At 44.3% G+C, this 576716-nt stretch overlaps 1 protein-coding gene across 1 annotated transcript; it reads left to right on the plus strand.

Moving 5' to 3' along the window:
- The first annotated feature begins 144843 nt into the window (after window positions 1-144843).
- LOC139317666 (histone deacetylase 5-like) lies at window positions 144844-437542 on the plus strand. Its single transcript, XM_070944746.1, has 17 exons — window positions 144844-145065; window positions 153089-153311; window positions 168993-169204; window positions 169580-169833; window positions 201812-201825; window positions 211147-211154; window positions 281540-281705; window positions 286914-287047; window positions 303597-303611; window positions 311496-311515; window positions 331795-331807; window positions 357611-357638; window positions 371229-371253; window positions 415113-415132; window positions 424436-424485; window positions 437268-437375; window positions 437483-437542. Exons 1-17 carry the CDS (start codon window positions 144844-144846, stop codon window positions 437540-437542), a joined length of 1572 nt encoding a protein of 523 aa, XP_070800847.1.
- The last annotated feature ends 139174 nt before the right edge of the window (window positions 437543-576716 follow it).

Raw genomic sequence — 576716 nt, forward strand, 5'->3', positions numbered from 1 at the left:
ATCCAGTCTTGTTCTGAAAAAATGAACTAACAGCCGCTCCAACAAAGGGGATAGCTTCCCCATGACTCTCTTGAACTCATGGATGTGTTCCTTGATGGGTCGCCCTCTCTCCTTTAGGTTCCAGAGCACCTCCTCCACTTACAGGGAGTTGGGGGGCTCTCCTCTTGTGGAGGGCTGCTAGCCATTCCCTTTCTTCTCCCTCTAGCCCCTCGGCAATGGTATTCACCATGGCTCTGTGGGATGGGTAGAGGTGTCCGTAGTGCTCTAGGTGGATCTCATCCGAGTCAAGGAATAGAGCCAGCTGATCTGAGTCCCCATTGAATTTCCCCCTGAATCGGGGCAGCTCATTCAGCGCTGCTCCTCCTTCCTCATGTTGGCCCCTGTATGCTTGCGCTTGATGTGGCTGGCAGTGTTCCTCGGCTCTAGTTCGTAGAGAGGGAAGGAGCCGTCTGCTCTGGGTGGCTTGCCTGTTACGTGGGGGAGGCACTGACTGCAGCCTCAGGCTCCTTCTCTTTCTGGTGGGTGAAGAAGGGGGGCTGTGTTCCCATCTGCATCTCCTCACTTCAAAGGGCTCAGCTGCAACCCCCCTCTCTTTTGGGCGGCATGACGGCCCCTCATCATGAAGGGTGGCTCGGTCAAATTCCTCCCTCAGCTGCTGTATGGATCTCCCCAAGGGTTCTGTCAGGGGCTTTGGGAGCCTGGCCTGTGCCCAGTCCCACATCCACTCCACTCTTCCTAGCTTGCTCAGGGGCCTTCCCCAGCCTTGGCTGCTAGTGTGGGTGAACTCGACCTCAGCTGCTTTAGGGATTTTTTTCCACCAATACTCATCCCTTTTTGCTTCAGTTGCTGGGGCGGGCATCTTGGCTTTGATGGTCAGGGAGGGCTGCACTCCGGTTTTGATTGAGCTGCTGTGTCCTGGAAGTCCCTGGGTGGAGGCAAGTTCTGCCTCTTTCTTGGTCGCCTGGAGCAGGGTCTCTTCAGATAGTCTGCCCTCTGCCATGGTAGAGGGGTTGGGGAGCGACTGGAGAGCCCGGGGCTCAGGAGTCCCAGTTATTTTGATTAGTTTTGAGACAGTTGTCTAGCTGTCAGGGTTCCGACGGATGCCCTAATTAAATCACGAGCCTTGAGCCAAGCTTCAAAAGAAATCCAGTTATTTATTAGGAGCTTCATGTCGGCACGTTCCAAGTGAAGCCAACTCTGACCCCACATAATTTATGTTCCAACTCTGACCCTGTTTCCCCCCTCCCCCAAGGTGTGTCATCAGTCACATTCTCCAACAAAGCAATTTTGTGGGTTGTAGAGATCACTCCCCTCCAGCCACTGTGGGTAACCATGGAGATGGCCTTGACAGAGATATGGCTGGAATGTGCCTTTGTTTTGACTGATGTGCTGCCTCGCCACAGCTGCAGTTTGTTTTCCCATCCCCCTTGCCTATGGCAAATCAAGAGCAGGCAAGGAAGTTTTACGAGTTGACACTACCTCTCAGGGCATGGGAGGCACTGAATGAAAGAGGGACTGGACAATATAACCCGCTCAATAAAAACAGCTTTACTCATCAACCCGTGGTTCCAAGCAAACCAGCAGCTACTAACGCAAAGAGACAGCCTGGCTTGGAAAGGTAACAAAATATATGTTTGCCACACTCAACGCATAGCTGTGCTGCGGTGGTGCCATGATGCCTGCTCTGCTGGACATTTTGGGTTCCTTGAAAACCTTTCATTTAGCGAACTGACAGTTTTGGTGGCCCAGGATGAAAAAGGACTTGGAGGACTATGTCCAGAGCTGTACAATCTGTGCAACAATGAAGAAGAGGCCAGGAAACCCCCCCGGCCTGTTGCAACCTGTGACAAACCCCACTTGACCATGGGAAGAAATTGCCATGGACTTCATTGTCAAGCTCCCAGACAATCAAAGCAACACTGTCATCTGGACAGTTATCAACTTCTTCTCTAAGCAAACACATTTCGTGGCCTGCCCGAGCCTGCCGTCAGCACACAAACTGGCAAAGATGTTCATTATTCATATTTACCGCCTCCACGGAGTGCCCTGAAGGATTATCTTGGATTGGGGGTACAGTTCACAGCCAGATTTTGGCGGGAGTTTCTGAAAATGATCAGGTCCTCCCAAGGATTGAATTTGGCCTTCCACCCAGCTACCAACGGAGCGGCCGAAAAAGCCAACACTATGGTGGAGTATTACATCCGCTGCTATGTCAGTTACCAACAGACTGACTGGGCTAGTCTCTTACCATTTGCAGAGGTGGCATATAATAACACAGTGCATAGTCGCACAGGGTTTACCCCCTTTAGGGTAGCAAATGGGACTTCGTCCCCATAGCGGAATGCCCTCAGAAAACCCCTGCAACCGTTAGCCTGGTCGAGTGGCTGAACGACATGCAACGGGTGTGGGGAAACATGAGAGGGGCATTACAAAAAGCAGCAGAGGCCCATAAGGCTCAAGACAACAAGAAGTGCAGTCCCCAAGCCCCATTCCAAATTGGTGAACAGCTCTCTCCACCAAATACTTACAGCTCAAGGTACCCTGCCGTAAGTTAGCCCCACAATTCCTGGGCCCATTTCCCATCATGCATATCATCAACCCAGTCACAGTGGAGCTGAAGCTCCCTCGGTTATTGGGTAAGATACACCCAATGTTCGTTATAGCTTGCTACGGCCTGTGAAGACCTCCAGTATACAGGGGGCCCTGGGGCAGGCGCCTCGCCCCATTCAGGTAGGCTGGGAGCTTCACTACAAAGTTGAACTCCTGAATACACAGGGGGGCACTACAGTATCTGGTATTATGGAAAGGCTATCCCCTGTCGGAGGTCTTGTGGGTAAGGAGCAGGGATGCAAGGGTTCCTCAACTAATGAAAAGGTTCCACCGTAAGAATCCACGCAAACTGGGTGGAGAGAGCACCATGAGCCTGATAACCAACTAACGGTGTCTTTTGCCTTTCAGATGTCATCTCCATGGTAGGAGGGGGCCTCATGTCAGCCCCGAAACGGCCAGCCGCGAGCGAGCTGTCCCAGGGCTGCCATTCGGGGAAGGGAGGATCCACCATCGCCTCATGAGCGTTCTGCTGAGAGGCAGAATGGCTGAGCACTGGGTGAACGCCCAGCTGAGGAGCGAAACGGCTGAGCACCGGGTGAACGCCAGGCCACAGCTCCGTTGGGGTATGTGCTGCCAGGAATGCCTCTGGACCTGCAGTCAGCTGGGTGTCAACTCGGAAAGCATCCCTGGCCTGCTCTTGAGTTGCCATAAGCAAGGGGGGATGGGAAACCGATGAAACGGCATGGCAGCCAAAGACAGATGCACATTCCAAACTTATCTCTCTCAATGCTGTATTCCAGGGTTACCCACAGCGGCTGGAAGGGAGTGGTCTCTACAACCCGCGAAATTGCTCCATTGGCAAATGTGATTGATGACACACCCTGGGGGGAAGGGGGGAAACAGGGTCATGATTGGGGCATAAATTATGTAGGGTCAGATCTAGCTTCACTTGGGAAGGTGCTGACATGAAGCTCCTAATAAATAACTGGATTTGAAGCTTGGCTCAAGGCTCATGATTTAATTAGGGCATCCGTCGGAACCCTGACAGCTAGACAACTGTCTCAAAACTAATCAAAATAACTGGGACTCCTGAGCCCCGGGCTCTCCAGTCGCTCCCCAACCCCTCTACCATGGCAGAGGGCAGACTATCTGAAGAGACCCTGCTCCAGGCGACCAAGAAAGAGGCAGAACTTGCCTCCACCCAGGGACTTCCAGGACACAGCAGCTCAATCAAAACCGGAGTGCAGCCCTCCCTGACCATCAAAGCCAAGATGCCCGCCCCAGCAACTGAAGCAAAAAGGGATGAGTATTGGTGGAAAAAAATCCCTAAAGCAGCTGAGGTCGAGTTCACCCACACTAGCAGCCAAGGCTGGGGAAGGCCCCTGAGCAAGCTAGGAAGAGTGGAATGGATGTGGGACTGGGCACAGGCCAGGCTCCCAAAGCCCCTGACAGAACCCTTGGGGAGATCCATACAGCAGCTGAGGAAGGAATTTGACCGAGCCACCCTTCGTGATGAGGGGCCGTCGTGCCGCCCAAAAGAGAGGGGGGTTGCAGCTGAGCCCTTTGAAGTGAGGAGACACAGATGGGAACACAGCCCCCCTTCTTCACCCACCAGAAGGAGAAGGAGCCTGAGGCTGCAGTCAGTGCCTCCCCCAGTCAGTGCCTCCCCCAGTGTCTCCCTAGACACTGGGAAGTGGCTAGCCTGCAATCAGCTGGGAAGCAGAGACCGGCCAAAACAGCTGAGCATCGGCAACCGGAAGCCGGGGGTGGGGCTGTTGCGCACGCAAAGCTTCTGCTGGACTAAATGTGGATGGACACCAAGGGGTGGGGACGCCAGGGGCTGGGATAAGCACACATACTTAAGGGTGAAGGGATAAACTGCAGTTAGTGCTGACTTTGTTTTGCTTCTTTGCTTGTTGATCACTTTGTGCCGGGTTTCACGCTTTCAAGGATAAACGCTTCAAACTGAACTGTGTTGTCTGAGGTTTCTTGATGCTGAATTATGGAACGTGACAGAAGGATTCATTTAGCATCTCTCCTGAACAGGAGCTATTCAATCTTCCACAAGTCAACCAACTGCTTTTCACAATGTAGAAGCTGGCTGAGGGAGAAAATGGCTGCACTTCTGGATCCCCATTTCCCTCTATGTACTCTATTATTTTGAATTTGTAGAGTGAAGTCTGCTACAGGTGAGGTTATCCAGGACCGAGCACAGCAGATGGCACACTGGGTGCAGCACTACTCTGAGTTATATTCCAGAGAAAATGTGGTAACTGAAGAAGCATTAAATAACATTGAGTGCCTGCCTGTCTTGGAGGAGCTTGACAGTGAACCAACTTTAGAAGAACTAAATGCGGCCCTGGACTCACTTGTCTCTGGCAAGGCACCCAGGAAAGATAACATTCCTGCCGAAGTTCTGAAGTGCTGCAAAGAGAACATCTGTTGTGGCCCGCCAGTGGCCTGCGCGGATTGTTGCTGATCCCGACGACAAGGAGGCTGGAGTGGTGTCGCGCCAGCAGCCTGTGCAGCCGGCACTCGAGTTGGACAGCGAGGAGGCTTAAGAAGATGTGGTGCCAGAGGCAGAGATTCAGCCAGGGCCTTCAGAACCTCCAGAGGCTCCTTCAAGTGAAGAGGATGAAGTGGAGGAGCCTCTTCTCAATGCACGAGCACGCAGAGCTGCCAAAAGGCAGGAGTGATTACGCAGGAGGAGGTCTCCTCGAAAGTAAGGCTTGGGGCTAATTGGCCACTCCCTTAGCCTATTTAAGTTTGCACACAGCTTATAAACGTTGCAGGAAACAATGCATGTTCGCTCGCTGGTCATTGAATATGGATTTTCTTTGCAAACCTTGCTTCTGGGCTAATTGCCAACTCTTGTAAGACTTTATCTAATCTGTGGAATTTCTGGCAGGTTATTAAGGATGTTTTATTAACAGCCTGCATTTGCAAAAGACTGTGTTTGTAGTAAACCGAGTTGTTCGGAGTTTTTTGTGTGCTACATTCCTTGGGATCCGTAGCTGGGGCAGAACAACATCTCCACTGAACTGCATGAAATCTTCTGTCTTTGTTGGAGGGAAGGTGGAGTACCACAGGACATGAAGGATGCAAATATCATCACACTGTACAAGAACAAAGGTGACAGGGGTGACTGTAACAACTACCGTGGCATCTCTCTTCTTAGTGTTGTAGGGAAGCTGCTTGCCTGTGTCGTACCGAAGAGGCTCCAGGTGCTTGCAGTGAGAGTCTATCCAGAATCACAGTGTGGATTTCGAGCCAACAGGTCCACTACTGACATGGTATTTTCCCTTAGACAGTTGCAGGAGAAATGCAGGGAACAAAGACAGCCACTTTTCGTAGCCTTCATAGATCTTACGAAGGCTTTTGACTTGGTTAGCAGGCACGGCCTTTATAAAATTCTCCCCAAGATTGGATGTCCACCTCAGCTCCTCAACATCATCAGGTCCTTTCATGAGGAAATGAAGGGCACTGTAGTTTTTGATGGCTTAACTTCAGATTCCTTTGATATTCAAAGTGGAGTGAAGCAGGGCTGTGTCCTCGTGCCAACTTTATTCGGGATCTTTTTTGCTGTCATGCTGAAACATGCTTTTGTAACTGCAACAGAGGGTATTTACCTCAGGACCAGATCAGACAGAAAACTCTTTAATCTCTCTAGAATGAGAGCAAAGTCTAAAGTCCAGCTGAAATGCTTACGGGATTTCCTCTTCGTTGATGCTGCTGCCGTCACTGCTCACTCTGCTGAAGACCTTCAACAACTTATGGACAGTTTTAGCAAGGCCTGCCAAGACTTTGGACTAACAATCAGCCTGAAAAAAACACAAGTCATGGGTCAGGATGTGGATTCACCTCCCTGTATTACAATCTCTGCACAAGAACTGGAGGTCGTCCATGACTTTGTGTACCTCAGCTCAACTATTTCTGACACTCTCTCTTTAGATACTGAGCTGAATAAACATATTGGTAAAGCGGCCACCACATTTTCCACACTTACAAAGAGAGTATGGCTTAATAAGAAGCTGATGGAACATACAAAGATCCAGGTCTATAGAGCCTGCATCCTGAGCACACTCTTGTACTGCAGTGAGTCTTGGACCCTTTACGCACGGCAGGAGAGAAAGTTGAACACCTTTCATATGCACTGTCTCCGACGAATTCTTGGCATCACCTGTCAGGACAAAGTTCCAAATAGCGCAGTCTTGGAACGTACCGGAATTTCTAGCATGTATACACTATTGAAACAGCGACATCTATGCTGGCTGGTGCATGTTGTGAGAATGGCTGATGGTCAGATTCCGAAAGATTTCCTGTATGGAGAATTAGTGCAGGGAAAGCGCCTCAAAGGGAGACCACAGCTGTGATATAAGGATATCTGAAAGAGGGACCTAAAGGCATTAACAGCTGGGAAACCTTGACCTCTGATCATTCAGCTCGGAGGCTAAAGACGCAGCATGGCCTTCTCCAATTCGAAGAGACACTTGTTCGGCAGGCTGAGGCAAAGAGGCAGTCCTGGAACCAGTGAAATCTGGGGGCTGGACAGGGGACAGAATGTATCTGCCCTCAGTGTGGAAGGGATTGCCACTCTCGAATTGGCCTTTTTAGTCACACTAGATGCTGTTTTAGGACCTCTTTCCAGAGCATGATACCATAGTCTCTTGAGACTGAAGGATGCCAATGACAATGAGAGTGATCTGGTTTGGTTGTGAGTAACAGTTATGATTTACTTGTCTTTCATCCAATGCTTCCTGGGAGGGTGGAACTTGCTTTGCACACTCCTCTGGATATACAGTGGATATAAAAAGTCTACATACCACTGTTGAAATGCCAGGTTTTGGGGATATAAAAAAATCAGACCAAGAGAAATCAACTTCAGTTTTTTTTCCTGCCTTTAATATAACATATAACCTGTACAATTCAATTGAAAAATAAATTGTAATATTTTAGGGGGGAAATGGTCTAGGGTTTCTTGCTTGAGCAGGGGGTTGGACTAGAAGACTTCTGAGGTCCCTTCCAACTCTGTTGTTTTGTACAATTCAATTAAAAAACAAATCTTATAGGGAGGGAAAATAACAAAAATGCACAATAATGTGTTTTTATAAGTGTTGACACCAGTGGAGGGTTCCTCCCAGTTCCTCCCGGTTCCGCCGAGCCAGTAGCGGTGATGATATGATGTCACCGAACCGGTTCTACCTCCATGCCCCCCACGCTCCCCCCACCCCCACCCCCCCACATTATTCTTACCTTTTATTTGGCCCCACCCCCAATCTATTGCTGCGTCCTGAGTCCCAGCTGATCGGCTAGAGGGGAAAAAACTGTTTAAACTCTTGCCGCAGGGCTTCAAAGGGCCGCCCTACAGCTGATCAGTGTTAAAAGAAAACAAATGAGTAGATCGGTGCCTGAAAAAATAAATGGGTAGACCAGTGCCTGCAAAAATACATGAGTAGACCAGTGCCTGCAAAAATACATGAGTAGACCAATGCCTGCAAAAATAAATGGGTAGACCAGTGCCTGCAAAAATAAATGAGTAGACTGGTACAGCTCTGCAAGCAGTTAAAAGCCTGGTAGACCAGTACCTCTGCTAAATCCTAAAGAATTGTCACATGACCATCAAGCCACGCCCACAAAATAAACCACACCGCAGAACCGGTAGTAAAAAAAATTAGAACCCACCCCTGGTTGACACCCTTAATCTAATACCTTTGTTGAAGCACCTTTGGATTTTATGACAGCATTTAGTCTTTTTGAGTAGGAGCATACCAGTATGGCACATCTTGCCTTGTTAATCTTTGCCCATTCTTCCTTGCAAAAGCACTCCACATCTGTCAGATTGCAAGGGCATCTCCTGTGCACAGCCCTCTTCAGCTCTCCCCACAGATTTTCAATTGGATTCAGGTCCAGGCTAAAGGTGGTAACCAACACCTTGAAGCGCACCCGGAAGACCACCAGGAGCCAGTGAAGCTCGCGCAGGAGAGGTGTCACATGGGAACGCCACGTCGCTCCCATAACCACCCGTGCGGCCGCACTCTGAACCAGCTGGAGCCTCCGGGTGCTCCTCAAGGGGAGCCCCATGTTCAGAGCATTACAGTAGTCCAGGCAGGAAGTGACGAGGGCATAAGTGACCGTGCGTAAGGACTCCCGATCCAGAAAGGGACGCAACTGGCGTTTGTAGTTTGTGTGTTTTATCTTTCTGGCTGTTCACCGCCCTGAGTCCTTCGGGAGTAGGGTGGTATATAAATCTAATAAATGAAAATGAAAAATGAAATTCGTGGTTTTGGGGTGAGGTATCATCAGTACGCCGATGATACTCAAGTTATACATCTCCACCCCAGGCCACCCCGGGGATGCCCTTTCTGTGATGTCCCGATGCCTGGAGGCGGTGCGGGCCTGGATGGGTCCTGCAGATACCCTGGACCTAAGCCATGGAGGGCTTTATAGGTAAGTACCAGCACCTTGAAGCAGATACGGAGGACCACCGGTAACCAGTGCAGCTCGCGCAGGAGAGGTGTTACACGGGAGTAATGAGGAGCTCCCGTAACAACCCGTGCGGCCGCATTCTGGACCAGCTGGAGCCTCCGGGTGCACCTCAAGGGCAGCCCCATGTAGAGGGAATTGCAGTAATCCAAGCGGGAAGTAACCAGGGCATGAGTGACCATGCGAAGGGCATCTCGGTCCAGGAAAGGGTGCAACTGGCGCACCAGGCGAACCTGTGCGAAAGCCCCCCTGGTCATGGCCGTCAAATGGTCTTCTAAAGACAGCCGGGAATCCAGGAGGACACCCAAGTTGCGAGCCCTTTCAACGGGGGCAAGTACCTCCCCCCCTCATCAAAAGTGATAGGACCTCTAGAACAGGAGGTGCTGGCATCCACAGCCACTCAGTCTTGGAGGGGTTGAGTCTGAGTCTGTTCCTACCCATCCAGGCCCGCACCGCACTTGACGGCTGTGGCCAGGAGGACTTTCTATCAGGTCCGCCTGATACGCCGTCAAGTGCTCTTCTAAAGACAGCCGTGAATCCAGGAGGACGCCAAGTTGCAAGCCCTCTCCGTGGGGGCCAATGACTCGCCCCCAATAGTCAGTGATGGCACCAACTGACTATATCGGTCTCGGCCTCCCCTGGACCAGAACACCAAGACACAAGAAGCACACGAGTCCAGGAATCGGAGTCTCTTGGTTTATTCAGTGACAACAGCTCTCGGTGGAGACCGGATTGTAATACAAGCAAAGACGCGGCTGCTGGGAGCCGGCGTCTGAGTCCTTTATAGGAGGGGTGCTGAACGCTATCAGCTGGGTTAATTCAAACCTCCCGCAGCTGTCATCCCGGACGCGCAGCGATGATGTCATCCGCCCTGGCCTCCGGCGAAGGCTGCGTTGCTTGTAGGATCTCTACTCACCCACGCGGCCCCGGTAAGCACCCGTGAAAAGAGACTCCTATCGCCACACCTAGCCCCTTCACCTAGCACCCAGTGCCTCACCTCCACCCCCCCCTCGGGTACGCTGTCCATAACGCAGCGGCTGGGATCATGGTGTCGAGTGCGTCATGCTGCTCGACAGGCGGCCCCCCTTACCAGGTATCTGCCTGTAAGGGAAAGAGATAAATAGTCGTTAGTGACCTCCCTTTAGGCGCACCCTATGGGGGTTGTTCTTGTGGAAACGTTTCAGGAGACGTGGGGCGTTTATATCAGCCACTGGAACCCACGAGGAGTCCGTGTCTGGGTATCCTGTCCACCTCACTAGGTATTGCAGCTGGCCCCTATGATATCTAGAGTCGATAATGTCCCTAATCTCATAGTAGGACCCGGACACTGGGCCAGGGGCTTTGTGTGCGGAATCGGCCGTTGCGGCAGCTGGTTTCAATAAACTGGAATGGAATACCGGATGGACTTTCCCCAGTAAAGGGGGTAATTTCAACTGAAAGGTGACTGGGTTTATCACTTTTATGATAGGAAAGGGACCTATATATTTGGGGCCTAGTTTTTTGCTCGGTAACCGTAACCTCAGGTACTTAGTGGAAAGGTACACTCGGTCTCCAATCTGGAAAGGGGGACAGGTGGTTCGTTTCCTGTCCGTATGCATTTTATATTCATCGGACGCCTTCCGTAAAGCTTCCTTTACTAGAGGCCAGATCTTCTGGATATTGCATGACCAGTCATTTGGAGTGGTGGGTTTCGAAGGGTGGAGGTCCAGTTCGGGGATAGCCGGGAAGTCTCGTCCCATGACAACTCGGAAAGGAGCATATCCGGTGCTGCGGTGTACCGAGTTATTGTATGCTGTTTCAGCGAATGGTAAGTAGTCCACACAGTCGTTTTGTAGGTATGAAATATAGGACCGCAGATAACGTTCCACCATGGCATTGGCTCGTTCCGCTGCCCCGTTCGTACTCGGGTGGTAAGCAGAACTCAAGCCCTGTGTTGCTCCTATGTCATGGAGGAAACTGCGCCAGAACTTGGCTGTAAATTGTACTCCCCTATCCGATATGATTCGTTTGGGTACCCCGTGTAAGCGATAGATATGTTGAATGAATAAGCGGACTAACCGCTGTGCCGAGGGTAGCCCTTTACAAGGAATAAAGTGAGCCTGCTTTGAGAATAGATCGAGCACTGTCCATATCACAGTATATCCCTTGCTACTGGGTAGGTCCACAATGAAGTCCATGGAGATCTCCTCCCATGGTCTGTTCGGTTCGGCTACCATTTGTAGCAGTCCTAGGGGCTTCCCGGGTCTTGGTTTGGAGACTGCACAAATGTGACAGGTTCCGACATATCGGTCAATATCCTTCCGCATCTTTGGCCACCAAAACTGTCTCCTAGCTAAGTGCAGAGTTTTCAAGAAGCCAAAGTGTCCTGCGGTTTTTTGGTCATGACAATGGTTTAGGACGTGTTGTCTTAACGTCCTGGGTATGTATAGTTTATCCCCCCACCAGACTAGTCCATCACGGTGGGTTACGAGCGACTGATTATCATGCAACCACTCATCAGTGGATAGGGCCTGTTTCAGTGCCGACATCCAACTATAAGTCTGTCATGTTCCCATAACACAGGCTCCGACAGACATGGGAGGGAATAGAGATTGTAATCCCTCTGCTCTTTTGCTGTGATATTGCGGCATGCGGGATAAAGCATCGGCCAGAAACAGCTTCCCCGCGGGCTTGTACTTCAGGATGAATCGAAACCGTTGGAAGTATTGCGCCCATCTGACCTGTTTTGGAGACAACCTGCGAGGTGTCTGAAGCGCCTCCAGATTTTTGTGGTCCGTCCAGACCTCAAACAGCTGTGGGCTGCCCTCCAAAAGGTGTCTCCAGGTTTGTAAGGCCCACTTAACTGCAAAGGCCTCTTTTTCCCATATAGCCCAATTCCTTTCTGTTGTTGTAAATTTACGTGAGGTATAGGCACAGGGTTTTAGGACGTCGGTCGTGTCGTTCTGCAGAAGGACAGCTCCCACAGCCACGTCACTGGCATCCGCTTGTACCACGAATGTCTGTGATGTATCCGGATGTTTTAGGACAGGCTCTTTGGCGAACAGGCATTTGAGCTCCTCAAACGCCTTTTGGCAGATGGAGGTCCACGGTAACTTGTATCCTGGTCTGGGTCTTGTGCCAGGCTTCACAACCCCTTTCGTTCGTAGTAGGTCCGTGAGGGGTAATACTGTCTTAGCGAAAGACGGGATAAATCGACGATAAAAATTCGCGAAACCGAGGAAGCTTTGCAGCTGCTTTCGTGTTTGTGGGGCCTGCCACTCTAGTACTGCTTCTACTTTTTTCGGGTCCATCTGTATGCCAGTTTCATTGATGCGAAACCCAAGATAGTCTATCTCTTTACGATGGAACTCGCACTTTGAGAGTTTAACGAATAACTGGGCTTCCAATAATCGGGTTAGTACCACTCTGACTAGATGAACCTGTTCTTCCATTGTCTTTGAATAAATAAGGATGTCATCCAGATATACCAAGACCCCCCGGTACAGGTAGTCATGAAACACCCCGTTAATAAGCTGCATAAAGACAGCGGGGGCACCCTGCACACCAAAAGGCATCACGAGAAAGTGGTAACTACCCAGGGGACTGTTGAACGTGGTTTTCCATTCGTCCCCCGGGCATATCCGCACCCGGTAGTAAGCTTCACGGAGGTCTAACTTCGTGAAGATCTTCCCTGTGGCTAGGGTTGTGAGTAAATCAGACATCAATGGTAATGGATACAATGGTTCGACGCAAACAGCGTTTAAGTCCCGGTAGTCTACGCATAAGCGTAAACCCCCGTCTTTTTTCTCACGGAAAAGGATCGGGGCGGCTAGGTGTGACCGGCTAGGGCGGATAAACCCCCTCGCTAGGTTTTTATCAATGTAGGCGCGTAATTCTTTTATCTCCATCGGGGTCATTGAATACATCCGGGGTTTAGGTAAGCGAGCCCCGGGCTTCAGTTCTATTCCACAATCCGTGTCCCGATGCGGCAGTAACGCGTCACACTCTTCCTCACTAAAGACTCGAGCAAGGTCGTTGTAGACCTGGATGTACCGGTGATCCGGTAATACGTCATCATTTAACCCAACACAAGAATCTGCTGTAAGCGGAATCCTCACTTTGCGGTACCCTCCCTCCCACCAGATATGGGGTTTCCATTTGTCCAACCATGCAAGACCAAGGATGATCGGCTCAATCATTTGGGTTATCACTATGAACCGAATCTGTTCCTGATGGTCTCCTATACGTAGGGTAACCAGTTCAGTTATGTTAGCGGTTGGCTTGCCCCCGAGCAATGTTCCGTCTACCTGCTCAAATCTGATGGGGGTCCGCAGGGCTATTATCCAAAGTCCTAGTGCCTCTGCAATAGATTGACGTATGAGACATCGAGTGCACCCGGTGTCTAGCAATGCCTCCAGGGTGCATTCCTTAGCGGCTGTAGGATGCTGTAGGGTTACAGGGATCAGGAAGGGATGGATGGGATCACTTACCATTGGATCCTGTGCTTCGTCATCATCACCACTGTGGTCCGAGGGTTCAGGAACACGAGCCGTCCCCGGCGTACCGCCCACCAGGGCATGCGCTGTTGTCTCCAACAAGGAGGTGTGGGCTGCTGCCCTGGACCGTTCCGGTGTTCGTACGGAGCGGTCGCGCGGCGTCGTGGTCGGCCCTGACGGTCGCGGGGTGGACACCTGTGGCGGTGGTAAGGGACACTCGGCTGCCCGATGCCCCTCCTGGTTACACCGGAAGCATCGAAATGGCCTTCTGCCCGGATCATTGGGGTTAGTTTCCAACACTGGGGTTGGCTTGGCAAAACCCCGGTCGCCCGGTCGTCCACCCAGACCACGTCTGGGTTGGTTCTGGATTGTGGTCCAGGGTCTGAATTCTCGCAGTCCCACGTCTAGACTGACAGCCGCTTTGTACCACTCCGAAAGGCGAGACCCCAATCCTCGATACACACAGGCCTGACGTATTTCTCTATCCAACCCTGATTGAAACTGATGTATAAGGAGGCGTTCTGGCCAGGATCGTAACTTTCTGGCCAGGTTGCGGAACTCCTTAACATAGTCTTTGGCCGGGCGGCCCCGCTGTCAGAGGTTCACCAACGCCCCCTCTATAACCTGCGTTCAGGTCTCGTCCTCAAAGCGACCTCTTAACGTGTCCAGGAACAGCCCTAAATCGGTTAATTCACGGGCATGTTCGCTATGCAGGTTGGCCACCCAGTCAGCTGCTTCCCCCGTAAGGACAGCTGTCACCGCAACCACCATTGACCATTGCGAGGGGTACAGCCTCCCATATAAATCCATGTGGCTGATTATCTGGCTGAGAAATAATGCTACCTTTTCCGATGACCCGTCGAACGTGGCTTGTACGGGTGGTAACCCCCAGGGGGTCTGAGGTGTCCACACCCCGGGTCCCCACATCGGCAACGGATCCGGCTGACGTGGTTGGGCTGGTCCTTGCCCTGCATCACTCCGCTCACGTTGATTATCCACTGCGCTGATCACTGTTCTGTCCCTGCTGGGCCGGGGAGGGGCTCTAGTGGGTGCACGAAGGCCCTCCCCCCCATCGGGTGGAATGGTACTGCTTCGTCCCGGGGGTTGGTGCTCCCCGCTCGCCTGTCCCATACAGTATTCGAGCTTGAATTTCGGACTGGCGAGGCGGGGTCTGCTGGCCCCAGGTCCACCGCTTATGGCCCCGCCCCCCTGCCACAGCTCAGAGGGCTTTCCGCTGGGGGCCCATGGCTACCAGGAGGGCGCATCCCGGAAGCTTGCCTCCCCGAATCTGTCCCGTAAAACATCCATGGTAGTTGCCCCTGGGCCAGTGGAGTAGCTCCATTCCCCTTCCTCATCTTCAATCCACTGCCTCTCCCTCCAGCCCTGGAACTGGGCGCCTGTGTGGGGCGGCGTTTGCACGCGCGTCCCAGTCAAAGCGGAACTATGCCACCAATGCCCCGCACTAGCCTGGGTGGTCATTTCGAAGCCGTGCGACTCTTGTTTCTCCTTCCTTGGGCCCGCGTCGGCACCTTCCTTCCGCGGTTCCCGTTGTTTTGGCCGCACCACCGTCTGCTCGCTGGCCTCTGACGTATCGGCGGCAACAGCCCCTTCCACCTCTTCCTCTTTCTCCTCGGTCAGCGTTTCGTCGGGCAGCGCCTCTGCACCCTCCACCATGGCGCTCCGCTATAGAAAGCCCGGTGAAGGGGAGCCGCATCTTCCTCTTGGCCTCCCCTGGACTGGAACACCGAGACACAAGAAGCACACGAGTCCAGGAATCGGAGTCTCTTGGTTTATTCAGTGACAACAGCTCTCGGTGGAGACCGGATTGTAATACAAGCAAAGACGCGGCTGCTGGGAGCCGGCGTCTGAGTCCTTTATAGGAGGGGCGCTGAGCACTATCAGCTGGGTTAATTCAAACCTCCCGCAGCTGTCATCCCGGACGCGCAGCAATGATGTCATCCACCCTGGCCTCCGGCGAAGGCTGCGTTGCTTGTAGGATCTCTACTCACCCACGCGGCCCCGGTAAGCACCCGTGAAAAGAGACGCCTATCGCCACACCTAGCACCCAGTGCCTCACCTCCACCACCCCCTTGGGTACGCCGTCCATAACGCAGCGGCTGGGATCATGGTGTCGAGTGCGTCATGCCGCTCGACAATCGGGACACCGGAAACCACAGCCACTCAGTCTTGGATGGGTTGAGCCTGAGTCTGTTTCTCCCCATCCAGATCCGCACGGCCTCCAGGCACCGGGACATCACTTCAAGGGCATCATTGGGGTGGTCCGGGGTGGAGATGTACAGCTGAGTATCATCAGTGTACTGATGGTACTTCACCCCGAAACCACGGATGATCTTGCCCAGTGGCTTCACATAAATGTTGAACAGAAGGGGCGAGAGGACTGACCCCTGTGGCACCCCACATATAAGGCACCTCGGGGTCGACCTCTGCCCCCCTGCCAACACAGACTGTGACCGGTCAGAGAGAAAGGAGGAGAACCACCGCAGTACGGTACCCCCCACCCCCAACTCTTCCAACCGGTGCAGCATGATACCATGGTCGATGGTATCAAAAGCTGCTGAGAGATCTAATAGGACCAGGACAGAGGAACAACCCCTGTCCCGAGCCCTCCAGAGATCATCAACCAACACGACCAATGCCATTTCCGTGCTGTACCCAGGCCTGAAGCCCAACTGGAACGGATCCAGATAAACCATTTCATCCAGGTACTGGGGAAGCTGTCGCGCAACCACACTCAACAACCTTCACCACAAAGCGAAGGTTGGAGACTGGACGATAGTTAGCTAACACTGCCAGGTCCAGGGAAGGCTTCTTGAGGAGAGGCCTCACCACCGCCTCTTTCAAGGCGGTGGAAAAGTCACCCTCACTCAATGAAGCATTTATAATCCCCTGGAGCCAGCCTCATGTCACCTCCCGAGAAGCCAGCACCAACCAGGAGGGACACGGGTCCAATAAACATGTGGCTGCACTCAGTCTACCCAGAATCCTGCCCACGTCTTCGGGAGTCACAGGGTCAAACTCTTCCCAGATAACATTCTCAAGACCTGCCCCCATCATCCCTCCTGAGTCTACCCAGTCAGAGTCCAAGTCTTCCCGAATCTGAGCAATTTTGTCATACAGATACTGCACAAAGTCCTCAGCTCTACCCTCCAAGGGGTCCTCCCGTGCTCCCTGGTGGAGCAGGGAGCGGGTCAGCCTAAACAGGGCGGCCGGGCGATTATCTGATGACGCAATAAGAGCGACAAAATAGTTACATTTTGCCGCTTTTATCGCCACTAGGTAAGTCTTAATATGAGACCTTACCAGTGTTCGGTCAGATTCAGAAAGGCTGGCCATCCAACTGCTCTCCAGGCATCTTTTCTGGCACTTCATCTCCCTCAGCTCCTCGGTAAACCAAGCAGCCAGGTGAGACCGGCGCTGGGTCAGAGGCCGCAAAAGCATGACCCGATCCAAAGCTCCAGTGGACGCCCTATCCCAGGCGGCCACTAGGTCTTCAGTCGAGGCATGAGCCAGAGCCTCAGGGAATGGCCCAAGCTCAGTCTGGAACCTATCAGGTTCCATCAGGCACCTGGGGTGGAACCATCTCATCGGTTCCACCTCCCTGCGGCGGGTATAGCAGTTCGAAGGTCAAAGCAAAGGAGGGAGTGATCCGACCATGACAAGGGCTCAATCGTTATATCCCCTATCTCAAGATCACTCATCCACTGACCAGAGACAAAAACCAGGTCCAGCGTGTTTCCCCCCGTGTTAGTAGGGCCATGAACTAACTGGGTCAGGTCCATAGCCGTCATGGAAGCCATGAACTCCTGAGCCACCTCAGACGTCTCACCGACGGATGGCAGGTTAAAATCCCCCATGACCAAGAGCCTGGGGGTATCAACCGCCACCGTGGCTATAACGTTGAGCAGCTCGGGCAGGGCTGCTGCCACATGGCAGGGAGCCAGGTACGTGTTCAGCAAGCCCATCTGTACCCCATGACCCCACTTCACAAGGAGGGACTCACATCCGGCAGTCTGAGGAACAGTGGCCTCCCTTGGCCTAAGACCTTCTTTGATAACAACCGCCACCCCCTCACCCCTCCCGTGTGACCTCGGCTGATAAAATGCGCGAAAACCGGGTGGGCACATTTCTACGGGGGGCCCCCCCTCCTGGCCCAACCAGGTCTCCATAATACCCACCAGGTCCACTCCCCCCTCCTGAAAAAGATCACAAATGAGGGGGGCTTTATTTACCATGGACCTGGCATTGCATAACATCAGCCGAAGGCCTGGGCCCTGAGGATCTGTGCAACCCGGGGAACCCGGGAAACTGCTCGAAGACAGCGAGCGCGCGCTCCCACAACACGATATGGCCCCCTGCTCCCGCCATATCTGCCCCTCCCACCCACAGTACTGGTGGAAAATCGATCATCGGAACAAGCTCTAACCCCCTTCTTGACCCCGAGTCCCACACCCCCCATGCCGTGCTCCTCAGCCGGACCAGGCCCCCTCCTCAATGGGTTATCCCCCACACCCACAGCCCTAGTTCTAATCCAACCCTCCCCCCCCTGAACCCCTTAAAAATTTCGCTAACAGTTTACATAAAAATACTCTCAACCCCCTCTTCACCACATGCCACCTCTCGGGGTTCCAAAACCCGTCATCAAGGTAGGCCCTCGATAACGTGGAGGGCCAGGCCTGCGAGAGGGGGGAGTCTCACAGTGCAAACAGCTCCGCCGCTGAATACATCCAGTGAAACCAGGATGGGGAAAGCAGCTTGGTAGGGTCCAAAATGTCCTGGGACAGAAAGAGTCTCCATGTAGGTAGGTAGCACCCCGGGCTCCACTGCTCTCTCACAGTAGTGGGAGGAGTTAGTTCATTCACTCAGAGGGAAAATTTCCGGGCCACCCTCTCACAGTGGCCGGCCAAATGTCCACAGGCAAGAAATTTGACGATTTAATCTCCTCTGGTGATAGGTGGTTCATAACAGCCAACTCCCTCAGGGTCCACACAATGCTGTCCAAGTCCCCATCTGCCAGGGAGCTCCGATGGAATAAGTTCAATAGAGATATAATACAGATGGAAATAGTAACACAGTCCCACAGGAGGATAAATGCACATAAAGAGGGGAGGAGGGGGAGGGGGGAAGGAGATTCCAGCCAGGTATCGATCGAGAGGGGAGGTGGAGGCTAACCCCCAAGCCGGTAATGGGGGGGAGGGGGAGGAGAGGCCACCCATGGCAACCCAATACCTGAGCCATCCACCGGCCACTCCAACCCCAGGTCTTTCCACACATCCCCCATCGTCATGTCAGCCATGCATCCTTCAACCCCTGAGCACCATGGGGTTTTCAAGGGAGAAGCCGGCATAGCTGCAGGCCGGCATTCACAATCCACCTCCCATAGTGTCTCGAAGCGTCCCGCGGCGTCCCGCGACCTTCCGCGGCCTCCCGCGGCATTTCTCTTCACTTCTCCCCAACTCCGATGTTCCGGAGGGAGAGAAAGCCCTCATCGAGTTGGGAAGGGACTCCCACAGCCTTCCACGGTCTTCCGTGGCGTTTCTCCTCCCACGGCGTTTCTCCTCACTTCTCCCCAACTCCAATGTTCTGGAGGGCGAAAAAGCCCTCATCGAGTTGGGAAGGGACTCTCCCAAGTGGGGGTGGGGCTGCCGATCGTCATGGCAGCCCCAGAAGACCCCTAATCACCAAAAGCGCTGCCCATCCTGGAAGCGGGTCAGGCAGGCGTCGCCATTTTGGAGCATGCGCAAAGATCCTTGCAGGCTTGTTTGGGTTTGCAGGCTCTGGTGATCTCACCCAGCGGCTTCATGTAGATGTTAAAGAGTAGAGGGGGGAGAACCGACCCCTGAGGTACCCCACAAGTCAGGGGCCTCGGGGTGGACCTTTGCCCCCCCGCCCATACAAATTGCGAGTGACCTGAGAGGTAGGAGGAGAACCACTGTAAAACAGTGCCTCCCACCCCAACCCCCCAAGTCGCTGCAGTAAGATACCATGGTCGATGGTATCAAAAGCCACTGAGAGGTCAAGTAGGACCAGGATGGAGGAACAACCCTCATCCCGGGCCCACCAGAGATCATTCACCAGAGCGACCAATGCCGTTTCCGTGTTGTGCCCGCGCCGGAAACCCAATTGGTATGGGTCTAGGTACTCCATTTCCTCCAGGAACTGTGGGAGCTGCTGCGCCACCATGGTCTCAACAACCTTCACTATAAGGTGAAGGTTGGAGATGGGCCGATAGTTATTAAGTGAGTCTGGATCCAGGGCAGGCTTCTTGAGGAGGGGTCGAACCACCGCCTCCTTAAGAGAGGTGGGGAAGATCCCCTCCCTCAAAGTAGCATTGACAATTGCCTGGATCCAGTCTCCGGTCACCTCCCGGGCAGCTGAGACAAGCCAGGAGGGACACGGATCCAACAAACTCATGGAGGCACCCAGTCTACCCACAATCCTGTCCACTTCATCGATGGAAACAGGGTCAAACTCAACCCAGATGCTGCTCCCAAGACTTACCCCAGTCTCCCAAGTGGATTCCGCCCAGTCAGAGTCCAATCCAATCCGGATCTGAGCGATTTTATCATGCAGATACTGTACAAAATCCTCAGCTCTGCCCTGTAAGGGGTCTTCCCTCGCTCCCTGATTGAGGAGGGAGTGGGTCACTCTAAACAGGGCCGCTGGGCGGTTTTCTGCAGATGCAATGAGAGTGGCAAAGTAATCCCACTTCGCCACTTCCATCGCCACAAGATAAGACCTAATATGGGTTCTTAACTGTGTTTGATCAGATTCAGACCGGGAGGACCTCCAACACTCCTCTAGGCATCTTTTCTGACGCTATCAAAATACAAATTAACAACCTTAACTGAAAGATGGGGAGTGAGTGAGTAGGATGAGCAGTGGGGGAGGTGGGACCTGTTATTAATCTATCAAACCACCTCCAATGTGAAAGCTCCCCCATTGGAGCCCCAAAATAACTGGCAGAGCCAGGTCTTTAAGCTCTTGAAAAAGGACTGGAGGGTTGGAGCTGACCTCACTCCACTCACATTTTAGCAGAGGCCTGAAGGTTGTGTGCCAAAATTGACTGATATTTGGAACTGTTCTCTTTTTTTTAGTAATTTTTTTTTTGTTTTTTAAGACAAACAAACATTTAATACATCAATCCTCCCTTCCCTGTGACGTCTCGGTGTTATCTTCTAGGCTTCTTCTCCATCTTCTATAAATTTCTTCTATCTTCATATTCATCGAAACCATTCTAACATTTCATTTCTAAATCAATATTATAATCATCATTTGTACATAATTATAGTATCAGTCATTTATATCTCTTTTCCAACCAACTATAAAAATAATTCCATGTTTTAAAATATTCTGATTCCTTCTTATCTTTAATCATCAAAGTTAATCTATTCATTTCTGCACAGTCTAAAAATTTTTTTTATTACTTCTTCTTCCAAAGGTATTTTCTCTGATTTCCAATTTTGAGCATACACAATTCTTGCAGCTGTTATTACATGTATAATCAAATACATTATACACAAAGACTGATAGCATTGTGATTAACACCAGCTGTCTGCAATTACTGTAAGTTCAAATCTCACCAGGCTCAAGGTTGACTCAGCCTTCCATCCTTTCTAAGGTAGGTAAATTGAGGACCCAGTTTGTGGGGGCAATAAGCCGACTTTGTATAAATATACAAAAGTATAAAGGCTATTGCTTAACGCATTGTAAGCCGCTCTGAGTCTCCGGAGAAGGGCGGCATATAAATCAAATTAATAAAAAAAAATATACATTTTCCTTACTAATTTTTTCTGGAAATATACCCAGTAGGAACAACTCTGGTTTAAATTCAATACATTGCTGCATCATTTCTTCCAGCCAGATTTTAAACTTATACCAATACTTTTTTGCTTCGGGACAAGTCCACCACATATGGTAATAAGATCCTGGTGTTTGATGACATTTCCAGCAGTTAGCTGATTTATCTTTAAACATTTTTGCTAACTTCTCCAGTGGCATATGCCATCTATAAAATATTTTATATTGATTTTCCTTATATGCTGTGGACATTGTTAATTTATAGTTCCTTTCCCATAGTTGTTGCCATTTTTCAAACTCAATTGGATAACCAAAATTTCTACCCCAGGCTATCATCATTTCTTTTACTTGCTCCTCCTCCAATTCAATATACAACAAAAAGTTATAAAAATTTTTTATTAAGTTTTCCTCTGTTCCCATGAGTATCTTATCCAGTTCAGTCTTTTCCCTATAAAAACCATGTAATTTAACATCTTTTTCATATCTTGATCTTATCTGCATATACATGTACCAATCTATCTCAATTCCCTGTTGTTCCAATTCTCGTTTCTCTTTCAGTTTTTTTTTTTTTTTGCTTTTTTTTTTTTTTTTTGGCTTTAATTTATATGCTGCCCTTCTCCGGAGACTCAGGGTGGCTTACAATGCATTAAGCAATAGCCTTCATACTTTTGTATACTTATACAAAGTCAGCTTTTTGCCCCCACAATCTGGGTCCTCATTTTACCTACCTTTGAAAGGATGGAAGGCTGAGTCAACCTTGAGCCTGGTGAGATTTGAACTTGCAGTAATTGCAAGCAGCAGATGTTAATTACAGTGCTTTAGTCCACTGTACTACAGGTTCCCCTTTATCTGTTAATAACTCATTATATCTGACAATATTTCCAGAATTAAAGACATTTGGGTGTATTAAGGCTTCCGTTATTGATAACCATGTTGGTATTTTCACATAAAAATTATCTCTAACCTTCTCCCATACCAATAACAATGCATTTCTTATATAATGTCTATGAAAGTATGTGTGTATCTTACTTCTACCATGTCATAAAAAGGCATGCCATCCCAGTTGTAAATCATGCCCTTCCAGTGTTAACAACCTTGCATTTCTTAATTCAATCCATTCTTTCAACCATGTCAATGCTGCTGCTTGATAATATAATTCCCAATTTGGTAAACCAAATCCCCCTCGTAATCTCATGTCTTGCAACATTCTTAAACTTATTCTTACTTTTTTCCTTTGCCATATAAATTTCCTCATGATCTTATTAAGATATTGAAAGTAAGTCTTTTCAATTTTTATTGGCACAGTTTGGAATAAAAATAATAGTCTTGGTAATATATTCAACTTTATCAATGCAATCCGACCCATAAGTGATAGTTGAAGATTCTTCCATTTTTCCAAGTCTTTTTCAATTTGTTGCTTTAACTTGTAGTAGTTTTCTTCTTGTATTGTTGCACATTTTGAAGTTAAGTATACTCCCAAGTATTTCACTTTTTTCACCATTTGTATGTCTAAATTTTCTTTTATCTCTCTATTTTGTTTTTCTGTTGTATTCTTCACCAAAATTTTTGTTTTGTCTTTGTTTATTTTCAAACCAGATACTTTTCCATAACCTTCTATCTGTTCTAGTAATTTAGGGCCTGTTATTTGTGGTTCCTCTATAATAAAAACCAAGTCATCGGCAAACGCTTGTAGTTTATATTCCTCTTTTTTGACTTTCATTCCTTTTATCTCATCACTCCATCTAACGTTCCTGTTTAAAACTTCTAGAGTCAAAATAAACAATAATGGTGATAAAGGGCATCCTTGCCTGGTGCCCTTCATTATATTAATCTTTCCTGTCATTTCTCCATTCATCATTATCTTGGCAAATTGTCTGTCATATATTGTTTTTATAGTATTTATGAATCTCTCCCCAAAATCCATTCTCTGTAATTGCTTTATCATAAACTGCCAGTTCATGTTATCAAAAGTTTTTTTTTTTTTTGGAAATTTTTTTCATTTTTAAACAAAACTTAAAACATAAAACAATTATCATCCATTACAATTACAGAAAGTGTATTGATCGGTTACAAATCTTTTGTGCTTAATCCTCTATCCAACATTTTCTTATTTAACAGTTTATTACATTATTATTCTCATTTACCAATTATTTAACAGTAAATTGTCCTCTATAAGGGGAAACCCCCCTTTATATGTTTTATTATCTTATCCATTTCATATTTCATATTTCATTTCCATTCTTTCTTGTCTAACCATTGATAAAATAGATCCCATATCAAATAATATTGTTTATCTTCTTGCTCCCTAATTTCAAATGTCAATTTACTCATTTCAGCACACTCCAAAATTTTCTTGATAACGTCGTCATCCGTGGGTATCTTCTCACCTTTCCAATTTCTAGCAAATACAATTCTAGCCACCATTAAAACATTCACAATTAAATATCTGATTTCTCTATTGTATATTTCTGGTAAAATCCCCAATAAAAATGTCTCTGGTTTAAAGTCAATATGTTTCTTTGTCATTTTTTCCAGCCATTTGTGGATTTTAGTCCAATATCTTTTAGCTTCTGCACATGTCCACCACATATGGTAATATGAGCCCGGAGTCTGATGACACTTCCAACATTTCTCTGATTTATTCTTGTACATTCTGGCTATTCTCACCGGGGGTAAATGCCACCTGTAAAACATCTTATACAAATTTTCCTTATATGCTGTTGACATTGTCATTTTATAATTCTGCAACCATAATTTTTCCCATTTCTCTAAGTCAATCCTATGACCCACATTTTCTCCCCATGCAATCATTGTTTCTTTAACTTGTTCTTCTGCCAATTTTACTTCTAATAAATGACTGTACAGTTTTTTAATTACATGGTCATCAGAACCTGTTAAGATTTTATCTAAATTTGTCAAGTTACTATAAAAACCCTCCTTTTTAAAATCTTCATCATATCTAGACTGTATTTACATATATGAAAACCAATCCATTTCAAGCTCTTGTTCTTCTAGTTCTTGTTTTGACTTAAGTTCACCCCTTTCATTTAATAATTCACCATATCTAACAATTTGTTCCTTCTTGAATGTTATTGCGTGTGAGACTGCTTCAATAGGTGATAACCAGACTGGAATTTTTAAATAGTAACATTGTTTGATCTTCTCCCAGTTTAATAACAAAGACTCTCGTATCATATGTCTTCTGAAATAACCCTGTACTTTGGTACTTTTATACCACATAAAAGCGTGCCAACCCAACAATAAATCATGTCCTTCTAAAGTCAACAATCTAATATTCCTTAGCGTTATCCATTCTTTAATCCACATCAAGTTACAAGCTTGATAATACAATTCCCAATCCGGCAAACCAAAACCTCCTCTTGATCTGACATCTTGCATCAATTTTAGTTTTATCCTTGCCTTTTTGCCCTGCCATATATATTTTAACATCATTTTATTTAAATCTTCAAAATATTTTTTCCCCAACTTAATTGGAATTGTCTGAAATAAGTATAAAAGTCTGGGCAGTATATTCATTTTAATAGTTGATATTCTCCCTATCAATGATAGCTGCAAATTCTCCATTATCAAAAGTTTTTTGTGCATCTAGAAACATCAACACCATTTGTTTTTCTGGGTGAGTCTCATAATATTCCAAGGTATTCAAAATCATCCTCATGTTATCTCTAATTTGCCTTTTTGGTAAGAATCCATTTTGATCACTGTGGATATATTCATTTAATGGTTTTTTCAACCTGTTTGCCATTATTGAAGCAAAAATCTTATAATCTACATTTAATAGTGAGATTGGTCTATAATTTTTAATCAATTGTAAATCTGTATCTTCTTTAGGTATGAGTGTCACATATGCCTCTTTCCATGAATCTGGCATTTTAGCCTCTAATAATAATTCATTAAATAAGTCCAACATTACATTACTAATCACTTCTTCCAATGTTTTATATAACTCGGCTGGTAAACCATCTGGTCCAGGCGCTTTTCCATTCTTTTGTCTTTTTATTGCTTCTGTTAATTCCGTCATTGTTATTCTTTCATCTAACATTCCTTTAAATTGTTCTGATATTTTAATTAAATCTGATTTTTCCAGATAGTTTTGTATCTCCTCCTCAGGGATCTTCTCTTGTGAATAGAGTTTTTCATAATATTCTTGGATTACTTTCTTTTTTTCTTCAGTTCTATATTGTAATTTCCCTTCTTCATCTAGTAGATATTTTATAACTTTTTTCTCTTTCTCTTTTCTTAGTTTATACGCTAGCCATCTTCCTGGTTTGTTTGCGTTTTCAAAAAAATTCTGTTTCGATGCTCTCAATCGGTTTGCTAATGATTCTTGTTCATTTAAGATTATTTCATGCTTCTTCAGTTCCATCAATTTCTTAATTTTTTTATTTTGAACATCTTTCCAGAACTTTTTTTCCAGGCTTTTATATTCTTCTTCCACTCATACTTGTTTCTGCCATTTCTTTTTGTTCTTTTTCCCCAAATATGTTGTTGCCAGTCCTCTAATATATGCTTTCATTGTGTCCCATACATTTTGGAGTGATGTATCTTCCTTTTTATTTAATTTTTAAAAAATGTCCAATTCCTTTCCCACAAATTCCTGGAATCTTTTTTCATTTAATATTGTTGTATTCAAAGTCCATCTTGTCTTTTTCTTTTTCCCTTTCCATACTATTGTTATCGGACTATGGTCAGCCCAAATATTTGAAGCAATATTCACTTCTTGCACCTCTTCTATAAGTCCAGTTGACATCCATACCATATCTATCCTTGACCATGTTAGATGTCTATTTGAATAAAAAGTATATTGACTCTCCTTCAAATGTTTTTGTCTCCAAATATCTTGGATACTTAATTCTTCTACCAATGTAAAAAAGGATTTTGGTAATGTTCTTCTAGTTTTTTTATTTGTCTTCAGAATTTTATAGTCCAAATCTGGGTCTGTAATGGCATTAAAATCACCCATTATACATACATTTTCATAGTTCAATGCTATAATTTTTCTGTGCAATTGACGAAAAAATTCTTCCTGCTTTTCATTTGGTGCATACAATGCTATCAAAAGTAGTTGTTTAAAGTTCATTTTTATTTCCACCATCAAAATCCTGCCTTCCTCATCTTCAAAAATTAATTTAGGTTCTAATTTTTCTTTTATATATAATGCCACACCTCCTTTACTTTGTTGTATCAGTGATGTAAATAAAACTCCTAGTTTGGGATATTGTAATAGTTTTATGTGTTGTTTTCTAATATGAACTTCTTGTAAACATAATGTCCATCTTCAGAGTATTTAGTTTAGTCAATAATCTGTTTCTTTTTATCGCTGCATTTAATCCATTTACATTTAAGGATATTGCTTTTATTTCTTCTTCCATGTTTACTTATTACTAGGTTTTAATGTCATTGCCCTCATCTCTCTTTGTTCGATTGGGTCTTTGGCTCTTGCACCTTCTCTCTGAGCCCTCTCTTCTTTCGCTTTTTCTTCTTTATCCTTTTCATCTTTCTCTTTTGCAATGCCTACAGCTCCCAAATCTTCTTCCATTGATCCACAAAGTTGTTGATAAAATAACTTAGCTTTCTCAATTGAATCAAGTCTGTGTCTTTGTTCTCTCCATGTCACCATAATCCCTTCAGGTATTAACCATCTAAAACTCACTCCTTTGGATATTAAAAATCTTGTTAAGAATTGGTATTCTCTCCTCAAATCTCTAACTCTTCTAGGTATTTGTCATAGAACCACAAGTTCTTTATCCTTGTGTTTCAATGCTGTGGTCCTTACTGCTTGAAGTATCTCTGATTTCATCGCTCTCTTTGTAAATCTTACATGTACTTCCCTTGGTAGTTTATTCCTTACTGCATACCTAGTATAGATTCTAAAGGCTTCATCAATCTCATTTAAAATCTTTTCTTTGGGTCGTTCCAAGGCTTCAGCCAAAATCTCTGCAATTATTTCTGGTAAATTTTCTCCTTTTTCTTCTTCTATATATTGGTATCTTAAGTAAAATTCAGAGTGTTCCATTTCCAGCAAAATAATTGTCCTTTCATGAATTTTGTCTACGGAAACCAAATTTTCAACTTTTTTCTCTGTCATTTCCACTTTTTCTTCTACTTTCTTAATTCTCTCCTCGTTCTTCCCCATTATTTCTTTCATTTCTTGCAGTTCCTGTTTAATATCATCGTGGAGTGATTGCATAAATTTGTGCAACTCCATCTCAGAAGTTTTCTGCATTTCTGCCGCTGAGGGACTTGGTGCTGGCTGTGTATATTTCTTCATTTCTTCATTTCCACTTCTCCAAAAGCGTAATGTAAATAATTGATAATCCACTTATGGTTTAATTATAATCCAAATGTCTAATTCAATAATTGAATTGGTAGGCAGAAAATTAAAAAAGAGAGAGAGAAAAAAGAAAAAAGTAAAAATCCTCAAATCGTCCCTTCTCTTCAAAAATGTAAGGAAAAAAAGAAAAAAAGGAAAAAAAAGAAAAAAGCTGGAAGAGAGGGAGGAAGAAAAAAAAGATTGTAATCCAACTGTTTTAAAAAAAAAAGAAAAAATAAAATTTTAAAATCAAAATCAAAAACAAGTGTCCATAAGGAAAAAAAAGGTGAAAATTAAAAAAAAGCAAAAGTTTCTTCTAACTCTTCATTTCTCAATCCACAAAAAGGTAATACTTAAAAAGAGGAAACCAATTCTATTGAATTCCATAAAAAAATCTCCAACCAAAAAAGAGACAAAAGTGAAAGGTAAAAAGACAAACTTAAAGACTTTTTTTTAGTTCTTGAAGCAAAACTAAACAACCCAGAAAGAAAAAAATAAATTAATATAAAATAAAAAGTTACATTCCACAAGGCCAATATGAAAAAAGAAGTTCCAAAACACGTTTAAAGTCTAATCTCTCAACTTTCCACAGCTGTTCTATTATCTTCTTAGTTAAAATGTCAAGGTCAGGTATCTGTTAGGCTTTCTTTAAAATATATATCTTTTTTATTATTTTCTTCTGCCACTAGATGGCACTGCAGGTTAACTTTCCGCCTTAAACAACACTTCCAATACTTTCGCTTCTTTAAACAAAGTATCTTTTAAGCAATCAACATTGTAACAGTCCATTAAAAAAAAAAGAAAAAATAATAAGTAATCCATTCAGTCATTCAAAGCTTTAATGTCCAAATATCCAATTGTTTTTAAAGTCTCCAAATCTTCTTTCTTTTCTTTTTTTTCAGTAAAAGTTTAATAAAAAATAAATAAATTAATGGGCTCTCAGTCACATGTTCCTTGCCGCCCCAGTTTTCCAGATGTGGTTGCAAGCACCCACCCGCACCCACTCCTCACTCTCAGCCTCTCTTCTCCACCCTTTTGATCATCCAGTTAGTTTAAGAGAAACTTTCATGTGATAAAATCAAGTCAGTCTCACCTCGATATCACAGGCTGATTCTTTACTTTCTCTTCTGATATGGCCACCACAGCTTTTTAGCGACTTCCTGGTCACTTTCCCACCGTGTCCAATTTGAGAAGCTTCTTTTAGTCTTCCTAGGGGGTTTGCAGCCCCCCTGGATCAACCAGTACATGTGTCAGACTTTGATGCTATCTCAAAATAAATGAATTTCCAAACTGCTCCTCTTGTTGGTTGTCCCTACAGGACAACTTAGATCACAAAGGACCCTTGGACATCGGGGATATCGACTACTCTTTAGGAGCCCCTAAACAGTCTGTCGTGCTGCTGCGACATTGGCCACGCCCCCCGGAACTGTTCATAATTCCCTCCCACCTTGACTAAAGCTCAAGTTCCTCCTGAAGAAAAGCAGCCCCAAATTTGATTGACAGTTGTGTGGGCATGAGCTTGTTTTAACTGACTCAGCAGCAGTACTTGGGTGACTGTGTGTAAGTTTAATAAAAGTCTCCTTTAAAATGTCTACTTTGCTGTTAACTGTGGTCAGAAGCTCAAAAATTAACAATACTGTTTGTGTCATCAGTAGGCATTGTCTGGTTATCAAGTTAGTAACATTTTAAAGTCCTCATCCCCTTGTTGGATAAGCCTTGCAGCAGCTGGACAAATGTCTGCAATCTGAAAAAGGGAAGCTTCCTAAGGGATAGAGACAGAAAGATCTACATGTTGGGAGCACTCTGTCTCCACTTATAGATGCCATTCGAGGGGGTCTGCTTGAGAGGCACTCAGGAAAAGTAAGAGAGGTTTGGTTACTTACACCAAGAGGGTGTTTACTTTTTTAGGCAGCTATCGACTTAAAACTGTTTAGTAGGCTTGAGTGAACCCTGAGAAGCAGAATGTGAGCACTGCCTCTTCTGTCAGCTTTGGAAGCCATATTAGGCTGGAAGCTTCAATGCTGCCACCTTCTCATGTGTGGGAAAGTAGGAGGGGGGGATTAAGGAGAGGGGTTGTTAGTAGACATAATAGCATTCTTCCTGTCGGTCAAGGTCAGCGCGATCCAGCATCTGGAGAAGGAGTGGTCAGGGGGCTGGATCGAGATGGAATGGACGTTGATTGGAGCATGTGATTGGCTGGGGGAACAGGGGATGGTTTTGGGAGCTTTGACTTACTGAAGGAAAACCTGGGCTTTTCAGATTCGGGTTTTCACAGATGTGCCAGTTTGCCTATTCTAGTAAAGAGAACTTTGGAAAAATGTTTGCTTCTGCGTCTTTACCTGGAGTTGGGTTTTTTCTGGAACGCTGACATCTTCTTCCTTTTCCCCATGGCAAAAATAATAAAAATGCCAGTCTCGACTTCTGGTAGCGATGTCACAGCGAAGCGGACTGGGGAAATGGGGCTCTGTTATTCCCACCTGATTTCGCCTGTTGGGAGACCTTTAATGGTCAAAGTTAACCCCAGAGGGGTGGACAAAGATAGAGGGGAAGACCCTATGACTGTGTGGAGAAATGCAATCTACCATTAGAACTAGGGGAAACCCCTTGGAGCTGACAGGAGAGAAGACAGTCAACATGGCTGAACTGAAGCTGTGACAGCTTGGTGAGAGACAGGAAGGGAAAAATCAATGAGCAATGTGGCTGTGCTGGGTGAGAACGTTCTAACTTTCTGCAAATGAATTTATCCTGATTTAAATATTAAAAAGTTTTGAAAAGTGGGACTCAAAAAAAAAGGTGGAGCAGGATTAACTGCTCCCCGAAAATAGCAGTGACTACGTTTTTAGAGCTATTGATAGATCCGGAAAAGAATGGAAGAAATAACCATAAAGGAATTAAGTTTGATTTAAAGGAAAGTCCGGACCAACTATCTTCAAAGAACTTTAAATATCTGAAGATTATTAGAAATACATTTATTGGTACTTTTTGGGATTGACGTTTGATTTGGAACTCTTAAGGGGGAATTTTTTTAGCATTTAAAGGAGAGTAAGGGCGCCATCTCCTGACCAGAAGAGAGTGTAAGAAGAGGAAGTGACTGTTGTTATATCCGTTGTTATATCTATAAAGACCCACAAAGACTCCATAAAGACCCTTGGGGCTTGTCAGATACAAAATATATCTCACAGCTGGCTACGGTTACTGGTGAGATATCTAGAGACAATCTGTGAGGACATTGAGCAGTTTGAGCTGTGGAAAATTGAAAAAAGAAGGGGAAGTATCCATTGCAAATTTGGAAATAGTGTTTTCATCTAGGTACTGTTTTGAAATAAAAGCTTAGTGATCTGGTGGGATCTGGTGGGATCTGGTGGGATCTGGGGCCCTGGTGGATTATAAATTCTAATTCTTGAAAGGAAAAGAAAATATTGGTGGTTGCTGAGATGTAAAGTATACAGTATAAAGAAGAAGAAAAGAAGAGATACAGTGATAATTGTGGTTACTGGACATATAGGCATGGATGGTGAAAATATAAACTCTTGACTGATGAGAGATATACATATAAATAAATCCAGTAAGGTGAGACTTAAGAACCAGATTAGATTGACATTGGACATAAATGAAATTGCTTCATTTTTGGCTAGCACAAAGAAGTAGGCATATCAGATCCCTGCCAGAGACTGAGGAGTATAACAACAGGAGAGTGGACAGAACTATGTGGATTATAAATTTAAACTGTCAGAGGAAGAAGGATAGAGGAAGCATCTAACCTTAAGGGAATTACGAGTATTCAACGGACTGGATAGGACTATTAATGGGATGTCATCTCCATGGTAGGAGGGGCCCTCATGTCAGTCCCGAAATGGCCAGCCGCGAGTGAGCCATCCCGGGGCTGCCATTCAGGGAAGGGAGGATCCACCATTGCCACATGCCTGAGAGGCAGAACGGCTGAGCACTGGGTGAACACCCAGCTGAGGAGCGAAACGGCTGAGCACTGGGTGAACGCCAGGCCACAGCTCCGTTGGGCTATGTGCTGCCAGGAATGCCTCTGGACCTGCAGTCAGCTGGGTGTCAACTCGCAAAGCATCCCTGGCCTGCTCTCGAGTTGCCATAAGCAAGGGGGGGATGGGAAACTGACAAAACGGCACGGCAGCCAAAGACAGATGCACATTCCAGACTTATCTTTCTCAACGCTGTATCCCAGGCTTACCCACAGCGGCCAGAGGGGAGTGGTCTCTACAACCCATGAAATTGCTTCATTGGCAAATGTGATTGATGACACATATGAAGGGGGGATACGGAAGATGGATGAAAAGATAGGGAATTTCCAGCAAATGATAGTGAAGAATGAACAGAGGATACAGAAAATAGAAATAAAGGCTGTGTTGTGGTCCACCGGCGGTCTGCGGAACTGGCAGCAGAGTCAGACAATGAGGAGGTTGGGGAGGAACATGGGCCAGTCCTGGAGTCTGGGGAAGGCTTGGACAAGGGCTTTGAATTGGAGGCAGAGAAAGGGCCATCTGGGAGGTACGTGCTGCCTCCGGAGCCTCCAGAGTCAGACCTCAGTGAGGCAGAGTGTCAGCATTCTGATGCTGCCATAAAAAGGAGGAGACAAGGCTTGACTTTTCACCTACTTATTTTCTCTGTAGATAATATCCCCTAGGAGATGGGATGGGAGGGGGGAACATTCCTGTGGGGTGAGGTCAGAAGCTGGGGAGACTGACTTGGAAGATGGCCAATGAGAAGATGAGAATTGGGGAACGGAAAGGGAAGGGTTTGGGGGGTCAGAGGGTTAGTATCGGCTACGACAAAGTCGGGGCCAGATCTGTCGTACTCAATAAATGGAATATTTCAGCAAAGATTAATTGTTTGGGAGTGCAATTTATTTGAGATGACATTGAAACCTGACAGATAGCCGATACTCCTTTCCAAGCCAAGCTGGCTGACCTCCAATCCTCCAGTTCCCTCCCAGACGTATGGAGTGAATGGAGATATTCAACTGATGCCATGGCTGAAGAAAGTTTAATTCAGGCAACTGGAAAAGAGCCAGCCTTGATTCCAGACAGCTTGGAAGCCATGAAATCTCAACCCTGCCCGTCTCCCCTGGCAAAGTTGCAAGATAGCCAAGGTCAGACGATTGTGCTGCAAGCCAAGAAGAAGGCAGATAAGTACTCGGGGGGTTTGCCAAAAGCCGCAGAGGTTGAGTTTCCCTTCTCGAACGTGCAGGAGAAGGGGAAACCCCTAAGTGATTTGGGGAGGGCAGACTGGCTATGGGACTGGCAGCAGGCCAGGCACCAAGAAATTTCAAGGAAGCCACTCGATAGCCCCATAGATGAATTGAAGGAGAAATTTGACCATGCCATCCTTCGGGAGGAGGGGCCATCATGCAGACCAAAGGAAAAGAGAGAACCAGTTTGGACTGCTGAACCGAGACGCCATAGGCTGAAGCGCAGCCCTTCCCCCCTCCCTAGCAGAAGGAGAAGGAGCCCAAAAATGCATCCATGGGTTCCCCCCTGGCCCAACAAGCAGAGCAGCCTAGATGGGACAGCACCTCCCTACCCTAGAATGAGAGATGAGGAAGAGGACCATCAGCACCGAGGCCAGACTTACAGAGCCCTGCACTGGGAGGAGAGGGCAGCGAGGGAGGAGCCACCCCGGTTCAGAGGGAAGTTCGATGGTGACCCAGACCACCTAGCCCAATTCCTCGATACCGCTGAGATCTACATAGAGCGTTATGGACACCTCTACCCATTCCCCAGAGCCCTAGTGAGTGCCATTTCAGAAGGGTTGGAGGGAGAAGCAAGGAGGTGGTCAGCAGCCCTCTACAAGAACAGGGCCCCCCAACTGCAAGACGCAGACGGGTTCTTACAACTACTACGAGCCCAGTTCGAGGAGGCAGAGGAGGACCCCTATGTGGAGGACGAGCTCAGAAACCTAATGCAGAAGGGGAAGCCCATCAGAGAGCATATCTGTGAATTCAGGAGAGTCATTGGGACCCTGCCTCCCCTACCAGAGCGACTGCTGGTGTACTTCTTTAGGACAAGCCTAGATAAGAGAATTGCCCAAGTGACCGCTTATCGAGACATCCCGAACCGACTCTCCGAATGGTTCCAGGTAGCGATAAAAGTCGACAGAGGGCTACGGGCCAACGACATGTCGAAGCAACCAGATAGCAAGGAGAGAGGCCAACCAGACCAGGGGCCACCCAGTAGACGAGGAACTGCAGCACCACAGCCCACCCATTGGCCAGTAGTCCCACGGAGCCCGCTGAGGTGCTACAGATGCGGGGGGATTGGTCACCTGGCAGCAATGTGTGGAACCCCTAGACCGAGACCAGATCCACTGCCCAAGGCACGACTGGAACAAGGGCCCAAACGCGCCACCCACATGCCACAGAAAGCTCCCCAGGGCCTGGAGGTCTTCGCTCACCTGACCGAAACAAGAGGTATCCCAGATGAGGGAGATCAATCCCCCGAATCTTATGACAGCGAGGACGAGGGTGAAGAGGACCCGATGGTGAGTGGACCCGTCCATCCTTTTCTTTTCCCCATACGCCTAACAGCCCCGAAAACAGGGACCCAAGGGACTTTCCAAGCCCTAATAGACTCTGGCAGCACGAGTTGCCTGATCAACCTACCCACAGTCCTAAAATTGGGGATCCGAGCTAAAAAGCTCAAACACCCAATTCGATTTGAGCAAGTTGATGGATCCTTAGTGGGGGGAACTTACGCCACACACTTGACGAAGCCAGTGAGGCTGGAGCTAGCAGATCACTGGGAAATGATTTGGTTCATAATAGCCCCCAAGATGACAGACCCAGTCATACTGGGACTCTCGTGGCTGGACAAATGGGGTCCAATCATCTGGTGGCAAGAGGAGACCCGCAGGTTGAGGATAGCAAAGGGCCCCCAAACCCTGCCGCCCCAACCAGGGGAGATGCCCCCCACGCAGGGACCCCAATCCCTCCCACCTCAGCAAAAGAAGACACTGCCAACACAAGGGCCCCTCCCTGAGGGTACAGCGGAGCAACTGTCGGCCGCATCCGACAGCTCTTATGACACAGATCAGATCCCAGGGGAGTACCAAGACCTTGCAGAGGTATTCAGTGAGGCCGAGTGTGACGTTCTACCCCCCCCCCCCACCGCAAGGCCAATTGTGCTATCGAGATCATCCCTGGAGCGAAACTGCCTAAACCTAAACTGTATGCCATGACGCCCCGTGAAATGCAGGAAATGCGGAACTACATAGACAAGAACTTACAAAGGGGTTTCATTGAGCCAGCTAAACCACGGGTCGCGGCACCGGTCCTTTACAAAGAGAAGAAAGATGGCTCTATGCGCCTGGTGGTTGATTTTAGATGTTTCAATGCTGTTTGCGTACACAATTTATACCCCCTTCCCCTCATGAAGTACATGCTAGCCCACCTGGCCAAAGGAAAAGTTTTCACCAAACTAGACCTTCGGGAAGCTTACTACCGAATACGCATCAGAGAAGGAGATGAGTGGAAAAGGGCATTCAACTGCCTCCTGGGGAGTTTCCAGTTCAAGGTAATGCCCTTTGGACTGCAAGGAGCCCCAGCGGTGTTTATGCAGCTGATAAATGAAGTCCTACATGAGCACCTTTACAAAGGGGTCCTCGTCTACCTGGACGATATTCTCATTTACACGGAGACCATAGACGAACACATACGCCTCGTCCGCCAAGTGCTGGAAAAACTGCTGAGGGCGAACCTGTATGTCAAACTGTCAAAATGCGAGTTCCACCAATCACGACTAGACTACCTAGGCTACCGAGTATCAAATGAAGGAATAGAGATGGACCCAGCCAAAGTCCAATCAGTTCTACAGTGGCAGCCCCCTCGCACCTGCAGACAACTGCAAAGCTTCCTAGGGTTCGCAAACTTCTACAGACAATTCATCCCCTCGTTCGCAAGAATTGCCAAACCTCTGATGGACCTCCTCAAGACAGGGAGTCCGGCGACGAAACCCCGCCCGGGACAACCCCTACAGTGGGGCCTGACCTGCCAACAGGCATTCGAGACACTAAAAGAGATGTTTGCAAAAGAACCTGTCTTAAAGCATCCTGACCCTGAACAGCCCTTCGTCATCCAAGCAGATGCAAGCGATGTGGCAGTGGGGGCTGTGCTGCTCCAAAAGAACAGCCAAGGTAATCTACAACCTTGTGCCTACACCTCCCGCAAGCTCACCAACACGGAGAGGCGATGGGCGGCATGGGAGAAGGAAGCGTTTGCAGTGAGATGGGTGTGAGAGATATAAGAATTATTCCTGTAAAAGCATAACCTGAGTTACGCCATTTTAAGTGCCTTATTTTACCTTGTATAACCTGATTATATAACTAGACAAAAAGAACATAGTAAGGCTTTTCTGAAATGATTACCTTGTTTTGAGGTTTGTCTGTTCTAGGAAAAGGGAAGTACGCAATTGATGTTTTTGAGGGGTATTTCTGTTGGGAAATTGGGGAATTTCCAGGGTGGATCATGTACTACATATGTTATATAAGATCTGAAACTGATTCCCAAGGGACCTTATTGACGTGTATTCTGATGTATCCTGAAGACTATATAAAACCCGTGTAATTTGTTTTATTTTCGCCTTTTCTCTCCTCCAGAGAGAAAGGCCCTTTGCAAAGTGAATAAAAAACTCTGTCCTATGATTATTTTAGTCTCTGTATCCTCCTTAAAACGGTAATGGGGTTTTCCTGTTTTTCACAATTGGCGCCCAAACAGGGACCTGAAAACTTTCTGTCTGGAAAGGTGTTCCCTGATAAGTGCGCACTCACTGATTTCAGTGGAGTGGGGTTATTTCCTTTCCAGCCGGAATTGCTTTTCTATGTACCCTGAGGCAGAGACGTGAATGCCTGGACAGAGAGGAACGTTCCTGAAGACTACGGTGCACTAGGAGTGAGTATATGTTTTCTTTTTGGTGGTTTGGATTTGTGCATGTTTGTGTGTGTATGGACTGTATGATTTGTGTGTATAATTAGTATAATACAGGCTAGGGAAAGTATGGGGCCTTTACTAGGGAAAAATTCTGCTGAGACTGAAATACCCTGCATCCCCCATATCTCCATTAGGGAAATTGTTAACACAGTGGTCAGAGGATTGGTTGAAAGCTTATACAAAGATATTAGATAAGGTGACTATGATTAATTATTGTAAAAAGGTTTGGCTGACGTTTGTGTTGATACAGCCTAATTATAGGTGGAGTAAGTTTGGGGAATCAGACCCATATTGGATCAATGCTTTGAAGAAAGTTTTGGTGAAAAAAGAAGTTGAAAGCTCAATTGTTATATGTTGAACCTCGGTTCCATGTTCAGTAGTTTGACCCTTCTCCCCCAAGAAGTTCTAGAGTTTTGTATGGGAAGGAAGAAGAAGAGAAAGGCTGGGATCCTTTAGCTTATGCTACATGCCCACCTCCCCCTCCTTTGTATAATCCAAGTGGAGCTGAAGCTGTGGGTGGAATTGATGTTGCTGCTGGGAGCGGAAAGGAAGAGACTTCGGCAGGGCAGTAATATAGGCAGCTGGAGAAGGAGTTGGATGAATTGTCAGTAACTGTGAAGCAGAATCCATCCACTTCTCCTCGTGTTACATGTTCATAAACTAAAGGAATGTTTCCTTTAAGAGGAATGCCGAAGGTATTGCAACTTTTGTGAATGTGTCTTTGACATCTTCTGATCTGGGAGATTATAAAAGCAACATGCCGTCTTTACAGGCGGATCCGATCAAGTTGTCTGAGTCATTGGATTTGTTCCTGGGACCCAATCTGTATACTTTTGCAGAGTTGCAGCATATATTGGGTTATTTGTTCTCCCCTGAGGAGAGGTCACAAATTCGAAAGGCAGCTATGGCTTTTTGGGATAAAACCCAAGTGGGGGCTGCTCAGCCCGTTGCTGCCGATGTTAAGTCTCCATTAGTTGATCCTGGTTGGAATAATAATAATTTAGCCGATCGGGAGCAAATGGAGGGAGTTAAGGCAGCTGTACCTCAAGGAGGAAACTCTAACAAAAGTCTTTGAGGTGGAACAGTTGTGGGAAGAAACACCATCTGTGTTTCTGGAACGTATTAAGGACAATTTGAATAAGCACTCTGGTCTTTCTCCTGAAATGCCGGCTTATGAGTCCTTAATGAAAATGAAATTTGTGACGAAATCATGGCCAGACATACAGAAGCTTGAAGATTGGGCTACTACTGATATTGCTGCTCTGTTGAAAGAAGCTCAAAAGGTCTATGTGAATAGGGATGAGGCCAAGACTAGAAGAGAGAAAAAAAAAAAGTCAAATGATGGTGTCTGTGTTGAAACAGACAGGAGAGGGAAAGGAGTTAGGTGGATGAGAAAAAGGCTTTGTGAAACTTCTGTTGCAATGCGGCGACAGTGTCCTGGAATTGGGAGAGGATTACTCCAGTGGAAAAAAGCCTAGTGTTGGTGGATTGGAAAGCAAAAAGTGCTTTGTGTGTGTAAAGGAGGGGCATTTTGCTAGAACTTGTCCTGAGAAGAGGATGATTAGTGGGTCCAGAAGAGGAAGATCATGTGTTTCTAATAGATACGGGTGTGACTAGAACCTCTATTTGTAAATTGCCTAGAGGAGTGCATCCCACAAGTGTAACTATTAAGATAAGGGGTGTCAAGGGTATACCTTTTGATGTGCCATTGTTGAAGAATATGAAATTGAGTTGTGGAAAGTGTATTATACATTTGGATGTGATATTTGTTCCAGAAGCAGGTATTAATCTGCTTGGGAGGGATGCATTGTCTCTTCTGGGATGTGAGCTTGGTATATAGATCTTTCTCATTCTTGGATGGGGCAGAAAACTCTGTAGGAATGAAAACTCTGTAGGAATGTAGTAAGGAAGGTTTATTGTTCTTCCTACCTGAGGTTGAATGCGAATATTTTGTCTTTGATTAATATGATGTGATAGTGATATGTGTGTGCCGGCGAATTAAGTGACCTTCTTGGCCTGAGCTTGGAGCTGTGGAAAATGGGTGATGGTTAGGGCCTGAAATCAAGTTTTTGATTAAAAACCACATCCTGAAGTTTTCCACTGCTTGAGGAATAGGCTACAAGATGTCAAGGATGAAATTGAAATGGGTATCTGAAGGGATGGAACCTTCCCAGGTTTTATTCCAGGTTTGCAAATGTTGTTAAATGGTATGTATATGTGAAGGCGTCTGTGTGTGTAATGAGAGTTGTTTAGGCAATAGAGCTCATTGTCTTGTAAAAAAAAATAATACTGAGAATAATAATAAAGCTCCCTGAAGTATTTATGCTGACTAATTGGCAGGGAGAAAGCATGTGTGTGTTGGAGTACACTAAAAGGTCTGATTGCAGAATAAATATGAGTGTGTGTGGCAAGCCCTTAAACGGGGGTGGTAAGGTGATCCCCCGAGAGATCTTCCTGTGTATAATGAAAAAGTGAGTGGCAAGAGTTTGTTGTTGTAGTTGTTGTTATGTTGTAATAGCAAGTGTTTGAATGAGCAAGTGAGAGATGAGAGAGATCCTATGGAGAAGTAGGATTAGGAAGAGATATTTACGATGTTAAATGGAGACAGGAGTAGTATTTTTCCTCCCTATATTTCCCCTTTCTTTTTGTTCTGAACAAGAGAAGTAGGAAAGGGGGGGAAGGTGCAGTTTGTTTTCCCTTTTACACATTTTTTTTTCCTTTGCTGAGTTTGTCTGAGAGAAAGGAGGGGCGAATGGGTGACTTGATCCTGCATTGTTTCTGACTGCATTGGCAGCTATGCAGATATATTTCCTGTCCTGCTCTGAGTTTTGATTTTATTTTTGTTTGTGAAATGTTTGCGGTGTTTAAATAAATCTATATAATAGAGAAGTGACATTGAAAGTTTAAAACAATTATTTTTGGGAGTAGAGACCCGGAATACCTCTATTAGGTGATTTTCTTTTGCTTTTTGAAGTTTTTTTATTACCCTCTTTTATGTCTTTATATCTGTGCATTTTGAATTATTTTGAATGCTGAGAAGGAGATTTCTAGGATAGCCTGGATACTGGATAGCCTGGGGAATAGTTGACTATGTTATTTTAGCTTAGTGTTGCCCAGATGAGGGATGTTCCCTTGAGGGAAGAATTACTTACTGGTAGAAGGTAAAGATGGACTTTTGGTCTGGTTAGCTAGGAAGTTACCTGTAAGTTAGTCTGTATAGACTTGTGTTTTAGACTTGTGAATTTAGATCAAGCTTTGCATTTCTTTGAAGCTTGTGGAAATAGTTTAGCTAACTTGTGATAGAGGTGTGGTGTGATTCCTCCGAAGTGGGGAGAGTTGAGTATTTATTGATACTTTATTGATTTATTGATAGTTTATTCCAAACTAAGTTGTTTGGAAGAAAGGTTTGAAGAGTTGAAGAAAGTAATAATATAGTGATGCTCCAGTGTTATGTTTGCCTGGTTTAAGGAAAAAATTTCCACTTGTCTGTAGCAGTGGAAGACAGTATAGCCAAAGGAGTGTTGGTTCGCATGTGGGCTGAGAAGATGAGAAACTAAAAGGTGGTGCACAAATGCTAGGTTTTTAAAATTGTCTCAAGAGAGTTTGGTTCTCTTGACCAATAGGAATTTAAATTTAGTTGAATTCCTGTCAGGAGAGAGAGATGGGACAATGTGGAACGAAATTGTGTGATTATGAATTAGTGGGTTGAGAATGGGATGAGACTGAATGGTTATGCAGTTGTGAATAGAGACACTACTGGGATATTGGAAGCTGGAAAGTTACTGTCTGAATGGTCAGCGCAGACATGTGAGGTTTTTGCTTTATTGTAAGCATTGCACATATTAACTAATGAGGTAGGGAACATTCATGCTGATTTAAAAAATGCTTATGGTATCTTACATACTTTTGGGATAATCTGGATTGAAAGGGGGTTGATATTTAGTAAAAGGAAGGAATTGCAACAGGTGGATCTTATCACAGCTGTTTTAAAGGCAGATGAAGGTCCTTCTAAACTTGCTATTATACAAATAATGGATGAAGGGGTGTGTAAGTGAATGGGAAATGGATGACTAAAGATGGGGTGCAAATTTTTACTAAAGCTGTGATGTGGAATGTGATTGAACGAGTGCATGAGGGAACCCATTGGGGAAAGCAAGCACTCATTGATTTTATTAAATGTATATATGCATATATGTGTGTAGGGATATGTATACAATAGCTATACAAATGGTACGGAAATGAATACATTGTGTATGTGCATAACATGTAGAGATTTGACCATTTGGCCTTTTCAATGAATCCAAGTAGATTACATTGAAATGCCGGTGGTGTGACCATTGACATATGTAATAATAATAGTGGATTATTTTACTGGATGGTTTGAAGCCTTTCTTTGTGTAAGGTCAGGTGCTCAGCTGATTGTTAAATCATATTGGAGCGAATAATACCCAAATATGCATTGGTTGATCTTATTGATAGTGATAGGGGTACACATTTCATTGTCCAGGTGATAGAGGTTATGGAACAATTAGGAATAATTAGGAATTGATTGGCAACTACATTTATTGTTCACGCCAAGTTCTACAGGGTGTTGTGAATGTGCTAATCGGACAAGTAAATCTATGTTACAAAAATTAATGTTAGAGCTTCAACTACCTTGGACGAAGTGTTTGCCTTTAGCTCTATTAAGAATAAGAACTAGTCCTAGGAAAGATCTGGGGATATCTACGTATGAAATGATGTTTGGATTGCCATATACGGGGAAAGTTGAGATGCCTAGGATAGAATTGAAAGATGTTTTTTCTGAGAAAATATATACAGGGACTGTCCCAATGTTTTTCTCATTTAAGGTCAAAAGGACAGAATTCACCTCTTGATTTCCAAGCACATGAATACAAAAGCGGAGACTGGGTCCTGATAAAAGCCATTACTGAAAAGAAGTTGCAGCCAGTGTGGGAAGGACCGTTCCAAGTTCTGCTAACTACAGAGTCGGCTGTAAGGACTAAGGAACAAGGCTGGGTATGCTATTCCAGAGTCAAGGGACTGGTGGCTTCGCCTTATGGATGGACAGTTGCTACGAAACCTGCAAACCCTCTTAAATTGACTTTTCAATGACAAACCTTAGACGATTGAGGACTAACGGATGGAAGAAGAGATTTGTATTTGCCTAGGAGTGATAATAATTTTTTGTTGTGTTTCTGATTGTATTGAAGAAAGATATTAGTGATTGGTGTAAATCTATGCTTTGGTATCCAGTGGATGTAAGTTCCCCTCGATTGATTGACGAATTGGAGGTAAGATAATAATCTTTTATCTCTTTGGACAATACGTTGGGGGGGCTAGTTCACTAGGAATAATGGGGTTTCTTGTGGTAGCGTTTGTTTTCCTACAGGTGCAGATAGGAATGGGGATTTTGGCTGTGTTGCCTAGTTACCCTATAACATGGTAGCAGCTATGTTTCCATACTGAACTCGAGCACCGTTATTCTCTTATAGAAACACCACTAACCCTAATAGACACCACTGAGGAAGCTGAGATATGTATTAAGTCATCTTTTGGAGATGGTGTGTGCCAAGTGCAACCATACATATGAAATAGTTCCTCAATACATTGATCTTTCAAATAGAATGGAATTTTTATATAAGCAATGCACTGAGCTATATGGTAATTATACACCTTCATACAAGAAGTTTCGGATTTTAGAGGAAGGGTTACATTTTCCATATCTGGGGATACAAGCTCCCTCCAAGTTAATGTTTTTATGTGGTAACATGGCATTACCTAAATTACCTATTGTATGGAGAGGAGTTTCTATACTGTTACAGGATATTCATAATTTACAGGAATAAACTGGTAAAGAGGAGAATTGGGGATTGTGAGAGATATAAGAATTATTCCTGTAAAAGCATAACCTGAGTTACGCCATTTTAAGTGCCTTATTTTACCTTGTATAACCTGATTATATAACTAGACAAAAAGAACATAGTAAGGATTTTCTGAAATGATTACCTTGAAGGAAATAGGTATCATGCAGTTGTTTTGACGGAATCTGATGTTCTGGGAAAAGTACTGAAATGAGATTGTTTTGAGGTTTGTCTGTTCTAGGAAAAGGGAAGTACGCAATTGATGTTTTTGAGGGGTATTTCTGTTGGGAATTGGGGAATTTCCAGGGTGGATCATGTACTACATATGTTATATAAGATCTGAAACTGATTCCCAAGGGACTTTATTGACGTGTATTCTGATGTATCTTGAAGACTATATAAAACCCGTGTAATTTGTTTTATTTTCGTCTTTTCTCTCCTCCAGAGAGAAAGGCCCTTTGCAAAGTGAATAAAAAAACTCTGTCCTATGATTATTTTAGTCTCTGTATCCTCCTTAAAACGGTAATGGGGTTTTCCTGTTTTTCACAATGGGCGTTGTTGACCTGGCGGCACCTACTAGAGGGAGGCCAGAAACCGTTCGAAGTTTGGACTGATCATAAGAATCTGGAGGCCCTCAGAACCCCACGGAAATTGTCACCCAGGCAGGTCTGGTGGGCTCAATACTTCAATCACTTCAACTTCGAGCTCAAGCACATCCCAGGGGGGAAGAACTTTCTGGCTGATGCCCTCTCCCGGATGCCCCAATACAACAGTGAGAGGGAGCAGGTAGTGAATGCCATCATCCCCTCCACCCAAGCCGTGGGTCAGGTGGTCACCAGACGGCAACGACGCGACCAGCAGGGCCAACCTGCAAGTGACTTAACTACAAGACTCAAAACCAAAACAGCAGCGGACCCCTGGTTTCGAGACAATTTATTTATTTATTTATTAATTTAATTTGTATACCGCCCTTCTCCCGGAAGGGACTCAGGGCGGTGAACAGCCAAAATTAAAAAACATACAAATCAACAATCAACACCTCTTGACAAAAACGGATGACCTAGCATGGAAGGAGAGAAAACTCTATGTCCCACAGACTCTACGCACCCTGATCCTCAAGAGGAGCCATGATGTTAAACCAGCGGGACATTTTGGCTTCCTAAAGACTCTGCACTTAGCACGGAGACAGTTCTGGTGGCCCCACATGAGAAAGGACGTAGACAGTTACGTAAAAAGTTGTACCGTCTGCGCCACGATGAAGAGACGACCAGGATGCCCTCCCGGGCTGCTGCAACCAGTAGCTGAACCAACGAGACCATGGGAGGAGATTGCGATGGATTTCATAGTAGAACTGCTGAGAAGTGGTGGCAACACAGTGATCTGGACGGTAATAGACTTATTCTCCAAACAGGCACACTTTATACCCTGCAGCAGGCTACCCTCAGCCCGCCAATTATCCAAACTGTTCCTGAAACACATCTACCGCCTGCATGGAGTACCCAGAAGAATCATCTCCGATCGAGGTGTCCAGTTCACAGCAAAATTTTGGAAGGAGTTCCTACGATCCATAGGTTCATCCCAAGGCCTCAGCTCAGCGTTTCACCCGAGCACCAATGGGGGGGCGGAGAGACTGAATGCCATGATAGAGCAGTATTTAAGATGCTACGTCAACTACCAACAGTCCAATTGGGCAGACCTCCTATCGTTTGGGGAGGTCGCGTATAATAACGCTGTCCACAGTAGCATGGGATTAACCCTGTTTAAAATAGTGAGTGGTATGGATTTCGTCCCCATGCCAGAGTACCCAAGGGAGCCCCCTTCCTCAGTCAGCTTGACCGATTGGATGGATATGTTGAGGGAAACCTGGGAGAACGTTAAGAGGGCGTTGGCCAAGGCGGCACAATCCTATAAGAACAAGCAGACAAGCACCAAACTCCCCAAAGACCATTTCGAGTGGGGGAGAAGGTTTATCTCTCCACCAAGTATTTGAGACTTAGACTCCTGAGCAAGAAATTGGGCCCGAAATTTATAGGACCTTTCCCTATAGAAAAAATAATCAACCCGGTTACAGTACAACTGCGGTTGCCCCGGCTACTAGGGAAGATACACCCCGTTTTCCACAGCAGCCTCCTGAAGCCTGTGGTGGGGTCAACTTTAAGGCCAGTGCCACGTGACCCCCCCCGAGCCCCTGGTTGTTGGGGGCCATACTCACTATGAGGTACAGTGAATTCTCAATTCGAGGTGGCATGGGGGCACCTCCAATACTTAATTAAGTGGAAGGGTTACCCCTTGTCAGAGGCTTCCTGGGTGAAGAGCACAAATATCCAAGCTGATCGCCTTATAGCCAAATTCCATGCAGATCACCCGGGCAAGGTGGGAGGGGGTGGGACACACCCTCGGACGGGGTAACGGTACTTAATTTGTTTTTTTTCTTGAAACAGGCCTCCCTGGAAAAATGAAGGGAGAGGGGCTGGATGTCAGCATTCTGATGCTGCCATAAAAAGGAGGAGACGAGGCTTGACTTTTCACCTACTTATTTTCTCTGTAGATAATATCCCCTAGGAGATGGGATGGGAGGGGGGAACATTCCTGTGTGGTGAGGTCAGAAGCTGGGGAGACTGACTTGGAAGATGGCCAATGAGAAGATGAGAATTGGGGAACGGAAAGGGAAGGGTTTGGGGGGTCAGAGGGTTAGTATTGGCTACGACAAAGTCGGGGCCAGATCTGTCGTACTCAATAAATGGAATATTTCAGCAAAGATTAATTGTTTGGGAGTGCAATTTATTTGAGATGACATCGAAACCTGACACAGAGGAACAGGGGGAGCCTGTTCCCAGTGCGTGCATGCGCAGAGCTGCCAGAAGGCAAGAACAGTTAAAACAAAAAGGACGACTCGGGAGTAGGGCTTGGAGATGATTGGCCCCTCCCATAAGACTTAAAAGAGAAGCGAAGGCAAATGGGTGTTTGCAGGAAGCAACATTGTTAATTCTGTTCATTTTAAAGTCTGAAGCTCTGTTTGATTCTGGACTCCATGTGGCTTTGTCAATTAGGTCTTTGGCAGTGTGTCAAGGGAGATAAAGGTGGATGATTATTAGCCTTATCCTGAAGGACTCTTTACAACTATTTGGGACTCATCTGTGAATGAACAGAATTCAAGAATTTCAAAGAGAAAATTGACCTAATAAAAGATAAACTAAACCTAATAGTACAAGATGAAATGGCACAAAAAATTAAAATGGCGAAACAAAACTTTTTTGAAAATGCAAATAAGCCAGGTAGATGGCTAGCATACAAGTTGAAAAAAAGAGAAAGAGAAGAAAGTGATATACAAACTGATAGATGAGAAGGGGACTCTTCATCACCAGAATGAAGATAAAAAGAAAATAATCCAGGAATTTTTTAGGAAACTTTACAGTCAAGAAAAAATGTCAGAAGATACAATAGAACAATATTTGGAAAAAGCAGGTCTACCTAAAATACCGGTGAGAGTAATACTAAACGAAAGAATAATGACAATGGAACTAACAGAAGCAATTAAAAGGCAAAAAAACCCAACAACAATAAAACACCTGGACCAGACGGGCTTCCGGCAGAACTCTATAAAAATGTACAAGAGACACTAGGGTTGTCAATGCTGGAGGTCTATAATGAAGTGCTATTAAACGCCAAGCTCCCCAAAACGTGGACAGAAGCATACATTACCTTAATACCAAAGGAAGATTCAGATCCTCAACAAATAAAAAACTACAGACCAATATCCTTATTAAATGTAGACTATAAAATATATGCATCTATAATTTCAGAGAGATTAAAAAGATTTCTAAACAAATTTATACACCCTGATCAGAATGGTTTCCTACCTAAAAGACAACTGAAAAATAATATGAGGATTATTGGGGTTTTTTTTTGTTTTTTTCTCCTCAAGCATGTATTTTTTTAAAAAAATATTATTGAAATTTATTATAATACAATACAATACAATCAGTCAGACAGTGTTATTTTTCTACACAAGTTAGATTGATTCTTCTTTTACATTTCATCATTCCAAATTCCTATATACATCTTAAAATTTGTATTAACTTTTATCTATTCCTTATTCGGTTGTCAATCCACCAGTACCAATCATCCCACACCGTATAATATTCTGAGTCTTCTTTCTCATTTAATTCTAATGTTAATTTGTTCATTTTGGCACATTCTAGAACTTTCTGAATAATATGTTCCTCTGGTGGTATATCCTTTCCTTTCCAATATTGGGCGTAGGCTATTCTTGCTGCAGTAAGTATATGTATGATTAAATATCTTTCCCCCCCTGGTATTTCATCTTTAGTATTCCCAGGAGAAATGTTTCAGGTATCAATTCAATTTTTTCATTGGTTGATTCTTAGCCAATTTTGAATTTTTCTCCAATACCTCTTCGCTTCGGGACAGGACCACCACATATGAAAGAAGGTACCTTGGTGACATCCACACTTCCAACATTTGGGGCTTACATTTGGATAGATTTTTGCTAATCTCGTGGGCGCTTGGTGCCATCTGTATAACATTTTATATTGGTTTTCTTTGTATGTTGCCGCTTTTGTTAATTTATAGTTTCTATTCCAAATCGTCTCCCATTCATCCAAATTTATATTATGTCCAATATTTTTGGCCCATGCTATCATTGGCTCTTTTACTACCTCTTCCACCCTATCAAATTCTAATAAATAGTTATATAATCTGGATAGTACTTTTTTTTCTGGGCCTATCAGTAATTTGTCTAATCTATTTGTTTCCACCTCAATGCCAAATTCATCCTTATCTTTTTTGTACCTAGATTGAATCTGCAAGTATGGCCACCAGTCAATAAGTATTCCCTGCTTGCCTAGGGATTGATTACTTATGAGGTTTCCTTGGTTATCTAGAAGCTCTTTATAGCTCATCATTTTATTGATCTCTAATGTATTTGGGTATATCATGGCTTCCATCGTCGATAGCCAGTTTGGGATTTTCATGTATTGTTTTCTTCTGATTTCCTCCCATACTTGTATTAATACTTCTCTTATCCTGTGTCTATGGAAATACATTTTGGTCTTTTTCTTTTTGTCCCACAAGAATGTGTGCCACCCTTTTTGTAGGTCGTGTCCTTCCAAAATTAGGATTCTTTTGTTTCTTAAATTAACCCATTCCCTTATCCATACTAGTGTTGCAGGAAAAGAAACGGAACCAGGCCAAGCTCTTTGATGCAGGAAAAAGTTTATTGTGCACGGTTCAAACAGTCCAAAGACGAGCAAAAAGTCTGAACATTGATGGCTTCTTTTGGCCATGCATTTATACAGTTTAAAGGCAGAGTTATTACAGAGAGTGAGACATTTCACACGTAAAAGCTGCCCTTTCATCTATCTCTAGGAAAGGAATAACAATCCGGTTCTCACAGGCTCAGGTTCTCAGCTCCGGAGCTCAAGACATAATAAAAAGGAGATAAGAGGCTTGAAGACGCCTCAAGGGCAGTAAAGGAAGCAGTATTTCTCATCTTAGGATATACATGACATTTGGGATGCAATAAACAGTAAACAACAGGATGTATCTGTTTAGGGTCAGTTTGCCCTTTTACAATTCTGTGCCTACGTCAAATACCTTTTGCCATCTTAACACCTTGGCACGGAAGAGGCACTTCTGTCTTGACCAAAAATTTGGAATTATAATATTTGAGTTTTATCCCAATATCGGATCTTAGCCTAGCTCATACCCCCCTTTGTGACTCATCTGTCTTATCCAGACAAGTCACACCTCCCGGTCCTCTTCCTGCTGGAGCCGTTTGTAATCCCACATAGCCATCACCTGAGCAGTTGTCTTACGTTCCACCAGCAAGGATAGACTTTTAGAAATAGTTTTAACAAACAGGGGTAGAATACATGGGAGAAAAATGCACCCAGCCGCTATTAATCCTACCAGGCCAAAAATGGCCTGCAGGCCGGGTATCTTTGGCCACCATCCTGAAAACATATCCTGCAAATTAAGGCCTTTCCAAGTCTGGACTGGCACATGAGCTATTTTAATCATTTTATCTGTTATTTCTTTAATAACTTTCCCACTTTCATCAATTTCTATGCAACAATTAGTTAAATTAAACTTTCCACATACCCCTCCTTCTTTGGCTAATAGGTAGTCCAAGGCTAATCTATTCTGCATAATATATGTCCTTGATTTAACACTTTCCCTGGCCAATTGAGTAAGACCTTTCATGGTTTCATTAGTGATTATTTCGACCACTGCTTGCAGACGAATTAAACGGTTCAGAATATACACGGGGGTCCGATAGCCATAAATGCCATCTTCCGCCCATGTAGCTGGTCCATAAACCTCAATAATTCGCTCTGCAGGCCACTCCTCACTTCCCCAACTACGTTGGTTACCTCCGACCTTAACTTTTCCTATTGCAGATGTATCTACATGTCTCCTCTGTCTTAAGTTCCCCACCTCATCATATACCGGGACACCTAAAACCTGTCGAGTTTTAAGGGGAAGCAAAAAGAATCTGGGCCTAATTAGTCCCAGGATGCAGGCCCCACACCAAGTCTTTGGTAGAAACCCATATGCCATTTTACCACATATCCAGTATAGTCCATCAGGAGCCAGCCATTCGAGGGTCTGATTATCCGGATCCTTTAAAAAGGCTAACTTGTTTACCTTAAACAGAGCCATTTCATCAGTTCCCTCTGTGGCATTACTTCCTGACCACCATACCTTACTTTCCCATTTGCCTGTGCATATGAGGTTGTCACTGCGTTTTTTTATTTCCCAGCTGAGCTTCATTATTTTTGGACTAATAGACTTACTGTAGTTTGCCAAGTTCCTTATCAGTATTCTACTACGCATGTCCGCATTCTTTCACATTCCTTCACACTCTTTCCTTTGTTCTCTTGCCACGGTGCCGGTTGCCGGAAAGCAACTGGCCCGAATTATTTTCAAAATGTAACCATTATCTTTCTTAGTTAGTGAGGTGTTTTATTTTCTTTATAACAAATAAATGAGTTTTATTAGAGAACTTTTCTTCGCGTTTCTTTTTCAGAATATTGCAAACAAGGAGGAGCCACGATCCATCTCCTCTAATTAAACCAGGGTGATTTGTCCCAGAGCCAAACATGGGATTAATAAATGCCCTGACATCTGGTAGCTCGGACGGTTTGATTTATGGCTTTTTTCCTTGTTTTGTTATTTCTGATAAGAGCGCATAGGCAATTAGTTTTTAGCTACTGAGGTAAGCTAATTATCTTTGCTAAGATGCTGAAACAGAAGAAAAACAAATACAAGATGTTCCATCTTCGCAAGCCGCAGATGCTGACGCTAGCAACGAAAGTGAGGACGAGGACGAAGCAGAAGAAGACTGGACAGTTGTTCCGAGACGTTCCAAGAGGGCCACAAAAGGAATCCCTCCACAACGATATTCTTGGCAACTGACAAAAGCACCCTTACCTTTGATTTGCAATGTTACACTTCCACCTGATAATTTCACACAAATCAAGCAGCTCCCTGATTCAGAGCAAGACAAATGGTATGAAGCAATGCAGGTTGAAATGGACAGTCTAAAGAAACTTAAAGTATTTACACCTGCAAAACCTCCAGCAAACAAAAAGGTCATTGGCACTCGATGGGTCTACAGAATCAAAAAGAAACCAAATGGTGAGTCACTGTACAAGGCCAGACTTGTAGCTCAGGGTTTCGCTCAACGTTATCCTGAGGACTACACAAATACTTACTCACCGACAGTTCGAACTGAGAGTGTAAAAATTGCTTTAGCAACTGCAACTATCCTTGGTTTAGAAGTTTTCCAGTTTGATGTTGACACGGCTTATCTACATGCAGACCTAGACGAAGAGATCTACGTGAAAAGTCCTCCAGGATTCCGACAGCAAGAAGGGGATACCTGGTTCCTAAACAAAAGTCTTTATGGTCTGAAACAATCCGGTTTAATGTGGTACTTATGTCTTACTGACAAACTAAATTCAATGGGCTTTATTAAGTCCGAAACTGATGAGTGCGTGTTCACAAAAAGATCTAACAATGCATATGAGATAGTTCTTGTTTATGTTGATGATATTGTTTATACAGTCAGGTCCAGAAATATTGGGACATCGACACAATTCTAACATCTTTGGCTCTATACACCACCACAATGGAGTTGGATTGAAACAAACACAATGTGCGTTAACTGCAGACTGTCAGCTTTAATTTGAGGGTATGTACATCCAACTCAGGTGAACGGTGTAGGGCTTACAGCAGTTTGTATATGTGCCTCCCACTTGTTAAGGGACCAAAAGTAATGGGACAATTGGCTTCTCAGCTGTTCCATGGCCAGGTGTGTGATATTCCCTCATTACCCCAATTACAATGTGCAGATAAAAGGCCCAGAGTTCATTTCAAGTGTGCTATTTGCATTTGGAATCTGTTGCTGTCAACTCTCAAGATGAGATCCAAAGAGCTGTCACTATCAGTGAAGCAAGCCATCATTAGGCTGAAGAAACAAAACAAACCCATCAGAGAGATAGCAAGAACATTAGGCGTGGCCAAAACAACTGTTTGAAACATTCTCAAAAAGAAGGAATGCACCGGTGAGCTCAGCAACACCAAAAGACCTGGGAGACCATGGAAAACAAGTGTGGTGGATGACCGAAGAATTCTTTCCCTGGTGAAGAAAACACCCTTCACAACAGTTGGCCAGATCAAGAACGCTCTCCAGGAGGTAGGTGTATGTGTGTCAAAGTCAACAATCAAAAGAAGACTTCACCAGAATGAATACAGAGGGTTCACCACAAGATGTAAACCATTGGTGAGCTTCAAAAACAGGAAGGCCAGATTAGAGTTTGCCAAACAACATCTAACAAAGCCTTCACAGTTCTGGAACAAGATCCTATGGACAGATGAGACCAAGATCAACTTGTACCAGAGTGATGGGAAGAGAAGAATATGGAGAAGGAAAGGAATTGCTCATGATCCTAAGCATACCACCTCATCAGTGAAGCATGGTGGTGGTAGTGTCATGGCGTGGGCATGTATGGCTGCCAATGGAACTAGTTCTCTTGTATTTATTGATGATGTGACTGCTGACAAAAGCAGCAGGATGAATTCTGAAGTGTTTTGGGCAATATTATCTGCTCACATTCAGCCAAATGCTGCAGAACTCATTGGATGGCGCTTCACAGTGCAGATGGACAATGACCCAAAGCATACTGAATAGCAACCAAAGAGTTTTTGAAGGGACAGAAGTGGAATGTTATGCAATGGCCAGGTCAATCATCTGACCTGAATCCCATTGAGCATGCATTTCACTTGCTGAAGACAAAACTGAAGGGAAAATGCCCCAAGAACAAGCAGGAACTGAAGACAGTTGCAGTAGAGGCCTGGCAGAGCATCACCAGGGATGAAACCCAGCGTCTGGTGATGTCTAAGCGTTCCAGACTTCAGGCTGTGATTGACTGCAAAGGATTTGCAACCAAGTATTAAGAAGGGAAAGTTTGATTTATGATTATTATTCTGTCCCATTACTTTTGGTCCCTTAACAAGTGGGAGGCACATATGCAAACTGCTGTAAATCCTACACCGTTCACCTGAGTTGGATGTACATACCCTCAAATTAAAGCTGACAGTCTGCAGTTAATGCACATTGTGTTTGTTTCATTCCAACTCCATTGTGGTGGTGTATAGAGCCAAAGATGTTAGAATTGTGTCGATGTCCCAATATTTCTGGACCTGACTGTATTGGTCCAAATAAGCAAATGAGTGAAATTTTTGCCAAAGCTTTGCAGAGATACTTCACATTGAAATCATTGGGTCACATTAGCACTTATTTATTTATTTATTTATTTATTTATTTATTTATTTATTAATCAAATTTCTATACCGCCCTACTCCCGAAGGACTCAGGGCGGTGAACAGCCAAGATAAAATACAGACAATACAAATATTAAAAATCCCTTAAAATTATTAAATATTTCGGCCGAAACACAGATTAAAACACCCAATTTATAAAATCACGAATTCAAAAATTTAAAATTTAAGAATTTAAAAGAGGGGAGTTAGGCCAGGCCAGCTTGCTGAAATAGAAAAGTTTTGAGAGCACGGCGAAACGTGCGCAGGTCCGGGATCTTCCGTATCTCTGGGGGGAGCTCGTTCCAGATGGTAGGTGCCCCCACAGAGAAGGCTCTCCCCCTGGGGGCCGCCAGTCGACACTGTTTGGCCGACGGCACCCTGAGGAGCCCCTCTCTATGGGAGCGTACTGGTCGGTGAGAGGCTATTGGTAGCAGAAGGCGGTCTCGTAGATACCCCGGTCCGATGCCATGGAGCGCTCTAAAGGTGGTAACCAAAACCTTGAAGCGCACCCGGAAGACCACCGGGAGCCAGTGCAGCTCGCGCAGGAGGGGGGTCACATGGGAGCGCCACGTCGCTCCCATAACCACCCGCGCGGCCGCATTCTGGACCAGCTGGAGCCTCCGGGTGCTCCTCAAGGGGAGCCCCATGTAGAGAGCATTGCAGTAGTCCAAGCGGGAAGTAACAAGAGCATGAGTGACCGTATTTAACGAGTCCCGATCCAGAAAGGGACGCAACTGGCGAATCAGGCAGACCTGATAAAAAGTCCCCCTGGCCACGGCCGTCATATGCTCTTCTAAAGACAGCCGTGAGTCCAGGAGGACACCCAAGTTGCGAGCCCTCTCCGTGGGGGGCAATGACTCGCCCCCAATAGTCAGTGATGGCGCCAACTGACTATATCGGGATGTCGGAAACCACAGCTACTCGGTCTTGGATGGGTTGAGCCTGAGCCTGTTCCTCCCCATCCAGATCCGCACGGCCTCCAGGCACCGGGACATCACTTCAAGGGCATCATTGGGGTGGTCCGGGGTGGAGATGTACAGCTGAGTATCGTCAGCGTACTGGTGGTACTTCACCCCGAAACCACGGATGATCTCACCCAGCGGCTTCACATAAATGTTGAACAGAAGGGGCGAGAGGACCGACCCTTGTGGCACCCCACATACAAGGGGCCTCGGGGTCGACCTCTGCCCCCCTGTCAACACAGACTGCGACCGGTCAGAGAGAAAGGAGGAGAACCACCGTAGGACGGTGCCCCCCACCCCTAACTCCTCTAGCCGGTGCAGCATGATACCATGGTCGATGGTATCAAAAGCCGCTGAGAGGTCTAATAGGACCAGGACAGAGGAACAACCCCTGTCCCGAGCCCTCCAGAGATCATCAACCAACGCGACCAATGCCGTTTCCGTGCTGTACCCAGGCCTGAAGCCCGACTGGAACGGATCCAGATACGACGATTCATTAGGTGTTCAGATTGAAAAAACACAGAAGGGTTTTAGTCTTTCACAAGAAGATAAAATTGAACAAATTTTGCATCATTGCAACATGAAAGATGCTAACACAACAAAGACACCCATGCAAACAGATTTTCACAACTTGACACAAGAAGCAAGTCCTGAGTTCGAGGATCAAACACTTTATCGTTCAGTCATTGGGTCACTATTGTACATTAGTCGTTGGACCAGACCTGACATTGCACTTAGTGTTAATCTCTTATCTCGACACGTAGGTAAGGCAAAACAGTTTCATTGGACATGTATTAAGAAATTATTGAGATACCTAAAATACACTAAACACATGAAATTATTGTTAGAACCAACACATACTGATTATGCAGAATTAAGTTGTTATGCAGATTCTGATTGGGCAAGTGATAAGAAATCACGTAAAAGTACTTCAGGTTATATGATGTTCTTAAATGGATGTCCTGTTTATTGGCAAGTACGTAAACAGAATTTTGTTTCTTGTTCATCTACTGAAGCTGAATATGCTTGTGTTTCAGATGCATGTAATTCTCTAACTTGGTTTGATGCTTTAGTCACAGATATCTGGACACACCCGATCTGACCGATCACCGTGATGGAAGACAATGAATCGGTGGTTTATATTTCTGAATCACATTTCACAGGTTCTAGGTCCAGACACATTGACATCCGTTACCAAAACATAAAACATTTAGTGAAAAAAGGTTTTGTCAAAATGCAATATGTATCTACACATGATCAAATTGCTGATATGCTCAACAAACCACTTCCAGCAGCTCAACACGAGTATCTGCGTGAGAAGATGTGCCTTATTTGATGATGTACCTGATGTTTCGCTCAACTGGCAAAGAAGGGGAATGTCACTGCGTTTTTTTATTTCCCAGCTGAGCTTCATTATTTTTGGACTAATAGACTTACTGTAGTTTGCCAAGTTCCTTATCAGTATTCTACTACGCATGTCCCCATTCTTTCACATTCCTTCACACTCTTTCCTTTGTTCTCTTGCCACGGTGCCGGTCGCTGGAAAGCAACTGGCCCGAATTATTTTCAAAATGTAACCATTATCTTTCTTAGTTAGTGAGGTGTTTTATTTTCTTTATAACAAATAAATGAGTTTTATTAGAGAACTTTTCTTCGCGTTTCTTTTTCAGAATATTGCAAACAAGGAGGAGCCATGATCCATCTCCTCTAATTAAACCAGGGTGATTTGTCCCAGAGCCAAACATGGGATTAATAAATGCCCTGACAGAGGTTTCCTACTTGATGACAGCCTGCTACAATTTTTCTCTGAAAACATACATTCCCTACCAGACTAGTAGTCAGAGTCCAGTCTCTATCTTTACCCTTATTATATGACAGGTTACCTTTTTGATCCATTTCTAATACCTTGGAGTAATTTAATTCCTGGGCTTCCCATGGCCATTTTTCTCCCATGTTAGTCCCTCCACAAACAAAACAATTTGATACATTCAGGGTATGGGCTATGTCTTCTGCCAATTTGACAAAGGTATTTGTTACATGAGTAGGAATTTCGGGTAGATTCAACTTCTCCATTTCCAAATAATATGACCAGAACAATCCTTTCGTGTCATGTGTTGCTCTGGTAACTTTAGTGACATACCATCGAAGGGTTACAAGGGGATCTTTTCCCTTGGCATAAATTCCTAATCCATAGTCCTCCTTCCATAATTTTGTCGGGGTACAGGTAATCTTTATAGGGTTACATTCATTCTGTCGGCAGTTACTACTAGCTACCCCCATTTTCCAGCTTGCATTTTTGGGTACCCCCTGGCTGATCTCCTGTCCACATAACTGCACAAGACCAATATGGACAATAACTATACGTGTCCCGATCACTGCATTCTCCCTGCTTTCAGCACATATACTTTTTGTCCAACATATAACTTCTTTCCCACTCCAATGTCCCACATGTTGACTTCCATACATCACAGTTACGATTGATAGCTAAACAGGCATCAAATGTTATCTCTACTGGATTCCCTAACTTTCTAAATTCTGTCTTATTCAAAAGTTCTTCTCTCCCACATTCCGTTGTATATATTGACATTTCATAAGTAGTTATCTGTTTGGCTTCTGCGGGGTTATAGCACTGCACCTTATCCTTCAGTATACACATGTGATATATAGTATTATTTACCTGACAGGTTCGGGGTGTGTTTTCCCTACACCCGTCGGGTTTTTGAGTGTGATAAATCAAAGTATTAGAAACCTGTGTTCCCTGCAGTGTTGTGCGTATGCATGGGTCACAGTTCTCTTTACTTATTGCTCCTGTTATGGGAATGTTTGGCTCACTTCGTAGTCTCATTACCCATCCACTCATCCATAATCCCAGTCCAACAATCACCATGTTCTGCATCCTCCCAGTCCTTTTCATTCCGATCTCTCAATGCTGTCTCAATGGTGGGGCTAGTCTTAAGCGTATAATAAGATTTCTCCAAACCTATCACCAAATAGTGCTCTAGCACGTATTCTATGATTTTTATGTCACACTCAATCACACACCCTGTACACAAAACACAATCTATACAATGAGCGCAGCAACAACACTCACATCCACAATTACAGAACCAACACATTTGAAAGAAAAAAAAATCTTTGTACATTAAAGAATCGCCTTTCACTTATTACAACAAGTATTTCTTTGGTCAGCAGACGGTTTATACCATGTGGGTGTTCAGGAGGAGATCTGGACAGTTAGGGATTGGAGTAGCTGGTGCCTCAATGCTCTTCGGTTGTCCGCAAAACCACTGTTTATACCTGTAAAACACAATAATCGCCAGGACCAATACCCCCAATCCCCAACATGCCCACAGCCAATTCTCCTCCCACATGGATCCTTGTTCTTCAGCCGCTTGTCCTTAATCAGCCTCCAATCACAATGCGCCAACCCAGGTCTCCAGTCCACTCTTTGATCTGTTGTGGGTCCCCACAATCGATTACACCTCCAAGTATCCTATATATAAAATATAAAAAGCTTTCTTTAAACACGCTTGAATGTTAGCTTAGTTGGATTTTGTTTATCCATGGTCACTTTCCAGCCGGATTCCGCCGCCGCCTTGACTCGGGTCCAGTGAATCCACGACTTTGATTCTGCAATCTTAATGGCAAGGGAAGAAGTCATAATAACAGTAAAAGGTCCCTTCCATCTTCCTTCTAGTGGCTCCTTCTTCCAATGTTTAACCCATACTTGATCCCCTGGTTTAAATGGGTGACAATGGGTTATTAATCAGGGGGGGGGTACTTGTTCCATCACATATCGCTGGAGCCTCTCAACTTGCTTATTAAGTTCTTGTACCATCTCCATATTCCAGACCCCCCCTTTATGCCCCAAGTCCGGCCACCCTGCCAAGTTCCTTCTTAGCAACCCTGGCGGTCGTCCATACATTAACTCATATGGCGATAGCTTATGTTGGCCCCTTGGCGAGCTTCTGATTGCATATAAAGCTAGTGGTAAAGCATCAGGCCACTTTAAATGACTATCTGTACAGATCTTAGTTATTCTTTCTTTGAGTGTCCTGTTCATTCTTTCTACACATGTACCTGATTCCGGCCGAAATGCACTGTGAAACCGCCACTTTATCCCTACCGCCGCTGCAACTGCCTGATTAATATGGTGAACAAACTCAGGACCATTGTCCGACGAGATATAACTGGGAATTCCAAATCTGGGAATTATCTCTTTTAGTAATAGTCTGGCCACCTCCCGCGCCTGCTTGGTCTTTGTAGGAAAAGCCTCAGGCCACCCCGTATACATATCCACCATAACTAACAGGGCTTTAAACAATCCACATCTAGGCATATCAGTAAAGTCTATCATAATGTAATCCATGGGGATGTATGACCGGGGTATGGCACCAGGGGGCAGTAAGGTCCCTTGCCTTGGATTAACCTTTGTACACGTAACACACTTCGCAACCGTCCCAGCAGTGACTCCGGCCAACCCATTAATATAGTAATCCCTTCCTAATGTTAGTTCTAAAGCTGTTTTACCCATATGTGTTGTTTCATGGGCTAGGCGAGCTAGTGTCCAAGCTATCGAGGCTGGTATAAAAACCCTCCTGTCTGGTAGTACGCACCACCCATCTTCAACCTGAGCTTTCAAATCTGTCACTGCTTTCACACTTTCCTGCTGCGTGTATGTTGGTTTGATTTCCGGGGGTAAGACCCCTAAATCCATAGCTACACAAGTCGGGCAGCGGTCCATCTTGTTTCGCCGCTTCCCTAGCTTCTACATCAGCTGCTCTATTTCCCATAGCTACCTTATCATCTCCCCTTTGATGTCCTTTACAATGCATCACTGCCACTTTCTTTGGTTTGTTTACAGCTTCAATCAAGTGACTAATAAGATGTCCATGCAAAATACCTTTCCCTGCTGAATGTCAGGTTTCGGTGCTATCTTAAATAAGTTTCATTTTCAAGCGCAGAGTCTCTAATGAATCATTTTTATTTAAGAACATAAAAAGCCGACATTCCTGATTCTAATTGCAGCCAAACTGGCCCCTCCTTCCAACCCCCTCCTCTTCCGCTCTCCAACCCCAATGTCCCATTGGCCATCATGCAGATCCATCTCTACCTCCCGGCACGTTCTTTTCACAGGAATGTAGCCCCCACCCTCGTCTCCCAGGAAACACTATCTGTACATACAAAACTAGGTAAAAGTTCATCTTGTTATGTCAGCGCTGGAAGAGAGCCTAATTTGGAACACTGACACTGAATCTCTAAACCCCCGTTCCTTGTAAACAGCCCCGTGTGCATGTAAAGTAAGGAATGCATATTTACTGTCTGTCCACATGTTCAATGTTTCTTCCTCAGCCCTTTCTAAGGCACGTATCAATGCCCACAATTCAGCCACCTGTGCACTATGTCCACTTCCTAGGGGTCCGCTTTCCACCACTCCTTCATCATCTACAACAGCATATCCAGACACCCAACACCCATCTATAATATAGCTGGATCCATCCGTATACCAATTAAGCTGTGCATTGGGCAACGGAATATTCGTTAAATTGGGTCGGGTGGAATAAACTTTCTCTAATACTTGCAAACAGTCATGTTGTGCATCAACCTCCGTTGGCAGCAACGTAGCAGGATTCAGCCTATTGGACATTACCAAGCGTACCTGGGGATTCTCAATCATGATTGCCTGGTATTTTGCCAATCTTTGTCCACTAATCCACAAGTGTCCTTTAGCGTCAAAAACGGACTGCACCGCATGGGGGGAGTGCACGATTATAGGACAAGAAAAAGTAAGTTTGTTGCAATCTTGAATTAATTCTGCGATCGCAGCCAACACTTTTAAACAATGTGGCCAGCCTCTTGCTACTCCATCCAATTGTGGTTTACAGGCCTCAGATCTTGTGCTGGGCGGTAAGACCCATCTGCCTTCTTAATTGGGATAATTGGGGTATTCCATGGGGACTGAGTAGGCACCAAAACACCGCTTCCAAATATCTCTGTATACTATCATAGATGGCGTATATCGCTTCCCATGAAACAGGACGTTGCCTTATTCTTACTGGCATCGCTCCCGACTTTAGCTCAACCACCACTGGAGGGTGGTGTGCTGCAAAACCTGGCGGATTATCCTCTGCCCACAAACCTGGCACATCAAACAACCTCCACTTCTCCTCCTCTTCTCTCTCTTCAACCTGTCTCCCTATCATCAACCTCCAAATCTCCTCCGGGGAATGCCTTATAGTCATTTTCTGACTATCTTCATCAAAAGAAATTGTTGCCCCTAATTTGCTCAGCAGATCCCTGCCTAGCAACGGAATAGGGCATTCAGGGATATACAAGAATTCATGCTGGATTTCAGCTCCCTTAAAGTCACACATCACGGGCTTTAGGACCTGCCGTCCCATGACCTGTCCTGATACCCCCTGAACCTGGATTTTAAGTGGTCCAGGGGCTGCAAATTGCTTATTTACAACTGATCTACCCGCTCCTGTATCCACTAAAAATGTTGTCTGCTGGCCCCCTAATCTCATTGTAACCAACGGCTCAGGCGGGGGTTCTTCCAAGCCTGGTCCCCATCAATCTGACCACATCATATCTGCCAGTCCGATACTTTCTGTTTCCCTTTGTCTGGCACCCCCTCTTGCTCCTCTACCAAAACCTCATCCCAAGCCTCTTTGTCCAAATCCTCTATTCAAACCTCTCCTTAATCCTTGTTCTCCCCTTCTCCCCGCAAACTGCCCACGCATCCCTGATCCCAACTCCGGTCTTCTCATCATCCCTCTACCTCTCATCACCCGTCTGGGGCATTCTCTTTGCCAATGCCCTTCTCCTTTACAATAGGTGCATTGGTTAGGGCCCAAGGGAGCCCCTGGGTTGGGGTCCAAATTTATTCCTCCCTGTAATGCTACTGCCAATAATTCAGCCTTCTTTTGCATTCTAGCATCTCTCTCCTTCTTTTCTACCTTATCCCTATTCACATACACCTTCCGTGCCAATTCCAACAATTCAGTAGTATTTTTCCCAAGGGCTCCTTCTACTCTCTGCAGCTTTCGCCTTATATCTTCATAGCTTTGAGCTATGAATCTCCCATTTAACATCCGCACATTATCCCCCTGCTGTGGGTCCAACTGTGTGTATAACTCATATGCTTCAATCAATCTTTGAAGGAAACTTTCCAGACTTTCATCCGCTCCCTGCATCACTAAAGATGGCTTAGACATGTTCACTGGGGGCTTCCCTGCTTTTCTGAGGCCTCGCACCACCAAATTCTGATATTCCCTCAAACGTGTCAAGTCCTCTTCCTCCTTAGGGTCCCAGCCCGGATCTATTTCGGGCGCCCGGATCAACACCTCCGGCTGAACGTCCGCATCATTTGGCAACATCTCTCTCACATACTGCCTAACTGCGGCTTTCCACTTTTCTCGTTCTTCTGGAGTCAACAGAGTGCGTAACAACTGTTGTACATCCTGCCATGTTGGATTATGTGTCAGCATGATAGTTTGAAACAGGTCCGCCATCTCAGTGGGCTTAGTGGTCAGTGGCCCATAATGTTGTTTCCAGTTTAAAAGATCAGTAGTAGTAAATGGCACATATTGAAAAAGGGGTTGGCGTTGCACCTCCCCCTGCTGGTTCACTATTATCTGATCCACCTGTCGTAAAGGCGCTGTGACTTCTTGCTTACTGGCCTTCAACTTAGCTGTAACCGCGCGAGTTTGCATCCCCGCCTGCTCTTTTCCTGTTGCTTCCTTTAACCCCTTATCATCCTGATCTTCTTCTTCACTCCGACAACCTTCTTCCGGCGGGGGACTTTTCTTAACTTTTGGTCTAGCCCCAGGATCGCTCATGCGTCTTTGATTTCCACTTCCCTCTCCTCCTATGGCCCCCTGCGGCTGCTGCTGCTGCGCTGGGGGCTGCTGCTGCGCTGGGGGCTGCTGCTGCGCTGGGGGCAGTTGCTGCGCTGGGGGCGGCTGCTGTGCTGGGGGCTGCCACAATGGAGCATACGGGGGTGGTCTAACTACCTCCTCCACATCCTCTGTCAATACTTTTCTCCTTCTTGGACATTCCTCTGTTTTTTCTGCCTGCATTTTTCCTTGCTCACTTCTCTTCCCTTTAGTCTTCCCACCTGATCTGGATACACATAACCTGACCATCTCAGCCTGACACTGCAGTAAATCCTCAGCTTTTTCTGTTAGGGCTCTCGCCCATTGATCAATGTATTGAAATTGATCAAGATATTTATCCTGATTCACTACAATCACTCCCCACAACTTATCCACCGTTTCTTCCCTTAGTGATCCCTGAGGGAGCCAACCCGTCCCCATTAGTGGCCACACATGTTTACATAAGAATTTTAACTGATCCTTTGATCCTTTCGGATAGAAAGGGTTGCTAAAATATTTGTCAAAACCTTTTAACATGCATGCCAATGGAGTATTTGGCACGCTCTGAGCTCCTCCCATTCTATCACACTGCCGCCGACTCGTAGCCCCAGAACTCACGGTCACTAGCGAGAAATGCGACGGCTTAACCACCCCACACAACCTGACACGGACTTCATTAGGGTAGCCACCCCGAGTCCAAGGGAGTGATCAAATCCCTTCTTCTGCCTTCAAATGAGGCAGGTACAATTCCTTTACAATATACTCACTTAAAACGCTCCCACTCCGTAGATTCCTGGCCAGGAATTTGTTCAAACCACCTTTCCTGCACCGCAGGGTTCTTGGACTCAATCAGAGCATCGTCGGTCCCACAGGGCTGCCGCTGCCGTCTCCCGGAGATATACCCCTGTGGTGCCTGGAGAATGTTCAGGAGCGACTTCCCGATGGTCCCGAGGGGTCAAACGGCCCTCAGCGAAATATCGCCTCGTACCTGGTCCCGGCGGAGTCGCCAGCTGTTGCAGGAAAAGAAACGGAACCAGGCCAAGCTCTTTGATGCAGGAAAAAGTTTATTGTGCACGGTTCAAACAGTCCAAAGACGAGCAAAAAGTCTGAACATTGATGGCTTCTTTTGGCCATGCATTTATACAGTTTAAAGGCAGAGTTATTACAGAGAGTGAGACATTTCACACGTAAAAGCTGCCCTTTCATCTATCTCTAGGAAAGGAATAACAATCCGGTTCTCACAGGCTCAGGTTCTCAGCTCCGGAGCTCAAGACATAATAAAAAGGAGATAAGAGGCTTGAAGACGCCTCAAGGGCAGTAAAGGAAGCAGTATTTCTCATCTTAGGATATACATGACATTTGGGATGCAATAAACAGTAAACAACAGGATGTATCTGTTTAGGGTCAGTTTGCCCTTTTACAATTCTGTGCCTACGACAAATACCTTTTGCCATCTTAACACCTTGGCACGGAAGAGGCACTTCTGTCTTGACCAAAAATTTGGAATTATAATATTTGAGTTTTATCCCAATATCGGATCTTAGCCTAGCTCACTAGGGTGGCCACTTTATAGTATACTTCCCACGCTGGGAGTCTGAAACCTCCCCTACTTCTGTTGTCTTGTAGCGATCGCAAATTAATTCTTGGTTTTTTCCCAGCCCAAATGAATTTCCTAATAATTTTGTTAATTTCTGTGAAAATTTTTTTGTCTAAGATGATGGGTATCGTTTGGAATAGATATAATAATTTGGGCAGGATATTCATCTTTATCGATGCTATCCTGCCCAAAAGTGATAGTTGCAATTTCCCCCATTTTTCCAAATCCTGTTTTATTCTTTTAACCAGAGGTGTATAATTATCTTCTTTCAGAGCTGAGCATCTAGCTGATATCCATATCCCTAAATATTTAATTTTTTTACTATTTGTAGGTCTAATTCCTTTTCTAATTCTTTCTTTTGCATTTCTGTTAAATTTTTGACCAACAATTTATTTATTTATTTATTTATTTTATTATTTCAATTTGTATACCGCCCTACTCCTGAAGGACTCAGGGCGGTGAACAGCCATGGAATAAAACATATGAATACAAAATTTAAAATAAAGTAAAACGAATTAAATAATTTGGCTGAAAATTTAAAACCCCAATAATTTAAAACCAAATTTAAAATTTCCATTTAAAAAGGGGAAAAACTTAGGTCAGGCCAGCTTGATGAAATAAGAACGTTTTGAGCGCGCGACGGAAGGTACGCAGATCCGGGATCCTCCGTATCTCCGGGGGGACCTCGTTCCAGACAGTTGGTGCCCCCACAGAGAAGGCTCTCCCCCTGGGGGCCGCCAGTCGACATTGTTTGGCCGACGGCACCCGGAGGAGCCCCTCTCTATGGGAGCGTACTGGTCGGTGGGAGGCTATTGGTGGTAGCAGGCGGTCCCGCAAATAACCAGGTCCTAAGCCATGGAGCGCTCTAAAGGTGATAACCAAGACCTTGAAGCGCACTCGGAAGACCACCGGGAGCCAGTGCAGCTCGCGCAGGAGAGGTGTTACATGGGAGCGCCACGTCGCTCCCATTACCACCCGCACGGCCGCACTCTGCGCCAGTTGGAGCCTCCGAGTGCTCCTCAAGGGGAGCCCCATGTAGAGAGCGTTACAATAGTCCAGACGGGAGGTGACGAGGGCATGAGTGACCGTGCGTAGGGAGTCCCGATCTAGAAAGGGACGCAACCGGCGGATCAGGCAAACCTGATGAAAAATCCTCCCAGTCACAGCCATCAAATGCTCTTCTAAAGACAGCCGTGAATCCAGGAGGACACCCAAGTTGCGAGCCCTTTCCGTGGGGGCCAATGATTCACCCCCAATAGTCAGCGATGGCACCAGCTGACTATATCGGGACGTCGGAAACCACAGCCACTCGGTCTTGGATGGGTTGAGTCTGAGCCTGTTTCTCCCCATCCAGATCCGTACGGCCTCCAGGCACCGGGACATCACTTCAAGGGCATCGTTGGGGTGGTCTGGGGTGGAGATGTACAGCTGGGTGTCATCAGCGTACTGGTGGTACTCCACCCCGAAACCACGAATGATCTCGCCCAGCAGCTTTACATAAATGTTGAACAAAAGGGGCGAGAGGACCGATCCTTGTGGCACCCCACATATAAGGGGCCTCGGGGTCGACCTCTGCCCCCCTGTCAACACAGACTGCGACCGGTCGGAGAGAAAGGAGGAGAACCACCGTAGTACGGTGCCTCCCTCCCCCAACTCTTCCACACGGTGCAGCATGATACCATGGTCGATGGTATCAAAAGCCGCTGAGAGATCTAACAGGACCAGGACAGAGGAGCACCCCCTGTCCCGAGCCCTCCAGAGATCATCCACCAATGCGACCAATGCCGTTTCCATGCTGTACCCAGGCCTGAAGCCCGACTGGAATGGATCTAGATACGTCGTTTCATCCAGGTACTGGGGAAGCTGTCGCGCAACCACGCTCTCAACAACCTTCGCCACAAAGCGAAGGTTGGAGACTGGACGATAATTAGCCAATACTGCCGGGTCCAGGGAAGGCTTCTTGAGGAGAGGTCTCACCACCGCCTCTTTCAAGGTGGCGGGAAAGACACCCTCACCCAATGAAGCATTTATAATCCCCTGGAGCCAGCCTCGCATCACCTCCCGGGAAGCCAGCACTAACCAGGAGGGGCACGGGTCCAACAAACATGTGGTTGCATTCAGTCTACCCAGAGTCCTGTCCACGTCCTCAGGGGTCACAGGATCAAACTCATCCCAGATAACATTCACAGGACCTGCCTCCGTCATCCCCGCTGGATCTACCCAGTCGGAGTCCAGATCTTCCCGAATCTGAGTGATTTTGTCATACAGATACTGAACAAAATCCTCAGCTCTTCCCTCCAAGGGGTCCTCCTTCGCTTCCTGGTGGAGCAGGGAGCGGGTCACCCTAAACAGGGTGGCCGGGCGATTATCTGATGACGCAATAAGAGCAGCGAAATGAGTACATTTTGCTGCTTTTATCGCCACTAGGTAATTCTTAATATGAGATCTTACCAGTGTCCGGTCAGATTCAGCACGACTGGCCCTCCAACTACTCTCTAGGCGTCTTTTCCGGTGCTTCATCTCCCTCAGCTCCTCGGTGAACCAAGGAGCCAGGTGAGATCGGCGCCGGGTCAGAGGCCGCAAAGGCACAACTCGATCCAGAGCTCCAGCAGCCGCCCTATCCCAGGCGGCCACTAGGTCTCCATTTGAGGCGTGAGCCAGAACCTCAGGGATTGGCCCAAGCTCCACCTGGAACCTATCAGGTTCCATCAGGCGCCTGGGGCGGTACCATCTTATCGGTTCTGCCTCCCTGCGGTGGGGTGCAGCGGTTCGAAGGTCAAGGCGAAGGAGAGAGTGATCTGACCATGACAAGGGCTCGATGAATATATCCCCTATCTCAAGATTACTCAGCCACTGTCCAGAGACAAAAACCAAGTCCAGTGTGTTTCCCCCCATGTGCGTAGGGCCATGAATTAGCTGGGTCAGGTCCATAGCCGTCATGGAAGCCATGAACTCCCGAGCCACCTCAGACGCCTCACCCATGGACGGCAGATTAAAATCCCCCATGACCATAAATCTGGGGGTATCAACCGCCACCTCGGCGATAACGTTGAGTAGCTCGGGCAGGGCTGCTGCCACGTGGCAGGGAGCCAGGTACGTGATCAGCAAACCCATCTGAAACCCATGACCCCACTTCACAAGGAGGGTCTCACAACCGGCCGTCTGAGGAACAGTGGCCTCCCTCGGCCTAAGGCCTTCTCTAATAATTTAGTTTTCCCTTTATTCAATTTAAGTCCAGCTACCTCCCCATACCTTCCTATTTCCTCCAAAATTCTTGGGCCCGTTTCTAAAGGTTCCTTTATGATGAGTACTACATCATCCGCAAAAGCCTGAGTCTTATACTCCTCTCCTCTAATCTTTAATCCTTTTATTTCACTGTTTTTCCTAATTCTATTTAATAAGGTTTCTAGTGTCAAGATGAATAGCAATGGTGATAACGGGCACCCTTGTCTTACACCTTTCTTAATTTGAAATGTATTTGTCATATCCCCATTTATTATTATTCTTGCCCTTTGTAATTTATAAATTGTTTCTATCATTTTCTCAAAATAGGTTCCGAATTTCATTATTTTAATTTGTTCAATCAAAAATTTCCAATTAAGATTATCAAAAGCTTTTTGGGCATCTAAAAATACAAGAGCCATTTGCTTCTCCAGGTGGGCTTCATAATATTAGAGAGCATCCACAACTATTCCTATGTTATTCCTTATTTGTCTATCTGGTAAGAAGCCATTCTGATCCGGGTGTATAATGGAATTTAATATTCTTTTCAGTCTTTCCGCAATTATGTTCATGAAAATTTTATAGTCTCTGTTTAAAAGGGAGATCGGTCTGTAATTTTTAATTTGTTTTTGGTCTGTACCTTCTTTCAGAAGTAGTGTGATATATGCTTCCCTCCACGATTCTGTTATTTTTGCTTCCAATAGGGCCTCATTGCATATCTCCAATAGTTTTGGTGTTATTATTTCGTCAAATTTTTTGTAGATTTCTCCTGGGAGACCATCCAGGCCTGGTGTTTTGTTATTTTTAAATTTTGAAATTGCCACTCTTAGTTCTTCAATTGTAATTTCTTTGTTTAGCCTTTCTCTCTCCTCCTCTCCTACTAGTGGGGACTCTTCCTCCTGTAAATATTCTTCAATCTTTTCTATTAATACATCCTCATTATTATAAAGCTCTGTGTAGTATTCTTGGGCAATTTCGATTTTGTCCTCTTCTTTATTCTGTAAGTTTCTCTTCTTGTCTTCTAGTTGTTGGATGATCCCCCTTTCATATTCTTTCTTTAATTTATAGGCCAACCATCTGCCCGTCTTGTTTGCATTCTCAAAATAATATTGTTTGGATTGTCTAAGTTTATTTGCCATTTCCTCCTGGTCTAATATATTCATATCAGTACTGTCAATTTCTCTTTGACCATTTTGTCTCGTGGGCTTAGTTGGACTTTCTTTTCCATGTTTCCAATTTCTTCTTGGAGAGTGTTATGTACCTTCCGTTTTTCTTTGTTTTTATGTGTGTTATATGTTATTGTTACCCCCCCCCCCCTTAGGTAAGCTTTTATCGTATCCCATAGATTAGTTAGGGAAGTATGTTGCTTTTTATTTTCTTTGAAAAATAATCTCAGTTCTCCCGTTATCTTTTCTATATATTCCTTCTCTCTTAAAACTTGTAAATTTAGTCTCCATCTCCTAATCTTCTTTCTTTTTGGGGCCCTCCATTTTGCTTCCAGGGGATTATGACCTGCCCATGTATTGGGATTAATTTCTACTGTTTCCATTTCCAATCCTAATTCTTTATTTGCCCATAACATGTCTATTCTGGACCATGATGTTTGGGGGTTGGAGTAAAAAGTGTACTTTCTCTCATTTGGGTGTAGGGTCCTCCAAATATCTATTAAATTTAATTCTTCTATCATGTTGAAGAAGGTTTTAGGTAATTTGTCCCTTTTTTTTTTTTTTTAATAAAAAAGTTTTATTTTCTGATCAAACAAGTATACAATATAAACAATCATTCATACTATCATCAGAAAAAAAGAAAAAAAATCAATTTGATAAACTCAATCTTCAACCCCTCCTCACCACCCCCCACCCCCGACTTCCCAGAACAAAAACAGGGCATAGATTTCACCAAACATTCGCTAAAATAAACTAGCTAACTGCAAGATTTAATAACTCCCAAGACCCCTTAACTCCCCTTTTACAATTTCATCAACCTCCCTTTATATAAACACAAAGTAACATGTAATCCAATAACTCTAAGAATTTTAAAACCATTAACAAATCTTAAACATTCAAACCTAAAAACATTTTTCCCCCTCCTACTTTTCTCAAAGTTCAGATTTTTTGAAATCTCATAACAAAAAATAAACCTTAGATATTCACTAATTAAATTTCTACATTTTTATAATTAACCATTAGTACATTAACTAGAAAACCAAAAAAGATTAATCAACCATTAATACATCATATTTAAAAATCAATATTCAACTTTATACTTTTTCCCCCTCAGTAGTTATAACACCTAAAACATAATCAATTTAAACCATGAATAGAACAACTGCAAAGCCAAAAAAAAAAAAAAAAAAATAATCTTCCATTCTTGGTTTCTTATTTTAAAATCTCATAACAAAAAATAAACCTTAGATATTCACTAATTAAATTTCTACATTTTTTAAGTTTCTAAATTTCCCCCCTTCATTATTCCTCCCTCCAATTTTTAAAATTTAAAAGATAATCAACAACATAATTAACCATTAATACATAAACTAAAAAACCAAAAAGGATTAATCAACCATTAGTACATCATATTTAAAAATCAATATTTAACTTTATACTTTTTCCCCCCTCAGTAGTTATAATACCTACAACATAATCATTTTTAACCATGAGTAGAACAACTACAAAGCCAAAAGAAAAGATTAATCTTCCATTCTTGCTTTCTTTTTATATTTTTTCCAATCTTTCTGCATCCCTCCTACTTCTATTTTGAGGAGGTTTTTCATTTTAATTTGAGGTTGATATAACTGCAAAAATTGTCCCCTTTTTAAAAAAGTTTCCTCTGATTTAGAGCCCCCAAATCGCCTCTTCATGCTTATATAAATCAGTTCATTCCTTCGTCTGTAAAACCAAAGTTTGTCAAGAGTTTGTGAAGAAAAGTTCAATTGTTTCTTTTCTATTAAATGTATAGATGCCACTGACAAGTCTCCTTCATCTTCTGAAACTTCGAAAGTCTGGTCATTTACTACTTTTTTCCAAACCAAGTCATAATTTTGAAGGATTCTATCAATTTTTCCGAAAAGAGCAGAGAGTAAGCTCGAAAATTCTTGAGAAAATTCTTCCACCCTCTCTGCTGCAATATCTCCTGAGTTGTCATCATGCTCCGTAGTTGTTTTGATTTCCTCAGTCATTTCTGTTGTTATCCCTTTAAGAATTGCTATTTGGTTACTTATAGCTGCAGTATGATTATTCATGGCTTCTTTTATAAATTCTGTAAGTTCTGCATCAAAATCCTTACAACTCTGTAAATCAGACAACTGTTTCGTTTCTGACACCTCCAAATAGCATCCAGCACTTTCAAGATCTCCTTTCTTAGAAGCCATTTTATTTTAAAGAAATTTTCTTTCTTCCCACAACCATAAAATCATAAAGTCAGAGCCATCCTTTTGAGCAGCATTCAGCAATTTCTTTATAAACAATCTTTTCCCAAACAGCTCTTCAAAATCTATTCCAGCAACTTAAAGCCAGTCTCTGAGCACGAGTCTATTAGCAAAAACTTTTTCTAACTTTCCCTTTTAAAATCGCAACAAAGAAACGCCATCTTAACTTCCAGCTCAGAAAATCCAATTAGAAACATTGTATCCCCGGAGTTAAGTGTTATACTTGCAAAAAGCTTGTCCTCCTGCTTCTGTTCCGCCTGCTTTTTTGAAATCATTTAATCTTCTGTTTGACAGCAGAAATTGGACGCAACACCTAGCTCTGTAAAAAAAAACAGAGTCCCCCCGGATCCGGAGCTTCAGTGGGCTGAACGGGGAGCTCTCACCCTCCTAACCCCTGGAATTAATCCAGGGGTTTTCAGGGAGCTCTACCCTCACCCACCTGCTCTCCTCCCCTTCTTTTCCCGAAGGGGAGATTTTCAAGCCGTTTGACAGCTGATTAACGCTGTCAGAACGGCTCAACGGAATCACGGGGGCGGCGGTCTAAAAAGACCGTCAATGGTGCTGCGGAGCCAACCCGGAAGTCCCATTTGTCCCTTTTTTTTATTGTCTTTGCCACACTTATAATCTTTTTCTGTGTCTATTATCCCATTAAAGTCCTCCACTATACAAATATTCCTGTATTCCATTTTAATTATCCGTTCGTGTAATTTTTTGTAATATTCTCCCTGATTTTTATTGGGGGCATAAATGGCTACTAGTAATATTGGTAAATTTCCTCTCTTTATTGCTATCATTAATACTCTTCCTTTGGGATCTGCATATTTTTGTTCGGCGACAATCCCTCCCTTAATATATATTGCTACCCCCCTTTTCCCCCCACTAGTGCTGTGTATACTTTCCCTAATTTGCTATATTCTAAGTATCTTTCATCTTGTTTCCGTATGTGAACTTCCTGAAGGCATATTATGTCAGTGTTTTGTTTGGCTAATTTTGTGAATATCTGTCTCCTTTTTTAGTCTCATTCTATCCATTTACATTAATCGATAATAGTTTCCAATCATCCATTTTTTGGGCTTCCTAACAGGAGTTAGTATTTATTTGCCCTTGTGACCCTTTGTGTTCTTAGTTTCTTTCCTTTTGTGTCTCTGTTCTCTTTTTCTTCTGTGTCTTTCTTCTCCAAAGGTCCTTCTTTAGGGTCTCGTTGGTCGGGATTTTCTTCTTCCTGGGTTATCATCTCTACTTCTTCCTTGCTACTCTGTTCTTCTTCCATTCCTATCAGTTGGTCTAGGAAGTCTTGTGCTGTCACTAGACTACTGCATCTATCTTTATTTTTTTCCCTTGCCACATGATTAACATTCCTTCTGGCAGAGTCCATCTAAATAGTATATTTCTTTTATTTAATTGCATAGCAAGGAATCGATAGTCTCTTCGTAGCTCCCTTACTGTCCTGGGGACTTGTTTTAACGTTATGACCTCCTTCCCCTTATACATCATCGGTTCTTCTCTGGTTATATTATACAGGATGTCACGGACTTTTTTCCTTGAAAATCTAATGTGGACCTCTCTTGGGAGCTTATGTCTTCTGGCATAATTTGTCTGAACCTGGTATACCTCGTCCAATTCCGTAATTATTTCTTGCTTGTCCCTCTGTAGGGCCTCTGCAATCATTTCCACCATTACCTGTCCCAAATCTTCCTCTTTTCCTTCAGTTATGTTCTGAAATCTCAGGTAGAATGCTGTCTGGTCCATTTCCAGTTGTATAATAGAGTCCTCAAGTTCTCTGTTCTGAGCCATCAGTTTTTGGTCTACCAGTTCCAATTTCCTTTCATTTTGTTCCACTTTGATTTCTACATTCTTTATTTTTTGTTCGTTTTTATGGATTGAATCTTGAATGTCATTCACTTTGCCGTCCAAGGACTGGATATCTGTTTTCAATTCATTATGGTTACTGGTCATTTTCTCCTGCATCTTCATCATCGTCTCCTGTATTAGGATTAAAGTGGATTACATGGCCTGCATCATTGGGATTACAATGGATTTTTCCATCTTCGTCAGTCCTTCCGTTGACCGTTGAGTTGAGGGGTATGCCATGGTGATTGTTGGGTTTGATGTAGTTTTCTTTCCAGTTTTTAATGCTGTTGTAGAAAGGCTTGTCATTTCTTTCAATATCCTTCTCTGATCTCTCACAATCCTGTCTATATTTTTCCAAACTATCATCCACTATTGTTATCTGTTTGTCTTATTCTTGTTTTTCTTATCTTTGCTTATGTTGGTCTATACTATCCCACTAAAAATCTTCCAGTATTTTAATCAATAAAGACTTATATCTATTAACTTATGCCTTGTATTTTCTTTATCTCTTCTATTCTTATATTTTATATATTCAAAAAAGACGTGTATTCACAAAATAAATTAATCCAAGTGATCTTAAAGGTAATTTTAAATTTCTATGCAATAAAGTATAAGTCTAAACATATAAAAAGTAAATTAAATCAATAGCAGAACCTATGTTTACGCCAGTTGCGCCCCTTTCTGGATCGGGACTCCTTGTGCACAGTCACTCATGCCTTGGTTACGTCACGCCTGGACTACTGTAACGCTCTCTACATGGGGCTCACCCTGAGGAGCACCCGGAGGCTCCAGCTGGTGCAGAATGCGGCCGCGCGGGTGATTATGGGAGCGACGTGGCGCTCCCACGTAACACCTCTCCTGCGCGAGCTGCATTGGCTCCCGGTGGTCTTCCGGGTGCGCTTTAAGGTGTTGGTTCTCATCTTTAAAGCGCTCCATGGCTTAGGGCCAGGGTATTTGCGAGACCGCCTGCTGCTACCGATAACCTCCCACCGGCCAATACGCTCTCACAGAGAGGGCCTCCTCGGGGTGCCGTCGGTCAGGCAATGTCAGCTGGCGGCCCCCAGGGGGCGAGCCTTCTCTGTGGGGGCACCCGCCCTGTGGAATGAGCTGCCTCCTGGAATACGATTGATCCCGGACCTCCGGACCTTCCGTAAAGCCCTGAAGACGTTTTTATTTCATCAAGCCGGCCTAGCCTAAATGGTTTTTTAATTGGGATTTTAAATTTTATGGATTTGGGGTTTTAAATTTGGGTAGCCAATGATTTAATTCTTTTAATTATCTTAACTTTTGCATTTGTATGTTTTTTAATTTTGGCTGTTCACCGCCCTGAGTCCCTTCTGGGAGAAGGGCGGTATACAAATTAAATAAATAAATAAATAAATAAATAAATAAATAAATAAATAAATGTTTCAATTAATATTCAGTTAATATTCTAATAAATTATAACGTTATTTAATAAGTTATACTTAGTTGATAATTAACAGTTATTTTACTTCTCAAGTATATACAACTTAATTTAATTAATCATTCAACAAATAGTGTAAAAAAGAAGGAAGGGGGTTAGAAGAATAGCAAAAGAGACAATAGTTTATCTTAATAGGTATATTACAAGACACTATTCAGAGGTTATTTCATGCAGTTATATTAAAGTTTTTTTTTATTGAAAAAGTTTTTCAAATACAAATTTTTCCCCCTTTTTTCCCCCCTCCTCCCTAACCCCCCCCTCCCCCTCCCCTCCCCCTGTGGCTTCTTCATAATAAAACCCAAATTCATAACAGATTATATAATACTTTACCATCCCCTTACTCCATCCCCATATGCTGACCCTTTCTTTCTAATAATATTATCATATCTCCCAGTTTAGTGATTTCTGCTCATAATCTACCCTTTTTCTACCCCCCCATACATATATCTCTTAAATCAAATCTTTTATGTATATTAATATAACATTTCAAAGCAACCGTCCGCTATAAAACTATATAATAAATCCTAATTTAACATTTATTCAATTCATAGTCTACCCATTTCCTTCACCCCCATTGTTATATCTCTTAACTCAAATCTTTTACATATATTCATATCTAAACATATCCCTTTTCTTAAACTAAACAATCAATAAACTAACCTGTCTCCACCCACTTTCCTACAAGACTACCATACTTAATAATTTGTAATATCTTTATTCTTCTGCCCACACCACTAAAAAATATTCCCTTATGTAAATAAAATCCTCTTAAAAAAGACTTTAAGCTTGTAATCCATATAATATCTTCTGTAATGTCTTTCAGCTGGATTGTAAACTCCATCACCCATGTTAGGGTAACATCACATCCTAATTCCAACAGTATGTTCGGTATCTTCAATTACCATCTGCCCCCATCAATAGCAAATATCTTCATAAAAAAAAAAAAAAACCACCCGAGTGACTTTATATTTGTATTCCATATAGTGTCTATAGAGGTGTCTTTTATCCAAATTATTAATTCCAACCACCGTAATAGGGTAACAGCCAGATCATCTGCGTGCCCCAATTCCATAACTCTCTCGCCTTGTAGCTCAGCATAAACGTAGTATATTTATCAAAGAGTCCAAAAAAAAAAAAAGATAGTTCCAATCATTTCAGTTTAAGGCCCTTTTCACATCCCAAAAGTACAGCACTGCAGAAGTCTGTCACTCTCCTCAGGATAATATAAACCAATACTTCGCCTCAACTATCTTTTCATATATTCAATCATCTCTTAAATAACTGGCATTACACTGTTGTTTGGTTTAAAAGTTTTTGTTTTTGTGTGACCTGCTTCTTCTTTTCTTAACTTTTTGTGGGTTAGATCTCCATCCTGATTTCCTTTCTATAAATTGTATATCAACTGTTTGGTTTTCATGCTGATCTATAACTTGATCTTGTTGGTTTTGCTTTTGTGGCTTAAATCTCCATTCTGGTTCTATGAGTTTTATATCAACTGATTGATTTCCATGCTGGTCTGTAACTTGATAAGTCATCACTTTAGAATCCAGAGCCGCCTCTCTTGTATTTATAAATAGTCCAGCTGAGACCTCTGAAGGAGAATCCAGAAGCGGCTCATCTACGGGGACCTCTGTAACTTGTTGTTTTTCCATTACTTCCACCTCCTTTTGCTTATCTTGAATTTCTATCTCTTGTTGATTTTGCTTTTGGAGAACCTTGTAGTAAAATTCTTCCGCTTTTTCAACAGTATTTAGCTGATATCTTTCTCCTTGATATCTCAATATTATACCAACTGGAACGTCCCACCTGAATGAGATATTTTGTTTCTTTAGCTCAGTCACCAAAAATCCAAATTTCTTTCTATCTTTTAAAATCTTACGCGGCAACTCTTTATATATCCAGATCTTTCTTCCATACAATTGTAGAGTAGAATTAAAAGATTTTTGCACAATATCATTTCTTATTTCTTTGTCTGTGAAGTAAATCACCACATCTCTAGGCAATTGCCTTTGCTTTGCAATCCAAGAATTTACTCTATAAGCCTTGTCAATCTTACAAGATACCTCCTCAGGATGAACCTTTAAAATCCCGGCCAGAACTTGAGCAGATATTTTTCTTAAATCATCTCTATTATTTTCCTGTAACCCTCTCATTCTAACCGCAAATTCCGTGAGCCTGTATTTCATCATTGTAATTTCTTTTTCAATCCCTTGCTTTATATCTTCTGCATTGTAAGTCTCGTGAGCAGCTTCCTTTTTAGACTTTACTTCTAAACTATTGTCTTGAATATTTGTCAAATCATTTTCAATTATTTGTATTTTATTATCCAAATTATTAATCTTATCATCAACTTCCTCCATTTTAGACTCTAATAACTTGATATTTGTATCCATCTTTATAACAATTTCTGAAAAAGCATTAGTCACTGTTACAATCTTTGCATATTATCATACTTTAGTTGTATCATTTCTTTAATTTCTTGCCTAAATTTTTCAAGTTTCTGGTTCACAGTCTCGTGATACCTTGCCATTTCCTCCTGGACAAATTCTTTTAAATTAAAGCCATTCTGCTGAGTCTGTAAGCTCAGAACTTGTTCACATAATTGTAAATGGGGGAACACCCCCCCCCCCACTGCTTGTTTGTCAGGCTTTATTAGTTTTAACACCATCCTGCCACACAAACTCTTTTTAAAGAAAGAAAACTTTTCCCCAAGCAAGATCAAGTACAAATCTCCAAGAAAAAAGAAACTTAAAATAGATATTTTTCTTCCAGATTCTAGCCAGCACTGTTTATTCCGCTACTTTGTAGCTTGTTACGGAAGGACTTTCACTTTCGGCTTTCTTCTTCTTCTCAAGCCTCAGCAGTCGCCATTTTAAACTTTTTTTTTCCCCTTCACTCTGAAACGCTTGTAAAATCATTAAAAATACTTGCGATTTAGGGTCCCAAGTCCAAATCTCGTCCTTTTTAATTAGTCCATCTGTTAATTTCGTTGATTGGTCCGGTTCCAGCGCCTAGCTCTGCAAAAAGGCAGAGTTCTCTCGAAGCTCGGAGCAGCGGCGAGCGGAAATAGGGAGCCACAACCTGCTCGTCCCCAAGAGTAAAAAAAGAACTCTGGGGACTTCGCAGAGGGCTCTACCTGCCCTCGCCTGCTCTGTCTCACATTTCCTTCAGGAAATGGAGTTTATCGAGCCGCCTTTCAGATGTAAAGGCAGCTCTTTACAGGCAATGGGGCTGGTGGTCTCAGAGGACCATCTGGTGGCGATGGAAGCCAGACCAGAAGCCTTTAAAGTTTTTTTTTTGTTCCAATATTCATACATCAACCTTTTTACACATCTTCCATTCCTTATGTTGTTCCAGCTACAGTTCTTAAATTTCTAATGTCTCTTTAAATTATTTTCAATGTCCTTCTGTCACCTCTTTATCCTCTTGGTTTCCATTCAAAAAATAATCCAAGTATGAGTCCAGCTATCTCCTAATAATTCTTTCTTTTTTTTTTCACAGTTCATTCATGCTGAGTTAACAGAGGCGTCCGTTTGAGCGGCAGGCACTCGCCCCATGCTTTGCCGCTCTCTGGACTCCCTCTCTAGTTCGCAATGCCCTCCAGGCTCTTGTGCCCCTAAGGGTCCCCAAAACACAAAAAAATCCAGGGTTGAAGAGCAGGAGTCACTCTCCTTCCACCGTCTCGCCACGAATCGCCAACCGGAAGTCCTCAAGCATGTATTTTATGTCCGATACAAGTATAAACATAATTATAAATACATGAAAAGGATACAAATAAAATAAAACATTAGGACAGGGATGGTAGGCACGCTGGTGTGCTTATGCACGCCCCTTGTGAACGCATTGGAATATTATGAAGCTCATTCTGAAAAACAGCGTTGATCATCTTGGATGCGCAAAAAGCCTTTGATAATATGAACTGGCAATTCATGACACTACAACTAAAATATATGGACTTTGGCAAAAACTTCACAAATATGATCCAAGCAATATATTCCAATCAAATGACAAAAGTGATAGTAAATGGGGAAATAACAGAAAATTTTAACATAAGCAAGGGCACAAGACAAGGATGTCCACTGTCTCCTTTATTATTCATACTAACTTTGGAAGTCTTGCTTAGAAAGATCAGACAAGAACCAGAAATAAAAGGCTTGGAAATAAAAAAAGAAAAGTACAAAGTACAAGCATTTGCAGACAATTTAGTATTTATTCTGGAGGAACTCCTAGAAATGGGACCCAAACTAATAAAAAGAATAGAAGAGTTTGGTGAGGTGGCAGGACTAAAAATAAACAAGGAAAAGACTAAGGTGTTGACAAAGAATCTCACAAATAAACAGAAAAATGAACTGATAGAAAAGATGGAAATGCAGATAACTAAAAAAGTTAAATATTTGGGAATCTGGTTAACAGCAAGATGTATAACCATTAAAGAAGACAATTACATTAAATTAATACAACAAATAAAAACAGACTTGGAAAAATGGAGAAATCTACAGTTGTCATTGGTCGGAATGATAGCCACAACAAAAATGAATATTCTACCAAAATTGCTATTTTTATTTCAAGCAATTCCGATAAAACTAGGAAAAAAGTTATTTGAGGACCTAAACAAATTGATTTTAAAGTTTGTCTGGCAAGGCAAAAAAACAAGAAAACCAGGCTTCAGCGCTCACATGGGTGAAAGAGTGGATAAACTTGAAGAACAAAAGAATATTGACTTACAATTGGGGTGACATGCATTTATGTGGTATGGGAAAAGTAAAATATATAGATACTTCCAAAGGCACTATATCAGGAATGCTCTGCTTTCAGTATGGGAAAAAAATCAAACAGAAACATTACATGAAAATACTGGTCTGGCTATCTGTGATGGAAGTGCTAATACAGCCAAATACTCTTGAACTGGAAAAAAATTGTAAGGTATAAAGATATCCTAAACGAACAAGGGGACTTAAAATCAAAACAGGAACTAAAAAAATCAAGGAATCGATTTGGACCGGTGGCCATATATCCAAATACAAACGAGATACAAGAAAGATGCAGAAATATATGGTTTCTATAAAGAACCCCTAGAACTAGATCAGATATTTCTAGGGACAGATGATAAATTAATAAAGAAAATATATAGCTACTTATTGCATTTTAAAATGGAAGAAGAACATGTAAAAGAAATTATGATAGTATGGGCCAAAAATTTTGGATATACTATAGAATTAGACAATTGGCAAAAACTTTGGGAAAGAAACTACAAACTAACGATGTCAACACCATATAAAGAAAACCTTTACAAAATGGCATTTGCCACCAGCAAGAATGGCAAAGATGTTCCAAAACATATCGCCAGAGTGCTGGAAATGTAAACAGATACCGGTTTCCTTCTAGCATATGTGGTGGACCTGTCCAATGGCAAAAAAATATTGGTTAAAGATAAAAAGGTGGTTAGAAGAAATGACAACAAATAGATTTAAAACCAGAATTGTTCTTGCTAGGTATATTACTGGGAAAATCTAATAAAAGAATTACATATTTAATATTACATGTGATAATGGCAGCGAGAATTGGTAGCACCGTTTTTAGTGCCATGGACAGTTTGTCTCCTAGATTGGCCTCTGGTTGTGACTTGTGTGGCTGATTGCGAGGGGGGAATGATGGCGTGGACGACTTCCTCCCTGCAGCTATCGGATTGGGGTTTCCTCGATAGGGCATCAGCTAGCAGATTTTTTCCTGCAGGGATGTACTTCAGTTCGAATTTAAAACACCTGAAGTATTGGGCCCAGTGGATTTGTTTGGGTGATAGCTTCCTGGGTTTTTTTAGAGCTTCAAGGTTTTTGTGATCAGTCCAGACCTCGAAGGGCACTTTCCCGCCTTCCAGGAAGTGTCTCCAGGAAAGGAGGGCCCAGTGGACGGCATAGGCTTCTTTCTCCCAAATGGCCCACCTCCTTTCGGTGTCGGTGAGTTTCTTGGACACATAGGCACAGGGTAGGAGCTGTCCCTGTGGGTCCTTTTGTAGGAGCCACATCGCTGGCATCCACTTGGATGATGAATTGCCGTTCTGGATCAGGGTGCTGGAGGATTGGCTCCTCGGCAAAGAGCCGTTTTAATTTTTCAAAGGCTTTTTGACAGTCCATTGACCAGGCGAGCAGTTGTCGTGGTGTCGTTGGGGGGGGGGGGCATTTTCAGCAGTTCTGCAGGGCGACTTCTGCAAACGCTGGTATAAACTGTCTGTAAAAATTTGCAAATCCCAGGAAGCTTTGAAGTTGTTTGCAGGTGCGTGGGGGTTGCCATTCTAGCACCGCTTTCACTTTTCCTGGGTCCATTTCCACCCCTCCGCTGGATATTCGGTAGCCTAAGTAGTCAAGGGAGGTTTGGTGGAATTCACATTTTGACAGCTTTGCGTAAATTTTAGCAACGAGGAGTTTTTTCAGCACTTGCCACACTAGCTTTTCATGCTCCTTGAGGGTCTCGCTGAATATGAGTATGTCATGCACATAGAGAGTTTCACTGAATAAGAAAATGTTATTGAGGTAAACTAGGCCCCCTTTGTATAAGTGCTCATGCAACGCTTCATTGATTAATTGCATGAAGACTGCTGGGGCTCCTTGCAGGCCAAACGGCATGACTTTGAATTGGAAGCTGCCAAACGGACAGTTAAAGGCTGTTTTCCATTCATCTCCTTCTTTGATTCTGATGCGGTAGTAGCAGGGGTGAAATCTAAAATTTTTCCCTACCGGTTCTGTGGGTGTGGCTTGGTGGGGGGTGTGTGTCCTGTGAATAAGTGGGCATGGCCAACTCGATGTCACTCACAGCCATGCCCACTCAGTCACAAGACCCCCTCCCACCAAGCCACGCCCACAGAACCCGGTAGGAAAACTTTTTAAATTTCTATTCTGCCACCCACTCGCCATCTGCTCTCTCTTCACTTTGGGTCGGGGCCCAGGGCCCAGGAATGCGCCATTCCCTGGGGCCCTGGAGCCGCTGCCTGCTCACCGCCTGCCTCAACCAGGTCGGGGAATGCACCATTCCCTGATATCAGCTTTGCCCCAGAGCCGCTGCCCTCTCTCTCATTGCCAAGCGGCATGTCCTTACCTTTCTCCCGTGGCTGGCTGTCAGGGAAGGCAAGCACCCGAAAGTTACTGGAGTCGCTCACTCTCCTTCTTGAATGAGCCGCCACCATTGCCACTCTGGTCCACGCGCCGGCTGCGCAAGCGCACACTCAATCTGCCGCTGATGAGTGAATTAAATAAACGGTGTGCGCTTGCGCAGCCGGCGCATGGACCAGAGCAGCGATGGTGGCGGCTCATTCAAGAAGGAGAGTGAGTGACTCTGGTAACTTTTGGGCGCTTGCCTTCCCTGACAGCCAGCCGCGGGAGAAAGGTGAGCATTAGGATACACCGCGTGGCGAAGGGCGAGCAGACAGCAGCTCTGCGGCAGGGCTGGAGTCAGGGAATGGTGCATTCCCTAACTCCACGGAATGGGGCGAGTGGACGGGTGGGCAGAGCCTCCAGCTGCCATTGCTACCGGTTCTCCGAACTACCGGCCATCATAGCTACCGGATCAGCCGATCTGGTCCGATCCAGTAGCGTTTCACCCCTGGGTAGTAGGCTTCCCTCAAGTCTAGTTTGGTGAACACCTTGCCCTTGGCTAAATGACTTAGCATGTCCTTCATAAGGGGGAGAGGGTAGGTCCGTGATGGCGAACCTATGGCACGCGTGCCGGAAGTGGCACACAGAGCCATCTTTCTGGGCATGTGGAGCCATCGCCTGTTGCTCTTCTGGGTTCCGGCATGCCAGCCAGCTGGTATTCATGTGCACCTGAGCGCCCGAAACCAGAAGAGCAGCCACTCATTGCGCATGCGCGGTCCAGGAAGATGATCTTCCTGTTTCAGGAATGTGCATGTGCATTGGCCACTTAGTCTCCTGGTTTCTGGTGTGCATGAGTGTGAAAAATCGGCAATGGCCGGAGTGCTGTCTCCGGTGTTCCTCCTGTGCAGCTCTGCTGCCTCAGAAGAGCAGAAGCAGCAGCAACTGCAGGGGGAAAGGCAAGAGCGACTGGCCAGCTTGGGCGCTCAGGGGAGTAGGACTGCACTTTTGGTCTGCAAGGCATGGCCAGGAGGAGGAGGAGGAGGCACCGCCACCGTGTAATGTGAGAGTGGTTGGCAGGGTTGGGAGCCAGGCCGACCGAGGTAAGCCAGCTTGTAATCCCTGAGAGGGACAGGCTGCACGGGCTGGGTGGCAAGCCCACACATTGGCGCTCGCATGGCGGGCAGCAGATTGTGGCTCCACTGGTGTTGCCAGGGCAAATGTGTGCAACCCCCACTTGGGTGTTGCTGGGCTGCACTTCTGGCTTCCAAGGTGCGGCCAGGAAGAGGCACCACCACTGCCATGTAAGGTAAAAGCACCAAGGCTGAGAGGACAAAGTTGGGAGCAGTAGTCCTGGGGGGTCTTTACCACCACCACTGCTGCCGCGAAACATATGGGCGTCTCCCCAGTTGCCTCTCTGTGGGTGCCAGACGAGAGGTGGGCAGCAGCCAAAGCCGCGTGTGTGAGCGATTAGGGAGCTCCTCTCCTCTCACAAGGATGCTGGGAGGGTTGGGAGTACGTACTTCCCCACTCCTGGAATCGATGAGCCAAACATTTTTCCAAGGGAAAAGACGGGAGGGCTGGAAGGGGGGCAGGAAACCGATCCAAACTCTCTTCCTTCCCCCTTCTTTCTCCCAATCCCGCCAGCCACTCTTAGTTTACCCCTAGTGAGGCAGGATAAACACTCAGAGCTGGATCGGTTCACACAACCCAGTTTCAGCCAATGGCTCAGAGCAGCAGCTTCACTTGAGGAGGAGGGGAAAGGATCGAGGGAAGAAAGCTGGAGCTCTGGCAGTCTGTTACTCTGTTAAACGTTTTTCCAGAGGCTGCTGGAGCTCCAGTTTTCTTCCCTCGATCCTTTCCCCTCCTCCTCAAGCGAAGAGTATGGAGGGGGGGTCTGGAAGAAGGGATAAAGTTTGCTTATTTAAGGAGGACACGCTTCTGGTGCGAACGTCACACCCCCTGGAAGGCTTGGTCGCTCTCTTAGAGTGGGCTGCCTGCGAACAGTTGAGATAATTTTGAAAATATTTTCGAAGTCTGCCCTTCAGTTGCTTTCAAGTTTGGAAAAACACTTTTGGCACACAACAAGAAAAAGGTTCGCCTTCACTGGGGTAGGTGCTCTCCACGCACGCGGCATTAATTTTACGAAAATCCTTGCAAAGCCTCATTCCCCCATCTTTTTTCTTTAAACAGTGCTGGGGCAGCCACCCTGGATTTCGCGGGTTGGATGAAGCCCCGCACTAAGTTGGCATTGATGTACTTTCTCAGCTCCTCCATTTCCTTGGGGCGCATGGAGTACATCTTTGGCTTGGGCAGCTTGGCTCCCGGCACAAATTCAATAGCGCAATCTGTCACGTGGTGAGGGGGGAGGAAGTTACAATCTTCTTTGCTAAAGACTCCTGATAGGTCCCGGTATTCCCTTGGCACTTGTGGGCTGCCAGGCAGCCCACCCGCCGCAGGGGCTGTGGCCTGTGGCTCGCTGGTGCTGTTGTGGTTTATAGCATCTTGGCATCGGTCTGGCTTTACGGGTGGTAGTGGTCCGATGCCTATATTTAGTTTTCTACAGCCATCCTCCCACGTGATGGTTGGTCCCCATTTGTCTAGCCATGCGAGCCCCAGTATGATTGATTCAGTCATTTTTGGAGCTACGACGAATCAAAGGGGTTCTTGGTGATGGCGCAATTCTAGTCTGACCAGTTCTGTGACTCGTGTGGCAGGGGTTCTGCCAATTAGTGTCCCATCGACTTGCTCAAAGTAGATGAGGCATGCTAGGGGTCTCGTACGTATTCCTAGCTGCTCGACTATGGGGAGACTGATTAGGCATCTGGTGCAGCCAGTGTCTATGACGGCCTCTACTTCCCCTTGGGGCCCTGTTTCTGGCACTACTATCTGGGTTTTGATAGTAAAGGGGTGGATGGCTTCACTTACCATCGGGTCATTGCCGCCGCTTCCCTTGGCGAGGGTTGGAAGGGTTTCCTCAGCTGGAGTTCCCTCGCCTTCAGTGGGAAGGAGTGGAACCTCCGCAGCCTGCTTGGCAATTCTTCCTTTATCGGGTGGTCTCCACAGGGTCTTCCTTGCCCGGGGTGTGGTTGGAGCCCGGGCTTGGGGAACCAGAGCCGGAGCCAAGCATTTGGAAGCCCGGTGCCCATGCTGGCCACACCGGTAGCAGTTGACAGTCCCGGACAGTGTGGGAGGTGGTGCTGCTGGCGGCTTCATTGGGGTTCAGTGATCTAGAGGCCTTCTTATGGGTTTCTCCATTGTGGGCTTTCTATGGGGGTGAATTTCCAGATCCATGGCCACCACAGTATTGTACCATGCTTGTATGTGCTCCGGTACTCCCCTGATGCCCCAAGTTTGCCTGAGGTCCGGATCGAGGGCTTTCTTGAAGTGGTGGACCAGTAGGCATTCCAGCCAGTCTCTCAGCTTCCCAGCCAGTCTCCGAAATTCCCAAATTAGTTCCTTGAATGAAAGGAGGCAGATGCCCCGCTTAGTGGTGTTGCAGCTTCCTGGCTTGGGAAGGTGAACGTAGGTTGAGCCAGGGCCCATTTGGGCTGCTCAATCCCCATGGATTGAGCAGGGCTGGTCACACTGAGCTGGCCAAACTGCTCCGGGAGACCAGCCAGCGACTAGCTGCGTGACAGCAGTGGGAATCCTTATTCTCTGGAGTGTTTGCGGGACAACTGGCCCGGTGTCCTCCATTCGAAAGTTGAGATCTGTAGCTTCCGGTTGCAACTGCGGCAAGAGCATCTGGAAAATAGTAGGCTCTACTGAGTCCCACGAAAATCCAGCTGGTAACCACTGCCAGGAGACCCTTCGGGGTCACAGCTGCCTTGTAGGGGTGGTGAAGGAAGGAGAGGCGCTTTGCTGACCACGAGGAATCTGCAAATTCCTCGTTAGGTCCAAAGCAAGCTCTCCCCGAATGGCAGCAGGCATGGCCGCCATTGCTGGCAGCCACAAAGCCGGGACAATCAGGAACCAAGATTGTGCAGGAGCGGTGTATGGACAGAACATTGAAATTGGGTGAGATATTTACCAACTTTTACTTTAATGACTTGCAATAACAAAAAGAATATGAAAAGAAAACTTCTAAGCTTAAAATAGCGGCGAATTGACACACGGAGAAAAAAAACAAAACCCGGAAACAAAAAGGTGAAAAAAAGCCCAAGAGAAGCTATAAAAATACAGATAGCATGGAAAAAAGCTCAAATAATTTGAAAGCGACTTTAGGGAGAAATTATTTGTTTATTTGAATTTCTTTTTTTAAAATTGTTTTTATTCAACGTTTACATCTTTTAAATCTTAGTTACACTTTTACAGCTTTCCAATACCGGCATTTTTAGTAATATCCAATTTATCTTTCAGCCAACTATATGCATACACTTTTTGTTTGTTACATACTTATTCATATAATCAATACATTTTATATACATACCTACTACACATTAAATATAACATTTCATTATAATATCTTCTCTTTTGCTATGCACTATCCATTAATTTTAGATTCCTTTTCCAGCCAATCATACCATCTGTTCCATGTTTCATAATAAATCATTTCCTCTCTGTCCTTAAATTTCATCGTTAACTTGTCTGCTTCTGCACACTCCAGCACCTTTTTAATAATCATCGTGTTTGTTGGAGCATGTTGTTGTTTCCAGTTTTGGGCAAATGAGATTCTAGCGGCCGTAATTATGTGGAGTATGAGGTATTGAATTTCTTTAGTCATTTTTTGTTTTATAATCTCTAACAAAAATAATTCAGGATTCATATCAATTTTTTTTCCAGTCATTTCCTCCAACCATTTTTTAAATTTTAAGCCAATATTCTCTTGCTTTGGGACATGTCCACCACATGTGGTAGTATGTCCCTTGTGAATAATTACTTTTCCAACAGTACGGTGGATTGTTTGGAGACATCTTGGCCAATCTCACCAGAGGTAAATGCCACCTATAAAACATTTTATAAATATTTTCTTTGTAGGCAGCCGACAACGTCATTTTATAATTTGTTCCCCATATTTTTTCCCAGTACTCCAATTCTATGTTGTATCCAAAATTTTTCATCCAAATTATCATTGTTTCCTTCACCGTTTCCTCTTCCATTTTAAATTTGAGGAGACAGTTATACGTTTTGGTAATTATCTTTTCATCTGTCCCTGTTAATATTTTATCTATTTCATAGTCCATTTTGAAAACCATATAATTCTAAGTCTTTTTTGTATTTTGTTTGGATCTGTAAATAAGGCCACCAATCAATTTTAATTCCTTCTTCTAATAGTTCTTGTTTGGATTTCAAATTTCCTTGTCCATCTAGCAATTCTTTATAGGTTACTGTTTTGTTTAAGTCAATTAAATTGGGGTAGACCAAGGCTTCCATCGTCAATATCCATCTTGGTACTTTTGTGTAAAAATTTCTTTTAATCTTCATCCAAATTTCTAGCAATACTTCTCTCACCTGATGTCTTTGGAAATATGTGTGGGCTTTATTCTTTCCCTACCAAATAAAGGCATGCCAACCCCTCTGTAAATCGTTAGAATTCTTCCATTTTTTAAATTTATCCATTTTTTGAGCCATGATATTACTGCAGCTTAATGTTAAAGTTCCCAGTCTGGGAGGCCAAAGCCACCCTTATTTCTAGAGTCTTGTAAGAGTTTTAATTTAATTCTGGGCTTTTTCCCCAACCATATAAACTTACTAATAATTTTATTCAATTTTTCAAAAAAGCTTTCCCCCAATTTTATAGGTACCATTTGAAATAAATATAAAATTTTTGGTAGGATATTCATCTTTATAGTAGCAATTCTTCCAATCAATGATATTTGTAATTTTGCCCAACTCTCTAAATCTTTTTGAATTTGCTGCAGTAGTTTCAAATAATTATCTTCCTTTATTGAAGATATTCTCGCCGTTATCCAAATACCCAGATACTTTACTTTTTTTACAATTTGAATTCCTAATTTCTCCTCTAATTTCTTATTTTGGCCTTTTGTAAGATTTTTGGTGAGTATCTTTGTTTTATCTTTGTTTATTTTTAAGCCTGCGACTATGCCAAATTTTTCTATTTCCTGTAGTAGGGCTTCTCCTGTCTCCAAGGGGTCTTCTATTATAAACACCATATCATCCGCAAAGGCCTGTGTTTTATATTCCTCTTTTTTACTTTTTAACCCTTTTATTTCCTTGTTTCCCCTTATCTGAGCCAATAGAACTTCTAATGAAAGAATGAATAAAAGCGGAGATAATGGACATCCTTGCCTAACCCCTTTATTTATATTGACTTTTTCTGTTAGGTCTCCATTTATCATAATTCTTGTGGTTTGATTCATTTCTATAAATTTTTCACCAAATTTCATCCCAATTAATTGAATAGTTAGAAATTGCCAATTCAAGTTGTCGAACACCTTCTGTGCATCCACCAATATTAATGCTAATTGTCTTTCAGGGTGGGCCTCATAATATATTCATTATAATTCTTGTATTGTTTTTAATTAGTCGTTTGGGTAAAAACCCATTTTGATCCGAATGAATAATTTTGTTTAATATTTTTTTAGTCTTTCTGCCATTATTGTCGCCAGAATTTTATAGTCAGCATTTAACAGCGAGATTGGCCTATAATTTTGGATGTGTTGACTGTCTGTATTTTCTTTTGGGATTAAAGTTATATATGCCTCCGTCCACAAGTTTGGCATTTTAGCTCTCTCCAATACCTCATTATTTTATTTTTTATTTTTATTTTATTTTGAATTTGTATACCGCCCTTCTCCCTGAGGACTCAGGGCGGTGAACAGCCAAATAAAAACATCAAATACAAATATTAAAATACAGTTAAAAAATATATATAGATTTGGCCCCATTAATTAAAACAATAAACAAAACAAAACAATTAAAAACCCTTAAAAAGAATTAGGCCAGCCTAATTGGAAAAAGCCTTGTTGGAAAAAGAAAGTTTTAAGGGCACGGCGGAAGGCACTGAGGTCATGGATTCTCCTTATCTCTGGAGGCAACTGATTCCAGAGGGAGGGTGCCCCCACAGAGAAGGCCCTCCCCCTGGGGGTCACCAGCCTGCATTGTTTGGCTGATGGCACCCCGAGGAGGCCCTCTCTGTGGGAGCGCATGGGTCGATGGGAGGTCGTCGGTGGCAGTAGGCGGTCTCGAAGATAGCTAGGCCCTATGCCATGGAGCGCTTTAAAGGTGATAACCAACACCTTGAAGCGCACCCGGAAGACCACCGGGAGCCAGTGCAGTTCACGCAGGAGCGGTGTTACATGGGAGCGCCACGCTGCTCCCGTCACTACCTGCGCTGCTGCGTTCTGGACCAGTTGGAGCCTCCGGGTGCTCTTCAAGGGGAGCCCCATGTAGAGAGCGTTGCAGTAATCAAGGTGAGAGGTTACGAGGGCATGAGTGACTGTGCACAGGGAATCCCGATCAAGAAAGGGCCGCAACTGGCGGATCAGGCGAACCTGATAAAAGGTCCCCCTGGTTACAGCCGTCAGATGTTCCTCCAAGGACAGCTGCGTATCCAGGAGGACTCCCAGATTGCGAGCCCTCTCTGTGGGGGCCAAAGACTCGCCCCCAATAGTCAGTGATGGAGTCAACTGACCATATCAGGATGCCGGGAACCACAGCCACTCAGTCTTGGAAGGGTTGAGCTTGAGCCTGTTCCTCCCTATCCAGATCCGTACAGCCTCCAGGCACTGGGACATCACTTCAAGGGCATCGTTGGGGTGGCCTGGGGTGGAGATGTACAGCTGAGTGTCATCAGCGTACTGATGGTATCTCACCCCAAAGCCACGGATGATCTCGCCCAGCGGCTTCACATAAATGTTGAACAGGAGGGGCGAGAGGACCGACCCCTGAGGCACTCCACATATAAGAGGCCTCGAGGTCGACCTCTTCCCCCCTGCCAACACGAACTGCGACCGGTCGGAGAGAAAGGAGGAGAACCACCGTAACACGGTGCCCCCCATCCCCAACTCTTCCAACCGGTGCAGCATGATACCATGGTCGATGGTATCAAAAGCCGCTGAGAGGTCTAACAGGACCAGAACAGAGGAGCAACCCCTGTCCCGAGCCCTCCAGAGATCATCAACCAACGCGACCAATGCCGTTTCCGTGCTGTACCCAGGCCTGAAACCAGACTGGAACGGATCCAGATAGGATGTTTCCTCCAGGAATTGCGGAAACTGTCGCGCGACCACACTCTCAACAACCTTCGCCAGAAAGCGAAGGTTGGAGACAGGACGGTAGTTGGCCAATATTGCCGGATCCAGGGACGGCTTCTTGAGGAGAGGCCTCACCACCGCCTCTTTCAAGGCCGCGGGGAAGTGACCCTCACTCAACGAAGCGTTGATAACACCCTGGAGCCAGCCTTTTTTTTTTTTTATTGCAAAAGTTTTACAATTACATTTTCACCCCTTTTTTCCCCCCCCACCCCCCCCCCCAAACTTCCCAACCTCCCTAACCCTCCCTAACCCTCCCCTCCCCCCAGACTTCCCTATACTCATAACTGGTAAAGAAAGATAAAAAAAAACACACAAAAAAAACCCTTAATATAACACTTATGTAAAAACTTGAACCCCTCCCTCCCCTGTATAGTTTTTCTTTTTACCCTCATTACCTTAAAATATTTCTAATACATTATTTTCAAATAAAAGCTATTTGATACTTTCTAGTTTGATATTTGTTCTGAACATATTCTATCCACCTTTTCCATTCCCATTCATAAGTCTCTTGTGAACAATCTTTTAAGTATGCTGAAATCTTCGCCATCTCTGCAAAACTGGCCATCTTCAAAGTCCATTCCTCAATAGTGGGCAAAGCTTCATTTTTCCAATATTTACCTATCAACAATCTTGCTGCTGTTATCATATACAATATCAGTTTTGTTTCACCCGATGTAAAACCCTTAACTATACCCAATAAAAACAGTTGTGGAGAGAACTGAATTTTTTTCTTCAAAACATTCTGCATGACCCACCAAATTTTTATCCAAAAGGCCTTAACTTTCCTACAGGTCCACCAAACATGATAATACGTAGCATCCAAACATTCACATCTCCAACATTTTGGCTGAACATTAGGGTACATACATGACAACTTTTTGGGATCTAAATGCCATCTATAAAACATTTTATAGAAATTTTCCCTCAGGTTCTGCGACTGTGTAAATTTAACATTCTGAACCCAAATTTTTTCCCATGTTTCCAACATCACTGGTTCTTCAAAATTTTGTGCCCACTTAATCATACAATCTTTAACTAATTCAGTTTCTGAGTCCCTTGTGTAACCTCCCGGGAGGCCAGTACCAACCAGGAGGGACACGGGTCCAGTAAACATGTGGCCGCACTAAGTCTCCCCAAAATCCTGTCCACATCATCGGGAGTCACAGCATCAAACTCCTCCCAGATAACATTCTCAAGACTATTCCTCGTCACCCTGCCCTGATCTACCCAGTCAGAGTCCAAGTCCCCCCGGATCTGAGCGATTTTGTCATGCAGGTATTGTCCGAAATCCTCCGCCCTGCCTTCCAAGGGATCCTCCCGCGCTCCCAGATGGAGCAGGGAGCAGGTTACCCTGAACAGGGTAGCCGGACGATTCCCTGATGACGCAATAGAGGCGGAAAAGTAATTAAACTTTGCCGTCTTTATCGCCACTAGGTAGGTCTTAATATGTGACCTTACCAGTGTTCAGTCAGATTCAGCGCGACTGGCCCTCCAACCGCTTTCTAGGCGTCTTTTCCGGCGTTTCATCTCCCTCAGCTCCTTGGTGAACCAAGGAGCCACGAGGGATCGACACCGGGTCAGAGGCCGCAAAGGCACGACTCGATCCAAGGCCCCACCAGCCTCCCGATCCCAGGCAGCTACCAGGTCCTCGACCGAGTCGTGTGCCAGATCATCAGGAATTGGCCCAAGCTCTGTCTGGAACCTATCAGGATCCATCAGGCGCCTGGGGCAGAGCCATCTAATTGGGTCCGCCTCCCTGCGGCGGGGTGTAGCGGTACGAAAGTCCAGACGAAGGAGTGAGTGATCTGACCATGACAAGGGTTCCATGTCTATATCCCCTATAACAAGATCACTCAACCACTGGCCAGAGACAAAAATCAAGTCTAGAGTGTGTCCCCCCCGTGAGTGGGGCCATGAACTAACTGGGTCAGGTCCATGGCCGTCATGGAAGCCATGAACTCCCGAGCCATCCCAGACGTTTCACCAACGGATGGCAAGTTGAAATCACCCATGACCATAAGCCTGGGTGTATCAACTGCCACCGTGGCTATCACGTCGAGTAGCTCAGGTAGGGCTGCTGCCATGCGGCAGGGAGCCAGGTACGCAAGCAGCAAGCCCATCTGAACCCCATGACCCCATCTCACGAAGAGGGACTCACATCCGGCAATCTGAGGCACAGTGGTCTCCCTCGAACCAAGACCTTCTTTAATAATAACCGCCACCCCTCCGCCCCTCCCCTGGGCTCTCGGTTGATGGTATGCTCTGAAACCTAGTGGGCACATCTCGACCAGAGGGACTCCTCCCTCCGGTCCCAACCAGGTCTCCGTAATACCTGCCAGGTCCGCTCCCCCCTCCTGGATAAGATCGTGAATGAGGGGGGCCTTATTTACCACAGACCTAGCGTTGCACAGCATCAGCCGCAGGCCCAGGTCCTGAGTATCTAAGCCACCTAGTATCCGAGGGGAGCCTTGGGGGCCGGGGTGCGCAATTGCTCTCAGACAGCGAGTGCGCGTCCCCAACACATGATGTGGCCCCCTGCTCCCGCCATATCTGCCCCTCCCAACCACCGTGCTGATGGTATTTCCCTCATTGGGATAGCCCTCTGCCCCCTCCCCATTCCCTCGTCCAATGTCCTCCAAACCATTACCCCGTGCCGGGCTCGGCTCTGACCTTGGTGGATTACCCCCCCCCATCCCCTTTGGTCGTCCTCCCGGTTCCCCTTAAAAAATTATTAAAAACCCTAATTAAAAAACCCCTTAATCCCCGCTTTGAAACATGCCACCTCTCAGGGCTCCAAAGCCCGTCCTTAAGGTAGGCCTTTGATAACGTGAAAGGCCATCGCCGCGAGAGGGGGGCATCTCGCAGCGCAAGCAGGTCTGCCGAGGTATAAGCCATACATAGATGAGAGGTAAAAAGTCTGGTCAGGAGTTTGATAAATAATCTAAGGTATTGGAGCAAGATGGATCTCAAAGCCGGTGGCTGGACTCCACTGCCCTCTCACTGCAGTGGGAGGAGTCCCATGTCATTTCATCAAGATTGGAGGTAAGAATCCAAGCCACCCTCTCACGGTGGCTAGCCCAGATGGAAAGGGCTTAGGAAAGTTAGATGGTCTATTCCTCCATTGGTGAAAGGCAGCAACTCCCTCAGCTCCCGCATGACAATTGCCCAGACACCCTCCAGCTTGGGGCTCAAGATGAAAAAGGAGCCAGACCATAGAGGCATGATGATATTAAACCCGAGGGAGATAAGATGTTCAAAAGGGAGGGATAACATACAGCTGGATACAATCTGGAGGCGGGGAGCCGAAGACCAAGTCAAAGGCATGGGGGGGGGGGAGAGATCAATCGAGGCGACCAGATGACCAGATTTTTGGCCACACTCCAGCCTCTCCAACCCCCAGAACTTCATAAATCCCCCTGATTGTATCTCCCGCCTCCCGCCTCCAGCCCCCAGGTCAGATGGTCTATTCCAGGTATTGATGGTAAGGCCAGAAACAAAGCGGCCATATCTCCCCCCCTTCTTTGCTGCTAAGCACCAGGCCGCCGCCGCCATCGTCTCACCATCGAGCCACAGCCGCCATTGCCGCCTCAGCTGCCATCGTCGACGCCGTCCGGAACCCAGCCCCTCAGCACATCCCAGGACCACCGGGACAGCATCCAGGGCCTGGGAGGGGAGGGCCCGCTCCATGCCGCCGCCGCCGCGCCCACAGCTGCCGCCGCTTCGGCCTCCGCAGCCTCCGGTGCAGAAGAAGGCTGCCATCCTCCCGCAGCGCCTCCCGCGTCGGCTCCGCCCAGCCGCAATATTCCGGAGGGCGAAAAAAGCTTAGTTAAAAAAGAATAGTTAGAAATTGCCAATTCAAGTTGTCGAACACCTTCTGTGCATCCACCAATATTAATGCTAATTGTCTTTCAGGGTGGGCCTCATAATATATTCATTATAATTCTTGTATTGTTTTTAATTTGTCGTTTGGGTAAAAACCCATTTTGATCCGAATGAATAATTTTGTTTAATATTTTTTTTTAGTCTTTCTGCCATTATTGTCGCCAGAATTTTATAGTCAGCATTTAACAGCGAGATTGGCCTATAATTTTGGATGTGTTGACTGTCTGTATTTTCTTTTGGGATTAAAGTTATATATGCCTCCGTCCACAAGTTTGGCATTTTATATTTGCAACATAATTCCTTCTAAAGATTCTTGAAATAGAATAGAATAGAATAGAATAGAATAGAATAGAATAGAATAGAATAGAATAGAATAGAATAGAATAGAATAGAATAGAATAGAATAGAATAGAATAGAATAGAATAGAATAGAACAGAATAGAATAGAATAACAGAGTTGGAAGGGACCTTGGAGGTCTTCTAGTCCAACCCCCTGCCCAGGCAGGAAACCCTACACCTCTTCAGACAAATGGTTATCCAACATCTTCTTAAAAATTTCCAGTGTTGGGGACTTCCGGTTTGCTGTTCGTCGCTGCCAGACGTTCCTTTGGGATCGTCAGCTTCCACTGCCTGTCAGAGCCGCCTTCACAACGGAATGGCGGCTCGAAAAAACTCCGTTTCCATGAGGAAACGGAGATAGAGCCGGCAGGGGTGGGTAGAACTCTCTGCGGAGTCCCAAAAGTTTTTCTTTTACTTTTGGGACGGAGCGGATGAGATGCCCCATATCCCCAGCCGCTGCTCCGGGCTTTGGGAGACCTCTGCTAATGCAGAGCCAGGCGTCAAAAGCAAGCCTGCAAATTTAACAGATTACTCAAAGAAAATGTGAGCTGGACCTGTAATACTGAACTGCAAGTATTTTACTTATCTTTTAAAAATTACTTAAGAGAAGGGAGGAAAAGAAAGAGGAAAAAAAGCCTTTTAAAATGGCGTCTGCCACGGCTGGAGGAGAGACTGAAAGGGAAAGTCCTTCCGTTTTTTATTATTACAATGTAGCGGAATAAATACCACTGGCTACATTTGTAGACAAAACTTCGCTCCTGTGTCTTTTTCTCTCTTTTTCCCCTGGAGACTTGATATTGTTGTTGATTGGAAAGAAGTCTTTTTTCTTGTTTTTTTTTTTTTTTTTTAACAAAGCCTGCCTGGGTGGAAACATGGCACTGAGACTTACAAAGTCAGATAAACAAGTGGGGGGGGGATTCCCCCACCAACAATTTAAAGGAACAAGTTTTAACTCTTCAGTCTCAGAAACCTGATTTTAATATAATAGAATTTCTCTTAGAGGAGATTGAAAGAAGGGAGGAGATTGTGAATCAGCAACTTGAAAAATTTAAGCAGGAAATTAAAGAATTGGTGAAATCTAAGTTTGATTTTTTGGAGAAAAAATTCTCAAAAGTGGCTAATGGTTTTTCAGAATTTATGATACAGTTGGACACAAATACTAATTTACTAGAGTCTAAAATGGAAGAAATTCAAGATAAATTGGACAATAGAACTCAAAAAATTGAAAATGATCTGATAAACACTCAGGATAATAGCTCAGAAGAAAAACCTAAAATGGATGCTGATCAAAAGTCTGGTAATGTAGAAAATTTGCAACAGAGGATTGAAAAAGTGATTCTAATGGTACAATATAATTTCACAGAATATGCGATAAGATTGAGGGGTTTGCAGGAAAATAACAGAGATGATTTAAGGAAAATATCTTCTGAAATTCTAGCTGGGATTCTAAAGGTTCAACCTGAGGAAGTGTTTTGTAGGATTGACAGAGTTTATCGAATAAACTCCTGGATTGCCAAGCAAAGGCAATTGCCTAGAGATGTGGTGATTTATTTTACAGATAAAGAAATTAGGAATAATATCGTGCAAAATTCCTTCAATTCTAATTTGCAATTGTATGGAAGAAAGATTTGGATTTACAAGGAACTCCCACCTAAGATATTAATGGAAAGGAAGAAATTTGGTTTTCTGGTGAATGAGTTAAAAAAGAGAAATATCCCATTTAGGTGGGACGCCCCAGTTGGTATTATATTCAGACATCAAGGAGAAAGGTACTAGCTAAATACTGTTGAAAGAGCGGAAGAATTTTATCAAAATAGGTTGAAAATGAACTTAACATCTTTAGGTATAATACAGGATAAGCAGAAGGAGCTGGAAATAAAGGTAAAATATCGAATTATAGAGACTGTACCAGATAAATTGCCTTTGGATTTAGCGGACACCCCAGCTGGACTATCTACAAATTTGAGAGAAGTGGCATCTAACCTTAATGTGATGACTTATCAAGGCAAGGACAAGCATGGAAACCAATCAGGGGATATACAAGGGATAAAAAAGAAACATGAGACACCAAAACAAAACCAACAAGACCAATCTACAAAGCAGAATGAAAACTGACCAGATGATACACAATTTGTAGAAAGGAAACCAGGATGGAAACCAAACCCACAAAAAGAAAAGGAAAAAAAGAAATAGGTTGCATAAAAATAGAAATTTCTAAATCAAGCAACAGTGAAGCCAGTGACTTTAAAATATGAATGATTATGTGTAAATATAGAAGAGGCGACGTATTGGTTAATATCATCCTGAGGATTGTGGCAGATCTCTGCATGGCCGTAATCTGGGGACGTGAAAAGAGCCTTAAACTGATGGATTTGAATTATCCACTTTGGAATTTCTTTTTGTGTTGATAAACATATTATAATTATCTTGAATCACAAGGCAAGAGAATTATGCTGGGGCATGCAGAAGATCGGGTTGTTACCCACTACGATGATGGGAATCAATAATCCTGATGAAACCCACAATTATTACTACAGGTGAAACTCGAAAAATTAGAATATCGTGCAAAAGTTCATTTATTTCAGTAATGCAACTTAAAAGGTGAAACTAATATATGAGATAGACTCATTACATGCAAAGCGAGATAGTTCAAGCCTTGATTTGTCATACTTTTGATGATTATGGCTTACAGCTCATGAAAACCCCAAATTCACAATCTCAGAAAATTAGAATATTGTGAAAAGGTTCAATATTCTAGGCTCAAAGTGTCCCACTCTAATCAGCTAATTAAGCCATAACACCTGCAAAGGGTTCCTGAGCCTTTAAATGGTCTCTCAGTCTGGTTCAGTAGGAATCACAATCATGGGAAAGAATGCTGACCTGACAGTTGTGCAGAAAACCATCATTGACATCCTCCATAAGGAGGGAAAGCCTCAAAAGGTAATTGCAAAAGAAGTTGGATGTTCCCAAAGTGCTGTATCAAAGTACATTAATAGAAAGTTATGTGGAAGGGAAAAGTGTGGAAGAAAAAGGTTCACAAGCAGGAGGGATGACCGCAGCCTGGAGAGGATTGTCAGGAAAAGGCCATTCAAAAGTGTTGGGGACTTTCACAAGGAGTGGACTGAGGCTGGAGTCAGTGCATCAAGAGCCACCACACACAGACGGATCCTGGACATGGGCCTCAAATGTCGTATTCTTCGTCAAGCTGCTCCTGAACAACAAACAACGTCAGAAGCGTCTTACCTGGGCTAAAGACAAAAAGAACTGGTCTGTTGCTCAGTGGTCCAAAGTCCTCTTTTCTGATGAGAGCAACTTTTGCATCTCATTTGGAAACCAAGGACCCAGAGTCTGGAGGAAGAATGGAGAGGCACACACTGCAAGTTGCTTGAAGTCCAGTGTGAAGTTTCCACAGTCTGTGTTGATTTGGGGAGCCATGTCATCTGCTGGTGTTGGTCCACTGTGCTTCATTAAGTCCAGGGTCAACGCAACCGTCTACCAGGAGATTTTGGAGCACTTCATGCTTCCTTCCACAGACGAGCTTTATGGGGATGCTGACTTCATTTTCCAGCAGGACTTGGCACCTGCCCACACTGCCAAAAGTACTAAAACCTGGTTCAATGACCATGGGATTACTGTGCTTGATTGGCCAGCAAACTCACCTGACCTGAACCCCATAGAGAATCTATGGGGCATTGCCAAGAGAAAGATGAGAGACATGAGACCGAACAATGCAGAAGAGCTGAAGGCCGCTATTGAAGCATCCTGGTCTTCCATAACACCTCAGCAGTTCCACAAGCTGATAGCATCCATGCAATGCCGCATTGAGGCAGTAATTGATGCAAAAGGGGCCCAAACCAAGTACTGAGTACATATGCATGCTTATACTTTTCAGAGGTCTGATATTGTTCTATGTACAATCCTTGTTTTATTGATTTCATGTAATATTCTAATTTTCTGAGATTGTGAATTTGGGGTTTTCATGAGCTGTAAGCCATAATCATCAAAATTATGACAAATCAAGGCTTGAACTATCTCGCTTTGCATGTAATGAGTCTATCTCATATATTAGTTTCACCTTTTAAGTTGCATTACTGAAATAAATGAACTTTTGCATGATATTCTAATTTTTCAAGTTTCACCTGTATATGGAATATAATTATAATGTCACTCGGGTGGTTGTTTTCACTTTTATACATATAAGAAGATATTTACTACTGATGGGGGCAGATATGATTGAAGATCCTGAATAAACTGTTGCACCAGCAAGCTATGTTACCCTATTATGGATGTTGGTTCTACCAATCTAGTGGAAAGACCTCAAAGAAGATATTATATGGACTATAAATTTAAAGTCATTGTCTTTTCTTTTTTTTATTTAGATATAATGGAATATATAGACATATATTTTTAAGTAGTGTGGGCAGTGAATCAAAGATATTAAGAATTGTTGTGTATGATAATTTTGCATGATAGTGGGTGAATAAGCTAGTTAATAGATTGATTAGTCTAAGAAAAGGGATTTTTAAGTGATATATTTAGGGGAGTGGTGGAAATGGATAGAGTGGAATAAATGTTAAACTAGATTTTATGGGGAAGGCCACTTTGAAATGTTATAGTAATATATATAGAAGATTAAATGTTGAAGTAGGACTTATCGTATAGTTTTAAAGTGGAAGGTGGTCTTGAATTGTTGTAATAATATATAGATACAAGCTTGGGAGAGGAGAAAAAGGGCAGATTATTGGGAGTTATAATACTATTATGCTAAATTAGAAGTTATTCTATAATGTTATAGTATAATGTCTTTTTTTTCTTTCTTTTCTCTTTTCTGAAATGTATGGATAAAGGGGGATGTCATAATATTAATAATATTTTTAGCAAGTAAAGGTCAATATTTAGAGGAGGGAGTAAGTAATCTGTTATGAATTAGGTTTTTTTTTTTGTTACGAAGAAGTCACAGGGGGGGATGGGTGGGGAGGGGGGGTTAGGGAGGGGGAGGGAGAGGGAAAAAAAAAGGGGGGAAAATTTGTATTTGAAAACTTTTCCAATAAAAAAAAAAAAATTCCAGTGTTGGAGCATTCACAACTTCTGCAGGCAAGTTGTTCCACTTATTAATTGTTCTAACTGTCAGGAAATTTCTCCTTAGTTCTAAATTGCTTCTCTCCTTGATTAGTTTCCACCCATTGCTTCTTGTTCTACCCTCAGGTGCTTTGAAGAATAGTTTGACTCCCTCTTCTTTGTGGCAACCCCTGAGATATTGGAACACTGCTATCATGTCTCCCCTAGTCCTTCTCTTCATTAAACTAGACATACCCAGTTCCTGCAATCGTTCTTCATATGTTTTAGCTTCCAGTCCCCTAATCATCTTTGTTGCTCTTCTCTGCACTCTTTCTAGAGTCTCAACATCTTTTTGTTTTATATAGTTCCGCTGAAATTCCATCTGGCCCTGGGGTTTTATTATTTTTTTGATTGCCTCTTTCAACTCTATTATAGTAATTTTATTTTTTTTTTAATTGAAAAAGTTTTTCAAATACAAATTTTTCCCCCTTTTTTCCCCCTCCTCCCTAACCCCCCTCACCCCCCTTCCCCTTTGACTTCTTCAAAATAAAACCCAAATTCATAACAGATAATATCATGCTTTACTATCCACTTACTACATCTCCATATACTGACCCTTTCTTTCTAATAAAATTATCATACCCCCCTTATACTATACTATAATATGCATTTCAAAGTGAGATTCTATTATAACAATGTCTAATAACTCCTGATTTAACATAATAATATTATTATATCTCCCAATTTAACAATTTCTGCTCGTGATCTGCCCTTTTACTACCCCCCATACGATATAACATTTCAAAGCATACTTCCACTCTAAGGCTATTCAATAAATCCTAATTTAACACTTGTTCAGTTCAACTACCCATTTCCTTCCCCCCCTTCATTACATATATTCACATCTAAACATAATATCCCTTTTCTTTAAACTAAACAATCCATAACCTAACCTATCTCCACCCACTTTCCTACAAAATTACCATAATTATTCTTAATATCTTTATTCTTCTGCCCACTCCCCTAGAAAAATATTCCCTTATGTAAATAAAATCCTAAAAGAAAAAAACTTTAAGCTTGTAATCCATATAGCATCTTCTGTAATATCTTTCAACTGGATGATAAACTCCATCGCCCATGTTAGGGTAACATCGCATCCTTATTCCAGCAGTATTTTCAGTATCTTCAATTACCATCTGCCCCCATCAGTAACAAGTATCTTCATATTGGAAGAAAGAAAGAAAAAAAAAACCTCGACAACCACCCGAGTGACTTTATAATTATATTCCATATAATGTTTATGGAGGTGTCTTTTATCCAGATTATTAGTTCCAACCATCATAATAGGGTAACAACCAGATCTTCTGCGTGCCCCAATCCAGTAGATCTCTTGCCATATAACTCAGCATACACGTAATATATTTATCTGGAAATCCAAAAAAAACAAACAAGATATTTCCAACCATTCGATTTAAGGCCTTTTTCACATCCCAAAATAATTCAGCACTGCAGAGATCTGCCCTATCCTCAGGATAAAATAAACCAATACTTTGCCAATTATCTTTTCATATGTTCAGTCCTCTCATAAGTAACTGGCATTGCACTGTTGTTTAGTTTAAAAGTTTTTATATTTGTGAGACCTACTTCTTCTTTTCTTGACTTTTTGTGGGTTGGATCTCCATCCTAAATTCCTTTCTGTAGGTTGTGTATCAACTATTTGGTTTTGCTGATGTATAACTTGATCCTGTTGGGTTTGCTTTTGTGGCTGAGATCTTTCTGGTTCTGTAAATTGTATATCAACTGAATGGCTTCCATGCTGGTTTGTGGCTTGACAAATCATTGCATTAAGGTCCGGAACCGCCTCTCTTATATTAAATAATCCAGCTGAGACCTCTGAAAGAGAATCCAAGAGCGGCTCATCTATGGAGACCTCTTTAACTTGTTGTTTCTTCATTGTCTCCATCTCCTTCTGCTTTTCTTGAATTTCTGTCTCTTGTTGATTTTGCTTTTTAAGTACCTTATGATAAAATTCTTCCGCTTTTTCAACAGTATTTAACTGATATCTTACTCCTTGATATCTCAGTATTATACCCACTGGGACATCCCACCTGAATAAAATATTTTGTCTTCTTAACTCAGACACCAAGAGTCCAAATTTCTTTCTATCTCTTACCATTTTAGGCGGCAATTCCTTATATATCCAAATTTTTCTCCCATTCAGTTGTAAAGTAGAATTAAAGGATTTTTGCACAATATCATTTCTTATCTCTTTATCTGTAAAATAAATCACCACATCTCTAGGCAGTTGCCTTTGCTTTGCAATCCAGGAATTCACTCTATAAGCCTTATTAATTTTACTAAATACCTCCTCAGGATGAACCTTTAAGATCCCAGCCAAAACTTGAGCAGATGTTTTTCTTAAATCATCACTGTTATTTTCCTGTAAGCCTCTGATTCTGATCGCAAATTCTGTAATCCTGTATTGCAGCATTACAACCTCTCTTTCAATTCCTTGCTTTATATCTTCTGCATTATAAGTCTCGTGACCAGCTTCCTCTTTAGACTTTAGTTCTGAGCTATTATCTCGAATATTTATTAAGTCCTTTTCAATTCTTAATATTTTATTGTCCAAATTATCAATTTTCTCCATTTTAGACTCTAGCAATTTAATATTTGTATCCAACTTTATAACAATTTCTGAAAAACCATTAGTCACTGTTACAATCTTTTGTTGCAAATTGTCATACTTTTGTTGTATCATTTCTTTAATTTCCTGCATTAAATTTTCAAATTTCTGGTTCACAGTCTCATAATATTTTGCCATTTCCTCCTGAATAAATTCTTTTAAATTAGAACCATTCTGCAGAGTCTGTAGGCTCAGAGCTTGTTCAAACAGTTGTAAGTGGGGGAGCACCCCCCCTTCTTGTCTATCAGATTTAATTAGTAACGCCATCCTTCCAACAAACTCTTCTTTTTTACCCCCCAAACAAGATCAAGTACAAATCTCCAAGAAGAGAGGAACTTAAAATAACTATTTTTCTTTCAAATTGTAGCCAGCACTATATATTCCGCTACTTTGTATCTGTTATGGAAGGACTCTTACTTTCAGCTTTCTTACTTCCCAAGCCTCAGCGGCCATTTTAAAGCTTTTTTTTTTTTCTCTTTCACTTTAAAATGCTTGTAAGTTCATTAGGGATACTTGCGATTTAGGGTCCCAAGTCCAAGTCTCATCTTTTTTAATAAGTCCATCTGTTAGATTCGTTAGTTAATCCAGTTCCAGCACCTAGCTCTGCAAAAAAAAAAGCAGAGTGCACCCGATGCCCGGAGCAGCGGCGAGGGACAATAGGGAGCTCAAACCTGCTCGTCCCCAAGAGTTAAAAAAAGACTCTGGGGACTTCGCAGATGGCTCTACCCACCTCCGCCCGCTCAGACTCACATTTCCATCAGGAAATGGAGTTTTTCGAGCCGCCTTTCATTTTGAATAATGTTTTTTTTCTCATCAATCTTATAATGCAAATTTCCTTGTTCATCTTGTAAATGTTGTGTCAATTTTATTTGAATTTCTAAACCCCTTGGATTTATCCGACAATCAGCTGTTTTTGACAGATTGCTTGGGTTGGATTGGGACATAAGAGAGCCATCTACTGGAGAAAGAGAAGTACTACAACACTATAGCCGCAGTATATTTAATGAAAGCTAATCTAATACACGCAAAGTCTAATACACAGAACAGAAGTAACAACATTTGGTGAATGGCCTGACCTTGACTCTGTTGTTAGAAGACGACTGGGAAAATTCGAGAACATTCAATAGTGGGTTTTTTTTCTTTTCCTTTTGAAGAGTTACAAAAGGAACTAATTTTCAAATAACTAAATCTTACTAAATGTGACTATTGGATTATGGATTGGAAAGACTGGAAGAATTTAGTGGAGTAACCTGGACAAATTTGGACTTGGACTATTAATGTTACTTAATAAAATATTCTAAGAGGCAAAAGAAGAAAAGGTCAGAAGAGAGAAGAAGGAAATAAGATTTTAAAATTTGGACAATTGGGGAACTATAAGGCTGTAAATTATTATGAAATAAAATGTGGGGTTTTGGAGGTATAACTATGGGATTGATGTAACTTGATTAAAAAGAAGCTTCTTAAATATTGAGATTTTGGAATAATAGAAATATGCTTTTTATAAACTGTATCAAAACACTATAAAATGGATCTAGAGATGTATGAAGAAATATTGTGCATATTAAAAAGTCTGTGTGAATCCTTAAGAAATGACAAAGAGACAAAGGAATTGTTTAAAGATACAGAAATGAATGTAGAAGCTATTCAACAATTGGGAAAAGAAGAACACGATATTCAAGAAGTAGATGAGAAACTAGAAAAAGCAGGGGAAGGGGAGAATAAAAATGAGAAGCAAGAAGTTAGGAACAAAGAGGAGAAGAGACTAATAAGTAGAAGACAAATACATAACATCACAATTTATAAGGGTACAGAGAGAAGAGAGAAAAACCCCTTTAAAAAACAAAAACAAAAGGGTGTTCAAAAAAAGCAGCAGAAAGAGGCAAAAAGGCACCCAGAAGGGAAAGTTTAGTAGACACAAAAAATTAAAAAGAGATACAAGATTCCAAGAGAGAGAGATAAAAGACTGACCAAAAAATCAATAAACGATGGAATTTTAGAAAGACTAAGAGATGATGGATAATGAGAAAATATATTAATAAAATGGGAAAACACCACAACCCCAATAAGTTTAGGTTAGTAGATGGTAATTTAAGACTAGACAATTTAACTGAAGTACTAATATTAACTGTGTTAAAAGATATTGTTCTGTCCCCGTCTCACACACGCACACCAGCAATCGACCAAGAGTTAAAATAAACCAGCAGACAAGAATTTCCTTTGATAACAGAATTGGCAGCAACCTAGTGGCTGCTTGCCAAAAGTTTTTACTTACAAAGGGAGGTTTATCTCCTCCGACCGAAACATCAAAGTCCACAAAAGCCAAAGAATAGTCAAGTCCAGTCCAAAAATCAATCCAAGCAGAGCATATAACAAAGTTCCAGAAATGCAGAATGACTTGCTAGCTTTCGGTTTTGTCCGTCACAAAGCCTGAATGGCCACCAAACCCCCTTTTATCCCCTGTGGGGTGTGGTCCAGTGACTCAGCTTAATCTCTGGCACGTCTCCTTCTCTGCTGCACGCGCTTGTCTTTCCGACGCTGTCGGGGATCCAGCCAAGACTTATCTCCATCGCTGTCTAACTGCGGCTGCTCGGAAGTGCCTGGCTCCTGACCTATCTCTTCTCCTTTGGAAGACACCTGAGGCATTGCCAGAGAGGAGGGTCCTGGAGAGGGAGGCCTTGCCAACTCCTCTCCTTAACTTTTGGAGTCTTCTCCCTCCGATAAGACGGGCTTGGGGGTCGGAGTCACAACAGATATTGTGAATTTAAAATATTAAGGATTAGAAATGGTGGGGACTTTGAGATATACTCCTGTGATGGATTGAATATTGTTAATAATTGGTGTTATTAGCAATCCTATACATTTGGAAAATAGATGTTATGGTGGAATAATGAGTGATTTTTAAAATATTGAATGATAACATTTACTAAGGGATAACAAACACAGAGTGCAAAGAAATGTTTTTTATGCTTAAATGAAGTAAAGGGAAAATGTAAAAGGAATATGAAATGAGACTAGTATTGTTTAAAGTTGGAAGATTAGAATTCTACATACTATTTGTATTATTATTGTTAACGTTGTATTAAAAAAGACCTGACCCAATCAATGCACTGTCCACAAAACATGTATGTTTAAAATGGGAAAAATACAAAACTTTTTTTTAAAAAAAGAAACTTGAGATCTGCTCCACTCGGCTTCCACCCACTTGTGGTTCTGACAGCGCTGCTCTGGCAACCACTTCTTGGAGTGGCACGGCTCCCGCAGCTTCACCCCACAGGCTTAGATCTGGTTGCGCAGCTTGCTCAGGCACCAGCTCTTTGGGCCGGGCACCCAGCTGGTGTTCTCTTTCTGTGGCTTCTTCCACTTCCACCATGGCTTAAGAAGGGGAGTAGATGGTCTTGACAGGAGTCTCCAAGCCAGTCCCCATAGTTCCCTCCATGGCTTTCTTGTCTTCCTCCATCTTTCCTGAGTCTTTATGCCGCCTGGGTTTGGGTCAATGTTCGGGGCTCAGGACCCCGGACAGCACCCCGGTATCCGGGGAGCTGGTTGAACTTTAGAGTAGATTCGGGTTACTGTCAGGGTTCCAAGTAACACCCCCAATGAAATAAGACTCCGAGGCTTAAAGTTCCTCAAAGTTCCATTTTATTAGAGATGTCATATTGGCACATCTGGGAAGACCTGAATCTGAAAGTTTCCAGTTTTTCCCTATCCAAAGGAAAGTTCAAGTCCCTGCCCAACACCTACATGTCCCATCACATGGTCCAATCAAAGCAGCGTCCCAACTGGAGATGCCTCCCAGTTCCAGCCTTCCAGGTGCAGGGCAAGATGTCCTTGACTCTCTGAGAAAGGAATGTTGTTATGACTATATATCACCCTGGCTCCATCCAATCCCCACTCCCAATTTCCTACAGTAGTAAATGTGGCAGGCCTGAAGATCCAACAAAAAAGATGGCTTCCAAGCCTGACACAGAGCTTGAAGTAGAGGGCTTTAATCCATGGTCCAAGAAACTCTGAAACAAGTGTCCCAAAAACCCTCCCACTCTTCTACGGACACCCCAAAATACACAAGCCTGACATACCTTTTCATCCAATCATATCATTACTGGGGACCCCTATCTACAACATCGCAAAAGAATTAACAAAAAAGCTTGAGCACCTCACAAGGGGAAGCAAACACTCCATCAACTCTCTGCTACAGTGCCTTCAAACATTGAGAGTCATGACTACAGATGAGGATGAAATCATGGTCTCATTTGATGTTACAGCCCTGTTCACTTCCATAGATCTGGAATTAGCCAAAGAATCTATGACCACAATGCTCCACAGCATACATGAAGAAACCGGAAGTGTTGCGGCGATACTGGTTGGGAAATAGCGAAGCTCAGTCGAGCTTCGCGAAAACCCAAACTGACAAACTGCTGTCGGGGGGGTCTTCAGACCGGATCCGTCTTGTAGGGACGCGGGAGAGAGAGAGGCGCCTCGGAAGACGAAGAGGAACAGGCAAGTTCCTCGAAAGGTCGGAGGCAGCTCTTTGACCCGGCAGCGGTCGCGGTGGCCATTGAAACGGCCACTACAAGATGGGGCAAACAGACTAAGAATTGAGCAGGAGCGGTGATGAAACAGAGTATTTGTCAGCCTTGGAAGCCATATTAGGCCGGAAGCGTCAATGCTGCCATCTCCTCGTGTGTGGGAAAGTAGGAGGGGGGATTTAGGAGAGGAGAATTAGTAGACATAATAGCATTCTTCCTATCGGTCAAGGTCAGGGGCTGAGTCGAGGTGGAACGGACGTTGATTGGAGCATGTGACTGACTGGGGAGAAATGGGATGGTTTTGGGAGCTTTGAATTACTGAAGGAAAGCTCAGGCTTTTCAGATTCGGGATTTCCCAGATGTGCCAGTTTGCCTATTCTAGTAAAGAGGACTTTGGAAAATGCTTGCTTCTGTGTCTTTACTTGGAGAGGGTTTTTTTTCTGGAATGCTGACATTATCCCGAATCTCTCCCTAAACCTAACAGCACCCCGTAAGGGGGCTGTCAGGGGTACTGAGCCCCAGCATCTACCTAAACCCTGGGTAATGCAAAGACTCAGTGAAGATGGAGGAGAAAGGAGAAATCAGAGGGAGGCTCGCCAGGGGCCCGAATGCTCAAGAATTTGCTGATCCCTTGCTTTCTGTTGTGTATGTATCTATTTTGTGCGGGAAATTCAAATGCATAGTGAATCCTGATTGGTTCTTGGTTACCTCTGGAAAGTATATAAAGAGGGCTGTTGCCTGTGAGTTTTTGCTGAAGTCTCACCCTGAATTAAAGAGCTGTTGTTACTAGCCTGCTTGTGCCTCTCGTTATTCCCGCGTTACAACATTGGCGACGAAGGTGGGATAGAGGCCACAAGAGGTAAATCGAAAAGAGCTTGGAGTTTCAGCCAGGGTGACTGGCGAACACAGAGATGCGGCATGTCTGCCTACGTTCCGCTAAAACCCTTCGACCCGACCCAAGAGAAGTGGGGATCGTATCTGACAAGGTTCGAGTGCTCCTTGGAAGCGAGCGAAATGCAACGGCTCTCCGCAAACAGAAAACGGGCTCTGTTCTTAAGCCACTGTGGGCCAGACGTATTTGAGATGGCAGAATCCCTCTGCGAGCCAACCCCAGTCCAGATGGTCCCCTGGGACGTCCTTCAAGCCAACCTGAAGGCTCACTACGCTCCAGTTCTGTCCAAATTTGTTCAGCGCTACGAACTCCGGCAAAGAGTTCAAAAAGAAGGGGAGCCGGTCAGTGCTTATGTGGCCGCGCTTCGAAAAGCCGCTACGCATTGTGACTACAGAGACTTAGGCGATGCATTGCTTGAACAATTGATTTGCGGGGTTTGTGATACCCAGTTACAAAGGTGTCTTCTAGCCAAGCCAGACCTAACGCTAGCCGGCACGCTAGACGAAGCCCGAGCACACGAGGCATCAACGAAGGCGTCGGAAGCGCTGCAGCGTCCCAATTCAAGCAAGGACAGGCTGAAAACAGCCCCCGTCCACAGAGAAGAGGTGCGAACCAGCACAGAGGAAGAGTCGGACGAGGACGTCTTCCATACAGAAAAGAGATCGAGTGAACAAAGCCGCCGCCACGAGAACTGCCCCAGCTGTGGCGGGGATCACGAGAGACAGTCGTGTAAATACAGAGAAGCCATCTGCAGGCGTTGCGATAGAAAAGGCCATCTAGCACGAATTTGCAGAGCTCAACTTCCGCGTAGTCGAAAACCACGTGACTACCGCGACCAACCAGAATCGGCTCGTTCAAAACAGCCAATCAAAGATGACGGCGCGAGAAAACGGCGCGAACCTCAAAAGCGGGAAACCTACAGCACGACAATAGGCCAAGCCAGCACACCCGGCGACGAGAAAGTCTACACGAAAGTAGAAATCGATGGCAAATCGTGCAAAATGGAGATCGACACCGGATCTACGTTATCGATCATGTCCTGGTCAACACTCAAGGCACTCCTGCCCAAGCTTCAGAAAAGCCAGCTATCCCGACAGAAAATCCGCCTACTCGACTACCAGGGAAACCGAGTTCCCGTTGAAGGAGTGGGCACGTTCCGGGTCACCTACGGCGAGTTTCAGAAAGAGCTGCCTCTGACCATCGTCAGCAAGCCCCTTCCGAGTCTACTGGGCATGAAATGGTTCCGAGCCCTTGGCATGGGCTTCACGGGTGTCCACAACATCAACGGATCATCACTGAAAAAAACACTGCTTCACAAGTTTCGGGACGTTTTCAAAGAGACTCTAGGCAAGTACGTGGGGACCCCCATTTCTTTCAATTTAGACCCCAACGTAGCGCCAATTAGACTGAAGGCGAAGCGAGTTCCCTTTGCTTTAAAACCCAAAATTGATGCGGAGCTCGACAAGCTCATTAAACAAGGGGTGCTAGTTCCTGTAGATCACGCTAAGTGGGAAACCCCAATAGTTACTCCAGTTAAAGCAGATGGCTCAATTAGAATTTGCGCCGACTATAAGTGTTCGATTAACAAGGCGTTGCAGCAGAGCGCCTATCCAGTTCCTATAGTCCACCATCTACTACACTCCCTGGGCCCTGGCAAGCTATTCACGAAGCTAGACCTTGTGCAGGCGTACCAGCAACTGCCAGTAGATGACGCTACGGCAGAATCACAGACTATAGTAACCCACAGAGGTGCCTTCAAATGCACCAGGCTTCAGTTTGGGGTCAGCATCGCCCCAGGACTTTTTCAAAGTACCATGGAGCGCCTTCTACAAGGCCTCCCAGGCGTCGTTCCATATTTTGACAACGTTTTGATTAGTGGCCAGGACGAAGTGCAGTTGGGCCAAAGGGTTAGACAAGTCCTAACCAGATTCAGAGAAGTGGGACTTAAACTCAAACGGAATAAATGCAGGATAGCAGTGCCATCAGTGGAATTCTTAGGCTACAGAATCGATGGCTCAGGCATTCACCCCACAGAGAGCAAAGTGAGGGCCATCCAAGGCGCGCCCACCCCCAAGTCGAAAGCTGAGCTGCAGGCCTTCTTGGGCCTACTCAATTTCTATACGATGTTTTTGAAACAAAAAGCCACCGTTGCGGAGCTTCTGCACAGGCTCCTTGGGAAAAACGTTCCGTGGGTTTGGGGCAAGCAAGAAGCGACCGCTTTCAACGCAGTAAAGAGACTTTTATCCGAGGACAGTTTCCTCATTCAGTACAATGCTGAACTACCTCTGGTGTTAGTTTGTGATGCTTCCCCCTTTGGCGTTGGTGCAGTTTTAGGCCATAGACTGCCGAATGGGTTAGAGGCGCCCATCACCTATTACTCTCGCACTCTGTCTAGTGCTGAACGGAACTATAGCCAGCTAGATAGGGAGGCACTAGCGGCTGTAGCGGGGGTCAAAAAATTTCACGAGTACTTGTTTGGCCGCACTTTTGAGCTCATTACAGACCACCAGCCTCTTTTGGGACTTTTGGCTGGAGATAAACCGACCCCGGCGGCCCTCTCCCCCCGGATGACCAGATGGTCCATATTTTTAGCCGCATACTCGTACAAACTGCTCCACCGACCAGGCAAAACCTTAGGACATGCTGACGCCCTCAGCCGATGTCCTCTACCGGAACTATTGGACAACCCGACCCCGGAAGCCCCGGTTTTACTGCTAGACATTGTTTCCCCGGGCTCCATTTCTTCAAGCGAGGTGGCAAGGGCTTCTGCCAGAGACTCTGTTTTGTGCACAGTCATGGGCTGGGTAACGAGGGGTTGGCCTACCAAGGTGGACGGTAGTGACTTCCAATTGTATTTCAACAAGAAAAATGAACTGTCAATGTTGGGGGGTTGCTTGTTGTGGGGTGACAGGGTGGTCATTCCTTCGCGATTAAGGCACAGGGTCCTAGAAATGTTGCACGAGGGTCACCCTGGGGTTGTTCGCATGAAAGGCCTGGCTCGTAGCTATGTTTGGTGGCCGCATCTCGACCAAGATGTCACTGAGTGGGTAGGGAAGTGTAGGCCCTGCCAGGAGTCCCGCCCAGATCCCCCCATTGTGCCCGTGCGGGAGTGGGAGAAACCAAAAGGACCACGGGGGAGGATTCACATAGATTTCGCTGGCCCGTTCCATGGCTAAAACTTTCTAATAATCGTTGATGCATATTCTAAGTGGCTTGAAATTGCCCTAATGCCATCGACCATTTCTGAGGCCGTAATCAAAGTACTCAAAAAACTTTTCGCAACACACGGGTTGCCGGACACACTGGTGTCTGACAATGGGCCCCAATTCACGGCAACTCAATTCGAAGGCTACCTAGCCGAACTAGGCATTAGACATGCACTATCTGTTCCTTTTCATCCGGCTTCTAATGGCCTTGTTGAACGTTTTGTAAGAACGGCCAAAGAAGCCCTCTCCCGACTCGATGCTGGGGACTGGCAGGCCAGAATAGACGAGTTCCTAGCAGTACAGCATGCCACCCCGTGCCCCACTTTGGGCCGCAGCCCGGCTGAACTTTTAATGGGCCATAAGCTTCGATGCGTTCTAGACAGACTGCATCCTAACTACTCCTCTGATAGTTTCACCGGGGAAGGGGGAGGACTAAGACACTTCGAAGTAGGTTCACTAGTCTTTGCTAGAAGCTACACTAATGGACCACTATGGGTAGAAGGAACCATCGTAGGAATTACTGGTCCAAAGTCATACACAGTAGATATTGGGCATGGTAAAATCTGGAGGAGACATATAGATCAATTACGAAAACGTTTACCTAACGAAACACCATGTCCTAACTACCCAAGTCTCTCCGACACAGCTACCTCAAGCCTGAGTAAGCCGGAATACTTATCTGGCAACCCTGAGTTCCAGCACCGCACCAGCGAGCCGACACTCCCAGCCGGAGATCGCCACACCTACGGAGAAATCCAGGAGGTTCCATTGGCGGAGCCGGGAGAGACGGGAGGTCCCTCCGACCGGCTCGACGCCTTGCCTACAACTGAACTGCGCAGGTCAACCAGGATTAAGACACGCCCTGGTCACCTGCGTGATTTTGTATGTAAATATGTAAATAGATAGAATAAGTGCTTTCTGGGAAGGGAGGGGTGTTGTGTATGTATCTATTTTGTGCGGGAAATTCAAATGCATAGTGAATCCTGATTGGTTCTTGGTTACCTCTGGAAAGTATATAAAGAGGGCTGTTGCCTGTGAGTTTTTGCTGAAGTCTCACCCTGAATTAAAGAGCTGTTGTTACTAGCCTGCTTGTGCCTCTCGTTATTCCCGCGCTACAACACTTTCTCTTGCTGAAGAAATGGGATGAGCCATGGAGGCTGCTGAGGCGTCAGATTCCTGGAAGAGTTGTCACTCCGACCCAGCTCCAGGAGGGGAAAAGAAGTCGCCCCATGAGCCAGACTGGAAGATGGAAGTGGGGACTTTCACCCCTCCTTCCCCACCCCTGGAGGTGAGTTGGAGGCTAGGGAAACCAATGTTCACCCTCCCTGATCCAGGACATGGAGGGGGGATTAGTAGGACGCAGACCCCCCCTTACCCATCCAGAGGCCAAACAAGAGGATTAGTGCAGCATTCCAATCCTGCAGCAGTGGGGCATCAGGCTCTGCTGGCATACAAAATGCAAAACCCCCCTTTCGGGGCCCCTTGCCAGCCTGCCTTCTCGTTGCCTCCTGCTGAGAACATAAAGCCCGGATGGGGTTTCTGTCCCAGCCAGGGATGGATCCAGGGCCAGTGGTATCCCGCACCATCTATTTCAAACTTCCAGGGATCCCCCTGGGCCCCCTCCTATGGCTCAACGATCCTGGCACCACAGGGAGGGCTAATCCAGCAGCCGGCTGGAATGCCCTTCCCTCCAGCGCAGCAAGCAGCTCAGCAGCCAGGCCCCCTCCCCCAACAGCCGACGCCGTTGCCCGCCCCCCCCTCCATCCCATCTACCTTCACACCAACCTGTTGGAATGCAACAACCAGGGGCACCACGGGGGGACTAATCCAACAACTGGCTGGAATACCCCTTCCTCCAGCGCAGCAAGCAGATCGGCAACCAGCCCCCCTCCCCCAACCACCCCACTTCAGAGCAACTTTTGATGGGATGCCAGCCAAGCTAGCTTATTTCCTCAGCAGGGTCTGGGCTCACGTTGATCAGTATGGTGACCAATACGAATCAGAACGGGACTTGGTGTCGGCAATCTCAGATGGGATGAATGAGGGGGAGGCCTCTGAATGGATAGCCCAGCTGCACGATGAGGGCGCTGTTGAAATGTATGATATCGATGGCTTTATCACACTGCTACGGTCCCACTTTGACGACCCAGACTGCATAAATGAAAATGAAGCCACGCTAAAAGTCATGAAGCAAGGTAATTGACTGATGAAAGACTTTGTATGGGACTTTAGGCAAGTCTCAGGGAATCTGGGCCATTGGCCTGACTGCATACTCCTGCACTACTTCAAGGAAGCCATCGACCCAGAAGTCAGAAAAGCCTGTGGGATCCGGGGAGTGCCTGAGTGTCTCCACGAGTGGTATACCATGTCCATTGCTCTAGACAGAGAAGTCCAACCCCCCAGCCAAACCCCAGCACAGCAGCCACCTTGTATGGCATTAGCTAAAAAGCCCATTTCAAAACCTGCAAATCTCACCCCCCCTCCACCGGGGGGGGGTGATTAAATGCTATCACTATGGACAAATAGGGCATCGAGCTTCTGAGTGCCTGGCCCCTGCCCCAGTTCCACAACAACGACCCGCCACAGCTGCACGAGGGAGGAGGGCTCCAAAGAAAGCCCCAGAACCCGGCTGATTTGCCAAACAAGCTGTGGAGATTCCCCTCCCCACTGAAGAGAGGGGGGACCCTCCGGCTACAGGAGCACCTCCTGACAAGCCCAGCGGGGATGAAGACCCGATGGTGAGTGCACCCATCACCCCTTTCTCAATTAAAGTAAAACTAGTCCTGCCAGAAACAGGAAAAAAACCAGAACTCCCAGCAGTAATAGATACTGGCTGTACCAGATGTCTAATCGGTCTTAAGATTGTAGAACAACTGGGCATCAAAACAACACCCTTAAAACAACCGATTAAATTTTACCAGGTGGATGGCACGCTAATTGAGGGAGTCCCTTCCACTCATATTACTGAACTGATTAGATTGGAGATGGGGAAACATCATGAACTTATATGATTTATAGTAACCCCAAAGATGTCAGAATCTATCATACTAGGCCTGGCTTGGCTAGACAAATGGGGCCCCACCATCACATGGGAAGATGGATACCAAAAAATCAGGATAGGGGTTGGCCCAACACCCCCTGCCCCTCCCCCCAAACACCAACCTACCCAAAATGACCAGCAGCCAGAAACAGCAGCGGCTTGTTCAGGCGTGCCTCCAGGCGAACACCAAATCCCTAAGGTGTATGCAGACTTAGCCGAAGTTTTCAGCGAGGAGGAATGTAACCTCCTCCCCCCACCGTCCCACAGACTGCGCCACTGAATTACAACCGGGGGCTAAATTGCCAAAGCCTAGAATGTACTCCATGACACCTGCTGAGATGACTGAATTGAGGAAGTACATTGACACCAACCTAGCCAGAGGGTTCATCGAGCCTGCGAAATCCACCATGGCCGCCCCAATATTATTTAAAGAAAAGAAAGATGGCACCTTAAGATTGTGTATCGATTTTCAATCCGTGAATGCTATTTGCATACAAAATACCTACCCCCTCCCACTGATGAAAGACTTACTGACCCACCTATCGAAAGGGAAAATTTTCACCAAGCTAGATCTAAGAGAAGCCTACTACCGAGTTCGCATAAAGGAGGGAGACGAACGGAAGACCGCTTTTAACTGCCCCTTGGGCAGCTTCCAATTCCAGGTCATGCCTTTCGGACTCCAGGGGGCCCCAGGGGTCTTCATGCAACTGATCAACGAAATTTTGCATGAGCATTTATATCAGGGGGTTCTTGTTTATCTCGATGACATTCTTATATTCAGCGAAAATATGGAAGACCACATCAAATTGGTCAGACAAGTGCTGAAAAAACTCCTAGCAGCCAAACTTTATGCAAAATTGTCCAAATGTGAGTTGCACAAGGAAGCCCTGGACTATCTGGGATACAGGGTGTCCAATAAGGGCATCGAAATGGACCCGGGTAAGGTGAGGGCAGTACTGGACTGGCAGCCCCCACGCACCCGTAAGCAGCTCCAGAGCTTCCTGGGGTTTGCAAACTTTTACAGACAATTCATCCCTTCCGTCGCTGAGGTCGCACTCCCTTTGACAGAATTGCTAAAGACCGGCCCATCTCCCACCAAGCCAAAACCTAGCCAGCCCTTAGCTTGGACAATGGACTGCCAAAAATCTTTTGAACGATTAGAACGCCTATTTGCAGTGGAGCCAATCCTACAGCATCCTGACCCAACTAAGCCCTTCGTGGTTCAGGCAGACGCAAGTGATGTGGTGGTGGCAGCTGTTCTACTACAAAGGGACCCCCAGAACAATCTAATGCTGTTTGCTTATGTATCCAGGAAGTTAACGGACACTGAGCGCAGATGGGCGGTATGGGAAAAAGAAGCGTTTGTGGTGCGATGGGCTCTCCTGTCCTGGAGGCACTTCCTGGAGGGGGTGGATGAGCCTTTTGAGGTTTGGACTGACCACAAAAATCTCGAGGCTCTGAAGACCCCGAGGAAGCTCTCTCCAAAGCAGGTCTGTTGGGCTCAATATTTCAAACGCTTTAACTTTAACCTGAAATAGATCACAGGGGGTAAGAACCTTCTGGCTGACGCTCTCTCCCACAAACCACAATTTGACAGCTGACAGGAAGAGGTAGTTCACGCCATGATCTCAGAGACTCAGCCAGCCGCTCAAGCCCGCACCAGAGCACAAACGCGCCAGGGTTCAAATCTCCCCGAAGACAAGTTGACAGCAGAGCTAAAAGCGGCGCTCTCTAATGATTCCTGGTTCAAAGAAAACCAGGCGGACCTAACCCTAAGGGACGGGTTGGCCTGGAAGGGGACTTAACTTTACGTGCCCCACAGCCTGTGGCTCCTGGTACTAAAGAGAAGTCATGATTCTCGCCTAGGGGGTCACTTTGGGTTTTTAAAAACCCTCCATTTGACTAGGAGGCAATTCTGGTGGCCAAAGATGAAAGCTGATGTGGAAGACTACGTGAGGAGCTGTGCCACCTGCGCCATCATGAAATACTGACCAGGAAAGCCCCCTGGACTTCTCCAGGCTGTAGCCGAACCCACAAAGCCCTGGGAGGAGATTGCGATGGACTTCATAGTTGAGCTCCCAGACAGTGGGGGCAACCCGGTCATTTGGACTGTCATTGATTTATTCTCCAAGCAAGCCCACTTCACTGCCTGCAGCGGACTACCCTCGGCCAAAAAACTGGCAAAGCTGTTTGTGAAACACATCTACAGTCTACATGGAGTCCCAAAAAGAATAATATCGGACCGCGGGGTCCAGTTTACCACTAAGTTCTGGAGAGAGTTCCTACGATCCATTGGGTTGTCCCAGGGACTTAGCTCGGCTTTTCACCCATCGACTAACGGATCGGCTGAAAAATTGAACTTAATGGTGGAGCAGTACATTAGGTGTTATGTGAATTATCAACAAGAGAACTGGGCGGACTTGCTACTGTTCGCAGAAGTTGCTTATAATAATCCTTTTCAGATAACTACGGGCATGGATTTTGTGCCGATGCCTGAGTTGCCTAGAGAGCCGCCTACTTCGGCCGACAAACACCGGGGTCTCCAACCACCTTTCAGAATAGGTGATAAGGTGTATTTGTCAACCAAGTACCTAAGATTGAGGTTGCCTAGCAAGAAGTTTGGACCCAAATTCATTGGTCCCTTTCCTATAGTGAAAGTGATTAATCCAGTGACTGTCCAACTTAGACTCCCTCGCATATTAGGGAAAATACACCCCGTTTTCCACAGTAGCTTATTGAAACCGGTCAGAGAATCTACCCTCAGACCTTTGCCAGCTGCTCCGCCCCCTCCTTTAGTAGTACAAGGGGAGACTCATTATGAGGTGAAGAAAATCCTAGACTCTAGACTCTACAGGGGGCGATTACAATATTTGGTGCACTGGAAAGGCTACCCTTTGGCTGAAGCTACTTGGGTTAAAAGTTGGGATGTGAAGGCTGATGCGCTCGTGAAACAGTTTCATGACAAATTTCCTGACAAACCGAAAGGTCCTCTGGGGGGAGGGGGGGTTGAAGGGATTGGTGCTAGCGTTAACCCCTTCTTTTGTGTTTTGTCTGTTTTATTTTTAGGATGTGGTTTTTCTGCAGGGGGGATGCCTGTCAGCCTTGGAAGCCATCTTAGGCCGGAAGCTTCAATGCTGCCATCTCCTCGTGTGTGGGAAAGTAGGAGGGGGGATTTAGGAGAGGAGAATTAGTAGACATAATAGCATTCTTCCTATCAGTCAAGGTCAGGGGCTGAGTCAAGGTGGAACAGACGTTGATTGGAGCATGTGACTGACTGGGGAGAAATGGGATGGTTTTGGGAGCTTTGAATTACTGAAGGAAAGCCCAGGCTTTTCAGATTCGGGATTTCCCAGATGTGCCAGTTTGCCTATTCTAGTAAAGAGGACTTTGGAAAATGCTTGCTTCCATGTCTTTACTTGGAGAGGGTTTTTTTTCTGGAACGCTGACAGTATTGTTACCAAGTGAGTGATTGGCCAAATCATAGGTAAGAAGAATTTTTTTTTAAAACTTTAAAAGAGATCCCAACCTGAAATAAGCAGCTAATTGGCATTTGGGAATTCAAAGTGAAGGGGGAAAAAAAATAAAAAGGAACTTTAAAAACGAAAGCCCTAAAAGGAGAACTAACCACCTGGATTTAGAATTGGACTTGGAAGAAATTAAGAATAATATAAGGAAAAGGAAATTAAGAGAAAGCATTTTTTTAACAACAAAAGGAATTAATCGAAGAACAGGAAGTACTACTTTTGTGGATTTACAATTGATACTTTTGCCTGGGGATTTGTGGATTGGAGAGAGACATCTGCTGGTGGAAAAGAAATATTGCACTCAAATCAGCATGAGAAGTCTTTTAAGGAGTATTTGTTTAAACAGCTGGAGTAAGATTATAAAAAGAAGTTGAAAGAATACAATCTCAAACTGGAAAGGCTCAAATGACTATCTGAATTGGACACTACTTGGAAAGAAAAAAGAAGAAAAGAAAAAGACATCAAATGGACTTGAATTGGAAATACATATAAGCCAAAATAATAATAAATTTAAAAATTATTTCTCCTTAAATTGAAAATATGGAGAATTGGGAGCATGAGTATGAGGAGTTGAGGGAGATGTTGCAAAAGGTGCAAGAAGCGTTTAAGGGAAACAAAGAAGCGGAAGATTGGATAGAATACAAAAAAAAAAAAAGAAAGAGAGAAGATAAGTGAGACGCAAGAATATCATGTTGGAAAGAAAATAATTGAAGGAAAAAATATAGATGATTACACTGAGATTAACAGTGATAAAATAAAAATAGAAAGGGGGGAATATCTCTCAAAAAAGAAGAAAAGAGAAGGAAATGGGAAAAGAGTGAGGGGGAGAATTAAAAGGGTAATAAAGTTTAAAATTAGAGAAAAGATGCTGGAAGGAAGATACAATAAATACAAAAAGAAAAAGAAGAAGAAAGAAATAAGAGAAAGGGAGAAAGGGAGGAAAATATTAAGAAGTGGAATTCTGGAGAGTTTAAAAGAAAATGTTTAAAAGAGGAAGGAAAAATATGTAGTAGAAAGGGAATTAAAGCATTAATATGTTGATTTAAGGGAATGGTATTAGTAGTAGAAATTGTATGTAAGAAACAAATTGGAATAAATATATAGATTATTGTAAAAGGGAATACTTAATTGAAATTAAGACATAAAATTGAAATGTTAGTAAATGATGAAAGGAAAGATGAAAGGAAAGGTATGTAAGGAATATATATATATATATATATATATATATATATATATATATATATGTAGGTCTTTGGTTATTCGGGTCTTCTCCCACGTAAAATTGGAAGTGTCTTGGCGACGTTTCGACGAAGTCTCATTCGTCATCTTCAGGCTGGTGTTCTCGGCTTCGTGCTTCCAGGAGCACGAAGCCGAGAACACCAGCCTGAAGATGACGAATGAGACTTCGTCGAAACGTCGCCAAGACACTTCCAATTTTACGTGGGAGAAGACCCGAATAACCAAAGACCTACATACAAACACCCGCGAAAACCTGAGAAAACATATATATATATATATATATGTGTGTGTGTGTGTGTGTGTGTGTGTGTGTGTATGTTTTCTGAGGTTTTCGCAGGTGTTTGTATGTAGGTCTTTGGTTATTCGGGTTTACCGAATAACCAAAGACATATATATATATATATATATATATATATATATATATATATATATATATATATATATATATATAGTGTGTGTGTGTGTGTGTGTGTGTGTGTGTGTGTGTGTGTGTGTGTGTGTGTATTATAATGTAAAACAGGGTAAAGAAATGTGTGCCAAAGATTGAAAAAACAAAGGAAATTGAAGATACAAGCTCAAGGTGGAGCCACGAGTATGCAAGATGAGTTACTGCAACTTTCAAGTGCAATCCAAGCATGGGATATAATTGAAAAAGCAGAAGATGGCAAAGAACAAAGACAAACTAGAGCAGTAACCAAACGTAAGGAGCAAGAATTGAAGATGCAGCAAGCTCAGGCACTAATACAAGAAAGTACAAATACAAGGAGCAAAGCTGTGGGAGGAGTGAGGCCGAAGAAGAAATTCCAAGAGGATTTCCAATCGGTTCTTGCTAAGCTTCGGGAGTCTGAAAATGGCGTCTAGGTTTTTAACCTGGAATGTTAATGGCCTAAACTCACCGCAGAAAAGGAAGAAAATATTTCATTATTTGAAACAATTTAAAAATGATATAATTTGCTTACAAGAAACACATATTAGGACAAATGATCAGAAATATTTGATAAATGCAAAATTGGGAATACATTTTGTGGCGTCTGCCCCTGAGAAGAAGAATGGGATAGTGATATATTTGAGAAAAGACTTATCGGCTAAATTAATTGAGGCAGATCAACAAGGAAGATACTTGGCAATTGAGTTGTTAATAGAAGGAAAGAAAACACTTTTAATGTTTTAATCAACAACAAGAAAAGTTTTACAAGTTGATACATACAAAATTACTACAATGGGATTATAATTCATGCATTTTGTTGGGTGATTGGAATGGAGTAATGGATCCCAAATTGGATAAGAAGAAACTTTTGCAAACTTCTAAAATGAGAGCGAGATTGCCCAAATCTTTTTTTGATATGATGGAGGATATGGAGTTGAGAGATATCTGGCATGAATGGAATCATAAAGAACAAGATTTTACATTCTTTTCAGATAGACATCAATCTTTTTCAAGAATTGATTTCATACTAATTACAAATGATTTCTTTACCAGGGTGAAGAAGACAAAGATTTGTTCTAGAACATTAACGGATCATAGTCCGGTTTGGATGGAATTGGAATATGGAGAAAAGTCTAGGAGATCTTGGCGTTTAAATGAAAATCTGTTTAGATATGAGAAAAATGTAATAGAGTGCAAAAAATTAATGAAGGAATTTTTTGTTTTAAATATGCATAAAGGAACATCTATGGATATGGTATGGGATGCTAGCAAAGCATATATGAGAGGGGTTTTGATAAATATGAATAATGCATATAGATGCAGACAGAGGGAAAAGAGGTTGGAATTAGAAGAAGAGATAAAGAAAAAAGAGCAGGTGCTAATATATAATCCAGAGGATAAGAAAATGAAAGAAGCTATTACATTATTGCGAGGGCAGTTTAATATGTTGATGTCAGACCAGGTGGCAACTAATTTACAATATGCTAAACATAATACATTTTGTAATGCAAATAAACCAGGTAGATGGTTGGCATATATGTTGAGGAAAAAACAGAAATCTCGTACCATAGAGAAAATAAATTATAAAGGTAAAGAGGTTTATCAACAGAATATGATTAAAAAGGCTTTTTTAGAATTTTATACAGGATTGTATACTGAAGATAAGATACAAGGTGTAGATATAGATAGATATTTGGACAAGCAGAATATTCCTAAAGTCACAGAAGAACAAAGAGAAAGGTTGAATCAACCAATAATTGAGGAGGAGATTCTCCTGGCAATTAAACAGTTAAAAGTTGGTAAAGCTCCTGGTACAGATGGATTAATGGCTGTGTATTATAAGCATCTACAATTGGAAATGATTACACCTCTTAGGGAATTATTTAATAGAATACAATTGGGAGGAGGGGTACCACAGTCATGGAGAACAGCCTTTATTTCTTTAATTCCAAAAGAAGATCAAGATTTGACACATCCAAAGAATTATAGACCTATATCATTATTAAACACAGATTATAAGATTTTTGCCAAGATAGTGGCAAACAGGTTAATGTCAGTAATGCAGCAAATGATCCATAGTGATCAATCTGGATTCATACAAGGTAGACAAATGAAAAATAATGTAAGACAAATTGTTAATATATTGGAATATTTGGAAAGGAACAACCAAATCCCTGCGGTGCTTATATTTTTGGATGCAGAAAAAGTTTTTGATCGAGTGAATTGGCAGTTTTTATTAAAGGTAGTGCAAAGGATGCAATTTGGAAATTATTTTATACAATCTATAAAGGCAATATATCAGCAACAGACAGCTCAAATAATAGTTAATGGTAGCTTAACAGAAACTTTTAAAATTGAAAAAGGTACAAGACAGGGTTGTCCCCTATCACCATTACTATTTATATTAACTTTGGAGTTGCTGTTGAATAAAATACGTAATTCAGATGAGATGGAGGGAATTAAGATTAGAAATTATGAATATAGAGCACGTGCATTCACAGATGATTTGGTTGTAACTTTAACTCAGCCAATGAAATCAACTAGGGGTTTGATGGAGATAATTGCACAATATGGTCAAGTATCTGGGTTTAAAATAAATTTTGGAAAAACAAAGATGATAATATGACAATAAAGCGAAAAGAAGAATTGCAAAGAGTAATGGGATGTGAAATAGTTAAGAAGGTTAAGTATCTAGGTGTTTATATTTCAACTTCTAATGGGAAATTATATAAGTATAATTATGAGTTGCTATGGCACAAAATACAAGCAGAATTGAATAACTGGAAAAAAACTACAACTATCTTTGCTAGGTAGAATAGCAGTAGTAAAAATGAATGTTTTACCTAAGTTTTTATTTCTATTCCAAATGATACCAATACTTAAAAAGGATGCCAATTTGGAAGAATGGCAGAAAGGTATTAACAAGTTTGTATGGGCAGCAAAGAAACCAAGGGTAAAATTAAAAATACTGCAGGACACACGAGAAAGAGGGGGTCTGAAAATGCCTAATTTAAAATTATATTATGAAGCAGTTGTTTTATCAGCAATTAGTGACTGGATTAATTTAACAAATGGAAGAATTTTGAATATTGAAGGATATGATTTGGTATATGGATGGCATGCCTACTTACTGTATGATAAAAAGGTGGATAGATCATTTAAGAGTCATATGTTGAGGAATGCCTTATTGCGTGTCTGGAAGAAATATCAATATAAGCTAAATATAAGATACCTATCTGGACAGCACCCAGGCACGCGATAGAGAATATAAGTATAGAAAGTAGGCAAGATGTAACTACATATAGAGAAATTCTCAATATAGAGGAAGGTGTACTAAAATTAAAGCCTCTGAATGTGTTGAAAGAGGAAAAGATAATTCAAACTTGGTTTCAGTATGTGCAACTACAAGCCAGATGGAGAAAAGATCAGAAAATTGGTATCATACAAGGTGATCAAAATCTGACAAAACAAATTAGGGACCAAAGTCAAATGCATGTAAAAAGGTTGTATAACATATTGATAGAAATAGACTCGGAAACAGAATTAGTTAAAGACTGTATGATAAAATGGGCACAAAATTTTGAACAACCAATAATGATGGAAATGTGGGAGAATATATGGGTAAGAAATGTGAAATTTACACAAGCGCAAAATTTAAGAGAAAATTTTTACAAAATGTTTTACAGATGGCATTTAGACCCTAAAAAATTATCTTGTATGTACCCGAATGTACAACCTAAATGTTGGAGATGTGATTGTGAGGATGCTACTTATTTTCATATATGGTGGACATGTAAAAAGGTTAAAGCATTTTGGATAAAAATTTGGTGGATTTTACAAAATATTTTTAAAAAGAGGATAAAATTTACACCACAGTTGTTCTTGTTGGGTATAGTTGCGGACTGTACGGTTATAGAGACTAATTTGATTTTGAACTTAATAACCGCAGCAAGACTACTGGTGGCGCAATATTGGAAGAAACAAGACATACCTACTATTCAAGAATGGACATTAAAAGTAACAAATTTAGAAGTGGTTTGTTCTATAAGATGTTACATACTAAAATACTGCAATGGGACTACAGATCTATTTTAATTATGGGAGACTGGAATGGAGTAATTGACTCTAAATTAGATAAAAAGAGTTTGGCGAAGTCCAGGATTAGATTACCACAGACCTTTTTTGATATGAAAGAAGACCTGGAATTAAAAGATATTTGGAGAATACATAATCCAAATGAATTGGACTACACTTTTTTTTCTGACAGACACAGATCCTTCTCTAGGATTGACTTCATTTTGTTGTCAGATGATCTACTTATCAAGACAAAAAGAACAAAGATTTTTCCAAGAACTTTGACTGACCATAGCCCAGTATGGATAGAAATTGAGATAGGCAAGACTGAAAGACGTTCTTGGAGATTAAATGAGAACTTGTTCAGATATGAAAAAAATATAATAGAACTTAAAAAGCATTTGAAAGAATTTTTTGAAATAAATCTGAATAAAGGTACCCCAATTGAAATTGTGTGGGATGCTAGCAAAGCTTATATGAGAGGGGTGCTTATTTATATGAATTCTAAACATAGATTGATTCGACAAAAGAAAAGATTTGAATTGGAAGCAGAAATAAAGAATAAAGAACAGTTACTTATTAAAAACCCAACAGATGAAAGAATACGTGGTGCTATAAAACTCTTGAAAGACCAATTTCAAATGCTTATGGCGGAACAAGTTGCAACAAATTTACAATATGCGAAGCATAATACATTTTGTAATGCCAACAAACCGGGCAGATGGTTGGCCTATACATTGAGGAAAAAACAGAGTATACGGACTATTGATAGTATTGATATTGGAGGGAAAGAAATTTTTCAACAAAAATTAATTAAAGAAGCTTTTGTGGACTATTACACTAAACTATATGCTAAAGAGGATGTGCAGAATGGACTTATAGAAAAATACTTAGATAATAAAAGAGTTACAAAAATCACTGACCAACAAAAGGAAAGAATGAATCATCCTATAACAGAGGAGGAGATAACAGTAGCAATTAAACAATTAAAAACAGCTAAAGCTCCTGGAACGGACGGTTTGACTGAAGTGTATTATAAAACTTTGCATGTAGAAATGGTGGAACAACTTAGAGATCTATTTTGTAATATACAACAAGGGGGTAAAATACCCCCATCATGGACAACAGCTTATACATCTTTAATACCAAAAGAGCAAGCAGGTTCTAAAAAACCGGAGAATTATAGACCAATATCTCTTCTGAATATTGATTATAAAATTTACGCAAAAGTGTTAGCCAACAGGTTGATGCCAGTAATCCAAAAGGTGATTCATGATGATCAAGCGGGATTTATTGAGGGTAGATACATGAAGGACAATGTAAGGCAAGTAATAGATTTATTGGAATATCTTGAGAAAAATAAACAGATCCCTGCAGTGCTGTTTTTTTTGGATGCAGAGAAGGCCTTTGATAGAGTGGATTGGAATTTTCTACTAAAGACTTTAAAAAAGATGGACTTTGGGGATCAATTTATACAGGCGATTTCAGCAATTTATCAAGAGCAAAAGGCACAGATTATTATTAATGGAAGTTTGACAACAGAGTTTAAAATTGAAAAAGGAACAAGACAGGGATGTCCGCTGTCCCCACTTTTATTTATTTTAACACTAGAAGTCTTGTTAAATACAATACGGGACTCTAATATCTTGAAAGGTATAATGATAAGGCAAGAGGATTACAGAATAAAGGCATTTGCAGATGATCTGGTTGTTACCCTAACACAGCCAATGGAATCAATAATCCTGATGAAGGACATTATACAAGACTATGGTAAAGTGTCAGGCTTCAGACTGAATAAAAAAAAAACTAAGATGTTAGTTAAAAATATGACACAAGATCGTAAACACGAGCTTGAAAGGAGGGCAGGTTTTGAGATTGTACCAAAGGTAAAATATCTAGGAGTTCAGGTTGCAGAATCAAACACGAAATTGTTTCAAAATAATTACGAGGCGTTGTGGCGAGAGTTGCAAAAAGATATGGAGACTTGGAAAAAACTGCAGCTATCTCTACTTGGAAGAATAGCAGCAGTTAAGATGAACATTTTGCCGAGATTTCTTTTTTTGTTTCAAATGATCCCGGTGCTTAAAAGTGATAAACAACTGAAAGTGTGGCAAACTGGAGTGAATAAGTTTGTCTGGAACGAGAAAAAACCGAGAGTGAAATTGAAAATTATGCAAGATGTTCCAGAAAGGGGAGGTCTTAAACTTCCAAACCTACAGTTATATTATGATGCAGCAGCTTTGACTTTAACAAGTGATTGGTTTGGAAGGAAAAAGACTGGAATATTGAACATAGAAAGTTTTGATTTGGAATTTGGATGGCATGCTTACTTATTTTATGATAACAAAGTGGATAAAGTATTTAAAAGCCATATACTAAGAGATTCTTTGATGAGAGTTTGGAAGAAGCACCGACTCAAATGGGATTATAAATTACCGCTATGGCTGGATCTTGGTCATACTTTGTGGAATACAAATATAATGTCACTCGGGGGGTTTTTATACAAAGAGGTTCTTTTTACAGATGCAGGCAGATGGCAGCTGAAAACATTACAGACACTGTTGGATGAAGGGATTAATTTAACTTGGTTACAATATAATCAATTGCAATTGAGATGGAAAGAGGATCAAAAAACTGGTATTATGTTGCATGAGGAAGAATTGGTTAGACATATAAAAGAGAAAGGTCCAATGCATATTAAAAGGCTTTATAATGTTTTGCTAGAAAGGGATTCAGAAACTGAATTAGTCAAAGATTGTATGATTAAGTGGGCACAAAATTTTGAAGAGCCAGTGATGTTGGAAACATGGGAAAAAATTTGGGTTCAGAATGTTAAATTTACACAGTCGCAAAATTTGAGGGAAAATTTTTATAAAATGTTTTATAGATGGCATTTAGACCCCAAAAAATTGTCGTGTATGTACCCTAATGTTCAGCCAAAATGTTGGAGATGTGACTGTTTAGATGCTACATATTATCATGTTTGGTGGACTTGTAGGAAAGTTAAGGCTTTCTGGATAAAAATTTGGTGGGTTATGCAGAATGTGTTTAAGAAAAAAATTCATTTTTCTCCACAACTGTTTTTACTGGGTATAGTTAAGGGTTTTACATTGGGTGAAACAAAGTTGATATTGTATATGATAACAGCAGCAAGATTATTAATAGGTAAATACTGGAAAAATGAAGTTTTGCCCACTATCGAGGAATGGACTATGAAGATGGCCAGTTTTGCAGAGATGGCGAAGATTTCAGCATATCTAAAAGACTGTTCACAAGAGACTTATGAATGGGAATGGAGAAAGTGGATAGATTATGTTCAGAACAAATACCAAACTAGGAAGTATCAAATAGCTTTTATTTGAAAATGATATATTAAGATAGAAATATGTTAATGTAATGAAGATAAAAAAGAAAATTAAGGGGGAGGGAGGGGTTCAAGTTTTATATAAGTTTTATATAAAGGGGGGGGGGGTTATTTGATATGAGTATACTGTGTGGAAGTCCGGGGGGAGGGGAGGGTTAGGGAGGGTTAGGGAGGTTGGGGTGGGTTGAGGGGGGGGGAAAGGGGTGAAAATGTAATTGTAAAACTTTTGCAATAAAAAAAAAAAAGTAACAAACTTAGCAGAGATGGCAAAAATTTCAGCGTATTTGAAGGACCATTCAAATGAAAAATATGTGAGGGAGTGGAGAAGATGGATAGATTATATTCAAAGCAAATATCGGATTAAAAAATTGCAGATAGGTTATGAATAAATATAAAAATGTTATTATGTAATTAAATTTAGTACGATGAATGGGGAATTAAAGTACTAGAGAGTGGTAAAATGCTATAGTTAATTAGATTATGTTGGATTATGATTGTTGAATAATATACCCTGTATTTTGTTCTGGGAAGTAGGGTGGGGGCAGGGGGGAGGGAAAGGGTAAGGGAGGGGGGAGGGGGGAGGGGTGGTGGGGAAGGGTTGAGGAGGGAGGAGGGAGGGGGGATATGTATGTAAAAAAATTTTAAAACTTTTCAATAAAAAAAAGAAATTAAGACATAAAATTGAAATGTTAGTAAATGATGTAAGGAAAGATGAAAGGAAAGGTATGTAAGGAGTTTTTATATATATATAAAAAGGAAAAAAGGAAAAAAGGAAAAAAGACATATATATATATATACATATATACATATATACATATATACATATATACATATATACATATATACATATACATATACATATACATACACACACACACACACATATATATATATATAATATATAAAATAATAATAATAATAATAATAATAATAATAATAATAATAATAATAATAATAATAATAATGTAAAACAGGTCAGCAGAAGCAATGTGAAAGATAGAAAGGTTTATATTTTGTTGTCTGGGGATTTAAGGATTGGAGAGAAACACCTGCTGAGGGTAAAGAAATGTGTGCCAAAGATTGAAAAAACAAAGGAAATTGAAATTAAGAAATAAAATTGAAATGTAAGTAAATGATGTAAGTAAATGATGTAAGTAAAGATGAAATGTAAGAATTAAAAAAAAAAGGAGTATATTGTTCAATGTAAAATAGACCAGCAGATACAAAATGGTTTATATGTAAAAATAATTGAAAGTAATTGAAATATTAGGAAAAGAGAAAAATAATTATTGAAGTGGGAATAAGAAATTAGGAACTAAAGAAAATAAGAGGTGGAAGGTTAATTAAGTTGAAAGATTTTAAGATTTTAAGGTAAAAATGGAATAAGTTGAAATACACTGTTAAGAATTAAAAAATCATAATGGGAATCTTGAGGAATATATGCAATAAATGGAGAGAATTGGGGATGCCTGGACACCATAGAAAAAAAAACACTGAATTGAAAATGAATACAGCAATAGAGAGAGATGGAAGAAGGAGTAGGGAGATTGAAGGAAGGGAGAAGGAGAGAGAGGAATAGAAGAAAGGGAAGAGGAGACGAAGAAAGGAAAGGGAAATAAGAGTAGGAGAGAAGGTTAGACAGAGGGGAAGAAAGGAGGAGGGGGAGAAAGGAAGGGGAAGTAGAGAAGGAGTAGGAAAGGAGGGAAGAAGAAGGTAGGAAGGATAAAAGAAGGGAGGGAGAGGAAGAGAAAGAGAAGAAAGATTGCTGTAAAACAAAAAAGATGAAATGGAAGAAAGGCATCCCCGAACGTGTTTAAATATATTAGGATAAAGAATGAATTATTAAATATTAAAAGAGAATATATATGATTTAAAATGGAGAAAATAGAATTTGAGGGCGAAAGAAGATACTGTTTATAGAAATAAGAATAGAAATATTAAGATTTGATTAAAAAGTATGGAAAAAGAACACTTTGGCAGAAATTGTAACTAAGTAAAATATATTTGGATATGATAAGTTGTATATGATATGATATGATATGATATGATATGATATGATATGATATGATATGGTCAATACTCTGTTTCATAAAATATGTGGGTGTGTATTAGGGGGAAAAACCCAATAAAACTTCATTCAAAAAAAAAAAAGGTTCCACAGCACACATGACTTAACCAAATACACGAAGATTGAAACACCCAGGATTATGGATGTCATAAACTAACCCCATACTTCCAATTTGATGGACAAACTTACCAACAAATAAAAGGTATATCTATGGGCAGAGGTGGGATTCTGCCGGTTCGCACCTATTCGCTAGAACCTGTTGTTAACTTTCTAAGCAGTTCGGAGAACCGGTTGTTGGAAGAAATCTTTTGGTTTCTTCCACATTACAAGGCTATACTATGAAGCAGCAGCGTTGACACAAGCAAGTGATTGGTTTGGAAGGACAAAGACTGGAATATTGAATATAGAGAGTTATGATCTTGAACTTGGTTGGCATGCATATTTATTCTATGAAAATAAAGTGGATAAAGTATTCAACAGCCATATGCTTAGAAACTCCTTGATGAGAGTATGGAAGAAGCACCAGCTCAAATGGGATTATAAAATACCGTTGTGGTTGGATCTTGGTCATATCATACGGAATATAAATATAAAGTCACTCGGGGGGGTTTTATACAAAGAAGTACTTTTTAATGATGGGGCAGATGGCAATTAAAGACATTAAACACACTGTTGGAAGAAGGGATTAATCTAACTTGGTTACAGTATAATCAACTTCAACTGAGATGGAGAGAAGATCAAAAAACTGGTTTAATGTTGCATGAAGAAGAATTGGTTAGACAGATAAAAGATAGAGGCCCAATGCATATCAAGAGGGTTTATAATGTTTTGTTAGAAAGAGACTCAGAAAACGAATTGGTTAAAGATTGTATGATAAAATGGGCACAAAATTTTGCAGAACCAGTTATGATGGAAACGTGGGAAAAAATATGGGTTCAGAATGTTAAATTTACGCAGTCACAGAATTTGAGGGAAAATTTTTATAAAATGTTTTATAGGTGGCATTTAGATCCTAAGAAATTCTCATGCATGTATCCTAATGTTCAACCAAAATGTTGGAGATGTGATTGTTTGGATGCTACATATTATCATATATGGTGGACTTACAAGAAAGTGAAGGCTTTCTGGATAAAAATTTGGTGGGTTATGCAAAATGTTCTGAAGAAAAAACTCCAATTTTCTCCTCAATTGTTTTTATTGGGCATAGTTAAGGGTTTTTCAATGGGTGAAACAAAATTGATATTGTATATGGTGACAGCAGCTAGGTTACTGATTGGTCAATATTGGAAAAGGGATGTTTTGCCTACTATTAAAGAATGGACTTTGAAGGTGGTCAGTTTTGCAGAAATGGCGAAGATATCAGCATACTTAAAAGACCGGACTCAAGAGACTTATGCATGGGAGTGGAAGAAATGGATAGATTATGTGCAGAATAAATATCAAACTAGGAAGTACCAGATAGCTTTTAGTTGAATGTTGTGTAGAAATGTATAGTATATAGGGGGTAGAATAGTTTAATGTCATGTAGAAATGTATAGTACACAGGGGAGGGGGGAATAGAAGGGCGGTAAATTATGATATAATATGATTTGGATTTGGATTTCACCTTGGGGAAGTCATGGGAGGAGGGGAGGGTTAGGGAGGGTAAGGGGGGGAAATGGGGGGAAATGGGGAAATTTGTATTTGTAAAACTTTTTCAATAAAAAAAAAATAAAACAAGGATTGTACATAGAACAATATCGGACCTCTGAAAAGTATAAGCATGCATATGTACTCAGTAGTTGGTTTGGGCCCCTTTTGCATCAATTACTGTCTCAATGCGGCGTGGCATGGATGCTATCAGCCTGTGGCACTGCTGAGGTGTTATGGAAGACCAGGATGCTTCAATAGCGGCCTTCAGCTCTTCTGCATTGTTCGGTCTCATGTCTCTCATCTTTCTCTTGGCAATGCCCCACAGCTTCTCTATAGGGTTCAGGTCAGGCAAGTTTGCTGGCCAATCAAGCACAGTAATCCCATGGTCATTGAACCAGGTTTTGGTACTTTTGGCAGTGTGGGCAGGTGCCAAGTCCTGCTGGAAAATGAAGTCAGCATCCCCATAAAGCTCGTCTGTGGAAGGAAGCATGAAGTGCTCCAAAATCTCCTGGTAGACGGCTGCATTGACCCTGGACTTAATGAAGCACAGTGGACCAACACCAGCAGATGACATGGCTCCCCAAATCAACACAGACTATGGAAACTTCACACTGGACTTCAAGCATCTTGCAGTGTGTGCCTCTCCATTCTTCCTCCAGACTCTGGGTCCTTGGATTCCAAATGAGATGCAAAAGTTGCTCTCATCAGAAAAGAGGACTTTGGACAACTGAGCAACAGACCGGTTCTTTTTTTCTTTAGCCCAGGTAAGACGCTTCTGACGTTGTTTGTTGTTTAGGAGCAGCTTGACGAAGAATACGACATTTTTTTTTTATAATTTTTATTAATATATTCTATACACCAATACACTAATGAAATATACAATCCTGCCACCATGGTATAATGTGATTACATTGTCCATAAATATAAAGTCATTCCTTTATACATACATATTTGCCATCATATATATACATCATCATATATCTATTCTATCCCACCTTTTCTGGACCCAATCGTACCATAATTTCCAACTGTTATAAAATTCTGAATCTTTTTTACCATTGATCAATCTAGTTAATCTATCTGATTCCGCACACTCATTAATTTTATATATTATTTTCAAATCCATCGGTAAGTATTGATTTTTCCACTCCTGCGCATACGCTAATCTTGCTGCAGTAATAATGTGAATCAACAAGAACCATATATCTGATTTAACATTCAAAGGTTTTGCCCCCAATAGGAAAATCTCGGGCCTTAATTCCAAATTAATCTGTGTAATTTCCAAAATCCATTGCTGTATTTTTTTCCAATATTTAACCGCCTGCGGGCAGGTCCACCATTGGTGAAAATAAGTTCCATTACTGTAACCGCACTTCCAACAGCAGGCAGATGTCCCAGGAAACATTTTAGCTAGTCTCGCAGGGGGGAGATGCCACCGGTAGACCATTTTATATATGTTTTCTTTGTATGAAGAAGCCATGGTTAATTTCATATTTTTCAACCAAATCTGTTCCCATTGCTGGAAGTCAAGGGGATATCCAAAATTTCGCCCCCACGCTATCATACAATCCTTCGCTACATCCTGTCCTATCTGCAGAGACAGTAAATATGCGTAACATTTAGATAGTATCCCTTTCCCTCCTTCTAATAAGATCTTATCCAATTCTTGTCTTTTATGGTAGATTCCTTCACTATATAAATCTTTTTTATACCTGGAGTGCACTTGAGAATAAGACCACCAGTCTATCTTATATCCTTGAAGAGTTAATAATTCTCGTGACTTCGGATTACCCTGAACATCCAAAAAAGCTTCATACGTCAAGGTTTTCTCCCCTTTATACAATGTCGGGTAAATCTGAGCTTCCTGCGCCGAAATCCAACATGGAACTTTTGAATATAATCTTCTTCTAACCTTTTCCCAAGTGTACCCAAGTGTTCTACGTAAATAGTGATCATCAAAGTGTCTAGGGCGGCCGGATGCTCCCGGCCATAGAAAATAGTGCCAGCCATGTTGAAGACCAGCTCCTTCAAATGTCAAAAGTCGTCTCTTTTGTAGGATCATCCATTCTTTCACCCAAATCAAGTTCACTGCTTGGTGATAGAGCTCCCAATTTGGGAGTCCAAATCCTCCTCTATTTTTGGGTTCTTGTAACATTTTAAGTCTAATCCGCGGCCTCTTTCCCTGCCAGATAAATTTAGATATACTCCTATCCAAATTTGTAAAAATCTCTTTATTCAACCTTACCGGGGCTGTTTGGAATAGAAATAACCATTTGGGTAACACACACATCTTAATGGTTGCCACCCTTCCCAAAATTGATAGCTGGAGATTTTTCCATCTTTCTAGATCTCTGAGCATCTGGTTGTAAAGAGGAAGATAGTTATCCTCCTTTATGGAGGAGCATCTGGCAGTCAACCATATACCCAGATACTTAATTTTATTTGTTATTCTTAAACCCATTAACTGCTCCAGCTGTTGCCTTTGCATCTGAGTCATATTTTTCGCTAGGATTTTAGTTTTTTCTTCATTCATCAGTAATCCCGCTACCTTCCCATACTCTCTAATCAAGTGTAATAATTTCAGGCCCGAGTCCAGTGGTTGATCCAAGATAAATACAAGATCGTCTGCATAAGCCTGGACTTTAACTTCCTCCTGCCTAATCTTCATTCCTCCTATTTCCGTGTTTCCTCTCACTTCTCTAAGCAGGGGCTCTAAAGTTAATACAAATAGCAATGGGGAAAGGGGACATCCCTGTCTTGTACCTCTACGAATTTGAATTCTCTCCGTCTCCTCTCCATCTATGAGAACTCTTGCAGTCTGCTCCCGGTAGATAGCTCGAATTGCCCGAATAAAATTCCCACCAAACTCCATATATTCCAATTGAGAAATCATAAATTCCCAACTGATTCTGTCAAACGCCTTTTGGACGTCAACAAAAATTAAAGCTAATTGTTTATCCGGGCGATTTTTGAAAAATTCTAGTGTATTCATGATAATTCTAAGATTATTTCGTAGATATCTATTAGGAAGGAAGCCGTTTTGGTCTGAATGAATGAATTGGTTAAGGAAGCAGCTAAGCCTGGCTGCAAGAATCCCCGCAAATATCTTATAATTGGAATTTAGTAACGATATAGGTCTATAATTCTTAATAAGAGATAGATCAGTTCCTTCTTTTGGGATAATAGAAATATAAGCCTCAGTCCAAGATACTGGAACCTGAGCCTCTTTCAGAACCGCATTGAATAAATCCGTCATGTGTCTTCCTACCACATCAAACACTATTTTGTATAATTCAACTGGACGGCCATCTCTACCCGGGGTTTTGCCATTTGCCTGTGCTTTCATAACTGTTTCTACTTCCTCCATCGTAAATTCCGCATTAAGAATTTCCTTCATTGTTTCCGAGACTTTAGGCAAGTCTGTCTTTTCCAAATATTTCTGAATTTCACAAATATTTTCCTCCCCTTTCTTATAAAGCTGTGTGAAAAAATCCTGGGCTACCGTTCTCTTGCCTTCCTTAGTACAATGAAGATTCCCAATTACATCTTTCAGCCCTTCTATTCTCTGTTGTTCCTGCTCCTTCCTAAACCGGTAAGCCAACCATCTTCCTGTTTTGTTCGCCCTTTCAAAAAAAATTTGTTTACTCCACTTTATTTTATTTGCTAATTCCTCTTGATCTAATAATTTAATCTGGTGTTGCCAGTAATCCCTTTCCTCTATCAATGTTGTCTGGGTTAATCCATTTTGCAACCTTTCTTCCACCCATTGTAATTTATTCAAGAGGTTGTCTCGGTGTCTCTTACCCGCCCTACGTTTATCAATCATATATTTGATTAACCATCCCCTCATCACTGCCTTAACCATATCCCATGTATTGTATATTGAAGTATCCTCTTTCTTATTTTCCTGGAAAAAAAGATATAACTCCTTCTTAAATTTACTCATAAATTCTTCATCTTTCAGAATACCTATATTCATTCTCCATCTACCCTTCCTACAATGTGGGATCTTCCAAGTTACCATTAGCGGGTTATAGTCTGCCCACTGGTTGGGCCCTATTTCCACTTCCGAGACCAACCCCCTCAACTCAAGAGACATCCATATCATATCTATTCGGGTCCATGAGTGGTGTCTGGGAGAGAAATAAGTATATTGATTTTTATTGGGATTTCTCAACCTCCATATATCCTGTAATCCAAATTCCTCCCTTAAATCATTACATATTTTTGGTAATGTTCTCTTAATATCCTTCAACCTTCCTTGTATGTTTCCCGGGACATAATCCTGCATTCTATCCATTACAGCATTGAAATCCCCCACTAAACAGACATGTTCATATTCCAGTTCCCCCAGTTTAACATATAAGTTTTGATAAAAAGTCCTCCGATTGTCATTAGGGGCATAAATACAAACCAATAAAGACTTCCACTGGGCAATTTCTATTTCGAGCATGAGAACTCGGCCTTCCTGGTCAGCAAAAACCTGTTGGGATTTCAAATGATGTCGTACATATACCACTATCCCTCTTTTTTTCTGACCTGCTAATGAGGTATAAGTTTTACCCAACGCCCGGCATTCTAACAAATGGTTTTGATCTTTTTTTATATGGGTCTCCTGTATGCAGACAATATCATACTTAGCCTTTCTTAATTTATTCAAAATCCTACTACGCTTATTAGGAGCATTTAAACCATTAATATTTACAGATATCAAATGCACTAATTCCCCCATTTCCTTTTCTCACCTAAGTTTTTACTTTCCCGCTGTTATAGCCTTCTTAGCTGTTTGTCTTGTCTCCCTCTGAGGCGCTGTTAGTTCCTCAACTTTTCGTGTTTCCCCACCCTTCTTTCCTGCCTTTCCTTCTCTCCTCTCCTCTACCTCTTCTTCCTCTTGCGATTCCTCCAGACTTCTACTTTCCCCTTCTCCTTCAACATCTAATTCTGACAAATTAAATTGTTGTTCCATGAGTTCTCTTGCTTCTTGAAGACTCCGAATCCTCACTTTCTTATCCCTCCATGTCATCAATAAGCCTTCAGGTAATAACCAACGATACGAAATTGCATTTTTCCTCAGGAAAGTCGTCAAAAATTGATATCTGCGTCTCTGTTCTCTTACCCGACGTGGGATTTGTTTCAAAACTATTATCGGTTGGCCTTTATATGTAATAGTTTGATCCCTTGTTCGTTTATAAAATTCTTCACACAAAGCTTTCTTGTTAAAACGAACGTGAATTTCCCGAGGGAGATTGTTCCTTTTTGCGTAGCTAGTGAATACTCTAAAGGCCTCATCAATATCCCGTTGGATCATGAATCTATCTGCCTCCAAAGTTTCTGCAACTATTTCTCCTACAATGTCATCCAGTTTTTCCCCTTTCTCTTCTGCCACATTCTGTATTCTAAGAAAAAAAGAAGATCTCTCCATTTCCAGAAAAATTATTTCTTCCTCTAAGTCCCTATTTATCATTATTTGTCTCTTCTCCCAACTGTCCATCCGTCCTTCGCATTTCTCCGTCTTCTTCTCTATCTCCTTCATTTTTTCCTCTTGTTGTATTAATGTCTGTCATATATCTCCCAGTTCGCTTCGCATCTGTTTAATTTCTTCCTTAACCCCTCTCATTTCCGCTTTCACATCTGCTCCCAAGTCCTCAAAATTCTTAGATGTCAACTCCTGGTTTTTAGCCATCGATTCCTGGATGGTTTGTAACATATTTTGAAGAGCCTGCATAGAGGGCGTCTTCCCCGTCGCCGACATATCTTCCGATGTTCTTCTAGAAACTAAATACGTCAAACTTGGGGTTACAGAGGTAGGCAAAGAGATAACTTTCTTATTTGTTGTGGTAATAGTTGAAGATGTAGACATAACTGAAAACAACCACTGTTCCTCTACTCTTTATTGAATAAATATGTCAATCAAGTCTTTTAAATCAAATAAGTTAATCCATCAGCTCTTGATATATCCAAATTAGTCAATTTTCAATGTTTACTATGAGGCAGTGTATATATATCTTCCCCCCCCCTTTCCTTTCTTTTCCTTCCCTTTTAGTTGTAATATCCAAATCCACCACTAGGTGGCAGTGCAAGACCAACCAAGGGCAGTCTCTGTCTTCAGCAATGGGAAAAAAGAAAAAAGTGTCAAGTCACGATGTAGCAAAAAGCTCACCTCTTCTGATAATGTGACAAAGAGAGAAGTAAAAGAGAAAATCTCACTATGTCTTCAACAAGGTTGAAGATCAATCCATTATTCCTCATCCAACAGACAATATATTCAAATAAAAAAAGGGGAGAAGATGAAGTTTCGATAATATCAGAGTTCAAAGGGAGATCAATAACTGCTTCTGAGGGGGGAATAACAGCTAGCAGCAAGAAGTTTACAAGACAGCCGTTTCTCCATTTCAGCCGCTCCCCCAGTAAATGGCAAATCTTATATGTTTCTTAGGCAGGAGGTTCAGTCAGCTCGGAGCTAACTTAATAAAGTAGAATTCTTACACCATGCTGGCGGGCTTCCCTCTCCAATTAGTATAGCCGCCCTCTTTCTGCGCTGGTACCCTGAGAAGAAATCTGCTGGCGTGCGGGAGAGCCACCTCCTCGCATGCCCCGATGCCTCCCCTTCTTTGCGAGCCTCTCCACGGCTCACGATGGCGCAGGAACAACCACCAGACACAGAAAAGGGAGAACTAGGATAAGCAGCTATACAATTCCTAGTCCTCCATTTCAGCGTGACGCAACCGGAAGCCACGAAGAATATGACATTTGAAGCCCATGTCCAGGATCCGTCTGTGTGTGGTGGCTCTTGATGCACTGACTCCAGCCTCTGTCCACTCCTTGTGAAAGTCCCCAACACTTTTGAATGGCCTTTTCCTGACAATCCTCTCCAGGCTGCGCTCATCCCTGCTGCTTGTGCACCTTTTTCTTCCACACTTTTCCCTTCCACATAACTGTCTATTAATGTGCTTTGATACAGCACTTTGGGAAAATCCAACTTCTTTTGCAATTACCTTTTGAGACTTTCCCTCCTTATGGAGGGTGTCAATGATGGTTTTCTGCACAACTGTCAGGTCAGCAGTCTTTCCCATGATTGTGATTCCTACTGAACCAGACTGAGAGACCATTTAAAGGCTCAGGAACCCTTTGCAGGTGTTATGGCTTAATTAGCTGATTAGAGTGGGACACTTTGAGCCTAGAATATGGAACCTTTTCACAATATTCTAATTTTCTGAGATTGTGAATTTGGGGTTTTCCTGAGCTGTAAGCCATAATCATCAAAAGTATGACAAATCAAGGCTTGAACTATCTCGCTTTGCATGTAATGAGTCTATCTCATATATTAGTTTCACCTTTTAAGTTGCATTACTGAAATAAATGAACTTTTGCACGATATTCTAATTTTTCGAGTTTCACCTGTACACACGGAAATGTAGAATATGTGCTACAACAAAACCATGTCCCGGAAGACCTCTCGGCCTATTACAGTCAGTGGCCAATCCTGGCAGGCCGTGGGATGAAATCGCAATGGATTTCATCGTAGACCTCCCAGAAAGCAACGGCAATACAGTGGTATGGACTGTATTGAACCTTTTCTCAAAACAGGCGCATTTCATACCATGCAAAGGTCTTCCGTCAGCAAGACGGTTAGCAAAGATGTTCATACAACATATTTACCGTTTACATGGTCTACCCCATAGAATCATATCAGATAGAGGGGTGCAGTTCACCGCCCGAGTTTGGAGGGATTTTGTCCGGTTGATAGGATCGTCTCAAGGATTAAGCTCAGCGTTCCACGCTAGCACTAACGCTGCAGCAGAATGCGCCAACGCTATGGTGGAACGTTACTTGAGAAGCTACGTGTCATATCAGCAAACGGACTGGGCTAGCCTTTTAACGTTTGCTGAGGTGGCATACAACAATGCCGTCCACAGGAGTACCGGCTTTACCCCATTTCACGTTGTAACAGGAAAGGACTTTCCTGCAATCCCCGAGTTAGATACCCCAGACCAATTGTCCCCTGCTGACTGGGCTGATAAGATCCGGAGAGTGTGTCCAAACATAAAACAAGCCCTAATGAAGGCTGCAGAGGAATACAAAGTGCAGGCTGACAAATGAAGAACCGAAAACAAACCTTTTCACGTAGGTGATCGAGTGTTCATATCTACCAAATATATCAAACTCAGGATCCCTTGTAAGAAATTAGGGCCTAAATATCTAGGACCATTTATGATTACTAAAGTTATTAATCCGGTTACTGTCAGGCTAAAACTCTCTCTATTACTGCGATGGATACATCCAGTTTTTCATAGCAGTTTATTAAAACCAGTAGGGCAAGTAGCATCAACCAGTCCACCTGGGAGATGAATATGAACTGGAAGAAATACTAGACTCTAAGGTGACGAGAGGGCGGTTGAAATACCTGGTGAAATGGAAAGGGTACCCATGCGAGGAAGCGTCCTGGGTTGACAGAGACAATATTCAAGCTCCACGATTGATTCGACATTTTCATAGGACATACCCACATAAGCCGAGAAGACCCGTGATGGTAGCATGGGTCTCAGGTGAAGAGACGCAGAGCAGAAGACTTCGCGGGCATCGTGGCTTCAGAGACGTCATGATCCCGTATCCTGGCTAGAGCGAGCAAAAAGCAGCCGCCGAGAACGCTGAACAACTGAGACGCGTTAAGGGGTTGGGGTGCAGATGGGCGGCTTGTTTAAATTACGTTGAAGCGGCAGTTGCTTTCAGCGCTGACTTCGTATGGAGCAGACTTGTCCTTTCCTGTTCCCCGCGTAAAGCACATTAAACCCAAGCACTGAGCATCGAAATGTGGTGACCTGGCTGTGTTTGGTTCAGCATCTGCCTACGACGTGGGTAGGAAAGCCGAGATTCACTTTATGAGCAAGTGTTGGCTGTTGATAGTTATCATTGTATTTTAACTATTTTAATTCCTCAAGGTGCTTTGGCACCCTGCCTGATTTGTAATTCCAGCTTGCAGGTATTTCTAATCTAATGATTGGTATTTAGGGCAGCTTTTTGCAAGCAAAGAAGCTTTTTGTATTTTTGTACAGGTAATCCTTGATTTATAACAGTTCATTTAGTGACCATTCAAAGTTACAATGGCACTGAAAAAAGTGACATGACTGTTTTTCACACTAACGACCATTGTAGCATCCCCATGGTCACAAGAGGCCAGGTGAGGTGAAGCGCCCCTCGATGTGAGTGACATCGAGTTGGCCATGCCCACCCAGTCACATGACCACCCAGCCACACCTACCTAATTGGTCATTAGGGCAGAGAACCGGTTGTTAAATTATTTGAATCTCACCACTGCCTATGGGATCACCACTTTCAGGACTTATAACGGAGGTCAGTATGCAATGTCTAGAAGCCATAGTACTTCCACAAATACAACCCAAAATATGTATCTGTTAGGTGTTTTGTGCCAGCCATGGCAGTCTCTTCAAAGGCCACCAGATGGGGGCAAAGAGGCACCTTTGATCCCACTGGTGGGTCAAGGGGCTCCAGCCCCTGCAGCCTCATTGGGGAGAGTTAATGGCCCTCCAGCCCCCTCACACACATGGGTAAGGGAGGGGCCAGGGGCCCCTATAAGAACCGCTGCACAGGGGCTGCTCCCTGCTTTTTACCCTTTTCCCTTTTTCCCTGCTCTTGTCCTAGTTTCCTATGGGACTGACCCATGGGCTCAATCCAGGCATGGATGCCTCCATGCCTGGGAACTTATTTTACTCTACTTTTACTTCTAAATAAAGACTTAATTTGATTGCATCCTTGCGTGCTGACCTTTTCTTGGAAGCGCCCTCAACGAACCATCGTTCTTTGTGAGATCCCTCACAAAGTAGTAGCCGAGGATGGTTTGAGGCAATGCTTCCAAGCCAGCAGAAGCAAGATGCCAGGAGGTTCCAGCAAGAACCCCCAAGAGATGGATGGCAGGACTTCCCCGGTCATGACCAGGAGTCTCCAAGCAAGTTTGGCAGCCCTGCATCCAGTCCCTGATGCGAGTTTCGATCCAGAGGAGGGTACAGATGATCTCTATGCCCCCAGAGGACCCAGCGGAATGCAAGGGACCCCTTCGCATGCTTCCTTGCAGCTGCAAGCCACAGAGAAAGGCATGGAAGACCAGCAGTTCACCCAGGACTTCCAGGACACCGGGGAGGAGGCCAGGGACCAGGCCAACCCCAGCGTAGACCAGCTCACTGGCAAGGAATGCAGAGAGCTGCTACGAACGCTCCTAGCAACCTGAGGGACGCCAGGAGCCCAGCCACGTGGGACACCAGTGCAGGGGGGCTCTGGACACCGGGTAAGTCCTTCCCCAGTGCCCAGGAGGCTCCCCAACATGGCACCGGCCACCCTGGGGGACCCCGGGGACCCGGAGCTTTTGGTGGGAAAGTCCCCGCCAAATCGCGACCTGCAGCTTCCGGGGCCAACCGGAAGCAACATGGCAGTCCCTAGACCACCTACTCCAGCGAGGCTTGGTAGGCCTCAACTAGGCCATGAGGCCCAGAAAGCGATGGCAGCCAGCCAAAGCAGCATGCAAACTGCTCACCCACCCCCCACCAGCAAGCCTCGAAGTCTGTCCAGCAGCTCCTGCTGCAGCAGGCATCAGGGCTGCAATCCAAGTCCTGGTCGCAGCCCTGGAGGCCACGATGACCGTGGCCTCAACCTCGGGGGCAGCCAGCCTCCCTCAACACCCCCAGGGGACCAGCAAGGGGGGGGGGGCGTCCAGTCCGGAGCCCCCCAGCCAGGACCCAGGCCTCCAGAGAGCCTCAGAAGAACCCCTGGCGGCTCCAGCCTTCCCAACACCCCCACCGAGGCAACGGAGGACTCACCTGGATGGCTTCGGGGGCCTCCAGCCGAGCCTCCCACCTCCCAAGATGGCTGCCTCCTCCGGAGTCTTCAGGACCAGCGGTGGGCCCCTCCAGGCGATCCTCAGCATTTTCGGGCTTTTCCAGCCCCATCCTGCAGCCTTCGCCCCCTGGTAAGTGTTCCAGTACCAGGGGGGCTTCCAGAAGACTCTTCAGAGCTCCACAGGCCTGGGCCCAGGCCTGGCCCTGAAGCACAGAGGGAGAGGTCCGCTCCCGTCGGCTCCTGGGCTGGAATGAGTTCTGAGCATGCTCAGTTGGCCCCATCTGAAAAGGAGAAAAATAATCAGAGAAAAATACCTACACCGGCCAGCAGAGGGATCCCTCTCCCATTTACTTCAATGGAACCTAAGAAGAGATACCAAGGACAGCAAAATACATCAGCATTTTCTGCCCCAGCTGTGTCTGTTCTCCCAAATAACTTTCAGAAATTACATCTGGGAGGGGAAAATTTTAATATATGGAATAAAGAGATACAGGTATGTCTCTTAAAAGAGGGGACCCTAGAAATGGTTCTAGACCCCCCACCTTTCCCTTGGGGACCTCAAGAAGAGTGGTACCACAGGAGAGCCTATACCACTCTACTGAGCTCACTGGATGCTAAATTGTACCCTAGCATTCCAGATGGTCTCACAGCTGGTGAAATTTGGGGGTTGTTATATAGCTTATTTATATCGGAGTTCTATAACACCAAGCTAAAATTTGGGGCTACCATGGCTGAGCACCTGGGAAAGTTGAAGGCACTCAGGGCAGAGCTGGTGCTCAGGGACTACCCCGTGACTGAGGCCAACATGATCGCTGTCATTCTGGCATCCCTGGACAAAATTTGGGGCAATTTTATTGTCTCACTAGAGGGAACCAGAAAGGAAGCCATGACTCTGTCCTACCTCACAGGGAGGCTCAATGAGGAAGACAGGAGGCGTAGAGATGCGGGAGAGTACACCAGGGCCACAACTCATTGCATCAACAGAAGGCACCAGAGTTCAGAGCAGGTTAATGCTCTACCCAAGTGTTTCATCTGTGGCTCTGAGGAGCATCTGAAGGACTGCCCCCATTACCAGCAAGGACCTAAGCGTGGTTCCAATCAAGGAAGGGGCAGGGGCCAGAGAAGGGGGCCTGGTGGGGGCAAAGCTGGTGCTAAGGGCAATTTTGTGTATACTAGTTACCTCACCCCTGCCACAAAGGCTGATGGCCCTACTGGCCTCTGGTTACTGGACTCTGGGGCTTCATCTCACATTGCTAACTTGAGGCAAGGCTTTAAGAGGTTAAGGAGAATTAACTCCTCCGTTAAGGTTGCAAATGGTAACAATGCTTTGGTCGTTGGGGAGGGCACTGTCTCTGTACCAGGGCTGGGCAATGTCGAAGGTGTATTACATGCTCCCTCTATAGCCAATAACCTGTTAAGCATAACCAAGCTATGTGATGATGGCAGGGTGGAGGTATTGTTTCGCAAAGGGGGAGGTCATGTCACTCGAGACAAAAGGGTCATTGGGAATGTTACCATTATAAATGGTTTGCCATATTTCTCCCCCGAGTACCCAGCCACAGGAGACAGCTCACAGGGTGCCACCCCAGAAGGGGCCTGCGCGCAGAGAGAGAGAAAGGCTCCACAGCCAGCTCCCAGGCTGTCAAAGATGCACAAGACTGAGGCAGTTGCGCCCACACCGCTTCAACCAGCACCACGGCCTTCCAAGGCCAATGTGGGCAAGAAACCCGAGCCTCAGCAGGCACCTAAGGCAGGTAAGCCCAAAGAAGGGCCTAAGGTGCCAGCACCGCCCAAGGCAACCAGAGCCAAGGGGGTGTCAGTGGGAAAGCCGCTCCATACTAAATGTGCCCACCTCTTACATCGGAGGTTAGGCCATGCAAGCTTCCCAGTGGTTAAAAAGATGGGGGAATTTGCTGAGGGGATTCATCTCCAGGATTGTGAGGTGTTTCTGGACTGTGCCATCTGTAAGAGGGCAAAGAGTAAGGCCACCCCAATACCTAAGGTGTCACTGCGTAAAACTCAATACCCATATCAATTAATACATGTTGATTTGGTTGGGCCATTTACACCGTCCCTAGGAAAGAGGCAGTATTTCCTTACTGCAGTTGATGATTTCTCGAGGTATGGCCATGTTTATACCCTCACAGAAAAGTCTGAAGCCTTTGATGCCATAAAATCATTGTACAACTACGTGGAAACTTAGTACAAGACAAGATCTCACACGGGACTTCCGGTTTGCTTCTTGCCGCTGCTAGACGATCCCTTGGGATCGCCGCCCCATTGCCTGTAAAGAGCCACCTTTACATCTGAAAGGCGGCTCGAAAAAACTCCATTTCCATGTGGAAATGGAGATAGAGCCGGCGGGGGCAGGTAGAGCTCTCTGCATAGCCCCAAAAGTTGTTTTTTTTTTACTTTTGGGGACGAAGCAGATGACGCTCCCTATTTCCCTTGCCGCTGCTCCGGGCGTTGGGAGACCTCTGCTTATGCAGAGCTAGGCGACAAGATCAAGCCTACAAAAATTAACAGAACAATCAAAAAGGATATGAGCTGGACCTGTGACCCTGAATTGCAAGTATTTTACTTATTTTACAATAGTTATTGAAGAAGGAAAAGGAAAAGGAAAAAAAAAAGAATCTTTAAAAATGGCGACTGCCGAGGCTTGAGAAGGGGCTGAAAGGGAGAGTCCTTCCGTTTCCTATTGAGATACAAAGTAGCGGAATAAATACTTTTGGCTACACTTGAAAATAAAGTTTTACTTTTGTGTTTTTCTCTTCCTGGAGATCTGATATTGATCTTGGTTGGAAAGAAGTTTTTTTTTCTCTTTTGCCTCTCTTTTCTTCTTTTTAAAATAGCTTGTTTTTGTGGAAATATGGCATTAAAGCTTGCAAAGCCGGACAAACAAGCAGTGGGGGGGGATTCCCCCATTAATAAATTACGTGAACAAGTTTTAAAGCTCCAGTCTCAGAAAACTGATTTTAATATAATTGAATTTCTTTTGGAGGAGATTGTAAGAAGGGATGAGATTGTGAATCAGAACTTTGAAAAATTTAAGCAGGAAATTAAAGAATTAGTGCAATTAAAGTTTGATATTCTGGATCGAAAGATTATAAAAATGGCTGATGGCTTTGCAGAATTTATGATCAAGTTGCATGAAAATACTAACTTATTAGAGTCTAAAGTGGAAGAAATTGACGACAATTTGGACAATAGAATACAAAAAATTGAAAATGATTTGACAAACATTCAAGACAATAGCTCAGAAGAAAAACCTAAAATGGAGGCTGAACAAAAGACTTGTAATGCAGAAAATATACAACAACGGATTGAAAGAGAAGTTTTAAAGATGCAATATAATTTTACTGAATATGCAATTAGACTGAGAGGTTTGCAGGAAAATAACAGAGATGATTTAAGGAAAATATCTTCTGAATTTCTGGCTGGGATTTTAAAGGTTCAACCTGAGGAGGTGTTTTGTAGGATTGACAGAGTTTACAGAATAAACTCCTGGATTGCAAAGCAAAGGCAATTGCCTAGAGATGTGGTGATTTATTTTACAAATAAAGAAATTAGGAATAATATTGTGCAAAATTCCTTCAATTCTACTTTGCAATTGTATGGAAGAAAGATTTGGATCTACAAAGAGCTCCCGCCCAAGATGTTAACGGAAAGGAAGAAATTTGGTTTTCTGGTGTCTGAGTTAAAAAAAAGAAATATTCCATTTAGGTGGGATGCCCCAGTTGGTATAATATTGAGATATCAAGGAGAAAGATACCAACTAAATACTGTTGAAAAAGTGGAAGAATTTTATCAAAAAATTTTGAAAATTAACTTAACATCTTTAGGCACAACACAGGATAAGCAGAAGGAGTTGGAAATAAAGGGAAAACATCGAATTACAGAGGTTGCGGTAGACAAATTGCCTTTGGATTCTTTAGATACCCCAGCTGGATTATCTAAAAACATGAGAGAAGTGGCATCTGATTCTAACGTGATGATTCATCAAGTCAAAGACAAGTATGGAAACCAATTAGCTGATATACAATTGGCAAAAAAGAAATATGAGATACAAAAACAAAACCAACAAGATCAAGTTATAAAGCAGAATGAAAACCGATCAGCTGATATACAACTTGTAGAAAGAAAACCAGGATGGAAATTAAACCCACAAAAAGAAAAGAAAAAAAGAAACAGGTCTCATAAAAATAGAAATTTCTAAATCAAGCAACAGTGAAGCCAGTGATTTTAAAAAAATATGAATGAATATGTGAAAAGATAGTGGAGGCGAAGTATTGGTTAATATTATCCTGAGGACAGTGACAGACCTCTGCAATGCCGTAATTTTGGGGTGTGAAAAGAGCCTTAAATTGTTGGATTTGAATTATCTACTTTGGATTTCTTTCTTTTATCGATAAATATATTATAACTATCCTGAGTTACAAGGCAAGAGAGCTACGCTGGGGCATGCAGAAGATCTGGTTGTTACCCACTAGGATGATGGGAATTAATAATCCTGATGAAAGGCACAATTACAACTATATGGAATATAATCATAATGTCACTCGGGTGGTTGTTTTTACTTTTATATATATATGAGGATATTCATTACTGATGGGGGCAGATGATGATTGAAGATTTTGAACAAACTGTTGCACCAGGATGCTATGTTACCCTGTTATGGATGATGGACTTAACAATCCAGTGGAAAGACATCAAAGAAGATATTATATGGATTATAAATTTAAAGTCATTGTCTTTTTTTTTTTAATATAACGAAATATATATATATATATATATATATATATATATATATATATATATATATATATATATATTAGCAGAGTGGGCAGTGGATTAAAGATATTAAGAATTGTTGTGCATGGCAATTTTGTAGGAAAGTGGGTGGAAATAGGTTAGTTTACTGATTGATTAGTTTAAGAAAAGGGATGTTTAAGTGATATATTTAGGGGAGTGGAGGAAATGGATAGATTGAATAAATGTTAAATTAGGATTTATGGGAAAGGCTGCTTTGAAATGTTATATTAATATACACAAAAAGATTAAATGTTAAAGTAGGATTTATTATATAGTCTTAAAGTGGAAGGTTGTTTTGAAATGTTGTAATAATATACAGATATAAGTTTGGGGGAGGAGAAAAAGGGCAGATTATTGCTAAATTGGGAGTTATAATATTATTATGCTAAATTAGAAGTTATCATACAATGTTATAGTAGAATGCTTTTTTTGAAAAGGGGGAAGTAACAATATTAATAATATTTTTAATAAGTAAGGGTCAGTATTTAGAGGAGGGAGTAAGGGGATGGTAAAATATTATGTAATCTGTTATGAATTAGGTTTTTGTTGTGAAGAAGTCACGGGGGGAAGGGTGGTGAGGGGGGGTTAGGGAGGAGGGGGGGAGAAAAAAAAAGGGGGTAAAATTTGTATTTGAAAACTTTTTCAATTAAAAAAAAAAAAAAAAGATCTCACAGCTGCAGAGCGACCGTGGGGCCGAGTTCATGTCCCGAAAATTCCAGGACTGGATGAGGCACAAGGGCATACACCATTTTCGTACAGCACCTTTTTCTCCTGCGCAGAATGGTGTGTCAGAAAAACGTAATGGCATTCTGCAGACCATGGTGCGCAGCCTGATTGCGGATGCTGGGGTTGTGGAATCGTACTGGGCGGAGGCGGTACACTACGCCAACTACACCCTGAACCGCACCTGGAGCAGCGTTGTGAACCAGACCCCATATTTTCTGGTCCACGGTAGGAAGCCAAGTTTGGGACACTTGTGTGTGTTTGGCTCCTACGCTTGGGTGCACATCCCCAAGCAGCTGCAGAAGAAGAGGAGATCCGTCTCCCAGAGACTGAGGTTCTTGGGCTATGCCCCTGGCTCCAAGGCCTACCGATTCCTGGGAGAAGGGGGTAGGACTGTGATCTCCCAATCTGCGTCCTTCGAAGAGGACTCCAATTGGACCCAGATCCACTCAACTGGCCCAGCAAAGCTGCACCAACCATGACACTGCCTGAGACAACCACAGACCCTGCCACCAACGAGAGCAAGGAACAGGACAAAGAGGTCAGCCTACCTGGTCCAGATGAGGAGGATGAGCCATCCAGTCCTGAGGGGGAAGACACGCCATCTTCACCTGACTCTTCGCCTCCAGTGACGCTTCAGAGTCCCATGATGCCCAACGCCTGGGACCGAGGGCCTCCACATCCCGGTCGTGAACAGCCAGTCGGCGAGGAACCCGCAGAGGAAAAGGGTGGTGAGTGGCAGGAGGTCAGAAGGTCAAAGCGGTCCAACAAGGGGGTCCCACCAAAGAGAATCAACATTGGACATGTCGCATCTGTCAACAGCGTCGTGGTCACCCCAAAGACTTTCTCAGACATATTCACCGTCACCTGTCATTGGCTGGCAAGAAGGGGAATTGTTAGGTGTTTTGTGCCAGCCATGGCAGTCTCTTCAAAAGCCACCAGATGGGGGCAAAGAGGCACCTTTGATCCCACTGGTGGGTCACGGGGCTCCAGCCCCTGCAGCCCCATTGGGGAGAGTTAATGGCCCTCCAGCCCCCTCACACACATGGGTAAGGGAGGGTCCAGGGGCCCCTATAAGAACCGCTGCACAGGGGCTGCTCCCTGCTTTTTACCCTTTTCCCTTTTTCCCTGCTCTTGTTCTAGTCTCCTATGGGACTGACCCATGGGCTCAATCCAGGCATGGATGCCTCCATGCCTGGGAACTTATTTTACTCTACTTTTACTTCTAAATAAAGACTTAATTTGATTGCATCCTTGCGTGCTGACCTTTTCTTGGAAGTGCCCTCAACGAACCATCGTTCTTCGTGAGATCCCTCACAGTATCAGATATGTAAACAACACCTTCACTATAATAAAAAAGGACCAATTAGAGAACACACACAGAAACATCAACATTTTCAAAGGAATCCAGTTTACCAGAGAATAAGAAAACAACTTACTATCCTTCCTGGACATCCTTATCAGCAGAGACCACAATGGCAAACTAGAAACACAAGTGTACAGAAGAACCACCCACACCAACCAAGTGCTGCACCCAACCAACCAAAGCACAACCCAACCTCCCAGAAGAGAAGCTGTGCAAGAACTTTATTTAGACGAACACAAACTCACTGCAGCAGCCCTGAACAGCAGAAAAAGGAAACAGAGCATTTATACAACATATTCCAACAAAATGGATAACCACACAACTTCATCAAAAAGTACCTGACCACTCAACCCAATACAGCACAACCAACACAAGCCCTAAAAAGAATAACACTGCCATACATCAAAAACATCTCAGAAACCACCAACAGACTATTACAACCACATGGAATCAGTGTAGCATACAAACCAACTAAAGCCCTTCAAAACATCCAAAGTGAACCAAAAGACCCAACAGCCCCAGAAGAAAAAAACAGGAGTCATCTACAACATACAATGTAAAGATTGTAACAGCCACTACATAGGACTAACAGGCAGAAGACTAGCAGAATATATCCATGAACACCAGCATGATGAAAATTCTTTAATTTCACAACATATGGACATAATCATAGTTTTAATTGGAAAACTGACCATCCTAGACCAAGCCAAGTCCAAAAATGCTAGAGAATTCCTGGAAGCCTGGCATTCTGACAAACTGGCCATCAATAGACACATAGACATAAATAATATCTACATATTTTGCAAAAGAGACAATCAACATGCCAAAAGGGAACAAAAAGACCAAAACACCTCGCCACCAGCAATCAACACCCAGATAAGCATAGATTAACTCCAAGATTAACATCAGTCTAACAATCAAGTAAACAATACCCCACTCAAGGAACTGCCAAACAAGCCAACAGTAAACAGCCCAATCAAAGAACCTCCAAGACCACTCCCACCAACACTGACAGGGCAAGCCACTAGAATATAAAATGAGAACAAACCCCACTCCTTAGTAACACTAATGATGTTAGCTGCAAGAAAACAAACAAGCTCAGAGAGCACCAAGGACTCCTTGTGTCCAAAAAAAGACATTGTTTACATTCTGGGCAACCTCAGTGCAAAAGTTGGCAAACAAGCAGAGACAGACATCACTGGTCATTTTGGACTAGGTGAGGGTAATGATGCAGCTCATCGTTTGGTAGAATTTTCCCATGAAAATAGATTTAGGTTCATGAATGCATGGTTCAAACAGCACAATTGCCGCTTATACACTTGGACCTCACCAAATGGACTTCACCATAATCGGATTGACTGTCCTATGAAGTCATCGATGGACCAGAGTTTGGTCCTTGCTGTTAAGTTATATCCTAGTGCTGATTGCGGTTCAGATCATGAATTGTTGGTGGCAAAGATTAAAGTCAAACTACGCACTATCAAAAAGGCAATGCCGCCAAAGAAGCTTGATGTCACCAAAATCCCTACTACATATACAATTTAGATAAAAATATATTTGAACAACTGGACACTGGTGAGAAGACGTCTGATGAACTGTGGCAGGAAATTCAATCAACCATTATTGGAATTGCAGAAGAACACATACCATACAAGAAGCCAGAGAAAAGTTAAAGTGGCTCTCAGATGAAGCCATCAAAATAGCTGAGCAAAGAAAAGCTGGCAAGGCAGCAGGAAAACGGGCAGAAGTAAGAAGACTGAATGCTGCTTTCCAGAGGGCAGCAAGGAAGGATAATGTAGTTTACTAGGACAAGTGATGTAAACAGCTTGAAGTGGACTACATGAAGGGTCACACCAGGAATGCATTTATGCAAGTCAAAAAGATCCGAGCACCATTTATTGCTCATAAAGGCATCATTAAAGACAAGCAAGGGAAAGAACTGTCTGACCAGCAAGCCACCAAGAACAGATGGCGAGAATATACAGAAGAGATGTATGCAGATAGCAAAGGGACCCAGTTCCAGCCCTGGAGGCCATCTTTTTCTTTGGATCTTCAGGGCTGCCACATTCAGTCCATAGGCCTGCTGTGGGAAACTGGGAGGGGGGTTTCATGGAGTGGGTAGAGATAGCCATAACAACATTCTTTTCTCTGGGAGTCAAGGACGTTCAGCCTGCACCTGGAGAGGCATGACTGGGAAACATCTCCAGTTGGGATGGTGGATTGATTGGACCATGTGATGGACATGTCAGTGCAGGGGAAGGGACTTTGACTTTCCTTTGGGTGGGGAAAACCCAGGGGCTTTCAGATTCAGGTTTTCCTAGATGTGCCAATATGACATCTCTAATAAAATGGAACTTTGAGGAACTGCTAGCCTCAGAGTCTTATTTGGTTGGGGGTGTTACTTGGAACCCTGACACCCAGCCTCAGGATGATGAGGAAAGAGAAGTAGAAATAGATCTGGCCATCCTCGAGAAAGGGATCATATGGGCGATGAGCTAGCTGCCAAACAACAAGACTCGAGCTGTTGACACTATCCCTGCAGAATTACCGAGACCTGTACCACACAGAGTCATTATAGACCTGTGCCAGAAAATCTGGGAAACCAACACGTGACCACAAGATTGGAAAGGCTCAATGTCCATTCCACTGCCAAAATAGCTCCAGTTATCATACAATTGCTCTCATCTCTCACATGAGCAAGATTCTGCTTAAAATTATATAACAACATTTAGCACCAACCATTGAAAGGGAATTACCAGATGTCCAAGCCGGCTTCTGAAGGGGTTGTGGCACCTGCAGCCGTATTGCAAATCTGTACTGGATCACAGAAAAATCTCGTGAATATCAAAAGATCATTTACATGTGCTTCATCGACTACAAGGAAGCCTTTGATTGTTGTGATCATGAGAAGCTCTGGAGAGCCCTTCAAGACCTGGGAGTACCAGCACATCTGTGCAAATTGGTGCAATCACTGTACACATTCAGGAAGCCCCCGTGCGAACACCATATGAAGACACTGATTGGTTTAAGATAGAGAAAGGTGTGTGACAAGGTTGCATCCTCTCTCCTTTCTTATTCAACCTGTATGCCAAAATGGTCATGAGGAAGCTAGAGCTTGAAGAATCAAAAATTGGGGTAAAGATTGGTGGAAGAAACATCAACAATGTTCGATATGCTGATGATACAACTCTCCTCTCAGAAACCAAAGAAGGCCTGGAACATCTGATCAAGAAGATCAAAGAAGAAAGTGAGAATTTCGGTCTCTTTCTGAACATCATAAAGACCCCGCTCATAACCACTGCAAGGAATGGAAACATCAAAATAGAAATTGATGGTGAAGAGATAGAATATGTGGAAAAATTCACTTTCCTAGGATTGCAGATCGCTCAAAGTGGTGAATGCAGCACAGAAATAAAATGTCAGATTGCACTAGATCGCACAGCAATGATGAACATGAGCTGAATATGGAAAAGCAAGGACATCAGCCTGGCAACCAAATGTAGGTTAGTCCGCTGTATCGTGTTCCCCATAACTACCTATGGTTATGAAAGTTGGACTTTAAAAAAGCAAGACAGGAAAAAATTTGACTCTTTTGAGCTGTGGTGTTGGAGAAGGCTCCTGTGTATTCATTGGACAGCAAAGGTGACTAACAAGCAAGCACTGGAGTGCATATAACTCCAGATATGTCAGTAGTAGGCAAAATCATGAAACTGTGTCTCACTTACTTTGGCCATGTCATGGGGGGAAATTCACTGGAGAAAGCAATTATGTTTGGAAGAGTTAGCAGTAAAAGGAAAGCAGGCCATCAAAGAACACGGTGGTTGGACACCATGAAAGCTGACACCAGCCAGAGCATAGAAAAACTCAAAGAAGTAGTGCAAGATTGGAAGATGTGGAGAGACCTGGCCCATAGAATCACCAAGAGTCAGACACGACTGAATGGATAACATCATCATTATCATTATCATCATCATCATTGTCTGTGCTAGATCACTGTGCCCAAAAATACAGTATGTCCAGTGGATACTTCTGTTCTACCACTGTATTTCTGGACTACTCTCATTTGAATCAAATCAGTTTGGAAGACTTTGGGGAGCCTAAATTAACAATCAACCAGGGAAAAATGCTGTTTCAAATCAGCAAGGCTTCTGGAGCTTAAGTATTGCTGCTACTGTTCTTATTCATGAAATAACTATAATTACAATTGGTGCATATGGAGCAGTGGTGGGTTTCAAAATTTTTTACTACGGTTCTGTGGGTGTGGCTTGGTGGGTGTGGCTTGGTGGGCGTGGCAGGGGAAGGATACTGTAAAATCTCCATTCCCACCCCACTCCAGGGGAAGGATACTGTAAAATCTCCTTTCCCACCCCACTCCAGGGGAAGGTTACTGCAAAATCCCCATTTCCTCCCGATCAGCTGGGACTCGGGAGGCAGAGAATAGATGGGGCAGGGCCAGTCAGAATTTTTACTACCGGTTCTCCAAACTACTCAAAATTTCTGCTACCGGTTCTGCAGAACTGGTCAGAACCTGCTGAAACCCACCTCTGATATGGAGCTTTACAAAAAGTAGATAGAATGAATCTCTGCCACAGTGAGCTTTCAGTATGAAGTAGGCACAAGGGAAATGACAGAAGCAGAAAGGTTAATTAAGGAGATAATTGGTTTGATTGAGATAGATATGGTTGGGATTTAATATACTTAAGGCTATCCATTGATATCTTAATGAGGCTGGGAATACCCAAAGACATTCTTTCCATACTTGGAGCTTCTTTAACATCATGTTTTCCTAAACCTGCTACAGAACCTGGTTAATGTTTTTTGATGAATTTGTGGGATGTAGGGGGAAGGACACAGAGTTTTCTAGGTATTTCTTCACTCAGCTCTTATCTCTTCCTTCCATTTATTGAACACCTAGCATGATTATGGGAATACACAATAAAAGATGAAACAACCATAAATAGTCACAGCATTAATCAGATTAAGGCAGGAGTGGAGAATGTGTAGCCCCCAGAAATTCCTGGACTTCAACAACTCTTCTCTGCCCCAACCAGAATCAGGCAGTGGTGAGAGATGCTGGAAATTGTAATTCAACAACACCATTTCAAAAATACTTAACTGTGGGGATATTGTTATGATGGCATACCAAAGTTGCTTTTTCCAAAAGGCAACTGTACTTCATTGGGTTTTTTTTTCTTTGAAAATGTTTTGCTTCTCATCCAAGAAGCTTCTTCAGTTCTGACTGTCAGTTAGCAAAAAAGCACCTTTGAAACAACCATGACCTGGATGATTGAGAATCTCCATAGACCATTATGATGGAACATCTAGAAGGCCCTTGGAATATAGGGGAAGAAATAGAACCATTACCAAAGAGACACCTCAGCCCAGAGGAGGACGGAAGTGTGAGAAAGTGACTTGGAATAACACCACTTAATTATGCTAGGTGTAAGTTGAACTGAAGAATTGCTTTAGCAGGCTTTTGAAATTTTGTATTTAATTAATTTAATTTAATTTAATTTAATTTAATTTAATTTAATTTAATTTAATTTAATTTAATTTAATTTAATTTAATTTAATTTAATTTAATTTAATTTAATTTAATTTAATTTAATTTAATTTAATTAATTTAATTTAATTTAATTTAATTTAATTTAATTTAATTTAATTTAATTTAATTTAATTTTTTAATTTAATTTATTATTCAATTTATATGCCGCCCCTCTCCGAAGACTCTTATTAGCAATAAAGATTCAAATGGTTCTTCTTTTTTAAGTATGCCTGCCTTGCAGGGTTTGACAATTGTTTGGAAAATTTGGTTCCCCAGTGATAAGGAAGTGCGGGGGGGGGGGATGGGAATGAGGAGGCTTCCAGTGAGGATCATGGCAAACTAGACATCTCTGAAAGAGTGGAGATGACATTGAGAGTGGAGATGGCGGCCAGAGAGTCAATGCTGGCTGGCAAAAACTCTCTGGACAAAGGAGAGATCACGAGATTACCCACTTGCACTCTGGACAGCTACTCCTTGTGAGTAACTGCAGAAATAGAAGTTTGTACAGTTGATTTGTGAGTTGGGGTGTTGGGAGACAAAGGAATCCATTTAAGATCACAGCTGTAAAGTAGCCTATATGGACATAAAGTTCAGCCAAACATTTCTTAATCACTCTTGGAACTAATTAATTTATAGCTAAAGACAGAGGTGGGCTGCACTTACGTTCACAACGGGTTCGCTGGTTGTGAGAGTGCGCATGTGTGCGCGTGCACTCGCTTCGCTCACATGTGCTCCTTTGGGACTGAAACAGAGCTTCAAACATGCTGCTAATCAACTCAGGCAGCTCCAGTGAGTACAGCAGGGGCAGCGCAGAACTCAGCTGGGCAGCATGGGCAGGGGAAACGAGCCAGAAAGTTAGTTATACTGTATATGGAAAGCATAGCACAAGGGCGGGTGGGCGGGCCCAGCCTGCGATGACAGCTAAGGGTTCGCCCGAACCCGCGCAACCATGCAGCAGCCCACCACTTGCTAAAGAGATTTTTTTCTTTTCAGCAGGATAAAATTCCACTTGGTAGGTTATCATTTTTTTCTGGATTATAAAATAATGAAGAGAAAGGGGGTGTGAAGACTTAAGAACTTCTGACAAAAAGATTAGCAAGATGTTTTAAGAGTTTAAAATGGATAAAGGGGACAATTATTGTGTAAGATTGTTTTTTAGTGAAAATGCTTTTGAATGCTATCGAATGCCATTTGAGAGTAAATTATTAAAGGCACAGAAAGACAAAAAGGAGGAGGGGAAGGCTTGCCTTTTCCTTTTCCCTTAAACTGGAAAGATTCGGAATTACCCACAATGGAGGAATGGTTGGTGATGGAATTTGTTGAGATGGCTAAATTGACTTCTTTGTTCAAAGAAAAGACAATATTTATGTTTACTGTTAACTGGAAATCCTTTATACATTTTTTTTCTATTTTGTGTGAAGCAGGGAAAAAATGAACTTATAATTTATGGTTTTAATGATTAGAAAGAATAGATTATAGAAAAAAGTTATTTTGTAACAATAGAGCAAGAGGTAAATTTATAATTGTACTCATAACTGCTATAAAGAAAATTGGAAGTTACTTCTTTGTCCCTCTCTCTCTCTCTCTCTCTCTCTTTTTTTTTTTTTTTTTGCTTTCACACTTTTAGCTCTTTCTTTGGTACCTGCATTCCTTTTTTTTCTTTTTCCTACTTTATATTAGTTTCTGTTTTTATCTCTCTCTCTATGAATAGAGAAGTGCAGGAAGTGGATAGTGGATTAAAACAGCTTGGATGATGGCACTCTGTGGGCTCCTGTAGCAATTGCGAGTCCTTTTTGTCTCTCTTTCCTTTAGGCTTCCCCAAACCTAACCACACAGCAAGAAGCAGAGCACCAGACCATCCAGTCATTGCACCAGGGCAGTGCCTTGACAAGCAAGTTCCTCAGCATGTTGTCTATTCCCAGTTGCCTTCTGGGGGTGGCCCTTGAGGGAGAGACCAACAATCAAGGGCATGCTTCCTTGCTTCAACATGTCTTGCTTCTGGAGCAGGCTCGACAACAGAATACACTGATTGCTGGTGAGCAAGTCAAGATGTGAATTAGCATAGTGAGTGTGTCAACAAGGGTTGGGCATGAGACAGAAAATGTAGTACTCAGCCACCATTGCTGGAAGCAGCTGAGAAATAAGGGGAGATGGAGTAGCTGGCACACCACTGTGTAGCATTCAATGAAAGTTAATGACATTTAAGGCGGTGAACATACCTAATATTCCTTCCCCCTCCTATTTTCCTCACAACAACAGCCCTGTGAGGTGAGTTGGGCTGAGAGAGAGTGACTGGCCCAAAGTCACCCAGCTGGTTTTCATGCCTAAGGCAGGACTAGAACTTAGGTTGTCCTGGTTTTTAGCCTGGTGCCTTAACCACTAGATCAAACTGGCTCTCGTTATCCAGTATCTATCTTGGGCAGTGCTAATAATTGACCAAACATGTACCCATGGCAGCTCTTCCTACCTGCCTGAGGCAGTTCACTTGTGAGACTAGACGACAGAGAACTGGAAACCTGTGTCTACCGCAAACACAAACACACACAGACCAGATCCTCAGCTTCTCAAGCAACCACCCCACTGCACACAAAAGAAGCTGTGTCCAGACCCTGTTCAGAAGGGCCAGGACACACTGCAGCACCACAACACTAAGAAAAGCGGAAGAGAAACGGCTGCTTGACGTCTTTCTCCATAACGGCTAGCCAAAAAACTTCATATTCTGACACACAGCACCCAAACCACAACACACCACACAGCCAACCATCACACAAAAACTAACCCTACCATACTCAAAAGGGGTGTCAGAAATGACAGCCAGAATTCTCCAACCCCTAGGAATAGCAATAGCTCACAAACACAAAGCCACACTCCGCCAGGAACTACCCAGAACCAAAGACAAGATACAGAAGGATGAAGGAAAGAATGTATGTCAGGGCATCTATTAATCCCATGTTTGGCTCTGGGACTAATTACCCTGGTTTAATTAGAGGAGATGAATCGAGGCTTATTCCAAGTTGCAATATTCTGAAAAGAAACGCGAGAAAGGTTTCTAATAAAACTCATTTATTTGTTATAAAGAAAATAAAACACCTCACTAACTAAGAAAAGTTAATTGTTACATTTTGGCAAGCGAGGTCTCCTGCCGGTCCAAGCCAGACCTTGCTGGCAGGAGAACAAAGGAAAAAGAGTGTGAGAAGCAAGTGAAGGAATGTGGGTGGATGGACATGCGTAGTAGCTTCTGATAACAATTCTTGGCAAGCTACGGAAAGTCTGATAGTCCAGAAATGAGAAGCTCAGCTGGTAAATAAAATAACGCAGTGACATTCCCCTTCTTTGCCAGTTGAGCGAATATCAGTACATCATCAAACAAGGCACATCTTCTCGCGCAGATACTCGTGTTGAACTGCTGGAAGTGGTTTGTTGAGCATATCAGCAATTTGATCATGTGTAGATACATATTGCATTTTGACAAAACCTTTTTTCACTAAATGTTTTATGTTTTGATAATGAATGTCAATGTGTCTGGACCTAGAACCTGTAAAATGAGATTCAGAAATATAAACCACCGATTCATTGTCTTCCATCACGGTGATCGGTCGGATCGGGTGTGTCCAGATATCTGTGACTAAAGCATCAAACCAAGTTAGAGAATTACATGCATCTGAAACACAAGCATATTGAGCTTCAGTAGATGAACAAGAAACAAAATTCTGTTTACGTACTTGCCAATAAACAGGACATCCATTTAAGAACATCATATAACCTGAAGTACTTTTGCGTGATTTCTTATCACTTGCCCAATCAGAATCTGCATAACAACATAATTCTGCATAATCAGTATGTGTTGGTTCTAACAATAACTTCAAATGTTTGGTGTATTTTAGGTATCTCAATAATTTCTTAATGCATGTCCAATGAAACTGTTTTGCCTTACCTACATGTCGTGATAAGAGATTAACACTAAGCGCAATGTCGGGTCTGGTCCAACTACTAATGTATAATAGTGACCCAATGACTGAACGATAAAGTGTTTGATCCTCGAACTCAGGACTTGCTTCTTGTGTCAAATTGTGAAAATCTGTTTGCATGGGTGTCTTTGTTGTGTTAGCATCTTTCATGTTGCAATGATGCAAAACTTGTTCAATTTTATCTTCTTGTGAAAGACTAAACCCCTTCTGTGTCTTTTCAATCTGAACACCTAAATAAGTGCTAATACAGGTGAAACTCGAAAAATTAGAATATCGTGCAAAAGTTCATTTATTTCAGTAATGCAACTTAAAAGGTGAAACTAATATATGAGATAGACTCATTACATGCAAAGCGAGATAGTTCAAGCCTTGATTTGTCATACTTTTGATGATTATGGCTTACAGCTCATGAAAACCCCAAATTCACAATCTCAGAAAATTAGAATATTGTGAAAAGGTTCCATATTCTAGGCTCAAAGTGTCCCACTGTAATCAGCTAATTAAGCCATAACACCTGCAAAGGGTTCCTGAGCCTTTAAATGGTCTCTCAGTCTGGTTCAGTAGGAATCACAATCATGGGAAAGACTGCTGACCTGACAGTTGTGCAGAAAACCATCATTGACACCCTCCATAAGGAGGGAAAGCCTCAAAAGGTCATTGCAAAAGAAGTTGGATGTTCTCAAAGTGCTGTATCAAAGCACATTAATAGAAAGTTATGTGGAAGGGAAAAGCGTGGAAGAAAAAGGTGCACAAGCAGCAGGGATGACCGCAGCCTGGAGAGGATTGTCAGGAAAAGGCCATTCAAAAGTGTTTGGGACTTTCACAAGGAGTGGACTAAGGCTGGAGTCAGTGCATCAAGAGCCACCATGCACAGACGGATCCTGGAAATGGGCTTCAAATGTCGTATTCCTCTTGTCAAGCTGCTCCTGAACAACAAACGTCAGAAGCGTCTTACCTGGGCTAAAGAAAAAAAAACTGGTCTGTTGCTCAGTGGTCCAAAGCCCTCTTTTCTGATGAGAGCAACTTTTGCATCTCATTTGGAAACCAAGGACCCAGAGTCTGGAGGAAGAATGGAGAGGCACACACTGCAAGATGCTTGAAGTCCAGTGTGAAGTTTCCACAGTCTGTGTTGATTTGGGGAGCCATGTCACCTGCTGGTGTTGGTCCACAGTGCTTCATTAAGTCCAGGGTCAACGCAGCCGTCTACCAGGAGATTTTGGAGAACTTCATGCTTCCTTCCGCAGTCGGGCTTTATGGGGATGCTGACTTCATTTTCCAGCAGGACTTGGCACCTGCCCACACTGCCAAAAGTACCAAAACCTGGTTCAATGACCATGGGATTACTGTGCTTGATTGGCCAGCAAACTCGCCTAACCTGAACCCCATAGAGAATCTATGGGGCATTGCCAAGAGAAAGATGAGAGACATGAGACCGAACAACGCAGAAGAGCTGAAGGCCGCTATTGAAGCATCCTGGTCTTCCATAACACCTCAGCAGTGCCACAGGCTGATAGCATCCATGCCACGCCGCATTGAGGCAGTAATTGATGCAAAAGGGCCCAAACCAAGTACTGAGTACATATGCATGCTTATACTTTTCAGAGGTCCGATATTGTTCTATGTACAATCCTTGTTTTATTGATTTCATGTAATATTCTAATTTTCTGAGATTGTGAATTTGGGGTTTTCATGAGCTGTAAGCCATAATCATCAAAATTATGACAAATCAAGGCTTGAACTATCTCGCTTTGCATGTAATGAGTCTATCTCATATATTAGTTTCACCTTTTAAGTTGCATTACTGAAATAAATGAACTTTTGCACAATATTCTAATTTTTCGAGTTTCACCTGTATGACCTAATGATTTCAGTGTGAAGTATCTCTGCAAAGCTTTGGCAAAAATCTCACTCATTTGCTTATTTGGACCAATATAAACAATATCATCAACATAAACAAGAACTATCTCATATGCATTGTTAGATCTTTTTGTGAACACGCACTCATCAGTTTCGGACTTAATAAAGCCCATTGAATTTAGTTTGTCAGTAAGACATAAATACCACATTAAACCAGATTGTTTCAGACCATAAAGACTTTTGTTTAGGAACCAGGTATCCCCTTCTTGCTGTCGGAATCCCGGAGGACTTCTCACGTAGATCTCTTCGTCTAGGTCTGCATGTAGATAAGCCGTGTCAACATCAAACTGGAAAACTTCTAAACCAAGGATAGTTGCAGTTGCTAAAGCAATTTTTACACTCTCAGTTCTGACTGTCGGTGAGTAAGTATTTGTGTAGTCCTCAGGATAGCGTTGAGCGAAACCCTGAGCTACAAGTCTGGCCTTGTACAATGACTCACCATTTGGTTTCTTTTTGATTCTGTAGACCCATCGAGTGCCAATGACCTTTTTGTTTGCTGGAGGTTTTGCAGGTGTAAATACTTTAAGTTTCTTTAGACTGTCCATTTCAACCTGCATTGCTTCATACCATTTGTCTTGCTCTGAATCAGGGAGCTGCTTGATTTGTGTGAAATTATCAGGTGGAAGTGTAACATTGCAAATCAAAGGCATGGGTGCTTTTGTCAGTTGCCAAGAATATCGTTGTGGAGGGATCCCTTTTGTGGCCCTCTTGGAACGTCTCGGAACAACTGTCCAGTCTTCTTCTGCTTCGTCCTCGTCCTCACTTTCGTCGCTAGCGTCAGCATCCGCAGCTTGCGAAGACGGAACATCGGGTTGAGAAGAATCAGTGGAATCTTGGTCATCAATCTGCGTAGCATCAGCAGTATCATCTCTGGGAAAATAAACTCCAGGATCATTGGAATGAATCCTGGACCAGTCAATATCTTCCTCAAAATTAGCAGATTGGGAAATCACAATTGCATGTTTAGAGTCAATAAATTTGCTCCATTTTGAATTATCATCAATACCCATAAATCTCAGTCTCTTTGCTGCTGGACCTCCTTTTCTTCTTTGAGCTAAGGGAATGTTCACCATAGCGTATGAACCAAAAATATGAATGTTTTTAAGATCGGGCTTGTAGCCATACAACATGAAGAAAGGAGTCTGATTTGTTACACTGCTCCAAGTACGGTTGACAATGTAATTTGCATACTTGATAGCTTCACCCCAGTATATCTTACCAAGGTTGGCGTCTTCTAGGAGACAACGCATCATGGTTTGCAGTACCCCTTGTCTTCGTTCTACGACTCCATTATGAGCCGGTGTGTAAGGAGCCGAAGTCTGATGAATAATTCCATTCTTACGCATCCAGTCCTGGAAACGCTGAGACATGAACTCGGCACCACGATCACTCTGGATTCTGGCGATGCGAACTTGGTGTTGGGTAGAAACAAGGGTTGCAAAGTCTTTAAAGATCTGAAAAGTCTCTGATTTTTCTTTCATAGGATATACATATCCATATCTAGAGTAATTATCAACAATTGTTAGAAAATATTTTCTACCACTAAATGATGGCGGGAAAGGACCAACTATGTCAATGTGAACCAAATCAAAAATGCGTGTTGACAGGCGTGTAGCGCGTTTGGGAATGGCTGCTGCTTTGGATTTGGCCTTCTTGCATACAGCACAATCCAAAAACACCTTACACCCCTTTAGATCCAAACCTTTTGCGAACTCCGGCATCTTCCTAAGAACACGGAAACTGGCATGCCCCAATCTTCTATGCCATTTATGGATACACCTGGAATGCAAAGGTTTACCAGTTAGTGAATTCTCAACATTAACATTTTTATGCGGAACCTCAGGCTTGCTCTGAGCAACCTGTTTACCAACTCTATTTTTGTTGGCTTTAGGAGCCTTAGGGGTAGCAACAGGATCTCTCCCTGGAGCATCTCTCTCTGGGCCTGTGCTCTCCCTTTTTGGAGTTTGCATACTTGCCTGTGTTTGTGTTTTAGGCTTTGGCTTTAAGTAATAAACACCACCAATTAATATGGTTTCAGCAACAATATCTCCATCTTTAACTATGTAACTTGCTTTTTCAAGGTGGTGAACTTGGAATTTTAACATTCTAGACAAGTGACACTGACTAAGCAAATTACAGGTTGCTGTTGGTATGTAATAAACATCAGGAATGAATGCATCGAGCTCTTCAACATAAACAGTTCCTTTTCCTTTGACCTGACAAGGATGATTTGAAAATGAATAAAGTTCACGTAGTTCTGGTTCAGGCTCGTGCATCTCTGTAAAAAGTTCCTTTCTGTAGGTAACATGCAATGCTGCACCACTGTCCAAAGTCCACAGGAGTCGTCTGTCGTACTCTGGTTGAGGTTGTGGATCATTGGTTAAAGCCAATGTGGCGAGTGGAGTTTGTGGATCACGCCGGGGACCACAATGACCTTGTCTTCCGCCCCTGCCTCTGGAATCTGTTCCTCTGGGCTGGTACGTGACGGGAGCTGGAACTCGTTGGGGACAATCCCGGGTGGCATGTCCCACACGATTGCAGGTGTTGCATCTTGGCGTCCTTGGAGCGTAGGTCCTTCCTCGGAAGGGGCGCCTAGCTGGAGCTTTTGATGTGGGTGGTCCTCTCAGGTGTGGCGTGGCCAACATGAATGCCTCTTCTTCAATTAAAAGTCTACAGACATTGTCCACTGTGCGTTGAGCAATAGGGACTTGGTTAATTTTTGTAACAGCATCTTTCCATTCATAATTCAAAGAGTTAATAATGATGCTGATCATTTGAATATCTTCAATGTTATGGCCTCTTTCTCTCAATTCTGTTCTCAGACCTTTCAGTTTGGTCAAATGTCCTCCAATTTGTTCACCAGGTTTCAATCTCGAACCGTGGAGTTCAGACATTTTTAGTTTTGACTCACCAGTTAGTGGAGAGACAGAAAATGCCTGGTAAGGAGCCTGCACTTGATATGCTGGCTGTGCTGGCAGAAATGCCTGTGGTATTTGCTGTGCCTGTTGTGGACCTAAAAATGGTCTTGGTTGTGCCATTGGAGGTGGGCCAGGAGGTGGCCCTCTTTGCACTTGTGGCTGGGGCACATACGCAGGCATTTGTAGCTGCTGTGGCTGATGCACTGGAATCTGCTGTATTCCAGTTGCCATTTGTGCTTGACCTGCAATATTGGCATGACCTGCTGGAGATGCAATCATTTGCCTTTGTTGCATAAAGCGTGCCTGTGTTCCATCTAAAAAGACACCAACACCACCAGGGGGTGTTGGAGTTTGAGCCCGTGGAGACACTTGTGGCGTTTCAGCTTGAATCTCTGAGTGAGTTAGAGACAGGTTTGCCAGGGTCTGCTGTAGTAATTTAAAATGTTCATCTAAGCTCCTTTCTCTTTCAGCTTCCTGTAGTAAATTACTTTTGCCAGAAGATGGTGCTGCACCTTTAGCTTCGGGCAGCTTTGCATACGTGGCATTGTATGCTTTAGAGTAGGAGTGGTTATGTAAGACATGTGTAACTTGATCAGGGAGACTTTCATGTGATGTATGCAGTGCTCTTTGCCTTAATTGGCCTGACACAGGATCCACCAGGGGGAGTGTCTTTGGCTCTGAGCAAGAAGACAATATGGCGCTTTTTGAAAAATTTAAGTTATCTCCCTTATCTTGCTCAGGCATAGATATAGCCATTTTTGCCTGGGATAGCTGCTGTTCATAGAATTTTATACGGTCACGAAAGGCTTTCATAGCCAGCTCATCCAGGGTGAGCTTAGAGCTTCGAGGAGAATAATGAATTGTTTCTCTCTCTGCGTGGGAGGAATTTTGCTCGGCAGTGTGCTTTAGCCTTGCATCGAGCATTACAAATTCAGAAGGTTCTGGGAAGACTTTTTCAGAGCTTGGAAGATCAGAAGAAAATGTTACTGACCTCAGTCGTAAATCATCATCTTCAAAAACAGCTTCTGTCTTATCTCCCTCCATTTCTGTTCCCACGGCTTCTTCTCGTTCCAGGCGTGTGGCTGTAGTAAGGGGCTGGAAATCTGGAAACCTCCTTTCTGCCACCTTCTCAGCAAAATACATTTTGTATTTGTTTTACTTCTGTTTCGGCATCTCAGCAATATAATTAGCGTACCTCAGTAGCTAAAAACTAATTGCCTATGCGCTCTTATCAGAAATAACAAAACAAGGAAAAAGCCATAAATCCAACCACCCTCGTGCTATCAGATGTCAGGGCATTTATTAATCCCATGTTTGGCTCTGGGACTAATTACCCTGGTTTAATTAGAGGAGATGAATCGAGGCTTATTCCAAGTTGCAATATTCTGAAAAGAAACGCGAGAAAGGTTTCTAATAAAACTCATTTATTTGTTATAAAGAAAATAAAACACCTCACTAACTAAGAAAAGTTAATTGTTACATTTTGGCAAGCGAGGTCTCCTGCCGGTCCAAGCCAGACCTTGCTGGCAGGAGAACAAAGGAAAAAGAGTGTGAGAAGCAAGTGAAGGAATGTGGGTGGATGGACATGCGTAGTAGCTTCTGATAACAATTCTTGGCAAGCTACGGAAAGTCTGATAGTCCAGAAATGAGAAGCTCAGCTGGTAAATAAAATAACGCAGTGACAATGTAATCTACAAAATCAACTGTTATAATTGCAACCAATTCTACATGGGAGAAACATCACATCAATTAAAAACCAGGATCCATGAACACCAGCTGGCAATCAAACACCACAATCCCAAATCCTTAATCTCTACCCACACGGACACCAAACAGCTCCTGTTCGATTGGAGCAACACAAAAACCATCAGCCACGCTACCACCTGCCACACTCACAAGTTCATCGAAGCCTGGCACTCCATAAGCAATTCCAGAGACAGCACAGACCCTAAACTAACCCACAAAACCCCTGTCAGCGTTCCAAATTAGGCTCTTTTCCAGTGCTAACATGATTGGAATGAATGAAAGAGAAGAAGCATTGATTTATTGCTGAGATGAACTTTTACCTAGTTTTCTGCAGACAGCAGATAGGGTTACCTGGGTGATAGAGGGAGGGGGGCAAATTCCTGTGAAAGAACATGCTGGGACGAAGAGATGGATCTGCATGATGGCCAATGGGACATTGGGGTTGGAGAGCGGAAGGGGAGGGTGCTGGAAGGAGGGGCCAGTTTGGCTGCAAAAGAGTTCAGAAATGTCGTTCTGTATCCTTAAATAAAAAAAAGATTCATTAGAGACTTTGCGTTTGAAAATGAAGTTTATTTAAGATAGCAACGAAACCTGACAGACAGCCAAACTCCTCCAAACCCAGGCTGGCTGAGTTTAAATCATCCCGTTCCCTCCCAGACGTCTGGTCGGACGGACTATGGCTGAAGCCAAGCTCTCGGAGGAAAGCCTGCTTCAAGCAACGGGAGGAGCAGAAGCGGTCGTGATCCCAGCCAACTTGGAAAATACAAAGGTTCAACTTTCTCCGCCTTCCCTCCTGGCAGAACTTCAAGCAAAGAAACGTGAGCCAGATAAGTACCCGGGGACTGTGCCAAAAGCCTCAGAGGCGGGATTTCCCTTTCCAAATGTAAAAGATAAAGAAAAACCCCTAAGTGAATTGGGAAGGGCGAACTGGGGATGGGAATGGCAGCGAAGCCCAGACAAGGCAGCACCTCCCTACCCCAGGATGAGAGACGAGGCAGAGGACTATCAACACCAAGGCCGGCCCTACAGACCTCAGCACAGAGAGGAGAGGGCAGAGAGGGAGGAGCCACCCCAGTTCAGAGGGAAGTTCGATGGTGACCCAGACAACCTCGCCCAATTCCTCGATTCAGCTGAGATATACATAGAGCGGTTCGGACACCTCTACCCTTTCCCCAGAGCCCTAGTGAATGCTATCTCGGAAGGGCTGGAGGGAGAAGCAAAGAGGTGGTCAGCATCACTCTACAAAAACAGGGGCCCCCAGCTACAAGATGCGGATGGGTTCTTGCAACTATTGAGAGCCCTTTATGAGGAGGAGGAGGAGGACCCCTATGTGGAAGACGAGCTCAGAAACCTAATGTAGAGGGGGAAGCCTATCAGAGAGCATATCCGTGAATTCAGGAGAGTCATTGGGACACTGCCTCCCCTACCAGAGTGATTGCTGGTGTATTTTTTTAGAACAAGCCTAGATAAAAGAATTTCCCAAGTGACTGCCTATCGTGACATCCCAAACCGACTCGCTGAATGGTTCCAGGTAGCGATAAAAGTCGACAGAGGGCTGTGGGCGAGTGACACGTCAAAACCACCAGAGGGAAAGGAGAGAGGCCGACCAGACCAGGGGCCACTCAACAGACGAGAAACCCCAACATCACAGCCCTCCTACAGACCAACTGCTCCACGGAGCCCACTGAAATGCTACAGATGTGGAGGAAGCGGCCACATAGCAGCAAGATGTGGAACGCCTAGACCGGGACCAGCTCCACCTCCCAAAGCACGACCGGAACGAGGGCCCAAGCACGTCACCCATGTACCGCGGGAAGCTCCCCAAATCCCGGAGTTTTTCGCTCATCTGACCGAAACCAGAGGAATCCCAGATGAGGGAGATCAGTCCCCCGAACCCTATGACACGGAGGACGAAGGCGAGGATGACCCGATGGTGAATGGACCCGTCCATCCTTTTCTTTTCCCCATACGCCTAACAGCCCCCAAAACAGGGGCCCAAGAGACTTTCCAAGCCCTAATAGACTCGGGTAGCACACGGTGCCTAATCAACCTACCCACAGTTCTAAAATTGGGAATCCGAGCTAAACAGCTCAAACAACCAATTCGCTTCGAGCAAGTTGATGGGTCCCTAGTGGGAGGAGCGTACGCCACACACTTGACTGAACCCGTGAGACTAGAACTCGCAGATCACTGGGAGACGATCCGCTTCATAATAGCCCCCAAGATGACAGAACCAGTCATATTGGGACTCTCGTGGCTGGACAAATGGGGCCCAATCATTTGGTGGCAAGAGGGGACCCGCAGGCTGAGAATAGCAAAGGGGCCCCAACCCCTGCCGCCCCGACCAGAAGAATTCCCTCCCACGCTGAGACCCCAAAGCAGCCCTCCACCACAAAACAAAACACCAGCAACACAAGGGTCCCTCCCAGAAGGTACAGTAAAGCAATTGGCAGCCGCACCCACCACCGCTTGTAATGCAGATCAGATCCCAGGGGAGTACCAAGACCTTGCAGAAGTATTCAGCGAGGCCGACTGTGACATTCTGCCCCCCCACCGCAAGACCGATTGTGCCATCGAGATTATCCCGGGAGCGAAACTACCCAAACCTAAAATGTATGCCATGACGCCCTGAGAAATGCAGGAAATGCGGGACTACATAGACAAAAACTTACAAAGGGGATTTATTGAGCCAGTAAAACCAAGGGTAGTGGCACCGGTCATGTTTAAAGAGAAAAAGGACGGCTCCATGAGACTCGTGGTCGACTTTCGAAGTATCAACGCCGTTTGCGTACACAACTTGTACCCCTCCCCCTCATGAAGGACATGCTAACCCACCTAGCTAAAGGGAAGGTTTTTACCAAACTAGACCTTCGAGAAGCTTATTACTGAGTACGCATAAAGGCAGGAGATGAATGGAAAACAGCATTCAACTGCCCCCTGGGTAGTTTCCAGTTCAAAGTAATGCCCTTTGGATTGCAAGGAGCCCCGGCAGTGTTCATGCAGTTAATAAATGAAGTCTTACATGAACACCTTTACAAAGGGGTCCTCGTCTACCTGGACGATATTCTCATCTACACGGAGACCATAGACGAACATATACCTCTCGTCCGCCAAGTACTGAAAAAACTGCTAAGGGCAAACCTATATGTCAAACTATCAAAATGTGATTTCCACCAATCACGGCTAGACTACCTGGGCTACTGAGTATCAAACGAGGGGATAGAGATGGACCCAGCCAAGGTCCAATCAGTTCTACAATGGCAGCCCCCTCACACCCGCAGACAACTGCAAAGTTTCCTAGGCTTTGCGAACTTCTACAGACAATTCATCCCCTCGTTCGCGAAGATTGCCAAACCTTTGACGGACCTCCTAAAGACAGGAGGCCCAGTGACGAAACCTCGCCCGGGACAACCCCTACAATGGGACCTGACCTGCCAACAGGCATTCGAGATGCTGAAAGGAATGTTTGTGAAAGAACCTGTTTTAAAACACCCGGATCCGGAACAGCCTTTTGTCATCCAAGCAGACGCAAGTGATGTGGCAGTAGGAGCCGTGTTACTCCAAAAGAACAACCAAGGTGATCTACAACCCTGCGCCTACACCTCTCGCAAACTCACCGATACAGAGAGACGATGGGCGGCGTGGGAGAAGGAAGCGTTCGCAGTAAGATGGGCCTTGTTGACCTGGCGGCACCTACTAGAGGGAGGCCAGAAACCGTTTGAAGTCTGGACTGATCATAAAAACCTAGAGGCCCTAAAAACCCCACGGAAACTGTCGCCCAGGCAAGTACAGTGGGCACAATACTTCAATCGCTTCAATTTCGAGTTTAAGCACATCCCAGGAGGGAGAAATTTCCTGGCTGACGCCCTCTCCCGGATGCCCCAATACAACAGTGAGCGGGAGCAGGTAGTGAATGCCATCATCCCCTCCACCCAAGCTGTGGCTCAAGTGATCACCAGACGGCAACAACGTGACCAGCAGGGCCAACTTGCAAGTGACTTAACTGCAAAATTAAAAAATGAAACGCTGACAGACCCCTGGTATCGAGACAATCAACATCTCTTGACAAAAAGAGATGACCTAGCATGGATATCTACAAAAGAAATTTGTGGGCAGAATCTGTTTTCTGAGGATTGCTGCAGCACTATAAAGGAAACAGCTTTATCATTGAGTATTAAAGATACTCAAGACTGATTCAAGTATTAATGAATCAGTATTGCAATCCTGAGAGAGTTTGCTTGAAATGCAGAACATAGTTTACCTAGTTTTTATTATCAGGAAGAATTGTTGAAATCAGGAAGATGGACACAATTTAATCAATCAAGAAATCTGTATTCCATTAAGAGTTTCTTGAATGGAGAATCCAGAGCCAACCAAAAGAGTCAGATTTATGATTATGAGTTTGTGATTGACTGCAAATCATCAGCCAGTAACATATTTCCAGGTTGTATATTGCATTCCATACCACATATGATAAACCACCCTATCTGAAAAAATTAACTTGTTTCTTCACTGTAGGGAGCATTTATTTACTTGGGATTCCACTTCATGCCCACAGCTCTCCTAGAAGGCAGATATTCCTACTTTCCCTTGCTTAACCATGAATGTATCTGTGGTAATAGAATAATCAAAGGACAGTGTAAGGACCTGCCTCAGCTATCTTCTCAGGAAAGCATGACTCTTGAAACCAGCAGTATTTCAAATGGTAACTTTTACTGAGAGAAAGTGATTGCAGAGAAGTCAGGCAGAATCTGAAGTTCCTGCACAAAGCGTTAAACTCTTCTTCCCTGTTCAAACCCCACCCCCAGTCCACCAGTAGCCAATACAATGCCGCAAAGGTGTTTTGAGAACTCTGAGACGTTAGCTTGATAGCAGTTCACTCTCAGGGTGCTACGACCTTGGTAACAGGCTGGAACCAGCTGGGAGGAAGCCCATCCATCGCACAGACCTGCCCCCTCTCCCTAGATCCCATACATTACAGCAAAAGCGAAAGCATGCAAGGAATTCGGCTCTGACTACCCTCCCCCTTCAGAATGGCAGCGTCCCTAAGGGGACCTGACAGGTTATTTGTTCTCCTGCCAAATACATGTAAATCTAAAAAGGAACTTTTTGTCCTATCTTATCCAGCAACTGAAATAGCTTCACGGATATTGAAATAGCTATAAAGGTTTTGATGGATAAAACTTTTCATTACAAAGCAGATTGCCAAATTTGCTGTAGCAGCCAGAAAAGTGCAAGCAAGTTTTCTTTCTGGAATTGCAGTTGATTGCAAAGGGGATAAATGTGCAGCAGTTTTATGCTTTGAAATCTAGTTTTTATTGGTTTTAGAGTAATTTAAAGAGTAGAATAGAATAGAAAATAGAATAGAAATTAGAAGAGAGAAGAGAAGAGAAATAAGAAGAGAAGAGAAGAGAAGAGAAGAGAAGAGAAGAGAAGAGAAGAGAAGAGAAGAGAAGAGAAGAGAAGAGAAGAGAAGAGAAGAGAAGGGTTGGTAGGGACCTTGGAGGTCTTCAAGTCCAACCCCCTGCTTAGGCAGGAAACCCTATACCATTTCAGACAAATGGTTGCCCGATCTCTTCTTAAAAACCTCCAGTGTTGGAGCATTCACAAGTTCTGGAGGCAAGTTGTTCCACCGATTAATTGTTCTAACTGTCAGGAAATTTCTCCTTAGTTCTAGGTTGCTTCTCTCCTTGATTAGTTTCCATCCATTGCTTCTTGTCCTACCCTCAGGTGCTTTGGAGAATAGCTCGACTCCCTCTTCTTTGTGGCAGCCCCTCAGATATTGGAACACTGCTATCATGTCACCCCTAGTCCTTCTTTTCTTTAAACTAGACATACCCAATTCCAGCAACCGTTCTTTATATGTTTTAGCCTCCAGTCCCCTAATCATCTTTGTTGCTCTTCTCTGCACTCTTTCTAGAGTCTCAATATCTTTTTTACAGTGTGGTGACCAAAACTGGATGCAGTATTCCAAGTGTGGCCTTACCAAGGCATTATAAAATGGTATTAACACTTCACGTGATCTTGATTCTATCCCTCTGTTTATGCAGCCTAGAACTGTGTTGGCTTCTTTGGCAGCTGCAGCACACCGTTGGCTGATATGTAAATGATTGTCCACTAGGACTCCCAAGATCCCTCTCACAGTTACTACTATTGAGCGAGGTACCACATATACTGTACCTGTGCATTTTGTTTTTCTTGCCTAAATGTAGAACCTTACTTTTTTCACCATTGAATTTCATTTTGTTAGATAGCGCCCAATGTTCAAGTCTGTCAAGATCCTTCTGTATCTTAAGCCTATCTTCTGGAGTGTTGGTTATTCCTGCTAGCTTGGTGTCATCTGCAAATTTGATGAGTTCCCATCTATCCCCTTGTCCAAATCATTGATGAAGATGTTGAAGAGTACTGGGCCTAAAACAGAGCCTTGGGGTACCCCACTGCATACTTCTCTCCAAGTTCCATTGAGGACTACATGCTGAGTGCGTTTGGTCAGCCAGTTACGAATCCATCTGGTGGTGATGCTGTCTAACCCACATTTTTCTATCTTATCAAGTAGTAGATTATGGTCTATTTTATCAATTGCCTTACTGAAGTCCAAGTAAATTATATCCACAGCATTCCTCTGGTCCACTAATTTTGTCACTTTGTCAAAGAATGCAATAAGTTTTGTCTGGCATGATCTGTTTTTGACAAACCCATGTTGCGTTTTGGTTATGACTTTGTTTGCTTCTAGGTGTTCGCTAATTGGTACATTTTTAAACTTCAGCTATTTTGTGTATTTAATTGCAAAGACCTTTGGCTAAAAGCAAATAAACTTTTATCTTTCATCTTATTGCATTCTTTCTCCTATAGAAGCTTCCTCTAGGTCAGTGGCAGTGATAGGTGCTCTTGTAAGCAAGCCTTTCTAATTGCAGCTTTGGCATAACCTTCATTTCTACAAAATCAGACCTACAGCCACCCAGACAACTTTGGGATTTTGAGGGGCAAATCAAAATATGAACTTTGTGAAACTGCACATATTCCAGCTGTTGTACTACTAATACCTCCATGCAAATAAAAAGAAAGATGAGATCTAGTTATGTGGCTTATGATTTTTCATTTTTAAATGAAATCTGATGCAATATTCTGGAAATGTCTTCACGATAAAGCCTGGTGTTTTCATTACAGTTCCTCTACATGGCCAATCTCCTCTAGTGTCAGGGGAACACATCCCCTCCAACCTGCGCACTGTTAGCAAGTTGCCTCAGCATCGTCCACTGAGCCGCACCCAGTCGTCCCCACTGCCTCAGAGCCCTCAAGCATTGCAACACTTGGTTGTGCAGCAACAGCACCAACATTTCCTGGAGAAGCAGAAACAGCAGCAGCTTCAACTGGGAAAGGTAGGTAAAGGAAGATGTGGCTCAGGCAAATGTTTGTGTAATCTATTCAGAAATGAAGTAAGTATCCTGGTATCCCAAGCTAAAGAAGTGTATGACTGAGAGCAAAGCTCTACTTCCCACCTTCTCTTTGTCTGTTTAGAATAGGGGAAATGAACAGCATTGTATTTTTCTCAGTCCCCTCTTTGTCCTTTAAGCAGCTAAGAGGACTGAAAATGAGGTTCAAAGAGTCAGAATCATCAGAAGAGTAAAGCTGTGTGTTTGTTGTAAATGGACTTGATTTACCCCCTGGACTGCCAGGTTCCTGCTATTGACCTCAAAATTATTAGGTAATTAAAGTGGAAACAGGTTTTCCTTCTTCATTTTCCCCTCTTACAGATAATCACTAAGACTGGTGAGTTGCCACAGCCACCTATCACACACCCTGAAGAAACAGAAGAGGAACTGAGAGAACAACAGGAGCGTTTGGGCCTGGGCCAGGGGCCTTTTGTTCTGGAAGGGTCAATAGAAAGTGAGGGGACACAAGATGACTTGGAAGAAGAGAGGGAAGAAGGAGCCAAAGAGCAAGACTGTCTCAGAGGGAAAGTTGAAGATGGAGAGAACAGGCCGGAAGAAGAACAGGAGGTTGAGGAGTTGTTTAAAACTTCATCCTATTGAAAAAGGCTCATCTTCAGGACCAGATGCAGTGTGGGAGGGAAGGCATTTATGCTCACCTGTTCATTCCTACAGCAAGTATGTGGGAATTCTTGTATGTATGAGAATAAAGAACTTCTCTATGAGTTAAGAGACTTTGTGCCTTGACATATGCGAAGATGTGAGATTCAAATTTGCTTAGCATAACATATACTTTTAGGCATGGCAGTTAATTCCTGGGCTAGCAAGGAAAGCCCATAGCCCTTTTTCCTGCTCTTCAGTACAAGAAGACTCATTAGAAGGGGCCTGGTGGCTCAGCAGACTAAAAGCATTGTGATTAACACCAGCTGTCTGCAATTACTGTAAGTTCGAATCTCACCAGGCTCAAGGTTGACTCAGCCTTCCATCCTTTCTAAGGTAGGTTAAATGAGGACCCAGTTTGTGGGGGCAATAAGCTGACTTTGTATAAATATACAAAAGTATGAAGGCTATTGCTTAACGCATTGTAAGCCGCCCTGAGTCTCCGGAGAAGGGCGGCATATAAATCAAATAAAAAAAAAAAATTAGAAGAAGTGGGGTTCCATTATTTCACAGGTTGCCTTGTGGATAATGACATGGAAGAGGTAAAGGGTAGAGAAGAATGGAAATGGCAGAGAAATTGTACCTCTAAAAATCAGAGTGGGCCTAATATGAAAATATAGAAAATATAGAAAATATAGAAAATATAGAAAATATAGAAAATATAGAAAATATAGAAAATATAGAAAATATAGAAAATATAGAAAATATGTTTGGGTTGCTCATAACAGATGTCACTAAGAAATATGACTGCCATAATGCTTGACATTTTGCTGTGAAATAGAAATAAAGAGGTATACACCATTTCAATGGCCAGGTCTATTGCTTTGACATAAATATTATGTGAAGTTTCCGAAAGATGCCCTAATTAATTCATGAGCCATGAGCCAAACTTCAAAAGAAATACAGTCATTTATTAGGAGCACCATTTCGGCAATATTCGGATGCAGTTAGAACTAATCCCACGTAGATTTACGTTCCCCTATGACCCTGTCTCTCCCCTCCTCCCTGGCCATGTCATAAATCACATTCTCCAATTAACCACTATGGCTGGCTGTGAAATCCAACACCCTCCTCCTGATTGCAGTTAGGAAGCATGTATGGAATGTAACTTCAGTTAGGGAAATCAATCAGCTCTATCAGTTCTCCCTCCCTCCTGCTCATGGCAACTTGAAAGCTTTGCAGGTTGACATACTGTATTACTTAAGAGTCATGGTGGCACAGTGGTTAGAGTGCAGTACTGCAGGCTACATCTGCTGACTGCTGATTGCCAACAGTTTGGCAGTTCAAGTCCCACTGGCTCAAGGTTGACTCAGCCGTCCATCCTTCTGAGGTCGGTAAAATGAGGACCCAGATTGTTGGGGGCAATGTGCTAAGTCTGTAAACCGCTTAGAGAGGGCTGTAAAGCACTGTGAAGTGGTATATAAGTCTAAGGGCTATTGCTATTGCTAATGATAGAAAAGTATAGTAATGGTTTTTAAAGTAACAATAATGAAATCAGCATATCTAAATGGAAAACAAAACATTGCAGAAAGCAGCAGCAGTCCCATTGGAGATCAAACATATCAACTCTCCCATTCATGCTGAACTTTTTTGCTGCTGCCTCTATCATTTACCATACTCTGGATGGTGGAGTGAATAGTTATTTGATGGGAGAAAATGGGAACTTCAATCCAGTAGATCTAGGAAGTAGTCCGCTGTTTGAGGAAGGTTGGATCAAAGTAGGAAGAATAATATGGCCATTGAAGAAGAAAATAGGTGCTTCATAGCACAGAGAACGTGAATTGCAAAGGAACTGTAAGCCTAGAGAAGAAGTTGGATGATTATATTTCTTGCTTCCCATTATTAATCCCCATTCATCTGAGATAATGCAGTCTCCAAAAGGGAGATTGACATCACCATTTCTGTCTCTGTCACCCTTGGTTTCTGAGCATAATTCTGGCTTCTGCACATCATCCTTGTTTATGAGTAATCTGTCTTCCTTTCACTATTGTGCATTTAAAAGTTTCATCAGTTCCACACTGGAACATACATACATACATACATACATACATACATACATACATTTATTTATTTATTTATTTATTTATTTATTTATTTATTTATTTATTTATTTATTTATTTATTTCAACTTGTATGCCGCCTTTCTCCAAAGACTCAAGGCGGCTTACAATGCATTTAAAAATCATATATAAAAACATTAAAAATTAAAACATTAAAAACAATTAAAACCCATTCACACCATTTATGGCCGGATCTCGCCAGATCGCAACAGCGAGATCAAACATGTGTTTGGCAAAGAAATGAAAGTCCCTTCCTCCAGAAGAAAAGAAAGGTCAGCAAAGAAATCAGAATTGGTTGAAAGGAGTTCAAAAATAAAGTATGTCAGGGTTGGGGTGGAAGTCACAGCGATATGACTTGCCTCACGGGGACTCCGTGAGATCTCATCAAAATTTGGACTGCCGGGAGGTCCGGATGGTCACCTTGGATGGGTGATGAATAAAGAGAGCACACTTCGCTGGTCTCAGGGAGTCCGCAATCTCCCTGATTGATCCGGAGAAGGCTCTCAAATTCGACGGAAGGAAAAGACGGCCATTGCGTGCCAGACCGAAGCTGTGACAGAAGACCAGAAGCATGGAAGAGTGAATAACACTGTGTTCGATCTGGGTGAGAGGTTTCTAACTTTTAACTTTCATGAACTTCCATGGAAGAAAGAGCCCCTGGAAAACATCTGGGTTGTCACCTGTGTGACCTAAAAAGAGGAGGTGGATTTGTTTTTTCTCCACCTCCCAGAAAAGTGGTGAGGAGAGCTTAGGAGCTGTTTCTAGAACAGGAAGTAAGTCAAAGAACTTTCTAAAAAACAGTGGAAAAAACTTTGTAACTAGAAAGTAGGACTGGGTATCTCAAATACAATACTGACTAACCTAGGATATTTTTGGACATTATAAAGCTTGGATATACAGACATTTTTTCTATTTATCTTTATAAAATTTGAATCGGAATCGGAGCATTTACCGTATTTTCCGGCGTATAAGATGACTTTTTAACCCAGGAAAATCATCTCAAAAGTCGGGGGTCGTCTTATACGCCGGGTACCCGAATCTGAGTTGCTGGCACTGACCGATGACACTTTGGGAGCGCCGGCAACATTGAGGGGAAGCTGTACTCCGAATTAGTTCCAACCTACAAGAGGTGCCAGGCAGTGCGCGGCCCACGAGAAAGGAACGCGTCCCCACTCTACCCCGGAATTCGGGTCACCTTCCTTCCTTTCCCAGCAGTCCACGGTGAAAGCGGCGGCGCCGTCGACCTGGGCCAGCGCCTTGCACACCTGGCTCTGAGTCTCCATTATGAGAAGCTCCATGCGACTTCGCATGTCTCCGCCCCAGTCGCGCAGCTCTCGCAATCCGCTCACCGGAGGAGCCATGAAGTGCTCGCAGCGCCTTGCCAGATCTTCCTCGTCCTCCTTTCCCCACGGCTTTTCCTGTTGTAATTGCTGCTGCTGCTGCCGCCAAGGCTGCTCCTTCATCTCCGCCCACCGCACCAGACCCAGCCCGGCCAGCACCGCCGTGGCTCCTGCAGTCCAAGCAGATTGGCACCCGGGCTCGCAGGCAAAGGGTGGGAGTGCGCAGCGATCGACGCCGATCGCTGCCACCCACCATCGCCCCAACGGGAAGAACCGCCCGGCAGCGATTCCAAGGAGCCCGAAGCGAACATCCTGGAGCAGCACGGGCTGGCCCAGAGGCTTAAACCCCGGGAGCCCAGGTGCCGAACCCCGCACAGCAGAAAAGACATGACAGCCTGTTGCTAGTTTGGTTATCCTGGTTAGGCCCATATATAAGAGACTGTAGACTTTCTTGCAATAGTAATATTTATTTCTTTTCTTCCTCAGGAACACAATTAGACAAGCACTAATCTGGGAGGAGCGAGAACTTATATACAGAGAAGGCGGGGCTAATGGTAAGTACTAACCAATGGTAAGTGACACAATGACATCACACAATGACATATACACAAGCACACATATTTACAGATATCAGGTTAGGTATTTTCATCTGTAACAAATCCCCCTCTAAAATACCTAACTAATGGTGGGTTATTAAGATTATATATGTACATCAAGTTTGGAAGTCAAGTACATATGTTATTTGGTTGGCAATGGCTTAGTGAGGATATCAGCAATTTGTTCACTAGTATTGCAATGGATAGCTTTAATAAATCCTATACTTGACAGTTGTCTCACATGTTTATATTTTATATCGATATGTCGAGATCGTTGACCTATTGCTTCGGAAGCTGATATATCAATTGCTGCCTTATTGTCCTCATTGATAATAATTGGATAAACAGGTTCATCCCACACATTGGTTAACAAGTCATCGAACCAAGTTAGATTGTTGACCGCTTTGGATAAACAAACATATTCGGCTTCCGCTGTGGAAGTGGCAATTAAATTCTGTTTGCCTGTGTACCAGTGCACCGCACAGCCATTTATAAGAAAAACATATCCAGAAGTACTTTTTCTGGTTTTTGAATCAGTAGCCCAATCAGCATCAGCGTAGCAGGTCAAAGTTGGTTTTTCAGAAATGAATGGTTCTAAGAATAAGCACATATCAATGCTAGACTTTAGATATTTTAGAATCCTCTTAATTCCTTCCCAGTGGTATGAGTTAGGATTGCTTACATGTCTTGACAACAAATTTACAGCAAGGGTGATATCAGGCCTGGTCCAATTAGATATGTATAATAAGGACCCAATAATTGATCGATATAACGTGTTATCCTTGAATGGTTCGTACTCATTATACACATTCCTATAAAAATCAGTTGACATAGGAGTATCACAAATTTTTGAGTTAATTAAGTTACATTTTTGTATGAGTTCCATAATCTTGTCTTTCTGAGATAATTTGAACCCCTTATCTGTTTTGTCAATTTGGACTCCTAGATACTTATTTACCTTTCCTAATATTTTTAAGTTGAAATTTTTGCCTAGTTGTTCAGCGAAATTATCACATTTAATTTTGTCGTGTCCAAAATACAATATATCATCAACATAAATCAAAACATATTCAATAGAATCATTATTTTTTTTTGTGAAAAAACAAAAATCAGATGAAGTAGGTACAAAACCCATATTTTTAAGTATCTTTGATAAGCACTCATACCACCGCTTACCGGACTGTTTTAGTCCATAAAGGCTCTTGTTTAATAGCCAAATTTCTCCCTTTTTTGTATCCTTTCCTGGGGGTGCTTTCACATAAATTTCTTTATCTAGATCAGCGTGTAGATAGGCTGTCTGCACGTCAAATTGATATACTTCCAGATTTAAGATAGAAGCTAACACTAGTGCTGTTTTCACGCTTTCTGATCTAACGGTTGGGGAGTAAGTGTCTTCATAGTCATCCGGAAATCTTTGGGCAAAGCCTTGAGCCACCAACCTGGCTTTGTATAGGAATTTACCATCCTCTAGCTCCTTGATTTTATAGATCCACCTAGTGCCAATAGGGGATTTCTCAGTAGGCAGGTCTGTTGGTGTATATACATTTAGTTCTCTCAAACTGTCCATCTCTTTTTTCATTGCTTCCTCCCACTTACTTTTTTCTTCTAGGGGTAACTTAAGTATGTCATCATATGTGTTAGGAGTCAGGTGTTTAGCTTGGATAGACAGTACGTAATCATCTAATCTTTTAGGAATTATGCCCCTATTGGATCTAATGGGCCTATTCTGGGGATGTTCATCGCTATGCATATACTTAGCTTCTTTTTCGGTTAATTGATCTACTTTCAAAGTGGGGTGTCCTTTTTTCCATTCATCATTAACTATTACTGGGCATTTGATTCTGTTAGTAGATGTGGATTTGGGGTTCGTATCTGATGTGTGATGTTTTGCGTGCGTGTGTGTAATATTTTTTGATTCTGGGTAAATTTCATTGAGATGTAATTTTGACCAGTTCATGTGTTCATGAAACACGGCAGATCTGGATACAATGAAGTGATTATTTTTATCAATGAAGCGATATCCCTTGGTTCCTGATTCGTACCCCATAAATATCAGTCTTTTGGATACTTTCTCTCCTTTGCGCCTTAACTGTGAGGGCACATATACATCAGCAGATACACCAAATACGTGTAAATGCCCAATTTTTGGTTTCCTTCCATACATGAGTTCGTATGGGGTCTTGTTGATTGTACTGGACCATAAGCGATTTATAGTGTAATTGGAATAATTAAGGGCTTCAGCCCAGAATGACTGGTTTAAGCCAGCATCATCTAACACACATTTAACCATGGTTTGTAGCAAACCATTTTTCCTTTCAGAAACTCCATTTTGGAATGGGGAAAATGGACAAGATTTAAAGTGTAATATTCCTTGTGATTTTAGCCAAGTTGAAAATTCGTTGGATAGGAATTCCGACCCCCTGTCGGTCATTATTTGTTTGATTTTGGTATTGTGTTGTGTTTCTACCATTTTAAAGAACTCCTTAAATTTTTTGAAAACCTCACTTTTGTGGTTAAGGGTGTATACAAAACCAAATCTACTATAGTCATCGACTATGGTCAGGAAGTATCTTTTTTTATATTTAATTGAAGGTTTTAATGGGCCTACTACATCCATATGAATTAGTTGAAAGGTTGATTGTGTGGTGCGAGTGGCTTTTTTGGGTTTTGGCTTGTTTTTAATTTTGGATGAATTGCACACAGAGCACTCTAAGTAATTTTTACAGTTCTTTATTTTTAAATCTTCGGAACACTCTAACATTTTTCGTATGACTGGAAAGCTCGCGTGTCCTAGCTTTCTGTGGAGTAAGTGACTACAATTATCGTGAATAGGTTTTCCATTGTTTAAATTTTCAGACATATTAGTATCAGTGTTTGATGCATTCTTATCATTATTTTCATCATAGCTATCTGAATTTGGTTTTTCGTTTCTTAATTGATAGTTTGCATAGACTAGTTCGTTATCTTGTGGCAGTAGGTATGTTAGTCCATCATTTGTAAATAGTTTACCTATGTTTCTGTTGTTCTTAGTCATGAGTACCTTTCCACCTCTGAAAGTGGTTTCTATTGCATTCTCTATGCTTAACTTTAGGGTTGCCAATATGTTATTTGGAATTTCGGGCACAAATAGTACCCCCTCTATTTTTCCTATACCTTTTATATGCGTGTCTCCTATTCCTCTCACTAGGACTTTATTTTGGTTTGCTACTTTAATATAATATTTCTTTTCAGTGAAGTTACTTAATATTTCTCTATTATGAGTTGTATGGCATGTGGCTCCTGAATCTATGAGCCAGGTGTTGAGTGAATCAGATATCAAAGTGTTATTATTTCTTATTCCATATAGTGATCCTTTCTTATTTTCTCTAGGGTTATTTCTGTATGTTTGTCTTTCTCTAGAGTGTGGTGATTCTCTTCTCTTATACCTGTAATCTGGGGAAGTTCTGTCTAAAAAGTGTATTCTTCTATCCTTGTGTTTATATGAGTCACTGTATCCTATATTCTTGGGGCAGTCTCTACTCTGATGTCTTTCAGATCCACATGTGAGACATTCATGTGGGTATCTGTCTTTGGCCCTGAAATCAGTCCTTCTTTGATTTCTACCTTCTCTTTGTTGTGTATATCGCTCTCTTCTAAGTCTATCTTCAGTAATAAGCTTATTGGTAAGGTTTTCTAAAGTAATTTGCTCTATACTTAGGTTATCTATTAAGGTAATGTAGTTATCCCAGCTGTGATCTAGTGAGTTAATTATAATGCTTTTCATGGTGTTGTCAGAAATGGTTTCTCCCCTTTGAATAAGGTCTGCTCTTACAGCGTTTAAATTCAAGATATGTTCACTCATGGATGTATCATGTTTTAGTTTGGCAGAATAGAATTCCCTAGAGATTTTTGTGGTAGTGGCTACATTTTTGCTATAGAACAGTCTGAATAATTTTTGATATACTTCAAATACAGTTAAATTATGCTCTATACTAGGGAGTATACTTGGGGAAATAGAAACAATTAACATATAGTATGCTTTGTGATGGAGGCAGTCTATTTCATAGGTCCAAGGCTTATTTGGTGGGTTATCAATAAAAAATAAAACATTTTCTTTCAAATATACAATCTGTAAACACTGATCCCATTCCATTAAGTTGCTTCCATCTAATTTCAATTTTATAAAGTCTGGAGGTATTGTCCCTGAGTGTAGTGAGGTGTTATTCATGTTTAGTAGCTGTCCATGGTTTAAGACCTTAGCATACTCACAATAAGGTCTGGGGATGGTAGATGTATGTCTGTATTTACTTATCTCTATGTTGTCTTGACTTGTATCTATGTTTCCTTTTTCCTTTTCTGCAGGCTCTTTCTGGGCATGCTCAGTCTTCATTTTCTTCCAGCAGTCGGCGAGGGAGGTTTCTTTGTTTGCAGCTCCCGGGGTGATGTCCCAGACGGCCTTCTGTTGTTCTGTTTTGTTTCCGGAGGGCCTCTGGTGGCTGGAAAATGCCTGGGATGCTGCTCTGCTCGTCGTGGAGTCTCCGGAGTCACGAGGATCGGGGGAGAAGACACTGGAGGCTTGTCGGCCATTTTCTCTGCCGCTGTTGCCGATGGAGCCGGGTTGCTCTGCGAGTCGCTCTTCGGTAGGTGAGTATGATTGCCAGCGCGTCTTTCTTCGGGTGGCTAGGTCTTTGTTTAGGCAGTCTGTTTCTTTTTGGTTTTTTGCTGATGGTAGTTTAGAATTTTCTAATTTATTTTCTGATAGTTCGTTTGGTATTTTTAGTTTAGTCCTGAGTGCTGCAGTCAGCACTTGTATAGCGTTGTCTATTTCTACTTCAGTAGGTTGAGCTTTGCTTTGTTTAAATAATTGTTTTTTATTTGTTTTTGGGCTCAGGTAGTCATCTTCTTGGTAGTTTTCATTTTTCATTTCGTATTTTGAGGTTTGGGATTCTTTTAGTAATTGGTCGGGCATTTTAGAGGTATTAGGTGGGTAAGATGGCTGCCATAAAAAAGGCGGGAAGCTGTCGCCATCTTTGGTGTCGTTTTTGAAGTTAGGGGTTGAGTTTCTTACCTCGTAGTTTTCTTGTTTGTTATTTTCGTTATCTGCTGCTGTTCCGTGGTCTTTTATCATGCTGCGGATTTTCACAAGCAGATTTGATTCAGTTGTAGTTGTTTCTATTAATTGTAGTATTTTTCTTTTTACTTCATCTTCTTTGTTTGGTGTTGAGAAGGGTTCTTCTGCTTCAGCTAGTGGTTGTTCATTTTGCGTTAGCTGTTCATATTCTTGTGATTGCGTTTGTTTCTTCATGTTTTCAATTGGTGTATATATGTCAGGAGTCAGCTGGGCTGCCATTCTTTTTGTTGTGTATCTGGTGACAGGTCTTCTTTTTTCTTTTTGTGAGTCTTGCATCTTTATTTTTGGTTGGGCCTACCAAACCATCCTCTTGCTACCAATTTGTTGCTAGTTTGGTTATCCTGGTTAGGCCCATATATAAGAGACTGTAGACTTTCTTGCAATAGTAATATTTATTTCTTTTCTTCCTCAGGAACACAATTAGACAAGCACTAATCTGGGAGGAGCGAGAACTTATATACAGAGAAGGCGGGGCTAATGGTAAGTACTAACCAATGGTAAGTGACACAATGACATCACACAATGACATATACACAAGCACACATATTTACAGATATCAGGTTAGGTATTTTCATCTGTAACACAGCCGGTGCCCAGTTCCTTCTGCAGCCATCCGGATCAGCGTCCGGGCTCGCAGGCAAAGGGTGGGAGTGCGCAGCGTATTTTCCTGGCTTGCTTACCTTAGCTCAGTGGTTGGGGGTCAAACAACCCTTTCACAGGGGTTTTGATGGTGGTGCAATACAGAAAAACGAGCGCAGCCCTCGCCATCCGGAATGAATGGTGCTGTTGTGGCGGTGGGGGAGGGGGCGGCAGAAGCGGGAAGAAGCGGCGTTTGCGATGGCTGGAAGCTGTGGGAGTGAAGCACTACTTTCATTTGTACGGCAGCAGCATTCCGCCTTGGTATATTTGTGTCAGGAGTGGCGCAAGGCAGCCTTTGTTTCCTGCTGCCTGGGACTCAGAGTGGTAAATAGCGTCTGATCCGGAGAGCTGCTGGATTTTGCTCTCTAATCCGGATGCCAAATCGGCCCCCTGCAAACTCTCGTTTCTCAAGGAGCGCTCCCTGAAGCGGGGCTGGAAACTTTGGTTGGACTGCTTGAGAGAGGAGAGCTTGCAGGGGGGCGATCTGGTGTCTGCAATGGAGAGCGGCATCCAGCTTTTTATCTCCGCTATAAGAGCGCTGTAAGAGCGGCAGCCCTCATCTCCTAATGTTTGGGACTCGGAGCGGTAAATGGTGACTGGTCCGGGGAGCAGCTGGATTTTGCAGTCCCAAGCATTAGGAGATGAGGGCTGCCGCTCTTACAGCGCTCTTACAGCGGAGAGAAAAAGCCGGATGCCGCTCTCCATTGCAGACACCAGATCGCCCCCCTGCAAGCTCTCCTCTCTCAAGCAGTCCAACCAAAGTTTCCAGCCGAGAGTTTGCAGGGGGCCGATCTGGCATCCAGATTAGAGAGCAAAATCCAGCTGCTCTCCGGATCAGACGCTATTTACCGCTCTGAGTCCCAAGCAGCAGGAAACAAAGGCTGCCTTGCGCCGCAAATATAGCAAGGCAGAATCCTGATGCTGCACTTTTAGCAGACAGATGAGGGCTGCCTTGGCCATCGGCTGGTGCAAATATACCAAGGCGAATGCTCATGCCGCACAAGTTCAAGTAGTGCTTCGCTCCCACACTTCTTCCGGCCCTCAGTCTCTCAGGGAGATGCTTGACTTCCTCTCAGCCCCAAGACACTGGCTGGCCCATGAGATGAGAGAGAGAGAGAATGAGAGAGAAAGAGAAAGAGAGAGAATCAGAATGAGACAGAGAGAGAAAGAGACAAAGAATGAAAGAGAGAGAAAGACAGAATGAAAGAGAATGAGAGAAAGAGACAGAGAGAATCAGAGAGAGAGAGTGAGAGAGAGAGAATGAGAGACAGAGAAAGAGACAGAATCAAAGAGAACCAAAGAATCAGAGAGAGAATGAGAGAGAGGGAGAGAAAATGAAAGAGAATCAGAATGAGAGAATCAGAATGAGAGGGAGAGAGTGGGGAGAGAGAGAAAGAGGGGGAGAGAGAAAGAGAATGAGAGAGAAAGAGTGGGAGAGAGAAAGAGAAAGAGGGGGAGGGAGAAAGAGAAAGTGGGGAGGAGAGAAAGGGGGACAGAGAGAAAGAGAGAATGAGAGAGAGTGGGGGGGAGAGAAAGAGAGTGGGAGAAAGAGAGAGAGAAAGGGGGGAGAAAGAGAATGAGAGAGAAAGAGTGGGAGAGAGAGAGAAAGAATGAGAAAGAGGGGAGAGAAAGGGAAAGAGTGGGGGAAAGAAAGAATGAGAAAGAGGGGGAGAGAGAAAGAGAATGAGAGAGGGGGGAGAGAGAAAGAGAGAATGAGAAAGAGTGGGAGAGAAAGAAAGAGAGGGAGAGAGAGAGAAAGCAAAAATGAGAGAGAGAAAGAGAGAATGAGAGAGAAAGAGTGGGAGACAGAGAGAGAGAGAGACAGAGAGGATGGAGAGTGCCTGAAGGACCCCATCCCGTACTGGGAGTCCAGGTGCTTCAGCAAGCGGGGCACTGGATTCGTATTAGTGGTCTGCGAAATTTAAAATTATGAAGTTGGTGGTCCCTGAGGTCCAAAAGGTTGGGGACCCCTGGCCTAAGACCATCGGAAAACACATATTTTTGATGGTTTTAGGAATAACTTTATTGTTGGGGGTCACCACAACATGAGGAACTGTATTAAAGGGTCGCGGCATTAGGAAGGTTGAGAACCACTGCCTTAGCTGCTTGCCTTGCTTCGCTTGCCTGAATCCATTCCATCAGCAAGCAACTCCCTGCCTGCAACCAAGCAGGCAGGGAGTTGTGGACTTCAACTCCCAGAATTCCTCAGCCAGCAAAACAAAGCTGGCTGAGGAATTTTGGGAGTTGAAGTCTACAAGTCTTAAAGTTGCCAAGGTTGGAGACCCCTGTTCTATTGGGTACGTAAGTTTTTTTCCCCTTTGGGATCTTTAAAAAAAAAATAGTTAATTGGGGGTTTTTTTAGTTCTTTTTTAGACCTAGCCATTTAAAGTTTAGGAAGTTTTAAATTTAGCTTTCATATAAAAATAAAAATAAAATAAAATAAAATAATATTTGTGCAGCTTTCTGAGATTTAGTGTGTTTCTGTAGTGTTTCACTCTAACTACACAAACACACAAAATCTCACAAAGCTGTATGTGGAATTTTGTGTGTGTAAAGTGTGAAAGTTGGGTTTTTGGGCTTTTTGTGGCTGTGTGAAGTTCCTGCTTGTTGCAGGGGCCATTTTGGGTCTAGCACAGCTACTTTTACATTGTGGATGAGCCAGTTGTGTTGTGTTGTGTTGTGTTGTGTGTGTGTAAAGCGTGAAAGTTGTTTTTTGGGGCTTTTTGTGGCTGTGCGAGGTTCCTGCTTGTTTCAGGGGCCATTTTGGGTCTAGCACAGCTGCTTTTACATTGTGGGTGAGCCAGTTGATGTTTTTTTAATTTTTATTTGGTGTGCGTTGGAAGAGGGGTAGTCTTATACGGCGAGTATAGCCCAAACCCTATATTTTAACAGGAAAAGTAGGGGGTCGTCTTATACGCCCAGTCGTCTTATACGCCGGAAAATACGGTAAGTAAAAGGAGGAAGAAAAAGAGAGAAATAGAGCAACAGTGCCATCTACCGGTAAAAGTGGAAAGGTGCAAGGGAATATATATATATATATATGTGTGTGTGTGTGTGTGTGTGTGTGTGTGTGTGTGTGTGTGTGTGTATGTATTTCTCTTTAGCCAGGTTCTTCCTACATAAACCAAGATTTTTCTGCAGCCCTAGTTCAGTGAAATCCCAATCCACTAGTTTCTAGGCTTTTTTCCCCAGCAGCCAGCAAGCTCCCTGCTGCCCATTGGGAGACTAATACATATATATATGTAGGTCTTTGGTTATTCGGGTTTTCTCCCACGTAAAATTGGAAGTAAAATCTCCCGCGTAAAATTGGAAGCCAAGAAGCCAAGATATATATATGTTTTCTGAGGTTTTTGCGGGTGTTTGTATGTAGGTCTTTGGTTATTCGGGTTTTCTCCCGCGTAAAATTGGAAGTACCTTGGTGACATTTCGACGAAGTCTCATTCGTCATCTTCAGACTGGTGTCTTCGGCCTTGTGCTTCTAAGAGCAATGTGTGATCGTGGTTGTTTCTTCTTTTTAACTGCCAGTGAGGGTATGAACTGATTGGGTGGGAGCATGGCTGTGTTCTGATTGGGTGGAGGTGTGTTCTGATTGGGAGGGGGCTTGGCTGTGCTCTGATAGAGTGGGCGCTTGGCTGTGCTCAGGTTGGTCTGAGTTGCAGGGGGATTTGAACTCGTGGCCTGCGTTGCTTTTGTTTGGCTCCATGTTTGTGGTCGTGCTACATTTTCATGGTGTGTGTCAGTTTGCTTCATGTATGGATTGGAGGGGTTTAAAGTGGTTAATGATGCAGCTATGGTCTGGCTTCTGGTTTGTGGTCGTGCCTCATCATCGGTGTGGGTTTGGGCTTGCTTTTTGTGTGGATGTGTGAAGGTGACGTCCTATGTGGTTTTCATGAGTGTGGGTCTGGTGTTATTCTTTGTGTTTGGGATTCGTTTGTCAATAAGGGTGGGTTTCCAAATGGCTGGTAGACGGGAGGTATCATCTCTTTTATTCATGCTGTGGGGACGTTTTTCTATCTCGATGGCTTCTCTGATTATTCTGTTGTTAAAGTGTTCAGTTTTGGCGATAGTTCTGGTTTTTTTTTAAATCAATTTCATGTCCTGTGGCTTTAAGGTGTTGGACTAGGGAAGAAGTTGGTTCCTCTTTTCTGACTGAGTTTTTGTGTTCTTCAATGAGTGCATTTATTCTTCTGTTGGTTTGTCCAATGTATGTGGTGGGGCAGGCGGTGCATGGGATTTCATATACTCCTTGATTTTCTAACTCAATTTTGTCTTTGGGGTTTCTTAGGATGGTGGATATTTTTCAGTTTGTGCAGAATGCTGTCTTGATATTGTGTTTGTGGAGGATCTTGCTGATTCTGTCTGTGGTGCCTTTTATGTATGGGAGGAGGGCTTTGCCATTTTCTTGTTCTTTGTCTTGGATTTTAGTGGGTGTCTCTTTTTGGATTAGGTTGATAATCTTGTTTCTTTGGAATCCGTTGGATGTTAGTACGTTAGTGAGAGTATGTAGTTCAGTTTTTAGGTGTTGTTCATCAGCTAAGCGTTTTGTTCTGGAGATGAGTGTCTTGGCTACGGAGTTGATCTGTGCTGGGTGGTGGTGTGAGAGTGCGTGCAGATAGCGGTTTGTGTGTGTTTTCTTCTGGTAGATGGTGTGTCCTAGGGAGCCATTGGATTTCTTGTAGACTAAGACATCCAGGAAGGGAAGTTGGTTGTTAGCTTCTGTTTCCATGGTGAACTTTATTTTGGGGTGTAGGCTGTTGAGGTGTGTGAGGAAGTTGTCCAGTTTTTCTTTCCCGTGTGGCCAGATTACGAAGGTGTCGTCTACGTATCTGAGCCAGAGTTTGGGTTTGTGATCCGATTTTTCAAGGGCTTGGGTTTCAAAATCTTCCATGTAGAGGTTTGCGATGACAGGTGAGAGAGGTGATCCCATGGGTGCTCCTTCTATTTGTTTGTATTTTTGTCCTTTATAGATGAAGTATGTGTTGGATAGGCAGTGGTTGGTCAGATCTAGGATGTGCTTGGGGGGGGGGTTATATTTGTTTTGGATAGCTGTCAAGGCTTCTTTGATTGGTAATTGGGTGAAGAGGGATATCACATCGAAGGTCATGAGTAGGTCACTGGGCTGTAAGTTTTGTTTCTTTATGATCTCTATGAACTGAAATGAGTTTTTTAAGTGTGAGGTGATGGATTCTGCATAGGGCTGTAGTTGTTTGGCAAGAAATTTGGCTATATATATATATGTTTTCTTTCCTTTTCGTAGGCTTTATGTGTATTTCTCTTTAGCCAGGTTCTTCCTACGTAAAGCAAGATTTTTATGCAGCCCTACTTCAGTGAAATCACAACCCACTAGTTTCTAGGCTTTTTTTCTGGCAGCCAGCAAACACTCTGCTGCCCATTGGGAGACTAAGGAGACTAAGATAGATCTATTTCGGAACTTATAAGTCCTCATCAGTTAGCCACACCCTCATCCCATGTATCCTCCCTGTACATGGAGGATACATGGAGGATACATAAACTCCTATTTTTAGAATGCAAACTATTCTAAAAATAGGAGTTCCAGGTATATTAGTAAAAAAAGAAGCAGACATACGGCGAACTCCGGAACTTAAGATTTTAAAATTTTAAAAGAATTAAAATTTTATTTTACTAAGCTTTCGTCAGCCATCTGCTGACATCGTCAGAGTATTAAACTACCATTACAGAGATCTCTGCCTTTATATGCCATTAATCAATTTAGCCCTTTGCATGTAATAGGCCCTTCCAGCCGTCTCCCACTTGTAATCAGCTGTGTTGTTTTTGCTGTCATCATGCTGGACGATGGAGGCTTGACTCCCACTGTTTCCTCCCTCCTAGCTTGCTTATCAGTGGGGGGTGATGTTAGCCTGTCAGCTATTGTGATTTGTTGCCTTGTCTGTGACCTCGTGGTCAGCCAGGTTTGTTTCTCATTAATCCTATCTGTTGCAGTTTGAGACAGCCCTGCCGGGTTGCTCCATGTTTGGTCAGGACCAACCGTGCCTTCACAGGCTGAGTCTGCATGCCCAGAGGTGGAGGGTGGGTGCCCTTGGTGTATTCAGGTCGTTTCCCGTGTAAGATTGAGAGTATCTTGGCGATGTTTCGACAAGGTCCCACTCGTCATCTTCAGGCTGGTGTCTTCGGCTTCGTGCATATGCGAGCAAAGCGTGATCGGAGATGCCGTCTCTCTATAAATACTGGTGGGGAGGTGTGGAGTGCTGGCTTTGTTGTTGTAGGCGGGTTGGTTAGCTGTGTTGTTACAGCTTGATTAGTTGATGGAGTTGATGTTTGCAGATTAGTCGGCTGTTTCGTAACATCCTGTGTGGGCGAGGTCCTAGCTGTGTGCCCATTAGGCTTTTGTGTTGTAACGACCTGGGTAATGGGCCGTGTGGCAGCATCCTGAACTCCAGTGTTGTGACATCCTGAGTCCTGAGCTGCAACATCCTGGGTAGTTGGCTGTGTTGTAACATCCTGAGCTTTAGCATTGTAACATCCTGAGTTCTGTGATGTATTGTCTTGAGCAGATGGCTGTGATGCAACATCCCGGGCTTTGGTTTGGCTCCGAGTCTGAGGTCTTGTTATGTGCTCATGGCGTGTGTTAGTTTGCTTTGTGTGGGGATTGGAGGGGGGGTGCAGCAGCTGGTGATGCCGCCGCGGTGCAGCTCCTGGACAGTGGCTGCATTTCGTCTATGGGATGGGATTGGGTTTGAATCTGGTGAGGATGATTGGTGGTGGTGTCATGTGTTATCCTGGGTCTGGTGTCAATGTTTGTGGCTGGGGCTCATTTGTTGACTAGGGCTAGTTTCCAGATGTCTGGTAGGCGGGAGGTATCGTCACGTTTATTCATGTTATGGGGGTGTTTCTCTATTTCAATGGCTTCCATAATTATTCTCTTGTTGAAGTGTTCAGTTTCGGAGATTAATTTGTTTCCTTCAAAATCAATTTCATGTCCTGTTGTTTTAAGGTGCTGGAAAAGGGAGGAAGTTTTTTCTTCTTTTCTGACTGCGTTCTTGTGTTCTGAGATGCGTGCATTTATTCTCCTATTGGTTTGTCCAATGTATGTGGCTGGGCAGATTTTGCATGGTATTTCATAGACTCCTTGGTTTTCTAGCTGGATCTTGTCTTTGGGGTTTCTTAAGATGTTGGCTATTTTATGGTCAGGGCAGAAGGTTGTCTTGATGTTGTGTTTGTGGAGAATTTTGCTGATTTTATCTGTGGTGCCTTTAATGTAAGGGAGGAGGGTGATGCCATTGTCCTGTTCTGTGTCTTGGTTCTTGGGGGGTGTCTCCCTTTGGATTATTTATTTATTTATTTATTTATTTATTTTATAAAATTTGTATACCGCCCTATCTCCAAGGACTCAGGATGGCTCACAACGACAATCAACCAAGCGACTGTTAAAAACAACAAATATACACAAAAGAAAATAAAAAAGTTTTTTAAAAATTTAAAATATACTACCCCATCAGTCCAGGCCGGGGGACATAAATAGCCAAGTTTTCAATTCACAGCGGAAGGTGTGAAGGTCAGGGGCCAAACGGAGCCCCAAGGGAAGTTGATTCCAAAGGGTGGGGGTGCTCACAGAGAAGGCTCTACCCCTGGGGGTCGCCACCCGACATTGTCTAGCTGACGGCACCCTGAGTAGGCCCTCTCTGTGAGAGCGCACTGGGCAATGGGAAGTTGACGCTGGTTGCAGGTGGTCCGACAAATAGCCTGGGCCTAAGCCATGAAGGGCTTTATAGGTTAACACCAGCACCTTGAATCTCACCCGGAGGGCAACTGGCAACCAATGCAAGCCGCGCAGGAGTGGTGTAATATGGGAGTATCGGGTCCCTCCCGCAACAACCCACGCGGCTGCATTCTGTACCAGCTGAAGCCTCCGGGTGGTCTTCACGGGCAGCCCCAGGTAGAGAGCATTGCAGTAGTTGATCTGGGAGGTGACTAGCGCATGAGTGACTGTGTGTAGGGCATCTCGGTCCAAGTATGGGTGCAACTGGCGCACCAGGTGAACCTGGGCAAATGCCCCCCTGGTCACGGCCGTGATATAACCCTCCAAACTCAGCCGTGAATCCAAGAGGATGCCCAAGTTGCACACCCTGTCTATGGGGGGCAACACCTTGCCCCCAATAGACAGCATTGGAACTTCTTGCTCGGCCCGAGATGCCGGTATCCACAGCCACTCGGTCTTGGCCGGGTTGAGTCGAAGCCTGTTACTCCCCATCCAGATCTGTACCGCTTCCAGGCACCGGGACATCACGTCGAGGGCATCACTGGGCTGGTTCAGGGTGGATATAAAAAGCTGGGTATCATCATCGTACTGATGATACCCCACCCCAAAACCACGGATGATCTCTCCCAGCAGCTTCATGTAAATGTTGAACAGAAGGGGTGAGAGGACCGACCCCTGGGGCACCCCACAAGTGAGGGGCCTCATGGCTGACCTCCGCCCCCCCGCCAACACCGCTTGCGTACAACCCGAGAGGTAGGAGGCAAACCAACGTAAAACGGTGCCGCCCACTCCCAACCCCTCGAGGCGTCGCAGCATGATACCATGGCCGATGGTATCAAAAGCCGCCAAGAGATCTAATAGGACCAGGACCGAGGAATGACCCCTGTCCCGAGCCCTCCAGAGAGCATCCACCAGCGTGACCAATGCCATCTCCGTGCTGTAACCAGGCCTGTAACCCGATTGGCATGGATCTAGGTAATCTGCTTCATTCAGGGCCACCGGAAACTGATGTGCCACCACGCTCTCAACAACCTTCGCCAAAAAGCGAAGGTTGGAGACCGGAAGAAAGTTGCCCAAAATGGTTGGATCCAAGGCAGGTTTCTTGAGGAGGGGCCTAACCACCGCCTCCTTCAAGGCGGCAGGAAAACTCCCTCCATCCAAGGATGCCGTTATCACTGCCTGGATCCAACTGCGTGTCACCTCCCGAGCTGCATAATCCAGCCAGGAGGGACACGGGTCCAGTATGCAAGTGGTCGCACTCAGCTTCCTCATGATCCTGTCCACTTCCTCCGGGGTAACAGGATTGAACTCTTCCCAGACAACAAGACCTGCCACTTCCCCACTGTCCGACCCTGCCTAGTCAGAGTCCAAGCTGTCCCGAATCTGAGCGATCTTGTCCCGCAGATGTTGGCTAAACTCCTTGGCTCACCCCAGCAAAGGGTCCTCCCCCGCCCTCTGATACAGGAGGGAGCGGGATACCCTAAACAGGGCAGCCGGGCGATTATCTGCGGACGCGATGAGGGCAGAGAAGTAAGTATGCTTCGCCACCGCCATCGCCTCCAGGTAAGACTGTGTGAACGATCTTAGCTGGGCTCAGTCAGATTTGGAACGACTAGTCCTCCAACAGCTCTCTAGGCCTCTCCTCCTGCGCTTCATCCCCTGGAGCTCCTCAGTATACCAAGGGGCAAGCCGGGGTCTGCGCCGGGTCAGAGGTCTCAAAGGCATGACACGGTCGAGAGCCCCAGCGGCCGCCCTATCCCAGGCCTCCACCAGGGTCTCAACCGGGGTGTGGGAGAGAGAGAGAGGGATCATCCCAAGCTCCGTCTGGAACCTCTCCGGGTCCATCAGGCGCCTGGGGCGGAACCAGATGGTTGGTTCCACATCCCAGCAAGCTGGGGCAGCATTCTGGAAGTCCAACCGGAGGAGATGATGGTTGGTCCATGACAGGGGGGAAACGACAAATACCCCCCACCGACCATAACACGCCACTGCTCCGAGATGAAAACAAGATCGGGTGTGTGCCCTCCCTCATGAGTCGGTCCCTGAATAATCTGAGTCAGGCCCATGGCCGCCATGGATGCCATGAACTCCTGAGCCACCCCCGCCCCCCCCCACCCAGGGAAGGCAGGTTGAAGTCCCCCAGCACCATAAGTCTGGGGAGCTCCACTACCAACCCCGACAGGGCATTGAGTAGGCCAGGCAGGGCCGCTGCCATGCAGCTGGGAGATAGGTACATGATCAGCAGGCCCAACTGACCCTGTGGACCCCATCTCATGAGGAGGGTTTCACATCTGTCTATCTGTGGAACAGTGACCTCCCACGGACTAAGGGCTTTCCTGATAACAACCGCCACCCCACCTCCCCTTCCCTGGGCCCTCGGTTGGTGCAGCACCTGGAAACCTGGTGGGCAAAGTTCAGTCAGAGGGACACCTCCCTCTGAGCCCAACCAGGTTTCCGTAATGCAAGCCAGGTCTGCGTTTTCCTCCTCAATCAAATCCTGAATGAGGGGAGCTCATTCATCTCTCAAACCCCCAGGAAGTCAGATAGAACCAGGCAGGTCGGAGCACACCACTGCTCGAAGACAGTGGGGGCGAGCTCCTGAGTTTTGATACGGCCCTCCGTTCATCCACCTGCCTCCATTCCCAATCACAACCAGAATATGAGCTCCCACCCTTTCCCTTAGGGCACCCAGGGCACCCCATCCCACCCACCCCTCCACCGTTCTCCCCCCAAAGCCTGGACTGCCGCTGGTCTGACGGAGCCCCCCCAGTCACCTGCCGGCAATATCCCTCCCCCCTCCCCAGTCCCCTTAAAAAATTAGTTAAAAAACAATACAGTGTCCCCTTAAAAAAAACCTTAAAGCCTGTATGCCACCTCTCAGGGTCCCAAGACCCGTCATTAAGGTAGGCCTTTGCTAGGCCAACAGGCCACTCCCAGGAATGGGGGGCATTCCTCAAACCACTAAGTCTGCGCTGGAGTATGTAATAAGCATCCTCAAAGATGGAAGGGGTACGTCCAAAGGTAAATGGGGAAACGGATGGTCCACCCCTGGAACAGGAGCCTCCAAGCCCAAGCGTCCTCCCACGACGAAGGGAATGAAGGCAGGTGCTGGTCCTTGCCGCCCTCTCACCGCGGCAAGGTTCCTGAGTCCAGAGGGCACTCTCCCAAGGTAGAACCATCAGCCAATGTGACCCTCTCACCGCCACATGGCCCGGTCCTGATGGGAAAAAAAAAGGTCCACAGCCGCCCTCTCACAGCGCTGGGCATCAACCTCAGGATCGACCAATCCGGGACTGCCAGTAGGAATCCAAGGCATTAGATGACAGATCCAGACTGTGCAGGTGTAGCAAGCAATCCCAGAACACATGGGTATTGATCTCCAAATCCAGGGCCAGGTTAGGCCTGGAATCGCCCAGGTCCTCCTCCAGCCTGCCACAATCGGCTCAGTCAATAGGGGTCTCCGGAATCCCAGCAGAAGTTAATTGCATTGGGGGGGGCAGGGGAAAGCCAGCCGCAAGAGCCCAAAACGCAAGGCCTAGCGCCAGGCTTCCTCCCCCCCCACAGCCAGTCCAGCAGCCACGTTCACTGCAGGCCGGAGGGGGGGGCAATAGTCCAAGAGGGGGAAGGGAAGCAACTGTAAAAACGCAGAAACGCAGCTCCCCCTGGTCCTCCTGGCTTGGCATCTCTCCCACCGAGCCAAGCTGCCACAAGGGAGGACCCTGGGTCGCCATGCCACCCACAGTCGCTCGTCAATAATTCAGATGAACCGCTGTCCACAGCCCCCTGGCCGTTGCAGCTGTTGCAGCCACAGAGTCGTCTTCCACTGCCACGTCCACTCCACCACACCTCCAGCTCTCTTCCTGGCCACCACCGCCGCCCTTGCCGCCACCCTTGCTGGCACATACTTTCTCCCACTGCCAGCTTGTTCAGCAGCCCAGCGGCCGAAACCGCGGCGAAAAACACTCAGCGTACCGAAGGGCACTGCCTCATGTGCTGGTCTATGGCACCGGTCTATGGCGCTGAACTTCACCCCTCACAAACCTCCGGAGGTCTACCCAGCACCCCTAGACTCATTGGTACCTCCTACAGCAGTCCCGGCGGGGTTAAGGTAGAAAAAACCTCTAAAACCCCTAAAACCCCCATATTCCTCGCAGGACACTACAGCCCCAAACGGAGCTCACCCCAGCATGGTGGCCATCTTTTCTGTTGTTTTTACATAGGATTAGGTTGGTAATTGTGTTTCTTTGGAATCCGTTGGAGATTAATATGTTTGTGAGAGTGTGTAATTCAGTTTTCAGGTGGTCTTTGTCGGCTAGGCGTTTGGTTCTGGAGATGAGAGTCTTGGTTACGGAGTTGATCTGTGCAGGGTGGTGGTGTGATTGAGCATTTAAGTAGCGGTTTGTGTGTGTTTTTTCCTGGTAGATGGTGTGTCCTAGGGGGCCGTCAGGTTTTCTGTAGACTAGGACATCCAGAAAGGGAAATTGGTTGTTAGCTTCTATTTCCATAGTAAATTGTATTTTGGGGTGTAGGTTGTTGAGATGTGTGAGGAAGTTGTCCAGTTTTTTCTTTCCGTGTGGCCAAATTATGAAAGTGTCATCTACGTATCTGAGCCAGAGTTTGGGTTTGTGTTCAGATTTATCTAAAGCATTGGTTTCAAAGTGTTCCATGTATAGGTTTGTGATGATGGGTGAGAGGGGTGATCCCATAGGTGCTCCTTCTATCTCTTTATATCTTTGTCCATTGTGGATGAAGTATGTGTTGGTTAGGCAGAGGTTGGTCAGATCTAGGATGTGCTTAGGGGGGTTGTATTTGTTTTGGATAGCTGTCAAGGTTTCTTTAATAGGCACTTGGGTGAAGAGGGATATGACATTGAAACTCACGAGTAGGTCACTGGCTTGTAGGTTTTGTTTCTTTATTGTTTCTATGAAGTGGAATGAGTTTTGTATGTGTGAGGTGATTGATTCTGTGTAGGGCTGAAGTTGTTTGGCAAGAAATTTGGCAAGATTCTGTAGAGGTGAGCCTATGGAGCTGACTATGGGTCTGAGTGGTGTTCCTTCTTTGTGTATCTTGGGGAGACCATAGAGCTTGGGGCATCTGGATGATTCTCTCTGGGGATGATTCTTTGCTGGATCTCTTCGCTGATGGGAGAGGCTTTTATTTTGGATTTGGTGGTTTTTTCCAGGTAGGTGGTGGGGTCTGTGTTTACAGGTTTGTAAGCGGGGTCTTGGAGTAGGTTGGATAGTTTGACTTGGTAGTCAGATGTGTTCATCACCACTGTGGCATTACCTTTGCCTGCTGGGAGAATGATTATGTTATTGTGTTTCCTCAAGTTGGTGAGTGTTTTTTGTTCCTTTTGGTGTAAGTTGTTTCTGGGTGGATTGCTGGAGCCGAGGACGTTGGTGACTTCAAGTCTGATTTTATTGGCTTCATCTGGGTTGATTTTGGTTAGGTTAGGTTAGACTGCAAAGTTGAATCCTTTGGAAAGGACATTGGTTTCTGCTATGGTAAGGGTCCTGTCTGATATGTTATGTACTGTTTGTTTCATGAGTTGCTGTGGGGGGGGGGGTTGGGCTTCTGGCATTTTTCTAGTCTGTGGAGTTTGTTGGTGTGTGTGTCTGTCTTGTGGGAGGTTTCTGTTTCGGCTCCCGAGAGGGCTAGTTGTTTGGATTTGTCCCAGAGTGCTGGGTGGATTTTCTTACTGTGTTTATTTATTTATTTATTTAATTTGTATACCGCCCTTCTCCCAGAAGGGACTCAGGGCGGTGAACAGCCAAAATTAAAAATACATACAATACAAAAGTTAAGATAATTAAAAAGAATTAAATTATTGGCTTCCCAATTTAAAACCCCCAAGTCTATAAAATTTTAAAATCCCAATTAAGAACCATTTAGGCTAGGCCAGCTTGGTGAAATAAATAAGTCTTCAGGGCCTTACGGAAGGTCCGGAGGTCCGGGATCAGTCGTATTTCAGGAGGCAGCTTGTTCCACAGGGCGGGTGCCCCCACAGAGAAGGCTCTCCCCCTGGGGGCCGCCAGCCGACATTGCCTGACTGACGGCACCCTGAGGAGGCCCTCTCTGTGAGAGCGTATTGGCCGGTGGGAGGTTATCGGTAGCAGCAGGCGGTCTCGCAAATATCCTGGCCCTAAGCCATGGAGCACTTTAAAGATGAGAACCAATACCTTAAAGCGCACCCGGAAGACCACCGGGAGCCAATGCAGCTCGCGCAGGAGAGGTGTTACATGGGAGCGCCACATCGCTCCCATAATCACCCGCGCGGCCGCATTCTGCACCAGCTGGAGCCTCCGGGTGCTCCTCAAGGGGAGCCCCATGTAGAGAGCGTTGCAGTAGTCCAGGCGTGATGTGATGAGGGCATGAGTGACCGTGCACAAGGAGTCCCAATCCAGAAAGGGGCGCAACTGGCGTATCAGGTGGACCCGATAAAAAGCCCCTCTGGCCACGGCTGTCATATGCTCTTCTAAAGACAGCCGTGTGTCCAGGAGGACACCCAAGTTGTGAGCCCCCTCTGTGGGGTTCAGTGACTCACCCCCAATAGTCAGCAATGGCACCAGCTGGCTATATCGGGACGCCGGTATCCACAGCCACTTGGTCTTGGAAGGGTTGAGTCGAAGCCTGTTCCTCCCCATCCAGACCCGCACGGCCTCCAGACACTGGGACATCACTTCGAGGGCATCATTGGGGTGGTCTGGGGTGGAGATGTACAGCTGAGTGTCATCAGCGTACAGATGGCATTGCACCCCAAAACCACGGATGATCTCACCCAGCGGCTTCACATAAATGTTGAACAGGAGCGGCGAGAGGACCGACCCTTGTGGCACCCCGCAAGCAACGCACCTCGAGGTCGACCTCTGCCCCCCTGCCAACACGGACTGCGACCGGTCAGAGAGATAGGAGGAGAACCACCGCAACACGGTGCCTCCCACCCCCAATCCCCCCAGCCGGAGCAGCATGATACCATGGTCGATGGTATCAAAAGCCGCTGAGAGGTCTAACAGGACCAGAACAGAGGAACAACCCCTGTCCCGAGCCCTCCAGAGATCATCCACCAATGCGACCAATGCCGTCTCCGTGCTGTACCCAGGCCTGAAGCCGGACTGGCACAGATCTAGATAGACGGTTTCACCCAGGTACTGTGGGAGCTGTCGCACAACCACACTCTCCACAACCTTCGCAACAAAGCGAAGGTTGGAGACCGGACGGTAGTTTGCCAGAACAGCCCGGTCCAGAGAAGGCTTCTTGAGGAGGGGCCTCACCACCGCCTCTTTCAAGGCAGGAGGCAAGAAACCCTCTCTCAAAGAAGCATTTATAATCCTCTGGAGCCAGCCTCGTGTTACCTCCCGGGTGGCCACTACCAGCCAGGAGGGGCACGGGTCCAATAAACATGTGGTTGCGTTTAACCTCCCCAGGATCCTGTCCACGTCCTCAGGAGTCACAGGGTCGAACTCATCCCAGATAACATTCTCAAGACCGGCCTCAGTCACCCCGCCGGGATCTACCCAGTCAGAGTCCAAGCCTTCCCGAATCTGAGCGATTTTATCGTGCAGATACTGTGCAAAATCCTCAGCCTGCCCTTGCAAGGGGTCCTCCCGCGCTCCCTGATGTAGTAGGGAGCGAGTCACCCTAAACAAGGCGGCTGGGCGGTTATCTGCCGATGCAATAAGAGCGGAAAAGTAATTACACTTTGCCGGTTTTATCGCCACTAGATAGGTCTTAATATGAGACCTAACTAGTGTTCGGTCGGATTCGGAGCGACTAGCCCTCCAACCACTCTCTAGGCGTCTTTTCCGGCGCTTCATCTCCCTCAGCTCCTCGGAGAACCAAGGGGCCAGGCAGGTTCGGCGTCGGGTCAGAGGCCACAAAGGCACGACTCGGTCCAGAGCACCGGCGGCCGTCCTATCCCAGGCAGCCACCAGGTCTTCAGCCGAGTCGTGAGCCAGAGTTTCAGGAACTGGCCCAAGCTCCCTCTGGAACCTATCAGGATCCATCAGGCACCTGGGGCGGAACCACCTGGTCGGTTCCGCCTCCCTGCAGTGGGGTGCAGTGGTCAAAGAGTCCAGCCTCAGGAGAGAATGGTCCAACCATGACAGGGGTTCAATAACTATATCCCCTATATCCAGACCACTCAGCCACTGACCAGAGATAAAAACCAAGTCCAGAGTGTGTCCTCCCGCGTGAGTAGGGCCAAGAATTAGTTGTGTCAGGTCCATGGCTGTCATGGAAGCCATAAACTCCCGAGCCATCCCAGACACCTCACTGGCAGACGGCAGGTTGAAATCCCCCGTGATCAAAAGTCTGGGGTTATCAACCGCCACCCCCGGCAATAACGTTGAGAAGCTCGGGCAGGGCCACTGTCACGTGGCAGGGAGCCAGGTACGCAATCAGCAGGCCCACCTGCATCCCATGGCCCCACTTCACCAGGAGAGACTCACATCCGGCTATCTGAGGTACAGTGGCCTCCCTCGGATCAAGACCTTCCTTTATAACGACCGCCACCCCCCCCACCCCTACCCTGGGCCCTTGGCTGATGGAATGTGCGGAAACCTGGTGGGCACATCTCTACGAGGGGGACCCCCCCCTTGGCCCAACCAGGTCTCTGTAATACCTGCCAGGTCCGCACCCCGCTCCTGTATTAGCTCACAAATGAGGGGGGCCTTATTAACCACAGACCTGGCGTTGCACAACATCAGTCTAAGGCCTGGGCTCTGAAACTCTGGACAGCCGGGAAAACGAGAAGAGTCATGGGGGCCGAGGCATGCCACTGCTTGGAGGTAGCGGGTGCATGCCCCCACCACCTGATGTGGCCCCCTACTCCCGCCATATCTCCCCCTCCCAACCACGGTCCTGATAGAATCACCCTCCACCCTATCAGCACTGAGCTCCTCCACACCCCGCTCCCCGCCTTCCGTTCCATGCCCCTGTGTTGAGCCTGACCTATACCCCTCCCTCCCCACTCCCTGCCCTAAACCCCTTAAAAGATTACAAAAAGACAATTTTAAAAAACCCCGCAACCCCCTCTTTGCGGCATGCCACCTCTCGGGGTTCCAAAACCCGTCATCGAGGTAGGCCCTCGATAGAGTGGAGGGCCAAGCCTGCGAGAGGGGGGAGTCTTGCAGACCAAGAAGCTCCGCTGCTGAATACATCTTGACCACAGAAGATGGGAGCGACCATATCCCATAGGGGTCCATAAAAAAGGTCCAGGGGAGAGACATGGAATGGGAGTCTCAAAAACATTTTCACAAGACCAGGTCCACTGTCCCCTCACAACAGAGGACAAAGTCAAGTTCCAGGTCGACCACAATCCAAGGGGGGGGGGGATAGATCCAACCACCCTCTCACAGTGGTCCGGTCAGCCAGTCAACCCCCTCTTGTGGTGAGATGGCAGCGATGAACCAATGCAGACAGCACAGCACCCGGGGCTCAGGTCCAAACCGCCCTCTCACGGCGGTTGGTCCAATGGTCAAGTCCCCTCTGCTGGCAAATGCAAAAAGATTTGATATCATCCCAGTTCAGCCCCCAGGGGCCCCGACATCAGAGCCACCCTCTCACGGTGGTTTGAGGTGAAGAGTGAGTAGGTCCCTGTTGGTTTTGTCTAGTAGGAATCTTTTCTTGTGGAGTTCGTTTCTGATTAGGGCTAATTCAGTTCTTTTCAGGATCCTTTCGGTGGCTGAGGTTTTAGAATGGCATTTTAGTTGGAAGCATGTGGGGATCACGTTTTTGTCTCGGCAGTTGCGTAGGAATGTGAGGTCACATAAGATGGTAGCTGTTCGGACTTCGAGTTTCTTGTAGGTCACATACTGCTGGAGCCTAGCTTGTAGGATTTTAAGCATAACCTTACTAGCATGTGAAATGAGTGCAATGATGCGATAGTTTGAACATTCTTTGGCATTGTCTTTGTTTGGAATTGGAATGTAAACTGACCTTTTCCAATCCTGTGGCCACTGTTGAGTTTTCCAAATTTGCTGGCAAATTGAGTGTAGCACTTTTACTGCATAGTCTTTTAATATTTTGAATAGCTCAACTGGAATACTGTCACCTTCCACTAGCTTCTCCAGTGGATCACGTTTTGTCAGAGCTCTCTGCTATGACCTGTCCATCTTGGGTGTCCCTGCACGGCATAGCTCACAGCTTCATTGAGCCCCTTTGCCATGACAAGGCAGTAATCCATGAAGGGAATATACATATACATATACATATACATATACATATACATATACATATACATATACATATACATATACATATACATATACATATACGTACATAACCTTGAGTGGCTGTTGCTTTTATTTCTCGCCACTTAGTGCTTCCTCCAACATCAAAAACAGTTCATTTTTTTTTTCACATTTCATTTACTGATCTATTTTACATTAAACAGTATTTTCACATATAATTTCTACAACTAACATCCTTCTCTTTATTAACATATTAATATTTTCACTGACTCTTAACCATTTTCTTTTAAACTCTCCACGATCCCATTTCTTGATGCTTTCCTCCCTTTCTCCCATTCCCTTACCTTCTTCCTCTTCCTTTTCTTATATCTCCCTTTCTGCCTCTTTTCTTTAATTTTCACTCTGTTAATTTTCCCTCTCAATATTTCCCCATTTATTTCTCTTCTTTTCAGTTTTGAGATGTATTCTCTCTTATCCATTTTTATTCTATCACTGTTAATCCCAGTGTAATCATCTTTATCTTTATTTTCATTTATTTCCTTTTCAATATTTTCTCCTTGTTTCTCTTACTTCTCATTCATCTTTTCTCTTTCTTTTTTCTTGCATTCTAACTAATCCTCTGCTTCCTTATTTCCCTTAAATGCTTTTCTTATTTTTTCAAACATCTCCCTTAATATCTCACATTCATCCTCCCAATTCTCCATATTATCACTTTAGAAGGCTAGAATTTTCCAATTTATTATTTTCATTTACTTATACTTCTAATTTCAAAGTCCATGCGATATCTCCTTTTTCTTTCCAGATAGTGTCCAGTTCAAATGTTCACTTGAGCCATCACAATCTCAATCCTCCCTCTCTGCTTCTCTTAATCTTTTCAGCTGTATACTCCTACGGCTCTTTCCCACGATCTCTCCTCCAGCAGATGTCTCTCTTCAATTCACAACTCTTTCAGCAACAAAGTATCCATTTTATAACGCCTGTTTCCTCTCTTCTGAGTTAAATCTTTTTATTGTTTAAAAACGTTCCTCTGTCTCCTTTTCCCTTGTCTTGTTTTTATTTCTTTCAAAATCCAATTTTAAATCCAGGTGGAAGATTCCTTTTAGGGCTTTTGTTTTAACTTTAAAGTTCCTCTTTCCCCCCCCCTCCACTTAAATTCCCAAGTGCAAATTAGCTGCTAATTGCTCATTGGGACTTCTTTCAAGCTTTTAAAAGTTTTTTCTTCTTACCTGTGAGTTGGCCAATCACTCATCTGGTAACAATACTCTGTTCAATCACCACTCCTGCACTTCCTCTTTCTGATCGTGGCCACTCTGGCTTTTGACAGCTCCATGGCTGCCTTCCTTCGCCAATGGGTCGAAGACTAATGCTGGCACTTCAGGGAACTTGCTCTTTCCCTATCTGTGCCAGCCTGCGTCTTCTTTCTTCACTGTCCCTACAAGACAGCTATGATCCCTAGGGATCCCCAAAATCGGCTGGGATATCGGTGCTCTTCTGGAGCTCCAGAATCCACACCGTATCGCCCAATGCCGGCCACGCCCTCTCTCAACAAAAGAATTAATTGAAATTAAGATGGGAATTTAAATTGAAATGTAAAATTGAATGAAAATGAAATGTTAGTAAATGATGTAAATGACAGACTTGTAAGAAGTAAAATGGAAGAAATACATTGTTAAAGGAAAAAAAGCAAGGGTTGGAAGATTATTTTAACAAAGGTTTCAAGGAAAAAATGCAATAAGTTGAAATATTTGTTAATAATTAAAAAGTGGAGGGGAATTTCGAGTAATATTTTTAATAAATGAGAAAGATCAGGGTTGCCTGGACACCATAGTGGAAAATATTAAATTGAAAATAAATACAGCAATAGAGAGAGATGAAAGAGGAGTAGAGAGTAGAGAGATGGAAGAGAAGGGAAGAAGAGAGAGGGATGGAAGAGAGGGGAGGAAGGAAGAGAGGGGAAATCAGAGTAGGAGAGAGGGCTAGACAGGGAGGAAGAAAGGAGGAGAAGGAGAAAGGAAGAGGAAGTAGAGAGAAGCAGGAGAGGAGGGAAAAAGAAAGTAAGAAGGAAAGAAGAGAGGGAGATGGCAGGATTGAGAAGAAAGATTGCTGTACAACAAAAAAGATGAAATGGAAGAAAGGCAACCCCGAACATATATAAATATACTAAGATAAAGAATGAATGGTTAAAAAATAAAAGAGAATAAATATGAATAAGCAGGAAAATTAGAATTTGAGGGCGAATGAAGATGTTGTTTATATAAGTAAGCAAAGAAATATTGAGATATGATTAAAAAAAGGGAAAAAAGAAAATTGTGCCAAAAATTGTAATTGAGTAAAATATATTTGAATTTGATAAATTGTATAAAATAAGATATGGCCAATACTCTGTTCAAAAAAGATGTGGGTGAATGTGGGGGGGACCAATAAAACTTGTTTTTTTAAAAAAAACAAAAACAAAAAAAAACCTTGAGTGGCTGGGAAAATTGAAGATAACAACTGACTTTTGGATAAACAACCTTTGGACTGTAATTGTTTAGACTGAATAATTGAGATAGAGAGCAAAACACTGAGATTTTCTATTTTTAAACAGTGCAGCTCTTGGAACTTAAATGGAAATGAAACAGATATAACAAAACAGAAGCTGAGAACAGTAAAATACTTCTCTTGCTATTAATTTTGCTCTGTGAACTCTCTACTGGTGGATATAAAATAATTGGTGGTTAAATTCTAGGGCTTGGTGGGCCTATGTGGATTACAAATTACCAATTTATCTATTTTTTTATTGATAAGAAAGGATTAGGGTTTGAAGAACCTGAAGAACAGCAACAAGACTGACAGGGTTTAAAGATTGATAACCTTTGGATTACAATTTATATTTTTACTTTATTTTTGGATTACAACTAACAGCACTATCCCTTACTTTTTGTGGATTATAATTAACAAAATACTTTAAAATGAGGAAAGCACCATCTGCACCATCCTCAGCATCATCATCAGCAACATCTAGCCCATCAGGTCAGAAGCCATTGGATGCTATGTTACAACAAGAGAAAATGAATGCTATGCAGGCAGAATTGAAAGTTATGATCCAAGCCCTGCATGAGGACTTCAAGGAAAGAATGGGGAAATTAGAGGATACAATAGAGAACTTTCAACAAATGATGGCGAATAGTGAACAACATATGCAGAAAGTAGAAGAGAAAGCTGAACAAACAGAAAAAAGAGTGGAGGAAGTTGACAACAGACTTATACTGGCAGACGAAAATAAAGAACAATAATAACACTCAAGATGGACAGGGCTGATTATTACTTGCGGTTTCAGAATATGGAGGAAGAAAAGGGAGAAAACTTATCGAAGATACTAGTAGAGCTGTTGGCGGAGGCGCTAGAGGTGACCAAAGAAAGAGTTCTTGCTGAAATTGATGAAACGTTTAGAATTTATACTAGATATGCGACAAGGGGCTTCCAAGAGAGGTGCATGTAAGATTCACTAAAAAAGCAATGAAAGCAGAGATTTTACAATGAATGAGAGATAATCCTTTAAAATACAAAGGGAAAGAAATAGTAGTGCTAAAACAGATTCTGAAAAGCGTTAGAGAAGTAAGGAAGGAATATCAATTTCTGACAAAACAACTAATTAAAAATGGAGTGAATTTCAAATGGCTGATACTGGAGGGAATATTGGTGACCTGGATGGAGCAAAGACATAGATTTGATTCCATAGAAAAAGCAGAACAATTCTATGAACACTATTTTGGACCACAAGAGGAAATGAGAATAAGAGAGGAAAGAGTTGTGGTCCGCCAGCAGCCTGCGTAGCTGGCAGCGGAGTCAGACAGTGAGGACGCTAGGGAGGAACATGGGCCAGTCCTGCAGTCTGGGGAAGGCCCGGACGAGGGTTCTGCGTTGGAGGCAGAGATGGGGCCAGGGCCATCTGGGAGTGATGCGTGGACTCCGGAACCCCCAGAGTTGGACAGCAGAGAGGCAGAGGAACAGGAGGAACCTGTTCCTAGTGCACGCATGCGCAGAGCTGCCAAAAGGCAAGAGCAGCTAAAGCAAAAGGGACAACTTGGGAGTAAGGCCAGGAGATGATTGGCCCCTCCCATAAGGCTTAAAAGAGAAACAAAGGCACTTGGGCCTTTTTGCAGGAAAGCAACGTTGCTAACTCTGTTTCCAGTCGGCATCTCTTGTTTGTTTCTGAACTTCATGGGACTTTGCCAAGTAAGGCCTTTGGCAGGGTGTCAAAGAAGATAAAGGTGGTGATTATCCTGAAGGACTTCTTCCGAAGGACTTGTTTTGTAACTAATTGGGACTCAGCCGGGAATGAATGTAATTCTCAGCTGTTACAATAAAATAGGTTTATTTGGGACTAATTGTGTCTTGTAATGACTCAGTAAGCCTAGGTCACAACAGATAGATGACAAGAGGAAGCCACAGGAGAGAGAAGTACACAACAAAGAGAAGATGAAAGAGATCGGGAGGAAATAGCAAAAAGAGAAGGAGCGAAGCCAAAAGAACCGAGAGAGACAAGAGCGACTAGAATAACAAAACTCATCTACAAGTAAAATCATGGAAGATGATGTAAAATTAATGTCAATTAATATAAATGGACTGAATTCGGCAATAAAAAGGAAAAGGACATTTAGTAAATTGGAAATATTAAAGTTGGATATAATTTGCTTGCAAGAAGTTCATATTAAAAAACAACACAATAAAGTATTGGAATATCCTAAAACTGGGAAGATATATACTTCTTTACCACAACAAAAGAAGAGGGGAATAGCTCTTTATGTAAAAGAGACAATAAACATTAAGCAATTTTTTACAGATGAGGAAGGGAGGATTTTGATGGTGGAGAGAACAATGAATAATAAACAGATACTTTTAGCAGCAATATATGCACCAAATAAGCCTTGGTGGTGCAGCGGACTAAAGTGCTGTTAAGTAGCACTTAGCTGCCAGCTGCCTGCAATTACTGCAAGTTCAAATCTCACCAGGTTCAAGGTTGACTCAGCCTTCCATCCTTCCGAGGTAGGTAAAATGAGGACCCGGATTGTGGGGGCAATAAATTGACTTTGTATAAAAAGAACACCGCTTGGGGGGGGGCGAAAGCCCTACTAAGCAGGTATATAGGAAAGTATGAAGGCTATTGCTTAACGCATTGTAAGCTGCCCTGAGTCTCCGGAGAAGGGTGGCATATAAATCGAACCAATAAATAAATAAATAAATAAATAAATAAATAAATAAATAAATAACAATCAAGAGGATTTTTATAGGAAACTTCACAAGAAAATAATAGAACTGGACTATGAAAATATATGTGTAGTAGGAGATTTTAATGCAATTGTAGATGCGGAACAAGACTATAAAACTAGAAAAGCAAACAAGCCAGAAAAACACTTCCAAAAACTTTTTTTAAAATGGCGGAAGAATTAGGTATTCAAGATGTATGGCGACAGACTAATCCCAAGGAAAATCAATATTCATTTTACTCAAATAGACTTATGTCTTGGTCCAGATTATTTATTTATTATTTATTTATTTATTTATTTGTTTGTTTGTTTGTTTGTTTGTTTGTTTGTTTGTTTATTTATTTGTTTATTTATTTATTTATTTATTTATTTATTTATTTATTTATTTTATATGCCTCCCCTCTCCGGAGACTCAGGGCGGTAGAATAGACATGATATGGATGTCAGCAGAGCTAAAGTCTAATGTACAGGAAATAAATATAGAAATAAGCAATTGAGCGGATCATAATCTGATAAAAGTTATATGGAAGGGACAAAAAAGGAAATTAAGATGGACCTTGAACCAATCAATGCTAAAAGAAAAGGAATTTACTCAATTTATGGAAAGAGAGTTGGACTTTTTCTTTAAAGAGGACAGAAAAGAAGAAACGTCACTACAAAATGTATGGTACACAGCTAAGGCATATATTAGAGGACTAGCCATAACATATATGGGAAAGAAAAATAAAAAGAAGAGACAAAAACAAAAGATAGTAGAAGAAGAATATAAGAGATTAGAGACAGAACTACAAAAAGAACCACAAAAAAATATAAAAAATCAAGTCGGTGTATGGCTGCCTTCACTCCCGGGTTTCCATCAAAGTTTTATCGGTCGGCCTTTGTGAGAGGACGGTCGGCCAAGAAATTTCCGGGGGTCGGATGGCATATCTCCCCCTCCACTGCTGTGAGAGGGCAATGGAATTCGGTTGCCTGTGCCATGGACTGGAACTTTTTCCCTGTACTATAACATCATGGTTGTCTCCTGACCATGGACTACTCTCACCCCTAACGATTTGATGTATTCAGTGTCTGAACTCCTTACCCTGCGAGATTCCCCCCTCTCGCAGGTTTGGCCCTCCACTTTATCGAGGGCCTATCTCGATGACAGATTTTGGAATCCTGAGAGATGGCATGGCGCGAGGAAGGGCTTGTGGGGCTTTTTGGGAAAGTGTTTTAATAAGATTTTAAAGGGTTCGGGGAGGGGGTCTTTTAACAATCTTTTAAGGGGAACTGGGAGGACGACCAAAGGGGATGGGGGGGGAAATCCACTAAGGTCAGAGCCGAGCCCGGCACGGGGTAACGGTTTGGAGGGTGCAGGACGAGGGATTGGGGAGGGGATGGAGGGTTATACCAATGAGGGGTGTACCATTAGCATGGTGGATGGGAGGGGCAGATATGGTGGGAGCAGGAGACCATATCACGTGTCGGGGGTGCGCACTCGCTGTTTGAGAGCTATTGCGCACCCCGGTCTCCAAGGCTCCTCTCGGATACTAGGTGGCTTAGATACTCAGGACCTGGGCCTTCGGCTGATGCTGTGCAATGCCAGGTCCGTGGTAAATAAGGCCCCCCTCATCCACAATCTTATACAGGACGGGGGAGCGGACCTGGTGGGTATTACGGAGACCTGGTTGGGCCCGGAGGGAGGGGTCCCTCTGGTTGAGATGTGTCCACCAGGCTTCAGGGCATTCCATCAGCCAAGGGCCCAGGGGAGGGGCGGGGGGGGTGGCGGTTATTATTAACGAAGGTCTTGGTCCGAGGGAGACCACTGTGCCACAGATTGCCGGATGTGAATCCCTCTTTGTGAGATGGGGTCATGGGGTTCAGATAGGCTTGTTGCTTGCATACCTGGCTCCCTGCCGCACGGCAACGGCCCTGCCCGAGCTCCTCGACGTGATAGCCATGGTGGCAGTTGATACACCCAGGCTTATGGTCATGGGTGATTTCAACTTGCCGTCCATTGGTGAAATGTCTGAGATGGCTCGGGAGTTCATGGCTTCCATGACGGCCATGGACCTGACCCAGCTAGTTCATGGCCCCACCCACAGGGGGGGACACACTCTGGACTTGATTTTTGTCTCTGGCCAGTGGTTGAGTGATCTTATTATAGGGGATATAGACATGGAACCCTTGTCATGGTCAGATCACTCGCTCCTTCGCCTGGACCTTCGAACCGCTACACCCCACCGCAGGGAGGCGGAGCCAATAAGATGGGTCCGCCCCAGGCACCTGATGGATCCTGATAGGTTCCAGATGGAGCTTGGGCCATTTCCTGAGGATCTAGCACACGACTCGGCTGAGGACCTGGTAGCCGCCTGGGATCGGGCGGCTGGTGGGGCCTTGGACCGAGTCGTGCCTTTGTGGCCTCTGACCCGGTGCCGATCCCGTGCGGCTCCTTGGTTTACTGAGGAGCTGAGGGAAATGAAGCGCCGGAAAAGACGCCTGGAGAGCGGTTGGAGGGCCAGTCTCGCTGAATCTGATCGAACACTGGTAAGGTCGCATATTAAGGCCTACCTAGTGGCGATAAAGACGGCAAAGTTTAATTACTTTTCCGCCTCTATTGCATCATCAGGGAATCGTCCGGCCACCCTGTTTAGAGTGACCCGCTCCCTGCTCCATCCGGGAGTGCGGGAGGATCCCCTGGAAGGCAGGGCGGAGGATTTTGGACAATACCTGTATGACAAAATCGCTCAGATCCGGGGGGATTTGGACTCTGACTGGGTAGATCAGGGCAGGGTGACGAGGAATAGTCTTGAGAATGTTATCTGGGAGGAGTTTGATGCTGTGACTCCCGATGATGTGGACAGGATTTTGAGGAGACTTAGTACGGCCACATGTTTACTGGACCCGTGTCCCTCCTGGTTGGTACTGGCTTCCCGGGAGGTTACACGAGGCTGGCTCCAGGGTGTTATCAACGCTTCGTTGAGTGAGGGTTACTTCCCCGCGGCCTTGAAAGAGGCGGTGGTGAGGCCTCTCCTCAAGAAGCCGTCCCTGGATCCAGCAATATTGGCCAACTATCATCCTGTCTCCAACCTTCGCTTTATGGCGAAGGTTGTTGAGAGTGTGGTCGTGCGACAGTTTCCGCAATTCCTGGAGGAAACGGATCTAGATCCGTTCCAGTCGGGTTTCAGGTCTGGGCACAGCACGGAAATGGCATTGGTCGCGTTGGTTGATGATCTCTGGAGGGCTCGGGACAGGGGTTGCTCCTCTGTTCTGGTCCTGTTAGATCTCTCAGCGGCTTTTGATACCATCAACCATGGTATCATGCTGCACCGGCTGGAAGAGTTGGGGGTGAGAGGCACCATATTGCGGTGGTTCTCCTCCTTTCTCTCTGACCGGTTGCAGTTTGTTTTGGCAGGGGGGCAGAGGTCGATCTCGAGGCCTCTCATCTGTGGAGTGCCACAGGGGTCGGTCCTCTCGCCCCTTCTGTTCAACATTTATGTGAAGACGCTGGGCAAGATCATCCATGGCTTCGGGGTGAGATACCACCAGTACGCTGATGACACCCAGCTGTACATTTCCACCCCAGGCCACCCCAACAATGCCCTTGAAGTGATGTCTCAGTGCTTGGAAGCTGTGCGGTTCTGGATGGGGACGAACAGGCTCAGGCTCAACCGTTCCAAGACTGAGTGGCTGTGGCTCCCGACATCCCAATATAGTCAGTTGACTCCATCACTGACTATTGGGGGCAAGTCTTTGTCCCCCACAGAAAGGGCTCGCAATCTGGGAGTCCTCCTGGATAGGCAGCTGTCCTTGGAGGAACATCTGACGGCTGTAACCAGGGGGTTGTAACCTGATGGCTGTAACCTTTTATCAGGTTCGCCTGATTTGCCAGTTGCGGCCCTTTCTTGATCGGGATTCCCTGTGCACAGTCACTCATGCCCTCGTCACCTCTCGCCTTGACTACTGCAACACTCTCTACATGGGGCTCCCCTTGAAGAGCACCTGGAGGCTCCAGCTGGTCCAGAACGCAGCAGCGCGGGTAGTGATGGGAGCAGCATGGCGCTCCCATGTAACACCGCTCCTGCGCGAGCTGCACTGGCTCCCGGTGGTCTTCCTGGTGTGCTTCAAGGTGTTGGTTATCACCTTTAATGCGCTCCATGGCATAGGGCCTAGCTATCTTCGAGACCACCTGCTGCTACCAATGACCTCCCATCGACCTGTGTGCTCCCACAGAGAGGGCCTCCTCAGGGTACCATCAGCCAAACAATGTAGGCTGGTGACCCCCAGGGGGAGAGCCTTCTCTGTGGGGGCACCTACCCTCTGGAATCAGTTGCCCCCAGAGATAAGGAGAATCCAAGACCTCAGTGCCTTCCGCCGTGCCCTTAAAACCCACTTTTTCCAGCAAGCCGGGCTGGCTTGAGAAGAAATTTTTAAATTTTTTAAATGTTTTAATTGGTTTGTGATTTTTAAATTTTTGGGCCAAATTTATATATATTTTAACTGTTCTTAATATTTGTAGTTCATGTTCTTAATTCTGGCTCTGCACCGCCCTGAGTCCTTAGGGAGAAGGGCGGTATATAAATTGAAAAATAAATAAATAAATAAATAAATAAATAAATAAATAAATAAAATGAAATTAACAAAACATAAGATGAACTTAATAGATAAAGAAGAATTAGCAGAAAAAGTGAAAAGTGCTAAACAAAATTTCTTTGAAAATGCAAATAAACCAGGAAGATGGTTGGCATATAAATTGAAAAAGGAGAAAGAAAAGAAATTGATACACCAATTAATGGATGATGAAGGAACTCTTCACTATCAGAATGATGACAAAAAGAAAGTGATTCAAAACTACTATGAAAAACTATATGGTCAGGAGATAATCTCAGAAGATAAAATAAAACAATATTTAGAAAAACGGATCTACCTAAAATTCCTGAAACAGGTAAAACAATGCTAAATGAAAGTATAACAATGATGGAATTAACAGAAGCAATTAAGAGACAAAAGAATGGGGTCTTCCTGTCTGGCTTCCGGCGCCGCCAGACGGTCCTCCGTGACCGCCGCCCCGTTGCCTGTAAAAGAGCCGCCTTTACATCTGAAAGGCGGCTCGAAAAACTCCATTTCCTGATGGAAATGTGAGTCTGAGCGGGCGGGGGTGGGTAGAGCCCTCTGCGAAGTCCCCAGAGTCTTTTTTAACTCTTGGGGACAGGCAGGTTGGAGCTCCCTATTGTCCCTTGCCGCCGCTCCGGGCATCGAGTGCAATCTGCTTTTTTTGCAGAGCCAGGCGCTGGAACCGGATCAATTAACGAAACTAACAGATGGACTTATTAAAAAAGATGAGACTTGGATTTTGGACCCTAAATCGCAAGTATCCTTAATGAATTTACAAGCATTTTAAAGTGAAAGAGGAAAAAAAAAAAAAGCGTTAAAATGGCCACTGAGGCTTGAGAAGTAGAAGAAAGTTGAAACTAAGAGTCCTTCCATAACAGATACAAAGTAGCGGAATATATACTGTTGGCTACAATTTGAAAGAAAAAGAGTTATTTTAAGTTCCTCTCTTCTTGGAGATTAGTACTTGATCTTGTTTGGGGGGTAAAAAAGAACAGCCTGCTGGAAGGATGGCGTTACTAATGAAATCTGATAGACAAGAAAGGGGGGGGCGCTCCCCCACCCACAACTGTTTGAGCAAGCGCTGAGCCTACAGACTTTGCAGAATGGTTTTAATTTAAAAGAACTTATTCAGGAGGAAATGGCAAAATGTTATGAGACTGTGAACCAGAAATTTGAAAATTTAAGGCAGGAAATTAAAGAAATGATACAACAAAAGTATGACAATTTGCAACAAAAGATTGTAAGACTGACTAATGGTTTTTCAGAAATTGTTATAAAGCTGGATACAAATATTAAATTGTTAGAGTCCAAAATGGAGAAAATTGATGATTTGGACAATAAAATATTAAGAATTGAAAAGGACTTAATAAATATTCGAGATAATAGCTCAGAACTAAAGTCTAAAAAGGAAGATGGTCACGAGACTTATAATGCAGAAGATATAAAGCAAGGAATTGAAAGAGAGGTTGTAATGCTGCAATACAGAATTACAGAATTTGCGATCAGAATTAGAGGCTTACAGGAGAATAATAGTGATGATTTAAGAAAAACATCTGCTCAAGTTTTGGCTGGGATCTTAAAGGTTCATCCTGAGGAGGTATTCAGTAAAATTAATAAGGCTTATAGAGTGAATTCCTGGATTGCAAAACAAAGGCAACTGCCTAGAGATGTGGTGATTTACTTTACAGACAAAGAGATAAGGAATGATATTGTGCAAAAATCTTTTAATTCTACTTTACAACTGAATGGGAGAAAAATCTGGATATTTAAGGAATTACCGCCTAAGATGGTAAGAGATAGAAAGAAATTTGGTCTATTGGTGACTGAGTTAAGAAGACAAAATATTCTATTCAGGTGGGATGTCCCAGTGGGTATAATACTGAGATATCAAGGAATAAGATATCAGATAAATACTGTTGAAAAAGCGGAAGAATTTTATCATAAGGTACTTAAAAAGCAAAATCAACAAGAGACAGAAATTCAAGAAAAGCAGAAGGAGATGGAGACAATGAAGAAACAACAAGTTAATGAGGTCTCCACAGATGAGCAGCTTTTGGATTCTTCTTCAGAGGTCTCAGCTGGATTATTTAATATAAGAGAGGCGGTTCCGGATCCTATTGCAATGATTTGTCAAACCACAAACCAGCATGGAAGCCAATTAGTTGGTATACAATTTACAGAACCAGAAAGATCTCAGCCACAAAAGCAAACTCAACAGGATCAAGTTATACACCAGCAAAACCAAATAGTTGATATACAATCCACAGAAAGGAATTTAGGATGGAGATCCAACCCACAAAAAATCAAGAAAAGAAGAAGTAGGTCTCACAAACATAAAAATTTTTAAACTAAACAACAGTAATGCCAGTTACTTATGAGAGGACTGAATATATGAAAAGATAATTGGCAAAGTATTGGTTTATTTTATCCTGAGGATAGGGCAGATCTCTGCAGTGCTGAATTATTTTGGGATGTGAAAAAGGCCCTAAATTGAATGGTTGGAAACATCTTGTTTGATTTTCGGATTTCTGGATAAATATATTAAGTGTATGTCGAGTTATATGGCAAGAGATTTATTGGATTGGGGCATGCAGAAGATCTGGTTGTTACCCTATTACGATGGTTGGAATTAATAATCTGGATAAAAGACACCTCCATAAACATTATACAGAATATAATTATAAAGTCACTCGGGTGGTTGTTGGGGGCTCTTTTTGTTTCTTTCTTCCAATATGAAGATATTCGTTACTGATGGGGGCAGATGGTAATTGAAGACTCTGAAAATACTGTTGGAATAAGGATGCGATGTTACTCTAACATGGGTGATGGAATTTATCATCCAGTTGAAGGATATTACAGAAGATGTTATATGGATTACAAGCAAAAAGTTTTTTTTTTCCTTTTAGGATTTTATTTACATAAGGGAATATTTTTCTAGGGGAGTGGGCAGAAGAATAAAGATATTAAGAATAATTATGGTAATTTTGTAGGAAAGTGGGTGGAGATAGGATAGGTTATGGATTGTTTAGTTTAAAGAAAAGGGATATTATGTTTAGATGTGAATGTATGTAATGAAGGGGGGAAGGAAATGGGTAGTTGAACTGAATAAGTGTTAAATTGGGATTTATTGAATAGTATTAGAGTGGAAGTATGCTTTGAAATGTTATATCGTATGGGGGGTAGTAAAAGGGTAGATTACGAGCGGAAATTGTTAAATTGGGAGATATAATAATATCATTATGTTAAATCAGGAGTTACTAGATATTGTTATAATAGAATGTCACTTTGAAATGCATATTATAGCATAGTATAAGGGGGGCATGATAATTTTATTAGAAAGAAAGGGTCAGTATATGGAGATGGAGTAAGTGGATAGCAAAGTATGATATAATCTGTTATGAATTTGGGTTTTATTATGAAGAAGTCAAAGGGGAAGGGGGGTGAGGGGGGTTAGGGAGGAGGGGGGGAAAAAAAGGGGGAAAAATTTGTATTTGAAAAACTTTTTCAATAAAAAAAAAAAAAAAGAGAGACAAAAGAATGGTAAAACACCAGGTCCGGATGGACTACCAGCAGAACTATACAAGGATTTACAAAATACCTTAAGTATTCCAATGTTGGAAGTATTTAATGATCTATTGTTAAAAGCAAAAGTACCGGACTCGTGGATGGAGGCATATATTACTCTCATACCGAAAGAAGATTCACATTTGCAACAGATAAAAAAGTATAGACCAATTTCTTTACTGAATGCTGATTATAAAATATTTGCTTCAATAATTGCAGAAAGACTAAAAAGATTTCTAAATCAATTTATACATTCAAATCAAAATGGTTTTTTACCTAAGAGACAAATTAAAGACAATATGAGAATAATCCTAAACACATTTTGGAATATTACAAATACACCCAGAGAAGCAAATGGTGTTGGTCTTCCTAGATGCACAGAAAGCATTTGATAATGTGAACTGGCAATTTATGCTAACACAATTAAAAGACATGGATTTTGGGGAGAGATTTATTAATATGATTAAGGTGATATATTACAAGCAAACTGCAAAGGTGATAGTAAATGGAGATATGACTGAGAAGGTTAACATAAAAAATGGTACAAGACAAGGATGTCCCCAATTAAAGCATACATAAGAGGTCTTACAATTGCGTATATGGCAAAAAAAAATAAAGAGAAACAACAGTCAAGGAATAAGTTGTTAGAAGAACTTAGAATATATGAATTAGAATTGCAGAAGGAGCCCCATAACAAAACAATAAAAGGAAAATTAAATCTTACTAAACATAAAATCAATCTGATTACCCAGACAGAAATTGCACAGAAAATCAAATTAGCAAAACAGAAACATTTTGAGCATGCAAACAAAACGGGGCGCTGGTTAGCGTATAAATTGAAAAAAGAAAAAGAAAGGAGAACAATATTTCAATTGCAGGACGAAACAGGACAAATATACCATACCAACCTAGACAAAAAACGTATAGTCAAAGATTTTTTTCAAAGTTTTTACAAGAAAGAAGAGATTCAGGATGAAGACATTAAGGAATACCTATGTAAAACAAACATCACAAAATTAGAGGAGTCCCACAGAGAAGCATTAAATAGACCAATTACGATATCTGAGCTGGTGGAAGCAAGGAAAAAGCAAAAAAACAACAAGGTCCCAGGCCCGGATGGAATACCAACGGAGTTTTATAAAAACTGTCAAAATGCAATCGATGAACTGTTACTCCAAGTCCTCAATGATGCATTATTAGAAGCAGAAATTCCCAAATCCTGGACTGAAACCATTATTACACTTATCCCTAAAGAAGACACAGACCTCACACAAGTTAAAAATTATAGGCCGATCTCATTGCTCAATGTAGATTATAAACTCTTCATGTTGGTTATAACGCAAAGACTGAAAACAATTATTCATAAATACATACATACAGATCAGAATGGGTTTGTTCCAAGAAGACAGATCAAAAATAACATAAGAACAATTATCAACGCCCTGGAATATTACGAGAAAAGAGTTGATAAACAAGCAGCCTTAATCTTCTTAGACGCACAAAAGGCCTTTGATAATCTAAATTGGAACTTCCTCATATTGCAACTAGAAACCATGGACTTTGGTGCTAAATTTTTACATATGATTAGAAAAGTATATTCCCTCCAAACGGCCAAAATTATGATTAATGGAGATATGACTGAAAATCTGGATATACAAAAGGGTGTGAGACAGGGCTGCCCCTTATCCCCACTATTGTTCATAATTTCATTGGAAATATTACTAAATGAAGTCAGGAAAGATGCCGAAATAAAAGGTTTGAGAACACGGAAAGAAGAGTACAAATTGCAAGCCTTCGCTGACGACGTGGTATTTATAATGGAGCAACCGGAAATAACAGGAACCAAACTTCTAGCGAAGATAGAGGAATATGGAAGAGTCGCAGGGCTTAAAATTAACAAACAAAAAACTAAAGTATTAACAAAGAATTTGACAAAGGTACAGGAGACAAAACTAGAAGACAAATTAGGAATACAAATTGTAAAGAGAATAAAGTTTCTAGGAATCTGGCTTACTGCTAAAGCAATAACAATTAGAGAAGACAATTATAATAAATTAATGAAACAAATTAGAAAAGACCTGGAAACGTGGAACAAATTACAACTGTCATTCCTAGGGAAAATTGCATCCATAAAAATGAATATACTGCCTAGATTACTCTACCTTTTTCAAGTAACCCCAATCTGGCCAGGAAAGAACTTTTTTAAGGACCTTAATAAAATAATAACAAAATTTATCTGGAATGGGAAAAGGGCCAGAATCAAACTAAAGTGTATGCAAGATATTCGGGAAAAAGGAGGTTTAGGCCTACCGGACTGGGAGTTATATTATAAAGCAGTGTCACTAAACTGGATAAGGGACTGGATAGACCTTAAGAATAAAAGAATGCTATCACTAGAGGGCTTTGAATTACAACGCAGATGGCACGCCTTTCTGTGGGAGGGAAAGGACAAGCACCACGGATACTTCCAGCAACATATTATCAGAGAATCATTGTACAAATCATGGCAAGAAATTAGGAAACATTATACCAAGATTCCACGATGGCTATCGACAATGGAAGCACTAATATATCCCAATGCCATGGATATAGAGAAAATGAGGACTTATAAAGAATTACTGAACAGTGAAGGAGAATTACAAACAAGACAAGAATTACAAAATCAGGGTATAGACATTCATTGGTGGCCATACATGCAAATAGAATCAAGATATAAAACTGATCGGGCACAATTTGGATTCCAAAATGAACCAAATGAATTGGATAAAATATTACAAAGTACAGATCAGAAAATGATTACCAAAATTTATAAGTACCTATTAAAATATGATGGGAGCGACATGGAGTTCCCATGTGACACCTCTCCTGCGCGAGCTGCACTGGCTCCCGGTGGTCTTCCGAGTGCGCTTCAAGGTTCTGGTTATCACCTTTAAAGCGCTCCATGGCTTAGGACCTGGTTATTTACGGGACCGCCTGCTACCACCAATAGCCTCCCACCGGCCAGTACGCTCCCATAGAGAGGGGCTCCTCCGGGTGCCGTCGGCCAAACAATGTCGGCTGTCGGCCCCTAGGGGGAGAGCCTTCTCTGTGGGGGCACCTACGATTTGGAACGAGCTCCCCCCGGAGATACGTAGGATCCCGGATCTGCGCACCTTCCGCCGCGCGCTTAAGACTTTTCTATTTTATCAAGCTGGCCTGGCCTAAATCTTCCCCCTTTTTAAATGTGGAAATTTTAAATTTTTAAATTTTAAATTCGTCTTTTTATAGGGGTATGGGTAAGGCATTTTAAATTGGGGAACCATTTTAGATTTAATTCTGTTTTAAACGTATTTTAATTGTTTATATTGTATGTTTTTTAACCTTGGCTGTGCACCGCCCCGAGTCCTTCGGGAGAGGGGGCGGTATAAAAATCTAATAAATAATAAATAATAATAATAATAAAATACAAATTAGAAGAGGAGGTTGTCAAAGAGAATATGATAATATGGGCCAAAAATATAGGATATACTATTGAATTGGATAAGTGGGAGAATCTGTGGAAGATAAATTACAAGATGACATTGTCTATACCCTACAAGGAAAACCTTTACAAAATGTTCTACCGATGGCACCTCCCACCGGCGCACCTAGCCAAGATGTTCCCAAATACATCTCCGATGTGCTGGAAATGTAAATCACAGAAAGGGACATATTATCATCTCTGGTGGCTATGCCGAAGGGCAAAACAATACTGGCAACAAATTAAAACAATGATTGAAGAAATCACGAAACAAAAACTGGAAATGAGGCCGGAAACCTTTTTATTGGGAATAATCACAGCACAATATACCAAAGAAATAAAATATCTGATCATCCATATCCTCACAGCGGCACGTATACTCTTTGCCCAACATTGGAAATCTGAACAGTTACCCACAGAAGACAAAATAATAGCTAAAATTACAGAATGTGCAGAATTGGATAAGCTCACAAAAGAAATACAAGAGAAAGATGATACTGATTACTATTTAGTATGGCAAAGATGGTACAGCTGGCTGGAGGCAAAAATAGGAATATAAAGATGACTTTCGATTATTCAATAGAAATGCATAGAACTAAATAAGGAGTCAACTATATATGTATATATATAACTAAGTAAATAGGTGAATGTAGATATTGATACAAATAGAAATATGAAAAATAACCCACCGGTGTATTATCTTCTAAGAGTCAGTCATTGGACTGAATTGATGTGTGTTCGTTTTATATGTTGTTTCAATGTATTTATGTTGGTTTTGTTTTTTCTTTTTATTATTAATAAAAACTATTAAAAAAAAAAAGACAAGGATGTCCCTTGTCTCCCCTATTATTTATAATGACACTGGAAGTACTGAATAGAAATATTAGGATACAGAGATAAAAGGTATGGAAATAAAAAAGGAAAAGTATAAATTACAGGCGTTTGCAGATGATTTAGTATTTATCTTGGAAGACCCACAAGAAACAGGGCCTAAATTAATAAAAAAAAAAAAATAGAAGAACATGACGAAGTGGCAGGATTGAAAATAAATAAAGAGAAAACTAAGATTTTAGTGAAAAATCTCACAGATAAACAGAAAAAAGAGTTAATGAAGAGAATAGATATTCAGATTACTAAGAAAGTAAAATACTTAGGAATTCAGTTGACAGCAAGATGTGTAACGATTAAGGAAGATAACTACTATAAGCTGATGCAATAAATTAAAACAGATTTGGAAAAATGGAAAAATTTGCAACTATTGTTGATAGGAAGAATAGCTACAATTAAAATGAATATATTTCTGAGAGTATTGTATTTATTTCAAACAATTCCAATAAAATTGGAAAAAAATATTTTGAGGAACTTAATAAAATAATATTAAAATACATTTGGCAAGGGAAAAAAGCAAGAATTAGCTTTAAAATGTTGCAGGATTCAAGAAATAGAGGAGGCTTTGGACTACCTAATTGGGAATTGTATTAACACCTAGCGGTATTAACATGGATGAAAGGATGGATTGCATTGAGACATACAAGACTATTGACTCTGGAGGGCCACGACTTACAACTGGGTTGGCATGCCTTCTTGTGGTATGAGAAAAGTAAGATACATGGTTACTTTCAAAGACATTACATAGGAACCGCACTATTGTTAGTATGGGAGAAAATTAGAGAACAACATTATTTGAGGATACCAGTTTGGCTTTCAACAATGGAAGCACTGATCCACCTAATCATTATTAACATGGGAAATATTGTTAGATATAAAGATATTTTGAATGAAAAGGGGGAACTTAAAACTAAACAAGAACTGAGTGATCAAGGGATCGACATGGCATGGTATTCACAAGTGCAGATACATTCTAGATATGAGAAAGATGCTAAATTGAGGTAAATAAAAGAAAATAAAAGGTGAATAAAAGAAATAATCATTCCAAGTCAGGTATATAAAGTCAGATCAAATCCTATGAACTCTGAGTAACCTTTGAATGAACTCATCTATTCACTTAAGGATACGTGCTAGCTAAAGGCAGCTGGACTCCATTATTAGTAAATATATCTTCTGATGAGGCTCAACTGTCATCCAGCAGGAAAGTTAAGAGTAGAGTTCTGGTGAATGAAACTAAGCAATTAGTTCATGGATGCCCCCATAATTACTTGACCTATGGCCCTGTGTCAAACCCACTGATTCTATACATCTTCTTAATAGAATCAAATGTGAACATCTGGACGGATATACATGGGATACAAAAGGTTACTTATTGTTTAAAGTATAATCATAATTTCAGCATTTAAACCTTACAGCACTTAAAGGACAGTTCTAAAACATAAAGTGATGGGTTAGTAAAAGTTGTAATAGTTTAATCATGAGTAAATGATGGAGTAGGGAAAATGTGTAGCCTAAATAATTTTATTAAATAGTAGGTAATGGTTTGATAATTAGTAAAGTGTAATGTAAGTGAAATGTATTTTTAATGTAACCATATATGGAAGCCGGAAAGGCTCATAGAACTCTTTGTCTTGAAAACATATTTAAGTCATAGAATTATAATCATTCTCTGTTCAGGTTGCAATTTTTTATTTATTTATTTATTTATTAAATTTTTATACCGCCCCCTCTCCCGAAGGACTCGGGGCGGTGAACAGCCAAAATTAAAAACACACAATACAAATATTAAAATACATTAAAACAAAATTAAATTATCTTAGGCTTCTCCAATTTAAAACCCCGTTACCCATAAAATTCACCAATTAAATTTTTTTTTTTTTTTTTTTTTAACCCAGCCCGGCTTGCTGAAATAAAAAAGTCTTCAGGGCCCGGCGGAAGGTCCGGAGGTCCGGGATTAGTCGTATCCCTGGGGGCAGCTCATTCCAGAGGGCGGGTGCCCCCACAGAGAAGGCTCTTCCCCGGGGGGTCGCCAGCCGACATTGCCTGACAGACGGCACCCTGAGGAGACCCTCTCTGTGGGAGCGTGTTGGCCGGTGGGAGGTTATCGGAGGCAGAAGGTGGTCTCGTAAATAACTGGGTCCTAAGCCATGGAGCGCTTTGAAGATGAGAACCAACACCTTGAAGCGCACTCGGAAGACCACTGGAAGCCAATGCAGCTCGCGCAGGAGAGGTGTCACGTGGGAGCGCCATGCCGCCCCCATAAGTACCCGCGCGGCCGCATTCTGCACCAGTTGGAGCCTCCGAGTGCTCCTCAAGGGGAGCCCCATGTAGAGAGCATTACAGTAGTCAAGGCGGGAAGTAACGAGGGCATGAGTGACCGTGCATAGGGAGTCCCGATCCAGAAAGGGGCGCAACTGGCGTATCAGGCGAACCTGATAGAAAGCCCCCCTGGCCACGGCCGTCAAATGCTCTTCTAAGGACAGCCGTGCGTCCTCTCCGTGGGGGCCAATGTCTCGCCCCCAATAGTCAGCAATGGCACCAGCTGACTATATCGGGACGCCGGCAGCCACAGCCACTCAGTCTTGGAGGGATTGAGTCGGAGCCTGTTCCTCCCCATCCAGACCCGCACCGCCTCCAGGCACCGGGACATCACTTCAAGGGCATCGTTGGGGTGGTCTGGGGTGGAGATGTACAGCTGAGTGTCATCAGCGTACAGATGGCACTGCACCCCGAAACCACCAATAACCAAACATAGCACTGAACCTTTGCGCAAATAAAGATATCTGTCTGACCCAGGAATGTGCTTCAGCCCCTCATTTCTACAACAAAATTACATGGTTTTGTAGGAAGTTAGCACCCACCCCTTTCCTGGAAGAGTGAAATATTTTAGGAAATATGAAAAAGGCAGAATATTATATTTCCCTGGATGAGAAATGGAGAAGCATATTTTACAGACAAAGCAGCTCCCATCTTCCTGCCCCCACCCTTTGTCAATGGGCCATTAAGGCTTGGGCCAGTCTATTCTACATAACAAAGATCTACCTCCTTCAGGCAGAGCCAAAGTAGGAATTGCCAAAGATAGGATTAGCCCTCTACACAATAGCAGCAGACACTCACCACATGTGACCTGGGAAGCACATGTGACCATCAGCCAGCAAGACCCCCACCCCCTGGGAGTCTGACAACCAATCAGAGTACTCTTTCTGGGCCCCAGGAAGTTCAAAGCCAGAGAGAGCATAAAACCTGAAAAACTCACTGTATCTGCCCTTTTCTGTTCAGGAACTCAAGCCATGTGATCCTGTCCACCATTAAACCATCTTTCCAAGCAGTCTCCATGTCTCCAGTGTCTTTTTCCCCACTTGGAGCAGAACCTAGAAGGAGATTTCTTCCAACAGTTTCCTATAAAGAATTAAAAGAATTAGATAAGATATTAACCGGGACAGAAGAAAGATTGATTAAAAAGCTGTATAATTACTTATTGGCCATTAAACTGGAAGATGAACAAGTGAAGGAGACAATGATAGTGTGCTGTTTAGATAGTAAATTAGTTACTTTAAGAATTAAGTGCTGTCTCCTTAAGAGATTGCATTGTGGGAGATGTAGACAAAGATTGCATTATGGGAGATGTAGACAGAGATTGCATTATGGGAAATGTAGTCCATGACATGTGACCACATCTGTGTGTCTGATTGGCCACTGAGGCTCTCTGCCTGGGTGTAGAACAAAGCCCCGGTCATTACGAATTGCCACGGAGGAGAGAAACATGCTTTCTGAACAGGGGGACAGTTTTACCATCCTTTTACACTAGGAAATGGGACAGATTATGAATATTCGGATGAATCTCATCTTGATTGTCTTTGATTTGAGAATGCTCGATAATAAATTTGATTTGTATGAAAACCTGATTTTGTCTGTATGTTTTCTGAGAAGCTTACTTTGGCAGTAAAAGGAAAACCTTTTTTTGCACAAAGCAAGTCGACTCTCATGGCTACGAGTGGTTTCCATGAAGATAGAATTTGCATGATACAAGCAGCTCCTACAGCCTAGCCCAGTTCATCTACATCACAAAGCAGAAGGAATGCTTTACAATGCTAAGAAGCGAGGCTAAGAAAAACCCCAGTTTCGCAGAGAATCTGAGTTACTAATTTAGCTGTTTTCTTTGACTCGTGTTTGAAAATACTGGAAAGGCTAAACCCCCTTTATAGTGCAGCAATTAAAGTCCAAAGGAACCCAAGTTTGAGGAAAAGCTTCTTAGGGTTTCCAAATCGGCCATTTGCTTTGTGTCACTCAACAAAGGAACACGCTTTTTAAGTATTGGTATCATTTGAAAAAGAAATAGAAACTTGGGCAGAACATTCATTTTAACTACTGCTATTCTTCCTAACAAAGACAGTTGTAATTTTTTCCATTTATCCATCTCTATCTGTATTTTATGCCATAACAATTCATAATTATACTTGTATAATTTCCCATTTGACGTTGTAATAAAAATTCCTAAGTACTTAACCTTTTTCACTATTTCACATCCTGTTACTCTTTCCATTTCTTCTTTTTGTTTTGTATTGATATTCTTAGCTATCATCTTTGTTTTCCCTATATTTATTTTAAACCCTGACACTTGACCATATTGCCTAATTATCTCCAGCAAACCTGTAACTGAATTTACTGGTTGGGTTAAAGTTACAACCAAATCATCTGCAAATGCTCGTAGTCTATAATCATGTTGCCTAATCTTAATACCCTGTATGTTATCTGCATCCCGTATTTTATTCAGCAATACTTCCAAAGTTAAAATAAACAGTAGTGGAGACAAGGGACATCCCTGTCTTGTTCCTTTCTCAATTTTAAAGATTTCTGTGAGACTACCATTAACTATTATTTGTGCTGTTTGTTTCTGGTATATTGCCTAAATAGATTGTATAAAATGCTCTCCCAGCTGCATCTTTTTTGCTACTTTCACTAAAAACTGCCAGTTCAATCGATCAAATGCTTTCTCTGCATCCAAAAACATAAGCACTGCAGGGACTTGGTTGTTCTTCCCCAAATACTCCAGTATATTAACAATGTGTCTTACATTGCTTTTCATTTGTCTCCCTTGTATAAATCCAGTTTGATCTTTATGAATCACTTGTTGCATAACTGACATTAGTCTATTTGCCAAAATTTTTGCAAAGATCTTATAATCTGTATTAAGCAATGATATGGGTCTGTAATTTTTGGGTTGACTATGATCTTGATCTTCTTTCGGGATCAGGGAAATAAAAGCTGTTCTCCAGGATGGTGGCACTTCTCCTCCCCGTTGTATTTTAACAAATAACTCCTTAAGAGGTTCTTTTTCAAATGGTACCAATACTTAAAAAGGATGCAAATTTGGAGGAATGGCAGAAAGGCATTAACAAGTTTGTTTGGGTAGGGAAGAGACCGTGAGTTAAATTATAAATAATCCAGGATACACGTGAAAGAGGAGGTTTGAAATTGCCCAATCTAAAATTGTACTATGAAGCAGCTGTTTTGTCATCAATTAGTGATTGGATTAATTTAACAGATGAAAGAATACTGAATATTGAAGGGTATGATTTGCTATATGGTTGGCATGCCTACTTAGTTTATGAGAAGAAGGTGGATAGGACTTTTAAAAGTCATATATTAAGGAATGCCCTCCTGCGTGTTTGGAAAAAATACCAATATAAACTGAATGGCAAGATACCCATGTGGGTAGTACCCAGACATGCAATAGAAAATATAAGTATAGAACAAAGACAGGATGTAATTACTTATAAAGAACTTCTGTTTACAGAAAGAAATGTACTACAGTTAAAGCCTCTGAATGTACTAAGAGAGGAAAGGGCAATTCAAACCTGGTTTCAGTATGTACAGCTGCAGAATAGATGGAAAAAAGATCAGAAAATTGGTATTATACAAAGTGAAGAAAATTTGATAAAACAAATTAGGGACCAGAGTAGAATGCATATAAAAAGGTTGTATAATATTTTGATAGAAATAGACTCGGAGACAGAGTTAGTTAAAGATTGTATGATAAAATGGGCACAAAATTTTGAGGAACCCATAATGATGGAAACATGGGAAAGGATCTGGGTAAGAAATGTAAAATTTACACAAGCTCAAAATTTGAGAGAAAAATTTTATAAAATGTTTTATAGATGGCATTTGGATCCTAAAAAGTTAGCTTGTATGTTGTGGAAAAATTGAGACTGAACAACATTCCTTGGTCAGCCAGAGTCAGTTTTTATTGCGCAAGGTTCAGAGGCAGATTGGTTCTTGCTATTGGAACAAAGGAAAGAGATCTAATACCCCTGTTTTATACTTTTCCAAGACAAAGGATTTTGCTAGCACAGCAGTTTTCCATATATGGTTAACATACATCCATTACATGATAATTGACATTTCCTAATTACTAAATTCCTGCCTTAATTTATAGTACATGAGATAATTTTAGCTAAACATCCTCCTTAGTTCTGTATCCGCTAATGCGTAGATTTATGGCTTCCTTTGATAATAAGTAACTTCTTGTTCCATATGGATGTCCTTACATCCTTTTTTTTTTTTTTTAATTTGATTTATATGCCGCCCTTCTCCGGAGACTCAGGGCAGCTTACAATGCGTTAAGCAATAGCCTTCATACTTTTGTATATTTATACAAAGTCAGCTTATTGCCCCCACAAACTGGGTCCTCATTTCACCTACCTTAGAAAGGATGGAAGGCTGAGTCAACCTTGAGCCTTGGAGAGATTCGAACCAGCAGTAAATTGCAGGCAGCTGTGTTAATAACAGGGTGCGTAGACCACTGTACTATCAAGGCTCATCCTTGACAACTAGGCCCCTTCAGAAGATTTATATATTACCCAGGATGTAATTTAGCTGACTTAGTGTAATCTTCCAAACAAGTATTGTTCTTCCCAACCAGCACATTTCTTTCTTACAATAATGTGAATAAGGAGGGCCCTTCAGTGTTCATATAGCTGATCCTGCATCGTTCACATTATGTATGTATCCAAACTTACAACCCAAATGTTGGAGATGTGATTGTGTTGATGCTACTTATTTTCATGTTTGGTGGACTTGTAAAAAAGTTAAAGCATTTTGGATAAAAATATGGTGGATTATTCAAAATATTTTTTAAAAAAGGATAAAGTTTACTCCACAGTTGTTTTTGTTAGGTATCATTACAGATTGTACGGCTATAGAGACTAATTTGATTCTGAACTTAATAACTGCAGCAAGACTTTTGGTGGCGCAGTACTGGAAGAAGGAAGATTTACCTACTATTCAAGAATGGACATTAAAAGTAGTAAATTTAGCAGAAATGGTGAAAATTTCAGCATATCTAAAGGACCATTCAAATGAGAAATATATGTTAGAATGGAAAAGATGGATTGATTATATTCAAGGCAAATATCGGACTAAAAAATTTCAAATAGCTTATGAATGATCAAGAGATTTTATAAAGTACTTAAATTTAGTTTAGTAAAAGTGGAGTTAAAAGTTCAAGAGGGGGATAGGAGACTATAGATAATTAGCTTATGTTAGCTTATGATTGTCAAATGTTATACCCTGTATTTTGCTCTGGGAAGTGGGGGGGGGGGGAGGGAGGGAAAGGGGAGGGGTGGAAGGGGAGCAGGGAGGGGGAAGGGGAAATGTTTGTAAAACTTTTTAAAACTTTTCAATAAAAAAAACAAAGGAACACGCTAAAGCCAGTTTAACCCAAGCATTAGTTAGGTTACAGCTCCCTCTGGTGGCTCACCTGCAAACTACAAACCAGCATTAAAGCTATGCAAGCAATGCACCCTAGTGGCCAAAAGGTGAACTGCGCCAACCACACAGCACACAAGCAACGCACCCTAGTGGCCAAAAGGTGAACTGCACCAACGCCTCCTAAAGTTTGCAACGCACCCTAGCGGCCAAAAGGTGAACTGCAACGAAGATTCCTAAAATATCCAGGAAGTCTTCCCAGTCATGGCTGAGGCCTCTAATGTATCAGCAGAGCTGGTCCTCCCAACTAATCTCGACATGAATGAAGAATCTGACATCGTGGAGTCTTATCCAATCATGGCAAAAGCATCTGATTTATCAGGAATGCCGATCCCCCTCACCTAACCTCAATTCAAACTCAGAATTTAACATCCAAATTTCAAAAGAGGCGGAGGCACCTCAGAGAACCTATGCATTGAGACAACATAGAAAGCTTACTGATGCCGCACTTCCGGTTTGGCGTCGTGGCAAGACAGTCGGGGAAATAGCAGGCTCTGACGAGTCCCACGAAAACCCTAGCTGCCGAACCGCCGCCGATGGGTCTTCGGACCGGAACCGTCCTGCAGGGACGGGGAAGAAAGAGGGACGCCTCAGACGACTGAGAGGAACAGGCAAGTTCCTCGGAGGTCAGAGGGAACCCTCTGTGAGTCAGCGGTGGGGGGGGGGGCGGCAGCCATGGCGGCTGCCACGAAGCTGGGACAACCGGGCTAAGAAAAGTGCTGGAGGAAAGCGGAGTAAAATGGAGCTCTTTGAAGCCGGGTGAGTGACAACAACCCAGGCTTACAACAACGTTTGGAGCAATATTAATATTTAGAAGACCCCTAGCCTAAAACAGCAGCTATGCAACCAAGGGGCTTTGGAAAAAATTTTAAACTGCAACTTTAAAGAGAAAAAGACCAGAGAAACAACTAATTTTGGAACAGAACTAAGGGAATTAATCATGGAGATATGGTAAAAAGATTAAATACTTTAAAACTTGAATTGGATTTTAAAAAGGAAAAAAAGAAGATTTGATACTTTTTAAATTAAAAGAAGAAGAAATAAATTGGATGGGACTTCCGGTCAGCACCGCAGGCTCCGTGGACGGTCTTTTAAGACCGCCAGCCCTGTGTCTTCGTAAAAGCCGCTTTGACAGCGCAAAGCGGCTGTCTGGCAGCTGAAAAACCTCCCCTTCGGGAAAAGAAGGAGAGGAGAGCCGGTGGGCGAGAGTAGAGCTCCCTGAAAGCCCTCTGGAACATTTCCAGAGGCTTGGAGGGTGAGAGCTCCCCAGCCAGCCCGCCAAGAAGCTCCGAAGCCAGGACGACTCTGCGAAAGCAGAGCGAGAAGCTGCGATCCGATCCTGCTTTTAAAAGTGAGTTTGACTGATTACAAGCGCAGGCAGAGCAGAAAACAGGAGAACAAGCTTTAAAAGTACAGAGCTTAACTCCGAAGTTACTTTGTTTCAATCTGAATTTCATTGAGCTGGAGGCTGAAGATGGCGTCTTTGTTATGGTTTTGAAAGTGAAAGCCAGAAACGAAAGTGCTTGAGAACTTTGCGCTGGGAGAGTGGATTAGCTGCTTATTAACTGCTGGGAAGTGAGAGCTTGTGGAAAAAAAAATTATCTTGACTGATAAATTAGAGACTATAAACTACAAACATTTTAAAGTTGTTTAAAGACTTTGTGGCTTTGTGGAAAAAAAAAAGATCTCTTTAAAAGAGGGGAAAAAATGGTTTCTAGACAAGTGAAACCAGGAGTTGTTAAAGGAGGGGGAGGTTCTCCAGTTGTGTCAGTGGTGACACAGAAAGCACAACTTCCGGATGATTCACAGAGCCAGAATCAGAGTCAAGATGCAGCACTTAATGATTTTAAAGAATTTATGAAAGAAGCCATGAATAATCAAGCAACATCAATGAGAGAAGCTATGAACAATCAAGCAACAGCAATGAAAGAAGCTATGAATAATCAAGCCACAGCAATGAATAATTTAACACTACTTGTGGAAGGGAAATTAAAGAAAGTTGAGGAGGACATAAGTTCAATTAAGGAAGTGGTTGCAGAGAAACACGATGAGATAAGAGAGGATATTGTTTATGCTGTATCAGGATTGTCAAACCTTGTTATCCAGCTTGATGGGAAAGTTGAAGAAATTAATCAAGCCAATTTAAATTTGGAAAGCAAAATGGGAAATGTTATGACCAGAACAGAAAAAGTGGATGATGAATTGGTAATGTTACAATACAGGTCCATGGAGTTTGCTCTGAGATTGAAAGGCCTGAAAGAGAATAGTAAAGAAAACCTAAAAGATATTTGTGCTGATGCTATTGCAGAGATAATTAAAGAAAGACCAGAAGATGTGGCAAGCCAAATTGATAAAATTTACAGGGTTAATTCCTGGCTGGCAAAACAAAGGCAGCTGCCAAGAGATGTGGTGATCTATTTTACAATGAGGAGGATCAGAAACGATATCTTACAAGCTTCCTACAAGAATAAAGTTCAGGTGGCTAGGCAAGAGGTGGTGGTTTTGAAAGAGATTCCTCCAAAGATGCTGAGAAGTAGAAAAGACTTTGGCTTTTTGGTAAATGAGCTGAGAAATCAACAAGTGGCATATAGATGGGACGTTCCAGTTGGTCTAATAGTGACTTATAATGGAGAAAGATACTGGTTAAACACAGTCTGGAAGGCAAAAGACTTCTATGTAAATGTTTTAAAGGCTGGATACCCACCCTCACCAGGGGGGGAAGGAAGAAAATGGAGATGTTACAACAAGAAAAAGATGGAAAACAGATACAAACCTATGCTGAAGTTGCAGCTGGAGGAATTATCATGGAAGAAGATTTGTTGGGGGCTTACCTCCAACTTTGGAACCACCTAAGAAGGGAGAGCCGAAAGTACAACAACTGACCCGATCAACTTATAAACTTCAAGAACAACAATAAAAAAGGCAACAATCTCAAGATTTATCTCAAGAAGTTCAAAAAACAGAAGCAGTGGGGGGGGGGGGGGGCTAGGCCGAAGAGTAAGGTGGAGGAGGAGCTTCAGCTGATGCTCATACGGCTTCAAAAGGCTAAAGATGGCAACTAAATTCCTATCTTGGAATGTCAATGGCCTAAATTCACCACAAAAAAGAAAGAAAGTATTTCACTACTTGAAACAATTTAACAATGACGTTATTTGCTTGCAAGAAACACATATTAGATTACCAGATCAAAAATATTTGATAAATTCAAGATTAGGTACACATTTTGTGGCATCAGCGCCAGAGAAGAAAAATGGGCTAGTCATATATGTAAGGAAAGGACTATCAGCTAATCTAATAGAGGCAGATGATCAAGGAAGATATATTGCAATTGAATTATCAACACAGACTGGAAAAATGCTTTTTATTGGAATATATGCCCCTAATCAGCAACAGGACAAGTTTTATAAATTTTTACATACTAAAATAATACAATGGGATTATAAATCTTTTATATTAATGGGTGACTGGAATGGAGTAATAGACACACAGAAAGATAAAAAAAAGTTTATCAAAGATCTCAACACATGCAAAATTGCCTAAATCTTTTTTTGATATGATGGAAGATATAGAACTGAGAGATATTTGGAGAGAACGTAATGTGGAGGAAAGAGACTTTACTTTTTTTTCTGATAGACATCAATCCTTCTCCAGGATTGATTTTATACTAACCACAAATGATTTTATTTCTAGGGTGAAGAAGACGAAGATATGTCCAAGAACTTTAATTGATCACAGTCCGGTTTGGGTGGAATTTGAACAGGAGAGGGGAGAAAGGAGGTCTTGGAGGTTAAATGAAAATTTATTTAGATATGAAGAAAATGTGAAAGAGCTCAAAAAACAAATGAAAGAATTTTTTGTAATCAATATGAATAAGGGTACTTCCATGGAAATGGTCTGGGATGCTAGTAAGGCTTATATGAGGGTTATGTTAATACACATGAATAATAAACATAGACTAAAACAACAAAAGAAGCGGAAAGAGATAGAGGAAGAAATAAAAAAGAAAGAACAATCACTCCTACTTAATCCAGGAGACAAGAAAGTAAAAGAAACAATAAATATACTACGAGGGCAATTTAGTACGTTAATGGCTGATCAGGTGGCAACTAGCTTACAATATGCTAAACATAATACATTTTGTAATGCCAATAAACCAGGTAGGTGGTTGGCCTACATGTTGAGGAAAAAACAGAAATCACGAGTCATTGGTAAGATAAAATTTAGAGGTAAGCAAGTTTACCAACAGAATATGATCAAAAAGGCTTTTTTAGAATTTTATACAAAGTTATATGCTAGTGACTCAATACAAGGTATAGACATAGATAGATATTTAAAGGAAGGGAATATTCCTGAATTAACGTTGGAACAGAGGGAAGGATTGAATCAACCAATAACTTCTGATGAGATTACTGATGCAATTAAGCAATTAAAAGTAGGGAAAGCTCCGGGAACAGATGGATTAACAGCTGTTTATTATAAGAATTTACAGCTTGAAATGCTTAGAGTTCTATTTTGTAAAATCCAATTAGGGGGAGGAGTCCCACCCTCTTGGCGAACAGCTTTTGTTTCACTGATCCCGAAGGAAGATCAAAATTGTACTAAACCTGAAAATTTTAGGCCAATTTAATTTTTGAACACGGATTATAAAATTTTTGCTAAAATATTAGCGAATAGACTAATGCCAGTTATGCAACAAACAATTCATAATGATCAATCAGGTTTTATAAAAGGGAGGCAAATGAAATATAATGTTAGACAAATTATAAACCTATAGGAATATTTGGAAAAAAATAACCAGGTCCCTGCAGCGTTCATATTTCTGGATGCAGAGAAAGCATTTGATCGATTGAACTGGCAATTCCTGTTTAAGATAATAGAAAAAATGCATTTTGGGGAGTATTTTATACACTCAGTTAGAGCAATATATCAGGAACAAACAGCACAAATAATAGTTAATGGAGGTTTAACAGATGCGTTTAAAATTGAGAAAGGTACTAGGCAGGGTTGTCCCTTGTCGCCTGATCTGTCCCCGTCCACACACACACACAAACACAGCCAGCCGAGGGTTAAGAAAGTACTTGGCACGCACACAGGTCATTATCTCAAACTTGGCAACAATATAAGCACTGTCTGCCAAGAACTTTACTGCAACAGATAACATAAAATTACATACGCATTGCAAATAGTCCAGCAAAAACAATATCCCTTCGGCAGCTTCAGACGTTGTTCAAGTGACTAGCCAAAGTTAGTTTTTGTTCGTCACGGAGTTTTACCAGCCACCACCCTCTCTTATATAGTCTCTGGGGTGTGGTCCAGTGACTCAGTTCTAATCCCTAGCACGCCTCCTTAACTGCTGCAACCGTTTATCACGCCTTCGTTGGCATGCATCCAGGAACGACGGCTCTCCTTCTTCGCTCTCATCAGAGACACATGGCTCCTGGCTAATCTCCTCTCCCTCGGCCGGCACCTGAGACAGTGCCAGAGGGGAGGGGCCTGGAGAGGGAGGCCTGGCTGACTCCTCTCCCTCATGTTTGGAGCTTTCTTCCTCCGATGAGATAGGCTCAGAGGGCGGGGCCACAACACTCGCCATTGTTGTTTATTTTAACTTTAGAAGTTTTGTTGAATAAGTTACGTGACTCTGATAAAATAAAAGGAATTGTAATTAGACAGCAGGATTATAGATTAAGAGCGTTTGCAGATGACCTGGTTCTTACTTTATCTCAACCTATAGAAGCAGCTCCCTATATGTTGGACATAGTAGCTCAATATGGCAAAGTATCTGGATTTAAAGTAAATCTTCATAAGACAAAGATGATAACTAAAAATATGTCCATAACTCAAAGAGAAGACTTAGGGAGAATAACGGGATTTGAAGTAGTTAAAAAGGTTAAGTATCTAGGAGTATATATTGCAGCCTCAAACACGAAATTGTTTAAAAATAATTATGAAATTATTTGGCAAAAAGTACAGAAAGAAATGGAAAATTGGAAAAAGTTACAACTATCATTACTGGGAAGGATAGCAGCAATAAAAATGAATGTACTACCTAGGTTTTTATTTTTGTTTCAAATGATACCAGTGCTTAAGAAAGATGGAAATTTGATGGAATGGCAGAAAGGGGTTAATACTTTCATCTGGGCTGGGAAGAAACCAAGAGTGAAACTGAAAATTATACAGGATATACGTGAGAGAGGAGGTCTTAAAATGCCTAATTTAAGATTGTATTATGAAGCAGCTGCTTTATCACAAATTAGTGATTGGTTTAACTTAACTGAAGAAAGAATGTTAAACATAGAAGGTTATGATTTGTTTGCGCGACAGCTCCCGCAGTACCTGGAGGAAACCGTCTATCTAGATCCGTTCCAGTCCGGCTTCAGGCCCGGGTACAGCACGGAAACGGCATTGGTCGCGTTGGTTGATGATCTCTGGAGGGCTCGGGACAGAGGTTGCTCCTCTGTTCTGGTCCTATTAGACCTCTCAGCGGCTTTTGATACCATCGACCATGGTATCATGCTGCGCCGATTGGAGGGGTTGGGAGTGGGAGGCACTGTTTTACGGTGGTTCTCCTCCTATCTCTCCGACAGGTCGCAGTCTGTGTTGGCTGGAGGGCAGAGGTCGACCTCAAGGCACTTGGTTTGTGGGGTGCCACAAGGGTCGGTCCTCTCGCCTCTCCTGTTCAACATTTATGTGAAGCCGCTGGGCGAGATCATCCGTGGTTTTGGGGTGCAGTGCCATCTGTACGCTGATGACACCCAGCTGTACATCTCCACCCCAGACCACCCCAACGATGCCCTTGAAGTGATGTCCCGGTGCCTGGAGGCGGTGCGGGTCTGGATGGGGAGGAACAGGCTCCGACTCAATCCCTCCAAGACTGAGTGGCTGTGGCTGCCGGCGTCCCGATATAGTCAGCTGGTGCCATCGCTGACTATTGGGGGCGAGACATTGGCCCCCACGGAGAGGGCGCGTAACTTGGGTGTCCTCCTGGACGCACGGCTGTCCTTAGAAGAGCATTTGACGGCCGTGGCCAGGGGGGCTTTCTATCAGGTTCGCCTGATACGCCAGTTGCGCCCCTTTCTGGATCGGGACTCCCTATGCACGGTCACTCATGCCCTCGTTACTTCCCGCCTTGACTACTGTAATGCTCTCTACATGGGGCTCCCCTTGAGGAGCACTCGGAGGCTCCAACTGGTGCAGAATGCGGCCGCGCGGGGTACTTATGGGGGCGGCATGGCGCTCCCACGTGACACCTCTCCTGCGCGAGCTGCATTGGCTTCCAGTGGTCTTCCGAGTGCGCTTCAAGGTGTTGGTTCTCATCTTCAAAGCGCTCCATGGCTTAGGACCCAGTTATTTACGAGACCACCTTCTGCCTCCGATAACCTCCCACCGGCCAACACGCTCCCACAGAGAGGGTCTCCTCAGGGTGCCGTCTGTCAGGCAATGTCGGCTGGCGACCCCCCGGGGAAGAGCCTTCTCTGTGGGGGCACCCGCCCTCTGGAATGAGCTGCCCCCAGGGATACGACTAATCCCGGACCTCCGGACCTTCCGCCGGGCCCTGAAGACTTTTTTATTTCAGCAAGCCGGGCTGGGTTAAAAAAAAAAAAAAAAAAAAAAAAATTAATTGGTGAATTTTATGGGTAACGGGGTTTTAAATTGGAGAAGCCTAAGATAATTTAATTTTGTTTTAATGTATTTTAATATTTGTATTGTGTGTTTTTAATTTTGGCTGTTCACCGCCCCGAGTCCTTCGGGAGAGGGGGCGGTATAAAAATTTAATAAATAAATAAATAAATAAATAAATAAATAAATATGGATGGCATGCTTATCTGTTATATGAAAAAAAGTGGATAAAGTGTTTAAGGGTCATATACTTAGAAATGCATTGTTGAGGGTTTGGAAAAAGTACCAATATAAGCTAAATTATAAGATACCCATATGGGCAAATCCCAGACATGCAATAGAAAATATAAGTATAGAGCAAAAAACAGAGGTGATTACTTATAAAGAGCTTCTTCTTTTGGAAAGGGGTAAGTTGCAACTGAAATCTTTAGATGAATTAAAAGAAGAAGGGATAATTTATACTTGGTTTCAGTATGGTCAGCTTCAAGCTAGATGGAGGGAAGATCAAAAATTTGGTGTTATGCAAAATGAGGAAAATTTGGTGAAACAGATTAGAGATCAAAGCCAGATGCATATTAAAAGGTTGTATAATGCATTATTGGAAATAGATTCAGAAACGGAATTGGTTAAGGATTGTATGATAAAATGGGCACAAAACTTTCAGGAACCAGTGATGATGGAAACGTGGGAAAAGATTTGGGTCAGAAATGTTAAATTTACGCAAGCACAAAATTTGAGAGAGAATTTTTATAAAATGTTTTATAGATGGCACTTAGATCCTAAAAAATTATCATGTATGTACTCGAATTTGCAAGCTAAATGTTGGAGATGTGAATGTAATGATGCAACCTATTATCATATATGGTGGACCTGTAAGAAAATCAAGGCATTTTGGATAAAAATTTGGTGGGTGATGCAGAACATTCTGAAAAGAAGGTTGAAATTTACTCCTCAATTGTTCCTATTGGGTATAACTATGGACTGTACAGTATCAGAGACTAAATTGATTTTGAATCTAATATCAGCAGCTAGGCTGTTGGTAGCGCAATATTGGAAGAAGGACTCTTTGCCTACTATTGAAGAGTGGATATTGAAAGTAACGAACCTAGCAGAAATGGCGAAAATCTCAGCGTATTTGAAGGACCATACACAAGAAAGATATGTATCGGAATGGAGAAGATGGATTGACTATATTCAAAATAAGTATCAGACAAGAAAATATCAAATAGCTTATGAATGAACGTTAAGTATTATGTTATCTATAGTGGAGTTAAGGTTTCGGGGGGGAGTTAGTAGTCTGAGGATAAGTAGGTTAATCTAGTTTATGATTGTTAAATGAAACACCTTGTATTTTGCTCTGGGAAGTCTGGGGGGGAGGGTGGGATGAGGGGAGGGAAAGGGTGGGGGGAATATGGGGGGGAAGAAAATTTTTGCTTTTTGTAAAACTTTTCAATCAAAAATAAAAATTAAAATTAAAAAAAAGAAATAAATTGGATGGTTATATAATAGCAAAATGGAGTCTTGCATGACTAATGGAAAATGTGGATTATAGAGAGACACCATCTGGCCTAAAGAGGAACTTTGTAACTTCTCTTTGTTATGGGAAACTCTGAGCTTTACAGATAAAAGTTACTGGATTTTGTGGAGGAGGATTTTTTTTTCCTGTCTGCAGGCAGCTTGATTGTGGTGAAAAGAAAAGGAATTTACAACAGAACTCCTATAGCTGAAATAATAATAATTCAAATACTGGCGCAGGAACAGAAGAAGGATTAAGCGCAGGCTCAAAAGAAAGAGATTTGATACATTATATCTGGAATAAAAATAAGAAAGAGAATTAATCTGATTTATGGAGAACAAAATTAAAAACTTGGAAAATGGAAGGAAATATATGTCTGCAGGCGAGGAAATGAAGATAATGTGATCAAAAATAAAATAAAGTAAAGGTGGATTGTAATAATAAAAGGGAGGTTTCTATAGAAATTAAGAATATTAAAAGGAATTAATAAATATATGTAAAGGTATGTTTGAAGCAAGAATTATGTTTTAATGTTAAAATGTTAGGAAAAAGAATAAAGATAAATATGATTAAACGAAATTGTTAAAAGGAATTTATAAATACATCTAAAGATATGTTTTAAGCAAGAACCATGTCGCAATGTTAAAATGTCATGAATGTCATGAAAAAGGACAAAGATAAATATGATTAAGTGAAAATAAGCAATGCATAGATGGATGGAAACAACAAAGAAAGGATTAAGTAGGGATCAATAGTTAAACCAACTATGAATATGCTGTGTTTAACAGCCAAAAAGTAAAAATAGATATGCTGTGTAACAGGGCAGAAAACAAAACTGAATATGCCATGTTGAACAGCCAAACAAAATGGTTATGCTGTGTAACAGCCAAAACAAAACTGAATATGCCGTGTAACGGCCCAAAAATAAAAATGAATATGCTGTGTTTAACAGCCAAACAAAAATGGGCATGCTGTGTAACAGCCAAAAGATAAAAATGGGTATGCTGTGTTCAACAGCCAAAAACAAAATGGTTATGCTGTGTTTAACAGCCAAGAAATAAAAATGATTGGTTTAACAACAAAGATAAAAATAACAATGCTGGGGTTTTTTTAGCAAAATATAAAATGAGGTGGAATAATTAAAGTGAGGAGGTGTATGTTGAGAGTGACAGTTAAAATAAAATGAATAAGTTAGGTTTAATAATAGTAATAAAGAGTATAAATTTTGAGTTTAATAGTAAAAATAAAATGAGTATTTTGAAATTAAATACTTTAAGAATGTTTATCATAATTGTATGACTTATATAGTTAAAATATATCCATCTAAGCAAATGAAAGAAAAAAATGGAATGATAATTGGTTAGGATTTAAGATTTAAGTAACGGGTTTTTGGGGATAATAGCATAGTTAAATAGACAGATCTGAGGGAAATATTTGTGTAAAATATTAAGTTGTGTTAATTGAAAATTAAGATTTGTTAGTGATTGGTATTAATTTGTGACTGGAGCAAAAGCTTCATTTTGAAAAGATGTGTTTTATGTTTCTGTTTTAAAAATAATAATAAACTTTTATATAAAAAAAGAAAGCTTACCGATGCCATGTGGTCAAGCCTGGTGGATGAATGGGATAAGCAATATCGCCACCATAAGAGATCCTGGGATAAATTGATACGTCTTCGCGATACACCCAGAGAAGGGCTCTCCCCCAGGTGCATCCGCTCAATGGGTAAAGAAATGAATGAGCTGTACCTACAATGGAAAAATTGTGAACGCCAACTTTTTTTTTTTTTTTAATTTGATTTATATGCCGCCCTTCTCCGGAGACTCAGGGCGGCTTACAATGCGTTAAGCAATAGCCTTCATACTTTTGTATATTTATACAAAGTCAGCTTATTGCCCCCACAAACTGGGTCCTCATTTAACCTACCTTTGAAAGGATGGAAGGCTGAGTCAACCTTGAGCCTTGGAGAGATTCGAACCAGCAGTAAATTGCAGGCAGCTGTGTTAATAACAGGGTGCTTTAAACCACTGTAGTACCAAGGCTCTTGGTACTCATCCGCATCCAGTCGAAGTTAGAAGACCCAGAGCTCCAAAAGGACATACAAGGCAGCCAAACGTTAAACAAACAGTGCGATAACTTCTTTCCAAGCAGGAATAATCTTCAGCCTCAAGCCGATCTTCAGGCGGAGATCACAATGAGTGAGAAGGCCAAATCCGAGGTATCCCATCATTCGCATGCGCCATCCCATCAACCACATGGGGCTGCCTCTCATTCTTCTAAGAAAGCCTCCTCACCCCAACGCTCACACGCGTCTACTGCTCATTCTTCCAAGAAAGCTGCAAACAAGAAGGCCGAGTCCAAAGCAACTCATTGTTCACATACGCCATCCCATCGGTCACATGTGGGCCCCCTTTACAAGTCATTCCATTCTCAGACAGGTAGACGATCTACCTGTCTGTAGCAGCGTTTCACAGCAAGCTTCCGTCTCAGACTCCTACCATTCTTCCAAAGCATCTTCTCGTCATAGTCAGAGGTCCCGGGCCTCAAGAGCAGAGAGTCTAGCCACCAAAGCTACAGAAGCACGAGTCGAAGCTGTGGCGGCCGAGGCAACCTTAAGTGTAGCAAAGGAAGAGCAATTGCAGAAGGAAGAAATGGCCAGAGAAAAGGAAGAAATGGACAAAGCTCTGGCCAGACAAAAGGAAGAAATGGCCAGAGCCCAAGCTAGACTTGAGTATTTGAAGCACGAACGGGAGGCAAAGGGAAAAGCAGCATGGGCTGAAGCTTTACAGGCAGAGGCTAACCATGCTTCACTCAGCTTCAATCCCGGACAGTTGGAGAAGGAGAACTTGTATGAGCGTGTCGGGGCTTATGTGGATGGCCAGAACTCCCTACAGCAGGGACAAGGAGGAGAACCTCAATCACCGGGTCTACAAACTACTCACACAGCTGATATCGTACGATCCAGACCACAAGACTCCTCCATTGGAAGTGGACAACCTACCCCGACAAACCAAGTCATACAGGGTAACCAGAGTACTCCATCAGCAGCAGTGAAGGATCCTCAGCAGGACAGTACACAGGTAGCCACAATTCACAGCCTCAGTGCTGAGGGTAAGGTGTTCCTGCCAAACTTTCAAGGCATTTCGAGTGCAGATGCCCAGCCCAATGGACATAGTCAGCCTGCCTGCCAGCAAGTAGAGTGACCATTGCCTGTGTCATGGCAAGATGAAATTGTCAGGAAACATTCTGTAGGCAACTACCAGCTGTTTTGGCACATGACCCTGCTCTTGCCGACTCCATGGGGGCGCACCTTACCCCCACCCCCACCATACAACTCTCCTGAAGTCCAAAAGGATCCTACAACATCCTGGAGAAGGATGGACTTGGCGTCTATGGGGGTGCACAAGTTCTCCGACAAATCAGGCACAGAATATTTGCTATGGAAGCATATCTTTTCAAACACCATTAATGACGAACGATTGCGGCCAGCCGAAGAACTCGGCCATATGATAGCATGGCTAGATCCATGATCTGCACGAGTAGTAAAGGCGATCTATGCATCCCAACTAGGCGAGCCAGTTGAAGCCCTCAAGTTATCATGGGAAATGCTCAATCAGCGGTATGGCACATCTACGCTGACGGAGTCCTCGTTCCTAGAGTGTGTCAACCACTTCCCTGCCATCAGCCTCAGTGACCCTGATGAGCTATGGAGCTTCTCTGCCCTCCTTACACAGCTGTGGTCAGCACAAAAGGATCCCGCCTTGCCGGGACTTATTTGTCTCAACCTGTTTAAGATGCAAAGTTCTATTGTTAAAAAACTACCACAGCAGCTGATTGAAGAATGGATCAAGTTATCTGATAATTACAGGGTGAAGAACCTAGGCAGAGACCCACCCTTCGCTGCCCTTCAAGAATTTGTTGTCCACCTAGCGACGATATACAATGACTCTCGAAATCTCAACCTTAGAGGAAAAGGGTCCCCTGCCTCCAAAAGAACCAGCCATAACCCCAGTTCGACCGAGAGCCCAGAGCAGACTGCAAAAGGAAAAACCTCCGTGTCTGTGCATAAAACACAGGTCGCCACCTTGCCCACAAGGAACTCAGATGAGGAACCTTCGAAGAGAGTTCAACACAAACCTCTGACAACAAATGGAAATCTATTATGTTTGTTTGTTTGTTTGTTTTATTAAATTTGTATACCGCCCTACTCCCGAAGGACTCAGGGCGGTGAACAGGCACAAGATAAAATACAGAAATACAAAAGTTAAAAACAATTTAAAACCAAATTAAATAATATTGGCCCACGACAATTAAAATCCCAATAAATTTAAAACAAATTAAAATTTCAATTTAAAATTTAAAATTTAAAAGAAAGGGGAGAAAAATTAGGCCAGGCCGGCTTGCTGGAATAAAAGGGTCTTAAGAGCACGGCGGAAGGTGCGCAGATCCGGGATCCTCCGTATCTCCGGGGGGAGCTCGTTCCAGATAGTGGGTGCCCCCACAGAGAAGGCCCTCCCCCTGGGGGCCGCCAGTCGACACTGCTTGGCTGATGGCACCCGGAGGAGACCCTCTCTATGAGAGCGTACTGGCCGGTGGGAGGCTATTTGTGGTAGTAGGCGGTCCCGTAAATAACCAGGTCCTAAGCCATGGAGCGCTTTAAAGGTGGTAACCAAAACCTTGAAGCGCACACAGAAGACCACCAGGAGCCAGTGCAGCTCGTGCAGGAGAGGTGTTACACGGGGAGCGCCATGTTGCTCCCATAACCACCCGCGCAGCCGCACTCTGCGCCAGTTGGAGCCTCCGCATGCTCCTCAAGGGGAGCCCCATGTAGAGAGCATTACAATAGTCCAGTCCACTCCACAAGACCTCGCACACTCTGAATAGGTGCAGAGGATTCCGCCAGAAGCCCCTAGACGAAAGAAAGGATTTGATCAGGGCGTACAGAGTTTGCTTCAAGTGCTGTGAATCTAAGGAGCACGTGGCCAAAGATTGCACAGCAAAGGTGTGTTGTTACCTGTGCCAAAGCAACCAGCACCCAACCGCCCTGCATCCAGACTATGAGTTGACGCCACGGCTGACTCCTACTCCACGGTCAACTCCTATACCACGGCCAACTCCTACCCCTCCTCCAACTAAGGAGTCTCAGCATGGCTACAAAGCACACCCAGATACGGCAACGAGTGTCAACTGAACATCAGTATGCTGTGACTCACCATCCCCTCGCTCATTCCACCAGATCTGCCTAGCTAAAGCCTACCCAGCTGGGCGCCCAGAAGAAGCCGTGAAGATGTATGCAATAATGGACTCACAGAGCAACCAATTGTTGGCCAAGTGTCAGCGTTCCAGAAAACCCCCCAACTCCAAGTAAAACTCTGAAGCAAGCATTTTTCAAAGTTCTATTTACTAGAATAGGTAAACTGGCACATCTGGGAAAACCCAAATCTGAGAGGTCCGGGTTTTTCCTCAGTAAATCAAAAAACCCCAAACCATCCCCTCACTCCTCAGTCGATCACATGCTCCAATCTCCATCCGTCCCATCTTGAGACAGCACTCCAACCACTCCTTCGCCAATTGCAGGATCAGCCTGACCTTGACCGACAGGAAGAATGCTATTATGTCTAAAGACAACCCCTTTACTAATCCCGCCTCCTACTTTCCCACACATGAGAAGGTGGCAGCATGGAAGCTTCTGGCCTAATATGGCTTCCAAAGCTGACAGGCGTCCCCGTCCCCCCGCAGAAAAAACACACCCTGAAAAATAAAACAGACAAAACACAAAAGATGGGGTTAACACCTTGTACATAACCTCTTAACCCCCTCTCCCCCCTCCAGGAGGACCCTTTGGTTTCTCAGGGAATTTATCATGAAATTGCTTTACTAGAGTATCAGCATTCACATCCCAACTTTTCACCCAAGTAGCTTCAGACAACGGGTACCCTTTTCAGTGTACCAAATACTGTAACCGAACCCTGTATAGTCTAGAGTCAAGAATCTTCTTAACTTCATAATGTGTCTCCCCTTGTACTACCAAAGGAAGTGGGGAGCAGCTGGTAAGGGCCTTAAGTTAGATCCTCTTGCTGGTTTCAATAAGCTACTGTGAAAAACTGGGTGCACTTTCCCTAATATGCGAGGGAGGCTAAGTTGGACAGTCACTGGGTTAATCACTTTCACTATAGGGAAGGGACCTATGAATTTGGGTCCAAACTTCTTGTTAGGTAACCTCAATCTCAGGTATTTGGTTGACAAATACACCTTATCTCCTATTCAGAAAGGTGGTTGGAGACACCGGCCTTTGTCGGCCTGGGCCTTATATTTTTCTGTTGATTCAGTTAAAGCTTTCTTAGTATTCTCCCAACCCTTTTTTAATGAGGTCATCCATTCTGTTAGGGACATGGAAGTGGGTGACTCTCTAGGCAACTCAGGCATCGGCACAAAATCCATGCCCATAGTTATTTGAAAAGGAGTCAACCCAGTACTACTGTGTACTGCATTATTATAAGCCACTTCTGTGAATGGTAATAACTCTGTCCAGTTTTCTTCTTGATAATTCACATAACATCTAATGTATTGTTCCACCATTGAGTTCAATTTTTCAGCGGATCTGTTAGTCGATGGGTGGAAAGCTGAGCTAAGCCCCTGGGATGACCCAATGGACCACAGGAACTCCTTCCACAATTTAGCAGTAAACTGAACCCCGCAATCTGATATTCTCCTTGGAACCCCATGTAGTCTGTAGATATGCTGCCAACTTGTCTTCAGGGAGGTTGGGATCACGGCGCGTTTGCGCTCTAGTGCGTGCTTGGGCTGCTGGTTGGGTCTCAGAGATCATGGCGTGAACTACCTCTTCCCGTCGGCTATCAAACTGGGGCTTCCTTGATAGAGCATCAGCTAATCAGGTTTCTCCCCCCCCCCGGAATGTATTTCAGGTTGAAGTTAAATCGTTTGAAATACTGAGTCCAGTGAACCTGATTGGGGGAAAGGTTCCGAGGGGTCTACAGCGCCTTGAGGTTTTTGTGGTCAGTCCACACTTCGAAAGGCTCCTGAACCCCCTCTAGGAAGTGTCTCCAGGATAGGAGAGCCTATCGCATCACAAAAGCCTCCTTCTCCCATACCGCCCATCTGCGCTCCGTGTCCATTAATTTTTTCAATACGTAAGCACACGGCATTAGTTCATTTTGAGTGTTCCTTTGCAGTAGAATAGCCGCCACTGCCACATCACTAGTGTCAGCCTGGACTACAAATGGTTTATTTGGGTCAGGGTGCTGGAAGATTGGCTCCACTGTGAACAGTCCATTGTCCAAGCTAGGGGTTAGCTAGGTTTTGGCTTGGTGGGAGACGGACCGGTTTTTAGTAATTCCGTCAAGGAGAGAGCAACCTCAGCGAAGGAAGGGATGAATTGTCTGTAAAAATTTGCAAACCCCAGGAAGCTTTGAAGTTGCTTACGTGTTCATGGGGGTTGCTAGTCTAGCACCGCCTTCACCTTCCCTGGGTCCATTTTGATTCCTTGATTCGACACCCTGTACCCCGGGTAGTCCAAGGACTCCTTATGGAACTCACATTTTGACAGCTTTGCATAAAGCTTGGCTGCTAGGAGTTTTTTCAGCACTTCCCTGACTAATTTGACATGTTCTTCCATATTTTTGCTGAATATAAGAATGTCAGCCAGGTAAACAAGGACCCCCTGTTCTGCCCCAGCTACGGACCCCAAAGAACACAGCACACACAAAGTCTGTACAAACCTTAGTTTACTAAAATAAAATCAGTTTTTTTTTTCAAACAAAGGCTGTTAATTAACTTTCTTAACAGCCTGTAAGAATCCAAAGAATAAATAATCTTAATCTTACTATGGTTGGCAGAAAGCCCAGAAGCAATTTGTAGAGAACTAAGATCAAGGCACCAAGGAGAGTGAACGGTTGTTGCCTGCAAATTGGTTCAGTCGGTGTTCTTCCTTAAATAGGCTAAGGGAGTGGCCAATTAGCCCCAAGCCTTACTCTCGAGGAGACCTCTTCCTGAGGAGCCACTCCTGCCTTTTGGCAGCTCTGCGCGCCCGTGCATTGAGAAGAGGCTCCTCCTCTTTGTCCTCTTCACTTAAGGGAGCTTCTGGAGGTTCTGAAGACCCTGGCTGAATCCCTGCCTCTGGCACCACATCTTCTCCAGCCTCATTGTCCAACTCGAGTGCCAGCTGCACAGGCTGCTGGCGCAGTACCACACCAGCCTCCTCGCTGTCCAAATCAGCCACCAGCTGCACAGGCCGTGTACGGGCCACAACACCCCCTTATACAGGTGTTCATGCAGAACTTCATTGATCATTTGCATGAAGACTGCGGGGGCCCCTTGGAGTCCAAAAGGCATGACCCGGAATTGGAAACTGCCCAGGGGGCAGTTAAAAGCAGTCTTCCATTCGTTTCCCTCCTTTATGCGAACCCGGTAGTAGGCTTCCCTTAGATCTAACTTGGTGAAAATCTTGCCTTTTGACAAGTGGTTTAGCAAGTCTTTCATTAGTGGTAGAGGGTAGGTATTTTGTATGCAAATGCAGTTCACGCCCCTAAAGTCAACACACAATCTCAGCCCCCCATCTTTCTTTTAAACAATACCGGGGCGGCCACCCTGGATTTCGCAGGCTCGATGAACCCTCTGGCTAGGTTGGTGTCAATGTACTTCCTCAGCTCGGTCATTTCAGCAGGCGTCATGGAGTACATCCTGGGTTTTGGCAACTTGGCTCCCGGTTCTAATTCGATGGCACAATCCGTGGTCCGATGAGGGTGGAGGATGTTACATTCCTCCTCGCTAAACACTTCGGCTAAGTCTGTATATACCTTAGGAATCTGGGGTTCGCCTGGAGGCCTGTCTGAACCAGTGGCTGCTGTTTTTGGCAGCTGGCCCTTATGGGTAGGCCGTTCCTTGGGAGGAGGGACTGGGGGCCAACACCCATTATGATTTTCCTGTATCCATCTTCCCATTTAATGGTGGGGGCCCATTTGTCCAGCCAAGCCCAGTATGACAGATACTGACATCTTTGGAGTTACTATAAATCATATAAGTTCATGATGTCTTCCAATTTCTAATCTAACCAGTTCTGTAATTTGGGTGGCTGGGACTCCTCCAATTAATGTCCCATCCACCTAGTGAAATTTAATTGGGCGCTTTAAGGCTGTTGTTTTGATCCCCCTTTGTTCAACAATTGGAAGTCCAATTAAACATCTGGTACAGCCTGTATCTATTATTGCTGGCAGTTCTCCTTGCTCCCCCGTCTCTGGTACCACCAGTCTCACTTAATTGAAAAGGGGGGGATGGGTGAACTCACCATTGGGTCGTCTTCTCTGCTAGCCTCGTCAGGAGGGGCTTCTTTGGCCAGAGGTTCCTCGCTCTCTTCAGTGGGGAGGGGAACCTCTATGGCTTGTCTGGCAAATCGACTGGTGTCTGGGGCCTTCCTTGGAGCCCTTCTGCCTCAGGCGGCCATGGCCGGATGTTGTTGTGGAACTGGGGCCAGGCACTCAGAAGCTCGATGCCCTGTTTGTCCACACCGATAGCATTTAGTCACCCCTGCTGGTTGAGGGGGAGAGACTTCAGGCTTTGAAAGGGGCCGTCTAGCTAAAGTTCTCCGAGGAGGCTTCTCTGCTGGGGTTTTGCAGTGGGGGTGAATTGCTCTGTCCAGAGCTATGGACATGGTGTACCAGTCGTGCAGTCACTCAGGCACCCTCTGGACCCCACAGGCTGTTCTGACTTCTTGATCAATGACCTCTTTAAAATAGTGTAGGAGTATGCGGTCCGGCCAATGCCCCAGGTTCCCTGCGACCCGTCTAAAGTCCTATACAAAGTGTTTTATGGGTCGATTACCTTGCTTCATCACCTTTATTGTGGCTTCATTTTAATTGATTCGGTCTGGGTCTTCAAATCTGGCCTGGAGCAGTGCAACAAACCCATCAGCATCATTTAGTTCCACAGCGCCCTCATTGTGCAGCTGGACTATCCATTCAGAAGCCTCACCTTCATTCATCCTGTCAGAAATCACCAATACCAAGTTCCGATCTGATTTGTATTGGTCTCCATACTGATCTATATGAGCCCAGACCCTGGCAGGCATAACATCAAATGTTGCTCTGAAGCAGGGTGGCGTTGGCCTCGCAGGTGGATTGGGTCTGGTAACGGGTGGCTGAGCTGGAACCTGTGGCGGAGCTGCTGCTGGTTGCTGGATGGCAGCCTGCTGAGGGAGAGGGGCTGGCAGCTGAGCTGCTTGTTGGCCTGAAGAGAGGGGGGGAACTCCAGCCGGCTGCTGGATTAGTCCCCCCTGCGGTGCTGGGATTGTTGGGCCATATTGGGGCCATGGGGATCCCTGGAAAATTAGAGCAGATGACGCTGGATACCACTGGCACTGGTCCCACCCCTGGCCAGGATAGAATCCCCAGCCTGGGGGGATACATTCAGCAGGAGGTAGCACAAAGGCAGGCTGGCAAGTGGGGCCAGCAGGGGGGGTTGCATTCCCCATGTCGGCTGCATCTGATGTCTCCCAGCTGTGGGATGGCCATGCTGTGCTGAGCCACTCCTCGTTTCATCCCTGGCCGGGTAGAGAGGTGCCTGCGCCCCCCTGATTCCTCTGCCAAGTCCTGGATCGGGGAAGGTGAACATAGGTTGCGCTAAGGTCCATCTCACTTGAGGAGGTTGGGAGGGGGGTGCATAACTTCCCACTTCCATCTGTTCAAAATGCTCAGAGAGCCCGGTTAATGATTGGCTTCACAATGGGGGCAACAGGTTCCAGTCCCGGGAATCTCCGGATCCCAAAGCTGTCCCCCTCCTCCACTCTGGCTCATGGGGCGACTTCATTGGGCTGGGAGCGTCATGATATCCAGGTGGTCTCTCCTCTGGTCCCCTTTCTGGAGTTGGATCAGACTGGCAACTTTTCCATGAATCGGACTCCTTGGGCAGAGCACCTAGCCTTCTGGCCTCCTCTGCAGCCTCAATGGCTTGCACCATTTCTTCAGAAGGAGAAAATAGGGTGTCAATAAATCCTTGAGTATCCATCCCCACAGCCTCCTCTGCGATTTCTTCCTTCTCCTCCATTTTCACTGACTCTTCGCACTACCCGAGGTTTAAGTAGATGCTGGGGCTCAGCACCCCTGACAGCCCCCTTTTGGGGTGCCGTTATGCTTTGAGGGAGATTCGGGTTAATGTCAGCATTCCAGAAAAAAACCCAATTTCAAGTAAAACTCTGAAGCAAGCATTTTTCAAAGTTCTATTTACTAGAATAGGTAAACTGGCACATCTGGGAAAACCCAAATCTGAGAGGTCCGGGTTTTTCCTCAGTAAATCAAAACCCCCCCAAACCATCCCCTCACTCCTCAGTCAATCACATGCTCCAATCACCATCCGTCCCATCTCGAGACAGCACTCCGACCACTCCTTCTCCAATTGCAGGATCAGCCTGACCTTGACCGACAGGAAGAATGCTATTATGTCTAAAGTCAACCCCTCTACTAACCCCCCCTCCTACTTTCCCACACATGAGAAGGTGGCAGCATGGAAGCTTCTGGCCTAATATGGCTTCCAAAGCTGACACCAGGTCAGCTTTCTTTGACCACTTTGACGTCCAAACCGAGGAAACGCACTTCATGATATCAACATGCACTGGGTTACAGTGCACCCCAAAGCCAAAATCCTGCTGTTGTTGGAAGTGGACGCCCCCGAAGCTTTCCCTCATCATGCAGTGGTCAAAGGCCCAGCAGGCTCTCCATTTGTCCTCAAGACAGAACTCGGATGGGCCATCTTAAGAACGGTTTGTGTTGACCAGCTGCAGGCCCCAAACCAGGTGAATATACTTGCAACCTCCATTCTCAGTAATGGGAGAGCATCCCACTTGAAGCCATGCCATGAACATTTCACAACTTCAACAAACAACCTTGTCTTAGGAGCAACAGTGTTCCAGACCAGCAAAGAGCCTAACCTTGAAGAAGGAGACCTTGTCTTGTTAAAAGACAAGGATGCACCTCGGAATTAATGACCCATGGGACTTATGCACCAAGTCTTAGCCAGCTCTGATGGACTAGTTCACCAAGTCGAAGTTCAGATTGCGAAACCTCAAGAGTCAGGCCATGACCCGCTGACTGCCACCAAGAAGCTCTACACCAGGCCAATCACTGACCTGGTACTGCTGCGAAGGAAGACCGAACTTAAAGAACTTAAAGATTGAACCTCAAGCTTTGCATGCTTTGTGTCTACCTCATTGTTTGCATTGTTTGATTCTATACCTTTGTTTACTTTAGTCAATTAGATAGTTAAGTTTGTCTTGTTTTATGCTAAGCCATGGCCATTACAAATTGCCACGAAGGAGAGAAACATGCTTTCTGAACAGGGGGACAGATCTACCATCCTTTTACACTAGGAAATGGGACAGATTATGAATATTCGGATGAATCTCATCTTGATTGTAAGTCTTTGATTTGAGAATGACCGATAATAAACTTGATCTGTATGAAAACCTGTTTGCTAGAGTTAACTGGCCTCTTCAGGCTAATCACAATGTCCAGAGCGGAACAGATAGCATGGGCAAAAAAAATTGGTTACACAATAGAATTAGATAAATGGCAGAAGTTGTGGGACAGGAACTATAAACTAACAATGTCAACTGCATATAAAGAAAATCTGTATAAGATGTTTTATAGGTGGCATCTTGCACCGGCAAGGTTGGCAAAGATGTTTAAAGATAAGTCAGCTAAATGTTAGAAATGCCACCAGATACCTGGGTCATATTATCATATGTGGTGGACATGTGTAGAAGCAAAAAATATTGGATAAAAATACAAAGGTGGCTGGAAAAGATGATAAAGCAGCACATTGACTTAAAACCAGAAATATTTCTGTTGGGGATTTTACCTGAAACTTATAGTAAAGGGAATGCATATTTAATTATATACCTATTAACTGCAGCTAGAATTGTATTTGCACAAAACTGGAAAAGCGGAGAGATCCCTACTGATGAGAATGTGATTAGGAAAATATTACAATGTGCAGAAATGAATAGATTAATGCTTGCTATAAAGGAGAAAGAAGAAACTGAATATTATATGACGTGGGAGTTATTTTATGAATGGTTGGAAAATAAAAATAGAAGTTAGAAATAAATGGAGATTAGTGAAATATAGAAAACATGTTAAGATAGAGATGCAAATAATATGATGATTTTTATTAATATGATTTAAGATTATTATATTTAATATAATCTTATTAGAAGATATGTTAAGAGGGAGAGATGAATAGATGTATTATGCTCATTATTATTTTTGTAAGACTAGAGAATCAATATCAATGTAATGAATACTGTTGTAAATTTTGATTGTTATTGCACAGAGATATTTGTACCCAGACGACACACTGTTTAATGGAAGATGGAATGTTTCAGTTAAAAAAAATAAAAAATAAATAAAGTATGTCAAAGGAACATTGAGGGGTAGCTTAGGACTCACCATGCATATGATATGGGTGCTATTGTTAAAATGAATGCCACTTATTTGGAAAACTCTTGATTTGAATTTGGTGTGGAATCAGTATTTAATATTTAATCAGTCAAGCATAGGTCACAATACTAGATGTAGGGTTGATTCATGTTGATCATTTCACCACATATTCAAGCTCCATTTTCCCCCAGTGTGATCTGAAAGCCACAGAAGATGACCACATCTTGAAAATCTTGGCAATGGGGTGGGGTGGGGGGGGAGGAAGGAAGGAGCTGTAGACTATTGAATGAGGAACTTGCAGCCCTGCAGTAATTACTGAACTACAATGTCCAGCAACCCCAGCAGCATGATCAGTGGTGAGAAATTCTGGAGGTTCTAATCAGTAATATCTGGGAGATTAGAAGTATAATCCTGGATAATTTTGTGCTCAAGGGTGGAATGTTTTGTCCTCTGATTCTCTAGTGCGTAGGTTTTGAACTATTGGATTCAAAGTACAAGAAAGATATTTTTAACTAAATGTTAGAAAGAACCTCTTCACTGGGTAACCTCTTATGACTGTGGAACAGACTGCCTCTGAAGTAGTCAACCTTTCATTGGAATTTTAAACAAATACTTAATGGCCATTTATTAGGGCATTTCCTAAATCAGAGGATTAGACTATATTACCTTTGAAGTTTCTTCCACATTTTTGATTCTGTGTATGTACTCTATAGAGCCGTGATGGCGAACATATGGCACGCGTGCCACAGGTGGCACGCGGAGCCATATCGGTGGGCACGCGAGTGTTGCCCTAGCTCAGTTCCGGCACGCATGTGCACGCCGGCCAGCTGATTTTCAGGCCTTCTGGGCCCACCGAAAGTAGGGAAACAGGCTGTTTCCGGCCTCTGGAGGGCCTCCGGAAGGCTTGTTTTTTGGTCTCCCCAGGCTCTAGAGGCTTTCTAGAAGTCTGGGGAGGATGAAAACAACCTTCCCACTCCCAGAGGCTCTCTGGTGGCCAGAAACATCCCGTTTCCGGCCTCCAGAAGGGTGGGGAAGGCCGTTTTCACCCTCCCCACCCTTCTAGAAAGCCTCTGGAGCCTGGGGAGACCGAAAAATGGGCCTACTGGGCCCACTGTGCCATTGCTTGCCAAAAGTGTGGGGAGTGGGGGGGTCGCATGCGAGGGGGCATTGAATTATGGGTGTGGGCACCCATGCATGCAACCTCTCCCCGCTTTTGGCACGCGACGGCAAAAAGGTTAGCTATCACTGCTATAGAGTAACCTTCTCAACATTTCCAGATTTATTGTAATCAGTTTCCAGGATTTCCAGGCATCAAAGCAATTGGCTGCACTGGCTGGAGATTCTAGAATGCAGCAAGTTGGGGATGGCTGCAGTGACTCTGTTCATAGGTCACATTAACCCATGATCAACTGGACATGGTTTTCTTAATCTAATTGCCTAGATTTGCATAGCACACTCAACAATAAATTACCCAATCCTTTATAGCCTAGTGTGAACCTAACCATTCATTTATGGGATTTATATTGCCATTCAACAAATCAGGGTGTCAGCTTTGGAAGCCATATTAGGCCGGAAGCTCCAATGCTGCCACCTTCTCATGTGTGGGAAAGTAGGAGAGTGGGTTAGTAGACATAATAGCATTCTTCCTGTCGGTCAAGGTCAGGGCGATCCTGCATCTGGAGAATGTCATGTATAAATGCCTCATTATTGAATGAAAGAAACATATATCCAGGAGTGTCAAGAGTTAACTCATTCTCCTCTTTCTAATGTATTCCTCACTAACCACTCCCCACTTCTAATCCCGCCTCCCTGGTATAAAAGATGATGCACACTCATTTCCCTTGCTTTCTTTTCTGCAATCACTCTGTGAATAAAGAATGCCTTCTGTAAATAAACTATCTTCTATTTGAATATAAGAAGTCTGAATTTATTATTGAGTCTGATCCTCGAATTACGGCAACAGAGAAGGAGTGGTCAGGGGGCTGGATCGGAATGGAACGGACATTGATTGAAGCATGTGACCGACTGGGTGGAAAAGAAGATGGTTTTGGGAGCTTTGACTTACTGAAGGAAAACCCGGGCTTTTCAGATTTGGGTTTTCCCAGATGTGCCAGTTTGCCTATTTTAGTAAAGAGGACTTTGGAAAATGCTTGCTTCCGCGTCTTTACTTGGAGTGGGGGGTTTTCTGGAATGCTGACATTGGGTGGCTTCCACTCCCCAACAAAAAAAAACACCAAATTTAAACAAATATATTGTTAATGCTGGATGGATCTAACCCAATAACTCACAGGAGACAATGGTATCTCTTCATTGATTCTTTATTCTAGGCCTGGAGTCCTCCTAGGCCCAATTCAGGGTAAAGGTCACTGACCGCTGTCTTGTCTTTGCAGGCACACATCTGGAACTGCTGGATGCCCACGTGTAGGACCCTTTTATACACCAGGGGATGAGTCTGAGGTAAGGGGGTATGATGGGATATGGGGAGGTGCCAGCCCCTGCCTGGGAGAATTAGACATTTACCCTGACAAATCCCCCTCTAAATGTCTAATTAACGGCGGACATATGATATCTGTGAACATACATGTTAGGTACATAAAACACATGATCTACATATATACACATATTTTTGATGTGAGATATGCGTGTTGCTTTTGAGGTAGTGGCTTTGTAAGTATGTCTGCTGTTTGTTGTTCAGTGTCACAGTATATGGCTTTAATGAACCCCATTTCTGAGAATTGCCTAACGTGTTTATATTTTATGTCTATGTGCCTTGATCTCTGTCCCACGGCATCTGCTTTTGATATTTCTATAGCTGCCTTGTTGTCTTCATGTATGACTATGGGGTATGTTGGTTCGGCCCAGATGTCAGTAAGTAAATCATCAAACCACACTAGGTTATTTGCGGCTTTTGATAAGCAGACGAATTCGGCTTCGGTGGTAGAAGTGGCCACCAGCTTCTGTTTTCCCGTATACCAATGTATAGGGCAATTGTTTAAGAAGACTACGTACCCAGAAGTGCTTTTTCTGCTTTTGGCGTCCCCGGCCCAGTCAGCGTCTGCATAGCAGGTTAACTTGGGTTTCTCAGACAGGTCTGGTTCGAGGCACAGCTGGGCATTGGCACTGTGTTTCAGGTACCTGAGCAGTCTTTTTATGGCATCCCAGTGCAGGACAGTGGGCTTGCTCACGTGTTTGGACAGTAGATTGACGGCCAGAGCGATGTCAGGCCTCGTGGATAACAGTTCCATGATTTTCTCTCTTTGTGAGATCCGGAAGCCCTTGTCAGTTTTAATCACTTGCACCCCTAGGTACTTGTCTATCTTCCCTAGTGACTTCAGAGAGAAATGATTTCCTAACTCGGTGGCAAATTTATCGCATTTGGCCCTTTGCTTCCCTATGTACAATATATCATCCACATACACAAGAACACCTTCGAATGCTCCTCCCTCTCTCTTTGTGAAAAAACATTTGTCTGCAGAGGTGGCTTTGAAGCCCATGGTGTTGAGAGCTTTGGCTAGACAGTCGTACCACCTCTTGCCAGACTGTTTGAGTCCATATAAACTTTTGTTCAGGAGCCATGTGTTGTCCTTTCCATCATTGTATCCTGGTGGGGCCTTAACATAGATCTCCGTATCCAATTCTGCGTGTAGATATGCGGTTTGCACGTCGAATTGGAATACTTCCAGCCCTAGGATGGTGGCAATTACTAGGGTGCTCTTGACACTCTCAGCCCTGATTGTGGGGGAGTAGGTGTCCGTGTAGTCTTCAGGGTATCTTTGGGCGAAGCCTTGTGCGACCAACCTCGCTTTGTAGAGCGTTTTGTTGTCTTCGAGTGTTTTGACTTTGAACACCCACTTGGTCCCAATTGGCTTTTTGTTCTCAGGTGCTTGAGCTGGCGAGTATACCTGTAGTTCTCAGAGGCTCTCCATCTCCTTTTCCATGGCTTGCTTCCACCTTTCCCTCTCTTCCTGGGGGAGACCGAGTATCTCTTCGTAGGAACTGGGTGTGAAATGCTCTGTGTGTATGGACATGACGTAGTCCTCTAGTCTCTTTGGTAACTTGTTCCTACTGGATCTAGTTGGTCTGTCTGGAGGCGTATCTGCTTCATGCAGGCATTCGGCTTCTTTTTCGGTGAGGCTATCTAGGTTCAGTGTGGGGTGTCCTTCTTTCCATTCCTCGGCTTTCAGTTCTTGGTGTTTGGGTCTGTCTGTTTCAGTTTCCTCTGGCCCCCTGGTGGTCAGTTCTTTGTTGCTTTGGTTATGTGGTTGCATGTCTCTGCCAAGGAAAATGTCATTGCAGTGGAGCTTTGACCAATTTGAGTGCTCATGGAATTCCGCAGACCTGGACACAATGAATTTGTTATTGCAGTCCACAAATCTGAATCCCTTTGTTCCAGGCTCATAGCCCACAAACCTTAGTCTTTTTGACACCTTTTCTCCCTTCTTCCTTAGCTGTCGGGGAATGTGGACGTCAGCTGGGGCACCAAATACGTGTAGGTGGGCTAGGTTGGGTTTTCTATTGTACATTAGTTCGCATGGGGTTTTATTGATTGAGCTTGACCACAACCTGTTTAGTGTGTAATTTGAATAGTGTAGTGCCTCTGACCAGAATGATTGGCTCATTCCAGCGTCCTCCAAAACACACCTCATCATTGTTTGGAGCAATCCGTTTTTTCGTTCTGAGACCCCATTCTGGAATGGGGAAAAAGGGGTGGAGCTAAAATGCAATATGCCCCTCTCCCTTAACCATTTTGCAAAGTCCTTGGCCATGAATTCTGTGCCCCGGTCAGTCATTATCTGTTTGATTTTTGCCCCATGTTGTAGTTCCACCCTTTTATAAAAGTCTTTGAACCTTTGGAATGTCTCATTTTTATGCTTGAGAGAGTACACATAGCCATACCTGCTGTAGTCATCTACTATGGTTAAGAAAAACCTTTTCCTGTGTCCAATGGAAGGTCTCAGTGGTCCCACTAAATCCATGTGTACTAGCTGAAATGGGTGGTCAGTTGTGCGCTCTGACCTTTTGGGCCTCGCTTTGACCTTAATTTTTGAAGATTTACACACTGAACACTCCAAATAATTTTTGCAGTCCTTTACTTTCAAACCCTCTGTACATCCTAGCATTTTTTCTACAACTGGGAAACTGATATGCCCTAGCCTTCTGTGAAGGAGGTGGGCACAATTGTCGTGGATGGGTTTTCCCACGGATACCTTGTTTTTGCCTGGTGACACAGTGTTTGTTTCCTCCTGGGGTCCCCCTCTAGTTTCAATGTCTTCCCCCTGGTCATGGGTGATGCTTGTGTTTATACTTCCCTCGCTGTTCTCACTGGGTGTAAAGTACGGTAATCCATCATGTGTGGTTACCTTGCCAACCCTTTTTCCTTGGTTGAGTATCTGTACCCTGCCTTCCTTGAATGTTACCTCTGTGTCTGTGTCTGTTGTGAGCTTTGCGATGGCTAAGACATTGTGGGGTATTTCTGGCACGTACAGTACCCCCTCTATTTTCCCAACCCCTGGTATATGTACATTCCCTCTCCCTATGACCTTGGCTGTGCTCTGGTTAGCCATTCTGATCTTGAAGTCTGTCTCTACGAGGGAGGTGAATAGATTGGGGTTGTGTGTTGTATGATTAGTGGCTCCTGAATCCAGAAGCCACATGTTCTCATCTGTCCCCTGCTTGGGGTCTGCTTTACCATGCCTGAAGCCGTACATGGTCCCTGGGTTGCTATCTCTGGAAGCATCCCTGCGTTCACTGCTTTTTCTAGGGTTGGGTGACCACCCACGTCCCCGTTCCCTGAAATGTCTGCAGTCTGGTGACCGTCTCTCTCTATATCCCCTGTCCCTATCACCTCTGGGGCAATCCCTCCTTAAATGATTCCTGGACCCACAGGAAAAACAGTCTGGGGCAACCTTTCCCCTGTCCTGGAACTCAACCCTTTTGGTGGGTCTGGGGTCCCTTCTTGACATGTGGCGGTCCCTCCTTAAATTATCCTCTGCAATAAGGCGGTTAGTGAGTGTGTCTACTGTTAAGTGTTCTAGACTGAGGCTGTCCAATTGCATCACAAAGTTGTCCCAGCTACTGTCTAAAGAGTTTATGACTATACTCATCATACTCTCCTCAGTGATTGCTTCACCCCTATGCATTAATTCAGTCCTGGTTGCATTAAGTTTTAACAGGTGTTCACTCATGGGGACCCCTGGTCTAAGTCTGGCAGAATGGAATTCTCTGGAAATCCTAGTTGTGGTTGCTCTACTTCTGCTGTAAAAAAGGTTATAAAGTTTTTGTGTCACTTCATGCACTGTCATGTGATTCCCTATGCTTGGGTACAAAGTTGGAGAAATACTGGTTAACAAAATACAAAAAGCCCTGTGGTGGTTAAAGTCAATTTCAAAAGTCCAGGGTTTCTGGGGTGGATCTGATATTAGGAAAAGTAAGTTTTCTTTCATAAAAACTATCTGCAGCTGTTGACTCCACTCTAGAAGATTTTTTCCATCTATTTGCAGTTTGGGAAAGTTGACAGGTAAAGCCCCAGAATTGTTAGAATGGTTACTTACAGAGGGTAGCTGTCCATGGTTTTGTGAGTGAGGGAACTCACAATATGGCATGGGAATGGCTATTCTGTACTGACTTGTCTCTATGTTCTGACTTATCTCTATGTTCCTCCCTTCTCTTCCTGCAGGTGGCGTCTGGGCATGTGCGAGGCCCATTTCACGCTGGAGGCCATCCGGAGGGGAGCTCATGGCTGCAGTTCTCAGGCCTAGGCCTGTTGGTGGAGCGCTTGACTCACCCCTGGTGGGTCTGGATGCATCGTGGGACCCTGGAAGTCGCTGCTGGGCTGTGTAGTCCCCGGCGAAGAATGGCAGGAGGCTCGGGATTGAAACGGTCGTAAATCGAGGACTTTCGAGGATCGGTGGCGCGGCGGCAGCGGCGGTGGCGATGGCTGGTCCTGATACGGATGTGCTGGCCCCTGGTCGGTTGGAGAAGCCTGGCAGAGGTCGCGGAGCAGGTAGGTAGCTGGCGCGTCTTTCTTCTCTTGGATCCCTCGTAGTTAGTGAGGCAGGTGGTGAGTTCGAGTCCTGCCTTTGTTCTGCTCCATAGGCGGTCGGGGTTTCTTGTTCGTCGTGGAAGCACATTCCCCCCTTTGGTAGTGATAGGGTTGGTGTCTCGTAGCCGGTGGTCACTCTGGTGCCTTCTTGGCCCTCGAGGTTTTCCTTGCGGCTTGCGGTTGGTGCGGGAGGCTTGAATGTGGAGCCAAAGGCTGCTGCTAGAGTCTCTATTGCTTTCTCTACCTCGAGCACGCTAGGCAAGTTCTGGTTTACTTGGATTTGTCTATTGCAGTTGTTTTCTGGATGCCCCCCATTTGTTTTGGGGCCTTGGCTGTTTCCTGCCATTGGATTCAAATCCCGGCCTCCCATTGGTTGCTGGCCATTCCAAGATGGCCGCCGGGAAATTGGCGTGAAACTGAGCCCCTCTATGTCCGGGGCCTCTGCGAGGGAATCCCCTTCCCTTTCCCTTACCGGGCTGGCGTCTTCTTGGGTGCTCATTGCTGCTCCATGGGTTTCTAGGAGGCCTTGGAGTTTCGTGATGAGCTCTCCATTGCTGATGGGCGCTTCCATCATTTTCAGCAGGGCCATTCTCAATTCGTTTTCCTCTCGTGGCCCTTCTCTTTCGTGGTCATCTGCTTCCTCCCATGGTCTCTCTTTGCAGAGGAGTGGGCCCGGCTCAATGTCCTGTCCACTTTCAGCTAGGGTGGCTCTTGGCATGGCACCTTTGGGTGTCAGTTGAGCAGCCATCCTCTTGGTGAATGCCCTGGTGTTTACTCTGCTCTTCTTATCAGAGTGAACGGCTTGTTCGGTCATTCTTTAGAGTTATGGGCAACCATCCTCTGCTGCCAATTTGTTAATGCTGGATGGATCTAACCCAATAACTCACAGGAGACAATATTATCTCTTCATTGATTCTTTATTCTAGGCCTGGAGTCCTCCTAGGCCCAATTCAGGGTAAAGGTCACTGACCTCTGTCTTGTATTTGCAGGCACACATCTTGAACTGCTGGATGCCCACGTGTAGGACCCTTTTATACACCAGGGGAGGAGTCTGAGGTAAGGGGGTATGATGGGATATGGGGAGGTGCCAGCCCCTGCCTGGGAGAATTAGACATTTACCCTGACATATATTAACATTTATTTATTTATTTATTGGTTCGATTTATATGCCGCCCTTCTCCGGAGACTCAGGGCGGCTTACAATGCGTTAAGCAATAGCCTTCATATTTTTGTATATACCTGCTTAGTAGGGCTTTTGGGGCCCCCCCCAAGCGGTGTTCTTTTATATACAAAGTCAGCTTATTGCCCCCACAATCCGGGTCCTCATTTTACCTACCTCGGAAGGATGGAAGGCTGAGTCAACCTTGAGCCTGGTGAGATTTGAACTCGCAGTAATTGCAGGCAGCTGGCAGCTAAATGCTACTTAACAGCACTTTAGTCCACTGCACCACCAAGGCTCAGTCATGTTAGATGTTTAGAGGAAAATCCAATTAATAATGCTGAGATAATTTTTTCTTCCATTGCTGCTAACAAGAGAAATTAACCTTCCTGTGTGTTGCAGTTTCAGAAACAATTGGGAGGGGGTGTTCTACTTATAAAATACTTAAATATGGACCACAGAAGTAGCTGTATGCTCTCATGGAATAAACCATGATTATTATTCTCTACTACATTCTTGCCTGAAGTCTAAACTATTTTTTTCAATGAGCTTTTGAAATTAAATGGCCAACTGCATAAGGTTAGGGTCAGTGGTGGGATTCAGCCAGTTCAGGCCAGTTCAGGCAAACCGGTAGTTAAATTGCTGGCTGGCCCCACCCCTCTCCGCCCCTTCCAGGAGTCACCACATGCCCCAGTTTATTTATTTTATTTATTTAAAAATTTATATACCGCCCTTCTCCCGAAGGACTTAGGGCGGTGTACAGCCAAAGTAAAAAAACATAGATACAAACATTAAAATACAGTTAAAATGATATATATGTGTTTGGCCCCATAATTAAAAGAACAATAACAAACCTATTAAAAACATTTTAAAAAATGTTAAGCCAGCCTGGCTTGCTGAAAAAGAAAGGTCTTCAGGGCACGGCGGAAGGCACCGAGGTCATGAATTCTTCGTATCTCTGGGGGCAGTTGATTCCAGAGGGCAGGTGCCCCCACAGAGAAGGCCCTCCCCCTGGGGGCCACCAGTCTACATTGCTTGGCTGATGGCACCCTGAGGAGGCCCTCTCTGTGGGAGCGCACAGGTCAGTGGGAGGCCATTGGTAGCAGCAGGCGGTCTCAAAGATATCCAGGTCCTATGCCATGGAGCACTTTAAAGGTGATAACCAACACCTTGAAGACCACTGGGAGCCAGTACAGCGCACGCAGGAGAGGTGTTATGTGGGAGCGCCATGCAGCTCCCGTAACTACCCGCGCGGCCGCATTCTGGACCAGTTGGAGTCTCCGGGTGCTCTTCAAGGGGAGCCCCATGTAGAGAGCATTACCGTAGTCCTGGCAAGAGGTGACGAGGGCCTGAGTGACTGTGCACAAGGAATCCCGATCTAGGAAGGGCCGCAACTGGTGGATCAGGCAAACCTGATAAAAGGTCCCCCTGGCTACAGCCATCAGATGTTCCTCCAAGGACAGCTGCATATCCAGGAGGACGCCCAAATTGCGAGCCCTCTCTGTGGGGGCCAAGGACTCGCCCTCAATAGTCAGTGATGAAGTCAACTGACTATATCGGGATGCCGGAAACCACAGCCACTCAGTCTTGGATGGGTTGAGCCTGAGCCTGTTCCTCCCCATCCAGATCCACACGGCCTCCAGGCACCGGGACATCACTTCAAGGGCATCATTGGGGTGGCCCGGGGAGGAGATGTACAGCTGGGTGTCGTCAGCGTACTGGTGGTACTTCACCCCGAAGCCACGGATGATCTCATCCAGCGGCTTCACATAGATGTTGAACAAAAGTTTGGCTCCCAGGAGGCTGCAGGGAGGCCTTCTAGGCCCAAAACGGGGCACGGGGGAGCGGCGTGTCCCCCTCACGGCCTGTTTTTGCTCCCAGAGGGGTGCAGGAGGCCGAGTGCTGCCTGTCACACCCCCTGGCCACGCCCACCATGGCCATGCCCACCCAGCTGGTCATTAGGGCAGAGAACCGTTTGTTACATTATTTGAATCCCACCACTGGTTAGGGTACTTCTATAGAACCTTCTGCTAGGTGCGATTGATACCAGCCGTATATATGTCTAAGATAAAATTTCAGTTCTTTCATGATTCTGAAATCTAATTTATTTTAACAAAGTGTATAGAGTTCTCTGTTGGTCTACGCAAAACATGTTTTGAAACAGCTGAGCTATAAAATTTCATAAAAATTACTGTTTCAAGCACAAAATGAGCTATTTTGACATTTTGGAAGCTTTCTGAGCTTTACACAGTGGTTCAAGCTGAGAAGAGCTTACTTCTAGGCTTGAATCATTTCCGAAATGCTTCAGCTGCCCATTTCATGCTCAGAACATTTCATGAAATTTCACTGTTTAAAAAAAAATATTTTCCTTCAAGATACTTAGTGAACAGTACATTGTCTGGGTCAATTTACTTTATACAAAATATTGATAACAATGATGATATTAATTAAATATACATAATAATATGCTTTCAGCTTCTCAGATTTACATATACATTGTAATTATAATGTATTCTGTTTTGTGGCAGTATATAAAATAGTGTTTTTCCCAAACGACTAGGAACACTCTATACAGCATTATCAGAACAAAAAAAGAAAGGCATAGCAATGTATATCCAAAATCATATACAAGCAAAGCAAATATTCGCTGATGAGGAGGGCAGGACGTTGATGGTCGAAATCGAAACAGGAATGAAAAAAATATTATTAGTGTCACTTTATGCACCGAATGGAACGCAAAGTGATTGTTTCAAAAAGATACATAATAGAATTAAAGAACTGGACTATCTAAACATATTTCTCATTGGAGACTACAATGCAATTGTAGACACAGAGAAAGACTATCGGAGCAGCAAACAAAATAAATCTAGGAAAAAAATACTCCCGGAGACATTTTACGATATGGCACAAGAATTTCAACTAAAGGATGCCTGGAGGGAAATCAATTATAATAGAAAACAATTCACATTTTACTCAAACCCGCACCAATCGTGGTCCAGAATTGACATGGCTTGGATGACAGCAGAGCTCAGATCAGATATCAAACAAATAGAAATTGCAACTAACACATGGGCAGACCACAGTCCGATTGAAATAACATGGAAGGGCCACCAAACGCGGAGAAGATGGACGATGGATAGAGATATTATGAATGACAAACAATATGTGGAAATGATCCAAAAAGAACTGAAAATATTTTTCCAAATAAATGTTAAAGAACACACTAGTTTGCAAAATCTATGGGACACAACTAAGGCATACATTAGAGGCCTAACAATTGCCTATACTGCACAAAAAAGCAAAGACAAACAACAAACAAAACAAAATTTACTGACAACACTACAACAATATGAATTAGAACTACAGAAACACCCACACAACCAAGAAATTAAAGAGAAAATAAACCTTACAAGACATAAACTGAATTTGACTACAACTGCAGAGATAGCAAGGAAAATAAAAATGACCAAACAAAATCAATTTGAGCATGCAAACAAAACTGGATGGTGGTTAGCCTATAAATTGAAAACAGAAAAAGAAAAGAAGATAATAATGCAATTAAAAGACAAGGACGGATGTTTATACCAGAATAATGAGGATAAAAAACGAATTGCAAAGGAATTTTCCCAAAACCTATACGCAAAAGAAGAAATTCGAGAAGAGGATACTAGAGAATATCTAAATAAACTAAAGATACAGGAACTAAAAGAAGATCACATTGAATTATTGAATAGACCGATCTCTATGTTAGAATTAATAGAAACAAGGAAGAAACAAAAAAACAACAAGACACCGGGAACAGACGGCATACCAGCGGAGTTCTACAAGACATTCCAACAATCACTAGATGGTATCCTAATACAAGTATTTAACGACGCACTTCTGGAAGCTGAAACCCCACAATCATGGAACGAGACAATAATCACATTAATACCAAAACAAGATTCGGATCCCGCTGAAATCAAAAATTACAGCCCAATCTCCCTCCTCAATGTAGATTACAAACTATTTACATCTATTATAACACAGAGACTGAAAAACTTTATCAAGCACTATATAAATCCCGATCAAAATGGCTTCATCCCCGGACGACAAATCCAAAACAATACAAGAACAATTATTGACACTCTTGAATTCTATGAACAAACACCAGACAAACAATTAGCTTTAATCTTCCTGGACGCACAAAAAGCATTTGATAACCTTAATTGGACATTCCTTCTTTTTTTTTTTTAATTAAATTTTATTAACATAAACAAACGTAAAACACAAATACATGTAAACACTTATACATTAACAAAGAGTCAATTGACTAACTTCTAGAAAACCTTCGCATCGGTGATTAATGTCCATTTAACCAATTTTCCTTAATCATACTATTTACAAATTTACTTGCTTATACCTTAATACATTCATTGAAGTTCAGCAGTATCTTTCTACGATCATATTAACCATTTATTTATACAATCCTACGGCTCATCTCATGTATCTATTTCTACAATTCTTGAGTTATGTTCTCCTAATGTCCTATCCTTCTTTCTAACCATGTGTACCATTTTTGCCAAACTAAATAAAAGTCAGTGTTCTCTTTATCTTGGAGCTCTTTTGTGAGCCTATCCATCTCTGGGCATTCATTTATTTTTGTTATTATTTTTTCTTCTGTTGGTATTATCTCGGATTTCCAATTCTGAGCGTACACTATACGTGCCGCTGTCAATATGTGGATGGTAAGATATTTTATCTCCTTGGTACACTGTGGTGTAGTCATTCCAAATAGAAAGAATTCTGGTTTCATTTCTACACTTTGCCTCGTTGTTTCTTCAATTATTCTCTTAATCTCTTGCCAGTAGCGTTGTGCCTTCCTGCAAGACCACCAGAGATGGTAATATGTCCCCATTTGTGTCTTGCACTTCCAACACATTGGTGATGTGTTTGGAAACATTTTAGCCAAACGTGCCGGAGGAAGGTGCCATCTATAAAATATCTTGTATAAATTTTCTTTGTATGGAATCGACAGTGTCATCTTATAATTTTCTGCCCATAGCTTGTCCCATCTGTCCAACTCTATATTGTGACCTATATTTCTTGCCCAGTTTACCATGTTTTCTTTCACTGTTTCCTCCTCTAATTTATACCTTATTAAATATCCATAAATTTTAGATATTATTTTCTCATCTGTGCCTTTTAAAATTTTATCTAGTTAACTTGGTTGGCTTTGAAAATCATAATGTCTCCGGTCTGCTGTATATTTTGACTCAATTTGAAGGTATGGCCACCAATCAATCATAATGCCTCGTCTTTCCAGTTCTTGTCTCGTAAGTAGGTCTCCCTCACTACTCAAAAATTCTTGATATTTCCGCATCTTTCCTATTTCTATAGTGTTTGGATAAATTAGCACCTCCATAGGCGACAACCATCGTGGGATTTTACTATAGTGTTGCCTTCTGATACCTTGCCACGTTTTATATAGTGCACCTCTTATTACATGTCTCTGGAAGTACGGATGTTGCTTGTCTGTGCCTTCCCACAGAAAGGCATGCCAACCTCGACTCAGATCAAATCCCTCTAAGTATAGCATTCTCCTATTTGATAGATCTAGCCATTCTCTAATCCAATTCAACGCCGCCGCCTTGTAATATAGCTCCCAGTCTGGTAGACCTAGGCCTCCCTTCTCCTTTGTGTACTGTAAGCATCTTATTTTAATTCTAGCTTTCTTTCCTTGCCAGATGTATTTCATTATTGTCTTATTGAGATCCTTAAAGAAATCTTTTCCCGGACCAATTGGTATCACTTGGAAGAGATATAGGAGTCTTGGTAATATGTTCATCTTTACAGATGCTATTCTGCCAAGAAATGATAGTTGTACCTTATTCCATCTTTCCAAGTCCTAAATTGGACATTCCTGATAGCACAATTGGAAAAGATGAAATTCAGAGAAAGTTTTGTAAAGATGATCAAAAGGATATACAGTACCCAAACTGCAAAAATATTAATTAATGGAGAGACAACAGGACAATTTGATATAAAGAGAGGGGTGAGACAAGGATGCCCCCTATCCCCCATATTGTTTATATTAACATTGGAAGTACTACTAGAAGAAATTAGAGAAGATACAGAAATAACGGGATTAAAAATTAAAAATCAGGAATATAAACTGCAAGCCTTCATGGATGACATAGTACTCATCCTAGAAAAACCATTACAATCAGGACTAAAATTACTGACCAAAATACAGCAATATGGAGAAGTAGAGGGCCTGAAAATCAATAAACAAAAAACCAAAATCTTAACAAAGAATCTCACCAAACACCAAGAAAAAGATCTGGAAAATATGCTAGAGATACAAAAAGCAAAAAAAGTTAAATACCTAGGGGTGTGGCTCACCAACAGAATATCAACGCTGAAGGAAGATAATTATACTAAACTGGCTAAACAAGTAGAAAAAGACTTGGAAATTTGGACAAAACTCCAGTTATCTTTCCTAGGCAAAATCGCCACTATCAAAATGAATATTTTACCAAGAGTGCTGTACCTATTTAGGGTGATACCAGTAAACCCGGGCAGAACATACTTCAAAGATTTGGACAGGATGATACTAAAATATATCTGGCAGAAAAAAAAGGCAAGAATCAAATTAAAGCACTTACAGGATAAATGAGACAGAGGAGGAATGGGACTCCCTGATTGGCAGATTTATTACAAAGCGTCAGCATTAACATGGATAAAGGATTGGATTGAACTGAAAAACAGACGAACATTAACATTGGAAGGTTTCGACTTGACAAAAGGATGGCATGCATACCTATGGGAAGACAAACTCACACAACAAGAACAATTCCGTAGACATATTGTGAGAGACACCCTGCTCAAAACCTGGAATGAAATTAGAAAGAACCACTATGATAAGATCCCACGGTGGATCTCTACAATGGAAACACAAATCTATCCAAATACAATGGACACAAATAAAATGAAAACATACCAGGATCTCCTAAATGAAGAAGGAAAATTAAAAACAATAGAAGAATTAAAAACTCAAGGTGTCGAAATGGACTGGTGGCCATACTTACAATTAAAATCCAGATACAAAACAGATATGGAGAAATTCAGAATCCAAAAAGAACTAAATCAGTTAGACAACATTTTATTGGGCCCCAATGAGAAATCAATAACAAAAATTTATAACTTCCTATTGGCATATAAATTAAAAGAGGAGATAGTTAAAGAAAATATGATCACGTGGGTGTCGAGCCTAGCAACCTGCTCGACATCGCTAACGCGTGCTGAAAGCATCGAGGGACATATACATACTTGGTGGTGGTGGCACTGGGTGAAGGCGGCCGTATGCGGGGTGTGGGGTGGTGGTATCGGGTGCGACGGGATTAGGGCCATTCCGGAGGACACAGCGGCAGCACCTTCCAGAACACGCTGAAGACCAATTACGCCCCTAGAAGAGGGGCGTGGTAATAAACAAGGGCGCGATCTACGCCCCTAGAAGAGGGGCGTGGTAACAAACAAGGGCGCGGTCCTAATGAGTTAATGGAAAGATGGGCTATATAAACGCCCCATTCTTGGTGTAATGTAGCGCCGATTTCAATCATGTTTACGAATCACAGTGTGTAGCCGGATGCGGATGCGAATAAACCAGCGTGCCAAAAGAGCTGAATAAGGCTGTAGCTGTGTTTTGATTGCGTCTCGCACGGCATTCCAGAGAGGAAATCGGCGCTTCCCTTTGCAAGCCTACGGAATGGCAGAGGGAGTGGATACGACTGTTGCAACGCCGCCCTCGGAGGAGGAGGGGCTGCCTGCAGCTAAGGAAAGCCCGGCTGAAGCTCAGCCCTCGGTACGTCCAAAAGAACGCTGTCAAAGCCAGGAAGTGGATGGTAAGGACGCTGTTGCAGCAAGGGGGGGGGCACCCCGGCATTGCTAGGAGAGTGGTGGCAGAGCCCCACTTTGGCTGCTCCAGCAAGGGCCCCGAAGGACCAGGTGTCGCCCCCTTACAGCGAACGTTTCCACCGCTGGAGAGAAAGGCGCTGGGCGGAAGATGATGACGGGGAGTGGAGCTATTCAACAGGTTTGGGCCACTCCACCATAGAAGTCCTTCGGGAGCGTTTTGGTGAAGCCAGCTTCAGGGATGCACAATCATGGCAACCGTGGATGACGGGGACGGAACCTAACCCTGGCTGGCCAACATCCTCCGCAGGGACAGAGACCCGGTTCCGCCTGGCTAGCCCCAAATTATGGGTGGGTCCCTCCCAAAGCAATCCCCGACCACCGGCCACACAATATGCTGCAACCCAATCGCTTGGATCATTGGCGGGCGTGGCTACAGGGACAGCATCTGGGTCGCTTCGCCCCCCTCCGGGGCAGGGGCCAAGTCAGGTCTCAGGACAGATAGCTTATCCTCCAGTACCGGCTGGACAGCCTGGGGTATGGGGATCCCAACCAGTCTGGGGACCACCCCCCTTGCAGACCACGTTTGATGGCAACCCAGACCGTGTAGCCCTGTTCCTGAGCCAGGTACTCAGTTATATTGATTTATATGGGCGCTTATATCCAACTCAGTGGTCCATGGTAGTGGCCATTACAACGACTTTAACAGGTGAAGCTGCGGATTGGGTAGCGGACTTGCATAACGACCACGCTCGAGAGCTCACTGATGTTGGCTTATTCCTGGAAGGCCTCAGGGTACGATTTGAAGATGACACACGAACACAAGTAGCTGAGGGGGAGCTTGTGGCCTTGAAACAACGGGGCCGTTCGGCAAAGGAATACGTAAAAGAGTTTCGTCGGCTAGCGGGGAGAGTTAGGGGTTGGCCCGAACGCATGCTTGTTCATCAATTCCATCTTGGACTGGATCGTGAATTAAGACAAGCCTGTGTATATCGGGGCATGCCACCCCGTTTGTCTGAGTGGTGTAAAGCAGCTATTGACCTGGACGTGGGACTAAGAGAGTTCCGGGTTAGGGGAGGTGTGAGTACGATCCCCATCCGACGCCAACCAGATCGGCTGGGTCCTGTCAGAGCAGCGGGGTGAGGGGAGCCTGATCCTCGAGTAGCTGATTCCACACGGCGGCTGTTACGCTGTTTCCGGTGTAATCAACCTGGCCATAGGGCTCTGGAATGCCCGCTACCACCGGCTCAACCACCTGGACCGAATGCCCTGACAGCTAGTGGAAAGTCTCGTGGGCGACCAACCCCGGAAAAGACCAGAGGTCTATCGCAACCAGGACAGAGCCCCAATGGAACCACAACAAAGGAACCGGGTCCTGCTGTACATCCTGGGATAGTTCCTGTGGTGCTAGCTGATAGTGATGAGGAAGAGGACACCAATGACCCAATGGTAAGTGAACCCATCCATCCCTTCCTCATACCCATAACCCTGACACCATTACAGGGGCCAACACGAGTACAGCATGAAGCCCTTATTGATTCTGGGTGTACAAGGTGTTTGATAAGGCGAACTGTAGCCACCCATTTGGGTATACGGTTACGGTCGTTAAAAACCCCAATAACATTCGAACAGATGGATGGATCTACCTTAGGGGGAGCCCCAGCAACCCAAGTGACAGAATTAGTAAAAATGGAGATAGGAGCTCACTGGGAAAACATACGGTTTGTGGTGGTGGACACAATGATCGAACCCGTGATTTTGGGATTGGCTTGGTTGGATAAATGGAAGCCCACGATCTGGTGGGAGGGGGGTTTCAGGAAACTCCATCTGTCGATAGGACCAGATCCAGGTAGCTCACAGAAGGTTCCAAAAGAGCAAGGAGTTTCATTGGGGCTGGATAGCGATATATGTCCCGTTGGAGTACCAGCAGTATATGCAGATCTAGCAGCAGTGTTTGATGAAGGGGAATGTGATACGTTACCACCACACCGTCCCACTGACTGTGCTATTGAACTAATACCTGGGGTAAAGCTGCCAAAACCACGCATGTATGCCATGACCCCACGTGAGGTGGAAGAATTACGTAGATACATTGACAAAAACCTAGCCCGTGGGTTTATACAACCTAGTCGGTCACGTATGGCCGCTCCGGTGTTGTTCCGTGAGAAAAAGGATGGAGGGCTTCGTTTATGTGTGGACTATCGAGGTTTGAACGCAGTAAGCGTAGAACCATTATACCCATTACCCTTAATGAAGGACCTGTTAGCTGCATTAGCGACCGGAAAGTATTTTACAAAATTGGACTTACGGGAGGCCTACTATAGGGTACGTGTAAAACAAGGAGACGAGTGGAAAACCACCTTTAACTGCCCGTTGGGCAGTTATAAGTTTTGTGTTATGCCGTTTGGATTGCAGGGCGCTCCAACAGTCTTTATGCAATTGATTAATGAGGTATTACACGATTATCTATACCAAAGGGTTCTAGTGTATCTAGACGATATCTTAATATACACTGAGTCTATGGAGGAACATATTAGTTTAGTCCGTCAGGTACTGGAACGGTTGTTAAAAGCCCGCCTGTATGTTAAGGTGTCCAAGTGCGAATTCCATCGCACAGAACTAGACTATCTCGGATATAGGATATCCAAGGACGGTATAGCGATGGATCCAACAAAAGTAAATACTGTGTTGGAATGGCTGGCCCCTACAACAAGGAAACAGTTACAAAGCTTCCTTGGGTTCGCTAACTTCTATCGTCAGTTCATCCCAACATTCGCACATATTGCTCTGCCATTAAGAAACCTGCTACGCACAAAAGGGGAGGGGCCTCCGTGATCTGGACGGCGCTTGGATTGGACGATGGAGTGCCAGACAGCTTTTGAAACCCTGAAACGTTGTTTTGCTGAGGCACCCGTACTACAACATCCTGATCAATCGAAACCATTCATAGTACAAGTGGATGCAAGTGACGTTGCGGTAGGGGCCGTGTTGTTACAAACCGATGTCCAAGGTCAGTTACACCCGTGTGCGTACACCTCCAAAAAATTCAGTCCCACAGAAAGGGGTTGGGCTATCTGGGAAAAGGAGGCGTTTGCTGTTCGTTGGGCTCTTCTCACCTGAAGGCATCTTTTGGAAGGAGCACAGGTACCATTTGAGGTGTGGACGGATCACCGCAACCTTATAGCATTACAAACTCCCAGACGACTGTCTCCTAAACAAGTCCAGTGGGCACATTATTTTCAGCGTTTCCGGTTCACGCTAAAACACATGCCCGGTGGCAAGAACTTCTTGGCCGACGCTCTCTCTCGGATGCCTCAATTCCAGAGCAAACGGGATGAGATAGTACAAGCTATGGTGCCCAACGGTGGTAGGACTGCAGCAGCCGTAACCACAGAGACGACAATAGACTGGAAAGAGCAGGTGCAAAGGGAGTTAAACACTGATAGCTAGTTTAAGGAAAACAAACACCTGCTCACGCATAGGGATGGGTTTTCTTGGAAAGGGGACAAAATGTATGTACCGGAAGGGGTCCGGGGCCTGGTGTTACACCGATGCCATGATAATAAATCGGCTGGGCATTACAGTTTCCTTAAAACCCTGCATTTAACACGGCGTCAGTTTTGGTGGCCACATATGAGGAAAAATATAGAAACATACACACAAGACTGTTCCATATGCGCCAAGGCCAAATCCCGCCCTGGAAAACCTTTGGGAGTACTACAGACTGTAGCCACACCTACCCAACCGTGGGAGGAGATAGGGATGGACTTTATAGTCGATTTGCCAGACAGCAATGGGAACACAGTTATTTGGACTGTTATCGATTTATTTTCTAAACAAGCTCGTTTCATTCCGTGCCGAGGATTACCCTCAGCTCGTAAGCTATCTAAGCTATTTATACAACACATTTATAGGTTACACGGGGTACCCCGTTGTATTATTTCTGATAGAGGGGTGCAATTTACAACCCGATTTTGGAGAAACTTCCTCTCGGCTATTGGATCAACGCAAGGCCTCAGTTCGGCATTCCACCCTAGTACCAATGGGGCTGCAGAGAGAGCAAATGCAATGATAGAGCGATACCTTCGTTGCTATGTTTCATATCAACAGACCGATTGGTCTTCACTGCTACCGTTTGCGGAGGTCGCCTATAACAATGCAGTTCATAGCAGTACGGGTCTCACTCCTTTTCGGGTGGCAATGGGACGAGACTTCGTAGCGATACCCGAGTTAGATCAACCACCGACAACGTCGCCAATGCCCCATGAGTGGGCCGATAAGATGAATATGGTATGGCCCCAGGTCAGAGAGGCATTAGATAAAGCAGCCCTCGCATATAAAAGCCAGGCGAATAAGAAACGAGCACCGTTTCAACCATTCAAGGTAGGGGACATGGTATTTCTCTCTACCAAATACATCAAATTAAGGCTTCCTAGTAGGAAACTGGGACCGAAATATCTGGGCCCGTTTCCGGTGATATGAGTAGTAAATCCTGTGACTGTAGTACTAAAGTTACCTCCGTTATTGGGGAAGATCCACCCCGTATTTCATAGTAGTCTTCTCAAACCCGCCAAACATATCCAAGTATTCGACCGTCCTGGTCCGGTCACGGAGGGCCATTATGAGATTGATGAAGTCCTAGATTCTAGATGGACAAGGGGGATCCTCTCTTACCTTGTTAAATGGAAGGGTTATCCAGTAGAAGAGGCTTCTTGGATACCGCATAGTAATGTAAAAGCAAACCGATTGATTCGACGGTTTCATAGAATGTATCCTCACAAACCACAGTTATCTACTAATACGTGTAACTTATCTCTTACAGAAGGACACATGGTGAAAGGGGAGCCGCCTGTCGAGCCTAGCAACCTGCTCGACATCGCTAACGCGTGCTGAAAGCATCGAGGGACATATACATACTTGGTGGTGGTGGCACTGGGTGAAGGCGGCCGTATACGGGGTGTGGGGTGGTGGTATCGGGTGCGACGGGATTAGGGCCATTCCGGAGGACACAGCGGCAGCACCTTCCAGAACACGCTGAAGACCAATTACGCCCCTAGAAGAGGGGCGTGGTAATAAACAAGGGCGCGATCTACGCCCCTAGAAGAGGGGCGTGGTAACAAACAAGGGCGCGGTCCTAATGAGTTAATGGAAAGATGGGCTATATAAACGCCCCATTCTTGGTGTAATGTAGCGCCGATTTCAATCGTGTTTACGAATCACAGTGTGTAGCCGGATGCGGATGCGAATAAACCAGCGTGCCAAAAGAGCTGAATAAGGCTGTAGCTGTGTTTTGATTGCATCTCGCACGGCATTCCTGAGAGGGGGCGATGAATTTCGGATACCCTATAGAATTAAATAAATGGGAAAAATTATGGAAAATCAACAGCAAACTAACACTATCAGTACTGTACAAAGAAAATACCTACAAGATGTTCTATAGATGGCACCTCCCACCGGCACGGATCTCCAAAATGTTTCCCAATACATCTTTACTCTGCTGGAAATGCAAAGCACAAAAAGGGACATACTACCATATGTGGTGGTCGTGTCCCAAAGCCAAACAATTCTGGAACAACATTAAAACCCAATTGGAAGAAATAACAGCTCAAAAAGTACCATTAAAACTGGAAACATATCTATTAGGCATATTTACATGTAATTATGAAAAAGAAATAATATATTTGATCACACATATTCTGACTGCGTCAAGGATCACTTATGCACAAAATTGGAAACTGGAAGAAGTCCCAACACAAGACAGAATAATACCCAAAGTCATGGAATGTGCCGAGATGGACAGACTCACCAAGGAAATCCAAGGAAAGGAAGAATCTGACTACTATCTGGTTTGGCAAAGGTGGTATCAATGGTTGGAGATAAAGAAACCAAACCAAAAGTGGATCCTAAAAGAGTAAAACAAAATTCTGTACCAAATAAGATTTAACAACGAATAACTAAATATCAATAAAATAATATCGTTATATAAGGCGAGAGGAAGGAATATATATTGAGGAATATAGGTTATTGATGTAAGAAATTTGACATTACGTTTAGATGTCATTAATGTTATTAATGTTGTGTATTGTTTTATTTGTACTTGTATGTGTATGTGTATTTTGTGTGTTTTTATATTTAATAAATGTTTTAAAAAAAATTAAAAAAAAATTAAAAAAAAATAAAATAGTGTTTTTCCAATTTCTACTTTCTATGTCTTATTAACTAGCCTCCAATACAACTATTCCCATATTAAGAGGTATTATGTATCTATCCATCATCCCTTATTTTTTTTACTTTTTAAGCCTCCATCATAGTAATCTTGACTTCTAACATTTACTTATACCTATTAACTATAATAGCTTCTGGCATATAACAGTATGCATAATAACATTTCCCCAATTTTTAATTTCTAGCTCTATTTTTTTTGTCTTTAATAAAACAAATCCCATATTAAGATGTATTCTATATCTATCCATCATCTCTTGCCCTTTTTAGTATTTCAACTCTTATTGACTTTTTAATCAGTCTCCCTTGCTCCTCCCTTGGGATCTTGTATACCTCTACATCACTCATGTTTAATCTAAATATCTTCTCTGCCTCCACATCAGCTTCTTGCTGTCTGCTCTCCAAGATACCCATCAGAACCTCTTTGGTCTCTGCTAAGGGATCTTTCTTTTTGCTCTCTTCTACATTTTGGCCTCTTGAAAAATCATTTATCTGTTCTATTTTTACTGTCCCTTCTATATCTTTATCGACTTGTGTCATTTGTTGGTTTCTGTCCTCTCTTCTTTCTTCTGCTCCTTCTGAATTCTCCTCTATTGTTTGAATTTTTTGTTCATCATCCATTATCATTTGTTGGTGATTTCCCGATCTCTGATCTGTATCATGCATCAGTTCCATCATCTCCCTGTGACTCCTTATCATAGTTTCCTTGATGTCTTGAAACATTAATAGTATTTCCATTTGGGGTATATTTATTTCTTCTTGTTGTAACATTTTACTTTATTTAGTTGGCTAAAAGTTATTCAGTAATCCATCCAGGTCCCAGTGTCCCAAGTTTTCAAGAACATCAAAAGGTCAATATTAAAATAATTTGCTCAGTCCCTGAACTGTTCCTCAAAATCCATAATGTTTGTAATCCTCAAAGTCTGCTGTTTTACTCCCTCTGAGTTATTTAAGTTTACAAGTCTTGTTTAATTTTTTTCCTCCTTTCACCTCATGGAATATTCTATCAAATGGTATTTGTAATTCAGAATGGCCTGCCAAATTTCCCCATGACTCATTAACTCACAGAATCAGGTGTTTAGCTGATTCCTATCAAGGAAAATTCCTATCCTTTATAAACCACATTGCTTTCAAATTTTTTTATTATATGTTTTTTATTTTATTTTTATATATAGATCAACATCAACATCAATACATGAACAGTGTGGCATCTGGGTATCATTCATTTTGATACAAATAACAATACTAATATCAATAATATTTGTTACATTAATTAAGCTTATATACTCCTAGTATTAATACTCCTATTTATATTAAGATATAAACCTTCATTATTTAATTATTCAATATTTCAATGTATCATTCTAATACCAATTACAACATTGTTTAAGCATGCATAATAATAACGTTCAACCTCTAATCTTTCCATTTAATTCTTTAATTTATTTTATTTAATCAGGCCATCCTTACTAATCCTAGTATAGTACACATATTGTATTAAAATCTAATCCCCTTACTCCATCCTGACAACAGTCACCATATTATTTAAACATACATATTAAATCCATCTTTCAACCTCTAATCTTCCATCTATTTATTACTTTTATAATATGTGTATCTTTATTTCTACTTCTATTCTAACTTTTAATCAGGCCCCCATTATATTAAAGAAAGAAGGGGAAAAAAACAAGAAAAAACATTTCCTTTCTATCCATCATCTCTTGCCCATTTTAATATTTCAATTCTTGTTTTTTTGTTTTTTGTTTTTTGGCATGCCTCCCATACTCCTCTCTTGGATCTTTGTCTCTATCTACCTCTGCATTTTTACTGTTTAGTCTAAGTATTCCTCCCATCTCTATCCTCTTATGCTGCCGAGACTCCAGGGTATCTGCCCAAACCCCTATCTCTTTTTCAATGGTATCTTCCCATTCCATTTTTAAATCTCTTAAAATACTTTTCCCCTGATTTGTTTCATTAATAATTATAGTCTTTATTATCTTCTCAACAATATTACTTTTGAACTTCCACTCATTTCCCCCATATGGAGCATTTCGTCTTATTTTAATAAGGTCTACTTTTGCTCAATAGTTCAACAACCATATCTTCAGGCCTAATGTTGCTCCTCAAACTTTAGTCACAGTTCTTTTATATCCCAGGGTTATTCAATCAGACATTCAGGTAGTCCAGGAAACTCTCCAAATATTTCCTTATGTCCCCTCTATAAGTTTAATCATATATCTTAACATTTAAAAATTGCTTTACTTAGGTATCTTCCTTGTTCTCACTGTTGGACCTCCCATAGTCATAAGGTAGATAAGTATAGAACAGTAAATATCACCACAGTTCTTCAAATAAATGTTTATTTTTCTAATCAAAAATTTTCCCAGGGTTGTAGTATATGGTATATTTTCCTTCAGTAGATGGCGCTCGCAGCTTAGGTTTCAGTGTTGTCTCAGTTCTAACAGCTATTAAATCCAATTTAAATTTGATTTATAAAAGCAAAGTCTATTATTAAAGTAGATAGATCCAGCATTGTGAAATGCCTTTCCAAAATAACGCCTACCCAATTTTGCCATCCAATTTTCTGTACTTTGAAATTTTTTACTTTTCCTCTCTTAGTTCTTTTCTTTCAGGTCTGTAGTTTTTATCTCTGTAATTATTTGGCGCTTTAATAAATAGTTAAGAGTCTCTTTTGGATTTTTCCCCTATTTTCTTTTTAAGGTTAGGTTTGAGTAAAAAAGGAATCTTCTCACCCTGTTCCATTCACTGTTCATTTACATCGCTCCTGCACTTTCTTTGTTACCTCAGCTGTCCCAGCTTCACGGCAGCCAATTTTGGCTGTCTCTTCTCCTCATCATGAAGGAGAGGGAAAAAAAAAAGCCCGGGCCAAGCAGGAGAGATTGTGACTCTGCGCGACCTGCAGGGCACCCCTCTTTTCTTCACCACCCCTTCAGGGTGGCTTTAGCTCCTTTCGGAGCCCTCTAACATGGAGAACTCGGAACAGGAATGCAAAGACCCACTCCTCACGTTTGATATTGCCACAACATCAGCCGGAAGTCCATTGCTTTCAAAATTTCAAAAGGCAAACCAGTTATTCCTAAAACACCAATACGTAACAAGTAGAGACAACAGGAAAACAAAGAGAAAGCCTTTGAGATGTTGTTTGCCTTTTACTTCTCTTCTTATCTCCTCCTATGACTCTTCCTTTTTTCCCCCCCAACTCTTTTTCAAGGTATTTTCCAGCCCTATATCAATATAATATCTTCTTTGGCCAGTAGATGGCGACACCGCTCTATACCAAAACAAGGCTACCAGCTGATTGTCAAAGTTCAATACAAAGGGGAAAAAAATCATTTTTCTTTATATAAATTCTCCCAACAGTCAGACAATATTTCCAGCAGATTTAAGTCACTTTTCACAACGTAACAAATTCCAGTTCAGTCTTTAAAAACTTCATATTCTTCCATTAAGTTTTCATTTCTCTTTTCGGCAGTGGTGGTATTAAAAAATTTTTCCTGCCAGTTCTGTGGGCGTGGCTTGGTGGGCATGGCTTGGTGGGTGGGTCAAGTGACTGAGTGGGCATGGCCCACTTGACATCACTCACAGCAAGGTTTTTTCTAATAAAAAATTGAAAACGTCTAACCCAGTTCCAATCCACTTCACAAACTGCTCCAGCTCATTTCTGTCTGTGGTTGCCCCAGCTTCGGTTGGCCATAATGGCCTTTTTTCTTGTTAGTTGGTCAGGAGGGTGCGTCGGATCAAGTGGAAGAGCCGCTGCTCTTCCATGATCAGTAAGGGATCCCTCCTTTCTTTGCCACCCCTCCAGGGGTGGTATCGGCCAGGATTTTGCAGAGCCCCACTATCCCGACCGTGTCACCGCAACGCCAAACCAGAAGTCTGAAATTTCACTCTTAAAATCTTTCAGAATGACATTTTTTGTACTCTCCTAGTTCTATATGTACTGGGATGAATTGTAATTCCATGGAAAAGTGAAAAAGCAACTTTCAATGAGCAGTAGTTTTTTTTTATATATATAGATATTTTATTGATTTTATATACATACATAAAATATAGTAACAATTCTATTTAACACTGGATATGCAGCGTTTATACATGAATACATTATATGTACCTGGTGTCACTTATGCTGTTTATTGCTATTTAGTTACCACACCTTTTACTCCTTCTTTGATTTTATCATTCATCCATTCATACCACCTTCCTCACACAGTATAATAATCTGAGTTCTCATCATTATTTATTTCATGGGTTAGTTTACTCATCTCTGCGCACTCCAGTATTTTCCTAATTATAAGTTCTTCTGGTGGCAGGGCTTTCTCTTTCCAGTATTGTGCGTATGCCAGTCTAGCAGCTGTGGTTATATGTATTAATAGGTGAATCTTTTTCTTTCCATACCCCTTCTTTACTATTCCCAGGAGAAATATTTCCGGTGTCAATTCAATATCTTCTCCAATTATTTCTTGTAACCATCTCCGAATCTTACTCCAATATCTTTTCGCTTCGGGGCATGTCCACCACATGTGAAAGAAGGTGCCCTGACCATAGCCACATTTCCAGCAGTTTGGGTGCATGTTGGGGAACATCTTTGCTAATCTGGTAGGTGCTAGATACCACCTGTGGAGCATTTTGTATTGATTTTCCTTATACGTCGCAGCTCTGGTCAATTTGTGGTTTTTATTCCATGCCTCTTCCCATTCATTAAAGTTTAAGCTATGTCCAATATTTCTCTCCCATACTCTCAATTGATTTTTAGCTATATCCTCAGCTCTGTCCTCATCTAGTAAGTAATTATATAATTTAGCCAAAACGTTTTTTTCCGTTCCCATCAGAATTTTATCTAGTCCGTTATATCCTAGTTCTAGACCATATTCATCCTTATCTTTCTGGTATCTTGATTTTATTTGTAGATATGTCCACCAGTCTAGGTTTATACCTTGATCTCTCAGGGTGTCATTTGATTTGAGGTTTCCTCCTCCATCTAAAATGTCTTTGTATCTACACATTTTCTCCATTCCCCACCTATTAGGGTAAATCAGAGCCTCCATCGTGGAGAGCCATTTTGGGACTTTGGTATAGTATCTCTGCCTGATTCCAATCCATGTTTGTATTAGAGAGTCCCTGATTTTATGTCTATGGAAATAGGTTTTCTTTTTCTTCTCTGTGTCCCATAGGTATGCGTGCCACCCTCTCTGTAAGCCATGGCCTTCTAAGGTTAGAATTCTTTTATTTTCCAGAGTGGCCCACTCCCTTATCCATACTAGCTTGGCTGCCCTATAATATGTTTCCCAATCAGGGAGTCCAAATCCTCCCATATTCCTTTTTCCCTGTAAAATTTTAAGTGAGATCCTCAGCTTTTTCCCCTCCCATACGAATTACCTAATGTTTTTGTTTAATTCTGAGAAAAAAATTTTATCTAGATTCACTGGTATATTTTGATATAAGAATAAGACTCTGGGGAGGATGTTCATCTTGATCACGGCTATCCTGCCTATAAGTGATAATTTAATTTTCTTCCATCTATCCAGATCTTGTTTCATTTTTTTAATTAAAGGGGTATAATTATCTTCCTTTAGGGAAGAGCACCTTATGGTTATCCAGATTCCTAGATATTTTATTTTTTTGACAACCTGTAATCCCAACGTTTCTTCTATCTCTTTCTTCTGCACCTGTTACATTCTTAGTTAATATTTTGGTTTTGGTTTTATTCAATTTGAAGCCTTTCACCTCTCCGTATTTGCCCAATTCCTCTAATACTTTTTGTCCGGATTCTAATGGGTCTTCTAATATTAGGGCCACGTCATCCGCAAATGCTTGCCTTTTATAAGCCTCTTTCCTAATCTTTAGCCCTTTAATTTCCTCATTATTTCTGATTTTTCATAGCAGGACTTCTAGGGCCAAAATAAATAATAGCGGTGATAGGGGGCATCCTTGTCTTACCCCCTTCCTGATCTGGAATGTTCTTGTCCTATCTCCATTTACTAGGATACTCGCCCTTTGATTATCATAAATAGTTTTTATCATCTTTTCAAAATTTGTTCCAAATCCCTTTATTTTAATTTGTTTAGTCATGAAATTCCAATTTAAGTTATTGAATGCCTTTTGGGCATCCAAAAAGACTAAGGCCATCTGCTTTTCCAGATGTTCTTCATAATATTCTAGGATATCCAACACAATTCTCAGATTCTCCCTAATTTGCCTCCCCGGTAGGAATCCGTTTTGATCTTTGTGTATCCAAGTGTTTAATATTTTTTTGGTTCTTTCCGCCATTATGCTCATAAATAATTTGTAATCGGTATTAAGAAGAGAAATTGGCCTGTAGTTCTGAATTTGTTTTAGGTCGGCACCTTCTTTCGGCAGAAGTGTGACATGCGCTTCCCTCCACGAATCTGGGATTTTTGAACCCATCAAAGCCTCATTGAAAATTTCCACTAATTTTGGTTGTAATGTTTCTTCTAATTTTTTATATATTTCTCCTGGGAATCCATCCGGGCCTGGCGATTTGTTATTTTTGAGTTTAGAAAGGGCTGTTTTAAGTTCTTCAATTGTTATCTTTCCATTGAGCATTCCCCTCTCTTCCTCAGTTATTTGTGGAAGCTCAGCATTTACCAGGTATTGCACTACTTTTTCTTCTGAGACCTCCTCTTCTTTGTATAGGGCTTCATAATATTCCCTCGCTCTTTCTAATTTATCTTCTTCTTTATTTAAGAGGTTACCCTCAGCGTCTTCTAATATTTGAATTGTCCCTTTTTCATTTTCCTTTTTTAATTTATAGGCCAGCCACCTGCCCGACTTGTTGGCGTTCTCAAAATAGTATTGTTTTGTTCTTTTTATTTTATTGTGCTAGATCCTCTTGATCTAAGATATTCAATTTATGTCTCCACATCAGCCAATTTTCTTTTGCTACTTTATCTCCAGGGTTTTCTTGGAGTTTTCTTTCCGCTTCTCCTAGGTGGTTTAAAAGATTTTCCAGGGATTTTCTTTTTTCTTTGTTTTTATACGCACTATATGATATCACAACCCCTCTTAGATAGGGCTTCATTGCATCCCATACTATTTCACGGGATGTTCCTTGGTTTTTGTTTTCTTTAAAAAAAGACTACTTCTTCTTTCAGTTTTTCTACACACTCTTTATCACTCAATAGTTTCACGTTGAACCTCCATCTCTGTTGTTTCTTTCTCTTTGTACTCTTCCACTTTATTTCTAGGGGGTTATGATCTGCCCAAGTATTTGGGCTGATTTCTGCCATTCCTATTTCTAATCCAAGCTTCCTGGTGACCCATGCCATGTCTATTCTAGACCATGACTTTTGCGGGTTGGAATAAAATGTGTACTGTCTATCACTTGGATGTAGGGTTAGCCATATATCAATTAGATTCAGTTCCTCAGCTAAGTCAAAAAAAGCTTTTGGTAGAGTTGCCCTTTTGTTTTTATTGGTTTTATTACTTTTATGGTCTTTATCCGAGTCCACAATTCCATTAAAGTCACCTATTATACAAATTACGTTATATTCCATTTTTCCTAATTGCTCGTGAAGTTTTTTAAAGTATTCTCCCTGTTTTTTATTTGGAACATAAATACCCACTAGTAACATTTTGGAATTACCTCTCGTAAGTTCAATCATAAGAGTTCTTCCCTTTGTATCGTTATATTTTAGTTCTGTTTCAACTCCTTTTTTAACATAAATTACTACCCCCCTCTTTTTTTTTTCTGCTAATGAAGTGAATAATTTACCATATTTTTTGTACTCTAGACATTTACCCTCATCCTTTTTTATGTGGACCTCCTGTAAGCAAATTATATCTACATTTTGTTTTGCTAGTTTTATAAGTGTTAATTTCCTCTTTTTACGATCATTTAATCCATTAACATTTACTGAAATTAGTTTCAGATCGTTCATTCCTATTTTCCTTGTCCGGTTCTTAGTTTCTGTTTGTTCTTACGGCTCTTACTGGTCTTGTTTTTTTCCCCTTGTCTTCTTCTTCTTCTATCTTCTACTCCTCCGCGGTTCCTTCCTTGGTATTCCGTTGGTGTGAGGTTTCCTCTTCTAGATTTGTTGCCTCTATTTCCTCTTTGCTGCTTTGTTCTTCTTCCGCACCTCTTAGCTGGTCGAGAAAATCTTGCACTGTATTCAAGGTGTCTATTTTTATTTTCCTCCCCTGCCAGGTGATTAGCATCCCTTCTGGCAGGAGCCATCTAAATAATATATTCCTTTTGTTCAGTTGCACAGCTAGAAATCTATAATCCTTTCTCACCTCCCTCACTCTTCTTGACACCTGTTTTAAAATTATCACTTCTTTTCCTCTGTATGTTATTTGTCCTTCTCTCGCCATATTGTACAGGATGTCTTTCACTTTTTTTCTCGCGAACCTAACGTGGCCTTCCCTAGGGAGCCTATTCCTCCTTGCATAATTTGTTTGTACTCTGTAGACGTCGTCCAATTCTCTGATGATCTCTTGCTTGTCTTGTTGGAGTACTTCCGCAATCAGTTCTGCCATCTTCTCTCCCAGGTCCTCCTCTTTGTCTTCTACAACATTTTGGAAACATAGATAAAATGACGCCGTGTCCATCTCCAATTGAATCAACGAATCCTCTAGTTCCCTGTTTTGCATCATCAACGTCTGGTCCACCGTATCTAGTTTCTTCTCGTTTTGTTCTATTCTTAGTTCCGCCTTCTGGATCCTTTGTTCGTTGTTAAATATTGAGACTTGAATCTCGTTCATCTTCTGGTCCAGTGCATGAATATCTGTTTTTAATTCGGTATGATTGTTTGACATTTTTTCCTGCATAGCCATCATAGTTTCTTTTTTTTTTTTTATTGAAAAAGTTTTCAAATACAAATTTTCCCCCTTTTTTCCTTCCCCCCCTCCTCCCTAACCCCCCCTCGCCACCCATCCCCCCCGTGACTTCTTCACACCAAAAACCTAATTCATAACAGATTACATAATATTTTACCATCGCCTTACTCCCTCCTCTATATACTGACCCTTACTTACTAAAAATATTATTAATATTGTTACTTTCCCCTTTTACCATACATTTCAAAAAAAAAAGCAGTCTGCTATAACATTGTATGATAACTTCTAGTTTAGCATAATATTATTATAACTCCCAATTTAGCAATAATCTGCCCTTTTTGTCCTCCCCAAAACTTATATCTATGTATTATTACAACATTTCAAAGCAACCTTCCACTTTAAGACTGTATAATAAATCCTACTTTAACATTTATTCTTTGTGTATATTATAACATTTCAAAGCAGCCTTCCCCATAAATCCTAATTTAACATTTATTCAACTCTGTCCATTTCCTCCACTACCCTAAATATATCACTTAAACATCCCTTTTCTTAAGCTAATCCATCAGTAGACTAACATATTTCCACCCACTTTCCTACAAAATTACCATGCAAAATTACCATGCACAACAATTCTTAATATCTTCAATCCACTGCCCAAAGATATGGATCTACAAAGAGCTCCCCCCCAAGATGTTAATGGAAAGGAAGAAATTTGGTTTTCTGGTGACTGAGTTAAAATACAGAAATATTCCATTTAGGTGGGATGCCCCAGTTGGCATAATATTGAGATATCAAGGAGAAAGATACCTATTAGATACTGTTGAAAAAGCGGAAGAATTTTATCAAAAAATTTTGAAAATGAACTTAACATCTATAGGCACAATACAGGATAAGCAGAAGGAGTTGGAAATAAAGGCAAAACATAGTTTCTTGAATTAGCGTCAATGTTGATTGCACGGTTTGCAATGTTGGTGTTGCTATAGATTTTTCCGTTTTGGATAGCCCTTCCATTGATTTCTGAGTAGCTGGGGAGGTCATAGTTATGGTGGGATTTGAGGGGGTCTTTTTTCCTGTTTTCAGAATCGTTGATGACATGCTTGTCATTTCTTTCAGGATTATTTTTTGCTCTCTAATTATTCTCTCGATGTTTCTCCAGATTATCATACACTGGCTGCCGCCTCTTTTTGTCTAATATTATCTGTTGTTTTATATTGCTAATGCCTTTTCTGATTCTTCAGATATAGGTAAAGTCTATTTATCAATCAATATCGATTTATCAGTCTATGTCACTTCCAATCAATATCTTAGACAAGTATCACTTAGTTTGTAGTATTAGTAATAGAAATTAATTTATGGTTTGTAATTCATTTGTACTTAATTAATGTAGCAGTTAATAATTAGTTAATAGAAATTGGTTATACTTGCAAATAATTAATTCAAGTCCTCCTAACACACAATGATTATCTAACTTTTCTTAATAACTTAAATCACACTACTTCCTGAATAAAATACAATTATAATCTATAACTCAATTTTCTGTGTCCAACTTAATTCTTAAAGTTGATTTCAGATTCAAAATCTTTTATAGCTATATATAAATAAGTTAATATAAATAGGTACTGTAAAAGCAAGTAAATATAGTTAAATAGTTAAATATTTAAATATAAATCTAATAGGCTATATAGGGATATATACTATATATGAAAAAAGATCAAAACTTAATTAATATAAAAGTTAACAGTTCTTATTAATATTAATATTAATATTAATATATAGAAGGTCAGAATATTGAGGAAAGGATTTTTTTAAAAAAATAAACAAAAATATCAAAGTTACAGTAGGAGTCTGAAGATCTTCCCCTTGGTTTCCTTTTTTTTTTCCCCCTTTCGAAAATGTAATGTTCTTTATTACTCAGCCTCCAATCTTCTCCAAGCCTTTCTTTTTCCCAGATTCATTAATCACAGTCAGTGCTCTATGGTAGTTCTCGCTGCTAGATTGTCTCTGTACCAGTCCTTTCAATTGTTGCTCTGTCAGATCTCTATAATGGCTGCACTTCCTGTTCTCTGGTACCATCAGGTAGAGTCAAATCTCCAACTTGCTTCACCCTCTGCTAGTTTTACTGCTATAGGCAATGAAAAAAAGAGTTCTTTTGGATTCTTTTATTCTTCTTACTTGCTGTGCCCGCCAAACCTCTTTTTACGCAGGTAGTCTCACGTCATCGATCTTTCATTCTCCGCGCCGGCTTGTCAGGCTCTGTGGTCTTTCTATCTGCTCTCTGCTCTCAATCGCCGCTCTTTTCCACTCTGAGCTCTTCACGCCCGACTCTGCCGACCCCTTCTTTTGATGTCCAATTTCCCATAGGCAGGGAAAGCGCATTTCAATCTTGACACTGCAACCTCCGATCTTCCTTGCTTCCTGTCTTGTTGCTGGCTACCACAGCTTCAGGTCTGCAATTGAATGGCTGACTCACACACGTTGGTTTGACAGAGCCGCCCGGTCTTGCGAGAAGCATTTGCGCTTCGCTTTCTCACTCACCCGGCTCTCTCTATTGTCCGCGGGGCTCTCCAGGTCCCGCGCCCCTGAAAGGCTCCCCAAAACATGGTGACAGACGGTGTTGAGGAGTAGTGGTCACTCACTCGGCACCATGTCGCTGCAGATCGCCAACCAGAAATCTTCAGTGAGCACTAGTATGCAGTGGTGGTATTCAAAATTTTTTACTACTGGTTCTGTGGACGTGGCTTGGTGGTCATGTGACTGGGTGGGCATGGCTTGGTGGTCATGTGACTGGGTGGCATGGCTTGGTGGTCATGTGACTGGGTGGCGTGGCTAGTGTCAGCATTCCAGAAAAACCCCAACTCCAAGTAAAGATGCGGAAGCAAGAATTTTCCAAAGTTCTCTTTACTAGAATAGGCAAACTGGCACATTTGGGAAAACCCGAATCTGAAAAGCACACACACACATTTATGACCAGTTACAACATCCCACACAGTCATGTGACTGAGGTTTTCTATGGTTTTTTGCCAGTTTCCAACAATTCCTTCTGGTTTCCGGTTAAAAATGCCCATTGGGGAAAAAGGACTTGTTTAACAACCACAGTGTTCTCTTAATGACCACAAGGTTCACTTAATGACCATGGTGTTTGCCTAACTCAGGGGTCTGCAACCTTAAACACTCAAAGAGCCATTTTTCTATTTTCTTTTAAACAGGTATCTCTCTCTCTGTCTCTCTCTTTTCACCCTCTCTCCCTCTCGCTCTCATCTCTCTCTTTCTCTTTCTCCCTCTCCTTCTCATCTCTTTTTCCCTCTCTCTCTGTCATCTCTCTCTTTTTCTCTCATTTCTCTCTCATCTCTTTCTCTTTCTTTCTCCTTATCTCTCTCTCATCTCTCTCATCTTCTTTCTCCCTCTCTCTGTTTCTCATCTCCTCTCACTCATCTCTCTCTCATCTCTTTCTCTGTGTGTGTGTGTGTGTGTTGTCTCTCTCTTTCCCCCTCTCTGTGTTGCTTGTCTCTTTCTCTCTCTCTCTTTCCTCCCTCTCTCTCTTGTCTCTCTTTCCCTTCCCCCCTTCTCTCTCTCTTTCCCTCCCTCCCTCCCTCCCTCCCTCTCTCTCTGTACATGGGGGGGAAGGAACCTCTGAACTGGTGCTGGGTGGTGGGAATCTGACATCTGGAGGCTGACGAGCCCGGTACTAAAGACCAGATGGGGGCAATCCTGCAGTCTCCCCAAAAATAACAGATGTCTGGTTGCTTGTGAGTGCTTCTGGTGAGGAGGAAGAGAAGCACGGTGGGAGGAGGCTTGGCAGGTGTCAGACAGGCGGCGAGCGCTTTGTGGCTCCTAAGGGGGGTCGAGCCTCCCCGCTCACAACATCTTCACCTGAGGGGATCCCTGGCAGCCACTTTCTGCATCATGAGGTCTGTGCTCTTCCAGCTGCTGCTCGGCCTCCTTGATGCATGGAGGCAGGAGGTGGCGGTTTTTTTCGCTGCCTGCAAGGTGCTGGCGGTGAGCAGCAGAGCGAGTAATCCAGCGATCTGCCAGCTGCCTCTAATCTGCAGTTTACTTGTGAGCACCATTACGATACGCGGAGGCAGGAGGCGGCGGTTTCTTTCGCTGCCTGCGAGGTGCGGGTGGCGAGCAGCAGAACGAGTAAGCCAGCGATCTGCCGGCTGCCTCTAATCTGCAATTTACTCATGAGCACGTTTACTCATAAACTGGTTTGGGGGCATGGCCAACCAGATGTCGCTACCGGTTTGGCGAACCACGCCAAATTTCCGCTAACGATTCGCCCGAACCGGTGCGAACCGGCTGAATACCACCTCTGCTAGTATGTTAGGCTAAAAACCCATGGTGGCACAGTGGTTAGAATGCAGTGCTGCAGGCTAACTCACTGCTCACTCCAGTACTGTAGTTCGATTTTGAGCAGCTGAAGGATGACTCAGCCTTCCATCCTTCTGAGGTTGATAAAATGAGGACCCAGATTGTTGGGGGCAATATACTGACTCTGTAAAGTGCTTAGAGAGGGCTGTAAAGCACTGTGAAGTGGTATATAAATCTAAGTGTTATTGCTAAATAAGGCAGCTTTTTTAAGGCTGGTGAAATATTGAAGTAATGGTTCTTTTGATCTGTTTTTCTTTCCTCTCCCTTTCTCCCTGGCTACTATTCCTGTGAAATGTACAGGTATTTGCAGATACACATCAGCTAAGATCTCTGCAGGTCTGTCAGACACCCCTCAGCATCAGCACTGTATCCCATCAAGCACTTAGCCATACCCAGTCTTCACCTCCTAGCACTAGTCTGAAGAGCAGTACAACTGAGCCTTTGGTCCATTATCTTTTCACTACAGGTAGGTGAAGGACTTCTTTCATGGAGCTTGGAGGACAGGGAAATCTTTGTCCAGCTGGGTATGTAGATGCTGCTCAGAAGCAACATCTCCAACTCTGAAAATTTCTTTCTCAAATATGCAAGGGAAAGATATTCTGGACATGTCCTTCTTTATTATGACCTCCACTCCCTAGTGTTCAGGAGCTAAATATTGTTTCTGCTTTTTTCCTTACTTTGGGGGCACAACAAGAATTATATCTTGAATCTCAATCAGCTTGGAGCATTGAGAGAGGAATGCCAGTTTGGAAGATTTAATGGGATTTTTTAAATTATTGATTTAGTTTCATCCTTTCTACTTGATGAGGATTAAAGGCTTCTGACAATCACAAAATTTTAAAATTTTAATAAAATTAATATAAAAATTAATCAGTATCAAAAGCCTATAGAAAGAAATACCTCTCTACAAATTTTCTTAATGTTGCCAGAATATGGGCCAAATGTGTAACTCATGGGGGGTACATTCCAAGGTTAGGAACAATGCAAGAAAATGTTCTCTTCCATGCCAAATGTCAACTTGCAAACTTTACACCAAGCTTCTGATAAGGGAAATTTCTACAGATCTTAAAGCCAGTGAACGGCTGGCAACCACTGCAGGTCATGTGATTCCTTCACTTTACCCTGGTTAGCAGGTTAGCTGATGCAAATATTTTTTAGATACTTGATTTTAGATACTTTTTATGAATGCATCATTTACTTTAGGAACCTTTATGGCTTGTTGGGAGAGGCAGTTTGGTGCAGTGGTTAAGGTATCAGTCCAGAAACTGGGAGACCATGACTTCTAGTCCTGCCTTAGGCACAAAGCCAGCTGGGTTATCTTCGGCCATCCACTCTCAACCCTAAGAAGGCGGCAATGGCAAACCACTTCTGAAATCTTGCCAAGAAAATTACAGGGGCTAATCCATCTATTTCCAAGAAGTCAACACTGACTTGAAAGCATAGGGGAAAAATGTGATTTGTTGGGGGCTATATGCCCTTTGAATAGGGGGGGTTAGTGAAAAAAGATGATATAATTTAAATTTGCATTATATATCTTTCCTTATATGATGTATACTATAGGTCACCCAACCAAACAGAGGAAATATATTAACTTTTTGCTAGTCAGTTAACTAAGGTATGTAGGAAGCACATCACAATAGTAATGGGGGACTATCCTGACATCAACTGGGAGACAAACTCTGTACCAAGTGGAAGATCAAATAGGTTCCTGACAAACCTAGCAAATAACTTTGTCTCCCAAAAAATAGAGAAGGGAACTAGGGGATCAGCCATATTTTTTTTTTTAATTTGATTTATATGCCGCCCTTCTCCAGAGACTCAGGGCGGCTTACAATGCGTTAAGCAATAGCCTTCATTCTTTTGTATATTTTATACAAAGTCAGCTTATTGCCCCCACAAACTGGGTCCTCATTTCACCTACCTTAGAAAGGATGGAAGGCTGAGTCAACCTTGAGCCTTGGAGAGATTCGAACCAGCAAAAATTGCAGGCAGCTGTGTTAATGACAGGGTGTACTTAATATTAATATTGGACTTAATTCTCACTAACAGAGATGAAATGATAGAAGGTGTTGAAGGTACAGGAACCTTGGGGGGGAGTGATCATGCAACATTGGAATTCAGCATTATGCAAGCAGAAGCAACAGAACAAAGTCAAACTAGAGTCTTGGACTTTAAGAGAGCTAATTTCAATAAACTTAGAGAGAACTTGGGAAAGATTCCATGGATGAGAATCCTCAAGGGGAAAAAAACTCAAGAAGCTTGGGAAATTTTGAAAAGTGAGATTATAAAAGCCCAGTCTAGCACAATACCAATGAAGAAGAAAAATAACAGCCCTCAAAAGAAACCAACATGGCTGCATAAAGAACTCTCTGATGAATTGAAAGACAAAAAGGACAGGTATAAAAAGTGGAAAGAGAAGCACATAACTAGGGCAGAATATCAGCAAATAGCCTGAGCCTGCAAAGATGAAGTGAAGAAAGCTAAGGCTCAAAATGAACAAATGCTTGCAACAAAAGTCAAATATAACAACAACAACAAAGCTTCCTTCAACATGTTAAAAACAAGAAAAAAGTCAAGGAAACCATTGATCTATTGGTGGGAGAAAGTGGCAAGAAGGTGACAAGCAACAGGGAGAAAGCAGAACTATTTAACTCATTTTTTGCATTTGTCTTTACACAAAGGGAAAAAACAGTCCAACCTATCAAAAACAGCCCCATAAAAAACAGATTAGGAACACAAGTTAAAATAGGGAAGAAAATGGTAAGTGAACACCTGTCCACCCTAGACGAGCTCAAATCCCCAGAACCAGATGGATTACACTCCAAGGTTCTGACGGAACTGTCAGACGTGATCTCAGAACCACTGAACTATATATTTCAAAGATCCTGGAGCACTGTGGAACTGCCAGAGGACTGGAAAAGTGTTGATGTACTTCTCGTGTTCAAAAAAGGAGAAAAAAATAGATCCAGGAAATTACAGACCAATCAGCCTGACCTCAATACCTGGGGAGATTCTGGAAAAGATAATCAAGCAACGAATCTGTGAACACCTAGAGCAGGTGTCTGCAACCTTAAACACTCAAAGAGCCACTTGGGCCCGTTTCCCACAGAAAACAAAACACCAGGAGCCACAAAACCTGGGTGGGCGTGGCCAACTCAACATCACTCACTCCCACCCAGTCACATGACACCCCCAGCCACGCCTACCCAGGTTTTGTGGCTCCAGGTATTTTCTTTTAAACAGGTCTCGCTCTCTCACTCTCTCCCCCTCTTTCTCTCATCTTTCTCCCTCTCCCTCTTTCTCATCTCTCTTTCTCTCTCCCTCCCTCCCTCTTTCTTTCTCCCCCCCTCTCTCTCATCTTTCTCCCTCTTTCTCCCTCTCTCTCTTTCTCCCTCTCCCGCTCCCTCTCCCTTTCTCCTCTCCCTTTCTCCCTCTCTATTTCTTTCTCCCTCTCTCTCATCTTTCTCCCTCTCTTTCTCCCTCCCTCCCTCATCTCTTTCTCCCTCTCTCTCTCTTTCTCCCTCCCTCTCTCTTTCTCCCTCCCTCTCTCTCTTTTTCTCTCTCTCATCTCTCTGTCTCTCATCTCTCTACCTCTCTCTTTCTCCCTCCCTCTCTCTCTCTCTTTCTCTCATGTGTGTGTGTGTGCGCACGCATGGGCGGGCACGTGGGTTCCCTCTTGAACCATTTCCAAAACCAGGCGAGGGTTGGGGTTTTTTTTTTTTTTGGATGTTGTTCTTTCTTCTTCTTTGGGTGCTTTTTACCATATGATTTAATTTTAAATCAAGAGTCATTTCAGGTTCCCAGATAAATGAAGTTCTTTCGTCCCCCTGCTGTGGCTCCCTGTCAGCTGGCTGCCACCCCGCCCTCCCCTCCTCCTCACTCCTCGCCTGCCCTGAAAAGAGAAGGGTGGCAGAGGCGGATGGAGACTCATTCCGTATTTCAGAGTGGAAGTGAAGCGCCCCTCTACTTGCCTCTTTTTCCGGCCCTTGTTGGGAGACGCACGACTTTCTCTGACCCGAGACACTGGCTGGACCATCCCAGCCAATGCTCCATGTCGTAATGGGCTCCAGGAGGAGGAGGAGAAGGAGGAGGAGGGGATGCCATCTCCCCCATTGTGCAGCATGCTAAGTTTAAATGCAAGAGCAGCAAGCAGCCATGGAGGCAGCGAGAGGAATATGGGGAGATGTGTGACTTTCTCCACCCCGAGACACCGGCTGGGGCGCGTCTCCCCATATTCCTCTCAACACCTCAGTGGCGGCTTGCTGCTCTTGCACTTAAACTTAGTGCGCTGCACAATGGGGGAGATGGCATCCCGTCCTCCTCCTCCTCCTCCTCCTCCTCCTCCTCCTGGAGCCCATTACGATGCGGAGCATTGGCTGCAGCCAGGCAGCCCAGCCAGTGTCTCGCCACAGAGCAAAGTCACACATCTCCTCCAGTGGCTGAGGTGCACACAGCACCAATAAGGGCCGGAAAAAGAGGCAAGTAGAGGGGTGCTTCACTCCTGCTCTGGAATACGGAGCGAGTCTCCATCCACCACAGTCACCTTTCTCTTCTCAGGGCAGGCGAGGAGTGAGGGGGAGGGGAGAGGCCACCCAGTGGTGGGATCATCCAACAGGGAGCCGCAGGAGAGGGCCCAAAGAGCCGCATGGGGCTCTAGAGCCGCACGTTGCCGACCCCCGACCTAGAGGCAAATAAAGTCATAACCAAAACCCAACATGGGTTTATAAAAAACAGATGACAGACAAATCTTATTGCATTCTTTGACAAAGTGACAAAATTAGTGGACCAGAGGAATGCTGTGGATATAATTTACTTGGACTTCAGTAAGGCATTTGATAAAGTAGACCATAATCTATTACTTGATAAGATAGAAAAATGTGGGTTAGACAGCATCACCACCAGATGGATTCGTAACTGGCTGACCAAACGCACTCAGCATGTAGTCCTCAATGGAACTTGGAGAGAAGTATGCAGTGGGGTACCCCAAGGCTCTGTTTTAGGCCCAGTACTCTTCAACATCTTCATCAATGATTTGGACAAGGGGATAGATGGGAACTCATCAAATTTGCAGATGACACCAAGCTAGCAGGAATAACCAACACTCCATAAGATACAGAAGGATCTTGACAGACTTGAACATTGGGCGCTATCTAACAAAATGAAATTCAATGGTGAAAAAAGTAAGGTTCTACATTTAGGCAAGAAAAACAAAATGCACAGGTACAGTATATGTGGTACCTCGCTCAATAGTAGTAACTGTGAGAGGGATCTTGGGAGTCTTAGTGGACAATCATTTAAATATCAGCCAGCGGTGTGCTGCAGCTGCCAAAAAAGCCAACACAGTTCTAGGCTGCATAAACAGAGGGATAGAATCAAGATCACGTGAAGTGTTAATACCACTTTATAATGCCTTGGTAAGGCCACACTTGGAATACTGCATCCAGTTTTGGTCACCACTGATACAAAGTAATCTTAGGAGTTTGCCTTATAATAAATTCTTACTTTATAACTGACCACACCCAAGATGGTAGTAATTTTGTGATACAGTGGTGTCTTTAGCATGCCATCAGAATCCCAAATGTGCCACCTGTCCTTAAATTTCTTGGCAGGATTTCAATTGCTTTTTAATTTTTCCTCCTTCCCTCCACTGTGTTTTTTTCCCACTTTCTCACAGGCATTGTTTATGACACGTTCATGCTGAAGCACCAATGTACATGTGGAAACACTAATATTCACCCAGAACATGCTGGGAGGATCCAGAGCATTTGGTCCAGACTACAGGAGACAGGATTGCTAAGCAAGTGTGAGGTAAGAAATCTCAAAGTGAAACTTTTTTGCCAGCAGCTGGTAAGGCAGCTTCCAAAGTCAGGCTGAAAAAATAGCTGCATTCGTGGAAATGATTTTACAGTGGAGGAAGGGTGCAGCCTTAGATGTCTAAGCTTTGTGACACCATAAAAAATAAATACAAAATAGGTCACTCCACATTATCAGGCATGTGGTAGGTTTTATTCTGTTTCTTAAGTCCTAATAAATTTGCTAATCTTTAAATTCCTGCAAGAATATCTAATTTTGCTGCACCTAATACCCTTACCTATTTTGAAAATGATCCATGGCGAAGAGGATTTTAAGAAACAGAAAGTTATGTAAAGCATACCTGTGGAAATTGGGATTGTAGAAACACCCAGGAGCATAGAAGAGTCCAAAGGCAGATGCATGAATAAATGTGATAAATGTATTTATTCATATAACAAAACAAATTAACTATATACAAAGGCTGTCTTAATATCCATTAGGATAGGGGGCACACAGCGTGTGTGACTACCCCTATCAAAGATCATGTCTCATGGAGAACAAACGTAAAAAGAGCATGGTGGAAAGGTTAGAGGGGGTTTTATACTCAGTGTAAGCCCCTCCTCTCCACATAGGGGTGGGGGCACTTTCTGCCTCCACTAGTGTCTGTATGATATATGTGCCAATGGCTTGCAAATACTTGACAATACCTTTCACAGTCTGTATCTCCAGCACAAAAGAGAATAACAGCAATGGAACTATGAAAACAAAAGCCATTCGAAGTACTGTACATGTTGCTGTACTACAAGTTCCAGCAGCCCTAACCAGTTTGCACAGTGGTGAGAGGTGCTTGGATTTGTGATTCAACAAATACATGGAAGACCTTGGATTTTCTTCCAATTACCTGTAATACTTTGGGATTTCATAGAGCTAGGATTTCCCCACCAAGGTCACTCCATTCAAGGGGATGTCAACACACTTATGAAGGTAGTACTCATAATCCTGTTGATACTTAGCATGAAAACAAATAGCCCGTGTACATTTTGAAAGCTCATGTTCCTGCATGAAAAACAGTATCATATACCTTTCATCATTGCTATCCCACTAATTTTCAAGGTACTGTAGGTTATTTTGTTACATTTTTCGTGTAGGAACATGTGTTGACTTTATAAGAGTGTTGACTTCCTGCTGGGGCTGATCAACTTCTTGGGGAAAGCATATATGCAGTCTCTCAATGTTTACCACATCTGCAAATTTAGCTGTGAGGGCAAGTCTTTTGCTTATTTATTTTCTTACCATACTTAAAATTGAGGGTGGAAGCTGCGGGTAGTGAAAAATTTATTTGAATACCAGGCCATTGAACTCCCAGCAGAAAGTAGGTGAAATGAAATGATTGGCCAAAAATGTAAGATCCTTTTAGGCTTGGTAATAATTTTTGTTATCAAACATGAACATCTGTAATATGTTTTGATATAAAACTAATCAGCAAAGGAAGACCTGATGTATTTAATTCATATCAGCACTCTACTGGATACATAAAACTGTACTGTAGATCAGAATCATGCAAACCATGGTATTGTCAGAGTTTCTTGCATAAATCAAATCCAGAAAGCACACACAGGTAAACTGATTCAGCAGGATTCATTAACTTCTTTATATACATAATAACACATGAAGTAAATTTACAATATCAACAGCAGATTCTTCCAACATGGTAGAGAGGAGAGATTGCTTTTAGTTCAGAGTTCGGAGCAGACAAGTTTGGAACTTTTGCACAAACTCAGAGCAGAGCCACTCCCAGCCTCCAAAACTGTTTCAGTTTCTAAACAGTCCTCATTGGCTGACTCAGTTGCTATGCCTATTCATTGGCTGACCTTGTTACCATGTCACCATTCCAGTTCATGAATATTCTGACACTCCTCCCTTCGTGACTGGAATAGACATAAATCCAATTAACTTAATATTCTTCCCATGGTGCACTCCACCCAATGGCTTGGTCATTATGTCAGCCAGATTGTCTTCTGACGCACAGTGAAGCAAGATGATTAATTTACATTTTATGGCTTCCCTGACATTACAGTATTTAATGTCCGCATGCTTGCTTTTATTCTTTACTCTGTCACCTGTTGCCATTTTAATGCAAACAGCATTATCCTCAAACACCATTACAGCTTCATTTACTTTTACGTTTAAATCCTTTAACAGCTGTACATACCAAGTTACTTCTGAACAAAATTCAGATAGAGCAATAAATTCTGCCTCTGCCATAGAAATGGCTACAATTGTTTGTTTTCTGGACTTCCAACCAATTAAAGCCCCTCCAAATAATACCACAATCCCAGAATTGGACTTTTTGGTTTTTACATCATTTGCATAATCACTATCAACATAGCATTTTAATTATTCAGAGACCTGTATTTGAAGACCCAAATTCACAGTTCCCTTCAAATACCTGAGAATCTTTTTTACACCCATCCAATGCAATTGGGTTGGTGCAGCAGTAAAGCGACTTAGGATGCTTACTGCACAAGCTATGTCTGGTCTGGAGCACTGTGACAGATATAACAGGCTCCCTATTGCTGACTGATATATCTCTTGATCACAGGCTTCACTTTCATCCTCACCCAAACTGTTATGAAAATCTGTGCTTATAGATGTTGGAGCAGTATTACAATCTTTCACGTTATATCTCTCCAACAGCTGTTCATTTTTTCTTTGAGAACATAACCACCTTTCTCAGTTTTTTGTATCTCTACACCAAGATAGTTTTGTATTTCTCCCAAATTCTTTAGTTCAAATTTCTTCTCTAACTTACTAGCAAATTCTTTTACCTGTGATACATCCTTTGCAATGAAACAAAGATCATCCACAAATGCTAATAGTTGACAATCTCCACCTTGTAACTTTCCAGTGTATATGCAACCATCAGCCTTGCAACTCTTGAACCCAAGACCCTTTAATGCCTTATCTAGACGTATATTCCAATTCCTGGTTGACTGCTTCAGCCCATAAATGGCCTTGTTCAATTTATACACCATGTTAGGCTTTTTACTTTCATACCCTGGTGTTTGAACCATGTAAATTTCTTCCTCTAATTCTGCATTGAGGAATGCAGTGATTATGTCAAAATGCCAAATTTTATGGTCACATGCCACTGCCAACACTAGTGCCAGTCTGATGCTTTCACTCTTTACAGTTGGCACGAATACCTCATCATAGTACACATTTTTCATCTGTGAAAAACCTTGTGCCACTAACCTTGCTTTATATTGTATCTCATTATTGGGCAGTACTTTCTTCTTGTATACCCACTTGCATCCTACAGCTTTGCTACCCTGTGTCAAAGTCATAGATGTGAACACTTTATGTTCATCCATGGATTTCATTTCCTTGTTCATGGCTTCTTTCCACTTTACTTGTTCAAATTTAGGTAATGCCAATACTTCCTTATAGTTCCTTGGCTCATACCACACATTACACACCTTTACTTTACTAGCAGAATACCTGTCAGGTGGAATCCCCTTGTTCCATCGCTCTGACCTGCATGGCATTGACTGCTCTTCTGTGTCAACCCTCTCTTGCTTCATACCTGAGTCATCTTCTGACTCCTTTACTTGCGCTTGTTCAGTTTCTCCTCCCTGAACGCTGACACTGTCACTGAGTTACCATCACTAAGTGAGTTACCGTCACTAAGTGAATCATTCCAAAAATTTGCATCAATTCTGTTCCAATTTTGCTCTGCAAAGCTAGCAGACCTGGAAATCACTATTCTTTTGCTCCCATCGCTAAAGCAATAGCTTTTTGAGCCTGGCTCATAGCCCATAAACCTGAACTTTCTAGCCTTTGGTTGTCCCTTTCTTTTAATTGCTTTTGGAATATGCACCCACACATTGCTTCCAAAAACCCTTAAATGTGCCAGAGATGGCTTTCTCCCATATAACACTGCATATGGAGTATCATTAATTGATGAACTCCACAACCTATTAATTAAATAATTAGCAGACAACATGGCTTCACCCCAATATGACCTGCTCAGACCAGAATCCTCCAGCAGTGAGTCCTTCATGGTTTGTAAGACTCCATTCCACCTCTCAACAACACCATTCTCAGCTGTTGTATATGGATTAGTGTGTCTGTGTTTTATTCCCAACTGTCCCAACCATTGTTGAAACTTTGCTGACGTGAATTCTGAACCTCTGTCAGTTTGCAGCTGACATACCTGTTGTTTATATCTCCTTTCCACAAAACTTACCCATTGCTTAAATTTCTGTAGCACCTCTATTTTAGTCTTTAGTAAATAGCAGAACCCAAACCTACTGTAGTCATCTACAATGACCGGTGCATACTTTGCTCCTCCCAAACTGTCTTGCATTGGCCCAACCAAATCTGCATGTACCCGCTCTAGAGCTCTTGTTGTCTGCCTTGTGCTACTCTTGCTTACTGGGAATGCCTTGGACTTTGATGATTTGCATACTGCACAATCCAAATATGCCCTACATCCCTTTAAAATTAATCCTTCTGCAAACTGGTCCATCTTTTGCAAAACTCTGAAGCTGGCATGGCCAAGCTTTCTGTGCAAGAGATGAACACATGAATCGTGTTGTGGCATATTTCCAAATGTTTGTGCACATTGAACCTTTTGTCCCTGCAACACATAAAGATTATCCTCTTTTGTGCCCTGTGCACATACATTTCCATTTCTCTTTATGAGACACCTCCCATTTGCAAATGTTGTCTCAAATCCTTGCTTGTCTAAACTAGAGACACTCGGCAAATTATGCTCCATTTCAGGCACACATAATATATCATTAAACCTCTTTTCCAGATATGGAATTTGCACACTGCCTCTTCCGATGACTTTAGCCTTCTGGTCATTTGCCAAGGCTACTGCATCTCCAGCAGCTGAATCCATTCTGTAAAACAATTTAGAATTATTAACAATTGTTTGACTTGCCCCACTGTCTAGTAACCATTTGTCTCTACTATTGCAATAGCTGACTTTTGCCACAGCAACCTGTCCATCAGCTAATTGTCTTCCTTGCAAATAGGTTCTGTTTTGCAAATAATTTCTTCCTTGCAAACAGTTTTTCCTTTGCAAACAGTCCTTCTTTAAATGTGTTTTTTTTCACCAGTTGAAGCACCGCCTCTGTTGCTGGGCTTTCTGCTTAGAAAGTCTTTGCTGGGCTGTATTCTGGTCTCTTCTGCTGCTACATTTCTCTATGCAGACATCTTATCTGTTGCTCTGGTCTTTGAAGACAGCCAGTCTGTTACATTTCTCTCTCTGCTCCTCAGGAATTTCTCCTCGTGGCTTTTTCTAAAGTGGCACTTGTTCTCCTCAGCAATCAAACAAGCCTTTAAGGCCTCCAAACGCAACCCCTTCTCTGGTTTGCATTCAAATACTGCAGACACAATGTCCCACGTTTCATCCAGACTGTTTAACACCAACAGCAATTTTTGAGATTCAGGAAACTGCAATCCACGCTGTTCCAACTCAACAAATAAAGTTTGCATTTGTAAAAAATGCTGTTCCACAGATTCTCCTGATTGCAAACGGGCTCTGTATAATTTAAGATCCTTTTAGGCTTGGTAATAATTTTTGTTATCAAACATGAACATCTGTAATATGTTTTGATATAAAACTAATCAGCAAAGGAAGACCTGATGTATTTAATTCATATCAGCACTCTACTGGATACATAAAACTGTAGATCAGAATCGTGCAAGCCATGGTATTGTCAGAGTTTCTTACATAAATCAAATCCAGAAAGCACACACAGGTAAACTGATTCAGCAGGATTCATTAACTTCTTTATATACATAATAACACATGAAGTAAATTTACAATACCAACAGCAGATTCTTCCAACGTGGTAGAGAGGAGAGATTGCTTTTAGTTCAGAATTCAGAGCAGACAAGTTTGGAACTTTTGCACACACTCAGAGCAGAGCCACGCCCAGCCTCCAAAACTGTTTCAGTTTCTAAACAGTCCTCATTGGCTGACTCAGTTGCTATGCCTATTCATTGGCTGACTTTGTTACCATGTCACCATTCCAGTTCATGAATATTCTGACAGGTATTCCCTGTGACACTCTATGGAAGCAAAAGTTGGATTTTGAAGAAGCAACATGGGAAAAGTATTGACACTTTTGAATTGAATGTTGGAGAAGACTCTTGTGTATATCATGGACAGCCAAGAAAACACACAAATGGATTGTCACAGGGTCCTTTTGTCTATACCTAGTTCAGTGGGCTTCCACACCCCAGAGGGCCCACTCCAGGCTCCCTGGCCTTTAGGCAACCCACACACCAGCAGTCCCAGTTTGTTTCCACACCCTCCCCAGGTCTACTGCTGCTCCTTGCTATCAGGAGTCAACTACAGTTCTCCATAACTTCAGGTTGCTTCCAGTTTCCTATACCTTATAGTGAAACACACAACTCTTCTCACTCCCAGAACCCTTCAACACCAGCTGCTACACCACACCACACCACACCACACCACACCACACCACACCACACCACACCACACCACACCACACCACAGACAGCTGCTGTAGGAAGAAATATCCTTCTGGGTTCAGCTCCAAGTGGGGAAAAAGACACTGGAAACATGGAGACTGCTTGGAAAGATGGTTTAATGGTGGACAGGATCACATGGCTTGAGTTCCTGAACAGAAAAGGGGCCGAGACAGAGCAAGTCCCCGGGTTTTATGCTTTCTCTGGCTTTGAACTTCCTGGGGCCCTGAAAGAGTATCCTGATTGGTTGTCAGACTCCCAGGGGGTGGGGGTCTTAGCTAGCCTTGCTGGCTGATGTAAACTTCCCAGGTGCCATGTGGTGAGTTTCTGTTGCTATTGTGTTGCAGATGGGTCCTATTGTCAAAGACTGAGTTTCTGCCTCTGGCCCATTAACAAAGAGGGGGAGGCAGGAAGGTGGGAGTTGCTTTGTCTTTAAAACATGTTTCTCCATTTCTCAACCAGGGAAACATAATATTCTGCCTTTTTAATATTTCCTAAAATATTTCATTCTTCCAGGAAAGGGGTGGGTGCTAACTTCTTACACTGCTTTACTGCAGGGCTTTTATAGCTGCTCTTTGCTAAGCATCACTGGAGGTTTTTAAGAAGAGATTGGACAGCCATTTGTCTAAAAGGCTACAGGGTCTCCTGCTTGAGCAGGAGGTTGGACGAGAAGACTCCCAAGGTCCCTTCCAATTCTGTTATTCTGTTAAGCAGCTGGCCTGGCCTGGGGAGAGGTCTTAAAGGGGCAGGGCACCATCAGCCCAGGTGCTAGCTCATCTCAGGCAGCCTGCCCCTCTCACACCTTCCAAATCCAATAACCTCTTATTCTTAAGGTCACCCATTCTTTCATCCAAACTAGACAACATGCCTCAAAATACAGTTTTAAATCTGGAAGACCCAAACCACCTCTTTCTTTGGCATCCTGCAATGATTTATACTTGACTCTTGTTTACCTTGCCAGATAAATTTAGAAATATCCCTTTGCCAGTTCTTGAATGGAGCCTCATTCATCAATATTGGCAAGGTCTGAAATAAAAGTAACATCTTTGGTAGTGTAGGAAGTTAGCACCCACCCCTTTCCTGGAAGAGTGAAATATTTTAGGAAATATGAAAAAGGCAGAATATTATATTTCCCTGGATGAGAAATATGAGAAGCATATTTTACAGACAAAGCAGCTCCCACCTTCCTGCCCCACACCCTTTGTCAATGGGCCATTAAGGCCTGGGCCAGTCTATTCTACATAACAAAGATCTGCCTCCTTCAGGCAGAGCCATAGTAGGAATTGCCAAAAATAGGATTAGCCCTCTACACAATAGCAGCAGAAACTCACCACATGTGACCTGGGAAGCACATGTGACCATCAGCCAGCAAGGCCCCCACCCCCTGGGAGTCTGACAACCAATCAGGATACTCTTTCGGGGCCCCAAGAAATGCAGAGCCAGAGAGAGCATAAAAACCCGAGGATTTACTGTATCTGCCCTTTTCTGTTCAGGAACTCAAGCCATGTGATCCTGTCCACCATTAAACCATCTTTCCAAGCAGTCTCCATGTTTCCAGTGTCTGTTTTCCCCACTTGGAGCAGAACCTAGAAGGATGTTTCTTCCAACAGTAGAACATTCATCTTGATCACAGAGTTCCTGCCCAATGGATATAGTTGCAATTTACCCCAACTTTGTAAGTCTTTCTTACTATCATTCCAAACGGGTACATACACTAGTTATTTTGAAACAATTTAGAGTTTGTGTTTGACAATATCACTCCAAGATATTTAACCATCTTTTCCACCTTAATACTTGATTTTTTGTTAAATTTTCATGCTCATATGCAGCCATATTCTTGACTAACATCTTTGTTTTCTTTTTGTTTATTTTGAAAGCAGCCAAAGCTCCAAAATCATTCTACTTCTTCATCAAATGTTCCAAACTATTTGGGGGATCTTGCAAAAATACAACTAAATATAAATCTTTTTCTTCATTTTCACACCAGTTATTTTGTCATGTCATCTGATGTCTCTATTCAAACCCTATAGTGTTATAGGAAAAACGGACTAGGCCAAGCTCTTCAATGCAGGAAAGAGTTTATTGCGCAAGGTTCAAACAGTCCAAAGACAGAGAAGGGTCTGAATGCCGATGGCTTCTTCTGGCCATGTATTTATACAGTTTAAAGGCAAAATTATTACAGAGAGTGATGCATTTCACACGTAGAAGCTGCCCTTTCATCTATCTCTGGGAAAGGAAATAACAATCTTCTTCTCACATACTCAGGTTCTCTGCTCCGGCGCTCAAGACATAACAAAAGGAGATAAGAGGCTAGGAGACGCCTCAAGGGCAATAAGGAAGCAGCACCCCTTATTCAGGGATATGCATGACATTTGGGATGCAATAAACATTAAACAACAGAATGTATCTGTTTAGGGTCAGTTTGCCCTTTTACAATTCTGTACCTACGTCAAATACCTTTTGCCAGCTTAGCACCTTGGCACGGAAGAGGCACTTCTGTCTTGACCAAAGATTTGGTTTTCTAATATTTGAGTTTTATCCCAATATCGAATCTTAGCCTGGCTCATACCCCCCTTTGTGACTCATCTGTTTATCCAGACGAGTCACACCATAGGTCCTCTTCCTGCTGGAGCCGTTTGTAATCCCACATAGCCATCACCTGAGCAGTTGTTTTACGTTCCACCAGCAAGGATAGACTTTTAGAAATAGTTTTAACAAACAGAGGTAAAATACATGGGAGAAAAATACACCCTGCAGCTATTAATCCCACCAGGCCAAAAATGGCCTGCAGGCCAGGTAACTTTGGCCACCATCCTGAAAACATGTCCTGTAAATTAAGGCCTTTCCAAGTCTGGACTGGCACATGAGCTATTTCAACCATTTTGTCTGTTATTTCCTTAATAACTTTTCCACTTTCATCAATTTCTATGCAGCAGTTAGTCAAATTAAACTTTCCACATACCCCGCCTTCCTTGGCTAACAAATAGTCTAAGGCTAATCTATTCTGCATAATATATGTCCTTGATTTGACACTCTCCCTAGCTAATTGAGTAAGACCTTTTACAGTTTCATTGGTGATAATTTCAACCACAGCTTGCAGACGAATTAAACGGTTCAGAATATATACATGGGGGTCCGATAGCCATACATGCCATCTTCCGCCCATGTAGCTGGTCCATAAACCTCTATAATTCGTTCTGCAGGCCACTCTTCACTTCCCCAACTACGTTGGTTACCTCCAACCCTAACTTTTCCTATTGCAGATGTGTCTACATGTCTTCTTTGTCTTAAGTTCCCCACCTCCTCATACATCGGGACACCTAAAACCTGTCGAGTTTTAAGGGGAAGCAAAAAGAATCCTGGCCCAATTATTCCCAGGACACAAGCTCCACACCCATTCTTAGGTAGATACCCATATGCCATCTTACCACAAATCCAGTACAATCCATCAGGAGCAAGCCATCCAAGGGTATGATTATCCGGACCCCTTAAGAAGGCTAATCTGTTGACCTCAAACAGAGCCGTTTCATCAATACCCTCTGTGACATTACTTCCTGACCACCATATCTTGCTTTCCCCTTTTCCTGTGCATATGAGGTTTCCTACCTGATGACAGCCTGCCACAATTTTACTCTGAAAACACACATTCCCTACCAGACTAGTAGTCAATGTCCAGTCTCCATCCTTACCCTTATTATTATATGACAGGTTACCTTTCTGATCCATTTCTAATATTTTGGAATAATTTAATTCCTGGGCTTCCCATGGCCATTTTTCTCCCATGTTAGTTCCTCCACATACAAAACAATTTGATACATTCAGAGTGTGGGCTATGTCTTCTGCCAATTTGACAAAGGTATTTGTTACATAGCTAGGGATTTCGGGGATATTTAGCTTTTCCATTTTCAGATAATATAACTAGAACAATCCTTTCGTATCCTGTGTTGTCCTAGTAATTTTGGTAACATACCAGCTAAGGATTACAAGGGGATCTCTTCAGTATCTATTACCAAATAATATACTAACACATCCTCTATAATTTTCACGTCACACTCTACCTTACAGCTTATACATAAAACACAATCAATACAGTGAGTGCAACAACAACACTCACACCCACAATTACAAAACCAACACATTTAAAGAAAATTCTCTTTTCTGTTCTTTTGCATCAAAAGGCAGCTTCCAGGGTGTCCTAAGCAGGGACTTCTTTCATCTGTAAGAGGTTCACACTCCGCAGCCGGTTGGGGAAATATTAGGGATCAGAACGACTGAGAAATCAAATGGGCCCTGGTTGTCCACAAAACCATTGCTTATATCTGTAAAATACAATAATCAATAAAGCTACTACCCCAATTACTCAAAGTGCCCACACCCAATTTTCCTCCCACATGGATCCGCAATGATCTTCAATCTCTCGTCAGGATCCAAGTTCTGGACCAATTCAAGAGAGCAGATGCTCCATCCTCTTTTTAGCTTACAGCGGGTTACATCGGCAGATATACATCAAGGTAACCTATATATAAAATACAAAAGCTTTCTTTAAGCACATTCAATTGTCAGTTTTGTTGGATGTTGTTTGTCCACGGACACTTTCCAGCCGGTGTCAGCTGCTGCCTTGACTTGTGTCTGATGGATCCATGATTTTGATTCTGCAATCTTAATAGCAAGTGGAGAAGTCATAATACCAATAAAAGATCCCTTCCATCTTCCACTTGGTCCCCAGGTTTAAATGAGTGACATTAAGTTACTAATCTAGGGGGTACTTGTTCCATCACATATCGTTGGAATCTCTCAATTTGCTTATTAAGTTCTTGTACCATCTCCATATTCCAAACCCCGCCTTTATGACCTAAATCAGGCCACCTAACATACATATTTACCTTATTTTACCATATTTACATGGTCGGGTGGGATAAACCTCCAATACCTGTAAACAATCATGCTCAGAAACAGACTCCGTAGGCAACAAAGTTGCTGGATTTAATCGGTTAGACACCACCAGACGCACCTGTGGATTCTCACTCCTAATTGCCTGATATTTTGTCAACCTTTGCCCACTAATCCACAAATGTCCCTTAATATTCAACACAGACTGCTCCTCGTGAGGGGAGTGCATGAGTATAGGACAAGAAAAAGTGAGTTTATTACAACTCTGAATCAATTTTGCACTTGCAGCCAGCACCTTCAAACAGTGGGGCCAGCTTTTTGCCCCCCCCCCCATCCAATTGTTTTGACAAATAGGCTACAGATTGTTGCCAACTTCCCAAAGGCTGGGTAAGTACCCAGCAATATTTCTATCCGTGTTTACGTACAAATTCAAAGGCAAGTTCGGTAAAGCCAGAACTTTTTCTGTCCCCCCCCCCTTTCCACTCAAGGGGTTCCACATTGGCTCCTTTGGTGGCTGCCTACAAAGGTGCTGCCATCAAAGCAAAGTTAGGAATCCAATTACGGCAAAAGCTAGCTAGTCCTAAAAAGCTTCTCAGTTGTCTTTTTGTTCGGGGTTCTGCCAGCATTAGGACTGCCCTTTTCCGCTCTGGTCCTAAAGCTCGACGACCCTTATATCGTATCCCAAATATCTAACTTTCCTTTTCACCAATTGACCTGTCTTTCTTGATACCCAATAACCACACTCTAATAACAAAACTAGCATTATTGTGCATTCATCTTAGTATTATCCCAACATAAATCCTCTGTCAGTCCTGTTGATCCAAACATCATCAACATATTACAGTATTGTGTCTCCTGGTTGTTGAGGCACATAATACTGTAAGTCTCTAGCTACCACTGTTCCAAACAATGTGGGGGAGGTCTTAAATCCCTGAGACAGCCGAGTCCCAGTATATTGCATTTTCATTCCTGTATAAGGATTCTCCCACTCAAAATGCAAACAGTGGCTGGCTTACGGGGTCAATGGGAATTGTAAAGAATGCATCCCTTAAATCAATAACAGAAAACCACTCAGCCCGGGGTGGAATTAAACTTAACAGAGTATATGGATTCGACACGGCCGGGTGTAAAGTTACCGTGCCCCGGGCGGTAAGACCCATCTGACTGTTTAATTGGGATAATTGAAGTATTCCAGGTGGACTAAATAGGCACCAAAACCCCCGCTTCCAAATCTCTGAATGCTTTCATAAATAGCACAAATAGCTTCCCAAGAAACGGGACGTTGCCTTATACTCACAGACGCCACTCCAGGTTTTAGTTCCACCACCACTGGAGGGTGGTGAGCTGCAAAACCTGGCAGGTTATCCTCAGACACATCAAACAACCTCCAAATCTCCTCTGGGTAATGCCTTATGATCATTCTTTGACTATCTTCATCAAAAGAAATTGTTGCCCCTAATTTACTCAGCAGATCCCTGCCTAACAACGGAATAGGGCATTCAGGGATATACAAGAATTCATGCTGGATTTCAGCTTCCTTAAAATCACACATCTCTGGTTTCAAGACCTGCCGCCCCATGGCTTGCCCTGATACTCCCTGGACCTGAATTTTATGGGATCCAGGGGGCTGCAATCTGCTTATTTACAACTAATCTTCCTGCTCCCATATTTACCAAAAACGTTCTGTACTGACCCCCTATTTTCATTGTAACTAATGGCTCAGGCAGGGGTTCTTCCAAGCCTGGTCCCCCTCAATCTGACCAAGTCATGTCTGCCAATCCAATACTTTCTGCTTTCTGCTGCCCTGCGCCCTCTCCAAATCCTCTACCAAAACCCCAACCTGAACTTGTCTGTCCAACCTTCTACTCAAACCTCTCCTCTGTCCTCATTCTCCCCTTCTCCCTGCAAAGTGCCCCCTCATCCCTGACCCAAAATCCGCTCTTCTCATCCCTCTACTTCTCACCATCTGTCTTGGGCATTCCTTTTCCCAAATAATTTTATTTCTATACCACCCTTCTCCCGAAGGACTCAGGGCAGTGTACAGCCTATTTTGTTTTAAAAAAACAAGACAAACACCAATTTAAAATAATTAAAAATATTAAATGGATTCGGCTCAATTTAAAACCCCAGAAATTTAAAACATCCAATGTAAAATTATGTTGCTAACCCAGCCTGACGGAACAACAGGATTTTGAGTACAGGTTTAATTAAGCGTTGTTAAACCTCCAAAAATTTCCAGAAAAGAAAAAATAAAATCAAAATGTATTCAGAGCAGAAAGGAGAATGTATCTGCATAGCTTTCATATGTTAATGAAAGAGGCTTCACAGAAAGAGGAGGAGGGGTGGGGGGTGACAGAAAGGAGAAAAAAAGTTTTAAAGGAACAAAAAGCATCTCTTTTCCTGTTTCTCCCCTCCAAAGGAAGGGGGGGAGAGAAAAAACCCCCTTGCATCCCACTTCGCAGTGCCCCTGCCAACAAACCAGCCTTTTTATTCATCCGTGCCTCCTGCTCTTTCTTCTCCACCTACAGCCCCCACAGCCTCCAAATCATCATCATCATCATCATCATCATCATCATCATCATCATCATCATCATCCCCCTCTCCCTCACCCTGACTGCTACTTCTAGGCGAATGACTCCCCTTGACTTTTGATCACTCATACGCCTCTGATTTCCTCCTCCACTCCCTCCAGCAGCCCCCTTACTTTTCCTGCCTGCTCAGATACACATAACCCAACTGTTTCAGCCCTACATTGCAATAAATCCTCAGCTTTTTCAACAGGGCTCTCACCCATTGATCAATATATTAAAATTGATCAGGATATTTATCCTGATTCACTACAATCACTCCCCACAACTTATCCAGTGTTTCTTCCCTTAACCATCCCTGAAAGGGGGGGGGTCAGCCCATCTCCCTTTGTGGCCACACATGTTTACATAAGAATTTTAATTGATCCTTTGATCCTTTCAGATAGGAAGGGTTGCTAAAATATTTGTCAAAACCTTTTAACATGCATGCCAACGGAGTATTTGGCACGCTCTGAACCCCACCCATTCTATCACACTGCCGTCGACTCGTAGCCCCGGAAACTCACGGCCACTAACGAGAAATGCGACGGCTTAACCACCCACACAACCTGACATGGACTTCATTAGGGTAGCCACCCCGAGTCCGAGGGAGTGATCAAGTCCCTCCGTCTGCCTTCAAATGAGGCAGGTACAATTCTTTTACAATATACTCACTTAAAAACGCTCCCACTCCATAGATTCCTGGCCAGGAATTTGTTCAGACCACCTTTCCTGCACCACAGGGTTTTTGGACTTGATCAGAGCACCGTCGGGCCCATAGGGGTATCGCTGCTGTCTCCCGGAGACGTATCTCCGCGGCGCCTGGAGAATGTTCAGGAGTGACCTCCCGATGGTCCCGAGGGGTCGAATGGCCCTCAGTGAAATATCGCCTTGCACCTAGTCCTGGCGGAGTCGCCAGCTGTTATAGGAAAAACAGACTAGGCCAAGCTCTTCAATGCAGGAAAGAGTTTATTGCGCAAGGTTCAAACAGTCCAAAGACAGAGAAGGGTCTGAACGCCGATGGCTTCTTCTGGCCATGTATTTATACAGTTTAAAGGCAAAATTATTACAGAGAGTGATGCATTTCACACGTAGAAGCTGCCCTTTCATCTATCTCTGGGAAAGGAAATAACAATCTTCTTCTCACATACTCAGGTTCTCTGCTCCGGCGCTCAAGACATAACAAAAGGAGATAAGAGGCTAGGAGACGCCTCAAGGGCAATAAGGAAGCAGCACCCCTTATCCAGGGATATGCATGACATTTGGGATGCAATAAACATTAAACAACAGAATGTATCTGTTTAGGGTCAGTTTGCCCTTTTACAATTCTGTACCTACGTCAAATACCTTTTGCCAGCTTAGCACCTTGGCACGGAAGAGGCACTTCTGTCTTGACCAAAGATTTGGTTTTCTAATATTTGAGTTTTATCCCAATATCGAATCTTAGCCTGGCTCAATAGGATTAAAATAAAGAGCAGTGGAGATGGGACAACCTTGTCTTGTACCTTTTTGAGTCTCACATTTTTAGTCAATTCATAATTAACAATAATATGCTCATGTTGGGATGTGTAAATCAAGCTTAATACCTTGAATAAATTGCTCGCCAAAATCCATTTCCTCCAAAAGTCTGATAAGGAAAACCCAATTTAAATTGTCAAAAGCTTTTAAGACGCAGCTAAGAATATTAAGGCTCCCTTGGTCTCATTATGATATTGCAAATATTCAATAACATTTTAGGACTGTTCTAACAGTATCCCTCAGTTGCCTTTTCAGTAAGAAACCAGATTGGTCCTCATGTATAAAGTTCTGCAAAATCTTCTTCAATCGCTTCCCCAATATTGCTGTAAAAAGTTTATGATCATTATTTAATAAGGAAATTGATCATTCCCTATGGCTGAAAACTCAGGCTTGGCTGCCTCCGATGGGGCCTCAGCTTTGGGAGTGCTTTGCTGCTGCTTCTTTGTTGCTGTTATGCAGGCTTTACTGTTTTAGCCTGGAGGCCTAGTATTGCCTAGCTTTGATGTGATTTTTTTTTACTTGATTTACTTTATTTTTATCTACCATTTTTATTACTCTATTTTATCATTTTTACTTACTTACTCCCTGCTCCCTGCTCTGCCGGGAGGGTAGGATTCTTGCTTTACTTGTGAGGAGTTCTGTTATTATTTGCATTAGGGTTTGTTTGGTTTCTCTCAACTCCTTTCCCTCTGGATTCTGGACTCGCCTCAGAAACTAGACTTTTTGCTATATTATACAGCTCCCCCTCTGTTGCGTTATTTAACATAATGAAGTCAAGGAAAAGGACCAGATCCCTTACTGACCTGGCTTCCCAACCTTCTCTGAAGCAATCCAAGATTGAGGACTTTGCTTTAACTCGACCTCCCTGTGTTGAGCCCTGCCGAAGCTCACCATTACTGGGGGGGTCTGGGAGGCTGCCGAGATGTCACCTGTGTGGAATGGGGAGCCGAGCAGCATATGGCAGATTCAAAGTGCGAGACGGCATGGCACACACAGCGATCCCTGAACCCATCAACTTCCCACTTGATTTCTGGTCAGCACCGTTCGATGACATCGGAACTAACACGACCGCTAAACAGCTGATCAGGGGAGGAGTGGTTGGGATACTAAGTGCCGGATGCTGGTTTCGGAGTTAAGTTTAGGATAAATAGTGCCGTGCTGCAGTTGCGCACAGCACTGACTTTGAACCAACCATCTGACTTGTGCTTTGCTTTTGGCTGTGAATCTACAATACCCTTAGTAAAACTTGCACTCTCATCTCTGCTTGTGGTGATTTGTTATGTTCACGGCTTGAGGCGAAAGACAAGCCGAGAGAAACTCAGCGCTGCTTTCTTATATCTACCCGTCAGTTGGCTTCTGCCTCAGCGGCTGAGTGAAGGTTTGGAGAATGGCAGAGGGGACGGTTCTGGAGGGACTGGAGACGGAGAAGGAGTTTGAAGTGGAAGCGGAGGAGGGACTGCTTGCAGAAGAGGCTAAAGAAAGTGCTGAGCAACCGGTGGTGAAACCGAAGGTCAGGCAGCCCAAGAGCGAGGTTCGCCCAGAGGAAGAGGGTCTCTTGGGACAGAGAACGTGAGCCAGACAGCAGTCCACGGGGGAGTGGTGGCACAGCTCTGCTCTCCTCGGCCCACGGATGCCAACACCCCCCCGTTTAGGAACTTCTTTCCAGGGAGAGGCGTTGGATGGACGATGATGAAGAAGAATGGGGATATGCAACGGGTTCTGGTCCTAGTACCATGGACGTATTAAGGGAGCGTTTCGGGGAGGCAGGCTTTCGTGACGCCCCGTCGTGGCAACCGTGGGTCGCTGGCTTGGAACCTCCGGGGCCTTCTTGGCAAGACACGGGGGTGACCAGTTTGGAGACCCAGTTCCGGCTCACTAGCCCTTAGTTGCAAGTGGACCGGGCGACTAGTCGATCAGTGGACCAACGTCCGGCACCTTGGGACCAGGGGTCATCGTTGGGGGAAACATGCTGTTGAACGTGGCTCTGAACCCCAGCCATCATAGTCAGCGGTTGGGCCTCCTGTCGGGGTTCAAGGAGGTTCGAGAGACCCAGGCAGGATAGGAGGGGTGCCAGTGCGGTGAGGTCCCTGGGTCCATTGTCATGGTCTCCAGGACCTCCTCCAGGGGTGTGGACTCCTCAGGTTGTCTGGGGCCCACCTGCTCTACAGGCCACTTTTGATGGAAGCCCTGAATGGGTGGCCCTTTTCTTAAGTCAAGTGATAAGCCATATGGATCAATATGGTCAGTGGTATCCTTCACAGTGGGCTATGGTGGTGGCTGTTACGGCGGTCCTGACAGGAGAGGTGGCCGATTGGGTAGCGAGCCTCCATACCAAACATGCAAGGGAACTGGTGGACATGGGAAGGTTCCTGGAGGCTCTCCGTGCTAGATTCGAAGATGAGACAAGCACGCAGGTGGCGGAAGGGGATTTGTTTGCACTCAAGCAGCAGGGCTTGCCCGCAAAGGAATATGTGCACAAGTTTTGAAAGATTGCGGGCTGTCTGATGGGTTGGCCGGAATGTCTTCTAGTCCATCAGTTCCATATGGGCTTGGACCGAGACCTTAGGCAGGCCTGTGTGTACCGGGGTTTGCCTCCCAAACTGAACATGTGGTTTAAGGTGGCGATCGAACTGGATGTGGGTCTTAGGGAATTCTGAGTGCGAAATGAAGGGGTTACAGGTCAGATGAAAAGACCAGTTGAACGGACACAACCCCCCAGAGAGACTAAACCCAGTGTCGTTCCAGACCCTATGGATAGGAGTCGGCGGCCAGTGTTTCGGTGTTTCAGATGTAACCACATTGGTCACAGAGCAGCGGAGTGTCCCAATCCAATGCCTAGAAACCCAGACCAAAACCCCCCTGCCAGAGCTGTGATGAGGGGCAAGGCACGGCCGACAACATCTGAATGGTCACAGGTGACTCGAATGTCCAGTGCTGAAATGGAGGTACCGGGCAGAGATAACAAAAAGGCGGTTCCAGGAAAATTCCCGGTAGTGTCAGGGGATAGTGACGACAATGACAAGGATCCGGAAGACCCAATGGTGAGCGAACCCATTTGACCGTTCGTGATACCGGTTGTGCTCCGGAACCCTCGGTCACCCACTGGAGGCCAATACAGGGCGTTGATAGATTCGGGATGCACCCGTTGTTTGAGCTGTAGGTCTATAGTGGATGATTTAGGATGACAGGTCTTTGTTGGGTGGGGCACCAGCAACTCACATAACAGAGGGTGTACACCTGAGAATCGGGGATCATACCAAAACCATCCGGTTTATCATAGTGGAGAAGAAGATCGAACCAATAATATTAGGCTTAGCATGGCTTAATAAATGGGGCCCTACGATATGGTGGGAAGGGGGTTACCGCAAACTCTGGTTAACACTGGGGCCAAACCCACCTGAAGAGATAATGGAAAGAAGGGGGGGATTGGAACCGGGGATGCCGCTTACAACCCCAACATTCCCTAGTGTCTATAGGGACCTAGCTACTGTTTTCAGTGAAGATGAATGTGAAGCCCTGCCCCCTCATCGGTTAACATATTGTGCCATCGAGTTAATTCCTGGGGCTAAATTGCCAAAACCAAGGATGTACTCGATGACACAAAAAGAGTTAGAAGAGTTGAGGAAATACATAGATAAAAACCTGGCCAGGGGTTTCATCAAGCCTAGTAGGTCTAGGATGGCGGCTCCTGTATTGTTTCGTGAAAAAAAAGATGGGGGCCTACGTTTGTGTGTTGACTTCAGGGTTCTCAATGCGGTGTGTGTGGAGCATTTGTACCCACTCCCGTTAATGAAAGACCTATTGGCCACCCTGGCGACCGGTCGTATCTTTACGAAACTTGACCTACGTGAGGCATAATACAGGGTACAGATTAAACCAGGGGATGAGTGGAAAACCACTTTCAACTGTCCCCTGGGAAGCTGTCAATTTCAGGTCATGCCGTTTGGGTTGCAGGGCGCCCCTGCAGTGTTCATGCAACTGATCAATGAGGTCTTGCATGAACATCTGTATAGGGGTGTCCTTGTATACCTGGACGATATATTGATTTACACCCAGACTGAAGAACAACACGTGTCTCTGGTTCAGCGAGTGTTAGAGAAGTTACTGGCCACCAAATTATTTGTGAAACTCTCGAAATGCGAGTTTCATTAAAAAAAATTGACTATTTAGGCTACAGAATATCAGAGAATGGGGTGGAGATGGATCCAAGAAAGGTCCAGGCAGTGGTTGGTTGGCAAGCTCCTAGGACTAGGAAGCAATTGCAGAGCTTCCTCGGATTTGCCAATTTTTATCGGCAGTTTATTCCTGCCTTTGCCAAAATAGCTCTGCCTTTGACAGACTTGATGCAAACCAAACCGTCAACGTCAAAGCCGAGACCGGGACAACCATTGACGTGGATGTCGGCATGTCAAATGGCATTTGAGCATCTAAAACAACTTTTTGCTTGGGAACCGGTTCTCAAACATCCAGATCCGACTCAGTCATGGCATGCGGCGAAGAGGGGGTTGAGGGGTTTTTTAAAATTGTCATTTGCCAACCTTTTAAGGGGTTTTGGGAGGGGGGAGGGTTGTTTCGCAAAGGATAGGGAGGGTGATTTGTTGGGGAGGGGACCAGGCCCGACACAGGGTCGCGCTAGGGGAGGTGCGGAGCGGGGATCGGAGGGGGTTGGTGTTGGTAGAGAGGAGGGCGATGTCATCAGGACCGTGGGTGGGAGGGGCAGGTATGGTGGGAGCAGGGGGCCATATCATGTTGTGGGGGCACGTATCCGCTGTCTCCAAGCGGTGACATGCTCCGGCCTCCAATGCTCTTCTCGTTCTCTGGGTTGTCCGGAGTCTCAGAGCCTGGGTCTTAGGCTGATGCTGTGCAACGCCAGGTCCGTGGCTAATAAAGCCCCCCTCATTTGTGAGCTGATTCAGGAGGGGGGAGCGGACCTGGCGGGTATTACTGAGACCTGGTTGGGCCTGGAGGGGGGGGTCCCCCTCGTAGAAATGTGCCCACCGGGTTTCCGCACATTTCATCAGCCGAGGGCCCAGGGTAGGGGTGGAGGGGTGGCGGTTATTGTAAAGGAAGGTCTTGATCCTAGGGAGGCCACTGTACCTCAGATAGCCGGTTGTGAGTCTCTCCTTGTGAAGTGGGGCCATGGGAGGCAGATGGGCCTGCTGGTTACGTACCTGGCTCTTTGCTACATGGCAGCGACCCTGCCCGAGCTCCTCAATGTTATAGCCAGGGTGGTGGTTGATACCCCCAGGCTTTTAGTCATGGGGGATTTCAACCTGCCGTCCATTGGTGAAGCATCTGAGGTGGCTCGGGAGTTCATGGCTTCCATGACGGCCATGGACCTGACCCAGTTAATTCAGGGCCCCACTCACATAGGAGGAAACACGCTGGACTTGGTTTTTGTCTCTGGTCAGTGGTTGAATGGCTTAGATACAGGGGATATAGTTATTGAACCCTTGTCATGGTCAGACCATTCTCTCCTTAGACTTGACTTCCTGACCGCTATGCCCCACCGCAGGGAGGCAGAACCGATCAGGTGGTTCCGCCCCAGGCGCCTGATGGATCCTGATAGGTTCCGAATGGAGCTTGGGCCATTTCCTGAGACTCTGGCGCGCGACTCGACGGAAGACCTGGTGGCCGCCTGGGATAGGGCGGCCGCTGGTGCTTTAGATCGGGTCGTGCCTTTGCGGCCTCTGACCCGGCGCCGAATCTGCCCAGCTCCTTGGTTCTCCGAGGAGCTGAGGGGGATGAAATGCCGGAAAAGACGCCTAGAGAGTAGTTGGAGGGCCAGTCGCTCCGAATCTGACCATACACTAGTGAGGTCTTATATCAAGACCTACTTAGTGGCGATAAAGGCGGCGAAGTGTAATTACTTTTCCGCTCTTATCGCGTCAGCAGAAAATCGCCCAGCTGCCTTGTTTAGGGTGACCCGCTCCCTTCTCCATCTGGGAGCGCGGGAAGACCCCTTGCAAGGTCGTGCTGAGGATTTTGCGCATTATCTGCACGATAAAGTTGCTCAAATTCGGGAAGGCTTGGACTCTGACTGGGTAGGTACAGGCGGGTTGTCCGAGGTCTGTCTTGAGACAGTTATCTGGGATGAGTTTGACCCTGTGACTCCCGAGGACGTGGACAGGATGCTGGGGAGGTTGAACGCAACCACATGTTTATTGGACCCGTGTCCCTCCTGGTTGGTGCTGGCAACCCGGGAGGTTACACGAGGCTGGCTCCAGAGGATTATAAATGCTTCCTTGAGTGAGGGGTTCTTGCCTCCCGCCTTGAAAGAGGCGGTGGTGAGGCCCCTCCTCAAGAAGCCCTCTCTGGACCCAGCTGTTTTAGCAAACTATCGTCCAGTTTCCAACCTTCGCTTCTTGGCGAAGGTTGTTGAGAGTGTGGTTGTGCGACAGCTCCCGCAGTACCTGGATGAAACCGTCTATCTAGATCCGTTCCAGTCCGGCTTCAGGCCCGGGTACAGCACGGAAACGGCATTGGTTGCGTTGGTTGATGATCTCTGGAGGGCTCGGGACAGAGGTTGCTCCTCTGTTCTGGTCCTATTAGACCTCTCAGCGGCTTTTGATACCATCGACCATGGTATCATGCTGCGCCGGTTGGAGGGGTTGGGAGTGGGAGGCACTGTTTTACGGTGGTTCTCCTCCTACCTCTCCGACCGGTCGCAGTCTGTGTTGGCTGGAGGGCAGAGGTCGACCTCAAGGCACTTGGTTTGTGGGGTGCCACAAGGGTCGGTCCTCTCGCCTCTCCTGTTCAACATTTATGTGAAGCCGCTGGGCGAGATCATCCGTGGTTTTGGGGTGCAGTGCCATCTGTACGCTGATGACACCCAGCTGTACATCTCCAACCCATGCCCTTGAAGTGATGTCCCGGTGCCTGGAGGCCGTGCGGGTCTGGATGGGGAGGAACAGGCTCCGACTCAATCCCTCCAAGACTGAGTGGCTGTGGCTGCCGGCATCCCGATATAGTCAGCTGTTGCCATCGCTGACTATTGGGGGCGAGACATTGGCCCCCACGGAGAGGGCGCGTAACTTGGGTGTCCTCCTGGACGCACGGCTGTCTTTAGAAGAGCATATGACGGCCGTGGCCAGGGGGGGCTTTCTATCAGGTTCGCCTGATACGCCAGTTGCGCCCCTTTCTGGATCGGGACTCCCTATGCACGGTCACTCATGCCCTCATTACTTCCCGCCTCGACTACTGCAACGCTCTTTACATGGGGCTCCCCTTGAGGAGCACTCGGAGGCTCCAACTGGTGCAGAATGCGGCCGCGCAGGTACTTATGGGGGCGACATGGCGCTCCCACGTGACACCTCTCCTGCGCGAGCTGCATTGGCTTCCAGTGGTCTTCCGAGTGCGCTTCAAGGTGTTGGTTCTCATCTTCAAAGCGCTCCATGGCTTAGGACCCGGTTATTTACGAGACCACCTTCTGCCTCCGATAACCTCCCACCAGCCAACACGCTCCCACAGAGAGGGTCTCCTCAGGGTGCCGTCTGTCAGGCAATGTCGGCTGGCGACCCCCTGGGGAAGAGCCTTCTCTGTGGGGGCACCCGCCCTCTGGAATGAGCTACCCCCAAGGATACGACTAATCCCGGACCTCCGTACCTTCCGCCAGGCCCTGAAGACTTTTTTATTTCAGCAAGCCGGGCTGGGTTAAATTTTTTTAATTGGGTGAATTTTATGGGTAAGGGGTTTTAAATTGGAGAAGCCTAAGATAATTTAATTTTGTTTTAATGTATTTTAATATTTGTATTGTGTGTTTTTAATTCTGGCTGTTCACCGCCCCGAGTCCTTCGGGAGAGGGGGCGGTATAAAAAAATTTAATAAATAAATAAATAAATAAATAAATAAATTTGTACTGCAAGTGGATGCTAGTGATGTGGCTGTAGGGGCAGTGCTTTTACAGAGGACAGTGCAAGGGCAGTTGCAACCTTGTGCTTATACCTCCAGAAAATTGACCCCTACAGAACATGCATGGGCAATTTGGGAGAAAGAGGCATTAGCTGTGCGTTGGGCATTAATGACATGGCGACATCTGCTTGAGGGAGTGTCACATCCTTTCGAGGTGTGGACGGATCATAAGAACCTGGAAGCCCTGCAAACGCCCAGACGATTGTCTCCGAAACAAGTACGGTGGGCACAGTACTTCCAGCGGTTCTCTTTCCGGTTACGGTACGTCCCGGCTGGGAAGAATTTCCTTGCAGATGTGCTGTCTCGCATGCCACAGTATAACAGCAAACGAGAGGAGATCATAGAAGCCCTTATCCCACCTTCCCAAAAAATGTTAACAATCACTGAAGTGGATAACCCCTTCTGTAATGAACTTAAAACGGCTATACAACACAACCAGTGGCTATCCCAAAACCCGTCTCTAATAACTTATAAGGATGGGTTTGCCTGGAGGGGGGACAGGATGTATATCCCAGAATGCCTCCGGAACGTTGTGTTACGGAGATGTCATGATGCCAAATCAGCAGGGCATTTTGGATACCTGAAAACCCTCCACCTCATCAGAAGGCAATTCTGGTGGCCACGGATGCGTGGAGATATTGAAAAGTACGTTAAAAGCTGCACAACATGTGCAACTGCCAAACCCTGGTCCGGATGACCCTTAGGCTTGTTACAGGTAGTAGCAAACCCTGATAAGCCTTGGGAGGAGATCGCTATGGATTTCATAGTCGATCTCCCCTCCAGCCACGGATATACTGTGATTTGGACGATAGTGGATTTGTTTTCAAAGCAGGCCCATTTTGTGCCGTGTAAGGGCATACCGTCTGCACGGCGGCTAACCAATCTGTTTTTGCAACATATCTACTGACTCCACGGAGCACCAAAAAGGATTATATCCGATCGTGGTGTTCAATTCACCTCCAAGTTTTGGAGACTTTTTATCTGCTTAATAGGATCCTCTCAGGGGTTGAGTTCTGCCTTTCATCCGAGTACCAACGGAGTGGCCGAATGAGCCAATGCCATGGTAGAAAGGTACCTTAGATATTATGTCTCATATCAACAGTCCAATTGGTCAGGTCTCCTCCCGTTCGCCGAGGTGGCCTACAATAACATAATGCACCGCAGCACAGGCCTTTCCCCATTTCAAGTAGTATATGGCAGAGATTTTTCAGCTATTCCAGAACTGGATCCACCATCAACAGACGGCGACACCCCAGGCGGGTGGGCGGAAAAAATCCGCCACCTATGGCCAGGTGTGAAGATAGCTTTACAGAAAGAGGCAGATGAGTACAAAACATATGCCAATAAGAGAAGAGCGGATCCAAAACTGTTTCAAGTAGTAGATAAAGTCTTTTTGTCAACTAAATATCTCAAACTTAGGTTGCCTAGTAGGAAATTAGGACCAAAGTATTTAGGGCCTTTTCCAATAACCCGGATAATCAATCCCGTTACTGTAGTTCTTAAACTCCCTCCTCTTTTAAGCAGAATACACCCGGTATTTCATAGTAGCCTGTTAAAGCCCGTGACGGTAGAGAGACCCAGAACGTCTTCTGGTCCACCAGGTCCGGTACATACGGATCAATATGAAATAGATCGGATATTAGACTCCAGGGTCCGTAGGGGGGTTCTTCAATATCTAGTGAGATGGAAGGGATATCCTGTCGCACAGGCTACATGGGTAACAGCACCTGATGTTCACGCTGCCCGATTAATAAGACGTTTCCATCGCAAATATCCAGACAAACCAGACGCAAGAACTTAACAGTTTATTACCATTAACATCTGCACTCTCTGTTTACAGGTGGGCTCCTGGTAGAGGGGAGCCGCCTGTCGCACCCTGCCGAAGCATTGCCGGGGGGGTCTGGGAGGCTGCCAAGAGGTCACCTGTGTCACTGCGTTATTTTATTTACCAGCTGAGCCAATTATTTCTGGACTATCAGACTCTCCGTAGCTTGCCAACTTCTTATCAGTAAGCTACGTGTTTCCGCATCCACCCACATTCCTTCACTTGCTCTCACACTCCTTCCTTTGTTCTCTTTCCAGCAAGGTCCGGCTGACATAGCCGGCAAGAATTACTTTCAAAAATGTAACAATTAACTTTTCTTAGTTAGTGAGGTGTTTTATTTTCTTTATAACAAATAAATGAGTTTTATTAGAAACCTTTCCTCGCGTTTCTTTTCAGAATATTGCAACTTGGAATAAGCCTCGATTCATCTACTCTAAACCAGGGTAATTAGTCCCAGAGCCAAACATGGGATTAATAAATGCCCTGACATTCTGATAGCACGAGGATGGTTTGATTTATGGCTTTTTCCTTGTTTTGTTATTTCTGATAAGAGCGCATAGGCAATTAGTTTTTAGCTACTGAGGTACGCTAATTATATTGCTAAGATGCCGAAACAGAAGAAGAAAAAAGGAAAAATGAAGCACAGAGCTTTATCCTCTTTGGAAGAAGAACAGGAGATAGTAACGCCCTCAAGATTCCAGCCTCTTGCTACGGCTACGCAATTGGAACAAGAAGGAGCCATGGGTGAAGAAGATCTGAAAATGCTTTCGGAAACACATCAAAGGACAGATATCAGAACAGCTGCTTTTGAAGATAATGAACTGCGACTGAGGTCGGTAGCTTTTTCTTCTCAATTTGCATGCTATGAATCTATTCTACCAGAGCCCACAGATTACGATGTGCTTGGTGCCAGGCCAAGAAAGTTTCCACAAACGGCAAAGCTTTTTCACCCCCACGCAGAGAGAGAAGTAATTCATTATTCTTCTCAAAGCCCTGAGCTCACCCAGCGTGAGATGGCCATCAAATCCTATCGTGAGCATGTAAAATATTATGAAAATGAACTGTCTCGATTTAAGAGAGATTTGTTTATGCTTGAGCATGATAAGGAAGAATCCCGTGACTTAAATTTTTCAAAAAGCACCATCTTGTCTTCTTCCTCGGAGCCAAAGACACTCCCCCTGGTGGATTCTGTGTCAGGCCAATTAAGACAGACGGCACTGCATACGTCACATGAAAGTCTCCCTGATCAAGTTACATATAAACCTGCCACGCAATCATTTCTTGAAACTGAGCTGCCCGAAGGTGCAGCACCATCTGCTGGCGAAAGTAATTTACTACAGGAAGCTGAAAGAGAAAGGAGCTTAGATGAACATTTTAAATTACTACAGCAGACCCTGGCAAACCTGTCTCTAACTCACTCAGAGATTCAAGCTGAAACGCCACAAGTGTCTCCACGGGCTCAAACTCCAACACCCCCTGGTGGTGTTGGTGTCCTTTTAGATGGAACACAGCAAAGGCAAATGATTGCATCTCCAGCAGGTCATGCCAATATTGCAGATCAAGCACAAATGGCAACTGGAATACAGCAGATTCCAGTGCATCAGCCACAGCAGCTACAAATGCCTGCATATGTGCCCCAGCCACAAGTGCAAATAGGGCCACCTCCTGGCCCACCTCCAATGGCACAACCAAGACCATTTTTAGGTCCACAACAGGCACAGCAAATACCACAGGCATTTCTGCCAGCACAGCCAGCATATCAAGTGCAGGCTCCTTACCAGGCATTTTCTGTCTCTCCACTAACTGGTGAGTCAAAACTAAAAGGACACAATTACAAAGCCTGGGTCAGTGAGATTACACTATTGCTTCTTAGAGAAGGCAGTCACTGTATGGTATTTAACCCACCTGCTCAACCATGGGACTTTGCAATTAGAGATTTAGAGATAAGGGCTCGCACAACATTATTGATGTCCATGGATACTGAACTGCAGGTCACTTTTCCACCAAATACAACAGCCCGACAAATTTGGGCTGAATTGGAAAATTGCTACAGGCCTATCTCAATTGAATCTTCATGTTTACTCATGTCTGAACTCCATGGTTCGAGATTGAAACCTGGTGAACAAATTGGAGGACATTTGACCAAACTGAAAGGACTGAGAACAGAATTGAGAGAAAGAGGCCATAACATTGAAGATATTCAAATGATCAGCATCATTATTAACTCTTTGAATTATGAATGGAAAGATGCTGTTACAAAAATTAACCAAGTCCCTATTGCTCAACGCACAGTGGACAATGTCTGTAGACTTTTAATTGAAGAAGAGGCATTCATGTTGGCCACGCCACACTTGAGAGGACCACCCGCATCAAGAGCTCCAGCTAGACGCCCCTTCCGAGGAAGGACCTACGCTCCAAGGATGCCAAGATGCAACACCTGCAATCGTGTGGGACATGCCACCCGGGATTGTCCCCAACGAGTTCCAGCTCCCGTCACGTACCAGCCCAGAGGAACAGATTCCAGAGGCAGAGGCAGAGGCGGAAGACAAGGTCGTCGTGGTCCCCGGCGTGATCCACAAACTCCACTCACCACATTGGCTTTAACCAATGATCCACAACCTCAACCAGAGTATGACAGACGACTCCTGTGGACTTTGGACAGTGGTGCAGCATTGCATGTTACCTACAGAAAGGAACTTTTCACAGAAATGCACGAGCCTGAACCAGAGCTACGTGAACTTTATTCATTTTCAAATCATCCTTGTCAGGTCAAAGGAAAAGGAACTGTTTATGTTGAAGAGCTCGATGCATTCATTCCTGATGTTTATTACATACCAACAGCAACCAGTAATTTGCTTAGTCAGTGTCACTTGTCTAGAATGTTAAAGTTCCAAGTTCACCACCTTGAAAAAGCAAGTTACATAGTTAAAGATGGAGATATTGTTGCTGAAACCATATTAATTGGTGGTGTTTATTACTTAAAGCCAAAGCCTAAAACACAAACACAGGCAAGTATGCAAACTCCAAAAGGGGAATGCACAGGCCCAGAGAGAGATGCTCCAGAGAGAGATCCTGTTGCTATTCCTAAGGCTCCTAAAGCCAACAAAAAGAGAATTGGTAAACAGGTTGCTCAGAGCAAGCCTGAGGTTCCGCATAAAAATGTTAATGTTGAAAATTCACTAACTGGTAAACCTTTGCATTCCAGGTGTATCCACAAATGGCATAGAAGATTGGGGCATGCCAGTTTCCGTGTTCTTAGGAAGATGCCGGAGTTCGCAAAAGGTTTGGATCTAAAGGGGTGTAAGGTGTTTTTGGATTGTGCTGTCTGCAAGAAGGCCAAATCCAAAGCAGCAGCCATTCCCAAACGCGCTACACGCCTGTCAACACGCATTTTTGATTTGGTTCACATTGACATAGTTGGTCCTTTCCCGCCATCATTTGGTGGTAGAAAATATTTTCTAACAATTGTTGATAATTACTCTAGATATGGATATGTATATCCTATGAAAGAAAAATCAGAGACCTTTCAGATCTTTAAAGACTTTGCAACCCTTGTTTCTACCCAACACCAAGTTCGCATCGCCAGAATCCAGAGTGATCGTGGTGCCGAGTTCATGTCTCAGCGTTTCCAGGACTGGATGCGTAAGAATGGAATTATTCATCAGACGTCAGCTCCTTACACACCGGCTCATAATGGAGTCGCAGAACGAAGACAAGGGGTCCTGCAAACCATGATGCGTTGTCTCCTAGAAGACGCCAACCTTGGTAAGATATACTGGGGTGAAGCTATCAAGTATGCAAATTACATTGTTAACCGTACTTGGAGCAGTGTAACAAATCAGACTCCTTTCTTCATGTTGTATGGCTACAAGCCCGATCTTAAAAACATTCATATTTTTGGTTCATATGCTATGGTGAACATTCCCTTAGCTCAAAGAAGAAAAGGAGGTCCAGCAGCAAAGAGACTGAGATTTATGGGTATTGATGATAACTCAAAATGGAGCAAATTTATTGACTCTAAACATGTAATTGTGATTTCCCAATCTGCTAATTTTGAAGAAGATATTGACTGGTCCAGGATTCATTCCAATGATCCTGGAGTTTATTTTCCCAGAGATGATACTGCTGATGCTACGCAGATTGATGATCAAGATTCCACTGATTCTTCTCAACCCGATGTTCCGTCTTCGCAAGCCGCGGATGCTGACGCTAGCGACGAAAGTGAGGACGAGGACGAAGCAGAAGAAGATTGGACAGTTGTTCCGAGACGTTCCAAGAGGGCCACAAAAGGGATCCCTCCACAACGATATTCTTGGCAACTGACAAAAGCACCCTTGCCTTTGATTTGCAATGTTACACTTCCACCTGATAATTTCACGCAAATCAAGCAGCTCCCTGATTCAGAGCAAGACAAATGGTATGATGCAATGCAGGCTGAAATGGACAGTCTAAAGAAACTTAAGGTATTTACACCTGCAAAACCTCCAGCAAACAAAAAGGTCATTGGCACTCGATGGGTCTACAGAATCAAAAAGAAACCAAATGGTGAGTCACTGTACAAAGCCAGACTTGTAGCTCAGGGTTTCGCTCAACGTTATCCTGAGGACTACACAAATACTTACTCACCGACAGTCAGAACTGAGAGTGTAAAAATTGCTTTAGCAACTGCAACTATCCTTGGTTTAGAAGTTTTCCAGTTTGATGTTGACACGGCTTATCTACATGCAGACCTAGACGAAGAGATCTACGTGAGAAGTCCTCCAGGATTCCGACAGCAAGAAGGGGATACCTGGTTCCTAAACAAAAGTCTCTATGGTCTGAAACAATCTGGTTTAATGTGGTATTTATGTCTTACTGACAAACTAAATTCAATGGGCTTTATTAAGTCCGAAACTGATGAGTGCGTGTTCACAAAAAGATCTAACAATGCATATGAGATAGTTCTTGTTTATGTTGATGATATTGTTTATATTGGTCCAAATAAGCAAATGAGTGAAATTTTTGCCAAAGCTTTGCAGAGATACTTCACATTGAAATCATTAGGTCATATTAGCACTTATTTAGGTGTTCAGATTGAAAAAACACAGAAGGGGTTTAGTCTTTCACAAGAGGATAAAATTGAACAAGTTTTGCATCATTGCAACATGAAAGATGCTAACACAACAAAGACACCCATGCAAACAGATTTTCACAACTTGACACAAGAAGAAAGTCCTGAGTTCGAGGATCAAACACTTTATCGTTCAGTCATAGGGTCACTATTGTACATTAGTAGTTGGACCAGACCCGACATTGCACTTAGTGTTAATCTCTTATCACGACACGTAGGTAAGGCAAAACAGTTTCACTGGACATGTATTAAGAAATTATTGAGATACCTAAAATACACCAAACATTTGAAGTTATTGTTAGAACCAACACATACTGATTATGCAGAATTATGTTGTTATGCAGATTCTGATTGGGCAAGTGATAAGAAATCACGTAAAAGTACTTCAGGTTATATGATGTTCTTAAATGGATGTCCTGTTTATTGGCAAGTACGTAAGCAGAATTTTGTTTCTTGTTCATCTACTGAAGCTGAATATGCTTGTGTTTCAGATGCATGTAATTCCCTAACTTGGTTTGATGCTTTAGTCACAGATATCTGGACACACCCGATCCAACCGATCACAGTGATGGAAGACAATGAATCGGTGGTTTATATTTCTGAATCTCATTTCACAGGTTCCAGGTCCAGACACATTGACATCCGTTATCAAAACATAAAACATTTAGTGAAAAAAGGTTTTGTCAAAATGCAATATGTATCTACACATGATCAAATTGCTGATATGCTCAACAAACCACTTCCAGCAGCTCAACATGAGTATCTGCGTGAGAAGATGTGCCTTATTTGATGATGTACTGATATTCGCTCAACTGGCAAAGAAGGGGAATGTCACTGCGTTATTTTATTTACCAGCTGAGCCAATTATTTCTGGACTATCAGACTCTCCGTAGCTTGCCAACTTCTTATCAGTAAGCTACGTGTTTCCGCATCCACCCACATTCCTTCACTTGCTCTCACACTCCTTCCTTTGTTCTCTTTCCAGCAAGGTCCGGCTGACATAGCCGGCAAGAATTACTTTCAAAAATGTAACAATTAACTTTTCTTAGTTAGTGAGGTGTTTTATTTTCTTTATAACAAATAAATGAGTTTTATTAGAAACCTTTCCTCGCGTTTCTTTTCAGAATATTGCAACTTGGAATAAGCCTCGATTCATCTACTCTAAACCAGGGTAATTAGTCCCAGAGCCAAACATGGGATTAATAAATGCCCTGACAACCTGTGTTGGAAACTCTAGCTCCCTTTTATCTGACTGCTGCTGGTCGTCGTGATCTTCCGCTGGCTGAGGGTGTCGTCCCCTGAGTTGAGAACAAAGGGTCTCCAAAAACTACGGTCCCCACTCAACCTTTAAATGAGCCTACCCTTATTGAACTTTTGGCCCAGCAATGTTTCTTGGTTGCAGAAACAACAGCGAGCATACAGTCTCAGCTTGATAAAATAATAAGTACCTTAGACTGCCTAGTTTCCTGGGTTACCGGTGGTTGCCCTGGATTGACTGCTCGGCAGCCTGATGCAGTGACAAGGCCTTCCCTGTCGGGCCCCAGTGAAAGTACTGGTCGGTGTGGCCCTGCCAGAGGGTCGAACTTCACACCTCTGGATGCGGGCAGCCACTTGGTTTTACAGCCAAAACAGGTGGCCCTTAATATTAATCCCATTAATGGCAATTTGCCTCAATGGGGTTCAATACAGCTGGCAAGGGGCCATATACTATAGTTACTGGGGTTGACTGCTGATGATTTGAAGGAGGTTGAACTTTTACCCTCCCCTGTATATTGTACCAGAGTGTTACTCAATTTTGACAACCCCAACACCCCTAAACTATTCTTCAGGAGAAGATCTCTGCTAAGAGCTTTCGGCATCTTGCCAAGTAGAGTCTTCAAAGATATGTCAATTAAGCCACTTTTAAGAAATCAACAACCTGTGAGCATCAGGAGATTTATAGCCCCCAAAAGACCTTTAGCAGCACATATTAATGTACCAATTTTGAATACCATTCCCGATACTAGTCCATCTACTAAATATTCATCCATTCCTGTAAGACCTCCTGATAGCGTCCTCTCAGATGGTACCTTGGCTGTTCTTTCTACAGCCGGTCAAACCAACCCCTCTCAGTGAGGTACATCTCATCAGGAAGTTTGCCATGATTTGATCAGCTGGGAAGAAATGGCTCCAAAGGAAGCAACACCAGCCCAGGGTTTCCAAGGCTCCTTAGTGAAAAAGCCTCAGGTCAGTGCCTCTGGGATTCCATCCATCCATGAAATCGATTCATCTCTAGACAATTTTTGGAATTTGGAGGAGATACAGCTTTTTGACTCCTTTTGTGCGCTCCCACAATCAGAAAGGGCCCAAATTATAAAGCGTCTGACTGCAGTTAAATCCAAGCTTTGGAGTCTTTCACTACCTGATAAGGATCCCCTTGGACTTCAGGGAGTCCACACTGATTTATCAGAGGCAGTTCCCTCGGCCCTTTCTCCAGAATGTCCAATTCGTCAATTTGAAGATCCAGGGCTACTTCAAACCCCGTCTGCTGATGTCACTGAATGCCTGCCAGGTAAGCAACCAACTAATGTTACAAGCACAAACTGGACTGCGTTCAGAGCCCTACAGCCTCATGAACAAGGCTTGCCTCCCTTCCCCTCTTCCCTGCCTTTGTCTCCCAAGAGGGTGATACTCCCATCTAATAACGGGTGTATTTTTTCGGATCTGAAGGGCTATCTGGAAAAAATTAATTATACAGAATGACTAGCAAACCTGTTGTGGCTCCGCCCTCTGAGCCTATCTCATCGGGGGAAGAAGGCTCTGAACATGAGGGAGAGGAGTCAGCCAGACCTCCCTCTCCAGGCCCCTCCCCTCTGGCACTGTCTCAGGTGCCGGCCGAGGGAGAGGAGATTAGCCAGGAGCCAGGTGTCTCTGATGAGAGTGAGGAAGGAGAGCTGTCGTTCCTGGATGCACGCCAACGAAGGCGTGATAAACGGTTGCAGCAGTTAAGGAGGCGTGCTAGGGATTAGAACTGAGTCACTGGACCACACCCCAGAGACTATATAAGAGAGGGTGGTGGCTGGTAAAACTCTCTGACGAACAAAAACTAACTCTGGCTAGTCACTTGAACAACGCCTGAAGCTGCCGAAGGGATATTGTTTTGCTGGACTATTTACAATGCGTATGTAATGTTATGTTATCTGTTGAAGTAAAGCTCTTGGCAGACGGTGCTTATATTGTTGCCAAGTTTGAGATAACAACCTGTGTGCATGCCAAGTGCTTCCTTAACCCTCGGCTGGCTGTGTTTGTGTGTGTGTGGAGACGGGGACAGATCATCTTGTTCGTCACCAACACATACTCCATCGTTAACCCACGATGGACCAACAGCTGCAGCAGCAGTTACAGCAGATGCTAGAGGCCAATCAGCTTCTGCAACAGCAAGTAGCACAGCTAACTGCTCAACTTGCTTTGGGAAATGCTCCTGCAGCTTCCCCTCCTCCCCCTCCCCGTCCGAGATGCCCAGTGAACGTGCCAGATAGGTTTTCTGGGCAGCAGGAGATGTTCCCGGCCTTCATGGGACAATGCCAACTTTTCATGGCGATGAGGCCGGAGGATTTTCCGGATGACCGGGCTCGGGTGGCATTTGTGATCAGCTCCCTCTCTGGCACTGCCACCCGATGGGCCACGCCCCTGTTGCTGCAAAATAGCCCCTTGCTCCTGGACTATCAGGGCTTTTTGCAACACTTGCGCACCATGTTTGAAGACCCCCTCCGGGTGCAGACGGCAGCGAGGCGCATCAAGGACCTCTGCCAAGGCAAGCACCCCCTGCAGGACTATATTGCAGAGTTCCGACTGCTAGGCCAGGATTCGGCTTGGAATGAGGTGGCGTTGATGGATGCCTTCCAGGACGGCCTCTCAGACGAGCTGCAGGATGAGCTGGTTCGCGTGGAGGCGCCACAGACCCTCGACGCGCTGGTGACCCAATGCCTGCGCATCGACGCCCGCCTTCAACGGCGACGGCCCCGTCGGGCCCTTCCGGAACCACCGACAGCATCGGCACTCCCGCATTTCGCACCGACAGCGCCCCGGACCGCACCGCGCTTTGTGGCGAAGGCTGAGGAGCCCATGGAGCTCGGAGCAGCCAGACCTCAACTGACAGCCCAGGAGCAGATGCGGAGACACCAAGGGGGGTTGTGCTTCTATTGCGGCGAGGCTGGACATTTTGCTGCCTCGTGTCCCAGGAAGCGGAGTGGAGTGCTCAAGCCTGTTCCAGAGTCTCGGCGTGACCAGCCGGGAAACGGGCCAGGCCTGGCCTAGGGGAAACCCTGGGCCAGGCACGTGACCATGCCCTGCCGGAGTCGGCGGCTGTGGACTGTGAGCCCCTTCGGCACCTGATTTTGAACACCCGGGTGTTGTTGGCCAACCGGTCGGAGGGGCTTCAGGCACACGCGCTGGTGGACTCGGGGGCCACCACGAACTTTATGGACCAGGCCTTTGTGGCCCATTAAAAAGTCCCCTTGGTTCCGGTGGACCCTCCGTTGCGGGTCGAGACTATCGATGGGCGGGAACTTGTGGTGGGGCCCATCAAATTCGCTACCCAGCCCTTGCGCCTCACCATTGGGAACCACGAGGAGGCGATACAGTTTTACGTGACGGCAGACCTGCACTTTCCTTTGGTCCTAGGGATGGCCTGGCTTCGGGCGCACGATCCTCAGGTGGCATGGTCGAGAAACGCCATCTCGTTCCAGAGCCTGCAGTGTGTCGACCACCTCCGCCACACCTGTGCTGGCCAGGACGTCTCCTTGCCTCCGGAGCTGACGTCCTTCGCCGACGTGTTCAGCGAGAAGGAGGCGGACCGCTTGCCCCCGCACCGACCCTACGACTGCGCAGTGGACCTGATGCCCAACGCGCCCCTGCCCTCGGGACGCCTGTACTCCATGTCGGAGCCCGAGCTGGCCACCTTACGGGACTTCCTGGAAAAGAACCTGGCCCGTGGGTTCATCCGACCTTCGACCTCCCCGCTCTCGGCCCCGGTCCTCTTCGTGAAGAAGAAGACAGGGGACTTACGCCTGTGTTGCGACTACCGGCACTTGAATGCCATCACAGTGCAGAATCGCTACCCCCTGCCGCTGTTCCCGGAGCTGATGGAGAGGTTGCGGGAGGCCTCGATCTTCACTAAGCTCGGCGTTCGGCACTCGGTATGGACACTTCGAGTATACCGTCATGCCGTTCGGGTTGACCAACGCCCCCGCGGTCTTCCAGCACTTGATGAACGACGTGTTCCGGGACATGCTGGACCGGTTCATGGTGATCTACCTGGACGATATTCTGTTCTATTCCCGGACCCCGGAAAGCCACCTCCAGCATGTCCGCCGGGTCCTGCAGCTCCTGCGGGAGCACCAGCTCTATGCGAAGTTGGAGAAATGCTACTTCTTCCAGACTTCCATAGAGTTCCTCGGGCACATCATCACCCCCGAGGGCATCGCGATGGACCCGCGCAAGGTGGAGGCCTTGCGCAGTTGGGAAACCCCGCGTCGGGTGAAGGACGTCCAGCGTCTGTTGGGATTCGCCAACTACTACCAGACCTTCATCCCGGGCTTCGCCACCCTGACCTTGCCGTTGACCCAGCTCCTTCGGAAGAAGGTCCCATTCCAGTGGGGGGCCCCACAGCAGCAGGCCTTCGAGGTCCTCAAGCAGGTCACGGAGCCGGTCCTGAGGCATCCCAATCCACACCGTCCGTTCGTGGTCGAGACGGACGTGTCCAACGTGGCGATTGGGGCGGTGCTGCTACAGGTTCCGGTGGATGGCGGCACTCTTTTTCCCTGCGCTTATTACTCCCGGAAACTCAATCCTTCCGAGCGCAACTACACCATCTGGGAAAAGGAGTTGCTGGCTATCAAGGCCGCGTTCGAGGCTTGGCGACATCACCCCGAGGGGGCCCGACACCAGGTGGAGGTGCGGACGGACCATCGGAACCTGGAGCACCTCACCACGGCCAGGAAGTTGAACCAGCGGCAGATCCGGTGGTCGTTGTTTTTCGCCCGGTTCAACTTCCACGTCACGTACGTCCCGAGCAGCCTCAACCAGAGGGCAGACGCGCTATCCCGTAAGCCGGAATACTTTTGCCCCAAGGACTCCCTTCCCCCAGCGGACTCCTTGGCCGCGGTCCAGGAACCGGTGGACCTGCGGGCTCAGGTGCTGAAAGCACAGCGACGGGATGACTGGTCGCAGCAGCGGAGAGCGGACGTCGTCCCCGCGTCCCCATGGACCGTGGAGGAGGGCTTGCTCAGGCACCGGGGTCGGCTGTACGTGCCCACGAGTCCGCTCCAAGCCCTCGTCATGAACCAGTGCCATGATAACCCTGCGGCGGGGCACTTCGGCTTCTTTAAGACCTTGAACCTGGTGACGCGGACTTTTTGGTGGCCTCGGGTACGGCACGACGTGCACGCCTACGTGACGTCCTGTGTGACATGCCGACAGGCCAAAGCCATGTCCGGCCCCCCTCCTGGACTCCTCCAGCCGCTGCCGACACCGGAGAGACCATGGGGAGCCATCTCCATGGACTTCCTGATGGACCTGCCCCTGTCCGCTACATTCACGACCGTCCTCGTGGTGGTGGATGCGCTCACAAAGATGGCACATTTCATCCTGTGCCACAGCCTGCCCTCGGCCCGCACCACAGCTCGCCTGTTCCTGCAACATAACTTCCACCTCCACAGCCTGCCGGACCAGGTGGTTTCGGACCGCGGGGCCCAGTTCACGGCCCGCTTCTGGAAAAGCCTGATGGCCGCGCTGGAGGTGCAGGTGTGCCTGTCATCGTCGCACCATCCGGGGACTGACGGGGGCACGGAGAAGGTCATCGGCATACTGGAGCAGTACCTCCGCTGTTTCGTCAACCAGCAGCAGGACAACTGGGCCGAGTACCTTCCCCTGGCGGAGTTCGCCTTTAATAACTCCCAACACACCTCCACCCAGATGACCCCGTTCCATGCCAACGTCGGATACCATCCACGGCTTTTCCCGTTGACAATCTTGGATTCCCCTGTTCCCGAGACCCGGGACTTCCTCTCGGAGGTGCAGGCGGTGCAGAAACTGGTACGGCGGCAGCTGATCCAGGCGAAAGAGGACTATAAACGGTTCGCCGATCGCGCCCGCCAGGCGACGCCACCACTGGAAGTCGGAGATCGGGTGTGGCTGTCCACGAAACACCTCCCCACGGACCGGTCGGTGAGGAAACTGGCCCACCGCTTTATCGGTCCCTTCCCTATCGAGGTGGTCATCAACCCGGTGGCCTACCGGTTGACTCTACCCCGCTCCATGTGGCTCCACCCCATTTTTCATCGGTCCCTCCTGGTCCCTGAGGCCCCCGCGAGCCATCTCCACCACCCGCCGACGCCTGCCCCCCCAGCCGCAGCCGATGAGGATGACGCCTCGACGTACAAGGTGGACAGCATCCGGGACTCCCATTGGCTGAAGGGGCGCTTCCAATACCTCATCGCCTGGAAGGGGTACGGGCCCGAGGATTTCACCTGGGTGGACGCGTCTGCCGTTCAGGCCCCTGACCTGGTACGGGCTTTCCATGAACAGTTCCCGTCCCGACCCCATCCCGACCATCAGACCTGGGGGAAGGGCCCTGCGGTGGGGGATAGTGTTGTGGCCCCGCAACACAGGACAGATCAAAACCTGGCATTCCCCCCTTGCACATTTAAATGCCTCTTGTGAAACATAGCAGGTTGGGGGAGAAGGTGCGGCACCACAGAATTTATCAACTATATTCAGTCATTCGATGTGGTCCTGCTTCAGGAGACCTGGGCTTGTGATAAGATATCCCTTACAGGATTTACGGCCATTTCTTTGGCTGCTACCAAACAATCTACAATGGAAAGACCTAAGGGTGGCTTAGCTTGCTTGGTCTCTACCTCTTTAAAAGTGGAGACAGTGGAGCTGCCCCCCTGTGGCTCCTTAGCTATGGCACTCCTAATTAAGAGAGGTTGCAGCAAAATGTTAGTGTTCAACGTCTACCTTCCCCCGACGGTGAGGCAAGCCGACATTAAGGCTCAATGGGGCGAACTGGAGAGTTATATTACTTGTATTGAAACCAAATTTCCAGCGCTACACATCTTTATAGGGGGTGACTTTAATGCCCGATTGGGAGGCCAAGTTCCCCCATCGATTGAGGCACTCTACTCCCAGGAAATCTGCCAGGCCATAGGACACCAGATTTCAGCCAGGCGTTCTAAGGATGAATTAACAAATTTTGCCGGCGTTCAGGGACTTCCGGTTTCCTTGTCTTCGGCGACGGCGGCGCCTTTTGAAGCTCCGCCAGCCCCGCCGCCTGTAGAGCCGCTTCGAGATGAAGAAGCGGCTCAAAAACTTCTAAATCCATAGGATTGAAGAAGGAGAGATCGCAGGGCACAGGTCGAGCCCCTGTAACCCCCCAGGGAAGTTTCTGGGGAGAGAACAGGCGTGGCTCCCTTCCAACCTGCTGAAACTCCGGGCGACGTGGGACGATTCTGCCTTTGCAGAACAAGCCGGCTGCAGGAAACTTAAAGCGAAAGAACCAGCTTTAATAAACAGCGAAACTACCTGAATCCCGAAACTTGGAAACGCAAGTATTAGCGCTTTGTTGACTTTTTAATCTGAGAAAATGCAAATGAGTGAAAGTGCTTTGAAAAAACATGGCGCTTAGCCTCAGAGTTAACGAGCCAGCGAGTGTGGATTGGTGAAGTTATTTTGCTTTGTTACAAAGTTTCCAAGTTGCTACAAAGTTGCCTTGTTTGTTATAAGAGAAACAACTGGAAAATTTCTCCCTTTTCAATATTTGACTTTGCTTTACTTCAACCTTTATTTGATCAAATCTGGGGGACTTTTTAAGAAGTCTTTGTGCAGGAGGGAAAGGAAAAGGAACTTCCCTCTTTAGAAAAACTAGATCACGTGGCAGGATGGCTTCAAAGAAGCAGGAAGGGAAGGCAACAGGGGGGGGATCCCCCACACACAAACATGAAACGCAACTTCCCCCTGCTCAACAGCTACAGACTCAGAAAAAAGAATTTGATGTGGGAGATTTAAAAGAATTTATTTCTAAAACTTTGGATGATAAATTTCAAAAATCTCAACAGGAGATAGATGATAAACTTCAAAAATCACATCAGGGGATAGATGATAAACTTCAAAAATCACATCAGGGGATAGATGATAAACTTCAAAAATCACATCAGGAATTTATGCAGGAAATTAATGAAGTTAAAGATATGGTGAAACAGAATCAAAACAAGGTGACCAAAAAAATATCAGAAGTGGCGTCTGGCCTGGCAGAATTTATTGGGAAAGTTGATTTTAAAGTTGAAGAACTTAAATCAGAAGTTAATGTTAAGATGAAAGACAATGATTATAAAATTGCTGATGTTGACAATAAAATGCAGAGAGTTGAAAACGAGATTGTTATGATACAATTCAGGGCAATGGAGTTCGCTATACGGCTTCGGGGAATTCGAGAGGAGGAAAGACAGGATTTGAGACAAGTTTGTTCTGAGGCCCTGGCCAAGATTCTACAAGTTAATCCTGATGTGGTTTTTCACAAAATAGACAAAATTTACAGAGTGAACTCTTGGGTGGCCAGACAAAGACAATTACCTAGAGATGTGGTCATATATTTTACAGATAGAGAAATAAGAAATGATATCCTGCAAAAATCCTTTTACACTTCTGTACAAGTGGGGGGCTCACGAATTGGAATTTAGAAAGAATTGCCTCCTAAAATGCTGAAAGCTAGAAAAGAATTTGGCTTTCTTGTCAAGGAATTGCAAAATTTACAGATACCTTTCCGGTGGGACGCACCAGCTGGCATAATTTTCAGATACAAGGGAGAAAGATGTCGTTTGAATACCGTGGAGAAGGCACAACACTTCTATACTACTATTCTTAAGGAAAGAACACCATCTCCACGTACATCTACAGTTTTGGAGATTAAAGAGAGTGAAGAGAAGCAACCTCAACGAGAATTGCAAGAACAGTCCAAGCAGGAATTAGAGGAAGTGCAAGGTGCAGAAGGAGGTTTTCTGGATGAGCCCTTGCTGGAATCTTCTCCAATTTTGGACTCGGTTCGGATGATTGAAGTTAAGGATCAACGTATAACTAGAGCTCAATCTAAGTTACTTAAACAAAAGCAACAACAACAACAGGAAAGACAAGACAAGGAGGCAGTTAAGAGTACTGCACAAGAGATTGGAGCTATGGGAGGAGCGAGATCGAAGCTTTCGGATGATCTTCAAGTATTTTGCTCTTTGCTCCAGAAAGAGGCTGATGACGTTTAAGTGTTTATCTTGGAATGTTAATGGGTTGAATTCAGCACAGAAAAGGAAGAAATTATTTACATATTTGAAACAATTTAATAATGATATAATTTGTTTACAAGAAACGCATATCACAACTCAAGATCAAAAATATTTGATAAACTCCAAACTAGGAACACATTTTATATCTTCAACTTTGCAAAAAAAGAATGGTGTGGTTATCTATGTAAATAAAAAGTTAACAGCTAAAGTTATAGAAACAGATGAAGATGGTAGGTTTGTAGCAATTGAATTGCTTACAGCAAATGGCCAAATTCTTTTGATTGGAATTTATGCTCCCAATCAACAACAGGACTATTTCTACAAGATGTTACATACCAAAATATTGCAATGGGATTATAGATCTATTTTAATTATGGGAGACTGGAATGGAGTAATTGACTCTAAATTAGATAAAAAGAGTTTGGCAAAGTCTAGGATCAGATTACCACAGACCTTTTTTGACATGAAAGAAGATATGGAACTAAAAGATGTTTGGAGAATACATAATTCAAAAGAATTGGACTACACTTTTTTTTTCTGACAGACACAGATCCTTCTCTAGGATTGACTTCATTTTGTTGACAGATGACTTACTTGTTAAGACAAAAAGAACAAAGATTTTTCCAAGAACTCTGACTGACCATAGCCCAGTATGGATAGAAATCGAGATGGATAAGGTTGAGAGACGTTCTTGGAGACTAAATGAGAATTTGTTTAGATATGAAAAAAATACAACAGAACTTAAAAAGCATTTGAAAGAATTTTTTGAAATAAATTTGAATAAAGGTACCCCAATTGAAATTGTGTGGGACGCAAGTAAAGCTTATATGAGAGGGGTACTTATCTACATGAATTCTAAACATAGACTGTTCCGACAAAAGAAAAGATCTGATTTGGAAATAGAAATAAAGAATAAAGAACAGTTACTTATTAAAAATCCAACAGATGAAAGAATACGCAGTGCTATAAAACTGTTGAAAGACCAATTTCAAATGCTCATGGCGGAACAAGTTGCAACAAACCTACAATATGCGAAGCATAACACATTTTGTAATGCTAATAAACCGGGCAGATGGTTGGCTTACACATTGAGGAAAAAACAAAGTATACGGACTATTGATAGTATTGATATTGGAGGGAAAGAAATTTTTCAACAAAAATTAATTAAAGAAGCTTTTGTGGACTATTATACTAAATTATATGCTAAAGAGGAGGTGCAGAATGGACTTATAGAAAAATATTTAAACGATAAAAGAGTTACAAAAATTACTGATCAACAAAAGGAAAGAATGAATTATCCTATAACAGAGGAGGAGATAATAGTAGCAATTAAACAGTTAAAAACAGCCAAAGCTCCTGGCACGGATGGTTTGACCGCAGTGTATTACAAAACTTTGCAAGCTGAAATGGTGGAACAACTTAGAGATTTATTTTGCAATATTCAGCAAGGGGGTAAAATACCCCCATCGTGGACAACAGCTTACATATCTTTGATACCAAAAGAACAAATTGGTCCTAAAAAACCAGAGAACTATAGACCAATATCTCTTTTGAATACAGATTATAAAATCTTTGCGAAAGTACTAGCCAACAGGTTGATGCCAGTAATTCAAAAGGTGATTCATGATGATCAAGCGGGATTTATCGAGGGCAGATACATGAAGGACAATGTAAGGCAAGTAATAGATTTATTGGAATATCTTGAGAAGAATAAACAGATTCCTGCAGTGCTGGTCTTCTTGGATGCAGAGAAGGCCTTTGATAGAGTGGATTGGAATTTTCTACTAAAGACTTTAAAAAAGATGGACTTTGGGGATCAATTTATACAGGCGATTTCAGCAATTTATCAAGAGCAAAAGGCACAGATCATTATTAATGGAAGTCTGACAACAGAGTTTAAAATTGAAAAAGGAACAAGACAGGGATGTCCGTTGTCCCCACTTTTATTTATTTTAACACTAGAAGTCTTGTTAAATACAATAAGGGACTCTAATATCTTGAAAGGTATAAAGATTAGGCAAGAGGATTACAGAATAAAGGCATTTGCAGATGATCTGGTTGTTACCCTATCACAACCAATGGAATCAATAATCCTGATGAAGGACATTATACAAGACTATGGTAAAGTTTCAGGTTTTAGACTGAATCCAAAAAAGACTAAAATGATAGTTAAAAACATGACACAAGATCGTAAACATGAGCTTGAAAGGAGGGCAGGTTTTGAGACTGTACCTAAGGTAAAATATCTAGGAGTTCAGGTTGCAGAATCAAACATGAAATTGTTTCAAAATAACTATGAGGTGTTGTGGCGAGAGGTGCAGAAAGACATGGAGACTTGGAAAAAACTGCAGCTGTCTCTACTTGGAAGAATAGCAGTAGTTAAGATGAACATTTTGCCAAGATTTCTTTTTTTGTTTCAAATGATTCCGGTGCTTAAAAGTGATAAACAATTGAAAGTTTGGCAATCTGGAGTGAATAAGTTTGTCTGGAACGAGAAGAAGCCGAGAGTGAAATTGAAAATTATGCAAGATGTTCCAGAAAGAGGAGGTCTTAAACTTCCAAACCTACAGCTATATTATGATGCAGCAGCTTTAACTTTAACAAGTGATTGGTTTGGAAGGAAAAAGACTGGAATATTGAATGCAGAAAGTTTTGATCTTGAATTTGGATGGCATGCTTACTTATTCTACGACGACAAAGTAGATAAAGTATTTAAAAGTCATATACTTAGAGATTCTTTGATGAGAGTTTGGAAGAAGCACCGACTCAAATGGGATTATAAAATACCGCTATGGCTGGATCTTGGTCATACTTTGTGGAATACAAATATAATGTCACTCGGGGGGGTTTTATATAAAGAGGTTCTTTTTACAGATGCGGGCAGATGGCAGTTGAAGACATTGCAGACACTGTTGGATGAAGGGATTAATTTAACTTGGTTACAATATAATCAACTACAACTGAGATGGAAAGAGGACCAAAAAACTGGTATTATGTTGCATGAGGAAGAATTGGTTAGACATATAAGAGAGAAAGGTCCAATGCATATCAAAAGGCTTTATAATGTTTTGCTAGAAAGAGATTCAGAAACCGAATTAGTTAAAGACTGTATGATTAAGTGGGCACAGAATTTTGAAGAACCAGTGATGTTGGAAACATGGGAAAAAATTTGGGTTCAGAATGTTAAATTTACACAGTCGCAGAACCTGAGGGAAAATTTCTACAAAATGTTTTATAGATGGCATTTAGATCCCAAAAAGTTGTCATGTATATACCCTAATGTTCAGCCAAAATGTTGGAGATGTGAATGTTTGGATGCTACGTATTATCATGTTTGGTGGACCTGTAGGAAAGTTAAGGCTTTTTGGATAAAAATTTGGTGGGTCATGCAGAATGTTTTGAAGAAAAAAATTCAATTTTCTCCACAACTGTTTTTATTGGGTATAGTTAAGGGTTTTACATTGGGTGAAACAAAATTGATATTGTATATGATAACAGCAGCAAGATTGTTGATAGGTAAATATTGGAAGAATGAAGCTTTGCCCACTATTGAGGAATGGACTTTGAAGATGGCCAGTTTTGCAGAGATGGCGAAGATTTCAGCATATTTAAAAGACTGTTCACAAGAGACTTATGAGTGGGAATGGAAAAGGTGGATAGAATATGTTCAGAACAAATATCAAACTAGAAAGTATCAAATAGCTTTTATTTGAAAATAATGTATTGGATATATTTTAATGTAATGAGGTAAAGAGAAAAACTATACAGGGGAGGGAGGGGTTTAAGTTTATATATAAGTGTTATATTAAGGGTTTTTTATGAGTATGAGTATATTATAGGGAAGTCTGGGGGCTGGGGAGGGTTAGGGGGGGTTAGGGAGGTTGGGAAGTTTGGGGGGGAGGTGGGGGGGGAAAAGGGGTGAAAATGTAATTGTAAAACTTTTGCAATAAAAAAAAAAAAACAAATTTTGCCGGCGTTCAGCTAGCCCTTTTAGCATCCCAACATAATAAAATAATCCTTAATGGGAGTACCCCAGGTGATCTAGCGGGTGAATTTACTTTCAGTTCTTCACGGGGGAGTAGTGTTATTGATTTTGTGCTGGTTTCCCAGCTACTAAGACAGGCAGTCCATGTCTTTTTTGTGGACTGCCTCACGGAGAGCGACCACTACCCCCTGGTTACAATCATTGGGCTCTTTTCAGATATACATCTGCCTAGGGGCCCTCAAATATTGGATCCCTATGTGGCCTCGTATGTAAGGAGGATCAAATGGTCTTCTAAGACTGAAAGAAAGTTCCACTCTCTTTTATCATCTCCGGAGTGTCTTAGCCTATACAATCAGGCCCTAACATGCAGTGACTCAGAGGCAATCTCATCCTTCAAATCACTAATTAATAGTGTCCAAAGGGAGCTAGGAGCTGACCGTAGGCCAAGTGGCCCATATCATCCAAGAAGCAATCCCTGGTTTGATGAAGACCCTGCCTGGTCATCAAGAACTCCCTCTCTGTTGTATCTCCAACAGAGATTGGGAAAACCATTTTGGGTCAATCTTCCAGGCTTCAACAGTCACGACCGGACTTGGACCACAACTGCCCCCTGCAATTCCGGACTGGCATCCTGTGACTCACGCTGAGATTAATGAGTTTATCTCTGAACTCAAGTCAGGCAAAGCCCCTGGCCCTGATGCTATACCCCCTGATTTGTTAAAATCTAATCCCAAGTGGTGGACTCCTCTTTTAGCAACACTCTTCACCCATATTAATACCTCTGGCAGGATCCCTACCTCCTGGAGTCTAGCAATCATTGTTCCTGTTTTTAAATGAGGAAATAGGAACAACCCAGCCAATTATCGTCCTATAAGACTGCTCTCCACCATTGGAAAATTGTATGCTAAATATCTCCAACGCGGACTCCTCACCTGGGTCGAGGAATCCAACATTATTGGTGCTGAACAGATCGGGTTTAAAGCGGGCTGTGCCACATTGGACCACTGCTTTGTCCTAGCGCACCTGGTTGATAAATACGCCACCATACCAGGTGGTAAACTTTTTACTGCTTTTATTGATCTAAAGGCAGTGTTTGATTCAATCCCAAGGGAATCGTTGTGGTCAAAATTGCTCAAAAGTTCCATTGATAGACGTCTTCTGTTCTTAATTAGATCCCTACATAATCAGACTTTTAGTCAGGTCAGGAGCAGTTTGCAGGGAGAACTCTCAAATCCCATCCCGATAAAGAGCGGAGTAAGGCAGGGCTGTGTCCTGGCTCCTCTTCTGTTTAATTTATTCTTACCTGACTTGGCCTCTTACATTGGATGTACTGAGTCCCACGCCCCAAAGTTGTCAACTACGAAGATCCCGCTTCTCCTTTATGCTGACGATGCGGTCCTTCTATCACTGTCAAGGCTTGGTCTGAAAAGGCTACTTTCTGCATTTGGGTCCTACTGCGCTGAGAACCACTTGTCCATTAATTATAACAAATAAAAAGTATTGGTGTTCTCTAGAGCCCAGAAGCTATACAACTGGGCTGTTAAGGGTAATGCTGTTAAGCAGGTTTTCCATTTTAAGTATTTAGGTATCCATTTTCAGAACACGGGTGCTTGGACTAGACATCAAACTCAGGTGCTGAATTCGGCCTCTTGTAGCCATCAGCAGATTCTAAGATTTTTCTATACCCAAGGAGGCCAGTTTATTCCTTCTGCTCTGTGTATTTACAAAGCCAAAACCCTGGCCCAAACTCTTTTTTTTTTTTTTGAAAAAGTTTTTCAAATACAAATTTTTCCCCCTTTCCCCCCCTCCTCCCTAACCCCCCCTCCCCCTCCCCTCCCCCTGTGGCTTCTCCAAAATAAAACCCAAGTTAATAACAGATTATATAATACTTTACCATCCTTTTATTCCACCCCCCATATACTGACCCTTTCTTTCTAACAATATTATTATATCCCCCTTATACTATACATTTCAAAGCAACATTCAACTGTAAAATTATATAATAAATTCTAATTTAGCAATTTCATCTATTCAACTCATAATCTGTCCATTTCCACCTCCCCCATACATATGTCTCTTAAGCTAACCTATCTCCACCCTTCTAACAATATCATTATGTCCCCCTTATACTATACATTTCAAAGCAACATTCAAAGCAACATTCAGCTGTAAGACTATATAATAAATCCTAATTTAGCAATTTCAGCTCATAATCTATCCATTTCCTCCTCCCCCATACATATATCTCTTAATTCAAATCTTTTACGTATATTGATATAACATAACATCCCTTTTCCTAAGCTAAACAATCAGTAAGCTAACCTATCTCGACCCGCTTTCCTACAGGTCTACATACATAATATTTTCAATATCTTTATTCTTCTGCCCATTCCACTAAAAAAAAAAAAATATTTACATATATATATAAAATCCTCAATTGGCTTTAAATTTGTAATCCATATGATATCTTCTGTAATGTCTCTCAACTGGATTGTGAATTCCATTACCCATGTTAGGGTAACATCACATCCTAATTCCAACAGTATATTCGGTATCTTCAATTACCATCTGCCCCCATCAATAATAAATGTTTTCATATATAAAAAACCACCCGAGTGACTTTATATTTATATTCCATATAGTGTCTTCTATAATGTCTTCCATCAAGATTATTAATTCCAACCACCGTGTTAGGGTAATAGCCAGATCTTCTGCATGCCCCAATCCCTTAGTTCTCTTGTCTTATAGCTCAGCATAAACATAATCCATTTGTCAAAGAATCCAAAATAGAAAGTTCCAATCCACTCAATTTAAGGCCATCTTCCACATCCCAGAAGTACAGCACTGCAGAGATCTGTCACTCTCCTCAAGATAATATAAACCAATACTTTGCCTCGATTATATTTCTATATATTCAATCAGCTCTTAAGTAACTGGCATTACACTGTTGTTTGGTCTAAAAATTTTTATTTTTGTGGGACCTGCTTCTTCTTTTCTTAACTTTTTGTGACTTAGATCTCCATCCTGGTTTCCTTTCTATAAGTATATCAACTGTTTGGTTTCCATGCTGGTCTATAGCTTGATAAGTCATCACATTAGAATCCAAAGCTGCCTCTCTTGTATTTATAGGTAATCCAACTGTAGCCTCTGAAGGAGAATCCAGAAGCGGCTCGTCCACAAAAGCCTCTGTAGCTTGTTGTTTTTCCGTTACCTCCACCTCCATCTGCTTAGCCTGAATTTCAATCTCTTGTTGATTTTGCTTTTCTTTATTCCCCTTGTGTATTATACGTGGAGATGTTAGACCCATTTTAAAAACCTTATAGTAAAATTCTTCCGCTTTTTCAACAGTATTTAATTGATATCTTTCTCCTTGGTATCTCAATATTATACCAACTGGAACATCCCACCTGAATGGGATGTTTTGTTTCTTTAGTTCAGTCACCAAAAATCCAAAATCCTTTCTATCTTTTAACATCTTGGGCGGTAGCTCTTTAAATATCCAGATCTTCCTTCCATGCATTTCAAGAGTGGAGTTGAAAGACTTTTGCACAATATCATTTCTTATTTCTTTATCAGTAAAGTAAATCACCACATCTCTAGGCAGCTGCCTTTGCTTTGACACCCAAGAATTAACTCTGTAGGCCTTATCAATCTTGCAGGATACCTCTTCAGGGCTAACCTTTAAAATCCCAGCCAGAACTTCAGCAGACATCTTTCTCAAATCTTGTCTTTTATCTTCCTGTATTCCCCTAATTCTAACCGCAAATTCCATGAATCTGAATTGCATTATTGTGGCTTCATTTTCAATCCTTTGTTTTATATTATCTACATTGTAAGTCTTATAGTCAGCTTCCTTTATTTTTTTAAACTCTACTTCTGAGCTTTTTTCTTGAATCCTTATTAAATCATTTTCAATTCCTTGTATTTTATTATCCAAATTATAAATCTTATCATCAACTTCCTTCATTTTAGAGTCTATTTTTGAGTTTATAACTTCATCCATCTTCATAATTACTTCTAAGAAACTTTTCATATGTTGCTTCAGAATATCATACTTTTGTTGAACCAACTCTTTAATTTCCTGTCTAAAATTTTCAAGATTCAGATTCACAGTCTTATCATGTCTTGCCATCTCCTCCAGTAAAAATTTCGTTAGGTCTGTGAAGCCATTCTTCTGCATCTGCAAGCTCTCAGCTTGTTCATGTGATTTATAAATGGGAGAACCCCCCCCCCCCATGGCTTGGTTATCTGGCTTTGTCGGTTTTAGCGCCATCCTGCCACACAACAGATTTTTTTTCCCTTTTTCCTTTTAAAGAAAAAGACTTCTCTCCAAACAATATCAATAACAAGTCTCTAAGAAGGAAGAAGCATGAAATAAGAATTTTTTCTCTTCACTTCTAACCAGCACTTTTGTTAGATACTTTGTAACTTTGTAACTTTGTAACGTTATAAACTATTCAAACGGAAGGACTTTCACTTTCAGCTTTTCTCAAGCCTCGGCTGGTCGCCATTTTAAACTCCTCCTTTCACTCTTCTTTACCTTTAAAATCAGTCTTAGGGTTAAAAATACTTGCGGTTTAGAATCCCAGATCCGGATTTCATCCTGCTTGTTTGAATGATCTGTTAATTTCTTTAATTGATCCGGTCCCATCGCCTGGCTCTGCAAAAGGCAGAGTTCTCCCGACGCCCAGAGCAGCGGCGAGCGGAAATAGGGAGCCACAACCTGCTTCGTCCCCAAGAGTAAAAAAAGAACTCTGGGGACTTCGCAGAGGGCTCTACCTGCCCTCGCCGGCTCTGTCTCACATTTCCTTTAGGAAATGGAGTTTTTCGAGCCGCCTTTCAGATGTAAAGGCGGCTCTTTACGGGCGACGGGGCTGGCGGTCTCAGAGGACCGTCTGGCGGCGACGGAAGCCAGACCGGAAGCCCTGGCCCAAACTCTTTACAGAATTCCTATATGGATACGGGGCTTCAAGGAGTGTATTGAAAGAACTCAGGCTGTTTTTTTTAGGAAACTTTTGGGTCTCCCTCCCTGTGTTGGCTTTGCTTTAATGTACCTGGAATTGGGCATTCGATCAGTCGAATGCATGGCGTGGATTAACACCTTTAAATGGTGGTTTCGGGCTCTCTTTTTGGCAGTCCCTGGTAGCTACCTCTCCCTGGTGTTAGCTGACTCCTATACTTCTCGATGGGAGAGGGAGCTGATGAAGAAACTCCACCTGCTAGGTTTTTCGGGGGATGCCTTGGGAGACTATGGCCTTAAGGACGCCCAATCTGGGGTAGTCCAACGGCTTGTGGACATAGACTTGCAATATCTAAGAGCTAGAGCTAATAAAACCTGCTCCCCTCTGATCTTCAGCCAATTTAACAATTATGGACTGAGAATGGCCTCATATTTTTACACTTTAACCATCCCTAAGTATAGAAGAGTCTTCTCCCTTGCTCGTTTCAACGTCTTGCCCTCAGCATTGCTGGACGGACGATTTAAGAGGCTCTGATAAGTGAGCGGTTATGCCCTTGTGATAGAGCTGAGGTTGAAACTGTGGAGCATGTTCTTTTATACTGCCCTATGTATAACGCAGGCAGGACTAATTTACTGTCTCTTCTAGAAACAGATCTCTCTGGATCCAATGCTAGTAATTTGACTTTATATTGTTTAGGGGCTGGCTCCTCACACATTACTTTACATGGTTCTAATTTTTTTTTAAGAGCTGTAACTATTAGAGGAGAACACTGTAATTCCTCTCAGCCAAGGCTTTTGGTAGCCAACTGTTTATGATGCTACTTTCCCCATGTTCTTTTGTAACTATATTTGTATTTTGGTCTGTGACCGCAAATAAAAGTTATATATATACAGTATAATAAGGAAATTGGTCTGTAGTTCTTTATCATTGTAGTATCTTGACTGTCCTTTGGAAACAGGGCAATATTAGCTTCCCTCCAGGATTGAGGCATTTTAGAATCCTGTAATATAGAATTCATTACCTCTTTCAGTGGTTGTAGCAGTTGATCTTTAAAGCATTTATAATATAGACTCAGAAGTTCATTTGGGCCTGGGGCCTTGCCTGTTTTCATCTTTTTAATAGCATCTGATATTTCAAAAGTAGTTATAGGATCTTTCCAATCTTTTCTCTTTCTTTTCTCAATCTACCATGTTTCCCTGAAAATAAGCCCTAGCCTGATTTTTTTAAAGCATGCACCTAATATAAGACCTACCCCCAAAATAAGCCCTAGTGAAGGGGGGTGAGAATGGCCAGCACAGGAGGTGGTTAGCGTGCAGGGGCCGACGATGTCCAGCAGCAGCTGCAGCCCGTGCAGTGCAGGTGAGTTGATTACCTGTCCAAGCAGCAGGCGGAGGCAGAGGCGGGGATGCACAGAATCCGGACATGCTGCGCAGGCCACGGGAAAGCCAAGAGTTGCGTTGGAGTACCGGGCAGGTGCAGGAGGCTCATCTTCACGCAGAGGCACCAGCAGCAGCTGGAGGCAGAGGTGCGGGGGGAAGGCAGGCAATCCGGACATGCCGCATGTGCTGCGGGAAAGCCGAGAGTCGGGCCGGAATGGGCGGGCAGCCACGAGAGGCTCGTCTTTGTGTGTCTCAGCTTGCCTGCAGCCTGTGTGGTGCCTCAGGGTCGCCTGCCTTCTGCCCCATGCCTCTGTGTCTGCTGCCGTTGCCACCGTGTGAAGACGAGCCTCCCTTGGGAGCCCACCTGCTTCGGCCCACGCAGTGTGTCCAGATTGCCTCCCCCCCCCGCACCTCTGCCTCCGTCTGCTGCCTGGACAGGGAATCAACTCACCTACGCTTCATGGGCTGCACAGCCCCAGAGTGCGCCAACCAAAAGGCTGGTGGACTGAAGCTGCTGCCGGATACTGTCGGTCCCCACGTGCTTGCCGTGTGTTTCCCTGAAAATAAGCCCTAGTGCTTATTTTGGAGCCCCCAAAAATATAAGACCGGGTCTTATTTTTGGGAAAACACAGTGTTGTGGCCCACCAGCTGTTAGCGGATCTGGTGCCAGACTCAGACGATGAGGAGGTTGGGGAGAAACTTGGGCCAGTTCTGGAGTCTGGGGAAGGCTCTGATGGATGCTTTGCATCAGACACAGAGATAGAGCCAGGGCTGTCTGACATTTCCCAGCCACCAGAGAGGCAGCTGCCTTTGGAGGCTGATATGAGTGAGGAGGAAGAACAGCTGGGGCCTGTTCCAGATGCACGTATGCACAGAGCAGTTAGGAGAGGTGAACAATGGAAGACAAGGAGTTGACTCGGGAAGCAAAGCACATGTGGATGCTGAATGCCCCCCCCCCGGCTGGGGAATAAATAGAAGGAAAGGGGAGTGGTTGTCATAGGAGACAACAGTTCATATTTCTGAAGATTTTGCTCATTGTGCTTTGTGCCACAAAGACTGCTTGCCAGAACTTAATTTGCAGCCTTTCATTTGAGAGCTCACGGCCTTGCAATTATTGCAAGGAACTGATAAGGTCTGTTACTGCAGTTAACTCCTTGAAGGACTCTTGCCTGGACTTTTCGGTGGATGAATGCAATTAATTCACAAGAGGTAAATAAAGAGGGGGTTTTCATGACAAGGAGACTGTTTCTTGCTTCTGCTAAGGCTGGGTCAGAACACACAGTATATGCCAACCATCTTCCTGGTTTATGAGCCATGGTGGCGCTGTGGTTAGAGTGCAGTACTGCAGGCTACTTCTGCTGACTGCCGGCTGCCTGCAATTTGGCAGTTCAAATCACACCAGGCTCAAGGTTGACTCAGCCTTTCATCCTTCCAAGGTGAGTAAAATGAGGACCCAAATTGTTGTGGGCAATATGCTGACTCTGTAAACCGCTTAGAGAGGGCTGTAAAGCACTGTAAAGCAGAATATAAGTCTAAGTGCTATTGCTTTTGCTATTATTTGAGAACTCTAAATGTTTTTTTTTCACATAATTCAATTTTATTTCCACTTCCCAAACAGTCCGGATAGATAGTTGTTGGTGTAATAATTTCATTTCATGTAAAATTTTAGAGTCTGTTGGCATCCTCTGTAAGTCAGATTCTTTCTTTTTAAATTAATCCAATATCTTTTGCATCTTATTTTGAGTATTCTTCTTTTTGAAATGATTGTGTTAGATGAAATAGCATGTCATGAGGTCTTTGCTCACTTCCCAGTCATTAAATCTGTGCCTTTACCCAAATTGTTGTTAAAATATACATTCAATTTCTCTTTGCAGTCTTTTAAAATCTTCTCTTTGTGTAGAATAGTCTCCATCTGAACTGTGAGGTCCTGGATGATGATCCAAAAAACTTTTAGGCAGAAGATCCACTTTGAAATTGTATTAGCAAAGTTCTTGGAAATCCATATCATATTGATTCTTGAGAAGGATTTTATGTCTTTTCTGAAAAAAAGGTATAGTGTCTTGCTAATTCATTTTTGTGCCTCCAAGAGTCAACCAACGTTAAGTTGTCCATCAGCTCAATGAAGACTTGTGGTAGTTGTGTTAATTGTTGAAGAGTAAAATAAGTAACAGATGTAAGTAAAAGATGTTAATTGTTCCATTTTTGTTGTTAGTTGTGAAGTCATGTCTGACTCATTGTGACCCCATGGACAACGTTCCTCCAGGCCTTCCTGTCCTCTACCATCCTCTGGAGTCCATTTAAGCTCAAGCCTACTGCTTCAGTGACTCCATCCAGTCACCTCATTCTCTGTCGTCCCCTTCTTCTTTTGCCCTCAATGTTTCCCAGCATTAGGCTCTTCTCCAGTGAGTCCTTCCTTCTCATTAGGCGGCCAAAGTATTTGAGTTTCATCTTCAGGATCTGGCCTTCTAAAGAGCAGTCAGGGTTGATCTCCTCTAGGACTGACCGATTGGATCACCTTGCAGTCCAAGGGACTCGCAGGAGTCTTCTCCAGCACCATAGTTCAAAGGCCTCAATTCTTTGGCGCTCAGCCTTTCTTATGGTCCAACATTACAACTGGGAACACCATAGCCTTGACTATACACAGTTTTGTTGGCAGGGTGATGTCTGCTTTTTAGAATGCTGTCTAGATTTGACATAGCTTTCCTCCCCAGGAGCAAGCGTCTTTTAATATATATTTTTTTTAAATTTGATTTATATGCCACCCTTCTCCGGAGACTCAGGGCGGCTTACAATGTGCTAAGCAATAGCCTTCATCCTTTTGTATATTTATACAAAGTCAGCTTATTGCCCCCACAACTGGGTTCTCAATTTACCTACCTTAGAAAGGATGGAAGGCTGAGTCAACCTTGAGCCTGGCGAGATTTGAACCTGCAGTAATTGCAGGCAGCTGGTCTTAATAACAGGGTGCTTTAGACCACTGTACTACCAAGGCTCCTAATTTCTTGGCTTCAGTCCAGTGGTGGGTTGCCCCCGGTTCGGACCGGTTCACAAGAACCGGTAGTAAAACTGGCAGGAGGCTCCGCCCACTGACCCAGACGTCATCATAGGTGATCTGCGCATGCGCATGCACAATGCGAACCGGTAGTAAAGGTAAGTAGAACCCACCCCTGCTGCAGTCCCCATCTGCAGTGATCTTGGAGCCCAGGAAAATAAAATCTGTCACTACCTCCAATTCTTCCCGATCTATTTGCCAGGAATTGAGAGGGCCGGATGCCATGAACTTAGTTTTCTTAATGTTGAGTTTCAAGCCAACTTTTGCACTCTCCTTCCTCACCCGCATTAAGAGGCTCCTTAGTTCTGTTAGGTGTTTTGTGCCAGCCATGGCAGTTTCTAAAAAGGCCACCAGATGGGAGCAAAGAGGGACTTTTGATCCCACTGGTGGGTCAAGGAGCTCCGGCCCCTGCAGCCCCATTGCGGAGAATTAATGGCCCTCCGGCCCCCTCACACACCTTTTAAGGGAGGGGCCAGGGGCCCCTATAAGAACCCCTGCACAGGGGTGGCTCTTCCCCGCTTTTCACTGCTCTTGTTCTACTCTCCTATGGGACTGAACCATGGGCTCAATCCAGGCATGGAAGCCTCCATGCCTGGGTACTTATTTTACTCTACTTTTACTTCTAAATAAAGACTTAATTTGATTGCATCCTTGCGTGCTGACCTTTTCTTGGAAGCGCCCTCAATGAACCATCGTTCTTCGTGAGATCCCTCACAAGTTCCTCTTCGCTTTCTGCCATTAGAGTGTTGATATTTCTCCCATCAATCTTAATTCCAACTTTTGATTCATCTAGCCCTGCCTTTCTCATGATGTGCTCTCCATATAGGGTGACAGTATACAGCCTTGCCAGACTCTGGTACTCCCATCTCTTTAAGAATTTTCCACAATTTGTTGTGATCCACACAATCAAAGGCTTTAGCATAATCAATGAAGCAGAAGTAGATGTTTTTCTGGAACTCCCTAGTTTTCTCCATGAACCAGCGTATGTTGGCAATTTGATCTCAAGTTCCTCTGCCTCTTCAAAATCCTGCCTGTACTTCTGGTAGTTCTCGATCCACATACTGCTGGAGCCAAGCTTGTAGGATTTTAAGCATAACCTTACTAGCATGTGAAATGAGTGCAATGGTGTGATAGTTTGAACATTCTTTGGCATTGCCTTTCTTTGGAATTGGAATGTAAACTGACCTTTTCCAATCCTGTGGCCACTGTTGAGTTTTCCAAATTTGCTGGCAAATTGAGTGTAGCACTTTTACTGCATCGTCTTTTAAGATTTTGAATAGCTCAGCTGTAATACTGTCACCTCCACTAGCTTTGTTGTTGCTCAGATTTCCTAAGACCCATTTGTCTTCACATTTTAATTGATTTCACAATTATGGAAATTGTTCCATAAGATACTCAAAAAATTCAATTTGTCTTCATTTGGTACATAAATTCCAACTACCATTGTTTTTATCCCATTCAAGTCCACTTATATTGCTATCATCTGATACTACTAGCTTAGCTTTAAGTTGAGATTTTACATATAAGACAAGTCCATTTCTCTTGTTTGGTCCTGCAGAGATAAATTATTCTCCTAATCTTTTATTGACCAAATATTTGGTCAAACACATATATTTTAATATGTGTTTCTTGTAGGCAAATTATATCCAAATTTAATTTCCTCAAGTAATGAAATACTTTCTTTTGCTTTGAGGGGGCATTGACCTAATTAATATTCCACATTAAGTATTTATATTCTGTTTTTATTTTTAATTTAAGAGGCTGGTGTATCCAAATCTTGTGCAGCTGCTGCTTCCATGTCTTCTTGTTTTTTAGTCTACTAATTGGTTCTGATTTTGATCAAATGGAAATTCTGGTCCCAATTGTGGTCATAAGTCAAGGACTACTTGTATACTGTATAGCAATCTATTTTTATGTCTATCTAACTCACACTCCAAAAAATTACTAGACAATTACAATTACTAAATAAGTCTACATCTTAAAAAACACATCAGCCTACAACTCAAAGAGCATCAGGACTAAACAAACCCATTGTGGGGGCAAGTTCCAGAAAGGCCTAATTCTTAATAAGTCCAATGGGCGACTCTAAAACAGAAGAGTAAGGGATACTTACGAAAGATGGTTTCTGATATTTTAAAATTAATTTTAAGCCATTACAAAGCTGATTAGTAATTCATCCACATGAGACATGTATTACCAAATTCCCAGCCATGTTTTGCCCTTCTTACAGTGGTGGGATTCAAATAATTTAACAACCGGTTCTCTGCCCTAATGACTGGCTGGCTGGGCGTGACCATGGTGGGCATGGCCAGGGGGTGTGACAGGCAGCACTCAGACCTGCAGCCTCCTGGGAGCGAAAATGGGCCATGGGGGGCCACACCGCACCCCCCCGTGCGCCCTGTTTTGGGCCTAGGAGGCCTCCCTGCACTTACCTGGGAGGCAAAATGGGGCACGTGGGGACTCTTGGAAGAGGCGGGGTGGGGGAGGGGAGGGGACAGCCAGAAATTTAACTACTGAACCGGCCCAAAACAGCTGAATCCCACCACTGCCTTCTTACCATGATTACTGCTATGATTGGGACCTGGTAGATCATGTCTCCAGCATTGAGGTTCCAGCATCTGACAAAGAGAGGTTGCATTTGACCATAAAGAGTCTAAGAATATGGTATCTCTCAAGGACTTCCGTTTGACGTCGCAGCAAAAACGGCTGGAAAATAGCAGAGCTCCGCCGGGCTCCATAAAATGTAACTGGCAACTACTTGCTGGGAGACCCTAAGGGGTTAAGCCTCCCTGGAAGGGAGGCGCTTCGTTGATCGGGAGGAAAACGCAATTCTCCTGTGCGCTGCTTGGAGAGTCCAAGCATGGGTTAATTCAGTCTGACTTGTCATCACTGAGTTGGAATTTCTTTGGCCACGCCTTCCTCTTCTGGCCGAGCCTCAGTTTTTCCAACTCAGTCTGACAGGAAAGACTTGTTCGAGTTGACTCTTCAATTTAAATTACTTTAAATTACTTTAATAAGGAAATTGGCTATTTTTCAAGAATAAATTGGCTAAATACAAAAAAAAAAGAAGAGCCTCTTTGAAATCGGCTTGGGTGGCTGAAAGAAGGAGCGCAAAGCGTGAGTCAGCGCTGTGCACTCTGCGAGGCAGCGATAAGATCGCTGCTACGGCGGCCATTGCCACGTGGACTTGGATCGCAGTGAGGATCATCAGGCAGTCATCGTTAGCCTCAGGGAGGTCCGAGGCTTCGGATTCCCTCTCGGATTGCTGCTGGAGAGCCGCGGATCACAGGGAGAGAGCACGCTGACTGCGCGGCCGATAGCTGCCATTTTGTTGGGGCGGCCATTTTGTTGGGGCTTACAATGCAGCAAAATATCTTCTTTGGAAGCAGCTGGGCGAAAATTGAAGGAGATCTGCAATTTGGAAGCTTGACCATCTCCTTATCACGCAAGTAAACCATGTTGCCGGTTTAAAAAAAGCGTTTTGTGGCCTTTGGAGTCAGTATTGCAGGCCTTTTGCCCCCTTAACTCCTGGGGTGCCCAGATTATTGCTGCTGCCGCCTAATATTATTGCAAACAAACCGTGTTGCCGGTTTGGCATAATAAGAGCCCTGAACTGCGCAGTGAGTAAATTGTTTCAGTTTGTATTACAATTGTTTTCTGCATCTAACATTCTGTGTTAGTCATGGCAAATAGCAGTGATTCTGAGGGGTCTTCACCATCTCTACATGGAGCTCCCCTTGGGGTGCACCTGGAGGCTCCAACTGGTCCAGAATGCGGCTGCGCGGGGGATTATGGGAGCGACGGGGTGCTCCCATGTGACACCTCTCCTGCGTGAGCTGCACTGGCTCCCGGTGGTCTTCCGGGTGCGCTTCAAAGTGTTGGTGACCACCTTTAAAGCGCTCCATGGCTTAGGGCCGGGGTATCTACGAGACCGCCTTCTGCTGCCAATAGCCTCCCACCGGCCAGTATGCTCGCACAGAGAGGGCCTCCTCAGGGTGCCATCGGCCAGACAATGTCGGCTGGTGATCCCCAGGGGGAGAGCCTTCTCTGTGGTGGCACCTGCCCTCTGGAACGACCTACCCCCAGAGATACACACGATACCAGACCTCCAGACTTTTCATCGGGCCCTTAAAACTCACTTATTTCATCTAGTTAGGCTGGCTTGATCCCATCCTTTTGGTTTTAATTTGTAATTGATTTTAATTGGACTGTTTTAAATTGTGGGCCGAAATCATTTAATATCTTTTAAACTGTTTTTAAATTTTGTGTGTTATGTTTTACCTTGGCTGTTCACCACCCTGAGTCCTGCTGGAGAAGGGCGGCATAAAAATCAAATAAATAAATAAATTAAATAAATAAATCTCAGCCTCAAGCTGAATGTTCTCTCCTTAGCAAACCTAGATTAAGATCTAATAAGCCTTCTGCTAGCACCCAAGCCAAACATTCTAAATCTTCATCTGCAGCAGCTGAAAAGGATGCCCTGAGAAGGCAAAAAGCCTTAGAGAAGCCTTTTTCAAAAGCGCAGCAACAGGCTGCAGCTCCTAAATCCCCTGAGGTTTCTAGGGATAGAGGTGAGCCTACTAATGCCTTACCTGCAGAATCACAGGCACAGGAGGTACAGGAAGATCAACCTAACTGGTCTCCCACTATACCCCAGGAATCACTAGGGTTTCACACAGTTCCCTATCAGGAAGGATTTGTCTTAGCCACAGCTCAGCCTCCTTCTGATTCTTCTCAGGTGCCTGGCAGGCAGCGTGTACCGCCATCTGCCACCTTTACGCCCACAGCAGCGGGTCTTCACCCTCAGGAGCTGGCACAACAAGGTTTATCCTCAGAATTACGTTATGCCATTGTGCAAACCATTACCCAGGGCATTGATGAGGTGCTGGCACAAAGGGGATTGTTGGCTCCCTTACATCCAGGACCTTCTGTGCATCAACATGCACATAGGCATAGAGACTATAGGGAAGAACTATGTCATGATTCTCCATCACTTCACAGTGAGGCTTCGCTGGAAGGAGATGAGGAATTAGGTGAATTTGAAATGTCTGGTGATGAGGGACTTGGCCAAGATAAACCAGCATATACTGGCTTATCCACCCTCATCTCTTTAAGACATTATTGCTTAAAGCAAAAATGACTGCTAATATGGGTCAGATGGACAGGTCTGCTGCAGACCCTAAGGACTCTCAGGATCTTTGTGCCAGTCTCTTTACAGAGCAGGTTTCTACTCAGGAAGTTATTCCTTCTCCAAAAATTTTTGTAGATGTCATTCACAGACAATGGGAACATCCTGTCTCTATTCCAGCACCAAGTGGCATGGATAAAAAGATGTACACAGTGGAAAAGGAGCTTGAGGAGTTCCTCCAAATTCCCACAGTGGATTCTCCCTTGACTAATTTGGCTTCTACTGTCATTCTCCCTTCTGATAATGCGGAAGGTTTGAAGTCTGAGGATAGGAAGGCTGATTTGGCTGCACGCAAAACTCACCAGGCTGCAGCTTGGGCAATTAGATCTGCTACGGTGGCTTCATTCTTTTCTAGAACATCCCTCTTATGGTTAAAGCAGATGCAGGCTAGGATCTCCACAGAGGACGTTTGCCTCCAACAAGATCTCAGTAAGCTGATAGCCACAACGGAATATACAGCCAATACAACTATTAATGCTGCCAAATTTGCCTCTAGAGCTCTGGCATCTAACGTAGCATCCAGACGCTTGTTATGGTTGCGCCAATGGCAGGCGGATACCAGGTCCAAGTGGCGCCTGGCCACAGCTCCCTTTAAGGGAAGTCAGCTATTTGGAGAAGTGTTAGATCCCATCCTGGTGGAAGGGAAAGATAAACGGAAGGTTCTGCCTCAGCTGAATAGGAGGTATGATAGAAGACCTACTCCTTATTACCGTAGGCAGCCCTTTTGGAATACTGAGGCGGGATTCCCCGCCTCCCATTTCCATAGACAATATTCCCACGGGGTGGACAGATCTCAGGACAGGTCAGGATTCCGAGATAGATCTCAGCAGTCATAGTCCAGGCGGCCTTACAGAGGTTCAGGGGGATGCCCCTACCACCGTTCCAAATGACTCATGGACTCAAATCCCTATTGGTGGCAGGTTAAAGATGTTTGCCGACCAGTGGAGGGATACCACCATGGATGCGTGGGCTTTACAAACAGTGACCCTTGGACTAACATTAGAATTTTGTTCCAGACCCCCTCGTCGCTTCATTCAATGTCCCGTGCCCAGGGAGGCCACCAAGAAGGCCATGATGGAGGCCGAAATTCAGCACTTGCTGGACATCAAGGCCATAGAACTGGTACCAATTGGGCAAAGAGGTTTGGGGTTTTACTCCATACTCTTTCTAGTTCCCAAGAGCTCGGGTGGCCAAAGGGCAATATTGAATTTAAAGGACCTCAATGTTCACATAAAATACAAGAGGTTCAAAATGCAATCCCTTCATTCGATCCTGGGTGGCCTCAGGCAAGGAGATCTTTTAACATCCATAGATCTCAAGGAGGCTTACCTCCATGTGCCCATAAGGATATCCCACAGGAGGTTCCTCAGGTTTGCCTTCGCAGGCCACCACTGGCAATACCGGGCCCTTCCATTTGGCCTCTCCTCAGCACCACGCACCTTCACCAAATTACTGGACATGGTAGCGGCACATCTAAGGGCTCATCCCATCCACCTACAGTGTTATCTAGACGATGTGCTGATCCAGTCATCGTCTTTCAGGCAGGCAGAGCTGGATATGCAACTCACGGTCCAGACTCTTCAGGATCATGGCTTCTCAGTAAACTGGGAGAAAAGCCATCTGATCCCATCCACCAGGCTTGTCCATTTGGGGGCAGTGATCGACACTCAGTTGTCCCAGGTGTTTCTGTCTCAAGAGCGAAAAGACAGTATAAGACAGATGGTAATACAGATTCAGGCGTCAGACTCAGTACCCCTACTGCTTCTTTCCCAACTATTAGGGAAAATGATTTCTTGCTTAGCAATAGTTCCCTGGGCTCGGTTACATACCAGGGCCTTACAACGGCTCCTTCTCCCCAGTCAGAGGGCAGGGCGCAGCAACTCACTGTGCAGGATCAGGGTTCCTCCACAGGTGCTTCACTCCTTGGATTGGTGGAAGTCGAAGGCCATGGACAAGGGTTGCCTGTTCCGGGACCCTCCAAGACTGGTCCTAACGTCAGATGCCAGTCTCTTCAGCTGGGGGGTGCACCTGAAGGCCAATGTAACACAAGGGAGGTGGTCTCAACAAGATCTATGCAACGATATCAATTGGCTGGAGATGAGGGCAGCCCATCTAGCGCTCCGACATTTTCAAACCGAGTTGTCAAATCAGCACGTTCTTCTGTTAACGGACAATGTCACGGCCAAGGCGCATGTCAACCACCAAGGGGGCACTCACTCCAGGCTCCTCATGGCTGAGGCGTGGAAGTTGTGTCTCTGGGCAGAGAGGCACCTACTGTCCTTGCAGGTGGAACACATCGCCGGGACGTCTAACTCAACAGTGGATTGGTTGAGCCGAACGACAATAGACCAGGCCAAATGGCATCTTCACCCAGACATCTTCCACCTGATCACGATTCGTTTCAGGACACCGACTCTGGACTTGTTCACCATTCCCCAAAACACTCAACTGCCTCGGTTTTTCACCAGGTTCTGGACTCCGGCAGCCGAGGGGATCAACGCCCTGCATTGCCCGTGGCCGAACGAACTACTGTACGCCTTTCCTCCCATCCCCTTACTCCAGAAGTTGATCAGGAAAATCTTGGAGGAGGAGGCAGAAGTGTTGTTAATAGCTCCGTATTGGCCGAGACATCCATGGTTCGCCGACCTAATGTCACTATCGATAGCTCGGCCCTGGATATTACCACCGCACAAGGTCGCACTCAGTCAGGGGGCCCTTCAACATCCAGACCCTCAGTGGCTCAAGTTGGCCACTTGGCACTTGAGCGGGAGACTCTCCGGAAGGAGCGTTGTAATCTCCACCATCCTGGCATCTAGAAAAGCATTGACAGTCAGGATCTATGATGCCACCTGGGTGTCGTTTTGTCGCTGGTGAATTGGGGTCAAGCTGGTACCGACATCTGTGACCGTACCTCAGGTCCTGGACTTCCTACAACAGGGCCTGAAAAAGAAACTGTCCACTAATACACTTTGTTGACAAGTTGTGGCTCTGGCAACCATTTTACCAGGTGAGGGGCCTGTACCGCTCTCCCATCATCCAAAGGTCCGCAGCTTTCTAAAAGGAGCTGCCAACTTGCTACTGCCAACAATCCACAGGTACCCGACTTGGGACTTGTCATTGGTTTTGCAAGCGCTCACCTTACCTCCTTTCGAGCCCTTGCAGACTACTACACTTAGACTGTTTACCTTTAAAGTTGCCTTCTTAGTGGCGATTACTTCTGCATGTAGGATATCTGAGCTGGCGGCGCTTTCAGTGCACTAGGACTTATGCATTTTTCAACTGGACCGGGTCCTTCTCCGTTTGGATCCTACCTTTGTGCCAAAAATAAATTCCTGGTTCCACAGGGCACAGGAAGTTATTCTACCAGACTTTTGCCTCAATCCACAACATCCAAGAGAAAAGCGCTGGCATACGTTGGATGTTCGCCAGGCTTTGAAATGATACATTAAGCGGACAGCACCATTTCAGCGGACAGAGGCCTTATTCGTGTCATTCCAGCCCACTTCGATAGGGAAAAAGGTATCACCATCTACCATTGGACGTTGGCTCAATGCGTGTATTGCCTTAGCTTATGAACAACAAGCTCGTCCTGTGCCCCGTTGCATCACTGCGCACTCTACTCGAAGCGCGGCCACCACAGCGGCCTGGGCTACGCAGGCATCGATTTTGGAAATTTGCAGGGCCGCCACTTGGGCTTCCCCTTCTCCGTTTGTGAGGAATTACAAGCTGGATCAGTACGCATCTGCGGAAGCAGCGTTAGGGAGACATGTCTTACAGAGAGTCCTGCTGGCTGAAGGGACACTGGACCAATCTGTTTCCCTCCCAACATCAATTTAGCTTGGGTATATCCCATGCTTGGACTCTCCAAGCAGCACACAGGAGAATGAACGTTGGACTTACCTTGAACGTTCCTTCTATGTGCGCTGCAGAAGAGTCCAAATCCCACCCTGGCTTGTGCTGGTCCGGGGTCCAGGAGTGGTCATTTTCGATTAGGACTGTGTCTTCTCTGTTCCAGTTTTTGTTGGAAAAACTGAGGCTCGGCCGGACGAGGAAGGCATGGCCAAAGAAATTCCAACTCAGTGATGACAAGTCAGACTGAATTAACGCATGCTTAGACTCTCCTGCAGCGCACATAGAAGGAACGTTCAAGGTAAGTCCAACGTTCATTTCCTCGCTGATCCAAAGAAAGCTCCCCTGAACAGCAGCAGAGACGGCAGCCATTTTTGGTCAGTCACAAGCTGGGACAACCGGGACACTAAGATCTTGTGCTGGAGTAGTGTGTGGACAGAGCAGTGAACCTGGGTGAGAAAATTTCCAACTGTTACCTTAGAGACTTAACTTAAACTTAAAGTTCGTGGGCGCGATGCAAACTGGTAGTAAAGGTAAGTAGAACCCACCCCTGATTTATTGGAAAAATATATTGGAAAATATAGCCTATAAGGACTATAAATTCAGGGGACTTAGCGATATAAACTTGGGACTGATTAGATCTTACTGATAATTGGTTTTAATGATGTTTATAGAAAGTCAAGATATTGAAAATGTGGTGGAACACTGACATCTATAATATCAAAATATTAGGAGTTAATAAGTATATAAAAGAATATATTATAATTATAATGAGCACATTAAGGTTAGAAATTGGAAGATAAACATTTTGTATTTGTAATTGTATTATTACTGTGAACACTGTGTGAAAAATATGTTAACTCAGTCATTACACTGTCCACAAAAAAATGTCGGTTGTTAAAAAAAAACTGCAAATAAAACTTATACAAAAAAAAAAATATGGTATCGCTCGACTGGCACTTTTGAAACACAACTTTGGGAACAAATTATTTGATATTTTGTGTTTTGGATTTCTGAATTTTGCAATGTTTTAGTTGTTCCAGGTTCTTAAAACAGGTAGACCTTAGTTAGCAACTGCCTCATTTAGTGACCGTTTTGTGGTTGCTAAACAAGGGTTAGCTATATATTGCAGTTTCTATTGATTAGCTTATAGTGCTTACATGTAATTAGTGTTAAAATTTCTCCCAGAGACTGGGACAAAGAGAATTCATTAAGTGTATCTAGTATGATTCCATGGAGGATTCATATTAAAGAATTCTAGAGATTTAGGACAGATTCTTTGCCCTTATATCTCATAGGGTTACTATGTCTGGACTGCAAAAATCTGAAAGAGGCATCAAAGCTTTTTCATTTTTCTATATTTCTTTGGTTGTGAAGGTTTTTTGCAGCTCATTTGTGGTAGTTTTAATATCTGGGCAGCCTTCTTTAAACTGATGTGTGATTAGAAGTCCCATATTCCTAGCCAATATGACCCAATAACCCAAGAACTGATTCCCTATTAAGAACTGATGGAAGAGGAGTGGGGGGCAAGGTGGAGGCAGGGGTGATGTAGGAGATGACCAGGCTGACCTCGAGGGAGGGGTCAAACACGTCATCAGTCACGAGTCCCTTTGCACCCACAAGAGCCATGAATTCGTTATTTACAGTACCGCCAAATTGCTTTGACCATTAGTAGTTCAGATTCTTATAGAGAGCTTCAGCTTACAATAAATCTTTATACTCATTTGAACTGCCTGGATCTCCTGATTTCCCTGGCTTGACAGAAATAGCCCAAATCTGCAGGGATGGAGTCAGGAAGGCTAAGGCTCAGAATGAACTAAGACTTGCAACAAACGCCAAAAGTGACAAAAAAGTTTCTTTCACAACTTCCGGTTTGGTTCCCGTCGCCGAAAGACGGTCTTTCTTCGGACTGCCAGCCCCGTTGCCTTTTACAGCCACTTCGAACAAGGAGAAGCGGCTCGGAAAATTCCAAATCCTTTAGGAATCGCGAATAGAGCCGTCGAGAGTCAGGTAGAGCCCCTGTGAAGCCCCCAGATAGCACCCCTTTGCTTCTGGGGAGGAAACAGGCACGGCTCCCTATCCAGCTCGCCGAGGCTCCGGACAGCGAGGACAATTCTACACATCGTAGAACAAGGCGGCGGGACCAACCTTTCTATTGAAAACAAAGTGAATTCTCCAAACAAACAGGGTGGAATCAGAACTTGAACCACGAAACTGCAAGTATTTATACTAGCCCTGTGACTAACTTTAAAATAAAAGATTGAAAGTCTCCTGAAAATGGCGCCCGGCTTCAGCGTTAATGAGATCTGAAAGCGAAAGTGGATTTGCATAGCTATTTCAACAAGTTACAAAGTAGCATTGTCTGTAACAAGTGAAGGAAAAGGGAATCTCTTTTAAAACAAGCCTGATTCTGATCCAACTTCATCTTTAATTTGACTAAACCTGGTGGAATTTTTCAGAGGACTTTGTGGAGGAGGAAAGGGAAAAAAGACTTCCTTTTTTGAAAAAGTTAGACTACGTGGCAGAATGGCTTCTAAGCAGACTAAACAGGATGTGAAGGCGGCAGGGGGGGGATCCCCCACACACAAGCCTCAACAACAGCCTCCCAGCCAGCAGAGCCAGAAAAAAGAGATAGATCTTGAAAACTTAAAGGATTTTATTGCTCAGGCTTTGATGAGGCAAGATGAATATTTGGATGAGAAGTTTAAAAAGTCACAACAGGAAATTAAGCAGGAGATAAAAGAAATTAAAGAGGTGGTACAAGAAAAATATGACAAGGTGACCAAAAAATTAATGACAGTGGTGACTGGATTGTCAGAAGCAGTTATCAAAACTGATAAAAAAGTGGAGGAATTTAGATCAGAAGTGGATGTCAAAATGAAGGAGGCTGATTATAAAATTTTAAATGTTGACAATAAAATGCAAAGACTTGAAAATGAGATGACAATGATGCAATTCAGGTCTATGGAGTTTGCTATAAGGCTGAGAGGCTTAAAAGAGAATGATAGGGAAGACCTGAGAAAGATCTGTGCTGATGCATTAGCTGTGATGTTAAAGATTAGTCCTGAAGAGATTTTTTGTAAAATGGATAAAGTGTACAGAGTGAATTCTTGGGTGGCCAGACAAAGACAACTGCCTAGAGATGTGGTGATATATTTTACAGATAGAAAAATAAGAAATGATATTCTGCAAAAGTCCTTTGTCTCTGCTGTGCAAGTGGATGGAAAGGAAATTGGAGTTTATAAAGAATTGCCACCTAAAATGTTAAAAGACAGGAAGGATTTTGGATTTCTAGTGAATGAATTAAAAAAACAACAAATCCCATTTAGGTGGGATGCTCCAACTGGCATAATTTTGAGGTTTAAAGGAGAAAGATATTGATTAAATACTGTTGAGAAGGCGGAAGAATTTTATTCTAACTTTTTCAAAGCGAGTTCACCATCCCCACGTACATCTTCTGTGCTGGAGATAAAGGAGAGTGATAAGGAGAAGCCATTTCAGCAAGAGATTGAAGAGCAGTCTAAGCAGTTGGAATTGGAGGCAATGGAAATGCAGGGAGCTACAGGAGGATTTCTGGATGCGCCCCTGATAGATCTTCCTTCAGAAATTGTAACTGAACCACCTAAGACTACAAGAGAAGTGGCTTTGGACCTAGCCCGGATGTGTGAAGCCAAAGATCAGCATATAACTCGAGAAGTTTCTAAGCAAATTAAAGAAAAACAACAACAGGAAAGGACCAAGCCACAGCAATATAAGAAAGGAGCCAAGGGCAATACACAAGAATGTGAAGCCATGGGAGGAGCAAAGCCGAAGACTACCAACCTGGAAAGCCTTCAGCATATGTTCTTATTGCTTCGAGAAGATTCAGATGACAATTAAGTTTTTATCTTGGAATGTGAATGGATTAAACTCACCACAGAAAAGGAAGAAATTATTTAATTATTTGAGACAATTTAACAATGATATTATTTGTCTACAAGAAACTCATATCCGAACACAAGATCAAAAATACCTGATAAATTCAAGATTAGGAACACAATTTATAGCCTCGAATTTGGAAAAAAAGAATGGCGTAGTGATTTACATAAATAAAAGACTGTCAGCTAAAATTATAGAAGCAGATGATTGTGGCAGGTTTATAGCAATTGAACTCTATACAGCATATGGCCCAATTTTGGTGATTGGAATTTATGCTCCTAATCAACAACAAGAAAATTTTTACAAAATTTTGCATTCTAAAATATTGCAATGGGATTATAGATCTATCTTAATCATGGGAGACTGGAATGGAGTAATTGATTCTAAAATAGATAAAAAGAGTTTGGCAAAGTCAAGGATTAGATTACCACAGACTTTTTTTGATATGAAAGAAGATTTGGAATTAAAAGATATTTGGAGAATACATAATCCAAAAGATTTGAACTTTACTTTCTTTTCAGATAGACACAGATCCTTCTCTAGGATTGACTTTATTTTACTATCATCTGATTTACTTGTAAAAACGAAAAGAACAAAGATTTTTCCAAGGACTTTAACTGACCATAGCCCGGTATGGATAGAAATTGAGATGGGAAAGAGTGAGAGAAGATCATGGAGAGTAAATGAAAATTTGTTTAGATATGAAAAGAATATAACAGAACTTAAAAAGCAGATGAAAGAATTTTTTGAAATGAACTTGAATAAGGGTACCCCTATTGAAATTGTGTGGGAGGCGAGTAAAGCATATATGAGAGGGGTACTCATTTATATGAACTCTAAACATAAATTAAATCGACAAAAGAAAAGATCTGAAATGGAAGCAGAAATAAAGAACAAAGAACAGTTACTTATAAAAAATCCAACAGATGAAAGAATACGAGGAGCTATAAAACTTCTGAAAGATCAATTTCAAATGCTTATGGTGGAACAAACAGCAACAAATTTACAATTTGCGAAACATAACACATTTTGTAACGCTAATAAACCGGGCAGATGGTTGGCTTATACACTAAGGAAGAGGCAGAGTACACGGGTTATTGATAGTATTGACAGTGGAGGGAAGGAAATTTCTCAACAAAAATTAATTAAAGAAGTTTTTTTAGATTATTATACCAAATTATATGCCAAAGATGATATACAGAATGGATTTATAGAGAAATATTTAGAAGAAAGAAGAGTTACAAAAATTTCTAGTGAACAAAAGGAGAGAATGAATCATCCTATAACAGCTGAGGAGATTATTGCCGCAATTAAACAATTGAAAACAGCTAAAGCACCAGGGACGGATGGTTTAACTGCGGTGTATTATAAAACTTTACAAACAGAAATTATTGAACATCTTAAAGATTTATTCTGTAGTATACAACAAGGGGGTAAAATACCCCCATCATGGAAAACAGCTTATATTTCATTGATACCGAAAGAGCAAGTAGGTCCTAAAAAACCTGAGAACTTTAGACCAATATCTCTTCTGAATAATGATTATAAAATATTTGCAAAAGTATTAGCCAACAGGTTGATGCCAGTTATTCAAGAGGTGATTCATTATGATCAAACGGGATTTATAGAAGGCAGATATATGAAGGATAATGTAAGGCAAATTATAGATTTATTGGAATATCTTGAGAAGAATAAACAGATCCCTGCAGTGCTGGTTTTCTTGGATGCGGAGAAGGCCTTTGATAGAGTGGATTGGAACTTTCTACTAAAGACTTTAAGAAAAATGGACTTTGGGGATCAATTTATACAGGCGGTTTCAGCACTTTATCAAGAACAAATGGCACAAATTATTATCAATGGAAGTTTGACTACAAATTTTAGTATTGAAAAAGGAACAAGACAAGGTTGTCCGTTATCCCCATTGTTATTTATTTTAACATTAGAAGTCTTGTTGAACACAATACGGGACTCGAGTACTTTGAAGGGAATAGTGATAAGGCAAGAGGATTACAGAATAAGGGCATTTGCAGATGATCTGGTTGTTACCCTAACACAGCCGATGGAATAAATAATCCAGATGAAAGACATTATAGAAGAATATGGTATGGTATCAGGATTTAGATTGAACCAGAAAAAAACTAAGATGATAGTCAAAAATATGACACAAGATCGAAAACAAGAACTTGAAAGCAAGGCAGGTTTTGAAATAGTACCAAAAGTTAAATATTTAGGAGTTCAGGTTGCAGAATCAAATATAAAATTGTTTCAAAATAATTATGAGGTGTTGTGGCGAGAGGTACAAAAAGACATGGAGACTTGGAAAAAGCTGCAGCTGTCTTTACTTGGAAGAATAGCAGCAGTTAAGATGAACGTTTTGCCAAGATTTCTTTTTTTGTTTCAAATGATTCCGGTGCTTAAAAGTGATAAACAATTGAGAGAATGGCAAAGTGGAGTGAATAAGTTTGTATGGAATGAGAAAAAGCCGAGAGTTAAGCTGAAAATTATGCAAGATGTTCCAGAAAGGGGAGGCCTTAAACTTCCAAACCTACAATTATACTATGAAGCAGCAGCCTTGACGCAAGCAAGTGATTGGTTTGGAAGGAAAAAGACTGGAATATTGAATATAGAAAGTTATGATCTTGAATTTGGTTGGCATGCATACTTATTTTATGAGAACAAAGTGGATAAAGTATTCAAAAGCCACATACTTAGAAACTCTCTGATGAGAGTTTGGAAGAAGCACCGATTCAAATGGGATTATAAAATACCGTTATGGTTGGATCTTGGTCATATCATGTGGAATACAAATATAATGTCACTCGGGGGGGGGGGGGGGTTATATAAAGAAGTTCTTTTTTTAGATGCGGGCAGATGGCAACTAAAGACATCAGAAACGCTGTTGGAAGAAGGGATTAATTTAACTTGGTTACAGTATAATCAACTCCAATTGAGATGGAAAGAGGACCAAAAAATTGGTATAATGATGCATGAAGAAGAATTGGTTAGACATATAAAAGAGAAAGGTCCAATGCATATTAAAAGGGTTTATAATGTTTTGCTAGAGAGGGACTCAGAAAATGAATTGGTTAAAGATTGTACGATAAAGTGGGCACAAAATTTTGCAGAACCAGTGATGTTGGAAACATGGGAAAAAATATGGGTCCAGAATGTTAAATTTACACAGTCGCAGAACTTGAGGGAAAACTTTTATAAAATGTTTTATAGGTGGCATTTAGATCCTAAGAAATTGTCTTGTATGTATCCTAATGTTCAACCAAAATGCTGGAGATGTGATTGCTTAGATGCCACATATTACCATATGTGGTGGACTTGTAAGAAAGTGAAGGCCTTTTGGATAAAAATTTGGTGGGTCATGCAAAATGTTTTGAAGAAAAAACTTCAGTTTTCTCCACAACTGTTTTTATTGGGTATAGTTAAGGGTTTTACATTGGGTGAAACAAAGCTGATATTGTATATGGTGACAGCAGCGAGATTACTGATAGGTCAATATTGGAAAAATGAAGCTATGCCTACTATTGAAGAATGGACTTTGAAGATGGCCAATTTTGCAGAGATGGCGAAGATTTCAGCATATTTAAAAGACCGAACTCAAGAGACTTATGTATGGGAGTGGAAAAAGTGGATAGATTATGTGCAGAATAAATACCAAACTAGGAAATATCAGATAGCTTTTAACTGAATGTATTATATAGGGATAGAATAATTGAGTTTTATGAAGGTATAAACAGTATATAGGGGGTGGAGGGGTTCAAGTTTTATAAAATGTGATTTTGATTTGGATTATATTTTGTGGAAGTCACGGGGGGAGGGGAGGGTTAGGGGGGTTAGGGAGGGTTAGGGGGGAAACTGGGGAGAAAATGTATTTGTAAAACTTTTTCAATAAAAAAAAAAGTTTCTTTCACTATGTAAGGAACATGAAGAAAGTCAAGGAAACGATCGGTCCACTAACGGGAGAAGATGGCAAGAAGGTGATGAGCAATAGGGAGAAAGCAGAACTGCTTAATTCCTTCTTTGTATCTGTCTTTACACAAAAGGAAAAAATAGCTCAACCCATCAAAAGCAGCACCATCGGAAATAGAACAGGAATACAGGTGAAGATGGGCAAGTAATTGATAAAAGAACATCTATCTGCTTTGGATGAGTTCAGATGTTTTGGACTAGATGGTTTACATCCCAGGGTACTAGAGGAACTGGCAGATGTGATCCAGGAACTACTAAACAAAATCTTTCAGAACTCATGGAGCATGATGGAAATGGCACAGGACTGAAAAAGAGTAGATGGGATTCTGATCTTCAAGAAGGGGAAAAAAGTGGACCCAGGAAACTACAGATCAATCAGCCTGACATCAATACCTGGGAAAATCCTGGAAAAGATAATCAAGCAGTGGATTTTTTTTTTCAAAAAGTTTTTTTATTTTTATTTCTCATAAGCATATTTGAGTGTATGAGCTTTTATCCATCATTTTCCATTCATATTATCTTTTAACTTTCATTTTTAGTTGTTTGGGGCTGCTCTTTTACCATTTACCCTCCTTTATTTTACCACAACCTTTCCTCTTCTCCTCCATGTCTCTTCCTTCCTCCATCTCTTCCTACTTTCTTCGTTCTTCCTCTCCTTCTCTTTCCTACTTGCCCTTCCCTTCCCCCACTCCTCTCTTCTTCCTCCTTTTCTAACCCTCTCTCCTACTCCTCTTTCCCCTTCCTTTTCTTCCTCTCCTTTTCCCTCTCTTCTATCTCTCCCTCTCCTTTCCTCTCTTCTTCCTTCCTCTCTCTCTACTCCTTTCCCTCTCTCTTGTTGTTTCCCTTTTCAATTCAATCTAGAATGGTATTTGAGCAGCCCCAATTATCTATTTACATCCATCTTCATTTCAGTTTCTAATTTGTTTAGTAATTACATCTGTTTCATCATTTGTGTACACTTTTATAATAATCTCACTTTTTCCCTTCCCCCCCCTTCCCCCTTTTCCCTTTACCTAGGCATCGTCTGGGTTTCTATTCTTCTAATTGTTTTTTCTCTTTTTCATCTTTCCCCTATCTATTTTATCTCCATACCTTTATTCATATTTCTTTTCTAACCCCATTGGCATCCTTCAGTCTCAAGAGACTATGGTATTGTGCTCTGGAAAGAGGTCCTAAAACACCATCTAGTGTGACTAAAAAGGCCAATTCGAGAGTGGCAATCCCTTCCACACTGAGGGCAGATACATTCTGTCCCCTGCCCAGCCCCCAGATTTCACTGGTTCCGGAACTGCCTCTTTGCCTCAGCCTGCCGAACAAGTGTCTCTTCGAATTGGAGAAGGCCATGCTGCGTCTTTAGCCTCCAAGCTGAACAATCAGAAGTCAAGGTTTCCCAGTTGTTAATGTCCATTCCCAGGGCCTTTAGGTTCCTCTTGCAGATATCCTTATATCGCAGCTGTGGTCTCCCTCTGAGGCTCTTTCCCTGCACTAATTCTCCATACAGGAGATCTTTCGGAATCTGACCATCAGCCATTCTCACGACATGCCTCAGCCAGTGTAGACGTCGCTGTTTCAATAGTGTATACATGCTAGAAATTCCAGCACGTTCCAAGACTGCGCTATTTGGAACTTTGTCCTGCCAGGTGATGCCAAGTATTCATCGGAGACAGAGCATATGAAAGGTGTTCAACTTTCTCTCCTGCCGTGTGTAGAGGGTTCAAGACTCACTGCAGTACAAGAGTTTGCTCAGGATGCAGGCTCTATAGACCTGGATCTTTGTATGTTCTGTCAACTTCTTATTAAGCCATACTCTCTTTCTAAGACTGGAAAATGTGGTGGCCGCTTTACCAATACGTTTATTCAGCTCAATATCTAAAGAGAGAGTGTCAGAGATAGTTGAGCCGAGGTACACAAAGTCATGGACGACCTCCAGTTCTTGTGCAGAGATTGTAATACAGGGAGGTGAATCTACGTCCTGACCCATGACTTGTGTTTTTTTCAGGCTGATTGTTAGTCCAAAGTCTTGGCAGGCCTTGCTAAAACTGTCCATAAGTTGTTGAAGGTCTTCAGCAGAGTGAGCAGTGACGGCAGCAGCAGCAGCGAAGAGGAAATCCCGTAAGCATTTCAGCTGGACTTTAGACTTTGCTCTCATTCTAGAGAGATTAAAGAGTTTTCCATCTGATCTGGTCTGGAGGTAAATACCCTCTGTTGCAGTTCCAAAAGCATGTTTCAGCATGACAGCTAAAAAGATCCCAAATAAAGTTGGCACGAGGACACAGCCCTGCTTCACTCCACTTCGAATATCAAAGGAATCTGAAGTTAAGCCATCGAAAACTACAGTGCCCTTCATTTCCTCTTGAAAGGACCTGACGATGTTGAAGAGCTGAGGTGGACATCCAATCTTGGGGAGAATTTTATAAAGGCCGTCCCTGCTAACCAAGTCAAAAGCCTTTGTAAGATCTATGAAGGCTACGAAAAGTGGCTGTCTTTGTTCCCTGCATTTGTCCTGCAACTGTCTAAGGGAAAATACCATGTCAGTAGTGGACCTGTTGGCTCGAAATCCACACTGTGATTCTGGATAGACTCTCACTGCAAGCACCTGGAGCCTCTTCAGTACGACACGGGCAAGCAGCTTCTGTGGAAATTGGGATCGTAGAAACACCCAGGAGCATAGAAGAGTCCAAAGGCAGATGCATGAATAAATATGATAAATGTATTTATTCATATAACAAAACATATTAACTATATACAAAGGCTGTCTTAATATCCATTAGGATAGGGGGCACACAGCGTGTGTGACTACCCTTATCAAAGATCTTGTCTCATGGAGAACAAACGTAAAAGAGAGCTAGGTGGAAAGGTTAGAGGGGGTTTTATACTCAGTGTAAGCCCCTCCTCTCCACATAGGGGTGGGGGCACTTTCTGCCTCCACTAGTGTCTGTATGATATATGTGCCAATGGCTTGCAAATACTTGACAGTTCCCCTCCTTGCGAGCCAATGGCATGCAAACATACAAATGCAATGCACAACAGATTTTACCCTGTGAGACATAACTTTTTACACAGATCTTTGTGCCTATCTGCTGGTAGAGGTTTTGTGAAAATATCAGCTGTTTGATATTTGGTCTGACAATGTGATAAAGATATAAACCCCATCTCTACTAGTTGCCTAACATTTTGATAGCGGATATCAATATGTCTGGACCTTTTTCCCACCGCATAGGCTTTGGCAATGCCTATGGCCCCGGTGTTGTCTTCTATAATTTGGATGGGCAAAGTCGGTGGTGTCCAGATGCTAGAAATTAAGGCATCAAACCATATCAGATCGTTCCCTGCCTCTGATAAGCATGCATATTCGGCCTCAGCGGTGGAGCACGAAACAAATTTCTGTTGCCCCACATGCCAATGGATGGGTGCCTCATTTAATAGTACCAAGAAGCCCGAAGTACTCCTACGTGTCTTGGTATCTCCGGCCCAGTCCGCATCCGCGAAGCATTTTAATTGGGCCTTGTCTCTATTCTCAGGTTCCAAGCGAAGCACATAATCTGCTGTGGTCTTGAGATACCTTAATAGCTTTTTTAATGGCCAACCAGTAGAACTGGGTAGGATGTTCCACTTGTCTAGATAGCAGATTTACGGCCAGGGCAATATCTGGACGGCTCCAGTTACTTATATATAGTAATGAGCTGATCACTGACCTAAATAGAGTATTATTTTGGAACTCTGGGCTATCCTTGTGTGCCAATCCATAATAGTCGGTCTGCATTGGGATAGCCGTTGGCTTGCTATCTTCCATTTTACATTTCACCAAGAGTTCCTCTATCTTTTCCTTTTGGGAGAGAGCAAAACCTTTTGGTGTAGTGATGATTTGTACGCCTAGCTACTTGTCCACATATCCTAAAGACTTTAGAGTGAACTTTTTTTGTAGGGTCCTGGCAAATATAATACTTCCCCCCTTGTCAGGCCCTATATATAAAAGGTCATCGACATACACTAGGACTTTCTCCAGCCCCCCTTTGGTATCCCTTGTGAAGGTACATTTATCAGCTGGAGATGGATGGAAACCCAGTGATTTGAGAGTTTTAGTTAGGCATTTGTACCACAGTCTGCCTGATTGTTTGAGGCCGTACAAACTTTTCTTCAGAAGCCAGGTGTGGCCTTCCTGCCGTTGAAATCCGGGGGCACCTCTGACGTAAATTTCTTGTTTTAGATGTGCGTGTAAATAAGCAGTTTGCACATCAAATTGAAAAATGTGTTCCCCATGTGCTGCTGCGGTGACCAAAGCAGCCCTCACACTTTCCGCTCTCACGGTGGGGGAGTATGTTTGATCAAAGTCCTGCAAGTAGCGCTGTGCGTAGCCTTGTGCTACCAGCCGGGCCTTATAGAGGAGGTTGTTGTTGGGCATTGGCTTGACCTTGTAGACCCAACGGGTGCCAATTGCTTTCCTCTTTTTGGGGACTTCCATGGGGATGAAGACTTTCAATTTTTTGAGACTGTCCATTTCCCGCTCCATTGCCACCCTCCACCTGCGCTGTTCTTCCTCGGGAAGCTGAAGGACATCTGAGTACGTTTTAGGGGCCATGGTAATGCTGTTGACCGAGGCAACACAGCCAATGTCCAACCTTTTGGGTGGCACCCCTTTATTGGAGCGTTTTGACCGTCTGGGAAATTGCCACTCACCATCATCATTGTCATCCAGAGCATCGGTGTCAGAATTGGAGCTGCCGGAGGTATCTTTCCAATCAAAATGGGGCGGGCCTCTGTCCCAGGCGCTGCGAAGATATGGTCGTTTAGGTGAGGCAGGAGGTGTGAAGTCACCCAGGGATTCCTTGTCTGAATCGTCAGAGTCAGGTAGGGATTCATCACCATCTGGATCTTCGCTGGTCAGTTGCTTGGAGTTTGTTGGTTCATCCTCTTCAGGTGGTGCTGGTTGTTCAGTGTCGCTTCTAATAGGGGAATAACCGGGTTCATTGGAATGAATTTTTGACCAATTTGACCCCTCCTCAAAGGAAGCTGATCTAGAGACAATGACAAGGTTATTTTTGTCTACAAACCTAGAGGCCTTGCTGCCGGTTGCATAACCTATAAATCTGAGCCTCCTTGATGCCTTGCCCCCCTTTCTTCTGAGGTGCTTGGGAATATGGACCCAGGCATAGGAACCAAAAATTCTCAGGTGTGAGAGGCTAGGTTTCCTTCCATGAACCAGGAAGTATGGGGTTTGGTTAATGGCACTACTCCACGTCCTGTTGACTAGATAATTAGCCATTTTGACCGCTTCTGCCCAAAAAACTTGGCTCATGTCAGCATCTGCAAGTAGGCAGTTCATGACATTCTGCAGCACTCCATTTCTCCTTTCTACAATGCCATTCTCGGACGGAGTTCGAGGGGATGATTTAAAATGGAGGATACCTCTCTCCTTCATCCACTTTTCAAAAATCTTGGATGTAAACTCAGTCCCCCTATCACTCTGCACCTGGGCGATGCACACCTTGTGTTGCATTTGGATTTGGTTGTAAAGATATTTGAAGTTGGTAAAGACTTCAGTTTTGTCCTTTAAAATAAATACATGGCCATAACGAGAGTAATCATCTACTACTGTTAAAAAATAACGCCCCCTACCAAGGGAGGGTCTAAAAGGACCAACCAAATCCATGTGTACCAGCTGATAAGGGTACCTTGCACGACGGGAAGAGACCTTAGGTATAGCAGCAGTTTTAGATTTTGCTGCCTTACAGATGGCACATTCCAAATAGGCATTACAATTCTTTATCTTAAGTCCATCAGAAAAATCTTGCATTTTCTTAATAACCGGGAAGCTGGCATGCCCAAGCCTGCGGTGTAATATATGAGCACAATCCAAATGTAAAGGTTTACCCATGCATACTTTGTCAACCTTATGTATCTTACCATTACAAGCCTTGGTCTGTTCAGTAATGAGAGTAGGCACTGGATTAATGGTCACCTTAGAGTTCCTCAGGGTTGGCTGAGGAGTTGTGACCTTAATGGGCTCAGCCTTAATGGCTTTGGATGTCCTAGGAGTTGGTTTAAAAGCTTCATTGGTTTTAGGTCCAGGGTCCTTGGGTTTGGACCACCTGGGGGCTGGCACAGAAGCTTTCTGCTCTATCTGGGCGTTAGCTCCCTGAGCCCTCTTGTTAGGTTTCTTGTGCCTTTTGACCTTTGCTTTTGGGGAAAAATAAGGCAAATTGTTGATTTTTACAATATCGCCAACAACACCCCCATTTTCGAAAACATAACCTCCACCCTTCTCAAAAACCAGTTTTACATTTTTATCCTCAGTCAATTTTAAGATGCTTAAAAGGTTGTTCTTGATTGAGGGAACATACAGTGCCCCTGGGACATCTCCTATACCAGGCACATTGATCACGCCTTCCCCAGTTACCTCTGCCTTGTCCCCAGTGGCAACTTTTACTGAGGACTTGAGTGGGTGTAAAACCTTAAATCGTGGCTTCGTGTTGGCTATATGCGTTGATGCACCTGAATCAAGAAGCCACAGCCCCTCAGCATCCTTTACCTGGGAGGTGTGATTGTCACTAGTGACACTACAGAATTGGTATCCTTTATGACCACCTCCCCCTCTTCCACGGCCTCTTTTATTTTTATTGTGCTTAAGTCCAGCCGTGTTGGCTCTAGAGCGAGGGCACTCCCTTTTAAAGTGACCTTGTATGCCACAGTCAAAGCAGGTGGGAAGGGTATTAATCCTTTCACTTGTGTCCTGGCGCCTCCTCTGAGGCCTAGGCCTGTGATATGCCTCCTTCGTTTCTTGTTGTTCCTCATCTCTGCGCCTTAAATCTTCCTCAATAAAGCGGCCAGAAAAGTATTCTATATTTCTTTGTTCCCTAGAAACCCCTTCTAGAGAAATAATAAAGGGACTCCAGGATTTGTCTAGGGAGTTCAACATCACACTAATTAAAGTGGATTCAGAAACAGGCTCCCCCCTCTGTATAAGTTCATCCCTCATGGCTTTAAGCGTTGCCAAATGTTCCCCCATTTTGACACCAGGTTTGAGTTTATAGTTATGGAAAATTCTTGACAATCTGCTGGTTGCAGCCATATTGTCACTATGGAACAAATTATATAGGGCAGTCCAAACTTCCTGAGCTGTGAGGCCATCTGAAAGACTGGCATACAGGGCTGTGTCTATAGAACTTAACAGGGTTGTGTAAGCTCTTTTATGCAGGAACTCAATTTCAGGGCTCCAAGGTAAAGGGGGTGGTCTTTTGATCATGTCCAGAGTATTTTCTCTTAAGAGAATTATCTGAATCTCTTTACACCATTTTTTAAAATTCTGACCACTTAAATGTAATTTTTCAAAATTATTTGGCAAAGTTACAAAATTATTGCCATTAAACTGCATGGGGAGTTGTTCAAATGGCTGAAAAGAGCCTGTTGTGAATGGTATTGGGATCCCTAAGCCTGGGATCAATTGCTTAGGTCTGGCTCCTTTTTGTAGTCCTTCTGTAGTTTGAAGCAACTGGGCACGTGCAGGAAATGGAGCATGCTCCAAAGCCTTTTCTTGTTGGAGCTCCAATCTCCCTCTCTGAGCTCTGAAGTCAGGTCTGGCTGGAGCTTCAGGGTAGGCCCGAACATCATCTGGGTGGCGGGGAAGCCTTGGAGGAGTGGGAAGAAGGTCTGGAGATCTTTCTGGAGACTGGAGGCCCATCAGATGAGGTCCATGGGCTGGATAGGCCTGGAAATGTCTCTGGATCTCCTCTTCTCCATCAGAGGAGCAGGATTGCAGCTCCGGATCATCCCAGCAGAGCCGGAAAGGTGCGGAGGCCTCAGCCTGGGCCTCCCTGGAGCATTCAGTGAATGGTGAGCGCCTCTGCAGTGGGGGGTGGGAGGCTGCAGGTCCATCTGGGTTCCTCCAGGGGTGGGAGGTTGGATTTGGGGCCCTCCTTGAGTGGGCAGCTGGGTCTGGGACCTCGGGGGGGCCAGTGAGTGGTTGCTCCATAAGTTGCAGGGCAGCGACCAGGGCCTCTATGGCCTCTTTGATGTTTGCCATGGCAGGCGGGGCCTGGCAAGGGGCTTGTGGGTTCGGGGTGGTCCTCTGGGCCGCTGGAATGCTGAACTGACTGGCTGGCGTTGTAGGCCTGGGCTGTGGAGCTGGGGATGGCCTGGCTCGTGGTTCTGGCAAAGTGCCCAGGGGAGCAGCCATCTTGGAGGAAGTTGCCTCCGGAAGTGGCCTGGCGGCCATTTTGTTTGGCGGGAAACTGGGTGGGGGGGCAGTCTCTCTGGCGGCAGGCGCAATCTTGGAGAGATCAGGCAGGGGAGTCCTTACCGGGATGGCAGGCATCTCTGGTGCTGCCTCCTCAGGCCTCTTTCTGGCTGCTGCCCTTGTCTTCAGGAGGAAGGCGAGCGCTGCTCTGCACTCCTCTTCTGACATCTCAGCCACTTGCCTGTCCAGGCTTTCATCTGGTCCTTCTGCCCCCTCTTCATCAGAGCTGAAGAAGCCTTCTCCAACATTGCCTGGCTCGGCCCCTGGGATCTCTTGCTGCATCTGGGTGGCCTCTGGCTGCCAGGGTGTAGCTGGATGGAAACCCCCTTCAATGTTTTCCATCGTTGATTCAGACTGGGGCTGCTGTGAAGTTCTCCTCCGTTGAAGGCCTCTGGTCACAACAGGAGAGCTTCTCTCACAGGTTATTTTGGAGGGCATCTTGCCTTTTCAACAGCTCCTGGAATGGAGTTCTGCTACCATTCCCTCTGCTACCAATCTGTGGAAATTGGGATAGTAGAAACACCCAGGAGCATAGAAGAGTCCAAAGGCAGATGCATGAATAAATATGATAAATGTATTTATTCATATAACAAAACGTATTAACTATATACAAAGGCTGTCTTAATATCCATTAGGATAGGGGGCACACAGCGTGTGTGACTACCCTTATCAAAGATCTTGTCTCATGGAGAACAAACGTAAAAGAGAGCTAGGTGGAAAGGTTAGAGGGGGTTTTATACTCAGTGTAAGCCCCTCCTCTCCACATAGGGGTGGGGGCACTTTCTGCCTCCACTAGTGTCTGTATGATATATGTGCCAATGGCTTGCAAATACTTGACAGCTTCCCTACAACACTAAGAAGAGAGATGCCACGGTAGTTGTTACAGTCACCCCTGTCACCTTTGTTCTGTTCTGTCCCCGTCCTACACGCACACACACCAACAGACGTCCAAGAGTTAAAAACCAAACCAGCCGACAAAATCCTTTTCCTTATGATAACGGAACTTGGCAGCAACCTAGTGGCTGCCTGCCAAAAGTTTATTACTTACGAAGGGAAGAGATAACTTCTCTCCGCTTCTGGTACATCAAAGTAAAATGCTCAATAATTACAGAGTAATTCAAGTCCAAATATAATCCAGCAAAGTCTATAGCAAAAGTCTGGCAATGCAGAATGGTGTGGAAGCTTTCAGCTTTGTTCATCACAAGGCTTGACTGGCCACCACGCTCCCTTTTATACCCTGTGGGGTGTGGTCCAGTGACTCAGCCTAATCTCTGGCATGCCTTTTCTTCTGTTGCGCGCGCTTATCTCTGCGACACTGGCGTGGATCCAGCCAAGACTCATTACTCTCATCACTGTCCACCTGTGGCTGTGTGGATGTGCTTGGCCCCGGCCCTATCTCTTGCCCTTCGGCAGAAACCGAAGGCATTGCCAAAGAGGAGGGTCCTGGAGAGGGAGGCCTTGCCAACTCCTCCCCTTCACTCTCGGAGTCCTCTCCTGCCGATGACACAGGCTCAGGTAACGGAGCCACAACATGTTCTTGTACAGTGTGACGATATTTGCATCCTTCATGTCCTGTGGTGCTCCACCTTCCCTCCAACAAAGACAGAAGATTTCATGCAGTTCAGTGGAGATGTTCTCTGCAGCACTTCAGAACTTTGGCAGGAATGTTATCTTTCCTGGGTGCCTTGCCAGAGGCAAGGGAGTCCAGGGCCGCATTTAGTTCTTCTAAAGTTGGTTCACTGTCAAGCTCCTCCAAGACAGGCAGGCGCTCAATGTTATTTAATGCTTCTTCAGTTACCACATTTTCTCTGGAATATAACTCAGAGTAGTGCTGCACCCAGCGTGCCATCTGCTGTACTCGGTCCTGGATAACCTCACCTGTAGCAGACTTCAGAAGGGCAGATTTCTTCTGTGTTTGACCTAAAGCCTGCTTGATGCCATCATACATCCCCTTGATGTTGCCTGTGTCAGCTGCTATCTGGATCCGAGAGCAAAGCTGCAGCCAATAATTGTTAGCACATCTCCTGGCGGTCTGTTGGACTTTGCTACGAGCAGCTCACAGAATCTGTAGGTTGCGCTCACTGGAACAGGCTTTATATGCAATTAGAGCTCTCCTTTTTTTCCTCGATGGCTGATGTCAACTCCTCTGAATGGGCTTCAAACCAATCTGCTGTCTTTCTGATCTCCTTACCAAATACTGACAAGGCGGTGTTATAAACAGCATTCTTGAAATATTCCCATCATTCAGATGCATTTACTTCAGCCGGGTCTAGGAGAGTTTCCTTGAGTGCTTGTGCAAATTCCTCCACTTTGCCCTGATTGCGGGTCTTGTTGATGTCAATTTGTGGTCTTCCTTCCTTCTTCGAGTGATGCAATCTCTTTGTTTGCAGTTTTATTCTGCTGCACACCAAGGAGTGGTCTGTATCGCAATCAGCACCCTGATAGCTGCGTGTGATTGTAATATTGGGGAGGTTGGAGCGCATGGTAAGAATCAAGTCGAGCTGGTGCCAATGCTTCGATCTTAGATGTCTCCAAGAGACTCTGTGTTGAGGCTTTGTTTTAAAGTATGTATTGCTAATGCAAAGACCATAGTAGCAGCAAAATTCCAGCAGTCGTTGGCCATTTTCGTTAATCTTTCCGACGCCAAACTGACCTAAACAAGTGGGCCAAGAACTATAATCAGCTCCAACTCTGGCATTAAAATCGCCAGGGATAAACAGTGGTTCTTTCTCAGGGATTTTCTTGATAGTATCAGCCAGATCGTCGTAGAATTTGTCTTTGGATTCTACTGAAGATGATAATGTCAGATCATATGCCCTAATAAGAGTAACCAGCCCTGCTGATGAGTGGAGCTGCAAGGACAGAATTCTTTCACTTCCTGCAGCAGGTGGAGTAATGGATCCTAGTAGGGTGTTTCTGACCATGAAGCCAACCCCATATTCCCTAGACTTGTTTGATGGTTTTCCCTGCCAGAAGAATGAGAAGTTTTTCTCTTTAATAGATCCCGAGTCTAACAGTCTTGTCTCTTGAAGGTTAATGGTGTCCATCTGCAGTCTGCTCAACTCCATGTCAATGGCAGTTGTCTTACGTACATCATCTATCTCTTGTAAATCATCAGAAAGGCCGGGGGTCATTGTCCGAACATTCCAGGTGCCCAACTTTAGGGTAAAGTTTTCTTATGTTTGTTGCATGGTGCAAAGTTATCGATCTGCTTGTCGGCTTTGACCCTAAACCCCGCGCACCCTGTGAGGTTAACAGACCATGGCGGGGCAGCACCTCACTGGCTGGGGGCTGCCTAGCTTAAGGTGGGCGGTAGCTGCCTAATGAGGTACAATGACCTCTCCCACCGATGAAAGTGGCCCCTGGCATCACACTCTACGCCAATCAAGCAAAGACTTATAACTGGTAACTGCCACTTCCCATGTTGTTTCAATGCTGTATGCAAAGCTGGAGTGTCCTCTCCAGAGCACGAGGCCTGGGTAGATTAATATGGAGCATAGACTGTTACCCAAACAGCAGATCTCCCCTCTCCACATCGCTGAAATAGTCCAATGGAACAGCAAAGCCGATACGATTAGTTCCAGCTGCGTCGCAGGAGTTACCAGAATGTGATTGTACACAGTCACGAACTGCTTCCGGGAGTCCGGCTCCGGATTTTGCCTCAAGGTTGACTCCTGAAGCCTTTTCCAGTAGTAGATATAGCCACAAGGCAGTGGAGGTTTGTAATCAGAATTTCCCTTCTCCTAGAAGATGGTTCTGCCGTTTTATCTACTGTTGGGGCATAAAGCCCTCTTCCGCCTTCAAAACAGTTGACCATCTTCTCCTGTAACCCTGGATAGGGGCCCTTACGAGGTGCTACCAGCCGGGCCAGCTGGACCAAGGTTTTTTTTTGAGAGGTATTACTCCTCTAGCACTCCTCCTCACTCCAGGACTCCTGCTCCAGGTTTTGCCTCGAGGTTGACTCCTGAAGACTTTCCCATAGATGGGTATAGCCACAAGGCAGTGGAGGTTTGAGATCGGAGTTTTCCTTCTCCTACATAAGTTGCCTTCCAAGGCTAGTGGACACCATCTAACCGGTTTTTACCATGCACACAGCTAACAAGACTTCCCACTTACACTCAATCAAGCAGCCACTCTCCCCTCCCCCTAGAAACAAGCTGATTCATTCATGAGGTGAACTGGAGCACCTTCCTCTCTGCAGTCACATGATTCACTCACTCAAACAGACACTCCCCTTCCCCTTAAAACAATGATTGATTTATGATTGTTTTTATGAATCATAAAATTTTCCCCATGTCTTGAAATACATCGACTCCTCTTTATCTTTTATTCTCAGTGTTAGTCTGCTCATTTCTGCAAAATTTTCTTTATAATTTCTCCTTCCAATGGGATTTTATCTGCTTTCCAATTCTGTGCAAATAAAATTCTGACTGCTGTTATTATATGAATAATCAAATATGTATCTTCTTTACTATATTTCTCTGGTAATATTCCCAATAGAAATATCTCTGGTCTTAACTCTATATGTTGCTGCAGCATTCCCTCTAACCATGTCTGTATTTTAACCCAATAGTACTTTGCTTCTTTGGACGACCACCAAATATGATAATATGATCCCGGCAATTGGTGACATTTCCAACATTTGGCTGATTTTTCTTTAAACATCTTAGCTAATCTTTCTGGTGGCATATGCCAGCTATAAAACATCTTATACAGGTTTTCTTTATAAGCTGTTGCCATTGTTAATTGATAATTTCTTTCCCATAGCTGTTGCCATTTCTCCAGTTCAATAGTATAGCCAAAATTTTTTGACCATGCTATCATTGTTTCTTTTACTTCTTCATCTTCTAATCTAATCTGCAATAAATAATTATATAATTTCTTAATTATTTTTTCATCTGTTCCAATCAGGGGTGAAATGCTCCCCGATCCAGTAGCGATGGGGGCGGGTGGTTTGGAGAACTGGTAGCAAAAATCCCTGCACCCCCCCCCCCGCCCATGCCCAGCTGAACCGCGCGATCATCAGAAGCTGTTTTTTTTACTTTTAAAAGCATTTTTTCTACAACCTCTTCAGCCGAAAAAATGCTTTTAAAAGTAAAAAAAAAAAGCCTGTTCCCAATTTCGTTTGCTCCAATAAATATTTATGCTGTTTCCTAATATGAACTTTTTTTTTTTGCAAAAACAATTTTTTATTTTAAAACAAAAATAAAACATAAAACCATCATCATTCCAAACAATTACAGACAGTGTATCGATCGATTAACATCCTTTTGTGCTCAATCCTATCTTCAAAATATCAATATATGACCAAAGCTTATTTTCATAAAGAAAATAAGAGCCCTGGTAGCGCAGCAGACTAAAGCACTGTTATTAACATCTGCTGCTTGCAATTACTGCAAGTTCAAATCTCACCAGGCTCAAGGTTGACTCAGCCTTCCATCCTTTCTAAGGTAGGTAAAATGAGGACCCAGATTGTGGGGGCAATATGCTGACTTTGTATAAAATATACAAAAATATGAAGGCTATTGCTTAACGCATTGTAAGCCGCCCTGAGTCTTCAGAGAAGGGCGGCATATAAATCAAATTTTTTAAAAAATAATTCACTTATTTTATCTCAACTTCCACTTCATATTTCATATTTATCTCCATATTTTATTATCTATCCATTGATAAAATAAATCCCATATCAAATAATATTGTGTATCTTCCTGTTCTCTTATTTCAAATGTCAATTTGCTCATTTCAGCACAGTCCATCATTTTCTTAATAACTTCTTCATTGGTAGGTAACGTTTCTCCTTTCCAATTTTTAGCAAATACAATTCTAGCTGCTGTTAAAACATTCACAATTAAGTATTGCAGTTCTTTATTATATGTCTCTGGTAAGATCCCTAATAAAAATATCTCTGGTTTAAAGTCAATATGTCTCTTTATCATTTTTTCCAAGCACATGTGTATTTTAGTCCACTATCTCTTAGCTTCTACGCATGTCCACCACATATGGTAATAAGATCCTGGAGTCAGCAGAAGAGGTTGCAAAAAAATGCTTTTAAAAGCCTCTGATGATCAGGCAACTCAGCTGGGATCGTCAGAGGCTTTTAAAAGCATTTTTTTCTATAACCTCTTCGGCCGAAGAGGTTGTAGGAAAAAAAATGCTTTTAAAAGAAAAAGAAAAAAAAAGTTGGCCATGCCCACCCAGTCACATTACCCCCCCAAGCCACGCCCACAGAACCGGTAGTAATAAATTTTACATTTCACCACTGGTTCCAATCAATATCTCATCCAATTCTGATTTCCCCAAGTTAAAACCATATTGTCTACGATCTGCTTCAAACCTTGATTGTATTTGCAATCTTGTATACCAATCTATCTCAATCCCTTGACTCTCTAATTCTTGCCTTTGTTTCAGTTCTCCCCATTCTGTTAAAATATCCTTGTATCTAACAATATTCCCCATATTAACAATATTTGGATATGTCAAAGCTTCTATTGTGGAAAGCCACATTGGTATTTTCAAATAATGTTTTTCTTTCACTCTTTCCCACACTGATAACAAACCATTTCTTACATAATGTCTCTGGAAATATCCGTGTAGCCTTTGTTTCCCATACCATAGGAAAGCATGCCAACCTAGTTGTAAATCATGTCCCTCCAGCGTCAATAGTCTTATATTCCTCAATAGAATCCATTCTTTAATCCATGTTAATGCTGCCGCTTGGTAATACAATTCCCAGTTCGGTAGTCCAAACCCACCTCTAGATCTTGCATCTTGCAGCATTTTTATGTTGATTCTTGCTCTTTTTCCTTGCCACACATATTTCCATGTTATTCTCTTCAAATCTTCAAAGTACTTTTTCTCCAATTTTATTGGTATAGTTTGAAATAGAAATAACAGTTTTGGTAATATGTTCATCTTTATTAATGCTACTCTTCCCATTAATGATAGTTGCAGATTTCTCCATTTCTCCAAATCTATCTCAATTTGTTTTTTCAGTTTATAATAATTATCTTCCTTGAGAGTTGCACATCTTGATGTCAGATAAATGCCCAGGTATTTCACTTTCTTCACAATTTGAATGTCCAGTTTCTCCATTATCTCCCTTTTTTGATTTTCTCTCATATTTTTAACTAATATTTTTGTCTTGTCCTTATTGATTTTCAATCCTGCTGCTTTTCCATATTCTTCTATTTGTTCCAGCAGTTTTGGCGCTGTCTCTATTGGATCGTCCATAATAAACACCAAATCATCCACAAATGCTTGCAATTTATATTCTTCTTTTTTTAAATTTCATTCCTTTTATATCCTTTTCCTGTCTCACTTTTCTATTTAAAGCCTCTAACGTCAATATACAAATAATAATGGAGATAGAGGGCATCCTTGCCTTGTTCATTTTCTAATATCTACTTTTCCTGTCATTTCACCATTGACGCCATTGACAATCACCTTTGCCGATTGAGCTTTATATATAGTTTTGATCATACTTATAAATCTATCCCCAAAGTCCATAATTTTTAACTGTGTTATCATAAATTACCAATTCACGTTGTCAAATGTCTTCTGTGCATCTAAAATCAGCAATGCTATCTGCTTCTCTGAGTGTGTTTCATAATACTCTAATGTATATAATATAATTCGCATATTGTCTCTAATTTGTCTTTTTGGTAGAAAAACCATTTTGGTCCAAATGTATAAACTCATTTAAAAGTTTCTTTAAACTTTCAGCCATAATTAATGCAAAAAATTTATAGTCCGCATTTAATAGGGATATCGGTCTGTAATTCTTTACTTGTTGCAGATCTGCCTTTTCTTTTGGTATCAAGGTTATGTATGCCTCCATCCATGAATCCGGAATCTTAGCTTTAAGTAATAGTTCATTGAATACTTGTAGCATCATATCGCTTAATACATCTTGTAATGTTTTGTATACTTCTGCTGGTAATCCATCCGGACCCAGTGTCTTCCCATTCTTTTGTCTTTTGATTCCCTCCATTAATTCCATCATTGATATTCTTTCTTCTAATTTTTTTTTAAGTTTTCCAGAATTCTGGGTATTTCCACTTTTTCTAAATATTGTTCTATCTTTTCCTCTGCCACTGTCTCTTGTTGATACAATCCATTATAAGATTTCTCAATTATTCTCTTCTTTTTCTCACTTTTATAACATATCTTTCCATCTTGGTCTATTAATTGACTTATTAACTTCTTTTCTTTCTCCTTTTTCATTTTATATGCTAACCATCATCCTGGTTTATTTGCATTTTCAAAGAAATTTTGTTTTGTAGCTTTTATTTTATTCACCAGTTCTTCATTTTCCATTAGGTTCATCTTATGCTTTTTCAAGTCCATCAAATTTTTAATCTTTTTGTCATGGGGATCTTTCTGCAACTCCATCTCTGACCTCTTATGTTCCTCCTCTAGTTGTCGAGCGTCAAGAAGCACTCGACATCATGTCCATGCACCGGCAGAACATGGATACCCGGCTGGAAGGGGGGGGTTGAGCCACATGGGTGATGGTGGTGGAATAGGCTTCCGAGTAGGCGTTTATGTGCACGGGTGCCTTATGGGGTCGCGTGGGGTTAGCTTACTACTCTGAGAACACTCTAGAAAAGTGACGGCATCCCAGTACGTCCGAAGGAAATGAGGAAGTACGAGACCTTCCAGCTGGATGTAATCTGGAAGGAACTATATAAGGTCTCGCTTGCAAGGGCGTGACAGCTGCGTCTTTGTTTTGCTAGCTTTGCATTCCGGTTTCTGTAAGCGCTGATTGCCACGATTAAATGAAGATACACCAGCTTGGCTTTAAGCGTGTTCTTTGAGCGTGGACACGGTCCTAGGGGAGCCGAGAGGAAGACGCAGCTCTCCCTTTTCACAAGCTGTTTTGGAGCCGCCCCCCCCCCTGTGAAGGAAGGAACGGGATGGCAGAGGGCGTAGCGGCCGACGTGCTGCCGGAGGATACAGCGGAGACCGTGGGCGAAGCGGAGGAGGAGGTTGACGCCGGGATGGATGGGGCGGCTAGCCCGCCGGTGGTGCGGCCGAAACAGCATGAGCCCGGGGTCGACGGCGCCCCTAGTGAACGAAAGGAACGCGAACGCAACGCCCGGGAGACGCCCGGCCCAGAGACAGGTGGGATGCGTCTTCAAACCCCGCCCTATGCCGGTTCCCAGTTCCAGGATTGGAGGGAACGGCGATGGCTGGAAGACGAGGAAGGGGACTGGAGCCACTCCACTGGCCTGGGGCCTTCCACCCTAGAGATCCTACGCGACCGTTTTGGTGAGGCGAGCTTTCGCGACGCGCCCTCCTGGCAGCCATGGGCGCCCAGCATGGAGGGAGCCACCTCCTGGTCGGGAGGCGGTACGGCGGGTGGGAGTTCTGACAGCAAATTCCGCCTTGCCAGCCCGAAGCTGAAGTTGGAGGGGCGTGAACAACGCTGGGTGAGTGGAGAGCGGAGACAGGCTGTACATTCATACGGTGGGGGCGAGGGCAGCCACGCAACTCCCGGTGCCGCTACACAGCCCGGGAGAGAGAGGAGAGTAGATCCCGTGAGAGACGCCCCTCGACAGCTACCCGGCACAGGAGATAGGCCACCACAACAGCGTTACAGAGACCCGCTACCGGCATGGGGCCACGGTCCCTGGGCACCCCCCCTCCAGCAACATCCCTGGGGATTACCGCCTGTGCAGGCTGCATTTGATGGAACTGCAGGAAAGGTAGCACTGTTCCTGAGTCAGGTAATAAGCCATATGGACCTTTATGGCAGATTATATCCTTCGCAGTGGTCCATGGTCGTGGCGGTCACAGCAGTGCTCACGGGGGAGGCAGCTGAATGGGTCGCCGATTTACATAGTGAACACGCCCACGAGTTAACAGATCTGGGCCTGTTCCTTGAAGCATTACGCAATAGGTTCGAGGATGAAACTCGGACCCAGGTCATCGAAGGTGAATTGGTCAACCTACGACAGCGTGGTCGCCCTGCCAAGGATTATGTCAAGGAGTTCCGTAATCTGGCAGGAAAACTCCATTCGTGGCCAGAGCGATTACTTATCCACCAATTCCAGGCAGGGCTAGATAGAGAAATAAAACAGGCCTGTGTATACCGGGGTCTAGGCCCACGATTGTCCGAATGGTACAAGGCAGCGGTGAGCCTAGACGTTGGTTTACGAGAATTCAGGCCTCGGAACACACCACCGTTCCAGTCCCGTCGTGGTCCAAGTGGCAGATCCAGTGACCGCGGGGCGTTTAGAGGAACCCCGGCATTCAGGCCGACCGCTACCGAGGCGAACAGATGCCCGTTCCGGTGCTTTCGATGCAACCAAGAGGGTCATAGAGCTGCGGACTGCCCCGTCGCAGCCCCGCGACTGTCAACTTCCCGGCCATCCGTTCCGACTACCACGCCACGTGACCGACCCCTACGAACACCAGAACGCTCTAGAGCGGCCACGCAGACGCCCTCGTTAGAACCGACAACCCGGTCCAGTAATACCATGCCAGGGATGGCTCGTGTCCCCGACGCATCCGAAGAAAGCGACAACGGAGATGAGTTGCAGGATCCTATGGTAAGTGACCCTGTACACCCCTTCCTGATACCAGTGACCCTTAGACATCCTGTCACTAAGAAGGAGTGTGAACAAAAAGCCTTAATTGATACGGGCTGTACTCGATGCCTTATGCGGCAGTCGGTAGCTGAGGGCTTGGGCCTTCGGATCCTGACTCTTCGTACCCCCATTAAATTCGAGCAGATGGATGGGTCCATCCTGGGAGGCACACCTACTGCCAGTGTTACAGAACCCGTATTCCTGCAAATAGGAGCCCATCAGGAAATGATCCGGTTCATTGTAGTAACCCAGATGATCGAACCCATCATTCTTGGGCTCGCGTGGTTGGACAGGTGGGAACCACACATATGGTGGGAGGGGGGTTATCGTAGGCTCAGACTGCCATGTACAAAAGAGAGGGTGGCTCTCCAGCAAGAAACAACAAGACAAGGTACATACCCCCAAGCATATAATGACCTCGCCCGAGTATTTAGCGAGGAAGAATGTGACATCCTGCCCCCCCATCGGGATACGGATTGTGGTATCGAAATACTTCCCGGAGCCCGGTTGCCAAAACCCCGTATGTACTCGATGACACCACAGGAACTGAAGGAATTGCGAACGTATATAGATAAAAACCTGGCCCGGGGATTTATTCGTCCCAGTCGTTCGCATTTAGCGGCACCCGTCCTCTTTCGAGGTAAGAAGGATGGCGGCTTACGTTTATGTGTTGACTACCGGGGATTGAATGCTGTCTGCGTAGAACCGTTGTACCCCCTGCCGCTGATAACTGATTTGTTGGCTACCCTGGCGTCAGGGAAAATCTTCACGAAATTGGACCTCCGCGAAGCCTATTATCGGGTACGGATACGTCAGGGAGACGAGTGGAAAACCACATTTAACACTCCCCTCGGCAGCTACCAGTTCCTGGTGATGCCTTTCGGTCTACAAGGGGCACCAGCGGTGTTTATGCAGCTTATAAACGGTATTTTACATGAACACCTATATCGGGGCATCTTAGTCTATCTGGACGACATTTTGATCTACTCTGATACAATGGAAGAACACGTCCAGCTGGTTAGACAGGTCCTGACCAAGTTGCTGGACGCACATCTTTTTGTAAAACTCTCAAAATGTGAGTTCCACCGGGAGGAGATCGATTATCTAGGTTTTCGAATTAGTCGTACTGGTATCCAGATGGACCCGAAGAAAGTAGCTGCGGTCTTAGAGTGGAAAGCTCCGCAAACCCGTAAACAACTGCAAAGTTTTTTAGGTTTTGCAAACTTTTATCGACATTTCATTCCGTCCTTTGCAACAACAGCATTACCATTAACGGAGCTATTGCGAACAAAAGGTGTGGTGGCCCCTGGGAAAAAGCCTAGGCCGGGATACAAACTACAATGGTCATCTGAATGCCAACAAGCCTTTGAAAATCTTAAACGGGCTTTTGCCACTGAACCCGTATTAATACACCCTAACACGTCACAACCGTTCGTAATACAAGCGGATGCTAGTGACGTGGCAGTAGGAGCTATTCTAATGCAGAAAGATGCGAACGGTATGTTAAGGCCTTGTGCATACACCTCCCGAAAATTTACAACCGCAGAAAGGAACTGGGCAGTGTGGGAGAAAGAGGCCTATGCCGTAAAATGGGCGTTACAGACATGGCGGCACCTACTGGAGGGTAATCCCATACCGTTCGAGGTCTGGACGGATCACAAGAATCTACAGGCCCTCCAAACACCTCGGAAACTGTCCCCAAAACAGGTGAGATGGGCACAATATTTTCAGCGGTTCCGTTTTGCCCTCGTGTATAAGCCAGCTAGAGGAATGTTTTTAGCAGATGCATTGTCACGGATGCCGCAATATCACAGTAAACGAGATGAGGGTTTACAAGCAGTAATCTCACCCCTAAAAGCGTATGTATTGACAGCCCCGCAGACCGAGGATTGGCTCACGCTTTTACGGAAAGCCATTCGGACGGACGCATGGGCACAAAACAATGCAGCATCCCTAACCCACCATGATGGCCTAGCGTGGTGGGGAGATAAACTCTATATTCCAGCAACATTGAGACAACGAGTGTTACTCCAGTGCCATGATAGGAAAACCGCCGGACACTTCGGGTTCCTTAAAACCCTACATCTGACGCGCAGACAATTCTGGTGGCCTAAAATGAGGAAAGACATTGACCAATACGTCCGGGGATGCCACACATGCGCGGTATCCAAGCCACAACCAGGGAAGCCACTGGGCTTATTACAAACCGTAGCCGAACCAAATAGACCATGGGAGGAAATAGCCATGGATTTCATTGTAGACCTTCCCAGTAGCAGAGGTTATACCGTTATTTGGACAGTAGTCGATCTTTTCTCAAAGCAAGCCCACTTTATTCCATGTAAAGGCTTACCCTCTGCCCGACGCCTGGTACGTTTATTCCTACAACATATTTACCGTTTGCATGGAGTGCCTAAGAGGATAATATCAGACAGAGGGGTACAATTCACCGCCCGATTCTGGAGAGGGTTTCTCCGTGATATAGGGTCAACCCAGGGCCTTAGTTCAGCCTATCACCCTAGTACGAACGGTGTTGCTGAACGCACGAATGCCATGATAGAACGATACTTACGCTCCTACGTTACCTACCAACAAAACGATTGGGTTGATTACCTTCTATTTGCTGAAACGGCATACAATAACGCAGTACATCGGAGTACCGGATTTACTCCGTTCCGGGTAGTCATGGGGAGGGACTTCCCTGCTATCCCGGAGTTAGACCTTTCCCTCCAAAAACCTATGACTCCCAACGACTGGGCTACTAACGTGAATGCTGTGTGGCCTCACGTAAAAAACGCTTTGACACGGGCAGCCGATGAATACAAGCTCCAGGCAGACAAAAGGAGGGCTACATGTCCATCTTTTCAGATCGGAGACCTCGTTTATTTGTCAACAAAATATTTAAAGCTACGATTACCAAGTAAAAAACTAGGACCCAAATATATAGGCCCATTTCCTATCATTAGAGTAATTAACCCCGTAACATTCATGCTAAAACTACCCCCCTTATTGGGAAAGACCCATCCGGTTTTCCACTCTAGCTTGTTAAAACCGGCCACTACACCCACTACAACACCAAAACCACCTCCTGGCCCGGTAACCGGTGCCCACTATGAAATACAAGACATCATCGATTCCAAACTACGTAGAGGCCAGTTATACTATTTAGTCCGCTGGACAGGGTATCCTGATAGTGAAGCATCCTGGGTACCTGTAAAAGACATAAACGCCCCCAGATTACTGAGAAAGTTCCACAAAGCAAACCCCCAGAAACCACATCCCTTACCTGACCATTAATATCATCTCTTTTTGTCTCCTCCTCTTAGACGGACGCCTGGTAGGGGGAGCCGCCTGTCGAGCGTCAAGAAGCACTCGACATCATGTCCATGCACCGGCAGAACATGGATACCCGGCTGGAAGGGGGGGGGTTGAGCCACATGGGTGATGGTGGTGGAATAGGCTTCCGAGTAGGCGTTTATGTGCACGGGTGCCTTATGGGGTCGCGTGGGGTTAGCTTACTACTCTGAGAACACTCTAGAAAAGTGACGGCATCCCAGTACGTCCGAAGGAAATGAGGAAGTACGAGACCTTCCAGCTGGATGTAATCTGGAAGGAACTATATAAGGTCTCGCTTGCAAGGGCGTGACAGCTGCGTCTTTGTTTTGCTAGCTTTGCATTCCGGTTTCTGTAAGCGCTGATTGCCACGATTAAATGAAGATACACCAGCTTGGCTTTAAGCGTGTTCTTTGAGCGTGGACACGGTCCTAGGGGAGCCGAGACTAGTTTCTTTTCCATTTGCTTGTTTTGTTTATTTCATTTTCCTAAATATGTCATTGTCAACCCTCTAATATATGCTTTGCTAATGTCCCACACATTTTGTAATGATGTATCTTCTTTCTTATTCTCTTTAAAGAAAAAAGTCAATTCTTTTTCCATATATTGTTGAAAATTCTTTTCATTTAGTAATTTTTGATTTAGTGTCTATCTCATTTTTTTTCTTTCCCTTCCACGTCATTGTTATTGGATTGTGGTATGCCCATACACTTGTTTCAATATCAATCTTTTGTATGTTAGCTATTAATTCTGTTGACATCCATATCATGTCTATTCTTGACCACGACAAATGTCTATTTGAATAATATGTTTATTGCTTTTCTTTTGGGTAACTTCATCTCCAAGCATCTTGTAGACTTAATTTGTCTATCATTGTGAAAAAAGTTTTTGGAAGAGTCTTTCTTAACTTCTTATTCAGTTTTGTGGATTTATAGTCCAGCTCATTATCTACTATCGCATTAAAATCCCCTAATATACATATCTATTCATATTCTATTATTTTTTTTATGCAACTTCACATAGTATTCTTCTTCTTTTTTTTTTATTGAAAAAGTTTTCAAATACAAATTTTCCCCCCTTTTTTTTCCCCTCTCCCTCCCCCTCCCTAACCCCCCCTCCCCACCCATCCCCCCCTGTGACTTCTTCGTAACAAAAAAAAAACCTAATTCATAACAGATTACTTACTCCCTCCTCTAAATATTGACCTTTACTTACTAAAAATATTATTAATATTATGACATCCCCCTTTATCCATACATTTCAGAAAAGAGAAAAGAAAGAAAAAAAAAAGACATTATACTATAACATTATAGAATAACTTCTAATTTAGCATAATAGTATTATAACTCCCAATTTGGCAATAATCTGCCCTTTTTCTCCTCTCCCAAGCTTGTATCTATATATTATTACAACAATTCAAGACCACCTTCCACTTTAAAACTATACGATAAGTCCTACTTTAACATTTAATCTTCTATATATATTACTGTAACATTTCAAAGCGGCCTTCCCCATAAAATCTAGTTTAACATTTATTCCACTCTATCCATTTCCTCCACTCCCCTAAATATATCACTTAAAAATCCCTTTTCTTAGACTAATCAATCTACTAACTAGCTTATTCACCCACTATCATGCAAAATTACCATACACAACAATTCTTAATATCTTTGATTCACTGCCCACACTACTTAAAAATATATGTCTATATATTCCATTATATCTAAATAAAAAAAAGAAAAGACAATGACTTTAAATTTATAGTCCATATAATATCTTCTTTGAGGTCTTTCCACTGGATTGGTAGAACCAACATCCATAATAGGGTAACATAGCTTGCTGGTGCAACAGTTTATTCAGAATCTTCAATCATATCTGCCCCCATCAGTAGTAAATATCTTCTTATATGTATAAAGGTAAAAACAACCACCCGAGTGACATTATAATTATATTCCAAATAGTAATAATTGTGGGTTTCATCAGGATTATTGATTCCCATCATTGTAGTGGGTAACAACCCGATCTTCTGCATGCCCCAGCATAATTCTCTTGCCTTATGATTCAAGATAATTATAATATGTTTATCAACACAAAAAGAAATTCCAAAGTGGATAATTCAAATCCATCAGTTTAAGGCTCTTTTCACGTCCCCAGATTACGGCCATGCAGAGATCTGCCACAATCCTCAGGATGATATTAACCAATACGTCGCCTCTTCTATGTTTACACATAATCATTCATATTTTAAAGTCACTGGCTTCACTGTTGCTTGATTTAGAAATTTCTATTTTTATGCAACCTATTTCTTTTTTTCTTTTCTTTTTGTGGGTTTGGTTTCCATCCTGGTTTCCTTTCTACAAATTGTGTATCATCTGGTCGGTTTTCATTCTGCTTTGTAGATTGGTCTTGTTGGTTTTGTTTTTGTGTCTCATGTTTCTTTTTTATCCCTTGTGTATCCCCTAATTGATTTCCATGCTTGTCCTTGCCTTGATAAGTCATCACATTAAGGTTAGATGCCACTTCTCTCAAATTTGTAGATAGTCCAGCTGGGGTGTCCGATAAATCCAAAGGCAATTCATCTGGTACAGTCTCTATAATTCGATATTTTACCTTTATTTCCAGCTCCTTCTGCTTATCCTGTATTATACCTGAAGATGTTAAGTTCATTTTCAACCTATTTTGATAAAATTCTTCCGCTCTTTCAACAGTATTTAGCTGGTATCTTTCTCCTTGATATCTGAATATAATACCAACTGGGGCGTCCCACCTAAATGGGATATTTCTCTTTTTTAACTCATTCACCAGAAAACCAAATTTCTTCCTTTCCATTAATATCTTAGGTGGGAGTTCCTTGTAAATCCAAATCTTTCTTCCATACAATTGCAAATTAGAATTGAATTTTGCACGATATTATTCCTAATTTCTTTATCTGTAAAATAAATCACCACATCTCTAGGCAGTTGCCTTTGCTTGGCAATCCAGGAGTTTATTCGATAAACTCTGTCAATCCTACAAAACACTTCCTCAGGTTGAACCTTTAGAATCCCAGCTAGAATTTCAGAAGATATTTTCCTTAAATCATCTCTGTTATTTTCCTGCAAACCTCTTAATCTTATCGCATATTCTGTGAAATTATATTGTACCATTAGAATCTCTTTTTCAATCTTCTGTTGCAAATTTTCTACATTACCAGACTTTTGATCAGCATCCATTTTAGGTTTTTCTTCTGAGCTATTATCCTGAGTGTTTATCAAATCATTTTCAATTTTTTGAGTTCTATTGTCCAATTTATCTTGAATTTCTTCCATTTTAGACTCTAGTAAATTAGTATTTGTGTCCAACTGTATCATAAATTCTGAAAAACCATTAGCCACTTTTGAGAATTTTTTCTCCAAAAAATCAAACTTAGATTTCACCAATTCTTTAATTTCCTGCTTAAATTTTTCAAGTTGCTGATTCACAATCTCCTCCCTTCTTTCAATCTTCTCTAAGAGAAATTCTATTATATTAAAATCAGGTTTCTGAGACTGAAGAGTTAAAACTTGTTCCTTTAAATTGTTGGTGGGGGAATCCCCCCCCCCACTTGTTTATCTGACTTTGTAAGTCTCAATGCCATGTTTCCGCCCAGGCAGGCTTTGTTAAAAAAAAAACAAGAAAAAAAGACTTCTTTCCAATCAACAACAATATCAAGTCTCCAAGGGAAAAAGAGAGAAAAAGACACAGGAGCGAAGTTTTGTCTACAAATGTAGCCAGTGGTATTTATTCCGCTACATTGTAATAATAGAAAACGGAAGGACTTTCCCTTTCAGCCTCTCCTCCAGCCGCGGCAGACGCCATTTTAAAAGGCTTTTTTTCCTCTTTCTTTTCCTCCTTTCTCTTAAGTAATTTTTAAAAGATAAGTAAAATACTTGTGGTTCAGTATTACAGGTCCAGCTCACATTTTCTTTGAGTAATCTGTTAAATTTGCAGGCTTGCTTTTGACGCCTGGCTCTGCATTAGCAGAGGTCTCCCAAAGCCTGGAGCAGCAGCTGGGGATATGGGGCATCTCATCCGTTCCATCCCAAAAGTAAAGGAAAAACTTTTGGGACTCCGCAGAGAGTTCTACCCACCCCTGCCGGCTCTATCTCCGTTTCCTCATGGAAACGGAGTTTTTTCGAGCCACCATTCCGTTGTGAAGGCGGCTCTGACAGGCAGTGGAAGCTGACGATCCCAAAGGAACGTCTGGCAGCGACGAGCAGCAAACCGGAAGTCCACATAGTATTCTTCTTGATTGTCATTTGGGGCATATATTGCCACTAACTATTTTTTTTTAATTCATATTTATTTCAACCATTAATATCCTTCCTTCCTCATCTTCAAAAATTTGTTTAGATTGGATTGTTTTTTTAATGTATAGTGTTATCCCTCTTTTACTTTGACTAGTGAGTGTTGTATATAATGTTCCTAATTTCGTTTGCTCCAATAAATATTTATGCTGTTTCCTAATATGAACTTCTTGTAGGCATATAATCTCTAATTTTAATTTTTCTAGTTTATTAAATATTCTTCTTCCTTTTATTGCTGAGTTTAGTCCATTTATATTTACTGATATTACTTTTACTTCTTCCATTTTTACTTGTTTGTTTGGTAGATCTAGTTGTTCTTATTTCTCTTTGTTCTCTTGCCTCTTCGCTCTTGCTCCCTCTCTTAATGCTCTTTCCTCTTGTTCCTTGGTTGTCTCTTTTAATTGTTCTTTTTTCTCTTCTTGGCAGCTTGCCCTTCCTTTTTCTCTCAACCTCTCTTCTTGATGTTCTATGTATTGCTGATAAAATAGTTCTGCCTTTTCTACTGTATCCAATCTGTGTCTTTGTTCTTGTAGGTTCATCAAAATTCCTTCTGGTACCAACCATCTAAAACCCACTCCTTTTTTAATCAAATGTTTCGTCAAGAATTGGTATTCTTTTCTTAAGTCTCTCACCTTTCTTGGAACTTGTTTCAACCCCACTATCTCTCTACCTTTATATTTTATCGTCATGTTCCTCATAAGCTACAAAATCTCTGTTCTCAACGTTTTTTTGGTGAATCTGACATGTATTTCTCTGGGTAAATTATTTCTCATTGCATATCTTGTATGCACTCTGTAGATTTCATCTATCCCATTTATTATCTTTTCTGCACTCTCTTTCATGACTTCTTCTAGTATTTCAGCATTTTTTTCTGGTAGATTCTCTCCTTTTTCTTCCTCTATATTTTGGAATCTTAAGGGAAGGGTTACCTCCAGGGAGACCCAGAGACCCCCCCCCCCAGGGTGAGCTGGATGGGGGGGACGAAATAGGGGAGCTTCACCCACTAGAATGGAAGGTTGAGGGTTATTGGGGCTGGAAAATGACTACAAACTTATGCGGTTTGAATCCCCCCCTCCTCCTTCCTTCGGACTGAGTTTTGGCCTATTGGCCTATTACGATCATAGCTTCCCATCCATCTTGGCCTGCTGAACTACTCCTAATTTTTCCCCACTTCCATCTGGCCTGTCTGGATTCCCTACCATGTAGAACTTCTTTGACGAACATTTACGAACTTAAACCTCCTTTGAGCTGGATATTGGATTCCCTGATGCTGCTAATCCCAGGAGGGATACTGGTTCTATGGACATGAGGCCTGAGGAGGCGGAATATGGCTATCCTCACCCTTGAGCTTTCTATCAAAGTCTCCATGGATTGGCCTGGTGAGAGACGGCCGCCCTGGAAACTTTCGGGGTCGAATGATATGCACCTCCTTAGCCACTGTCGTGAGAGGACGGTGGAGCTTGGCAGCCTGACCATGGACTGGAATTTTCCCTATGCTTATAACATCAGTGGTCCCCCACCCTTGGACTGTTTCCCCTGATGGCTATATGTATTCGGTGTCGGAACTCCTCGTCCTGCGAGATTCTCCCCTCTCGCAGGTTTGGCCCCCCACATTATCGAGGGCCTATCTCGATGACGGACTTTGGAGTCCGGAGAGATGGCATGGAGCAAGGAAGAATTTATGGGGTTTTTTAGGGAAATTTTTAAAGATTTTAAGGGGTTCTGGGGGGGGTTGTAATTATTCTTTTAAAGATACTGGGAAGACGACTATGGCGGATGGGGGGTGGAAATCCACCAGGGTCAGAGCCGTGCCCGGCACAGGGTAACGATCCGGGGGGCACCGGATGAGGGATTGGGAAAGGGATGGGGGACGATATCTATGAGGGCTGTACCATCGGCACGGTGAATGGGAGGGGCAGATATGGCAGGAGCAGGGGACCACATCAGGTGTTGGGGGCTCGCACTTGCTGTCTGAGAGCAATTGCTTGCCCCGGTCCCCAAGGCTCTACTCGGATACTAGGTGGCTTAGATACTCAGGAGCTGGGCCTCCGGCTGATGCTGTGCAATGCCAGGTCCGTGGTCAATAAGGCCCCCCTCATTCACGATCTTATACAAGAGGGAGGAGCGGACCTGGCGGGTATTACGGAGACCTGGTTGGGCCCGGAGGGTGGCGTCCCTCTGGTTGAAATGTGCCCACCAGGCTTCAGAGCATTCCATCAGCCGAGGGCCCAGGGGAGGGGCGGGGGGGGTGGCGGTTATTATTAACGAGGATCTGGGTCCGAGGGAGACCACTGTGCCTCAGATAGCCGGATGTGAGTCCCTCCTTGTGAGGTGGGGCCGTGGGGTTCAGATGGGCTTGTTGCTTACGTACCTGGCTCCCTGCCGCGTGGCAACAGCCCTACCTGAGCTACTCGACGTGATAGCCACGGTGGCAGTAGATACACCCAGGCTTTTAGTCATGGGTGATTTCAACTTACCATCCATTGGTGAAATGTCTGAGATGGCTCGGGAGTTCATGGCTTCCATGACGGCCATGGACCTGACCCAGCTAGTTCATGGCCCCACCCACAGGGGGGGACACACTCTGGACTTGATTTTTGTCTCTGGCCAGTGGTTGAGTGGTCTTGTTATAGGGGATATAGACATGGAACCCTTGTCATGGACTGACCACTCACTCCTTCGCCTAGATCTTCGAACCGCGACCCCTCGCCGCAGGGAGGCGGACCCAATTAGATGGATCTGCCCCAGGCGCCTGATGGATCCTGATAGGTTCCAGACGGAGCTTGGGCCATTTCCTGAGGATCTAGCACATGACTCGGCCGAGGACCTGGTAGCCGCCTGGGATCGGGCAGCTGGTGGGGCCTTGGACCGAGTTGTGCCTTTGCGGCCTCTGACCCGATGCCGATCCCGTGTGGCTCCTTGGTTTACTGAGGAGCTGAGGGAAATGAAGCGCCGGAAAAGACGCCTGGAGAGCGGTTGGAGGGCCAGTCTCGCTGAATCTGATCAAACACTGGTAAGGTCGCATATTAAGGCCTACCTAGTGGCGATAAAGACGGCAAAGTCTAACTACTTTTCCGCCTCTATTGCGTCATCAGGGAATCATCCGGCCGCCCTGTTTAGGGTGACCCGCGCCCTGCTCCATCTGGGAGTGCGGGAGGATCCCTTAGAAGGCAGGGCGGAGGATTTCGGACAATACCTGTATGACAAAATCGCTCAGATCCGGGGGGATCTGGACTCTGACTGGGTAGATCAGGGCAGGGTGACGAGGAACAGTCTTGAGAATGTTATCTGGGAGGAGTTTGATGCTGTGACTCCCGATGATGTGGACAGGATTTTGGGGAGACTTAGTGCGGCCACATGTTTACTGGACCCGTGTCCCTCCTGGTTGGTACTGGCTTCCCGGGAGGTTACACGAGGCTGGCTCCAGGGCGTCATTAATGCTTCGTTGAGTGAGGGTCACTTCCCCGCTGCCCTGAAAGAGGCGGTGGTGAGGCCTCTCCTCAAGAAGCCGTCCCTGGATCCAGCAATATTGGCCAACTATCGTCCTGTTTCCAACCTTCGCTTCATTGCGAAGGTTGTTGAGAGTGTGGTCGCGCAACAGTTTCCGCAATTCCTGGAGGAAACATCCTATCTAGATCCGTTCCAGTCGGGTTTCAGGTCTGGGCACAGCACGGAAACGGCATTGGTCGCGTTGGTGGATGATCTCTGGAGGGCTCGGGACAGGGGTTATTCCTCTGTTCTGGTCCTATTAGATCTCTCAGCGGCTTTTGATACCATTGACCATGGTATCATGCTGCACCGGCTGGAAGAGTTGGGGGTGGGAGGCACGGTGTTGCGGTGGTTCTCCTCCTTTCTCTCCGACCGGTCGCAGTTTGTGTTGGCAGGGGGGCAGAGGTCAACCTCGAGGCCTCTCATCTGTGGAGTGCTGCAGGGATCGGTCCTCTCGCCCCTTCTGTTCAACATTTATGTGAAGCCGCTGGGCGAGATCATCCGTGGCTTTGGGGTGAGATACCACCAGTACACTGATGACACCCAGCTGTACATCTCCACCCCAGGCCACCCCAACGATGCCCTTGAAGTGATGTCCCAGTGCCTGGAGGCTGTGCGGATCTGGATGGGGAGGAACAGGCTCAGGCTCAACCCTTCCAAGACTGAGTGGCTGTGGCTCCCGGCATCCCGATATAGTCAGTTGACTCCATCGCTGACTATTGGGGGCAAGTCTTTGGCCCCCACTGAAAGGGCTCACAATCTGGGAGTCCTCCTGGATAGGCAGCTGTCTTTGGAGGAACATCTGACGGCTGTTACCAGGGGGACCTTTTATCAGGTTCGCCTGATTCGCCAGTTGCGGCCCTTTCTTGATTGGGATTCCTTGTGCACAGTCACTCACGCCCTCGTCACCTCTCGCCTTGACTACTGCAACGCTCTCTACATGGGGCTCCCCTTGAAGAGCACCCGGAGGCTCCAGCTGGTCCAGAATGCAGCAGCGCGGGTAGTGATGGGAGCAACATGGCGCTCCCATGTAACACCGCTCCTGCGCGAGCTGCACTGGCTCCCGGTGGTCTTCCGGGTGCGCTTCAAGGTGTTGGTTATCACCTTTAAAGCGCTCCATGGCATAGGGCCTAGCTATCTCCGAGACCGCCTGCTGCTACCGACGACCTCCCATCGACCCGTGCGCTCCCACAGAGAGGGCCTCCTCAGGGTGCCATCAGCCAAACAATGTAGGCTGGTGGCCCCCAGGGGGAGGGCCTTCTCTGTGGGGGCTCCCACCCTCTGGAATCAGTTGCCCCCGGAGATAAGAAGAATCCATGACCTCAATGCCTTCCATCGTTCCCTGAAAACCTATCTTTTTCAGCAAGCCGGGTTGGCTTAGAAGAAATTTTTAAATTCTTTTAATTAGTTTGTGATTCTTAACTTTCGGGCCAAAATTTATATATATTTTTAAATGTTTTAATATTTGTATTCTATGTTTTTTATCTTGGCTGTACACCGCCCTGAGTCCTCAGGGAGAAGGGCGGTATATAAATTGGAAATTAAATTAATTAAATTAAATTAAATTAAATTAAATTAAATTAAATTAAATTAAATTAAATTAAATTAAATTAAATTAAATTAAATTAAATTAAATTAATTAAATTAAATTAAATTAAATTAAATTAAATTAAATTAAATTAAATTAAATTAAATTAAATTAAATTAAATTAAATTAGATAAAAATCAGCCTTATCCATTTCCAACTGTATAATTGTCTTTTCCTGATTTTTGTCTGTAATTGTAAGTCTATAATCCATATCCTCCACCTTTTTCTCTGTTGATTCAGCTTTCTCTTCCACTGCTGTCAACCGTTGTTCATTTTTTTCCATAATTTCTTTCACCTCTTTTACTTCTTCTTCCACTTTGTTTATTCGTTCCTTAAGGTCTTCATGCATTGCCTGCAATTTATTTTTTAATTCCATATTAGTTTTCTCTTGCTGTGTTGCGATATCTGCTGGTTTTTGCGCCGCGGCACTCGATGCTGTTGTTATTTATAGTGATGATAGATGTGATGTTAATTTCTTCATCTTGGTCTTTACTTTCAAACCACACAATTTGTAATCCAATTTATAATCCAAATATCACAATTAATTATAATCCACATATGCTGTCTTGACCACCACAAACCTTCAGGTTCTTGTTACCTTAATCCATATACTTAGAAAACAATAGTTGCAGAAACCAAACAAAGATATTCCACGTGAAAGGAAAAAAAGAAAAAAACATGATAAGAAACAAAAAAATCCACAAAACACCAAAAATGAAAAAAAAAATTTACCAAGCTCCCAAAAAAGAAAGGCATCAAAAACCAACCAAGAAAAATGTAATTGGAAAGAGACAAAAATAAAAATGCCATAAAAGCAGAAGAAAAAAATAGACACCAAAAATACAAAGTCATAAAAAAAGAGAAAAAAAATGCAAGAATAACAAATCCAATGTTTCCAATGTTAGAAGAAAGAAAAATCCAAAAGTCTTAGATCCACATAGCAGGAAAAAATAATAGGACAATAGGCAATGTATATAAAAAGAAGAAAAAATCGCAGTCAAATAGAACAGTCTTTAATCTGTTATTCGGCTGATAGCCTCCCCCTCTTCTTTTCCCCTTCTCTTCGTTTACTCCCCACAAATCACAAGACAGTTTATCTTTAACATTCTATTTCATCATTTATAAACATTACTCAAGGTCATTCTTTGTTTTTTAACTCCGTTATTTGTCCATACAAAGAGAGAAAAAGAAAAAAAAACTTTTTACACCACTAGATGGCACTGTATAGCTCCGCAATTCACTTCCACTGATCTTAAGTCTATTTGATCTGACTTAGATCTTTCTACTGTAACTTTAAATTTTAAAAGTCCCAAATTTCTCAGTATTTCAACCAAAAATCACTCTACCCAATCTGCTTTCCATTACTTTCCAAATCATTTTATACTTGTTAAAAAAGTTTCTTTTATTTTATGGCCGCCACCTTTTCACCACTAGCCCAGAAATGGGGAGATAGCCAGATATCCACTTCCTCTCCTTTCTCTCTGCCGTTTTTCAATTGTACCTCTTTTCAAAACTCAGGGAGTATGCTAAAAATAGGAGTCTTGTTTCCAAGACGGAACTTTCACTCTCACCCAGACAATGTGCCTTGCTTTCTTCTTTCCTCCTCTTCACGCGTGGCCTCCCCAGCTTTGCAACAGCTTTCAATGGCTGTCTTCCCAGCTGCAGAGTCGAGGGCTCTCCGCCAGCGCTACAGGGAATTTGCAACTTCCCTGTCCACACCAGCCTGTACCCCCCTTCTTCCCCATCCCTACGGGATGGCTATGGTCCACTGTGGATCCCCAAAACAGCTGAAACGTCGGCGCTCACCCCAGAGCCTCCGAAACTCACGTCATTCCGCTGTGGTGCTGGCCATGCCCCCCACAAGCAGTGGATTTGCACCTAGAAATGAACAAGCTGATCACTAAGAAGCCAGTATGAGTTTGTTAAAAACAGTTCATGCCAAACAAACCTTATTGCCTTCTTTGATAATGACTAAATTAGCGGACTAAGGAAATGCTGTGGATATAGTATACTTAGTAAGTATACTTACTATACTTACTTATACTTAGTAAGGCATTTGATAAAGTAGACCACAGCCTACTTGGTAAGATAGAACAATGTGGGATAGACAGCACCACCACCAGCAGATGGATTTGCAGTTGGCTTGCAAACTGCACTCAGTGTGTAGTTCTCAATGGAATTATACAGTATCTACGTGGAGGGAAGCATGCAGTAGGGCACCTCAAGGTTCAGTCTTGGGCCCAGTGCTCTTCAACATCTTCATAAATGATCTAGATGAGTGGATTAATGTGGGATAGACAGCACCACAACCAGCAGATGGATTTGCAGTTGGCTTGCAAACTGCACTCAGTGTGTAGTTCTCAATGGAATTATATCTATGTGGAGGGAAGCATGCAGTGGGGCACCTCAAGGTTCAGTCTTGGGCCCAGTGCTCTTCAACATCTTCATAAATGATCTAGATGAGTGGATTAAAGGAGTGCTCATCAAATTTGCAGGTGACACAAAGCTGGGGGGAATTGGTAACAGGCTGAAGGTTCAGAAGGATCTTGACAGACTTGAGCATTGGGCCCTATCCAATAAGATGCAGTTCAGCGGTGAGAAAATTAAGGTCCTGCAATTAGGCAGGGAATGCCAATGCACAGGTACAGGATAGGCAGTACCTGGCTCAACAGTAGTGCCTGTGAGAGGGACTGGTAGACCACCACTTACAGTATGTATGAGTCAGTGTGCTGCAGCTGCCAAAAAAGCCAATGCAGTCCTAGGCTGCATCAACAGAGGGATAGCATCAAGATCACGGGAAGTGATAGTACCCCTCTATACTGCACTAGTGAGGCCACATTTGAAATACTGCATCCAGTTCTGGTCACCACGATACAAAAAAGATGTTGAGGTCCTAGAAAGAGTGTAAAGAAGGGCAACAAAGATGATATGGGGTCTGGAGGCTAAATTGTATGATGAGTGGGTAAGTGAACTAGGTACGTTTAGCCTAATGAAGAGAAGGCTTAGGGGAGACCTGATAGTAGTCTTCCAATAGTTGCAGGGCTGTCACAGGGAAGAGGGAATTGATTTATTTTCCAAAGAACCTGAGGGCAGAACAAGAATCAATGTGTGGAAGCTTGTCAGAGGGAGATCCAACCTGGAAATAAGAAGGAACTTCCTGACAGTGAGAACAATTAATCAGTAGGACAGCCTGCCTCCTGGAGTCATGGGTGCTCCATCACTGGAGGTTTCCAAGAAAAGATTGGTCAACCATTTGTCCAGGATGGTATAAGGTCTCCCGCCTTTGGCAGGGGGATCAACTAGAAGACTTCCAGACTTATGATTCTATACTCATTAATTACATCTTTAATCTAATGCTTCTTCCAAGGTGACATGTGATGTGAAATCCCTCCTCACTGTAGGAGATGACCAGGCTGAGCCTGAGGGAGGGGTCAAACACATCATCAGTCATGAGTCGCTGCATCCCCACAAGAGATCTAAGTCCAGCCCACATTGAATCCCTTCTTAATTTCTGCTCATTTCCCTTGACTGCTAGTAGCTCAGATTCTTGTAGAGAGCTTAAGCTTGTAATAAATCTTTATACTCATTTGAACTGCCTGAATCACCTGATTTCCCCAGCGCTTGACACTCACTTTACCTACACTAATCTAGTTCAGTGTTTCTCCAACTTGGCAACTTGAAGATGTGTGGACTTCAACTCCCAGAGTTCCCCAGCTAGCCGTACTGGCTGGAGAATTCTTTTGAGTTGAAGTCCACACATCTTCAAGTTGTCAAGGTTGAAAAACACTGATCTAGTTTAACTGAAATCCAGTCTCCACTTTGATGCCCAGAGGGGACTTACATCTGGGTCTTGGTCCTGTTTCATTCACTAAATTGGTTTACTACAGGGGAAATGGCAATGCCATAGCCACAAAACAGCATTGGTGAATCAATATCACAGGATCAAGCTTTCACTAAAGATGTGCTTTCTCATTTGCTCTATTTCAGCCAGATTCACTGATCAGAAGTACCATATCCTTTTCCCTTTTTAATGTAACTTTATTAATTTTTTTAAAAAAAGATAAAAAACAAGAAAAATATCTTTAGAAAAGGAAAAGACAAGAAAAAAGTGATAGGATAGGGATAGGGATAGGGATAGGGATAGGGATAGGGATAGGGATAGGGATAGGGATAGGGATAGGGATAGGGATAGGGATAGGGATAGGGATAGGGATAGGGATAGGATAGGATAGAAGGGACCTTGGAGGTCTTCTAGTCCAACCCTCTGCTTAAGCAGGTGCCCCTATACCATTTCAGTCAAATGGTTGTCCAATCTCTTCTTAAAAACATCCAGTGTTGGAGCATTCACAACTTCTGGAGGCAAGAAAAATAAAGTGAATAGGCAGCGGCCTAATGGACCTGCACGAGCTGCTGATGGCCTCGGTGATGCCGAGGTGCATCAGGGGAATGAGGGGAACGAAGGGGAAGACCCGCGAGGGGGCTGAGGAGATGACCAACGGTGACCTGCTCTCCAAACACAAGCAAAACAGATGGGATGGAGTAGGCGGGCCGATGGTGTCTGGCAGCAGCCGCCCCACCCCCTGCCTCACCTTGTCTTAGCCCACAGTGGCGGCAGTAGCTGGAGGCAGAGGCGCAGGGGAGAGGCATGCGGTCCGGCCTTCTGGATGCACCAGGCAGCCACCTGCCCTGTCCCAGCCATATGGATGGATGCAGCAGGCACATCTGGTGGTGTGCACCATGTGCCTCCCCCCCTGCCTGACTCTGTCTGGTGTTGGTGCTGCCGCCGCCATGCCTGTTTCTTGGAGGGCCAGCTGTGGAGTCCCTGCTGTGGGACACCTCCCCCCCCGTGGACACAAACCTGAAAGGCCGGTAAGTGCGACCCTCCTGGAAACGGTAAGGGGCCAGCCCGCATCACTTTGGCCCTGCCCACCTCATCCCGGCAGGCACGCATGCACACAGGAGGCAGAGGGCGCACGCACACACAGACCTGGCCCACCCTAACCCGGCAGGCGTGCAAGCGCCTGCCTCCTGTTCGCACACGTCTGCCGGGATGGCATGGGCTCAGCCTGGTCATCTCCTACACATATAATTCTAATAATCAAATCCCAAAATCAAATTTTCATGTCAGTTTCTCGCAAAATGTCCAAAATTGGTTTCCAAGTAAAAATAAAATTGGTCAAAAGTGTTTTCTTTAATCAAAGATGTAAGTTTCGACTCCTCCCCAACATGGCTGCTGTATGGTAATAGCCTTTCTTCTCTTACCAACAATCTATGTCAGTCCTGCCCCAGCTTGGTCTTCTAGGAAAGCAAGACTCTCAACTCCATTTGTAGCAAAAAATACTTTTACCAATACATACCATTGTCGGAGGGTCCTCAGTGATCCGCAAGATAAGCAGGTGTAGATCAGTTTGCAGTTCAATCCATCTCAGAAATACTTGACCAGCATCTTTTGGAGTAAGTATACCAGCCAGCCGGCTAGGCTCTAGAATGTATGCAGCCACAGGTCTCCTTCCTTGTTTGATGGTCTTGATCCAGGTTACTTCTTTCTGATTTGCCAGGGGATCCTTGAATCGCTGCCTAAGGGCTAGCATGAAGTTGTTGAAGTGGCATAGCTCTTTGGGGTTGTTGTCATGCAGTGTTATGAGCCATTCAACAGCTTCACCCTCTAAGGCTCTGGCAACACAGTGCACTCTGCCTACATTGCCTGGGAGGTATATCCCATACTCATCCATGTAGTTCCAGATTTGAGCTAGGAAGAATGCCAACTGCTTCATGTCCCCGTTGAATCGCACTCCCAATCCCGGTGGGTGGCACTCCCCTCAACCTAGGATGGCGATTGGTGCCAGTGGTATGACCGGTGCCGGTGGGGCAGCAGGTGCCAGCAGGGCAGCTGGTGCCTGGGGGCTTGCAGCAGGTTGAGTGATTACTATCAGTGGGTTTTGAATTGGCATTGGGACCGGTTGGTCAGGGCGATCCTGAAGCCTGAACTCTGGGAACGTCTCTCTGAGGAAGTTGATTACTTGTTTGAACATCGTGGCTTGGGGATCCCTCTCAGCTGGTGCCAGTTCAAATAGAGCCATGGTGTCAGCTTTGGAAGCCATATTAGGCCGGAAGCTTCCATGCTGCCACCTTCTCATGTGTGGGAAAGTAGGAGGGGGGATTTAGTAGAGGGGTTGTCTGTAGACATAATAGCATTCTTCCTGTCGGTCAAGGTCAGGGCAATCCTGCATCTGGAGAAGGAGTGGTCGGAGTGATGTCTCGAGATGGGACGACAGTTGATTGGAGCATGTGATCAACTGAGGACTGAGGGGATGGTTTTGGGGGTTTTGATTTATTGAGGGAAAACCTGGACCGCTCAGATTCGGGTTTTTCCAGATGTGCCAGTTTACCTATTCTAGTAAATAGAACTTTGAAAATGCTTGCTTCAGAGTCTTTACTTGGAGCTAGGGAGTTTTCTGGAACACTGACATCAACTCGAATCTCCCTTAAAGCATAACGGCACCCCAAAAGGGGGCTGTCGGGGTTGCTGAGCCCCAGCATCTACCTAAACCTCTAGTAGTACGAAGACTCAGTGAAAATGGAGGAGAAAGAAGAGATAGCAGAGGGGGCCGTGGGGACGGATACTCAAGGAGTTATCGGCACCCTGCTTTATCCTTCTGAAGAAGTGGTGCGAGCCATTGAGGCTGCAGAGGAAGCCCAAAGGCTAGGCACTCGGCCCAAGGAGTCGGATTCCTGGAAAAGTTGCCAGTCTGACCCAACTCCAGAAAGGGGACCAGAGGAGAGACCGCCTGGATATAGGGCTGCTCCCAGCCCAATGAAGTCATCCCATGAGCCAGAGTGGAGAAGAGGGACAGCTATGGGATCCAGAGACTCCCGGGACTGGGACCTGTTGTCCCCAATGCAAAGCCAATCCTTAATTGGGCTCCCTGAGCATTTTGAACAGATGGAAATGGGAAGTTACGCACCCCTCTCCCAACCTCCTCAAGTGAGATGGAGATTAGCGCAACCTACATTCACCTTCCCCAATCCAGGACCTGGCAGAGGAATTAGCGGGGCACATACACCTCTCTACCCGGCCAGGGGCGAGACGAGCAGAGCAGCACAGCATGGCCATCCTGCAGCTGGGAGACATCAGACACAGCCAGCATGCGGAATGCAAAACCTCCCTTTTGAACCCCTCATCAGCCTGCCTTTTTGCTACCTCCTGCTGAATGCATACTCCCAGGCTGAGGATTTTATCTCAGCCAGGGGTGGGCCCAGTGCCAGTGGTATCCAGCGCCGTCTGCTCCAAGTTTCCAGGGATCCCCATGGCCCCAATATGGCCCAACGATCCTGGCACCATGGGGGGGCTAATCCATCAGCCGGCTGGAGTCCCCCCCCTGCAGCCCAGCAAGCAGCTCAGAAGCCGGACCCCCTCCCCCAGCAGCCGGTTGGAATCCAACAACTAGCAGCAGCTCCGCCACAGGTTCCAGCTCAGCCACCCATTGCTGGGCCCCCTCAACCCATGAGACCAACGCCACCTCGCTTCAGAGCAACCTTTGATGGTATGCCTGCCAAACTGGCTTACTTCCTCAGCAGTGTCTGGGCTCTTGTAGATCAATATGGAGACCAATACGAGTCAGACCGGGACTTGGTATCAGCGATTTCTGATGGGATGAATGAAGGGGAGGCCTCTGAATGGATAGCCCAGCTGCACAATGAGGGCGCTGCAGAACTAAATGATGCTGATGGGTTTGTTGCACTGCTCCGGGCCAGATTTGAAGACCCAGAACAAATAAATGAAAATGAAGCCACACTAAAGGTGATGAAGCAAGGTAATTGACCCATAAAAGACTTTGTATGGGACTTTAGACAGGTCACAGGGAACCTTGGGGCATTGGCCAGACCACATACTCCTACACTATTTTAAAGAGGCCATTGACCAAGAAGTCAGAACAGCCTGTGGGGTCCTGGGGGTGCCTGAGCGACTACATGACTGGTATACCATGTCCATAGCTCTAGACAGAGAAATCCACCCCCACCGCAAAACCCCAGCAGAGAAGCCTCCTCGGAGAGCTTTAGCTAGACAGCCCCTTTCAAAGCCTGCTGAAATCACCCCCCCCTCAACCAGCAGGGGTGATTAAATGCTATTGGTGTGGACAACTGGGACACTGAGCTTCTGAGCGCCTGGCCCCTGCCCCAGTTCCACAGCAACATCCTGCCACAGCTGCACGAGGCAGAAGGGCTCCAAGGAAGGCCCCAGACACCAGTCGATTCGCCAGACAAGCCGTAGAGGTTCCCCTCCCCACTGAAGAGAGCGAGGAACCTCTGGCCAAAGAAGCCCCTCCCGACGAGGCTAGCAGAGATGAAGACCCGATGGTGAGTTCACCCATCCCCCCCTTTTCAATTAAAGTGAAACTGGTGGTGCCAGAGACAGGGAAGCAAGGAGAACTGCCAGCAATAATAGATACCAGCTGCACCAGATGTTTAATTGGGCTTCCAGTTGTTGACCAATTGAGGATCAAAACAACAGCCTTAAAGTGCCCAATTAAATTTCACCAGGTGGATGGGACATTAATTGGAGGGGTCCCCGTCACCCATATTACAGAACTGGTTAGATTAGAAATTGGAAGACATCATGAACTTATATGATTTATAGTAACCCCAAAGATGTCAGAATCTGTCATACTGAGCCTGGCTTGGCTGGACAAATGGGCCCCCACCATTAAATGGGAAGATGGATACCGGAAAATCATAATGGGTGTTAGCCCACTGCCCCCTGTCCCTCCTCCCAAGGAACAGCCTACCCATAAGGGCCAGCTGCCAGAAACAGCAGCCACTGGTTCAGACAGGCCTCCAGGTGAACCCCAGATTCCTAAGGTATATACAGACTTAGCCGAAGCGTTTAGTGAGGAGGAATGTAACATCCGCCACCCTCATTGGGCCATGGATTGTGCCATCGAATTAGAACCGGGAGCCAAGTTGCCAAAACCCAGGATGTACTCCATGACACCTGCTGAAATGACCGAGCTGAGGAAGTACATTGACACCAACCTAGCCAGAGGGTTCATCAAGCCTGTGAAATCCAGGGTGGCCGCCCCCATATTGTTTAAAGAAAAGAAAGATGGGGGGCTGAGATTGTGTGTGGACTTTAAGGGGGTAAACTGCATTTGCATACAAAATACCTACCCCCTACCACTAATGAAAGACTTGCTGAACCATTTGTCAAAAGGCAAGATTTTCACCAAGTTAGATCTAAGGGAAGCCTACTACCAGGTTCGCATAAAGAAGGGAGGCGAATGGAAGACTGCTTTTAACTGTCCCCTGGGCAGCTTCCAATTCCGGGTCATGCCTTTTGGACTCCAAGGGCCCCCCGCAGTCTTCATGCAACTGATCAATGAAGTTCTGCATGAGCACCTGTATAAGGGGGTCCTTGTTTACCTGGCTGACATTCTTGTATTCAGCAAAAATATGGAAGAACATGTCAAATTAGTCACGCAAGTGCTGAAAAAACTCCTAGTGGCCAAACTTTATGCAAAGCTGTCAAAATGCAAGCTCCATAAGGATTCCTTGGATTACCTGGGCTACAGGTTGTTGAATCAAGGAATCGAAATGGACCCGAGGAAGGTGAAGATGGTGGTAGACTGGCAACCTCTATGAACCTGTAAGCAACTTCAAAGCTTCCTGGGGTTTGCAAATTTTTATAGACAATTCATCCCTTCCTTCGCTGAGGTTGCTCTCCCCTTGACGGAATTACTAAAAACCGGTCCGTCTCCCACCAAGCCAAAAGCTAGCCAACCCCTAGCTTGGACAATGGGCTGTCAAAAATCCTTTGAACAATTAAAACGCCTATTCGCAGTGGAGCCGATCCTCCAGCAACCTGACCCAAATAAACCCTTTGTGGTCCAGGCTGACGTGAGTGATGTGGTGGTGGCTGCTATTCTACTGCAAAGGAACACCCAAAACGAACTAATGCCATGTGCTTACGTATCGAGAAAGTTAACGGACACTGAGCGCAGATGTGCGGTATGGGAGAAGGAGGCTTCTGCAGTGCAATGGGCTCTCCTGTCCTGGAGACACTTCCTAGAGGGGGTTAAGGAGCCTTTCAAAGTTTGGACTGACTACAAAAACCTCGAGGCGCTGAAGACCCCTTGGAAGCTTTCCCCCAAGCAGGTTCGCTGGGCTCAGTATTTCAAACGCTTTAACTTTAACCTGAAATACATTCCGGGGGGGGAAAACCTATTAGCTGATGGTCTCTCCCGTAAGCCCCAGTTTGACAGCCGACGAGAAGAGATAGTTCATGCCATGATCTCTGAAACTCAGCCACCAGCCCAAGCCCACACCAGAGCGCAAATGTGCCATGGTTCCAACCTCCCAGAAGACAAGTTGACAGCAGAGCTAAAAGCGGCGCTCTCAACCAATTCTTGGTTCAAGGAAAACCAGACGGACCTAACCCTAAGAGAGGGATTGGCTTGGAAGGGGAGTAAGATTTATGTGCCCAGCAGCATGCGACTCCTGGTGCTAAGGAGGATTCATGATTCTCGACTAGGGGGCCACTTTGGATTTTTAAAAACCCTCCATTTGACTAGGAGACAATTCTGGTGGTCAAGAATGAAAGCAGATGTAGAAGACTATGTGAAAAGCTGTGCCACCTGCGTCACCATGAAGTCCAGACCAGGGAAGCCCCCTGGGCTTCTCCAGACCGTGGCTGAACCCACCAAACCCTGGGAGGAGATTGTAATGGACTTCATAGTCGAACTCCCTGACAGCGGAGGAAACAAGGTGATTTGGACTGTCATTGATTTATTCTCCAAACAAGCACACTTCACTGCCTGCAACGGACTACCCTCGGCCAAGAAGCTGGCAAAGCTTTTCGTGAAGCATATCTACAGACTACATGGGGTTCCAAGGAGAATAATATCAGATTGTGGGGTCCAGTTTATTGCTAAATTGTGGAAGGAATTCCTGCGGTCCATTGGGTCGTCCCAGGGGATTAGCTCAGCTTTCCACCCATCGACTAATGGATCGGCTGAAAAATTGAACTCAATGGTGGAACAATACATTAGATGTTATGTAAATTATCAACAAGAAAACTGGGCGGAGTTATTACCGTTCGCAGAAGTGGCTTATAATAATGCAGTACACAGTAGTACTGGATTGACACCTTTTCAAATAATTACAGACATGGATTTTGTGCCGATGCCAGAGTTGCCTAGAGAGCCGCCCACTTCCATGTCCCTAACAGAATGGATGACCTCATTAAAAAAGGGTTGGGAGAATACTAAGAAAGCTTTAGCTGAATCAGTGGAAAAATATAAGGCCCAAGCCGACAAACGCCGGTCTCTCCAACCACCTTTCCGAATAGGAGATAAGGTGTATTTGTCAACCAAATACCTAAGATTGAGGTTACCGAGCAAGACGTTTGGACCCAAATTCATAGGTCCCTTCCCTATAGTGAAAGTGATTAACCCAGTGACAGTCCAACTTAGCCTCCCTCGCATATTAGGGAAAGTGCACCCAGTTTTTCACAGTAGCTTATTGAAACCAGCAAGAGAATCTAACTTAAGGCCCTTACCAGCTGCTCCCCCCCTCCTTTGGTAGTACAAGGGGAGACTCATTATGAGGTGAAGAAGATCCTTGACTCTAGGCTATACCAGGGTCGGTTACAATATTTGGTACACTGGAAAGGGTACCCGTTGTCTGAAGCTACTTGGGTGAAAAGTTGGGATGTGAATGCTGATACTCTAGTAAAGCAATTTCATGATAAATTCCCTGAGAAACCAAAAGGTCCGCCTCGAGGTGGGAGAGGGGGTTAAGGGGTCCTGTACAAGGTGTTAACCCCTTCTTTTGTGTTTTGTCTGTTTTATTTTTCAGGGTGTGTTTTTTTCTGCAGGGGGGGGACGCCTGTCAGCTTTGGAAGCCATATTAGGCCGGAAGCTTCCATGCTGCCACCTTCTCATGTGTGGGAAAGTAGGAGGGGGGATTTAGTAGAGGGGTTGTCTTTAGATATAATAGCATTCTTCCTGTCGGTCAAGGTCAGGGCGATCCTGCATCTGGAGAAGGAGTGGTCAGAGTGATGTCTCGAGATGGGACGGTGGTTGATTGGAGCATGTGATCGACTGAGGACTGAGGGGATGGTTTTGGGGGTTTTGATTTACTGAGGGAAAACCCGGACCTCTCAGATTCGGGTTTTCCCAGATGTGCCAGTTTACCTATTCTAGTAAATAGAACTTTGAAAATGCTTGCTTCAGAGTCTTTATTTGGAGCTGGGGGGTTTTCTGGAACTCTAACACATGGGACAGCGAGTCCTGATCCCAGCTCCTTGGATGACATTCATTCCTGGAGGGGGTTCCTTCAGTTTTTCTAATCTCCTGATCCCCAACAACCATCTTGGTCTGGCCCTGTCTGGAGAGGTTGCTTGCCATCCCTCAGGCAGCATGGGTGGAGGCATCAGGTTTTCCTCTGAGGCTTTTGGTTGGGTTCTGAGTTTGAGTTGGCTGCCCCAGGCTTCCTCTTGCTTTCCCAGGTTCGTGGTTTCTTCTTCCATCTCAGAGTTCTCTCCTCTACTTCCTGGTCTGCTTGCTAGCCTGGAGGCATTTTCCTTTCAAGTCTCCATCTCCTCTTGTTCCCCTTCAGGAATAGACATGTTTGCACAGTCCCCATGGTAGTTGATTCCTCTGGTGGACCAAAATTGCAGTTCTGGCTTAATGTCAGCCCTGCCCCAGCTTTGTCTTCTAGGAAAGCAAGACTCTCAACTCCATTTGTAGCGAAAAGAATCCTTTTACTAAAAGCCAAGTGGTTACAGTAAAACAAAGCCAGAACTAAGGTTTTGCATGTGAAAGCTTCCCAGTTAACTTTCACTTTCTCGTTCCAACCACTTATCTCCCACTTGTCCAGTCACATTCAAATAAGTTGTTTTGGTAACTGTCTCCACCTTGGGCTAGATCATGAGCCATTACATTCCATTTTCTAAGCCTGTGACTTGGGATGGTGAGTCGATGTCTCGGGATGGCACTAAGCTTAATTTCAGTTTGAGGGTGAAGGTTCGTTCTCCGAGCTTGTGGGTTGGTTTCTGAACATTTCATTACCAAGCTAGGTAACATCTTCAGCGGAGTTTAGGGGATGTCAGTGTTCTTTTGTTCTTAGTTTTCTTAGTTCTTAGTTTAGGGTTCCCCCAGCTCCCGCAGTTTATGGCAGGCTGGCATCTAGCAAAGCAGGGCTGGAGCGAAGGATGGCAGTTCTGACAACCTGCTGTTTTCACTGCCAGAGCTGGCTCTTGGCAGCGCTGCTCCCTGGATTTGAATGGGGGTACTCAGCAGTGACCCAAGACAACTTTTGGACGGCTGTAGACCCAGTTGGGAAGGGGAGTCTTGAAGTTTCCAGTTCCTTCTGAAAGTGGTTGAAAAGTCACTTGGGTGAATCCATCTTCCTGTCAGCATTTCGTTTTCTCAAGCACACATGGGTTATTAAATTTCACTTTTTGAATTTATTGTTTTACTTTGTTTTTTGCTCTTAAAAATTGCCCAGCATTTGAATGCTGATTTATTTCAACCCTTTGCTGGACTCTGCTTTTTTTTTTTTTTTTCTTTACCTTTGATGTATGTTATTTTGAACAAATAGTCTTTGTTCTCTCTGTAAGGAAGTATGGTACGTTTCTGGATGGTGAAGTGCTTTCATTTGATTTACATTAATATTGAACTCTCACCACAGGATTTCTGTACTTTTTGAATTTGCAAAATATTTTGAGCTTATCTCTTTTGAATTTTTCTTTTAACCTTGGATTGAAATATCCAGAAAATATATTTCTTGTTTCCTTCTGCTTTAGTGTTCTTTGTTCCCTGATCAAGTTTCACAGAGTAATAATGTATCAGATTTCAGGCGAGCAACAGTGGCTGAAAACTAAGAAAAGACAGTTGGGCAGTAGGCAGCTTTTAGCTGAAAGTTTTTTTAAAAAGTTGGATGAGATGACAATGGCCATGGAAAATATGCAGAGGCATGTAGTTTTGGATAAAGATATACGAAAAGACTCTGTTCTGAAAATTGCAAACCAAAGAGATGTCCCCACATCCGGAGAACTAACTGAGTTGAGCCCACGTGTCTCTTTGAAGTTTAAGCCAGGATATCCTTACAATACTACAAGTCTGACTGAATGGGGAAGTGATAAATGCTTTTTTCCTATGAAGACTGAGGGAGATTGGAGAATGGATTTACAGGTAGTCCTTGATTTATGACCACAATTGAGTCCAGAATTTCTGTTGCTAAGTGAGACATTTGTTAAGTGAGTTTTGCCTCATTTTACAACTTTTATTGCCACAGTTGTTAAGTGAATCACTGCAGTTGTTAAGTTAGTAACACGGTTGTTAAGTGAGTCTAGCTTCCCCATTGATTTCACTTGTCAGAAGGTTGCAAAAGGTGATCACATAAGTATGAGTTAGTTGCCAAGCATCTGAATTTTGATCACATGATCATGGGGATGCTGTAATGATCATAAGTGTGAAAAATGGTCATAGGTCACTTTTTTCAGTGCCATTGTAGCTTTGAATGGTCACTAAATGAAGTGTTGTAAGTCAAGGACTACCTGTATTACACCTATCTGGAAACCACTTCTGTATGGACTTCGATCCTGGAGTGAAAATGCCACTCACAGGGTATGGGGAACTGATGCTTTCTCCTGCCCCTGCCTCCCCCTTTTTTTTAAAAAAAGAAAAAAAAGACAGAAATGAAAAGTTTGAAGAGTGATTTTTCTGTCACCAAAAAGACAATTGCAAAGCATGAGGGTGGAGCTGGCACAGAATGGAAGAATTCTACTTGACTGTGTAAGAAAAGACACAACTTCCGCAAAGGAAAAGCCCCCCACATTAATAAAGAACCCCTAAGGAAGAGAGAAGCTAAGGAAAAGAACACACAAGCCACTAAAAGTAAAAAGAACACCACCTCCATTTTTTTTCTCTAAACTGTCAAACTGTTAGGTGTTTTGTGCCAGCCATGGCAGTCTCCTCAAAGGCCACCAGATGGGGGCAAAGAGGCACCTTTGATCCCACTGATGGGTCAAGGGGCTCCAGCCCCTGCAGCCCCATTGGGGAAAGTTAATGGCCCTCTGGCCCCCTCACACACCTTGTAAGGGAGGGGTCAGGGACCCCTATAAGAACCCCTGCACAGGGGCTGCTCCCTGCTTTCCCCTGCTTTTCCCTGCTCTTGTTCTACTCTCCTATGGGACTGACCCATGGGCTCAATCCAGGCATGGATGCCTCCATGCCTGGGAACTTATTTTATTCTACTTTTACTTCTAAATAAAGACTTAATTTGATTGCATCCTTGCATGCTGACCTTTTCTTGGAAGCGCCCTCAATGAACCATCGTTCTTCGTGAGATCCCTCACAAAGTGGTAGCAGAGGATGGTTTGAGGCAATGCTTCCAAGCCTGCAGAAGCAAGATGCCAGGAGATTCCAGCAAGAACTCCCAAGAGATGGATGGTAGGACTTCCCCGGTTATGACCAGGAGTCTCCAAGCAAGGTTAGCAACCCTGCATCCAGTCCCTGATGCGAGCTTCGATCCAGAGGAGTGTACAGATGATCTCTATGCCCCCAGAGGACCCAGTGGAACGCAAGGGACCCCTTCGCATGCTTTCTTGCAGCTGCAAGCCACAGAGGAAGGCATGGAAGATCAGCAGTCCACCCAGGACTGCCAGGACACCTGGGAGGAGGCCAGGGACCAGGCCACCCCCAGCATTGACCAGCTCACTCGTGAGGAGTGCAGAGAGCTGCTACGAACGCTCCTAGAAACCCGAGGGATGCCAGGAGCCCAGCCACGTGGGACAGCAGCACAGGGGGTCTCTGGACACCGGGTAAGTCCTTCCCCAGAGCCCGGGAGGCTCCCTAACATGCCACCGGCCACCCTGGGGGACCCCAGGGACACGGAGCTTTTGGCGGGAAAGTTCCTGCCAAATTACGACCTGCAGCTTCCGGGGCCAACCAGAAGCAACATGGCGGCCCCCAGGCCTCCTACTCCAGCGAGGCTTTGTAGGCCTCAGCTAGGCCACGAGGCCCAGCAATGGATGGCAGCCAGCCGAGGCAGCATGCAAACTGCTCTCCCCCTCCACCAGCAAGCCTCGAAGTCTGCCCAGCCGCTCCTGCTGCAGCAGGCATCAGGGCTGCAATCCAAGTCCTGGTCACAGCCCTGGAGGCCACTATGACTGCGGCCTCAACCTCGGGGGCAGCCAGCCTCCCTCAACACCCCCAGGGGACCAGCGAGGGGGGGTGTCCAGTCCAGAGCCCCCCAGCCAAGACCCAGGCCCCCAGAGAGCCCCAGAAGAACCCCTGGGGGCTCCAGCCTTCCCAACACCCCCACTGAGGCAACAGAGGACTCACCTCGATGACTTCAGGGGGCCTCCAACCAAGCCTCCCACCTCCCAAGATGGATGCCTCCTCCGGAGTCTTCAGGACCAGCAGTGAGCCCCTCCAGGCGATCCTCAGCATTTTCGGGCTTTTCCGGCCCCATCCTACAGCCTTCGCCCCCTGGTAAGTGTTCCAGTACCAGGGGGGCTTCCAGAAGACTCTTCAGAGCTCCACAGTCCTGGGCCCAGGCCTGGCCCTGAAGCACAGAGGGAGAGGTCTGCCCCCGTCGGCTCCTGGGCTGGAATGAGTTCTGAGCATGCTCAGTTGGCCCCATCTGTAAAGGAGAAAAATAATCAGAGAAAAATACCTACACCGGCCAGCAGAGGCATCCCTCTCCCATTTACTTCAATGGAACCAAAGCAGAGATACCAAGGACAGCAAAATACATCAGCATTTTCTGCCCCAGCTGTGTCTGTTCTCCCAAATAACTTTGGAAAATTACATCTGGGAGGGAAAAAATTTAACATATGGAATAAAGAGATACAGGTATGTCTCTTAAAAGAGGGGACCCTAGAAATGGTTTTAGATCCCCCACCTTTCCCTTGGGGACCTCAAGAAGAGTGGTACCACAGGAGAGCCTATACCACTCTACTGAGCTCACTGGATGCTAAATTGTACCCTAGCATTCCAGATGGGCTCACAGCTGGTGAAATTTGGGGGTTGTTATATAGCTTATTTAATAGTGATAGCTTGGGCTCCACCACAAGGCTCACAACGGAGTTCTATAACACCAAGCTAAAATTTGGGGCTAGTATGGCTGAGCACCTGGGAAAGTTGAAGGCACTCAGGGCAGAGCTGGTGCTCAGGGACTACCCCGTGACTGAGGCCAACATGATCGCTGTCATTCTGGCATCCCTGGACAAAAGTTGGGGCAATTTTATTGTCTCACTAGAGGGAACCATAAAGGAAGCCATGACTCTGTCCTACCTCACAGGGAGGCTCAATGAGGAAGACAGGAGGCGTAGAGATGCGGGAAAGTACACCAGGGCCACAACTCATCGCATCAACAGAAGGCACCAGAGTTCAGAGCATGCTCTACCCAAGTGTTTCATCTGTGGCTCTGAGGAGCATCTGAAGAAGGACTGCCCCCATTACCAGCAAGGACCTAAGCGTGGTTACAGTCAAGGAAGGGGCAGGGGGCAGAAAAGGGGGCCTGGCAGGGGCAAAGGTGGTGCTAAGGGCAATTTTGTGTATACTAGTTACCTCACCCCCACCACAAAGGCTGATGGCCCCACTGGCCTCTGGTTACTGGACTCTGGGGCTTCATCTCACATTGCTAACTTGAGGCAAGGCTTTAAGAGGTTAAGGAGAATTAACTCCTCCGTTAAGGTTGCAAATGGTAACAATGCTTTGGTTGTTGGGGAGGGCACTGTCTCTGTACCAGGGCTGGGCAATGTCGAAGGTGTATTACATGATCTCTCTATAGCCAATAACCTGTTAAGCATAACCAAGCTATGTGATGATGGCAGGGTGGAGGTATTGTTTCGCAAAGGGGGAGGTCATGTCACTCGAGACAAAAGGGTCATTGGGAATGTTACCATTATAAATGGTTTGCCATATTTCTCCCCCGAGTACCCAGCCACAGGAGACAGCTCACAGGGTGCCACCCCAGAAGGGGCCTGTGTGCAGAGAGAGAGAAAGGCTCCACAGCCAGCTCCCAGGCTGTCAAAGATGCACAAGACTGAGGCAGTTGCGCCCACGCTGCCTCAACCAGCACCACGGCCTTCCAAGGCCAATGCGGGCAAGAAACCAGAGCCTCAGCAGGCACCTAAGGCAGATAAGCCCAAAAAAGGGCCTAAGGTGCCAGCACCATCCAAGGCAACCAGAGCCAAGGGGGTGTCAGTGGGAAAACTGCTCCATACTAAATGTGCCCACCTCTTACATCGGAGGTTAGGCCATGAGAGCTTCCCAGTGGTTAAAAAGATGGGGGAATTCGCTGAGGGGATTCATCTCCAGGATTGTGAGGTGTTTCTGGACTGTGCCATCTGTAAGAGGGCAAAGAGGAAGGCCGCCCCAATACCTAAGGTGTCACTGCGTAAAACTCAATACCCATATCAATTAATACATGTTGATTTGGTTGGGCCATTTACACCGTCCCTAGGAAAGAGGCAGTATTTCCTCACTGCCGTCGATGATTTCTCGAGGTATGGCCATGTGTATACCCTCACAGAAAAGTCTGAAGCCTTTGATGCCATAAAATCACTGTACAACTACGTGGAAACTCGGTACAAGACAAAGATCGCGCAGCTGCAGAGCGACTGTGGGGCCAAGTTCATGTCCCGAAAATTCCAGGACTGGATAAGGCACAAGGGCATACACCATTTTCGTACAGCACCTTTTTCTCCTGCACAGAACAGCGTTGTAGAAAAATGAAATGGCACTCTATAGACTATGGTGCGCAGCCTGATTGCGGATGCTGGGGTTGCGGAATCGTACTGGGCGGAGGCGGTACACTACGCCAACTACACCCTGAACTGCACCTGGAGCAGCGTTGTGAACCAGACCCCATATTTTCTGGTCCACGGTAGGAAGCCAAGTTTGGGACATTTGCGTGTGTTTGGCTCCTACGCTTGGGTGCACATCCCCAAGCAGCTGCGGAAGAAGGGGAGATCCATCTCCCAGAGACTGAGGTTCTTGGGCTATGCCCCTGGCTCCAAGGCCTACCGATTCCTGGGAGAAGGGGGCAGGACTGTGACCTCCCAATCTGCCTCCTTCGAAGAGGACTCCAATTGGACCCAGATCCACTCAAATGATCTGGGCCCATACATCAACCGCCCCAGCAAAGCTGCACCAACCATGACACCACCTGAGACAACCACAGACCCTGCCACCAATGAGAGCGAGGAACAGGACGAAGAGGTCAGCCTACCTGGTCCAGATGAGGAGGATGAGCCATCCAGTCCTGAGGGGGAAGACACGCCGTCTTCACCAGACTCTTTGCCTCCAGCGACACTTCAGAGGCCCATGATGGCCAATGCCTGGGACCGAGGGCCTCCACATCCCGGTCGTGAACAGCCAGTTGGCGAGGAACCTGCAGAAGAAAAGGACGGTGAGTGGCAGGAGGTCAGAATGTCAAAGCGGTCCAACAAGGGGGTCCCACCAAAGAGAATTGACATTGGGCACGTCGCATCCGTCAACAGCGTCGTGGTCACCCCAAAGACTTTCTCTGACATCCAGGAGCTGCCTATCGAAGAACAGGAGAAGTGGCAGCTCGCGATGGAACAGGAGATGGAGAGCCTGAGAAAACTCAAGGTCTTCACCCCCGGGCAACCACCCAAGGAGAAGAAGGTCATTGGCACAACGTGGGTTTTCAAGGCCAAACCACTTGCCAATGGCCGCTACCTGTACAAGGCCCGCTTGGTAGCACAGGGGTTCGCCCAACGCTACATGGAGGACTACATAGAGACCTACTCTCCAACTGTCCAGGCAGAAAGCGTCAAGGCCAGCCTCGTAACTGCAGCCGCTCTGGGGAAGGAAATCTACCAATTCGACATCCAGATGGCCTACCTCCACACCAACTTGGACCGGCAGATTTACGTGAGGGCCCCTCCTGGTTACCAGCAGGAGGGGGGAAACACATGGTTACTCCAAAAAGGATTATATGGCCTCAAGCAGTCGGGGAAACTCTGGTACGACTGCCTCAAAAAGGGTTTAGAGCGAATTGGCTTCAGGGCATCCCATGCTGATGAGTGCGTTTTTACATGTGACACCAAAGGTGACATAGAACGGGTGTTGGTTTATGTGGATGACCTCCTATACGTACGGCCTGGCAAGGAAAGGTGTGACGAATTTGCCAAGGCCCTGGGGGAAAAATTTACCCTAAAGTCCTTGGGGCGGGTTGACAGGTACCTGGGTGTACATATCTTGGCCACTAAAAAGGGATTTGCATTATCCCAGAAAGAAAAAATTGAAGAATTGTTGGCCAAATGTAAAATGGCAGAGTCTAACCCAACGCGTAGCCCCATACAAAGTGATTACTACGGCCACGATCACAAAGACAGCCCTGACTTCACAGACAACAAATTATATAGATCTGTGATTGGCTCCTTGCTATACATTAGCAATTGGAGCAGGCCTGACATAGCTTTAGCCGTGAATCTATTGTCCAAGCACGTGGAAAACCCAAAGGAATTCCACTGGAATGCTGTCAAGAGGGTACTCAGGTACCTCAGGGGCACGGCCGATGCCCTCCTTATGCTGGAGCCAGAGAAGGGGAAGCCAGCCCAGCTCTCCGCTTACTCGGATGCAGATTGGGCTGGTGACACCAAGAGTAGATGGAGCCCCTCTGGTTTCCTCATACTGCTAAATGGCTGTCCTATCCATTGGCATGTTAGGCAGCAAAAATTTGTTTCTTGCTCCACGGCCGAGGCAGAATATGCCAGCCTATCAGACACTGCAAATGACTTGATTTGGTTCAATGCTCTGGTAACGAGCATCTGGGCACCTCCTACTCTGCCCATCCAAATTCAGGAAGATAATATGGCCGCAATTGGGATCTCAGGGGCATACGCGGTGGGCTCTAGGTCCCACCACATAGACATCCGCTACAAAAATGTCAGGCAGCTTGCCAGAATGAGGTTTGTACACAACAAACATTGTAACTGTTAGGATATGGTATAAACCTAACATGTTGTCCAGGCAATATATGTGTGCTATAACTTTAAATGTAATGCTGAGTAATTGTACTGCTGAGTCATTGTAATGACTAATGACTGCTGACTGACTGCTGAATGCAATTATCATAATTGTACTGTTGAGTCATTGCACTGCTGACTTCACTTATCTTAAGTGGATAATTACTAGTGTAAACTGTATATAAGGAGGGAGCCGAACTATAGTCATTGTTGGACCTGCTCTCATCATTGCTTGACTTGCTGCTTGACTGGAACTGTTGATTGGAACTGTTACTGTCGTGTGTGAAGATGTGGATGGATATGCTACCATTGTGATTTGTTACCAGCGTTGTATTGCTGTTTATTACCAACTGCTGTTTGTCTGGTAAGAAAATATCTGTAACTTCGGACTGATTTGAATGGCTAAAAACTTGGATTGACTAAAAGACTATGCAACTGTTTTTCACTACAAAGTAAATGCTTTGTTAAACCAGTTTGTATGTATTGTATTCATTGCTCTCAGTACCGTTTCTCTGTGCACTTACTCTGCTGGTTGGCAACACAACAATATCCTTAACATTGGTTATGGGACCAGAGCCAACCAGAACTAACTAGGATTGTTCAGAGCTAAACTGAGAGTGAATGTGAATAATACAGAAAACTGTGTTTGTTAAATATAATCCAAGTGAAGATGGCACAAGAACAGTTATCGAATATTTCCATGATAACCCGGCTGGATGGAACAAACTATGTATCCTGGTCTACAAAATGTAATCTACTTCTGCGTAGAGAAGGACTTTGGGATGTAGTAATTAATCCACCGGATGTAACAACATGGAATCCTGATGACGATGAAGATGCGAAGAAATTAGCCAAGTTTACCAGAGACAACGAACGAGCTCTTTGCATAATTGGACTGACACTGAGTGACCAGCAACTTGTCCATATTCGTGGTGAAGAGTCTGCTGCTAGGTGTTGGACCAAGTTAAAGAGACTATATGTTTGTGACACTGTGGGTGCTCATATAAATCTCACATGGAAATTGTTTAAGCAACATCTTCTTAAAGGAGGAGATATGATGGCTCATTTGGAATCCATGACCAGAATTTTCCAGGAGCTGCACGAAAAGGAACTTGTTTTCTTGGAACTACAGCAAGTTTATATAATTCTTTCTTCTTTGGACGATAGTTATGATGACTATGTTTCTTCACTGGAGGTTTTGACCAGAGATGACCTCACATTGGCTGGCGTAACTGGTAGGTTATTAGAAGAATCCAGAAGAAGACAAGAAAGGGATCAGTTGAGAGTAAATCAACCAAAAGAAGACAAAATGTACTCAACTGCCTATGTTGTAAAACGATTTTTGCTTGTGGGGCTAAAGGGCATATAGCTAAGTATTGTAAGAATAAGAAAATGTCTGTTAGGGACAGTACTAGACCCAAGAAGGGTTGTAATTTAGCTATATCCAGTTCAACAACTAATGTTAACCAGGATTGGTGGGTTGTTGATAGTGGTGCTTCTCAATCTATTACTAAGAATAGAAACAACTTTGTGAAAATGAATAAGAGTAACCAACATGTTAGATTAGCAAATGGTTGGAAAGTTAAGGTAGCTGGAGAGGGTGTTGCACGTTGGTCATTTAGTAATGAACCATTGCCTATGTTGTATATTCCTGGGTTAAAATATAATTTGCTCTCTGTTAAATCATTATTGCAAGTTGGGTTTACAGTAACGTTTAAAAATGATAAATGTATAATTGAAAAAGATGGAAAGGTTGTTACTGCAATATTAGAAAATAATTTATTTATTTTAAGAGAGAACCCAGCATTAGTAGCAAATTCTAAATTGGTGTACAGGAATGAAAAACCACGTGATGAATGTATTTATCTGTTACATCGGAGACTAGGGCATATAAATTTCAGGTCATTAAAGAAAACAGTTCAGCTATCTGAAGGGATAAAACTATAATCATGTAGTAAGTATTTGAATTGCAACACCTGTAATCAGCAAAAGAGTAAGGTAACACCAGCAAATCGTTTTGATGGTTTTAAAACCAAAAAGCCATTAGAAGTCGTGTTTGTAGATTTGATTGGACCCAAGAAACCCAGTATTGGAGGTGTGTGCTATATTCTAAGCATAGTAGATCATTACTCTGCCTGTCAATTCACAAAGAAAGCTTGCTAGCCACATCAGTCTAACTAAAGATAGGGGGGTAGGATTAATTACATTTGTTAGACAGGATTAAAACCCCAAGGAAGCCAGCATCTAGGATTAATTACATTTGTTAAACAAGATTAAAAATCCAAGAAAGCCAGCACTTTAGATTGCCAGTTCCCTTGGGTTTTTTGTGTAATGCACCATGGGAGGATCAGCATAATTTTGCCTATTCCATTCCTGTTTTGATAGCCCCAGCTGCTGCTTCTGGGTACCCCTGGACAAGAGAACTGAAGGTTTATTGGTCACTTTCACAGCCATGCCCTTGCAGCATACCATTGCTCCTCCAGCTTCACTTTATGACCTTATTCACCCATGTTCCGTTGGGCTATTTTTCTTTTTCAGAAAAGGCACAAGGGAGCAGTTGCAAGAGCATTGGGAGAAGCCCCTCCTGCTTTGTCCTTTTCTCCCTCCTTTCCCTTAGTGTTTGCCATCTGTTAAGCAACTTGACAGATCACTAAACCTTCCATTCAATCTGTCCTATCCTTTTTCATCCCCACTTTAGAGAGAGTGATTGGTGATTGTTTTCATACCAATCTGTGATGCTTGGTGGCAGGGAAAAGACATTAACTGCTCTCCTTAACTTCAGAAAGAATCTGGCTGCACGGTGCCTTTTCTGACTTAACATTTAAAAAAAACAGGCAGAAGCTTTTCTGATGAAGTGAGTGTTGTGGCCCGCAAGCAGCCTGCGCGGATCGTGGCTGATCCCGACAACGAGGAGGCTGGTGTGGGGTCGTGCCAGCAGCCTGCGCAGCTGGTGCTCGCATCGGACAGTGAGGAGGCTGAAGAGGATGTGGTGCCAGAGGCAGAGACTCAGCCAGGGCCTTCAGAACCTCCAGAGGCTCCTTCAAGTGGAGAGAGCGAAGTGGAGGAGCCTCTCCTCAATACTCGAGCATGCAGGGCTGCCAAAAGGCAGGAGTGGCTACTCAGGAGGAGGAGGTCTCCTCAAGAGTAAGGTTTGGCAAAAATTTCACTCATTTGCTTATTTGGACCAATATAAACAATATCATCAACATAAACAAGAACTATCTCATATGCATTGTTAGATCTTTTTGTGAACACGCACTCATCAGTTTCGGACTTAATAAAGCCCATTGAATTTAGTTTGTCAGTAAGACATAAATACCACATTAAACCAGATTGTTTCAGACCATAAAGACTTTTGTTTAGAAACCAGGTATCCCCTTCTTGCTGTCAGAATCCTGGAGGACTTCTCACGTAGATCTCTTCATCTAGGTCTGCATGTAGATAAGCTGTGTCAACATCGAACTGGAAAACTTCTAAACTAAGAATAGTTGCAGTTGCTAAAGCAATTTTTACATTCTCAGTTCTGACTGTCGGTGAATAGGTATTTGTGTAGTCCTCAGGATAACGTTGAGCGAAACTCTGAGCTACAAGTCTGGCCTTCTACAATGACTCACCATTTGGCTTCTTTTTGATTCTGTAGACCCATCGAGTGCCAATGACCTTTTTGTTTGCTGGAGGTTTTGCAGGTGTAAACACTTTAAGTTTCTTTAGACTGTCCATTTCAACCTGCATTGCATCATACCATTTGTCTTGCTCTGAATCAGGAAGCTGCTTGATTTGTGTGAAATTATCAGGTGGAAGTGTAACATTGCAAATCAAAGGCAAGGGTGTTTTTGTCAGTTGCCAAGAATATCGTTGTGGAGGGATTCCTTTTGTGGCCCTCTTGGAACGTCTCAGAACAACAGTCCAGTCTTCTTCTGCTTCGTCCTCATCCTCACATTCGTCGCTAGCGTCAGCATCCGCGGCTTGTGAAGACGGAACATCGGGTTGAGAAGAACCAGTGGAATCTTGATCATCAATCTGCGTGGCATCAGCAGTATCATCTCTAGGAAAATAAACTCCAGGATCATTGGAATGAATCCTGGACCAGTCAACGTCTTCCTCAAAATTAGCAGATTGGGAAATCACAATTACATGTTTAGAGTCAATAAATTTGCTCCATTTTGAGTTATCATCAATACCCATAAATCTCAGTCTTTTTGCTGCTGGACCTCCTTTTCTTCTTTGAGCTAAGGGAATGTTCACCATAGCATATGAACCAAAAATATGAATGTTTTTAAGATCGGGCTTGTAGCCATACAACATGAAGAAAGGAGTCTGATTTATTACACTGCTCCAAGTACGGTTGACAATGTAATTTGCATATTTTATAGCTTCACCCCAGTATATCATATCAAGGTTGGCGTCTTCTAGGAGACAACGCATCATGGTTTGCAGTACCCGTCCGTTGTGAGCCGGTGTGTAAGGGGCCGAAGTCTGATGGAGAATTCCATTCTTACGCATCCAGTCCTGGAAATGCTGAGACATGAATTCAGCACCATGATCACTCTGGATTCTAGCGATGCGAACTTGGTGTTGGGTAAAAACAAGGGCTGCAAAGTCTTTAAAGTTCTGAAAGGTCTCAGATTTTTCTTTCATAGGATATCCATATCCATATCTAGAGTAATTATCAACAATTGTTAGAAAATATTTTCTACCACCAAATGATGGCGGAAAAGGACCAACTATGTCAGTGTGAACCAAATCAAAAATGCCTGTTGACAGGCGTGTAGCGTGTTTGGGAATGGCTGCTGCTTTGGATTTGGCCTTTTTGCAGACAGCACAATCCAAAAACACCTTACACCCCTTTAGATCCAAACCTTTTGCGAACTCCGGCATCTTCCTAAGAACACGGAAACTGGCATGCCCCAATCTTCTATGCCATTTATGGATACACCTAGAATGCAAAGGTTTACCAGTTAGTGAATTCTCAACATTAACAGTTTTATGAGGAACCTCAGGCTTGCTCTGAGCAACCTGTTTCCCAATTTTCTTTTTGTTGGCTTTAGGAGCCTTTGGAGCGGCAACAGGATCTCTCTCTGGAGCATCTCTCTCTGGGCCTGTGCTCTCCCTTTTTGGAGTTTGTATACTTGCCTGTATTTGCGGTTTAGGCTTTGGCTTTAAGTAATATACACCACCAATTAATATGGTTCCAGCAACAATATCTCCATCTTTAACTATGTAACTTGCATTTTCAAGGTGGTGAACCTGGAACTTTAAAATTCTAGACAAGTGACTCTGACTAAGCAAATTACTAGTTGCTGTTGGTATGTAATAAACATCAGGAATGAATGCATCGATCTCTTCAACATAAACAGTTCCTTTTCCTTTGACCTGACAAGGATGATTGGAAAAAGAATAAAGTTCACGTAGTTCAGGTTCAGGCTTGTGCATCTCTGTGAAAAGTTCCTTTCTGTAGGTAACATGCAAAGCTGCACCACTGTCCAAAGTCCACAGGAGTCATCTGTTGTACTCTGGTTGAGGTTGTGGATCATTGGTTAAAGCCAATGTGGCGAGTGGAGCTTGTGGATCACGCCCGGGACCACGACGACCTTGTCTTCTGCCTCTGCCTCTGGAGTCTGTTCCTCTGGGCTGGTACGTGACGGGAGCTGGAACTCTTTGGGGACAATCCCGGGTGGCATGTCCCACACGATCACAGATGTAGCATCTTGGCATCCTTGGAGCGTAGGTCCTTCCTCGGAAGGGGCCTCTAGCTGGAGTTCTTGATGCGGGTGGTCCTCTCAAGTGTGGCATGGCTAACATGAGTGCTTCTTCTTCAATTAAAAGTCTGCATACATTGTCCACTGTGCATTGAGCAATAGGCACTAGATTAATCTTTGTAATGGCATCTTTCCATTCATAATTCAATGAGTTAATAATAATGCTGATCATTTGAATATCATCAATGTTATAGCCCCTTTCTCTTAATTCTTTTCTCAGTCCTTTCAGTTTGGTCAAATGTCCTCCAATTTGTTCACCAGGTTTCAATCTCGAACCATGGAATTCAGACATGAGCAAACATGAAGACTCAATTGAAATAGGCCTGTAGCAATTTTCCAATTGGGCCCAAATTTGTTGGGCTGTTGCATCAGGCGAAAAAGTAACCTGCAGTTCAGTATCCATGGACATCAATAATGTTGTGCAAGCTTTAATTTCTAAATCTCTTATTGCAGGAGACCATGGCTGAGCAGGTGGATTAAAAATCATACAGTGAGTGCCTTCTCTACGAAGTAGCAATCCAATCTCACTGACCCAGGCCTTATAATTCTGTCCTGACATCTTTAATTTTGACTCACCATCTACTGGAGCAACAGAAAATGCCTGTTGAGGAATGTGCATTCGAGGTGCTGGCTGTGGAAGTAAAGGCACTTGTTGCGCTGGAGGTGGACCAGGAGCTGGCCCTGGTTGTACAGCTGGAGGCACCTGTGCATGCATTTGTGGTTGAGGCTGTTGCATTTGAGCTGCAATATTAACATGACCTGCTGGAGACGCAGTCATTTGCCTTTGCTGCATTAAGCGTTGTTGTGCTCCATCTGAAAGGACACCAGCACCACCAGGGGGTGCTGGAGATTGAGCCTGTGGAGACACTTGTGGCATTGCAGCCTGAATATCTGAGTGAGTTAAAGACATATCTAACAAAGTCTGTTCCAATGCCTGTAATCGCTCTCTCAAATCGTGATGCATTTCAGCTTTCTCTAGTAAATTACTTTCGCCAGCAGATGGTGCTGCACCTTTTGTTTTGGGCAGCTCAGATAATCTCTCTGCATACGTGGCACTTGGAACTTTAGAGTAGGAGTGATTATGTAAGACATGTGACGTGTGCACAGCTCTCTGTTCTGATTGGCCTGACACAAAATCCACCAGGGGGAGTGTTTTTGGCTCCGAAGAAGAAGGAGCCAAAATGGCGCTTTCAGAGATTTTGAAGTCACGAGATTCTCCCTTATCTTGCTCATGTCAGGTTTCGCTGCTATCTTAAATAAACTTCATTCTCAAACGCAAGGTCTCTGATGAATCTTTTCTTTATTTAAGAATAGAAAGAACGACATCCCTGAACTCTTTGTGCAGCCAAAAGTGGCACCTCCTTCCACACCCCTCCCTTTCCGTTCTTCAACCCCAATGTCTCATTGGCCATCGTGCAGATCCATCTCTCCGTCCCAAGCACTCTCTATTCACAGGAATTCCCCCCTCCCTCTGTCACCCAGGTAACACTATCTACTAAAAAGCAGGAAACTAGGTAAAAGTTCATCTCATCATTAAAGCAAAGCTTCTCCCTCTCTCATTCATGTCAGGGCTGGAGGAGATCATAAATTGGAACGCTGACAGCTCAAGCATAGATAAAGCCATTTTTGCCTGGGATAGCTCATGTTCATAAAACTTTATATGGTTATGATAGGCTTTTATAGTTTGCTCATCCAGGGTGAGCTGAGAGCTTCGAGGAGAATAATGAATTATTTCTCTCTCTGCGTGGGAGGAAAAAAGCTCAGCCGTTTGTAGAAAATCTGGCCCTGCACCAAGCGTTACAAATTCAGAAGGTTCTGGGGAGACAGTTTGAGAGCACGCATAATTAGAAGGGGGCACTACTGACCTCAGTTGTAGTACTTCGCCTTCAAAAGCAGCTTTTATCTTATCTTCCTCCTGAAGCTTTCTTTTTTTTTTTTGAACAAAAATTTTTTATTGTTTTTTAAAATTCAAACAAATCAAACAAATCACTTATCTATTTAAACCTTTGTGCAACCCCCCCTTCCCTCCCCCCCTCCCCCGACTTCCCAGAAGAAAAACAGGGTATAGATTTTACCAAACATACGCTAAAATATGCTAAGTTAATGCAAGACATTAAAACTCCCTAGACCCCTTAACTCCCCTTCTACAGATTATTCATCAACCTCCCTTTAAACACAAAATAACATATAATCATTTAGCCCTAAAAAAATTTTTAAAACCAATAACAAACACTAGTAGATAATACATACTTAATCATTTGGCTATTCCTCCTGCTTTTGTGCTCAATATTCAATATTCAAATATTTTTAACAATAACTAAACCTTAATTAATCATTAATTAAACTCTCAATTCATTTAGTTAATCATTGTAGTTAATCATTAATACATCAATAGTTAGACCAGAAAAAATTAATCTTCCCTTCTTCCTTTCTTTCTGTATTTTTTCCAATCTTTCTTCCTCCCTCCTTCTTTTATTTTGAGGAGGTTTTGAATTTTAAGTGGGGGTTGATGTATCTTTAAGACTTGTCCCTTTCTCGGAACCATTTCCTCTGATTTAGAGCCCCCATATCGACTCTTCTTGCTTGTATAGACAGTCAGTTCATAGAACAAAGAATTAACTCGATCAGTTTGCAAAGAAAAATCCAGTTGCTGCATTTCAATTAATTGTGTGAAAGCCTCTGCCAAATCATCTTTATCCGAAACCTCGTAGCGCTGATCAGTTCCTTCTTCTTTCTGCTCCAAATTATATTTTTGAAAAGTTCTGTCAGTTAATTCCAAAAGGGCAGGAAGAGGGTTTGAAGATTCTTGAGGATCAGCCAGTTCCAGCTTCTCTGTCTTGATCAAAATGTCTCCTACATTGTCATTATGCTTTCCTTCAAAAACATCCTCAGTTGCTTTTTTATCCTCCACCAATTCTGTGAATTTTTGTTTCATGATTGCTGTAAAGTTATTAATAATTTCAATTTGGTTATTCATGGCTTCCTTTATAAATTCTGCAAGGTCTCTAAAAAAACCTCCTGGCTCTGTGTTTCAGTTCTCTGTGTCATTTCTAATGCCATTAAAGAGCCTCCACTTTCAGAAACTCCTTCCTTGGAAGCCATGTTATTTTAAAAGAATTTTTCTTTTCACAGCCATAAAGTCTCTCAAGCAGCTTTCTCAGATTTATTTGTAGTTTATCGAGCAAGATAGTTTTTTCTAGACCCAGCTCTCAAATCCAGCAGTTTAAATCCAGTCTCTGAGCACAAGTCTATTAACAAGCACTTTCATTTCCTGCTTTCACCTTCACACCCACAACAAAGACACCATTTCCAGCTCCAGCTCAGCAAAATCAAATAGAAACAATGTATCCCAGGAGTTAAGCATATACTTGCAAAAGCTTGTTCTCCTGCTTCTGTTCTGTCTGCTTTTTGAAATCATCGGTACTGTGAGTGGGAGGGGTAGATATGGCGGGAGCAGGGGGCCATATCATGTTAAGGGAGCGCGCACCCGCTGTCTCCGAGCGGTAGCGTGCTCCGGCCCCCAAGGCTCCACTCGTTCTCCAGGTTGTACAGACCCTCAGGGCCCGGGCCTTCGACTGATGTTGTGCAACGTCAGGTCCGTAATACATAAAGCCCCCCTCATTTGTGATCTGGTTCAGGAGGGGGGAGCGGACCTGGCGGGTATTACGGAGACCTGGTTGGGCCCGGAGGGAGGGGTCCCTCTGGTAGAAATGTGCCCACCAGGCTTCCTGGCATTCCATCAGCCGAGGTCACAGGGGAGGGGAGGGGGAGTAGCGGTTATTATTAGAGAAGGCCTTAGGCCGAGGGAGGCCACTGTTCCTCAGACGGCCGGTTGTGAGACCCTCCTTGTGAAGTGGGGTCATGGGGTTCAGAGGGGTTTGCTGATCACGTACCTGGCTCCCTGCCACGTGGCAGCAGCCCTGCCCGAGCTACTCAACGTTATCGCCGCGGTGGCGGTTGATACCCCCAGACTTATGGTCATGGGGGATTTCAACCTGCCGTCCGTGGGTGAGATGTCTGAGGTGGCTCGGGAGTTCATGGCTTCCATGACGGCTATGGATCTGACCCAACTAATTCATGGCCCTACGCACATGGGGGAAACACACTGGACCTGATTTTTGTCTCTGGACAGTGGCTGAGTGATCTCGAGATAGGGGACATAGTCATCGAGCCCTTGTCATGGTCAGATCACTCTCTCCTTCGCCTTGACCTTCGAACCGCTGCACCCCGCCGCAGGGAGGCGGAACTGATGAGATGGTACCGCCCCAGGTGCCTGATGGAACCTGATAGGTTCCAGATGGAGCTTGGGCCAATTCCTGAGGTTCTGGCTCACGCCTCGACTGGAGACCTAGTGGCCGCCTGGAATAGGGCGGCCGCTGGAGCTCTGGATCGAGTCGTGCCTTTGCGGCCTCTGACCCGGCGTCGATCTCACCTGGCTCCTTGGTTTACTGAGGAGCTGAGGGAGATGAAGCACCGGAAAAGACGCCTAGAGAGTAGTTGGAGGGCCAGTCGTACTGAATCTGACCGGACACTGGTAAGATCTCATATTAAGAATTACCTAGTGGCAATAAAAGCAGCAAAATGCACTTATCTTGCTGCGCTTATTGCGTCATCAGATAACCGCCCAGCCGCCCTGTTTAGGGTGACCCGCTCCCTGCTCCACCAGGAAGCGAGGGAGGACCCCTTGGAGGGAAGAGCCGAGGATTTTGTTCAGTATCTGTATGACAAAATCACTCAGATTTGGGAAGATCTGGACTCCGACTGGGTAGATCCAGCGGGGATGACGGGGGCAGGTCCTGAGAATGTTATCTGGGATGAGTTTGATTCTGTGACCCCTGAGGACGTGGACAGGATTCTGGGTAGACTGAATGCGACCACATGTTTGTTGGACCCGTGCCCCTCCTGGTTAGTGCTGGCTTCCCGGGAGGTGACGCGAGGCTGGCTCCAGGGGATTATAAATGCTTCATTGGGCGAGGGTGTCTTTCCCGCCGCCTTGAAAGAGGCGGTGGTGAGACCTCTCCTCAAGAAGCCTTCCCTGGACCCGGCAACATTGGCTAACTATCGTCCAGTCTCCAACCTTCGCTTTGTGGCGAAGGTTGTTGAGAGTGTGGTTGCACGACAGCTTCCCCAGTACCTGGATGAAACGACGTATCTAGATCCGTTCCAGTCGGGTTTCAGGCCTGGGTACAGCACGGAAACGGCATTGGTCGCGTTGGTGGATGATCTCTGGAGGGCTCGGGACAGAGGTTGTTCCTCTGTCCTGGTCCTATTAGATCTCTCAGCGGCTTTTGATACCATCGACCATGGTATCATGCTGCACCGGTTGGAAGAGTTGGGGGTGGGAGGCACCGTATTACGGTGGTTCTCCTCCTTTCTCTCCGACCAGTCGCAGTCTGTGTTGACAGGGGGGGCAGAGGTCGACCCCGAGGCCCCTTATATGTGGGGTGCCACAAGGATCGGTCCTCTCGCCCCTTCTGTTCAACATTTATGTGAAGCCGCTGGGCGAGATCATCCGTGGTTTCGGGGTGGAGTACCATCAGTACGCTGATGACACCCAGCTGTACATCTCCACCCCAGACCACCCCAACGATGCCCTTGAAGTGATGTCCCGGTGCCTGGAGGGCATACGGATCTGGATGGGGAGAAACAGGCTCAGGCTCAACCCATCCAAGACCGAGTGGCTGTGGTTTCCGACATCCCGATATAGTCAGCTGGTACCATCGCTGACTATTGGGGGCGAAGCATTGGCCCCCACGGAGAGGGTTCGCAACTTGGGTGTCCTCCTGGATTCACGGCTGTCTTTAGAAGAGCACTTGACGGCCGTGACCGGGAGGATTTTTCATCAGGTCTGCCTGATTCGCCAGTTGCGTCCCTTTCTGGATCGGGACTCGTTACGCACGGTCACTCATGCCCTCGTCACCTCCCGTCTGGACTATTGTAACGCTCTCTACATGGGGCTCCCCTTGAGGATCACTCGGAGGCTCCAACTGGCGCAGAGTGCGGCCGCGCGGGTGGTGATGGGAGCGACGTGGCGCTCCCATGTAACGCCTCTCCTGCGCGAGCTGCACTGGCTCCCGGTGGTCTTCCGAGTGCGCTTCAAGGTCTTGGTTATCACCTTCAGAGAGCTCCATGGCTTAGGACCTGGCTATTTATGGGACCGCCTGCTGCCACCAATAGCCTCCCACCGACCAGTACGCTCCCATAGAGAGGGGCTCCTCCGGGTGCCGTCGGCCAAACAATGTCGACTGGCGGTCCCCAGGGGGAGAGCCTTCTCTGTGGGGGCACCTACGATCTGGAACGAGCTCCCCCCGGAGATACGGAGGATTCCGGATCTGCGTACCTTCCGTCGCGCGCTTAAGACGTTTTTATTCCATCAAGCTGGCCTGACCTAAACTTTTCCTCTTTTTAAATGGAATTTTAAATTTGGTTTTAATTTATTGGGGTTTTAAAATGTCTCAGCCAAATTTATTTAATTAGTTTTATCTCTATTTTAAATTTTGTATCTATATGTTTTATTTTATGGCTGTTCACCGCCCTGAGTCCTTCGGGAGTAGGGCGGTATACAAATTTAATAAAATGAAAAATAAAATGAAAATGAAAATGAAATCAATTAATCTTCTTCTTGAAAGCAGAGTCGGTTGCCGGCATCTGTCTCCGTTTAAACAGAGTCACCACAGATCCAGAGCTTCAGTGGGCTGAACTGGGAGCTCTCACCCTCCAAGCCCCTGGAATTAATCCAGGGGCTCCCGGGGAGCTCTACCCTCGCCCACCGGCTCTCCTCTCCTTCTTCTCCCGAAGGAGAGGTTTTTAAGCCATCTGACAGCTGATTAACGCTGTCAGAACGGCTCCAACGGAATCGCGGGGCTGGCGGCCCAAAAAGACAGTCCGCGACGCCGGCGGTGCCAACCGGAAGCCCTGAAGCTTTCTGTCTGTTTCTTCTGCTTCTAGCTGAGTGGCTGATGCCAGGGGCTGAAATCTTGAGGGTCTTTCTATCTCCTGCTCTTCATCCAAAGAGGATAAAGCTCTGGGCTTCATTTTGCCCTTTTCCTTCATTTTGCCCTTTTTCTTCTTTCTCGGCATTTTTGCAAAAAAATAATTAGCGTACCTCAGTAGCTAAAAACTAATTGCCTATGCGCTTATCATCAAAAGTAACAAGCAAGGAAAAAAAAACATAAATCAAACCATCCTCTGCTACCATTGTCAGAGGCAATCAGCCCCGTTACCTTCCTGGGGTAATTGCCTGGATCGTGGCATTTTCCTTGTGTATACTTTTGAAAAATAAAACCGGAATACATCTTCTAATTAAACTCATATTTATTGTAAAGAAGAAAATAAAACATCTTACTGATCTAATTAGTTACATTTTGAAATAAAGTTCGTGCCAGCTATTTCTCAGCTGGACCTTTCTGGCAAGAGAACAAAGGAAAGTGTGTGAAGGAATGCGGGTGGAGTACATGCGCAGTTTAGCTTACTGATAAGGATTCTTGGCAAGCTACGGAAAGTCTGATAGTCCAGAAATGAGAGCTCAGCTGGTAAATAAAAAAACGCAGTGACATAGAGAATTTTGTTTTATCTCTATATATGGTAAAGGCAGAAAAAGTAGGGTTACATATAAGAAATGGCAATCTGCTAGGCCTTCTTTTAATATCATAATGTCTGGCAAAGTCTATCTTCCTTTTCAAAGTTCTGTATCAGATGGGAAACCTTTTGGTGGCAGTGGACTGTGCTTTCCAGCATTGGGAGGTGGGATGAGTGAGGCAGTGATGCAAAACAAAGTGGGCATGTTCAACATAATGCGTAGAGTCTCAACTTTTAGGGGAGGTTAGGTAGATTCTTGTGGGGTTCTTTGATATATGCATGCTTAACTGTTTTAGAGCTTATGCTTTTTCAAAATTGTGGACTACTAAACTGATGATGTATAACACACTATGGGCAATAAGAAAAAGTAAGGTCAAGTTGCCCAATTGAATCCTGTATTCAAAATGAAGATTAGAAATTATTTCTATGGCAGTAGAAATAGACATGAAAATGTGAGTGAAATGGATTGATCTTATGTACAATGTAACTGGTATATGATATGTGGCATTCATATCCTTTCTTCTTCTCTGTTTCTCTTTTTGCAGGTCCCCTTAGTCAGAAGATGTATGCTGTCCTCCCGTTTGGTGGAATTGGGGTAAGTATATGGTTGCCAGGCAAATCAGATAACAGAAAATGAATGCTTCTCATATTCTGGTTTAAAACTTCATTTCTACTGTATCATTTATTTCATTTCTGGGAATGGGGCTGCAAGCCAGTAGCAAGCAGATGCAATTTTCCTGTGATGGGGGTATGACCACTGTTTGAAAGCCAGGAGAGCTGCAATATGAAACCAGGAGGACAAATGTTTGCATTTGATATAGGATGGTTCCCTATGTTATTGCATGTTCCCAATCTTTTCATATGTCCTTGAATTGTACCAAAATGGCTTTAAAAGGTCTGTTTCCAAGTGCAGTTCAAGGTGTCGGTCATGACTTTAAAGCCCTTAATGGACTCATCCCACTAGCACAAACCCATCCTACGTGTGCTGGCAGAGAGGGCCTACTTCGGATCCCATCAGTCAAAGTGTTAGATCAGGCGCAGGAAAAGAAGATGCGACCAGCGTGGTCCATTCAGCACTTTTATTTAGTGAGAACAAGACTGGCAGTTGCGCTGCCGGAGCTCTCCTTTTAAGTGCTCCCGGCAAGTCGCACCGCCCAGAGACAGCATTTTGAATTTCCCGCCGGAGGATTAGCCAATCCCCGGCGGACGTCCTTATAAGGACATAACACCCCTCCCCTCCTAGTTAGTAAACTGTCCATCAATGTTAATTAGCGTCATGTAGTCGCGCAGGTACGCTGGACGTCTGGTAGTCCTGGTTGACCTGTGCAGTCCCAGTTGAGCTTCGCCGCCGTCCAGGATAGGCGGAGCTCCTGTGTCTTCCAGTTCCCTCCCTGGCACTGGACCAGACTCGGCCGTCGAGTGTGCGGGCTTCACCCCAGCACCTCCGGCCGGGTCTTGGACCTCCGTCCACTGGTGATGCTGGTCTTCTTCCTGACCTGGATGTCAGGTGTCTCACTGCTGGCTATTGGCGCTGATCGGTGGGGAACTGCTGAGCCCCGGTAAGTCTCTGGTGTTTCCTTTCAGCTTGACAGCCTTCGAGGTGGTGGGGTCCGGTTGGGTTCCCAGTTCCCGTTGCCGTTGTCGTGAATGTTTTTGATGTTGTTGGTTCTCAGTTGTTTGTGGTCGTTGTTGTTGTTGACTCTTGTCAGGTCGTTGTTGTTGTTGGCCGACCTCAACGGGGTGGTGCAGGACTCCCTCGCCTGGGTGGTGGAGGCCCTCCTTGGCGGGGTGGTGTCGGCCTACCTTGCCGGGGTGGTGGTGACTGCCCTTGCCGGGGTGTAGCGGGCCTGCCTCAATGGAGTGGTGGAGGTCTCCGTCGCCGGGGTGGTGCAGGCCGACCTCGCCGGAGTGTTGCAGGATTCCCTCTTCAGGGTGTCCCCAGTCTACTGTCAGGCGGTGGTGGAGGTCTCCCTCGCCGGGGTGGCGCAGGCTGACCTCGCCGGGACATTGCGGGACTCCCTCTTCCGGATGTCCCCGGTCTACTACCTTGTTGTGATGACGGTCTCCCTCGCTGGGGGGTTGCCGGCCGGTCTTGCTGGGGTGTTGCGGTTCACCCCCTTCAGGATGTCACCGGTCTACCTCCCGGGAATGCCGCTGGCTCGTCTTGCTGGATCATTGGTGGCCTACCTCATCGGGGTGTTGCAGTCCTACCTCGATGGGGTGTTGCAGGTCTACCTCGATGGGGTGTTGCAGGTCTACCACACCAGGGTGTTGCAGGTCTACCTCGTCAGGTTGGTTTCATCCTACTTCCCTCCACCTTTTCCGGAGCTGGTCGATGTGACGTCTACAGACCTGTCCGTCTTCCAGCTCCACTCTGTAGGACTTTGGGCCGGTTATGCTTTCTATCTTCCCCTTCAGCCATTTCAGAGAACCGTGAAAATTGAGGGCAAATACCGGATCTCCTATGGCGAAGGCGCGAAGCGGGCGGCTGGCGGTTGTTGGCACCTCTGGGTTGTACTGGGGGTGCAGCCAGTCCAGGGGTGACTGTAGTCTTCTGCCCATCAATAGTTCTGCTGGGCTCTTGCGGGTGGTGGCGTGTGGCGTGATGTGCTGGGTGAGGAGAAAGTTGTCGATTCTTTCTTGCCAGTCGCCCGTGCCCATTTTGGTGAGTGCCTCCTTGATGAGCCTCACCATTCTCTCCGCCTGTCCATTCCCAGCCGGTCTGTAGGGCGCTGAGAGGGCATGACGGATGCCCAGTCCAGCCAGGAACTCTTCCATGGGTTTGGACGTAAGTTGGGGACCGTTGTCGGAAACTAGGACATCCGGCAGCCCGTGGATTGTGAACAGCCACCAGAGTGCCCTGATTGTTGCTTCTGATGTGGTGGATGCCATGGGAACTACCTCTAGCCACTTTGAGAAAGCGTCCACAACTATCAAGAGGTACTTCCCTTGCATCGGGCCCGCGAAGTCAATATGGATCCTTGCCCAGGGGCTGCTTGGTGTCTCCCACTCCGACGGTTGGGCATGGGGAGGCGCGGGACATACCTCTTGGCACGGGTCACATCTGGAGACCCATTCTTCGATGTCCTTGTCCAGGGATGGCCACCAGACGTAACTCCGTGCCAGCCCCTTCATCCGCACGATGCCCGGGTGCCCGTTGTGGAGGGTTTCCAGCTTCTTCCGTTGCAGGGCGCTGGGAATCAGCACTCTGTCTCCCCATAGGAGGCAGCCTTTCATGGTGGACAGCTCCTGCTGCTTCCTGATGAATGGGCTGAATTTTGATCTGTCCCCGTCCCCACACACACACAACACAGCCAACCGAGGGTTAAGGAAACACTTTGGAACGCACCCAGTTCTTATCTCCCTCTTGGCAGCGATAGACACACTGTCTGCCAAGGGACTTTATTTTCACAAACAGACAGATAAGATACAAACGTTCAAGAAAGTCCAAACAGAAATAATATTCCTCCCAGCAGTTCCGGACGAGGCTTTAGTGACTGTCCAAGGTTTTGCTTTGTTCGTCACAAGGATCCTTTGACCACTACCCTCTATTATATAGTCTCTGGGGTGTGGTCCAGTGACTCAGTTCTAATCCCTAGCACGCCTCCTAAGCTGCTGCAAACGTTTATCATGCCTTCGGAGGCGTGCGTCCAGGAATGATGTTTCATTATCACTTTGATTCGAATCAGCTGTCTCCTCTCCCTCGACCGGCACTTGAGACAATGCCAGAGGGGAGGGGCCTGGAGAGGGAGGCCTGGCTGACTCCTCTTCCTCATGCTCGGAGCTTTCTTCCTCCGATGGGACAGGCTCAGAGGGCGGGGCCACAACACTATCCCCCACCGCAGGGCCCTTCCCCCGGGTCTGACGGTTGGGATGGGGTCGGGACGGGAACTGTTCGTGGAAAGCCCGCACCAGGTCAGGGGCCTGAACGGCAGATGCGTCCACTCAGGTGAAATCCTCGGGCCCGTACCCCTTCCAGGCGATGAGGTATTGGAAGCGCCCCTTCAGCCAACGGGAGTCCCGGATACTGTCCACCTCGTACGTCGAGGCTTCGTCCTCGTCGGCTGCGGCTGGGGGGGCAGGTGTCGGCGGGCGGCGGAGATGGCTCGCGGGGGCCTCAGGGACCAGGAGGGACCGATGAAAAACAGGGTGGAGCCGCATGGAGCGGGGTAGAGTCAACCGGTAGGCCACCGGATTGATGACCGCCTCGATAGGGAAGGGACTGATAAAGCGTTGGGCCAGTTTCCTTACCGGCCGGTCCGTGGGGAGGTGTTTTGTGGACAACCACACCCGATCTCCGACTTCCAGTGGTCGCGTCGCCCGGCGGGCGCGATCGGCGAACCGTTTATAATCCTCTTTCGCCCGGATCAGCTGCCGCCGCACCAGTTGCTGCACCGCCTGCAGCTCCGAGAGGAAGTCCCGGGTCTCGGGAACAGGGGAGTCCATGATGGTCAACGGGAAAAGCCGTGGATGGTATCCGACGTTGGCATGGAACGGGGTCATCTAGGTGGAGGTGTGTTGGGAGTTATTAAAGGCGAACTCCGCCAGGGGAAGGTACTCGGCCCAGTTGTCCTGCTGCTGGTTGACGAAACAGCAGAGGTACTGCTCCAGTATGCCGATGACCTTCTCCGTGCCCCCGTCAGTCTCCGGATGGTGTGACGACGACAGGCACACCTGCACCTCCAGCGCGGCCATCAGGCTTTTCCAGAAGCGGGCCGTGAACTGGGCCCCGCGGTCCGAAACCACCCGGTCCGGCAGGCCGTGGAGGCGGAAGATATGTTGCAGGAACAGGCGAGCCGTGGTGCGGGCCGAGGGCAGGCCGCGGCACGGGATGAAATGTGCCATCTTCGTGAGTGCATCCACCACCACGAGGACGGTCGTGTACGTAGCGGACAGGGGCAGGTCTGTCAGGAAGTCCATGGAGATGGCTCCCCACGGTCTCTCCAGTGTCGGCAGCGGCTGGAGGAGTCCGGGAGGGGGGCCGGAGGCGGCTTTGGCCTGTCGGCACGTCACACAGGACGTCACGTAGGCGTGCACGTCGTGCCGTACCCGAGGCCACCAAAAAGTCCGCGTCACCAGGTTCAAAGTCTTAAAGAAGCCGAAGTGCCCCGCCGCGGGGTTGTCATGGCACTGGTTCATGACGAGGGCTCCGAGCGGACTCGTGGGCACGTACAGCCGACCCCGGTGTCTGAGCAAGCCCTCCTCCACGGTCCATGGGGACGCGGGGCCGACGTCCGCTCTCCGCTGCTGCGACCAGTCGTCCCGTCGCTGCGCTTCCAGCACCTGAGCCCGCAGGTCCACCGGTTCCTGGACCGCGGCCAAGGAGTCCGCTGGCAGCACCGTCCGGGGGGGAAGGGAGTCCTTGGGGCAAAACTATTCCGGCTTACGGGATAGCGCGTCCGCCCTCTGGTTGAGGTTGCTCGGAATGTATGTGACGTGGAAGTTGAACCGTGCGAAAAACAACGACCACCGGATCTGCCGCTGGTTCAACTTCCGGGCTGTGGTGAGGTGCTCCAGGTTCCGATGGTCCGTCCGCACCTCCACCTGGTGTCGGGCCCCCTCGAGGTGATGTCGCCAAGCCTCGAACACGGCCTTGATGGCCAGCAACTCCTTTTCCCAGATGGTGTAGTTGTGCTCGGAAGGGTTGAGTTTCCGGGAGTAGTATGCGCAGGGAAAAAGAGGGCCGCCATCCACCGGAGCCTGTAGCAGCACCGCCCCAATCGCCACGTTGGACGCGTCCGTCTCCACCACGAACGGACGGTGTGGATTGGGGTGCCTCAGGACTGGCTCCGTGAGGAAGGCCTGCTTGAGGACCTCGAAGGCCTGCTGCTGCGGGGGCCCCCACTGGAACGGGACCTTCTTCCAAAGGAGCTGGGTCAACGGCAAGGTCAGGGTGGCGAAGCCCGGGATGAAGGTCCGATAGTAGTTGGCGAATCCCAACAGACGCTGGACGTCCTTCACCCGACGCGGGGGTTCCCAACTGCGCAAGGCCTCCACCTTGTGCGGGTCCATCGCGATGCCCTCAGGGGTGATGATGTGCCCGAGGAACTCTATGGAAGTCTGGAAGAAGTAGCATTTCTCCAACTTCGCATAGAGCTGGTGCTCCCGCAGGCGCTGCAGGACCTGGCGGACATGCTGGAGGTGACTTTCCGGGGTCCGGGAATAGATCAAAATGTCATCCAAGTAGATCACCACGAACCGATCCAGCATGTCCCGGAACACATCGTTCATCAAGTGCTGGAAGACCGCGGGGGCGTTGGTCAACCTGAACGGCATGACGGTATACTCGAAGTGTCCGTACCGCGTGCCGAACGCCGTCTTCCACTCGTCCCCCTCTCTCACGCGCACCAGGTTGTAAGCCCCTCGGAGATCGAGCTTAGTGAAGATCGAGGCCTCCCGCAACCTCTCCATCAGCTCCGGGATCAGCGGCAGGGGGTAGCGATTTCGCACTGTGATGGCATTCAAGCGCCGGTAGTCGCAACACAGGCGCAAGTCCCCCGTCTTCTTTTTAACGAAGAGGACCGGGGCCGAGAGCGGGGAGGTCGAAGGCCGGATGAACCCACGGGCCAGGTTCTTTTCCAGAAAGTCCCGTAAGGCGGCCAGCTCGGGCTCCGACATGGAGTACAGGCGTCCCGATGGCAGGGGCGCGTTGGGCATTAGGTCCACCGCACAGTCGTAGGGTCGGTGCGGGGGGCAAGCGGTCCGCCTCCTTCTCGCTGAACACGTCGGCGAAGGGCGTCAGCTCCGGAGGCAAGGAGACGTTTGGGGCAGAGATGTCCTGGCCGGCGCAGGTGTGGCGAAGGTGGTCGACACACTGCAGGCTCGGGAACGAGATGGCGTTTCTCGACCACGCCACCTGAGGGTCGTGCGCCCGAAGCCAGGCCATCCCCAGGACCAAGGGAAAGTGCAGATCCGCCGTTACGTAAAACTGGATCGCCTCCTCGTGGTTCCCAATGGCGAGGCGCAAGGGCTGGGTAGTGGTTTTGATGGGCCCCGCCACGAGTTCCTGCCCATCTATAGTTTCGACCCTCAACGGAGGGTCCACTGGAACCAAGGGGACTTTGTAATGGGCCACAAAGGCCTGGTCCATAAAGTTCGTGGTGGCCCCCGAGTCCACCAGCGCGTGCGCTTGGAGCCCCTCCGACCGGTTAGCCAACAACACCCGGGTGTTCAAAATCAGGTGCCGAGGGGGCTCACAGTCCACAGCCGCCAACTCCGGCGGGGCATGGTCACGTGCCTGACCCAGAGTTTCCCCTAGGCCAGGCCTGGCCCGTTTCCGGCTGGTCACGCCGAGACTCCGGAACAGGCTTGAGCGGTCCACTCCGCTTCCGGGGACACGAGGCGGCAAAATGTCCCGCCTCGCCGCAATAGAGGCACAACCCCCCTTGATGTCTCCGCATCCGCTCCTGGGCCGTCAGTTGAGGTCTGGCTGCTCCAAGCTCCATGGGCTCCTCAGCCGTCGCCACAAAACGCTGTGCGGTCCGGAGCGCTGTCGGTGCGAAACGCGGGGGTGCCGACGCTGTCGATGGTTCCGGAAGAGCCCGACGGGGCCGTCGCCGTTGCAGGCGGGCGTCGATGCACAGGCATTGGGTCACCAGCGCGTCGAGGGTCGGTGGCGCCTCCACACGAACCAGCTCGTCCTGCATCTCGTCGGAAAGGCCGTCCTGGAAGGCGTCCATCAGCGCCACCTCATTCCAAGCCGAATCCTGGCCTAGCAGTCGGAACTCTGCAATATAGTCCTGCAGGGGGCGCTTGCCTTGGCGGAGGTCCTTGATGCGCCTCGCTGCCGTCTGCACCCGGAGGGGATCCTCAAACATGGTGCGCAGGTGTTGTAAAAAGCCCTGAAATTCCAGGAGCAAGGGGCTATCTTGCAACAACAGGGGCGTGGCCCATCGGGCGGCAGTGCCAGAGAGGGAGCTGATAACAAATGCCACCCGAGCCCGGTCATCCGGAAAATCCTCCGGCCTCATCGCCATAAACAGTTGGCATTGTCCCAAGAAGGCCGGAAACATCTCCTGCTGCCCAGAAAACCTATCTGGCACGTTCACTGGGCATCTCGGACGGGGAGGGGGAGGAGGTGGAGCTGCAGGAGCATTTCCCAAAGCAAGTTGGGCAGTTAGCTGTGCTACTTGCTGTTGCAGAAGCTGATTGGCCTCCAGCATCTGCTGTATCTGCTGCTGCAGCTGTTGGTCCATCGTGGGTTAACGATGGAGTATGGGGTGACGAACAAGATGATCTGTCCCCGTCCCCACACACACACAACACAGCCAGCCGAGGGTTAAGGAAACACTTTGGAACGCACCCAGTTCTTATCTCCCTCTTGGCAGCGATAGACACACCGTCTGCCAAGGGACTTTATTTTCACAAACAGACAGATAAGATACGAACGTTCAAGAAAGTCCAAACAGAAATAATATTCCTCCCAGCAGTTCCGGACGAGGCTTTAGTGACTGTCCAAGGTTTTGCTTTGTTCGTCACAAGGATCCTTTGACCACTACCCTCTATTATATAGTCTCTGGGGTGTGGTCCAGTGACTCAGTTCTAATCCCTAGCACGCCTCCTAAACTGCTGCAAACGTTTATCACGCCTTCGGAGGCGTGCGTCCAGGAATGATGTTTCATTATCACTTTGATTCGAATCAGCTGTCTCCTCTCCCTCGACCGGCACTTGAGACAATGCCAGAGGGGAGGGGCCTGGAGAGGGAGGCCTGGCTGACTCCTCTTCCTCATGCTCGGAGCTTTCTTCCTCCGATGGGACAGGCTCAGAGGGCGGGGCCACAACAGAATTTCTCTGCCGTCTTCTCCGTTGGCCAGCCCCGCAGGACCCATGATTTAACTTGTTTGAGGGTTGGGTCCTTTTGGGTATGGGCTGCCACGTCCGCAGAGGTTACTGGGCAGGCTTTGTCGTCATCAATGTGGAAGAGCCTGAGTGTGGGGGCTGGGTCTTCCACTGGGTCTTTGGACAGGCATCTGCTTAAGGCATCTGCGTTTCCTATGGACTTGCCGGGTTTGTGTACCAGTCTGTAGGAATACCCGGCTAGGAAAATCGCCCATCTCGTCATTCTGGGTGACATGAATGTTGGAGTCAGTCTATCGCCCGCGAGTAGTCCCAGCAGAGGCTTGTGGTCTGTGATGATGGTGAAGCTTCTGCCGTAGAGGTACTTGTGGAAGCGCTTGGTGCCTGCGACGATGGCCAAGGCTTCCTTGTCCAGCTGGCTGTAGTTTCTTTCTGCGCTGGACATTGTCTTCGAAAAATAGGCGATAGGTGCTTCAGAGCCATTTGGAAGTTCATGGCTGAGCACGGCTCCGACCCCGTAGGGTGATGCGTCGCAGGTCAGCCTCAGGGGAAGCGTCTCGTGGTACTGCATGAGTACGCTGTCTGAAGAGAGCAGTCTTTTAATGGCTCTGAATGCTGCTGTCGAGCCCCAGATGGGTCTCGCCATTGTTGGGGAGGCAGATGAGAAGGGGCCGAGCGGCTGTAAACTCCGGTGACGTGAGCGGTTCCAGAGCGGTTGGGTGGACAAGCCGAGAGATGCTTCCTCTTCTTCCTCCCATTTCCAGGGAGCCGCTTTCCCCAGCAAGCGATGGAGTGGCTCAGCAGTCGTGGCTTTCTGTTTTAGGAAAACACTATAAAAATTGAGTAATCCTAAGAAAGCCTGAAGCTCTGCTTTGTTTTTGGGGCTGGGAGCTTCATGAGTGGCCTTAACTTTATTTTTGGTGGGGTGGATGCCCGTGCCATCAATGAGATAGCCCAGGAACTCGACCTCCTGGACTCCAATGATGCACTTGTCTCTCCTGACTCTCAAACCCTTCGCCTTGAACCGCTGCAGGACAAGCCTGAGCTGCTCAATTAGTTGGGCTTTTGAATCCCCGGAGATCAAAACATCGTCGAAGTACGGCACCACCCCTGGAATGCCTTGGAGAAGGTGTTCCATCATTGATCGGAAGATGCCTGGGGCTGCGCTGACTCCAAATTGGAGGCGGTTACATTTAAATGCGCCCCTATGGGTGACAATTGTTTGAGCCTCAGCTGTTTTTTCGTCCACTGGCAGTTGCTATTAAGCCTGGGCCAGGTCCAGTTTAGCGAATATTGACCCGCTCCCAAGTGAATGCAACAGATGTTGCACCACTGGAACTGGGTACGTGCTCTGCTGCAACGCCTTATTGATTGAACATTTATAGTCAGCGCAGATGCGCACAGATCCATCATGCTTCATTGGGGTCACAATGGGGGTCTCCCATGTCGCATGATCGATCGGTTCCAATATGCCCTGGGCAATTAATTTGTCCAGCTGGGCATCTACCTTGGGCCGCAAGGCGAATGGAACCCGGCGAGGCTTGAGTCTAATTGGTGTGATTGTTTTGTCTAAATTGAAAGAGATGGGTTTTCCCACAAATTTCCCCAGCTTACCATTGAAGACTTCCTTGAACTCTTTGATGATGTTGTCGAGCTCATCCTGGCGAATTTGATGGATCCCTCCAATTGAGAGCCCTAATGGCTTGAAGCACTCCACTCCCAACAGGTTCGGGTGGCTGTGCTCTACGATGGTGATGGGCAGGTTGCCATGGAACTTGTGGTAGGAGATCTGAAGAGAGGTTCTTCCCAGGACTCCTATGGGATTCCCTCCAAAATCCACGAGCCTCGATCGCAGGTGTTTCAGATCCTTCTTGCTGAAGCTGGGTTTCAATCGCTTCAGCTGATGCCAGTCCATTATGGAGTAGATCGATCCCGAGTCTACCTCCATTGAGCATGGCGTCCCTTCCATGTGCACGGTCACATGGAATTTGGTGGCGCTGTCGTCATTGGTGTGAGCGATGGTCGTCTGATGGACTGACCCGCTCCTGAAGGATTCATCTTCACTGCGTCTGGGTTGGAAAGAGGACCATTTAGATGATCTTTGGTAATCTTTCTGAATTTTGCGGTTCCGGTGCTTGGGTGGTTCTGGGGCCGGGTCTGCGGCTCTGCAGGCCTCTGCGATGTGCCCCCTCTTCAGGCAGCATCTGCAGGTGGCATCTCTCCATCGGCAAGTGGCCCTTGCATGGTCTCCTCTGCAGCTGACGCAGCGCTCTCCCTGGTCGCCATTTTGTGCGGTTTTCTGCCTTGGGGGTCTGGAGACCTTGTGGACGGCCATTCCCTCATCGGACTCTGATGCAGTGGTGGAGTCATCAGTGGAACTTTGGGGAGCCTTCTGTATCTTGTGGACCACTTTAGCCTTCATCATTGCGGCCGCTGCTTTTTCCGAAGTCTCCGCAGCCATAGCTTCCTCAATGACTTCTTTGAGCGTTATCTTCTTTCGGCTCAGGAACTTCTTTTGCAGGGCCACGTCTTTCATGCCAAATACAATGCGGTCCCTGATGGCATTATCCACATTGTCAAATTCGCAATTGGCTGCGATTTGGCGTACGGCTGCCACAAAATCTTTGATCGGTTCTCCGTCCCGCTGGTTCCTTTGTTGAAATGTGAAGCAGTTGGCGATTGGGGTGCCCGTTGGGACATAGTGTTCTTGGAGTACTTCTTGCAGGTCGGTCCAAGACATTTCCTTGATGTCCCTTGGGGCCACGAGGTCGATGGCCATCTCCAGTACCTCGGAGCCGCAGTGAGCCAGGAACAGGGCTCTTTTACGGTCGTCGTTCAGGTCCTGGTAGTTGTTGCCCCTCAGGAATTGGTGAAACCGGACCATGTAGGATCGCCATTTCTCCTTCCCGGGGTTGAATGGGGCGAGCGATACGAGCGGAGCTTGCGGCGATGCCATGCTTCTGTCGGCTTCGGTTCAGTGACTTCAGCTGAAGATCAGCTCTCTAATCGGTTGGTGCTGTGGCCCAAAATTGTCGCTGTGGTTCTTTTTTGTGTCCTTCGTCGCCAGTGTTAGATCAGGCGCAGGAAAAGAAGACGCGACCAGCGTGGTCCATTCAGCACTTTTATTTAGTGAGAACAAGACTGGCGGCTGCGCTGCCGGAGCTCTCCTTTTAAGTGCTCCCAGCAAGTCGCACCGCTCAGAGAAAGCATTTTGAATTTCCCGCCGGAGAATTAGCCAATCCCCGGTGGACGTCCTTATAAGGACATAACACAAAGAACTCCAACTATCAGGATCCAGAAGAAAAGCCTTCTCTACTGCAGCACCTGTCCTTTGGAATATCTTACCCTCTAGAGTAAGATTTGCACCCACCCTCCTATTCTTCCACAAGAACCTAAAGACCTGGTTCTGCCGGTTGGCCTGGGATCCAATGGGAGAGTTCCATGCTGGAGGTGGCTGCTGGATTGATGGCAGACTCCACCTCCCCCCCCCCTTGCTCTGTACTCTCCACCCATCCATCTTTCTGGTCATCATATTGATGTATTCTCGTTCTGTTCTTTTTCATTGTTTATTTTATTCTATTGTTTTACTTCTGTTCTGTTTACACTTTTCATTTCTTCCTTTTTATTGTTGTAAGCCTCCAAGAGTAGCCCCATGGTGACATAGGTGGCAAATAAATTTAACAAACAGACAAATAAATGAATGAATGAATGAATAATTCCTGTTGGATTTTTTGCTTCTTATCTTCATTCTACTTGCTATTGAATAACCACAAGAGTCCTATATAACAAGTGGGGGTGGGGGGCGCTCCCTGAAAGCAGTAGATAAAATGATGGATGAGGCCTCAGCTGCATCTCTCATTTTTTCCCATTTTTAAAAATTGAATGTATATCCTGCCTTTTTATCCATACAGCACTCAAAGCAGATTACAACAATTAATAATACAAATTCTAAAATGTGAAAATAAAAAGAATGTGAAAATTAGAGTAAAATTAAACATCATTATCATTAAATCCATTCTATTAACAATTTAAGTGCTTGGTGGAAAGGATGGATCTTTGCCACTTTCCTGAATCCTGCAAGAGGTGGGACCAAACTAGGGTGCATCCTTAGGGAATGTACTCCATTTTACTCCCTCTAACAGCTGTTTGCATTGGAAGAAAAGCCCACAAAGGACTGTTCCTGCATGAGTCCTCTCATTACAACACTGCTCCTATTACCAGTCAAATAGCAAGTGGTTATTTCCTTCCCTCAAGCTCTTAGTGCCATTCATAGATAGGACAAAATCTACAGGAGTGAGTGTGAGGTAGTGGTTAAGTTGTTGGCCTAGAAATGTAGAGATCTAGGTTCTTGTACACCCTCAGCCACAGAAACTCACTGAATGACTTTGGGTCAGTCACTCTCCCAACCCCAACCCTTGCAGTGTTGTGGAAAAAATAGAAGGAACAAGTAATGTGTATGAATCTGAACTAAAGGCAGGGTAGAAATTAAAGAAGGAAATGTTAAAGTCAACCTGGAAGATTTTACTCTTGAACCATTTAGCTTCTGCAAATCCTGTGATCTATAATAAACTTTCATGGCAGGTTGACAGCGACACAGTGTGGAATGAGTTGCACTCATCCAGTGCAGTCCGCTTGGCTGTTGGTTGTTTGCTGGAGCTGGCCTTTAAAGTGGCATCAGGGGAACTTAAGGTAAATTCTTCTGTGAACCCCTTGACAGAAAGTGCAATAAAAAAGGTTGTAACTAATCATAATGTAATGAACAAATTAATAAAGATATTTGACTTTTTCATCCTTAGAATGGATTTGCTGTCATTCGACCACCAGGTCACCATGCAGAGGAGTCTACTGCCATGTAAGTGTATACTACAAATGAGGGGCAAAATCTGCATTTTAGTACTGTAAAATTAATAACTTGTTACATTTTTCTAAAGCAAATTATTTTGGGGAAGTGTGATGAGTGAAGGTGCATTTTTAAAAAGCTATTTTACGTGCCTTCCTCTCAAATGAAATTATGCCTTCTTTTTCTTGAGTGGTACTGTATTGTTAGATCCTTTAATATCAGCCAAAAACTAACTTTCTTTACTTAGTCATCCCTAACCCTAAATATGTTTAGTAGTAGTAGTAGTATTCCCAGATGGTGGCATAGATTTGTCAAGAACTCCTCTTGCCAGACAAATGTTAACTCATTTTAATTGGGTAACTTCCTTAATAGATTATGAGAATACTATAGAAATAATATATTAGTTTTTGCAAAGCATTTGACAAAGTATTTCATGACATTCTGATTAGTAAGCTTGTTGAATATAGCAATAGCACTTAGACTTATATACTGCTTTACAGTGTTTTACAGCCCTCTCTAAGCGGTTTACAGAGTCAGCATATTGCCCCCAACAATCTGGGTCCTCATTTTACCCACCTCAGAAGGATGGAGGGCTGAGTCAACCTTGAGCCTGGTGAGATTTGAACTGCCAAATTGCAGGCAGCTGACAGTCAGCAGAAGTAGCCTGCAGTACTGCACTCTAACCACTGCGCCACCGCAGCTCAATATGAGTTGGATATCATGCTAATGAAGTGAATACATAACTGGCTTGAAAATCACATTTTGAAGAATGTTTCTCAATGGTTGAGGAGCAATTAGGTTAATCAGAAGTTAGAACCTGGGCCAGTCAGTAGCACTCTTCAATTATCTGAAAGGATGTCACACAGGATAAAGTTTAAAACCTCTTAATTTTCCAGAGTTTATACAATGGAACCATTTACCAAGAGAGGCAGTGGTTTTCCCTTCACTGGTTATGTTCAAGTGGAGAATGAATAGCAATCTGTCAGAGATGCTTTAATTTGGATTCTTCTACTCAGCAGAAGATTAGACTCAATGGGCTACATAGCCTCTGATTGAATGTGAGAAGCTAGTTACAGTATATGAATAACTTATATCTTAATGAAATGGGAACTAAGTGCAACTGTTTAGTTTGGAACTAACTCAACTGAAACATGATTAACACACTGCAGAATTTCAGGGTTTTAGGTGAAACAATATGCATGAGTACCAAACCTGCTACCTGTTGCCAGCCCCATTACTTAGACCAGACCAGGAAATTGACTCCACGGTAAGGCTAAAACTACCTTTGTTGAGATTAGCTATGATAACATAATCTTGCAAGTCTGCTTATGCTGTACCCACTCCCCATCCTTATATTTCCTTATACTCCAGTGAATCAGGGAGGTGTCTGCCTGAGCTACTTCTGAATATTACCTCATTTCTTGGGACCTAAAAAAATGTTTCATCCCCCTTTACTTAGGTAATGGTTCTTGCAAATTTCCATCAAGGTCATTTTCCTTACTCTCTACAACTGTGATATGCTTCAACTGTCCCCAGTCTCTTCTTAATATTGCACATGTAGTTTTCATGTTTGGACATTCCCTCTCCCCAATTTTACATACAGGTGAAACTCAAAAAATTAGAATATCGTGCAAAAGTTCATTTATTCCAGTAATGCAACTTAAAAAGTGAAACTAATATATGAGATAGACTCATTACATGCAAAGCGAGATAGTTCAAGCCTTGATTTGTCATAATTTTGATGATTATGGCTTACAGCTCATGAAAACCCCAAATTCACAATCTCAGAAAATTAGAATATTGTGAAAAGGTTCAATATTCTAGGCTCAAAGTGTCCCACTCTAATCAGCTAATTAAGCCATAACACCTGCAAAGGGTTTCTGAGCCTTTAAATGGTCTCTCAGTCTGGTTCAGTAGGAATCACAATCATGGGAAAGACTGCTGAACTGACAGTTGTGCAGAAAACCATCATTGACACCCTCCATAAGGAGGGAAAGCCTCAAAAGGTAATTGCAAAAGAAGTTGGATGTTCCCAAAGTGCTGTATCAAAGCACATTAATAGAAAGTTATGTGGAAGGGAAAAGTGTGGAAGAAAAAGGTGCACAAGCAGCAGGGATGACCGCAGCCTGGAGAGGATTGTCAGGAAAAGGCCATTCAAAAGTGTTGGGGACTTTCACAAGGAGTGGACAGAGGCTGGAGTCAGTGCATCAAGAGCCACCACACACAGACGGATCCTGGACATGGGCTTCAAATGTCGTATTCCTCTTGTCAAGCCACTCCTGAACAACAAACAACGTCAGAAGCGTCTTACCTGGGCTAAAGACAAAAAGAACTGGTCTGTTGCTCAGTGGTCCAAAGTCCTCTTTTCTGATGAGAGCAACTTTTGCATCTCATTTGGAAACCAAGGACCCAGAGTCTGGAGGAAGAATGGAAAGGCACACACTGCAAGATGCTTGAAGTCCAGTGTGAAGTTTCCACAGTCTGTGTTGATTTGGGGAGCCATGTCATCTGCTGGTGTTGGTCCACTGTGCTTCATTAAGTCCAGGGTCAACACAGCTGTCTACCAGGAGATTTTGGAGCACTTCATGCTTCCTTCCGCAGACGAGCTTTATGGGGATGCTGACTTCATTTTCCAGCAGGACTTGGCACCTGCCCACACTGCCAAAAGTACCAAAACCTGGTTCAATGACCATGGGATTACTGTGCTTGATTGGCCAGCAAACTCGCCTGACCTGAACCCCATAGAGAATCTATGGGGCATTGCCAAGAGAAAGATGAGAGACATGAGACCGAACAATGCAGAAGAGCTGAAGGCCATTATTGAAGCATCCTGGTCTTCCATAACACCTCAGCAGTGCCACAGGCTGATAGCATCCATGCCACGCCGCATTGAGGCAGTAATTGATGCAAAAGGGAGCCAAACCAAGTATTGAGTACATATGCATGCTTATACTTTTCAGAGGTCCGATATTGTTCTATGTACAATCCTTGTTTTATTGATTTCATGTAATATTCTAATTTTCTGAGATTGTGAATTTGGGGTTTTCATGAGCTGTAAGCCATAATCATCAAAAGTATGACAAATCAAGGCTTGAACTATCTCGCTTTGCATGTAATGAGTCTATCTCATATATTAGTTTCACCTTTTAAGTTGCATTACTGGAATAAATGAACTTTTGCACGATATTCTATGTTGCAATATTTTCAGGATCAGACTCAATAAAGATAATAGAAGTTAAAGATTTAAATATATTTCTCTTTAATCATAATAGGCATTCTATATTCGCTGAATATTCAAGATAGAAGCAAGGAAAATAGGGAGGATGGCTCCTTTTATATACAAGGGGTGGAGCCAGGAATGGGAGTGGTAAATTATGAATACATTAAAGTCCAAAGAATAAGTTAACCCCTGATGTTCCATATATATACATTATTTACACATTAGAGAATAAGGCATTTACATCTGACAAATCCCCCTCTAAATGCCGGTTCGTTATACAACACCAGTTACATTCAGATTCAGGACAATATAATACATATAATTTAGAAGTTAAATATTTGTGTTGTTTAGAAGGTAAGGGTTTTGTTAATATGTCAGCTAATTGTTCAGAAGTATCACAATGTATTGCTTTGATGAATCCGTCTTGAGATAGTTGTCTCACGTGCTTAAATTTTATATCAATATGCCTGGACCTTTGTCCAATTGCATCGGATCTAGATATTTCAATGGCCGCTTTATTGTCTTCATGCATAATAAATGGTAAAGTAGGTTTCTTCCAAACATCTGTGATCAAATCATTGAACCATACAAGGTTATTTGCAGCTTTAGACAAACAAACATATTCCGCTTCTGTGGTAGAAGTGGCTACCAGTTCTTGTTTACCAGTATACCAGTAAACTGGACAATCGTTCAATAGAAAAACATAACCAGAGGTACTCTTTCTGCATGATGTATCACCAGCCCAATCTGCATCAGCATAACAAGTAATTTTTGGTTCTTTGTCATTATTGGGTTCCAATATTAAACAAAAATCTAATGTACTTTTCAGATATCTTAAAATTCTTTTGACAGCTTCCCAATGATACAAGGTTGGTTTGCTAACATATCTTGACAATAAATTGAGAGGTAATGCAATATCTGGCCTAGTCCAATTAGATATATAAAGGAGTGAACCTATAACTGATCTGTAAAATGTGTTGTCTTTAAACTCAGGGGAAGATTCATCATTGTTTCTAAGAAAATCAGTTTGCATAGGTGTGTCACATGTTTTGGCATTATTTAAGTTACATTTGTTTAGGAGTTCAATGATTTTATCTTTTTGAGTAAGTTTGAATCCCCTTTTAGTTTTGTTAATTTGTACACCAAGGTATTTATTCACTCTACCTAGTGATTTCAATGAGAAGTGTTCGTTTAACTTATTTACAAAGATTTCCCTGCTTTCTTTATGCTTTCCAATATATAAAATATCATCCACATAAATTAATACAAATTCAATATGATCATTACTCTTTTTTACAAAGAAACAGTTATCAGCAGTGGTGGCGTTGAAATCCATGGTCTTAAGTACTTTTACCAAACAATCGTACCATCTTTTGCCAGATTGCTTCAATCCGTACAGACTTTTATTTAATAACCAAATTTCGTTCTTATTAGTGTATTGACTGTGTGGTGCTCTTACATATATTTCCTTATCTAATTTTGCATGTAAGTATGCAGTCTGTATGTCATATTGAAACACGTCTAGATTGAGTGCAGATGCTACTACAAGAGCTGTTTTGACACTCTCTGTTCTCACTGTGGGTGAATATGTGTCAGTATAGTCTTCTGGATATTTTTGTGCATAACCTTGTGCAACTAGTCTGGCCTTGTATAAGGTATTACCTCCTTCTAAATTCTTAATTTTATAAATCCACCTGGTACCTATAATTGTTTTATCCTTAGGTGCGATCGCAGGTGTGAATACATTTAATCCTTGTAAACTTTCCATTTCTTTTTCCATAGCTAGTTCCCATTTTTCTCTTTCTTCACGGGGAAGTTTCAATACTTCCTCATATGTATTAGGTGTTATTTGTTCTCCATCCATATGCATAACATAATCTTTGTATTTATTTGGTATTTGGTTTCTATTATTTCTAATATTTCTTTCAGGTTTGCTATGGTTGTCATGCAAATATCTGGCTTCCTTTTTTGTTAATGTGTCTGTCTTTATTTTATGCTGACTATTTGTCCAAGTTTTGGTTTTGTTCTTACTTTTGTTAATATTTTGATTTTCTGTTGTTCCTTCCTCGTAAGATATATTATCTTTGCTTTTATTAGGAAAAATTTCATTAAGGTGCAACTTAGACCAATTGGCCTGCTCATGAAACACAGCTGTTCTGGATACTATAAATTTGTTATTATTATCAATGAATCTGTACCCTTTGGTTCCAGTTTCGTATCCCATGAATCTTAATCTCCTGGATACGTTTTCTCCCTTTCTCCTCAATTGTTTAGGTATGTGCACGTCTGCAGTAACTCCAAATATGTGCATGTGTGCTAATTTAGGTTTTCTATTGTACATCACCTCATATGGTGTCTTATTCACAATACTGGACCATGTTCTATTTTGAGTGTAATTTGAATAATGTAAGGCTTCTGACCAAAATTGTTTGCCTAAACCAGCATCCTCTAATGTGCATCTAATCATGGTTTGTAGTGTGGAGTTCTTTCTCTCTGCAATCCCATTTTGAAATGCAGAAAATGGATTGGACGTGAAATGTAGCATCCCTCTATCCTTTAACCATTGGGAGAATTCTTTAGACATGAATTCACATCCCCTATCTGTCATAATTTGTTTTATTCTGATATTATGTTGTGTTTCTATGCGTCTGTAGAATTCCTTAAATTTCTGAAAGGTTTCATCCTTGTGCTTTAATGTGTAAACAAAACCATAGCGACTGTAATCATCCACTATTGTTAGGAAGTAACGTTTTCTATAGGTAATTGATGGAGTTAATGGACCAACTAAGTCCATATGTACCAAATCAAAAATATTGTTAGTTGATCTGTTAGATTTTTTTGGTCTGGGACTGGTTTTTAGTTTGGTGGATTTACATACTGAGCATTCTAAATAATTTTCACAATTTTTTATTTTTACACCTTCTGCGTGTTCAGTCATTTTTTGCACTACAGGAAAGCTTGCATGTCCTAACTTCCTATGTAAGATGTGAGCACACTCATCATGAATTGGTTTACCTATTTTTGGTTTCTTCTCATTGTGTGTAATTCTGTTATCATGAGTTATTTTACATTCATCATTGTCACTGTTACTGACATTTTCATCATCTGCTTCAATACAATCTTCCATATTTGAATCAATGTTATGTAACCATCTTTCTTTGGTTATCAGATAGGGTAGACCCCCTTTTATCATCACAGTGCCTACATTTGTTTTGTTCTTTTCTATTGTTGCTTTTCCCTTTGAGAAAACTATATTGATGTCAGATTCTCTGCTTAGTTTTATGGCACTTAGTATGTTGTGAGGTATTTCTGGTATTAATAATACCCCCTCTATTTTCCCTAAACCAGGCAAGGTCACATTTCCTCTGCCTAATACTTGAACCTTTTCTTGATTAGCTACCTTTATCACAAACTTATCTTCTGTAAATGAAGTTAATATACTTTTGTTGTTAGTGGTGTGATTTGTTGCACCAGAATCAATAAGCCAATTATTGTTCTCATCTTGTTGTGTTTTGGTGCTGTCTTGTTTATTTAGCCCATTTAGTGACCCAGATTTTCTCTCTTTTGAATTTTCTCTACCCCCTCTACTTTCTCTGTAATTTGGTGGACTTCTATATTTGTGTCTATCTGTGGAAGATTGTCTGTAATTGTATTTGCTCCTATATTCTGGCCTATGTCTCTCCCTTGGGACTTTGGGACAGTCTCTTCTACTGTGTTCCCTGGATCCACAATTGTGGCACCTAAAGGCCTCATTATATTTATCTTGAAAGACTACTTTCCTAAAAGATTTGTGTTCTGTTTGGTTACTGGAACGATTTTTTCTTGAATTGTCTTCTGCTATCAATTTGTTAGATAGACTTTCTATTGATAAATATCCCAAATTAATGGTATCTAAGTGTGACATAAAGCTATCCCATGATGGATCAAGCGAATTGATAATAACACTTTTCATAGTTTGATCTGAAATCACTTCCCCCCTCAATTGCAGCTCAGCTCTTATTTTGTTTAGATTTATCAAATGTTCACTTATAGAAACCCCTGGTTTCACTCTAGAAGAAAAGAAATCCTTAGACATTCTTGTGGTTGTGGCTACGCTATCGCTGTGAAATAGATTAAACATGCATTGAATTATTTCTGATACAGTTAGGTTTGGTTTGATGCTATGATACATTGCAGGAGACACGCTAGAAATTATTATGAAAAATGCTCTATGATGTAAACAATCTATTTTTAAAGTCCAAGGTCTTCTTGGAGGACTAGTTATAAAGAATAGTAAATTTTCTTTCATAAAAATAACCTGAAGCTGTTGGTACCACTCTTGTAAATTAATGCCATCAACTCTAAGTTTTGGGAAGTCACTGGGTAAGTTCCCCACATTATTTTGTCCATTACTTACAACCTGAGGCAGTCCGTGGTCTCTCAAGTGCAGGAAATTACAGAACGGCATTGGGATGCTTGTAACGAGTCTGCGCGGTTCTCTGGCCAGTTCAAGTCTTTCGGGGCCGTCTACGTAGTTTTGCACATGCGCGTTGCTCATTTCTTCTTTGGCGCCGTTGTGGAAGGTTCTCTCCATTTCAGCTCTCTCGATCCGCTCCTCTTCAGATGAGTCGGTCTCTGGCTCGGTTTTTGGGGTTTTGGTGATGGCGGCGGTTCTTCTCTTTCTCTTGTGTGCGCTGGCACTCGATTCTGTCTGCGGTGTAGGACGGAACCGGCATGGCTCTCTGGGCTCGGGTGTCGTCGTTTTCGAAGTCAGGATGGGAGCGTGCAGGTCTTGAGTTGTCGGTTTGATTTCTTGCTTCTTCGTTGATGTCTTGGAAATTTTTAATCTTGGCCCAAAAGCAGCAAAAAGTGTTTTCATTGCTGACTTTACTTGAGACTTTGTTAAATCGTCTTCACTTTCTGATTTTGGTTCATCTGAAGAGTTTGAGACTTCTTTTTCACTTTCTTCGTCTGATAGCGTTTTTCGCGCCAGAAATTTTGAACTGAGCGTTTTGATTGGCTCTGCTTCACTCTCTTTTGAAGTTCGTTGAAACCAAGATGGCTGCCATTCAAAATTTCGCGCGGGGTCACATCTTTTCTTTTTTACAACTATTTTCTCAGTAGTCATTTCACTCACAGTTTTTTGATCTTTGGGTTTTTCTTTAATGATGTTTTTCTCTCTCGCTGCTCCGCTGTTCCTCAGCATCTCCTGGAGGTCCGCGATGAGGCTTTCATCATTCTTTTGGCTTTTTAGTATTTTTAATATCTCTGACCTGAGTTCGTTATTTTCTATCTCGATTTCTTTCTGGTCGTTATTTTCACTCATCAGTTCTTCTTCTTCAGTGGTGTATTCTTCGGATTCTCTCGAAATCGCATTAGTGGATTCGTTGATCATCTCTTGATCAGTTTCTATTTCTTTGCTGTAGGCCCTGGTGTTGGGCCTATCTTTCTTGGACATTTTTAATTACTTATTGAGTCAATTAACCATCCTCTGCTACCAGCTTGTTGCAATATTTTCAGGATCAGACTCAATAAAGATAATAGAAGTTAAAGATTTAAATATATTTCTCTTTAATCATAATAGGCATTCTATATTCGCTGAATATTCAAGATAGAAGCAAGGAAAATAGGGAGGATGGCTCCTTTTATATACAAGGGGTGGAGCCAGGAATGGGAGTGGTAAATTATGAATACATTAAAGTCCAAAGAATAAGTTAACCCCTGATGTTCCATATATATACATTATTTACACATTAGAGAATAAGGCATTTACATCTGACATTCTAATTTTTCGAGTTTCACCTGTACATTGATAGCAATAGCAATAGCACTTAGACTTATATACTGCGTCATAGTCCTTTACAGCCCTCTCTAAGTGGTTTACAGAGTCAGCCTATTGCCCCCAACAATCTGGGTCCTTGATGGTGTCTGAGTGGTCTCTAACTAGGAAAGAGAGCTTCAGATCATTGTGGATAGCAAAGTGAAGATGTGACTTAGTGTCAGCAGCTGTAAAAAATACAAATTCTGTGCCAGGGACTGTTAGGAAAGGGAATGAAAATAAAACTGCCAATATTGTAATGTCCTGATAAAAATCTACAATATGTCTGCATCTGGAGTTCTGGCTGTCATACTTGAAAATAGAGTTGGAAGAAGTACAGAAGAAGGCAATCAAAATATTTTTTAAATTAAAAAAAAAGTGTTAACAGCAACGAGAATTGTTTTTGCACAACAGTGGAAAAATGAAGAGATTCCTTCAGATGAAAGTGTTATAAAAATATTAGAATGTGCAGAAATGGACAGATTAACACTAAAAATAAAGGAGAAGGAAGAAACAATACTTTTTAACATGGGACTTGTTTTATCAATGGTTAACTAACAGAAACAGAGGTTAGAAACTAAAAAGATTAAGAGAATGATTAACTATATAATAAAGGTTTTCTAGTGTGGATAAGCTAATACTACTATTACTATGTGATTATTATTAATGATATGTATATTATGATTACTATTATTTCTATTTTTTTGTTGTTCAAAACTAATTGTTGTTCAAAACTAATTGTACTCAGACAACACGCTGTTCATATAGATATTGAATTTTTATATTTATTAAATAAAAATGTATCAAAAATATATATATTTATGTGTTTTCTGAGGTTTTTGCGGGTGTTTGTACGTAGGTCTTTGGTTATTCGGGTTTTCTCCCGCGTAAAAATGCCAAGATGCCTCCAATTTTACGCGGGAGAAAACCCGAATAACCAAAGACCTACATATATATATATATATGTATTACAAAGTATCCTAAAAATACGAGTTCCAGGTATATTAGTAAAAAAAGCAGACATACTGCGAACTCCAGAATTTAAGATTTTAAAATTTTAAAAGAATTAAAATTTTATTTTACTAAGCTTTCGTCAGCCATCTGCTGACATCATCAGAGTATTAAACTACCATTACAGAGATCTCTGCCTTTATATGGCATTAATCAATTTAGCCCTTTGCATGTAATAGGCCCTTCCAGCCGTCTCCCACTTGTAATCAGCTGTGTTGTTTTTGCTGTCGTCATGCTGGATGATGGAGGCTTGATTCCTGCTGTTTCCTCCCTCCTAGCTTGCTTATCAGGAGAGACCCTGCAGGAGGAGCAGAGATGGCTTTCCATCAGTGAGCAGAGACCAAGGGCACCCACCCCCCACCTCTGGGCATGCAGACTCAGCCTATGAAGGCACGGCTGGTCCTGACCAAACACAGAGCAACCCGGCAGGGCTGTCTCAAACTGCAACAGATAGGATTAATGAGAAACAAACCTGGCTGACCACGAGGTCACAGGCAAGGCAGCAAATCACAATAGCTGACAGGCCAACATCACCCCCCACTGATAAGCAAGCTAGGAGGGAGGAAACAGCAGGAATCAAGCCTCCATCATCCAGCATGATGACAGCAAAAACAACACAGCTGATTACAAGTGGGAGACGGCTGGAAGGGCCTATTACATGCAAAGGGCTAAATTGATTAATGCCATATAAAGGCAAAGATCTCTGTAATGGTAGTTTAATACTCTGATGATGTCAGCAGATGGCTGACGAAAGCTTAGTAAAATAAAATTTTAATTCTTTTAAAATTTTAAAGTCTTAAGTTCCGGAGTTCGCAGTATGTCTGCTTCTTTTTTTACATATATGTATATGTATATCCAACCAAATATCAGCTGCTTGTGCTAATCAGGCTGTGCTGAAGCTGAAATGGGCTGTTTGCTGTTTGCTGCAAGGAGGTAAATTGCTGGGAGGCAGAGGCCAAAGGGTGGGGGCCAGTGGGTGGGCGGGGCTACATTTGGTGTATAAGTTGCACCCATATTTTCACCCCCTTTTAGGGGGAGAAAAAGTGTGTCTTATACTCCGAAAAATACGGGAAGTCTAAGTGCTATTGCTATTGCTACATACACATCAGATACAAAGGCAGTCAAGATTTCTTGCAGCATATTAAGGAGGAACACGCTTAAAGAGCATAACCTCTATAGGCAGTGTCCGTTTGATTACACTGTGCACAATTATTAGGCAAGTTGTATTTTGGAGGATTTTATTATTGAACAACTACAGTGCTCTCGGTCAATCCAAAACATTAAGGAACCTCAAACCTGAATATTTAAGAAAGTAAAAGTGAGGTTTTGGCTTTCTTAGGAGAATATCTGTGTGCACAATTATTGGGCAACTATTCGTGTGCAGAATTATTATGCAACTAAATGAAAAATGAAAATTTGCCCATTTCACTCATTTATTTGCACCTGTTAAAGTGAGAATAATAAATGAACAACTCAAAATTTACAAATAAACATTTCTGACATTTCAAAAAAAACCAAACACCAGTGACCAATATAGCCACCCTTCTTTTCAGTAACAGTCATAAGCCTTCCATTCATGGAGTCTGTCAGTTTCTTGATCTGTTGACGGTCAACTTTTTGTGCAGCAGCAACCACAGCCTCCCAGACACTGTTCAGAGAGGTGTACTGTTTTCCTTTACCGTAAATCTCCCATTTAAGAAGGGCCCACAAGTTCTCAATAGGGTTTATTGGCAGTTAATGTGAGTCTTTTTTTCTCAACACATTTCTTGTGACCCTGTTGACTATTTGCAACAAAACGTTTGATGGTTCTGTGATCACACCCCAATATCTTAGCAATTTCAAGAGTGCTGCATCCCTCCCTTTGTTAATATGATAAAAATGGAACTACAATTCTTTTTTATGGAAAATAAAAGAGAGGACACTTCTCTACAAAATACTTGGGACACTGCTAAGGCCGTAGTGCGAGGATTGGCAATAAAACACTTAGCCCGCAAGTGGAAAGAAGAAAGATCAAAAACGGTGGAGCTACTATCAGAGTTAGAAAAAATGGAAGAGGTGTTGCGATTAGACTCACGAAATCTTAAATCCAAAGAGAAAATAGTTTTAATTAGACACGAGATTTCATTAATAGACCAAAAGGAGTTGGCAGACAAAATTAGGAAAAGCAGACAAAGACAGTTTGAGCATGCGAACAGAGCTGGGAAATGGTTAAGTTATAGACTAAAGAAAGAGGCAGAAGCAAGAAAAATAGAATACTTACAGGACAAAAATGGAAATTTGGCAGTTAATAGGGATCAAAAAGTAAAAATAGCCCAGGAATTCTACGGCTCCTTATACGGAGAAGAAAGATGTCAAGAAAATAAACTTGGGGAATATCTCCAGGGACTTCAATTGGAACCGATCCCCGATTCTTTTAAACACACTTTAAATAAAGAGATTACTATTGGCAAAATTGAAAGAGCTATTAAGAAGTAAGCAGGAGGAAAGACCCCTGGGCCTGATGGTCTCCCAAGTGAATTATACAAAGGTATTATTGATCTGCTGAGTCCTCAACTAAAAGATGTATTTAACGAGGCCTTAACAGACACCAAGATACCTCAATCCTGGAGGGAAGCTTATATTTCGTTGATTTCAAAGCCTGACTCGGACCGATCACTAATTCAGAACTACAGACCAATCTCGCTCTTAAATGTCAATTATAAGATCTTTACGACAGTACTAACAGAAAGACTTAAAATATTTCTTTCCCACTTCATCCATCAGGACCAAAATGGCTTTCTATCTCATAGACAACTTCGAGACAACGTAAGAGTAATTTTAAATGTAATGGAGTATTATGAAAGGTACTCAGACAAAGGTATGGCAATGGTATTTGTAGACGCCCAAAAGGCCTTTGATAGGGTCAATTGGAATTTTATTACACAACAATTAAAAATTATGGAATTTGGTTCTAAATTTATAAATGCAATTCAGGCTATATATACTAAACAGTCGGCTAGGTTGCTATTTAATGGAACAATCTCCGATGAGATTAAAATCTCCAAAGGTACCAGACAGGGTTGCCCTCTCTCACTGTTATTATTCATTTTAACTTTGGAACCATTTTTCAACATAATCAGGCAAGACAAGGATATTAGAGGCCTAAGGATTAGGGGAGAAGAATACAAGCTCCAAGCTTTTGCTGATGATCTTGTATTCATCTTGGAAGACCCCCTAACTTCAGGCCTGATATTGCTAAGGAGAATTGAAGAATATGGAGAAGTAGCAGGATTAAAAATTAACAAAGATAAAACTAAAATGATATCCAAAAACTTCATTTCATTTCATTTCATTTATTACATTTTTATACCGCCCCTCTCCCGCAGGACTCGGGGCGGTGAACAGCCAGGATTAAAAAACATACAATATAAACATTAAAATACTTTAAAACATAATTAAATCAATATTGGCTTCCCCCAATTTAAAACCCCTTACCCATAAAATTAACCAATTAAAAATTTTTAAGCCAGCCCGGCTTGCTGAAATAAAAAAAGTCTTCAGAGCCCGGCGAAAGGTCCGGAGGTCCGGGATCAGTCGTATCCCTGGGGGTAGCTCATTCCAGAGGGTGGGTGCCCCCACAGAGAAGGCTCTTCCCCTGGGGGTCGCCAGCCGACATTGCCTGACCGACGGCACCCTGAGGAGACCCTCTCTGTGGGAGCGTATTGGCTGGTGGGAGATTATCGGTGGCAGAAGGTGGTCTCGTAAATAACCGGGTCCTAAGCCATGGAGCGCTTTGAAGATGAGAACCAACACCTTGAAGCGCACCCGGAAGACCACCGGAAGCCAGTGCAGCTCGCGCAGGAGAGGTGTTACGTGGGAGCGCCATGTCGCCCCCATAAGTACCCGCGCGGCTGCATTCTGCACCAGCTGGATCCTCTGGGTGCTCCTCAAGGGGAGCCCCATGTAGAGAGCATTGCAGTAGTCCAGGCGGGAAGTGACGAGGGCATGAGTGACCGTGCATAGGGAGTCCCAATCCAGAAAGGGGCGCAACTGGCGTATCAGGCGAACCTGATAAAAAGCTCCCCTGGCCACGGTCGTCATATGCTCTTCTAAAGACAGCCATGTATCCAGGAGGACACCCAAGTTACGCGCCCTCTCCGTGGGGGCCAATGTCTCACCCCCAATAGTCAGCGATGGCACCAGCTGGCTATATCGGGATGCTGGCAACCACAGCCACTCAGTCTTGGAGGGGTTGAGTCGGAGCCTGTTCCTCCCCATTCAGACCCGCACGGCCTCCAGGCACCGGGACATCACTTCAAGGGCATCATTGGGGCGGTCTGGGGTGGAGATGTACAGCTGGGTGTCGTCAGCGTACAGATGGCACTGCACCCCAAAACCACGGATGATCTCACCCAGCGGCTTCACATAAATGTTGAACAGGAGAGGCGAGAGGACCGACCCTTGCGGCACCCCACAAACCAGGTGCCTTGAGGTCGACCTCTGCCCCCCAGCCAACACGGACTGCGACCGGTCGGAGAGATAGGAGGAGAACCACCGTAAAACAGTGCCTCCCACTCTCAACCCCTCCAGCCGGCGCAGCATGATACCATGGTCGATGGTATCAAAAGCCGCTGAGAGGTCTAATAGGACCAGAACAGAGGAGCAACCCCTGTCCCGAGCCCTCCAGAGATCATCAACCAACGCTACCAATGCCGTTTCAGTGCTGTCCCCGGGCCTGAAGCCGGACTGGAATGGATCTAGATAGACGGTTTCATCCAGGTACTGCGAGAGCTGTCGCGCCACCACACTCTCAACAACCTTTGCCAGAAAGCGAAGGTTGGAAACTGGAGGATAGTTGGCCAAAACAGCTTGGTCCACTGAAGGCTTCTTGAGGAGGGGCCTCACCACCGCCTCTTTCAAGGCAGGAGGCAAGAAACCCTCACTCAAGGAAGCGTTTGTAATCCTCTGGAGCCAGCCTCGTGTAACCTCCCGGGTAGCCAGCACCAACCAGGAGGGACACGGGTCCAATAAACATGTGGTTGTGTTCAACCTCCCCAGCATCCTGTCCACGTCCTCGGGGGTCACAGGGTCGAACTCATCCCAGATAACATTCTCAAGACACAATCTCGGACAACCCGCCTGAACCCACCCAGTCAGAGTCCAAGCCTTCCCGAATTTGAGCGACTTTATCATGCAGATAATGCACAAAATCCTCAGCACGCCCTTGCAAGGGGTCTTCCCGCGCTCCCAGATGGAGAAGGGAGCGGGTCACCCTAAACAAGGCGGCTGGGCGATTTTCTGCCGATGCGATAAGAGCGGAAAAGTAATTACACTTCGCCGCCTTTATCACCACTAAGTAGGTCTTGATATAAGACCTCACTAGTGTACGGTCAGATTCGGAACGACTAGCCCTCCAACTACTCTCTAGGCGTCTTTTCCGGCGCTTCATCCCCCTCAGCTCCTCGGAGAACCAAGGAGCTGGGCAGATTCGGCGCCGGGTCAGAGGCCGCAAAGGCACGACCCGATCTAAAGCACCAGTGGCCGCCCTATCCCAGGCGGCCACCAGGTCTTCCATCGAGTCGTGAGCCAAAGTCTCAGGAAATGGCCCAAGCTCCATTTGGAATCTATCAGGATCCATCAGGCGCCTGGGGCGGAACCATCTAATCGGTTCCGCCTCCCTGTGGTGGGGTGTAGCGGTCAGAAAGTCAAGTCTAAGGAGGGAATGGTCTGACCATGACAAGGGTTCAATGACTATGTCCCCTGTATCTAGGCCATTCAACCACTGACCAGAGACAAAAACCAAGTCTAGCGTGTTTCCTCCTGTGTGAGTGGGGCCCTGAATTAACTGGGTCAGGTCCATGGCCGTCATGGAAGCCATGAACTCCTGAGCCACCTCAGACGTTTCACCGATGGACGGCAGGTTGAAATCCCCCATGACTAAAAGCCTGGGGGTATCAACCGCCACCCCGGCTATAACGTTGAGGAGCTCGGGCAGGGCCACTGCCACGCAGCAAGGAGCCAGGTACGCAATCAGCAGGCCCATCTGCCTCCCATGGCCCCACTTCACAAGGAGAGACTCACAACCGGCTATCTGAGGTACAGTGGTCTCCCTAGGATCAAGACCTTCTTCCAATTTCTTAATCTGTTCCTCTAATTTTTCCCGTAATGCAGTTTCTTGCCTTTTAACACTACAGGCTTCCCTAATACATATTCCCCATGTCACCGCCTTCATGGTGTCCCACACCATTCTCGTTGCTATTTCCCCTTTTTCATTAATTTCCCACAATTCTGATATCTCCTTTTGCATTTTCTCAACCACTTTCTCATTTTTAAGAATCCTTGTAGTCACCTTCCATCTAACCGCTTCTCTATAGTCTTTTTTTTACCATAAAGTCTAAACTAACCACCGCATGATCTGTTACTTTAATTACTCCCACTTCCATTCTACACAACTTAGTTGCCATATCCCTAGAAACGAAAACATAATCAATTCTAGAATAGGATTTATAGGTTGGGGAATAATATGTGAAACCGGGCTCCTCACCTTTAAGAAAATGCCACCCATCCACATAATCTTTTTCTTTTATTAATTTATTTAAAATGGTGATATTATTCCTCCTTTCAGCACTTGTGGGATTGGTCCTGTCCAATCTATTATTCATAACCATATTAAAATCTCCACCTAAAATGACATGTCCTTCTTTAAATTCTTCTATTACTTTAAACAATTCTAAAAAAAATTCTCTATGTCCCACATTTGGGGCACCTTTAAAGCGCTCCATGGCATAGGGCCTAGCTATCTTCGAGACCGCCTGCTGCCACCGACGATCTCCCATCGACCTGTGCGCTCCCACAGAGAGGGCCTCCTCGGGGTGCCATCAGCCAAACAGTGCAGGCTGGTGACCCCCAGGGGGAGGGCCTTCTCTGTGGGGGCACCTACCCTCTGGAATCAATTGCCTCCAGAGATAAGGAGAATCCAAGACCTCGGTGCCTTCCGCCGTGCCCTTAAAACCTTCCTTTTCCAGCAAGCCGGGCTGGCCTAATTTTTTTTTTTTAAGTGTTTTTAAGTGTTTTGTTTATTGTTTTTAATTAATGGGGCCAAATTTATATATGTATATTTTAACTGTATTTTAATATTTGTACTTGATGTTTTTACTTGGCTGTTCACCGCCCTGAGTCCTCAGGGAGAAGGGCGGTATACAAATTCAAAATAAAATAAAAAATAAATAAAATAAACATTAACCAATGTATATTTTGTACTTTCAATTTGACCTTTAATCATAATAAATCTACCATGCCCATCTTTTTTTATACTCTCCATAATAAATCCAGTTCTTTTAGAAATCAGTATGGCCACCCCATTTTTTTTTTTTTTTTTTGAAGTCCCCAGTGACTTTTCATAATGGAGTGACCACTTCAAACGCACTTCATTTACTCCCTCCTTATCCTGGTGAGTTTCCTGCAAGAAAATGATATCAGATCTTTCCTTGTTTAACAATTGTTCGATTCTCCTCCTTTTCACTACTGCCCCCAAACCTTTGACATTGAGTGTTGTAATTCTTATAGTTTTATCCATATTCAGCACATACAAATTCTTTACGATCCCTTGTGCACTTTAACTTAAACCGACATATAAGAAAACACAAAACGACCTCAACTAAATAACCCGCATAACCTCCCCCCTTCCCCACCCCCCCACCCCCAAATCTCCCCAAACTCTTTTCCCCCCACTAAATCCCCAGTAGCCTAATGCTCCAGCCATTCCCTTAAAGGGGGGGGGGGAGATGAAGCCCACAGTCCAGAACCAGCAAGCCTTCTAATATTAATATTTTACAGATTTATCATCTCAGTCTTGTCAATTTCACTTCCCACTTGCCGTGGCTCCTCTTCCTCCACCATTGGCACTTTTAGGAACAGCATCGTCCTGCAATTCCAGCCCCAGACTTTTAAGTAGCTCAATGCCTTGCTCCAAAGAGGTAATCCTGTATTGTTTCCCATCATACATAAACCTCATAAATACTGGGTATCCCCATGCGTACTTTATCTCCCTTCTCTTGAGCTCTTCGGTGATTGATTTAATGCTGCGCCTCCACGTAATTGTTTGGTAACAAAGATCGTTATAAACTTGAACTGTAGATCCTTGAAACTTCAGCACAGCTAACGACCTCAGTTTCATCATCAGCTGCTCTTTTTTGTAATAATTAGAAAATTTTACCAAAATGTCTCTGGGGCGAAATCCAGCTCTGAAAGCGCCCACTCTGTGGACGCGTTCAATGTCCTCTTCTCCCGTGGCCAAATTAGGGATTATTTCTTTAAACCATTGTGGGATCAATTTCCTCAAGTCCTCTCCTGTCATCTCTGGTAAATTTCGAATTCGTATTGATGATCTTCTGCTTTGATCTTCCAGAGAAATCAACCTTTTCTCATGCTCATCAAACTCTAGTGAGTGCTTTTCTTCCAACTGCCTCATTTGTTTCCCTAATTGGTCAGTTTCCACTCTAAGAAGCTTAATCTGTTTATCACTATGACTAATATTTATAGCTAATTGGTCCATGCGCTTGTCCACTTTTTCTGCATACTCATCCATTCTTTTGAAAATCGCTTCTTTAGTGCTAGTCAGCATTTCTCATTTAAATGAGTTCATCGACTCTTGCTGGCTGTGAGCCAGTTTTCGCCGCCATTATTGTTTCACTTTCTGAGCTCTCTTGCTCCGATTCACCCAGAGATTGTCTTTTTAATTGTGCCGCGGTGTGATTTGAAGGATGGATACGTTGCCACTTATATTTGCTAACACCTTTTTGTTTTTTTGGTGGCATAAATCTTCACAGCCTGGGCAACAATCCAACAAACCTTCTGCTTCCAGCGGGTGTTTTTTTTTTCTTTTCTGTTTTTCTTTTTTGTCCGTAATAAAACAGGCTGCTTAACCGTGTGAGGTTGTAAAGTTATTAATCACGCCTTGAAGCTAGCTGCTATCTAAAAACAATTCCAAACATTCTTCTGTGGCATTCCAACAACAGCGATTAGGCCCCACACTTTAAACACTCTTTATCGGTTATTCACTGTCCCAAACAACTCTCTTTTTTCCTCCGCTGTTAGCCCAGATAATCATAAACAGACCTTCACAACTTTCTGTCCATTTTAGTTAGATGATAAATTTTATCGGCCCACTATTCCGGAGCCGGGAAAAACTCTTACCGGCTCATCAGGCTGTCAGGTACTGGCACGCAAGAAATAAACAGAAATTAATAGAATTACAAGCTAAAAAAAAAGAATTAGAGAATAAAAATTTAGAGGAAGTTCAGAATAATATAATATACATGAAAAGAGAATTTTCTGAAAATAGCAATAAAAATTCTAAGATGCTTGCCAGGCTCACACAAAAGGAGAAAGCTAAAAATTCAATAGGTATAGTGAAAGATAAATTGGGGAATTATTGTAGTACAATGAAAGGAAAGTTAAAAATATTCCAGGAATTTTATCAAGAGTTGTACAAGGGTAAGGAGGTTAAGAAGGATAGAATGGAAGCTTATATTGGGAAACATATAAAAAGGGGTGTGGAAACGGAGCATAAAGAATTAATGGAAAGTAGTATATCGCAAAGGGAGATTGCAGAAGTAATTGAAAGTTTAAAGGTGGGTAAATCACCTGGGGTAGACGGATTAGGAACAGAATTCTATAAAACATTATTAGTACCGAAATTATTAAAGCTGTATAATGCAATATTAGAAGGGGAAAAGATTCCAGAATCATGGGAGCAGTCGTTAATAATATTAATACTTAAACCAGATAAGGATCCGACGCTCCCTGACTCGTACAAACCAATATCATTAATAAATCAAGATGCAAAAATTTTTTCAACTATTTTAGCAAGAAGAATGAATAATTTTATAGGTAATTATATAAGGGAAGATCAATGTGGATTTGTAATGGGCCGTCAAATGCATAATTTGGTTGGAAGAGTGCTAAATGTAATTCACGAGATCAAAAATCTAAAGCTTAAAGCGGGGATATTAGCGTTAGATATCTTTAAGGCCTTCGATTGTGTGAGCTGGCAAGCATTAAAGATGGTAATAGATAGAATGGGGTTCGGAAAGAAATTTAAAGGTGTAATAGATCAATTATATTCTCGGAACTCTGCCTTAGTGGTAGTGAATGATGGAGTCACAGACAAGATACAACTCGCCAGAGGAACAAGGCAAAGGTGCCCACTCTCACCTGTCCTATTTGTATTGGTTATGGAACTTTTGGCCAATGCATTAAGAGATGACGGGGAGATAGAAGGGATAGGTAAAATAAAACTAAATATGTTTGCTGATGATACATTGTTAACAGTTAAGAATATAGTGGATAAGATGGAAAGAATTGGATGGCATCTAAAAGAATTTGAAGAAATAACTGGATTAAGAATAAATTGGTCAAAATCTGAGTTGATGCTGTTTAATTACACTAATAGGGAAGAGAAGGATTGGGAAGGGAGGCAAAGCGAAATGAGAATTAAAGATCGTATTAAATACCTGGGAGTTAGAATTACAAAAAAATTGGAGAAGTTAGAAAGGGAAAATCTAGGCAGCTTAAAGAAAGAGATTTTGGAAAGTTTGAATAAATATAAAAGGTTGAATTTATCATGGTTTGGCAGAATTGCCTTAGTAAAAATGAAGATTTTAGCAAAGATCAATTTTGCTTTTAGGATGCTACCAATAAAAATATCAGAATTAGAGTTAAAGAGTTGGCAGAATATACTGAACAACTATTGTAACGGGAATAAGAAAGCAAGGATAAATAAAAATAAGTGGTATCTAAGCCAAAAAAAGGGGGTTTAGGACTCCCAAATATTAAATTATATTATGTCGCTAACAGGCTTAGACATGTTATAGAGGCAATTTTAGGAATAGGGGAATTGGAATGGTTGGAAGATAAATCTAAAATTAAAACCAAATTAGAATGGAAGTTGGAAAATATATTTTTTATGGAAGGTGGAAAGAAATGGGCTGAGAGCATAAGCAATCCTCTTCTGAAGTTTCATTGGGAAATTTGGAGTAAATATAAAGGGAGGTTGCTTCCGAAGAACTTTCCATTATCACCAGTAGTAATTTTGGAAAAGTTCCCAGGGAATTTGAAGAATAAAGTGAATGAAATTTTAAAAGAGAAAAATAAAATGAAATTAAGGGAATGGTTAGGAGGAATGAGGACACATGGGGAATTGGAAGAGGTTCTAGGAGGAAAACGGTTGTCTTGGTTAAATTATAGCCAAGTGGAACAATGGACTAAAAATTGGATAAGAGAAAATGGAGAGTGTAGAGAGTTAATGAGGTTTGAGGAATTAATTGAAAAAATCAAACTATAAAGGAAGAAAATAAAGGGATAAAAGGCTTAATGAGCGGAATCTATAAAATATTGTTGGAGGAAGAGGAGAGGGAAAATTTAGGAAAGATGGTATGGGAAACTGATTTGAAGATACAAATAGGGCAACAGAGTTGGGACAGAATTTGGCAACAAAGAGTGTTGAGAAATATGTCAGTAAGAATAAAAGAGAATTACTACAAAATGGTATGGAGGTGGTACTTAACTCCGGTTAGATTAAGCAATATGAATCAGCACTATTCAGATAACTGTTGGAGAGGTTGTGGGGAAAAAGGAACGTATTTACATATGTGGTGGGATTGTAAATTTGTGCAAAAATTGTGGAAGATGGTGTTTAAGGAGATAGAAGAAATTGTAGGAATAAAGGTAGAAGAGGCACCAAAGGTAGCATTACTCTCACTATTGGAAGATATAAAATGTAAAAAAGAGACTAAAGAATTGATAATAAATTTGTTGACCGCAGCAAGGCTAATGATTTCTAGGAACTGGAAGATACAAGATGTTTATAATTTGGAAGAATGGTATAAGGAGGTATGGGATATTGCCATAAATGATAAATTGACTTGCAATATTAAAGTAAGGAGGGGCATAATGAAGGTAAACGATTTCAATGGAATCTGGAAACAGTTCCTAATATATGTGTTTTCTGGAGGAAGAGGGATACCACCACCAGAAGAAGCTTTAAGATTCTGGAAGCAGGAATGATCCCGAGGGGTGGGGGAGCACTTGTTGATTGTTTGTATTCTGTATATTGTTATATATTATATATTATGATTCATGTATGTTATGTATGTTAATTTCTTTTTTTATATATGTTAATAATAAAAAAAATGGAAAAAAATAAAAATAAAACATGAATCATCTAAAAAAAAAAGGAACTGGTATGGTCTTCGCAGTTCTCTAACTCTTCTTGGGACCTGCTTAAGGACTGTCGGTTGTTTCCCTCTATATTCTATTGGTTCATCTCTTGTCCTGTGGAGCACTTCATCCCAAATCGATTTCTTCACAAATCTGACATGTACTTCCTTTGGAAGATTGTGACTCCTTGCGTAATCCATGTGGATCCTATAGGTCTCATCTATTTCTGTTGACATCTCCTCTTTTTCTGTTCCTAATGCTTTCGCTATTAGTTCTGCCATAATATCTGGTAGGTCTTCTCCTTTCTCCTCTCTTATATTCTGAAACTCAAATACTTTGGCCACCTAATGAGAAGGAAGGACTCACTGGAGAAGAACCTAATGTTGGGAAAGATTGAGGGCAAAAGAAGAAGGGGACGACAAAGAATGAGGTGGCTGGATGGAGTCACTGAAGCAGTCGGCGTGAGCTTAAGTGGACTCCAGAGGATGGTAGAGGACAGGAAGGCCTGGAGGAACATGGTCCATGGGGTCACGATGGGTCGGACATAACTTCGCAACTAAAGACTAACAACAACAAAAATATTCTGAAAACGTATGTAATGCGCTGCTTTCTCTGATTCCAAAAAGATAACTGTAGCTTCTAATTCCTTATTTGCCTGGATTAACTTCTCTCTCCATCTTCTCTTCCATCTCCTGCAGTTTCTGTTTGTTTTTGGTAATCTGTTGTTGAAAAAAATTCAAATTTGTCATCCATCTTTTGCATTTTTTCTTTAAGTTCTCCCATATCATTTCTTACCTCTCCTATCTCTTTTTTCATTTCATCCTGGTTCTTTGTCATTGCATCCTGCATTGATTGCAGCATAGCCTGCAGATCTTTGAAAGAGTTGGACCTCTCCCTTTGAACCATGTCTTCTATTGATCTCTGTGTTGACAAACTAGATGTAGCTGATGATGTCTGAGCAGCTGGTCTCCTCCCCATCCCTACCTTAGTTAAGCTTGTAGTACTTGTCATCTTTTAAGAATTTTATCCAGCACTCCCACCTCTTTTTCACACCAGTAAAACCCTCCACTGCTCAAAAGGTAGTTTAGGCTATCGATGTTGACTGCTAGATATCAAAATATCAGACTTATTCTAATTATATTAACCTACCTATAATTAACTAGTTAAAAGAAAAAAATGCTTTTAAAAGGCTCTGACAATCAGGCAACTCAGCTGGGATCGCCAGAGCCTTTTAAAAGCATTTTTTTTACAACCTCTTCGGCTGAAGAGGTTGTAGAAAAAATGCTTTTAAAAGCCTCTGATGATCCCAGCTGAGCCGCGTGATCATCAGAGGCTTTTTTTTTTAACTTTTAAAAGCATTTGTAGAAAAAATGCTTTTAAAAGTAAAAAAAAGGCTCTGATGATCGCGCGGCTCAGCTGGGCATGGGGGGGGCAGGGATTTCTGCTACCCGTTCTCTGAACCACCCACCACCATTGCTACTGGATCAGGCGATCTGGTCCAAACTGGGAGCATTTCACCCCTGCCACAAAGAGTCAGATGATCTCAAGGACAAGTTTCTATGTCTTCCCCATCTGTTTCTAAGTATCCAGTGAAAACAGTTTGCAGATGTTAATTGCATAGGGCAACACCCAATTAGTTTTTTCAGCTCCGTTCAGTTCCAAGGAACCCAAGCCTTTTGTATTGTATCAGACTGTTCAAAATCTTCTCCCTGTGCTTGACCGGTTCCACCAGCAGATGGTGTCCTTACTCTCTTACTCCACTTTCACCCGAATCTACTTCAAACATTCACTTCTGCAAAGTTCTTTTGGATTACAATCAGTGGTGAAATCTAATTTTTTTTGCCACCGGTTTTGTGGGTGTGGTTTGGCGGGCGTGGCTTGGTGGTGATCATATGACTGGGTGGGCATGGCTAACTTTTTTTTACTTTTTAAAGCATTTTTAAGTAGTAAAAATGCTTTAAAAAGTAACAAAAAGGTTCCGATGATCAGCACCTGACCAGCCTGACCCCCCCCCCCCCCTTGCCAAGCCAGACCCAATGCCTCCTAGCCCTGAAGATTGCTCACCTTTCTACCTTGGCCATCCAATCCGGGAGATGATGGAGGGGGGGAGGGAGAGAAACAAAGAGCTCAGCTGCTCCCCCTATTCACTCACCCCAAGCTTCCTGCTGCGGATTTTCACACCTTGTTTCACGTGCCCAGGATTGTCGCCCTCATCTTCTTCCTCCTCCTCTTCGTCTTCCAAGTGGAAAAACGCCAGGAGTAAGTGCAAAAAGAAGAGTGCTCTTGATCCTGGCGTTTCTCCATTTGTAGGAAGCTTTTGTACCTGTGAAGGCAAGTCTGGCTTCCTACGCTGCTCGCTAAAAACCTCACCGGTACCACTGTGTGTAGCATGTGTGTGTGTGTGTGTGTTTGCTCCTGGTCTTTCGCAGCAGCCCGTGCCTTACGTCCCATCCCCGGCTGGCTGAACTGGAGTTGGGGAATTCATTCACCCCTTCTGGCCTTGCCCAGGCCGGGCTGGCTGAAGCCGCTCCCAGATTGCCTTGGGGGTCGCGTGGCATGATGGCCGATTTCCGCTGCTCTTAAAGGCCCCAGAGCAGATCCGGGCACTGCCATTCCGAACTTGCCAGGGGCAAACACCACCTCACCTGTTGCACCTCCCGGGGCGGCCGGAACAGCCAAGGTGCCCACTCCCCTTCCTGGGGTGGAGGAGGTGGGGCAAGGAGCCTTTAAGTCGAGCGGCCTGGGACGGGATGTCGGGCATGGGCTGTTGCGAAAGACGAGGAGCAAAGACACACACACAGGCTTTAAAAGATCTTTAGAGCGACTCGGGGCTCCTTCTGGTTGGCCTCCAAAGAAAAGAGGAATAAAGGCGGGGGTGGATTGGAGGGGTCATTTCCCCCCCCCGCCTCTGCACCAACATTCAGTGCAGCCCCTCCCTGGCTGCGCCCCGAGGTTCGTTGTCGGCAGGCTGAACTGCTTATGTGTCAAAGCCACGGTCGGTCACCTGAAGTTCACCCATGAGGGGGAGTGAGAAGAAGGGAAAGTGAAGATTGTGGTGGGTGGCTGCTGAAGAGGGGTGCTTGTGTGCATGGGAGGTGAGCGACCGTGCCTTCATCACAGGGGAAGATGCGACCGATTACTGGTTCATATGTATAATTAACGAGAGTTGATAGAGGGAACGATTCTCCGGGCTACCAAAGCGCCCCTCCCACTTTTTTCTCCCTGCCGTTCTGTCCTACGCTCATAGCCACTTCTTCCTCTCTCCTGCCACCGCCCCCCCCTCCCAGAATATAGAATCAGCCTGGCACACATGATCCGGTGCTGAGGGCTCGATTCCAGACTCACCTCCACCCCCCTCGCCACTCTGCTTTCAGCCTCGCAATTTTAAAAGGAATATATTTATAGTTAAAAGCCAGACGTCCCGTCCCCAGCTGCTCATCTTAAAGGTGCCTTGCCCCGCCCCCACCACCCCGGGAAGGGGAACAGGTGCCTCGGCTTCTCCGGCTCCCCTGGAGACCCCCGACCGGCCTGCCCGGGAGGCACAACAGGTGAGGCGGTGGTTGCCCCCGGCAAGTTCGGAATGGCAGTGCCCGGATCCGCTCCGGGGCTTTTAAGAGCAGCGGAAATTGGCCGTCACGCCGTGAGTCCCCGAAGGCAATCTGGGGGCGGCTTCGGCCAGCCCGGCCCAGGCAAGGCCAAAAGGGGTGAATGAATTCCCCAACTCTGGTTCAGCCGGCCAGGGACGGGACTTAAGGCACGAGCTGCTGCAAAAGACCAGGAGCAAAGACACACACACACAAGCCGCGCTCACAGCAGTACTGGTGAGGTTTTTAGCGAGCAGCAATCCCACAATCCTGCATCGCTCAGCTGATCGTCAGAACTTTTTTTTTTACTTTTTAAGCATTTTTTTACTACTGGTTCTCCGGAAGTAAAACCAGGAAGTAATGACGACTGGGCGGGTGGGCGGAGCCTCGAGCTGCCATCACTACCAGTTCTCCAAACCACCGGCCATCATCGCTACTGGATCGGCCGAACCAGTCTGAACTGGGAGCATTTCACCCCTGATTACAATATATACTAAGTATCAAAAAGTATCTTAAGTATCCCAAAAAAAAAAACTAGCAAGATATCCACAAGCAAGCCACCTGGAACTTCAACCTGTTAAGTATCTATGTTCTGTTCCCCAGGCATCTGGCTCCACTGGGAACAGGCAGATAAACTCTAGCAAACAGGTTTTCATGCAGATTATATTTATTTGGGAATCCTTGAACACATAAGACTTACAATCATAGTGAGTCCAGGTGAGGTGCATCCATATTTCATAATCTGTCCCATTTCCTACTGTAAAAGGATGGTAGTTCTGACTCCCTGTTCAGAAAGCATGTTCTCTCTTCTGAGGTGATTCAACATATGGCCAGGTCTTTGTTCTAAAATCCCAGCAGAGAGCCTCAGTGGCCAATCAGACACACAGATAAGGTCACATGTCATGGACTACATTTCCTATAATGCAATCTCTCACTACATCTCCCACAATGCAATCTCTTAAGGAGACAGCTCTTAATTCTTAAGGTAACTAACTCACCACAACTCACTATCTGTAACAGCACACTCCCCGCCTGGAATTATAAATTCCACTACTAACTACCTACTTAATTGAGATAAACATAGGCATAGCAGAAAATAATGCAATGTAACTATCTACGTAACTAATTAACTAAGTACCTGACTGAGATAACCAAAGGCATAGCAGAAACAATGCAATGTGGCTATCTAAGTGACTAAAGTAAACAAGGTAATAGCATCAAACAATGCAAACAGTGAAGTGGACACGATTCATGCAAAGCTTGAGGTTCATTCTTGAAGGTCTTCTTCCATGTTGGTGACTGGTCTAGAACTACTTGGTAGAAGTCAGGGGGGGTCTCGTAGCCGGTCGATACAAACAGGTCCTATGATGGCCCATCCAAGGTCTGTCTTGAGGGCACACGGAGAGCCTGCTGGGCCTCTGACCGCTTCCTGGGGAGGGAAGGCTTCGGGGGCATCCGCACCCAACAAGAGCAGGATTTCAGCTTCAGGGTCTAGGGAGGGGAAGAGATTGGCTATGTGTCTCAGGTGAGGTATATTGCTTACTACCTCTGGTGTTGCGATTTGACTGCGGTTGTCTGGTAAAGCATCACATTCTAGCAGTGGTGGCAATGTGAATTTAGCACTCCCATCTATTGATTCTATGCAGAATCCGGTAGCTCTCCTCCCCGCCGTGCGCTGTACCCCCATACATGTCGACATTGTGAAGCGCGTTTCTTTGGATTGAATGTTAAAGCGGTCGAAGAAAGCTGATTTGGCCAACGATTGGTTGCTCTGCGCGTCCACTACCACATACATTTTCACTGCTTCTTTTGGGTGTCCAGCTGCATAGACTTTAGCTAGGCAGATCGGGTGGCATGAACAAGGTGACGGTGAGTCTCCGCATACTGAAGTGCAGTTGACACTTGTCACTTCTGGGTGCGTTTCATTGTCATTCTGAGACTCATTAGTCGTAGGAGAGGTAGAGGTCGACCGTGGAGTGGGAGTCGGCTGTGGTGTCGACTCATGTTCTAGATGCAAGGCGGTTGGGTGCTGGTCACTTTTGCATAGATAACATAGCACCTTAACTGTGCAAGTTTTGGCCATGTGGTCCGTAGACTCACAGCATTTGAAGCAGACTTTGTACTCCCTGATCAATGCCTTTCTTTCGCCCAGGGACTTCTTTCGGAATTCTCTGCACTTATTCAGAGAATGCGAGGTCTTGTGCAGTGGACAAACGGGTTCTTCCTTCGCTTTCTGAGGTCGATGTAGAGCACTCTTAGACGGCTTTACATCGGAGTTCCTTGTTGACAGGGGAACGACCTCTGTGCTATGCACTGACACAGAGGCTGTTCCTCTTGCAGCCTGCACTGGGCTCTTGATCGGACCAAGGCTTTGATTGGTTTTTCTGCTGGCATAGGTTCTTCGTATTGTAAAATCTTTATTCCGTGGATCATTGTACTTCTTCGACATGTGGGCAACAAATTCTTGAAGGGCGGCGAAGGGTGGTTCTCTGCCAAGGTTCTTTGCCCTGTAATTATCAGCTAGGTCGATCCATGCATCAATCAGTTTCATTGGTAGTTTTTCAACGATAGACCTTTGTGTCTTATACAGGTCGAGACAGCTAAGTCCCGGCAAGGTGGGATCCATTTGTGCTGACCGTAGCTGTGTAAGGAGATCGGAGAAGTTCCATAGTTCTTCAGGGTTACTGAGATCCATGGCAGGGAAGTTGTCGACCCGCTCTAGGAATGAGGATTCTGTCATTGTAGCTGCCCCATACCGCTCATCAAGTATTTCCCATGATAGCTTGAGGGCTTCGACTGGCTCATACATTTTTGCTGCGTAGACCCCCTTTACTGCTTGTGTTGATTGTGGGCCTAGCCATGTGAACATATGACCGAGTTCCTCGGCTGGCTCCAATCGTTCGCCTTTAATGGCATTTACAAAAAGAAGCTTCCATAGCATGTAATCTATTTATTTATTTATTTATTTATTTATTATTTATTAATCAAATTTCTATACCGCCCTACTCCCGAAGGACTCAGGGCGGTGAACAGCCAAGATAAAATACAGATAATACAAATATTAAAAAAATCCCTTAAAATTATTAAATATTTCGGCTGAAACACAGATTAAAACACCCAATTTATAAAATCACAAATTAAAAAATTTAAAGAATTTAAAAATTTAAAAAATGGGAGTTAGGCCATTTTTTACTACTGGTTCTCCGGAAGTAAAACCAGGAAGTAATGACGACTGGGCGGGTGGGCGGAGCCTCGAGCTGCCATCACTACCGGTTCTCCAAACCACCGGCCATCATCGCTACTGGATCGGCCGAACCGGTCTGAACTGGGAGCATTTCACCCCTGATTACAATATATACTAAGTATCAAAAAGTATCTTAAGTATCCAAAAAAAACTAGCAAGATATCCACAAGCAAGCCACCTGGAACTTCAACCTGTTAAGTATCTATGTTCTGTTCCCCAGGCATCTGGCTCCACTGGGAACAGGCAGATAAACTCTAGCAAACAGGTTTTCATGCCTGATTTGTCGGAGAACTTGTGTACTCCCCTATGTGCCAGGTCCATCCTTCTCCAGGATGTTGCAGTATCCTTTTGGACTTCAGGAGAGTTATACGATGGGGGTGGTGGCAAGGTTCGCCCTACTGCGTTGGCTAGGGCAGGATTAAGTGCCAATGCTGGCTGGTAGTTCCCTACAGAGTGTTTACGGACAATTTCGTCTTCCCATGCCACAGGTGATGATAGGTCCTTTTCCTGGCAGACAAGTGGAGTACCTCCATTGGGCTGGACGTCGGCACTCGGAACGCCTGGCAGGTTTGGCTGGAACTCCTTAGCCTCCACTCTGAGGTGGTGTCTCATGGTTGTTTGCGTGCTTGGCTCCAGAGATGCCTTCATTGCTGCTGAAGGAGTACTCTGGTTGCCCCGAATGTCTTCATTTGCCGGGGTAGGTCGTGCATTTTCAAAGGAGGAGTCTCGTGGTCTAGATCTTACGATATCTGCTGTCTGAGTAGTTCGTAGAGCCGGTGGGTGAGGTTCTCCTCTTTGTCCCTGCTGTGGGGAGTTCTGGTCCTCAACATAGGCTTTGACACGCTCATCTGAGTCCTCCTCCTCTAACTGTCCAGGATTGAAGTTGAGTGAAGCGTGTTCAGCCGCCGCCTCTAAAGCTTCAGCCAGTGTTACTTTTTCCAGTGTCTCTTTTTCATACTTCAAATAGTCTAGTCTGGCCTGAACTTTGGCCATTTCTTCCTGTTGTCTGGCCTGAACTTTGGCCAATTCTTCCTTCAGCAATTGTTCTTCCTTTGCCACACTCAAGGTTGCTTTGGCCACTGCAGCTTCGGCTCGTGCCTCTGCGGCCCGGGCAGCGAAACTCCTCGCTGTGGAGGCTCTGGATGACTGGCTGTGACGGGATGATGCTTTGGAAGGATGGAAGGAACCTGAGGCAGAAGATTGTTGTGAGACACTGCTACCCTGCCAAGCCCGGGATGACTTGTAAGAGGGGACCGCTTGTGACCGATGAGATGATGCGTGTGAGTGATGGGTTGCTTTGGATTGGGCCTTCTCACTCGCAGCTTTCTTGGAAGAATGAGCGATAGATGCATGTGAGTGTTGGGGTGAGGAGGCTTTCTCCCTTGATGTGCCTTTCGCCTGGAGTGCCGTGTGGAAGGAGTTCTTACAACTTTGAAATATTTTCCCACGTTCCGCACTCAACATCTCTAAGCGTTGCATGTCCCTCACGAGTTCTGGGTCTTCTAGCTGCTGCTGGATTTTGACAAGATGGCTTTCAGAATTCTTCCATTGCTTATAAAGTTCATCCATTTCATTCACCAACGTGCGGATGCAGCCGTGTGAAAGCTCATCCACGGGCCTGTTGCAGATCTGTTGCAACTTCTCCCAATACCTTTTGTTGCAACGATAATGCTTGTCCCAATCTTCCTTCAGGCTTGACTGCATAACACCAGTGAGCTTCCTGTGCTGCCTGAGGTCATAGGTTCTCTGATGAGCTTCAGCCTCTTTGGAATTTTGGACATTCACTTCTGGAATTGTGTCGAGGTTGGGTGATGGAAGGGTCATCATTCCTGATGAATCATATGCTTCTGCCATGATTGGATAAGACTCCACGGCATCTGATGCTTCAGGCGTGTCAAGATTAGCTGGGAGGTTCAACTCTGTTGACTCATTAGAGGTCTCAGCCATGACTGGGAAACTGGGGGAACTTTCTGCAAACTTTAGGAGATGTCGTTGCAGTTTGCCTGTTGACCACTGGGGTGCGTTGCGAACTCTAGGGGATGTCGATGCAGTTCGCCTGTTGACTGCTGGGGTGCGCTGCAAACTCTAGGAGATGTCGTTGCAGTTCGCCTGTTGACCACTGGGGTGCGCTGCAAACTCTAGGAGACGTCGTTGCAGTTTGCCTGTTGACCGCTGGGGTGCGTTGCAAACTTTAGGAGATGTTGTTGCAGTTCGCCTGTTGACCACTGGGGTGCGCTGCAAACTCTAGGAGACGTCGTTGCAGTTTGCCTTCTGACCATTGGGGGTGGTTGGTGCAGTACACCTTTGGCCACTAGGGTACTGTTACCTAATTAATGCTTGGGTTAAACTGGTTTCAGCGTGTTCCTTTGTATAGAGCTGCAAAGCAACTGTCCTATTTGGAGACCCTAAGAGGCTTTCCTCGACTTGGGTTCCTTTGGGCTTTAGTTGCTTGCCCTGTAAAGGGGATTTAGCTTTCCAGTATTTTATTCAAGCAAGATTCAAAGCAACAGCATGCACTGTGGCTGGATTGTTTCTTTTCAAATGCACATTGAGTGGTCAGGCTGGGAAGCAACTTGTATCATGCAAATTCAATCTCCAAAGACCCTAGGTGGCTCGGATTACTTTGTGTTAAAATAAGGCTTTTCGTTTTACTGACGAAGTAAACTTCTAAACAACATACACACAAACTTTGCAAAGGTGATTGAAACATGCAGCCCTGGGCCCCTTTATGGCAGGGCAATCTTCTTAGCTAGCCCAAGAATTGTCTTTCTCTTTCTGTCCTTTTACTGCCAAAGGTGATTCAAACATGCAGCCCCTGGGCCTCTTTATGGCAGGGCAATCTTCTTAGCTAGCACAAGAACTGTCTTTCTCTTTCTGTCTTTTACCGCTGAGCAGAATACTTCACTCAGGCAAAGAGAAGGAAAGCAAGTTTTGTCACTTTCGTGGCTAAACAAAGGTCTCAATTAGATGCAAACAAAGTCCTTTTATAAGTTGTGCACAGAGAAGAGATGCATTTTCACTCAAACAGAATGTCCATCAATGCTCCGAAAGAAAGGGAGGGGTTCAGGCATCTACATCCTTTTACTGTTCTGTTCCCCAGGCATCTGGCTCCACTGGGAACAGGCAGATAAACTCTAGCAAACAGGTTTTCATGCAGATTATATTTATTTGGGAATCCTTGAACACATAAGACTTACAATCATAGTGAGTCCAGGTGAGGTGCATCCATATTTCATAATCTGTCCCATTTCCTAGTGTAAAAGGATGGTAGTTCTGACTCCCTGTTCAGAAAGCATGTTCTCTCTTCTGAGGTGATTCAACATATGGCCAGGTCTTTGTTCTAAAATCCCGGCAGAGAGCCTCAGTGGCCAATCAGACACACAGATAAGGTCACATGTCATGGACTACATTTCCTATAATGCAATCTCTCACTACATCTCCCACAATGCAATCTCTTAAGGAGACAGCTCTTAATTCTTAAGGTAACTAACTCACCACAACTCACTATCTGTAACAGCACAATCTATGTTTACCAAATGCTTTCTTCTCCTTCACTTGGGTCTGTCAGCAGGTCATGTATTTAGTCGCTGCCATTCCAGAGAGGTAAATAAAGACCACCTCCTCTATTTATTTTATTTATTTTATTTTATTTATTAAATTTTTATACCGCCCCCTCTCCCGAAGGACTCGGGGCGGTGAACAGCCAAAATTAAAAACACACAATACAAATATTAAAATACATTAAAACGAAATTAAATTATCTTTGGCTTCTCCAATTTAAAACCCCTTGCCCATAAAATTCCCCAATTAAAAGATTTTTAACCCAGCCCGGCTTGCTGAAATAAAAGTCTTCAGGGCCCGGCAGAAGGTCCGGAGGTCCGGGATCAGTCGTATCCCTGGGGGTAGCTCATTCCAGAGGGCTGGTGCCCCCACAGAGAAGGCTCTTCCCCGGGGGGTCGCCAGCTGACATTGCCTGACAGACGGCACCCTGAGGAGGCCCTCTCTGTGGGAGCGTGTTGGCCGGTGGGAGGTTATCAGAGGCAGAAGGTGGTCTCGTAAGTAACCGGGTCCTAAGCCATGGAGCGCTTTGAATATGAGAACCAACACCTTGAAGCGCACTCCGAAGACCACTGGAAGCCAATGCAGCTCGCACAGGAGAGGTGTCACGTGGGAGCGCCATGTCGCCCCCATAAGTACCCGCGCGGCCGCATTCTGCACCAGTTGGAGCCTCCGAGTGCTCCTCAAGGGGAGCCCGATGTAGAGAGCGTTGCAGTAGTCCAGGCAGGAAGTAACGAGGGCATGAGTGACCGTGCATAAGGAGTCCCGATCCAGAAAGGGGCGCAACTGGCGTATCAGGCGAACCTGATAGAAAGCCCCCCTGGCCACGGCCGTCATATGCTCTTCTAAAGACAGCCGTGCGTCCAGGAGGACACCCAAGTTACGCGCCCTCTCCGTGGGGGCCAATGTCTCGCCCCCAATAGTCAGCGATGGCACCAGCTGACTATATCCGGACGCCGGCAGCCACAGCCACTCAGTCTTGGAGGGGTTGAGTCGGAGCCTGTTCCTCCCCATCCAGACCCACACGGTCTCCAGGCACCGGGACATCACTTCAAGGGCATCGTTGGGGTAGTCTGGGGTGGAGACGTAGAGCTGGATGTCATCAGCGTACAGATGGCACTGCACCCCAAAACCATGGATGATCTCGCCCAGCGGCTTCACATAAATGTTGAACAGGAGAGGCGAGAGGACCGACCCTTGTGGCACCCCACAAACCAAGTGCCTTGAGGTCGACCTCTGCCCTCCAGCCAACACAGACTGCGACCGGTCGGAGAGATAGGAGGAGAACCACCGTAAGACAGTGCCTCCCACTCCCAACCCTTCCAACTGGCGCAGCATGATACCATGGTCGATGGTATCAAAAGCCGCTGAGAGGTCTAATAGGACCAGAACAGAGGAACAACCCCTGTCCCGAGCCCTCCAGAGATAATCAACCAACGCGACCAACGCCGTTTCCGTGCTGTACCCAGGCCTGAAGCTGGACTGGAACGGATCTAGATAGACGGTTTCATCCAGGTACTGGGGTAGTTGTCGCGCAACCACACTCTCAACAACCTTCGCCAAGAAGCGAAGGTTGGAAACTGGACGATAGTTTGCCAAAACAGCTGGGTCCAGAGAGGGCTTCTTGAGGAGGGCCTCACCACCGCCTCTTTCAAGGCGGGAGGCAAGAAACCCTCACTCAAGGAAGTGTTTATAATCCTCTGGAGCCAGCCTCGTGTAACCTCCCGGGTAGCCAGCACCAACCAGGAGGGACACGGGTCCAATAAACATGTGGTTGTGTTCAACCTCCCCAGCATCCTGTCCACGTCCTCGGGGGTCACAGGGTCAAACTCATCCCAGATAACAGTCTCAAGACACACCTCGGACAACCCGCCTGTACCTACCCAGTCAGAGTCCAAGCCTTCCTGAATTTGAGTGACTTTATCGTGCAGATAATGCACAAAATCCTCAGCATGACCTTGCAAGGGGTTTTCCCGCGCTCCCAGATGGAGAAGGGAGCAGGTCACCCTAAACAAGGCAGCTGGGCGATTTTCTGCCAACGCGATAAGAGCGGAAAAGTAGTTACACTTCGCCGCCTTTATCGCCACTAAGTAGGTCTTGAAAAAAGACCTCACTAGTGTAGGGTCAGATTCGGAGCGACTGGCCCTCCAACTACTCTCTAGGCGTCTTTTCCGGCGTTTCATCCCCCTCAGCTCATCGGAGAAACAAGGAGCTGGGCAGATTCGGCGCCGGGTCAGAGGCCGCAAAGGCACGACCCGATCTAAAGCACCAGCGGCCGCCCTATATTTTAGAGTCTCATTCTCAGAAAGATGTTAATTTCTGGGGTAAATTCCTCAACAGGAGTTGGAAATTAAGAGTAGCTCACCCAGATCACACAGGCTGTTTTCTGCTCGTCTCCTTTATTGCTCTTTCATTGGAGCTGTCAGAGCCTTGGTCTGGCCAGCTTAATGGTTGTCTTTTCCCCCGTCAGGATGAGAGGTTTTCTGGGATCAAACTGTGTTTGCAGACTCCCTGTGATCGGCAAAACTTCCCCCTCTGCCTCCGCCACCTTTCCAAGGCAAGGCAGCTTGGGTCCAATACTTGAGTAGAATACGGAGGCTTAACACAGAGCCCTGTGAAAGCTCGCCATTCTTGCTGCGACGTCAGCTCCACCCCCTGATATCCCATCAGTTTTTATGACCCACCCGGTTAGGATGTGTCGAAGAACTTCTGCTCAGGACCCTTCAATACAGCTGTAAACCGGCAGATTGCTTTTGGAGTTGAACTCTGAAGCTGTCTGCATGCCAAAAGCTGGGAGGGGAGGGGCTGCAATCTGTTTGGGGGCTGAAGAGAAGTCGAAACTGACAGTACGTTATGCCTTCCTTATCTTAATCACCTTCAAAGGCTATTATTCTATCTTGTCAATTTAAAAGAGGCCCTTTCTAGCAACAGCTTGTTATTCCTTTTTGAAGACCTGCGCCATTTTAGGGATTTCTTTTTTTCTTAAAGAACAAGGAAGAAGGCTGCTAAGGCAAGCCAAATAAAGAAGTCGGGTTGAGAGGGGGGAAAAAAGCTGATGGAGAAAGATAAAGATTGAAGCCGTGATTTTAGTTTACTATTGTAGTAACTGGTAGCTTGATCTTCTCAGCTGTGGGTGGCTAAAATCTTCTGATTCTGACTAAAAGAGGAAGCCAAGATGGTGGAGCAAAGTATTACAGATATATTTGTTGTTCTCTGAGGATAAAAAATCCTCTCAAAGTCCTTCTGAGATGCAAACATGTGGAGTATGTTACCAAACTGCTGAACCAACCTCACAAGTAGCTGAAAATGAAAATGCAGAGGACTGTATCGCAGTTTTGGAAAAGCCAGATATTAACTTTCATTTTTACCCTCACTACTTTGGTTCAAATGTAAACCTCTCAACACAATTGAAAGAGCTTTGAGAAAATAGACAAATTTGGGACTTTTTATTTAAGGACATTAACAAAGTTGAGGATCTCATGATAAAAAGAAAGGACTACAAGTCTTTGATACTTCCAGAGAAGAAAAAGATTTTACTCCATGAAGATAAGCTGGAAAGAGTGACTTAAACTTAAGGGGTTAACTGGAATCAGGATGTATTTTTCTCTGCTTGATATGTGCAACTGAAAGAAAGGTTTAACCCAAAATTTGCAAATGTATTCTTTTTTACATATATACTGTATAATACTTCACCAACTCTTAAAGTAGGCAAAAGTTATTGAAAATGTACCTGTATTAAGAGAAAGTAAAAGAAAATGATGTATCAGTTTAAAGAAAAACTATGTTAAAAAGGATGTTTATAAAAGAAAAAAATAATTATTCTATAAGGGTAGTTTGGAGGGAGGGAGCTAAATGCAATATTGAAGTGTAAAGTGTGAGGGATCTCACGAAGAACGATGGCTCATTGAGGGCGCTTCCAAGAAAAGGTCAGCACGCAAGGATGCAATCAAATTAAGTCTTTATTTAGAAGTAAAAGTAGAGTAAAATAAGTTTCCAGGCATGGAGGCATCCATGCCTGGATTGAGCCCATGGGTCAGTCCCATAGGAGAGTAGAACAAGAGCAGGGAAAGCGCAGGGAAAAGCAGGGAAGAGCAACCCCTGTGCAGGGGTTCTTATAGGGGTCCCTGGCCCCTCCCTTACCAATGTGTGAGGGGGCCGGAGGACCATTAACTCTCCCCAATGGGGCTGCAGGGGCTGGAGCCCCTTGACCCACCAGTGGGATCAAAGGTGCCTCTTTGCTCCCATCTGGTGGCCTTTGAAGAGACTGCCATGGCTGGCACAAAACACCTAACATAAAGCTTGTATGTTAAAGTTAAAGAATAAGATGTATTAGAAAGTTTTGACCTTTTTTATTTTTTAAAAAAGTTTAGTACCTTGAAGGAAAAAAGGAGTGTGAAAGGGGAAAAAAAGAAGACCCCTCCCTTTTTTTAGGCCAAAGAATTGAAAGAATAAACTTTTTTTATTTTTTTAAATACAAATAATACAAACATAGTACATATACATCTAAATACAAAAAAAGAAAGGAAAAAGGAAAAAAACACCAAATATTACAGTGCACCCCCACCCCCTGGAGACCATTCCCCCCCTTATATTTCTTTGTCTATAACAACTAAAAGATATACAATATATTCCAATTGTGCCCTTATCCCCTCCAAAACAACATACATTCTTGAGGAGGTTTATTCCCTTTGCCTTCCACCAACAGTGATTTTATAAAATCCCCCCATATTTCATTATAATGATTTGCTTTGATCATCCCTTTTTAAATTTAATTTCTGTTGTTAATTTATGATTTGTTGCCATACCATAAATTTTATTATACCACTCATTTCTTTGAATATCTCAATTTCATCCCCAATATTTAGCCATCACTAATCTAGCTGCCATTATCACATTTACAATCAATTTCTTTTTTGTTTCATTTATATCCCGTTTTTCCACCAGCAACAGTAATGCAACTCTTGGTGACATGTTTAAATTTACATTCAAAAGGGCTCTAATTTCTCTAAACGCCATGTCCCATATCTTTTGTGCACTATCACATTGTCCCTAGAGCTGGATCGAGAGAATCCAGGATGGGTGTTGCTCTGTTCTTCTTCTGCCTGGAGACTGAGCACGTGATCTTTATTTCCATATATGGTCACTCCTCCCTTGTCTGGTGATTCCCTAGTTCAGCTCAGTCTTCAGCACAGAGAGATGTGTGAATGAGCGGCTTCGCCTTCGATTCTACCAATCCAGCTAAGCATGAGCTTATTGCAAAGGAGTTTTGTGATATATTTATTGAAGATCGCTTTTGCAATCAGGTCGGCTAACTGGCCCGCAGGTTAGCTGCCTTGTGCCAGCTTCCAACAGCCGAGGTTCCCACCAGCTGCAATTAGCAGTAGGGCCGTTACTAAACCGGCTGCCCAGGCAATCCCGCTGAAGGGGCAGAGGGGGACTCAGTCCCTGCCCAGTCACATCTGGGCATACTGTAAGCGGCAGGAGTGCACGGGAGCCTGGGATGAGGCTGCTGCCGGGGCCCTCAACCGGGTCGTTCCTTTGCGGCCTCTGACATGACGCAGATCCCGGTTAGCCCCTTGGTTTACCGAGGAGCTCCAGGGGATGAAGCAATGTAGGAGAGGCCTAGAGAGCTGTTGGAGAGCCAGTCGTTCCGAATCTGATCGATCACAGTTAAGGTCGTTCACACGGGCCTACCTGGTGGAGCTGGTGACGGTGAAGCATCGCTATTTCTCCGACATCATCGCGTCCGCAGAGAATTGCCCGGCTGCCCTGTTTAGGGTGTCCCGCTCCCTCTTGAATCAGAGGGTAAGGGAAGACCCTTTGCGAGGGTGAGCCGAGGAGTTTAGCCAGCATCTGCTGGACAAGATCGCTCAGATTAGGGACGGCTTGGACTCTGACTGGACAGAATCAGACGGGGAGGAGGAGGCGGGTCTTGTTCTTTGGGAAGAGTTCGATCCTGTTACCCCAGAGGAAGCGAACAGGATCATGGGGAAGCTGAGTGCGACCACATGTGTATTGGACCCATGCCCCTCCTGGCTGGTTTATTCAGCTCAGGAGGGGACACGCGGCTGGATCCAGGCGGTGATAACTGCTTCCTGGGAGGAGGAAAGCTTTCCTGCCACCTTGAAGGAGGCAGTGGTGAGGCCCCTCCTCAAGAAACCTGCCTTGGATCCAGCTGTTTTGAGAAATTTCCGTCCAGTCTCCAACCTTCGCTTTCTTGCGAAGGTTGTTGAGAGCGTGGTGGCACGTCAGCTTCCGATGGCCCTGGATGAAGCAGAGTACCTCAATCCATACCAATCGTGTTTCAGGCCCGGATACAGCACGGAGACGGCATTGGTCGCACTGGTGGATGATCTCTGGAGGGCTCGGGACAGAGGTTATTCCTCTGTTCTGGTCCTATTAGATCTTTCAGCGGCTTTTGATACCATCGACCATGGTATCATGCTGCGGTGCCTCGAGGGGTTGGGAGTGGGAGGCACCGTTTTACAGTGGTTCTCCTCTTACCTCTCGGGTCGGACGCAAGCGGTGTTGGCAGGGGGGCAGAGATCGACCATGAGGCCCCTCACTTGTGGGGTGCCTCAGGGGTCGGTTCTCTCGCCCCTTCTGTTCAACATTTATATGAAACCGCTGGAGGAGATCATCCGTGGTTTCGGGGTGAGGTACCATCAGTACGATGATGATACCCAGCTTTTTATATCCACCCCGAACCAGCCCAGTGATGCCCTCGACGTGATGTCCCGGTGCCTGGAAGCGGTATGGGTCTGGATGGGGAGGAACAGGCTTCGGCTCAACCCTGCCAAGACTGAGTGGCTGTGGGTACCGGCATCTCGATCCGAAGGAGATGTTCCATCGTTGGCTATACCCCCCGTAGACAGGGCACGCAACTTGAGTGTCCTCCTGGATTCACGGTTGAGTTTAGATGATCATATAACAACCGTGACCAGGGGGGCGTATGCCCAGATTCGTCTGGTGCGTCAGTTGTGCCCCTATTTGGACCAAGATGCTCTACGCACAGTCACTCATGCTAGTCACCTCCCATCTTGACTACTGTAATGCTCTCTACCTGGGGCTGCCCTTGAGGACCACTCGGAGGCTTCAGCTGGTGCAGAATGCGGCCGCGTGGGTTGTGATGGGAGGGTCCCGATACTCCCATGTTACACCTCTCCTGCGCGACTTGCATTGGTTACCGGTTGCCCTCCGGGTGAGATTCAAGGTGCTGGTGATGACCTATAAAGCCCTACATGGCTTAGGCCCAGGATACTTGTCGGACCATCTGCAGCCAGCAACGGCTTCCCATCGCCCGGTGCGTTCTCACAGGGAGGGCCTTCTCCGGGTGCCGTCGGCTAGACAATGTCGGCTGGCGGCCCCCCAGGGGTAGAGCTTTCTCTGTGGGCATGCACACTCTTTGGAATCAACTCCCCCTGGGGCTACGGTTGACTCCTGACCTTCGCACCTTCCGCCGCGAATTAAAAACATGGCTGTTCACATCGCCCAGCCTGGACTGAGGGGTTTTTTGATCATTTTAATGGGTTTTAATATATGTTTAAATTATATATTTATATATTTATATATTTTATGTATGCATATTTATGTATTTTATGTTTTATTGGGTTTGTTTTATTTGTTGTGAGCCGCCCTGAGTCCTACGGAGATAGGGCAGCATACAAATTATATTAAATAAATAAATTAAACAAATAAATTTAAAGCCGCGGCAGCATCAGCCCTTTGTGGGCCGGCTTGCCTTTCGTCGTGGTGGAAAATGGCATCACGCACGCCTTCCACCCGCCTTCCACCAGGTCTGGTTCCAACAGACCCAGTCAGGGGACAAGAGGGCTTGCCCTACGGCCTCCCTGGGTCAGAGGCATGGGACCTCTAGTCAGAGAGCTGCTGCAAAGGGGGCAATAACAAGGAGCCAGGCAGCCACTAAGAGTGGCAAGAGAGACTCCAAATCGGCCGAAAAAGACGCAAAATGGCATCAAAGGGCCCTGGAAAAAGAGCTGGCCAAGCTCCAGAAGGCTAAGCAGAGCCAGGAGCGAAGAGATTCCCCCAGCAGAGGAGTGGAACTTTCCCGCCCTCAAGGAGATGAAGCATTGGATCCAATTAATGATCTGGATCCTTTGCAGCCAGTTTCTTACAGCGGCTGGTCACCAGATGGAGCCAGGGAGTCATCCTATCCAACCTTAGGAGAGGTTTTGGATAGAACTGAAGCATTTGCTTTTGCAAACCCCTGTTTGCCTGCAGCAAGCTCTGAAGAGCCATGCCCTCATACCAGTTCCAGGCCTGCAGCTTCTTACACTCCTGCTACAGCGGGGATCCGCCCACAGGAGGAAACTGGGTCAGAAGTGCCTGATCATCTAAAGCAACTGATTTCCTAAGCTACTACACAGGGAATAGCTGCAGGCTTGCAGCAGCGGAACCAGCCTTCTCAAGGGGTTCCCTTTTCTCAACCTCCCCTTTTACAATCTATGCTTCAAGAGGCATGGATGGGTCCTCAGAGTCCTCCATCTTTGGCCCATTCTGTCAGGAGCGGTGACTCCTCGGCTGAGGAGGAGGAATTTATGGCCTTTTCTGAGGATGAGGGGATGGATCCGGAACCCTCCCCATTTACAGGCCTTGTCAAGCCTGATCTATTTAAGTCCTTACTTCGTAAGGCAAAGACCATTACGAATTTGCAACCTGATTCTGTTCCAGACCCAGCTCCAAGCCTGGGGGGTTCTGGTCATGTGCTCTTCTCAGAGCCAGCAGTTGAGGCTGAGGTAGTTCCATCACCCAAATTATTTTTGGACGTTGTCCAAAGACAATGGAACAACCCTGGTGCAGGGCTCCCCATCATCCAGAGCAGAAAGGAAGCTCTATAACGTGGCTCCAGACCTTTCTGAAATTTTACAGGTGCCCACGGTGGATAAACCAGTGGTGAAATTAAAAAAAATTCCCTACTGGTTCTGTGGGTGTGGCTTGTTGGGGGGAGGTCATGTGATTGGGTGGGCATGGCCAACTCGACATCACTCACATCGAGGGGCTCCTCACCAGCCCCTCCCCTCCCAGCCACTTCTTGTTGCAAATGGCAGGAAAATGGGGAGAGGAATATTCCTGCCTACCATCCTTCCCTCAGTCTGTGCTGAGATTGAGGAATGGATGACAGGCAGGAAAACCCCCTTCCCCATTTTCCTGCCTTTCATGAAAACGGCTCCATTCCAGCTTCTCCTCCCGTCTCCCTTCCTCCTGGGGACTACCTTAAAGGGACAGGCTGCAGCAGCTCCATTCTGAATGGAGGGAGAAAAGTTGGCATTCTCTTTGCTGCATTTAACATTGAATTCTGTGGAATATCGAGAGGCCGGAAGAGGTGAGCGGCGACCGGCCGGGCGTGGGTGGGTGGGGCCAACGAGGGGTAATTACTACCAGTTCGGTGAACCAAAGCCAATAACCCCTAGCGGTTCTCCCGAACCGGTCCAAACCAGTTGGATTTCACCCCTGGGATAAACCCATGGCAGCGTTGACATCTGTGGCTCTTCTCCCAACGGATGCATTAGATTGCTTGAGACCAGATGACAAAAAAGCTGAATTGTCTTTGTGTAAGGCCCATCAGGCGGCTGCCTGGGCGGTGAAAGCTGCCACTTCAGCGTCATTCTTTAATCGAGCTTTGCTGCTCTGGCTTCACCAGTTGCAAGAACGGATTCCACCAGAGGATGTCAGAGTACATCAGGACATTAATAAGTTAGTTGCTGCAGCTGAATTTTCAGCCGATGCAACCTTGAATGCGGCTAAGTTCGCATCAAGGTCCATTGCATCTTCAATCACTGCCTGTCGCCTGTTATGCCTTAAACACTGGCAAGCTGATAATAAAAACAAATGGAGGGACTTCTGGCAGTGACGTCACTCTGTAGCGGGGCAAACGAGCAGGGCTCCGCTTGTTTATACCCAATTTTCCGTGTTTTTGAAGCTTTTTTTTGGCAGGTCAGATCTTGGAGGGATCGGCGAGGTGGAGGGGTTTCTTCAGAGTTCAAACATGGAGCAGTCCAAGCCCCCGTTCGGTGAGAGGAATGTACATGGATGTATACATGATATACATGGAAGAAATCTGCTAGAGAATGGCAGATCCAGAGGCGTGATGCCCCAATGATTTGTACAGGGAGCGAATAGTGGAAAGCAACTTGAAGAACCGGAGAGAGGAGAATAAAAGTGACAGAAAGGGAAAACTCTCAGAGTTTGTTAAAAGATTTGAAAGAGAAGCGGTAAAGTGAGACTCCAAGAGGGAATTTGAGCGGCAAGGCGGCGGTGGGAGTGGAGATCGAGAGCTGTCAAACAGGAAAAGAACCTATCGTTGTGAGTGGAGCAAGCAAGTGGATTGGGACTTGTTCGCTACATTTTTGGTGCTAAAAGAAACTTTATAATCTTGGATGCTGTTGTTGGGGGGTAAGAAAAGAAAGTGTCGGCTTTGAAGGATACGTTGGAGGCGATGGATTAAAATCTGAACTACAGACAACGAAGGTGACTGTGCAGTTTTGAATAAAGAAGACATCTTGAAGGCAGGGGTGAAAAACTCCTTTAAAAAAAACCTCTTGTGTTTGTTAACAATTGAAGAAATCGAAGAAAAAACTTTAAAAAAAACATCCAGAACTCTTCATATATATATCTACACATCAACTGAAGTATTTGTAATATTTATAATTAAATATCTATATTTGTACTTATCATTATATATTTAGATAATACTTATTTTTATTTACATATACTGAAATACTTATAACTTGTGTTAACCCATATTAATCTCTGTCTATCTATATACTTATATATTCAGTTCTGTATATTAATAGACCTCCATTTAATTGTAAGTGAATAAAGTAGTATATATAGAAAAAATATATAAGGTTGTTAACTGTAAAGGCAATAGAAGTTTAGGAAGGAAGGAACATATCAATGAAGTATTGATTACTACTGATTTATATATTTAGATATTAATAATCACTAATCAAGTATTAACTGTTTATTAATCTGATTGTTAGAAATTGGAACTGACTCAATTAAGGATTGTATCTTATTATACTGAGAGATTACTGGGGAACATTATAACAGCTAAAGGGAAAGAATATAAGGGAAATACGGAAGGATAGAGATTGGAAGAAAGGAATAAAGAAATACGGTTGATTACAGTATATGGTACTGTGGAAAAACTTTTTTTTATTTTTTTTAAAAAAAGTTTTTTATTTTTATTTTTCATCAACATATTTAAATGTGCAGTCTTTTGTCCATCATTCATCATTATTCATTCATCTTATTCTTTAACTTCCATTTGCTAATTAGTTGGTCGGGTCTGCTCTTTTACCATCTCCTTCCTTTATTTTAATACAACCTTTCCTTTTCTTCTTCCCTTCTCTCTCCTCTTTTATCTCTTTCTACTTTCCTCATTCCTCCTCTCCTTCCCTTTTCTACTTCCTCTCCTCTTTCCCCTCCCCTCTCCTCTCTTCTTCCTCCCTTTCTTACCCTCTCTCCTCCTCTTTCTCCCTTCTTTCTTCCCCTCCTTTTCCCGTTCTTCTTTTCTTCTCTTCTCACCTCCCAACTCCCCTCCTTCCCCCTCTCTACTCCTCTCCCCTTTTCCACTCCCTTGTTGTTTTCTTTTTCAATTCAATCTGAGATGGTATTCAAGCAGCTCCGATTTCTATTCACATACATCTTCATTTCAAATTTCTTTTTTACTTTATAATTATATCTCTTCTTACATTCCTGTACATTATGAATCAATCCATGTGTCATCTGGTTATAACATTTTTGTGCCATTATCTTCATAATTTATCATCATTTCTTAATACATACATCTGTATTTCCTTTTTCATTTAATTTTAATATACTACAACTTATTCATCCCAAAGTTCTTGTCTTTACCATGTTTATTGTCTATATTCACTTTCTATTGATAAATTTTCCCCATATGTTGTAATACTCCGACTCTTCTTTCCCTTTAATTGCCAATGTCAACCTATTCATTTCTGCACATTCCAATATTTTCTTAATTACCTCTCCCTTTGTAGGAATTTTTTCTGCTTTCCAATTTTGTGCAAATACAATTCTTGCCACTGTTATTACATGTATTATCAAATATATGTGTTCTTTACTGTACTTCTCTGAAAGAATACCCAACAGGAACAATTCTGGTTTTAAGTCAATATGTTGCTGTGTCATTTTCTCTAGCCATATTCTAATTTTGGCCCAACAATTTCTCGCTTCTGGACATGTCCACCACATATGTATGTGTTAAATAGAAATATAAGACAAAATGAAGAGATAAAAGGGACACAAATTAAAAAAGAAGAGTATAAATTACAAGCTTTTGCTGATGACTTAGTGTTTATTCTAGAGGAGCCATTAGAAGTAGGACCCAAACTGATAGAACAAATAGAGGAATATGGAGAAGTGGCAGAATTAAAAATTAATAAAGATAAAACAAAGATATTGGTGAAAAACATCACAGAGAAACAGAAAAGAGAATTAATGGAGAAATTAGACATTCAGATTACTAAAAAAGTAAGGTATTTGGGAATACAATTAACAGCAAAGTGTGCAACAATTAAAGAAGATAATTATTATAAGTTGAAAGGGCAAATCGAAACAGATTTGGGAAAGTGGAGAAAATTGCAACTATCATTAATGGGAAGAATAGCAGTAATTAAGATGAATATATTACCTAGACTGCTGTTCATATTTCAGACAATACCAATAAAATTGGAAAAAGAAATATTTTGAAAACTTCAATGATATTGAAATTTATATGGCAGGGGGAAAAACCAAGAATCAATATGAAAATGTTACAAGATGCAAGACTAAGAGGAGGATTTGGATTACCAAACTGGGAACTATATTATCAAGCAACAGCATTATCTTGGATAAAAGAATGGATTGTGTTGATAAACACAAGACTATTAACTTTGGAGGGGCATGATCTACAACTGGGTTGGCATGCTTTTTTATGGAAAAACTTCTTTAGGAATATCAAAATGACAAGCACAACTACCACAGTCACCAAAATAGGGGGGAAAAAATAACTTCAATGACAGCTTCCCCCTCAGGATCAAAATCGGCAGAAGCCATGTTGGGAGGTGAAAAATCTGGCTCTACTGTTAATTTACAACATATGCAGTCAACTTTATTAGCAATACAGGAAACAATGTTAAAAATGCAAGAGGTCATGACAACCAATCATGAAGATATTAAGAATGATATGGGAGAAGTAAAGGGGGAGATACGAAAGCTAGATGATAAAATTGGTACAATGCAGGAGATGATAACTAAAAACGAACAAAAGATAAAGTCGGTAGAGGCTAAAATGGAACATATGGGAAAAATGGATATAGTAACGAATAAAATGGTGATAGAACATAGGGAACTGGAAGAAGCCATAATAAATTTGGAGATGGAGAAATCAATGTTTTATCTCCGTTTCCAAAATATCCCGGAAAACAAAGAAGAAAATCTCCCTGCACTGATGGCTGAGCTACTAGCGGAAATATTGCAAAAGGTAAACAAGAACTGGAAAACAAAATTGATGACACATACAGGATTCATATGAATTATGCACAGAGGAACAGACTTCTGAGAGAAGTTCATGTTAAATTTGTTAGGAAAAAAAATAAGAGATGAAGTATATAGCAAAACATGAGAAGACCCACTGATGCACAATGGAAAGGAGATCACAGTACTGAAACAGATTCCGAAAAGAGTAAGAGAGCAAAGACAAAGTTATCATTTTCTCTCTACACAGTTACTAAAATACAGAGTGATGTTCCGATGACTCATCCCGGAGGGGATGTTGATAACATGGCAGGAGAAGAAATTTTGGATTGATACATTAGAAAAGGCTCAGGAGTTCTATGATCACTACATAAGTGGGGAAGACGAACAAGATAACAGGGAGGAAGGAGAAATTAAAAGTCAAGAAGATCAGATTTTGGAGGAAAAAATTGTAGAACAAGAAACAAGAGATCATAAGGAAGCAGAGCATCAAGTGAGAGAAGGAGCCAGAACTAGAGCACAGACCGAGAACAGAGTAAGGAGAGGACTGAGATCAACAGATAAGTAATAAGATGGAAAATGAAATAAAGATGCTGTCATTAAATATAAATGGCATCAACTCAGCCACTAAACATAAACAAATACTATCAAGATTGCAAAAAGAAAAAATGGATATCATCTGCCTCCAGGAGGTACATATTAAAGAAAAACATAGCAATCTTATAAAATGTCCTAAATTAGGGGAAGTATTTTCAGTGTTGGTACAAAATAAAAAAAGAGGGATCACTGTATATATAAAAGATTTGTTAAATCCTAGGAAAATATTTAGTGATAAAGACGGAAGAATTTTAATAATGGAAATAAGTACAAATTATAGGAAAATTATGTTAGTAACAATTTATGCACCAAGCATAAAAGAAGAAAAAATCTATAATAAATTACACAGGAAAATAATGGAATTAGATGGTGAAAACATTTGTATAATAGGGGACTTCAATGGAGTGGTAGACAATAAATTGGATTATAAAACAGTGAAAGAAAACAAAAATAAAAGACGAAAATTACCAAATGCATTTTTCGAAATGGCAAAAGAGTTTAATTTAAGTGATGCATGGAGACAATTAAATTTACAGAAAAAGCAGTACACCTTCTTCTCTCATCCACATAACTCATGGTCTCGCATAGACATGGCTTGGATGAACCCAGAATTGATCAATAATCTAGAAGAGATGGATATATTTTTTTACTTTGAGCATGCACAAGATGGCGGTCGTGAGGTGAGGTGCTGCGGCTGGATGGAGGACTTTCTGGGGCTCGAGGGGGTGCTGCAGGGGAGCTCGACCATCAGCGACCCCTGATTCGGTCGGATGGCTTCGGGGCGAGGGTTTTGCGATCTTCCTCGCCCCTGGATGCCCCCGGAGTCGGAGGCGGCGAGGGAGAGTGTGGCCGCGCTGCTCCGACTCTGCCGCCGCCGCCGAGAGCCGAGCCGAGTGGGGAGTAGAGAGCGGCGGCACTGCTGGGAAGGAGAAGGAGAAGGGAGAGCGGAGCCGAGCCGAGCGGAGAGCGGAGAGCGGAGAGCGGAGAACGGAGATATGGAGATGTGGCTTGCTGGTGGCGGTGGGGTCAGTCAGCGGAGGGGGCGAGGGTTTTTGAGATCTCCCTCGCCCCTGGACATGCCTAGAGGCGCTGGCAAAGAAGTTGGCCGCGCTGCTCCAACGCCGCCAAAAGTGGTGCTATGGTGGTTTGTTCGGCGGCAGTCGTTGGCAGCGATAGCGGCAAGGTGAAAGGGGAAGTATGGCTGTGGGGCAGCGAGTGGTGGCAGCCTGTTGAAATTTCATCTGCCCCACTCAGGAACTTCCTCAGCGGCCCCTGGAATCCGGGAATGGTGGCGTGGATATCAGCGGGGGTGGTGAGGCCAGCCCCAACATTAAACTGGGCCATGGCACACCCCATGGAAGTACTGGAGCTGTTCTCAGGCCCTATTGCTGGAGAAGGTGGGCTTGCTAGAGGGTGAAAACTGAGAGGAGCATAACAGACCGGAGAAGAAAGACCCCCTCCCGGGATATCTTGGCAGCTGTAGAGGACCTGGAGGCCCCCTGTGACATCCAATGGAGGCTGGGGTTCGGATTTGTTATCCCGGAAGAACTGAACTATCTGAGGAATGTAGGGCTGGGGGGCGACGGAGGAGTCTTCCGTCACATAGATACCAGCCCTTTTCTCCTCCCCCTCCCAGGTACTGCGTCTGCCTAAATGGGCTTATTATTTGTCCTAATTGAGGGAATTTTCTCTCCCCCCCCTTTTTCTTCCCCTCTTCCTTCTTCCCCTTCCCTTCTTTCCCTTTTTCATCGGGACTTACTCGAATATGATCTTGAGTTTAAGACTTTGCCAAGGATTTTCCATCTTCACTCATAGACTGACTGATAGACTGATAAATCTTTCTTCCGACCATGGTCAGCCAAACTGATGCAACTGTTGAGGGGTCCTCTATTACATCATGACTCTTGTCTGTGGGAGAACTTTTTCAATCTACGGCCCCGTGGGGTTCCGCCATGAGAGGGCGGGCCGGACGTCACCCCCATTGGAGGAGATAATTTAGGACCCTCCTGCTGTTGTGGGAGGACAGTTGAGATACCAACAGCACATCGATGAACAATTGGCTGTGTTACATCTTTTGTGAAGTCCCCTGTCTGAGCTTTGGGCCTCCATCGCTGCATTTTGGAGATGTATACGACTGCAGATCTTCTTGCGCTGCGAGATTCCCCCTTCTCGCAGATGTGGCCCTCCTCACTATCGAGGGCCCACCTCAAGGAAGGGTTTTGGGACCCAGAGAGGTGGCATGTGAAAACGAGGGGATTGAGGGGTTTTCTAACAAAATTTTTAGTCAAATTTTTAAGGGGTCCTAGGGAGGGGGAGGGTCAGATTGGAATTCGGGCTGTGGGTATGGGGGATAACCCACAAGGGGGAGGGTCGGGTCTGGCAGTGAAGCGTGGCGTGGGGGATGGGGGACCCGGGATCAAGGGGGGGGTTAGAGCTTGTCCAGATAGTTGTTCGATCATCAGTACTGTAGGGGTAGATATGGCGGGAGCAGGGGACCATATCGTGTTAGGGGAGTGCGCACTCGCTGTCTACGAGCGGTGGCGTGCTCCGGCCCCCAAGGCTCTACTCGCTCCTCAGGTTGCATAGACCCTCAGGACCCAGGCCTTCAGCTGATGCTGTGCAATGCCAGGTCCGTAGTAAATAAAGCCCCCCTCATCTGTGATCTTGTTCAGGAGGGGGGTGCAGACCTGGCAGGTATTACGGAGACCTGGTTGGGCCAGGAGGGGGGGGTTCCCCTCGTTGAAATGTGCCCGCCAGGTTTCCAAGCATTCCATCAGCCGAGGTCACAGGGGAGGGGCGGGGGGGGTAGCGGTTATCATTAAAGAAGGTCTGAGACCGAGGGAGGCCACTGTTCCTCAGACGGCCGGCTGTGAATCCCTTTTTGTGAAATGGGGTCATGGGGTTCAGATGGGTTTGCTGATCACGTACCTGGCTCCCTGCCACATGGCAACAGCCCTGCCCGAGCTACTCAACGTCATCGCCACGGTGGCGGTTGATACCCCTAAGCTTATGGTCATGGGGGATATCAACCTGCCGTCCGTGGGTGAGACGTCAGAGATGGCTCGGGAGTTCATGGCTTCCATGACAGCTATGGACCTGACCCAGTTAATTCGTGGCCCTACCCACACAGGGGGAAACACGCTGGATCTGGTTTTTGTCTCTGGACAGTGGTTGAGGGATCTTGATATAGGGGTTATAGTTACTGAACCCTTGTCATGGTCAGATCACTCTCTCCTTCGTCTCGACTTTCGAACCGCTGCACCCCGCCGCAGGGAGGCGGAGCCGGTAAGATGGTTCCGCCCCAGGCGCCTGATGGAACCTGACAGATTCCAGACGGAGCTTGGGCCATTTCCTGAGGTTCTGGCACACGCCTCGACTGGAGACCTGGTGGCCGCCTGGGATAGGGTGGCTGCTGGTGCTCTGGATCGGGTCGTGCCTTTGCGGCCTCTGACCCGGCGCCGATCTCAATTGGCTCCTTGGTTTACCGAGGAGCTGAGGGAGTTGAAGCACTGGAAAAGACGCCTAGAGAGTAGTTGGAGGGCCAGTCTTTCTGAATCTGACCGGACACTAGTAAGATCCCACATTAGGAATTACTTAGTGGCGATAAATGCAGCGAAATGTAGTTATTTTGCTGCTCTTATTGCGTCATCAGATAATCGCCCGGCCGCCCTCTTTAGGGTGACCCGCTCCCTGCTCCACCAGGAAGCGCGGGAGGACCCCTTGGAGGGTAGAGCCGAGGATTTTGTTCAGTATCTGTATGACAAAATCACTCAGATTCGGGAAGATTTGGACTCCGACTGGGTAGTCTCAGGGGGAGAGACAGGGGCAGGTCTTGAGAATGTTATCTGGGATGAGTTTGATCCTGTGACCCCTGAGGACGTGGACAGGATTCTGGGTAGACTGAACGCGACCACTTGTTTATTGGACCCGTGTCCTTCCTGGTTAGTACTGGCTTCCCGGGAAGTGACACGAGGCTGGCTCCAGGGGATTATAAACGCTTCGCTGAGTGAGGGTGACTTTCCCGCCACCTTGAAAGAGGCGGTGGTGAGGCCTCTCCTCAAGAAGCCTTCCCTGGACCCGGCAATGTTGGTAAATTATCGTCCGGTCTCCAACCTTCGCTTTGTTGCGAAGGTTGTTGAGAGTGTGGTCGCGCAACAGCTCCCCCAGCACCTGGATGAAACGACGTATCTGGATCCGTTCCAGTCGGGCTTCAGGCCCGGGTACAGCACGGAAACAGCATTGGTCGCGTTGGTTGATGATCTCTGGAGGGCTCGGGACAGGGGGTGCTCCTCTGTCCTGGTCCTGTTAGATCTCTCAGCGGCTTTTGATACCATCGACCATGGTATCATGCTGCACCGGTTGGAAGAGTTGGGGGTGGGAGGCACTGTGTTGCGGTGGTTCTCCTCCTTTCTCTCTGACCGGTCGCAGTCCGTGTTGACAGGGGGACAGAGGTCGACCCTGAGGCCCCTCATATGTGGGGTGCCGCAAGGGTCGATCCTCTCGCCTCTCCTGTTCAACATTTATGTGAAGCTGCTGGGCGAGATCATCCGTGGTTTCGGGGTGGAGTACCATCAGAACGCTGACGACACCCAGCTGTACATCTCCACCCCGGATCACCCCAACGATGCCCTTGAAGTGATGTCCCGGTGCCTGGAGGCCGTACGGATCTGGATGGGGAGGAACAGGCTCAGGCTCAACCCATCCAAGACTGAGTGGCTGTGGTTTCCGACGTCCCGATATAGTCAGTTGACGCCATCACTGACTATTGGGGGCGAATCATTGGCCCCCACGGAGAGGGCTCGCAACTTGGGCGTCCTCCTGGATTCACGGCTGTCTTTTGAAGAGCACTTGACGGCCGTGACCGGGAGGATTTTTCATCAGGTTCGCCTGATTCGCCAGTTGCGTCCCTTTCTGGATCGGGACTCGTTACGCACGGTCACTCATGCCCTTGTCACCTCCCGCCTGGACTATTGCAACGCTCTCTACATGGGGCTCCCCTTGAGGAACACCCGGAGGCTCCAACTGGCGCAGAGTGCGGCCGCGCGGGTGGTAATGGGAGCGACATGGCGTTCCCATGTAACACCCCTCCTGCGCGAGCTGCACTGGCTCCTGGTGGTCTTCCGGGTGCGCTTCAAGGTTTTGGTTACCACCTTTAAAGCGCTCCATAGCTTAGGACCCGGGTACTTGCGGGACTGCCTACTACCACCAATGGCCTCCCACCGGCCGGTACGCTCCCATAGAGAGGGGCTCCTCCGGGTGCCGTCAGCCAAACAATGCCGACTGGCGGCCCCCAGGGGGAGAGCCTTCTCTGTGGGGGCACCTACTATCTGGAACGAGCTCCCCCCAGAGATACGGAGGATCCTGGATCTGCGCACCTTCCGCCGCACCTTAAAGACCTTACTATTTCACCAGGCCGGCCTGGCCTAATTTTCCCCCTCTTTTATAAAGATTTTTAAAATTTTAAATATCTTTTAGTATTTATATATTCAATTTTAAATTGGTTTTAAAAGTTTGGGGTTTTAAATTTGTTGGGGCCAAAATTATTTAATTTGATTTTATTCTATTTTTTTAAATTTTGTATTGTATGTGTTTTTATTGTTTGGCTGTGCACCGCCCTGAGTCCTTCGGGAGTAGGGCGGTATAGAAATCTAATAAAATGAAAAAATGAAATGAAATATAATGCCGAATACCTGGGCGGACCATAGTCCCTTAGTATTAAAATGGAAAGGTAGGGGAAAAAAGAAGAGATGGACATTAGATCAAAGAATTGTAAAAGAAAAACGTTATACACAAACAATGGAAAGGGAATTAAAGATGTTTCTTAAAGAGAATAGGAATGAAGATACTACCATACAAAGCCTATGGGACACCTCCAAAGCTTATATGAGGGGGATAACTATTGCGTACATAGCGAGAAGAAACAAAGAGAGGAAGGAACATCAAACGTCAACATTGAAGAAGCTGAAAAAATTAGAACTATCGCTTCAGAAAGATCCCCAAAACATGGAAGTCAGAAAGGAAATAGAATTAATGAAACATAAAATTAATATATTACAGCAGGAAGAAACAAACCAGGGAGATGGCTTGCCCATAAATTGAAAAAAGAAAAAGCTAAAAAATTGATACAATATTTACAAGATGAACAAGGAAACTTGCACCATAAAATCGAGGTGAAAAAAATATTATCCAAAATTATTTTCAAATACTATACAGTCAAGAAAATATTAAAGAAGAAAATATCATAAATTACCTACAGGAGAGGAATTTGCCAAGTATAACAGACGAAGATAGGGAAATGTTGAATGGGAAAATTACTTTAACAGAGTTAAGAGAGGGAATTAAAAAACAGAAAAATAACAAAACACCAGGGACAGATGGAATTCCGGCGGAAGTATATAAAAAATTTCAGGAAGTTTTGGAAGAAATTATGTTGGATATATATAATGAGGTTGTCAGCACTAGAGTAAATGCAGGTTGAAGTGCTGACAGAGGTATTAGAGAAAGCCAAAATGCCAAATTCGTGGATGGAGGCATATATAACATTAATCCCAAAAGAAAGTACGGACAATCAATTTATTCAAAATTATAGGCCAATCTCACTGTTAAATGCCGACTATAAAATTCTGGCAACAATAATAGCAGAAAGATTGAAAAAGATATTAAACAAAATTACTCATTCGGATCAAAACGGGTTTTTACACAAACGACAAATTAAAAACAATACAAGGATTATAATGAATATTTTAGAATACTATGAGGCCCACCCAGAAAAACAATTGGCAGTAATAATGATAGATGCACAAAAGGCGTTCAACAACTTGAATTGGCAGTTTTTAATTATTCAATTAATCAGGATGAAATTTGGCAAAAAATTTATAGAAATGATTAAGGCAATTTACTCAAAGCAGACAGCAAAAATTATGGTCAATGGAAATCTTGCAAAAAAAGTCGACATAAATAAAGGGGTCAGACAAGGCTGTCCATTATTTCCCCTTTTATTCATCCTTTCATTAGAAATACTATTGGCGCAGGTAAGGGGAAATAGGGAGATAAAAGGGTTAAGAATTAAAAGAGAAGAATCCAAAACACAGGCTTTTGCAGACGACATGGCATTTATAATAGAGGACCCCTTGGAAACAGGAGAAAAGCTTCTACAAGAAATAGAGAAATTTGGAACAGTAGCAGGCCTGAAAATAAATAAATGTCAGCATTCCAGAAAAACCCCCACTCCAAGTAAAGATGCAGAAGCAAGCATTTTCCAAAGTCCTCTTTACTAAAATAGGCAAACTGGCACATCTAGGAAAACCCAAAACTGAAAAGCCTGGGTTTTCCTTCAGTAAGTCAAAGCTCCCAAAACCTTCCCCTTTTCCACCCAGTCGGTCACATGCTCCAATCAATGCCCGTTCCATCCCGATCCAGCCCCCTGACCACTCCTTCTCCAGATGCGGAATCGTCCTGACCTTGACCGACAGGAAGAATGCTATTATGTCTACTAACCCCCTCTCCTACTTTCCCACACATGAGAAGGTGGCAGCATTGGAGCTTCTGGCCTAATATGGCTTCCAAAGCTGACAGGCGTCCCCCCCCCTGCAAAAAGAACCACCTCCTCCAGACAAAACACAAAAGAAGGGGTTAACGCCTAGCACCAATCCCTTTAAACCCCCCCCCCCCAAGGAGGACCTTTTGGTTTGTCAGGAAATTTGTCATGAAACTGTTTCACGAGCACATCAGCATTTACATCCCAACTCTTAACCCAAGTAGCTTCAGCCAAAGGGTAGCCTTTCCAATGCACCAAATATTGTAAACGACCTCCGTAAAGTCTAGAGTCCAGGATTTTCTTCACCTCATAATGAGTCTCCCCTTGCACCAGCAAAGAAGGGGGTGGAGCAGCTGGCAAGGGTCTTAGGGTAGATTCTCTGACCAGTCTCAATAAGCTACTGTGGAAAACAGGGTGTACTTTCCCTAAGATGCGAGGGAGTCTAAGTTGGACAGACACTGGGTTAATAACTTTCACTATAGGGAAGGGACCTATGAAATTGGGTCCAAACTTTTTGCTGGGTACCCTCAATCTTAGGTACCTGGTTGACAAATACACCTTATCGCCTATTCGGAAAGGTGGTTGGAGGGACCGGCGTTTGTCGGTTACCCTCACTGTCAGGGAGCTCAACTATGAAGCCCATCGCAATCTCCTCCCAGGGCTTGGTGGGTTCAGCCACAGCCTGGAGAAGTCCAGGGGGCTTCCCTGGTTGGGATTTCATGGTGGCGCAGGTGGCGCAGCTCCTCACATAGTCTTCCACATCAGCTTTCATCTTTGGCCACCAGAATTGTCTTCTAGTCAAATGGAGGGTTTTAAAAAACCCAAAGTGGCCCCCTAGTCGAGAATCATTACTTCTCTTTAGCACAAGGAGCCGCAGGCTGCGGGGCACGTAAAGTTTACTCCCCTTCCATGCCAACCCATCCCTTAGGGTTAGGTCCGCCTGGTTTTCTTTGAACCAGGAATCAGTGGAGAGCACCGCTTTTAGCTCTTTTAATGCCTCTTTCTCCCACACTCCCCATCTGCGCTCAGTGTCCGTTAACTTCCTTCATACATACGCACACGGCATTAGATTGTTTCGGGAGTCCCTTTGCAGTAGAACAGCAGCCACCGCCACGTCACTTGCGTCCACCTGTACCATGAAGGGGTTATTCGGGTCAGGATGCTGTAGGATTGGCTCCACTGCAAATAGGCGTTTTAATCGTTCAAAGGATTTTTGGCAGTCCATTGTCCAAGCTAAGGGCTGGCTAGGTTTTGGCTTGGTGGGAGACGGGCCGGTCTTTAGCAATTCTGTCAAAGGGAGTGCAACCTCAGCGAAGGAAGGGATGAATTGTCTGTAAAAGTTTGCAAATCCCAGGAAGCTCTGGAGTTGCTTACGGGTGCGTGTGGGCTGCCAGTCCAGCACTGCCCTCACCTTCCCTGGGTCCATCTTGATCCCCTTATTCGACACCCTGTATCCCAGGTAGTCCAGGGCCTCCTTATGGAACTCGCATTTGGACAATTTTGCATAAAGTTTGGCTGCTAGGAGCTTTCTCAGCACTTGTCTGACCAATTTGACGTGGTCTTCCATATTTTCGCTGAATATAAGAATGTCATTGAGATAAACAAGAACTCCCTGATATAAATGCTCATGCAAAATTTCATTGATCAGTTGCATGAAGACCCCTGGGGCCTCCTGGAGCCCAAAAGGCATGACCTGGAATTGGAAGCTGCCCAAGGGGCAGTTTAAAGCAGTCTTCCATTTATCTCCCTCCTTTATGCGAACTTGGTAGTAGGCTTCTCTTAGATCTAGCTTGGTGAAAATTTTTCCTTTCGATAGGTGGTTCAGTAAGTCCTTCATCAGTGGGAGGGGGTAGGTATTTTGTATGCAAATGGCGTTGACAGAATGAAAATCGATACATAATCTTATAGTACCATCTTTTTTTTCTTTAAACAGTACTGGGGCGGCCATGGTGGATTTTGCAGGCTCGATGAAACCTCTGGCTAGGTTGGTGTCAATGTATTTCCTCAACTCGGTCATTTCAGCAGGTGTCATGGAGTACATTCTAGATTTTGGCAATTTTGCCCCCAGTTGTAGTTTGATGGCGCAGTCTGTGGGCCGATGAGGGGGGAGAAGGTTACACTCTTCCTCACTGAAAGCTTCGGCTAAGTCTGCATAAACTTTAGGGATTTAGTTTTCGCCTGGAGGCCCGTCTGAACAAGGTGCAGCTGTCTCTGGCCCCTGGCCCTTATGGGTGGGTTGCTGTTTGGTGGGAGGGGTAGGGGGTGATGGGCCAACCGCTATCCTGATTTTTCGGTATCCATCGTCCCATGTGATGGTGGGGCCCCATTTGTCCAGCCAAGCCAGGTCCAGTATGATAGATTCTGACATTTTTGGGGTTACTATAAATCGTATAAGTTCATGATGTTTCCCCATCTCTAATTTAATCAGTTCAGTAATATGGGTGGCAGGGATTCCCCCAATTAACGTTCCATCTACCTGGTGAAATTTAATTGGGTGCTTTAAGGCTGTTGTCCTGATCCCCAATTGTTCCACCACTTTAAGCCCGATTAAACATCTGGTGCAGCCAGTATCTATTATTGCTGGCAGTTCTGCTTGTTTCCCTGTGTCTGGCAGCACCACTTTTACTTTAATTGAAAAGGGGGGGATGGGTGCACTCACCATCGGGTCTTCATCCCCGTTAGCCATGCCCGGAGGGGTTTCTTTAACTGGAGGGTCATCCCTCTCTTCAGTGGGGAGGGGAATTTCCACGGCTTGTCTGGCAAATCGGCTGGTGTCTGGGGCTTTCCTTGGAGCCCTCCTGCCTCGTGCAGCTGGGGCAGGGCGTTGCTGTGGAACTGGGGCAGGGACCAGGCACTCAGAAGCTCGATGTCCTGTTTGTCCACACCGATAGCAATTAATCGCCTTCTCCAGTTGAGGGGGGGTGAAATTTGTAGCCTTTGAAATGAGCCTTCTAGATAACGATCTCCAAGGTGGCTGCTCTGCTGGGGTTTGGCCGTGGGGGTGGACTTCTCTGTCTAGAGTAATGGACATGGTATACCAGTCGTGGAGACGGTCAGGCACCCCCCGGATCCCACAGGCTTTTCTGACTTCTTGGTCAATTGCTTCTTTAAAGTAGTGTAGGTGTTATGTCCTTATAAGGACATCCGCCCGGATTGGCTGCCAGCCATCGGGCGGGAAAGTTTGAATCACTGTCAGGGGCGGTGCGACTGCTGGAGCGAATATAAGGAGAGCTCCGGCAGCACGCAGCCAGTCTTGCTACTGTTTCTAAATAAAGTTATTAATGTAACGAGCTGGTCGCGTCTTCCATTCCTGTGCCGATCTAACACTGGCGACGAAGGACTAGAGCAAGAGACGAACCTCGTGGCGCCAAGCCAACAAGACCAAGACACCGGCACCTGAAACCACCAGTAGGCATTTCCGAAGGCATGGCATCCGCTGAAGTCACTTTGCCAGCCCTTGCTCCTTTCCGCCCAGGGAAGGACAAGTGGAAATCCTACGTGGTCAAATTTCAGCAATACCTGAGAGGCAACAACATCAGGGATGCCGACGATGACCGAAAAAAGGGCATCTTCCTGGCCAACTGCGGCTCCGAAGTTGTCGACATGGCCATCGATCTCGTAGCACCACGAGACATCGAAGAAGTACCATGGACGGACCTGCTGCAGATCCTGGAGGACCATTATGCCCCAACAGGAACACCAGTGGCGAACCATTTCACCTTCCATCAGAGGGATCAGAAGGAAGGTGAGACCATCAAAGAATTTGTGGCCGCCCTGCGCCAAATCGCAGCCAGCTGCGAATTTGACCATGTGGACAACGCCATTGCTGACCGCGTGGTTTTCGGCATGAGGGACAGAGGCCTGCAAAAGAAATTCCTGAGCAGGAAGAAACTCGTGCTCAAGGATGTGGTGGAGGAAGCCACCGCATCCGAAATCTCAGAGAAAGCGGCAGCCGCGGTAAGCAGAGCAAAGGGAATCCACAAGATTCGCACCACAAAGCAATCATCAACTGAGGATTCCACAGCTGGATCGGAGTCGGAGGAGGAGTCCACCGTCCACAAAGTATCCAGACCCCCAAGGCGGGAAACCGCTCAAAGAAGTTACAAGGGGGAGCGCTGTGCCAGCTGCAGAGGGGACCATGCCAGGGCAACCTGCAAGTGGAGAGATGCGACCTGCAGACGCTGCAACAGAAGGGGTCACATCACCGAAGCTTGCAGAGCCGAGGAACCAGCCCCAGAACCCTCCAGCCACCGTCCCCGCGAAAATCGAAAAGAATACCAGAGATCATCCAAACGGTCCTCTGGCCCATCCAGACGCAGAGACAATGAATTTCCCCGGAGCGGAGCGGTCCACCAGACGACCATCGCCCACACAAACTCGGACAATGCCACCAAGTTCCACGTGACCATCCATGTGGAGGGATCACCCTGCTCAATGGAGGTAGACTCGGGCTCGGTCTACTCCATTATGGATTGGCACCAGCTGAAGCACCTGCAACCCAGCATCAGCAAACGAGACCTGAAGCCACTACACTCCAAGCTCGTCGATTTTGGGGGAAACCCCATCGGAGTCTTAGGAAGAGCAAACATCCGAGTCTCCTACAACGAGTTCCAAGGCAAGCTTCCCATCACAGTCGTGGAGAACAGCCGACCGAACCTGCTAGGAGTGGAGTGGATTAAGCCGCTGGGGCTATCCATCGGAGGCATCCATCAAATTCGCAGGGATGAACTCGACAACCTCATCGAAGAGTTCAAAGAAGTCTTCGATGGTAAGCTGGGGAAATTTGTGGGGAGGCCAATCTCCTTTAATCTGGACAAGGGAATCACCCCAATTAGGCTGAAGCCCTGCCGGGTTCCATTTGCCCTGCAGCCAAAAGTAGACGAGCAGCTGGATAAGCTGATCGCCCAGGGCGTCCTGGAACCAATCGATCATGCCTCATGGGAGACCCCCATTGTGACCCCACTGAAGCATGATGGGTCTGTGCGCATCTGCGCCGACTATCGTTGTACCATCAACAAGGCGTTGGCACAGAGCGCATACCCAGTCCCAGTGGTGCAACATCTGCTGCATTCCCTGGGAACTGGCTCAATTTTTGCAAAACTGGACCTGGCCCAGGCTTACCAGCAACTGCCAGTGGATGAAAAAACGGCGGAGGCACAAACAATAGTCACACACAGGGGGGCATTCAAATGCAACCGTCTCCAGTTTGGAGTCAGCGCTGCCCCCGGCATATTCCAATCAATGATGGAACGCCTTCTCCAAGGCATTCCAGGGGTGGTGCCATACTTTGACGATGTACTAATCTCCGGAGATTCACAGGCACAACTCCTTGAAAGGCTCAGGCTTGTCCTGCAGCGTTTCAAGTCCAAGGGCTTGAGAGTCAGGAGAGATAAATGCATCCTAGGAGTACAGGAAGTCAAGTTCCTGGGCTATCTCATAGATAGCACTGGCATCTACCCCACCAAATCAAAAGTGAAAGCAATCCATGAAGCTCCGAGCCCCAAAAACAAAACGGAACTTCAGGCATTCCTTGGGTTGCTTAACTTCTATGCAATGTTTCTCAAACAGAAAGCCACAGTTGCTGAGCTACTCCACCGCCTGCTGGGGAAAGCGGCTTCCTGGAAGTGGGGCCAAGAAGAGGAAGCAGCATTCCGGGCCGTGAAAGGACTGTTAAGTTCCAAAAGCGTCCTCATCCAGTACAATGAGACGCTCCCCATTAAGCTAACCTGCGATGCGTCGCCTTACGGGGTGGGGGCAGTCCTCAGCCACGAACTGCCCAATGGCTCCGAAGCCCCAATAGCCTACTTCTCAAAGACCATGTCCGGCGTGGAACGCAACTACAGCCAGCTGGACAAAGAAGCCCTGGCCATCGTTGCAGGAGTGAAACGCTTCCATGAATACCTCTACGGGAGGAGTTTCACCATAGTAACTGACCACAAGCCACTCCTGGGGCTTCTCGCAGGCGACCAACCCACCCCGACCTTCATGTCCCCGCGGATGACGAGATGGGCCATCTTCCTAGCCGGCTACTCCTACAGGCTCGTGCACCAGCCAGGCACAGCCATAGGAAACGCCGACGCGCTGAGTAGATGCCCATTGAAGGATCCAGTAGAAGACCCAGCCCCCATGCTCCACCTCTTCCACATAGACGATGACGCCAGCTGTCCAGTCTCGTCTGCAGATGTGGCCGTCCACATCCAAAAGGACTCCACACTCCGCCAAGTGAAGTCCTGGGTCCTCAGGGGGTGGCCATCTGAGAAGACGGAGGAAAAGTTCAGCCCATTCGTCAGGAAGCAGAAGGAGCTGTCCATAATGAAGGGCTGTTTGCTATGGGGAGACAGGGTGCTGATTCCAAGCACTCTGCAACGGCGGGCGCTAGAGACATTACATAAAGGGCACCCCGGCATTGTCCGCATGAAGGCCCTGGCACGGAGTTACGTCTGGTGGCCCTCACTGGACAGAGACATCGAAGAATGGGTCTCCAGATGTGACTCGTGCCAAGAAGTACGCCCAGCGTCACCACAAGCCGAAACAGCGAAGTGGGAGACCCCCAGCAACCCCTGGTCAAGGATCCATATCGAGTTCGCGGGTCCGATGCAAGGGCGCCACCTACTCATCGTCGTCGATGCCTTCTCCAAGTGGCTCGAGGTGGTACCCATGGCATCTACCACAACGGAAGCGACGATCCGGGCCCTGCGCCGCCTTTTCGCCACCCATGGACTGCCGGATGTGCTGGTCTCCGACAACGGCCCCCAACTCACATCCCTGGCCATGGAGGCATTCCTGGCAGGACTGGGCATCCGCCATGCCCTGTCCGCCCCATACAGGCCAGCTGGGAACGGACAAGCGGAACGAATGGTGAGACTCACCAAGGAGGCACTCACCAAGATGGGCACGGGCAACTGGCAGGAAAGAATAGACAACTTCCTCCTCACCCAGCACATCATGCCGCATGCCACCACCCACAAGAGCCCGGCCGAATTGTTGATGGGCAGAAGGTTGAGGTCACCATTGGACCGGCTGCACCCCCAATACAGCCCAGAAGTGACCGCAACGGCCAGCCGCCCACTTCGCGCCTTCAGCAAGGGAGATTCGGTTTTCGCGCTAAGCTTCCACGGCTCTCCTAAGTGGCTGAAGGGGAAGATAGACAGCACAACCGGCCCGAAGTCCTACACCGTGGAGCTGGAAGATGGACAGGTCTGTAGACGTCACATCGACCAGCTCCGGAAAAGGTGGGGGGAAGCGCAAGAAAACCAGCCTGACAAGGGAGGCCTGCAACACCCCGATGAGGTAGGCCTGCAACACCCCGACGAGGTAGGCCTACAACACCCCGGCGAGGTAGGCCTACGACACCCCGACGAGGTAGGCCTACCACACCCCGGCGAGGCAGACCACCGCCACCCCGACGAGGCCGGCCAAGCACACTACCAGGCGTTAACACACTGACAGTCCAGAGTGGTAGACCGGGGCCAGCTGCATGGGGGATGGCAACACCAACCCAGCGAGGTGGGCACCCGGCACGAGAGGGCAAGGGACCACCAAAACAGCCCACGAGTAGACCGGGACATACCCCGAACGGGAGCATCGCACCCATCCGGCAAAGGCAAGCAGCGACAGCCCTGCCAGGGAGACCTCCACTACAGGCAAGTAGACCGGGGACCATCCGAGGTGGGCACACCACAGCCCATGGGTGAGGGTGGCACACAACTCCCCGGCGAGAGGGACCCCCGCCCAGCACAGAAGACAACCCGGCAACAACAACCCAGCCCAGATGACCCCAGCCACCAACCTGCGGTAGACCAGGGACTAGGGTGAAGGGAAAGCCGACAACAACCCGGCCAGGGAGGCCTGCACCACCCCGGCAAGGGAGACCTCCACCGACCCGCGGAGGTAGCCCCACGACGACATCCCGACCAGGTCGACCACCGCCGACCCGATGGGGTAGGCCAACGCCAGCCCGACCAAGGAGACCTGCGCCACCCCTGCGAGGTCGGACAGCACGACCCGAGCCAACACCATCCGCCGCTGGCAGACCGGACCCGAGGGCACCGATCCGAACCACCCCCCAGACGACAACGAGCCGAACCGCAGCCGAACCGCAGCGCCCGGGAGACCGGGGAGGAGCAAGTGACAGCCTGGGACTTACCGAGACTCAGACGCTCTTCCCGGGTCGGAATCGAGCAGCCTCGACGAGACGATAGATCCACAGGCCAGGAGGAAGACCACCAGAACCAGCCATCCAAGGTCTGCGGTCCGGCCGGAGGCACTGAGGGTGACCCCGCACACTCGCCAGCCGAACCGAGCCCGGTTCCGGGGAGGGAACCAGGAGACACAGGAGCCCCGTCCGTCCGGGTCGGGGACGAGGAAGAAGTAAAACTGCGCAGGTCAACTAGGGTGCCGAGGCGTCCTACGTACCTGCGTGATTACGTGACTTTTGTTGATGAACATTGACTGTTTTCGGACTAAGAGGGGAGGAGTGTTATGTCCTTATAAGGACATCCACCCGGATTGGCTGCCAGCCATCGGGCGGGAAAGTTTGAATCACTGTCAGGGGCGGTGCGACTGCCGGAGCGAATATAAGGAGAGCTCCGGCAGCGCGCAGCCAGTCTTGCTACTGTTTCTAAATAAAGTTATTAATGTAACGAGCTGGTCGCGTCTTCCATTCCTGCGCCGATCTAACAGTAGGAGTATGCGGTCAGGCCAATGGCCTAGATTTCCTGCGACTCGTCTAAAGTCCCATACAAAGTCTTTTATAGGTCGATTACCTTGCTTCATGACTTTTAGCGTGGCTTCGCTTTCATTTACGCGGTCAGAGTCCTCAAATCGGGACCGGAGCAGTGTGATAAACCCATCGGCCTCATCTAGTTCTGCAGTACCCTCATTGTGCAGCTGGGCTATCCATTCAGAAGCCTCCCCCTCATTCATCCCATCTGAGATTGCTGACACTAAGTCCCGTTCTGATTCGTATTGGTCTCCATACTGATCCACATGAGCCCAGATCCTGCTGAGAAAATAAGCTAACTTGCCTGGCGTCCCGTCAAAGGTTGCTCTGAAACAGGGGGGCGTTGGCCTCGCGGGTGATTGGGATAGAACTTGCTGTGGGGCTGCTCTTGGTTGCTGCATTCCAACAGGCTGCTGTGAGAGTTGCTGGGCTGGAAAGGAGGGGGGCAACGTCATCGGCTGCTGGGGGAGGGGGCCTGGCTGCTGGATTAGTCCCCCCTGCGGTGCCAGGATCGTTTGGCCATAGGAGGGGGGCCAGGGGGATCCCTGGAAGCTTGGAACAGATGGCGTGGGATACCACTGGCACTGGATCCATCCCAGGCCGGGACAGACACCCCATCCAGGCTGTATATTCTCAGCAGGAGGTAGGGCGAAGGCAGGCTGGTGAGGGGCCCCGAAAGGGGGGTTTTGCATTCCGTATGCTGGCTGAGCCTGATACCCCACTGCAGCAGGATTGGAATTTTGTGCCAATCCTGTTGTTTGGCCTCTGGGTGGGTAAGGGGGGGTCTGCGTCCTACTAATCCCCTCTCCATGTCCCGGATCAGGGAGGGCGAATGTTGGTTTCGCTAGCCTCCAGCTCACCTCCAGGGGTTGGGAAGGGGGGGCGAAGCTCACCACTTCCACCCACTCAAAACTCTCAGGGAGCCCAGTAAAGGACTGGCTCTGCATCGGGTGCAGCTGGTCCCAGCCCCGGGAGTTCCTGGATTCCACAGCAGCCCCCATCCTCCAGTCTGGCTCACGGGGCGACTTCATTTCCCCTCCTGGAGCTGGGTCGGACTGGCAACTCTTCCAGGAATCTGACGCCTTGGCCCAAGCCCCAAGTCGAAGGGCTTCCTTTGCAGCCTCCATGGCTCATCCCATCTCTTCAGAAAGAGCATGCAAGGGATCGGCAATTCCTTGAGCATCCGGGGCCCTGGCGGGCCTCCCTCCAATTTCTCCTTTCTCCTCCATCTTCACTGAGTCTTTGCATCACCCGGGGTTTTAGGTCGATGCTGGGGCTCAGTACCCCTGACAGCCCCCTTACAGGGTGCTGTTAGGTTTTAAGGAGATTCGGGTTAATGTCAGCGTTCCACAAAACCCCCCACTCCAAGTAAAGATGCAGAAGCAAGCATTTTCCAAAGTCCTCTTTACTAAAATAGGCAAACTGGCACATCTGGGAAAACCCGAATCTGAAAAGCCCGGGTTTTCCTTCAGTAAGTCAAAGCTCACAAAACCATCCCCTTTTCCACCCAGTCGGTCACATGCTCCAATCAACGTCCGTTCCATCCTGATCCAGCCCCCTGACCACTCCTTCTCCAGATGCGGGATCGTCCTGACCTTGACCGACAGGAAGAATGCTATTATGTCTACTAACCCCCTCTCCTACTTTCCCACACATGAGAAGGTAGCAGCATTGGAGCTTCCAGCCTAATATGGCTTCCAAAGCTGACAATAAAAACAAAACAAAGATAATTACTAAGAACCTCACACAAGGCCAAAATAAGAAATTAGAGGAAAAACTAGGAATTCAAATGGTCAAAAAGGCAAAGTATCTGGGCATTTGGCTAATGGCAAGAACATCCTCAATAAAGGAAGACAATTACTTAAAATTATTGCAACAAATTCAAAAAGATTTAGAAAATTGGGCAAAACTACAAATTTCTTTGATTGGGAGAATTGCCACGATAAAGTTGAATATCCTACCCAAAATTTTATATTTATTTCAAACAGTACCTATAAAATTGGGGAAAACCTTTTTTGACAAATTGAATAAAATTATCAGTAAATTTATATGGCTAGGGAAAAAGCCCAGAATCAAATTTAAAATGTTACAAGATGCCAGAAGTAAGGGTGGCCTTGGCCTTCCAGATTGGGAACTTTACCACCAGGCAGCAGTAGTGTCATGGCTCAGAGAATGGATAAACCTAAAAAATGGAAGAATTTTAACAATTGAGGGTCATGACTTACAGAAAGGTTGGCACGCCTTCATCTGGGATGGAAAAGACAAAGCACATAAGTACTTTCAGAGGCATCAAGTGAAGGAAGTACTGCTAGAAACTTGGATGAAAATTAAAAGGAACTTCTATCCAAAAATCCCAAGATGGGTGTCGACAATGGAAGCCTTGGTCTACCCCAATTTAATTGACTTTAATAAAATAGTGACATATAAGGAATTGCTAGATGGACTAGGGAATTTGAAATGCAGACAAAAATTATTGGAAGAAGGAATTAAAATTGATTGGTGGCCCTATTTACAAATCCAAACAAAATACAAAAAAGACTTAGAAGTATATGGATTCCAAACTGACCAACAAGAAATGGATAAAATATTTACCGGGACTGATGAGAAAATAATCACTAAAACATATAAATGTCTCCTTCAATTCAAAATGGAGGAAGAAACAGCAAAGGAAACGATGATAATTTGGGCAAAAAGTTTTGGGTATAATATTGAATTAGACTATTGGGAAAAATTATGGGGAACAAATTATAAGATGACGTTGTCGGCCGCCTACAAAGAAAATATTTATAAAATGTTTTATAGGTGGCATTTACCTCCGGCGAGATTGGCCAAGATATCCCCAAACAATTCAACACACTGTTGGAAATGTAACCATCAACATGGGACATATTTCCACATGTGGTGGACATGTCCCAAAGCAAAGGCATACTGGTTAAAAATTAAAAAATGGCTAGAAGAAATGATAGGGGGAAAAATTGCTATGAGACCCGAACTATTCTTGTTGGGAATTATAAAAGAAAAGATTAGAAAAGAAATTTATTATCTTATACTCCACATAATTACGGCCGCCAGAATTTCATTTGCACAAAATTGGAAACAACGATTTGCTCCATCAAATACGATTATTATAAAGAAGGTGCTAGAATGTGCAGAAGCAGATAAATTAACAATGGAACTTAAAGATCGAGAGGAAACGATTTATTACGAAACATGGAATAGATGGTATATCTGACTGGAGAAAGAATCTAAAATTAATGTATAAATGTATAAATGTAAGAGAAGATATTATAGAGGAACAAAATATTTAATGTGTAATAGATATGTATATATTGTAGTGAATATATGAATTAGTAAGTATTATATAAAATGTATGTGTATATAGTTGGTCAAAAGACAAAATAGATATTATCTAAGATGCCAGTAGTGGAAAGCTGTTAAAATGTAACAAAGATGTTAAAGATGTAAATGCTGAATAAAAATTATTTTTTAAAAAAACCAAAAACAAATGGAAATTGGCTTCAACTCCCTTTACGGGCAACAAATTTTTTGGAGAACCTATCCTGGTTGAGACCAGGGGAAAGGGCAAGGCCATGCCCTCTCTTTACAGACGGGGTGATCGCCGGCCCACACCATATTATAGGTGACAGGTGGCAGACATTTTGAGCCCCAGATCCGGGACTCGACTATCAACAGTTCCAGTGGCCGTACCCTAGCTGGCAGGACAGGCAGCCCGAGAGGTTGGACTTCAGGAGTTGCCATCAGTCTCAGGGCAAGCGGCCCTTTCGAGGAGCAGGAAGTTGCCCTTATCATCATGCCAAGTGACTGCAGGGCCGTGCCACCAATAGGTGGATGGCTCAGCCTCCATTTTCATCAGTGGGAGGCCACAACTTCAGACAAATGGGCCCTCACCACGGTGAGTTCAGGTTTGACACTGGAATTTCTCACCACCACCCCAAATTTTTTTATCAGGTGCTCCATTTCCAGGGACACTTCCAAAAGGAGCCTGATGGAGACAGCGATCCAGCACCTACTGGATATCCAGGCTATCGAACCTGTTCCTTGGGAACAACAGGGACAAGGGTTCTATTCAATTCTATTCATGATCCAAAAGAATTCGGGGGGGTGGAGGGCAATTTTAGATTTGAAACGTCTGAACCAGTGTCTGGAATTCAAACGATTCAAAATGTAGTCACTCAAATCAATACTGGACAGTACACATGAGGGCGACTTCCTCACCTCAATAGACTTAACAGAAGTATACCTTCATGTCCTGATCAGGACTGCACACAGGCAGTTCCTTCGCTTTGCCTATTCGGACAAACATTATCAATACAGAGCCATGCCATTCGGCCTTTCATCACCACCGAGAGCCTTCACGAAGTTATTGGTGGCTCTGGTGGCCAATCTGCGTTCGATCCCAATCAGAGTCCAGTGTTATCTGGACGACATTCTGATCCAGTCCTCATCACCCATACCAAGGCAGAGGTGGATTTACGGGCCATGATCCGGGTGCTTCAAGATCATGGCTTCTCCATAAACGACAAGAAAAGTCACTTTTCTCCAACTACCAAATTGCTCCATCTGGGAGCCTTAATAGACACAGTAACCTGCCAAATCTCCCTCTCTCCGGAGAGGCAAGACAGCCTTCAACAACTAGCCAAGCTCATCATGGCTATGAGAGCGGTTCCTCTATCACTCCTGTCTCAGCTCCTGGGAAAGATGATGTCATGCATCTCCATAGTTCTGTGGGCACGACTACATGCAGGATGCTGCAATGGTTCCTCCTGCCCTACCAAAGATCCGGCAGGAGCAACTCGCAGGACAGGGTAAGGCTCCCTTTAAAGGTGCGGCAATCCTTTCAGTGGTGGACATCACCAGCTCTCCACAAGGGATGCCTGTTCAAGGACCCTTCCCGTATCACCATAATGACAGACGCCAGCCTCTACGGTTGGGGAGCCCACGGTCAATCTTTTTTTTTAATAAAAGTTTTTTATTATTTTTTTTAAAACATAAACATAAAACATATCGTTTCCAAAACGAAGCATTGATCCGGTCACAGATTGATGCAAATCACTAACAAATCTTAATTTTCAATTAACACAACAATATTTTATTCAGTTCTTTCCCTCAATTCTATCTATTTAACTATGCCATTATCTCCAAAAACCCGTTACTTAAATTTATTTATTTATTCAATTTATATTCAATTTAAATCTTAAATCCTAGCCAAATATCATTCCATTTTTCTCTTTCTTTTGCTTAGATGGATACATTTTCAAAATATGAATCATTACAGTTGTTATAAGCATTCAAAAAATATTTAATTCCAACATAAACATTTTCTTTTTACTATTAAACTCTACATTAACGTCTTTGTTTCTGTTGTTAAACCCAGTTTATTCATTTCATTTTTACTGTTAATCTCAACATACTCCTCCTTATTTTGGCAATCCTACCTCATTTTTCTTTGTTGTTAAACCAATTATTTTTATTTCTTGGCTGTTAAACACAGCATAACCATTTTTGTTTTTGGCTGTTGAACACAGCATAATCATTTTTTTTTTGGCTGTTACACAGCATAACCATTTTTATTTTTTGGCTGTGGCTGTTACACAGCACATCTATTTTTGTTTTTTGGCTGTTAAACACAGCATATCCATTTTTGTTTTTTGGCTGTTAAACACAGCATAATCATAGTTAGTTTAACTATTAAACCCTACATAATCCTTTCTTTGTTGTTTCCATCCATCTATACATTGCTTATTTCCAGTTACTCATATTTATCCATATCCTTTATCATAACACTTTAACATTGAGACATGGTTCTTACTTAAAACATATCTTTGAATATATTTATAAATCTCTTTTAACTTGCTTAATTTCTCTTGTATTTCTATAAAAACCTCCTTTTTATTATTACTATCCACCTATACATTGTTTTATTTTTAATCACATTGTTTTAATCTTCTTTTTTCTTTTTCCAGTCATGTATATCTTATTTCTTCATTTCCACACCTGCTAATGTATATTTCCTTCCATTTTCAAAGTCATCAAATCTGTCCTCCATATGTCATATTAAATCTTTTTCTTATTTTTATTCTGGATAAAATGCATCAAGTTCCCTTCTCTTGATCCTGCGCTAAATCCTTCTTTTATTCCTGCACCAGTTGTTATTGTTGTTTCAATTATAGGAGTTCCATTATAATTTCCTTTTCTTTTCACCAAAGTCAAGCTGCCTGCAAACAAGAAGAAAGACCTCCTCCACAAATCCCATGACTGGTTATCTGTAAAGTTCAAAATTTTCCATGACAAAGACGAGTTGCAATGTTCCTTTTTAAACCAGAAGGTGTCCCTCTACAATCCACATTTTCCATTAGTCATGCGAGTATCCATTTTATTGCAATTATGTAACAGTCCAATTTGTTTACTCTCCTTTTTTTTGTTTTAAAAATATCAAGTCTTCTTTTTTAAAATCCAATTCAAATTTTAAAGTATCCAGTCTTTTCACCATATCTTGATATTTAATTCCATTAGTTCTTTTCAAGAGTTAGTTGTTTATCAGGTCTTTGTCTCTTTAAAGTTGCATTTTAAACTTTCCAAAGCCCCTTTGTTATTCAGCCGCTGTTTTATGGCTTGGGGTCTTATAGATAGTAATATTGCTCTAGGCATTGTTACAAGCCTGAGTTGGTTGTCACTCACCTGGCTTCAAAGAGCTCTGTTTCAATCCACTTTCCTCCAGCACATCTCTTAGCCCGGTTGTCACAGCTTCGTGGCAGCTGCCATGGCTGCTGCCCCCCGCCGCCAACTCATAGAGGATTCCCTCTGACCTCTGAGGAACTTGCCTGTTCCTCTTCATCTTCCAAGGTGTCCCTCCTTTTTCCCCATCCCTGTAGGATGGTTCCGGTCCGAAGACCCATTGGCAGCGGTTCGGCAACCAGGGTTTTTGCGGCGCTCATCAGAGCCCACTATTTTCCCAACTGTCTCACTGCAACGCCAAACCGGAAGTCCCCCCACGGTCAATCTCTGATAGCCCAGGGCAGGGGGACCCAGGGGGACCTGGCCCACAAGATCAATTGGCTGGAGCTCAGAGCAGTCCATCTGGCTCTCAAAAGCTTCAAGGGCTCAATTTCCGGGCATCACGTTTTGGTTTTAACAGACAACGTGACTGCCAAAGCACACATCAACTGACAAGGGGGGACATATTCAAGGTCCCTCATGATGGAGGCAGGTCATCTGGGTCATTGGGCAGAGTGACACCTCCTATCTGTCAGCTTTGGAAGCCATATTAGGCCGGAAGCTTCCATGCTGCCACCTTCTCGTGTGTGGGAAAGTAGGAGGGGGCATTTAGTAGAGGGATTGTCTTTAGACATAATAGCATTCTGCCTGTCGGTCAAGGTCAGGCCGATCCTGCATCTGGAGAAGGAGTGGTTGGAGTGCTGTCTCAAGATGGGACGGATGTTGATTGGAGCATGTGATCAACTGAGGAGTGAGGGGATGGTTTTGGGGGGTTTGATTTACTGAGGGAAAACCCGGACCTCTCAGATTCGGGTTGTCAGACTTCGATGCTATCTCAAAATAAAATGAATTTCCAAACTGCCAATCTTTAAGGAAATCTTTTCTTTAATTGAGCACAGCCACCGGATCATGACTCGATGCGGACAAGACTGACCTTTTGCCCCCCAATCCCTCCCTTTCCAATCCCCAAATCTCTGCTTCTCATTGGCTATCTTCCAAGTCATTCTTCAGACTCCTTGTCTCGTCATTTCCCAGGAATGTTTCCCCCCTTCATTTCCATGACAACTCGACATCAAAGGGATTTAGCAGGCAGAAGTTCAGAGCTTATATATCTCTCTCTTTCTCTGCTCTCTATGCCAGCGTCGAAACGCTGACACGGGTTTTCCCAGATGTGCCAGTTTACCTATTCTAGTAAATAGAACTTTGAAAAATGCTTGCTTCAGAGTTTTATTGGAGTTGGGTTTTTTTTCTGGAACGCTGACATTAACCCGAATCCCTCTAAAGCATAATGGCACTGTTGTGGCCTGTACGTGGCCTGTGTGGCTGGTGGCTGATTCGGACAGCGAGGAGGCTGGTGTGGTGCTGCATCAGCAGCCTGTTGTTCTGTCCCCCTTCCTCACACAGGCAAACGTAATACCAAGCACGCCTGCCAATATTTTATTAGGTAAACAGATTAGAATTCTTGGCAGACCAAGGTTTTGGCAGCAAACTGCCGAATGCCTGCCAAGACAGGTTTCACTCCCATAAAGCAGAAGAGGACTTATCTTCAGTCCATTCCAGGAGCAACAAATTATCCACGAGACAAGAGTTTAGTCAATGTTCAGTCCAAAATATATCCAAGCCGAATTTCAGAGATCACAATGTGACTTTCAGGGTTTACCTTTGTCCGTCACAAAGTCTGAAGAGCAATCCCACCCACTTTTATTCCTGGTGGGGCATGGCTCCATGACTCAGCTCAATCTCTGGCCCTCCCACGCCTCTTCCGTTGCTGCGCACACTTCTCCCTCCGACGCTGCCTGGGATCAAGCCAGGATTCATCATCCTCACTCCCTATCAATTGGTGCTCCGATATGCCTTCCTCCTGGCCTTTGGATGGAACCTGAGGCATTGCCAGAAAGGAGGGTCTTGGAGAGGGAGGCCTTGTCAGTTCCTCCCCATCACCTTCTGAATCTTCTTCCTCTGTTAGGACAGGCTCGGGAGTCGGGGTCACAACACCTGTGCAGCTGGCACTCGAGTCGGACAATGAGGCTGGAGAAGATGTGGTGCCAGAGGCGGGGATTCAGGCAGGGCCTTCAGAACCTCCAGAAGCTCCCTTAATTTGTTGCAGGAAAAGAAACGGGACCAGGCCAAGCTCTTCAATGCAGGAAAGAGTTTATTGTGCACGGTTCAGACAACTCAAAGGCAAACACCGGCTGGAAGAGTTGGGGGTGGGAGGCACCGTGTTGTGGTGGTTCTCCTCCTTTCTCTCTGACCGGTCACAGTTTGTGTTGGCAGGGGGTCAGAGGTCGACCTCGAGGCCTCTCATCTGTGGAGTGCCGCAGGGATCGGTCCTCTCGCCCCTTCTGTTCAACATTTATGTGAAGCCGCTGGGCGAGATCATCCGTGGCTTTGGGGTGAGATACCATCAGTACGCTGATGACACCCAGCTGTACATCTCCACCCCAGGCCACCCCAACGATGCCCTTGAAGTGATGTCCCAGTGCCTGGAGGCTGTGCGGATCTGGATGGGGAGGAACAGGCTCAAGCTCAACCCTTCCAAGACTGAGTGGCTGTGGCTCCCGGCATCCCGATATAGTCAGTTGACTCCATCACTGACTATTGGGGGCAAGTCTTTGGCCCCCACAGAGAGGGCTCGCAATCTGGGAGTCCTCCTGGATATGCAGCTGTCCTTGGAGGAACATCTGACGGCTGTAACCAGGGGGACCTTTTGTCAGGTTCGCTTTAGGACCTGCCGTCCCATAACCTGTCCTGATACCCCCTGAACCTGAATTTTACGTGGTCCAGGGGCTGTAATTTGCTTATTTACAACTGATCTACCCGCTCCTGTATCCACTAAAAATGTTGTCTGCTGGCCCCCTATCCTCATTGTAACCAACGGCTCAGGCGGGGGTTCTTCCAAGCCTGGTCCCCCTCAATCTGACCAAGTCATGTCTGCCAATCCAATACTTTCTGCTTTCTGCTGCCCTGCACCCTCTCCAAATCCTCTACCAAAACCCCAACCTGAACTTGTCTGTCCAACCTTCTACTCAAACCTCTCCTCTGTCCTCGTTCTCCCCTTCTCCCAAAGAGCTGTCCACGCATCCCTGACCCAAAATCTGGTCTTCTCATCCCTCTACCTCTCACCATCCGTCTTGGGCATTCCCTCTGCCAATGCCCTTCCCCCTTACACATTGATTAGGACCCAGGGGTAAATTCTGAGAAAAACCCCCTTGCATCCCACTTTGCAGTGCCACTGCCAACAAACCAGCCTTTTTATTCATCCGTGCCTCCTGCTCTTTCTTCTCCACCTTGTCCCTATTCACATACACCTTCCTTGCTATTTCCAATAATTCACTTGTGTTTTTCCCCAAAGGAAGACTTTTGCAACTTCTTTACAAAATACTTCTTTATATTGCATAACCTTCACTTTCTCCACCCGGTATCTTCCCTTGCTTACCCCGCACCCCCTTACTTTTCCTGACTGCCCTAGATACACATAACCATTTCTGCCTGACATTGCAATAAATCCTCAGCTTTTTCTGTTAGGGCTCTCGCCCATTGATCAATATATTGAAATTGATCAGGATATTTATCCTGATTTACCACTATCACTCCCCACAATTTATCCACTGTTTCTTCCAAAACCTTTTAACATGCACGCCAACGGAGTGTTGGGCACGCTTTGAGCTCCTCCCATTCTATCACACTGCTGCCGACTCGTAGCCCCGGAACTCACGGTCACTAACGAGAACTGCGACGGCTTACCCAACCCACACAACCTGACACGGACTTCATTAGGGTAGCCACCCCGAGTCCAAGGGAGTGATCAAGTCCCTTCTTCTGCCTTCAAATGAGGCAGGTACAATTCCTTTACAATATACTCGCTTGAAACGTTCCCACTCCGTAGATTCCTGGCCAGGAATTTGTTCAGACTACCTCCAGGGTTCTTGGACTCGATCAGAGCACCGTCGGTCCCACAGGGCTGCCGCTGCCATCTCCCGGAGATATACCCCCGTGGTGCCTGGAGAATATTTTTTTTTTTAATTTGATTTATATGCCGCCCTTCTCCGGAGACTCAGGGCGGCTTACAATGCTTTAAGCAATAGCCTTCATTCTTTTGTATATTTTATACAAAGTCAGCTTATTGCCCCCACAAACTGGGTCCTCATTTCACCTACCTTAGAAAGGATGGAAGGCTGAGTCAACCTTGAGCCTTGGAGAGATTCGAACCAGCAGAAATTGCAGGCAGCTGTGTTAATAACAGGGTGCACTAAACCCTTGTACTATCAAGGCTCTATTCAGGAGCGACTTCCCGATGGTACCAAGGGGTCGAACGGCCCTCAGCGAAATATTGCCTTGTACCTAGTCCCGGCGGAGTTGCCAGCTGTTGCAGGAAAAGAAACGGGACCAGGCCAAGCTCTTCAATGCAGGAAAGAGTTTATTGTGCACGGTTCAGACAGCTCAAAGGCAAACACAAAGTCTGAACATTGATGGCTTCTTCTGGCCATGTATTTATACAATTTAAAGGCAGAGTTATTACAGAGAGTGATACATTTCACACGTAGAAGCTGCCCTTTCATCTATCTCTGGGAAAGGAAATAACAATCCTGTTCTCACAGGCTCAGGTTCTCAGCTCCGGAGCTCAAGACATAATAAAGAGGACATAAGAGGCTTGGAGACGCCTCAAGGGCAGTAAAGGAAGCAGTATTTCTCATCTGGGGATATGCATGACATTTGGGATGCAATAAACAGTAAACCACAGGATGTAACTGTTTAGGGTCAGTTTGCCCTTTTACAATTCTGTACCTACGTCAAATACCTTTTGCCAGCTTAGCACCTTGGCACAGAAGAGGCACTTCTGTCTTGACCAAAGATTTAGAATTATAATATTTGAATTTTGTCCCAATATCGGATCTTAGCCTAGCTCAAATTGAAGAGGACAAAGAGGAGGAGCCTCTTCTCGATGCACGGGCGCGCAGAGCTGCCAAAAGGCAGGAATGGCTCCTCAGGAGGAGGTCTCCTCGAGAGTAAGGCTTGGAGCTAATTGGCCACTCCCTTAGCCTATTTAAGGAGGAACGCCGACTGAACCAATTTGCAGGGAACAACTTTGTTCACTCTCCTTCGTGCCTTGATCTTAGTTCTCTGCAAATTGCTTCTGGGCTTTCTGCCAACCATAGTAAGATTAAGATTATTTATTCTTTGGATTCTTGCAGGCTGTTAAGAAAGTTAATTAACAGCCTTTGTTTGAAAAAAAAAACTGATTTTATTTTAGTAAACTAAGGTTTGTACAGACTTTGTGTGTGCTGCGTTCTTTGGGGTCTGTAGCTGGGGCAGAACAGGCACCCAGAAAGGGAGCTGTCAGGGGTGCTGAGCCCCAGCATCTACCTAAACCTCGGGTGGTGTGAAGACTCAGTTAAAATGGAGGAGAAAGAAGAGATAGCAGAGGGGGCCGTAGGGATGGATACTGAAGGATTTATCGACACCCTGTATTCTCCTTCTGAAGAAATGGTGCGATCCATAGAGGCTGCAGAGTCGGCCCGAAGGCTAGGCGCTCGGCCCAAGGAGTTGGATTCTGGGAAAAGTTGCCATTCTGATCCAACTCCAGAAAGGGGACCAGAGGAGAGACCGCTTGGATATCGTGCCACTCCCAGCCCAATGAAGTCATCCCATGAGCCAGAGTGGAGAAGGGGGACAGCTTTGGGATCCGGAGATTCCCGGGACTGGAACCTTTTGCCCCCATCGCAAAGCCAATCATTAACCGGGCTCCCTGAGCAGTTTGAATGGATGGAAGTGGGAAGTTATGCACCCCCCTCCCAACCTCCTCAAGTGAGATGGAGCGTAGCACAACCTACGTTCACCTTCCCCGATCCAACACCTGGCGGAGGAATTAGCGGGGTGCAGGCACCTCTCTACCCGGCCAGGGATGAAACGAGGAGTGGCTCAGCACAGCATGGCCATCCGGCAGCTGGGAGACATCAGACGCAGCCGGCATGGGGAATGCAAAACCCCCCTGCTGGCCCCCCTCATCAGCCTGCCTTTGTGCTACCTCCTGCTGAATGTATCCCCCCAGACTGGGGATTTTATTCCGGCCAGGGGTGGGTCCAGTGCCAGTGGTACCCAGCATCATCTGCTCCAATTTTCCAGGGATCCCCATGGCCCCAATATGGCCCAATGATCCCAGCACCACAGGGGGGGCTAATCCAGCAGCCGGCTGGAGTTCCCCCCCCTCTCTAAAGCCCAACAAGCAGCTCAGCCACCAGCCACTCTCCCTCAGCAGGCTGCCATCCAGCAACCAGCAGCAGCTCCGCCACAGGTCCCAGCTCAGCCACCTGTTGCCGGTCCCAATACACCTGTGAGGCAAATGCCACCCCGCTTCAGAGCAACATTTGATGCAGGGGTGAAATGCTCCCGGTTCGGACTGGTTTGGCTGATCCGGTAGCGATGATGACCGGTGGTTCAAAGAACTGGTAGCAATGGCAGCTCAAGGCTCCACCCACCCGCCCGATCGTTGTTACTTTCTGGTTTTACTTTCAGAGAACCCGGTAGTAAAAAATGCTAAAAAAGTAAAAAAAAAAAAGTTTCGACGATCAGCTGAGCGATGCGGGATTGTGGGAACTTTTTTTTTTTTTACTTTTTAAGCATTTTTTACTACTGGTTCCAGAGAAACAAAGCGCTTAGCTGCTCCCCCTTTTCACTGACCCCAAGCTTCCTGCTGCGGATTTTCACGCCTTGCTTCAAGCACCCGGGATTCTCGCCCTCGTCTTCTTCTTCCTCCTCCTCTCCATCTTCCAAGTGGAAAAATGCCAGGAGCAAGTGCAAAAAGAAGCACATGCTTGCTCCTGGCGTTTCTACATTTGTAGGAAGCTTTCGTACCTGTGAAGGAAAGTTCTGAACCGGAGTTGGGGAATTCATTCACCCCTTCTGGCCTTGCCCGGGCTGGTTTGGCCGAAGCCACCCCCAGATCTCTTTGGGGGTTGCGTAGCATGACAGCTGATTCCCACTGCTCTTTTTTTTTTTTTTTTTTTATTGCAAAAGTTTTACAATTACATTTTCACCCCTTTTTTCCCCCCCCCCACCTCCCTCCCCAAACTTCCCATCCTCCCTAACCCTCCCTAACCCTCCCCCCCCAGACTTCCCTATTACATACTCATAACTAATAACACTAATATATAAACCTGAACCCATCCCTCCCCCTATATAATTTTTCCTCTTTGTCTCTTTACATTAAAATATTTCTAATACATTATTTTCAAATAAAAGCTATTTGATACTTTCTAGTTTGGTATTTGTTCTGAACATATTCTATCCACCTTTTCCATTCCCATTCATAAGTCTCTTGTGAACAATCTTTTAAATACGCTGAAATCTTCGCCATCTCTGCAAAACTAGCCATCTTCAAAGTCCATTCCTCGATAGTAGGCAAAGCTTCATTCTTCCAATATTTACCTATCAACAATCTTGCTGCTGTTATCATATACAATATTAGTTTTATTTCACCCCGTGTAAAACCCTTAACTATACCCAATAAAAACAATTGTGGAGAAAATTGAATTTTTTTCTTCAAAACATTCTGCATGACCCACCAAATTTTTATCCAAAAAGCCTTAACTTTCCTACAGGTCCACCATACATGATAATACGTAGCATCCAAACATTCGCATCTCCAACATTTTGGCTGAACATTAGGGTACATACATGACAACTTTTTAGGATCCAAATGCCATCTATAAAACATTTTATAAAAATTTTCCCTCAAATTCTGCGACTGTGTGAACTTAACATTCTGAACCCAAATTTTTTCCCATGTTTCCAACATCACTGGTTCTTCAAAATTTTGTGCCCACTTAATCATACAATCTTTAACTAATTCAGTTTCTGAGTCCCTTTCTAACAAAACATTATAAAGCCTTTTAATATGCATTGGACCTTTCTCTCTTATATGTCTAACTAATTCTTCCTCATGCAGTATAATACCAGTTTTTTGGTCCTCTTTCCATCTCAATTGTAATTGATTATATTGTAACCAGGTTAAATTAATCCCTTCGTCCAACAGTGTCTGCAATGTCTTCAGCTGCCATCTGCCCGCATCTGTAAAAAGAACCTCTTTGTATAAAAACCCCCCGAGTGACATTATATTTGTATTCCACAAGGTATGACCAAGATCCAGCCATAGCGGTATTTTATAATCCCATTTGAGTCGGTGCTTCTTCCAAACTTTCATCAGGGAGTCTCTAAGTATATGACTTTTAAATACTTTATCCACTTTATTTTCATAGAATAAGTAAGCATGCCATCCAAATTCAAGATCAAAACTTTCTGCATTCAATATTCCAGCCTTTTTATTTCCAAACCAGTCACTTGTTAAAGTTAAAGCTGCTGCATCATAATATAACTGTAGGTTTGGGAGTTTAAGGCCTCCTCTTTCTGGAACATCTTGCATAATTTTCAATTTCACTCTCGGCTTTTTCTCGTTCCAGACAAACTTATTCACGCCAGACTGCCAGACTTTCAATTGTTTATCACTTTTAAGCACCGGAATCATTTGAAACAAAAACAGAAATCTTGGCAAAATATTCATCTTAACTGCTGCTATTCTTCCAAGTAAAGACAGTTGCAGCTTTTTCCAAGTCTCCATGTCTTTCTGAACCTCTCGCCACAACACCTCATAATTATTTTGAAACAATTTCATATTTGATTCTGCAACCTGAACTCCAAGATATTTTACCTTAGGTACAATTTCAAAACCTGCCCTCCTTTCAAGCTCATGTTTACGATCTTGTGTCATATTCTTAACTATCATTTTAGTCTTTTTTGAATTCAGTCTAAAACCTGAAACTCTACCATAGTCTTGTATAATGTCGTTCATCAGGATTGTTGATTCCATTGGTTGTGATAGGGTAACAACCAGATCATCTGCAAAGGCCTTTATTCTATAATCCTCTTGCCTTATCACTATGCCTTTCAGAATTTTTGAGTCCCGTATTGTATTTAGCAAGACTTCCAATGTTAAAATAAATAAAAGTGGGGACAACGGACATCCCTGTCTTGTTCCTTTTTCAATTTTAAACTCTGTCGTCAAACTTCCATTAATAATAATCTGTGCTTTTTGCTCTTGATAAATTGCTGAGATCGCCTGTATAAATTGGTCCCCAAAGCCCATCTTTTTTAAAGTCTTTAGTAGAAAATTCCAATCCACTCTATCAAAGGCCTTCTCCGCATCCAAAAAAACCAGCACTGCAGAAATCTGTTTATTCTTATCAAGATATTCCAATAAGTCTATTACTTGCCTTACATTGTCCTTCATGTATCTGCCCTCAATAAATCCCGCTTGGTCCTCATGAATCACTTTTTGGATTACTGGCATCAACCTGTTGGCTAATACCTTCGCATAAATTTTATAGTCTGTGTTCAAAAGAGATATTGGTCTGTAGTTCTCTGGTTTTTTAGGACCAACTTGTTCCTTTGGTATCAAAGATATATAAGCAGTTGTCCAAGATGGGGGTATTCTACCCCCTTGTTGAATATTGCAAAATAAATCTCTAAGTTGTCCCACCATTTCAGCTTGTAAAGTTTTGTAATACACTGCAGTCAAACCATCCGTGCCAGGAGCTTTGGCTGTTTTTAGCTGCTTAATTGCTGCTATTATCTCCTCCTCTGTTATAGGATAATTCATTCTTTCCTTTTGTTGATCAGTAATTTTTGTAACTCTCTTATCCTTTAAATATTTTTCTATAAGTCCATTCTGCACCTCTTCTTTGGCATATAATTTAGTATAATAATCCACAAAAGCTTCTTTAATTAATTTTTGTTGAAAAATTTCTTTCCCTCCAATGTCAATACTATCAATAGTCCGTATACTTTGTTTTTTCCTCAGTGTGTAAGCCAACCATCTGCCCGGTTTGTTAGCGTTGCAAAATGTATTATGCTTCGCGTATTGTAAACTTGTTGCAACTTGTTCTGCCATAAGCATTTGAAATTGGTCTTTCAAAAGTTTTATAGCGCTTCGTATTCTTTCATCTGTTGGGTTTTTAATAAGTAACTGTTCTTTATTTTTTATTTCCATTTCCAACTCAGATCTTTTCTTTTGTCGGAACAGTCTATGTTTAGAATTCATGTAGATAAGTACCCCTCTCATATAAGCTTTACTTGCGTCCCAAACAATTTCAATTGGAGTACCTTTATTCAAATTTATTTCAAAAAATTCTTTCAAATGCTTTTTAAGTTCTATTGTATTTTTTTCATATCTAAACAAGTTCTCATTTAATCTCCAAGAACGTCTCTCAACCTTATCCATCTCGATTTCTATCCATACAGGGCTATGGTCCGTCAAAGTTCTTGGAAAAATCTTTGTTCTTTTTGTCTTAACAAGTAGATCATTTGACAACAGGATAAAATCAATCCTAGAAAAGGATCTATGTCTATCGGAAAAGAAAGTGTAATCCAATTCATTTGGATTATGTATTCTCCAAACATCTTTTAGTTCCATATCTTCTTTCATATCAAAAAAGGTCTGCGGTAGTCTAATTCTAGACTTTGCCAAGCTCTTTTTATCTAATTTAGAATCAATTACTCCATTCCAATCTCCCATAAGTAAAATAGATCTATAGTCCCATTGCAATATTTTAGTATGTAACATCTTGTAAAAATAATCCTGTTGTTGGTTGGGAGCATAAATTCCAATCAAAAGAATTTGACCATTTGCAGTGAGCAATTCAATTGCTACAAACCTACCATCTTGATCTACTTCTATAACTTTTGCTGTTAATTTTTTATTTACATAAATAACCACACCATTCTTTTTCTGCGAAGTTGAAGATATATAATGTGCTCCTAATTTTGAGTTTATCAAATATTTTTGATCTTGAGTTGTAATATGCGTTTCTTGTAAACATATTATATCATTATTAAATTGTTTCAAATATGTAAATAATTTCTTCCTTTTCTGTGCTGAATTCAACCCATTAACATTCCAAGATAGACACTTAAGGGTCATCAGCCTGTTTCTGGAGCGCAGAGCAAAATATTTGAAGTTCATCCAAGAGCTTCGATCTTGCTCCTCCCATAGCTCCACTCTCTTGTGGGGTACTCTTAGCTGCCTTCTTGTCTTGTCTTTCCTGTTGTTGTTGTTGCTTTTGTTTAAGTAACTTGGATTGAGCTCTAGTTATACGTTGATCTTTAACTTCAGTCAACTGAATCAAATCCAAAATTGGAGAAGAATCCAACAAGGGCTCACTCAGAAAACCTCCTTCTGCACCTTGCACTTCTAATTCCTGCTTAGACTGTTCTTCCAATTGCCTCTCTTCACTCTCCTTAATCTCCAAAACTGTAGATGTACGTGGAGATGGTGTTCTTTCCTTAAGAATAGTACTATAAAAATGTTGTGCCTTCTCCACGGTATTCAACCGATATCCTTCTCCCTTATATCTAAAAATTATCCCAGCTGGTGCATCCCACCGGAAGGGTAGCTGTAAGTCTTTCAATTCCTTAACAAGAAAACCAAATTCCTTTCTAGCTTTCAGCATTTTAGGAGGTAATTCTTTAAAAATTACAAGTCGTGAGCCCCCCACTTGTACAGAGGTGTGAAAAGATTTTTGGAGGATTTCATTTCTAATTTCTCTCTCAGTAAAGTATATGACCACATCTCTAGGCAGTTGTCTTTGTCTGGCCACCCAAGAGTTCACTCTGTAGATTTTATCTATTTTATGAAATACCAAATCAGGATTAACTTGTAAAATCTTAGCCAGGGCTTCAGAGCAAACTTGTCTCAAGTCCTGTCTCTCCTCCTCTCGAATTCCCCGAAGCCGTATGGCAAATTCCATCGCCCGGAATTGTATCATGACAATCTCATCTTCAATTCTCTGCATTTTATTGTCAACTTCATCAATTTTATAGTCATTATCTTTCATCCTAACATTAACTTCTGATTTGAATTCTTCAAGTTTAAAATCAACTTTCCCAATAAAATTTGCCAGGCCAGACGCCACTTCTGATATTTTTTTGGTCACCATATTTTGATTTTGTTTCACCATGTCTTTAACTTCATTAATTTCCTGCAAAAATTCCTCATGTGATTTTTGAAGTTTATAATCTATTTCCTGTTGAGATTCTTGAAATTTGTCATCCAAAGTTTTAGAAATAAATTCTTTTAAATCTCCCACATCAAGTTCTTTTTTCTGAGTTTGTAGCTGTTGAGCAGGGGGAAGTTGCGTTTGATGTTTGTGTGTGGGGGATCCCCCCCCTGATGCCTTCCCTTCCTGCTTCTTTGAAGCCATCGTGCCACGTAAGCTAGTTTTTCTGAAGAGGGAAGTTCTTTTTCCTTTCCCTCTTCCACAGAAACTTCTAAAAAAGTCCCCCAGATTTAATCAAGTAAAACTGAAGTAAAGCAAAGTCAAATTTTAGCAAAAAAAAATTTTTTTCTTTAAGTAGAACAACTTTGTAGCAACTTTTCAACTTTGTAACAAAGCAGGGAGGCTTCACAAATCCACTTTCACTAGCTCGTTAACTCAAATGCTGGACGCCATATTTTTTCAAATCACTTTCACTCGCTCACTTTCTCTTTGATTTAAAAAAGTCAATAAAGCACTAATACTTGCAATTTTCAGGTTTCTGGATTCAAGTTGATATTTCCGCTATTTGTTAGAATTAGTTCCTCTCACTTTAAAAGTTTGCTGCTATCGGCTTGTTCTGCTGAAGGCAGAATCGTCCCACGCCGCCCGGAGTCTCCGCAGGTTGGAAGGGAGCCGCTCCTGTTTTCACCCCCAGAAGCAATTCCCTGGGGGGGTTACAGGGGCTCAACCTGTACCCTGCTGTCTCTGCTCCTGCAATCTTCAAGATTTCGGAGTTTTCGAGCCGCTCCTCGTTCGCGGGGCGGCTCTACAGGCGGCGGGGCTGGCGGTCTTTAAAAAATCACCGCCGTCGCCGAAGCTCGCAAACCGGAAGTCCGATTCCCACTGCTCTTAAAGGCCCCGGAGCAGATCAGGGTGCTGCCATTCCGAGCCTGGCGGTGGCAACCACCGCCTCACCTGTTGCGCCTCCTGGGCAAGCCAGTCGGGGGTCTCCAGGACAGCCATAGCAGCCGAGGCGCCCACTCCCCTTCCCGGGGCAGTGGGGGCAGGGCAAGGCACCTTTAAGATGAGCGGATGGGGACAGGACGTCTGGCTTTTAAGTATAAATATATTCCTTTTAAAATCGTGAGGCCGAAAGCAGAGTGGCGAGGGGAGGGAGGGGAGTGTGGAATCGAGCCCTGTGCTGGGAGGGAACAAACAGGAAGCCCTTCAGCCCTGAGTTTACGTGGTAAGGAAAAGGAAGGCTGCGTGCACGCGCTCCCCCAAGTTCAATGCCGTGCCCTGCCTTTCCCTACCTCAGCTCCGGATCATGTGTGCCAGGATGATCCTGTATTCTGGGCGATGGGAGGGGGGGCAGCAGCAGGAGAGGGGAAGAAGTGGCTATGAGCATAGGACAGCGCGGCAGGGAGAAAAAAGTGGGAGGGGTCGCTTTGGTAGCCCGGGGACTCGTTCCCTCTATCAACTCTTGTTAATTATACATATGAACCAGTAATCGATCACCTCTTCCCCTGTGATGAGGGTATGGTCACTCACCTGCCATGCACACAAGCACCCCTCCTCAGCAGCCACCCACCACAATCTTCACTTTCCCTTCCTCTCGCTCCCCCTCTAGGGTGAACTTCAGGTGACCGACCGTGGCTTTTACACATAAGCAGTTCAGCCTGCCAACAACAAATCTCGGGGTACAGCCAGGGAGGGGCCAAGCGAGGCTGCACTGAATGTCGATGCGGAGGCAGGAGGGGGGAAATGCCTTCATTCCTCTTTTCTTTGGAGGCCAACCAGAAGGAGCCCCGAGTCGCCTTAAAGGTCTTTCAAAGCCTCTGTGTGTGTGTGTGTCTTTGCTCCTGGTCTTTCGCAGCAGCCCATGCCCAACATCCCATCCCAGGCCACTTATCTTAAAGGTGCCTCGCCCCACCCCCACCACCCCGGGAAGGGGAGCGGGCACCTTGGCTGCTCCAGCCACCCCGGGAGGCGCAACAGGTGAGGCGGTGTTTGCCCCTGGCAGGCTCAGAATGGCAGCACCTGGATCTGCTTCGTGGCCTTTAAGAGCAGCAGAAATTGGCTGTCACGCCGCATGACCCCCAAGGCGATCTGGGGGTGGCTTTGGCCAGCCAGGCCCAGGCAAGGCCAGAAGGGGTGAATGAATTCCCCAACTCTGGTTCATCCGGCCGGGGATGGGATGTCAGGCATGGGCTGCTGTGAAAGACCAGGAGCAAAGACACACACACACAAACACACAGTGTTGTGGTCCGCCAGCAGCCTGCGGAGCTGGCAGCGGAGTCGGACAACGATGAGGCTGAGGAAGAACATGGGCCAGTCCTGGAGGCTGGGGAAGGCCCAGATGAGGGCTCTGCATCAGAGGCAGAGATGGGACTAGGGCCATCGGGGAGTGATGTGCGGACTTCAGAGCCTCTAGAGGCTGACAGTAGAGAGGCAGAGGAACAGGAGGAGCCTGTTCCTAGGCCATGTATGAGAAGAGCTGCCAGAAGGCAGGAGCAGCTAAAGCAGAGAGGACGACTTGGGAGTAGGGCCAAGAGATGATTGGCCCCTCCCATAAGGCTTAAAAGACCAGCAACAGCTCTTGGTCTCTTTGCCGGAAAACAACCATTGAGAGAATTGCTTCTTGTTTGGCTGTAGTTATTTCTTCTGTTCCTGAACTGTTGCCAAGAAAAGCCTTTAGCAGTTTGCCTAATTATCCCAAGGTCAGAGATAAACTAAAGACTGGTGTTTTGAGGACTTTGCTTTCATTTAATTTAGAATACGCTGAGAATGAGTTAATTCTCAGCTGTTTTAATAAAATCCGTTTGTTTTTTGGAACTATTTTGCATTTGATATGAACTACGTGGGCCTGGGTCACAACACATAAGCCACGTGCACAGCGGTACTGGTGAGGTTTTTAGCGAGCAGTGTAGGAAGCCAGAGTTGCCTTCACAGGTACGAAAGCTTCCTACAAATGGAGAAATGCTAAGAGCAAGTGCGCACTTCTTTTTGCACTTGCTCCTGGCGTTTTTCCACTTGGAAGACGGAGACTAGGAGGAAGAAGAAGACGAGGGCGACAATCCCAGGCACATGAAGCAAGGCGGAAAATCCGCAGCAGGATGCTCATGGTGAGTGAAAAGGGGGAGCAGCTGAGCTCTTTGTTTCTCTCCCCCCCCACAGGTCATCTCCTGGATGAGGTAGTGGCCGAGGTAGAAAGGCGGGCAATCTTCGGGGCTAGGAGGAGTTGGGTCTGGCTTGGTGAGGAGGGTCAGGCTGGTCAGGTGCTGATCATTGGAACCTTTTTTTTTTCTTTTAAAAACATTTTGTCAGCGTTCCAGAAAACCCCAACTCCGAGTAAAGACGTGGAAGCAAGCATTTTCCAAAGTTCTCTTTACTAGAATAGGTAAACTGGCACATCTGGGAAAACCCGAATCTGAAAAGCCTGGGTTTTCTCTCAGTAAGTAAAAACCCCCCAAACCATCCCCTCACTCCCCAGTCGATCACATGCTCCAATCAACGTCCATCCCATCTCTACCCAGCCCCCTGACCACTCCTTCTCCAGATGCTGGATCACCCTAACCTTCACCGACAGGAAGAATGCTATTACTGTATGTCTACTAACAACCCCTCTCCTAAATCCCCCCTCCTACTTTCCCACACATGAGAAGGTGGCAGCATTGAAGCTTCTGGCCTAATATGGCTTCCAAAGCTGACAGGCATCCCCCTCCCCCTGCAGAAAGAACCACATCCTGAAAAATAAAGCAGACAAAACACAAAAGAAGGGGTTAAAACCTTGCACAGGACCCCTTAACCCCCTCTCCCTCCTCAGGGAGACCTTTTGGTTTCTCAGGAAATGTATCATGAAATTGTTTCACTAGAGTATCAGCATTTACATCCCAACTTTTCACCCAAGTAGCTTCAGATAAAGGGTAACCTTTCCAGTGTACCAAATATTGTAAGCAACCCCTGTAGTGTCTAGAGTCCAGGATCTTCTTCACTTCATAATGAGTCTCCCCTTGCACTACCAAAGGAGGGGGTGGAGCAGCTGGCAAGGGTCTTAAGTTAGATTCTCTGGCTGGTTTTAATAAGCTACTGTGGAAAACGGGGTGTACTTTCCCTAAGATACGAGGGAGGCTAAGTTGGACAGTCACTGGGTTAATCACTTTCACTATAGGGAAGGGACCTATGAATTTGGATCCAAACTTCTTGCTCGGTAACCTCAATCTTAGGTACTTGGTTGACAAATACACCTTATTGCCTATTCGGAAAGGTGGTTGGAGGGACCGGCGTTTGTCGGCCTGGGCCTTATATCTTTCTGCTGATTCTGCTAAAGCTTTCTTAGTATTCTCCCAACCCTTTTTCAACGAGGTCATCCATTCTGTTAGGGACATAGAAGTGGGCGGTTCTCTAGGTAACCCAGGCATCGGCACAAAATCCATGCCCGTAGTTATCTGAAAAGGAGTCAACCCAGTACTGCTGTGTACTGCATTATTATAAGCCACCTCTGTGAACGGTAGTAAGTCCGCACAGTTTTCTTGTTGATAATTTACATAACACCTAAAGTATTGCTCCACCATTGAGTTCAATTTTTCAGCCTATCCATTAGTCGATGGGTGAAAAGCTGAGCTAAGCCCCTGAGACGACCCAATGGACCGTAGAAACTCTCTCCAGAACTTAGTGGTAAACTGGACCCCGCAATCTGATATTATTCTCCTTGGGACTCCATGTAACCTGTAGATGTGTTTCACAAACAGCTTTGCCAGTTTCTTGGCCGAGGGTAGTCCATTGCAGGCAGTTAAGTGTGCTTGCTTGGAGAATAAATCAATGACAGTCCAAATCACCCTGTTCCCCCCCCACTGTCAGGAAGCTCAACTATGAAGTCCATTGCAATTTCCTCCCAGGGCTTGGTGGGTTCAGCCACAGTCTGGAGAAGCTCAGGGGGCTTCCCTGGTCTGGACTTCATGGTGGCACAGGTGGCGCAACTTCTCACATAGTCTTCCACATCAGCTTTCATCTTTGGCCACCAGAATTGTCTCCTAGTCAAATGGAGGGTTTTTAAAAATCCAAAGTGGCCCCCTAGTCAAGAATCATGACTCCGATTTATCACCAGGAGCCGCATGCTGCAGGGCACGTAAAGCTTACTTCCCTTCCATGCCAACCCTTCTCTTAGGGTTAGGTCCGCCTGGTTTTCCTTGAACCAAGAATCAGTGGAGAGCGCCGCTTTTAGCTCTGCTGTCAGCTTGTCTTCAGGGAGGTTGGAACCATGGCACGTTTGCGCTCTGGTGCAGGCTTGGGCGGCTGGCTGAGTCTCCAAGATCATGGCATGGACTATCTCTTCCCGTTGGCTGTCAAACTGGGGCTTACGGAAGAGAGCGTCAACTAAAAGGTTTCCCCCCCCACCCCGGGATGTATTTCAGGTTAAAGTTAAAGCATTTGAAATATTGAGCCCAACGAACCTGCTTGGGTGAAAGTTTCCTCAGGGTCTTCAGCGCCTCGAATCTCTTGTGGTCAGTCCACACCTTAAAAGGCTCATTAACCCCCTCTAGGAAGTGTCTCCAGGATAGGAGAGCCCATCACACCGCAAAATCCTCCTTCTCCCATACTGCCCATCTGCGCTCAGTGTCCGTTAACTTTCTTGATACATAAGCACATGGCATTAGATTGTTTTGGGCGTTCCTTTGCAGTAGAACAGCAGCCACCGCCACATCACTTGCGTCCGCCTGAACCACAAATGGCTTATTTGGGTCAGGATGTTGTAGGATCGGCTCCACTGCAAATAGGCGTTTCAACTGTTCAAAGAATTTTTGACAGCCCATTGTCCAAGCTAGGGGTTGGCTAGGTTTTGGCTTGGTGGCAAATGCAGTTCACGCCCCTAAAATTGATGCATAGTCTCAGTGTACCATCTTTTTTTTCTTTAAACAATAATGAGGCGGCCACCCTGGAGTTCGCAAGCTCAATGAACCCTCTGGCTAGGTTGTTGTCAATGTACTTCCTCAACTCGGGCATTTCAGCAGGTGTCATGGAGTACATTCTGGGTTTTGGCAATTTGGCTCCTGGTTCTAATTCGATGGCGCAGTCCGTGGGCCGATGAGGGGGGAGGAGGTTACACCTTAGGAATCTGGTGTTCGCCTGGAGGTCCGTCTGAACAAACCACTGCTGTTTCTGGCAGCTGGCCGTTATGGCTAGGCTGCTCTTTGGGGGGAGGGGCAGGGGGTAATGGACCAACCCCTATTCTGATTTTTCAGTATCCATCTTCCCATTTGATGGTGAGGCCCCATTTGTCCAGCCAGGCCAGGCCCAGTATGATAGATTCTGACATTTTGGGTGTTACTATAAATCATATAAGTTCATGATGTTTTCCAATTTCTAATTTAACCAGTTCAGTAATATGGGTGGCAGGGACCCCCCCGCCCCCAATTAACGTTCCATCCACCTGGTGAAATTTAATTGGGCGCTTTAAGGCTGTTGTCCTGATCCCCAATTGTTCCACAACTGGAAGTCCAATTAGACATCTGGTGCAGCCGGTATCTATTATTGCTGGCAGTTCTCCTTGCTCCCCTGTCTCTGGCAGCATCAGTTTTACTTTAATTGAAAAGGGGGGGATGGGTGCACTCACCATCGGGTCTTCATCTCCGCTAGCCTTGCCGGGAGGGGCTTCTTTAGCTGGAGGATCTTCGCTCTCTTCAGTGGGGAGGGGAACATCCACGGCTTGTCTGGCGAATCGGCTGGTGTCTGGGGTTTTCCTTGGAGCCCTCCTGCCTCGTGCAGCTGTGGCAGGACATTGTTGTGGAACTGGGGCAGGGGCCAGGCACTCAGAAGCTTGATGTCCTGGTTGTCCACACCGATAGCACTTAATCGCCTCCCCCAGTTGAGGGGGGTGATATTAGTAGCCTTTGAAATGGGCCATCTAGATAATGCTCTACGAGGCAGCTTCTCTGCTGGGGTTTTGCTGTGGGGGGTGGACTTCTCTGTCTAGAGCTATGGACATGGTATACCAGTCGTGGAGACGCTCAGGCACCCCCTGGATCCCACAGGCTTTTCTGACTTCTTGGTCAATAGCTTCTTTAAAGTAGTGTAGGAGTATGCAGTCAGGCCAATGCTCCAGGTTCCCTGCGACCTGTCTAAAGTCCCATACAAAGTCTTTTATAGGTTGATTACCTTGCTTCATGACCTTTAGCGTGGTTTCACTTTCATATATTCGGTCTGGGTCTTCAAATCGGGAATGGAGCAGTGTAATAAACCCATTGGCATCATTCAGTTCCGCAGTGCCCTCATTGTGCACCTGGGCTATCCATTCAGAAGCCTCTCCCTCATTCATCCCATCTGAAATTGCCGACACCAAGTCCTGTTCTGATTGATATTGGTCCCCATAGTGATCCACATGAGCCCAGACCCTGCTGAGGAAATAAACTAGTTTGGCAGGCATCCCATCAAAGGTTGCTCTGAAGTGGGGAGGCATTGGCCTCATGGGTGGAGGGGCCCTGGCAGTGGCTGGCTGGGATAGAACTTGCTGCAGGGCTGCTTCTGGTTGCTGCATTCCAACTGGCTGCTGGGAGACTTGCTGGGCTGGAGAGGGGGGGCACCCCGCCGGCTGGTGGGGGAGGGGGCCTGGCTACTGAGCTGCTTGCTGTGCTGGAGAGAGGGGGGTCACTCCAGCCAGCTGCTGGATCAGTCCCCCCTGTGGTGCCAGGATCGTTGGGCCATAGGGGGGCCATGGGGATCCCTGGAAGCTTGGAACAGATGGTGCGGGATACCACTGGCACTGGACCCATCTCTGGCCAGGATAAATCCCCCAGCCTGGCGGTATACTCTCAGCAGGAGGTAGTGCAAAGGCAGGCTGGCGAGGGGCCCCAAAAGGGTTTTTTTGCATTCCGTATGCTGGCTGCACCTGGTGTCCCACAGCTGCAGGATGGCCATGCTGCACTAATCCTCTCGTTTTGCCCCTGGACGGGTAGAGGGGGGTCTGCGCCCTACTAATCCCCCCTCCATGTCCCGGATCAGGGAAGGTGAATGTAGTTTGCGCTAATCTCCATCTCACCTCAAGAGGTTGGGAAGAGGGTGTGTAACTTCCCACTTCCATTCGCTCAAAATGCTCCAGGAGCCCAGTTAAGGACTGGCTTCACATTGGGTGCAGCCGGCCCCAGTCCCGGGAGTCTCCAGATCCCATAGCTGTCCCCATCCTCCACTCTGGCTCACGGAGCGACTTCATTTCCCCTCCTGGAGCTGGGTCAGACTGGCGACTCTTCCAGGAATCTGATGCCTTGGGCCAAGCCCCCAACCTTAGTGCTGATCTGTCCCCGTACCCACACACACACCAACACAGCCAGTCAAGGGTTAAGGAAACACTTTGGAACGCACCCAGGTCTTATCTCCCACTTGGCAGCGATAGACACACCGTCTGCCAAGTGACTTTATTTTCAAAGTAAAACAGAAAGATAAATACTCAAGAGTCCAAATGTCCGACACTTTAAATCTTTCTCTCAGCAGTTCCGGACGAGGCTTTAGTGACTATCCAAGGTTTGCTTTGTTCGTCACAAGGATCCTTGACCACTACCCTCTATTATATAGTCTCTGGGGTGTGGTCCAGTGACTCAGTTCTAATCCCTAGCATGCCTCCTAAGCTGCTGCAAACGTTTATCACACCTTCGGAGGCGTGCATCCAGGAATGATGTTTCTTCATCACTCTGATTCGAATCAGCTGTCTCCTCTGCCTCGGCCGGCACTTGAGACAATGCCAGAGGGGAGGGGCCTGGAGAGGGAGGCCTGGCTGACTCCTCTTCCTCATGCTCGGAGCTTTCTTCCTCCGATGGGACAGGCTCAGAGGGCGGGGCCACAACACTATCCCCCACCGCAGGGCCCTTCCCCCGGGTCTGACGGTCGGGATGGGGTCGGGACGGGAACTGTTCATGGAAAGCCCGCACCAGGTCAGGGGCCTGAACAGCAGACGCGTCCACCCAGGTGAAATCCTCGGGCCCGTACCCCTTCCAGGCGATGAGGTATTGGAAGCGCCCCTTCAGCCAACGGGAGTCCCGGATACTGTCCACCTCGTACGTCGAGGCGTCGTCCTCATCAGCTGCAGCTGGGGGGGCAGGCATCGGCGGGCGGCGGAGATGGCTCGCGGGGGCCTCAGGGACCAGGAGGGACCGATGAAAAACAGGGTGGAGCCGCATGGAGCGGGGTAGAGTCAATCGGTAGGCCACCGGATTGATGACCGCCTCGATAGGGAAGGGACCGATAAAACGGTGGGCCAGTTTCCTCACCGGCCGGTCCGTGGGGAGGTGTTTCGTGGACAACCACACCCGATCTCCTACTTCCAGCGGTGGCGTCGCCCGGCGGGCGCGATCGGCAAACCGTTTATAATCCTCTTTCACCCGGATCAGCTGCTGCCGCACCAGTTGCTGCACCGCCTGCAGCTCTGAGAGGAAGTCCCGGGTCTCGGGAACAGGGGAGTCCATGATGGTCAACGGGAAAAGCCGTGGATGGTATCCGACGTTGGCATGGAACGGGGTCATCTGGGTGGAGGTGTGTTGGGAGTTATTAAAAGCGAACTCCGCCAGGGGAAGGTACTCGGCCCAGTTGTCCTGCTGCTGGTTGACAAAACAGCGGAGGTACTGTTCCAGTATGCCGATGACCTTCTCCGTGCCCCCGTCAGTCTCCGGATGGTGCGACGACGACAGGCACACCTGCACCTCCAGCGCGGCCATCAGGCTTTTCCAGAAGCGGGCCGTGAACTGGGCCCCGCGGTCCGAAACCGCCCGGTCCGGCAGGCCGTGGAGGCAGAAGATATGTTGCAGGAACAGGCGAGCCGTGGTGCAGGCCGAGGGCAGGCCGCGGCACGGGATGAAATGTGCCATCTTCGTGAGTGCATCCACCACCACGAGGACGGTTGTGTACGTAGCGGACAGGGGCAGGTCTGTCAGGAAGTCCATGGAGATGGCTCCCCACGGTCTCTCCGGTGTCGGCAGCGGCTGGAGGAGTCCAGGAGGGGGGCCGGAGGCGGCTTTGGCCTGTCGGCACGTCACACAGGACGTCACGTAGGCGTGCACGTCGTGCCGTACCCGAGGCCACCAAAAAGTCCGCGTCACCAAGTTCAAAGTCTTAAAGAAGCCGAAGTGCCCCGCCGCGGGGTTGTCATGGCACTGGTTCATGACGAGGGCTCCGAGCGGACTCGTGGGCACGTACAGCCGACCCCGGTGTCTGAGCAAGCCCTCCTCCACGGTCCATGGGGACGCGGGGCCGACGTCCGCTCTCCGCTGCTGCGACCAGTCGTCCCGTCGCTGCACTTCCAGCACCTGAGCCCGCAGGTCCACCGGTTCCTGGACCACGGCCAAGGAGTCCGCTGGCAGCACCGTCCGGGGGGGAAGGGAGTCCTTGGGGCAAAACTATTCCGGCTTATGCGATAGCGCGTCCGCCCTCTGGTTGAGGTTGCTCAGAATGTATGTGACATGGAAGTTGAACCGGGCGAAAAACAACGACCACCGGATCTGCCGCTGGTTCAACTTCCGGGCCGTGGTGAGGTGCTCCAGGTTCCGATGGTCCGTCCGCACCTCCACCTGGTGTCGGGCCCCCTCGAGGTGATGTCGCCAAGCCTCGAACGCGGCCTTGATGGCCAGCAACTCCTTTTCCCAGATGGTGTAGTTGTGCTCGGAAGGGTTGAGTTTCCGGGAGTAGTATGCGCAGGGAAAAAGAGGGCCGCCATCCACCGGAGCCTGTAGCAGCACCGCCCCAATCGCCACGTTGGACGCGTCTGTCTCCACCACGAACGGACGGTGTGGATTGGGGTGCCTCAGGACTGGCTCCGTGAGGAAGGCCTGCTTGAGGACCTCGAAGGCCTGCTGCTGCGGGGGGCCCCCACTGGAACGGGACCTTCTTCCGAAGGAGCTGGGTCAACGGCAAGGTCAGGGTGGCGAAGCCCGGGATGAAGGTCCGATAGTAGTTGGCGAATCCCAACAGACGCTGGACGTCCTTCACCCGACGCGGGGGTTCCCAACTGCGCAAGGCCTCCACCTTGTGCGGGTCCATCGCGATGCCCTCGGGGGTGATGATGTGCCCGAGGAACTCTATGGAAGTCTGGAAGAAGTAGCATTTCTCCAACTTCGCATAGAGCTGGTGCTCCCGCAGGCGCTGCAGGACCTGGCGGACATGCTGGAGGTGACTTTCCGGGGTCCGGGAATAGATCAAAATGTCATCCAAGTAGATCACCACGAACCGATCCAGCATGTCCCGGAACACATCGTTCATCAAGTGCTGGAAGACCGCGGGGGCGTTGGTCAACCCGAACGGCATGACGGTATACTCGAAGTGTCCGTACCGCGTGCCGAACGCCGTCTTCCACTCGTCCCCCTCTCTCACGCGCACCAGGTTGTAAGCCCCTCGGAGATCGAGCTTAGTGAAGATCGAGGCCTCCCGCAACCTCTCCATCAGCTCCGGGATCAGCGGCAGGGGGTAGCGATTTCGCACTGTGATGGCATTCAAGCGCCGGTAGTCGCAACACAGGCGCAAGTCCCCCGTCTTCTTTTTAACGAAGAGGACCGGGGCCGAGAGCGGGGAGGTCGAAGGCCGGATGAACCCACGGGCCAGGTTCTTTTCCAGAAAGTCCCGTAAGGCGGCCAGCTCGGGCTCCGACATGGAGTACAGGCGTCCCGATGGCAGGGGCGCGTTGGGCATTAGGTCCACCGCACAGTCGTAGGGTCGGTACGGGGACAAGCGGTCCGCCTCCTTCTCGCTGAACACGTCGGCGAAGGGCGTCAGCTCCGGAGGCAAGGAGACGTTTGGGGCAGAGATGTCCTGGCCGGCGCAGGTGTGGCGAAGGTGGTCGACACACTGCAGGCTCGGGAACAAGATGGCGTTTCTCGACCACGCCACCTGAGGGTCGTGCGCCCGAAGCCAGGCCATCCCCAGGACCAAGGGAAAGTGCAGATCCACCGTTACGTAAAACTGGATCGCCTCCTCGTGGTTCCCAATGGCGAGGCGCAAGGGCTGGGTAGTGGTTTTGATGGGCCCCGCCACGAGTTCCTGCCCATCTATAGTTTCGACCCTCAACGGAGGGTCCACTGGAACCAAGGGGACTTTGTAATGGGCCACAAAGGCCTGGTCCATAAAGTTCGTGGTGGCCCCCGAGTCCACCAGCGCGTGCGCCTGGAGCCCCTCCGACCGGTTAGCCAACAACACCCGGGTGTTCAAAATCAGGTGCCGAGGGGGCTCACAGTCCACAGCCGCCGACTCCGGCGGGGCATGGTCACGTGCCTGACCCAGAGTTTCCCCTAGGCCAGGCCTGGCCCGTTTCCCGGCTGGTCCCGCCGAGACTCCGGAACAGGCTTGAGCGGTCCACTCCGCTTCCGGGGACACGAGGCGGCAAAATGTCCCACCTCGCCGCAATAGAGGCACAACCCCCCTTGACGTCTCCGCATCCGCTCCTGGGCCGTCAGTTGAGGTCTGGCTGCTCCGAGCTCCATGGGCTCCTTAGCCGTCGCCACAAAACGCTGTGCGGTCCGGAGCGCTGTCGGTGCGAAACACGGGGGTGCCGACGCTGTCGATGGTTCCAGAAGAGCCCGTTGCAGGCGGGCGTCAATGCGCAGGCATTGGGTCACCAGCGCGTTGAGGGTCAGTGGCGCCTCCACACGAACCAGCTCGTCCTGCATCTCGTCAGAAAGGCCGTCCTGGAAGGCGTCCATCAGCGCCACCTCATTCCAAGCCGAATCAGCTGTCTCCTCTCCCTCGGCCGGCACTTGAGACAATGCCAGAGGGGAGGGGCCTGGAGAGGGAGGCCTGGCTGACTCCTCTTCCTCATGCTCGGAGCTTTCTTCCTCCGATGGGACAGGCTCAGAGGGCGGGGCCACAACAAGTGCTTCCTCTGCAGCCTCAATGGCTTGCACCATTTCTTCAGAAGGAGAAAGCAAGGGGTCAATAAATCCTTGAGCATCCGCCCCCCCCGGCCCCCTCTCCGATTTCTCCTTCTCCATCTTCACTGAGTCTTCGCACCACCCGAGGTTTAGGTAGATGCTGGGGCTCAGCACCCCCAATAGCCCCCTTACGGGGTGCCGTTAGGCTTTAAGGGAGATTCGGGTTAGTGTCAGCGTTCCAGAAAATCCCAACTCCGAGTAAAGACGCGGAAGCAAGCATTTTCCAAAGTTCTCTTTACTAGAATAGGTAAACTGGCACATCTGGGAAAACCTGAATCTGAAAAGCCCGGGTTTTCCCTCAGTGAGTCAAAACCCCCAAAACCATCCCCTCACTCCCCAGTCGATCACATGCTCCAATCAACATCCGTCCCATCTCTACCCAGCCCCCTGACCACTCCTTCTCCAGATGCTGGATCGCCCTGACCTTGACTGACAGGAAGAATGCTATTATGTCTCGTAACAACCCCCCTCCTTAATCCCCCCTCCTACTTTCCCTCACATGAGAAGGTGGCAGCATTGAAGCTTCCGGCCTAATATGGCTTCCAAAGCAGACACATTTTTTACTATTTAAAAATGCTTTAAAAAGTAAAAAAAAAGTTGGCCATGCCCACCCAGTCACATGCCCACCACCAAGCCATGCCCACCAAGCCACGCCCACAGAATCGGTGGCAAAAAAAATTAGATTTCACCACTGATTTGATGGTACGCCTGCCAAACTGGCTTACTTCCTCAGCAGAGTCTGGGCTCATATAGATCCGTATGGAGACCAATATGAATCAGATCGGGACTTGGTATTTCTGACGGGATGAATGAAGGGGAGGCTTCTGAATGGATAGCCCAGCTGCACAATGAGGGCGCTGCTGAACTAAATGATGCCGATGGGTTTGTTGCACTGCTCCAGGCCAGGTTTGAAGACCCAGACCGAATCAATGAAAATGAAGCCGACTTCCGGGGTTACTGTCACACTGGTGCGGTGCAAGGGATCAGAGGCTCTGCTTCTTTTGCCCAATTTTTCACGTCTGGAAGCCAGTAATGGTAAAGCTGAACCTTGGAGAGGACAGCAATTGAAAGGGGATAGCTCAGAGGTGGTGGGAATAAGGGTGATCCCCCACCATGGAGGGTGGACCCCCCCCAAATCTGGTGTGGAAGAGACCAGCTGTCAGAGCCAGGTCCGGAGACGTGACGGCCCAAATGTATAATGAGGAAGCAGAACAGTGAGAAGCAAAAAGAAGCATTGGCGAAAGGAGTTTTACAAGTGGCGAAATATCCGAACTATCTCAGTGAAATTGTGGAGGTTGCAGACGAGGATTAAAGTGAGTCTCCAAAGAATTAAAAATGGAGCTTCAGCAGTGGGAGCGGAAGGAAGACAGACAGAGAGTGAAAGTGCTTTATGAGCGGTGTTGAGAGGGATTGGATTGCTGAGAAAATCAAACAGAAAGTTGGAACTGAGACTGAGACTGAGACTGTGAGAAAGTGTTGAGGGTGTGCATAGGTGACAAACAGATCAGAGAAAGAAGGAAAAAAATAATTACTTTTGGAGATAGAGAAGGAGGAAGTGTAATGAAGGGACAGTGACTGGGCAAATCGGAGGAAGCTGCCATTTTCAAGCTTGGAGAATGGGATATAGGAGAGAAGGAAAAAAGATAAGGGACTGTGACTGAGACTGAGAAAGAAAGAACATTGGTACTTTGGAGGAAGATTTATGGACCGGAGACATCAAAAAAATTAAGTATATGGATTGGTAATGGACTTTATTTAAGATTTAATATAAATAATACCAAACATAGTTATACTCTTTGTTACCTTTTTGTGATTTCTCTTTCCTTCTTTATTACTTATTGGTCCCTCTTATCTTTTCTTTTTAGATATTGTTAAATAATTTAAATACTCTAATAATAGGAAATACATCTATTTTTCTCTTACTACTATAGATTTGAAAATAAGTGTGGACTGATATTACTGATTAAGTAATTATTGATTATAAATAGTAAATACAGAATGGTGCTTTATATAATTAATTGGATATAGAAAATAGATTTATACAATTAGTTGTGATTAAGTGATAAATTATACTGTATTGATTTAGGTTGCAATTGTATTTGTATTATAACAAGCTTAGGAAGAAAGACTAGCGATAGAAAGAGATACAGACACAGACTGGAGTAGTAAATTAGATATACTGTATATGGTGTTGTGGAATAGTCTCCTCCAAAAAATTAAAATGTCAAATACAACTGCTGTCACAAAAACAGCAAAGAAGACAATTTCTATGACAGCCTCACCTGCAGGGCAGAAATTAATAACAGATATGCCAACCACTGAAAAATTAGGATCAGCATCAACTGTACAAAATGTGCAAACCTCACTGAACATGATTCAAGAGGTTATGTTGAAAATGCAGGAATCTATTAATAATAATCATGAAGAAATGAAAGGGGAAATGTGTGAGGTGAAGGGAGACAAAGAAATTAGATGACAGAATGGAAAATATTCAGGAATCAATAGCAAATAATGAACAAAAAATTAAGGTAGTAGAGGCAAGAGCAGAAAGAACCAAAAAGAAATTGGAAGTGGCAGAGGAGAGATGGATAGCGGCGAAAAGGAGTTGGAAGAAACAGTATCACATCCTGAGCTAGAGAGATCCTCCCACTACCTAAGATTTCAAAACATAGTAGAGAATAGAGAGGAGGATCTCTATAAACTCATGGTGGAAATTCTAGCAGAGCCCCTGAATATGGATAAACAGGAACTATGGAATACTATTGACGAAGTATATCAAGTATACACAAATTACGTGAAACGACACAGACTACCACATGAAATTCATGTTAGGTTCACAAAGAAATCAGTACATGATGAAATTTATAGAAAGACAAGAGAAGACCACTTGACTTATAAAGGAAAAGAAATTATAATACTTAAACAATTACCAAAAAGAATCCGTGATCAACGTAGGAACTATCAATTCCTCTCTACTAAACTGATTAAGCATAGAATAATGTTCTGCTGGTTAATACCAAACTAGGAAAATTATTTGTAGCATTGGCAGAATCTAAGAAAAGATGGATAGCAGTTTATACAAAGGAAAGGTTAAACCCCTATTAGGGGTTTTGCTCGTTGCACAAGCAACAAATACTTTTTACACACACCCTAACAACCCCAAACAAATTTATGCAGATAATGAGGGAAGGATACTAATGATTGAAGTTTCAATAAAACAAAAAAGTATATTAATTGTAGTCATTTATGCACCTAACACACATCAGAGAGAATATTATAGTAAATTACATAAACAATTAAGAGAATTAGAGGTGGATAATCTGTGCGTATTAGGTTACTTTAACGCGGTGGTAGACCCCAAAAAAGATTATAAAACTGGAAAAAAGGAAAACCATGAAAGGAAAATACTACTAACTACATTCTTTGAATTGGCCCAGGAATTTAACTTAAAAGTGAAGAGAGAAATTAATCTCCAAAAAAGCAATATACTTTCTTCTTTAACCCCCAAAATTCGTGGTCTAGGATAGACATGGCGTGGATGGACCCAGAAACAGGGAAAGACATCGCAGTAATAGAAATTGAAACTAATACCTGGGCAGACCACAACCCATTAAAAATCAGATGGAAAGGAGAAGTCAGGAAGAAAGGAAGATGGACCATAAACCAAAGGATAGTGAAAGAAAAGAATTTTATTCAACATATTTTATTCAACATATAGAAAAAGAATTAGGCCCTTTTCTAAAAGAAAATTGGAATGAAAAAATCACCATTCAAAATCTATGGGACACAATGAAAGCTTATGTAAGAGGTCTATCAATAGCATATATAATAAGGAAAAACAGAATTAAAAAGAAACATCTTACAGAACTCCAAGGAAAATTGGCAAAATTAGAATCTAAATTACAGAAAGAACCTCAAAATCAAGAAACCAAAGTAGAAAAAGAATTAATTAAACATAAACTACAACTATTAACCCAAGAAGAAGTAGCACAAAAAATTAGAGCAGTTAAACAAAATTATTTTGAAAATGCCAACAAGCCCGGAAGATGGTTGGCCCATAAATTAAAAAAAGGAAAGGAAAAGAAATTAATAAAACAATTAGAGGATGAGGACAGGATGGTATACTTCCAGAAAGAAAAAAAGAAAAGCATAGCAGTAAATTATTTTCAAACATTATATAGTCAAGAAAAAATTGAAGGGAAAGATATTCAAAGATATCTCCAAAAAAAGGAATCTTCCCAGATTACTAGATTTAACAAAAGTATTAAATGAGAAAATAACGAAACTGGAGTTACAAAGAGCAATTCAAAAGCAAAAAAACAATAAGACTCCAGGCCCGGATGGAATCCCTGCTGAATTTTATAAAAAATTTCAAGAACCATTAGAACAATTGTTATTAGAAACTTATAATGAAGTACTGGGAAAGGCCAAGATACTAGAATCCTGGACGGAAGCTTTAATAACTCTCATCCCCAAAAACAATAACGAACAACAGAAGATTCAGAATTATAGGCCAATCTCGTTGCTAAATGCTGACTACAAAATATTTATGGCTATAATAGCAGATAGAATCAAAATTATACTAAATGAAATTATACATTCAGATCAAAATGGATTCCTACCCAACAGACATATAAAAAATAACATATGAATTATCATCAATGCCCTAGAATTCTATGAAGCTCACCCTGAAAAACAGGTAGCTGTGATATTTTTGGATGCACAAAAAGCCTTTGACAACTTAAATTGGGACTTTCTGATAAACCAATTAATAAAAATGAATTTTGGAGAAAAATTTACAGAAATGATCAGAGCCATATATACTATGTCAGGTTTCGAGGTCGTCTCAAATAAATTGCATTTCAAACAAAGTCTTTGAAGGAAAACTCCTATTTATTAAGCATGACATTTTACACACGACTCCATCGAAGCCAACACTGACTTCCAGACCCAAAACTCTCCCTTTCCGTTCCCCACTCCCCTGCACTCATTGGCCATCTTCCAAGTCATTCTACCCCTAATCTACTCCAGCTCAAAGGAATTTCCCCCCTCCCATCCCATCTCCTAGGGGATATTATCTCCAGGGAAAATAAGTAGGTGAAAAGTCAAACGTCCTTTTCCAGATGCCTCTGCCTCTCCTTCTTATATCAGCACTAGGGTAAATGCAGCTTGACGTGCTGACATCTGGCCCCTCCCCCTTCATTTTTCCAGGGTGGCCTGTGTAAGACAAGCAAAAAGTTAAGTACCGTTACCCTGTCTGGGGGTGTGTGTCCCGCCCCCTCCCGCCTTTCCCGGGTGATCTGCATGGAACTTGGCTATAAGGCGGTCAGCTTGGATGTTTCTGCTTTTCACCCAGGAAGCCTCTGACAAGGGGTAACCCTTCCAATTGATTAAGTATTGGAGGTGACCCCTGTGCCACCTCGAATCGAGAATTCGCTGTACCTCATAATGAGTGTGGCCCCCAATGACCAGGGGCCCGGGGGGGTCATGTGGCACCGGCCTTAAAGTTGACCCCACCACAGGTTTCAGGAGGCTACTGTGGAAAACAGGGTGTATCCTCCCTAATAGTCGGGGCAGCTGCAGTTGTACTGTAATCGGGTTGATTACTTTTACTATAGGGAATGGTCCTATGAATTTCGGGCCCAGTTTCCTGCTCGGGAGTCTGAGTCTCAAATACTTGGTGGAGAGGTAGACCTTCTCTCCCACTCGGAATGGTCTTTGGGGAGTTCGGTGCTTATCTGCTTGTTTCTTATAGGATTGTGCCGCCTTGGCTAATGCCTTCTTGACGTTCTCCCAGGTTTCTTTCAACATTTCCATCCAGTCAAACTGACTGAGGAAGGGGGGTCCCTTGGGTACTCTGGCATGGGGACGAAATCCATACCACTCACTACCTTAAATGGGGTTAGTCCTGTGCTACTGTGGACAGCATTATTATACGCGACCTCCGCAAAAGATAGGAGGTCCACCCAATTAGACTGTTGGTAGTCGACGTAGCACCTCAGGTATTGCTCTATCATGGCATTTAGTCTCTCCGCCCCCCTCCCCCCCATTGGTGCTCGGGTGAAATGCTGAACTGAGGCCTTGGGATGATCCTATGGATCGTAGGAATTTCCTCCAGAATTTTGCTGTGAACTGGACACCTCGATCGGAGATGATTCTTCTGGGTACTCCATGCAGGCGGTAGATGTGTTTCAGGAACAGTTTGGACAACTGGCGGGCTGAGGGTAGCCCGCTGCAGGGTATGAAATGTGCCTGTTTGGAGAATAAGTCTATTACAGTCCAGATCACTGTGTTTCCACCACTCCTCGGCAGTTCTACTATGAAGTCCATTGCAATCTCCTCCCATGGCCTTGATGGTTCAGCTACTGGCTGCAGCAGCCCCGGAGGTCTTCCTGGTCATTTTTTCATTGTGGCACAGATGGTACAACTTTTTACATAACTGTCTACGTCTTTTCTCATGTGGGGCCACCAAAACTGTCTTTGTACTAAGTGCAGAGTCTTTAGGAAGCCGAAATGCCCCGCTGGTTTAACGTCGTGGCTCCTCTTGAGGACCAGGGTGCATAGAGTCTCTGGGACATAGAGTTTTGTCCCCTTCCATGCTAGGACATCCCTTTTTGTCAAGAGATGTTGATTGTCTCGGAACCAGGGGTCCGCCAATGTCTCCGTTTTGAGTCTTGTCGTTAAGTCACTTGCTAATTGGCCATGCTGGTCATGACGTTGCTGTCTGGTGACTACTTGACATACTCCTTGGGCAGAGGGGATTATGGCATTCTCTACCTGCTCCCGCTCACTGTTGTATTGAGGCATTTGGGAGAGGGCATCGGCCAGAAAGTTTTTCCCCCCTGGGATGTGCTTCAGCTCGAAGTTGAAACGATTGAAGTATTGGGCCCACCGGACTTGCCTGGGCGACAACTTTCGTGGGGTCCTGAGGGCCTCCAGATTCTTATGGTCAGTCCAAACTTTGAACGGTCTCTGGCCTCCTTCTAGCAGGTGTTGCCAGGTCAACAGCGCCCATCTCACTGCGAACGCTTCCTTTTCCCACGCCGCCCATCGTCTTTCTGTGTCGGTGAGTTTGCGGGATGTGTAGGCACAAGGTTGTAGATTCCCTTGGCTGTTCTTTTGGAGTAGCACAGCCCCCACTGCCATATCACTGGCATCTGCTTGGATGACGAAGGGTTGTTCAGGGTCAGGATGCTTTAAGACCGATTCTTTTGCAAACATTTCTTTTAGTGTTTTGAATGCCTGTTGGCAGGCCAGGTCCCACTGTAGAGGTTGTCCTGGGCGGGGTTTTGTTGCTGAACTTCCTGTTTTTAGGAGGTACATCAGAGGTTTGGCAATTTTTGCAAAAGAGGGGATGAATTGTCTGTAGAAGTTCGCGAACCCAGGAAGCTTTGCAGTTGTCTGTGGGTGCGAGGGGGTTGCCAGTTTAGGACTGATTGTACTTTGGCTGGGTCCATTTCTATCCCCTTGTTTGACACTCGGTAGCCTAAGTAGTCTAGCCATGACTGGTGGAACTCGCATTTTGATAGCTTGACATATAAGTTCGCCCCCAGCAGTTTTTCCAGCACTTGGCGGACGAGGGGTATGTGTTCGTCTATGGTTTCCATGTAAATGAGAATGTCATCTAGGTAGACGAGGACCCCCTTATAGAGGTGCTCATGTAGAACCTCATTTATCAATTGCATGAACACCGCCGGGGCTCCTTGCAGTCCAAATGGCATCACCTTAAATTGGAAACTCCCTAGGGGGCAGTTGAATGCTGTTTTCCACTCATCTCCTTCCCTGATGCGTATCCGGTAGTAGGCTTCGCGGAGGTCAAGTTTGGTGAAAATTTTCCCTTTGGCCAGGTGGGCTAGCATGTCTTTCATGAGAGGAAGGGGATATAAGTTGTGTACGCAGACAGCGTTGATATCTCTAAAATCAACCACCAGGTGCATAGAGCCGTCTTTCTTCACTTTGAAGAGGACCAGTGCTGCGACCCGTGGTTTGGCTGGCTCAATGAAGCCCCTTTGTAGGTTCTTGTCTATGTAGTTCCGCATTTCTTGCATTTCACAGGGCGTCATGGCATACAATTTAGGTTTAGGTAGTTTCGCCCCAGGGATGATCTCAATGGCGCAATCAGCCTTGCGGTGGGGGGGGGGCAGAACATCACACTTGGCCTCGCTAAATACCTCTGCAAGGTCTTGGTACTCCTCTGGGATTTGTTCTGTCTCATGGGAGCTGTCGGATGCGGCCGCCAGTTGCTCTGGTGTACCCTTAGGGAGGGACCCTTGTGTCGGTGGCATCTTCCCTTGCTGTGGCAGGAGGGATTGGGGCCCCTGCGTGGGGGGCGTCTCGCCCGGTTGGAGCGGCAGGGGTTGGGGGCCCTTTGCTATCCTCAGCCTGCGGGTTCCCTCTTGCCACCAGATGATGGGGCCCCATTTGTCTAGCCAAGAGAGTCCCAGTATGACTGGATCTGTCATTTTGGGGGCTATTATGAACCGAATTGTTTCCCAGTGATCTGCTAGCTCCAGCTTCACTGGTTCGGTCAGGTGTGTGGTGTAAATTCCCCCCACTAGAGATCCATCAACTTGTTCAAATCGGATTGGGTGGTTGAGCTTTTTGACTCAGATCCCCAATTTTAGGACTGTGGGTAGGTTAATCAGGCACCTCATGCAGCCCGAATCTATTAGGGCTTGGAAAGTCCCTTGGGTCCCTGTTTTTGGGGCCGTTAGGCATATAGGGAAGAGAAAAGGGTGGATGGGTCCACTCACCATTGGGTCATCTTCACCCTCGTCCTCGCTGTCATACAATTCGGGGGATTGATTTCCATCATCTGGGATCCCCCTGGTTTCGGTTAGGTGGGCGAAGACCTCTGGACCCTGGGGGATTTTCCATGGCGTGTTGGTGGCGCGCTTGGGCCCTCGTTCCGGTCGTGCCTTGGGCGGTGGGTCTGACCTTGGCCTCGGGGTTCCACACGCTGCTGCCAGGTGACCAATCCCCCCACACCTGTAGCACCTCAGTGGGCTCCGTGGGGCGACTGGCCTCTGGGTAGGCTGTGGTGCTGTGGTTTCTCATCTACTGGGTGGTCCGTGGTCCGGTTGGCCTCTCTGCTTTCAATCTGGTTGCTTTGACATGTCGTTGGCCCGCAACCCTCTGTCGACTTTTATTGCTACTCGGAACCATTCGGAGAGTCGGTTCGGGATGTCCCGATAAGTGGTCACTTGGGCGATTCGCTTGTCTAGGCTTGTTCTAAAGAAATACACCAGTAGTCGCTCTGGTAAGGGAGGTAAGGTCCCAATGACTCTCCTGAATTCACGGATATGCTCTCTGATGGGCCTCCCCTTCTGCATTAGGTTCCTGAGCTCGTCCTCCACATAGGGGTCCTCCTCTGCCTCCTCGAACTGGGCTCGTAGTAGTTGTAAGAACCCATCTGCGTCTTGAAGTTGGGGGGCCCTGTTCTTGTAGAGGGCTGCTGACCACCTCCTTGCTTCTCCCTCCAACCCTTCTGAAATGGCACTCACTAGGGCTCTGGGAAATGGGTAGAGGTGTCCATAGCGCTCGATGTAGATCTCAGCTGTGTCAAGGAATTGCGCTAGCTGGTCTGGATCGCCATCGAACTTCCCTCTGAAACGGGGTGGGTCCTCCCTCACTGCCCTCTTCTCCCACTGCGGGATTCTGTAAGCCTGCCCTCGGTGCCACTGGTCCTCTTCCTCATCTCTCCTTCACAGGTAGGGAGGTGATGTCCTATCTAGGCTGCTCTGCTTGCTGTGTAAGGGGGGAACCCATGGATGCATCTTTGGGCTTCCTCTCCTTCTGCTATGGGAGGGGGGAGGCTGTGCTTCAGTCTACGGCCTCTCGGTTCAGCAGGCCAAACTGGCTCCCCCTTCTCCTTTGGTCTGCATGATGGCCCCTCCTCCCAAATGATGGCACAGTCAAATTTCTCCTTCAATTCATCTATGGGGCTCTCAAGTGGCTTCCTTGAAGCTTTTTGGTGCCTGGCCTGCTGCCAGTCCCATAGCCAGTCTGCCCTCCCCAATTCACTCAGGGGTTTCCCCTTCCCCTGAGCTCTCGGGAAGGGAAACTCAGCCTCTGAGGATTTTGGCAAAGCCAAAATTGGAAGCCATCATGAATTTATACGATTTATAGTAACCCCAAAGATGTCAGAATCTGTCATACTGGGCCTGGCTTGGCAGGACAAATGGGCCCCCACCATTAAATGGGAAGATGGATACTGGAAAATCATAATGGGTGTCGGCCCCCTGCCCCCTGTCCCTCCTCCCAAGGAACGGCCAACCCATAAGGGCCAGCTGTCAGAAATGGCAGCTGCCGGCTTCCGGTTGGCGCCGCCGTCGTTGCTAGACGGTCTCCTCAAGACCGCCAGCCCCGCCGTCCGTAAAGAGCTGCCTCTACAGCTGAGAGGCGGCTCAAAAAACTCCGAGTTCCACAGGAACCGTGAGGAGAGCCGGCGAGATTAGGTAGAGCCCCCTGTGAAGTCCCCAGATTGCTTTTTTTGCTTCTGGGGAGGAAGCAGGATGAGGCTCCCTATCCAGCTCGCCTAGGCTCCGGACCCCAGGGACAACTCTGCACCTAGCAGAGCTAGACGACGCGACCAACTTTATCAGTGAAAGTAAAGAGAATTATCAAAATAAACAGGGTGGAATCTGGACCTGAAACTTAAAACTGCAAGTATTTGTACTAGCCCTGTGATTGAATCTAAAGAATGGAGAAAGAGTGAAAGTTTGTTAAAATGGCGTCCGGCTTCAGCGGTAGGAAAAGCTGAAAGCGAAAGTGGATTTGCATGATTGTTTTAATACGCTACAAAATACCTAAAGTAACAGCGCTGGCTAGAAGAAAACGGAAAAGCTCTTTTTAAAGAGATTTTGATCTATTCCTTCTCCCTTAATTGATTAAAGTTGTGGAAATTTTTGAGAGGACTTTCTGGTGGTGAAAAGGGAGGGAAGACTTCCTTTTGCAGAAAAAGCTAAACTACGTGGCAGAATGGCTTCAAAGCAAATAAAGCCAGACACTAAAGCTGTAGGGGGGGGCTCCCCCACTCATAACTCACAAGAGCAGCCTTCCAGCTTGCAGACACAGAGCCAAATAAAAGAGAATGGTTTTGAAGACTTGAAGGAATTTATTGTTGCGGTGCTGATGAAACAAGATGAAATTATGGATCAGAAGTTTAAAAAATCTCAACAGGAAATTAAGGAGGTGGTTCAAGAAAAGTATGACAAGGTGAAGCAAGATATATTGACAGTTCTGACTGGCTTCTCAGAAGTAGTTCTCCAGATTGATAAAAAAGTGGAAGAACTTAGCTCAGAAGTAGAATCCAAAATGAAGGAAGTTGATTATAAAATTTCTAATGTGGACAATAAAACGCAAAGGATTGAAAATGAAGTGACAATGATGCAATTTAGATTTATGGAGTTTGCCGTAAGATTGAGAGGCATAAAGGAAAATAACAGAGAGGATTTGAGAAGGGTTTGTGCTGATGCCCTGGCTGTGATGCTAAAGGTTGACCCTGAGGAGATTTTGTGCAAAATTGATAAGGTCTATAGAGTGAATTCTTGGGTGGCAAGGCAAAGGCAATTGCCTAGAGATGTGGTGATTTACTTTACAGATAGAAGAATAAGAAATGATATCTTACAAAAGTCTTTTGTTTCTACTATTCAAGTGGATGGAAGGGAGATTGGGATCTACAAAGAGTTGCCACCTAAGATGCTAAGAGATAGAAAGGATTTTGGATTTTTGGTGACTGAATTAAAGAAACAACAAATTCTATTTAGATGGGATGCTCCAGTTGGAATAATATTGAGGTATCAAGGAGAGAGATATCGACTAAATACTTTTGAAAAAGCGGAAGAATTTTACCTCAATGTTTTAAAAATTGGCCCAACATCCCTACGTACATCTTCAGTGTTAGGAATACAGAAGGGTGATAAAGAAAAACAATTTGAACAAGAGATTGAAATGCAGCGGAAGCAGATGGAGATGGAGGTAATGGAAGCACACGGAGCCACAGCCTACAAACAAATTCTAGAAAAACAACAACAGCAGAGGTCTAAGCCACCATACAAGAAGGGAGTCAAGGGTAAAACACAAAAACTTGAAGCCATGGGAGGAGCCAAGTCGAATATAACAAGGGGGTAAAATACCCCCTTAAGAGGAAGCAGGCTCTACAAAATTAGAAAATTTTAGACTAATATCTCTCTTGAATATGGATTATAAAATTTTTGTAAAAGTATTAACCAACAGATTAATGCCAGTTATCCAAGAGGTGATTCATTATGATTAAGCAGGACTTATAGAAGGCAGATATATGAAAGATAATCTGAGGCAAATTACAGATTTATTGGACTATTTTGAGAGGAATAAACAGATCTCTGCAGTGCTGGTGTTTTTGGATGCGGAGGGCCTGTGTTCGAGTGAATTGAAACTTTCTATTATAAACTTTGAGAAAGATGGACTATGAGTGTGTTGAAGGTAATAGCTTTAAGGCAAGAGGAATACAGAACAAGGGCATTCGCAGACGATCTGGTTGTTACCCTAACACGATTCATGGAATTAGCAATTCAGATGTAAGACATTATAGAAGAAAAAACAAAGACGACCGTTATGGTTGGATTTTGGTTATATCATACGGAATATAAATATAATGTCACTCGGGGGGCTTTTATATATAGAAGTATTCTTCAATGATGGGGGCAGATGGTAATGAAGGACATTAAATATACTGTTGGAAGAAGGGATTAATCTGAGGTGATTGTTTGGATGTTACATATTATCATATATACCTGCAAGAAAGTGAAAGCTTTTTGGATAAAAAATTTGGTGGATTAGGTAAAATGTCTTGAGGAAAAAACCTTAATTCTCTCCTCAATTGTTTTTATTGGGTATAGTTAAGGATTTTTTCACTGGGTGTAATATTGGGAAAGGGATGTTATGTTTACTATAGAAGAATGGACTCTGAAGGTGGCCAGTTTTTCAGCATATTTAAAAGACCGGACCCAAGAGATCTATGTACGGGAGTGGAGAAATGGATGGATTATGCAGAATAAATATTAAACCAGGATGTACTAGATAACTTTTAGCTGAACGTTGTGTAGAAATGTATAGTATATATGGGGTAGAATGGTTGTATGTTAGGAAGAAATGTATAGTACACAGGGGGTAGAGTAGATGGGCGGTAAAGTATTATATAATGTGATTTGGATTTGGATTTCACCCTGGGGAAGTCATGGGGGTAGGGGTGGGATAGGGAGGGTTAGGGAGGGAAAGGGGGGAGGAAGGGGGAAAAATGTATTTGTAAAACTTTTTCAATAAAAAAAAAAAAAGAAATGGCAGCCGCCGTTTCAGACAGGCCTCCAGGCAAACCCCAGATTCCTAAGGTATATACAGACTTAGCCGAAGCATTTAGCGAGGAGGAATGTAACATCCTACTCTCCTATCAAGCCACTGATTGTGCCATTAAATTAGAACCAGGAGCCAAGTTATGAAAACACAGGATGTACTCCATGACGCCTGCTGAAATGACTGAGCTGAGGAAGTACATTGACACCAACCTAGCCAGAGGGTTCATCGAGCCTGCGAAATCCAGGGTGGTCGCCCCAGTATTGTTTAAAGAAAAGAAAGACTGGGGGCTGAGATTATGTGTTGATTTTCGTAATATCAATGTAGTTTGCATACAAAACACCTACCCCCTACCACTAATGAAAGACTTGCTGAACCACTTGTCAAAAGGCAAGATTTTCACCAAGTTACATCTAAGGGAAGCCTACTACCGGGTTCACATAAAGGAGGGAGAAGAATGGAAGACGGCTTTTAACTGCCCCTTGGGCAGTTTCCAATTCCGGGTCATGCCTTTTGGACTTCAAGGGGCCCCTGCAGTCTTCATGCAACTGATCAGTGAAGTTCTGCATGAACACCTGTATAAGGGGGACCTTGTTTACCTTGATGACATTCTTATATTCAGCAAAAATATGGAAGAGCATGTCAGATTAGTCAGGCAAGTGCTGAAAAAACCCCTAGCAGCCAAACTTTATGCAAAGCTTTCAAAATGCGAGTTCCATAAGGAGTCCTTGGTCTACCTGTGCTACAGGGTGTCAAATCAAGGAATCAAAATGGACCCAGGGAAGGTGATGGCAGTGCTAGACTGGCAACCCCCATGAACATGTAAACAACTTCAAAGCTACCTGGGGTTTGCAAATTTTTACAGACAATTCATCCCTTCTTTCACCGAGGTTGCTCTCCCCTTGATGGAATTACTAAAAACCGGTCCGTCTCCCACCAAGCCAAAACCTAGCCAACCCCTAGCTTGGACAATGGACTGTCAAAAATCCTTTGAACAATTAAAATGCCTATTCACAGTGGAGCCGATCCTCCAGCACCCTGACCCAAATAAACCCTTTGTGGTCCAGGCTGACGCTAGTGATGTGGCGGTAGCGGCTATTCTACTGGAAAGGAATGCCCAAAACGAACTAATGCCTTGTGCTTACGTATGGAAAAAGTTAACAGACACTGAGCGCAGATGGGCGGTATGGGAGAAGGAGGCTTTTTTGGTGTGATGGGCTCTCCTGTCCTGGAGACACTTCCTAGAGGGGGTTAAGGAGCCTTTCGAAGTTTGGACTGACTACAAAAACCTCGAGGCGCTGAAGACCCCTTGGAAGCTTTCCCCCAAGGAGGTTCGCTGGGCTCAGTATTTCAAATTCTTTAACTTCAACCTGAAATACATTCCGGGGGGGGACCTATTAGCTGATGCTTTGTCAGGAAGGCCCAGTTTGACAGCCGACGGGAAGAGGTAGTTCATGCCATGATCTCGGAACTCCAACCAGCAGCCCAAGCAGGCACTAGAGTGCAAACGCGCCGTGGTTCCGACCTCCCTGAAGACAAGTTGACAGCAGAGCTAAAAGCAGCGCTCTCAACTGATGCATGGTTCAAGGAAAACCAGGCGGACCTAACCCTAAGGGAGGGATTGGCTTGGAAGGAGAGTAAGATTTATGTGCCCAGCAGCATGCGGCTCCTGGTGCTAAAGCGGAGTCATGATTCTCGACTAGGGGGCCACTTTGGATTTTTAAAAACCCTCCATTTGACTAGGAGACAATTCTGGTGGCCAAGAATGAAAGCCAATGTAGAGGACTATGTTAAAAGCTGCACCACCTGCGCCACCATGAAGTCCAGACCAGGAAAGCCCCCTGGGCTTCTCCAGATCATGGCCAAACCCACAAAACCCTGTGAAGAGATTGCAATGGACTTTATAGTCGAACTCCCTGACAGCAGAGGGAACAAGGTGATTTGGACTGTCATTGATTTATTCTCCAAACAAGCATACTTCACTGCCTGTAACGGACTACCCTCGGCCAAGAAGCTGGCAAAACTTTTCGTGAAGCATATCTACAGACTACATGGGGTTCCAAGGAGAATGATATCAGATTGTGGGGTCCAGTTTACTGCTAAATTCTGGAAGGAGTTCCTGCGGTCCATTGGGTCGTCCCAGGGGCTTAGCTCAGCTTTCCACCAATCGACTAACGGATCTGCTGAAAAATTGAACTCAATGGTGGAACAATACATTAGATGTTATGTAAATTATCAACAAGAAAACTGGACAGAGTTATTACCATTCGCAGAAGTGGCTTATAATAATGCAGTACACAATAGTACTGGGTTGACACCTTTTCAAATAACTACGAGCATGGATTTTGTGCCGATGCCTGAATTGCCTAGAGAGCCACCCACTTCCATGTCCCTAACAGAATGGATGACCTCATTAAAAAAGGGTTGGGAAAATACTAAGAAAGCTTTAGCTGAATCAGCTGAAAAATATAAGGCCCAAGCCGACAAACGCCGGTCTCTCCAACCACCTTTCCGAATAGGAGATAAGGTGTTTGTCAACCAAATACCTGAGATTGAGGTTACCTAGCAAGAAGTTTGAACCCAAATTCATAGGTCCCTTCCCTATAGTGAAAGTGATTAACCCAGTGACTGTCCAATTTAGCCTCCCTCGCATATTAGGGAAAGTGCACCCAGTTTTTCACAGTAGCTTATTGAAACCAGCAAGAGGATCTAACTTAAGGCCCTTACCAGCTGCTCCCCCCCCTCCTTTGGTAGTACAAGGGGAGACTCATTATGAAGTTAAGTAGATCCTTGACTCTACAGGGGTCGGTTAAAGTATTTGGTACACTGGAAAGGGTACCCGTTGTCTGAAGCTACTTGGGTGAAAAGTTGGGATGTGAATGCTGATAGACTAGTAAAGCAATTTCATGATAAATTCCCTGAGAAACCAAAGTGTCCTCCTGGAGGGGGGAGAGGGGGTTAAGAGGTTTTATGTACAAGGTGTTAACCCCTCTTTTGTGTTTTGTTTGTTTTATTTTTCAGGGTGTGTTTTTTTCTGCAAGGGCTGACGCCTGTCAGCTTTGGAAGCCATATTAGGCAAGAAGCGTCCATGCTGCCACCTTCTCATGTGTGGGAAAGTAGGAGGGGGAATTTAGTAGAGGGATTGTCTTTAGACATAATAGCATTCTGCCTGTCGGTCAAGGTCAGGCCGATCCTGCATCTGGAGAAGGAGTGGTCGGAGTGCTGTCTCGAGATGTTGATTGGAGCATGTGATCGACTGAGGAGTGAGGGGATGGTTTGGGGGGTTTTGATTTACTGAGGGAAAACCCAGACCTCTCAGATTCGGGTTTTTCCAGATGTGCCAGTTTACCTATTCTAGTAAATAGACCTTTGAAAAATGCTTGCTTCAGAGTTTTACTTGAAGTTGGGTTTTTTTCTGGAATGCTGACACTATCGTTAAAGGCAGAGCACATCTCAGGGACTCTGAATGTGCAGGCAGACAGTCTCAGCAGGGTGACGGTGGACCATGCGGAATGGCGCCTGCATCCCTCTCTGTTCCAACAGCTGTCAGACCGATACAGGACCCCGGTCCTGGATCTTTTTGCATCTCTGGAAAATACCCAGCTGCCACGGTTTTTCAGGTACCAGGCACAGGGTGTGGAGGGAACAGATGCCCTCCGCAGTCTGTGACCTCCGGGTCTTCTTTATGCCTTTCCTCCTCTTCCTCTAATTCCAGGAGTCATCAGGAAGGTGTTGGAGGAAAAGGCGGAGGTGATATTGTTAGCTCCACATTGGCCCAGGAGACCATGATTTGCTGACCTGGTAACCCTGTCTGTGGCGCAGCCCTAGAGGATCCTGACGGACAAGATCTCACTCAGCCAGGGGGCCTTGATCCACCCGGAGCCCCAGTGGCTCCAACTGACCACCTGGCGGTTGAGTGGCGGGCTCTGAGACAAAAACATTTCTCACCCAAGGTTATCCAAACTATTCAGGCCTCTAGACAGCAGTCCACTACCAGAATATACAATGCAACTTGGAGGGCCTTCTGCGCCTGATGTTCCAGGCTAAGAACTGACTCATCAACAACCTCAGTGGCTCAGGTCCTAGAGTTCCTCCAGGAGGGGTTGGACAGATGGTTGACCCCTAGTACCATCAAGAGACAGGTAGCAGCTCTGTCTTCTGTTTTATCTGTTGGGAGTCTAGAGTCCCTTTCCAAGCATCCCACAGTGCAGATTCCTTAGGGGCGCCACTAACTTGTGTCCCCCAGTTCTCCACAGGTATCCCACTTGGGACATGACAAAGGTTTTGCAAGCACTCACAGGAGGTCTCTTTGAGCCTTTATGGTCGGCCACACTATGTTTTCTGACATTTAAGGTGGCATTTCTCATTGCAATTACATCGGCCAGAAGAATTTCAGAGCTGGCAGCTCTGTCTGTCAGACAGGACTCGTTCCATCCGGACAGGGTGGTCCTGAGGCTGGACCCTTCTTTCATTCCCAAAATTAATACCTGGTTTTATAGGGCCCAGGAGTTGGTTTTGCCCAACTTCTGCCCTGAGCCAAGACATGCCTTTGAGCAAAGGTGGCATACTTTGGATGTCAGAAGGGCCCTCCGTATTTACATCAAACGTACGTCTTCCTTCAGGAAGACGGAGTCCTTGTTTGTTTCATTCCAACCATCAACATTGGGCAATAGAGTCACTCCTTCAATGGTGGGAAGGTGGATTAGGGCTTGCATAGCCAAGGCATATGAGGTTCAGGCCCTTCCAGCACCTGGCCGAATAATGGCTCATTCTACCAGGAGTGCGGCCACCACAGCGGCGTGGGCGACACAGGCCTCCATTGAGGAGGTGTGTCGAGCAGCCACCTGGTCCTTCCCATCACTATTTATTCGGCATTATAGGTTGGACACATTCGCTTCGACTGAGGCGGCCTTTGGGAAGCGAGTCCTCCAGAGGGTCCATAATGCAGGGGGGACTTAGGACCAGACTGCTACCCATCCGTTGGGGGACAGGCTGGCTTTGGTATGTCCCATCCTGGATTCTCTCGATCCAGCTCTAGGGAGAATGGGCATTGGTCCTACCTGAACGCCATTTCTAGTAGAGCTGGGAGAGAGAATCCAGCCCCAGCCTTACTAATGTCTGGTCCACAGTCTGGGAGGGGCTAATATTTTTCAGGTCACACGTTCTACATCACAACACCTTCGCCGAACTGGGGTATCACCAGACGAGGGAGGAGTGACCATATATGGAAATAAAGATCACATGCTCAGTCTCCAGGCAGAAGAAGAACAGAGCAACACCCATCCTGGATTCTCTCTTCCAGCTCTACTAGAAATGGCATTCAGGTAGGACCAACACCCAATCCCACCACATATGTTTGTATGTTCCAACCTCTTTCTTGCAACCTCCAACAAATATTTGTATATTTACCATCTATTTGATTTAATTTACGTGATGTTAGGTACCACCTCCATATCACTTTATATCCATTTTCCTTAACTCTAACTGACATATTCTTATATACTCTTCTATTCCAAATATTTTTCCAATCATTATCATTTATTTCTCCTAAATCTGATTCCCAAATTAATTTTAGAACTTTTGCCTGCTCTTCTAATTCAGTTAATATTCTATATATTTTCCCAATTCTTCCTTTACCTATATATTCTTCATTCATCTCACATTCTTTTATAATCATTTCAAATTTTGTTAACTGTCTATCTTTCTCTTCGAATCTTTCTTCCACTTTTATCCATTTCTCTAATTGTATTAAATTCAACCAATTTAATTTAATATCTGATAAAATGTTCTTTAGTTGTGTTATATTCTTTATCTTGTTCTTCCAGTCTTCCCATTTATATATCTAATTTTCTTTTAGTTTACTAATCCATTCTTTCAATTCAATCTTAGGGAATTTCTCCATTCCCACCACCGGTTTTAAAGGAGAAATTCCTGGCATTAGCCGGTATCTCCATTTATTCCATAATTCTATCAATTTTTTTTTAAAAAAAAAAAACACTTTTTTTTAAAAAACAAAAAACAAAAAACCACCTTTAATTGATTAGCTACCCACTAATTTCTAATATTTGGAAGACCCAGCCCACCCTTTTTAAATGGTTCATACTGTTATGTCTGCACAGGCATGAGCAGAGACTTTTATTCTGCCACGCAGGTGCAGGACATATTTTAATGTTATTGGTTAAAGGTTGATAGTTTTCCTTTAAAAGGGGCTATCAGATGGAAATTGCATGTTGGTTTTATTGAGTCATTATCTGCAATAAACATTGCTGCTAGAAGTTTGGCTTCTCATCTGTGTCACTACTCCCACACATTCCATTGGCGATGAAGGAGGGATTGCTGGGCCCTGAGCCAACGTAGAGATAAAAGAGGCACGTGTGAGTGAAGACTGTTTGTTTTGGAAAGAGAATGGCTAACTCACCACAGTTTGTTCCGTTTGATCCTGAAACACAGACATGGGATTCTTATCTAATCCTTTGTGACTGTATATTGGAAGCTAATGATTATACCAATATCACAGACAATCGTAAACAAGCACTTTTTTTGAGCATTTGTGGAAAAGAAGTGTTTGAGATGGCGAGGGCCCTCATTGCGCCCCAACCCCTGCAGACAGTTCCTTGGGACATATTATTAAGCAAATTGAGGGAACATTATGCTCCTCGACCATCTTGCATTGCTAGAAGACATGCTTTTTACCATAGAGACCAGGCAGAGGGTGAATCTATCAGTTGTTATATGGCAGCCCTCAGGAAAGCAGCTATCTATTGTGAATTTAGCAACTTAGATGAAGCCCTTCGAGACAGATTGGTCTATGGGGTTCAGGATGTTCGGTTACAGAGACGATTATTGGCAAAACCAAAGTTAAAGCTACAGGCAGCAGTAGAGGAGGTGCAAGCCACCGAATAATCGAATAGATCGACGGAAGAGATACAGAAGTCAGGCAGCCCCCTGGCGGCTAGAAGGGGGGAAACTGTCCATCGGGGAGAGGTGGAATTACGGGAGGACACTGAAGATGAGGGAAATAATCATGATGATGTCCATCAGTTGAGAGTGGCTAGCAAGGAGCGTAGATGGACAGAGGATCGAAAGTTGTTCTCCTCGTGTATAGGGTGCAGTGGAAACCATCCGAGAGCTATGTGTCGCCATAAAAACACCATTTGTAGATGGTGTGGGAAGAAGGGTCACCTAGCACAAGTTTGCCGTGCCACGTTGCTCGCCCCCCTAACTGGACAGACTTCAATTCGAAATGGGGGGGGGGAAGCATGGCCCACCGAGGCTAAGAACCCCAGAGGATGAGTGTTTTACTATTAATACGGACGCTTGTCATTCAGAGAGGGTGAGCAATCAAACCGGGATTCCGGGAAGTAGTAACATTTACATTACTGTCCTTATTGTGGGATCTCCCTGCCGGATGGAAGTGGATACAGGGTTGGCAACAACAATTGTATCCTGGCAGACTCTACAGAAATTGGTGCCACACGGAGCTGAGCGGAAGCTTATGCATAGTCATATTCGTTTGAGAGATTATCAAGGAAATAACATCCCCATTAAGGGTAGCAGAACATTCCACGTAGAATATAAAGACTTCTCTGGGCCACTTAAATTGGTTCTTGTTGAAGGTGCACTGCCTAACCTCCTGGGACTGAATTGGTTTGCAGCATTGGGGTTAGAGATTACCGGGGTTCATAAAATCCAGAAAGAAACCATAATGTAATTATTTGGAATTAGGATAAAGGATAATTTAAGATATTTAGGTATTATACTTTCACTTAAAATTAAAAATTTAAAGAAACTAAATTATGACATAGTAATAAAAGAAATTGAAGAGAAAATTGGGAAATATAAAAAACTAAAGTTATCTTGGTTTGGTAGAGTAGCTTTATGTAAAATGATGTTACTTCCTAAATTTAACTTTTTATTCAAAATGCTTCCGATTTTTTTAACCGAGAAGGACATTGAAGTATATAAAAAAAAAATAGGTAAATTTTGTAATGGGGATAAAAAACCAAGATTGATTAAGAAAATGTGGTATCAGAACCAAAAACAAGGTGGTTTAGGAATTCCAAAATTATTAAACTATTATAGAGCATTTAATATAAAAACAGTAGTAAAAATTTTAAAAGGAGATGTTAAACTTTGGGGTAGTTTGGAAATGAAGGAAATAAAGAAGTTTGTTTACAAATGGTTTTTGGAAAATTTTAAAGGTAAGGTTAAAATTTGTAATTATTGGTTAAATAGTTTGACTAAAAATTGGGACAGAGTAGCAAAAAAATTAATACCAGACGTATTGTATTTAGGTAAACTGAAAGAGAATTGCCCAATGAAATTAAATAGTAATAGAGAGAGGATTATAATAGAAGAGAAAGTGGAAACAATTAGTGAATGGTTGAAATTTATAGAAAATGAAATGAGGAAAGAGGAAATTTATGGAAAATTAAACATTAATTGGTTTGAAAGAATTCAAATGAATAAATGGAATAGGAAATGTAAAGAAAGGAATGATGAGAGTAGAAAGGAAACGGAATTTGAAAATTTGACATCTCGAATAATAAAAGATGAAATTGGGCCAAAGGGATTAGTTAGTAAAATTTATAAAATTATTAACTTTGATAATAATTCACAAAGGGTAATGAAAGAGAATTGGGTAAAAGAACTGGGTATTGAAATTTCTGATCAAAATTGGAATATGAACTGGGTTAGTAGAATAATGAGGACATTATCAATAAGGATTAAAGAACATAACTATAAAGTTATTTGGAAGTGGTATTTGACCCCAATAAGACTTTTTCAAATGGATAATAAAGTGGATAAAATGTGTTGGAGATGTAAAGTGGAACTCGGGACATATGCTCATATGTGGTGTAAATGTAATGGGGTTGAACTTTTTTGGTCTAGGATAGAAAATGAAATATTTGAAATGATTAAGAAGAGGGTCAAATTGAAATTGGAAACCATATTATTATTAATATTGAATGAAACAACATTAACAACTGGAGAAAGAGAATTGGTGAGGATTTTGGTTATAATGGGGAGAATTATAATTGCTAGATATTGGAAATTAAATGTTGACTTAAAATTAGAAGAATGGTATAATGAAACATGGAAATTTGCATTAAATGATAAATTGACTTGTGATATTAAAATTAGAAGTGGTATATACAAAGAAAATGTTTTTTGGAACACTTGGCAACCATTTGTGGACTTTGCACTTGGGAGATTGGATGAATCAGCACCAGTACCTTATCAAAGAGATTTCTGGAAGAATTGAAGACTTCAATTTCCTAAAACTTCCTTTCCATTTGTATAGCACGTTGGGGGAAAAAAAAAATTCTTTCTTTACTATTGATTTTTGTATTGTTTTTTTTCTTTCTGTTATTCTTTAACAATAAAAATATAAAAAAAAATTAAAAAAAAAAGAAAGAAAGAAACCATTGGAGAGTTGAGTAAAGAGTTCGCCGATGTGTTTGACGGAAAGTTGGGAGAATATAGGGGTATCCCGATATCCTTCAGTTTGGACCCCAAGGTGGCACCAATAAGAATGAAACCAAGGAGGCTGCCATTTGCACTAAAGTCCAAAGTTGACGAACAACTAGATAAATTAATTCAGCAAGGCGTACTGGAACCGGTGGACCACGCCAAGTGGGAGACCCCTATTGTGACGCCAGTGAAACCAGATGGGTCGGTCCGAATTTGCGTGGATTATAAATGTACGTTGAATAGGGCTCTTCAACATAATGCTTATCCGTTACCAGTGGTGCAGCACTTGTTACATTCGTTGGGGGGGGGGGGGTTAAGATCTTTGCAAAGTTAAATCTTGCCCAAGCATATCAGCAGCTCCCTGTAGATGACGCCACTGCCAAAGCCCAAACAATCATAACGAATCGGGGGGTGTTCTGTTGTTGCCGCCTACAGTTTGGGGTGAGCGTGGCCCCAGGGTTGTTTCAAAGCCTGATGGAAAGTTTGTTATATGGCATCCCTGGGGTTGTGCCCTATTTTGATGACGTGCTCATCTCCGCTACCAATAAAATGGAATTATTTGAACGACTACGACTAGTGCTACAAAGATTTCAAGAGGCTGGACTAAAGGTAAAGGAAGAAAAGTGTAAAGTAGCAGTAAATCAAGTTGAGTTCCTGGGATACCTGATCGATGCGTCCGGATTTCACCACACCAAGGAGAAAGTACAAGCAATACAGGCTGCACCAACACCAAGGAATAAGATGGAACTCCAGGCCTTTTTAGGGCTCCTCAATTTTTATAAGGCATCTGTCGCTGAACCACTACATCAATTATTGGGGAAAAAGGTGCCGTGGGCATGAGGGTGCAGAGAAGCAGCTGCATTTGTGGGGGTAAAAAAATTAATTTCCTTGGATAGCATCTTAGTTCAGTTTAATGAACGTCTGCCATTAGTCCTGACATGTGATGCATCCCCGTTTGGAGTCGGGGAGTTTTGAGTCGTCGCCTTCCAGACAATCGTGAAGCTCCAATAGTGTTCTTTTCCAGGACATTATCATCTGCCGAGAGAAACTACAGCCAACTTGATAAAGAGGTGTTGACTGCGGTGGCTGGAATTAAGAGATTTCACGAATATGTTTATGGAAGGAGATTTGATTTAGTGACAGATCATAAGCCGCTTTTGGGACTAATCGTGGGGGACCGGCAAACACCGCAGGTCCTGTCCCCAAGAATGACGCGTTGGACAGAGTTCTTAGCAGCATATAGTTATCGACTTATACATCGACCTGGGCCATGCTGACGGCCTAAGCCGATGTCCGCTACCTAATCTAGTGGAGGATCCAGCTCCAGCAGCATCAGTACTGCTGATTGAGACCATGCCATCTGTTCTTGTTACCGCTGCGGAAGTGGCAACCCAGTTGAGAAAAGATTGAACGATCATGCAAGTGTTAAACTGAGTGTGGAGGGGATGGCCTAAAGAGACAGGGAGTGTAGAGTTTAAGCCATTCTGGGCAAGGCAATATGAACTTTCAGTGCAGAAGGGTTGCCTATTGTGAGGGAATCGGGTATTGATACCCTCAAGGCTAAGGAAATCATTATTAGAGTCTCTATATGAAGGCCACCCCAGAATTGTAAGGATGAAGGCGTTGGCCCGTAGTTATCTGTGGTGGCCAAATATAGATAAAGATATTGCAGAGTGGGTGGCGTTGTGTCAAGCATGCCAGGAATCGAGACTGGAACCTCCTGCAGCACCACCACAGGACTGGGAAACGCCTAAAGTCCCCTGGTCTAGAATACATCTCAATTTTGCAGGGCCAATAAATAATAATAATAATAATAATAATAATAATAATAATAATAATAATAATTTTATTTCTAAATTTCTAAAGGGGTTGTCCTTCCTAATTGTTGTGGATGCCTATTCCAAATGGTTGGAGGTGGCCATAACGAGGTCAACCATGACGGATGCTGTTGTGAGAGTATTAAACAAAATGTTTGCGACACATGGGTTGCCGGACGCGTTGGTATCGGACAATGGGCCACAATTTACGGCAACGGCATTCGAGGTATTCCTAGTAAACCGAGGAATACGTCACGCCTTGGTCGTGCCATTTCACCCCGCGAGTAACAGGCAGGCGGAGCGAATGGTGCGAACGACGAAAGAGGCCTTGACTCGAATGGGTCCAGGGGACTATCAGGAGAAACTTGATAAGTATTTGTTCAACCAACATGTCACTCCCTGTATAGCCACCGGAAAGAGCCCAGCCAAATTACTTATGGGTCGCCGGCTGAGAACAAATTTAGATAGAATACACCCCGATTATTCGACAGAAACCCTCACAGACTAGGAAAGTATGGTCAGAACCTTTGAGCAAGGTGATCTAGTATACGCCCGGAATTATACTGGTCAACCCATATGGGTGCTGGCACAGATTACAGATGTTATAGGTCCCTGTTCATACTGGGTGGAGCTCGAGGATGAGCGCCTGTGGTGCTGACATATCGATCAGCTTCGGAGCCAAATGAAGGGGACAGCTGTTAGGGAGCTGGAAGAAATAAACCTGGGTGGGAATCCAGAAGAGCGAGAGGGACAATGCAGTGAAAGGGTACCTGAAGGGCTGAGGCCAGTGCAGAATGAAACTCCTGTTATTGAGGGTCCATTGCCACGGAGCTCGACTTGCTTTTCCCCATCTCCGACTGAGGGATATGTTCAGGGGGCCCCCCAGAGAGTATTTGTAAGCCATCTGATGTAGTTGAAGAATCGTCAAGAATGCAGTCGAGAATACAGGAGAGCCTCCAGTCGATGCGAAGCCGCCGTAGACCAATGTATCTGGATGATTATGTTTGTGGAATACAAAGTTTCCCCGAGGAAGGGGGAAGGGGTGTTATGTCCGCGCAGGCGTGAGCAGAGACTTTTATTCTGCCACGCAGGTGCGGGACATATTTTAATGTTATTGGTTAAAGGCTGATAGTTTTCCTTTAAAAGGGGCTATCAGCCAGAAATTGCATGTTGGTTTTACCGAGTCATTATCTGCAATAAACATTGCTGCTGGAAGTTTGGCTTCTCATCTGTGTTCCTACTCCCACACATTCCACATACCATAATGCTTTACTTATTCTTGGTCTCTTACCTCCATTACAATACACCTCCAGCAACCTCTGTATTTGCTTTAATTCTTGATCCGAAAATTTAAGTGGGATCATCCAAAACAAAAAAATAATTTTTGGTAAAACTTTTATTTTTATCATTGCAATTCTTCCAAATCATGATAATTTTACTTTGTCATATTTATCTATTTTATCTTTTATATCTTTCTCTAACTTTTCATCATTTATTTTCTTTAACTCTTGAATATTTTTTGAGATGTCCAATACCTGAATATTTAATACTATATACTATTTTTAATTTATATTTTCCTTTCAATACCTTCGCTTTGTCTTTACTATGGTTATATAACATCATTTCTGATTTTTCCCAGTTTATTTGTAATCCACTATATTTCCCAAATTCATTCAGATGTAAATATATCCTCTCTATATTAACTACGGGATTTTGAAATGTTAATAAAGTATCATCTGCAAATAAATTTATTTTAATTTTCTTCTGTATACCAATTCCTTCGATCAATGAGTCTTCCCTAATTGCATTTGCCAAAACCTCCATCAATAATGCAAATAAAACTGGGGATAAAGGGCAACCCTGTCTCGTTCCCCGGCTTAAGGTTATTGTCTCTGTAACACCATCATTTATAGTTATACTTGCTTTATTCTCTGAATATAGTTGATTTATCACTTGTCTAATTTTTTCCCCAAAACTTAACTTCTCTATTAAGATCTTCACTTATAGGCAAAATTGCGGCAATTAAGATAATAATAATAATAATAATAATAATAATAATAATAATAATAATAATAATAATAATAATAATAATTTTATTTTTATACCGCCCTTCTCCCGAAGGACTCAGGGCGGTGTACAGCCTATTTAAAAACACAGACAAAATAACAATATAAAATTTAAAATAATTAAATAAATTGGCTCAGATTTAAAACCCCGAAAAATTTAAATACCCCAATTTAAAACTATTGTGTTGATGGTCCGGCCTGGCGGAACAACAGGGTCTTCAATGCGCAGCGAAACACCCGGAGGTCGGAGATCTTATGAATTTCCGGGGGCAGTTCGTTCCACAGGGCTGGGGCTCCCACAGAGAAGGCCCTCCCCCTGGGTGTCGCCAGCCGACATAACTTGGCTGATGGCACCCTGAGGAGACCCTCTCTGTGGGAACGGACTGGTCGGTGGGAGGCTATTGGTGGCAGAAGACGGTCTCGGAGGTACCCGGGTCCTATGCCATGGAGCGCTTTAAAGGTGGTAACCAACACCTTGAATCGCACCCGGAAGACCACTGGGAGCCAGTGCAGCTCGCGCAGGAGGGGTGTCACATGGGCACAACGGGTTGCGCCCATAACCACCCGCGCGGCCGCATTCTGGACCAGTTGGAGCCTCCGAGTGCTCTTCAAGGGGAGCCCCATGTAGAGAGCATTACAATAGTCCAACCGGGAAGTAACAAGGGCATGAGTGACCGTGCGCAGGGCGTCCCGATCCAGAAAGGGCTGCAACTGGCGAATCAGGCGAACCTGATAAAAGGCCCCCCTGGCCACGGCCGTCATATACTCTTCTAAAGACAGCCGCGCATCCAGGAGGACACCCAGATTGCGAGCCCTCTCCGTGGGGGGCAAAGATTCACCCCCAATAGTCAGCGATGGCACCTGCTGACTATATCGGGGCGCCGGAAGCCACAGCCACTCGGTCTTGGAGGGGTTGAGTCTGAGCCTGTTCCTCCCCATCCAGACCCGCACGGCCTCCAGGCAGCGAGACATCACATCAAGGGCATCGTTGGGGTGGAGATGTACAGCTGAGTATCATCAGCGTACAGATGGCACTTCACCCCAAAACCATGGATGATCTCACCCAGCGGCTTCACATAAATGTTGAACAGGAGGGGCGAGAGGACCGACCCTTGCGGCACTCCCCATGCGAGACGCCTCGAGGTCGACCTCTGTCCCCCTGCCAACACGAACTGCGAGCGGTTGGAGAGGAAGGAGGAGAACCACCGCAAAATGGTGCGATGAACATCCTCCCCAGGATCCTATTTCTATATCAAAATTTACCAGTGAATTTAGAGATATTTTTTTTTTAGAATTAAATAAGAACATTAGGGAATTTGTATGGGAGGGGAAAAAACCGAGGATCTCACTTAAAATCTTACAGGAAAAAAGGAATATGGGAGGATTCGGACTCCCGGATTGGGAAACGTATTACAGAGCAGCCAAGTTAATGTGGATAAGGGAATGGATCACTTTGGAGAACAAGAGAATTCTAATGTTAGAAGGCCATGACTTACAGAGAGGGTGGCATGCGTATCTATGGGACAAAGATAAGAAAAAGAAAACCTACTTCCACAGACATAAAATTAGGGACTCCCTAATACAAACCTGGGTGGGGATTAGGCAGAGATACTATACAAAAGTCCCAAAATGGCTCTCCACGGTAGAGGCATTGATTTAGCCCAATAGGTGGGGAATGGAGAAACTGTGCAGATACAAAGACATCGTCGACGGAGGGGGAAACCTTAAATCAAATGATGCCCTGAGAGACCAAGGTATAACCCTAGATTGGTGGACCTATCTGCAAATAAAATCAAGATACCAGAAAGATAAGGATGAATATGGCTTAGAATTAGGATACAACGGATTAGACAAAATTTTGATGGGACCAGGGAAAAAAGCTTTGGCTAAGCTATATAATTACTTATTAGATGAAGACAGGGATGAGGACACAATCAGAAACCAATTGAGAGTATGGGAGAGAAATATTGGGCCCAGCTTAAACTTTAACGAATGGGAAGAGGCGTGGAATAAAAACTATAAACTAACTAGAGCAGCCACGTACAAGGAAAACCACTACAAAATGCTCCATAGGTGGCATTTAGCACCTGCGAGATTAGCAAAGATGTTCCCCAATGTGCACCCAAATTGTTGGAAATGTGGCCATGGTCAGGGCACCTTCTTTCATATGTGGTGGACATGCCCCGAAGCAAAAAGATACTGGAGCAAAATTCGGAGATGGTTGAAAGACATAATTAAAGAAGAAATCGATTTGAATCCAGAAATATTTCTCCTGGGAATGGTAAAGAAAGGGTATGGAAAGGAAAAGGTCCACCTCCTAATACACATAACTACAGCTGCCAGACTGGCGTACGCTCAATACTGGAAAAAGAAAGACCTACCACCAGACGACCTTATAATTAGCAAAATATTAGAGTGTGCAGAGATAAGTAAATTAACACACGAGATAAATAATGATGAAAATTCAGATTATGATACTGTGTGGGGAAGATGGTACGAATGGATAAATGATAGAATCAAGGAAGGAGTAAAAGGTGTAGAAATTAAATAGAAATGTATAGTATAAATGACACCAGATATTTTTCATATATTTATGTACAAACACTGCGAAACCGATGTCAAACAGAATTGTTATTATATTTTATGTATGTAAAAAAAATTAATAAAGTGTAAGAAAAAAAAAAAGATCTTCAATGTAGGCCATTCCACACAATCAAAGGCCTTAAATACATCTAATGCTAATACACCTACCTTTAATTTTTGATTCTTTATATAATAACCTATGTTTAATACCCTTCTTACTATGTCTGACATTTGTCGGCCTCTTATAAATCCACACTGGTCATTTTTAATATAGTTCTCTATAAATATATTCAATCTATTTGCCAATATTGCTGTAAAAATTTAAGCGTCCTGATTAATAAGGGATATTGGTCTATATGATCCTGGGTTTGTATGATCTTTACCTGGTTTCGCTATCAGTATTATCAAGGATTGCTTCCAGGAACATGGAATATTTTCCCCTTCCATTATTTTATTAAACATTAGCTTCATCTTCGGCACCATTACCCCTTTAAAATTTTTATAATATTCTACGCCTAATCCATCTAACCCTGGTGCTTTACCTATTTTCAATTTATTAATAACTTCCACTATTTCCTTTCCTTCTATTTGTGATTCCATTATTTCTTTATCGTATTCTTGAATTTTACAATTTAAATTCTTTTCTATATATGCCTGACTTTCAATGACATTTATGTCATTTCCCTTATATAGCTTTTCAAAGAACTTCTGAAATATCAACAATTTTTCCCTCATCATATTACATCTTTCCCCCTTGTCATTCTTTATTACTCCAATCAGGCTTTTTGCCTTTTTAGCTTGTGTGGCTCTAGCCAGCATTCTAGAATTTTTTAAAAATTTTTATTATTAAAAAGTACAAACAAACATACAAACAACAACAAAACATACAAAATTACCTGGAGGAAACGTCTTATCTAGATCCGTTCCAGTCAGGTTTCAGGCCCGGGCACAGCACGGAAACGGCATTGGTCGCATTGGTAGATGATCTCTGGAGGGCTCGGGACAGGGGTTGCTCCTCTGTTCTGGCCCTGTTAGAACTCTTTGATACCATCGACCATGGTATCATGCTGCACCGGTTGGAAGAGTTGGGGATGGGGGGCACCGTGTTACGGTGGTTCTCCTCCTTTCTCTCAGACCAGTTGCAGTTCGTGTTGGCAGGGGGACAGAGGTCGACCTCGAGGCCTCTTATATGTAGAGTGCCTCAGGGGTCGGTCCTCTCGCCCCTTCTGTTCAACATTTATGTGAAGCCGCTGGGCGAGATCATCCGTGGCTTTGGGGTGAAGTACCATCAGTACGCTGATGACACCCAGCTGTACATCTCCACCCCAGGCCACCCCAACGATGCCCTTGAAGTGATGTCCCAGTGCCTGGAGGCTGTGCGGATCTGGATGGGGAGGAACAGGCTCAAGCTCAACCCTTCCAAGACTGAGTGGCTGTGGTTCCCGGCATCCCGATATAGTCAGTTGACTCCATCACTGACTATCAGGGGCGAGTCTTTGGCCCCCGCGGAGAGGGCGCGCAATCTGGGAGTCCTCCTGGATACGCAGCTGTCCTTGGAGGAACATCTGTGGGGGCACCTACCCTCTGGAATCAGCTGCCCCCAGAGATAAGAAGAATCCAAGACCTCAGTGCCTTCCGCCATGCCCTTAAAACTTTCTTTTTCCAGCAAGCCGGGCTGGCCTAACACTTTTTAAAATGTTTTTAATTGTCTGTTATTGTTTTTAATCATGGGGCCAAATTTATATATATCTTTTTAATTGTATTTTAATGTTTGTAGTTTATGTTTTTACTTGGCTGTTCACTGCCCTGAGTCCTTAGGGAGAAGGGCGGTATACAAATTTATAAATAAATAAATAAATAAATAAAAACAAATAAACATAAATCAAATCTTTACATCTTCTTTTTAAACTTATCACATCGGTAATCTGTATTTATATTTATACCTTTTCTCTATCTTTTTCTAATATATCTCTTGTATCTATATTCCTAGTACATCATCTCTTCGCATTTTCTAAATCTACATATTTAATTTACTATTTTCCTTAATTGGTACTTAATTTCTTATCTATAATTTTTATCTTCTCATTTATATCCATATCCTTTTTTCCTTTCTTCTTCTTCAACCAGTTATACCATTTCTGCCATACTAAATAATAGTCCGTTTCCTCCTTTTCCTGTATTTCCTTTGTAAGTTTGTCCATTTCTACACATTCCATAATTTTACTAATTATTTTATCTTCTGTTGGTATATCCTCATTCTTCCAATTCTGGGCAAAAACTATTCGTGCTGCCGTTAGTATATGAATAATTAAGTATTTTATTTCTTTTTCGTATTGTCCTGTAATTATTCCTAATAAAAAGGTTTCTGGCCTCATTTCTATTTTTTGGTGTATGATTTCCTCTATTTGTATTCTAATTGCCTGCCAAAATTGTTTTGCTTTCTGACAGGATCACCACATGTGGTAGTAGGTTCCTTTTTGGAGTTTGCATTTCCAACATAATGGGGAGGTGTTCGGAAACATTCTTGCCAGTCGGGCAGGTGGGAGGTGCCACCTATAGAACATTTTGTACATATTCTCTTTGTAGGATACAGACATTGTTAGTTTATAATTTACATTCCATAATTTTTCCCATTTTTCCAATTCAATGTTATATCCGAAATTCTTCGCCCAAATTATCATATTTTCTTTAACCACTTCTTCTTCTAATTTATATCTTAATAGATAATTATAAGTTTTTGTTATCAATTTATCATCTGTCCCTTGTAAAATTTTATCTAATTCGTATGGCCCTTTTTGGAATCCAAATTGTACCGAATCTGTCTTATACCTAGATTTTATTTGTAAATATGGCCACAAATCAATGTCTGTACCCAGTTCTTTCAGTTCTTGTCTTCTTCTTAATTCCCCTTGGTTGTTTAACAGATCTTTATAGGTTTTCATTTTGTCAATATCCATAGCATTGGGGTAAATCTGTGCCTCCATAGTCGATAGCCATTCTGGAATTTTATCGTAATGTGTTTTTTTTATCTCCTGCCAAGTTTGGAACAGTGCTTCTCTGATAATATGTTGTTGGAAATATCCATTTTGTTTGTCTTTTCCCTCCCACAGAAATGTGTGCCATCCTCTTTGTAAATCAAAACCTTCTAATGTCAGTATTCTTTTATTTTTGAGTTCTATCCAGTCCTTAATCCAAATCAGTGATGCTGCTTTATAGTACGTTTCCCAATCCGGTAGTGCTAATCCTCCTCTCCCTCTTGTATCTTGTAAGTGCTTTATTTTGATCCTTGCTTTCTTCCCCTGCCAGATGTAATTTGCAATCATTTTGTTAAAATCTTTGAAGAAATCCTTCCCCGGTTTTATCGGAATTACTTGAAACAGATATAAGATTCTGGGTACTACGTTCATTTTAATCGAGGTAATCTTTCCAAGGAATGATAATTGTAATTTACTCCAAATTTCTAAATCCTTTTTTATCTGTCTTGTCAGTTTATTGTAGTTATCTTGTCTAATTGATGATCCTTTGTTAGTAAGCCAAATTCCTAAATATTTTACCTTTTTTGACATTTGTATTCCCAATTTATCTTCTAATTCCTTCTCTTGTTGGTTTGTAAGGTTTTTCGTTAATGCCTTTGTTTTTTGTTTGTTAATTTTAAGTCCAGCTACCCTCCCATATTCTTCTATTCTTGCTAATAATTTAGTTCCTGTTAATATTGGCTGTTCTATAATAAAAACCATGTCGTCAGCGAAGGCTTGGAGTTTATACTCCTCTTTTTTGAGTTTCAATCCTTTTATTTCTTTGTCTCTTCTAATTTCATTTAGTAATGTTTCTAGAGATAATATGAACAATAGGGGGGATAGGGGGCATATTGTAAATTGTTCTGTCATGTCTCCATTTATCATTATTTTTGCGGTTTGGGAGGAGCAAATCTTCTTAATCATATTAAGCCGAGGTGGCGCAGTGGTTAGAGTGCAGTACTGCAGCTACTTCAGCTGACTGCTAGTTCAGCAGATCAGCGGATCAAATCTCACCGGCTCAAGGTTGACTCAGCCTTCCATCCTTCCGAAGTGGGTAAAATGAGGACCCAGATTGTTGGGGGCAATATGCTATTTAGTATACTGTCTTTGGTGTAAGCCGCCCAGAGTCCTCGGAGAGTGGGCAGCATAGAAATAGGAATAAATAAATAAATAAATAAATAAATAAATAAATAAATAAATAAATAAATAAAATATTTAAAAATTTGTTGCTGAATTTCATGTTTTCCAATTGTAATATGAGGAATGTCCAATTTAGGTTATCAAAGGCCTTCTGTGCGTCCAAAAAAATTAATGCCAATTGTTTATCTGAATTTTTTTCATAGTATTCCAAAACTTCAATTATTAATCTCATATTGTTTTTTATTTGCCTTTTTGGAAGGAAGCCGTTCTGATCTGGGTGAATGTACTCATTAATTACTCTTTTTAGTCTCTCTGTGATAATCAGTGTAAATAATTTGTAATCTACGTTTAATAATGATATCGGCCTGTAGTTTTTTGGGGTTTTTTTCCCAATTTTTTTTTTATTTTTCAAAACACAAAACATAAAATACAACTTTTTAGAGCAGGTGCTTGTTCCGTCATATAATAAGTACAATTATTAAGATTCCCACAATCAATTTTGTTCCCATTTTTATCCAATTGCAACTTTTTTTAAAAAAAAAAGAAAAAAGAAAAAAAATCTTATTCTAAACATTTATCATTTAATTATTGCACCCAACATTCTAGACTATAAACACCATTCTAAATCTCTATCATTTTAACAATCAATATTTCATATATATTTCTCAATTTAAGACCCATTACACCAAATCTATATTTCACCTCTTCTTGATCACAACTAATATCCAAATCTTATCAAAAATTTCTTTCCCTTTTCTCTTAGTAGTTTATATAACTCCAATCTGATTATTTAACTGGTTCACAGTTATATTATTATTCTCCTGTAAAGTTTCTTCCACTTCCTCCTAATTTTATTTTTTAGCTGGTTCACATCTTGATCTGCTGCTTTCCAGCAAGGCTTACCTCCACTCCTGACCTTAAATTATTTTGGCTGGTTCACAGCATGATTTTAACTACACACCAACCTTATCTCCTTTACTCCTCCTATATTTATTTTATAACTGGTTTGCAACTTAAATAGTTGCTTTCCAGCGGTGCTTTCCTCCGCTCCCACCTTTATTTTTAACTGGTTCACAACTATATTTCAGTTCTTCCCCAGGTATAGTCTCCTCCACTCCTAACTTTATATTTTTTGGCTAGTTCACAGTTTAGCTTTAGCTGTTACCCAGTATATGCTTTCCTCCACTCCTAATCTATATATTAATTGGTTCGCAGCTTTACTTTAACTGTCTTCTAGTGCATATTTTCCTCCGCTCCTACCCCTATTTTTAACTGGTTCACAATTATATTTCAATTGATCCCCAGGTATAGTCTCCTCCACTCCTACCTTTTTATTTTTAACTGGTTCACAGTTCATATAAACTGTTACCCAGCGTATGCTTTCCTCCACTCCTAACTCTGTTTATTGGCTGGTCCACAGCGTTGCTTTAACTGTTTTCCAGCTCATGCTTTCCTCCACTCCTAACTCTTATTTTAATTTTTAACTAATTCCAAGCTTTGTTTCAACTCTTTTCTAATATAATACCTTCCTCCACTCCTACCATATTTATTAACCTGGAGCAAAACTCTACTTTAGCTAATTTCTAAAATCATATTTCACATTACTCCTAGTTTCACATATTTAATTGATCGATAACATTTTGTTTTAATTATTATCTCGCTTGCATTTTCCTCCCTTCCAACTTCTATTATTCAATCTGTTAGCTTCAAATTACTTCACAATGTATTACCCATATTGTTTTTCCATTTATTCTCCTCCATATTTCTAATTTAAAATAAAAATATATTTTAACAAATATCTTCCAATGTCTTAAAAAACCTTTTCTTCTAAGTTGTTGAATCTATGAAAAATTCAAAGTTTAAGAAAAAGTTAAAGCCTCCAGAAATTGTATTTTTCTTAAATCATTTGTGCTCTTATTTCTTAATCAAATTATTTGTGTATTTATATATATATTAAAACAAGGTGGTGATAGTAATAACAAGGAAATAATAACAATAGTAATTACAATAAAAAAATAAGGAAATAAAAGAGACATCAGTAAAAAGGGAAAAGGGAGTTTAAAAATAACAAAAAAAAAGAATTAAACAATTATATTAGAGAGAAAAAAGAGAGAAAATAGAGAGGGAAGAAAAAAAAAGCAAATGAGAAAAGAATAAAACAGAGAGAAAAAAGAAAGATAGGAAATAAAAAGAAAGCATGGAGAAGAAAGAAAAGTATCTCCTAACATTAATCATTCACCCAATAACCATTACATCCATTTGAATCAAAATGTGATATTTTGTCATTCCTCTCTTTTTTTGTTCTGCTAATGAAGTGTATAACTTTCCTAATCTTTGATTCTCTAATATTTTTTGGTGCTGTTTCTTGATATGGACTTCCTGTAAATTTATAATATCCATCTCCAATTTTTGTAATTTTGTAAATGTCTGGGTTCTCTTGGCTGGTGCATTTAATCCGTTTATATTGATTGAAATCATTTTTATTTTCTGTTCCATTTTTATTCTTATCTATTCGTTGTCCTTAGTCTTCTTGTGTTTCTTGTTACTATTTGTGTTTTTTCCCTCGCTCCCTCTCTCTCCATTCTTTCTCTTTCCAATCTTCTCCTTTCTTCTTGTTCTCCTTCCATTTCTTCTGTGGAGTGTTTCTCTTGGCTTTTATTCTCCGGTTCTTCTCTGCTTTCCTGGTCTTCCTCTAGCACGAAATGGTGGTTGAAGAACTCCTGGGCTTTTTCCAAACTGTCAATCCTAAATTTCTTCTCTTGCCAAGAGATTAAAATGCCTTCCAGTATCAGCCAACGGAACATCACTTTGTATTTGTTTAATTGTGCTGTTAGGAAATTGTAGTTTTTCCTCTGGTCCCTTACTCTTCTTGGAATACGTTTGAGTGTTATTATCTCCTCCCCCTTGTACAGGATTGCCTCATCTCTCATCTTTTTGTAGATTTCTTCTTTTATGGTTTTTTAGTGAATCTGACGTGCACCTCTTTTGGCAATTTGTGCCTGCGGGCATAATTTGTATGCACTCTATAGACCTCGTCAATGTCCCTTTGGATATCTTTCTTGTCTCTCTGTGTTGTTTCTGCCAGGATTCCTGCCATTATCTCTCCTAGGTCTTCATCGTTACTTTCCGCTATGTTCTGGAACCTAGGATAAAAAGATGCCTTCTCCATTTCCAGGTACATGATCGATTCTTCCAATTCTCTGTTGATTGACACCTGATTTTGTTCCAGCATTTCTATCTTCTTGTCTGTTTGTTCCATTTTTACCTCCACCTTTTGGATCCTTTGCTCATTTTTCACAATATTCTGTTGTATTTTTTCTATTTTGTCGTCCATTTTCTTGATATTGTCCTTTATTTCTCCCATGTTGGACTTCAAATCCTCATGGTTTCTTCTTGTTTCCTCGTGGTTATTTGCGATAGATTCTTGTGTCTTATTCCTTCCTTCCTGGATCATTGCCAGTACTGATTGAATGTTTTGTATACTGGACATGGAGGTTGCCTTTTCTTTCTCTGTTCCTAACATGGTATCTATTGATTTTTGCTGTGCAGGAGATGCTGTAAGAGATGTCTGATTCGAGGTTATTTTCTTGTTTATTTTAGTTATAGTTGTTGTGCCTGTGCTTGTCATTTTTACTCTTTGTTTTAAGTTTTCCCAAAATTTCATACACTAGCTTACTTTTAGTATCTTTAAGTTTGTTGTGTATGTTAATAATTAACTTGTATAATATACAAATCTTTAAATGGCAATCTGTATTTATAATATTATAAATTTATCTATGTTAATACTCTTATCACCTTAATAAGTATTTAACCACTCTATCAAACAATGTATATTTCTATATATCTTTCTATATACTTAATCAAAGTTTTGTAGGTTTAAACTTTTGAATACCCTTATATAAAGAGGAAGGGAAATAAAAGGAGGTAAGTGAGGGAAAAAATTTAGGATTTTAACAATTCATTAATTTGTTCATAGTATAATTAACACAATATATATAAACAATCTATGGTAATAAATAGATAATACTAAACGTTACTAATATTAATATAGATAGATAAATAGATAGGTAAATAGGTAAGTAGGTAGAAGGATAGGTAAATAATTAATATAAGTAGCAATAAGGCAACTTGTCTCAATCGTTAAACACTAATTAGCAATCAATATTCCACAATCAACTGTTCTTAATAGTTAATAAATAATTCTACTCAGATTAAACAATTGTATATATACTTTGTTATTCTTCTGCCTTGCAATCCTCCTTCACTCTTGCCTCATTTCGTGCTCTTTCCTCTGTACAGTTTTTTTTTTTCCCTATTCATTTGAAGTATGGTTTTTAATGTCTCTCACCCGAAATATCCAAATGTCCAAATGTCAAAATATCCAAATTCAACACTTTTGGGTAATTAGTTCAAGCTTCCAAATTCGTTATTTTCCAAGTCTGTTCTGTCTATCACTCCGTTAATATCACCACTTCTCCAATCACCATTCTGGATCAGCCACTCAGTCACTGTCTCCAATCTTTAATAGCTTCCATCAGTCTCACCGTCCTTATTCTTAAAACGCCATCTTCCTTCACAGTCTATTTATTTTAGAATCCACACCTCTTTCAAATCAATATCTGGGTGTATATGTTGGAGCTTTCCGTCTCGGCTGTTTGCTCGCCTTTCGCGTTGTCGCTGTCTGTCAAAGTTGCTTCTTTCTTCTGTCGCTCGTTATCTCTTTCAATCCCTAACTTCTCTCGTCACGCTCGCAATTCTAGTCCAAGACACCTTTTTTTTTTTTTTTTTAATTTGATTTATATGCCGCCCTTCTCCGGAGACTCAGGGCGGGTTACAATTCGGTTTGTTTATTTTATAATCCACACCTCTTTCCAGTCAACCTGGGGGTATATCTGCTGGAGTTTCTTCGTTTCCACCGCCCTTTCTCTTTTTGCGCTGTCACTGCCTGTCAAAAGTTCTTCTTCCGCTCCTCTCGCCTTTTCGTCGCCGCTTATCTGGCTATTGTTTTGCCGCTTGCTTTGGAGTCTCGATCTCTCCGCTCTCTTCTCCCACTCTATAGCTGTACCACACTCGATTTCTTTCCCTCGTTTCTCTTACTGATGCGATCTCTTGTTTCAATTTTCGCTTCCTACTCCTCAGTTGTCAGTGCTTCAGGCCAGACAAGATGGCTGGTTTTTTCCTCACCGGAATTAAGAGGTTTCTCCTGAACCTTCGGGGAGATTGCTTTTCTCCGAGGTCATTGAAGACTCCTCTTTTTCCTATTGATCTCTTCAGGATCAATAGTGCCTAAATCGGCTTCCTGGTTAGGAATATTGGAATTTCAAGAACGGGGCTCTGTTCTCTCGTTCCAGACACACTGACGTCACCGCCGAAAGTCAGCATTCTAGAATTTTTATTATTGTTTTCATAAAATTCGCTATTTAAGTATATTAGATTTCTTTGAACCTGTTCTATCTCAATATTTTGCAAGTCTTTTCTTTTAGCTAATAGTTCTAACATAATCTTATTCTCTCTACTTTCTATATATTTACTCTCTAGTTCCAATTTCCTCCTCCAACCATTATATATATTTCTCTTTTTGTTTTTTTTTATATTATAAGAGTATTTTATCCCTAAACCTCGCACTACTGCTTTCATTGCATCCCATATTACACCTGTATTACTACCTCCCTTTTCATTTATAGTCCATATTTCTTTTAATTCCCTTTCCATTTTTTCTAAAATCTCTTTATTTTTAAAAATCGTCAAATCCATTCTCCATCTACTTGCTGGTTTATTTTAATTATTTTTTATCTCTGCTCTCATTATTTTAGATAATATTTCCAGTGTTACAAATATATAACCTATTCTTGTAAAATTTTTGTATCTACCAGAAAAATATAACTCTTTTGATTACCAAGTAATTCTCTACAAACATCTTTCAGTCTATTTCTATTAATAAATTTTCTTAAATCTGTATTATTATACTTTATTTCTGCTTTTGATGGATTGGATTTGTCAATTCCGCTATCCATAACTATATTATAATCACCTGCCATTATCACATAACCTTTTTTGACTTCTTCTATTTCTTTATATACCCTATTACCGTGATGGCGAACCTATGGCACAGGTGGCACGCGGAGCCATATCTGTGGGCACGTGAGCTGTTGCCCTAGCTCAGCTCCAGTGTATATGCACGCACTGGACAGCTGATTTTCAGCTGGCCCATGCCACCCCTCCCCTCCCAGGAGTCTCCACATGGCCTGTTTTGGATGCCAGGTAGGTACAGGGCTCACCCGGAGGCTCTGGGAAGGTGTTTTCAGCCTCCGGAGGGCCTCCGGGGGGTGGGGGAGGCCATTTTTGCCTTCCTTAGCCTCAAAGAAAGCTTCTGGAACCTGGGGACGGCAAAAAATGGGTCTCCCAGGCCCACCGGAAGTTGGGAAATGGGCCCCTCCGGAGGCTTCAGGTAGGCCTGCTAGGCCCAAAATGGGGTGCGGGGGGGTTGTGCGCACATGCGTGGGGGAACACGGGGGGTCATGTGCGCATGCACAGGGTGCAGGGGGCCATTGAATCATGGGTGTGGGCAAACACGCGCAACCACCCCCCCGCACTCCCCCCGCTTTTGGCACGCGACGGCAAAAAGGTTAGCAATCACTGTCCTATTATAAAACTCTATTTGATTTATATTAGGTGCATACAAGTTTGCTAAGGTAACCTCTTGTCCATAAATCAAACCTTGAATTATAAGAAAACTTCCCATATCATCCCTTTTTATGATTTTTATCATAAATTCACATCTTTTAGCTACAATGATTTCTACCCCTCTTGCTTTTGATGTACCAAATACCTTTTCATATACATCAGCCCAGTATAACTTAAGTTCATTCACCCCTTCTTTCTTTTGATGTGTTTCTTGTAAGAATACAATATCTATTTTCTCTTTGTTAATTGATTTTTCAATTCTTGCTCGTTTATATTTTCCACCCAAGCCATGTACTTTCCATGTAGCTACCTTCAATTTCCCCATCTATTCCTTATATTACATATTCTCTTTGGTCTCCATATGTGCTCTAACATAAATCTTACAAAACTAAAAGTACACACTATACATATTACCCCAAAACGTAAGTAACCTCTTACCCACCCATAAACATATATAATGTCCCCCTTCCCTTCTTCGGGAGATCTTCCTCCTCTCCGCCACATAAGGCCTCCGGGGGAGAGAGGAGGAGCCATCCATACATGGACTTCGGTCGCCCACTCCACCTCCTTTAACCATCTTTACCCTATTTCTACACCCAAACATATGTTATAACCCATATCCCTTAATAAAACTATTACAAATATTTATATACTGTCTCTACAGTGAACTTGTAACTCCTGTTGCTTCATCCAGCCTCCCTTTCTCCTGTAGATCTTCTTTCTTCTTCTCCATCTCCCTTCTTGAGAATGTTGACATTTCATTCATTTTTTGGATTTGCTCCATGAACTCTTCTTTATTGATGATTAATTTCTCCATCGCCTCCTCCTTTGTTTCAACTCTATAAAATCTTCTACCATATGGAAATCTCAAAAATACTGGATAGTCTCAGCTATAATTAATATTATTTTTCTTCAGTAATTGACAAGCTTGATGCATCTCTCTCCTCCATTGTAAAGTATCACTACTTAAATCTGGAAAAAACTTGTATGTGATGACCCCCAAATACTATCAATGCCATATTTCGCAATTTACGCATCAATTGTTCTTTTTTTGCATAAGACCAAAATCTTATCACAAAGTCTCTCGGCAATTTTTTTCCTAGCCTTTTTGGGCCGACTCTATGTATTACATCAATATCATATCTTGTAAAAGGGACATCTGGGAGGATCGAGGTAGCCCAGTACAATAGTTCTTGGATCAACTTTGCTTCATTTTCTTCACTTTTCTCCGGATATCCACGTATCCGTAAATTTGAGTGGCGCTGATGGTCCCGTATCTCGATCAAATCCTTTTTCACCTGATGCATCATAATCATCTGGCTTTTTAATGTTCTCAAATCTGAGTTCTCACTTCTATAATATACATGCCACAGATATCTAATTAAACTTCAAGACTGGTGCCATGGTTTGTTTTTTTTTTACTTTTAAAACCATTTTTTCTACAACCTCTTTGGCGAAGAGCTGAGTTGCCTGATCGGCAGAGATTTTTTTTCTTTTAAATGCCTCTGACAATCAGGCAACTCAGCTTGGATCGTCAGAGGCATTTAAAAGAAAAAAAGTCTCTGCCGATCAGGCAACTCAGCTCTTTGCCGAAGAGGTTGTAGAAAAAATGGTTTTAAAAGTAAAAAAAAAAATTGGCCACGCCCACCCAGTCACATTACCCCCCACCACCAAGCCACGCCCACAGAACTGGTAGTAACAAATTTTAGATTTCACCACTGTTACTAAGCCTTATTATCATGAGAGAAAACTAAAACGAAGATCCACACCCCTACCTCCTTTTTTAAAAAAAATAATCTTACTATCAGTGAGCAATCATGTGCCTTGGCCACTCCAAAGCAAGAAAGTCCAGTTGCCTCTTGAAAAAAGCACCTTTGGGACAGCCATGACCTGGATGACTGAATAATCCCCATAGACAAGAGACTCCTGTGCTCAGTGAACTGACAAAACACCCTTTCACACCCAGGAGAAGCAATCCTTAGATAATAATAATAATAATAATAATAATAATAATAATAATAATAATAATAATAATAATAATAATAATAATTTTATTTCTATACCGCCCTTCTCCCGAAGGACTCAGGGCGGTGTACAGCCTATTTAAAAACACAAGACAAAACAACGATTAAAAATTTAAAATGATTAAATAGATTTGGCTCAATTTAAAACTCCAGCAATTTAAAATACCCCAATTTAAAATTATTATGTTGATAGCCCGGCCTGGCGGAACAACAGGGTCTTCAGTGCGCAGCGAAACACCTGGAGGTCAGAGATCTTACGTATTTCCGGGGGCAGTTCATTCCACAGGGCTGGGGCTCCCACAAAGAAGGCCCTCCCCCTGGGTGTCGCCAGCCGACATAACTTGGCCGATGGCACCCTGAGGAGACCCTCTCTGTGGGAGCGGACTGGCCGGTGGGAGGCTATTGGTGGCAGAAGACGGTCTCGAAGGTACCCGGGTCCTATGCCATGGAGCGCTTTAAAGGTGGTAACCAACACCTTGAATCGCACCTGGAAGACCACTGGGAGCCAGTGCAGCTTGCGCAGGAGGGGTGTCACGTGGGCACAACGAGTTGCGCCCGTAACCACCCGCGCGGCCGCATTCTGGACCAGTTGGAGCCTCCGAGTGCTCTTCAAGGGGAGCCCCATGTAGAGAGCATTACAATAGTCCATCAATTTTGATTGTGTTTCTAATGGGTCTTCTGTGAAGAATACAAGGTCATCAGCAAAGGCTTGGACCTTGTATTCTTCTCCTTTTACTTTAAATCCTTTTATATTTTTATTTAGTCTAATTCTCCTAAGCAGATTCTCCAGGGTTAAAATAAAAAGCAGGGGTGAGAGTGGGCACCCTTGTCTTACTCCTCTACTTATTTCAAAGAAATCTGTTAATTCCCCATTAACTAATAGTCTTGCCTTCTGACTTGTGTATATTGTAGATATTATCTTTTCAAATTTCTCTCCAAATTTCATATTTTTTATTTGTTGTGTCATGAATTTCCAATTGACCCGATCGAATGCTTTTTGTGCATCCAGAAAAACAAGCGCTGCTTGTTTCTCTGGATGCACCTCATAGTATTCTATTATGTTAATCACCATTCTTAGATCATTTTTAATTTGTCTTGTCGGCAAGAATCCATTCTGATCTGGATGTATTCTGTTATTTAATATTATTTTTAATCTATTCGCCATTAAATTCATAAAAATTTTATAGTCGGTATTTAATAGGGAAATTGGCCTATAATTACTAATTTGTGTTGTATCTGTCCCTTCTTTATAGATTAATGAAATATGTGCTTCTTTCCAAGATTCTGGTATTTTTGCTTCTTTTAATGCCTCATTGTAAACCTCTAATAATATCCCATTTAATGATGTTCCTAATCCTTTGTATAGTTCTATTGGTAGCCCATCTGTTCCCGGGGTTTTATTGTTTTTTTGTTTCCTAATAGTTTCCTGTAATTCTTCCATCGTAATCTCCCTATTTAGCATCTTTTTTTCCTCTTCCGTTATCACGGACATTTCCTCCTTTTTTAAATATTGGTCTATTTCTTCTACTTCCACCTTTTCTTGCTCATATAGGTTTTGAAAGAATTGAATTGCTATCTCTTTCTTTTTTTCTGGGCTCTGATGCAGCTTACCTTCATTGTCCTGTAGTTGATGAATTATTTGTTTTTCCCTTTCTTTTCTTAATTTATAAGCCATCCACCTCCCCGGTTTATTTGCCTGTTCAAATTGATTTTGTCTTATGAATTTTAATGTATTGACATATTTTTCTTGTTCAAGTATATTCAATTTGTGTTTAGCAGCCGTCCAATTAACTCTTATCTGTTCGTCCCCCGGTCCTTCCTGTAATTTCTCTTCACAATTTTTAATCTCACTATAAATTTTGTTATATTCCTTTTCCCTCTCCTTTTTTCTTTTGCTATTATAGGCTAATGTTATTCCTCTAATGTAGGCTTTTGTTGTGTCCCACAAATTTTGTAAAGATGTCTGGCTTTTATTATTATCCTTGAAGAACCATTTCAGTTCTTCTTCTATTCTTTCAGTATATTCTTTTTCTTTCATTACTTGTGTATTCATCATCCATCTACTTTTCCCCTTTCTCCATCCTCTCCATTCTATTATTAATGGGTTATGATCAGCCCAATCATTTGTCCCTATTTCTACTGATTGAATCTCCTGTGTTAAGGTCTTTGTAGCCCATACCATGTCTATCCTCGACCAAGATTTGTGAGGGTTGGAGTAGTATGTATATTTTTCCTCTTTGGGGTTATATAATCTCCAAATGTCTACTAAATTTAGTTCTTCAATGAGGGATAAAAATGTTTTCGGCAACAAATTTTTCTTATTATTTTTTTTATTCTGATTACTTCTATAGTCTTTTTTTGGGTCTACAATAGCATTAAGATCGCCTAGCAGGCATACATTTTCTATATTTTGTTGTATTAT

This window comes from Pituophis catenifer, unplaced genomic scaffold, assembly GCF_029215685.1.
Source record: "Pituophis catenifer annectens isolate HBS135680 unplaced genomic scaffold, rPitCat1.0.hap2 SCAF_5, whole genome shotgun sequence".
Classification (NCBI taxonomy): domain Eukaryota; kingdom Metazoa; phylum Chordata; class Lepidosauria; order Squamata; family Colubridae; genus Pituophis; species Pituophis catenifer.

Bases quoted from the DNA above. Each gene is read 5' to 3' on its own strand.
- LOC139317666 (XM_070944746.1), top strand. From the start codon at position 144,844: ATGACACTGCCTGAGACAACCACAGACCCTGCCACCAACGAGAGCAAG. The intron at 357,639-371,228 runs GTGGAAAAAGTG...GCCCATGCCCAG, and splicing joins CAAGAGACTTATGTATGGGA to CTGAACCGCGCGATCATCAG. The intron at 415,133-424,435 runs GTAAAAACAAGG...CTCTTTTTGCAG, and splicing joins CGATGCGAACTTGGTGTTGG to GTCCCCTTAGTCAGAAGATG.